Source organism: Gymnogyps californianus, chromosome 10, assembly GCF_018139145.2.
Source record: "Gymnogyps californianus isolate 813 chromosome 10, ASM1813914v2, whole genome shotgun sequence".
Classification (NCBI taxonomy): domain Eukaryota; kingdom Metazoa; phylum Chordata; class Aves; order Accipitriformes; family Cathartidae; genus Gymnogyps; species Gymnogyps californianus.
The window spans coordinates 24,318,904-24,895,619 of record NC_059480.1 but is presented as its reverse complement, the minus strand read 5'-3'; the positions used below and the strand labels follow the sequence as shown (position 1 = coordinate 24,895,619).

The following is a 576,716-nucleotide window of genomic DNA, read 5'->3' as shown; positions in this document are numbered from 1 at the left end:
TGCTGGCACTGGCATCAAACTGGTAGGAGTGGGATGGATTGAGGTTCCCCTCCCCCGGCACTTTAGTTTAAAGCCCTCTTCACCAGCTTGGCAAGCCTATGACTGAAGGCGTCCTTCCCCTTCTCTTACAGATGGACCCCGTCAGCCCCCAGTAGACCAGGGTTCTCAAAGCAAGTCTCATGGTGTAAGTAGCCGAAGCCCTGCCTGCGGCACCAGTCCTGTAACCATGTGTTGATTTGCCAGATTCGACTGGCCCTTTCAAACCCCTTCCCTTTGACCGGGAGGACTGATGAAAAAACTACCTGCGCTCCAGAGTCCCTTACCGCCGCTCCCAGGGCTCTGTAATCCTTCTTGATGCTCCTCAGACTGCTGCTGGCTGTATCACTGGTGCCCACGTGAAACAACAGCAGCGGATAAAAGTCAGTGGACTGTACGAGGCCTGGTAGTCTCTCGGTGACATCCTTGATACGAGCCCCCGGCAAGAAGCACACCTCTCTAGAGAGTGCGTCAGGTCGGCAAATGGGTGCCTCCGTACCTCTCAGAAGAGAGTCGCCTACTACTATCACCCGTCGCCTTTGTAGATGTTCACTATAAGTAATATGTCACATGGGAAACCGGGAAAAAAGAGCAGTTAGGTTCCAGCTGGTTGACTGGACAACAGCCATAAGACCAAGGAAGCACACTGGATACATGGCAACATTACCGGTCAACTAGAAACCCCAGCAGCAGGAACGTTTTGAAACTAGCCTCAAGTTCATGCCAAACCAGGGATAAATTAAGATGCATTTTGGGTTCTAAATTAGATTATTACTATCTAACTTTCTTTTCCTGCCAAACTTATGCTCAGCTTCACTCAAGAAAAAATGGGCCTGCAGCAAATTACTCTTGAGTTTTACTCCCTTGCTTTTCCACAGTTATGTTATGGAGTGGTCTAATCTAAACCTAATCTATGACTTCAAGAATATTTGGAAGGAATGGAACAAAAGTAGAGCCTTTATTTTGCTAGAGCTTTTGAGATTTCATCTATTGTGGTTGCACTCTGAAATCTAAAATAATAGCTACCACCTGTGAGCTCAGTATCAAAGTATCATGGAATCAATTTTCAATTATTCACAAAGATTCCTTCAAACCTGACATTTCATGAAAATTTAGCAAAGTGTTCCCAAAGTCTTGCCTAACATCATGGGGCAGGTCCAGGGCTGATAGAGCTCAGAACTGAGTTCCCCAAGTCTCATTTTAACTCTCTCTTCATTTCTCATTATGTCTAAATCTCTCAATACAAAATAAAAAGTGAGCAATACAAAATCAAAAGACAGATTCCTTAAATGAACAGAGAGAAAACAAGACTTTTTATTTAATCCATTTATTATGATCCCAGGAATTCCAGAGCAGGGTTTAAAAAAATCTGTAGGTATTACAGTACACGGGTCATGGAAGCAAACAAAGTTGTAACAGAAAAGAAATCAACTACTGATGAGCATTTCAAAGAAGACCGTTTGCTCATGTAGACGTTAACCTTGTAGAACATGAAGCACAAACACCCTATGTTCATATTGGTCCAAATTATTGAAATCACTCAGGAAATAAAGACTTTGAGCCAATATCCTTGTCCTGGACTGTGCATTGCAGCACCAGTATTAGATGTGAATACAGGGAAGAGGAAAGCAGTGGCTTTCCTTGCAAGAGGAGACCTTGCAAAAATGTCTTCTTCTAGTTCCTTACACTGAGCTTCAGAGGCTGAGAGCGCATCAGGGGCAAATCAGAGCCGATCGGTTAAGCCTGTAATTCATCATCACGAATGTTAATGCAAATGACTCAAGCCCAAATTTATACACCTATATGGAATAAATAACTTGTCAGTGATTCCCTAGAGTTTAGGCTGGTGGTGCTGGAGCACAGAACGGTTATAAGGACATCACAAGTGAGTTCCTGAGGTCCTTGTCAACTCTCAGGTCACTGTATCTGTAAGAAATTTGCCTGGCACGCACTTTGAAATATGCTGTGGGAAAGGATCTGGGTGACGTGGTAGGTCATGGTGCTTGCTGCATCATCATAAACCAGGAGAAAGCTGGCACAGAGGGCTGCGCTCCGACAGTTTGCTGGCGTCCGGCTGCACGGCAGGCTCTGCTTTGGCTGCTGCTGAAGGCAGTCTACCTCTTCCTCCATGGACCAACTTGCGTGTTCCTGTGGCCAGGAAGGGGATTAGTTTTGTCTGCCCTGGCTTCTGTTCGTGGTATTTGTGTATTCGTGATGCCGGGACAGCAGTGCTTTTGGTGCTTGCTTATTCCCTCACCGAACACAAGTGACTACCAAAGTCCTTCCCGCATTAAATTCAACAGCAAAACTTCCAGTGACTTCAAAGCTGCAGAAGCACAGCTTTATTCTTCTGTGTAGAAGGAAGGAAGGAAGGAAACTACTCACAATCAGGGATCAGGTTACCAAAAAGGGCACTATGAGGCTGTTAACCTTTGAGAAGCAGACCACTCTCCCCTTTCCCTGGAGAACCTCTTTTTGAAGATCAGAATATATTCGTTTGTTTTACCATTTCCTTCCTGACTGATTAAAATCAAATACCTTCTGGTCGATGTAAGGCAGCTTTCGATCACTGCCACTTAAGTTTTGCTGTTCAATAAAGAACCTTCAGCATTTTTGATGATTTCCTTGCTATCAGCTCTAAAAGAAAAAATTAATTTAGTGAATATACTGACTGATGTTTTGGTCTGTTTGGATACATGTATGAGACACGCAGAGGCACATTGGCAGGAAGCACGGGTGGAAATAAGCTATTAAGATGTCCCAGAGCATTCATTTTTCATTTGTAATCTATCATCCAAGATACATTTGCTTTGGAATTGCCAGGTACCATGGTACATTATGTACTTGAAAGCACTGAAGATAAGGAAAGAAGGCCATTGACAACATATGCTTTGGATAAAAGCAGCTATAAAAATAAACGTAATGACCATAACAGGGACGAGACAAGCATGGACAGTAACAAATTGGGAATGACCAGGAAGTTCATGAATAGTCAGGCTACAGGAAACGGCGCAGTCAGCCTTGGGCGGTGAAATCCAAGCCAATCTTTTTTTCTTTTTCATACTGACAATTTTATTTTTACTATGTGTTAACATAATATATTTCCCATTCCTACTCTACTTACAGTCTATTTTCTTTCTGATAGATTGCTATAATTACTCTTTACGACCTGAGCACTGAACCAGTTTAAGGACGCTCCTATTAAGAGGCATGGATGATGAAGTCAGATGTGTCTTTGATGCAATTTTAATTTTCTGTGTAAAATGTACAAAGTTCCGCTTTTCTGAACTCAAGGAAAATCAAACAAGAGACTGCATCTGTGCTCAGGGCTCCAAGCCCTTTTTCAGTCAGTACTTAACTCTCACCTTTTCTCAGCATTACGCATCTTTGAGCTTTACTCTCCTAGGTTTTATCTTGCTTCTTTTTCTCTGTTAGCTCAGTCACATGCTTGTGGCTGCAAAGACCTTCACCGTGTTGGGCTAATGCTTCTCATGAGCCTGAAACTCTAGCCCAGGGTGTCTCTGGTTGCTCGGGCTGCTGCAAGCCTTTCATTGCCTCCCAGACCTAGCTCTTCTCTCCTTGCTCGTGTCTCTGGTCCTGCCCTGCAGTTTCTCCCAGTTCCACCTTCAAGTCCACCACTGCATTGGGTATGTTTGGTATGTTTGTTTGGTATCATGTAGGCAAAATGAATCTGTTGGTGGAGCAAGAAGTTCTGTGGGTTTAAATAAATCAGTCAAACGACATCCATTCCGTATGAGCTATCCCTGTTTGTCTTTAAAAGGCAGAATTCTTCATGAGAACAGATGTCTAAGTCAGGGTACATTATAAAGGAATGTGTTCAGCTTGGAGGACATTTGAAATCAGCAGTGTCTAAAAGACAAAGAAAAAGGAGCTTAAACCTGCTGCATTTCTTCACTCAGCTTAATGTTTTACCACTGATTCTAACTTGAAGTATTGGCAGTCTGTTTTCCTCTGCTATTTATTTTTTTTTATTGTCTTCCTTTAAACATTACAACAAATACAACTATAAAATCACAGCTTAAGCTCAAAAGGGTAGATGTATGCCTGCAGAGAAAATGGAATGTAATGTTAATTCTACAGAGGGAAGTGCTCAAAGTGCTTATCATCTCGCATGCCACAAAGATTAGATAAAAATGTCCTAAGTTTTTTACTGTGACAGTATCACACTCAAGCACTCTGAACCAAAAACCTCACAGAAACAGAGTGCCTAACTATTATATTCGGTGCCTAATATTTGTCAGCTGGAAGGTGCTAGAATAAGTCCAGGACAAATTTCTCTGCAGATATAATCCCATTTATTCTAGTCGGGTTTATTTACACCACAAATGTCTGCCAGTTATTGAAAAGGCCATAATTAAGTCTGCCCTAAATCTGCCTTTAAGTTCTGGATCTTCACATCCCAACTCAGCGCAGCGCCTGGGTGCCTGAAGTAGTTTGGGTGCTGGATGCAGGATAACGTTAGCACAGCACGCGTGAGCTCGGGCAGGGCCACAAGGCAGCAGTTGATATGATGAAGGGTGTCCGAGTTCGAGCATAATTGTGTGGCACTGCAAGGTCCTGCAAAGCACTGTCTAGGGGATACAGCAGCATGTACAGGTCTCTATATCCTTGCCATAATGAGTATTTCAAGAGAAGAAAAAAGAACTCCTTTTTTAACCGACCCCGCTGGAAACTCGGTATAAATTATTACAGCTCCAAGCCTGCTGGTCCTCCAAGACCAGACATTTGGGAACTGCAGCCCCAAGGAGGGAGACAGGCCAGTGCAGAGGCAGGTTTTGTGCCTGGGGAGCCTGACGGGGAAAGGGCTGGTGAGAGGGTTTGTACTGGAGAGAAACCAGCTGGGCTGTGGGGATACACCGGAGGGATAGATGGCCAAGGACTGCATAGATCAGGAAGAGAGGACCGAGCTGGGGCAAGGGCTGGAAATGCAGTGTTACAACAAAGCTAAAGAGGCACATTTCAGCAGGAGCTTTACAAGAGAATGCCTCGGTGGTCTGGAGGATGTATTGCGGTGCCTTCGTTGTGACTGATGCAGTGCTCAGTGCACAGTTATCTTCAAGTTTAGAACTATAAACATGGCTGTTGTGTTTACCAGAGGAAAAAGTCCAGATGAGTAATAAAAGCCCCAGATATCCCAAACATCTACATTCACAGCAAAATATAATGTGACATAATAAATGTGTGTGAGTGTATTTAATGTCAAGCAACTTCAAAGTATGTGCAAGCTAGACAGGGCAGTTCTTTGCTTAGTAAATGTATGTGAATAGCCATCTCTGAAAGAAAGTAGGTATTTTTAAAAATAACTACAGTGAAAGGTATTACATGACAATATTAGGAGAAAAAAATCTTGGTTTCTGTTTCTAATTATAAACATCTGTGTATAAATGAAAGCCATTTCTCCCTCTGTAAGCATATCTCCTCCATGTGCCTGATTCCTCTGAAGGGCAGGAATCCAGTATGGATGCTGCAAGGCCCATCATTAAGTGAGCTGGACTCCTGATGTGCTCATATTCCAGTTGCTACTGGTCTTCCTGTTACTCCCTCTCCTCCTTCGCCTGCCTGTAAATTAAAAAATATGCTGCCCTCCAGGCCTGAGGCCCATGCAGCTATCTCCAGATATAAGGGAGCCCTCCTAACGTCAGAAGGGTTTTTGTTAGGCTCTCTGGGAAGCTGAGGACAGAGGTCAACAGCCTCCTACAAAGTAGAACGGGTGACGGTCGTATACATAAAGCCCGGATAAGAAGCAAAGCCAGCTACAGCCAGTGGACCAAGACATCTGTGGGCTCTGCCTAGCAAGGTAAAACTTGGTGAACTGAACCTTGGAGCCTCTGAAGAAAGAGTAGATGAAGGGCTAGGGTGTGCATGGAGTGGCCGGGAAGGGGGGGATCGTTGAGATTGAATTTGTTTTGTCTAAGTGCTTGCCCCACAGGACTTACTGTGATTTGCTCCTCCAGCCTCGGCAGATTTGCTGAAGCCTCAGTTCTTCCTAACAGTCTGAGGACGACTAGCAACCTACGAGTGGAAACAAATAAGGAGACAACATGGTGCTAAACAAGGTAAGCTAATTATTACACACTTTTTTGTAGGCCATAAAGCTTGGGTTATTAATTACTGAATGTGACTTTCCTGGAGAAAAGCAGCTGGTAAACAAGTTTCTTGAAAGACTATATATTGCTGAAGGTTAACACTCTCCTTGCATTTATCTCCTTTCCAAGAGTACCGTCTGCTTTCCAACATGGAACAGCACGCTGAAACACCCGCTTTGGCTGCTGCGCTGTAAATTACGGGTGCATTTCATGCTATGCAAGTGGCACCTCTTTTGTTCTGTCTGCTGCCACTTTAAATCTTTCAGAAGCAGACTGCTGCTGTGTTCCCATTCAATCTCGGTTCCTTTTTGTTTCTAAATACAAACTGACTTTGGAGTGAGTGATTTCTGTGCTTGGGAAGTATGCAGTGCTAAAGAGGTGTATTTGTGAAGCCATCTACCTGAGGAGAGTCGTGCCTCCTGGGAATAACTAATGGAAATTCTTGTGCTGATGATGTATGGTACCCGAACGTCTTCTTTCAAAGCGCTGCAAGGACTGGAGTTCCCTTAGGACTGGTCTGAATTCATCCTTCCTTCTCCAGCCTTCTTGTGTTGTTTTAATTAAGTTGTAATTCATCTCTTTCTTTAAAACAAATTGTTTTTCTAATTTACTCGGAGACGCATCCCTTAATTTGAGATAGGGCTATACGGATGGTATGCTATTTGCAGTAGAGCCAAGGTGCAATCTTTCAAAGAAAATGAATAGGGTTTCTCAGATATGCTTAGTTCTTGTCCTTTTCTGGAGATAGGTGAAGGGCAAGTCTGCCTGTCACCAGCCAGTACGTGGTTCATTCCTGAAGCATGGGGCGTTGTAACTCCCTTAGTACTAATTTTAGCTACTCACTAGAGAATCTCCTTTTATTCATTTCAGTGTATAATCCTATTTTAACAGAGCCCATTGATTGGAAGAGAAGATATTCATAGAATTAGTGGCTTATCTATTAGATAGATGTCTGTATGAGCACTGAGAACTGTCACAGCAATTAATATTGTCTTGGGCAAAATAACATGACCTGAACTCTCCAACAATAAGAACTGTAAAGAGCAGAGCAGCCGCCAAACCCTGGCCAATAAACTGCAGTGCAACTGCCAAAAGTTAAAATTAATTAGAAAAATAAAAAGATTTTTTTTCAGCGGAATGAACTACAGCCAAAAGAAACACAGGTGTCATAGAGAAACACAGAACTTTTTGACAACAATAATCAGCTGCAATTTGCTGCTCTTTCTTCCTTAAGTCATTCTGGGTCTCCGGGTTGTTGAGTTTTTGCTAAAAGTCTAGTCTGTTGTGTCCAGCATGCCTGAAAGAGCCTACCTGAGGTAGCTGGCTTTAGACCTTGGGCTTACAATGCTTTTTTTCCTCTTTGCACTGATTTTTTGGGTTGTGCAAATTATTCTTCAAGGCCTCCTGCAGGCCTCAAAGAATTCTGTTTCATAGGATTCCCAAAAGAATAAAATCCCTTTATTATGGTGCTTCTTAAAATGAACTAGATGTTCATTTTAAAGGTCTCTCTTTAGACTCACAAGATGCCATTTCTGTGCGGAGATACTCAGCTCCCAACAAATACCGTAGAGCTGAGCGCATTCAGCTCCTCAAAGCACCCCACGTATCTATCACAAACTGTTTGCGTCGTGCATCGTTTAACCATTTCTTCCTACAAAATTCTGAAATTCAAGTTTCCCCCCGCTAATTTCCACTTCAAATGAAGTCGTCTCAATATTTCCACTCCTCAGTTTGGGTGTGTGTTAGCAAACAGCCCCTGTTGCTGCATGTTTGCGCTTGTCCTGTAATCCAGCATCATTTTTTTCTTGCCAAAGGCAGCTGGGTTTGATTGCCTGCCTCACAGGTGGATCGTGTTGCTGGAATACGTCGTAGCGGTCAGGACAAGGCAACTCGGCGTTAATGCTCGAGACAGAAAGGTTGAGATGAACATCACGTCAGAGGGTAGTTCAGGTTGGAACGGACTCCTCTGGAGATCGTCTGGTCCAGCCTCACCCAGGTAAGGGATGATCCTGTACCCAAAAGGCTTCTTTGCCCAGCTTGGCAGCACAAACTGATGGGTCTTACAAACGTTCGAGATTCAGTACCAGCTATACCAGGGATCTCTGTTTTCATATAACCTCTGTATTAATGAGTGCATTGGAAATAAACTGCACAGAGTGCAGCACTAAGCTGTGGTTTGAGAGCAGTATTTAAGCAGTAATGTCAAAGAAATGATATACTCTATTTTCCTCAGATATCAGTTGACAAGCTGAAAGGGACTTTAGACAATAGGTATTTACCCAGCGTTTTTCCTAGATGTAATAATGTCCAGTATAGCCTTTTCATCCACTCAGCTGCCAGTGAGGATCAGGATGTTATATACAGGGAAAAATAGTTCTCATAATCTGTTTTTGAGGGCTTTTGTTGTTAAGTTTTTATTGTACGACGGAGAGTCCCGGCTGCTTTAATATTATACAATGTCTTAGCTAATTCAGCTGTCCATATTTTCCTAATCCTTTCACAATGAAGCAAATATTTTTTTCCTTTCTTGAGAGATACCAGAAATACCACTTAAAACAAAAAGCAAAGCTAAACCCCCAAAAATTCTTGTAAAATTAAATTGAATGCAGTAATACTGAGAAGGCATTTCAAAGACAGTGAAGCCTATACAGAAGGGTAACTCCAGCCAACAACTGCTGTCTGCAAGGACGGTTTTAAAGTATTTCCATGTTTTTCATGCTCTTTTCTTTGACCTTTTGTTCAAGGCCATCTGCGCTGAGCAGCTGACTTTTCTTGGTCCCTTGAGTGGCTGTTGAAGATAGGCTTCAGTATACATAATGAGGAACAAAACCTGTTGGAAGAGTACATTTTTAAACCTTCCCCCTTCCAGATAAAGTATGATAAAACTAATTTAGCCCTTGAAGAACAAGTCTATTAGCCCTTTGATAGCTAGTTTAATTCCTGATAATTTATTGTGCTGTATGAGTTGGGAAGACAGATTCAAAAGCCTTTTGGAGGGTAATAAGAAATCATTATCAGGGAAAAAAGAACACTATGGAAAAGGAAAATAGTTGAAAGATTAGGCAGAGAGAGATGGAAGTGCCTGCCTGACATGGGTTGTGTAAGGAGGTTGGTAGCTTGAAGGGGGGAGCTGAAGGCAAGTGCTGTATCTGGGGAGAGGATAAGGTGAAGAACTTGGCTTCAGGGAAAATACACTCTGGTTTTAGGCTGGTTTGTCATCTCAAGGTTTCAGGAGTTCATGCTTTTCACTGTCAGATAAAAAGGACTGTTTTAGTGTCCTTGTGTGAAGAAGAAGGGGGCAATGGTTAAATCTGAGTGATTTTTTTTTCTGGAACCTCAGGGATTTATGTAATTTATTTCATTTTATCTATTGTTCCCGTAGATCTTTATCTCTAGATACGGCCACAAAGTGCTGATTTGTGTAGATCCCCTGTTGGCTTTTATTGTTGAATCTGGAGGATGGCACTGTGCTCCCTCAGCGAACAGCCAGCATCAAAACAAGTTATTTGTATGGTAATCCAGAAAGAGAGAATTTATTGGCACATGCTAGGTTTCTGGCATACGAGGGTAGGTAAATGTTCTGCCAGCAAGCTAAGGGAGCAGCAAAGCTACTCACGCTTGCAGGACATCTTGCATATTAACATGCATTTTCCTCAAATTCAGCCATCCTACCAGTTCAGTGAGCACAGCGCAGTCGCCAAAGTCCACGTCTCCGAAATATGCGTCTTTTCCTCTCGTAATGTATTTTGTAGCACCACAGTTGCTGCCAATCTGATTTGATGACTGCCATGTGTTAACAATTTTCCTAACATAAAACCAGCTAGCTAACGCTGCATCTTTCTGCTTTGGTTAGGCCCTGGACCGGGACACAAATTTCAAGGCGTGTGGGAGCCCTGCTCCCATTTCAATTTGTAGCCTTGTCATAGATCTTTCTGTTTGTTTTCAGGCAGGCTGCTTTCTCTCTCAGTGCCGCCTTCTTTAGAGCAGAGCGATAACATTATTAGTGAATACCTTGTTTGTTTGAAGCATAAGGTCGTTAGGCGGAGAGGAGAACACATAAAAATAAACCCCACAGTTTACAGAGGTGTTTGCACAGCTCGACTGACGGATGCTACGTTCGCTCCAGCATCTTCCTCACTGCAGCTTTCGGTGGGGTCAGCCCCGTGGGGCTTGAGAGGCTTTCTGCCGTCTCACAGTATTTGGGGACGAGACACCAGATGAGCATATCCCTGCCTCTGGCTCACGCTCCAGCCCGCGGTTCCTTGCTGAAGGACAGGGCTGCTTGTGCACGGGGCGGGCAGCTGTGCTGGGAGGGGAGCTGCCGCCCGAAGGAGCGGGTCCGGGGGATGGAGGCTGCGGTGGCAGCGGCAGCGGCAGCACCTGAGAAGCCAGTTCTTTCCAGAGGCAAAGCTGTCAGGACTGACAGGTTGTTAGAGATTCATTTTCACTTATGAGCCATGAAATAAAGCTCATCTCCCCGGCAATTTACTGCTATGCAGTCCCATTGATTTTTATAGGAGTTGCCCAGTGTTTCATAGCAGAATGTAATTCTGTTTTTTTCTTGGGCATTTCTGATTTGCCTGTCATTCACTTAATGGTTCAGTCAAGAGCCCACTGAGCTTTTTATAGTATTTAAATGGAAGACATTAGCATAGCATGGATGCTTTAATGCACTTATATATGAATCTTTAATATATTCTTATTGATCAAGTCCTTGTATGATAACAAAGTGCTGTCCTCCCCATTTACACAGACAGAAAACTGAAACACAGAAGGGAAACTAATTGCAAATGTCATATGCAGGATTTAGCAGTAGAGACTTAAACCCACTTATTCCAAAGGTAGTGTCCTAACTCCGGGATCATCCTTTTTCCTTGGAGAAGGTTTTTTGCTAGTGTTTGTAGATGTCAGAGGTTTTTTGTGCACAGAAGGAGTCGTCTTGTCTCTGTCTCTCTCGGTTGTTTGTTATGCACTGCTGTGCTTGGTTTAGTGAGGCTTAATCCTGCTCTGCGCTGCCTTGATTTACAATTAGAAGAGAATTGTTGCAAAGGAGCTAAATCAGGTTCTAGGGTTTAAAAGGCCCTAAAGAGAACTAATAATTTATGAGGGTAAATTGTTGGTAAGATTATGTGAGCATGTGGAAACAACTCTTGGGGTCATTAAAAAACAAGAACAGATTTATTGACTGATCAGATGTCAATAAGCTTCCCTTACAAGCATGGACATTGTATCCTGTGAGGGAGTTAGAATGGGCAGGGAAGGTATCTGCTATTGCTAATACAATATTAAATAGTAATCCTCTCTACTTAATCCTCTTATTAGGTATTGTATTACTTTGGCTTTTAGCGTGTTTGCTACCTGTTGATAAGAGGAAGCAATGAAGTGATCTGTCATTTTTTGAGAACATTGTAAATGATTTGTATAAAAAGGGATGATATATCAATCAATTTGCATCGGTACTGTGCAAGAGATGATACCCGTATGGGCCCTAAATCTTGAGAGGGATGGGGAAAATTTACTAGAAGTTTACCGTTTTCTGTCTCTGCCAGTTAGATGTATGTCCTGTCTTGCAGAGGATGAATGCAGTTCGCTCGCTGGTGGCTAAGTTATTGAATATGGGCCCAGTAGTACAAACTGTGGAAGGCCTTTATCTCCCTATGAAATCAGAAGGAACTGAACAAACCAAGCCCCTCCTGGGAGGGCTGACGCTTTGTTTCTTTGTTTCTCTGCGTTTTCCTTGTGTGCATTCGCTGTGATGAAATTTGTGGGTTTCAGAGGCAGAGAGGAGGGGCTGAACTCTGTCGCGTTACAAATCCCACTGCTCGCACCGGGCTTGCGATGGTAAGGCGCTGTGGAGTTGGGTGGCTGTACAGATGGGGTGTTAATTGGTGTCTCAGGGATCAGTAAATAGAAACGGACAGGGAGCCTCTGCAGGGTCCCCTGGAAATCTAACCTGGCAGCTGCTTTGGCTTCTGGGCACAACTGTCCCAAGAAAACAGCATCAGAAGGAAAAATACCAGTTCATGAAGGCGAGGAAACAAAAACTTCTGAAAACTGGAACCTGACTCGAGATGAATACTGCTTTCTATAAGAGGCGTGTAGTAGGAAAATTCAGCTGCCTGTGAACAGAGTAAGAGGCTATGCAGGATGAGCAAATCGTGCAGACCAGGTTCTGTGTAAATGTGTAGTTGGCTATAGAAAATGTTAATCACAAAAACGATTAGCAATTTGTGAAATTGCAGTTGTTCTGTGCTCACATGAACCACCTGAGCAAGGCGTGGGATTGCCCTATAGAAAGAACAATGGTGATTTTTTCCCTGATGCTTAAAATACAGTCAGCCCATGCTAGATCTTAGTCCATGCATCTGTGATGCTGTACCTGCTATAAAAAAAATCCACATCTGTAGCACACCAAAGAGAACCAAGGTACTTTTCTAGAAAGCCAGGGCTCTTTGAACTATCCACAAATCCTTAGCAGTTTCCTAAAATACAGAGGAATTTCAGATAATCTCCTCTTCTTTTTTCATACTATAACCTTTATGGTTTGGGAGATACGAAACCTTTGCTGTCAAACAAGACAAAAATGTCCCCTTCTTTCCTTCACTCCTTATGACACTGAATATAATTCCTATATTGCAGATGGTCCACTCACAATGTGGATTAGATATGCGCAGCCCAAATTTTGAGTTTAGATTAATCTAACGGTGACATTATCTGCAAAGGGCTTAAATCCACGAGACTCAATAAAGCAGCTTAGTACGTAAGGTGAAGACCTGAGGTAGCAGTGTTGTTTGTGTGGATTTACATGAAGAAGTGGAAACCCAGTCCTCCTAAGAACAACTGTTAAAGGCAGGAAACCTAAAGAGTATAAATAAAAACAGATTAAGAAAGGATAAGAGAACGGTGCTCTGTGTCACGTTTAAGTAGTGGTAGACCAACATTTCTTCATGTTAACTGAAGCAATGTGACACGAAGGTTTGTTTGGATGGGGAACGTAGCGGGCACTAAGGTAAATCGTGAATTTAATGATGTTTGCTGTGAGGACAAGCCCTAAGGGGAATGTCTGACAGTGTGGAATCACCATGCAGAATAACCTGGTGAACTACTAATTGCACTACAGTCAAAATCAATATGGAAAATCGAAGCAAGGCTAGAAGCTATGGCATATTCTTTCCTCATACCTGCACTGCGTCACATATTGCTTTGTAACAGAACCACCAAATAACCCACACCATCTCTTAGTTTTTCGTTTTTCGGACTAGCAGAGCTGGATAGATCTCCTGGTAGGGTTTATGAACCTCTATACAAAAACACCAATGTGAAATTCCTTTCTAAATAAATTTTCTATTATTTTTAAACTGCAGAAGGGTATCATGTTGTCGAATATTCTACTTCTAAAGAAACTTTCTCCAGAATAAATCTCAATGTCTTTTCAGGAATAACATGGTTTGTGGCTTCGCACATTTATCACTGTGAATTATAACACTTCTACAAAGACTTTCTTCAATTACAGCATCATTTTCAACAAATTTATTTTAAAACCTATCAAAATATTGATCTTGAGATTGGAAACATTTCAACATTTTTAGTTACCGCACCACATCCTCTAATTTTACAAGCAAATCAATACGATAACATGGCCATCTGACATATCAGTAAAACAAGAAGTGGAACCATTTCCATGTCTTCTAGAGCATTAGGAAGCCCAGGTTGTGTAAAGGAGTGCAGTTGTCTCTTCTGTGCCACATAACGTTACTGCTCTTCGGTGAAGGAGGCCGGTACGTTGTAGATGACACTCATAAAGGTCTAACTTGGATTGCAGGAGAAGGGCAGTAACTGCAAACTCAGAACTGAGCTCATCTACAGGAGCCTTTTGCCCAAGGTTCAGGTAGATACAATTCAGCACAAACTGTTTCTTAATGTAATATATATTTCTGTATACCTGTATATTCTTTATGCATACCTGTATAATTTCAAGGTAACTCAAATTGCTCCACGGATGCTAGAGCCAATGAAATCTGGTATCGTGTGGTTCTATATCCGTCATCCCTACACCGTTTCTGGCGCAGGAACCCTGGCTATGCCCATCTCCTCTGGGCCCTTCCGTATCCCCCGGTTCCCAGCGGTGCTCCAGCACGACGGCTGGTGCTGAATTAAGCTTGTCCTTTGTGGCTGATAAAACAACTGTGATGGCCAATACTTGCCATGAGGTCACTCTTAAGCTGTCAAAGGTGTACCTGCTGCAATAGGCATTGGCATATGTTCATTTCTAATACCTGTTGGTTATTCCTGTGGTGAAGTAGAAAACTCCTTTAATCTTTCTTTAATATCAATTTCCTGGCGCAGGCCCTGGTTAGCTGTGACTTAAATACAGCAGTTTTCATTGGCACCGCTATTGCTTCTCGTAGGTCACGCCGAGGTGTGCCGAGGGGTCTGGCAATCCTCCACCTCCCATTTGTGCTCTGCACCGACTTTTCAACGAATACTCGGATCCCCTCTGTCTTCCCAGATACGGATTTTGTTCTTTGGCATTACAGTACAAAGCTACTAGTAAAGCTAAATCCAGGTAGGATTTGTTTTGGGTGTGAGGACACTGTTTAGTATTATAAACCATCTCAGCTTAATGTGTAGGAGCCATCGCATTTCTCACCTGTCACAGTAAATGACCGGAAAATTGGCTCCCGGTAATGTTGGGAGGGCTGTTCACATTCAGCTTGCAATATCTCCCGTACACAAACCGCTCTGGGCTTCTGCAGTCAGGATTATCTTGCACGGGGCTGACCTGGGTTATTCACCAGAATTACTACTTTAGAAAGGTATTTTTCAGCTCCTGCCAGGAAAGATTGAGCTCGTCTTTTCTACAGGTCAGGGAGAAATTGCAGGTCTTGCCATTCTCTTTGACACCAGTGGAATAATGTATCCCAAATAGTCTGTGAATTAATTCCATAATCTCATTTTTACGCAACTTTAGCTATTTTGTTCTGATGAACAGCTAACAATATCGTTTGTTCATTAATTAAGGATGCTGCCTTTTCCAAAATGCCATCTAGGACTTTTTTCGTTCCCTTGACATAAGGCAGTGTATAAAATTCCCTGTGAAGTTTAACCTTTCATTAAAGCTCACCTTTTTTATCTACTTCAGTTCATAGTTAAGGTCTTAATTGCACCTCGTGGACAAATGTAAAAATGGTCGGCTTTGACATGAATATGAGCTCTTTCAGGAGAGAAGCTGTGCTAACTTACTTGTGATGTAAACCAAAATCCTTGATAAGGAGAGGGACGTTTCCAGTGGACGCTATGCAAATTCATGGTAAAAACCAGCAGCCTTTAGAGAGATACTAATGGAAACACAGACCCTCCAATTTGTTTGCCCTCTGATGCATGAGATCCCCTGACCCTGCCTTCGTGGCAGCGGGTTACATGGTAGATATTTTTGTTCATTCGAGAAAAGAGAGGTGGTGGAGCCAGGGGTGGCTGTGGAGCCGCATCTCTCCCCATCACTGCCCCCAGCAGGAGGTCCTGCTGGGCCAGCCCCGGCCATCTTCTTCCAGCCTTTGACCCCATCCTCTGCGTGAGGAAGGCGCGATGAATTGCATGAGCTTCCTGCCTAACGCTGAAGACTTGAGGAGTCCCTACAAACATTTAGGAAACTGTAACTAATTTGTCACGATGCTTGTGGCTTGCTTGACAGCTAGGCTCTGACCTGTGGCACACCAAGAGCTCAGCCCTGATCCTTAGCCGTGAAATTTGTCTTTACGCAGAAGTTTTTTCAGCAAGCACATCCTTACAGTTGCCTTCTCCCTCTTGGAAAAGGACAAAGAAACATAAAGAAATCACAGAACGGCTTGTTGTGTGCCTCTGATCGGAGTCAACGTTTTGGTTTTTCTCTAGTATCGGATGCAGGGAGATGTTCGCTTCTTCCGCAGCCTGGAGCAGAAGAGCATCGTTCCTAAAAAGCACCATTACAGCACATCCTTATAAAATGCGACCGGGGAATCACAAAGGCTGAGTGACCAAAGAGGGACGCAGAACTGCCCGCGCTTTGCGCAGCGCGTGATGATCAAGTGCGTTGCCCGCAGAACTGCAAAATGAGCTTGCTCGTTGCTCGGGGTGACTGATGGCCGTTCTGGAGGCCCATCTTCAAACGGAGAAACAAATGAACTGAGAGGTTAGGTGGTGGGGGAGAAATCTCATGTAGGCGCTCAGGGCTGAGCCGTTTCCTGCTGTAGTCAAGCTGAGTCCTTTATCTTTTTACCTCAAAAGCTTTACCAGTGCCCGTGACTCACGTGTCTGTAGAAATCAAAGTTGCTTCAGTTCAATCAAGCACCGACCGTGGTAGGGTGATGGGCAGCAGGAATGGAACTGGCTGAATTATTCTGCAGGCAGCAATGGTTTGTTTTGTGAAAGAAAAGAAGCGCCGGGGAGAAAGGACCGTATTTCCAAGCTGTTGTATGTAAGTGGCACCTAGAGATGGACGAGTTAGCACAGACAGATACACAAGCAAGGCAGCGTTCATACGTTGGCGTGGTTGATTGGGAAGGGGACTCCTACCCAACTTGAAGCAGCAGAGCTGTTTGTGGGCATCCTGTGAAAGTCTGTAGGGCTATGAAAATGCTGGGAATCGTGTCAATTAATCACTAAAGGCAACGCCATGAAAATGACAGCTTTTCGAGCCAGTTAGCTCCGTGATGGACACTCGCTGGAGGGTCTGCTCCTGTGGCTTCAAGGGCACCATGAGTGTTTTCAAGGCTTTTTGTGATGCTGTGGTCACGTACGTGGCTGACATACGTAGCACTTATGATGAAAAAATGTCTTGATTGATAGTTTTGCCACTTCTGAAATTTTGGTGGAGCATTAATTTGTGCAGTTGAAATGTAGATGTGGAGCTAAGGAAACACATAGGCCCTAGCTGACATCAGAGGTGATGCAAAGGAAGGCCAGGAACTCATACAAGCAAGGGTTGTAAGTCTAAAATAGTGAGAGATCGGCCCCAGGTCAAAAGTCTGTTGCAAAATGGTTTTTGAACTGATAAAACCATTTTGATGTGTGGTTGAAAACATGCGGAAGATACAGGTTAATATTGCTGATCGTGATCAGAAGGTACAGCAGGACGCTGGGGCTAAACTCGGGCCCAATCTGATCCCTGTTCTCAACCTTCCTCTTGAAAACCTTTTCCAAATCACTTGCACTGCCTTGCCTCTGTGCCTCTCTCTAAGACAGGGTTTAGCACTTTTTTTAAAATGGTTTGAGATCTGCAGGTAGAAGCAGCTTTGAGAACAAAATATTTATTACAGTGCAAAGATTGTGTTTCAAGGAATCATAGGTTAATGATAACAACGTGCCTGCGAATTTTCTGTTGTGCATTTCAGCGTGTAGGAACAAGCAGAGGCATTGCTAATCTTGTCAGCTGAATCCCTGACTACAGCAGAGCTGATAAATACTTTTAATACGCTGAATTTCTAATAAAAATTTAAAAATACTGTCTTAGTAGATAGGGCAAAGTTATTTGGATTTTTATTCCCTTTAGAAGTGATGATGATGAGAAAATAATAATTTTGCATTTGAACCAGCAAGAACTGTGGAAGGGAAGGGAAACCTGTTTGAAGGCTGATGATGTGTCAGGTGTACTGCAGGCAACTTTTTATCTTGCTCTGGATACGCGGCTTTGGGTTTCTCATTCCCTTCACCCTGCAAGTATTTTGGCTGTAACAATATAAATTTATTATTTCCTGCATGTAGCAGAGTAAGGAGTTCTGTGCACACAGTAAACACATTTTACGTGCTCAGACTTGAAAAGCTGAGTGAAGGTCGTTTTTAGCAACGACTGCTCTGTGGCTCCTTTGTCATGAAAACCTGTGGCAAAAGTGGGTAAAACTTGTCAGAAACTAGTTTGTACTCCAGTGACAAGTGTATCTATCTGTGTGTTTCGTTCCTAATCACAGCGGTTTTTCTAATGTTTGCTTTAATGTAGAGCTATCTAACTCACTGCTCAGCTTGGGTTAGATCAAGCCTTAAGTTAGCATGCTGGCATTTAACAGATTTGGACAAAACCTGGATACAAAGCGCGCTGTTTGCATGCCGGTGCGGAGAAGCTCCCTGACGGCACGTGGTGGCTTTCAGCCTGCGAGTGGTTTCGGACGCCCCGATGTACACGGAGCTGTTACAGGCAATGTGGCAAGGAGCGGTCGTTTTGCTGAGGCGAGTTGTGGGGCCGTAATATTGTATCAGCTGATCCGCTGGAGGATTTCCCGACCTACAGAGTGAATTCCACTGGGTTTTATTTTTTGCACTGAGTGTTATTGTTTCATGTATTTTACGGCTAGAGCACACTATTATGATCCTCTTGATTGACCTTGCAATTTATCGTAGGCAGTAGGACTTCTCTCGTGATGCCCAAGCTGGGGCTGAACTAGAAAGACTTTTAAAAGATGTCTAGTGATCAAGAATTCATCACAGCCTTTAACGTAATTGCTGCAATGACTAATTAACTCCATTACTAAACATTTACGCTGTATTTCTGGTCTGAATTTTATTGTGGGATCTGCTTTTGTTTTCCACTGGGAGGCTGAGGCCTCCTGTCTCACCAGTTGGCTGCCTCTGTGGATTCTCCTAGCCCACAATCAAGTCACCCCGACATTTCTTTCCGGAGCTGATTGTAGCATTAACTTTCCTCCTATAAGCCGACTTTTCCCATCACTCTCACCCTCTTCCCTGAACTGTCTCCAGTATTTTGGTGAGCGGATGCTAGACCTGGTCACAGTACGCCAATAGCTGTCTTGCTGCTGCCAAATCCAGAAGCGATGTAACTTTTCCCTTATGAATTCCTACTTTCACTCCGTTGGTGTGGGACTCTCATTCGCCCGCTTTGCCGCAGCGTCATGCTGGGAGTCGCGCTCTGTGAGCAGTAAAACAGAGAAAGAGCATTTCCCTCTGCCGTTCGTTCTGCACGCCCACGAGGCCGGAGCTGTGGGCCATCTCCAGTTTATTTTTAGGTCACATAAACACATTAATTTCTTGATTGAGCAAAGCATTTGGCATTCCTTGTATCCCAGAAGACATCCTATGGCAATGAGGACCAGCCACGTGGCTCCCCCTTCCCACCACCAGCTCATCTACCAAATGGGACCACAGGGTCTGGCACTAAGTGATGTGTATCAGGCAAAGAGGTCGGAATCATTTCAGGGTGAGCAGCTCCAGAGCAGGCAGTTGCGCAGGGCCTCGCGTGGTTTGCCCTTAGCCTTTGCAAAAAAACCCTGGAAGAACCGAGGACTTGTCTTTTGAGTCATGCCAACCCGAGCTCCGAGGCGCTGGCAGGGAGCAACGTTGGCCAGGGAGTCGTGGGAAAGCACCACCAGTCGTTGCCAGAGTGGTGGCTGGGGCGCGTTACGGAGATTACACACTGCTATTGTCAGCCAAGCCTGGAGTCTTGCTCAGAAAGTTGATCTTCGGTCAAGTAACTGTTGTCTGAAGCGAACAGGCCCTTGCTTAAGGACAGAACAGGCTTTCATTAAGACTTTCTTGGCCTATTCGCATTAGATGTGAACTTGTTATGCTTGCTGAAGTAAATATTGCATCTGCTGTGAATACCAACTCATACAGCGCACAATAGGAGCCCTTATTCTGCAGCTTCTCATTCTGGGCAGAGTTTTGTTGTCTCTCTGGACTCTTGCTGGAGCCACAAGTTAGCCAAGCGAAGCCCTGCAGCCTGACAGTAAACAAAAGGATATCGTCAAAGCTGCTTACTAAACGCGCTGGATGCAGGGCATTGGGAACAGCAGGGCCCACGAGCCCGCAGAACGCGCGAGCACCTTTTTCGTTTCGTCTGTAGCCAGCAAACTGCTGAAGCAATCGGAGAGAAGCAAGCAGCAGCTTATTTTGGTGCGAAGATGCTGTGCTGGTCGATAGCTTGTGCCTGCAGATGGCTTTGGAAGTGGCTTTTTCTGCACTGTAAGTGTGGCAGAGGACAGTCCGTGTTCTCCACATCTCCACAGGCAATGCTGTACCTGTTAACATCAATGCTTGAAGCGTATAGCTCGTTATAAGTGCGAGAGAGAGACACTGTGAAAAGAGAGAGCCCTTTGTATTCCGACACGTACTTGTACCTTCAGAGTTAGTCTCCCTCTGCCAGGGAGGAAGGGCTCTCCTCCTAGCTTGAGTAGGCCCAACACGGAGAGCACGGATGGCTTCCTGCACCATGGGGTGGGCAGAAGAGAGGACAACTGGTCCCGTTTGTGGGAGAAGCTCGGGCGGAAAAGGGCTGGGGCTCTCCCTCCCTCCTCCTCTTTCACAGACCCGTGTTTGATACAAAAGGCTAAGATGCTTCATTGCTCCAGCTGGAGAGGGCCCTCAGGTCGCAACGATGACTGCCTCAGATGGCAACTGAAGCTGCCAGTAGTGCTAATGTTGGTCCTAACCCTGCTCCGCTTCCCTGAAAAAGCCACCGTGGCTCCTAGCTCCCTCCCCTTCTCTGCCAGCCGCTGCCGTGCTCTATTAAAACAGAGTACGAAAGCCTCATCAGGAAAACTACAACAAACCATCACACTTGCGAAAGATCGGTAACTAGATTCTAGTTTATTGACTGCAGTCAAGTTTTATTATGCCTCAAATAATTAAATACTGCAACTGTGACATTAAAAATACAGGCCAATTTACCAAAATAATTGTATTCTGAAGATTATGTACATATTATACATTTTACAGTATCATGTAAACTTTTTTTTATACATAAGGTAAATCTGATTTATGGTAACTAGAAAACCCAAAATACTTGCTGACAAAAATATTCCTATGAAACATAAGCACTGTGTCTGGGACATTTAGGAAAATTGCAAAGAATGGAAACCAACTATAAAAACATAATATAATTGAGTTAGTAGAAAAATGAATTAAATTACATTCATAGAAAAAGCTAAACTAAAAACATTGCTATGCGTAATTATTAAAAACGGGAAAAATCCCAAACCCTCTCCTTTTATATATTAACACAGGCTTTCACGGGGAGCTACCGCGCGCCTCATTTCCAGCAATGGGGCATAGCCTAGGAAATCCAGATTCCCATTCTCCTTTTAACATATATTAAATAACTAGGGTCTGTACCAATACAAATATTGTATATATTCATGCACTGTGATTATGTTCATAGTAGCCTACACCAAGGCACAATTTTTGTGTCGTTCCCCCCCCCCCTTACATTTCGGCATGCAGCGCTAGAGATGTTTGCTGTTCGAAAGAACTTCTGTGGGATTTGTCCCTAGTCTGATTTTCACGCTAGGGGACGCAGAAATCCTTCCAGCATAGACTTAAAAATAAATAAGTAAAAGAAGGTAAAGGCCTTAGTTCAACATCTTGCACCAATCACGTCAACTCGGTTAAGGTGCCTTAACCCTCTCTACAGTCTCCAGAAAGCATGTCACGGAGGTGATGTCATTATATTTCTCCAGTCAAATATTTTATATATTAACTAGGACAACAAAATTGTTCCTTCTGTAAATCTTCATTCATGTGACAGCTGTAGTGTTTCGATTTGGCAGAATGGATCTTCAAGTCTAAATCGGTTTCTAGCTCGCATCTCATCTCAGCACACCGCCATTTGCATCATCTGCTGTGTAGTGCATGTCATTAAAGTACCTAGGTATGCTCATTAAAATAAATGCATAATTTAACTGTATATAAACAGCTGCCAAAATTAACAGCTGTTAACCTGGCGGTATTTTGAAGGCTTGTAAAACTTGCATATTTTATAACTGTTCTGCACCTGTAAAAGGCCTGGTCCTGCAAATAGCTAGGCACGTGCTTATCTTCAAGGATGTGAAGAATCTCGTAAGGAAGGGAACTGCCCCTGGGCCTCTACGAGCACCGCAGATCGTGCCTGGGACGGGGAGCGTGGCCAGCCGTTAGTCATCAAAGCCGTGTCGAGGAAGACAACGAGCGCTGGAGTGACTAATGTCGACTGGGTTTAGGCACTAGATATATTCCCTCAGATGTTGAATGTATCTGAAATCAGACCAAACATCTCGGTCAGACTTGGACAAGGTGAAAGTGTATTCCAAAATGGCCTTTATAAAACACGCCCAGAATTACGAACAATTAAACCTATATGATGTCTGTGTATGTACAGCTTTAATAGAAAAGAAATCCTAATCTAGAGTATCAAAAAACTGTATTCATATAAACTTATGAGAGCATCTAATAGAAAAGTAAAAAGTGTAAAACACAAACTTTTTTTGGAAATTAAGTATCCTAAAAAAGTTGTTTTTTAAAAAAAAAAAAACCAAAACAGGAATTTGTGTGCTGCAAAACAAATGAAGAGGACTACATCTCCCCTCGTCTACGAGTTTTTGCTGCAACAGCTCTGCCTTCCTCCTCCTCCTCCTCTTCATAATTTTCTTCATGAACTTCTTTCTGGTTGGTCTCTTCTTGCATTTCTTGCTCTTGATCTGCCCCTCTGTTATTCTTTTCATCTGCCTGATCGGGGAAAAAAAACCAACCAAATAAACTAAATCCAACCAGATTCAGTGCAACTGCCAGCTTCCTTATAGTAGATTTTAGGGCAATGAGATGGAGGTAAGGAAAAGGAAAAACGACTGTCAGCCGGAGCTGTTAGAGCTGAGGGACAGAAACAGGAGAAGATTTTCAAAGGCCTCCAGGCAGCAAGAGCTGATGTGGGGGTGGAAGGATGAGCAAAAGGAAGCTGGGACAGCATGCAATTTTAAGGTCTATGATCTAAAGCAAGCTACAACAGTTATTATATAATGTCACTGTGACATGATCACAGCTATGTTAAGTGTTTAATCATGTCACCAAGTTTGTGGGTTTACACAGTACTTACATTTTCGTCATTTTCACCATATGGCTCTTCGGCATTGCGTTCCAGTTCTCGTTTCTTCTCTTCAGTCAAATCTTCCTGGATCTACAAAGCACAGAGATGTTCTGTATATTTTAATGGCCTTTAAAAAAGTAGCCTGTGGCATAAATGTGCACATTTTCACAGCTACACTTTTACAGAATGAAGATTCAAAAGAAAGGGAGGAGAGGGCACGGAGAGGTTAAAGGAGAGGGGAAAGAAAAAACCAACCACCCAACAATCAGGACGCTCACTTCCTCTGAGAGCATGTTTAACTTTGAAATACAATTTTCACAGAGCCTCTCATCATCAGCTAACACATTTAGATTTCCATTCTATGCTTTAACTTTACATATATATTATTTTCTCCTTGTCCTTCATAGTAAGAGTGTCGTGACACAGCAGAGAGTCATTATCAACACTTCCACCCCACTGTGGACTCCTAGAACTGTTTCAGTTCCGATATGCAATGTAGGTATTTAATGGTAACTTTGTCCCTGTTTTCCCAGCAGTTGAGTGATCCTTCTGCCAACTGCTCCTGGAAAACCACAAAAGAGCAAGGGGGGATTGGGAGCGAAGAATAATCTCTTCCAACTCTATCCTTGGAGGGAGCAGGCCACACTGAATCTGTTTTCCAGATGTTCAGATCTTGATCTATCGCTACTTTCTTTTATGTCAGCGCTCGCCCTCGCTTCCATGTCCCTTTACGCTTAGGTGCAAATTTGAAGGAGGCATGCTTTTCGAAGTCAACTTGAGTTTCTTTCGGAGAATGCTCCAAATGGTGTCCTGCAAGCTGGGTAAGATGCTTCCGTAAGGCCGTACAGCTCTCCCCACAGAAAAAAGGCTGTTTCACCTGGCTGGGAAGCATTCGCCACTCACTGCAAGGATGAGACTGCTGCTTTCCATAGGGCTCCCTCCCTCTAGCAGCTGCTATCCCATTCTCCTGAACAACAGCAGCAACAGCCTTCTCGACAACGTCAGCAGCAGGAGAGTATATAGAGCAGTTGCTTCCAACAGGAGGCAAAGCTGCCTGTGAAGAAGTTCTTTGAGGTTAGGTATCGCTGCCAGCAGAAGGGCAGCCATCACACCTGGATCACTCTGAGGGATATACGGGAAAGATCTGAACAACAGCTACGTATAATACTTGAGTCAACCTACTAAAGAAACTTATGCCTGATTACAGCATCTTAACTCTTTCTTGATTGCTCATTCAATCACTGCTCACTCTTTAATACTTCCAGTAAGCACGCTGGTCATAGTCCTTTATGAAACATGTATTAAATTACTTCCTGTAAGCAAAAGAGTAGTTGCCAAAGCCCAACTGTTCCCAGTTCCTAATGACCTGGTTTGATTTAAGTAACCATATTTTGAACTGGTGAATTCTAAGTGCATACCAGCTAATCTAGACAAAGTGTTCCCCATAAGGGAGTAATGAGTAGCCGTTTCTATTGCTTTTTGTAAATCATTATGTATGAAGTAGAAAATAGCAATTGATTAGGTATGTATTGAAGAACTGCAGGGCAGCTTATGCTAGCGCATGCATAATGAGCATGCCATTCAACATACGAAGGAAAAAGTCCCTTCCCCTCCTTTTCTCCTCCAGTTCAAAGCACTGTGCTAACGGCTTCCTGACTATCTGACTCCACAAATAGCAGGGGCTTACATACCTCGGATCGCTTAGGAGGAGCACAGATAAATCAAAGTCAGAGCTAAAGAGTAAGTAACTGGCCAAGGAAGCAGTTTGCCCAGAACAGCAGTGTGTGCTTAGAGATGCAAAGTTAATGAGGTTTTTAGTGACCTTCAGAGGGCTTGAGGTTTTCAGGAATTTTTCCTTCTGTTGTGAACGGCTTAATCTTTTCAACTATTGCACAATTAATACCATGTTGCACGGAAGACTAATGGATTGCAGCATATAAGCATGAGTAACACTAAATGTGTCCAGAAGTAGACAGCAGAGTAATGGCAAAGACTTGCTAGGTTTCATAAAGTCAGACAAAAGTGATTTGGGTTCATCTGGCAGTTATAAAAGATACCGACGTTGAATGTTAATGGAGGTGTGCTATGCTACCTGAGTCCACACATGCCTTATGTCTCTTTTCTTACCTCCTCTTCTCCCTCTTCCTGGTATTGTTCATCCACATTATCTTCCTGCTGGTCAGGATTTCCTGCCATCTGCAGAAAGTTCATATAAAAATTCAGTTCTATGTGCATGCCTATTAACTTTAGAAGACTGAAGGTTAAAGCTTCTTGTTCTGGAACCAAAACTTTATGTAAAGCTAAAGTAACAATAATAGCACAAGAAGTTATAGTGCGTTCATTAGCATTAATGATAGCTCGGCTGCATGATTTAGAACTGCCCTAAATTAAAAAATAGACAGCAGAATGATAATAATAAAAATCACTTCACAGAATAAAGCAAGACTTCCCATACTAAGCAGGAAGACAATGAAATATTCACACCATTAAAGACCAATGCCATAAAAATACAGATTATCTCTGCCTAGAGGAGTTTACAGTTTAAACACAGTTGAAATGCGCAGCATTCACTGGAACGGCCAGAGAAGGACAGGGACACCACTGCTTACAGTTGATTGAGTGCTGATGGCATGGAAGCAGCATAGAAGGGACTTGTGCAAAGACACGAAGACTGTATGAGCGGGTGTTCTTGCAGGGGCTTGTGTGAAGGTAAATAGAGGGGCCCTGAACTGTGAGAGTACAGAACCTCGCTGAGCGGAGCCAGTGATGAAAGACATACCAGTGTATCACCAGGAGTAACTCCACACTTTTACCTGCACATGTCATATATGGCTTAACAGAGATCTTTAAAAATGAAAGTTCAGTGTTCTCTCACCAAGCTGTGCTACACTGTCCTTAAAGAGGACCTACAGATGCTTCCTTTCCCTTTACTGACCACTAGGTGCTCTTCCATGCCGGGATGTCCTTGTTTCTGACTGCTTTGCTTGTGCTTTTCATTTTCATCTGGTACATTTTCTTCTCTCTCTTGCTCAGCTTCCTCAAATTCGTCTTCTCCCTGATTGTTGGGGTCATCAGCAGGATTCACATCGTCCATGGCTGCCTTCTGTAATTTTCAGAAGTGAATGTTAAATACATATTTTTATCTCGCAGTCAAATTCCATTTCACTTGAAAGCTACCCTAGCGTGAGCTATGTTAGAGCCAACTCCATACCCACGGAAACCAGCTGGAATCTCTCTACAGGCATCAGGGGTCAGTCGATGAAACCCTCGCCAATACAGAAGTGTCGGTTACTGAAAGAAAAAGTACTTCAGCGCTGAACACAGACAGAACTGCAGCATGGGTATCTGTCTGCTAAAAACCGGATTGAATCTGATGACTTATTTCACACAGGCTGTTGAACTCCTTTTGTTTACTGACTATCTGACAACTGACAATGCCTGATAAGACCAAGTGAAAAAAGATAAGAGTTTAAATGCTCATGGCTCAAAAGAACTGATGTGATCTTTCAGTACCAGTCTGTCCTGCAATATTGACCTTGGCTACGTCTATAATGAAACAAAACAACAGTCACTTTTCATCATACTTTGCCATTCAGAAAACGAGCATTTGCTTTCTGCTTATCATTCAGTACAAGCATTTCTGATATCTTTATAGCTGACAAGTTAAAGATCCTTTAGAAATATTTAGTATACAATTCAATTTGCTGAGAGGGAGGGGAGTAACGATGATACGCTTGATGTTCCACGACACCAAGGAAGATGGACCTTGGGGGAAGGCACAGGACTGAATCTCCTGCAACCAGATCTCTGTGCAATCGGTATTGCGGCTGTGTTCAGTGCTGAGGTATGTCCTCTTTCAAGATCTCACACCTCTTCTGTACTGACTCCAGCTGGTTTCAGTGGCTATTGAGTTGGCTCTTACCCTCTTAACTAATGATAGCATGAAAAATACCATCACCACTCTTTTTGACTGACCACCAATGAGTTACTCCTGTTATTTTTTTGAATCCAAGTTTACCTGTTCAAGTCCCAGCTAAGTCCAAATCCTTTCTTCCACCTAAAGCACAGATCAAAGGAATGTAGAAAAGCAACTTGCTTGCCACAAGGAAGCTTTTTTTGATTTCTCCCCAAATCAGTAAGGACAACTTTAAATAGATCGTAGATGTAGTTTTAAACTGTCAGACTTGTCTTCCTAGCAGACCTCTGGTTCATCTTATTTCTGTAATGCGCAATTATGTTAGATGAGACTTCTGGGTTTTCACTTCAGTAACGATTACAATCCATAGCATCTTAATTCATACTCACTGATTCCTCAGCCTGCTGATTTTCTACTTGATGTTCTGGTTCTTGTTGTTCATTTGCATTATTTTGATCATCATCTTCACCTTCATCCTGGTGCTGGTTGTCACGTTCATAAGCTGACAAATTTTTGATATTATTATTGTATTACAGCAGTTTCTAGTTGGCCTTTTCAAGAGTCTCCTATATACTAGCTTCCAGACATGCTTTTAGCAGTAGGCAGCCTTTACCTACAGCTTACCTAAACACACAATGCTAACAGAATTGTTTTACTGCTAGTAGGAAACTGACGCTGAAAGATTATACAATTTGAAGAGATCAAACAAAATCATAGGCAGAGCCAGGAATGTAACCAAGATCCACAAAGCCCTATCCTAGCAGCTCAATCAAAAGGACACTCTTCCTTTCAGCAATGTGGATATGATCTTTAGTAATTCCTGTATTTCACTCAGTCAGTTCAGCCAGTGTTATTTGAGCTTCGGGTTTTAATTTGCGAGTTTATATTTCACTTGAATCCAAACTGGATATGAAATGAATATTAAAATCGCGCATGAAAGGCAGTACACAAGGAACCTGTGAACATGGTAGGGACATACATTTTATCTTACCTCCTTCCTCTTCCTGAATACCTTGCTCTTCTTCCCCTTGTACAATATCATGGTCCATGTTATCATAATGAGCCTGTTGGCTGAGAAAATTAAATGCAAATACATCATTTCAATTTCAAAAAAGTGTGGTTTTGCTTTAATAAACCAACCATCCTACTGCATCTCTGCCTCTTCCAGCTCCTGCCAGAATGGGTTCCAGTTTAGCTTTCTATTACCTAATACTTTTTCACATCACGTTTCTGAAAGAAGATGTACTTTATAGAACAAAGACTTTCTTGTCCTACTATACTAACTTCTGTGCTTGTATTTCTCTGTACATCAATGGGATCCGCCTTGTATTTTCAAAACTCCTAAGCTAGTACATTCCACAATCAAAGCACAAATACTATGAACTGGAAGCAAAGAACCTCTCAGATAAAGGGTCTTAAAGACAGAGCACCTGGATCAGTTATTTTGTTAAATAAGCAGTTTTAGCTTTCATCTTGAAAGGGGTTTACTTGTGTGGTTGTTCTTGCAGGACTGAATATTTTGACTATCAATTTATGAAAGGCTCTCTCATACCAAAATCCTTTTAGAACATGGGTCAAGTTAATAATTAATATTTCAATGTTTCAGCAAAGAAAATTCAATGGGCTTAAGATTCCAAAAGACAAAGAACTGTCACTAACAATTTTAAACTAAACATAAGGAAATATGACAGGGAGGGTGAAAGGCCTGTAGAAGCTACAATATCATGAATGTAACTGCATTCACAATAACTTTATGACACTAACAGGGTGTTGGTTTCTCCTGAAATCACGCTTTTGTCTCTCCAATGCAAATAATACTGGTCACTCTTGTTCAGAAAGTCCTCATGGAATTACTTAAAAACAGCATCTCACATTTAAGAGGAACTTTAGCTTAGGTACTTAATGCATATCTGATACTGGAGCTCCTCAGTACTACAAGATCGTAATTGCTGCTTAGCGGAAAGTAATTACTAATTTAAAGCAAGCTTTAAGACAAGCGGCATTGTATGCCAGAAGCCCCTAACCTCTCCCAAGGATGTGCATGGCAATGTGCACTCATTACTCCAGACTTCAGCGGCTTCCATAATAAAAGGAAAAAAAAAGAAGGAAAAAAACCTTAAAATAGCGATCAGATTCATCCTTGGAAAGAAGGAGATGAGGCTCGCTGAATTTAGTTTCTGGGCAGCCTAGGTTTATATCATTAAACCACCCTCTTTTCAAAGGTGGTGTGGTGGAAGCCATAAAACCTAGAGCACAGACCATGACAAACTCATGTGAAAGAATTTAACCTTAGCCGGTTTTTGTAGAGTTTTTCTCCTTGTTCTGCCTGTTTCTGCAGCTGAAGCTCTTTTTCTTGAAGCTGTTGCTGCCGTAATAGCTGTCCTCGCAGTCTTTGCTGGTGTAGTGATTCCTGATGTTCTCGTAGCTGATTGGCTTCCTCTGCTCTTTGGGCTGCAAGATGTTGCTGCTCTTGTTGTTGTTCATAAGCTGGCTTATGTCTTTTTGTTACAGCTTTTGTTGATGTTATCTGTCAACGAAATGTGTCAGTCACAGATTAATCATAATTTCAATGATCAGAAACAAGCATGCAGAAATGTGTGACAAGAGGGAAAAATATGCAGATGCTACACGCACTAGGCAAAATTACAGCAAAGTTATTTTAAGTTTTCTTGGTTCTGCTTAAAGTTTAATTAGTTTTTTGAACACAGACTGGAAGTGCTGGGGTGTTTGTGGAGGACATAGGGAAGGAAGAGGAGACAATGGGCTGGGGGAAGCCATGCTTTTCTTACACATCAATAATAATAAAACCCCTCAACATATTACCAGTAAAAGGAAGTTTTGATGGCTGACAATTAAGATAGCAAATATGCTTCCATTGATTTAACTGGTAATTTCAGTAGGGGTTGCTTTCAGCCTTAAGTTTTTTTTTACATTGCACATTTTTTACAGCCAGCAGTAACTTTAACTCCAGTTTCACAGCTTAACCTATTGCTGCTGTTCTAATCCACTGCACCTCTTCAACAATGGCTTCTCATCACACTGGAGTTATATAATTAATCTGCTAGGAAAGTAAGTGTTTACAAAGCCTAAGGTGAGATCAGTAAAATATATTTTCCACTGGAGATCCGATCTAGAATGTAAACCCAGGATTTGCTGGTTTTATTTAGAGCTGCATAGAGCAAGACTCGCCATGGCTGCACACTGATTTCCCCTGGCTATTTCAGTCATGTTCATCTTGCAGTTAAAATTTCAAGTCAAACGACAGCAAACATTTAGATGGAAATGTGTTTACAGCAGGTAGGTATATCAGACAAGGAAACACACTGCAATTTGCTGAGATGCATCAAATTAGTAAGGCAGGACAGCTCTCCATCAAAGTGCTGAAGATAAGTCTCATTCTGTCTTCTTCCCATCAGCTACCGCAGGCCTCAAATTTAAAGCAGGAGATGGGATTCAACCTGACTGCTCGTTTTTTCCATCTGTTGCTTTTTGTCAGCAGAATTAATGTTCATTAAGCTGCATTTGGCAAGCACTGCAGTATGTGTGTCCTGAAGTTGAGCCTGAATGCTATGCATCCGAGTGCTTTGAATCCCAAATTTTCTATAAATATGACACTGATTTTATCTAGAAATAGGCCAGGGCAATACAGGGGCCACCAATGATAAGAGAAGCCTCCATTTAAAAAGCAAATCTTATCAATTAGTAGAAAAGAGCAGCTCCATACCTCTGAATGAAGATGATCACCCAACATGTTGGTCTCTTCTTCTTTCTGTTCCTGTTTTTTCCACTCATGCTCTTCTGGCACTTGATCCTGTTCCTCCTCTAAGCGCTCAGGCTGACCTGCCTGCTCCATTTCTTCCTCTTCAAGTTCTTTTTTGCGTTCCTCTTCAACTTGGTCAACACGTTGCTCATCATCCTCTCCAGCTTCTTGTTGCTCCTGACTATTTAGTTCTTTGCCATGCTGGCCCTCATGAGCCCTTCTTTGCAGATGAAAAGGCTCAGCTCTGTCTTCTTTTTCCTGGGTATTTATTTCTTCTCTCTCTTTTGGCTTCTCATTCTGCAAAACACAGACAAGATTATGTGTGCACAAGATATTATGGATTTCATATTTTCAAGAGAGCCAAGGACCAGATACGGATGCCTTTATTCCAGCCCGCAGCAGTGAAGCTGTTGTCAGGAGAGCCAAATGCCTGCTTTGGAACAAGCTACCCCTCCTGCCAAACGGTATCACTACCTCATTCTTGGCTCTGCGCAGCTACACAAGGTGTTGTACAACTGCATCATAAAGTAGGTTAAGCCTCGTTTTATTTGAAGTGGAACAAAACTATTACAATTCTGTATCTACAAAGGAAGCTTTGTATTTTTATTTCCTGTAGGTTCTGCTGGCCAAGAACTCTTCTAAAACAAAACCACAACTGATATTGTAACTTCTAGACTTTACCCACAAATTCGCTTTATTTCTTTTTGAACATCGGACAGCGTGCCAATTTTAAATATACTGAGTTAAGTGTGCCACTGAAACTTTATAAGACATGTGAAAAGACAATTTCTTCAGAACTTGTTAAAGCTTTTCTGTAACACATGAGATATCTAAAATTTTAGAGACAGCTTATTATTCAAAAAATTAAGATTTTCAGCAACTTCTTAAAACAGCTTACATAAGCTAGTTTTAAGTGCATTTACTGTCATATGAGAAAAGGTCATCATGAATATATTTTTCTGCTACTCAAGAAGATTAAACTGCCCCTTACTACTTTACTCGAGAACGGATAAACGTGTACAATTAAACATACGCTTCTAAAGGAAGTTAAGCACATAGCTAGTATTTTCCTAAATAAGAACCATTTCCTATAGCGTCAGTAGCCAGTCAGTACTTTATACCTCTTTATGCTCTTCAGCCACAGCTTCGTGGTGCACTGGGAGGTCACTGCGGGGAGACAGTGCTCGCACCTCTGGTTGCTCATTTGGGCGTTCTAACTTCTCAGGCTGCCGGAAACTTGGCATTTTGTTGAGTGTGTCCTTCAACTGTTTGTATTCCTCCACCTGGGACTGAAGTCAACACATCAATTATAGTGTGTCCAAATCAATTTCTTAATAAAACGTAGTCACCTCGGAGTAAACTTGCTGGCAAGACACGATAGAAAGACTCGATATTCACATTAGAGCAAATACAAGGGAGGAGAAGGGATGGGAGCTTTTAAAATTGGTCTGTTTCCACACGCTAGATAACATTGATTCACCACAATCTTTTCAGCCAAAGTGCACATGCATACGAAGTATATTAGAAAAATCTCTGTGGGACAAAGACGAAGATTTGTTTTATTCATGCCAAGCAGAATTGTGAAAAGGGGACGATACAGTTTTCCTGGCAGGCTAAAGCGAGGGAAATCGAGAGCACCACAAGTTCTCCTTTACTAGTAGAAAGGAGTGCAGTTCTTTCAGAAACAGTAGTTTTAAAGTATACATACATGTCATGAAAATGCCAAATCCTCAACATTTACACAGGTGTTACACAAGACAACAGCCAACATACAGAACTGAGGCAAAGAAAGTCATAGTACACCGTTGGTGAAGAGCAAGGAAAAAAAGAAGGGAAAAAAAGAGAAAAAGAAGAAAAGAGAAAATGTAAATTTCTAAAGTCTTCCTGAAATGCAACAGTAAAATGTTGTAATTTGATTTGCTGTTTAACTTTGTACAAGATCAGGATACTTTCAAAAAGCTTTAAAGTCCAGTATGAGAATCCAGACTGGTTGGTACACCAGTCCCTGTCTATACAGCAGATGTACAAGAAAGATTATCTCGTAAAGTAAAATTTTTGAGATGGACAGGATTTATAAAAGCTGACCAGCTGCATATACAAAAGGTGGTGCCCCACGAGAGGGTTTCTCTGGTGCTCCAGTGGAGGCGGTGGGTGTGTTTACTACCCATTTTGAAGTCAGAGGTGCATTTCGTAATCCTTTTTAACATTCAGGTTAAAAACTGGCTACAGTTTCCACTCGGTGACTGTGTATGTCATTTTGTGTGTTATGTGGTATCATAGCAATCAATAGTACAGCAGACAGGCATGATGCATTGATGTACAATGCATAATACTCATACAAAACAATATCCACAGTGCTACAGATTGACATGATGCAATGCATAACAGCTCCGAAGCTAGACGCACCTCGAAGCATCTTCAAAAGACTATGGCATCCATTAAAACAGACGGGCCTAAAAGCAAAGCAGAATGCACAGTAATTACTCTTGTCATTCCAGAGGGATACTTCTGCTTACTGATTAACTGCTGGAGAGCCCAATAAGAAATTTTAGAGGAAAAAATAGTATTTACTTAACATAAGACTAATATGCAGGTCTGATATTTTCTTTTCCCCCACTCACTGACCATGCAGAGAGACTAATATACTAGGATATTTAAACAGTGCACGTCCAGATCAGAATTCGAGTACTCCGTTCCGCTGCACGAGTCACTAAGCTGAACATTGTGATTCAAGGCCATAGCTTAAAAGGTATTAGTACTGGCAGAAAGACAGGGTTTATAAAAATATATAATGAATCTGGCTGGCTGTTTGAGCTATGGAAAAGTACAAAGATTACAATGCCTTAAAGATTCAGGTCACAAATTCATTAGTGCAGTATTGACTACTGATATTTAATGTATAGAATACACTTAGAAATAGAGGGGTCATTTATTGAGCTGCGTTTCTAAGCAATAATCCCTTGTGAACTTTCTGTAGCTGGTTTGCAGGAGAAACTACGCAACTGTGCTAAATACCTTCTGTTCTGAAAGAATGTGCAAGACTCTTGAAGGAAAGGTTCTCCATATGATAAATGCCACATTCTGACTGCAGATAGAAAGGCTTTGTGTGACACAGGTTTTCTAATTAAAGAACTGAATCAAAGCCAGGAGAAGTATATGGAGCTTCCCTTTGGATCTGGTGAACCTTAAATCAGACCTTGCATCTGCCCTTGTGGAATTTCAGATGTTAGCAAATACAGACCAAGTAGCTAACGTGGCCAGTGGGAGAAGAGCTTAAAATTAGCTGCCAGCATATTTTAGTACTGGAAATTAAGATTCTTCATATATTTAGTCTATGAGGGACTTTCCTGGTCTTTCTCTGTTTTTTGAATATCTACACACATTGACATGCACAACAAGCAGAACTGGGAAAAAAAAAAGATCCAATGCTTTTAATGCTGCTAATGATTTTGTGGACCATGAAAATACTTAAATGAAGAAAATTAGTCAGGAATAAAAATAACTTCGCACTGCCTCATTGCCTTTCTCTCTGATCTTTCACCAATAGTCTTCCTCTGCTCCAACATTACTCCTACTTTCAGATTCCCTGTGGCCCACACAGCTTGTACTGGCACAGCTGACTGAATTTGCAATAGTCTAGCAAAGTTTGTGCTTCATGGATAGTCCACTTGAAAACGACATTTAAGAAAGGTAATGCTGCTGCTGCTTTTTAACTAGAGTTCCACCTGGAGTTCATTCCTCCATATATACTCTACCTCTGTTGCACTGATGTATGTAGCCTTATAAACCTTCCAGTCGTACGCAGAAAGAGACTTTAGAGTATACCAGCATCCAGGTCTTTATAAGTGGTACGTGTGAATATCAGAGTGTGGGATGTTAAACTAATAGAAGTTCTATCAGAGAAGACAGAGAAAGAAAGGTATTCGACAGCTCTCATGGAAGCAGAGATACTCTGTTTATCAGTAATACATGCATTCTTGGGCCTATAACACAGCTTTTTATTTTCCGACAGCCCTATGATTTGTTGCAGCTTCTTCTTAAGAGCAACCCTTTAACTCATGCATTTCCCTGCAGTGTGCAGCATGGTGCTAACTGCAAATTCCCCATGCGAAAGGCTACATGCATAACATTACAGTCAGCTGAACTAGGAGAAAAAAGTTTTAGGAAGGTTAGAGCTAGTAGAAGCTGCTTTCCTTTCTGACCTGTGCAGCAGCTAGTGCACTCTTGTGGTCTTCCAATGTCACTACAAGCTGGTTGTGTTGGGAGAGTAAGTTCTTATGCTGTTGCTACACAAAAAGAAGAACATTACAGGTTTCACATCAAGTTCATTCTAAAGGTAAATTAGGTAGCCTGTGGGATTTTGAACTAGGAAGATAATTCAATTTATTTTGAAAAGAAAATCCTGAGTTGGAATGACAGCATTTATTTATTTAACATGGAATGCATATTAAACAGACAGAGAAAGCGAGCACGCCAGGAAAGAAAATTTGGAGGCCAGGATTTGCGTGACTAAAATAAAGTTAAAAGTTGGAGTAGATGTTGATAAACATTTAAAAAAAAAAAAGCGGGAAAACATTAATTTCAGCAAATTAATGTGTTTGCCAAAACACAATTCTTAACTTGCAAAATCAATTTTCCAGTTCCAATTTCTATTCTAAATACTTCTCTTCCTTTTTTTTTTTTAAAATGAGCATGTACCTAAAGTGCAGGTGGCAAAAGACAAGAAATCCAGTTCAGCCATGTTCCTCTCCTTTTTGCCACACAACAGAAACTACAAGTCTTCAGCATAGTCCATTTCTGGCTCGTTAAAACTTGGGAAAATTTTTCTTTTTCCTAAAGGTCTTGAAAGTTCTCCTCAAAGCAAAGCCTACCTTGACATCTTGTAGCTGGGTGTGAATGTCTTGGTGAGCTTTTCTCAACTGTCTGTTCTCCTCCCTTAAGTTATAGAGGGATTCTGTTTAAAAGAAATGACATACAGAATTTAAACCCAGTCAGATTTATAATACTAGATTAAGTACCAAAATTAAGACTATAACACAAACTACATAAAATCCTACACGATTGCTATGGCAAAAATGGATTAGAGTAATTGTATGGTTTGTTTATGTTACGTGTCTCCCCAGCCCTATAAAAAGCTTTACATTTTCAAGCAGAAAATTGTAAAATTTGGTTAAATTTTATATTAGTGCACCCAGTCTGCAACTGGAATTATGCACCACTGTTCACACTGGGGACTGCAGACGGCAAATTCATTATGGTAATCTGAATCTTTAAAAGGCAGAGAGGAAGCCACCCTCCTCTCTTCCCCCACATCGCATCTGGTGAGTGAGAATTTTATGTCGAAGGACTAAGCTATTCTTTTGGAAGAGGTGCCCAGATGGCCAGCATACTTAAAAAGCTTTATGTTCTGGGACCAGGGAGAGGGGCTTCTCTTCCCACTTCTTACATGATGTTGATGTGGAATATTGCAAGCAGACACAGGCAAGTTCTTCCCACACTCCAAGCTGCTAGGCTGCAATCCAGCTCAGTCCAAGAGCTAGCTGTATGACTTCATTGGTGTGGTGCCAAGGCAGAACTAATAAACACAGCCTCTGCCTGCAAAATACTGCGCAGACAAAACTGCAGACAGCTCCAAAACTAACTCATGTGTTAGTGACACATGGCAGAAAGTGGCTGAAGGCCCTTGATCGGGAGAGCCCCATCCTTTTGTTCTCTGCAGTTGTGTAATTAGGATTGAAGAGGTCTGCAAATTGCAAAGAATCTCTTTAATAGGAAACTGGATGCTAAGAGTAAAAAATGAATTCTTCATCATCCAAGCATACAGGTGCAACGTGTTTCAGAGAAGCTGATATATATGAGAAAATGAGGTCTAAAAGGCACATAAAGTCACTTCATAAAGAGGCACAATTAAATCTCTGATAGAAGTGGCAAACATTCTTAGATTACCCTTTTTGTAAATGAAAAGCAAAGAGGCAAATTTATTTTTCCAGGTTTATACAAGTCTTAGAACTAAAAATGAAAGACTGGATAAACCATCCTCTGACACTTGATGGGCTTTTAAGTGCTGTGTTTCTTACTATTTCTCTAATCTAGATAGAAACACAAAGCACATATATGAATTCAGAAAGAGGCCACAAAAAATCATCAAGAAAATCTAACTTATTCAGGAGGGCCAAGACGTACGAATGACCTGTTAGTGAGAACAGAGACGATGCCTTTCTGTCTCACATCACACAGAACACAATGACCAATACACATTTTAATATGGGCAGCCAGATACAGGTTACATATACCCTTCAGCTTAGAGATCTCCTGCTCTTTTTCCTGCTGCAGTTGTAGGTATCGCTCCTTGTGATCACTGAATGTTCTGCTAAACTCTTCTCCTTGTTTTCGGTGATCTTCCTCAAGGTCAGCATGCTGTTTCTTTAGTTCTTCATGTTGACTCTGCAAATACCAAGTTGGACACTGGAACAGTTCTGTATCTGCATATCTGGCTAATATTGTCTTTGGCAATTTGTTAAATGAGTCCAGATGAATGGGAAGCATTCATAACAAGAAGTTTATTATTCAAAGCATGCATATTGCAGCTCCTCTCAAACACAAAATAATCTCTGTGATGAGTAGTCTCCTGTTCTAGGGCTACGTCGCCTCACCCTGCAGTTGCACTGTCCCATTGGGAGCTGCTGAATGTGTCTCAGAAATTCCTTACATGCCAAACTATGCAAAGTCTGATAAGTCAGTGTTCCATACAAGTAATTGCATTTGATAAGATTAAATTACCCACTGGAAAGCCTGACTAGGGAAAACTGCAGTAAATCATCTTTTAACGGTACTGTTGTAAGAGGAAGGCACCATCAATGTACTGACATTCTGGAGTGAATTACCAGAAGCCAGTGAGGCCTTATCTCCCTGACATAGCAGAATACCAGTCTCCTGTGAAACTGGGTATCTCAGTTACCTACCTTCAACATCTGGTGTTGTACACTCAGTGCACTGTATCGGCTATTTGAGTCTTGCTGTAAAACGAAAACACTAGTGTTAAACAGAACAAGGCTGTCATTCCTCTAACCTCTGTACATGCAGTTATTTAGGAGTCACAAGCCAGGGGTAACTCCCCAGGCAACAAATTAATCTCTCCACTTGCTTTGGAACATAGCAAGCATATATACTTTGCACTTAACTGCAGCAACAATGTATTTTAACTTAGGTTACTCAGCTCACAGACTGCTCCCCAGTTTCAACACGAAGTAGCCATAAAATCCTAATTTACTTGCTTTATAAAGAGTTCTCTACAGGTCTCTGGGTCCTTTGCCAGATACGGCTTTCCTTCTGGCACTTGGTATATAAAACAAAGTTTCTTGATGTTTTTATACTTTCCGGTTCGAAGACCATGTGTTAGAAAATTGTCACTGTCCTTTTCCCTGTGGACTAAGCTACAAAAAGATTTCTAATGCCTTCTTACTCCCCCTTCCCCTTAAAAATAGTAACATTATGTTTGAACTACCATAATAAAAACAGGAGGATATTTTCTAAATTAATTTTCTGCAAAGATATTAGTATCTCCTACTACAGCTCAAATAATTAGGAATTGCAGAGCACTTACGCATGCAGAATAGAAATGGGATAAGTGAGAGCTCTTTCAATTAGTATTTTGTAAGGCTTCTTTCTTTGAACAGTTATAATTGCAAAGCATTTCCTTTTTCTTGCAACTCAAATAGCATCAACTATTAAAAACTTGTACTAGGAATGATGACTTACCCTTCCTTTATTTAGCGTTTCCTGTGCTTCTAGTTTATAAACAAGAAAATCTACAACATAAAAGGGAAAATACTGACGAAAAAACCCAGGAAGATTAGAATCTGTACTTAAATAACATAACTGTTGCATACATAAATTCTCTTAAGAGCTGAATACTTATGCAGTTACAATTTTCCAAAATATCTTAAAAAAACCTATGGAAAATTTAACAAAATGCTCAAATTTTGACAAAATATTTTCATTAAAAAGTTTCATATCTTCGTGTGAGATACAGGGGGTACAGGCGCAAGACTGCGATGGGTAATTAAATCTGTTAGATGAACTCTCTCAGTAGAGGCCCAGTAGCATCATTCAAAAGGAAAAGCACATTTCTAAATCACGTATTCTTGTATTGGGATAAAAAAAAATATGTCCTTTAAGAAGCGTGAAAGTCTAGACTAAGTTTAAATAAAACAAAAATGCCCCCTTTTGTTCCTTGATTCTCTTTTCAGGATTTGAAAATGCCGACTCACCTTTGCATAGCAATGGGACAGCTCTACACTAGATGGCACCAGAAAGCTATCGAGAACTGCACGGTAAGAATAATTTCGTACACGTTCGTAATCTTTGCTAAAGTAGTTGTTTCAATTCAGTGGCTGAGTCCTCAGTTAAAGACAAAACAAAAGACTCGGAGAAAACTCAGAAGATTGCATTCTGCTGAAGTTTGAAGGAGGGCAGATGTGTAAGAAATGCAATGTGTGCCAACATTTTCCCCTCACACACACCTAGAACTTAGTTTTAATCAGAAAAAGGTATGTAAGCATGTGTTTACCCTTAAGCATGTGTAAAAATACTGATTCAAAGTCTAATTTCACATTGATGGAATGCAGGAAAAGATCCCATGTTTTTGGCACAAGTTTTAAATTTTCAGCATGCCGGAACAGGATTTACACATGCCCATACTCCACATACATGTTAGGTTTATGCACATCAATATACATATATTCTCTGCGTATACTATGCCATGTTGCAATGATCTGTAAACAGTACTAAAAAGATGATTACTTTTTAAAAAGATTAGATTTAAAAAAAAAATTAAAAATAAATTAAAAAGTTGTACTAAAAAGACCACCACAGATCTGCCAAGGTGGTCTTGCTAATGTGTTATACATTGGTAACTCGTTTAAAATTGAACACAATACATCTGAAGTTACTTTCTAAAATAATCAGGTTATCTTAAATGTCAAAGTGAAAAGCACATTTTTACCTTCTTTTGCTTTCTTATGTTCAAGCCTTTCCTTTTGTAATGACTTTTCTAATCTTGACCTGTGCTCATATACAACTGAAAAGAGAAATTTTGTACACAATTCATTTTAAAAGTAATATATACAAAAACCACCACCCACCCCCAGCACACCCGGAGAGCATTGGCACAGAACGTACCAGGAAAATACAAGTGGAATGAGGTCATAGGATAAAGGACTGTTTGTATCGTTTGGGACAGTAACTTTTTTTCTTTTTTGCACGCTTTATTGATCCTGAATTCTGGGTGTATTTCCATTGCATAAACATAGAATGTGACAACCGTGTAACTGATTTGTGTATGGAGACAGCCAGCTATAGTGGACCTACATGAAAGCTACCAAATCCTCTTTCCTTCTTAGGTATGCAGGTACACATTTTCCCATGCTTTCATTCTCTCCTGCCTTGTTTGTAAAGAGACAAGGAAATAAGACAGGACAACCGTACTGCCAGAGTAAATCCCTGCAGCAAACAAATTGTCACAAGGAGGGAAGAGAGATGCACAAGAGCAGGATGGCTTAGAAAGGTGCAGTAGTACACTAGACAGGCCGCTTAGGCTAAGACATGGAGAACCCGAGATCCATTCCTAAATGCTTCCAAAAACTTGGACAACTCAGTTTTCTGCGACTTTCTTTTTTGTAAAGCCTGGATAACGGTATCCTTTTACACCACAGCGCTGTTGAAGACCGACAGACTGTACAATGAAATGCTTAGGTATAATGTCCTGCATTTCTTAGTAAGCATGTGCTGACAGCAAGTATACATACACTAAAGCACCCTGTACTCGCAATATCCATATAATCTGAGGAGGATCTGGAGGGTTTTGAGGGTTTTTTTCACGCCTCAGTTAAGGAGATAAGGCAGGAAGAACAAAAGAAATCATCTGCAGGGCTAGGATAGCTAAAGTATAAAGCTAAACCGGATGCTCCTCTGTAAGGCTAGGCCATCAGAGACTGCTCGTCAGGAAACCATTTCAGTTTGAGAGTCAAATTGAATCTTCACTGATTTTTAAATCCCTTTATGCATTTTCTTTAATTGAGTCAAAATACCCACACGATAGTCTAGAGATGAATGAAGAAGTGGTCTGCGTACAGCGCTTCGGCCAAAGAGCAACAAGCTGAAGTTTTAGGGGCACCACTCGTAGTACAACCCGCAACATCCTCAGCAGACCAGGTAACGGCAGCCATGCAGTGTGTCATGCGGTGTGTCGCTGTCCCCTCCAGCGGGGTCACTGACTACAAAAAAATGCATGTGTTTTTTTGGAAAGATGCTCTGACATCTTTGCCAAACTCTACAAGCCCTTTGAGCTGGCACTGCTACCAGAAGAGGTGGTTCCGCTGCTTGTTGTCCTACTGTCCTTCCCGTCGCTCTCACTGCTACAGGTGATGGGACAGCAGGCCCTAGCAGCTGGGGACAGGGTGCGTAGCAATTTCTTCTGGTGGCAGTGCCGGCTTGTACAGTTTTTAAGAGAGCAGCAGTGACGGCTGGCAGTGACCTGCAATGCTGGATGGCACGGCATGGGACAGACTGCTCCAGGTTTGATCACGGAAAGCAGAGATAACCTTATTTCTAGATTTTTATGGTATGACAACCACTCTTCGTCATATCAATGGTCCAACAGACCAAGCATGCCATCTCTCAAGACCTGACAAGGGAAGATGCCTACTACAGAATACACACAATGCGTTTACAGTATTTCTTTGGCACTGTCTCCCAGCAATTTATGGCTCCCAAAGACTGTCCGAGGCGCCGGCAGGTCCTTTGCGTACACCATTCCAAAATGGATTTTACATTTAGGAATTTGTCTAATTGTTTGTTGTATCCATGTGTATTTAGGACATCCAATATCCTCTGGCAGAAAGTCCCACCATTTAGCTGCCAGAAAAGCAGCATTTCATTCAGCTTGTACACCTAGTTTCGGATGTCTCTCACAAGCGATGTGGCACAGCAGTCGCAGTTTACCCTTTCCTCACCACTCACTAGACTGAAGGATCATTATCTGAAATAGCCTACCAAGTTTGCAGCAAAGGAAAGATATTAATTAAAACTCCTGCAAATGTCCGATTATATTTGTTCAAGCTCAGTTTAACACAAGTACCTTTCACTGACCAAATTATAATTTGCACTCTTTTAAAGAGTTATTAATTTGTATTAATGGAATGTGTGATTTTTCCTTCAAAACTAGGAAACTCATTTTCCGAGAAGTAAACCGTTGGTGAACATAAGCCTTCAACAGGAAGCATCAAATAAAGATTTGTATCTTGGCAGCCACAGAAAACTCCAGTTGCACCTTAAAACATGTTCTTAATTCCACCAAGGTGCATTCTGCAGGCTCTTTAGCTACTGGCTTATCTACAAATGTTTACGTTTTGGCTTAGAAGCTGGATTGCTAATCAATCCTTGTCACCTATCTCTATCTCTACTTTGCTATTTATCTTCTAAAGTCAAGGGCATCAGTCAAGATGAACTAATGTATCAACATCCTCTGCAACAAAACAAGCATGTAATGAATATTCACAAAGTCACCAGCAAGTAAGCTTTCAGAGAAGGAAAAAAAAATGGCAGCACTACAGTAATGGGTTTTATCTAGGCACCGAAGATTGTGAATGCTGAATTACATTGCAAAAGGAACAGTGGTTGTAGCATAGCAACTCAGGAGAGAAATGAAAATCCATAATGGGTTTCCCCTCCCATGCAATCAGGGGTGGAAATAGGCTTTTTGGCAAACAGACTAAACCACAAACAGATTCAGAAGTAACATTTTCCATTTCACTTCTTTGTCTGCAAGTGTACCTTCCTCCCAGTGTTTTAACAAGTGTGGGGGGGAAACCCCGCACAACAGACCCATAATAAGGGCAGGAAGAAAGGAGAAAGAGAATGCAATAGTTTGGGTTTTAGGGACCGCGGTGCTCTGTGCCTTTCGCAGCTAATTGCATCTCTGCTGAGCTTTGGCTTTCCTGTCTTGACCCTGCACTTTCAAGCAATGTCTCTGCATCCCTCCCAGGTAGTGCATCCTCACTGCTACCTTCTGTGTGCTAACCTTGGAAATACTGGAACAAAGCTGGTAATGTCTTAAAATAGCCCTTCAGATAGCCAAAAAGAGCCGAGAAAAACTTCCTCCTACACCTCTCCCCTTCTAGTTCATTTACTTATTGGTTCAGCAATGTTTTTCTCTGATAAAAGTCCATGATGTGCAATGTAATGAAGATTTTGATGAAGAATAATTATTAAGAAAGCAGAGCTTCCATATTTTCTTACTCGCTCTTTTGGGGAGCAGGTTGCAGGTCAGATTTTCTAAGTACATATAGGAGTTTATCTCCCATAAATGTAAATTATTCCCACAAGTCAGGAACTTCCTAGGCAAGAAGAGTCCAAACTACAAGGCTCTTGTTACTACAGCAGGGGATTTCTCCTGCTTCACTACCAGCCTGGATATAAGATGTCTGAGCAAGAATCTCAAAGAAATAAATACATTGAAAAACGTGTTTTCTATTACAGGTTTCCCAGCTAGGGGGTGGAATCTATATAAGGAATCTGACAAATTCCTACTGGTGTGATGCACCAACAGGGCACTTAGAACTTAGGGTAAGTTCTTAATTTTGTACTCATCTTTGCACAAATAATTGAACTTTGTTTCTATGTTATATTCAATAGAATGGTACAAAAAAGGGGAAAAACATTGTCATCTAATGGCTAATTTGCACTGTTCCAAAGCTGGAATAACTGCAGGTATCAGTTTAATTAAGTTACCTATATAATGAAACCTACGTGAACGAACAAAGAACAACATAAACTCACAGAGAAGTGTTCCAGCCTCAAAGAGCAGAGCCCAGAAACAGAACCGGTAACATCACAGCTAGTTAAAACACCTTTCATCTTCAACAAGGAAATATTTAACAGTTCTTGAATTGATCCCAATTAAATCAAGTCCTTGATTTAAGATTTTTCTCATACAGAAAAGAAAGTGGAGGAGAAGGGGGGCGGGGGATGCGATGCTCTGTAGGTTCTCAGACAATTACACCACTTTGACCATTGCTGAACGTTAATTGCAACACAGGAGTCAAGCAATGTGATGAAAGCAAGCTTTTTTAACAGTTACGGTTATTTCTCTTATCTTTGCTTTGCACCTCTAAGCAGTAAAACTATTATTAAGCAAAATAAGCCATTATTGTATATTTAAAAGGAAGTATTTCCTATTTTACATTATCAGCAATTTTGCAACTGTGTTACTTTGGTATTTTGGTCTGTCAGAAGCATGATTCCAGAGTCTAAAATACCCCAGCTCCTACTAGCTTACATACTGGAAAATTAAGATTACATTGGGATTTAAATATACATGATGCAAGAAATTTTATTAATTTCAATGTTATTGTTTCTTATGAAATTCTGCAATCTTTCTCTGAGCTTACAGTAATACCTTTCATTTAAAACCAGCAGATTTCAGTAGTCTTGGCAACATTCAATATTATTTTCTCTCAGACTGTGGCAGAGCTGAACTGAACCAGCAGCGTGTGGTAAGCCACACTGGCACTTTTCTAGTAACACTATGAAGGTCTGTAGAACATAAGACTTGTTATAAAAATACAGTTAATTTCCAATTCTTGTCACTGCAAATAGAACCATTTAAAATGTGAACCCATGCAAATAGCTTTTCTGCTGAGAGTAAAGTATTTCCATGAGCCAACGAAGAATCCCTTCAATATGGGATGTAGGATAGATTTTCTAGTCCAATGACAGTAATTAAAATTTTGATCTCAGAAGATATTTCTTGACTCATCTGATGCTAACGTTTCATGCTGGGAGAACACGTTATTAATACAGCAAGACCTGCTCCCCAAGCTTCCAGCTCTGTATTTGATTAAGTCAGTGAATCTGGCTTCAAACAAGGATATCCACTATTTCACTACTGATAATCTTATTCAAAACAGATTATCAAACTGTGGGTAGCTCCTGGACAAGTATCAGGATTCTCTACCACATACTGGTCACAGTATACACTCCATCTATTTCAAAGACCCTCAGTTGAGAGTTTAGCAATAAACATATATTCCAGTGACATTGCAAACATCTAAGAAACAATGGAACTATTCCCACAATAAAGACTAGGAGAACTGTGTTTTAAGTATAGCGCAAGAAAACAATATTACAGAAACCATGTATTTACAATATATTGAACAAAATATTGAAGCTATTTCATATTTTATGCTCTTGAAGTTTTCTGTTTTGAATTTACACAAAAAGGACAGAAATAGAAGCCAAGATAATGTGAAACTGATTGTGTGTGAAAAAGAAGCATTTTTCTGGCTTAATTATGGGACAATTTTGCATACAGGCAAGGATGGACTGCTCTCGTTTTGCTCACTGAAAACCACAACTAGCACTGCATGCAGTATGACAATTACATTTACTTTAAAACAAAGTCCTACACTTTTCAATTTAGTCATGTGAAGAACGATCAAGTAATAGCTTTGTCAAATTACAGCCAGTCACTGCAAAAGAGCAGAATTCCTCCTAGCAAACTAAACCATGCATCAGCAGTTGTGCTTAAAAATAACCACTGCTTTGACTTAATTCTCTAGTCATTTATGTTGCTCAGAGTATTAATAATTTTAACAGAGAAGTTTGTATTTGAAATCTGGATCTTCATATTCAGGGGTTTTGTAGCGCCTGTCATAGACGTACCACTGATTTTAATTGCACGAGGAGAAAGCGTAACATCTACTGCTTTCAAAGATCCTGCACCAAAAATAACCTATCAATTAAACCTGTCCCTCTAACTTAGTCAGTACTGGAACTGGAGAATGAGACTTGAGCAAATTACGGAGATCTGGGTCTGACTAGCTTGAGTGCAGGCAGCTAGCTGTACACCAGAGCGACGTCCCACCGCACCGTGCTCCCAATGCAGAGTGGTTCTACACGAACCAGATGCACCACGACTACTAAAACAGCTCCACACAGAGCTGTAGATGGAGCCTGATCAAGTGCCTGCACTTAAGTCAAAGTTTAGCTGTAAACCAGATAAGATCTACCCAAAGATAACAGAGAACTGACTATGTGCATTTTTGTATAACATTTTCAATCTTGGAACACTGGAATTTTTTCTGGGTAAGTTGGAATATATCTGAAAAACCAAAGAATAGTTTGGGAATTACCTGTATCCTCGTAGTTGACGTGACACTGAGTGCTGGGAATCCATTAAAGCTCACAGCTGACTCCTTAACTAAAGCTGTGCGATTCCTACTTTTGGCTCTACAAACTCCAGCTCAGTCCCTGGTGTCTTGCCCAGGATAACCATTATCACTGATGCTCACTATGAAACTTGCCTTCTATCAAGGGTTTTTTCCCCACACTGACATTGCAGAGCTTGGTAACAGATTAGACAAGGTATCAGAACTAATCATGAGAGAACTTCAAAAAGCTCTGGAATGTGTGGAGAGTTCAGATAAGCATATAAGAAAATTCACATGCTTATCAAACCTTCAGCTTTGCATCCTCAAAAAGAAAAGAGGAAATCTGAAGCACAATGTGGAGAAGTGTTGCAGATCTTAAAAGTTTTGCTTTGACTGCAGTTCAGGAAATGGGGGAATGCTGGACAATTTGGCACACTAATGCAGTTTGCCCCAGAAACACATGCTTATATTTCTAAGAAATAGTTATGGCCTCTATTCAATTATAAGGTTGACATGAAAATTAATTTCTAAACTGGAGTTAAACATCTACATTTAATAGAATCCTTTTACTCCACCCTGCCTCATGTACTCCCTTTCTCAGAACTCAATAACACCTCTAGGGAACAACAAATTTTAAAAAAAATTGCAAGATATGTTGGGATATAGGGAGGTATTTATCATGTTGCAGCAGTAAACTGTAATAGCTGCTGCTAAAAAATAAAAGTTTGAGAAGGGGTATTAAATGCAATTAAATATTTAATCCCTAACAGTTAGGCGTCAGACATGACTTTTATTAGGAAAGAGATCACATTTTCCATCCCAGAAAAGATTTCCTGCTGTGCTGGTTTTGGCTGGGATAGAGTTAATTTTCTTCACAGTAGCTAGTATGGGGCTGTGTTTTGGATTTGTGCTGGAAACAGTGTTGACAATACAGGGATGTTTTCGTTATTGCTGAGCAGTGCTTGCACAGAGTCAGGGCCTTTTCTGCTCCTCACCCCACCCCACCAGTGAGGAGGCTGGGGGTGCACAAGGAGCTGGGAGGGGACACAGCCGGGACAGCTGACCCCAGCTGCCCAAAGGGACATTCCAGACCATAGGACATCATGCTCAGCATGTAAAGCTGGGGGAAGAAGAAGGAAGGGGGGGATGTTCAGAGTGATGGCGTTGGTCTTCCCAAGTAACAGTTACGCATGATGGAGCCCTGCTCCCTGGAGATGGCTGAACACCTGCCTGCCCATGGGAAGTGCTGAATGAATTCCTTGTTTTGCTTTGCTTGCGTGCGCGGCTTTTGCTTTCCCTATTAAACTGTCTTTATCTCAGCCCACGAGTTTTCTCACTTTTACTCTTCCGATTCTCTCCCCCATCCCGACGTGGGGGGGAGCGAGCGAGTGACTGTGGGGGGCTTAGTTGCCAACTGGGGTTAAGCCACAACACCTGCACACTCCACAAAAGATTCCTTCCAATCTTTGGTGCCACCCATGGTTATAACATGCTGGGTCAGATTAGCATCTCACCTTGCATATGCTGTTTTCTATACGCCTATCTATGCTAAACTTTTTTTTTTTTTTTGAAGTGATGATAAATGCAAATAGTTCAAACAAAACCTGTGTAGTGATTTTAGACTTAAATTCTGAAGGTTAGCAGATTTACTTCTAAAAAAATTCCATTCCCTTTTCTTTTTATGATTTTCTTCTCTCCATTATTCTGCCATTTTTGTCATGACACACCAGATCATTTTGAAGAAAACACACAAACATTCAGAATAGCTGCAGAGACAACAGTTTCCTTCTCACATCATCTCTGAATGTCTGGGTCTGCTCAACTCTCAGCTCCAGGAAACAAGGGCCTGTTCTTTCTCTCAAAAATTGTTTCGGACTTTTTTTTTTTTCAATTTTATGCAGAAGTCTAGTGATTCTATCTACATGGTGTTAGGATCTATATAAAAAAATATATATTCAGAAATTAGTGCAAAATCGACATTGAAGAAAAACGACGTAATCTATATATACACACACACGTTGTTTTAACAGTCTCTCCTAACTGAAACATACATTTGCATTTTTATCATAATGGAATATGGCAAAACCTGATGTAATAGCTATGGTTATCACCTTACAAAACTGCTAAACCGCTTCCTTAAATTAGTTCTCGAGAGCTCTAACATGGGGGACTTAGAGTCAGCTCCAGTTGTATGTTTTGAAAAACTGCATACAGAAATCAATAGTTTGAGTTAGTGGTTCATAATTTTTTTTTTTTTTTTTTGGTAACAGAAGATCACCGTCAAACCTCAAAATACGCATCCGAGTATGACAGATTAACTGAAACACTGAAAATGGCATTGTTCAGCGTGGTGGCATGGATAGGAATAGACTGCTTACTATGCCCTCCAGGAGCACAAGCAGGCCATACTTCTCTCAACATCTCTGTAATTAAGCCCTGAAATGACTGCCAAACTCAGGGATCTGAGTCACCTCAGGAAAATAAGATACTAGGCTAATTTCAGATACCTTAGGGGGGGGGAAAAATGTAGAGGAAGAGGTGGAGTAATTGCAGTTTCTTTTATTTCTTAATTAAATGATACATAATAGAAAATCTTGGGAAGTTTGGTTTATGCTAGATCACCAGAAAAAGATCAGAATTGCATCCAGCTCAGAAGACCCTTCTTTAAACAAGGAACAGCATCCAAACAGGCTGAATTCCTTAAGTGCTTACCTCAGGCTCCAACATGACTAGAAATTCATGCACCTGAATCCTAAAAATCCCAAGAAAAATCACCCAACAAAAGATTCTGCCTTAATTAGTTGTTCTGTATAGTTCATTTTTTCAGTAATCTGAATTATTTAGCTTTCATTACCATTAAACCTCAAAACAGCACCTGACTTTCAGCAGGACTGATTTAATTACTTTTTCTATGCAAGGATCCTATTCCAAAATGAGCGAAGTGAGCTGTATTAGCCACAAATTGCTGGCAATATCCTCACCACTATATAAGAGATGCTATAACACGTACATAAATCTCAAGAGCGGGTGGAAACCTTACTCATAAGGTTGCCCCACCCAGATACACAGGCTGACATGCCTGTATCCTGCCCAGCAAAACAACCGGCCCAATGAGACAATGTGTTTGGAACATCATATTTAAGACCTAAGAATTCAATCAGTTTTGCTCATGTAGGAAGTAAGGAAGTAATTCCACTCTGTTGTTTAGGCTTTCGTTTTAACAGTAAAGCAACAATCTTAACTGAACCACTCCAGGAGCGCCTAACTCCCAGATATTAACTGTTTTATAAGTTTTGTCAGTACAATTGCAAAGTCACAACCACCCTAAGACTCTTCCCACATTGTGTGCTTAGCACAGCCAGACATTGCTAAAACTACGCTGTTGACTACGGGATTTCTGGCTCAGTTTGCAGCTACAATTGTCAGATCATGACTGTGGCTGTTTCATCCTCTGCTGCTCTACTGGTCTCCCTCCAACAAAGCTGATGATGTTTTCGGTGATGCAGAAGCTTCTGTCAAACCTTTGCCTGCTAGGAATATGTGACAGAAGATGACTGTCAAAGAAGCCAGAATGCAAACTCACCAAAGCATCCACCCATCTGGCCTCCCTCCTCCTCCTCTCTCGGCTCTGAAGCGTTCATAAAACCAGACAGATCACTCAATCACAAGCTTTAAAAGGCTTAAATCATCATCAGTAACAAATAGTTTCAGGATATTGGCTCTATCTTGCATCAGCCTGTTAGCTACCAGGCCCAATATTAAACTGGGGAGGGGGAACAATAAAACCCAGGGAACAAAACCACCCTATTACCTCATGCTGCTTAATATTCCTTCAGACTACATGCTCTGCGATCTTCAGCCCAGATTCCAACTTGGGTGCAGATGTAACATTGCAGCACTGGCAGAAATTTATCCTGGAAGTATTGTGTCCACAAGGAAAATGATTTAAGGGCATTTGGGCATGGATTACAGGAATGGAAAAAAAAAAAAACCAAAACATAAATACAGGCATTTCCTCAATTTATCTTTCCAGTCATAGAATTCAGCTGCTGGGACTCTCGCTCACTATGGACCTAGAAGCAACAAACCAGCTCCCTGAGTTAACTGAACCGAACAAAGCTCTAGCACCTTTTCTGTACTCGGATTATGAAGAAATCTTGATAATTCCAGATAACCCGAAATCTTCAGGTTGAGCTGCAAAACAGACATATATCTATCTAAATATACATTTTATACATACATATATGTACATACAAATGCATATATGAATATACATTTACAGCATATAGATCTTCCATACTAAAATTTTGCATAAGTGATTTCAAACGTTTAATGTGTTTTAAGTATTTAGAACATTAAATACCCAGTGGAAAATGTGAATGGAAGTACAAAAGACAGATTCTTAGATGAGGTTACAAACCAAAGCATACCATTTCAGGAAGCCAGGTGGCAGAATTAGGGATGCTGTATTTGCCATTTCCTGCAGTACTGTACTTGGTGTTGAAGTACACCTACGTGCCAATAGTACAGAGAGAACTAACCTCTACTATTACAGTGCTACCACAGATCTTTCAGATCTCAGATAGCAACAAAACACAATCAAAATAAGCGCTGTAGTGTTATGTGCAATCTGAAACTAAATGGAATGACAGGAATTCAGACTGCTGTTGTTATGGAGAACAACCAAACCATATAGGAGCTGCGTAGATGTAGCTCTATTTGTATGATGCATGTGAAAAATAAGCCATCAAAAGTACTGTTAGTTCTTCCTAGCTCTGCCAGCAAGGTTAAATGGAGTACTATAAAAGAGGGCTGAGACAGTGAAGTACATCCACATCTGTATGTACTTCATTAAGAACAGCTTTGGCATCTACCTAGTTAGCATGCAGACAGACATAATAAATATTAACCACTAAAGTTACACGGAACTATGATCTAGTATCGTGATGCATCATGCAAGGCTCTATACATAATGCTGATATAGATCTGATCAACTTCCAGCAGGTCCCCTCCAAGGAGGGGCCTTGGTCTAGGACAAGAGGCACAGAGGAATTCTACATTTGCTTTTCAGCTGGTGCTTTCTGGTGCTGGATCAGATAGCTTTGAGGAAATCCACACCTTGTCTGCAGTAGGACAAACTCTGAACTCTCAAATTCAGAGTCCCTGCTGGGCTGGCTCCCAAGATTACAGTATGGTCTCAGACTGCAGAGATTGCCTGAAGCCATCAGATACGTTAAGACTCTTAAGAGCAGGAAAATTAAGGTAGTAAAAGACACTAAATGTAGGCTGCTATTAGGATTAGAGATTAAAACAGATTAAACAGATAGTACACAAGGGGTTACTTAATACCCAGAGAATGAGAAGACAGAAGCTGTAAGGGCTAAAAAGACATTTGTAGATACATTCAGTCTTGAAGCAGTCAAAGATACGATCAGGTTCATCTACAGCTGTCAATGCGTTTCTGTTCTAGCAACTGAAGTCTGTTCCTATATGGCCAAGAGTTTATGATTTAGTTTGACACATCTTTGTAGGAGGCAAAGAGTGTCAAGTTTTGTTTTTATCATTTTAAGAAATACTAAATAAGACTATCTTCATGTTTCGAACATGCAATGCTCAGAGAATGAGATTTAATTTAAAAATAATCAGCTTACTGGGAAGATCAGCTTCTCTATGAAAGACCTTATAGATAACAATGACTTTAGGTTTTCTTAGCAGCCAAGAAAGTTTGTGTCATCTCTAAATTTTGCCTCTGGTATTCCCTTTGTGGGTTACAAAAGCAGCCCTACTTTCTCCACGCCCATCAGAACTTTGTTAAAGAGATAAAAATGCCAAAGTTTGACATTCTTTTTTGTGAGAAGTTTAGCTTTCAAATACAAAATCTTCTACAATGCGAGCTGTCTAAAGGGGGTGAGCTTAAGATCCCAGCCTTTTCAAACCAGTTATTCCTATCGTGTTCCCCAAGTCCACCATCCTTTCAATCGCACCCTGGTCTTATTTCAAGAGGCATAAATACTTCTCAGCTAAGTAGCTGAAGCTGCGAACACCAGAAAAAGCAGAACTCCCTACAACAACAGTCATGTGCAGACCTCTTCAGATCAGGTGCATGGGTTCAACGATCTTGAGACCTCTTCCTGCACTATTTTTCAGAGATCTGTACATTCTGCCTTGGTAGATGAGAGTGCTATTTTCCCATGCATACAGAAAATTTAGCCTGCTTCATGTGCTGCATTTGAGCAAAACAAGGCAATGAAAAAGATAAAAATCTAAGACAACTGGCTTTTCAAGCAAAAACAGAAAGCACTGCTCATTCAGACATGAAGAACTGGCAAGTACCAAAAAGAAGGTTCTTATTACCTACATAGATGAAAAACCTAAAAAACTGTGCAGAAACAGAAAAATAGTAGAGGGGACAGTAGGAAGTGAAGGGAGGCTGCACTCCGAGCTACATCTGAGGATCCTTCTTAAGATTTTGGGCAGACCAAAGGCATTCAGGTCCAAAACTGTGACCTTATACATAAACTTAGGAGTTGCCTATGATCCTTAAGCGTTTCACAAACTAATTCGAGTTTCACCCAGAAGCCCTAACACTGTTCCTCTGTGTACAATCAGGAAAGCAACAGTCTTTATAGGCAACAGCAGCCATGAAAAAACCCAACCAAAATTCAGAAAACAGGCGATATTTCGCCATCATCCAAGCGTTTCAATCCAGTTGGCCTTCCCGGAGCACAGCCAGCCCGGCACAATACAGCTTCAGGATCCTCAAAAGGACAACTTTAAGAAGTTGCCTTTTTTTTTTTTTTTTTTTAAATTTAAAACAATAAAAGCCTACTGATGAAATGGTTGTTCAGGAAATAGAAGTCCAAGGTTCAGTTCTCTCCTCAGCTTGTAATGAGCTTTAAAGTCTTATTTAATCACCTAGAAGAGCGCTGTAAACACTAAGAAATCAATCACTGTTGATACAGCACCCTCTTTTCCTCCTGGCAATGCTATGTCAGTGATCTTGCCCTTTCACTGGTTCCTGTTTAAAAGATTTTGGAGTACTCCCGCCATACTTCAGGCCCCAAAGTCTTCAGCCCCAAAAATCTCTAGACCAGTATCTGCAGAGAAACTGATTACGCTGCATGGAAAAGGTAAGTTGCACTGCTTTAGTAGTGATACATTTTATTGTTCTCATAAAAGAATAAACTCAAAGAATAATCTCTCGTGTTGTTAAGGACAACAACGAGATGTAGCCTAGATATGCTCGGAGGTTTTTTTTGTGTGGCAACAGCAATGTTGTTGATTTAAGATCCAGGCCATTTAAAATCAAAAGTTCAAAGTGCAGTCAGATACTGCACCTGCAAACACAGGATTTTCTGTCAACATTTTATGTTGTTTCAAAGTTTCTGTTTAAAGACAATTCTTTCCTGTTGTTCCACATCAAAGAGTTAAATAGGAAAGGTTCAGAAATGGTTTTGGTGTTGTACATCACCAGTTAGCATGGTGCTTGTGTATCTCCGAGTGAGTTGGGCATAGGCACAGGTTCTGAATTCTCTATGTTCTCCTCACTAATAAACTCCTGCTGCAAAAATCCACGTGATTATACAGGGCAGGCCATCCCAGAAAGAGCCATTAAACGTACACGGAAAGACAGGGAAGAAAAGTTTATTTCTAGCTCACTAGGCCCAAATCCTCTGAAGTCTTTAGGCATATAGCTTCCATTTACTTTAGTGGGAGATTAGGCATCTCACACTTGCTGCTGCATTTCGTATGTCTCTGGGCTCTCAGCCTCATCCTATTTTAGGTATATTAGTTATTGCTATAATACAGGAAAAGTTAAAGAACCAATTTTATTGTTACATTATATTTTTCCTTGTATTCTGTGACTTAATTGCTAGTAATTCTTTTTTTTAAACAGGGTTTACTGCTACCATACTAGGCATAGATAAGATCTCCACCTTAATAGGCTTGATACATTGGCATGGGTCCCAGAACCATGTGAATTTATTGCATTGATAATCAAATGTATTAACGTTTTCAGATTCCGGTCCATATTTTACATTTCTCATTGATACACAGAAACAAGCAAGAGAATACTTATATAAAATGCAGCATCGTCACTGCATTTATCAACTACTAGTTGCCTGCTGCTTCCATGAACTTGCTTGGATAGATGATGACTACTCAAAATAATGTTTCAGACATGGAAAGTTTAAACTAACAGTCCAGACCCAATATATCTGATCAAGAGAATCTCTCCTCTGTGTTAGGATAAAGTTTGTTGCATGCTCCTCTTTGGTATAGCCAGAGCAACAGAAAAAGCTAACTTGTTGAATTTTAGCTTGAGAACAAGATGTTCCTGTGTCCTCTTCAAATACTGTTGGCAAATATACAGACTAGCAGAAGTAGCCCTTTAGCCATCTGCCACGTACCCATCTCCCAGCCAAACATTTACACCTTTTTCGTGACTAAAATGAAGGTTTCTGTCAAATTTTTCCATGGCATTACCTGGAAATGGCCTGAAATTGAAATACTAAGTAATGATGGTCTCAGAGTGGCTAAACATATTCAAGTAACAAATCACTATAAGAATCTAACAGCATAAGCCCAATTCTGCGCTCTCTGCATAAAAACTGTATGCTTCTAGGCATGCTTTTATGTATGCTTCCACAGTGAAAAGTATGGCTGAAGATCACCCTGAACTTCAGTACCATTACAGCTGCTACAGTAGACCACTCTTATTCTTGTTTTATACAGTTTTGAGAAATAAAACTCTAAAGAGTTTTGAAAGTTGGCTCTGGACTTTGTATATGCCAACCTGATAACCTTGCACTTGACAGTTAGAGAGCCACTGAGGTCTTGCACTTCCTAGAGCAGTGATGCTTCATGTATATATCTGCTGCTTTGCACCTGATTTCTGGACACGCAGATGTCAGACATCAGCATCTTTTCATCTTCAAGTACAGGACGCCCACATTTGGTGCATCCTTAAACCAAAATACACAAGGATCTGTACTTATGTGGCAGCTTTAAGCCAAGATATTCAAAGGTATTCCAGAAGTAACAGAATAACCTTATCCAAATAACTTATTTGAACTTTACTTTCAAATTACCCTTTAAAAAAAATGCTTTATTAGAATACTCCTCTCCTCCCTCCTGGACCAATTTAAGGTTTATGCTGCCCAGGAACTGCAGCCTCGCATTTTTGCGGCTGAATGTTTTCTCAGCAGCATAAAATTAATATTGCTAAGACAACACAGAAGCACGCAAAGGTCCCAGAACTGGACGTGTTCTGTACTGTTAGATGAGCAGCAGGCAGTATGTCTGCCTTTTGCATTTATAACAGGAATTGCAAAGTGATGTGCGGTCCTTTGGGAATAAGAGTCACTCTACAAAATGTGTGGGAGCGAGGGGGAATGAGAGCTCTCTAGCAGTCCATGACAAAAACTCACGCTGACTTCAGCGGGGCTAGGATCCTACCCACGGTTAGATATCAAAACCCCACAGGCTGGAGGGAGAGAAGGGTTAGAAGCGCATAAGGAGCAAAACTTGGTGAGAGGTTGGACAGCTGGAGCCCAGACTTCCCCAGAGCGGGAGGAGGAGGGTATTCGGCAAGCCTTAGGAAAGGGCGGCAGAGGCTCCTGCCGAGGTAAGTACCTTGTAACTGAGCCGAGAGGGACTCCTGATGCTGCTGGTACTTGAGCGCCGTGGCCTCAGCCTTCCTCAGCTGGCCCTGCAGCTCGTAGTAGAGCATCGCCCCGTAGAGGAAGCCGAACACCACAGTCAAGAGCAGGAGAGTCTGGAAAATCCGCTTCTGTTTTCGGGAGCACATCCCGTTGCCCATGTCCCCGGCGGGGTCCCGAGGGCCCCCGCCCCTCGCGGCTTAGCAGCGGGCAGCTGGAGGCGGCGGACGACGAGGCGGCGACATCGGAGGCCCCGGGCCCGCGCCGGGAGGAGCAGGAGGAGGAGGAGGAGGAGGAGGGAGAGACGGAGGGAGGGACGGAGGGGCCGGCCGAGCGCCTCAGCCCCTGGGCACCGCCGCGGCCGCGACGCCCCGGGCGGCTTCCCCCTGCGTGCGGGCCCTGCGCGTCGGAGCGGAGCCGGCGGGACTCTGCGCGGCGCGGGGCGGGCGCCCCAGCCGCATGCTGCGGCCGCGAGGCTGCCCGGTGCTGCCCGGCCCTCCGGCGGCGGGAGGGGGCGGCCCCCGGCTGACTGTCCCGGCCCCCGGGTCCCGGCGGCAGGGGCGGGCAGCGGCGCTGGCGACCGCGGCCTGCGGGAGAGGAGCTGCGGGGCGGGGGCGGCTCCCTGCTCTCCTCAGCGCGGCGCCTTCAGCCCGGCCCCGCCGCGGGGACCCGCCCGGCCGCCGGCTCCGCCGCCACCTGAGCGGAACAAAGGCAACTTCCCCGGCCCCGCACTTACGTGTCACCTCCGCTCCGCCGCGGCTCCCCGCCGCGGGATCCCCGAAGGAAGTCCCGCTCCCGGGCGCGGCCTCATTGGGCCCAACCGCCGGTCTCTCCCCTCCCTTCGGGGCGGCAGCGCCTGAGCGCATTGGGTGCCCGCCGCGTCCGTCCGGCCCGCCGGGCGCTTCGCTTCCCTCCGCCCGCCCCTCTCCTCACGCCCGGCCCAGACCGGCCCGACCCGGTGCGGGGGGTGGCGGGGGCGCCTCGGGGCCGGGGTGGCGGGGCGGCCTCCCGCAGGGGCCGGGGCCTGTGTGCCCGCCCGGTCCCCTCACACGGGGGCTGGGGGAGCCTGAGCGGGGGTGGGTGACACCGTGTGGGACAAGGCGCGCGGCGGGTGTGGCAGCCGGTGTGGCGGGCGTGGCACCGCCTGGGACGGCCGCGGGGGCAGGGGGTGATGAGGCCTGTGGCGGTCGGAGGGTACCCGGGCCCCGCAGCCACACCAGGGCCTGCGGGACGCCCGGGGGTGTGAGGGGTCTCGTACTGAGAAGGCAAAGTCCCAAAGAGCCTGTTTTTAGGCTTTTTTTTTAAACCAAGCACCTCATCTATTGGTTATTTTATAACCAAGTGCCTCATTTATTTACACTCGTCATCAGTTTAATCTATTTTCTTCATAGGTTGTTGGCCGTACTTTGTTTCGGGGTGCTGGCCGCACCCGAGAGGTACTGCGCTGCTCTTTCCCTCTTCCTTCTCGAAGAGCTGAGCTCAGGCCGCTGGTGAATCTTAGTTCAGGCGCAGAGTGTGTCTGTGGTAATGCAGTGCTCCCAAATGCCACTGTCGTGCGTAAAAAGGTGAGACGGGTCTTAACGGCATTTATCCTTAATCAGCACGATTTCAGAATTAGCGTAACTAGAGTTCTCTCTACTGGTGTATTACAGGGGGGGAAAAAAAAAACCACCAAGACTCAAGCTAAACTAAAAGTAATAATAAGCAAAAAAATCAAAGACGTACTCCAAAGTTATTTTTTCTAAATATATCTAGCTCGTTGATCTGTGTTTTTCAGAGGCATTATTCTGGCCTTAAAAGAAAAACTACATCAAAGAGGCTTAAAAATTTGTTATTCAAATATTCTACATATACCAGTAATTAACAGCAGTCAGTACCACAAGATGGTATGACTTCTATCTAAACGTATCTCAAATTTATATTTGTTGTCTTTTAATTTAACGGAATGCCTCGCTCTCCGTTTGAAGACCAAAGTGTTCCAAATTACGAGTTAGACACTCAGGAAGAAATTGTAATTGCTTTGAAATAGTGATACTTCAAAAAAAATCGTATTCTCTTCCCTTGCCTTTAAGAAGCTTCCTGAAGTTCTTGAAGTTACATTTAAAAACTTTTGTTCAAAAACTGAGTGTTTCAAATTGACTTATCTTCACGTAGGTTTATAGTATCCATTTCTTTCACAAAGTAGTCCCAGTAGGTTTCTTAGTATCACCCAAACTCCAGCTTCCCTTCCTCTCCCAGACTCCTTCGGAGATGTCCTGTGCCTTTTTGCATTACCAAGCTCCTCAGGCTGAGCTCGGTTAAGTAGAATGAGACAATTCTTTATTTCTAGACTGAGACTTTGAAATCAGTGAAGATGATTTACACTTCATTATTGCAGCTATTCAAATTATTTCATTTCTTGTGTTTCCACTTGTTGCTTACATTACCTTTCATAAAACCAGTCTACGCCTTTAGTTTTGATCACTTTGCACTGGAGAACAATTGGCTAACCAGCAACTTCATCTGAATATGGTAGTCACTTTGGGTTGTCATTATGATGAATAGACATCATAAATTTAAGAGGACACTGAACTGACATAATTATTTAATACCTATTCCAAATACATTTAATTGATTGTGTTGTAAATATACTTTTATCTGCTTGTAGAAATTGGCAATATCATTAACAAATGCTGAGAAAAAAGCAAATTAGTATCTCCGTTTGCTTGATCAAATATTACTTTTATTCAGTAATAGCTAGTGACAGATCTCTTCAGCTCATGTAAATTGTGATTCTTCATGAGCAAACCAATTAGAGATAAAATGAGGAATTTATTGGGAGCAAGGGACTATTATGTGAAGCTATTCAGCAAATTTGAATTGGAAGTCCCAAAATAGAAAGGTTTGGACCTAAAAGAGACTGTAATATATTAAAAAGCATTAAATTAGTTGCTAGGAGAGGAATGTTACTTTGACTCATCACTGAATAAGTTACTGATATAATCAGAAAAGATGAGGGATAAATGCTTTCTGAGCCGTGTTCTACCATGGGAAACTTGCTTGGAGGCTGCAACAGGGAATTCATGGCCAGGCATTAATACACACCTATTTATCATCTTTAGCTTAATTTCCTAAGCAAATGAGGCTTGTGCAATCAAACCGTCTGTCAGTTTGTGCCTTGTAAGTACAAGCAGTTAGCCAACACATTGGGCAGTTTCAGACAAATTTAACCAGGTCGTAGAAATGTTGAGCAAAATGAAGTTCCTATAAGTTTTGAGAAATTAAAGGAGCAATATATAAAGTATAACCCCGTAAGTTCCCTAATAGAAGGAAAGGCTAAATGTGCTCAGACTCAATGGGATAACAGAGAACCTGTTCAGGGGAGAGATGTTAGAAATATCCCATTTCTTTAGGACATGGGTTCCCACCATCAACCACAAGATATGGGAAGCCAGTCCTCAGTAAGTTTGGACATGACCGAACTACATGGTTTTTTTGTTTCCTTTGTTTGTTTTCCTCCTCTTGATGTAATTCTCTTGTGTTTTCTTTCATTTTTTTCACTGTCAGTTTTACTAAGCTTGATTCCATGATTATTTTGTAGCTAGGGATACCAGTTTCTAATAAAAATGATCATTGAACAGCTTTGAGTTTTTCCAGAATGATCCAATAAACACAGCAGTTAAATAGATCAGGCAGCAGGTCTTTTATTTTTTTTTTTTTTAAAATCCTACCAATCAATGGATCAGGGATCCAAAGTGATGGAAATGTACAGTGAAAGTTGTCCCATACAAGTCACAGCCCATTCATTTGGTTGCCAGAAGTTAAGGAATGTACTGGCAAGGCATATGTTATTACCTCTCCAGCTACAAAGTACATTCCAACTGCAGATGTTTAGGCAAGAATGACATTTTTGTCCAGTGACTGAAGCTTACTAATGCGTACAAAGATTGTTTTAACACTCAGTGTCATTTATTAGTGGTCAGGAACTGAAGGAATAAAAAGGTTGGACTTGAAGAGGTGAATGCTCCTGGGAAAATTGAATTTATCCTTGCCTGATGTCATAGTTTGTGACATTAGGGGAAGTCAGGCTTTTTCTAGCCGACCTGTCAGTTGCCTGTGTCTGAGTGTCCAGCTTAAGTAATCAGTTGAACTCTGTTTGCTGATGTCCTAATTTGAGGTGAGGACAAGGAGGGCTGTGTTTTAATATAAAAAGTGCTATGCTACTTAATATTCTGAAAAAAAAATCAAACATAAGGTATCCCAAACTGGACACTCCAAGTTAACAGAGCTTTGACATTTGTTTTCTGGTGCCTCAGTTCTGGCTGTAGAACAGTAAATAATGACTGACTTCTACCTCATGGACGCATATAAAGATACATTGTTCTAAATCACTCAGCATTCATGGTAGGAATGGGGATAAAATACTAGTCAGAAAATTCTGCGTAGGTACATAGAATAATTTAAACACCATTCCATACTGAGGTGAGAAAGTGTGGTTACTAATGGAGATGAGTAAGGAGGCTACACTCTGACTTCAAATATCTTGTTTCTGGTGCTTCCTGCCTTAAATAGTCTTGTCATTTTACTGGCTCCAAAACATTATCCTCTGTAAATAATTAATGCAGGTAAGCAGATGCATTAAAATGTACATTTGTTTTAATAGGACTAGGAAGTAATGGAGCTATGTATGCCACAGATCTACAAATTCACTATACACGTGACATGTAGGGGATGCACTTGGAATTGCCGTACATTACGTCATTGCCATATAGCCACCACAGATGAACTTCAAGGGGCAGTACTCCAGTGTATCCTGTGTTGGAGCTATTAGTTGCCTGTCAAGGCAGAACAACTTCTAAGAAACACTGGAATTTGATCAGCCTTTTGCTGCAATCCCCAGAAAAAAACTCCTCATACCATTACATGCTCCATTGTTCTTAACATGACAGCTACCATAAAAACTGACAGTAAACGCTTAAAACAAATACTAGGATCCCAAATCATTTAAATACCATGTTAAGTCATTAATTGACTTTAAACAATAGCCAGATGATCCACCTTATAAGAAACTTGCAATTGGAAACCCCTGTGTTCCGGAGGGCTGGTGTTTTACAAAAAAGAATAATAATAATGTTTGAGTGCTAATGGTAATATGAATACTCTTATGATTAAGGGGCTGGATATTTGAGCCTTTAGGCACTTATCTAACAGCATGTTATTTGCATAGAACAGAAGTGCTCCGAGACAGGGATCTGTGTGTATTTTGCTTCTGTGTGTTTTGTTTATACTACAGATCAATCTGAACCACTAAGTGAAATGCAAACAACAACGCTGAGTCTGCCCGTGCAGGTGGGTGTGTTTCGTAGTATGAACAACTACACATAAAAGCCATGGGGCTGTGCCTGCAGTGAGGTGGGAACAGAAGAAAAATCTAACTCCTGGGGGAGCACCATGCAAATAGAAGAACAGTTTGGACGCAGGAGCCTGGTGTTTTTTCTGTGTGGTATAGTGTTGGGGAATCCTGTGTCCTAGCTGAAAAATGCTGCGAGGGAAGTGGGCTTCCCCATTTTACTGTTTTGAAAGATAGCAGTTGCATTCCGTATTTTATGAGTTAGAGGAAAATGTTGAGCTTGGGAACGCTGACTACAGACATTGTTTTTTCTGATACATAGAATAATCCCCAGTGATTACATTGTCCTGGTGCGTTTCCCATTGGGCTGTCCAGACTGGAGGCCATTGCAGATGGAGGAGTAAATAGGTCAGTGAATTTTGAATTGTTCCATCCCCTGCTTTTTCCAGTCTTGTTAGACTTGTCTATTTTTTCACAGTCTTTTGGTTTTCCAGCACCTGAATAAAAGCCAGGGTCTGATATCCTACAGCTGTAAAACTGTCTGGCCTTCCAGGAAAGAGAAGTCTCATCTTCATAATTGTTTCCATTATCATTGCACTGTAAGATAAGGTAGTGACTGATGAACTAATGTACATTTCATTGATGTTTATATCTGTGATATCTTTGTGATTTTTTAAGGATCTGAAATGGAGACTTTTAAGCAGAGTTTGGAAAGAACTGTTTACTTTGTAGAGTTAATTTGAGGAGAGAAAACAAGCACTCATGAATTTATGTATAAAATCTGAAGAAATGTAGATAAAGAACTTTAAATGAGATTAAAATGAACTCAGGACTTTAACAGCCTATTCACATTCATTTTCATCTTCATGGGACTGCCATCTCCATTAGTGATACTATCATGGGCTGCCAGACTGAGAAATAGAAACTGTTTTTCCAGTCAGTTACAGGGTTATCCCTGGACTGTAGTTTTATTTTAATTTTAGTTATTTACTTCTAGCTTTTGTGCTGCTCTTATACACCAGGAAAATGTGTACAGGCTTCTCTCACAAAGCATAACTATCTGTCCTAATTGTTAGTCTTGCAAGTGCTTTACTGTTACATTACAAAATAAAATTAGTTTCAGTGCAAAGGAATTTTACAGATTTGTTTGGGAACATAGAAGAGTATAGAGGAGTGGAGAAAATAGCTGAACTTGAGAAAGACCTGTCAGAAAAATCTTAAGCTCTTCTCCTGAAAGATTTGTAACACTTTGTGTTTCAAGTGTCACTGTTGAACTTGGTAGGAGTGGTTGCACTTAAACACATATGTACTTGTTTGCAGCGTCTAGGCCTCAATTTGTAAAAGGCTATCTAGGAACTCACTGAGCTCTTGCTAAAGAAAAGAAGTCCTTAATTGAAGTGAAAACCCTATTAATTTCTTGTGTTTCAGAAAATTCTGTGATTTCCCCGATTTTTTTTCCTAGTCTTTAGGACTTCATTGCGTGGGGGTTTTTTTGGTTAGTATTTACTTTTTGTGCAAGTATTTGTCCTACCGGTAGCTCAAATACCTTGAAGAATTTGAGTGGAATTCTTTACCACGTGAACTGCTGTAGGATTAACACAGTCCTGGTGTTCAGATGGCTCAATGCACATGACTGGACACCTTAACAGACGTGATGATCCCAGTCCCCAGGTTTGCAAACTTTTTCTCCATTTCACTAAGTACAGCTCTTCATTGTGTTTTAAATCGTTCTTCTTTGTGCACTGTGAATATTTTATGTCTGAGATATGCAAAATTACTTCAGTCCTATCGGTGAGGAATTACTTGACTGCTTCCTGTTGAGAGAATTATTATTACTTTGTTTGCTACCAAAACCTCGTTGAGCCACATTTTGCCTGATTCAGTTTCTGTTTGAGTTCCCTTCAAAGGGTTTTGTGTAGGACTCTCTCCTCCTCCTCCCATTTACCAGAAGATAAATGCCTGCTGGCAGCTCTCAGCCACTGCCACATCAGTTTTCCTCACAGCTTTCCCTGTTTGTCCAGCTCGTCAGTCTGGCTGGGATAATGGGTATTCTTGCAGAGGTTAGGTTTATTATGCATGCACATGTAAGTGAGGATGACAAAGTAGAGAACCACTAAGGACTTGTTGTATGAAGATGATCCTGAAATAAGTAATTAATAGTTATACCGGTAAGGTTCTTGAACTAGCTGTAGAAATTACATTGGAAATTGATCTTTTTGTGTATGAAAAAGCATAGCTTGTTTTTTGGCTTGGATCCGTGCAGCACTGTAAGGACAGCAGAAAAGATCCCAGGAGCTGTTTGTTTTTGCAGCTATTAAAACCGATGATCTCAGTGTTTGGAAATGCTGCAAAAAGGGAGAGAAGACCTGGAGCACAGCAAGGGAAATTCAAATGCAGGGTGGAGAGAAGAATCTCAGATACTCGGTGCCACCTAGTGGGAACTCTCCAGAAGATTGAGGAGAACCAGGCTGCTGCTTTACACCCTAAAGAAATCTCAGAGAGGTCAGGCCGTGAAATAAAGAAATCATTGATGAGGGTGTGGGTGCTGAGCAGCATCAATAAGCAAGGCAGGGAGTGTGTGAGATGAAGGCAACAGGTGGTGGACCATGTGTGGGGGAAAAAAGTAAAGTTAATTAAATCTCTGATACAGCTCTGTTACAAGGGGACTCATGTCTTTTAGAGTTAGCTGAGGAAAAAAACCGTAACAACACTGCTCAGTCAGTGTAGAGGAGCTCTTTGCCTGTGATGTGACACAAACTAACTGGAGTATTGCCCTGAAAGGTTAGGGAGAGACATGAGACAGTGTGCACGTGCATGATTTATTAATCATACCTGAATTGTAAGTGCTTTGAGGCAATGGAGCTCATAAAATTTTACAAGCATTTACACAGCACATTTACACTGTGAATAAAGAAGTGCTATGGCTGCTATTAAGAACCTTTGTATGGAATTACTGCATAATAAATAATGAGCCTTGAGAGTAAAACCTACTCATCTATGTTATCAGACATTCTTGTGTTCTAGCCAAGAGGCATGAAGTCCAGCTCAGTGCATGGCTTTTTTGTTTGATTTTTTTTTTTTTTTTAATTTAGTTTGCTTAGGAAATGATGCTGGAATCAGCCAAGGGTGTTGTGTTTGTGTGTTGTTCTCTTTAAAACCTTGCAATGCATTGTCTGATTCAAGCAGACTTATCAGAGGGCAGCAATCTCAGATATTACATTCCTGAAAGTTTCATGCAAATAGGTGGCTGGGTAGAGGAGAGTGAGCCATGAGGGAAAGACTGAAATGTGGTATCAAGTAGCGTCTAATAACATGGAAAAATAGTTTATAAATACTGGAAGCACAGGAAAAGCTACCATTACTTTTCATAGTAAACTATAAAACACAAGACTTTCAAAGATAAGCTTCTGTTGGAACTATTTGTTTAGGCAAAAGTAACAGAAAACTGGTAGTAAAACAGGAATGTGAACAGGATTAGGGTATTAAGCAGCATCGGTGGTTTTACTCCTGATTACGCTCTCTGAAGTAGAATCACATTGCTAGAGTACAGTCATCATCATATCCCAGCACGCTGCCTGGTACCATGGCACCATTTAATGCTACAAAAGTTCTTAGCTGGAATACATTTATATCCTGGCAGAAACCCAAAGACAGTGTTTGTCTTACCTGGATTTCTCTTGCTGTTTCATAGTAGAACATCCTAGTATACTGTGAACATATTCTTGCTATTTTCCACTCATTCTATTTTAAACGTAGGATAACCTTGTCCCCAGGGGGGGGTCAGAACTACAATATGTGACTGCCAGCAGACTGAGGAACTGATGGTCCCTCAAGAAGGTGCCCTGACATATAAAAGAGGGTGGCAATTCACATATTCCTAGGAAGATCAAATAGGAATGGACTGAGATCCCTATATCTATGCTGCCCCTGGGACTCCTTTGCCTCTCTCGTCTCCAGGCTCAAAGAGGATCTCCCTTCCTCCCCACCTATTCAGCCCTGATCTGAAAAGAGGAGGTTTTGAGTCACGGGACAGTTAGCCTTGCATCTGTAGGAATCAAAGCTGTATTTACTATAAGTCAGGCCAATCCCTGAGGAGGAGAGGGGGAGAGTGAAGAGATACCAGCAACCCAGTGGCCCAGGTCATTGGTGACAGTCCACGTGTTTCAGCAAATATCCCAAATCCCCACAGCATCAGGTACACCTGGGAACCTGATTCTCTGTTTTTTCTCTTTGGATATTTTGTGCTTTTTGGAGTCTCACTTATGCTGACCTGCTAGAGGCCCGGGACATGAGATTTTCTAAGACTAATTTTACATGCATGTTATTTCTAGCATGTTGTTTATTATCTACTCTTCAAAAGGAATCTCCTTTTCAAACAGCCCCACAGAAGTTCCTGTATTTAAAAATAGCAACCATAAAGAACTTGCATTCTCCTTTTGGCTTTTCTTCTTACATATTGCATGATTCAAGAAAAAGCCTGAACATATAGGGAGGAAGTGACACAGACATATTGCTCATGATGAGAGCACTAAGCAAATGGAAAACAGAAAACAGAAATTTGGCAGAAGAAATAGGGAAGATTAATGTACATCTGGAGTAGAGCTGTGTTATTCCAAAGGGTAAAATAACCAAAACAATTGGAAATCAAAATACAATATTGGATATTTTAGCATTCAAATACCAGCAATGAGGAGAATGAATTTGCCAAATTTTGGTAAAATAATATTTTATTATGGTGAGCTTTCTACAGTGACTCAGGTAAACTTCCTGGTTGCTTAGAATTATCTTATTTTATCTGTAAAGTGCCTCAAAGAATGGAGAAGGCTGCTGCTACAAAGCAACATGGCTTTTGAGTTAATATAATACATGTAGAATAAACATGCTGCTAGGAAGCTGATGTTTTTCTCCAGTTTCAGACAGCAGAAATGTCCACGTCTGAAGGTTACAGTTAGGTAAAATAATTCCTGACCTCCTACCTTAAGAATGGTTGATTAAAAGTGCAATTCCTAATCAAATCAAGTATGCATACATATTTACCTAAGGTCTTCACTTCTCAGAAGAGGAGCATACTATGTAATGCGTATTATGTGTATAAAACAAAGACTTGAATTCCTACAGACAGTTTTCTGGGCGACATACTGGTTCTATTAAAGTCAACATCAGGTTATTGAATATAGTATACTCAAGATTTCACTTTTACTTTCTTTTGACTTCACAATTTAATATGTGATTACTTTGTTTTGACTTGACTTATAACCTAGTGCATGACTAATGCTGATATGCAGGGATAAAACTTCCTGTTAGAGTAAATCCCAAGAAACTCTAGTAATTTTATTGTCAATTTGGACTCATACCAATGTTACAGTGGAGAATTTTTTCATTTTTATTTCCACAGTAAAAGTAAGAGGCCCCAGCTGAAATATGACAGCCAGACTGCATGCTGGAGCAGTTTAGGTCCAGAGCCAGACCTGTATTCTGCAGTCTGAATCTTTTTCTAATTAAAATAGACTTGATCTACTGTTACAGTGTTGAAGAGCTTTTGAAGTCAGACTCTCACGTTTTCACTTTTGCAGGGCATTTTGAGGAAAGAGGGTTGTCTCTGTTTTGAGGCACATAAATGAAGTTCGGTTAATAGATTATAGTAACCGTAGACTAGATCACATTGTAAGTTTCGTACTCCACTTTGATTTGTTCGTCCTAAAAGCCTGAAATTTTTACGGCATTTATCACAATGGTATTTAGAGACATATTAGGTTTCAAAGTGGGCTAACTGAACTTTCTGAATCTGTCTTTTTTTTCCTCAGGTCAGCGTACACTGTCTTTTAGGGCTCTGTTCGTGTGTTTCAGTACAAATTTTGAAACTAGTTCAAGAAGTAGGTTTTATATGATTTTCTGAAGACATGAAGCCTCAGTATCAGTCAGGATTACCCATCCTCTTTGGACACATCGCTTATATCCAAATATGCCAATATTTCTCTATAAATATCAAAGGCACATGGCCTGGTCTGAAACAAAGTAAATTTTTTAAAATGGAAAATAAATTTCCATTTTTTGAGTGGGAATTATGGTATCTAGGATATTTTGCTTCAAAACAGGTTCCTCTCCTTATTTGAAGGGAACAGCTAAAACCCTGACTTTAACTAGCTTCACACTGGTAGCAATGTAGTTTTTACAGCTCACTTCAAAACCCATGCAAATATATCATGTTAGTTCATTTGTGTATGATGCAACACACAACTGAAAACTTCAAGGTTCGCAGAGGCTGGATGACACTCCATAATGTCAGTTTTGGGGAAAACAGTTGTTCCAGAAGAGCAGGATTTGGTTTAAACTTGATGTCTCGCATATTAACTACCTTCTCAAGCAAGACAGTACTCCCACAAAATTCCTGCTTGGCAAATATTGGCCTGTAAACTTCATGGGATAGTAGAGTGCTCTGGGTGACCTGCATGTGCATGTATGGAAGCTACAGCATCTGCCAGGTTGTTATGCTGGGTGCTGTCGAGGGACTAAAGCACAACTGGACACACAGACACCTTGTTGCTGAGAGAAAGCAGGCTGCCCTCAACACCCTTCCATCACTGGCTTCTCAGTTCAGATCCTCAGAGAAAACCTAGAAGTTGCTTCAAAAGCTAACCTGCAACATTAACATTTCCTGGTTCTAATAGACAAGCTGCTTTTATGGCTATTACAGGTTTTCTCACTCTGCACCATCTGTTAGGTTCTCACTGTCTCAAAGGTACCTCTCCTTCTCCTTCTGCTGCCACAGGGTCAAAGGATCTTGTCTCTTCCATGGTGTTAGCCTAACCCTAACATCCCTTCTTTTCCCAAAGTGTCAGCATCCTCTTTCTCACAGTAACTGATTAAAGCAGTTAGGTAAACTTCTTCCTTGGTGTAGGCAGCTCAAAGGTTGGTGCTTCTGGCTTAGCACGTGAAGAAAATGGAAGACAGGCAAGAAATGGAACTCAGTCAAATGAGAAGCAGTGAAGAAGCAAGCATGTAGATGTCATTTGCCTTCTAAAAGGCATATGTAGAGTATCCTCTGATGATAAACCTGTAAGTGGCATATGCCCAATATTTTTAGTTAGTACAGGATTTCTTCTGGCAATAATAAACACTATTCAAGGTGCCAAAGCTGTTACCACTAGTCACAACTTCTATACGCAAACATGTAAAAAACTGCAGTGTGTTCCAATTGGTTGGTCCTTACCCAGGTATTATGCCAGTCTGCAAAGCCACAGACTAATGATAATAGTTGGGGTTTTTTTTCACTTACAAAGGAAATTGTGCAATTAAGCATATGTATAGCAGTCCTATATAGTAGGAAACTTCGCCCAAGAGATCTGGCTTTCGGTCTTGAAATCACTGGAAATCTTTTTAGTACTGCATGGGCCCCAAACCCTCTATTTATAAAACAGATCCAGAACACGCATCCAAGCTTTCTCTCCTGTTTCTGTGCCATAGTGCTTTGTTGGGACACAATTTAAATTCCTTTGAACTCGAATTCTCCTTGACTACAAGAAACATTCACTGGGATCCTGCCTTTAAAAACAGCAAAGTCAATGAGCCTCTACGCTCAATCACAAATAGTCAGGCCTTTGTTATCTGAGCTGCTTTTAACATAAAGATCTCCTATGCAAAAAAAAGAACACCCTATTTATCAAAGCTCTGTTTCTGAGATGGAGGGATAAGTCTTGTCAGAGTCCACAGCAAGGCAGTGTACAGATAAAACTTACCTAAGAGATGGCAGATGGAGGTTACAGTCTTCTTTGAATCAGGGAAAGGAAGAATTCAACCGTGGCTTCTGCACACTATGTTACTATCCTAACCACTGGGCTTCTGACTGTTTTGGATACCATGTTGAAAAGTCTTGATGTCATCCCAAGCCAGATGGGGATCATACTGTAAATCTCCAGTTTTTGTAGGCTGGGGGAGAGTTTCTCACTTCAAATAACGAGCTGCTTTTATTGAAACAACCAATTAGGAATGTGCTCCTGCCAATTTAAGTTATTTTCCTTTGCACCTAAAGACTGAAGCTGGAAAAATGTTTTTTGATGTTGTACTTTAGTTATACTGCTTCTCTGCCCAATATCTTATAAATACCTTCTGCCTTGAAGTTTACGAGGACTTTACTTTGAGGCCATATTGACTCCTGAGATCAGGACCCTGTTGTTGAACTGAATTTGGAGAAGGGATTACAAAATACAGGGTATGAGCACTTCATTTTGAACGTGGTAAGTGTGTGGTAAAGAGCTTTTAACTATTGTATCTCCATCACTAGAGCCCATCTAGTAATGGCCAATAATGCTGATACAACTGAAAAGAAGAGGCAAACAGGCTAATTGATGATACCCAGCTCATTAGTAAGCTTTTTAAAAGGAGGAAAACACGCTAAAAGAATCCTTACTCCAAGTTCCCTGGTGTGTCTTATTTTCTGTGTTCCTTCTAGAATGCAGCTGCCTTCTGGACAAAGACCACCTATGTTATGCCGTATTATATGTTTCTGATGCATATTCATCAGCAAGAACCTTATCCAAGCTTTTTTAGGAATCTCCATTTGGATTGAGAGGTGCGTGACCTGTAACTTCATCTTTTCATGACAATAAACACCACAAAAGTAAATGACTCGAGTATATTTGTGGCAGTATTTGCAGAAACATATCCAACAAATCCTTCTGGGGCTCTTAGTAATCTCTCAGATGCTGAATAATAACTCCTTTGAAGTGAGTACATAATCCTTTTTGGGGGTTTTCAATGAAATATGACTTCATGTTTCAAGATGTGGCAGTGATATGGAAGCCTCTGTATGCAAATCAACTGCACCAATTAGTTTGTGCCGATGAGAAATTGTTTTACTTTTTAATGAGACAAGAAACACTGAGTAATGTACAGTCATGTTACACATTAAAAAGGAGCAGTATATTTGTTAGCCAATTTTAACACCTTGTAATGAGAATATATAGTGACAGAAATACTTCTTACAAGTACAGCCTGGTGGTAAAATGCCGAGATGTTCTGGCTCTCAATTAGCACCGTACAGTTCAACTTTATATAGGTATGTGCGCTGTCATGATGGGTTAGTTGCTCTTAGAACTATTCAGGTGTGGTTCCAATGTTCATTTTTACATTGTGTTTATCCATTACAGTATATGGATGGCACTGACATGTCAACTTCTCACCAAAGCAGAGCATCCCTGGTCACTACAGAAGAAACTACTCCAATCCGTCTGATGTGTCTCTCTGACACAAGTTTTTTTCCAGTAATTCTGTTTTCTGCCATTCAGGCATCCAAGCTGGGAGCCAGTTTGAGATTTATTCTTCCTCTTCTTCTCTCCTTGTTCAGTGATCTTTAACTACGACTTCTTTAAATTTCTGTTCTGTTTACCCTCTATGATTCCTCAACAGCAACAGCATGTGTTCTGCTTTAGATTACTGCTGTAAGGAATATAATCCAAAGGGTCAAGTGGGCGTAATTCTAAAAACACTGTTTTTTATTGTGGCTGTGCAGTCAATGACATTTCGGACCTTCACCCAGGCCCAGGGACCTTCTGTATTGTTCCTGCGGGCTACAGAAGACACAGGAGTAACACAGATGTCCTTCTGTCACAAAACCCAGTTCAGAGAGAAGACGGAAAGGTTGGACCAGGTGATCTTTTCGAGGTCCCTTCCACGCTGGGCTGTTCGGTGACCGTGCTCGGTGCCCGTGCTCGGTGCCCGCGTTGCCGGCGATGCTGTGGGCTTCCAGGGCCTGTCCGCCAGATGGCACCCGGTCACTGATGCTTGTGGAAACGTCCTCGGGCTTCCCGGCACCTTCCCGGTCAGAGAGGCTGGCGATAGCCACGCCTGACTCGGGGAAGGAGTGGCTGAACTGAACAAGGTGTGCTTTGGCTTCGTCTTTGTCTCCCTTTTGCCTGACTCCCTAAGTCCTGTGAAAGTAAAACCACTTTGGTTTAGATTTCGGACTTAATGAAATGAAAAGTTCTCCAGAAGCTGCCTACGGAGATGGAACTAAACCCCAAATATTCAAACTTCTGGGAAAAAAAAAATCCTGGTTACAGAGTTCCCTAAGGCAGCATATTTCTTTCATGGGGATACACGGAAGTGCTGGGTCCTGAAAAAGTCTCCTGGTCTGAAGGATCTTTGTGAGAGGATCTTTCAACCCACCTACCTTTCTTATTCCAGGACACCTTTGTGGAAAGCCATTTGCTCTCATCAACCCATCCCTCGCTTCCTCGTTCTCTTGTGCCACAGGTTTCCTACAGATCTATAGCTGAACGGATTCTGCTCACTAGGTGGATTGTATCTGCCTGTAGGACAGCTACGTGCTGTTGTTGGTTTTCTGTTCCTCTCTCCACACACCTACTGTGCTTGTGCAGTTCCAGGTGTATAAGGAACATTTGTCAGCTCTTGGGAAAGGATCTGCAAGATGCTATAATATGTTAGTGCTTCTAGTCTGCACCACTCTGATCCATTTCTAACAGCCTCAGTAAAAATTCTAGTTTGAAAAGTACATCTGGTTTCTACTGGCTTGAGCTGGCTTGTGGGTTTGGAGATGAATTAATCAGTGTACTGTCGCAAAGGCATACTGTCTTCAGAGTGTGACCGTGTGTACACATGTAAATAAACCAGGATTTTTGTTTATTATGATCTTTTCATTATCTGCATTAGGCAGATTCTGGCATTTTACACGGCAGTTTGACTGAAGAGGTTAGCTACTTGAAGCAACAGCATTTCCTCCTCCACAAAGTAGTAAATACTATATTGACATTCTTCTTCCACTTCACTTGAGAATAGACTCTGTCCAAGAAAAATAAAAACTAGTTGGGGCCACCTGTCCACATGTCCCAGTTTTATTTCAGAGCCAAAAAAGAAATGGTGAATAGGAAATAGAAAAAAAAAATCTTTCCCCAGTTGGTGGAGATTTCATCATAGAGTTCAAAGATGTTCGCTACGTCACTAAACGAGAAACTGTAACAGTATGTTAATTTTCATCTGAACTTCCCATCAGCTGATACACTTTCATGTATTAGTTATAAGCCCCTTACAATCTTAAAAAAAAGAAAATTATATTGTACTATACTTGTGACTTGGGCACTGGCACAGGCCTCAAGATAACTATGCTCCAAGCATCCCATCTCTGCTTCTGCGTGACTTCGGACATGTTACATATTACCTTTTTCTTCTCTGCGAATTAGGGATGGTCATTTGCTTCTTCCCATGTGTTGTTTATTTATACTATAAAAATTTAATCTCTCACTGCATGTTTTTTCACAACTGATTTTACCTCAGTGGATATTCCTAGATGTTAATATAATGGAAAAAATATTTGACTGCTATGATTTTTTATTGATTTTTTTTTTCTTTCTGTCTATAAATTGCTGATGACATTCAGGAAAACTTTTCCAGAACTTTAAGGCAGTCTTTGCCAGAGGTTTGTAAAGTGTTTTGAGATCTGCAGGATGAACACGCTAAAGACGTGCCAAGCGAGATGATAATAGCCTGTGTTTATTACCTTGATACAATCCATAGAGTTTCAGTGGAAACAAGTCATGAAGTGCTTGTACCCAGCTGATGGAAACTGGGGTCTTACAAAACTTTCTAATTCCCTTTCTCCCCCCACCCCGGCTCTTGGTCCTGCTTTTCATTGACCTACTCTTCTCAGTGTGCTGGTGAGTTGCTTATTTTCAGTGCAAACTTGATTCACACAGCCCAAAGTCTGCACTGTAAGTGAAGCACTTTGGTTTATGTTGCCTCATTATTTTTCTTCACAGTACACCATGATACAAGGGTGGTTTTGCAAAGCTTAATTGAAACCAACAGGTAACTGTCTGACCTGCACTAGTTAGAAATGACCTACTAGGTATCAATTTAGTATACTTGAACTGCTTTTTTGGCTTGTACACAAAAATTTATGGCAAATTGGTTTAAAACTTATTGTTACAGAGTTGCTGTGGCACCATGGGATTATTTATGTCTCAGAATTTCACCCCTTAAAATCCAAGTTTTATTTCACAAATAAAAATGCATCTGTTCATTTCTGCTGAATGGACATTTTACTACTGTGCAGTCCCACATTTACTGGGGACTGCTCAAACTGGAGGCCTTATTCAGGGCCCCAAAAGGAGAGGGAAGTGGAAATCTGTGTACACAGGGGCTCACCAGGGCAGCTCCAAACAGGGCTTTCGGTCACTCAATTTTCTCAGGAACAGCTTTTATAGGAAATGTTTGTGGAGGAAAAATCCTAGTAATTTTAAAAGCACTGGAAACATATTTTTCTTTTCAATGGACATCTGTTGTGCTAAAGAGAAAACAGGGCTTAGAAAATAATGATGACTCTGTAGCTCCATATTATTTTCACTGTTTGTACATACCCAGAACAGATCGTATTTGTCAAAAGTTTTGCTAAGCATTAGTAAGTGTTGATGTAAGTACAATATGCTGAAGTGTGCTTGTAGAAATCACATAATAATTCATAGAAATATAAGCAAAAGACAGAGCATCCACAGCAGTCTGGAGTTCACAGTGCTAGAAGGGAGCTCTTAATTCTCAGAAGAAATTATAAATGCTTCTGGAATGCAACTTCTGCAACTTTTGTTTGTCATCTCTAAACTCATTGACTGTGCTTTACTGGTAACTAAAAGCAAGTCAGTTATGGCATGAGGAACAAGGTGCTGTGCTGAACAAGATCAAGAACATTTTAAGGTACCAGTTTCTTTCCTTGGTAACATAAGGCATAGACGTTTCAACAGCTAAGTAAAGGTCAGGATGATTCAGGGTCAGCCTTAAAAGTGCTACCCTTAAAAGAGTCATAAACACACAATGGCCCAGAATTTTCTACCGTTCCACTGTTTTTATAGCTGATTACTCCAGAGTGAGCATAGGTAGTCAGTAATCATAAAAAGTCCTGTTGGGTTTACACCTAAAGGGAGGAGAACATTGTGAAGGTTTTTTTGAACACCCATTTTTTGGTATGTTGTAAACATGCCAGAAAGGCTCTTTGCAGTATGAAAATTTCTTCTGGAGTCCAAGAGTTAAAAACTGGCAGGACTAGGTAGTGACAGTCTTTCTTACAGCTTCAGCAGAAGTTGGACATAGTCCCTTTTTCTGGAAGATAAGATTATGGGCATTTTGTTTGTTAGAAGAAGTTTCATTGTGTGAGAATAATTCATGTTTCCTAAATATGCCACGTTTCTTTAGTATGCCTTTTCTACAGTCAAAATGTGGCTGTGTCCTGTCCATCATCTGTCCTGGAAATGGGAAAATGAGTGACAGAAACTATTTGTTAAAAATTGTTAAAATTATTCCACAAATGCTACAGGAAAGATACATTGCTTATGTAGTTGCACTGTGGTATATATATTTAAAGTGAAATATACTGGGGAAAAAAAATTGGTCAATGGGGTATGTTAAAGGTCCTTTCTTTGCATGGATGCTTCACTTTGCCAGCTCTGATTTATGAATCTGTAGATTCTGGAACCCTAACTGAATATTAGTGGGACAGCATTTGCCCCATATAACCGCATGCTAGAACTGGAGTTTGCTCAGCAAAACTGTCATCCCCCACCTCCAAAGGTGAGATACTTTCTTAGCATCCTGATCTGTCTAAGGCTTAACAGTAAGAAATTTGTTTTACATATCTAAGGCTAATAAAACAAAATCATTGCAGTAGGGAACAGGTGGAAACATTCATGTTCTCTGAAGTTTAGACTGGTATATCACAACAGACACTGATTTCTAGAGACAGATAGTTTATTATTAGTTTATTTCTCATAATTAGTCTGTCTGTGTGCTCACATGGACTTCATGAGTCACATCTCAGCTCATTATCTTGGGAAACAGACCTATTATTTTTGAAAGCCATCCAGTCAATAAATTAGCTTGGAAGAAATGATAGTCCAAAACACCTTTTCAATAGATTGCTGTCATGCTTGGTTCCTATCAAAGAGAAGCCTGGATTTTTTGTTGTGACATATGGATTAACTGAGCCTTCCCTGCTGTGAGAAAACAAAAGACAATTGGTGATGCATGGAGCAAACTGATCTTAAAACAGAGACATCAACAAAGAAACATGACAGCATGAAAAGACAGAGTACAGTCTGCTATCCACATTTACACAGTCATTCTGTCTGTAACTCCAACATACATCTATTGTCTATTTTTTTCTCAAAGTAAGTGACAGTGTTCCTTAGCTATAGTATCTCAAAAAACCCTGCACCTCAGACAGAAGTAGGGGCATGTTAACCAGAGTTTCTTTTGGCCTTGATCATGCTTTCATGCTTGCCGTTGAGCCACAATAAGCTCACCCAGTGTCAACAAGGAATAATTCTCCAAGCACAGTTCCTTTCTTTGCTCTGGCTTTCACTTGCTCTTCCACACCACTGAGACCGTATGGAAACTTCAATGTGTAGAACAAGCCAATTTGTCATATTTTCCCCTCATTATTTATGCATGAATATGCCTTTTACCTGATATTATTTTATTTTTTTCTTCTGTTATACGTGCTTCTGATGTATTTAAATAGCTCACTACATACCATTTAATGTGACTTTGTAATTGCCAATTACATCTTTATGATGCATCTAGATCTAATATGGAGGCATAACGCAGCTGGTTCTCATCTGGTGTAAGACAATGGCTCTGTGCTGGATCAGCTCACATCTCTCACCAGATACTGAGGATCAGAGGCTTGTTAGACTGTGGATGAGGGAAAGTCCCTGTTTGACAGTAGAAGTGATACAGCCATGGTGGCTTCCTTCTAGGAGTGCAGCTTCATGAATTTTGAACTTCCTGATAAGACTTTTAAAATTTTGCTTCAAATGAATCTTGATCATTATCTAATGTTCTTGTTAAGAGGATTGAATTTGTATGTTGGTTTTTACCCCTTAAGGATCTGAGCGTTTTTGTTTCGGTGTCTTTAGTAATAAATGCTTAGTATTTTCTTGATTTTTAGAGAAACAGATATTGTATTTCCTATCTCTTTAAAATTATCTCTCTTCTCTGAAATTCAGGATGTTTGTGTGAAAAAATTATTTGTCCATTGTGCAGTTGCTGTCATACTGACTATTGCTTTTAAGTGATTGATTCTCAAAGAACAGCTAATAGAGCTCTTTGACCGCTATCCTCTTGTCATTGCTGTAGATAGAAAGAAACCTTTCAGCAAGAGAAACTATTGATTTTATTACACCTTGTACAGACTGTCATCAAAACAGAGCCAGAGAGCTTGATCCTTCCCTTACTAATTCCTATTTTACATTGGTAATTCCTCTAGCATGTTTCTACGAGAAATAAGTGAGAGAGGCTCACACAACCTTCTGCAGACAGAAGGATTGGAACCATCATCCCTTAAAATATTGTCCCTTAAAATTACTCACAAGAAAAGCATATGAACTGTGTAACTTGCACAGAAACCCTGAGAAGCTAGAAGAAGAAAATGGTCCCATCTTACTTTATCCACAAAGCCTTTAATTATTGATGAGATCTACCTGCTTACATAACTCCCATAATGTAAATATACCTGCATATCGCATGCATTAATGGATTTGTCCTTAGGCCACCTTGGCAAGGCAGGGAGAATTTAAAGGGAAATTTGAAATTAAAACACAACCCCCCAGTGCCTTAGGACATTGAGAAGAAATACAAGTACTTAAATCCTGGCAGTACAGTGAGAATTGCAAGCCTAAAGCTCATAATGGCCATGTTTTTGATAGTGATGTTTCCCTAATGCTTAACATTCTGTTTCAGCTTGTGTCCAGAACTGTCTCTGTCTTAGCAGGGCTCAGCAGCTTTGCCTGTCCCATGCTGACATCCCTCTGTGCAGACTGCTACCTGAAATAACCTCTCCAGAAGACATGAAGCCAGTATCTATCTTCGTTAGAAATTATGCTGGAGGATACAGGTCTCTATTCTTGCCCAATAGTTCAAAAGAAGAGATTTGTCCTCGATGTTTCCTGTACTTCTGCCAGTCTTCCTCTATGGAAGCACCTAACAAAGGAGAAATACAGATGAGAAATCGGGGATTTCTGGAGAAATGCTGGGAGAAAGAGGAAGCCAAGACAGGAACGTAGAAGGAGGCATTGAGCTGAAAAAGAGATGACTTGTTCTTGATCCCTCTTCTAAAGATTGCCACTTTATCTAGTGATCGCTTGATGTAAAGATCAGGATAATCCCAGACTGCAAATTCCAAACAGACGTAGTTATTTTTTCATAGGCCAGTATTTAAGCCCAGAGGAAGGTGAGATTTAGGACACGTTTTTGTCTTTTGTGTTTTTCTATAGGGTAATTTATATAGCTTCCTTCTTGGTGATGCTGACGATCCATTTCTTCTCTGCTGCAAGATTAGGTGCTGCAACTCTACTTTAGGAGCTAAACAGCCTAAAGTTAATTTGTTTACAATTTTACAGCTCTTTTCATGACTTCTTTCAGGTCACCTACGAGCTTTGGGAGCAAGAAAATAAACCCAATGTCCCATTTAATTTTAATGCCTAAGCTATCAAATTCTGGTTCCCGTGCTACATTTACTGTCTTTTAAGTAAGTGAAGACAAGCCTTAAGATGGACAGAATAGTTTACCAGTTAATAATGTATATTTGAATGATATCACTGCTGTGCTCAACACTTAAAGAGAGCAAATATAAAAAACACGATAAATTTGAAGATTCCAGCTCAGTAATGCTGCAACAGCCAAAATACATCGTAGCAGTTCAGGAAGCAAATTCCATTTTCACTGAGAATTATAACAAAACGTATACAAAGAGAAACTGCTTTTCAAACTGGATTTTAGTACATTGCTGTAATTCTTAATAACAGGAGCAGATGTCCTGGCGGGCTGCTACCTAGTTCAACACACACAGAGTTAAGTGACAGGGGAGGAGCAACACAGCTGCAGAGGCATCCCCCTTTATCCATATCATGTCCGGACCAAGCTCTGAATGTCAATTGCATATTGCCCTGGTCCAAATTATCAGCTATAATACAAGCTAATTGGTGTTAAGTGAATGTTGTCTACCATATCAGTTTAATGAAATTAAATGTTTCTGTCAAATTTTCCTAGTATGAGTTCAGTACAAAAGTGGGAAAAATGCTGTTGCAGGGAATGACATAGTAGGAGTGAGACTTTGTTCTTCTGCAATTGTTTAGATCTGCAAAATCAACTTTGCAATTGCTGATCAATCACCAGTCTTTTTCCTGCATGCATCATTGCTGGAGATAAAAGTCTTGTAAAGAAAATTTAGGAGGCAACTTGCTGATGGTGTACAAAGATACAATAGAAGCTATCTTGTTCTTCTGTTAGCCCTGCAGTGCTAACCTTGGTAGACCTTGCTTATCAGTAAATATATGGTTACAAAAGAAGGTGCTGCTATACTGAAAAGAAAGTTGACACATATTATTTTTCTAGTTCTAACTAAACTATTAAAACTGATCATTTCCCATTGTCAGTAACATTGCAAATAAACTCAGCTAGGAGGTCTGGACTACCTTGACACCACTGGTGTAATTACCCATGCTATCATGATAGATGGGTGCATGCAAATTGGCATTTTGAAACTGTAGCTGGCCTTCGCTTTTATTCAGCCTCTAGATGTTTTTCTGTGATCTAAAAGACAAATATATTTCTCTCCTAAGAGAAAACATCACAGCATGCTGTAATGTCAGGGTTAGTTTGCCATTTTTTGGTTATTATTTATATTAGCATAAGGCTAAAGATCCCCAAACAAGGTTCAGGATTCTATTGCACCCAAACACAAACCAAAAAGATTGTTCCCACTTCAAGGAGCAAAAGGCTTAGTTGTTGGAAGTCACTGAAAGTTAGTTAAATTGGCAACCTCCAAAGCCATTTCATATAGTTACTTGAGGTAGAACCCCATTTTTAGCACAGGAGTTACTAGAAAAAGATCAATGTGTTATTCTTGTACCTGAGGCTGCAACACACTACGGTTATAGTCATAGGATTCATAATTCAAAGGCGGAAAACCAGCAAGGAACGTAGGATTGAAAGGCACCACCTGGTGACCAAATCCAGTTCCCTGTTATCACATAAAAACATATTTTAGAATTCTTTTAATGAACTTACAGATTTGCACCATGTAGCTAGTTTTTTGATGTGTTCTATTGCTTGTATTAGGAAGCTATTCCAGACACTCACTGCTTAAACATACATGTATGGCCAGTTTGAACTGGCTTGTTCTTATGCCAGCATTGTCTTTAAGCTTTGCCAGCATTCTTGCGTGTCCCTGATATTTATCCTGTCCCACCCACCTTTTCATAGTGTGCTTTAAGAGAGCAGTCGCATAACAATCTCTCTTTCTGCCCCAACCTTCATTCCGCTAGTTTAAACAAGCCTTATTTTTGCTCGTCTAAACAGATCAAATTCTTTCTAGTTTCCTGGCTGCCTCTTTTCCTGTTCATTCTAATAGGCCTGCTCCATACCTGCATCATGTTGAATTCTTTTCTTCATACTCCTGAATAACCAAAATTGTACGTGGTATCTCAGGCGGCCTCCTAGTAGGAGCAATATATCTTTACTGCTAATGTATCATTATATTCTACAAGCATACTAATCTTTTTTTTTTTTTTTTAAACTGCCTTATCACATTACTGGCTTACAGAATCACGTGAGTGACTCTACTTCTTCTCTTTGTGTGTCATGGCAAATACAGCAAAGATTGGTGTTATTATTAGTCCCCAAGTGTATCATCTAGCTTCTTGTGGTTTTAGATTTCATCCATGTCTTACTTCAGCCTCAAAGTCATCTTGTTTTTCCAGCATGATATTCTCATTCTCTTCAACACCTCTCACCTTTTCACCAGCAAACTTCATGAGGTTATGCCTACCATTTGTGCCATGTGCAGAGATAGTACTATTTTTTTTCCCCGAGACTCATCCTTGAGAGATTCATTAGTGAGCTTCCCATAACTAAACGGTTCCCTTTTGAACACAACTCACCCTTATATCCTCCTTAGCTTTTCTTGTACAGTAAGCTGCTTGAGGTTAAACTAATAGTTTTCCACATGTAATAAATGCTTCACTGAAGTCTGTATAGATTGGAGTTTGCATCTAAAAAGTCAATAATAAAAGAAGAATTTTGAGTTAGTTTGGCATGATTTGGCTTCATAAACTTTTTAGAATTTTATACCATTTCCATTAATCTTTAATTATAGTAACCTTCAGAAATATTTTTGATTTTTAGACAAATTTTGAGGTCAGTCTAAAAAGCCTGTAACTGCTGACATTGCCTTTTTCCTCCGTATATCTAGGTGCTTAATTTATTATTGTCTTGATACTTGAATTAATAAAACATGCTTGATTTGCAGTACTTAGTCCACTCAATGCTGATTTTGTTGGAGTGAAGACTGCTTTTTTGACTGTTGTATATTCTTCTCAGACACTTTTCGTGTAAGTCTTTGTAGCAATGTGGGTTTCTCCACAAGTTAATAATAGACACAGAATTATTAGTCGAGGATTCCATTCCAACACCATTTTGTTGTTGTTGGATATGATCACGGTACAACCCGTTAAGCTGTAGATAAACAGACATGCAGGCATGTGTGAAATATTTATTTGCCACTTTCTTGCTGCAGTCCTGTGCTTGCTGTTTCATGAAGCATGGTCAGTGCAATTCCCATACTTAGAATGATTTTATTTGCATTTAGCAACAAATACTGCTGATGCTAATATCTGTCTCCCTTAGGAATTTAAAAAGAAAGCTTATTAAACCATTTTCAGTTCATCAGCTCCCTGTGGACAAGAGTGTTTAAATCCTGCCTTGTAATACATGAATACCTATATATATGTGCATGGCAGTATGAGGTTAACTCTATGTATTAAAAGAGCTGTTCCAGGATACGTATGATTCCTTGAGAATAAAGGAAATTAAATACCTTTTCGTGTATCGTAGTTATTACAAAGACGAGAATCCTCTATACTTCTCAAATATCCACCATTAGGAAAACAGGCTCTATCTACTGCTAACTTTCTTAATAGTTCATTTATTCTTTTAAGAGAACTTAGTTACTAACATTTGATAGGGAAGTATGGGGGAAAGTTTGCAAATATCCTCAACTGCAGTGTGCAGACTTCATCTTCTAGACCTGACATTTGAGAAGAAAGCCTACTAAAAGTTTAGGAGTTAGGGAAGGATCTGGAGCAAAGTGCTTCAGCACCATAAGGGAAAAATATGCCTATATGATTCTTTTTTAAATCATGGACCCTGATGAGTACTTTTGGAATATACATTTTAGCATGAGGCATTCCCTTTCCTCATGTCTTTGGTCTCAGACTAAAGTCAAACTGAGTGGTGGTGTTTAAACAATATGTTCGGGCACCTGAGTTTGACCCATTTTGGTTAAAAACAAATTTTTTTGGTTAAAAAAATAAATTTTTGGATTTGTAGATCACATGGGTCATTCTTGTCTATGGGGAGGGAACCCAGGAGGAGGAAAGGAGGGGAAAAAAAACTTCTCTTTCTATCAAAATATGACAAAGTTATCTGAATTTTAAAACATCTGGTTTAGTTCTAAAAATATCTGAAAATATGGGTCAAGTCTTGCAGTTTCTACTCATTCAAAATACATACTGCAGTCCGTAAGTGTTAATAGGGGAAAAATAAATAGAAAATCTTAGAATTTTTTTGCTTAGATTTCAGTTTCATCATTCCCATGAAATTCTCCTGGTTTCTGTTGATAGCTGGTAAATAGATTTATAGCAGGTGAACTGTCCCTCAGAAGAAAAAAGCACAGACAAATGCTCCTTTATGCTATGGATAAAGCACCTTTCAATGGCAATAAAAACATGAAGGATAAGGAAAAAACTATCCTCTTTCATTTCATCCTTCCTTCCCTCTTTCCCTCCAAGCCACTACATTAATTAGCTGTCTGACTGATTACCCAGTCAAGGACTTAAGAGATCAATGGTGACAGTAGCCAGGCAGGTAATTTAGAGGAAAAAACAGTAAAGTAATGCTCTAATGTCTTTCTGAGAATGAAGTGTGGTCTAGTTGTGTCAGCAGAACAGACAGAGAGGAAAGTTACACAGAGAAACACGCTATTGAGTTTCGGTTCTTCTCTGACAAATTACCTGAAAGTGTATTCCTGGGATTTCATTAGCTCCTAATTGGAGGCAAACAAATAAAGCATTTATTCCTTTGAATTTTAGTATTTTAATTACCAGTGATGTGCTTAGCACTGTATTAGACAAAGGAAAAAGTACAGGCTTTCCAAGGAGCTCACATCTGAAATACATGAGCAATTCCAAAGGGACGGGGAAACCCTGAGGAGAATTCTACTTCTGAGCACTTTTTTCTTTGATATATTTTGCAACTGCATTTTCAGTGACGCAGATGAGAGTTACTAGTTTTAACATCTAAAAACCAAATTTTGAGGGGGCTGCCTACCCCAGAGGATAAATTAGAACGCTTGAAGTATTAGTGCTAGTTAAGACTGTAGTTTTACATGTAGCGGTTGCTGGAGTGTTATTATTGCCTGTTTTGTGTGATTGAATTCATCCCTTTAGTATAGCCCTGACGCTCACTGAACTATGCTATGAACTAACTGAAAAATTCATTAGGTGAAACAGACCTCTTTTATCACGTTTTACTATTTTTTGCATTTATTTGTTTAGATTTTCTTAGAGAATAACTCTTTGAAATTTCCTACCCTCTCAATAGATCAAGAATATTTGAAGAATATTTATCAAGAATATTTATCAGATTGTGTTGTCTACCTATGGTTGGTTGGCTAAGTCTCAAAGGGCGCTCTCTATTTCCTGACTTGATGAGCCTTTAAACACTCCTAGCACGAACACCCCAAATTTGATTTCTCTGAACACATAAGCATGCAGGTACTCTGCCGAGTTTTTGAATGAGTTGCTTGTTCAGCTGTTTGCAGATCTTTCAGGTGGGTAACAGCATGGCCAAAAGAAGATCTCTGAGAAAAGAACTGTTAAAAAATAAAAAAATATTTCCTCCTAGGAAATATTTTGTAATATTTGCACTGCTCTGCAAAATAGTGGATTGCTCTGAAATTTCTAAACCCTAATTCTTTTCTTTGTATTGCGATGAGGCTGGAATAGCTCCATTAAGTTTATTTGAGTTAGAGCTGACTCTCACCTGTGTAGGTCAGAGAAGATGTGAGTCCCCCCCAGATGTGTGATTTTAATTTGAATGTACACAAGTACACGAGGTTAGCCACTCACTGGAATGTCATTATCCAGAAATAGATAAAAGTACTCCCAGTTGTTATTGCTGGCCAACATAAAACTTACTTTAGGATTATATTGTCAATAGCGTGTTCTTGCTAGGGTTTTGGTTGACTAATGCTAAAGAGAAAAGCTAAGAAATGAGATCAGCGGTCTTTTTATAAGTAATTGTGAATGTGGGTAACATTTTATTTTCTCAATCAGATGTAATAGCTCCCTACAGAAATATACTCCTGACTTGAATATCAATGGATTTCTACTTACTCTGTGAAAAAGAAATACTTTATTTGAACATTTTTTCCCATTTAGAGAGACTGCTATGGGGTCAAATTGTTCAGACCCTTTTCATTTTCCCTCCCTTCCAACCCCTCCGACCCTCTCCTCTGAATGAATCCCCGACATCAATGAAAACCTAAGTTTCTGTTACAGCGGGCAAATGGGAGAGCGTAGTTGGTGACTGTTGGATTGCTAGGGTGGAAGCGACTGGTGAATGAGTAGGATGTTGGCAGTAAACTCCCACACAAGGCAAACCGACTGAACCACGCGTGCCCTGCCTCTCATCGTCACCTGTACTGGCACTTGGGAAGCAACGCCTGCTGCAGGCAGAGCCACCGCGAGGGTCCCAGTTTCCAGTCCCAGCCAGGTTTGCTCAAACACACAGCCAGTTTGTCATTACGCTTCGGGCAGGGGTTTGGGCCCTTTGTGGCGGCTAATGTCTGTGGATGGCTGTGTTGCTACCAAGTAATGGAAGAGGGGTCAGAGGGCAGAAATGCTCAGAAAGAGAGAAACGAAGCAGGAATTTCAATTCAGAGCTAATGGATGGGGTTTGGAGGCTTCTATTAGCAGAAATTATCACTGTATTAATGTATTTCAGGCAGCATTTTTTACAGTTGAATACGGTGTTATTTTCCTAGTTATCCATTCCCTGACAAGTGGTTATAATCAAAGCTGTCTGTGAGCACTATTATCAGAAACTTACTATTATGTGCTGCAGGAAAAAATATCGGGGAACGATGCAGTGCCAGAAAGCTATTATATGTTTTAAAGATCTAGTGCAACACCAAGTATTTATTTATGTACTACTTTTACTTCCTGTGGAAGAAAATAATTTGAACTTAATTTTCTTGTCTTACCCAACTGCTTTAGAAAATGTACCTCCCGAAGTAAGTCCATAATTATGATTAACAACACAGGCTAGATCCTTGGTTACTGTAAATTTGCGTTCCCCCATTCGTTGCAATGGAGCAATGCCAATTCATTGCAACAGAGAAAGCTTCCAATGGCCTCGGTACGCTGCTTTACATCTTCAAGGGTATTAACAAACCTTCTTTAATACGGTATCATACAGAATTTACTCTGGCCAGAACGAACTTAAAAAAGGGATAAATCTAGCATCATGGTCCTAAAAGTCTTTAAAATTATCTTGTAAGCAAAATTAATCCTTTCAATATATTCTGTTGATGAATTAAATCAAGAAAACTGCTATTGCTCTGTCATGCGGTCTGGCTTTGTAGAACAACTTTATTTTCTTCTTAAATTTCAGGTTAGCCATATACTTAAAAATATTACTGTAATTCTGGCGTAGCTCTTACTGCTTATTGTGGAGGGAGGAACTCCAGTGAGACAACATAGAAAGGAAGTAATTACCTAAAAATGTTTGTATCTCTATAGTTGACTATGAAACATGAAGAAAAAAAATTACAAACCATAGGGATTTTGAGGTTAAGGATATGAGTAGGGAATAATAAATTCTGCACTTTTCAATTAATAAATCCTCAAGAAGGCTAAAGAGTAATCAGATTAATTTGAGCAACAGAGTAATCAATACATTTTTGAAAACATTCTCTGTTTCAGGCTGCTCTGCCATGCTCTCCATCCAGTCGGCACTGATGAAAATGAAGGTCCAAGACTAAGACTAGTGAGGAAGATTCAGAATTCCTGAGGATACACTGATAGACAGTTCGCATCTGAAAACAGGTACTATCCCTGCAACTTGTTCTTTCCAAATCTCCCTTTCTCAGCATCCCCTCCTTTTCATCTTACACCTGGGAATTGAACAAACAAAGTCCAAATAGGTTTTTGGAACAATCCTAAATCAGGGATACTGTGAAGACAAATGGTAAATGTCTGTTACCCCAGCTGCTAAGTTAATTGCTGTAATGGGAAACATCTTGAGAGAAGCATTGCATATGGTTATTAGCAATTAACCCACCACTCCAAAAATCACAATTCCTGCTAATAACAGAACACAGCACAGCCTTCCTAATTACAATCTCTGCACAAAAACTTCTTTATATCAGAAGGGAATGTTAAATCCTGTAACTAGCTACGATTTAAAAAGACTGGAAATTGAGATATTGAGAATTAGACAGAAAAATGAAAATAGAACAGGGTGGTGTGTTACTGACTCAAAGTTGTGGGCACACTCATTCATGCTTGGGGATACACAACAACTTTCACAACATCTTTGTAGGAAGACAAAATCATAAACCAAAATTAAAACTTCCTTCCCTGTTAACAGGGAGGGAAATATGCTTTAAAATGGAGAGGATAGGATGGAACTTTATGAGAGATACCAACTTTTCTACAGAATTCATGATCTGGACAGTGCTGTAAACAATGTGCTGAATTTGGATTGCACTGGAATCTGTCAGAACAATTTTCTGATCAACAAGAGAGGAGAATAATGAAAATCATGTATTTTCCATCCCATGGAAAGTCCTTCAGTACTACATGGAGGGCATGAGCTGTTTTTTTCTAACCGTTTGTATTCTATGCAATTGGATTAGGTTATAGCTCACCTGCACAAAGCCACCAAAGGGAATCAGTACTTCAGCTGCTCAGTTCAAAAGCTGGTTTAGCAGAGCAAGATGCAATTTAATTTACTCCTTTCACCAGTGAGGAAGGGAACTCTTTTGTCAACACGTTCAGTGCTTGGTTTGGTGGTGGCCATGATGTGGTTTGTCGGTATCAAGATCAAAGACGCACAATTGTATAGCAAATAAGTTTCATGACAGTAGGCATGTGTCTAGTTGGTCATGGCAGGGATGTGGAATATAAAGAAGTCAATAATGCTGTATCCACGACCCTTTTTTCCTGATATAGCCCACTGCTACCACTGTAAGAACTAGAATAAATGAGTCTGCTTTTACCTGTGTATTACCTGTGTCAGGTCTGAAGATTTAACTAACTTGGGCACAGTCGGATCAATTATCCCAGTAGGCTTTTGAAACTGCTTTCACCAATGCTGGTTCCCTGCAACTCTTACTCCTGTGAATCGTCCCATTAAAGTCAACAGCTTTGCAGGATATTCTCAATTAAAACACAGCTGAGGATAAAACATTAGATAATATTTGTAAGAAGGGCACATTGCACAGGCTAGGTTTACATTTCAGTTCAGGAGAACGTTAGAGTCATAGTTGCTAAAGCAAGGCCTGCAAGGCTTTCTGTACAGGTTGCGAGGAGATTTTACACTGCTCCATCTTCAGAATTCAGCTGCAGCTGCATTTTGCTGTGTGGCCCCCAGGCAAAGGGCTCGGCCGTTAAGTGGCCTTCACTGAGTAAGATACTCTGCACTTCAGTACCTCCCAATCTGCATATTGCTGTTCCATTATTCTTAATAACTGGGTGTAATAAATGTTGTTTATAATTTGTAATGATCATATACAGGTTTGAAAAATAATGTTGAACAGTTTATTTCTGAGTTCCTTAGGATGGAAAAAATTAAAATATTTTTAAAACACTAATTTATCTCTCCTGGAAAAAACAGGTGAGCAGTAAGATCCTTTGCTATTTTGCCATGATGTGATCCTGAAAATAATCCAGGTTGGGATGACATCTCAGGACATAATGAACACTCAGCCTTGACATAATGAATGTCTATTATTTTATGAAGAAAGATTTTCTGGGGTTTAAGAAATAAAATGATTAGAAAACTATGTGCTCTGCAGGAGGTAATGAGGGTAGTTCAACACAAGGTCCTGCAGAGTTAAAACTACTCCAGATGCAAGAAAGACTTAGCCATTCCATGGAAATTTCTGGGTACAATTAATCTGCTCTAAGGTCAGATAAGGGCTATATGTTTTCTTTACCATGAAAAAGAAATCAGTTGATAAAATCTCAAGGGGATCGTGTCAATGCAAGCTTCAAAGCAATGAACAATATAAAAACAGCTTTCTTGTTATGATTGGTAAATGTTTGCCTACTTCAGCAAAGGCCTTGCAAAATAAAAACCATACAGGAAACTGTGCTTGTAAAGTGTGTGTAAAGGAGAAGCTGGTGTATCTTGTTACAGGACTGAAAGGAAGACAAATTAATGCACTGTAAAACTGAGGCTGACCCCTAACCCGTGAGGATGTTAGTGTGCCCATGCAGTTCTCTCTGTCACAGATTCGTATAGGAGCTAATTTGGAGCAACTTGAGACGAAGCCCATTCCACTGGAGTGGAAGGAAATCGCAGTTCTCTTTAGCATCAGTTGGCTCAGGGCCCATCTGCTCATTCACAGCCCAGTGGTTGGTTAGTCATGGGTCTCTAGAGATAGGAAAATCGTGGTATAATGGACCCCGAGTCCTACATTAGATCACAAAATGCTTAAGGTGTGGTTTTTTCATTTTTTATTTGCTACTATGCACAGTTCCCTTTCCAGGTCAGTTGATCTCCCTTCTCTTGCCAGTAAAGGGGAAAGAGTTGCCTTCTGACAGCAGTAAAAGATCATAAAGACACGAGGATGGATGGTCTAGAGGATAGCAGGCAACTCTCGGATTTAAGAAACCACACCTTGGTTCCCAGCTTTACATTCTTGCTGTCACTAACGCTCAGCAGTAGCGGTGTCATCCCTCCCTCATGATGTTAAATGCCTTTATTTTCACGGTTCCCTCTTTGAAGTGCTCAGATGTGATTGCAATGGACGTCAGGCACAGAACAAAGAAGGACCAGAGGAAAAAAGAGAAGCCAAGATACATCTCTCGCAGTAAAGGAGAAATGGCTTGGCATCCTGGAGCAGAAGGGAGGGTGTGCAGGGGGTGGTCAGCTCTCCTCCGAGAACTGGTAACCATCATGAACATGAGGTTGCATGTAACTTCATATATTATTCAGTGAAAACAAATCCCTCCTATCTTCACCTCTCTGTGTTGTACCCAACAGGAATTTCGACCAGGAGGAAACTCCCTTGAAAGGAGGGGAACCGAAGAGACATTGCAGAGGAGGAGAGGTGAGGCCGTAAGTACACGGACAGAGGCGGGCGGAAGGAGACCCAGCGGCCACCGCTCTCAGCGCCCGGCCTGCGCCGCCCCCGGGCAGGGAGCACCGAGACTCCCCCGGGAGAAGAAGAAGAAGAAGGAGAAGGAGGAGGAGGAGGAGGAGGAGGAGGAGGGGAGGAGGAGGAGGAGGAGGAGGAGGAGGAGGAGGAGGAGGAGGAGGAGGAGAGGAGGAGGAGGAGGAGGAGGAGGAGGAGGAGGAGGAGGGCACGGCGGCCCCCTCCGCCCCGAGCAGCGCGGGGGGCGGGCCGGGGGCGGACCGGGGCCGCCCAGCCAGTGGCGCGCCTCGCCGCCGCTTTAAATGGTTTGGAGGGCCGGTGGCGGCTGGTGCTGCGGAGGTGGTGGTGGTGTTGCTGCTGCCGGTGCCGCCGCCGAGCCGCGGCCGCCCTCTGCCTCCCTTCCCTCGGCGGGGCGATGGGAGCAGGGCCGGCGTGCCTGTACCTCTGCCTGTGCTGGGCGCTGGCCGCCCGGGCGAGCGGCGCGACGGAGCCGCGGCTGCAGCGGGGCATGTGAGTGGGGCGGGGGGTCCGGGGGGGGGGGGTCGCAGCGCCGCCGGGACGCGCCGCCTTTGTCTGTGGCGGGGCAGGGTCCTGGGTTCCTCCGGCTCCTCGCGGGGTTCTCCTGCTGAACGCAGCTCGGTGTTCATCGCCGTTCAACCCTGCGACAAAGAAAGTTTAGCTGGGTGAGCCTTTAACTTACCCAGGTTCCCCCCGCAGCGTAGATTCCTGATCCGTGGAGTCGTTTTGGAATGGTTACTCGTGAGACTTGCAGCCCCGGAGGGAAGGCGGGCGGGCTTGCTTGACTTTGATTCGAGATCTGAAGTGAGCTTCAGAGAGCGCATCAGTATCACGGAGTCTCTTTCTTCCTTCCCATTTAAAAAGCGAACGAACGGGTGGCAGAGCTGAGCCTCGTACAGCTGCACTAGTCCGTGCTTTCTGAGGGGCTACGGTGAGCTTTACCTGGTGGAGAACAGCAATAGAAAAATCAGAGTAATAAAATGTCAGAGTAATAAAGTCCAGTCAGGAGGAACAGAAACGACGAGCAGACAGAGGTGAGAGCGATGGAAAGCATCCGTCAGCAGCTGTAAGCACAGCTCGCTTGCAGACACAAAGGAGTTAGGTCCACATGTATACATACTGGTGCTTACGCAGAAGGAAGTTTCTATGAGGTGTTTTGCATGGCATAAGCAACAAATGTCCTTTGTTGTAAATGCAATGTAACATTTTTGTCAAGAGGTAGTTTTCTGGTCGAATTCTAAAGTAGAATAGCTGATAGCATGCACAAAATCTTACGGTTAAAGTTTTTGCTTATTGAAATTGGAAATAAAATCTCTGGAAGCTGTTCCCTGCTTTGTGTCAAGCACCTTTTTCTCTGCAAAGCTCCTCTTGTATTTTTAAGGAATGTGTTGTACCCCCAAAGCAACGTGACAACAGCCTCTTCAGATGTCTGTGTATACCCTAATTTTTAACCTCTTTTCTCTTCCTATTTTTTTGACTTAATCAACTTCATCCCACCCTTTTATAATTAATTTGTCTTGTATTTGGTTTCAATTTAGTTATTTCTTCTGTCACAAAATTGAAATGTCTGAGCCTATTGCTCATTGGATTTCTATGCAATATCATGTAAGTATGTATTTACTAGAAGTGCTTTTAAGGTGGTTTATATTACTCCATTTTGCTAGAGCACTAAGTATCCATCACAATGTTTAGAGAAGTCAAGTTCATTTTCTGGTAAAGCATTTTTCTTTTAAAAAAGTGCTCTGTGTTTCTTTCAGGCATGCTTCTTGCTCTCTTTATAAGCAATTACTCCGCTATGAGGAAGAATACCGTTGGCCTACATTAATCTGTTTGCATTTGACATCAGTAATAACTATGATTCTGCACTTTTGAAGCTGGAGGTGGTTTTAACTGTAAATTGCCTCCAAATAATTTTTGTTTCCTTTTACCTTTTTAAAGATAGTGTCACTGAAAGAATACAGGAAACGTTCCCTTCTGGAAATGACACTGTATGATATTACCATTGGGCTCGAGTCATTGGGAGCAGCAGTGCACTGTTAGCCAGCAGCAATCAAAAAAACCCACCCAAACCCCCATACATGTGGCAGAGCCTTGAGTGCTTTTCCTAAGAGGCATATTCCTGCAATTACTATAGTTCTTATTCCTTCTCCTGAGCTCAGGCAAGTATAAATGTTACTCCAAACTTACTTTACACTATTTAGGGACTTTACCTTTGATGTAAACAGAAATACAAGACATCATTCATTCCTCCTTAGGAGTAAGTCTGCCAGCTTTCACCAAGAAACAGTGAAATGTCCACAGGGACACTTTTCATGAATTGCCTTTTTCTAGTAATTCTGTTTTGTTCTTTTGACGTTGGTCATCTGCGGTCAATGGGATAAGAACAACAAATGTATCCCTTGGAACATACCATGCTGAGTGCTTTCTTCTTTAGCATTTGCTATTGTTTTGATTGAGATCTTATGTGGCTGAGGATATACAGGATATTCTTCATAATTGTTTTCGTTCTGCTGCTAACTTGAGTATTTGCTTCTAGCTAAAAATGTGAGGGATCTGCGTGGATGTTGGTATTTTGCTTCCAAGCCCCCTGAGGAGATTTAATGTAGAACAGATTATAGGATGACTAGCTATTTCCATCAACTACGTTTCCAGACAATTAGCCCTTGATGATCTTGTATTAGAACTTTAGAGAACACTGGAACGACCAGAGAACAAATATGCAGTTTTCATCAAAAAGCATGCTATTTAGGCCTTGAAATGAGGAATTAACCATCTCTTGTCATAAAAAGCACATTTTTAGCAGCTCACTTTGCAGTGAGCTCCATAGTTCAAAATTGGGGTATATAATGACATTGTTAGTGTGATATGTGGTTATCTAGCATTGAGTTTACTTTCAGGATCGTGCTTCACAGAAGGCTGGGGGTAGTTGTGGGACAGTGCAGAAATACGAACCAAGAGTAGAGGGCTTGAGTTGCTGTCAGAAGTGGTAAATCATCTCCTAGAGAAATATTTCACTACGAGTTTTAGAATTACAGATGTTTGCTCAGTTAGCTATATAGGACAGAGCAAAAGGCAGGAGTGGTTATGAGGTATGTGCTAGGAACCCCCTTTGGGCAATAAATATTACCTTTCATAGTTAGGACTGAGAGATGGCTCAAGAATGGATTCTTCTGTGCCCAAGTGACACATGAGTCAGGACTTCTTTGAAAAAGTCATGAGATAAACTTCATCCCAGTCAACATTAAGCCCGTTGACTTGTTCTGTGGTTTTGCAGGTCCAGGATGACACCTAAAGGGTCTGATTTGGTTTTAGAGGATCCAGTCACAATCTTGCAATAAAACTATTTTGGTTGGGTTTTTTTGACTGCTCAAATGTTGCAGCTGCATATTTTCACTCTATCCATAAGGAAGAAAATTTGGTCACATTCCAAGGAACACCTGGATTTAGAGCTGGATTCCTGGCTAAGTAACTGTTTTCCAGCTTCTTCAATTCTGTGGGGCGCTGTAGGCTTACTTGTGCGCCTCCAGATACATCATATTCCCAAAAGCAAAGCCTAGCATTCAGATGGTATCTACATTTGCAACACTCATGTAAACTTGGACCTTTAGCTGTACCAGTTATTGGGCTACAAAGATACAGGACTATTTTTGCACCATGTCTCACTGCAAACAGATGTGGCTGTGGACACTACTTCAAAATGATATAAATAACATTTTTTTTAGGTATAATTAAAACGGTGAAGTCCACTTTTTTTGAGGACTGGAATGTATTTCAAGATAAACTACTGTTGTACAAAGCATTTCCATACGAAGAGATGCTTTTGAATTTTGATTGCTACAGTGGAACAAATTGTATGTCACTTTGAATATGTTGGAATGCAATGCAGAAAACAAAATAACACAAAAAAATGCTTCTGTAAAGTATATGGTGATACAGCTTAAACTTGGAGCCTGGAGTTTTGTCATAACACTGTCCAAATGACGTGAAAAGTAGGTTGTGTAATCATTTCTTGGTGAGAAATTGTCTCAGTATATTGGCTGTTTAGCCAATACACTGTATTTTCACCTCCAGTGATGCCAGTTTGCAGGTGTGAGGAAAGTTGGCATTCCTAGCATTAAATAAGGGCTCCAAGTATGTTTGGGTTTTGGAGCTGAAATGAGTAATGTAGTAGAATCTCCTTCCATATCTTTGAATGGGATAGCCTATGTTCAGAGATTTGATAGTTAAAAAAGGATTGCAGGTTTTCTAGTGAAAATAAGGACCTGATTTACTACTGGTGTATTTGATTTTGTATCTTAAGATTAAGTTAAGTCTTTCTTATCAACTCTTTTTTAAACCTTGGTTGAAGTGATGCTGGCAACCCAGAGTCACTGCCAAATTCTGATTTAGACTACTGAATTTTACCTAACAAGTTTTTTTCAGCTGAAACCTCACGTACTTCTTCCCAGTCCTGTCTGCCTAGAATCTGTAAGGTTGCAGTAAACCCCTCAGTACTCTTGAATAGTAGCTACTTCCAGCCTTTGAGGCTTGGATAATGTGATTCTAGTAAGCATGATTTAAATGCTTTGGCATAAAAGTTATGGCAGTCCTGTCCCCTCATTTCCCACCCCCCCACCCCCCCCCCCAATCCTTTAATATCCAGTAGTTCTTTCTAGGAAAGAAAAATAATGTTGAAGACTGAGATGTTTCTCATCTTTGCGAATGTGAACATCACGCTGAACAAAAAATAGTCTTTCTAGCCTGTGCACTACAGTATCTTGCCACCAGATAGAGCTCATGCTGGACAGCATTATAACACAGGATCACATTTTTCAAGAGTTTGCACTTAAAGCCTCTGTTTCAAAGTTTCTAGAGGAAAATTAATTTCAAATTTAGTCTTTTAACAGATGGTAAAGGGCTCTTTTTTTTTTTTTTTCCCCCTCCTCCTCCCCCGGTATATTCATTGGCAGGAGACTTAAAGGTAATGAATGAGTGTCATCATGGTATAGGTCTCTTCCTGATTTATGACATATTTTCCTGCTCTTCAGGAGAAAAATGAGATCAAGACTTCCTCCTAAACTCTGAAACAGCCATAAGACTATGAAAATACTTGATCATAAAATGTGATAGCCTGAAGCTGCTGTATTTATCAAAGATTAACTTGATCTCATGATTGACTATATTTTCCAGTTTTATAAATAACTGTTTTCATATCAGAGACATTACATAATGTACCTACAAGAGGTTTAGAAATTTGCTGCCCATAATCACAATAGCTTATATACTGTATGATTCTTAAATCTGTAAGTTTAAGGTAGGTAAGCCCCTGTTCCCATTCACTTTTAATGGGATTTGGCTTCTTGAGTTACTCTTCAAAAATGCACCCTAAGAGGGGAGACCTTGTCAGAGTTTCTTTAGGATTAATTGTGCAGCATTATGAAATGTTGATATAGTTTAGTTATTTATGCATACGTTTATTATGTGCATATACTGTGTGTTTGCAGTATTTCTAGGAAAATTGCCTGCTTTTTGCTTTGACTCCTTTCTTTTGCATTGTTTATATCCAGCGTTGCTTATTTATCATAGTTCTAGGCATGCCGTCGTCTAGATATGACAGAGAACATGGAATATTTTTAATAAATTTGAAGTAACCTCCTGGTGAGGAGGGGTAAGATTATCTGGTAATGTAACACCTAGTCTTTGGATGACTTGTCAGCAGAACCTCCTTTGATGGAAGCAATGCTTTGGCTCTCAGAGTTAACAGACCATATTGCAAACTGGTGTTATTCACCAATTAAATACCTTCTCTCTTTGAACACAGTTAATAGATTTCCTCCTTCTGAAATTCAAGCCTGTTATTGCTTATGTTCCCTCTAAAATCTATTGCTTTTAATTTATTTCTGAGGAGAAATTTCTTTTCATTACTGCTAAATCAAAGCATTTTAAAATTGCGTACTGGACATATGTAGTCTTGGTTTTATACTTTGAATTCCATGCTGGTCTTGGTTTAAAAATAGTCATTAATTGTTCTGGAGGTAAACTTGAGATTTCTGCCTTTTGTGTAAGATGTATGCTTTCAGATATAATGTGTACACAAGCTGAGCTGTACACTTAGCAGTATTTCTCTCAGTGCCTTTGACCTATGGATGAATATTTGATCTCATGTGTGTGAAAAGGCAAATGTTATTTAAGTTGGGAGTGCTGACATTCTTTTTTTGTGTTCTTTAGTAGAAACACCATACTGCCTTCCCTTTGTAAGTCAGAGCAGAACTTGGTTCAAATTGTTGCTTAGTAGAGAACACCATGCCCAGACTGTATTTTTATGTATACAAATTAATTCAATATTGAAAATACATCATAATATCTCAGGCTATGCCTGAGAAGGAGGCTTTATAAGGTGCTTTGTATTGCTTTATAACAACAACAAAAAAATCTCTATGAAACACTTACCTATTTTGGGCCTAGTCTTTTCAGGTGAGAATATTCCTGTGTAGGAAATGAGTTTTCATACACCTCAACCCTTACAATACTCTTCAGTGGTTATCCTTCTATTTGTAGTTGCTAGTGCTCTCCCTGCCTGACAGATGCATCATCAATGGTGAAAAATACAGTTACATGAACTTATCTCTTATAATTGTATTCTTCATGAGGCAAGGCCTGTCCATCTTTTTTTGTCTGTAAAGTAACACCAGAAATCTGTGGGTTATTTAGAGCCTCAGTATAAGTTTCTAATCTGAAAGATACAAATATTTGATGAGTTTTTCTCCCCGTTTACACTGTTGAACACTAATCCACTAATGCATGCTTGTTAGTTGCCATGTTTTTTTGTGGCTAGAATTCATAAAATATTTAGCTCTACCAAAATTGCTTAATGTAAAAAAAAAAAAAAAAAAAAATCAAATGGGCATTTGCATCAGTGGTATCAGGCTAAGGATTTATAGGGGAGTAAAAGACTTGGAATATTTTAACACTTAAAATGTTGGCGTGTAGGGACTTTTCTTGCACATATTACATGTTACTTCAAAAGCAAGCTTTCAACAAAAGAGATTTTTGGCTCTAAACTGTTAAAATCTGACATCCACCAGAAAAGCGGTGAACAATTCCTAGATACTGGTTGCCAAACTGAAACTGAGGATTTCGCTACCTTCGAACTAGTTTCTCTGTCAAGCAATGTGGCACTTGCTGTAAACCAAAATGAGCTTTTTCTCCTTATGACCCAAGTGATATGACATTTTTCAGTGACTTTTATTTTAATATTTTAGCATCAGGTCCTCTTGTGCCTTCTTGCTAAAAGAAGCTCAGGTGTGTGTACCTGGCAGATTTACTGGGGTGACTTTTACTATACACTCTTCTGCAGTGGAATAATTGAGATGGGTGTAGTTAATGTGAAATCTCATCTAGAGATGACTGCTGCTACTTGATGCTTTCCTCCTATAATTTCACATTTTTTTAACGTTCAGTTTTGTCTGAATTCTGGACAATTATTTGCTTTGTCTTAACAACGAGTACGTGCAAACTATATCTTAGCCTCCTCATAGGTGACCTCCCATATCGTTTTCTAATTACATTAGCATTGGATCCTTGGGACAAAGGCACTGAAATTGTGTGTAAAGCAGCCTGCGTGCTAGAAGGGTTTGTCGGTGCTGTGTGAGGCTTGGCAGGCCTGGTCACTGGCGGTGGTGCTGACACTCTCCTGGATGCTGTTCTTTAAGTCACTTGTTTAAAAATAACCCCAGTGTAGAAAACTGTGGAGGTGCACAGAAGGCATCTAACAATAAAGAACATCATGGATTTAAGATGATGCTGATATCGGGTAGTCTCTGCAATTACTGTACTATTATTTTAGTAATAAATTTTTTTTGTTTACAATAAACTCATGCCAAAGCAGCCATATTCTCAATAATCAACTATTTTGGGTACAGTAGATACAAGTAATGTGCACACTTCCCTGAACATGAATGAAGACAGGTATTTGGAGGTTATCAGAATTGTATGCTAAAGTGGTGATACTATATTTGCCATCCTGTGGGTACGTGCTTTACTTGATGCTTTACCTGATCCTGCAGACACCACTTAGTGCCTGCAGAGGTCAGCCAGTAGAAGAAACTATAAAACTGGATGTTGCTGGGGACTGAGGCTATGTGACACTATTTAAAAAAAAAAAAAGTCATTCCTTGATTTAAAATGCAAAAAAAGGTGACTTGGCAAATCATAGTTAAATGATCTGGATGTGCATGTTTATCTTCTGTTTTTCTTGCTAACCCAAATAGATTATTCTGTCTTGGGGGAAGGAGGAGGATAGTTAAATAGAAGCTAAACGACAGACGCTGCGCTTTGATAGCAGTAGGAACTAAAAATCTTATTGTTGTTATAATAGCTGAGTGTGTAATTAATCATCTCATATTGATTTGCTCTTAATCTAGATGCAGTGCACAAAGGCTGAAAGAACTCTCATGTTATTTAGCTGCTCCATCTAATCAGAGAGAGGATGTGAATAAGACACAGCAGTGCATTAGTAACCTGTGGGGTTAGGAGAGTCTTCTGTGGTGGACCTTCGTCCACAGATCCAGAGAACAGTAGTGATAATGAGACCTAATCTAAATGAGCTTGGTGCTTACAATCCATATCCCAGAGGGCATATAAACGTCACAAATATTGATACAGGATCAGTAGAGAGCAGGGATTGATTAGTGGTCAAGGGAGCAAGATGTCCTAATTGTCTCTGGTAGTGCTGATTAATTTTATCTGGGAAATGTGGGGAAATGAGCCTTAAAATAGATTAAGGGTAGGAAGGGGAGCTTGGCAGTTTAAAAAGGAAGAAAAGCCTTTTCTGTCATTCCCGCCTTTGTGAATTATTGTTGCTGTTAAGCAATATATATCTAGAGACAAAATTTGTCTATATCTTTGTTTCTATATAAATAAATATATCTAACTTGTTCTTTGGACCTTTTGTTTCTGTGGCCTATTTCCTAATTTGCCTTTTTTTTGTGTTCAGATGAAATATGCTTTTCTCTCCTTTCCACTTGAGATGATATTTATAGCAAACTTTTAATCAACATCCTGTTTGCATACAACACCATGTTGCTGACCTTTTTTCCTCTACAGTGCAGCATGTTTCTGCATGGTGCCAACCTGCCTTTCTAGAGGTCTCTTTTATAAGAAGCTGAGGATGTTTGGCTTGGGTGGTTGGAGGTGTGAGGAGATTCAGACAATTTTCTAGCCTGAGAAGTTTCTAGCTAAAGCCATTGTAGCAACGTACAACTATGTTCTGATCAACATCAGTGTGATTCTAGAGCAGAACCCCTAGTTGCCATCATAGTAGTGGAGAATTTAGCCCTGGCTATAATCTTGGTTACCTTAAGGAAAGTTCTTATTTGATCTTTTCAAACTAAATCTGGAAAAGCATATAGACTATGCTTTTCTAAACTTTTAATAATGGCATAAAGGGAAGGAGCACCGACCAATTAGTGTTTTGAAAATACAGAATTCCGGCAAGTTGCTTCTTATGACGGGTTTCATCTATTGACTGTTTCATGGGAAGATCGATAGTGTTCAGGCTGCAAATTCTTCAGCTGAGGCAATGCAGGCTACAACATCTCATTTTTAGGAAGATGTTAACAGCCTTCTGGCTTAGTGTAGAAGGCGGTGTCATTCACTTAGTCTCTGTGGAAAGACCTAAAATCAGACAATCAAATCATTCTTTGCTTCGTATTCATTAATGCTTTGATTTAAAGTTTGTGCTGTTGAAAGAAACCTTTAGGGATATCTTGATGTGTGTTTGCTCTCTCACTACCGTTAAATCTACCTACCTTTAGCTTCTTGATTTGAGCTGGAAAAAAGTGGACTGATAGAATGAGAGATTTACTTTAATTGTCACTCAGAGCACCAGGTGTTAGGATCATGCTAGGTAGAATAAGAAAATATCCCTGTCACAGAGAGATGATGTACCTTTTGAAATGGGGGAGCTGTTCCCTTTCTAGCTCTTGTGTGTTCAGTTGTCTTCCCATCTCCTCACCTCTGTTTGCCCCTCTTGGACCACACGTGCCAGGAGTGTGTGCAGAAAGCTGCCTCTCTGCTCCCGTGAGCAGATGGCCTGTACCTGTAACTGTCTTTTCCTTTGTTATGTGAAAACCATGTGCACTTCTGTCATAAGAGCCCATCTATTGCTATATAAAATTATTTATGCTTGGGTGAGTGTGTGTAAAAGAGCTAGCTGCACTGGTATCCTTCTCAGACTTGCAGAATCGTGAGCAGGGATAAAACTGCAGAGAGCCTCACTTGAGAGATTGTAGACATGCTGTTTCTGTCATCTGTTCTCTGCCACGAGTTGTGGGAAGGCTGCAGTCCCTTCTCAGGAGAGCTTGGTTGAGGTGATACTGGTGGTGACGACAGCTTGAGGTGGAAGATGTAGAATTGCAGCTCAGGATGAATGACCACAATTGCCAGTGACTCATTGAGGACTTCAGGGATGCTGTCTGTCTGTCCAAATGCTGTGAGATGCTGGGTGGGTGAGACCACCCAGGCTCACGTCCATTGAGCTTGTGGGCTGCTTCCTGGAATAGGCAGCAAATGGCTAGTGAGGAGAATAAGAAAAGGGGTGAGCCTGCAGTGAGACTTTTCCTGAATAACTGCCTCAGCCTCAGTAACTTGAGGCTCATGGACCTCCTGAGCCAGGTTTGCCATCTTTGTATTTAATAGACCTCTATGGGTGCTTTTTTGACTGTATTTTTGTATGAAGATACGTACTCCTTTTTCAATTCTAAACACAGGAATGAATTATATCCCGCCTGGAGACGCTTTTAATTTTCTCTGAACTTTTCCTGTTGTGCAGTGGTTCACAGGCATCGCAGCCATATGATTAGCCGAGGCTGCTCTCGCTTCATGTTGGTCTAATTATCTGTTCATTAGAATCTTAAGTCTTGAGCTGGAAGTGTGTAGGGTGTCTTTGTTTAAAGGGCAGTCTCCTAATGCAAATATTAAGAGAGCTTTCTGGCTTGTCTGAGTCAGACTGACAAGCTAATAATAGCCTTCGTGTTAGTCTTGGCTAACAAAGAGCATCAGTATAAAAAGGTTTTAAGGGACTGGTGTATCAATCAAATCATAGAACATAATATGCATTTGTGTGTTTTGCTTGTTTTAACACTTAAACTCCCATTAAGAAATATTTTCTGAATGCAAAGGGCAAGGGAGTAGAAGTGGAGCTCTCCTCCTCTAAATATACCATTACATCCACTTGAGGTTTCAGGTTAGTCTTAGATGGCCTCTAATTAATAGAATGCCATAATACAAAACTGTGTTTTCAATAGCTGTAGTCTTGTTCAAGAAACTGTTCTTAAGTTTATAGGTAATGTATCAAAAAGCAATGAGTCAGATGGCTTAAAAACTGGTGTGTTGACTACGTGTGGGGGAAGCTGTGAAGATGGCTAATTGTTGGAGAGGGCATGTTTTATTTCCCAGCTTTGCCAGCAGAGGATTACATGTTATGCAATTGCTGCAATTTAATTATAGTGTAGCAGAGGTTTTGATATCTGCCTTTAAATTATCCCAAGGGCATCTAGGAGGAATGGCTTACTTTGAATAAATCTTAATAAACATATGACTTTATGCTGCTGGCTTGTTTTGTTCTGAGAGCGCCGTTTGTTCCTACTAACTATATCATAGAAGTCAATACAGCTATTCCTGGAAACATGGCAATATCACATGAGTAAGAATTTATAGGATGGGCTCACTATGTCATTACAACAATTGTCAGCTTCTCTCTTTTATTTATGGAGGAGCGATGCATGTGAATGTACCTTTATCTGGAAAGTTTTAGGCAATTCTAATAAAAGGAGATATGCATGAATTATCAGTACATGATGTTCTATTCACTAGAGGGAGAGTCATTTTAAAAAGCCTGCTAAGTGAGGCATGGTTGCTAAGTAAGGCGAGAGTTTTATTAGACCAACTGACGTAATGGAAAAAAAGCTGGCAAGATTTCGGGCATACAAAGACATCCTTTGGATATGAAACAAACGGCAGACTTTGCGCTAAGAATGGCTTGGGAACAATTGCTCTGAACTTAAGCTAAATATGTTAAATGGTGAGGTAATTTGAGAGGAAGGGGTAGCTGGGACATGTGGGAAGGATTGCTAAGTAATGGAGATGACATGGGAATGTGGAGGAAGGGTGGTTTCTGGAGGCATTTAAGGCAATCTGAAACTACGCTGCTACTGTCTTCTGTCGTGCTTCATGGTGTGGGCAGCTTCAGGCAGCTAGGGCAAACTCAAGGAATGGGAAATAGAGCAATATAGAAAATGGACTCTGCAGTGGAGGAGGCAGAACATGGAGCAATGTGGGAGGGATGTCCACTGAAGGTGTGGTTTAGGATGATGGAGATGAGCAGTTCCTCCAAAGCCTGGGAGAAATGGGCATTCTAGTTCAGGAAACTAACTTCTGTCAAGATAAGGTTTTCTAGTACAAATGTACTCTTTACTCTTTTTCGATGGTGAGGTAGGACAACCAGAGCATACAGTTGTGGACTTTGTTTTCATAACTTCCTTCACGTAGGCTACCTGGAATTCCTGAGGGGGTGGTTGGTTTGTGTTTTAAATCTGATCTGTTTCTTTACTGGAGTGTCCTTGTTGGGCAAAGGTCCTCTTTCCCCTGAGGTGGATGTCCCAAGTATTCCCCTCAGCTGGGGAGCTGCAGTATCTTTGGGAGACCTGGCTGAATTTCCCATTCTGGGTGTGCTTTGCATGACTGCTGGCCTATGGGGACTACCGAGAGTCTTCTGCACAGTACTGGAAATACTGTGGAGTGGATTTGATCTAGGCAGGCTAAATACTTTCTTCCAAGTATTTAGCTCGTCAGTAAAAATGATCGTGCTTATAGTATTTTCCTGTTCTGCACAGGCTTAATTTAATGATGTTTGTAAACCACCTGAAGACCTGCAGATGAAAGATGTACTTTTTTATTAGAAAGGCTACCTTTCGTGGTGTTCAGACATAATAGGGAGCTGTAAAGTACTTTGGGCCTCTGAGATAAAAAGCACTGTAAATCTTGAATGAGATGCTAGCAATATCCAGTGTAACTAATGATAACTTTAACTGCCAGGCAGCTGTTGTGCTAGAACAGTTATCTGTCTTATTAAAGCAAAAAACCCCCTCTGTTTTCTAGCACAGGCTCCCATTCGTACCTCTGTCGATTGACAGAGGAAACGAGTGTGTGAATGTGTTACTCTCTTCGTTACTCTCTAGCCTGAAGAGGGGTCTCAAACTGAAATTTGGGGAAGGACTTGTCTGCTAGCCAGTATGACACAACTGCTGAATGTTGTTTACCATTTACTAGAGTGGGTATACAAGGTCCCTGTGTTTTAGTTGTTGAGACTTAAATTTGCAAGGCCCCACCAGCTAGAGCAGGCTGTCTTGGGGAACTGAAGATTTAATTATTATCTGACAATCTGTAAACTACTCAAAATCACTGAATTAATTTCATTTTTGATACAGTAGGCTCCTGCCTTAAAAGACAACCAAAAAACTGTGATGATCTGTGGCTTTAGTTAGACCTTGCATGTTTTATGCAGTTATTTTCTGGCATGCAGCACTTCCTAACTTACACCAGGGCAGAGAAATCAGAATAAGGCTGGCAGAATCTCTGCAAAACCATCAACATGTGCCTTTTTTTGACCCTCTGTACCTCCTGAAATCCTGCTATTTTTGTAACTAGGGCTAGGTAGCAGGATGAAGATTACATATCATCCTACGAAGCAACACTTTTATTTTGGTCTTGTTATTTTAGGAATAATCAGCAGAGAACAACGATACTTCCTCTTACAAATTTCATGCGCTTCCCTGAGGGGACTGATAGCAAAGGGGGGCTCTTGCAGAATATACATTTTCCGCAGCAATGGTTTAGATAAATCTTATCTGCCCTTGAATCCATGGTAAATCTTCCATTGGCTTGTGTGGAGCCTGAGTTTCATTGTATGTTTACATACTGTTTCTAAGGCAGGCGCTGTGTTTTCGTTGCATATATATAGAGGCTGGCTGTTCAGTAGCTTTGAGCTGTGGAGGTCAATGCCTATAGCTGTCAAGTCTTTGATTCCCAGCCTGGCACGTCAGCTGAAATAGAGGCTGTTGCATGTAGAAGACCTAGCGGGGGAGCTTCCAGCGGTCTTGGCGTAGGAGGAGCCTCTCAAGCTCCCTCACCTCAGTCATCTGCTCCTCAGCTTGTGAGGTGCCGTCCTTTTGGCAGGCAGTGCCTCATCTGAAAGGGTTACCGTAGACTGGTGTTATCGAGAGACAGCAAAGAGTGTCTGCCGAGTTGTCAGTCAAATCCTGCTCCAACACTTTAGCTCTCATTTTCTGGGAACAACATACAATCGTGTTTTGCTAGCTGGGCCGTTCATGTAAAAATAGCCATCAGCAATGTGTTTGTGCTCATGACTTGTGCAACCAATACATTAATGAAATCTTGTCTCCATTAACGTCTGTGGACCATTTGCCATTCTGAAATCATTGGATCGTGATTTGTCAGGTGTTTATGGATACCGTATTTTTTGCAAGAGAGCTGTTTGATCAGTTCAAGGTGCAAAAAGTCATAGAACTACGGTACTTTTAAATAGCAATATAAGCTCTGTTTCAAACTTATTAACTGTTATACGTAGCATGATTTTATGTATATTTCTCTAGACTTCTAGATTTTGTGCTAGAAATAATAAAGTATATCTTTTTCTTTCCCTCAAGGCCAAATGTCTGTCCAGTGTTTGAGTTGGCACTGGTAAGCCACCAACAGCCATGTGTTCAAGCCTTTAGTCGTATGGTCAAGTTGTGGAAACAAGGTTGCACGAGGAGGAAGTGGTGTATGGGCTATGAGAGAAGGTAATATATTATCTATCGTTTTAAATGGATTCTGTTACTGAACTTAATGCAAATTCTTTATAACTTTTGTGTGTGTGTGAGAGAACTTGTAAACTACTTCATCTGAAATATGTGTGACTTAGTTATGGATATAGTTAGTGTCCTGCTGAGACTTTACTTTAAGTCTGTTATTACTGAGCCAAAAATGTGACTTTTTTGTGTTTTGGGTGGGTCAGGAACTTCTTGGCTGGCTTTAGACCACAATTTTATATTATCAGAAATGCTCGTCTCGTCCTTTTTCAGGTGAAGTCCAGCTGTCAAGCCATCTACTTTGAAAAACTGAACTTCTTTCTATTTCTGTCATATGCTTAGAACTGATGGGAGATCTGACTCCCCCAACAGCTAAAAGCAAAATTGATTGCAAAACAAAATTACTCACTTTTGACTAGCCTGAATAAAAATTCATCAGAAAATATGTGGACATAACATCCAATAGCTCTAATTCACTATCAGGATGCATTTTGCTATATTTGCTTCATTTTTAACAAGAACTACTGATAGGGGCTGAAAAAATGTATAGTAAATATGACATGAGTACAGTTTGTTACTGATGAGATGTGAATAAGTGGAACAGAAGTTGTGATTGTTCTCTTAAACTTACTCTCTTCAAAGGTCTGGGTACTACACAGTTTACAAGCAGGTGTACAGAATGGAGCGTCAGACTGTGTATAAGTGCTGCCCTGGATGGGTCCAACATGACAGTGAACCTGGCTGTTTGCACTGTAAGTTGATGGCAAAACTGTGACAAACCAAGAGAGGATATCCTTAGGCCTTACTTTCCTACTGATGCTTACTTCTAGAAAAGATGGATTTTGTTTCTTGCTATTTATAACTGGGATTTCCAGTTATAAAGAGGTAATCTATTGATGGGGAAAGAAACTTCTTTTAAAAATACAAAAGCTGTCATATGTAAAAGTACCAAGTATATCTAATTTTAATCTAAACAGTGGAAACTGAATTTCTGATTATAGTTGTTGCAGCATTTTTGTGCCAGCCTGGCTTTGACAGGCCAACCAAATTTATTGCTGTTACCCAAATTATGCAAAGAAATCTGCTGTAAGGCACTTGTTTCTTGGACGTAGCACTCATTGTGGAGTCTGACTGGTTTTGGCTCTTTCACTGCTGCTGTTGCCATTGAAGCAATTGTGTTTCTACCCTACAGTTCTCCATCTGATGAGAACCTGTTCCTATCAGTAATTTCTAATCATGATTGGATGTTTTCCTAAAAGATGGAATTTAATTTAAATGATAAGGAAGCACTTTAGCCACTGTTAACAAGACATGAGTAGAAGATAGCAATCTACTCAGTGTTTAGTTTTGTTACTGTTTTGTCAGTAATTGTATTTTCTGTATGAAAGTTAGCATCTGTTCCTATGTATTTTTTAATCTTCATACCAACTTGAGGGCTGCATTCAGAGAGCCTGCTTTTATGATTGTCTCTTTGTATTTAAAAAACAAACAAGCCTGAGAGGTATTTCTGTTAGTTTCAGCCTGAATCTACATTTCTTCATATCGACATGTTAGTTACACCCATGATAACAAGTTCTATTGCAGTCTAACCTTTCCACTTAAATAAAAAGCTGGTTTTCTTCTTATTTGGAAGTTCCTGTTACAGCAGGACTATGACTGGAAGAGGCAATTCTGGAGGATCCTTGGCACAAACCAACAAAAAAACCACTGTTTCATTCTGTTTGTGTGTACTAGTGCTGTGTACTGTTGGCACTTGCTTCAATGGAGGGAAATGTCCTGAAGCAGGATCCCAGATGTGCCAGTGTCCTGCAGGATTTCAGGGTCCTCGCTGCCAGTATGGTGAGTCAAACATAAATTGTCTCAAATGCATCTGGTGTTTGGGTAAAATGCACGTTTAACAATATTTGTTAAAACATGAATATTTTTTTAACGTTGACTTAAAATTAAAGTTGCCTTTGCACTCTAACTGGTTATTTGGTCATTCTCTTATTTTCCAGAATTTGCCTTTTTTTGGTATTGAATTTTAACAAAGCACGATGAAAATTTAATTTGGTTGATATCAGATGAGTTTCTGTAATGAATACCACCATTGAATATCAGCAGTGGTGTCAGTGGAATATCTTCCTATTGCTTCTGAACTTGCGTGTTCTTGTGGCGCTCTCACTAGATTTCTCAGTGTTGCTTTTACCCTTGTGAGTGTAAATTCTGAGTCAAAACAGGCTGGGCAGTAGGTAAAGAATGTAGTGAATGAACCAGATGTATTTATTTATGGGATTTCTTTTGGTGCATCTGAAAGTAGGAAGGCTGGTTTTACAGATCACTACCAAATATTTCCCAGTATTCTTGAAATAATTTATGCACCAATCTTTCATTTCAATAACTGTGTTCTAGCATATTATAGACTAAATTCTATGTGACTTAGACTATCAGCCGCTCTCAATGGGCATCTTTTTCTCTCATATGCTGGTTCACAATCTGATAAACCCACAATGGGTTGTCTTGTAATTTATGTGAAATAAGACCATCACATACTGTGTAAAGCTCTCCAAAATTATAGAACTGCATCCATTTGGCTTCTTCAAGAGGGGAAAAAAGTCATTACTTCAGAGTAGACTGTGATTGGGACAAAGGATTTCTTTTGTCTTAGGCAAATGATAATTTCCTTTTCAACTGAAGCACATTGTGTTTTGCTCAAAGAAAGGCAGAGTTTTGAATATTTAGGTTTTTCCACTTGTAAATTCTAATATGTTTACATCCTCACCTGGCTTGTCTGTCACGAAGTATAAGTGAGAAGGAACGTAACAACTGTTTACAACAATCCCTTTAAGAGCTGAAAAGCTAAGCTCTGTACTTGATATCATGCTTGCCTCATAACCTCTGTCATATTCTGATCCCTGGGTTCTCCCAAGGCTTATGTGATAGTCTGAGTCTTGTGTGGGCTCACTGCACCAAAGCCACTGTGTCTGTATGGGTAGCAGCCTCCCTCAGTGAAGGTAATAAAGCAGCTGGAGTTGCAGCAGGCATGGTAAGTGGGAAATGCAAAAAGTCAGCAAACGTTGCAACAGGGTTGTTTTCATTGATGCCTGGTCATAGATAACATTTTTCATTTATAAGCAAGCATTTAAATAAAATGCAGAGCTCTTTACAGTGGAACTTCTGCTGACGTCAGACCACAGTGTGCCAACATCTGCCTTCAGACAATATTAGTTCAGTTAAGCAGACTCCAAGGGAGATGCTGTAACTGTGTATTTCTTTACCCGTAGAAACAACAAGTTTATATATGTAACTTGATATGAACCAGAGTGACACCAATGCAGGTTGCTTTGTTATTGACTTACAGTAGAGCTGCTGCTTCAAGGTAAGCAGGATTAGGAGCTCTAAGGAGCCCATATAATAAGCTTGTATCAAATGCAATGTAAGTCTCAGCAAATTCTAAACTGTCTTCGCTAGTCTTCTGAATCTCCTTCTGTTGCTTGGAACTACCTACGGCACTAAGGCATTTCCAGCAGGCAGATCATGTGGGTGCAGCACGTGGATAGCACAGGCCAGATTTTCAAACTGAAATGAGTTTGTGCGGTCTCCATTTCACAGGTTGGTGACTGCAGACACTGTAGAAACAATGTGAGGTATCCTGCAGTTCTTGCTCTTTGCAGTTGGGTGGAACTTTTATCTTGGTGGTTTGTCTGCTTTCTATTGATTCCTAAGGTTTGAATGGAATTTCAGTAGTCATCATTTTCAGATTTATACAGTAGCTGCTATCGCAGCCTGGCAGGAGTGAGTTTATAAATTAAATTCTGAAGGGGAAAAACCTCCTTTCAGAAAGAACATTATGGACAATTCACCTGGCTAACAAAAGCAAGGTAATTTAGAGTGTAAGGCCTCTTAACCGTTGCAGGCGTCTCCAGTCAGATGCTTGTGAGGTTTGTATCATATTTGTTGCAAGCAAAACTAAAGAAAATGTACTGTGGAACTAGCAGCTATAGCCTTTGTTTTTCTGGCTGACGTTGGAATATTGCTGTCTTAAAGTAGCTCGAATTTAATGTGACTGCATTACTTAATGGTAATATATTGTGGTTTTAAATGATAATTAAGTCTAGTCTGTCCCCTCCTCCCTACTTGCCTGTGCAACCTTACTGTAAAATAAACTGTTTTCCTTCCAACACTTAATCCAAAGGAAAAGGAATCTCTCCTACCAGCATCTTTTGCTTTGAGGGTTTGGTGGAACAGATGAGTGCCAGGAAAACCATGGTTTATGTTTTTGGAACATGTGCTATAAAATGTTAGTGGAAAAGATTATACTATGATATGTGAAGCTGTCAAAGGGGACTGTTTGGTACAGAGGCACACTGCCTTGTACCTCTAGACTGCATCCCTCAGTTGTCTCTTTGGCAGGAGTGTTCAAGTAGCCCTCTCGGGGACTTTACAGGGGAAGGGAGGCTCTAACTGGATAAAAGACCACAAACTACTGGCAGAAAGCTGCCCGTTGGGAATCCTTGGTTGTAATCTTGGTTTCTGTCACTTTTGGTGTTGTGGCCTCCTGTCTGTCTCCTGACAGAGGAGGAACCGTGGGCATTTCATAAGTGTACTTGCACTCATTTGAGCAAAACTGTTGCATGTATCCCATCTCTCCCTCTCCAACCTCTTTGCTTATCATCTTTCTGTTTCTGTCATTCAGTGTTGACAGCTAATTCTAAAGTTTCACTTGTGCAGTGGCTCTCATGAGCTCCCTGCTGGGCACTACAATCCACAGACAACAGACAAGAAATTATTATAAAAATATTATTAAAATCAGTTACTAAAAAAAAAAAATGGGAACATACATCTCGAGAATCTTCTAATCTGGCTTTTCCTCTTTGTCGAGTTTATATTTGCCATTAAGTTAGTAAGTAGGTCAGCCTCCTGGAAATCGAGTTGCTACATGCTTTGTCCTGGTCTGTCCTGCAGAAAGTTTGTGACAGATCGTCGAGAATGACTTATGACAGCCCAGTGCATCATAGCAATCTGTAGCAGAGATGATTATTCACAATTGGCACGATCGCATCTAATGACTTTTTAAAGATATCATGTCGTGTTTTAGCAGCCTGTAACACGACATTATTTCTGATTAGATGCTGAAAGGGTTATGATTCCTGTAACAAACTTTATTTAATTGTGACTAGAAATGCATTGCTGCATCTCTTGTATACTTCACTCATAGTTTTATTATTTTACCCACACAAGCAGCAATAAAAACCTAGAAGAAAGATTTATGAGTGAAATGGTCGAGCTCTTCATATAGCCATTACAAGGATTCAGTAACAGATTGAGCTGTCTCTTTCATTGTCTGCTGCAATTTATCTTGTAATAATAGACTTATATCAATTACAATGTAAACTTGCAAGCTGTATTTCTTTCTATTTTTTTTACTTGTTTGGAAGTTGAGACTCCCATTTCTCTTGAGCCCAGTGAACGAGAGGGAAGACTTGTAACAAAGAGAAACGGTAAAACCCAGCGCCAAGAATAAAATCTGCTGCAGTGCTGGTCTCATTGTTATTCACTAGTTGTCCTGGTAATCTTGTTCAAGGCCTGCTAGCCACCTGAGCTGGACATGGAAGTAAATTAATTTCATTTAGCTTGTTTAATTCAGCCCTGGGACTTGTACTTGGACATGCAGCTAGTGAAAGCATTACAAATTCTACAAACAAGGGTAACTTTATTTACTCCTCATGTACGTAAAATCGCTCAATGCAAAATGAGGGGTTAGTTTTGACTCTTAAACATTTTTGTCATCAAACCTCAAGTTATGGCTGGTTTTACCAAGTGCCTCCTGCTGGTTTTAATACTTAAGGTAAAAGCAAGAGTGAGAACTGAACAGAGTTTATAATTTCATGACTGAAACAAAATCCCAGCATTACGAAGGTTTTGCAAGAGGCTACCTTAATTAGGGAAGAGTAACTACAATTGAGCATCTCTGAGACAATGGGTGTTATCAGAAGACGTTTAAAAGTAGGTGAGGAATGGCCAGGGCAGACTTGTCAGGAAAGTCATCTTATGATGACATGATGTTTGTCATCTTAGCTTAATCATTTGAAGAAAGCTGAACACAATATTCCAGTGTTTAACAGATTAAGTGTCAATATATTTAAATTTTACACTGTAATATTTGCTGTTACGCAGGTGGAATTTTAAATTCTTTTACACTGTCTGATGTAGATTACTAAAGATTGTGTGCTTGGGAAGCATTTAACACATCTTGAGAGGCAGTGTGGTCTGCTGAATACACTGCTCACCTGATATTTGATATAAGAGCTTTGTTTTTTACCTGCCACTGACCTTGGATATTAGTTCAATAACTTAGCAAATCATACCACTATGCCTCAATTTCTTTGTATATGAAATGTTGATAATGATAGCTTGTTCCTTTGTAAAGTGCTTTGAGACCTAAGTAATTAAGCGTAAGATAATAGCATTGGAATGTGTGTATAAAGGCAAAATGCACACTGCATGGGTAGCTAAAATGAAATGCTTATGAGATAGATATTCATCAGTTCATTGACTAGCTGTCAATCTCTTCCTTAACTCTGGTCACACGCTATTAAGATATTGAACTATATAAAGATTCTAGTAAACAAAAATGTCAGCACCTCCTAGTCCAGATAGATCAGAGTTTACACTACAGAACTACTTAAAACAAAGGTGGCTTTCTTTTTTTTTTGAAACCATTGATTAAAATGGCATGAATTCTGATGCATCGTCTTGCAGCTAAAAATACTCTCTCATTCACTGTGAAAAAGAAATTTCTTCCATTTTCCTCTAGGAAATATTTCTTCCTGCAAAGAGTTATTTGATAAAACTTCTGATTAATGTCCTGTCTGCCATTCTGGTCTCTTGTAGGGATGCGTATTTTCTTCTTTGAGACTGAAGACCTAGACAAGCCTTACAGGGCAGTATATATCCATGAAACAGTGCTACAAATTTTCATTCTTTGTAGGTCCCTTGAAATAGCAAATGGCAAGCTTAAAACTCCCGTGGATCTGTTACACAGAGATGTCTTTAGTTTTCATGGATCTTTGTTTCCCAGTGGAACTAGATAATGTTTATTTGTGAGGGTAGATTAGTTCTTAATGTGCTTATGCAGTGCTGCTGATAGCAAGGCCATCACTGTTGTCAGAGGTTCTGGCATTTTGTTTTCGTATTTTGACTGAGTTCCATGCAGTTTTACCGAAGAGAAAACTTTTAACATGAAAACTCTCCAGTAGCCCATAGGGAGAGTGGAAGAGGATGGCACAAAGATAATTTATGTTCAGATTGCTCTGGTTTAGTACATGTAATCTCTTTAAGATTATCAGGTTTTTCTGTCCTAGCACAGTCATTCTCCTGCTCCAGATGGCTCGGTCTCACTAGTGAAATGCTAGCGAGCCAGTCATGGCAAGGGAAGCAGAGATGACTGATTAGGCTGCTCAGGATAGAAAGGTACCTGTCCTCTGGTAAAAAGAAACCTTGTGATCATCTTCTACTCCTAGTGGGACCTGCTCTTCTGTTCTTCCTCTGCTCCTTTTCAACTCCCAGGAAAAATGATCCATCAGTCCTGTACCTCTTTCTTTGGCTACCATACTCTTCTGTTTTCATGATTAAGAAGCACTGGCTGACAGCAAATATGAAGGTGTAGGTGATTTTGGTCCTTTATATGGCAGTAAAGGAGCATCAGTGTCATGTGAGCTCTTGACAGCTTGAGAGCATCCTGTTGGCTTGGTATGTGCTGAAGCACTTCAGAGTTGTGCAACCGCTTGTGCCTGCGTTAGGGGCTGTGGTAACGAGCGTCTCTTTTAGCACTTGTCGAAGTGGTAACAGTGCTGTTGTACTAGAGTATCCAAAACCCTTCTGAGTAGTGAAATTTGAGAATGTGAGTGTGTTTTAAACAACAAACACGGCTAACAAGGTGTGTTGACATATTTCATCTCATCAGAAGTTGAGTAGACCATGGCACTTCCTTTCTGTTTGTCATGTGTGAACTACACAGGAGAGACGAGCAGCATGAGGCAGTTTCATATGATGGTGCTTTACTGTCTTTACTTCTTATGTGGCAGGTTGTTTGTGGCCAGCAACTAATGCCTGATATTGTGTTAGTAAGTAGTAGTAAGTTAGTAAGTAGTAAGAAGTAGTCACTGCTGACATCTCATCCAGTTCTAAAGCAAATTGTTTTAATTCAATGAAATAGCAGACAGTCTAAGTTTTAAACAACCTTAATATAAATTGGTCATATTACAAATGCAGGAGCCCTTGATTTAGATGAAGTGATCCGAGAATCCAGTAAGTATTTATCTCTTTGCTGTAATTCTTGCCAACGCTGAAGATTTCACAGTTCCTTTAAAACTGTTTCAAAGGCTGTTTCAAGTGATTTTTATTCAGTGTTAAGTGTTCTGCTGCCCAACATGCATTTGAAAAATCCCCCTTATTGAACTTATTTTAGATGTTTTAGGATTTAAAGTCCTACTTCAGTTGGCTAGACAACTCTGTCATTGCTAAAACTGCTAGATGTGTCTTTCTATGCAAGTTGTATGCTTAACTCGTGTAGAGTGGTCCTGTAGGCAAGAAAGCTAACCCAAAAGGAGATCTAGAAATCTGCTCAGTCTAAAATAAGGATGACCTTTTCAAATTTCCCCTCTCATTAACTAAAAATAAGTATCTTATTTCATATGAAGATACTGCTGTTATTACTGTGTTAGTCCTCTTAGTCTGCACCTCTTCACCTTCCTTGATATTGTCTGTAGCACGTTGGCATCAGGTGAGTTCGTACCAAATGCAGCCTTTGTATTTCTCAGTGTAATCCTCAGTGTATCATCAGCCTGTCAGCTTGGAGTTGTCAGGGCTAAATTGGTGTCCTGCTGTCACTGCTGCATTCATTCTGATGCTTCTTGTGCAATCTGCTTCTTGGTGACCTTGGAAGCTGCTGTCACAGCACTGCCTGTTTCTGCCTCGGGTGGGGGCTGTGAAGCCTCACAAGACCTACAAATCCAGTTTTGGCCCTTCCAGAAGCAATATAAAAGCTTGACAGCACTTAAAGCTTCCTTGATGGCACAGAAGTCCAGAGAGTCTATAAGCACAGAGGCAAGTAAGATAATGCTGTTCAGGTCAAAAAGTAGAGAAGAAGGTATGAATGGTGAAAGTACGCTGCCCTTGCACTTCAAAAACCATTTCAGATCTCATATCCATTCAAAAACATGGCTTGTGTGATTCTTCAAAAGACAGACAATACTTGCATGGTTTGGAAGAATATTAGGGCAGGAATCAACTGAAATAGTGGGATGGGGGTATTCAACTCTGTCCAAGTAGCTTGAGAGTTCACAGGAACAATAGAGAAGTATAGGCACAGAGCCAGCTCTTCCCTCGGACTGTCATAAGAGCTTGACACTTAACTTGGTCATTTTCAGTAACCAGGAAAAAAACTGCACTAGATATGTACAATTTATTTAAGCAAGTACTTTAGTATGCTTTCCTGTTTCTTGTGCTTGGAAATGGTGGATGATTTTTGTTTGGCTTTTTTTTTTTACTGCACGATTTTAATTCATGCTTTGTCAGGAGCAAATTTGGATTAAAAATTGAGTTTATAAAGGATTTTATATAAACCAAATGCTTTAGGCAATTTTATGTGGTTAATCAAAAGTATTTGCAAGAGAAAATATGCCAACAGGCCTTTGGTGTTTAAAATTAGTATATTCATCAGAGCAGTTATTTATAGTTAGTGAACTGAATTGATTGTTTTTTTCTGTGATGTCCTACACTACTTAGAACCAATCGATCTCATCCTGTCTTACTTGTAGGAAAAAGGGAAAAACACTGGTGTCTTCCTCTTTCAGTCCATAATTAGTTTATCAACTTTAATGAAATTTCATCCATGGTAAAGTCTTCTGATGTAACCTTTTAGTAGACTGTGGTCTCACTGGATAGTTGGAAACCTTCAGCACTTCAGATTTTCAAGGCAATTAGATCACTGAGAAACAAACATGTGCTGGTTGATTTCCACCACCCCACCCCCACCCCCCTTAATGTAGCATCTAAATTTCACATTAGATTTTAAAATATTTTAAAATGAAAAAAAAACCCAACTATTTTAAGTGTGTTTTAAAAAATCTGTTTCTAATGTACAATGTCAACCCCTACATGTAGGTCTATCAAAACAGTCATCTGCTGTCATTGAGTAATGCCTTCTGGGTTTGGTCTCATGGTAATATACCTTTCTCTAATCTGTTTCCTGTATTCTGCACTTTGGCAACTGATAGGTATCCTGACACTTAAATTGTGATTTGAATAATAATTTATAGACGTATACAGTCACAAATTAATACAAATGTAACATTGGACCTAAATATAAAATGTCACAGAACTGGAGCTGATTAGAAACCCACGAGAAAGATGAGTTGAATGTTCTTCTGTGCAGAGACTTGCAGAAGACAAATGTAGTGCACAAAACACTGCAGAAGGCCCAAGCTATCTATAATCTCTCAAGAAACAAGTTATGGTTAAGACAAAATGACGTTATCTGTTCTAATGATGGATAACAGTTGATTCAGAGACTAGTTCCAGCTGTAAGCAAGATCCTATGAAGGATTCAAAAAACCTGAAAGCATGGCTTCCTCCAGCCTTTCCATTCTCTCTTCTTTGCCCTTCCCCCTGCATTCACTTCCCTCTTCACACATACCTAGTCTTTGCTGGTGTCATCTATAGGAACACCTTTCATCATCGGTAAGATACAAACCTCTACAGATAAAAAGCCCTGTAAAGTAGCCACTAAAAAGCTAGAAGGAATAAAAGCTTTGCCATTTTAAAATGGGAATGGTAAAACACTGATTGAAAAATCATAACTGGCTCTCACCTAGATGTGACAGGATATAATAATCAGCCCATCTTGCTGAAATGCTCTTGAGTGCCTGGGCTTCACAGCCATTAGTACAAAGCGACAGGTAGACAGACGGCAGTAGTGAAACAGCAAACAAATATGTCAAAAGTAAATGAACCTAAGAATAACCACTTGAGAGCAAATTCACCCTTACTGTCTTTGGTACAAAAGGCTGTTTACTTTGTACTTGCTGCAAAAAGTAAAAAATAATGGAAGAAAACTTGCTTTCTAGCTGCAAGCATTTATTTGATGTTGCTTCAGGAAATGTGGTAGCAAACCATAGCAAAGATGAATGTTGTGCAGAGATGCTTGCAGGTACATTCCCCCCCCCCATATCAAAAGGTGAGTGAGCAGACCTTGAGTCTCTAGAAACATCTAAATTCTATTTCATGGCTCCTGCTGGTGTCTGTGTGACCATGGGCAAATTTATTTGGGTATCCAGCCTACCTGCTTCAGTGCAGTGCAAAGGTATCTGAGCTAGATCACTGTCAATTAGGTCAGGTAATACAGGTGAGTTTAAATAGCCCATGGTCCTGTGGCTAGACTTTTGCCAACACCCAGTTCATGCAGTTTTTATGTAGCTCTGTATGCAACCCCTATATTAAAAAAGCATCTAGATAACCTAGGGTTTTAACTGATTTGGCAGAATATCCAGCAGACTTTTTTTTAATCTTCATTGATGTATTTTTGGGAGGTTTGCAGAGTGAATTTTGAGATGGTTGCTATGCATCTCATTCTCGTCTCAACAGATAGCTCTCCCCTTTCTTTAACCTTCTTGCGTTTGGAGTCAGACATCAGGCTCTTCTCTCTTCTGTCGCGCTTTCTCACCCATCCTCAGAAGTGATTGGACTGTTGCGTGTTTCCGAAGAGGTACAAATAATAAGAGAACTCTTCACAAACAAAGCTCAGTTGATTGTTGCTTTCTACTTCAGTGGCATTAGTCTAGCATGTCGTTGCTGATTGCTTTTACTCCCATGAAATGTTTTTGAGGCATTGTCATTGCAACGTTTCTTATAAAAGTGAGGAAATGGAGCCTTCCTGAACAGCACTTCAAGGATTATTACTGAGAAAGTCAAATTTAGGTAGCTAATTATTTTTGCTGACCTAAACACTTTGTTGACACATGGATATGAACAGTTTTTGACTGTAAAAGAAAGAAGTATACCTCTAGAAGTGTGCATATGCAGTTATTCAGTCAGGACTGTATCTCTAAGTCTGACTTAGGCGTGGACAATGGCCTTTAAGAGATGATCTTAGCATCAAAGGAAGGCCTGTGCTTCCTTTCCTGCTTCCTTTACAGCCCTTGCCTGCAATTCTCTCAAGCTGGATCTTGATATTTGCTTTATTTTAGAGGCTGTGTTTTAAGGCTTAAGAGTAGATCTGTTAATGTGTATCCTGTCATACCTCCTTTCTACAGGAAATTCCTTCCATCCTGTGCCTTGTGTCTCCTTGGGTGTCCTCCCAGTGCTTTTAAGGAAACAGCTATTTGTTCTTCGCCATCATCCACCTAGAAATTTGTTTTCTCAGGTGTAGTGACTGCAACAGAATTCTTCTATATAAATACTATTTTACAGTCATTTAACAGCATTCTTCAGTGCTGATGTTTATTTCATCTAAAAGGGGCAAAAGAGTTAATTACATTGTCTAGAAATGGAGACAGAATCTTGCCAGCAACCACGAGGCATTACTGCTCACTTCGATATAACTGAACTCACAGTAGTGGCAGCTGGATTTAATTATAAGTTTGCAACCCTGTGGTTTCAGCAGCAGCTGCTGAAGAATGGATAATGCAAGTAGCCTTCGAAGCCATTCACATTAGAGATAAAACCTTGTCATTCACAGAGACAGCTGACTGAACAAGTATTAAAATGAACAAAGATTTCCCCAGGGAGGTTGCAGTATGAGGTTTGTTTTTTGTCTGTCTGGCTCTTGCTCAGATATGTCAGGCATGCAGTATTTTATTCTGTGTTTCCACCCCAAAATATGAGACTATTCACAAATAAAAGTCCTAGAGTATCTAATTGCCGACCATACTGAACAGCAATGTGTGTGCATGTGTGTTCTGTATTATGAGTGACTTGTAATGCTGTAATGCTAGGCAGTCTAGGCTAAGCATTGGTTGTGTGATTAACATGTGGCTAAACAAGTTAGAAAGGAAATAATACTTGTTGGATTTTGTTGTATTTCTGTAGCAGCCTTATGAAGTAAGCACTGTCCCTGCCTGAAACGTGAGGAGGTAGAGGGATGGGAGATGGCTAAACATTTGCTGAAGGCACCTTAAAGTTTCGCTTTATTTGTTATTTTATTCAATGATATGTCGGTAATAGACTACCATGACTGATATGCTATGGAATAATATGTGGCTATTGAAGTTATATTTTTATTTTATTGGTTGATTAGTTTTCAGTTTTTATAGAATGGAAAATTTCAAATTCTAAAGTGAATTTGAGTCTTGAAAAACTAAAACTGGAAGCTACAACCTCCACAGGCAATTTCAAATATTTTCCAAGTCAGATTGAAACAAAAGCTAGGTCTAAATGATGCGGAAATTCTAAGATTGATACAGATTGTATGCCTAGTTTCAGACTTGGCTGTATTGCAGTTCAGTATGACATGCCTCTTATACCTGAAAAACTGTTTGCTGCTATGACTTCTTTCTCCAGGAAGGCAAATCTGCCTCTTCTGTGTCACTAGATTACTTGCATGCCAGTGTGTCTTCAGGAGAAGACTTTATAAAGCAAATCTGCACTATTTTGTGTACGTATACAGGCCCTGTGGTGTCATCTGTAACACAAGGATTTGCCCTAGCAGCTGATTGCAAAATTTCCTTTCTAATGCTGTTGTATCACTGGTAAGTTGCTATCTTACTCCCAGCAGTATTGGTAGTATTTCAATGGTAATACGGACATGTAACCTATAACATTCTTTATTAATCTCTGAAAGTTGTAGTATAAGCTTAATGTTAGTATTACTTGTGGGTAATGGTCAGTCTAGAAATTAACTGTGGAAGAAAAAACGTCAGGACTGTAGACAAATGTCAACACATTAATTAGGCGAAGCAAGTTTAACTGCTCTTGCTTAAATTTCTCCTGCTTAGAAAGCCTTTCTAGCATCTCTAAAATGATTGTAAATGTACAGTACAAACCCCAACAGTTACAGTCTTGAACTGTGGAGCAGGTTTTCAACTCTACTCAGTTCAGACATTCCCTGCTGTCATTTTCCAGCATCATTGGTCACAGTTGCTTCCTAAAATAACTTCCCATGCTCTCTTAAATTTTGAGGTGAGTAATGATTTGGAATACTGGAAATCCTTTTCTGTTTTCTCTGCCATGAGACTTGCTGTTCTCTGAAAACAGGGTCTGTTTAAGGTATGTTTTGTTGGGCACGTGAAAACCTATGAAAGTTGGTCAAATTCCAGACTTGACTGTTTCAAAGCTGAGCCTTGTATGGCATTTCTTAGGTGCTCCCTTTTTTTTTTTTTCCCCCCATGATAATGAAGCACTGAATTACACTGCTTAAAGTACAGCTTTTATTTTTCTAGGCAGATATCTGTCATTTCTGCTTTGTCACCTCTCCTGCGGAGGAAGAGGCAGCTGCAGATGAGATGGTCTCTGGAGGTGCTAGCCCTGTAATTCTCTGAAATTCTCTCGTTTTTATTGAGGGCCTTGATCATTCTTCCTTCTTCTTTTCCTTGTTCACTTTTTTCCTGTCCTTGCCACTTTCCAAACCTGAAGTTGTGAGTTAAACTTTAGATCCAGTTATTTCAAAATTGTTTTCTGCTTCTTCAGGTACTTTCTAATAACCTCTTCTAAGTACAACCAAAGTTGAAAAGGCCAAATTTATTTCGTTGCCACCGGGAATAGAAGTGGCTACTCTTGTTTTTAAGATGTTTGCAAGATTCTGATGGTGTGCATCACTTGTAAGGTACTGAAGTGAGGGAAATAGTGTCTGTGCTATCCTTTTAAAGAAAACTTATTTCTAACTCTTTCCTTTTTTGTAAAATCTAATTGCTTTTGGTTCACCAAGAATTCATGGGCAATTGCTTCTCTCACTATTACCCATACTGCAAGTATAGCTTTCATGTTCAGGGTTGTTGACCTGAGTCTGTTATCTCTCACTGTAATCTCAAACGGTTTTGGAGCTCAGAAAAGCTGACAGGAGTTAGGGGAGGCAATACTGATCTGTTAGATGGTAGATGTGTCTTACATCGTTTACTTCACATGTGAATACTAGAAATCCTGTTAGTATATATCATAAAGGCTAACTAAGTGGGGGGGAAATAGCCCATTCCAGTGGAGATTTTTTGGGCTAGTCTTTCAGTTGTCCATCCATCTCTTCTTCCTACACCCCTGCCCCAACCTGAGATGTACCTGTAGGTACAAGTGTGGCTTTTTCTTTCTTTTTCTTTTTTCTATACCCCCTCCCTGCCACGGCCTCTAGATCCCAGTGTTGCATTTATGCTGTAAATAATGTAGAAACTGTAAATGTAACTTATTCAGGGTGGGGAAAAAAGTCAAACTCAACATGATGTTAAGCCTCCTGAATATTTTTCTCACTTTGGATCTTTCTACCCTATGGAACATCATCTTGAAAGTGTGTGTAATGCTTGCTTAACTGAATAGCCTTGTTTGCTCATTGTGGTACTGGTATAAATGAGGATTGTTTATGTAAGTGATATTTTCCAAGCTGGGGTCTGCAGTGTATCACTTCTGGATCTTTGCACAGTCAAAGAAGTTGAAACTTCAATTAAATCCTCTCTTCCCTGATTTCTCTGCTTTATGGTTAAAATCTGCTTTCATTGACTTGAAGGTGGTACTGTATGAACATATTTGGGAACTGAATTTGGAATTGTTTTTGACCTTAGCATAGTAAAGCAACAATCTCCACTTGTAATAATCTACCTTTAGTTTTATATGGTGTGTGAAGCAACAGGAAGGAGAATGTGCTAACAGAGTAGATAACAGATAGATGTTCATCAGAGGGCAAATTTTAATAACTGTGAAATAAGTGAATATATTAATGCTTGCTAAATTCTTTGCATGGAGGGCAAATTCATCTGTGGCATGACTGTACAATTATACATTGATTGCAGCGGAGTTGTACTTCACATCTCTAGAGAATTTAGCCACAATTTGTTTCATGTTCCACCTCTGTTCTTCTGTCTCAAATTTACTTGGCTGGAAAATTGCACAACACATGGGGAAAAATGGAAAAAGAGAAACTGTAGGTGTAGCTCGAAGTGTTGCTCTCGTCATCATCTTTGTATTTCAGATAGCTTTGTGTGACGATCCATTTATCATGGCAGTTGTTCATTATCCTGCCAGCCACTTGGCATTATCATTTATTCTGACAAGAGCATAATAAAGCCGAGAGTTTTAGAGCTGATGAACTACTGTATATGTGAATACATACGATTTTTGGGTTGTGCAACTAATTGAGTTTCCCTGAAAACATTTTCTTTTGGTTTCATCTAATTCTGTAAGAAAATGGGATGGCAAATAAAACAATTCACCAACAACCAAAATGCCATCAATCTTATCATGGAATATGGACAGCTTTTTGGAGGTGAAGGATAAAGCTAACCAGCAGTTTAGAATAGTGTGTGAAGGGTAACATAACTCACTAAAATTTCAGAGAAAATTTTAGTTATCCGTCCAGAACAGTTCAAACTGAAGTTTGGTCCGTACCTGACTTTTCTTCTCTCATTTTGTCAAAATTCCTGTGTATTCTTAAATAAGCATTTGTAACGTAAGCATGCTGTCCTTTTTTAAAAAAAAAAGTTATGTCTGACTTATGGTATGCTGCATGCATGCTTTTGTTGTAAAAGCCTAGCTGGGCAGTTAGTGAACTCCAGCACTTCACAGAGTTCAGTTACTGCATCCCAGGAATGATTCTTTCCACATGCTTTGGTCTTAAAATAAATAAGGAAGACTGTCTAAAGAACAAAGCGTGAACTACCCCAAAATATCTAGTCCCCCATATTTGTGAAGTTTCAGATGTACCTAAACATTTAGAAAAGCGAGATGCACAGGTTGTAGTGGGGGAGAACTCACAGGAGAGGAACTGTGCGAGGTTGAATGTGCTCTGACGTGGCCACGGTTAGCCAGAAGTTCTTGGAACAGGGCTACTCTGTCAGTGCAAGTTTTCCTTATTAATTGATGTATTGCTCTCGTGCCCTCTTTATGAATGTTCATTTACATAAGCTTTCAAAAAATGCAAATTCAATGCCAGTATCTTTTTCTTTTATTTTTAATAGACATATCAAAGTATCAAGTGGAAAGTGTGTAAGAACAGCACATTCAAATTTATAACCAGATGAAAATATACTATCAGGGTAGCATTGTGCTCTGGGATTCTGAAGTTGAATGTGCTTGAAGTATGGTTCATCATAGTGAAGGTTATAGTCCAGTTACCTTGCACAACCATTTCTGGCTGATCTGCAATGCAGTTCATTCTGTCTGTACAGTTCATTGGATATAATGCCTTGAGTTTCATTTGCCCTTTATCCTGACACAGGTACTTAGTAACTATCACCTGATTTATTTTATTGGGCTTGTTCCCTTCCAATATCAAATTTCCTGACTTAGTAGTTTTAAACAGGTCATATCTTTTTGCTCTGTTGGGAGGCCCATATTTCTGTCACCATTTCAAAGGTTTTCTGTGTGGTCATTTTTAACCTTATTCAGTGCTAAAAGGAAACCTGTTAGACTTTTGACTAGTAATGGTGAAGAACTCCTGCCTACATAGCATACTGTCTTGACAAATGTGCGAGTCTGTTCCTAATGACAGTCTAATGTCTGTAGGCTAAATTAGTTGATGACTTACACAGCTTTGCACTGAGGCATGAGGACAAAGGATGGGTTATTACACTTGTCCAGAAACCACATCAGTGTGGCTCATGTGTCTTACATTGTACACCTTCCTGGGGAAAATAAATATAGCCTCATTATATGAGAGCAGAGTGACTGGAGGTTGCTCCAATGCTGTTGTGTTGGCGTCCCAGTTGAGGGACGGGGTGGCCCTCCTTTCTCCAGCACTGTCCAGAAAGAATCCAGCACCCTTCTGAAGTCCTTTTGCTGCCAATGCAATTCAGGCTTGTCTTTCATGCACTGCAATGTCTTTCCTCGCTTTCCTTCTGTGTTTAATCTTGCAAGATGTTAGCATAAGCTATGAGGCTCAGTGGTAGATGGCTTTATTTGATAGTTCCTAGGACACAGGCCAGAGCGTGTCGCAATCTCCTGTGGAACATGTCTTCTGCATTGCATTTTATTGCACTGGAGGATGATCAAAGTTGGTACAGAAATTCTGGAGAGCATGTGTGAAGCACCTAGTCTCCTTCCCAAGCCAGGAAGGCCTTGTTGCTGCGCCAGCAACTCAAATCTGCAAAGGCATATACTAAATTGCATAGTGTCCTCTGGCCTGTTCCTCCCTGAGCCTTTCCTTCCACTATAAAAGATTGTCCTATTCTTGTATTCCTGTCACTCAGCTCTTTGGGATTAATACATAAGTGCTTCCTCAGAGGAGCTGAGAACTATATAGGCCTTACTATAGGTCTCCAGGCCTTAAAGAATCAACAGCCCTTGTTAAGGAAGCAATGGCTTTTGAGTGTACCCACCGACAGAACTGCAGAAGCATTTTTACTTTATGAGCACTTGCCCCATCTCTGCTTTTGCACAGCCTAGCAGAAGCTATTTGCATTGCATTTGGCCTCTCATACTCTCTGTTTGAAGGTTTTGTGTGGCAGGTATTTAGCCATGTTTAAACTCTACATCAAGTTTATTTTATTTTTCTAGAGAAAATGAGCACTTAACCTTTCAACAAATTATATGTAAGAAAATTAGATCAAAACCAGTATGTTTTTCTGATTGTTGCAATCTGCAGCCTGCTTTTAGATTGCAAAAATAGGTCTCAGTGATCGAAAGTACCATATGCATGTATTGACATGAAGGAAAGTGACTCAGTTGCACATCAGGCCTAAGTCAAATGGAGGCAGTGAAGACGCGGTCCAAACACAGTGTGGGAAGGATAAGTTGACAGCACTTTTCTGCGAGAGAACACACTTGCTGCTGAGAATCCACAGCTAAAGGGTAAGGAGGATCACTAGGATGGTGGTGCATTTTTGATTTAGCTCCTGTGTTGTTTTCCACAGGATGATGGTGGATCATCTTAATAGTACCACAATTAATTCTTCTAGCTCCTCTGAAAATTAGATACTTAAGTGTAGAGTGAATGCTTTGGTATTCATCTAGAGACCCCACAATCAATTTATGGAAAGTCTATGTCTATGGAGAAAAGTGTCTTCATATGTCTGGATAGATGCAGAGCCAGTAGTGCCTAATAGGACAGAAAGATTTTCCTAAAAAGTTACTTCTTCCTCCCATTTCTCCTACCTCTGCACGCATGGATTGTTATAAAAAGGCTCATGGTTGTGTGTAAGTAACTGAACCGGTAACAGACAGTCTCTCTTGGATCAGTTACTAGGGGTGAGTCTGAGGCACTTCTGCAAGTTTAAGGGCTTTTTACTGTTTTTTCCTGGCTCAGTTTCTTTCTGATTTAAAGGATTTAGTGGCTGGGACTAGTGTGAGGTATTTGCATTCCTTCATTAGGAGTAATCTACTGCAATGTTGTGTTGTTTTGGTTTGGTTTTTTTAAATAAAAAGCAAATTTGAAACCAGTGATGAAAATCAAACATGCCCCACAATGAACCCAGTGATGAATATCAACCAAAAATATTCTGAACCCATAAATGCGGAGAAGGTAAATTAGTATTTCTTCCTTTTCCTGTCTTATTACTGTCTGATGTTGCTAGATGAGCACAATAAGCCATTTTGTTAGTTCTAGTCATGTGTATCTTTCTCCCTCTTCCTTCAGTATCCCGAATCAGACTAATCCTCTCTTCTTCAATTTTTATAATACTGCTTTTAAAAGTCAAAATATAAACTGGTCTTCCTCAAAGTTTCTTTTGACTTAAGTGGATAGCAGCATTAAGTGATGTGGAATGGCAGTTCTGCAATTACGTGGACCTGGAACTATGTAGGCAGAGGGAATAGTCCTGGAGCCAGAGGAGAAAACTAGGAATAGGAGCCAGGAGAGTGGATGATTGTTTCATTTTTATTCTTATTATTTATAACATAATTTTTTATAGATCCCCCCCGACTGAAGCCAGAAAGTTAGTGGTTTCTGATACAAACTAAGGTTGTGGTCTTGGCATTGAAATGCAGCTACAGTCATCTATCTCGAATTTTGGCCGAATGGCTTGCTTAACTCTGCCCATCTGTCATCAGCATCCTTTATTCTGTGGCAGAGTGAAACTGGGAGTTTGACTTCAGAGATGCTTGTTATGCCTGGCATGTCACTGTTCATGACAGATCTGATGTACTCATGTAGCAATTAATGGCGGTGCAGATTTTCTTTTGGCACCATCACGTTTCATGAGTTTTCATCATCCTGTACTTAGTTTGAAGTGAACAAAATACTGAATATTAGAGACAGCGAGGGCTGAGATTGCAGATGCCTTTGCAAATAGCATGAGAGAAAATGTGCCATAGTGTAGGGCTGGCCAGGCAACAATATTTCTGTTCTGTGATTGTTTTCAAGATCAGAGAGTTGTTTGGTTTTGATCTTGCTCTAATTCAGAACAGAGCACCAAAATTCAAGTGTTTATGGACCTGGAGATCTCAGTTATTCTGCTTTGGGTAGAGTACATGTATAACTTTAGAAGACACCGGCTCTGGCAGGTGCTGAATAAACCTGAAATGATCTTTGCAACTTCCATTATACTCATCAATAAAAAGAAGAGCTGTTCAGTCGCACAGCGTGACGTGTCCCTGGCTCTGCACAAGCCTTGCAGCTTTGCCTGTTCAGGGTCCTGGCCAGCATGGCTTCTAGATGCAGGGGGCATCTGTCTCCCAAGAATGTCCCAGTTGTGTGACTGAAGGAAAATCCTGTGGTTTCTGGGTCCATAACCCTTCCAGATGGGCTCTTACGGGTTGTTGCAGACCAGGGATCTCTAGCAGCCATCTGCACGAGCTGCTGAGCAGCTATGCTCTTCACTAGCATATGCCTCCTCTATGTTTCATCAGAATTTGATTTCAACTCGTGTGTTTTCTGTAAGACACTTACTTCAGTGAATGATCTAAAAACAAACACGCTTGTTTTTCTTGGAAAATTCTCAATAGCCTTTATTGTATACTTAATTCTGCTGATGTTTCTGGAAGATCTGATTGGCATAATCCACTGTAGTGGGCCTCTTCTTATAGATGGTCAACAGAGTGGACTTAGTACAGCATTAAAATCTCTTCTGCTGAGAATATAACTACTTTTTTTAAATGTAAAACTAGTAAAATAAAACACTGAGTAAACCACTTCACCTCAGAATGAAATTGAGTGTACATATTTAGGCTAAAATACAAAATGTTTTTAAGCAAGATACAGTATTCAGCATCTATTCATGTGAAAGAAGGTAGTAAAACAAAGATAATTATCTTCACCAAATAAAAAAATCCACAATGCTGATCTCACTTAAGCTTATATAAATAATTATTCTGAATTAATTTTGGGTTTCTGTTTATTCTACAACGCGATTGTCAGACAGCTGTTTATATGCAATTGTAGCTTTATAGCCTAATTCTGTTGCTGTTGATGTGAATGTCAAACTTAGCTTCCTTCAGTGGAAGGAGAATTGGACCCTTAGCTTACATCTTAAGAGTGAGAATACATACACAAGTTTTTACTTTATAAGAATAAATTGTTACAGAAAACCTTCCTGTCTAGGTTTTTAGTGACTAGACTGTGTTTTCCATATTCAGACTGTAATGAGTAACAAGTTGAAACTTGCATTACCTTTGCTGGTTTTACTGAGCATTACAGCATATTTCCAAACTGTTTTATAGGCATAATGTTTCAGGATTTTGCTTACTGTAGTCTTTAAACTGAAAAATGGCCTTCTAGAGTTGAGCTGTCACAAGTCCAGTTTGGCAGCTGTTCCACTGTAGACTTGTACGCTTCTCACTTTAAATCTTGTTGATCGAGTTATTCCATGTTGCATTACAGTTTTCTTGTATAAATAACTTCAAATCTCAAGGGGTCTGAAACAACAGTTGTGGCGGCCAATTCTGGACTGTGATTTTTTTTCTGATCTTTTTATGCCTTTGCTGGCAGTGAATGTGTGTATCGGTCTTGACTCAGCTACTGCACCGTTGGCTGCTTTTTTTTTCTTTTCCATTATTAACAGTATCAAAGGATCACTTCGTCACCTCTGCCTAGGTCTGAATACCCTATTTGCTGGTCATTTTTGGTCTTTCAGCCTGGAAGGCCTGGATCATCTAGGCTTTAGAAAAGACTTAAAGTAGATCTTTAATATAGGCAAAGATTCCTTGAAGCTTGGACTTTCTTATTTTATTCCCTTTGCCAGTATTATGTGTGACAACTGAAATACCCAATAATAATAGTTTCAAACCATCATTATTTAGATAGTTCTTCCCAAATACTACTTAATTCCTTCTCTGTTTCCCTGCTATTGATAGGAATGGAAAGGGCAGATGTTAGACGTGGTCTAGTCACTTTACCATTTGCATAATAACCAAAAGCATCTACTAAAAATCACTTTCTGCCATACAATAATTTAATATGCAAAAATGAGCAAATATCTTTAAAATGTCTGTACCTTTTAATTAGCAATGCTACATGCCAATATTCTTGCAGTGAACATCCTCTGTGGAAGAAACTTTTTTTTAATGCCTTCTTTTGGGGTGTGGGGGAGTGGGTCTCAAGATAAACTTTAGCAAAAACCTTTTCTAAGAGTGTACATATATGTCTGCAGAAAGGTGGTGATGCATGTCATTGAACTGAGTGATTGATTGGTGGCTATGTGGCTTTCAAAATACATTAGAGAATCTTCCTTTTTTTAAATAACTCTTTCTGGTTGCAATAAAGGAAGAAGGAACAAGCTGCTTTTAGGTGCTGTGAGAAATTCCTGACAGCTTCTTGATTTTTCCACAGCCACCTGTGTTACAAGGCAGTAATTCTGTAAGTTTTATTCCAATTTTTAGGATTGTCTAAGGTACTTAGTATTACTTGTTCATGAATCTGACATATATAGAAATTGTCTTTTAGTGAATATGAAATTTTGAGTGGGGGTGGTGTATGTGCATGTATATGTACACATACATATACAAACGGTAAGAAAGAAGGTTAATTTTGTAAATCTGACTTTTTTTAGTGAAAGATCTTAAAAGCTAAGTAAATGGTGTTTCTCTGCTTTGCCTAGGGAGCTTTGTTTACATACACATACAAATAAACTCCAAGTCAGAGTTCACTATTACTAAATAGTCCCTGTGCATCCTGTATACAAAGAAATTCTTTAAAGCTAGCCTGTTCCCGCTAACCTTCTGACAAATGCTTACAAAAAGAGGAGAACCTTTCTAAGACAATCTTTTTTCAGAGTATCTGTTTCTCAGCTGAGAGTCCTTTAGGACTAATACTTCAGCACTAGCCTGGATATTGAAATCTAGGCACCATTAGCTGGAGTGTCCCAATTACTTTAATTGACACAGACATATCTGAGGAGAGAGGTTGTTTCCAAGGTTACAAGGATTTGAATTACAGCATGACTTTTAAAAAAGAAGAAAAAAAAAAAAAAAGAAGAAAAAGCCACCCCTCCCTCTAAACTCCAGTCCTATTAGAAGTCAAAGAAATTGTAGTAAGAGTGGAGCAGGCTCTTCCCAGCACTAGTAAATATGGTCCTAAGCAAAATTATCCAATGTCTTATCTAATGCTGTGGCCACTTTGATTTGCTTTTGATTTATTTGCAAAGTACCAGTGTTATGACTAATGCTCTTTAAAAGATTGGTTTCTGGATCATGCCTGCAGCCACTGGGGAATATTGTGAAACACTTTCTTCAGTGTCAGATCCATGTGCATGTCTGGCACTGAAAGAAAACACATCTTCTCTCATCACCCATTTTCTGGAGAAATGTGTGTTACAGTCAATAGAAATGAGAGTTGAGCCTTCAGCTCTGTTCTATATTAACGTTTAAATGTTCATCTTATAAGTTGGCATATTTCTAGAAATGTTGCGTCTTCGAAACACTTTTTAATAATTCTTCAAAATAATTTCTGTGCTGCGATGCAGCTCTTAGTTCCATTGCTGCATTCCAACATCTGTTTTGCTTTAGTGGGAATTTCAAACACTTACCCTCAATGTGGCGTGTGAAGTTTTTAGAATATAATTTTATCCAGTTTTCCAGGGACTAGTCCTGGAAATGGCAGCAGAGCAGGTGCAGGTTTTGAGGCTGTCTTGGATTACAAGAGGAGGTACAAGAAAGGTTAATGCTTAAGACTGTTCTGTCTCAATTGTCCTTCTGCCCCACCGCTGCCAACTTTATTGTGCATACTGCACCCTAATACAAAGAATAGGAGTTTGTTGTGACATCTGGAGCTCCTGTCTGTCAGGTCGGTGGCTTTCTTCCCTCCATAATGTAGTTACATATTTGAGTCATCCACCCCTTTGCCCTGCAGGCCCTTTTCTCTTCCTCAGGCTCACTAGCAGTCATGGAAACCTTAAGGACCTGGCAACGATGGCTGCAAAGGAAGAGAAAACGTTGGAAGGATGGAGGGAGAATGCAGCAGGGACAGGGGAGCATCTATAAAATATACATTAATCTCTGTCCTCTGGCAGTCAGTTTTGCATTTAGTTTTGGGGATGATCATTGTGGGAATTGACTCAGTCGATGCTGGAGCTGAACACTTGCTGTTGTCTCCCCTTCTGTTGTCTTGTAGACTAAGCTGTGCTCAAAAGTTCAGAGGATCATCTTGTTCTTAATCCTGTATTTTCTGTAACAGTCTAATGGAGAAAGACTTTCTGCCTGTAAGTTCAGCCAATTAACTTTCTGTGAACTCTCCTGCTAAATTTTCCTCTATTTCCATCATTGTAAATCAGGAGCAGCTTTACGGGCCCCAGTCTGAAGTCACTTTATGTAATTGAAACTGGAGAGTTTGAAAACCAGTCTGCAAAAGGCAGAAATTCTTTAAAGAGAAGGAGCTTTTTCTCCTGCTGTGGAGATGCTATGTCAAGTACCTAGCCTGTATGTTGTGGAACAAGGACAGGTACCCAGTTAATTTATACCTCAGTATCTCCTGTAAACGTGATACCTCCCACTAATTCAGTTTGCTGGTTGAACAGGTCCAGTACCATGTTGCCTAGTGCTCTGGCAGACCTGCGTTCCCAAAGTCCCTGATCGTCTGGAGCATAAAGCGGCAAAAGGCAGTGAAAGCCTAATTACTGGTTCAAACCTATTGATAAGCATCTGGAAGTAAAATGGGAGAAATTCCATGAGATCTCCAGAGCAATTGTGTAGCTGCGATGAGTTTAAATGAAGTTCAGTAAGACACACTGGACTGGCAGCCTTTTATGATCATCAGTCATCTGTGTGGATGAGAGTGTAATTGTTATGGGCGTGCTGTCAAGACTCTGTAAGACTCTAGTGAGGAATAGTTCGCAAGACTGGTTCATCGTATATTTTGTCATGTAAGAGTGAGAACAATTTTTTGTTATTGGACAAAACTGAAATATACGTGGATCTTATCCAGGGGATATCTTCTTTTAAAGCCTTTCTGGATTATATCTGCTTTATTAAACTATAACCATTAAAGAAAATAAAAGGCTGTTCTCCGAGCCTGAGATCTTTTCATTAGAGAATTGGAGAATGCCACAATAGGTGGGCAGAGCTTGTGATGAATTTCCTTTCTAGTCCATGGTTCAGGTGTTTACAACAGGAAATGATTTATGAGATTAATCTAGATTTCAGACTGTGTTTGGCAAGGAGAAGAGGCAAGAACACCCTCTGAATAGCATGATGAAACTAAGGCATTTAATTTTTTAATATCTTCCTTCAGTAAGTGAAGCCTGCCAGTTCTAGACATGTGTGCTGTTACCAATTTAATCATATAAATGATACATACACAAAATGATACACAACTCATGTATTTGGAATTATTGAGTGTTCTTTATACCACTTTGTGCAAAATAGCCTTTTTAATAATCTTTTAGAGCTCTGAGTAGAGAACTGCATTCCTTAGTGTTGAACTGGAATTTTTAGGCACTGTGACATGTGCCAGGAGGCTTGTGTTAAGGACTGGACAAATGCTGAGCAAAAAGATAGTCCATATAGAGAAGGCTTACAAAGAGAGAAGACTAATTTTCTTTTTGAAACCAAATATCCTAAGAACATCTTCTATTGAGCATATCTGTTTCTTCATTTCAAAATTGTTACTTCTTTCTATACAGAATTGAGCACTTTGGATAAACGAATTGTAAATAAGACCAATTCCTTTAATTGCATAGGTACACAGTGTTCTTCCAGTACTTTTATACTGGGACCAGTACTGCTATATGTATATTGGGCTGGGACCCAGTGCGAGCTATACGAGCAAGGAAGTGTTTCTGAATGTGTCTGAAAGGGTGTTGGATGCAAAATGACTATGGCAGCGTAGCCCTACTGTCCATACTCGCCTAGTATAAAGGCCAAGAAGGTGCAGAACACTTTGTAGTGGTCTAGTTAAAGGCTGGCAGAAATCCTATCGCAAGCATAACACATGTAATCGTAACTTAAACTGTTAAGAGGCCAAAGTAAAAAAACCATAGAGTATAGTTGCAGCTAGGTTTTTTTGGAGAATACTAGTAGAGACCTTATTGCAAAAAAAACTTCAAAAATGATAAATTCTGAACGAAGTGCTTAGTTTTGACACTGTTTATCTAAACAATGTCTCTAGCAAATGTGGTTATGTGTAACACACAAACATGTGTACGCTTCACAGACATACTGTAGGAGTTGCTTATCAAATCCGTTGAGACTGTTTAGTCATCCAGTGAGATACCTACCCATACCAAACCATGATTTTTCTAGTTCCAGTTTCACAAAAATAGTGTTGGGGATGTGGAGTGAGATTACAAACTTTTGTTTTGTTCCAACCTATTGAAAAATTGCTTTAACACACTTTTCATCATTCATCTCCTCATTTATATTCAACTGCTGTTCTGGGATTTGCCAGATTCTAAGATTTTTCATTTTACTATTCCTCTGGGGTTTTTTTGTTTGTTTTTTTGTTGTTGTGGTTTTTTTTTTTTAAAACAAAGTAGTAGCTGGTTGCACTTCATAACTGTCTGGGGGTGAAGTCATGGCTCCCTTAAAATTGATGGAAAAACTCTCATTGACTGTAGTGAAACTGAGTTTTCCTTCTGAAATCTGTTTTTAATTATGAAAAGGAACCTTTCCCTTTTTTCCTTTGCCTTCTCTCTCCTTGCTTGACTTTTTGTCCCTGCTCACTTGCATCATGTTCAAATGCTCTTACTTGCATGTTGTAACAAGAACAAACTTTATTTCTTTTGGATGATCAACTTTCCTCACTAATTCTTGTGCCTTTTGAAGAAAAGAAATAACCCAATAGTTTTTGATGCTGACAGCAAGTAGAACATGCTAGACAAGGCTGAAAAAATATACTTAGGTTATATGTTCATCTCTGGAGTTGTTACTGAAAGCCAAAGGAGCTATATTCCTGACTAAAGGTATTAGAGTTTGCGCAGGTCTTCAAGAGCTCACCCTAGATGTCTTGCTGAGCACTCAATCATCCTACTGAAGTTAAAAATGAATTTAGCATATGCTATAAGTTCTTAAGTAGTTGGTAGAGTTGAAGCCTGTTTTATAACTATAGCGTTCTGCTTCCCCAGCTAAAGCTTTTTTTTTATGTCTTCTTTGAAGAACTGATTTTACTTACAATGGCCAACAGGTATTAGAAGAAACCAGATAGCAATGTTTTCTAAATGCGTATATGGTAAATAAAGCACAGTAGTTGCTTTAACGAGCATTGTTCTGTTGTAAAGCCCTGGTTTTGTAATGCCTTTGTAAAGAGGGAATTGGATGTACAAGTTACTCCATTGTTAGGTAACCTCAGCAACCAGTTCCTATGAAAGTGTACATGAAAGAGACTCGTGTCTCTAGACATTGCCTTGCTGCAATTGCGTTTCTATAACAACTTGAGGAATCATTAATAAATTTGAAACATAGCTTCTACCCCTAAGCATTTCTTGCAGCAGAATGGAGGTTCGTACCGGATTTCAAAGAGAGCATCATGTTTACAACTTATTTCCTGAGTAAAATAAATTACTTTTTCAAGCAGAATTGAGCCGATACATTATATTAAAACCCCCACTGTTGGCTCTAAAAGTTGTCCAGTGGGTAGCTTGCTTAAACAAGTAATTATTTCTAACATTCTCTAAATTGTTAACTACTTTAAAACATGAAAACATTTGTCTGTTGAACTGTTCTTGTAATGTTTTCTCTTTCTATGTTATGTTTATCTTCTCTTGTATCTGGAGACTTGAAAATATGTGAAGATATTCCAGGTTTTATACCCACTTATTTTTAGTCTTAGTTTCTGAATTGCTCGCCTCTTAGAATGAAGTTTCAAAGGTTGCTTCTGAGAAAATTCATTAATGATGCTTTTTTGAGATAAGTATTTCATGGGATTATAAAAAGCAGCGGCTGATCCCTTTTCTTACTACCAGTTTGTTCTTTGGGTTGTCAGTTAATTTGTCTGTTCCTCAGTTTCTGAAATAAAACTGAGCTTATCTTGTAATGAGATGTTTGACAACTGTTACATAGCTAACCAGAATGAGAAAGGGTAGTCATGGAAAGATTTTTTAGAAACTATAGTAACCTTGTGCTTAATATACTTATGGTCTTATGGTTCTTCAAAGGTTGTACCTTTGTGGCTGCCATCCTTTAAAAAAAAAAAAAGAAACAAAAACCAAAACCCAAACAAACTAGAAAATGGTTTCTGCATGTTAGCATTTGTGGCATTGCATCTGTAAGTTCTCCAAAATTTTAGGAAAAATAAATATCATTAAGCTAAATGCTCAAAGAATTTATGCATATTGCAGCATCTTCCTGTTTGTGCTTTGACTTGATAAAGCTACATCTGTTCACTGGTTATCATTTACCAAAGAACATGATTTAGAGCTGTAATAAATATTGGCCAGTACTCATACCAACCCAACTTCCAGTTGAAATTATTCTTCCCGTTTAATCATTAGAGATAGCAGATTTCATTGCAGATACGTAGTCTTCCCCAATAATAGCAAAATTTCCTTGGTGAAAATGGAATGTTCTGAAGAGTCTGTAATTATGACAGAGGGTTTGATCAATATGTACTTCCTTAAAGCTATACTATAGCTTTCTTATTAGAGAGCTAGTGAAATGATTTACCTTCTGTAGGACTGCTGTGTTGAAATGCACCAAGCGCAGCATCACAAAAACAGATAAGACAGTTAATCTAAAAATCCACTGTAGAATAACAAATGTTATTATTATGGCCTATGTAGAATGGTCCAGTGTGTTCCTAGAGAGCACCTTAGATGATTCACATAGTCCTTATTTCCATTACTGCTGTCTGTGATGAGTAACGATGTGCTGTCCAGAACACAGGATTTTTACAACTCCTCCTCTTTGTGCAAATCTGTTGCTCTGCGCCAGCTATATCTGCTGTTATTTAAAGGTCTCAAATATATACTTTCAGAGGACAAAAATATACAGGCGTTGCTGAGTAAAGCTGAGAGGAATTCTCCTAATTCTTCTCTTACATTCACTCAGGCTCGTTACTGAAACCATCTCGGGATGCAGAGCCCAAATCAATCCACTTGCATCTCTGTTGCTGTTGAATATAAAATGCCGACTCGGAGCTGTCTCTTGTTTGCCATATAATTTTCAACCATTGACTCTGTTCTATGATGCCCTGAGGAGGCTATTAAGAAAGTAACTCGTTGTGGGAATCCAAAGTATAGTGATAATAGTTTGCCATAAACTGCATAATGGAAGAATTTTATAGATTGTTAAGGCTCATTTTAACATTCTTTATTTTGTCTTCTGCTTTGGATTAGTGCAAAGACCATTGCAGACAAAGGATGGATGATTGCTGCTGGATTCATGAACTCTGGATCAGGGTGTATAGGAGTCAATGAATAGAAGCAGATGGTTCCTATTGGGCAAACAGGTTCTGGGAAATCAAATTAATGTGTATTTTTACTCATATTTTTGCAAATACTGAGAGCACCAGTCATGATTTCAAGGCCTCTAGTGTGCTTTTACCAGATGCTTCCAATGAGAAATTCTTACTCTTTCTGGCAGTAAGATTAACGCACACTACCTGTCCAGCACACTCTGTATACTCCATAGTTAGTAACATTAGAAGACTAGAAAATATTGGTAAGTATAATGAAACGGCGTTAACATAAGCAAGTATATTGTCCCTCAGAACATGATATTGGAGAGGGTTGAGGTGGTTCACTGGAAAATACGATACTTAATATATCAGCATGCAGTAGTGCCAAAACAGAAAGGTTGGGTGGAGGCCAGAAGGAAAAGGAAGAGGAGCACGTTCCTGGTGATTTGAGGAAAAAAGGGTGGCAAAAATACAGGGGTCATCTACCTGTATTGAAATTACAGATGCAACACGGTAGATCTGTTTCTTGTTTAACTTGTGGGGATAAGAAGTATTTTACTTTTTTGACAGTATTTCACAGACAGGGAGGTAGAAAACCAATGAGAATTTAAACTATTTATTGTTTTAGGTTGTGGTTTTGTCATATCCATGACCTAATTGTTCAGCTTCTTAGTAACAAAGTCAGTTGTTAGAGGGGTTTTTGAAGGTGGGCAATGATTTAGTTTTGTTCAGGGAGATTTGTGTCCCTGCCTGGTCCCACAAGGTGAGGGACAACGTAAGACAATATGCAAGGAGGGATGTTTGCTTTTATTTTTATCATATGGATAATGAAGTCTGATATCTTGATTGATGGGACAGAGCTATTGGGGACCTTAGAAGTAAGGTAAGGCAAGAAAATATATGCTTGATGTCGCAGAGAAGGAGCCAGTAGAAGAAACAGCACTGAGATTTGGCTGCAAATACCACTTATCTGGACTGGTGGTTTCACAAATCTGTACGGATATGAGCAAGGGAAATTGCAACACTCAGGCTCAAAAAAAAAAAAAGGCAATAAAATTTTTTTTATAGTAGTCAACATGTAAAAATGATGAGAGCCTCAGAAAGAAGCTAAGCTAGCCAGATGAATGCTCTGTTATTGAAGCTGGTAGGCAGACCAGATCTGGCAGTCTGGATCTGCAGACAGACCCAGATGACGTGCAGATTAGCAGGTTGCCTGACAGGATGGCGATGTGGTACCCGGTAGATGAGAGAAGATGTAGCAGTAACTTTTTTCACTCCAGATAACACCCAGACAGAAAACATGGCAACGCTGTTCTCCCCACTGCAATTAATCCTTAAAGGAGCTGGAGGCTACCTCATTAAAACATCAAAACAATTTGTTAATTAGCTTGTCCATTCAAAAGTACATACCTAGGAGTCTAATGAAATAATTGGACTGGAATAACTGGAATTCCAGTTTCTGTGGAAAAGCGGATTTAGAATTTTAAATCTAAATAAGAGCAAGTAGTAAACTAGCTCCTGTTTTGAGCAAAGCCATTTGAGAATTAGAAAAATACAGATGAAGCTAGCGATAAACCAAATCTCAAGCAATTCATTTAACTGGAAAAGCTACCCCAGGGACTTGGATGGGTATTAATCTAGAGTTTTCTTCACTGTTGAGTGTTTGCTCCCTTTTGTTATCTGCAGCAGGGTCTGGTCCTCGCATTTTATTTCTCCTTTTAATATTTTATTTTTAGTTGCTAAGAATTTTTTTGGTCTTCATTTTTCCCACCTTGTCAGTTTGAGAAAATTGATCAAATGCCTGACAATGATCAGCACTATTGATCTCTTGTGCATCATCGTTTAATTTTTTGAATCTTCTTTTTCTAAACCTAAAATATATTTAGCTTCAGGCCTGTGCAGCTGACACATTCCCCTTCCATAAGGTTTCTCTATTTTGGAAGTCCACTGAGACTTTCAAATAAATTGAATTGACCTGTGCAGCTCTGCGTGTTTTTTCTCTTGCCTGACCCTCCTCTCATATGGCAAGCATACAGATTTGAATGAATATGATTATATAGGAAAGCAAATTCTCTGTTTATAATAGCTTTTAATTGCTATTGCTTAGCAATGGAAAGTGCCAATACTGTTTTTTCAGAAATGTTTTTTTCTACAGGAACTTTTGTTTGAAATGATGATGATCTCAGTTGTTTAGTCCAATGACTATGCCATGACTAGTTACTAGATATTATAATTGGTAGCTAATTGCAAGCTTTGGTTGCGTGTCTAACACTATTTCTTCTGAAACAAACGTACCTTTTCTCAGCTGAGTGTGATTCTGGCGTGGGTGAAATTAGTAGCTCAGTGTTTTGTTATTCTGCCCTATGATCATCAACCCTGCAAAAGTAGCTTTCCCTTTCATGTGCTATCTGTAGGAAATTTGTCTTTGTCAGCAGTGTTCCCTTATTCTGCATACCCAAGGATGTCTCTCTGTTTTATCAGGTGTTTCAGAACTATTCTGTGTTGTGGGGGAAGTCTCAGAGGAGGAATTTGTCCAGTCATTTGGGTCAAGGATCTCTTCCCTGTGCAGTATGTTCAATCCAGCTATTGCAATATTATGCAAACATTTGCAAACTGGAAAGTGTAACATGCTGTAAACAAAGGGGATGTTTATTAATATACTTTGCCTGTGCAAGCTGTAAATAACAAACAACAATAACAATGCAGTGTCAGATCCACATCTGCCAGTAAACTGCTGTGGATTTTTTTTCTAAGATCTGGATGACATCTAACTAAAAAAGCAAGGGTTTTCATTTTAAAATTTGTATGTGTCCTATCCTCCTTGGATTTGAATCACTAGTTAAATCCCTATAATTTTGTCTGTCACTCCTGATAGTGGTACTTTCAGGACAGTTTTTGTATATGAAACTTAGGAGGCAGTCATTTTAATGAAAAAAATTATTTACTATAATAAGATACAGTTTTGTTCTTTTTCTGCATAGAGAACACTGAATTATTTTCCCTTTCAAGCAGCCTACTACAAAGTGAAAGAAATTAAGTGCTTCAGATAGCTACAGCAAAGCTAAAGGTTGAATAGAAATCTCTGCCTTGCCGCTGCTGCTAGCAGTGACAGTGGTTCTGATATTTTTGTGGCAGTTTGTTTACCAGATGGAAATATTTCATTCATCACTGTCTTTTTTTTTTGTTTGTCACAAAGAACAGAATTGGACTTCATCTCTTTTAATCATGGTTAGTAGAACTAATACAAGAAGAGTCAAACAGTGGTGCTGAGAAGGCTGGTAAATTTAACACTTATTTTTTAAAGAAAAATGAACTTACATATGTGAAAATGAAACTTTTTTCTCACCTTATCTTGATGTTTAATCATGGACCTTGCAACTCCCATTTTCCCTGTCTGGCGCTTACAGTTTTGATATGATTACTCATACCGTTCTCCAAACTCGAAAGCTCAAGGGAATGTCTGTAAGCACATATTAATGATACAGTTTTTCTGGATTAAATTCACTTATATCATGCCTAAAAGAGGAGATAAGTTTGAATTGTTAAATCTGTCCAATTTCTCTCTAGTGCAATGTCTTCTTTGTGCCTCAGATAGCGGGAAAGTGGGAGACGTGGCTTTATTTAAAATAAAATGAATATTTAGGATAACAGAGGTGCAGCCAGTTTTCATATGTCCTCTAGGAGAGGAGCATACTGTTTTACTGAAATAACTTGACTGTTACAAGGTGCAAAGTTTAAAGACTTATCTAGTCTGATGCTGAATGTACAATGTTAATTTTGACTGTGTATGTTTTTGTCTCTAAGTGCTGGCTTGAGTTTTTAAGCATTTGAGCCAGGAAAGTGCTCATGAGGATCTTACTACCATCTTTAAGAGTGCATCCTTTTGATTACCAACAAAAGTGCCCTATAAGCGTTATGCAGAATGGTCACAGTACAAATCCCAAATGCATTTAAAGCCCTGACTCTGCTTAGTCCACATCTTATTTTATATTCCTTGTAAGCATGATTCTATTGAAAAGAGAAATGAAACTCTGTGAAACATCAGCTCTGGATCCTTCCATCCCAGAACAGGAGTAGGGAAGCCGCCTTCCAAGTTACTGGACCACCAACGTGCCTCAATCATGCTGTCCCTGGTGGAAACCCTTCCAAGCAGAGAGTTGTCTTTGTTCCCACTTTAGGCTTCTAATAGGGCAATTTGTGTAAACTGAGGTTGTTTTCAGCGTGGTGAGATATTAGCTGTAATCTGGGTTAAAGCCATTTATGTTTGGAACTAGTATTGGGAGTACAGGACTTACTTGACTATGAACTGTAGTTATTTTCAGCATGTGTAGAATAAAGTAAACCTAACAAATGCTGGTTATCTTTGTCTTACCACTATGTTACAAACAGTGGTACTCTCAGCACTATACTTAATTGAAAGCTCAAAGGCTGTTTCACATTAGACAACTTTATATTCTTGCACCAAAAGAATTACTGAAATCTCAGACCTCCCTGCTTTGTCATAAGTCCTCTAAGCTTCCATCACCTCTTTGCAATGATGCTTTTAATGAGACTCTGCAGTTCACATCTGGCTTTTACTACTGTGAATGTGTGACAGAATACAAAGGGTTCATTGTTTAAAAATGAAGACCTGAGGCTTGTAAGAAAGCAGTAGGAGTTGAAAGTGACTCTAAACAAAATCCATTTTAAACGAATTCAAGTCTTCAGGAGTGTTTCTTGTATATTTTACATATCAAAGGCCTTCATATCTTATTTATGATAGGTAAAAACTGTATAGACCATTGCTTGGTATTGTTTTGTGCTTATTTCACTATATTAATGCTTGGTTACTTTAGGGTAGCATCTATATTCAGTAAATCTATTTATCTTTCCTATCTATAAAGAGCCAGTGAGTCTAGAGTCTACATTCTCTGTTCAGGAAAGTATCTTTATGTTTACACAGTACCAAATATTGTTGGCCTTTGGTGACAAGTAATGCATAACATTTGCAGTGAAACAGAATAGCCTTCTGTCTTGTGGGCAGACCCTACAGCAAGGGGTTGTGTCCCCTGGAAAGCTCCCAGGCACTACTGATAAGGAGGTAGAGAGGGGCAGGTCCAGGAGAGGCTTACTGGCTGATGGAGCCAAGCAGTTGCAACGAGGGATTGCTAATCCTTCAAGCCGAAACCTCTCATGTTTTGGAAAGGGGAAGAGAGCGGGCATTTTAGAAAGCACTTTTGCATCTGAAGGCAACATCTGTGGAATGACTTTAATGGTAATCTGTAGCTGTGAAAAGTGTTATGATCTTTTTTGCTGTCCAACAGAAGGTACTTGCACAAAGCCCCTTTTGCAAAGTGCAGAAATACATTGACTTCAAGAATCATAATTTTCATAACTCATTAGTATTCTTGCAGAATTTCACCATATGTTATGGGAGTGATATATAGGGCAAGCAAGGGGAGTCAGGTCTCCTGACTCTGTGTTGGCGTTGCTGTAGGATTGTTTTGCGTAGTCTGTGTTGGCGGATTCTTTTTGCTTTGCTGTGTTGTTGCTTTCCACCTCCTACCATTTCTTTCTGGTTCATTTGAACTGATTCAGAATGGGGACAGTTTCACCCTGCTATATGCTCTCAGCTGTGTTAGCTTGGATTTTCCCCCAGACGACCTGTTGCTATTTTTCTAGCTAATTTAGCCACGCTGCATCTGATAGCTGAGCTAACTTACTCAAAGCTTGTAGGAGGCGCTGGAAATGGCAATTTGCTGTGCCCTGTAGGCACCTTGCTTGCTTTTGTATAGGTTGTTATAGCTGAGACCTCTAGATGATACCATAATATTTGTGCTGTTTTTAGACAGGCTGATTAAGATAAAGTCAGGTTGTGTCTTTTTATACCTCCCTTTGGTCTCTAATGTTACTTACTTCTCAGCATTACTTATTTCATATAAAGAAATAAAATGCGGTGGTTCAAATTAGTGGCATGCGTTCTATTCTGTAAAGCCATGAGATACATTATTAAACAAATGATACTTCTGGAGAAATGGAAAACTTGTGATTTTTGAAGCTACATACACTCCTACTTAGAGTATACAGAAAAGCGTAAATGATAAAGTGAACCCCATATATTGTAGGCAATGTTTCTAATTTCCCATATAGTCATTCAGATTGGAATTGAATTGAAATTGGGTGAGAACTGAATGTGGATTGGAAAAGAATAGAGACTTCTCCCATACCTGGGTCTAAATAGTTTTTTTTCTTTGGTTTTCTGGTGGTTCCACGGTAGTATTTGACCTCTCCATGTGCTATCAAGGCAAGCAGCTTTCTGCTGATAGGCCAGGGTTACTCACTTAATGTGACCTAAACAGTATGATCCTTGAAATATCAGTTAGATTTAGACTTTGTATTAGGTTATGTGAATAGTCTTGTCATGTATGACCATTGAAAGCAGGCAGAAAGTCTTCCCTTTCCTCCTTTGCCCCAGAAAACACATTTTTGGGCAATATATTTTATCAAGAGATAGGCGATAGAGTAGGACTGTGTAAGATTCTTAAACTTATATATTCACTTAAACTAGGTGAATGCTTTTTTTTTGTGAAAGAGTATGGTCATACACATACTGACTTTTTTTTCTAAATTTAAAAATAAATAGACTGACATTCTAAGTACTGCAAATTAATTCCAAAGCAGATTTACAACATAGCAGATGACCAGGGCTTTTCCCTCACCACTCTGCTTGCAAAAAGCAAGACTTTGGGTTCTCTGGATTTAACCTCATCATCTCTACTATGGCTAAGAGAACTTGACGCCAACTATGATAGCTTGACTTGTTCATAAACCATTTTGTACTAATGAAAGACTGTTTACAATTTGTAAGGCTTTTGTTTGTTTTTAAGAATACTACAAATAACTGCAAGGTGAATTAGGGAGCTGAAGAGCAGCCACTTTTGTAAAGTCTCACGTGGTCCATGTGTATGTACTAGATGATGGAGTGCAGACCTCTAATCACCTTGGAGCTAAGGGTCCCTCAACAGGCAACTGGAGGGTAATTCTGTTTTAAACAGCAATATGTGCTGTTTTGAGGGATAATACCTTTTCTTTAGAAATGTATCTCTACAAAATTTGGGCTACGCTGTGAACAGTTACAATGTTATGATGAACTTTTAATCTGATGATGTGTATTTGAATAAAATAACAGTCTTTTTTCAAATGAATTTAAGGAATACTGATGTTAACCGCCTTGATTAAGGATTTAATAAGAAAGTTTGTCTCTGGAGCTGACACGCACATGTGATGTGACATTCAGTAATGTGAAAGAAAGAGCTCTTGGGTCACTTACATGCATTAATTTTACTTAAGATAATTTTTGAAGTCTAAAACTAAAAAAATGTGTGTGTGTGTGGGAAATATTATGACAAAGTTTATACCTTGGTAGCTGGCTTTATTTACTTAAAAGGTACCCTACAGAGCTTTTGTGCCATTGTAGTGGATTGCTAGGAATCCTGGGCCAATTTTAGCTCGCTCTGGCTAGCTGAAGCCTTTGCTTTGTTTGCTGTATGAGGTTGGTAAGTGCCTTAGTTGCTGTTGGCATTCAGAGGAGCATCTGCCAGGGAGCTGATGGGATTTAAGGCACAGGTAAGGTGCACTGCAACTGCAGAGTCTTCAGAAATTAATCTTAAGCATAATAAGCTGCTGTAGCCTTTGATTCAATGAAGTGTGAAGAAGAAACAATTTGTAAACAGACTTGAATAAAATATGGACAAGTTAACTTCACTGCAAAATTTCAGTGATTCTGTTTTTCACCTGCAAACAACTGATGGGCACAATTCGTAGGTCAGAGTGTGAGGTTTTGTTTGGCAGCTTGTTCATGGTACACTTGGCTGGACTGTAGTCCAGTCATCACAGGGACTGCTGCCAGCTTGACCTTGTTGGGGCTGGCAATCTCCAAGTCAGCGCCATCTGTGAGATGCAAAGGTTTGTGTGTCTCTGTGCTCCTGGATGCTTACTCTGCGCATCTTCAGTTTTCTGATATGTGACAGATGAGGTCCTGCAATTTTGTCTTCTTGGAAATGACGTTGTGCTTCCTTGTTTTTCTGTAGAGGTTGATTTACTTTTTGTAATTCTTGCCAGTAAAGGTAAATTTAGAAGACTTGGTTCTCTGGAGTCAAAGCAACCCCTGTGATTTGGCATCTGAATCTATTCCAAAGCAAGAAAGATCTATCTCTCCCTTTGGATTAGTTCAGAATATTACAAGAGCTTTCAATCCAGGCAGAGAGAACTATTGTAAGAATAGTTAGTACAAACAGTTTTCTACAAACGCGGCTTGCCCTACTGTTCTGATGCAGGTATGGATTTTCTTAGGTAAATTTTCTTAGGTAATAAATGGCAGACACCTCAGTATCAATAAAATTTTGTATTGCGTTGGTATATTTATCAGCCAGCATGAAGTGCCAAGAAATTATTTTGATCATTTGTGATTTCCCTGTTCCTGTTGTGGTGTACACTGTAGCACTGGGGTTCTTGGGGCCTTTGGTGGTGCACACACTTTGTATAAAATACTGTTCACTGTGAGTGAGGTTAGTGTAATCTGTCCTTACAATTCAAGATAAGGAGTTTCAGTGCCTCCAAGTCCTGAATAGTTGCTTTTGTAACACACAGCATGATGAGAAATAGAGCCGAGCAATTGAATACAGGAGAGATCACCAAGGTCTAAGGGAAACAAATACAAGAAAATACTATGCTGAACAAGCACAAGCCTTCGCATTGAACAGACACCAGAAACTTTATCTTCTGGGGGCAAATTGTGTTATCTTTGACTGTTTTCTGCTTCTGGAGCAGATAACTACTTTGGCCAGGAAGGTTTCTTTTCCCTTTGTTCAGTTTCTCATTATGTGGCCTGTTTTTTGCCTTTCGTGCTTACACAAGGTTAGAGCTTCGAGGATGTTTTGCTTTTCCCACTAAAAGCTCCGGTATGAGGAAAGTACAGAATGTAGTTTCATGTGTTGCAGCTCCTCAGTTAATACAAACTGCCACAGAGCCTCTGAAATTGCAGGGCCGACTGCCACGTTGTTTTTGTCTGCCTCTTCTTTCTTGGGGGCGAGTAGTAGGCATCAATACAGTAATTTTTTTTTTTTAAATGGCTTCCCCCTACCACCTAATCTCTAAGTTTCATGGCAGTTTGATTATATAAACTTTGTGATAAATGAGAGAAACTGAGGCACACTGTTGTTCAATGTTTGTGGACATACAATGACGTAGTGAAAATGGCAATAATTAAGCTAAATTTCCCAATCTGAAGCTATTTTTGTAACTCCTACGTGCCAGTTTATGCAGGGTTTAACCCTTGCCATTAAAGGGTATCTATTTTGATGGTAATTTGTTCACCTTCCTGAAGAACAGGTAGCTACTGTAGCTTGATTTTTCAGAAATGCTGGCTACCCAAATCATTTGGGAAGTCATTTGGGGTATGTGAGCTTGACAGCTTTGAAAATAAGACTTCTGGATTGTAAAATGTTGCCCACAGTCTGCCAAAGTTCAATCAGTTCCAGAAAATTAGTTTTTCTTTTACTGGTGCTATGGCAGTGGTAAATATTCAAGTGTTTAGTCAAAGTGCTTTGGATTGAGTAAAATGCAGTGTGGCATAAATGAGATCTTAAAGACGAAACCTGTCTGAAGCTGAAATACAGTTCCTCCCCCCTCGGCCCTCCCCCTCCAGATTAATGACACCATAAATTGAAACAAATCTGAAGTGTGTATCCAGGTCAGGCCTTCTTTACTCCTGTCTTCAGCTTGATCCAAATACATTAAGTCTTTCCATTGTCTACTTTGGGAATAGACCTGGCTCTAATTGTCCCTTTAGTGAGAAAGTTAACCTCTCGACTGATTATTTTTCTTTTGCTGAATTAATTTCTTTTTGTGTTTGAAAAGACACTTTGGATGCCACTGAAGTGGCTCTGTTATACAAAGGGAACTGAGATTTAAAAATAATAATAATAATGCTAATGCTTCTCTTGCACTTCTTTTTGAGGTGCGCTATAGGAACATCCTGGTACAATCATAGGTGGAAGTCAGTAGAGTCTTCCCATTAACCTAACCAAGGTCATACAAAAAATAAATAGAATTTTTCATGAAGCTTAATAAAGATGAGCTACATCTTCAGATACCTTTCTTTAATCTGTTCTGTAGCAGATTGATAAAGCAATTGGCTATAAAGAGACTAAAATATTTCTTTGTCTATTCCAGCCAACTCTTTTTCAAAACTGAAGCGTCCTAGGGTTTTTTGTTGAAGCTTGACATCATGAAAAGTCTTGGAGAACTTGTGTGTGTTAATAAATGTATAGGTTTTATAAATGAATAAAAGTTTGAGTAATTATAAATTAGCATTAGAAAAACATTCTTAAGAAAAAATGTTTTATGAATAACACCTCTATTGTGACTGTGTGACATCTTAATACTTTAGGTAATATCGTTTTAATTGGGAATTCCAAGAAACTGTGACCCATATATATCTCTTCTGAATTTTTATATCCAAGAAAGATATAGAGGTCACCCACTTCCTTGAAATGTCTTTTTAGCTGAATCACAAGCATTGCTCTTTTAAAAGAGCAAGTGCAGTAATGAGATGCCTTCTTCCCGAAGAAATTCGGAGCCAGGAAAGAAACTCTGTGGGGAAAGCAAATGTAACCATCTAATATTTTATGAAGAATGATTTCTCCTCCAGGGTTACTATTTCATGTTTTTATTCTAATAGATCTTGTTAAACAATGAGGCAGGTAACTCTGTCCTTACTTTTAATGACTGGTTTCAAAAAAGTGCTGCTGTTCATCAAGTTAAGTGCTTAATTATTGTTCCCTAGACCATTTACAAGTATGCCCTGAAACAGTCTATCAGTGTAACGATTAATTGAAGTCATTTTGTTGTCTGGGGAAAATTTGAAGTAATTTTGTTGTTTAGAGAGAATTTCAGAAACTTTTCTCGATGCTGCCTGGTTTTATGAGTAGGTGCCGACACAGGTAAGGTGTCGTGGACTTGTGTTGGGGTTGTCGTGTGTGACATAACTTTTTTCAGCTTGAGACAGTCTGTTACCTTTCCTAAAACTATATACCTTTGTTCAGGAGCTGATCCAAAGCCCATATCTCAGACTTTCAATCAACCCATGGCTTGTGTGTTGGCTTCCTGCTGTGACTCAGAGGACCAAAAGAACATCCACTTTAGTGATCAACAGGCCATAATAATAAGAGAGAATGAAGAGACAGTGGTTTTTCTTTTAACAACTAGCAAAAGTTGCTTCATTAAACCAACATCAGTACAAAAAATATCTGTTCAAATAGGCAGTGCCTACCTGCTAAGAGGTTGACATCCTGGATAATGTTTTATATTTGATGTATATTCTGCTTTTCATCAGTGCCTGTGGGCTTTATGAAGGGTTTATGAACTTCTTTGCTTTTTCATAATGAGAGAAGCGTTAACTTCCAGGCTGGAGCTCCTCAGTCATTACATCACATGCCAGTAGCAATAGAGAAAACTGAGAGAGAACTTCAAAATTTTTCTTCTCCTCTCTCGGTAGTGTGTAAAGGTCCCAGTCATGCTTGGGCCCCCGTTTTGCTGAGCAATGTACAACTGCATAACAGGAAGATAGTTTCTTTCCCAGGTACTATAAGATAAATATAAACCCCACAATAACAGGTGGAGGCAACAGATTGAGAGCACAAGTTAATGATGATATCGCTATAATTAAAGTATTAGCAGTGGTTATTTTACAGCAGCTGCTCAGTTGTCCAGAACAACCTATCCAGCTGAAGTAACAATGATGTAGGTGAGAATGTAACTTCTAATAATAAAAAAAACCTCAAGAAGGCATTACAGGTACCATCTTGTCTTTAATGCAAACTCATCTTACCCTTTCTTTGTGCTCATTAGTGATTTTGAACAATTACTGCACCTCTTCAAAATCTGATCCAGAAGATGGTTCTTGTGATGGTCTCAGAGCCTCTAATGTTGTAGTGAGATATAGGTTTGCTCCTAACCCATGTTACTTTTGACATGCATTTTTTAAGTTCCTGCTGATATCTGTGCTTTTGGGGGAGATCTTATTAAGGCTTAAATAATGAATTTTTAAAGAATTGTCCATTCTCAGCCAAACTCTTGGAGTCTATCATTTTAAAAATTGATGGAGAGACAAAAGGAGTTCCCATATCTGTGGAAACATGCTGAGTGAAACCCTCACAAACAACAAGTGGAAGGTGAGGCTGAAAGGAAGACATCCATTTCATTTTTTGAAAAGCTTGGAAATACGGTGCCTGATGGGGAAGAAAACCAAGCTCAATAACAAAGTGACAAATGTCCCTACAAGTATATACAAGTGTCTCAAATTTGGCCAGACTTCTTTACATGTTACTTATGAGGGGTTGTTTTACATTGAAATAACATCAGCCAGAGGAGGAAAGTTAGGGTTGCTGTGGCCATAAAAACAGGAGCAGCTTCGAGGGAAGTACCTCCTTTGAAAGAGACTGGCATTAACTAGGTTTTCTTTCTGATCATGCAGAAGCCACAGTAATGTTGTTTTAGTTTAGATTTCAAAAGATAATGGTCAGGTGTGGGCAGCTCAGGCTGAGGAGCACATGGGCTAAGGTAGGTGAGGTCCGTAGTGCTCATTCACTGCTGTGGTTCTTTCTGCAGAAGTCTGGCATAAAGTTATGACATGTAAAATGTTTCTTATTTTAGTCATTGCCCTCATTAAGATATGCCTGTGAAGCTAATGTCTTGCCATTAAGAAGACAAGGCATTTCTCAATGTGTGCTGTGTGTGAAAAGCCCAGAATCTAATCAAATCTGGGAGTCTGTCCCCACCAGGACAGACTGCTTTAGTCCTCAACCAGCTGACTTGCATGTAATAAATGATTGGAGCAAACATATTGTTATGTTATGAAATATTTATCATAGCTCTTCCTCAAATAGTGACAACTCCTGGAACAGTATAGGGGAGCTAGAATTGTAATGTACACACTCCTTAGTTTTTGCTTTGCTTCAAAGTGCTGCCATACGTATTCTCTGAAGGTGAGATGGAGAAGCTCTTGGCATCAGTCTGTGCCAGCAGAGTCAGCAAGTGTCCATTCATCATCGTGGCCTGTTCAGTCCTTGCAACTCTTCTGTGGTTTCCACTGCTCTGAGCTGTGTACCTTGCCCCTCTGCAAATGGAATACAGAAGCAGCTGTTCACTGAGAACAATTTCCTGGGAAAAGAAATGTCTTAAGTTTTTGAAATAATTTTTCAGAAAACAGTAGAAAAATACCATATTCAGATAAACAATTTATTAGGAGAAATTTCTTGAAAAGGCAGTCCACTTGGTTTTAAGTGATGTAGCTTTGCAACATACCATTTTGCAATGTAAGCTTGCAAGACCTAAAACATGTTGTCTTTGCTCAGCACATCACATATATTAATAATTAAAGTTGGATTTCAAGGGACAGCTGGGCTTTGATATGCAACTCCTCTGCCTCCTCGCTTTTTTGTTCATTAGGGACCTTTGGAGTGAGAGAGAAAAAGGGAGAGATTTTCATTGCACTTTTGCTTTGCACAGTGAAAGGGCAGTTTTTGAACTGCATTTACAGATTTATTTTTTCGTTGGACTTGCGATTGGATTAGCAATACTGCTGGCTTTATTACCCCTGATTAAAGTCAGGGCACTGGGGATCTGACAAATGAATTCTGTCTGTAGTTCACCCAACACACACTGTTTAATCCTGTTGATTGCAAGGCTTACCAAAATTGTTTAGTCACGAAGCTAGTTCTGTAAGTCAGCGAGGAGAGAAAAAAGGTAAATAAAAGATTACTCAGGAGGAAATAAGTTTGCAAATTATGTATACTCATATAGCCTCTACCAAAAGTCCAGAAAATCAGAGTGTTAAAAGTTAGAGCTCTGGATAACCTTTCAGTCATCTGGTCTGTCCCTGTACTAATGCAGGATTATTTCCTATGGTATATGTCTTTTAAGACCTTGTAGAAAGGAGATAAGGTCTGAGTGCTCTGCCTATGAAAATGTACTCGGTGGCAAAACAAAAGGAAACACAGTATGTATTTCACTGTCATTGTCTTCTGTGTTCCTTGGACCTCAAACCTCCTAAACGTGGAGGAATGATTAAGTTATTTTGCTTCCATTAAAGATTTTTGTGCTCCATAAAGAGCACATGAAGAGAGTAATAGTTTTTCACTAAGAGTGTTAGTGGCAGACAAATTAGTAAGCAACTATTTTCAGTTATAATTATCTTTGAGGTTTGGGGTTGTCATTGTTCTCCAATGCCTTATGTCTGCAGTCCTCAATTTCTGCCACGCTTTTCAGGCAGCAGCCCTGCTTGTCTCCCACCATGTGCTGTCAAGTAATTAGGCAGACTGTAGCCAGATTTAGTGGTGATCCTTCTACTTTGCCAAGATTTTTGCAGTGTGGTGTTCAATCTGGCCTGCTAGCCACTGCTCCTGGCTTCTCCTGCTCTTTCACTGCAAGCGTGACTGGTTTGGTGGAGTTTTTCAGAGTTCTGGTTTGCCAGCCCTTGGGAGTCGTGAGAACAAAAGATAGGTCCTAGTGGGGACGGAAGACTAAAACCTGCACTGAGTAGTTGGTTGCTGAGAGTGCAAGTTATATAGCAAGACGATGTATTTCATGACCTCTTAAGAAAAAGCCTAGTCTTAAAATATCTTGCTAAAGACTAGAAGGACATGATGAGGTTCACCTTAAAAGGTGAACATCTGGAGCCCCCATCATTCTGCAAGTGAAGGTCATGACTGGTCCCTCCTGCATGGGATTGAAATCATGGGATTTCAATGATGGGATTGAAAACTGGGAGGCACAAGTGAGCATTTAGACTCGTGTTTGTTGTGCCCTGCTCAACAACACTGCTTTAGGAGTTGAGAGTTGGCCTTGACTTCTCAGTTTTATTGCTTAATTCAGTACAGTAACATTGGAAAGCTTCTGTTAGAAAACACTAAATTAGCTTTAGACTGTAGAAGGAGGTTATATAAATGAGACGTGATAAATCAAAGCTTTTTTTAAGGGTGTAATTTGTACTGAATAGTCTTGGAATGACTTTGTGGATTTGGAAGCTGAATATTACAATTTCAGTGTGGCAGAAATATGTTTTGGTGAGAATTAATTCCTGAGTAACAGAATTATGTTTATGTCTGCTCAGCCTCTATCCTCTCCAAGGCAGCATCTGGCTTATTCTCCTTCCCAATTTTACATTTGGATAAAGTCCGAATAAGAAAACTGTGGGCTGTACTGCAGTTCACCAAGTAACTCAGGGACCCAGTCCTGCTTAGATCCTCTTCTAGCTCTCACCTCGTTGCTGTAATAGGTCCTGGAAAGTCTCTGAGTACCCAAATAGAGAGCTGATGTTTTTGTCTCTAATTTTCTGACTTTCTGTGAGAATTCACTGCATAGCTTGACCAGATTTGCAGATAACAGGCCCAATCTGGACCAAAGATCAAGGAGAGCTTTCACTGCAGCAGTTTCTCCTAGTACTTGGATTTGTGTCGTGCTGTGGGGGACGGGCTCTTCTGCCCCTCGCTGTTGCTTCACCAGATGAGAGTTATGGGGAGGCTGGTAGGAATGAGCTGCCTTGGCTTCCCTTTGTGCCTCTGCTTCATCAGCAGCTACTGCATGTTTAATAATCCTGCAATAACGAAGCAGGAGAGCTGGGAGCATCTCTCTTCCCATTAAGGTGGGGAGAGGTACTGGCCCAACAAGGTTGTTCTCACCACTGCCTTGTTAAATGCCTTTTCCATTGCTTCTCCCTGTCATGTTCGGGGGCTTGGCTTCTGTATTTTTGTTAATAAATTGAAAATACACAGTGGTACTCAAATCTTGTTAAATGATGTTTGGGTTGCCTCGTAAAACAAGATAATTGTGCAATCACAGAATGGTTTAAACATCTGATTTGGATTTGAAACAAAAATGCTGTGTAATTGCTCTCTAAAACTTGTAACTCGCACATGAAATGGATGTTATCAGGCAGATGTTCTTCCATTCACCAGCACACTCACTATCTCTGGCTCTTAAGTACCAAGATAAGTGAAACATGCTCAATTAGCTCAATTGTCTGCAGCTAACCGTTATGCTCAGCTTCTGGTTTCTATGTAAGGCTCTGCAATAACATGCACTTGATGGTGTTATACCAGTGAACTGAGCCAGTGCTACAGGACATAAAAGAACATAAAAGTTGTGGGAACACTGGCACTTACAACTGCCCCCTGAAAATTGAGGATTTTATGTTAAATAGGCTTAACACTGCATCAGTATGTAAAACAACTCTCACCTTGCTACAGAGTTACTTAGATGGAAACCTTTTCTCTCATCAAGACAGAAAAGATTTTAAGATCTTAATTCTTTAAGGAGTAAAACTTTTAAAACCTAGCTTAATTTTTTGCTGACCCAAAATGGAATACTGTCATTTTTGTGTGCACTTTCTCCTTGGCTTCACACCCGTTTGCATTTTCTGAAGTAATTTCAGTAACATTTCCTGGGGGAGGGCCACAAACCTCCCAAGCAAATGCCACCTCTTCCACCAATCTGTGAGCAAATTCCAAAGAAAACTTCATCTTTAAGTAGTATGTGAGGGGGCTGTTGACAGGTCTGAAAGTATTATCCTGATAAAGTACAAATCCAGTTGTCCTTTTGAAATTTCTCTTCTGAGAGACTCTGTAAGCACTTAGCGGTTCTCAGGACTGTGGAGTAGGTAGTTAAAGATGACTAGAAAAAATCCCTGCTAACCAGAATTTCTTTTGGTACTTCTAGTGCCTGTTAGTGGCCATCCCCTTGTCCTGTTGTGTGATTGTTGCCAGGTCTTCAAGTCTTCCTGCACATCATTTCACTATCTAAATATTTTTTTCCCTCTGCTGAAATCCATTGCGCTGTCACCAGATTTGCAGCACACATTGATCTCTAGTCAAGCACGTACTCGCCCTGCCTTTAGCAGTCTCTTGCCTATGGGCTGCTGCTTCTCGTTATTTCTTCACTGGCCACTGTGCTCTCCGAGATGTCTGTCATCCCATTAAGCGCATTTGAAAGGCACTGACTCTCTGGTGTTCTCCTAAACAGAAAATCAGTGATAAATCTCTTCTCTCAAAAGCAATGTGCAATACGTACCTTGAATCTTTCTTCCTTTTGTCCCACAGCTAAAATTTATATTTTTTTTTTTTTAAAACTTACCATGTTACAAAACATTCAAAGACTAGAAAAATTAAACAAAACGAAAGGAAGTTTACCATATAGGCTTGGAAGGCTTGGTGCAGACAAATAACCCAACAATGGCCTCAGTTTTTAAAGCTTAATTATGTCAGATCTGGTTAGCAGTGAGATGGGCAAGCAGAGGACAAGGCAGAAATTGCTTTTAAAGGTAGTGTGGTGACCAGAGATTGTGTCTGGTTCTGTATTTGAACAAAAGCCTAATCTTGGAAGTAAAAGGCATGGGATAGTAGTAGGTGATGGGCTTTGGGCACCCTTAAACCCAAAACTTTATTTTTGTTGCCCTTTTATGCTGTGTTAACCAGCTAAAGTCTCAACTGGGATGTTTAATTTGTCTAGCTAAATTTCCCTTGAGGATTCAAATTAGACTCTTCCCCCCCTGGCTCTCTGTTGCTGATTGCTGGCAGATTTTTCTTTCTATCCCTTTGTCACTAATGTAAGAAGAAATTAATATCCTCAAACATAAACTCTTTTATTGCATAGATGGGACTGTCGTCTTTCAAGTTCATTTTCTTTGTTGTATGTCAGCTCCTAAAGGCATCATACATGATTCTAAAAACTAGAAAGGCAGATATGGTGACTGAGGTCTGCATTACTCATAGTTCTAAATAAAACACACTCCTGAGCTGTAGATAAGAGTAGCTGTAGATACAGTGAAGCAGCACAAAGGGTGCACGTAGGCAGCTCTGTCTTCTGCACGACAGAGAGCTACAGGAATCCTCCTTCCTCCAGGAGAACTATAAAATCCTGTTGCTGAATTAATTAATTACTAGGAGAGGGAAGTTTAGGTCTTAAAAGAAAATTAAAACAATAACCACCATACAACAAACACCTACTGATTTTATCAGAAATACTGGTCACACTTAGAAGCATTTATGGGATAATTTTTCAAGTAAAATTAGGACAAACAGAGAAAAAATAATCATGTGCAAGCAAGGCTTCCAAACTAATTTTAGGAGACTGAAACAATGAGCAGATCCCAAGGTGAAGCATAAGACTGTAAAGGGAATGTAACTTGTATAGTTGACAGTCTGAGAATCCATGTGCAGTCATCTTGAAATATTGTTAAATTAACTTAAAGTTGCCTCGTGATAAAAATTGTTATTTTTTTCTCCTTATCAGACTTTTTTTTCCTTCAGGAGAAAGAAAACCAACATCATATTTGCTGCATTTAAAGTGTTCCTAGGCACCTTGAAATCTAGTCTGTGGATTAAAATGAATTAGGGATAAACACAGGTTTATTTCTGATCAAAACAGAACTTGCTAGCTGAAATTTCTGTGGCTTTTTGGGGGTCTGCTTTGGTTGTGCTGGACAAGTCTGCTAAAGAAAGCTGTGGCTGTGCTACGCAGGAATGTCAGATTCATGGCTCTCATTAACCTGCAAGGGATCTCCGACACGAGCAGGAACGAGATCACGGAAATACAGCACTTCCTTGCAGGACTTTTTTTTTTTTTTTTTTTTAAAAAACAAACAAACAAACAAAAACCTATGCACTTCTAACCTAAATGGGCAATTTAACCTTTCTAGCAAATTCAGGTCTACCCGGCAGTGAAAATGGGCAAGCTCTTCAAAATCTCCATCTCTTTTTGCACTGTCATAAGAGCATTGCTCCGGGGGAGTTGAAGGTGAGTGCTGCAGGAGGCCTGTCCCGGGCTCTGCGGGCTGCCCTCGGGCGCAAGGAGTGGCGGCTGGTTTGCTTTAACATTCCTTAGTGGCAGAAGATGAATTTCTTTGATTTGAAGCTCGCTGCTTGAATCAGGCTGCAAAACAGGAAGGCGGTTATGAATCCTTAGCAGCTGGAGGACTAGATAATTTTGCAGCTAATTTTTCTGCTGTTTTTAATGCCTGATTGATTACCTTATAAAAAGCTTAGAATTAAAGTTTAGTTTAAGCCACTCTGCTGCTTCCTTTAATAAAGTTGTCTTCCTTTGGGGTGGGACAGAAGCAAGGGGTTTTGAGCACAGAACCTGGTGTATGTAAGTTCATGTAGGTTGGCCTAGGCTTTTGGGGATATGCAAAGCACTGAAGATTTCTGAGGTTTGTGCTTGGAAATTGAATACCTGCCACATCTAGCATTATTCTCGTTCCACCTATTAGTCCCCTAGGTATGAGCCCATACCTCATTAGTATGAGCGTACCTTTGGAGAAGGCAAAGAGATGAGAACAGAGAAACCTGAGAGAGGACAGCAGTATTGGAACAACATGAAATGAAAATCAAAACCCTTCAGTATGTTGACATTTAGTATTTTCAGATGAAGGACACCATTCAGTAATGCTGTGGTACATCCTTAACACAACTGGTGGTGTTTGTGTCTTTAAATTGCAAGTGATAAGACTTGGCTGCAGATTAACCCAAGATCCAGATATTAATCTAAAAAATGACCTCTTTTGAAAGCTGGGTGTTTCAAGATGGTCTTTGCTGTTTTTCTTTTATTTCTGTTGTTTGTTTTTTCGGCGATACCTGCTTGTTGATTGGCGCCCCACACACACCAGAAACAGAGCAGCCCACCCTTTACAGACTTAAAAACAATTTATACCATATATTTTATATACATCTATGTTCTTGGATGGATAGAGAAAGAGTTTTATTTGGCAAAACTAAACTGTACATTACATAGCAGTGTTTAAAACCCTTCCATCCAGAGGCATCTGCTGACTTGTTAATAAGAGTATGAAGGATTCAGGAAATAATTTTGATAGAGTAATATTGTGTGCTATGATAAGAGAGTTACACTAATGAGGGCTGAGTGAGATTCATTGATCTTGGAAAAGGTAGGAGAATAGTTAATTATTTCATCGCAGAGAAGATTAAACGACATAGGGGAAAACGGGTGGTGGGATGAGATCAGTGTTCATGGGATCACGTTATAGAGGAACACGGCATCCCTCTCAGAGGTTGGAAGGGGGTTGAAAATGTGCTAACTCAGGGAAGGGAAAAACAAGCAGCTGGTATTTGCTAAAGCAAATAGTAATGGAAATGAGGTTGTAAGGCCTGGGAGAACTTGAAAGCACAACTCTAATAAGAGTTTCTAACACTTAAGAAGGTGATGGATAATTCTGAATGCACGCAGTATACCGATGTCCGGCAGCAGGCAGTGAAGGTGTGGAATTTGAGAGTTCGCTGTAGGTAAAAGAATAACAAAAGCGTTTCAACAAGGAAACATTTAGTGGTATGTGAAAGATTGAAATGAGGCCATGTGAGATCGCAGCACGGCGTGTGTACTCACTGGGGCAGCAGATTTCTCCTTCCTCCGTGAGCCCAGACAGGGCCCTCAATCTCCCCCTTTCCTCGATAAAATGGAAAGACAGGCGTTTCCCTGCCTCACAGGAGAGCATTGATGGTAAATGCATTGAAGACTAAGATTCCCATCAAATAATATAGACCTAGGACTGGAAGAAAGCTCCTGGGCCACTGACAGGATTTCCAGCTAGCATGAGCAGATGTGTCTTATTAATCTCTCTATAAACTTGTTAAGCAATTGCTTTAAAAACCTTATGTTCTAGTATTTGTATCTTTGTTTCAGATCTTACTGTCATTAAATGTTTTTTTTTTTTTCAGTGCTGTTGCTGTTAAACCATCTGGCAGTGGACACAGATCTGTAGTTTTTTCTAAGGTTTTCCTCATCTCTGCCTGTTGGGTTTTGGTTTCCTGGTTTAGTACTAGACCATAAATCCAAAGAAATGAAGAGTTGAGGGGCTGAAACACTATTAGTTCTTTTACTTTATGACCCATGTGCAGGCAGCTCTCATTTAAAACATAGACTGAACCTTCACTGTTGTGATGGAAATTTTGCTTTTTCATTGTGTTTAGTTAAAACAAACATTTCAGAGCACAAAATATTATAGATCTTGGACTTCTCCTGTAAAGTCTCTGCTTTTTTTTCCAGGAAGTCAGCAGAAAAAATACAAAAAGAAAGAGGGGAAGAAATCCTATTCCTTTCCCTGCCCAGTTTGTCTGCCTTTATGCCAATAGGAACATTTTTCTCTGCGTAGATTTGGCCATGAAGGAAAATGCTCTCGGAAAGAGGGCAAAGCAGCCCTCTGATATCAGAGCAGAAAGTGTTGTGCAATTCCTGTTCCCTTGTAGAACAGGACAAAAAGATGAGCGTCTCTTAAACACACCACACTGCACAAACAAATTTTGTATCTCCGTTTCAATTAAAAAATTCTAAATGAAATTTCATGCTAATGCAAGCCATGGCAGAACACCTCCAGGTAACTGGTCAGCTTGTGTGTGGCACTAGGCGGTGACTGGGGAATAAAGTTGCAGTAAATCTGAGAAGGGCAGCAGTGGGAGAGGTGAATCCTGTGACGTTATTTTAAAACAAAAGCAGATGATCATTAACAGGAATATCAAATGTAAGCACTATAACATTAAACAGGAAAGAAGAAAAAAGAATAGAGGACAAACATAAAATTGTGTTTGAAGATGGTATTTTTGGTTACTATGACATTTCATTTAAAAATTTTAGACATGCTGCTTTAGATTAAGTGCAAAATATTAAAAAAAAGTGCAGGCAAAAGTCTTGATTGCTTTGTATGACTTGCATGGACACAAGGTACAACTTTTCATGGTTTTTGCTGTTTTGCTCTCTCTTTACATGTAACTGAACCACAATACATTATTTCTGGTTTTCAGAAAGCAGATTTGTGCCGTTAATTAACACTCCTTGGTACTTTATCAAATGTGCAGTGGCCAAAATGCAAAAGACAGACTTTTTTGTTGTTGCATGTTAAAGCTAATTGTATTTGCCCAGGGAAAGATTAGCTACAATAGAAGACATTAGCTAACATTTTTTTCCCCCCTTTCAGGGTTGAGTGCAGTTCTTTCTCCTCCTTTTTACTTTCTGGTTCAAGAGGAAGCAGAAGTGGCTGGTGGTCTCTTCCCATTTCTCACCTCATCTTTTAATTGGCTATTTTATTTAGGGTTGCTTTTACTTGGGTTAGTGAAGGTCACACTCCTCTCTGATGTTGTAAGCTGTGTGACACTTTTTAAAAACCTTCATTTCTGTAATAAATCTTAGAAATGTCAACTTGAATGCGGGATAAAGTCCTTTTGTTGTCCTTCTGTATTTGCATGTTGGTCTTTTGTGGACTGAAATTACACTCTCTATTTTCTTTACTTACAAGGTCGACGTGTGACCCCTACTTCCACCTTGCCATCCTGGTTTGAATTGCAGCTCCAGCAGTTAATGCTGACATTAGATATAGCTGTTTTCCCCTCGAACAGCTGTAAGAATAGAGAAGTCAACTGAACAGTAACATCAAGTTCTGTTGATGCCACTCTCTTTCTTCAGGCCAATTTGAGTCACTCTATAGATAAACATTTCTGGCCCAAACATTTCTGGCCCAAGCACTTGTACAGCATACACTTTTATCAGCGTATGAAACTTTTACTTATATTTGTATTCCGTTTTGAAATATTTGAGCCAGAATAGGCTCCAAGTGGAACTCCACAAAAAAAGTATTTTTGTGCTCAAGGTTGCATCTGTTGGTTAAGCATCCTGTCTACCACTCTGATTTTGGATCATCTTCTCACAAGTAACGCGCAGGCTGATACCAGACTTCCAAGAAAGTCTTGGTGTGAGCCACTCAGCCTCCATGCTGGAGCTGTGATGTGTACAGCTGCACTGATCCTCAGTATTTAGCAAAATGATCAATGTGAAAGAAGAGACATCCCTGTGGCAGCTGCTGCTGTTCTGGGTTCTTGGCCAGGATGGCAGCAGAAGTGCACATCAGCATCCTTGGTGCCATACGGCTTGAGACTGTTGTGTCGCACACCATGTGGAAGATGAGAGAGAATAATTTCAGCTGAGTATTTAGGGAAGGCTGCTGGGTATTTTAGGTGCCTCTGTGTCCTCATATTGACCCTTTCTCTGCAGCGTATCTGCTTAGTTAAATCTTGTCAGCATGAGGGTATGCGACATATACTTTTCCTTATATCGGATAAATTAGTCTGGTGAGAATATTACTCCAATAATAAATTTTACCCGTTGTCTCCCTCTCCTCATCCCTCCTTCCTGTTGTGAGTAGGCTTTACATCCTGACATCCCCTTTAAGTGTCTTTACAAACGACTGAATTAACTTTCTTTTGTGACTCTTATCCTGCATGTTAGACGAGATTGGCATTGTTGGTGGAGCTGCTTTTTAGCTAATGACTTGTATTTGATATCAAATGCCCCATTTTAAATGCAAACAAAACATATCCTGCCAAAATGAAAACAAAGCGTGTTAAGCAAAGACCGGGCACACAGGGCTTGACTGATGTTCGGAAGTTATTTTTTTTTTCTCTGTGAACTCTTGTCAAAGTCTAGAATTCATGAAAGCAAAAAAGAGCCTTGATTCACTTCACGTGCCCTTGGGGAATATATATGGCAAAAAGATTTAAAATTCTGATCCAGCAGCTTCAAAAACATGGCATCTGAAATAAATTATTTTCACTATATAGCAGCCAGTGAACTTTTACACTGAAATTATTCCTTTTGAACTTCTGCGTGATGTGCAACACAACTGTGTCGAGCCATACGGCACCAAGAAAACACCGTCTCTCAGTGCTGTAGCCTTTCTGGCTCCAGTTCGTACCAACAGCTGTCAGACTGCTGTCTCTTTTTTTGTATTGATCGTTTGACTGGAAAATGAAAAGATAATTAACAGTCTGATATTTAATAGGGCATTGTTTTAAGAACAAGGCAAAACCTAGACGGAAGGGATTCCTGGTGGAAATCACCTGGAGATTGCGTATTTCACTTAGCTGCAAATTTGCCTCATAAATCTTAACGGTTCTGTTCCATATTAAATTAATATAGTGTCAGCAAATTTTAAAACTATGTCTGAAGTGTCTAATGAGTTTATAAGCCACTAGAGAAGATAGGATGCTTTGCTTGCAGCATGGAGCTTAATTTGATATTCAAGGTCAGCACATCAAACTTCTTAATCAAGACCATAATGAGGAAAACATTTCTACTCAAGCAAAGGAGCAGAAAATAGGAACAGTACAAGAAGGAGCATTTACGCAGCTGATTAACATGTTCTTGTTTTAGTCTCCTGTCAAAGTTGAACCAAAACTCTTTTACGCTCTTCTATTAAACTAGTGCATTAAAACGTAAAAAAAATTACCTTAGTTTCCAAGGGATTGGTAAATGGATGTGAAACCACATCATTCCGTTTTATTAGCAAAGTGACAATGTTCTGGTGCCCTACATTTCAAATGGAAAATCTGAAGCCTTCAAGATTTAATGCATTAAATGTTCTCTTAAATTGTGCCACAATAGAAGCAGAGCACGGGGAAAGAACTTCAGGAACGCTTTGCAAAGGAGCTGGGAGCTGCTTTGGGGAATTAGTGAAGGTATTCTGTTTATATTAGCAAATGAAGATAAGAACTCCTCAGTTCTTTAGCAGCAGAGTTAAAATCTCAATCCTTAGGGCACTCTTTTCGATGGAAAAACAGTCTGATGCTTTAATAATTTTATTTGTACAGTTGATAACAGGAATTGCTTCTGTCTTCACTAACTGATGACCAAGGGATGAAACAATAGTGTTGCAGTAGAGCTGCTTTTTGTGAGTGCTTTAGGCATTTGACCTTCACTTTGCCCTTCAACTGGGTGGTTTTGGCTCTGTATCTGCAGACTACATAAGCGGAGTGTCCAAAATTATTTCAGTCTGAGATACTGTCAATATGTCATCAACTACAGCCCCACTGGGGAGTTTTAAAATTCTTTCCAACACATAATGGATATATCTGTTTAAACAGCTCTTAAAATTCTGAGGAGATAGACAAATCCGGCAGAAAATCAATAGTGTGTTGCTAGTGGCTCTATTATTTATTAATTTCAACACGACCCAGTGTACTGCTAGGTGAATATCGAAGGCCAGGGTTTTTTAGTACACTATAAAGATAATATCTTAAAGGGGGAGGGGGCAAATTTGAAAGTCTCTTGTCAGATAAATATCTCCAGAAGGTCCATCAACGAGACTCCGTTCCTTTTGAAGTCTGAGCTACATTTGTGCATTTTAGAGCCAAACATGGGCATATAGACTGATATTTGTGTGGATTTCTCTAGAGATACCTTTCTTCATAGTGTTTTTTTTCTCTGAAATTATTATTTAGAATATGTAGCCTTTAGTGTGATCCTTGTGTCAATGATGTTCTGTAATCTTTCTATTAAATGAAGTGAAAAGTCCGATACATAGCCCAATAAACGAAAGGAAATATTTCTATCTGATGTGTCTCATAAATAAAGATTTAAGAAAAGCTGTTTCAGTAAGTATATTTATATTGAGAATAAATCTATTTTATCACAGTACAAGCCATTATTGCTCAGCATGGATGTCCGCTATAAATTGGCAATAGCTTGGGGCAGCTTTTAAATGGTATCGTGATTATGAAGATATTAAAGCCTGGCACTATCCTGAAAATAAGTATGTAATGATGACACCTTCTTACTTGCAGATCTACTTCCTGCATGTATTTACAGTCCAACCTGCTGATGGAAGAAACTAAAATAGATTCTGTTTGCTGGTAGCTCTGCAGTGAAGCACGCTCTTGGAAATGGGAGTTGGGCTTTTCTCAGGGCTAAGCAAATCCACCGTACTCATTAGGAAAGCTCCGATAGCAGGATCTTCGTGGCCAGTAATACATTCAGCAAGAAAAAAAAATTGTCAGGGTTTTTAGATTCAAAATGAAATTGCTAGGCTGATGGAAATCAATAGGAGGAAGCCAATAAACTGATCAAAATAAATCTAAAGATTTCCTGGGAATGGGGCAATCTCCTGGGCATCTCCTGGAGCACGATATTTATAAAAAGAAACAGCATTTCAGCATTCAAAAAATTACTGGTAGTAGAAAAGTATACTACTTTGCTGCGAAAAATCTACAATTGTAGGGAAAAATGGGGTTTTTTTGTGTTTTAATTTTTTTTTTTCCCAAATGCAAATCTGATTTGCAGGGAATTTGTGCGGAGCCTAGTCAGCAGTACACAAGGCTAGAAAGGAAAACTAAGCTTGAACTAAAAACTGGTTCTTTTGATGTATTCCTAGAACTGTGCAAGTGTGCTGAGGTAGGACAGAATAGGACTTTTGGGGACCATGGTGGCTAACTAGAAGTGCCTGTTTTGTGGGAATTCAGGGTAGCTGGATCAGTCTGGGTAATCAGGTCCAATTTTCTGCTGCCATAGGCCAGCCATGCCATATAAGCCCTTACATATTTTTATTTTCAGACTACCGTTGTATTTTCAGTTTCATTCTCTTCCCTTTCCGGTTTTGTAAGCAAATGCCCAGAGATACAGGACACGCTGTCAGTCCTTTTGCCTGGCCGCCACGCAGTTCCTGTCTTCAGGAGCTTACTGAGAAGCCTCCCCAGTATAAGAGTGTTTCTCATTTCCAATACTGATTGAAGCAGGCACATGAAGCTGATGTCCTAGGCAATGCAAAACTTCCATCTCCCTGTTTAAATTAATAAAGTAATGTAGCCCAGGCGGCTGAAATCATCTCCAGGTGCATGGACATCACTCATGGCTGTTGTTAACCTCCTGAGCAGCGTATTTCCCTTGGCCTCTGGTTTGTATTTAACCTAAGTTACTGGTAGGTGCCTACTCGTGTTCATAAACTGGTGACTAGTTGTTTACATTGAATTTTTAAAATGTTTCTTTGTGGTTCTCTGAGGACTTTGTAGAGAGAGGTGGGCAAACTATCAGCTTTCACAGCAAGTTTCACGTCCCTGCACTGGTTGAGATTCAAGCCTTATGGTTCATTCTCACCTTATGTTAGGGAAACTACTTGTCACAGGTACAGAAGTGGTAACTTGCTCTTTAGCAGTAATAAGATTGTTAACTTACTGTTTTTAAGAGAATTAAATACTGGAATTATCCTACTGTAGCCATCTTATAACCTTTGTCTTATACTGTCATCTTCCTTCTGTGTATTGAAAGTGAAAACAAATTTTCAGAAAGTTTTTCTGTCAGTATAATAGACTGAAGCTTTTTATAATAAAACCATAGCACAAGTTTTTAAAACTGTAATTTAGAAGAAACTGCCCATGAGGTTTTTGTATTATATTATTTCATTCCTGTTGTTGGGAAAGTGCTGTTCTCATTTTTGCTTCCATGCTTGATGTGTTATTTGTGTAACGTGGGTATAAATTCTATTTGGACAGTTTTATGGACATTGTAGGTACTGCAACTTAAGATATAGAAGTAGTTTAAACTATCTAAAACTAGTTTAATCTGGTCCTAAACTGTCTAGTCAAAGTCAACTGCCAGTACAGTGAAAATGGATTTATTGTCATTTGAAAAAAAAACATAAAAAGCACACGATAGTAGTTTTTAGAACCATACTTGGAGTTTGAATCTCAAGAGTTGTTTTCTAGTAGAATGAATCTGAGTAGTATAGCTTCATGATCTATTCGTGTGTTTGTATACGCAAAATCATCTTAAAATTATGTATGAATTAGGTCAAGTTTGGTCAAGGAAGAGTCTTGGCAAAACACAGTAAAGCAGGAAGCCACGCATGAAAAATAAGCTTTAATCCACTCAGTAGCTTCTCTGTACGAAAGCTGTGTCCATTTTATGAACTGAGTGATGGGGTGTGGATGTAGGACTTCTCTGGGAAAATTATGAGTGGATAGTTAAGAGAGAAGGTATGTGCTACAAAGGCAGGAAATCTCATTCTAGTATTTCCTCTTGTTCTTTTAACAGTAATATGCATGTGGGGGTTTTTTATTAAATCTTTAAATGGATTCTCTTTGCCAACTGGACTGTGTAGCTATATAAGTCTGTAGTACAGTTTATTGTTTTATCTGGAATTCCAATTTACAATAGTAAGTCATTTCTTAATGTAGGATTTGAGTTAGCATCTTTGCATGCTCAAATATATTACAGGAAAACATTGTATTCTAGTTTATGGTATCAGAATACCTGTTAAATACACTTTTATCTTCCCCTTCACTAGAAAAGTCATTGTTATCTGAAATATACTACTTCTTTTGTTGAAGACAGAACTTATTTAAGACCTCTTTCATTTTCAATTATTTATTACATATAAATCTTTGCTTATAACTTCATGAAGCCTTCAGGCTGGAGGCGTTGGAAGAAGAGTTATAGAAGGCAATCATTTTTTATATGCTCCTAATAAATGAAACTAGGCCACATAAGGGTATAAAAAAGTCAATACGTAAGAAGTAAAGACGTGAAGCCAGTGGATTATATTTGTGTTCTAATCTGAATAAGAAACAGTGCACACGCAACAGAGAGATCAAGTAAGGTTAGCTGTACATCTGGGTACACAGTAAATTATGTGAAAGGAAAATTCTTATTCTGGGCGAGTTCTTACTCCTTTCTTCTAAGTAGCCCAAGTAGTATGTGTGTGTCAAGTGGTCACATTCCAATGCAATTGATTATCTTATGTTTCAGATATATAAATACCTCTTGATCTAAGTTTGCAGGAAACTCAATTCAACATGCGGTTGAATTGCGGATGTAATTTTTCACCAAATACACTTGAAACTATATTAACTGTATGAAGCTCTTTTTCCTTATATAAATCAGTGCACGGGTGCACAGGGATAGTTTTCATGTTCAGTCTTGCTGCATTGGCCCATGTGATGCCGGTTCCAGCGTTTACAATTCAAACCCGAACAGTTACTGCTGAGCGGCAGGTGACAAAGAGGTGATTGAAGGAAGGGTAGCCTAAGAGCAGCCAGGATTATAGAGCTGTGAGGCTATAAAATATGAGTCAGACTCCATGTCCGTATATTTGTATATTTAAAAACACACAGAGAACAACAACAAAAACTTCCTTCCCAAACCTGCTGCCCCTGAAGCGTGGCCATCTTCCTGGCTGCTTCTCCCACCACTTGTAATCCTAAAAAAGTTATCAATCACATAGTCTGACACCAGCTTAGTAGTCTAAGAGCAGCAATTAAGAGACTTCAGTGTCTGTGCGGCTGTGTCAGATGTAAAATTAGAGTCCTAGGGAGCACACAAATTCACTTGAACTGTGGTGCTGGTGTAAACGTCCTGTGGGAGAGCCGAAGCCAACGCCGTGTCCTTGTTTGTCACGTTGCTGCATAATGTTGGGAAGATACTCAGCTCCAATAAATCCTCCTGGCTACATTTGTTGAGGTTCACTTATTACTGTTTACACCGCTTGAGGATGTGTCCCTGTTGCACCCACTGCTGACGCTGCATCAGTGCGACTGTCCCATTCGTGTATCCTGTGGTTCAACGGCAGCTTCTGCTCAACGCCTGTCACCACAACAGAAATCTGGCTTTGTTTTTAATGGGAATGAAAGGAATTGAAAAATTCACAATTCTCAGAATTCTCCCTAGTGGAAATGATGGTTTTCAGGATATCACATATCCCGTGAAAAATGTGTTTGTGTATGTTTGTATATGCAAAAGAGAGAGCATCAGGGACAGCCTCAGCATGAATACAATTAGTAGTTGTGGGAGAGTTCGAGGCTCATGGTGCTCAGGTGTGGAAACAGCACAGAAAAAATGAAAATAAACTTCGATTTGAATTCTTCTGTCTTGCAGAGTGGTAGGAAAAAAAGTAAATAGTTGTACCAAATCTAACAACTGTTAGACAGAAACAATGCGAGGAGTCATTTCTTTGACCTTCCTCGGTGTCAGACTGAAAATAGTGTCAGGATGCCTCCCCCGTCTGTGTCTCCCCAAGCCGGGGCTTCGCTGTTAGGAGGGACGCTCAGTCTGAGACGCTACCTGAAGAGAAAGATTAATGTGTCAGTGCTGGCTTAAATTGTCAAGCAGGTAATATTTCTTTTTTCTAAAAAAGTAATTACTAGTGAAGTAAAGGATGGGTTTAGGCATCCAGAGGTTTAAAATGACATGAAGTATTTGGTGCTACTATTATAAGAGGTGATTTATCCCAGTGGATCCAGAAGGCTGGTGCAATGAAAATATTTCTGGTTACTGTTACTGCTTACCATGCATAAAATCCCTGAAAGAGAAATATCTGAACCATCCTGAAGAGTAATACTGGAAAGAAACCCAGTATGTGTGGTTCCTTGAAGTTTGTATTCTTCATTTCATTCTTGTTCTTTTTTTTTTTTCCCTTGAAAAATTCCAGTAAACTACAAATAATATTTACTGCTGAAAAAAACCCCCAACACTTTCACTCAGTTGTTAGAACTGTAAACTGCAGACCTGTAATTGAAGTGAATGCAAGATTATTTGACTGATTACCTATTTTCACAATGATAGGTTTCCTTGTTGTGTGTGAAAACTAAATGATAATGTTTAAGTCACAACTGCACCTTGGCAGCCTTTGAATTTGGATGTACAGAGCTTTCCTTAAGGTAATATCAGAGCCTCATAGCGTAAAGCAGTAATTGATGTGACTGATCCACGAGTGAACTCTGCAAGGTGTAAGATGAATAGCAATGAAATTGCAGAAGCTACAGTAATGAGGCAGGCTGTATTTTAGTGTGTTTTACTAGATGTACGCAGCTGCAGATTACACTGATTTACGCTATGCTACATAGTAAAGGGCATCCTAATGTAAACTCGGAATTTTAGTTTTCGTTTATATCAAATAGACCTCCAAACTGTTTAGTGGTTTTGGGCAGAGATTTTATTGGAAGTACAAATTCTCTTATACACACATTGTGCTAAAAAGGGATTTTTTTTTTCTTTTCATAAATCTTCCTTCTAAGCAAAAACCCTGCGATATTTGGACCGTTGCTTTTGTGTTGTTTCTTACCAAGTTGCAGGATGGTTTCTTGTACATAACAAAACAGATTTCTTAACTTATTCAAGTTCTTAAAAGAAAGAACACAGTTGCCTGCTGTGAAGTAGTCCTTAAACTAATAAAGGTATAACGTGTTATGCTATTGTTTAGTAGTAATACACTCATTTCTGAATTTGGCCATAATATTTCTTCTATCAAAAGAAACCTCTGCCAAATAGCTCACTTTAAACAAGGGCTGTAAAATGTCAGACTCAGAATTTCACATTCAATTATTCTATTCCCTAACCGATATATTTCAGATTTGAAGTTACAATTTTGCTTACTTCTTGATATAAAACACTTCACTTGAAAAGCACCTTTCCTTGGCAGTAACTGCTGAAATGCTTCCTAGCTCCCTTACGCTACAGGAGGTGCCTTCCAGCGGGTTTCACCTTGGCAGCGCTGGCATTTAGCAGATAATTTGTTGTTTCAGTGTGGTAGTTGTGGCGCTACGGTGGAATATTTCAGAAAACCACCAAGTCACATAGGCCACGTCAAATGGGACTTTCTCTTCTGGCTTTATCAATTCTTATCGGTGAAATTGCACATGAAACCACGATGTGAAAGCAGAAAATTGAGAAGGATTAACAAAATCGGTAGCAGTTAAACTGACTGAACAAGCCCGCCTCTGTATGCATGTTGAGTATCACACAAACGATGGTTTGGGCAGAGCTTTGGCAATATAAGCAAAGTGGGTATTTAATCCTTCATTTCCTTTATTTCTCCATGTCCTCTGCGTGCAGCTTCAGCCCTGGCAGCACCGCTGAGTTTGAATTTCTTTGTTTGTGAAAATTAAGGCGAGGGGAAGGAGAGTTTCTGTTGCTGGAGATCAATGACAGCGCTCTCATTGACTTCCGTGGGGGTGAGAAAACAGCGCACGGCAATCATGTACGGGAGAAGGAGTGATGGGCTATTACGGTTTGGATCTGAGGGGCGGTAGGAGTTAAAAGGGTCATGAAGTTTATGCATTATTGACAGAATACCCATAATGACTCCTTAGGAGCTATTATACAGTGATATGTGAAGGGCTTAGTTGGGGATGATTTAATTTATGAATCATTTCTGTGATGGATTGCCTGCTATGTCAGACTAGCTGCTGCACTAACTCCGTGTTCTTAATTCATTATGAAAGATTTTATGCAAAGTAATTGCTGTACAACAGCCACTCTTCAGAATGAAATAATGTGGATGCTTTTCCCCCCCTCCTACTAGTGAAAGCTTTTGTTCACATTATGAGCAATGTTCAGTTTGTGAAGTATCATCTGGAAAAGCTTTGCTAGGAAGCAGCACTGCTAAAGAACGGAGCTTCTGAAATGGCAAATGTTTTTGCACTTTGAGGTCTAATCTTCCAGGTTTCGGGTTTACTTCTGTCTAATGAAGTCTCATGTTAATTCAGGCATAGGCAACATATTGAAATTCTTCATTCACAAAGAAAGGAATTCAGGAATTGGTTCTAAAATATCAGAGGTGAAATTTAGAAAGGTCTTTTTATTATTTTGGTGGTTTTCCTGTACAGTCTTGAGCGAGGCTCGTAATCTTTCTCTGCCTTTCTCTTCTTACTGCAAAACAAAACCACCCGTGCTTCCTTTTTAGAGAAAGTGAAAAATTACTTTTTCAAGCAACGCAAAATGAGGGAACCCAGTTTTACAGTACATGGAGCCCCCAAAAAGTACAAATGAATTCAGAAGGACTAGACAAATTCTGTGCCCATCAGCAAGGGTTGTATCCTGTGGCCCAGATGCAATTTTTGTCTCGGGAAATCCCAACAGAATATGAAGAGAGGAGAGGACTTCTTCCCTTCCCTCCTGATATGCTGATTTCCCAGCCATCAGCCAGCCAGGATGCTGAACCAGGTGAGACTGTGATCACCAGGGACACTTTGGGTACCCTCTTTCCTCGTCTTGTTTCAACTGTAAGCTTTTCCCAGCAGAGACTGCCTTTCTCGCAGGGCATGCTGGCAGCATGTGGTTAGAGCCCTGTTCTTCAAGGCATCGAGGAGATCATCATCTCCATGCAGTGCAAGGGCATGCAAGGAATATTGAAGTCAGCCCCAGGATAAGAAGCTGTGTTAATATGGTACACGCTTAATTTATTCTGCTCCTCAGGGGGTGAGTTGCTAGTCATTATTGAGAGAGAGCATAAACACAGAAATCCAAGCATGGTTTTGATAGTTATTTTAAAAATCTTAATTCAAAGCAGGGATGAAATTGTAATATATTCTTCTGGGAAACACAAAAATGGATTCCTCTGGGTTAAAAAATTCAAGTGTGAGTTTAAAAATAACTCAAGTGATCCTTTTTCTTTCCATTAATATGTCCTATTTTTGAAGTCTAGAGATGAAATCCTTAAGATTCCCCCCCACCCCAAATAAATGAATGGATGAATAACTTAAAAGTGCAATCCCAGAAATATTGTAAGAGGGTACAAGCTCCTCTGCCTTGGACAAGATTGATGAGGTTAGCCTGACTGGCAAGTGTGCAGTTTACATGCTAATAGCAAGTAGGCTGTCTTGCAGGGAGAAAATACATTGCAGAGTAAGTGTGGAATGTTTATTAGTCCCAGTAAAGTGCAACAGAGACAGTACAAATGATGTAAGAGGAATGTTGTGCAGGAAATATAAGTCATTAGATCAAGCATATGTGTTTCTTGGCCAAAACCCCTTTGTTCTATAATCAATCTGTAAGGACTTGGTGCAGACAGATGTCACACTCATCATCTTCGCCCCACGCTGGGTTCCACAGAGATGCAGCACCTCGCCCAAAGCTGCCCCCATGGCTCCAGAAATCAAGGGTGGGTAAGACCTCGTAAGCAAACTTTAAGGCGACCCATACTTGGTTTCAGGGGCTGTGTGGCTATCGTCACCATTGAGTATCGATGCGCGCTGTGTGTATACCTGCTTTGTTTTCTTACACAAAATACTATATGCATGGCAAGTAGAGAACAGTTTTGCTTTTCCCCTGCTTGCAACAAAGTTTACGACAATGAAAAGTTGAATGAATCGTAGTAAGAGCCCTTTTGCACTAGCAAATATCAAGCTTACTTTTTGTTGGTGAAGAGGGAAAGCAAGGAGGATTTAAACTCTCGCCCTCCTTTTTATCATACCAGCCATAAATCTGAGGGAGATTTTAAGGCAAAGTGATTGGAAACAAAATGAAATTTATCCCTGCTGCTTCATAGGCGGTATATATTTTTGTAGAAAGCACCTTGGCATCATTGGCTGTAGCTTCTTTGTAAAAATAGGAAAAACTTTGTTTCCTTCGCAATTTTACATGACCTACTACTTATAAATTCATCATGTTTTGATTTTAGTATTACTGTAATTTTAGGAGGTGGGAGGGAGTCACATTTTTTATGCTGTGCATACTTTTCCCTAAATTTTCTTCTTGAAGAGTAGAAAATTCAAGTTAGTTTTCCTTTTGAGAATGGGTTTTATACAAGAAGTGCATCAAGAAATGTCCTACAGTAACGACTGTACCCTTTTTTGTCTTCCATTACCAAAATGTCATTGTTTAAGTTTGCTGGACAAATTGTACGAGTTGTCATTCAGCACAGCTAAAGACATACTCAAATTCACATTTACCAAATTAGAATGGAAATTTCCAACAAACTGTTGTGGTTTTATCAACTGCAAATAAACCAAAGGTAAAACTGGCAGGAAGCATCTGTGATGCCTGTCCAGTGTTACTGAAAAGGGTTTTTTCCCAGTGAATGTGATTTTTCTGGTTTCCTGTGGAATTCAGTAAATCCATGTTACCATTTCTCCTGGTTGTAGATCTGATCATATTTGCCTGTGCAGATGTAGCTCTCTGAATTAATTATTCCAATATATCTTGGATTTGGTGCCCCCTTGAAGCAGCTGGCAAACGTGGTGGACCAAGTAATCAGCACTTTGCTACAGAAAATCCACTCCATGCCTTTCAGTTTTGGTTTGCCTCTGGGTACAGACAGAAACATGTAAATAAAGGAAGTATGGACAAATATAAGCATCTGTTATATGATCAGTTGTTGACAATAATCTTAAACAAAACAAGCCGCCTGCTCTAAGTATGCCCCAAAATTCATTGTCAGTGGCTTTCTAAACTCAAATGCTTAGAAAATAAAGAAAGAAATAAGAAAAACCCTAAAATGATACTTTACGATATAAACAGAAAGTTCATGTGTTAGAAGGCTATGGCAAGAGTTTTTTTAAGGAAAAAAAAAAAAATCACATCCCTGCATGTAATTTATCTATATCCTTCCTCATTTGCATACTGGCAATCCAAATAACCTACTCCCCCATTCTCTGAATAGGCTTTTCAAGCTTGTTTCTTTTTTCTAATTGCTCTATTTCCTTCTGGCATATAAAAGAGGTCTTCATTTTTTTTCTTACTTCATATTTGTGGTGTAATAATTTTCAGATACATGCTTTTCTAAGGATATAAAGTTTTGGGTAGTATATTTTTAAAGCTGATTTACTGTTTTTCTTTTATTAGCTTAAGGGTTAGAAGCTTTGGGCAGATTTTAAAGTCTGTGTTTGATCTTTTTTTTTTTTTTTCTTTTTCCCATGAAGATGACAGTTCATGGCAATCAGTAAGCTTTATCTCTCTGGGTTTTCTGCAAAATAAGTATCTCTTTATGTGAAAGTATATTTTTACATTTTAAACAGTGACCATTTCAGAAAAGGTCATACTTTTTAAACGTTTAAAACAATGATGTTTAATGATAAAAAATAATCCTAAAAAAAAAAAAATAAAAATCTAAACTTCATTCTCTCCATTTTCTCAATGTAGGTTTTGCAATTCATAAGGAGGAAGCCAGCGTAATATCTGGGATTTGTAAATCCAAACTTGAGGGCAGGCACACTCAGAAATGAATACGGATGCCGATCATGAAGCACAGTCCTGCCTTGGGTCTGACTGAGTGCTCTCATTTAGTCCAGGAACCTATGTACTGTCATACAGTGGGGGATTTTTTTTAATTGGGCCCATAAAAAGGAAAATGTTCTTATTTACAGAGAGAATACTTATCCTAGGCATCCTTCGTTCTTCCTTCGTATGTTGAAATCCCTTTCATCTTCTATTTAGACAATATATCTGCTGTACAGTTTATATAGGTTATAGCCTTTCATTTTGGATGTGCAGTAATGTCCTGCTCTGGGTACAGCTCTCGTAACTCCAGAGCTGTCCCTGCTCCTGACACTGCCCCATAAAAGCAAAAGGGCAAGAGCTACGGGTGGAGGCTTGGACAGTCCCAAGCAGAACATCTGGAAGTGCACTGCTTCAAATTCTGCAAGAAAAAACAACTCTCCTTTTATTTAAAAATTATTTTTCTTCCAGTTCCCTGCTTTGCTTCAGTACCATGTCTGCCGAGCCAATATCTAATGCTGCTTGCCCTCAACTATCTTCTCTTGGTCTTGGTCTTTCGTGTTGTCTTCTGTTGTAGCTGGAACATGGCCGCTGCTTATTTACTGAGCCCCTTTTCTTCCCTCTTTTACACTTCTCCTTTAGAGAAACATCCTTTATTGTTTTCTGTATGCTCAGTCTTCCCTGAATGCGTGTTGTTCTTGTTATCCATTACCCAGGATAGAAGTACCATAGCAGTTGTTAATTATAACAAAGAACTGCAAGGCAACACATCACATCTTTTGGGTATAGATAAATTACATTACATCAATAGCTGTTGGTATCTATGAAACTTAAGGAACATGGTTAAACTGCAACACATCTGAAACTGCTGGAGGTATTACTCTGTTTTAAAAGATTTTGATTGTGGTGAAGAATTATTTGTAAGAGTTAGTCTCATTCTCTTTTCCCAGTGAAAAGAGGGAGAATCTCTGTCTTGCCTCTGTGGAAAGCATTTAACCATTCAATTAGCAAGTTCATCTGGAAGCATGTGAAGAAAGACACAAGAATCCTCCTGGGCATGCTGTATGAATACCAATGTATTAATTAAAATCTATCTAAATATGTCAGTATTCTGCAGTTAGGGCCATATCTAAGATATCATGGGGCCATCACTTTTCGTAAAGTTACAGTGTACACATACAGCATTAGATGTTTGTCTTTTTAAAAAACCCCTTTCTTTCTGGGACACATAAAAGTCTGGAAGGCTCCTGGGTTTATACAAATGTCTCATAGCTGCAAAGAACCATATTGTTGTTACCGCAGCGAGATCTGCTGAGATGCCTGTGTGTTGGGCCCTGTAGAAGGAAGCTCTGTTTGGGTTTGTCCGTCTGGTCTCCTTTCTTTGTTGAAACTATGAAATGCACACTGTAAACACACAGCATAAATAGCCAAACCCAAATGTAATCTATAAACTTTGTTGCTTTGGGCTTAGGTTTTTTAAATGCTCTGAAGTGCAAGTTCCCAGGCTCCTTAAACTTTGTGCTGAATCAGCAAATGTGCCCCTTTCACTACGATGCTCCGTTCCACCAGGCTCATGTCTTCTTGTCACCTTATCTGCTTTCTGTCCACTTTCTCTTTTTCTTTCTCCCTTACTTTCTCCTGTTCTTTTCAGTTATTCTCCTCTTTTCTCCAGTACTTCCTACCCGGCTTCTCAAAATTACTATTTTGGGACCCCTAAGCCATGTGAACTTACAGCAAGGACAGATGCTAGGTGCCTTGGAGTCCGTATTTCCTCTGACCATTGTTACAAAAAGGACTAGAAAGCAGGATTGGGTTGTTGGGTAGTGGCATGAATCCAGGAGACAGTTTTTGGGGGGGAAATTAGCAGCTATTGCAAGGTTCAAGCGAAATCTCAAGGGTGAGAGACTTCACATAATAGTCTCAGTTGTGGCTTGCAGTAAGTAGGAGGGTGTCACTCAGGGTGCAATCGGGTGCTGTGCTGGAAAATATTTAATATTCTTATGTGCTGGATTTTATATTAGTTTCATATTAATATGTGCTGGAGGTATTTAAAAGATATGTATGTGTAGACATGGCGCTTAGGGACATGGTTTAGTGGTGGACTTGGCAGTGTTAGGTTTACAGTTGGACTTGATGATCTTAAAGGTCTTTTCCAACCTAAATGATTCTATGATTCTGTGAAAATCCCGTGAATCCTACGGGCAGGAGCATCAGCGCCGCTGTGAAAGCAGCAGGCAATGGGAGCCTGGCAGGACCGGGGTCTGTTTGCACCAGGAGGCACGTTCACCCAACGGTACCTGTAACCAGTGCCGTGTCCCTTTGCTCCTTTGTCCTTCTGCTGGTCTTAGCCGTGTGCCCGCCACTGAGAAAGAGCGGGGGCACAGACACAGATGTTCACCTGGTGATAGCTGGTGCTTGCCTTGGCAGTGTCCCTTTAAGCAAGCCCTTCATGTCTCCTATGTTGCTTTAAAAAGTTCATAAAGTTTTCCCATTCGATTTGCTGTTGCTAGGTGCTGGGTGGTTTTTTTTCATTGTGCTTGTTATGAAGAAGCCTTCAGCAGGCTAAGAATATTTTATAAGGTTAGAAAATGGTGTTAAATGTTAATTAGCAGTTGCATAATCCCAGGTGGCATCCTCTCACATGCACTCGTCAATTTTTAATGAGTGTCACTCGTGCACATCAAACTCAAAATTAGCTTTCTTTCCCAAGTACTCTGTTTGATTTTCACACTCACTTCCCCTCCCCTTCTCCTTTGATGTTACTGACACAATATATCATGCTGGCATTTGCTTTGGTTTCATCTCCAATGCATATTGTCATGTAGCTAGTTAGTTATCTGCAACATATACACATACTCATATCCGTAGAAGCACATCTTCACAGAATCACAGAATAAATCTTGACTTTTTTTTTTTCTTCTTAGGCATAGCTTCTAGTAACTTGAATAAGGAAAACATGATGCAAAGGCATTTTAGGTTTCAATCTGAGAATTCAGAGTACTAGAGCTGCTCTCCGAGCTTAGCTGGAGGTGACCCTCACTGACACTGCATTGCATCTGTTGGAGCCCTGGTGGAGTTCCTCCAAATTAAAATTTGGAGCAAAAGTCTCTGTATCTCCATGAAATTTATCACAAGTTACAAACTAACAAGGAGTGTTGTACATACATGTATCTGCTAACTGGTGGGATACTTCACCGCCTTGTTATCTGTGCATTGTACTGGTATAAAAGCATGACTAGTCAGAGGTGGAAAGGATATTTAGCATCCACAAAAGCATGCTTTGCCCTGTACGGCAATGCCCTCTATGGGTCGGTTTTCTTTTTGAAAGGTGTCATAAATGCAAGTTGCCAAGGCCAGTGATGTTTTGCAGAACTGCACATGCGGGTGAAGTAACCCGATTATTGCAACCCTTGCGTTGAATCTTTGGCTGCTCTCAGATGAGCTAGCTGTAATAGTGTTATCCAAACAGCTGGTATCGGAGAAAGCGCACGCATATAAAATGGATGCAAATAAAGGGACAGTCAGGCTGAGTAAGATCATCTCGACTCCTACGGAGTCTTTTTCTTGACTTTCTCAGTTTGAGCAAAGCTGTAAACTCAAATCTGTTAAGCAACTTCTTGGTAAATCACGGAACAGCTGAACAGAAGCTCAGATAACTGAATTTTCACTGATCATTTCCATTAGTGTTTTTGCTTCTTAAAAGCAAAACTCCCCCCCCCCCCCCTCCCCGGCTCCCATTCCCTCAACACACACAGTTTGGTCCTTAGCTTCTGATTTGATCATGGAAGTAATTTTACTTTGGTCTGCATTTTGCTTTGATTTTTATTTGTTAAGGAAAGAGTTCTTCTAAGCATCAGGATGATTTTGTTTTGTTAAATGGAGTTGTTAGCTCACTTGGCAGGAGTCTCTGTACAGACTTTGCTTTGATTTCCCCTAAGAATACCATGTGTTTGAAAAATATTGGCTTCTTGACACTGTAGTGCCAATGACCTCTCTTTCCAATAGAACAAACTCAGCTTTAAATTATTTTTATTAATCAAGATTTTATCTCTTACCAGAGATTGACAGTTTTCCAAAATCTTTTTGACAGCTACTGTTACATGCAAGAGGTGAACCAGAATTAACGATCAAGGGTTACAGGCCTGATTCCTGCTGTTACTTACCAAAATGTAAATGGGGGGAAAGCTCGCTGATCCTCCTGCAGTTACACCAGCACAAATGAGATTAGAATCCAGTCATGTATCCAGGAAAATGAAAATGTCATGGCAATGACTTGTGTCCAACTTCTGAAATAAACAGATCAAGCAGGAATAATTACATTTCTCTTTCACCCTCTCGGCACACAGACACTTTTCGCTATCCTTTGATGATCTGTACGGAAAACATAAACCATAATAAATACTTCCACACCCATTGCTAGTTTGCAAGAGTAATATAGCCACTTAAGAAGAAGAAAGTAGCAAGATGATACACAAAGTGTTGAAATGCCAAAAGGCCAGTATATTTTCTGAAAGCTTCCTACTTAAAATGTGGTTTGGGTTTTTTTTTTTAACTTTCAGTAACAAAGGGAAAAAAAAACCAACCCATGCTGGTTTTGTGTTTTTTTTTTTTTTGTATCCCAGCAGTACATAGAAGCCCCAATCATGGACAGACACCAGTGCAGGCACTGTCCAAGGAGGCAGTAGGGATAAAATCAAATGGTGCAACGCTGCCAACTCCCTCTCCATTGTTCTCCAGTGCAAGCAAAGACACAAAATATTCAGATGTGCTAATTGAAACATATTGTGCTTTCATTTCAAAGTTCTTGCTGCATGGAAGAACTTAAAACATAGTTCTGATATTAATTAACCTGGTTTTGATCCTTTGTAAGAAAAAGCAAGCTGTTCTAATAGGAATCCAGCCCTTGCTGCTCCTGAACTTGCATCTGCTCTAGACCCATCTGGAAACTCAAATGCGGTAGATGACTTGAAGAGAGAAATGATTACTGAGTTTTTTCCACTCTGGATCAGAATTTGAATGTTAAAAATTTAATGAGATAGCTTGCTATTGTGGGATTTGGCACCCCAATGGAGTTTCTTAAAAGCTTTGAACAGTACACCATATTTATTAGGACTGAGTTTGGGCTTATTTTGACTTTCGCTGTCAACCCTCAGGTTTTCATACTTTGTCTTTCAAGAGATTTGGACTGTCCATTGAAGCTTTAAAGAGATAGGTACCATTAAAGAGGAAGTGGTTTTCAGACTATTTTTGTTGGTAGATTATTAGACAAAATATCAGCTGCTTCTGGAAGATCTCCAGTCATTTCATGTGCATTTGTGACCAAGCACGTACTGCCAGTCATTTGCCTCCTAAAACCAGGCTTATTCTTCTGTGTCTGCTAAGCCATGTGCATCGGCCTTAAAATGCTGTCTGAACGCTGACTCAACCTGGGAGAAAGGAGCAGAAAGGTGTTTTCAGTGCATTACTTCATGTTCTGTTTCCTGACATAAAATTATGGATTTTCAAACACACATACTATAATAAGTGAAACATATTCATTTGGAGGGCAGGAGTTTTTCTTTTCCCCTCTCCTTGCTTTTGAATTATGATTTACTTAATGTAAGGTATTCTGCTTTCCAAGAGACAGAAAATTGGTTGCTTCTGCCAATATTTGGAATTATAAACCATTGCTTGAACTTTATGATAGCATTAATCCCAGTGTATAGATTGTTACTACGGTTAAGGACTGTCTTATCAGCTCTAATAGCCCTTGGTATTGCTTCAGGCCATTAAGCAACAAATTGTCTGTAAGGAATAATTTGTTGCATTTCTCCTACCTTGTTTTATAATGAAAGTTGTTATATTTAATGTTATGCTTCCTTGGGTTCGGTTGTCACCCCCAGACAATGCCACCAGCTCTTCAGTCTGTATAACTATCCAGTTATTCCCTCTCTTAGGAATATACCTTGGAGAAGATGAGATCAATTTAAAAGTATTTTGAAGTAATGGCAGAATTTTACTTGTTGAAATTGTGGAGTTCAGCAATCCCATGAAATCTGTGTTCTAATGGTTCAGTTTGAATTTTAGTCCATGACAATTTCTGGGACAGACAAATATAGACTTCGGTCTGCTTTGATCATCTATTTGCATGTCAGTATTGAGTTTTATGAATGTATATGCTGGCTTACAGAAAGTTGTGACAGAAGAAGAATGTCAAAAGACAGAATTACTGCAGAAATGTAATAATTGAATAAAATTATTAAGTGAAATTGGAGATGTGACGAAATTAGAATATGACCCTATTTTGAATGGAGACTATGGAGATGTTTCATGTCATCTTCTCACTTGTGTTGTGTTTAAGTCTGATTCATTCAAACTCTGATTGGTTCTAAGCTGTTTAATGGAAAGGAAAATCAGTCCATTGTTCTTGATGGGTTCGTTCTCTATGTTTACAGCTTGTTTTGCCAAAGAGAGGAGTAAGGGCTTTTTCAGCCTTTGTAACTTCCATTGTAGTTAAAAGGAAAAAGAAGCAAAGGTACAAGTTCTCAAGACGCAACAGGATGGCTAGGACTTGCTTCTTTGCAGCAGCAGTATTGAATTGACTCACTGTGTGTACTACAGACAGGCAAGGTCCATCCTGCACGTAAACAGCATTCCTGTCTCCATACCTCTGCACAGGCGACGGTGAAGCAAACACACTTGTCTTTAGCTGGTAGGCCTCGCTCACCGTTCTCTTGTTTCATTCTGTTGCTTCATTAGAATTAATTTTGTTTCTCTGGAAATCAGCTGAGAACCGGCCCAAACGCATCTCTGAACATAGGCTGAGGAACTGGGAGTAATAAGCAATTACATTGCATTATATCAAGAATCCACCTGGAATTGGGAGTTCACAGGTGTGAAAAATGTTGTGAGAAAAGGTAAGGAATGTGCTGGGTGGTTCTTTCCTTCTTCCTGGACCATCTTGTATGGTTCACTTTGAAACATCTACTGGATTCCAGCCATTCCTAGTGATCTGCTCCAGACAGGTATTAGCGTTTCACAGTTACTGATTTGGGCAGGGTGATTTAAAAACCTGTTAAATGCCTTTTCTCCTGCTGCTGTTAGACTTGGAAAGCCAGCAAAGCCAAGCGACAGCACTGTAGAGAAAGCTGTACATTAGCGAACTCCATTGATTTTGATGGAGCCACACTGACTGACGCCACCCAAGAAATTTGCCTGAAGTGAGAGGTGGCTTGTATTTTGTCTTTCTTATTATTGAGAGAATTGGTTTTTTTACATTCCAGTTAGCTTAGAAATGTGTAAATTTATTGAAAGCTTTTGGTGACACAGGGAACAACAAGGACATAATTTGGCTCTGCAGAACTTTAAGCAGGAAGGTGAGAAACCAAGTGGTCTGATTTTCCTTTTAGGGTAATGTAAATCAGAAATAACTGCTGAAATCGGAGAGCTACACAAATGTAAAAATTGTAGAAAGCAAATAGCAAATCTGTCCTATTACCATTTTACTTGTAAACTCAATATATCTGATAAAGAAATCATTTAGAAATAATAAACATGCCATTTTTACAGTCACATTTCAGAGCAGAACCACACTTCAAGGGCTATAATTGTGACCTACATTTTGAATTATTTGATAAGGCTGACCCCCCATGATGATCTCAAATTAAAATCTTATAAATTACCACTTTCTGGCAAATAGGCTTGCTGTTATCATTTCACTCTGACATTTATTCTTTGCTATGGGTCACTGCTTTATTACTGTAAGAGCTTTTGGCCAAGTGCTGTTCCCAAAGCATAGGAAAGACGTTAAAGGTTAATTTCTTGCAAACTGTGAGAAAATGTTACTTCTCATTCATTTAGACTTGCATTACTGAATTTGCATTCTTTTTATAGTATGTGTATTAGTATGTGGCTAAAATCCCTCGCAGCAAATCAACCAATAAATTGCACGGAATTACAGTGCAATAATGAATTGCTTGTCATTTGATTTCCAACAACAATAACAAGAACATTTTTTTTCATGGTCTTGGCCAGACAATTAACATATTCTCTCTTGGTGTAACTCTGAAGTCTTTGGAGCTCTGCCTGCAGAGTACTTGGCCCAAAAGTTGCAAGTGCCATAGAAATTGATTGTCGTGTCTTTATCTGAATGTGTCTTGGGCTGTAGCCTTTCTATAAAAAATTATGATGATGAGAGCTAATGTTTGGTTCTACTGTGCGCTGGGTCTTCAAATGGACAGGCAATTCCCCTGGAAATTCGCAGCTGTACCTCAAAGGTAAAACAATTCTTGGTCGGCCAACACAAGACCAGATGGGCTAAATCCCCCCAGGAAGAGCCCTGTGAAGTGTTTGTTCTGCACGTAAACAAGAATCACTTGGGATTTGGCAAGGGGACTGTATATGGAGGACTTCTCAGGATTTCTCAGACCTGCCCTTCAGGTGGTGACAAGGCCAGAAGGCAGCAGGAGTCATGTGAATGCATAATTGCCCTCTGAACATATTGTATTTTATGTGATTTTTTTTTTTTTTTTAAGGTATTAATGTCTACCTTCCCAGTGGGAAATTCTGTAAAGGGAACTGTTAATTATCTCCATAATCAGTTGGGATTGAGGAGAAGGAGCTGAACAACTATGTGATACCTGCATGTTGCCTGTGCAAGTATTTCTTCCCTGGGGTCCAAGGTTGTCCTTAGAAAGAAGTGGGGTACAGCATGGCGTTGATACTAGTAAAGGCACCCCCCCCACACCTAGATCCCTTCGGTATTACTCGGAGGAATTTGGCTGTGTAGAGAAGGAGGGAGGGAAACATTGACACAGCTCTTTACCAGACAGAAATGATTAAAAAATGAATCATGGCCTACACTGTGTGAGCTATCACCGGTAGTTCCCTGAAGAAATAGGTTAATAAAGTTGTGGCCTAATTAAATCACAGATCTTGTTTGTCATCTTGCCCATTTGAGACTGACATCTTCCAGACTTTGCCGTGACACCAGCCCGGAGGCTTATGTGCCTTGTGCAGGACAGTGCAAGCAGGTGAGATGCTTTACACGTCGAGTTAGTAAAGTATTCCCCTTTTGCACTGGGTTGGGACTTGTATCAATTAGTTTATTGTTTACTAGTTGGGGTCGCAGATAGTTTATGCTTAGCATCGGGAAACAGCTGTGTGATCTCTCCTGAGGCTTTTGTCATTACTATACTGTCTAGTCTTAATTCTCTCCAATTGTTTTGGCGATCGTGCAGTCTCCCTCTACTGCCAAGTTTGGAGGCTTCAGTAAATAGCAAATTAAATGCGTAACCTGGGTGTAAGAAAAACCTGTATATCATAAAGGCATGGCTTCCCTTTGCACTGCAGGACTCATTCTTACAGTAAGAGGAAGATTAGTTGTCTTACTGAGGATTATGCAAGGTTTACTTTGGTGCCAGCTGCTAGTTATTCGTAATTGTGAGTTCTCAGGGAAAGCAGGCAGGTTGCACACCCCATGCCTGGTACTAATAGATCGTTGTTGCCTGTCCTGGGTTTGACGCTGGCGGAGGCTGGAGTGGGCTCTCAATAACGTTGTGTAACAGTTTGGTTCCAGAAGCCAAAGTAGTTCCTCATTCCTGGCCCTGAATGAGGTTCATTTGCAAAATAAGAGTGGTGAAATATTCCCTATCGTGCTGTATTGTGCAGTGTCCATATACAATAGGGAATACATATATAATATTTGAGCTTCACATCTTACCCTTTTATGGCTTCACTAGGGTTAAGATACGAATCGGAGCGTTATGTGTGTCCCTATTGAGTATATATTCACCATAAAGTAAATCTGACCTTTTGAGATTTTATTTTCTTCTTCAGTTTGTAAGCATATTATGTGTATGCCTTCATCCTGGTTTAGGCTTTTGAGTTAAGCTCACTGATAGTTGTCAGTGAAGGATGTATAGCTATGACTATGAAATTCAAGAAGCCACTGATATGATTATAATAGCCTCAACAAATAGCTGTGATATTCGTTCCTCACAGAGCTGGTTTTTTGATTCTCATTCTTTCCTAAAGAAGTGCTAATGAGAACATTTTGGAGTAACTTCTATAACTTTGCTTTCTTGTAGAAGAGTTGGAGGGTTTGTTTGGACTTGTAAGCCAGCTTTTTTTTTTATAATTCCAAGTAGCTGAGATTTTTTTTCCTATAGGTAAACATCAGGGACTGCGAGGAGAAGAATTACAAAAACATGTTGGAAATGAAAATAGATGAGTATTTGGCACTTCATGCTGTCTAATTAGGAAAACCTTTAGTTCTTTTTAATTTAATTATTTGGTTGATGTAAAGCACTTTAAGGATTTTGGCATTAAAGATCTCGTTTTACATCAATATACACATTGACTTTTGGACTAGTTTGACATCATGCATGTTTTCTCCAATGTATTCCTAGTGCAGACCCACAAGTTGTAATATCTGTGCCAGTCTATTTGATGAAGGGGTCAACTGGTGGGACCTTCTGACTCAAGGAAATCCAGCCTCTTGTTGGTAGGCTATTTCCTTAAACTGTCTAAGGACTTCGCAACTGAGTAAGGAAATACATTTGGTGGTGGGTCATCCAGTCTTAGGGCCATAATACAAACTATGTTAAAGAATAGACAAAGGAAGTGTCTTGAGCTTAGAATTTTATCATTTGGATGACAAACTTATCGGTGCATTCTGAGTTGCCTGTAGATGCTATGTCTTAACTCTAAATTTGGAACTCACTGTGTTTAAGTGTCAATAGCAAATAATCCTTTTTTTAACCTTAGTGGTAATTAAATCTCTATGTGATTTAATTCTAATGGTTTTAAAACTTTATCATCTAAGTACAAATGCAAATTAACCAATTCCATTTTTTCATTGCTACGATGATACAAAATATTCTCACATCTTGAAGAGGTAGGGTTTCCTTATTTTTCTGGGGTCCTCAGCCCAAACTTGCTGTAACACAAATGCTGTTTGGATTTAATTTTAAAAACAAATAATGAATGGAAAAACCCGTTCAGTTACTTTAATAAGTAAAAATAATTCATAAAGGATACAGATTGCAAACTACTGACTTGAAATTATTATGCGTTGTTCTCAAAATTTGTATTAAAAAACAGCTGTACCTTCCCCTCCCTTATACTGTCCCTTGCATCACAACTCAAATTAGGTCTCTTATCAGCCTGCAGCAAGGACTACGGCCATATCTCCCAATATCCTGTAAAGAGAGGATACCACACAAATATGGGGGAAGGGGCAGTACTTCCATTTATTCTTAAGTGTATGACGAGAAGAAATAAAATAGTTTTAGAAATGAAGTATGATCCTTTAAAAATCTTATGCCAGGAGAGAAAGTGAGTGTTTCTCTGCACTGTAGAAGTGGGACTGGTAACAATTGTCAATTGGGTGGATTAAGGAGAATAATGAGTGTCTCTCATCTCGTATTGTTCTGCTACCTGGCTCTCCAGCTTCTTTCAGACCCTCACTCTGGATGTCTATTATATATTTCATTGATAGAAGACCATAAGAATTCGTCCTCTAGGTAAACACATTTCTGTTTTAAAGGGTGGTGAAATTGTTCCAAGATAAAAGTAAATGATCAAAATGTGCTATCAGCTCCAGGTGTAATTTTTGGCTTATTGATTTTGTCTGTGGTTAGCTACAGTACATTTAAAACCAGACAAGTGAGGCAATGGAAAATAGGGGAATATCCTACAGTGGCATGGGCTGGCCAGATGATGCAACAGTTTTTCTGCTGTAAATCCTGGTCTTGTACAAGTTTAAATTAAAAGGGAGATTTCAATTTTAATGTAAGTAGCAAGGATACAACGTGCAACTTCAAAATAAAAAGGCAGAAATACAGTATTAAATGCTAAGTATTCAGTGTTAAGGCTCCTGAGGTGCTGTTTGACTAGGTTATTATTCTTCTAAATTTAAATACACAATAGTACTTTTTGAAAATCACTTGTACAGACATGCTATTTCTCTTTGAGTAATAATGATTTACCACCTTTTGTTTTATCTTTTGGGGGTCCAGGGTAGTAACATTACCACGCTGAAACTAAATCATATTTCTTATATCCTATTTCATTCTCTTTAGCAGCATTTGACAAGAGAAAGAAGAATATTACGTTTCCAAACTACAAAATACCCATACGTCCTTATGAGAATATTATAAAACTTAAGTTATGCGGCACATTTTAATAACTTCGGTCACACGTACTCAAAGCAAGCATAAGCAAAATATTAACTAATGTAGTATTTATATGAGGGAAGTTTTGGTATTTACTGTGTAGCAAGGACTTATGACCATTTTATGGAGATTTCTAGACCCTGAGACTTAATAATCTTTTTGATTTGTCACTCTGATGGAATGAAGGTGCTCACGAATTTACTCTAAATAGAATTTTCTAATCATCCTTAGGAAAATTAGAAATACATGGCAGATTATCAAACCAGCCATTCATCTGTTGGGTTAAACGTACTAACATGATCTTAACAAGCCATGTTGTCTTTTAACACACGCAAAGGACCAAATTATCTGCTGAAAGACTGACATTATGTAAATGTAACATTTGCTGGACCTCTAAACCCTGTGATTAAATTACTGTCTAAATTATTCTGCAATATGAATGTCGCCTACAAAAAGAAAAGCTGTAAAAGAAATGACTGTGATATCTTCTGGGTTTGCAGTATTTCCATAATGAGTATTTGAAATGAACAGTTTGTATATATAACTCAAAATCTTAATGAAATAAGAAGAAAGAAAGTGGAGGATGTGACATGAGGAAAACTTACTCTACAAAGAGGCAAATTCATCCCAGGGTTTCAGCAAGACTTCGTTAGCTTAAGAAGCGGGGCTCAATTAAGAGGGGCATTTCATCCATAAGTCAGAACTTGTCACTGGAGAGACGCTTCCCCTACCTTCCTCTGTGGATGTGTTGGGTAATCAGTGGCAGGTAATCTGCTTTCACTTAGGATTTTGTGAGAGACACATCTGTAAAATAGCAAAAAATAAAAATGGAAGAGTGTGCTGAGACTCTGCTATTGCAAGTAATTATGTCCCTGAAAGGCTGTGTATAAATTGTTTCCTGCAAATAGATATCTCCTCATGCACAATAACTGATCAGTTAACTTGTACTGTATCATTAACTCATGTAAATTATCTTACTCGTATTTCACTCATTCAAAAAATTAAAATCTAGCAGAACAAATGTGTTTGGCAAATGGAGGAATTGAATGTTTTATTAATTGCCTACTTAGTAAGCTATAACAACAACAGCGGAGAGAGGCAGCACTTCACAAAGAGTCGTTAATTGAGCCTCATGGTACACCGGCGAGGTGAAATGACTGACTGATAGCCCTGTTCCGATTACACAGCACTGGAGTCCACGGTGATGGAGAGTTAATGTTCCCCTGAAAATCCTTAAAGGCCAGGTTTTTTGCTCCTTTAGTATCTCCATGAAGCCCCAGGTGGAAATTCAGCACAGATGGAAAGCAGAACTGAGATGCTCAGAGAAACGACTTGATATGGAAAACGACTTCACTGGAAAGTTAAAGGTTTCTGTAAAGCTCAACTTTATTTCTTTGTTGGAGCTTTTACTCTTTGGTGGAGACCTTTTTCTCTCTCTTCTCTGTGCCTCCTTCTTGGGGGAAGGATTTGGGGGGGACAGGGGAGGCTGCAGGAGGGAAGGGCAGCTCTGAGGCCTTGGAGAGGGAGCACTCCTGCTCCCCTTCCTATTCATGGATTGGTAAATGTGTAATAATAGATAAAAGGAGAAAAATAGGTTTTCATTTAACTAAGGCAAGATGTTACATTACTGGTTTTAGAGTGGTTAATTTGAGCTCACACTAAGGAAGACTGACAGTGAAATGAAGATTTTACAAGGGCGGTGGGAGGAGAAAGGACAGGTGTATGAGCAAACCAGCATCAAGCAGACACTATTTTTGTGTGTTTTCAGGCCTTCCCAACGAACTGAAACATCCAGATCAGACTTTCTCCCCAAAAATGTCTTGTAGTTTGTAAGACACCTTGTTTTGTTTGTGCTGCTAGCTTTTTTTCCCTCCCTCCCTTCCTTCCTTCCTTCCTGAAAATAGGCACTGCAAATTTTGTTTTATCCAATAATACCAGCCTCTTTCAGTGGAGATTTTTTGGAGTACTTATTCACAAGTCTCTTCTAGAAAAGACAGTATGGCCAGTGCTGGTTCTCAGCAGATGGATTTGGGGGGTCCTTTTTTGCATGGATCTTGCATTTCTGATCAGTTTTGCTTCGAGGTTTGTTGTTATCCTAAGGGAAGCTGGTCCAGATCTCTGCCATCCCCAGGGATATTTTATAATCGAGAAGACTGGTTCCAACACATAGGAATCCCTCCTTGTTTTCTCAGCAGCTTGATGGGACTTCTTGTTTCTTTTTATAAATGTTTGTGGTTGTAAGTTGTAATGACCAGAAAATTTAGTGTGAACTTTTTACCTGCAATGCATATGTGTTATCTTTTCCCAGACAGCAGCAAAGTTTCCTCTCAGACAGCGATGTTTTCCCGAGAGCCTTCCTTGCTTGCTTGCTTCATGTGCCAAATCCTATAATAGGAGAATCAGTTGTATGTTTTAGATATAACCAGCTTATTCAAATTCTGGGGAAATCCAGATGTAATTTCCAGATTAGTTCATGTTTCCACAAGCTGAGCGATCGTGGTACTATTTTCAGATGAAGCAAATCTCTCTCAATCCTACAGATGGTTCATAAAAAACTCACCTCTTCTCACTTCGTTCACTTCTCTCAGAGCGAGAATGAAAAGGGGTTTAATTCAGATGATTTTGTAGTTGCTACCTGTTTCAGCGTACTGCTATCTGCCACTTAAATGGGATGTGATGGTTTATTTCTTTTTGCTAGAAAAAGCTTTTTTTGATAAAAAAGCCTGCAGGTGTCCTACTGGTTTCCCTTCATCCAACCCCTTCCTGTTGTGGGGGAAGAAAAGCAGAAAAATACTGGAGGGGGGATAATAAAAATAACAAAAAAACCCCCCCAAACCTCTAAACTGACCTCTCTCCCCAAACTATTTACAGATTCAACCAAAATGGCATCTTAATGTTTGAAACTTCCTTTTTATTTATGCCTTGTCCTCACCGTCACTTACTAATGTACCATGGCCCCTACACAACTGGGAGAAGACTCTGCAGAGTGACTTAACTGGTTTGTAGTATTTCCTTTTTTGAAGCGGAAATAGGATTTTCTGTGCAACTGTATCAAAGCTACCTCCAAGATTTGCTTCACTTTTTGTTTGAAAAGGAAATATTTCTGGTTTTCCTTTCTCCTCTCCCTGTTCCTCTTCGGTCGGTGCCCCATAAATACATCTGAAAATAGCCCCTGCTCTAAGCAGTTCAGTTTGTAATTGAAAGTATGAGGAAAACAGGTAAGCACAAGAATCAGTGGTATGTATGCTCCCCGTTTTTCCAATTTATTCAAATTCCGGAGGAAATGAGATGCAAAGGAAAATAGATGAGTTTAAATGCTTTGAGGGTGAGGGCTGGTCCTATATTTGATTATGTCTGAAATATATATTGCTCTTAGTTATACCATAATCCCTAGTAATTGAGAAATTTGGTCATTTCTGGTACAAATATAAGTAGTTTTTCAGTGTCTTGCTATTGAGCTTCCATTACCACAGGCTGACACTTGTGTAACTATAAACTGAACTTTATCATTAATTTTTCAGCATTAAAAAGAAAAAGTAGGCTAAACTTCAGCTATAGATGAAGTATTTAAAATAATTTCCCAAAGCCCTTCATAAATGTGACATTGATTCATTGATATACAGACCATTAGCAGTTAGTCTCCTCTGTTCATCTATCATTTCAATTATCTCTAGACTTCCCCAGGGTCTTTGACAAATGGGAGACAATTTGCATTTTGTACATTAATGACCTTGGTTGAATTTGTAATTGTATTCCCCCCATCTTATAATTATACTTTAGCATTTGAGGGGAAAAACCCACAAAACTACTAGTCGGCCAGCTTTTAATTTAATCAGAAGTGTACGGCTGCTGAGGTGGGGGAAGAGGAAGAAATAAGGAAAAAAAAAATGCTTAAAAGTGTTTTGTACTTTGTGAAGAACTTTTACCTGAGGATGGAGAAGATTATTGTAAGTTAAGCACTGAGGTCTGTTTTACAGGGGAAAGTTACCTCTCTGGGTCGTAAGCTTAGGGCACCAGTTAAGAACACAGCGTAAATCTTGGCCTCACAAGAATTGTTGATCTTCTCCCAAACCAACCGATTTCTTCCTAGAAAAGCTGTCTCCTGGTCCCTTTGACAATGCACAAGAGGAATTGCAGAAAATGATCCCTTAAAAAAGAAAAGAGAAAAAAGTAGAGGAAAAAGAGCCATGTTTTAAGATGTGTATTTCAGAGGTGTATGGCGTTGTCAGATGTCCAAGCATCTAACATGGCGGTACAGCATACCTCGTTGCTTTACACCATCAATCATCTGCTCCGCAGTGGGCCAAACTCAACTGTAAAAAGAAAGTAGGAGTGATCGTCATGGAGAGAAATATTTCCTTGAGCTCCTTTCTTTTCTCCATTACAATCGCTGCCATCCAGCCTTTAGCTTGGGAACGGTGGCAGTCCATGAGGACTGTCAGGCACAGTCCCACCGCGTTGTCTCCTTTGTGCCGCGTCTGCTCCTCTGCTTTGCCCTTTTGAGCTCCTGTTCTCAGTGCAGTTCCTACATACAGATTTAAGCTTTGGTTTTTTCATCGTTTCAAGTGTGAAATTATTTTCAACAATAGCAAAGCATTGAGTAAAGGTATTTCATATCTTCTGATAAGCACGTTTATTAACATTTATTTTTGTGAGTTTTCCTCCTGGGTCTTTGCATGTCAGAAGAGCCAGGGCCACCTCTGAGTGTTAATGTTTTCATATTAGATCAGGCGCAGGTATCTTTTGTTTTAAGTATTGCTTTTCGTCCCGAAGTGTTGCAAAGCTCTTCTGGAGTAGTACATAGACAGACTTATTCAGGTTTCTGGGATACCACTGATCCAGCCGCGGGAAGGCTACACCACATGGAGGACGGAAGTGACAGAAAATGAGCCAAATTCCCTTTGAGCTCCTCTCTGCTTGGCTGTCTTTCCTGCCGTCTCTCCCTCTCTGGGCTGCGGCTGTCCTCTCGTCCTCCTGTTTCTGCTGACCGCTCGTCCACGCTTGCGTGAAGACCGAGAGTGTCACCTGGACCTGGGTGACTGCACCGCAATGGGGACATCTGACCTGACCCTGCATGGAGCCGGCACGGATCCGGCAGAGGTGTACGCTGGGGCTGGGTCTCTCCAGACGTCAGGAGTTGTCACCACAGAATATCTCACTAAAACCCCTGTAATATCCAGTGGGAAGGTGAACTGTGGGCTATACTAGCACCGTGGTTGGCTACTAGGTAAAAAGGCCAGTTGCTAAAACAATTTCCATTAATAAAACTCCCAAATAATCCTTCTTAGGTTTATGTTATATAGAATATTGCCTATTAAGTTAAACTGTTAATTTCCTCCTCTCCTGTCTTTGAACCTGTGGTCTTTTGCTTTAGTGGTGTAGTAACCAGGTTTTAGCATTACTTGTGTTGGTCACTGTTCACACCTTTCCCACATTTAAAAAGAAAAAAGTGCAGAAGTATCCACATGTTATCAGTTCTTTTCACTGTTTGTTAATGCTCATAATGTGGGTACCCTGGAGAAGAGGTTTAAGTATTTAGTAAAATAAAGCCTTTTAAGCTTCTAGGTGGGCCAAAGAGGCGGCACAGTGTACACAGAAAAAGTAAAATTCACAGCTTAAGTATCCTGCAATTGAAGATCAACTTGATGGCCTCGCTGCGTCAGTTCCTTCACCAGAAAGCTTCACGGCCAACTTTCAGGATTTTTGGGGCAGTGTGCTGGTTTTTAAGTAATGCAGGGTCACGTATGCAGTGAATGCATCCCATGTGATGAAGATGATCGCTGCCTTCTCTAGGAATGTTTTAGAGTTGTTAAAAATTCACCGTTGCCATCAGTAACGGCAGTGTGGTATCAGAGATACCAGAGTCTTTGCTTTTTCCTTTGAACATGAAATCACTGCAGTCTCTCAGACAACATTAGGTGGTAACTGTTGGCAACAGCTACGATGTTAGGAGCGACGTATGTTTCTGGCTAGATTTTCAGAACCATCCATAACATTATACTACATGTACTTTGCTCATATATCACACTTTCCTTTTGTGCGTCAGAATGAATTTGGCTGTCTCTTCCATGCAAAAAAGTAATTAGCCTGGGTTGAATGTGAGGAATTTATTTTTTGATTGGAACCGAAGGGTGAAATTCCAAATGCGGAAATCTGAGCTGTGAACTGGCGTCAGCCTACGGCCCCGGCACCGCCGCTCTCCTGCCTAGATGCTCACGCTTAGGAGGGACTTATGCATATAGCAAGAAAGGTCTTGGTTTTAAATAGTGCTCAATCCAGTCGGGGGTATGTTCAGGCCAGGCTGTTCAGCCTTGGATTCTTCTGCAGTACGTTGTACAACTGTTTTTCCACATGCTGAAGAGCCGGCAGCGTTTGGTTTGAAGAAGTTTGGTTAAATTAGACGCTCTGAGTGGTCCGTAAGAGTGAACTAAAGATCAAGGTAAACATATTTATTGATTTATTTCCTCACTCTTCTGAAAACAGGACTCGGACTCCAGACAATACACGTGTCTATGGAATGTACTTGTCTTTGCCTAAGTTACGTGTGCTGCACACAAGTGCCGGGTGGATACATATTTATTTCCGCACAGCCTCTATGGCCATGTTTGGATTTTTCTGCCCCTAATAGTGTTTGCCCTTTGATGTCTGCTTTTAATTTATTGAACATCTACAATAGATCTTAAGAACTTCGAATTTATTTCTAATACATGTTCTGTTTAAGAGTATTAAATGTAATACTTTGACCTTACTGCTGCTCAAAAAATATAGTTGGTTATCCTAAACCCAACAGTTTTATAGGAGTGTGTTGTTATTTAAGATTTTACAATGCTATACTCTTTGTTAATAGTGAGGAACATAAAAAAATATGTCTGCTGTTTGCAGGGAGAGAGGTAGAGGAATGCATGTTTTAAAGTGTAAAACGATCATGTTTGAAAAGACCAACTGATGTAGTAACTTTGAAGTTTTAAATTATTTATGCCATCTCACTGATGCCGTGCTGAAAACACAAATGCAAATTTCTTCTTGGTTATACTCCCTGAAAAAATTGGGTATGGCTCTCCATCAAAATCAGATGCCTGACATCCAGATAGATTTAAAAGGCAAATTTAGTTTGTATTGGGAACCAGAGTGTAAAGTTTGGGTTACATAAAACTGGCTCTTTCTGGCTCTGGTATGAATCAGTTTTAGCAATGCAGGATTAACAATTTCAGCCTTCTAATTTCTGCCTGTGATCACCTTTGACATTTGACGGTTTAAAAACCTTGAGATCACATATTTTTATAACCAGAACTCCCAGGCTGTAAAACTAAGTCTGCTACCTCTGCTAACGACAGCCGCTACACGTGGTGAACACATGTGCTTGCAGAAGCGGTGAAGGCCCCAGGTTCAAATGCCGGGGACAGGCTGGGGTAACTTTCTGCCAAATTGTTCTTTCTGCAGAATGTCTTGACTTACACCATCACACTGAGCCTGATTTATTTGTTTTAAAGGAGACCTCTGTGCTGTTCTGCTAGGAAAGGCCCCAAGAAATCACAGCTGTTCTCTGCTACTCATTGTTAATTTAACTGGAAAAAGAAAATCTTATTTCTTCCGTCTTTTGCTTCGAGCTTGTCACTGGTAAAAACTTTATGCAAGTTAATGGTTTGTACATCTCTTGTTTTCAAGCTTGGTATAACTCCATATCCAAGTTTAAGTGTCCTGCTTGAATTCCTTAGTGGGAATTCCCTTCCAGTTAAAGGATGCTTACCTCGCTGCCATTTCTGGTGAGAAGGATCCAGACTTCTCTGAAATATTGAGCTCCCGTTTAGCACTAAATGAAATAGCTGCCTTTCTGAAGCACCCAGCAGCTCCCTTTCATCGAGGTGCTCGGCACCAGACAATGCTGCCCTTTGTGCACATAGGCTATTGCATGCTGCGCTCCTTAGCAAACCTGCCCGGCAGTCACAGTAAGCAATAGTTAACAAGCACCCATTGGTGTCAGGTAAGTTAGAAGAGTTCAGAAGACAAATTAGGCAATGAAGTCTCTGGGAATAATGACTTCCCTTGGGTTTCTTTACAAATTAAACTGATGAAGATTTAATCTTTTTTTTTTTTTTCCCCATGGGTTCCTTTGCCCTTGACACACAAGATCAGTTACTAGAAGACACAGTGACTGAGTGCAGCTAAGTGGTAATGGCATATGTCTGTGCAAACCAAATAGTGAGTTCTCATTTATATCTCTGTAAACGAGTGACCTGGTTGCATGGTTGTGTTTCAGCCATGCAGGGAATGATTACAGAAAAGTTATTTTCTGTAGTAGAAAACGAGATGACTTTACAACTATAGTTAGCGCAGGATTTTTGTCAGGGCAGTGAGTAATTCTGCCCACGTAACTGTTAGGAAGATCTTCTAGAAATGGAAAACAAAAGATGGGAGAGAATATTCAGGAGGACATAGGAAGAAAGAAATATTTAACCCATTTAAGTCAATAGTGGAGGCATGCCATTCATTGCTGTTTGATCTAATGCCAGGCTATATCTGATGATGAGTAGAGTCTGTTCTACCAGTGATTGACATTGACTGGCAAGGACAACTATTAAGAAAAATAAGAAAAGAAAAATAGGAGCTTTCATTTAAATCTCAATAATGAATTCCAATTCTAAACCAGAAGCCGGGCGCACATCATCCTTTCTCTGCTGAGAAATCTTTTACATTCATTTCAGTTCATAATCGTTTGGGGAAAAAAAAAAAGAAAAAAAGGTTTTCATTATTCATGTGAAAAATGAACTAATTTGCTCACATGCTTAGTCCTGGGGTTAATTATATTATGAAAAAGAATAGTTCGTAAGGAACTGGCTTATTGCAATAGGAGTGCCCTGAAATTTAAGCTGCTTAATTTGTTAGCTTGCTCAGAAAGTACTATTGTAATCATCAGCCTGTTTGTATGTTAAGCAGCAACTTCTGGACTTGCGGCTTTGCTCTCTGCTGGGGGGTTTCTCCTGTGGCAGCACCCATCTCTTTGCACCTACGGTTCTGGCCACACTGCTGGCATGACATCAGATAGTATTTTGTACCAGGTAAGAGCCTGCCCCAACATGAACTGAAGTACCAAAATTTACTGTGGAATGCTTCAAGTATCCCTTTTCCATAGCGTTGCAGTGGAAGTGAGGACACTGCTGGATTTGAGACATTTATTATACAGGCTTAGAGAAAAGGAGCCATACACTTGCTTAGATTGATCAGTTCTTTTTCTGAGTACAGAATAAAGACAGAGAAAGAGACAAAGCTAGAATAAACACTTACTTTATTCTACAGTTATAATAGTCCTTTTCTTTGTCGTCTTTTCTGCAACTAGAAGCTAAAACCGTGATTTGAGTTTCCTTTACATGAATGTTTGGAAGCCAATTTCCAAATAAGCCGTTCTTGCAGCGCCCAATTCCCTGTTCCTGCATCCTGCTGGCTGGAGTTCGCCCTGCTCAGACTCCTGCTGTCACAACTCAAATTGCTGCTATACATAGATTTTTCAAGTAATAGTATAGCAGAGCTTTTAAACATCCCACATTGCACACGGGTACCAAAGTATGCCACCACTGAACTGGTAGAATCTGACCCATCATTACAGGTTTTACCTGGAGCAAGCATATTTATTTCTGTTTGAAATTGTTCATTCACCTTTTATCCTGGTGAGTCTGAAAGGCATCAACAATGTACAGCTCTATCTTTAGCTCTGCTTTTGTTATTTATGTGTTGGACTATTGCAGTGCTCTTCATAGGACGTGACATCTTAAATCTCTTAAAAATACAGGTTGAGCAGAATGCGCAAGCTGTCACCTTTGTTTCCTTGCTGTTCTTTTTTGATGCCAGTGCTGTATGTCTCTCAGCTTGTGTTTGGTCCTGAAGATGTTGGCGCTAGCTAACCCATGGGTACCTTCAGGTTATTTACACTTGTTGTGGTTTAACCCCAGCCAGCAACTAAGCACCCAGCAGCCACTCGCTCACTCCCCGCCGGTGAGATGGGGGAGAGAATCAGAAGAGTAAAAGTGAGAAAACTCATGGGTTGAGATAAAGACAGTTTAATAGGGAAAGCAAAAGCCGCGCACGCAAGCAAAGCAAAACAAGGAATTCATTCAGCACTTCCCATGGGCAGGCAGGTGTTCAGCCATCTCCAGGGAGCAGGGCTCCATCATGCGTAACTGTTACTTGGGAAGACCAACGCCATCACTCTGAACATCCCCCCCTTCCTTCTTCTTCCCCCAGCTTTACATGCTGAGCATGATGTCCTATGGTATGGAATGTCCCTTTGGGCAGCTGGGGTCAGCTGTCCCGGCTGTGTCCCCTCCCAGCTCCTTGTGCACCCCCAGCCTCCTCGCTGGTGGGGTGAGGTGGGAAGTGGAAAAGGCCCTGACTCTGTGCAAGCACTGCTCAGCAATAACGAAAACATCCCTGTATTGTCAACACTGTTTTCAGCGTAAATCCAAAACACAGCCCTATACTATCTACTGTGAAGAAAATTAACTCTATCCCGGCCAAAACCAGCACAATACTGGCTGTCCCTCTCCTGAGAACCTCTATAATTTTCCATAGCCTTGATTTTTTTAAAATACGGAGGCAACTAGTTCTTATGGAGATTTATAAAACTTAATGACTGTAAATGCTAAGCTTTTAGAAATGACCTAGCATACCTGTTTTATCTGTATTCTTTTTCAATTCAGTTCTGATGACCTGATTTATAGGAGATCATAGGAAGCTGGAGGAAAGGCAGAAGTTCTGCATGTAAATTTTCTTGAGATAGAGGAGCAAGAGAGGAAAGTTGGACATCTTGTTGGGAATAATAGAAAATACTGGGAAAGAGCCAGCCTTAGTTTGTGACCAAGTGATTGATATCTTCTACTGATGTTCTTACCCAGGAAAGGAGAAGGCAGCAAGATGCCAGCCTGTCTGGGGTTCAAGGTGCACTTTGTGGACTCCCCTTTAGGCACCAGGACTTGGCTCGGCTGGAGTCAACCGCCTGGCTTGTGCTTGCAATTTATGCTTGCGATTTAGCACTCAAAGCATAAAAGAAATCCAGTTGCTAAGAGTCCTGAATTCTTGCTAATAATCACTGCTTTGGAAATGATCTTTAAAGAATGTTTATCTGCCTGCAAAATATGTAAGGGCTTGTATTGTGAAATCAAACTTTTGAAGTTCAAAGACTTTTCTTGTTTTGTGTGTACATAACCAGCACTTGTTGGTACTGGAAGTTAGATATACCACAAAGAGAATGCATTTTTAGGGCAAAAGCACTTTCAGACAAAAGTAAGGGCTTTTAAGGACGTCACTGCAGAGTCCTGAATTCTTTCTAAAAAGGCTCCATTTTGTGGCATAAAAAGTCAAAGCAGAAAGAAATCTATCCCGGCAGAGCTCTGATGTAAGGGAAGTCGCAGTATAGCAAACGATGCTTTCTTTTATGTTTTGCTCATAACCATCGTAGCAGGCAAAGGCAAACACTTGTCTAATTTGATAAAATATCTTTAATTGCAGCAACAGTACTTGAGGTTTGGGCTGGATGCATAAGCTCTGTTTGTAATCATAGTTCCAGCCGTACTCCACAATCATCTCCAATCATTGCCAATTAGCATCCGTTAGTCTGTTGTTGCTTAATTCAGATGTGCTGGGATGTTTGGTTGCATTATTCATACCTTGTCTGGGGAAATGTATTTTAAAAATGAGTACTGTTACAGGATTTCATTGTGCTGTGATAGATTCCACCCTCCCCCCCCCCTCGTTTTAGTTATTCTAGTTGGTGTAGAAAGGAAAACTTTGTGCATGATTTAGGTCCTGCATTTCACTTTTAGGAAATAGTTCTTCCTGCTTGATAGAGAATTTTAAAGAGGGATAAAAAAAATCAAAGGTGGTATTTTTTCACAGAAGTTTGGTTTTGGAGGTCATTGTTGCAAAATGTCATTGATGCTCAGGACATTAGGAATGAAAAGAAGGAAAAAAAAAAAGAGAGAGCAGCCGTGTATATGGTTACGGAGAACTGCCATAACCAGTGATAGAGATTTTAAAAGGACTTTTAAATGCCAGTTTTCAGAACTGAGTCTAGTCTTTAGTTAGCAGAGAGCAGGAGGAGGAGAGCTTGGGGTGGAACAGGCCATCTCTGTACCTGCAGCAGGGCACTGAGCGTTCTCTGCTATTGCACGAGATGAACTACAGGTCTAGTCTTAACACAGCAGTGCTTGCCAGCATCTTGGGTTTTGAGAGCTGCTTGTTTCACTTATTTAAACTTTGAGCCTGTTTATTCCCTCTACAGAATTTTATTCTGACTTCAAAGGAGTTATTCTTAATGTGAGCAAGTGCAAATGATTGATGAATCTGTGTTTTTTTTCTTCAGATGATGATTTTAATAAGGAAAAATTAATACTAACGAAGTATGTTTAAGAAGGGGCTTTGTTTGATTTTGGTTTTGCATCTAAGTTTCATGACATGGAATTTTTTAGTGCCCCAGTAACAAAAGAAAGCAAAACATGGCAGAGACCCACATCCCAGGGGAACGCGGGCCACGCACACATTTGTTACGTGACTGATGTTCTCTGCGTGTATGAATGTGACATGGGGATAAAGAGGAATGAGTGCAGCAGTAATTTCCTTAAAAAAAAAAAAAAGGAAAAAAAAATAAAAAGAGGAGGTGACAACTTGAGAAAGGCCAAGTACTATAGCTGCCAATGGAGACAGTGGCAATGATGGGTGTTTTCCGGGAGTTCACGCACGAAGAGTCTGTGCCAAACTCTCAGATAAGTTTGCTCCACTAATCAAACACTTGTTAATAACAGCTTAGATTTACGATACTTCATAACAGCACAAGAAGAAATATTCATCCTGTTATTGACTTTGTGGAGGAAGAAAACCCAATAAAGCATTAAGAGTGCTTAATCAATACACGTGTAGGACTGCGCTTGACTATCAGAATGAGCAACTTTGTTTTCTATTCAGGCAGATAATTTATGGTTAGTGCTGGAAGTGATGGATGTAACTTATGTTTTAGAGACAATTACTGTTCAAAGACGACTGTTAGAAAGCTCTTGCACAAAACGAAGAAAAAGACAAATGCAGTCTCTGGGGTGTAAGCATTGTGCTCGACAGCCTGTCCGGTATATTTGCTCATTACGTTATATTTACGTATAACGTTGCTATGATGTAAGTGCGTATGCATTCGCGTGAACTACATTGTGTCATAGCAGTGAGTGACCTTTAAAGTTCAAATCAACTTTCTCAGGTTTCAGGATTTTTTAGACATATGGCTTTGGTTGCAGACCATCTGGGCCATAATTTTAAAAAACTGTCTAAAACCGTAAATTAAGGAGCTACCTATTCTCTGGATCTTTAACACTTTTAAAAAATTGAATCAAATTACTTAGATCTATAAATAAGAAGTTGTCAAGTGTGCATTGTGATTTGCAGACACTTGCATATAACACCTCCTTATAAAAGCAAATTGTAATACAGTTGCATATATACTCCTTTGTTCGTGTAGCAGGCACTCAGATATATTAAGGTACACATATAGGTGCATTTAAATTGCACACTATAAACAATATTTAGGCTTTGATTCTAACCATTATGCGGGTTTTGTGCCTGAAAGCATCCAAGTTATGTTTTCCGGGTTAGGAATTTGCATCTCTAAATTGCTATTAAAGTCAATATAAGCTGCCAGTGCCTGTTAGAGAGAGTAATCAAACCTCTTTCTTAGATAAAGATATTTAACATTTAGATTCCTGAAATCAGGCCATTTTCATCATAGTCTTCAGGAGAAAATCCCAACTGGGAAGAAGTGTTATTAGTGAAATGCTGTCTTCCTCCTAAATAAATATGTTCTTGTTACTTTGACCCCTAATTGAAGCACGGGGTGTTAGCGTAACACTTTTAAACTAATCAAAATAACCTCGCCTCTCCGTGATGGTGGGCTTTGTTCATGTGGTATTGCAATAACAATGTGAATGATTTTACAGATTTTATTCCACTTCAGTGATTTATTACAAGTCCAGTGAGCTCTGACATGCACTGAAGTCAGCGGCTTATGGGTCAGAGCACAGGGTAGCCCCAAAGGCTGGTCACTGAAATGGCAATTTTGCATGTGGTTGCATTAAATAAATAAAGTTGTTGCTCATATACAGCTGATAAATATAGAAACCTTGGAAAATAGTTTTTAAATACTGGGCTGCAGTTATGAGATTCTCTTTGTTATCTTAAAAATGAATCTTTGTATAAATGCATATTGCATAAACTTGTTGGACAGGTAAAATATACTTAAAAATACTTTAACATGTAAGCAATGGGTTAGCTGGTATGTCCCATGGATCTAAACATACAAATTGTTGCCAGAATTAAATGGTGATTCACTCCGTTGTTCTCCTGCTGCAGAACAAGGGCCTCTCCTTGCAGGGTCGTTCCTGCTCAGTGCGGATGCTTTCTCCTTCAGCAAGTCTGTCCAGCCGTGCAGTCAGGGCAGGCTTAATCCTTCGCTGCTTTTTAAAGGTGCTGAATTAAGCTCCATGTGGAGGACCTGCAGAGCTGCAGCCCTCACCAATAGCACAGCGTAGAGGTGTGTAGAGGAGCCTTCTGCCCTAATGTATTTCTGCTTTTCAGAATGATTTTTTTTTTTTTTTCTTCATCTGCTTGCTACATTTGAGAGCTAGTAATAATGCAGGTCACTTCTGTTAGATTTAAAATCAGAATTACCAATGAAAAACACTTTGTCCAGTGTCTGCTTTTATATACAGTTTTCATTTATTTGTAGGAAATCTGAAATCACCTAGACTTGCATAAAAACTTGGTGAGGGGTTGTTTTCCCTGGAGCCGAGGATGTCTCTGACTTGCTCTGCCGTGTGATATTTTCAGACAGGGAGCGAGTAGCATTAAACAAGACGAGAGAAGTAAAGGGACTGGAATCAGTCCTTCTCTCTTTAGCATATAGCTCCTAGGCATATTTAATTGGGCAAAGGTGGTCCGTTTCATGAAAAACAGGCTCCCCTACGTATCAAATATTTGACGAGATTTTTAGACAAAAGAATACCTTTTTACATAGTGCCATTCTATAATACCACATGTGCAGGGAGTGTGGGACATAGGCATATGTCTACAATCCACATTTTGGAATATTAGTGGATTCAAAATATGCTGTGGATTTTTTTTCCCCCACACGTATGGTAGTCAGATCATATATAAAGTTAATATCAAGTTAATCTAGATGAAGGGTTTTTTCAATTTTTTTTTTTTCCTTAAGACTTCACATGGCAGGATTGAAAGCTCACATAGAGTATGTCCCATGGATAATGTTTTTGTGTTCCAACATTGGCTCTATAAATAAATGTGAAGCATTGCAGTAGCAAACATCACATTTATTTTTTTGAAGCGCCTACAGCATGTCATTACAGATGGATTGATAGTCTTGATAACGTTGAACTTTTGTCAGACCTAACCTGGCAGACTTGTTACATGTCAGAAATTTCCTGTCATTTTTCTTGCTATTCAAAAGGCAAATATATTTGCAACCTTGAGTGACATTGAATATGGAAAGCAGACAGGAATTTATCATTTGACAGAATTGTTTTTGTTGGGTTTTTTTTTTTTTCCTTTTTTACAGTGGCAAAGCTGTAATCGGATTTTAAAATTCTGTCTACTCTGTGTTTTAGGAATATAGAACAGCTGATTGTGGCTTATAAGAGCTATATGAACCGTCTTTTTACAAATGTAAAACATATTCTTTATTACTTCACATTCGGATCATTTATTTTTGTGCTTCTTGGACTGAGGCAACATCTGACCTTTATTAGAGTTGTACAAAACAACTTGGCAGGGTACAGGCTATGGAGAAGGTCTTGCACAGGAGACAGCACAGCGAAGGATGCAGATGCTTAGAGAGCAAATTTTCATAACACGGAAGTTAAAACTAGTACGATTTATACCTAGTGAGTGTATTTGTTCAAATGTCAGTGCTTTGTAATAGGGATAAAGCTGTATCAAAAAGCTTATTTTGGTGTCTTAAAAGAAACTATAATTTCTGAGTTATGATGATTAGCTTTAAATGAGGTATTTGTTTTAGAGACATGTGGATGAAAAGTCAGGTTTTCTGCATATAATAGAAAAAGCAGTGGATTTCTGGTGTAAGAAGCAGCAAAAGAAATGGATGAAAACATTTCATCAAAGGATGAAATCAAGTATTAAGGCAGAGACAAGGAAATCCTGGACAGAGCATTAAGAAGACAGAGAGTTGGAAGAAGATGATGAGGTTATCAGTCATATAGCATCAATACTTTTTGGGGGGCAAAACTCATGGGTGGACCACAGCATTTTATGCTGAACAGGAAAGATGATTTCTGATTGCTAATAGAAACACACTGCAATCAAAAGGAAAAACATTCTATACATTAGTATGCAATAGCACTGTACGCTTCTGCATGTATTACACCCTTGTGAAATCAAGAGGACAATGATTAGCTCCTCAGCTAGAAAGGTTTTCTTCCAAGGTTTTGGTTCAGAATACAGACACTGGTGTTAATAAATTGGGCTGTATATCGTAGACCACATCACTTAGTCAATATTTTATGCTAGGAGGTCATGTAGCATTGTAGGTGCTAAACACAGCGTAGAAGAATAAAGTAGTTCTTCCCATTATTTTGTTTAAAAAAATGAAAAGAGCAAGAGATTTTAATAGTTTTCAATACTGTTAGTATAAATAGAAGTCGAAGCTGTGGAGCAGGGTTATTATGTGGCTCATTACTGTTTATTACCACAAGGCACATCAAGATGTCTGCTAGTTAGAGGGAGGAAATCATTTGGAACATGCCTGTTTTGTCGATCTTCTGCACGATGCTCAGCGCTAGCGTGCCTTCTTCCAGTGCTTTGAGGAATATGTCTAAAATCTGTCGCTTGTCATATGTTCTCTCCGTCTCTTGCTGAAGAGAAGTGAACAGACGAATGTCTTATTTTGGTACGATTTGTTTTTGCATTTTGGAGCAGGGGGGAGTGTTTTTCTTCTGAAAAGTTTCTGTCTAAATTGTGTTCCCATGAAATCGAGAAGAGCCTTGCTGACTTCACGCGAGTTAGGATTTGGTTTGTTGTGTAGCTCTGAGACAACTGAATTTTTTTTGGTTTTGTTTTTTTGGTATAGCTTGCCAGTAGTTTTCAGTATCACTGAGGACAAAGAAAGTTCTGTTGTGTCGGTCATTACACTTGAATTTAGAGCCATAGAGAAATGAGATGGGTTTAGTGAGTTTGTGCCTCTTCAGCTGCATTTTAGTAAATATTGGTGTTTCATGATACACTTTCCTTTTAGCTTTTTAATAGTCTGAAACCTCCCCAAAAATTTCTTTAACTTTTGGTTTTTAGCCAGGATCAGAAATGAGCTAGTAAAGTTAAGCTCAACCTCATCAAAGAACTAACAAACCTTGGTAAATCTTAGACTTTAACAGCTAAGGATTGCAGTTGAAAGGCTCTCCTCTCTCTTGCATGAATGTGAAATGCTTTCTTTTTGTGATTTGTCTCTACAGCACTTTGTATTTCTTTTGACCAGAGCCTAATTAGAAGTTTTTTAAAAAGCCGCCTTTCCCCGTTGGAGGTGCAGAGTGCCGCTAATATGAAGTAACTGCCTGCGATTTTCACAGTCATGATGCTGCTTATCTTCTGTTGCTTAATCTTCCTCCTCGTACTTTTCTTGCTCTCTAGCCTGAATGTAATGTGTGATCTCTACCAATGCCAAAGGCCTTGCAGATGTGAGATCTGTTGCCTGCGTCCTCATGCCAGGCTTTGAGAACGTGGTGTGTCCCCTGTGTTAGCCCTGGCTTTCCCCTTACCAACATGCCAAGGAGCTATGCTCTGCCACCAAGCCAGTTCAAGATATTTGTCAAAAAACTGAAAAAAAGACACCCACAGCCCGTTATTCTTACGCAGGTTCATTGCTGTCCCTGCTTACCCCTGCGCTGACAAATTATGTGTCGGTGTGACATTAACGCTTCAGACAGAGCAAAGCAAGCAAGAAAGCATTGCACAAGTGTGAGTTCCAGAATACACGAAATCAGTGCAGCAAATATCTGCTGGTTTTGTGACATTTGCTATCCCATTTGACAAATTTTCTAGTTTCAAAATACTTCCATACCAGCTGTTGTCTCTGATCCTGTTCAACGGAGCAGTATTACTGGCCTGATGATTTCTATCACATTTCGTCAGAACTTCTTATGTAGGGTATATAAGCACATGGGTTAAAAAGCAAATGTCTTCACTATTGATTTTTCTCTGCCATTGGCTAGCCTATTTACTTATTTATTTATTTATGCGGTTCTTTAATGTTCTTCATTTATAATGTGTGAAGTTCTGTTTTTGCATGCAGGCAAGCACTGACTTGATCGGGTGAATAAGTAAGGTGTGTAGATACTAGCGCACACATATCTGAAGGAAAGAAGGACATTAATTGATTTAAAATACTCCCATCTTTCAGAGGTTTCTCATCTCTGCCATGACTGCTAGAAGCAACCTTAACACCCAAGTGAGCCTGGTGGAAATGACACTATAAAGATTGCTCCTGTTCCCGCCGCGCAGAAGCGGGAAGTTGGCGAGTTGGGTAGAGCCTGCAGCTGGAGCTGGGTGGACTCCGCACCTCACCTTGCGCAGAAGTCGGGGAGGCAAATCCCACCGTTGCACCTCTTGGTTGAGTTGGGGGGCACAGCAACGTAGCGGGGAGTCACTGCTCCTGCGGTTGCCTTCAGGGTCCTTAGCTGTACATCTCGTTTTGTCACATCAGAATCATACACGATTGTCCTCAAATAACCAGGTAATATGGTCAATGCCCACTCTTTAGTGACTGCTGTATACTTTCTTCTGACAGACGTAAATGAGTGCACCACTGAGAACGGTGGCTGTCATGACCAGTGCTGTAATACCATCGGCAGCTACCACTGCAAATGTCCAGCTGGCCAGAAACTGGAGGAAGATGGAAAATCGTGTGGAGGTAATGTTTTGTACTGTGTCTCACTGCTATTAAGAAATCAGAGAAGACGTTGGAAAGGAAAAGGAAATGTTAGCTTTTATCTGGAGCCAGCCGAAGAACGTATACTCAGAGTTGTCCAGAGTGCAGATCTTCTCATGTCTGGATTATGAAGATGTAACTGTAAGAACACTTCAAAGGGCTGGGTTTTTGTTTTCTTTTTTTGAAAAAATGTTATCACTTAACCTGGATTGCCTGTGCCATGTTCTGATTGTGGAATTTCCATCATCAATTTAAAAACTTGAAGAAAGCGTATATGTTTGATAACATTTCATCTGTCTCTCAGACAAAATGGTTCTTATCAGAAAATACACATACATTTTTGCATTTCAGTCACAATTCCACAGCCAGAGATTAACTGAATAAAAAAGGATTTAAAACCACATGCTACGTAAACCCGTTTGTCTTCTTCCTAAGGGGAATATAAGTCTAGTTAGTGCATTATGGCATAAAATTTGTTCTTATGCAAAAGCTTGACTTGGTGTAGAAGCAAAACATCACATAAGCTTATGTTAGGACACATAATAAGTTATGGTTAGACTTCTTAAAGATGCACTGGTAAACATAGAGTGGGTGTAAACAAGCCCATCTGATCTGTTGACCTACAGTCACTACATTTTTTGCATCATCAGATGCTGCAAAAGGTAGAGGAGATCAGGTGTAAAGTAGCCAAGGTGTACTGTATTGCAGGCCAGAGCAGTTCCTTCTTCTCGAACTCTCCTCTAACACAGGTAATGAATGTTCGCTGCCATATGATCTTGTGTGCACTGGCTGTGTGCCTGGATCGCACCCTCGATTGCATTTCATTGCTGCAGTAAGTATATCGTTGACGGTTTTTGATTATCTCAAGATGAAAGGTGCTAGGTAGGTTTTCATGAACTGTATTATCATCTTTTCACAAGAAACCATCTTCTCTGGCTTCTCCTGTTGCATAGTATCTCACAAATTCCTTTCTTCCAGGATTTCATTTTACCATTGTCCTTCAGCTGCTTTCTTAAGGTTTGTACAAAGCAATGTATTTCTTGGCTCTGGTCATATGCTTTATCCTAACTTTATAATTTATTTGACTGCACTCCTATTTTCACTAGAAGATGGTAGAATTATTTTCCACAGCAACCTATCATTTGATATCCAACTTGACAGTGTAGATAAGGTGCAGATGGTTATTTTATTTTGATTGAAGTTTTTCATTATGGTCGCCATGTTTTCATTTTGGCCTTTTGAGAGCTCAAGCCAGAAATACTATGTATGATTCACAGATTCCTGCTACTTCATCTCAGCCTTCTCTTACCTCTTTTGGGGACTGGCCGGTAATATGCCCATGAACCAGTATAGAGGTCTGTATGTTGACGGCTACTTACTGCTTTCAGATCTGCGTAAAAGTTGTCCAAAAACTAACTTCTTGAAAGCAGGGGTCCTACTCATTGTAATCCTAAATTGCTTAGCATGCAAGAGTCCTGTTTTCTTTAAAATAGTTTTGTGTTAATAAGTTAGTTAAATTAGCGTTCCTTCTGCACAGTTCTTCTATTCTTAAGATATACTTTAAATTCTAGTATTTTGACATTCTTTAAAAACTCAAACACAGCTTAAGATATTTGATTCTTGTACTATATACTATCTAACAAGGACTTACAGGAGAATATATTACTAGCCGTTTTGAAGCCACTTTTTGAAATCTTCAGACAAAAATGGAAACGTACAATAAACTGGAAACGCTCAAGTCATAGAACAAAGTGAACGTAGCGGTGACACTAATTACACCTGAACTTTTGTGGAGATGATGACGACGAGCGTATCGCTATACTGACTTGCAAGAAGGCCAACTTCAGCCAACTTCTAGCCATCAGATGTTACAGTATAAGTAACTTAGTGGTTGATTACTACATAAGGGAAAACTGAGCTTCCAAACAAAACTGCATGTGGTGCTGGAAGGTGCTGCTCTTTCAGGACGTGACACTGAATTGGTGTTTTATTCACGCCTCTGCGTTGCTCAGAGGGATCATTTTGCAGATGAGAGTAAAACAGCTTCTCATTCAGGTTAGCCAGCGTTTTTGGAAGAATAAGGCTTATAGTTGTTCTGGGTAGTTACATTCTTTCTTTCTTTCTAGCATCGTTGTGCTTTATGTTACCCTTTAGTCTAAACTCGAGCGTTAAATAGATGTGTACTATTGTTCTGCTCCCATTATCCGTCTCATGGTTGGTTTTATTTCACTGGTGACTGAAATGATCAATTGGTGTACAGGTTTTTTTATAAGCCAAGGTACAAATAAGGTGTATCGTTAGAAAAGCACCGTGGAAGTAGTACAGATTTTATTCAGTAAGTCATTATTAGTGCAAAGATCCTGTTTTTCAGAAACAAAGTAGAGCACCCTTCTGACAAAATGGAAAGATGTTGTCAGGAAATAACTGTATTTAAAAAAAAAATGGTTTTTGCCATTTGTGGCTGTTTAATGCTAAGGAAGGGAAAGTGGATAAAAATTCACTAATCCAACAAGATAATGAAGTGTACTGCTGATCTGATCAACAATAGCTGGGGGTTTTGTGAGCAATTTTAGGAGACCCGAAGGCCTAATTTCACAGCTAGAATGAGCTGAGGATGCTCAGCATCTCTATCTGCTAGGATGTCAAAGGTGTGTGCAAGACACAAGGCTCCATGAATACGAACAAAGACAACAGCATAAAATAGGCGAGATAATCTTAAAATAAGTTATTGCTATCAGCACTGACTAAACCTTCCCTTTCTTGGATGGTTCTGCAGCCGGTTAGAGCCACATGGGGAAGGGGATCGAGCAGCACAGCCTGGGACACCCCACGCTGCGGGGTCCATACTCCTTCCGAGGCCTGTAAGGATCTTTTCTAACTAACTGGGGGCTCTTATGCCAGGATATATCATTCAGAATTATGTAGTATGTAAAGTCTTACTTCACTTCAGTGAGGGATACTTAGGTGAAGAGGCAAGTTGTAGTAAGGTGAAGGCACGTGCATCTGTATAGAAATGCCAGCCAGAGCGGTGAACTGATTAGCCTTTCAAAACTAATTATCTGCGTGTTGTACTGCAGATTTTACTCTCCAGTGTTCATGGACAGAACTTGAATTTTCTTATCTGAGAGAGAAATATTTTCTGGCAGGTAGTCGCATAGGCATTACAGATTTTGACAGAAAGCTCTTGCTTACCTCTCACTCTTCGTGTGTCTGATGGAAATTAATGATGAGGAAGGATTTGGATTTAAATCACTGCACAAATAATACAACAAATTAATATTTGACGTTTACTAGTGTATGACTGTCAGCCTGATTCTGTGCCCTATGCATACCGGCGTTCAGTGTTTTGGGGGCAGTCTGGTCGGTGTCCGTGGGTGGATTTGCTCAGGAAGCTGTGACTTGGTCTGAGGAAGGCAGAGGAAGTGCGTGTGTGTGTGCAATACCTCCTTAGTTGTTAAGCAGAGGCACCACTGACTTCTTAAGTCAGTGAGATACGCTGTGAGACGTATAGATATTCTCACTTAATATTTTATACTAATGTGAAACGATCCTACTCGAACATCACGAAAAGCAGAAATGGTATTTTCTGAACATAAATACCATTTTAAAACTCAATTATTGGCACAAGTCCAGATCTGTAAGGGATGCTGAGGCTACAGCTACAAAAGTGTGTTTTCACACATGAATAAGCTCCAGAAGTCAAATAAAAAAAGGTCGTGACCTTATGTTAACCTTCTTTGGTAAACTGTCATTTCTGCCTTATATTGTTGTGCTCTCATCTGTCAAGGCAACTGAAGGAAGTTAGAGACAAATGAAGTCCTATGATGAGCTGTTGATGAAAAGAAGCTTTTATTTTACGGATTAGAGTAATATTGCAATCACTGCAACCCCATCCCCAGGGGTTTTGGTCAAACCTCGGAGCCCTGGCAGGTTTCCTGACCTTTGCCAGAGGGACTTTCGGAGCAGCTGTGTCCAGAGCCAGTGGGTGACTTTGCAAGGCCACCGCTGTTTACCCCAGTCATGTAATAGTCACTGGTGTCACTGATTTAGCCTCATCCCAGGTCGGATGGGAACTCTCCAAACACTGTTGCCACAGAAGAGTTAATAGCTGGGCTAAAAGGAATACCGAGGGATTTGTCTAAGAGAAAGAAAGCGTTTATTAAAATGACCTCAGCATTTATTTAGTCTGTAAGGTTTGAGGTATAACTTATTCTTGTCAAACTCTGTTTTTGTCAAAGAGAACAAACATGCTAATTCTGCATTTGGACTGTTTTCGTTGCCCAACAAATCAATGCACCAGGCTTCTGCCATGTCCTGTGGAAAAAAACCTGAAGGACACAGTACCGTGCACCTCTAGGGAAATGCCAAGGAGCTTTTTAATTAATTTATTTATTTTTTAATATAACAGGAGAAATTAGTCCACTGGAGGGATTCAGGATGCTTTTGTATTGTCTTATCTCAGAAAGTTGCATTTGACTCATAACACTATGGCATGCCATGACACAGAGTTAGCTATTTTCAGGAACACTTCAATAGAAGGAGAATAAGGAAAATAAATTATATTTTACAAAAAGAAAAATATACCAGTTCTGATTACAGGTGCAACAAGTACCACTCCGCATGAACTCAAATCTTAGAGCAATCGAGTGAAGGCACTCCTAGATGAGGTGAAGCCACCCAGCCTTCTTCATCTTTCTCTATTTCAAGACCTTGTCTTGAGATAATGGAAATAAAACCAGTTGCAGGAATTGTATCACAATTATCTAATTATTTGTAACTGAATTACTGTGCCCACTCAATGTCCACCTCAAAGAATTAGGGGAACAGACAACTCCATCTTGTGACCTTAACAGACCCTGGGTGAACAGTCTTGATAGCTAAGATATTTTAATGTATTGGTTTTTTACAGCAATTCAAAAAGGAAGAGAAAAAGAATAGGCAAAAGAAAAAGAATTGTGAGAGAAAAGAGGACAAAACCTAATTTCTGATATTTCCAACCCTGTCGTTATGTGCTCTCGGGTACCCTGGGACTCCAACATGGGTTCTTATAGCTAAGTCAGAAAACTCCAAGTATTTAAGTTTCAAAATCTAAAAAAGCTGTGAATCACCCTGTCAGAGGGCGAAGAATAAATGTTTTCTTCTCCATTAGTTTGTACATCCAGAATACTGGTAGACGGCTGATCATTTGAAGTGAATTCAACAACAAGCAATACCTGTTTTTACATTTAAATATTATTTAATTATGGTTGCTCCTACCTGTCAAATCAGTATCTTTAGTCACAAATAAAAAGCATAATTACTGCTTTTGATTTCAGATGCCAACTGATAAAAATCAAGGGTTCCCTTACTCCTCTTATAAAGGGAAATATATTAATTAAGATTAAGGATTTATTGTGCATTTTAAACACTGTTTAGCATTATGCAGTCAGACTTCCATGGTTTTCTGGAAACTATTGAATTTAGGCAGGAGAGCTGCCTGGTGTTTGTGCATGGCTGCAGAGAAGATCCGGGCAGAAACTACTGAAGACATTCAGAGCCACATTTGCAAACTTTATTGGGAATGTCGTTTTATTTCTACTCCTGAGTAATTCTTTTGGAAATTCCCGATTCTCATTTTTAAGCATTTGTGCCTGGCTCTTGAGAAGAAATGAAAGCTGGAGGTCGTTTGTCTGACCTTCCTTACGCACTCCTGTGCTGCATTCGGAGCCAGCTGGGATCGATAGCTGCGCGAAGCTGTTGCGCTCTCCTAGGCAAATAGTGTCATCTTTCTGCATTTGTCTCTTTGTGGTAGTACTACAGCAAAAAATGTGCTCAAAATAAGTAGTAAAAATTACAACAGATTCATAGTAAAGGTAATATTAACTGTAGGTTATTGGACTTCTTAAATGAATTCCCTGAAGCCTGATTAATGGCAAGCCCAAGGCAGGCAGGAACCTGAGCTGAATTTCGGTGGGCTCATTTCAGGCTCGCTGTGGCTGTCAGCACGTAGCCAAGGCCCTGGGTTGGTTTGGTCAGTCCCTTCTCGTTTTGTGCACTCTCCCAAGCCTAATCCACTCAATTACACGCTGGGGACACATGAACCCTTTCAATCTTATAAAAAGGTATCATATACTAAACTCAGCAAAATCACAGTCATTTTGTGTCTGACCTGTTTCTCTTCAATCAGGGAAGGGTAGACACATCACTCGGACCAGAACAGACACTTCCAACCTATTTTTTGAGCACTTATGTCGCAGTCTTAGACAAGAAGAGCATCTGATGCTCTGATAATTGATTTATTTTTTAATTTCAATTGCACTTGTTTAGGTTTTTCCTGATCCATGCTTGACTATTGCTAAAGTCTCCCCGCTCCTCTCTTACACACTGAACAAGGACGGCTGTGAGCTAAACCACATAATTTCTCACATCTGATATCCCTCGGGGTAGATGAGCTAACAGTTATGACAGCTTCCTCCAAAGTGAATATTGCCATTGAAGAGTGAGCTCGTTTATCCTGGATGCATGTTTTTATTGATTGGAGCTGAGGACAGGCACAGTCAGTTTTCAGTCACTTTTCAAGCACAAGTTTTATGGAGACCAGTTGGGTAGAAATGGCTGGTGTCAAGAGCAATATCCTCATCTGCAGCTCCAAAGCAACAGCTGAAGGAGTCCTACCTGCATTTGCAGCCTTGGCTCTCGGGACAGACTGGGACCACTTCTGTTTCAAGAATTCAATGATTATTTCAAGGTAATCTTGGTAAATCTCTTTTTCCCATGGAGGAAAAATCTCTTTTTTCCATGGAGGGTTTTTTTTGGTGTCTAGATTTTTCTCTTTGAACGCTTAATTCAACTGCAGCATTTTAATAACAGCCTTTTGCATAAACAAACCATGCAACTGGCAGTTTAATTTTCAGGTTACGTAAGGATTACACAGGGTTGAGGGTAGTGCAGCTTATCGGCATGTCATACATTTCCTGCTGCACATCTGCTGCGGTGTTCCAAAGCAGCGTGTTTTTGAAAAAGCCCGGTATTATTCATAAACCACAGAAAACTGGCACCCCCTTCTGCATTTCGGTTATCAGATGAATTATTGATCACTGATCTGACACGGACTGAAAGGGAAGAATTGTTTCTAGATGCCACAGGCCTCCCAGGTAACAACAAACGAAGAGTCCCATCTCTACGGCGTCTGCTGGTCTAGTCCATATGGCGCTTGAAAGCTCACCGTGCGTCACAGCTGATTATAGACTCGGCACATGGGCTGCTTCCCCAAGGCTTCCAGCTCCCGTGTCTGCCTCCGGGATCTGAAAAGCCTCACATGGGCTCTACCAGCTGGAAGGAAATACTAAGTGGGAACCGTAACTTGCTATTATCTTTGGAAAGGAGTGGTTGCGTAAAGTACAGGGAGAATGACAGTAATCCCCTTCATGGTTTCTCTGCATGGGACTCTAGTTCTTGCAATTGTGAGTTTGTGCAGAAAGTTGGGCATGAGCAAACATGCTGGCCTGAAAAGTTTTCTTTGTCCAAACTGCTCGATGCATAAAGCTTTATTGATCAGCTTTTGACAATGAAAACATCTAACGTTTGGAAAATATTATAGTATTTGCTACACCACACAGGGTTTTAATGTTGTTTAATTAATGCAAGAGCTTTGAATAGTTAGATGAAAAGCACTATATAACTATATCAAAAGACTATTATTGTCCAGAAAAAATATAATATTTAGAAATAATATGACAAAAATGATAGACTGCAGTACAAACATGTTTTGAGATATTTCTAGGGCTCTGATTAGTTTATATTAGCTAGTTTCTAGCATTTATGACGACCTCTGAAAGGCAGGTTATGGAGAATGTTAACATTCCACTGGGCTGATTGACAATAATTAGTTTATTTTAAAGGAAAGGAAAGAAGCATGGTATTGTTGCAGCTGACTAATGTGAATTAAAAGCTAGGTAATCTTTTCCGCAATTGCAGAGATACAATGATTGCCATTGTCAGAAGAGAAAATACACTCGTACTTTTAAGAATCATTGTGTAGGAAGAGCTTTGCAAGCCTGAAATTGAAGCTCTGGTCATGGTCTCCAAAATTACAGTTAGTAGTAATTTTATGCAGAAGCAGGACTTTTGAATACTTAAATTATAGCTTGTTTGTAGCAAGGTATTTACCAGCAAATATAAGCATCTTATAAACAGCACATGAGTCATCTTGGTGTTCATTTTGAGCACATCGAAAATGTAAATTGCAACTGAATTATTCTTGTGTAGAGAGGCAAGGCTTAGAAACCTTCAATTCATACTTTAAATGGAAATTATGAGAGGAAAAATGTGCACGTTTGCCTTTCAGTGGAGAGTATTGTGCAGGGTAACTACTGCTTTTTCTATAGCTTTGCCTACAGGCTACGTAAACAAGGACTAACGGCAGATACAGAGATAGGAAGAAGTACAACTCCTGAGTGGTGTTTATATTCCTCTTTAGAAACATTTAATACCAGTCTTCACTGAGACAACTGATAGAAAACCCATTTTTTATTGAAATGCCCGTGGATTTTACGAGCCATCTGATATATCCTTAAAAAGCTTTAAAACAATTCGTGATAAAATCTAAACCAAACAGAAATCTGTCAGCTTCTCTGTTCAAAGCATTGGCCCAAAGGAAGCGATCCAGACGTGACTGTCAGCAAGATAGCAACTGCTGGGAGGGCTACGGTTCATTATTAAAAGATCAGTAGTTTGATCAACATCATATTGGATTACTCAAGCTTCAATTACATGAGTACCTGAGGGCTTTAACTAGGATTTATTAGAAGACCAACTTGAAATAAACCTCCTGCTGTTGCATACCGGATCTTTGAAAGACCCACCTGAGAACCTTGTTAACAGTTACTATCCCAAAAGAGACTCAATGTCAGCCAAGGAGTTCAAAAACAACTAATAAAAATGGAGCAATCAAGTGATTAATTTGATGTCATTTTTAATCTCGGGAAGGGGGAAAAAAGGAGGGGAAAAAAAAAAAATCTTCTGTGCCTGGTGACACTGTTCATTAGGATCCAGCTCTTGAAGTTGGTATGGACAGGTTTGGGATGTGTTAATGCCACTTCTCTCTTCTTGTGGTTGAATCTCTGCAGAGTCGTGACTAATATATGTCACAAGGAAGCAGAGCAGGAAAACCTGTGTAACATGCTGTCTTTTGCTCGCTGGTGATTTATGTTGCAGATCAGCCTGGAGTTGTGATAGCTCCAGTGGGGGATCGACGCTTGCAGCAGCTTCTTGAGGAGGCATCCTATGAACTAATGGCTGTAGAGCAATGTCAGTGAGCCAGGTTTTTACAGAAATGGAGTGGATTGTGCTGTGGCCTCGTCTAGGTGAGACTGGCAGAGAGATGGAGTTTGGTGGCTGAATGATGTGTTTTCCCTCCCTGTTTTCCTAGTCCTGCACAGTCTTGTCACTGCGTGCACAGTGCCAGCATTGCACATGTTTCACGTGTTGAACAATACAGTTCTGACTGGCGATTGCTCCTCCTAAACCAATTATTCCTAAGATTGGCTTATGTTCCAGTCAGTTTGTGAGACAAGTCTATCCATGTGATGTCTTAAAGCTTTTTACCAACCCAAGTAGGACATTTGTCACAAATAGCATTCATGTTTCCGACCAGCAGAGCGTATGTACTGTAAGCTGGAAACATCAGGCTATGAAGGTATTTGCATGATGATCGTTTTCTTTTGCATATTTTACCTACTGTGTGTAGAAAAGACATTTCTCTATGCATTCTGCTGTAGTAAAGACACTTACTGAGCTCAGCAAGTGGGCATTGATATTGCTACTAACACAAACCAGATGTTCTCATCAGATCAGTTATTTTTCTCTTTTTATTCCATAACTGTTTTTTCAAACTGTCATATCCTGCCGAGAGAAGATGCCGACGGCCCAATGCATAAACCTCCTTAGTACGTCTCAGATTTGAATCTGCGCAAGGAATTTGGGCTGTATCATGCCGTCGCTTATTAAGTACATCTCGTAGAGATCCTTTCCCCCTTTGCCACCCTCCCGCCTCCCAGCGTGGCCTCACTGAATTGTGCTGAGGAACTGTATTTAAAAATTGATAGCCTCATAACAAATTTTCCCTCTGCTATTCTGCTCCACGTCAGAAAAACTTGCAGGAGCGTTGCGGTGAAGCTGCTGATGCTAGTGATCTCAAAGCCTTTCTCCTAAGCAGAAATTACATAAAACTTTAATTATTGTGTTTCAGCCCACACTGCTGCGGTGCACAGGCAAAACGTCCTCTTCCAACTTCACTGTTCACAGCCGGTACATCCACTTCTTTTCTACAGGAAACAGTAAAATTAACGAGGCTGTTTTCTTCAGTATATAAACATTTTTAAAGATCATAAGTTATGCATTTGTCTGGATTGTCGTTCTTCAGATTGTACTCCCTTGTTATTTCATGTGGTCATTCACTTATCCTGGCACCCGTTTTCCACTGAGAGTTTATGTCCATCTGTGTGGGTTTCAGATTGATGTGAATTGGAGTCGTCAAGGGTGTACAGTTGCCAAAATATCTATTAGTATAACCCCACTGTGGAGGCTGGTAACCCTATCAGTCTTCCTTTTCGGCTTTACTTCGTTGAGATGCTGTGTACTACTCCGAGATTCAGAAATGCATCGTTCGTTTTTGTTCTAAAGACGAAGAGTGGAGAAAAATGTACAGATCTGCTTTGAGAAAAGATGGAGAAAAGTATTTCTTCACGGCTGTGTGAAAACGTCACGCTGTTGTCTGAGGTCGGTCCATGAAATTGTCATGTTCCTCACTTTAATTCTATACCCTGATTTTCTTGCAAATTATCTGGCCTCAATAATTCCTTAAAACTCGTATATATATGTTTCTGTGTGTATATTTAATGAAGAATGCCTTGAAACTCTAATTAGGGCTGCTTGACTCCAAAGCAGTTTACATATCACAGGCTTACACAGCTATCAAACAGATGCTTCTCCTTTTTTTCATTCAACTGACATTTTCATTTTCTCTGCATATTTTGAGGACTGAGCAGTGATGTGTTTTGACTCCTGAGGCTACAGACGATATCAAAATGAGGATTAGAAATGAAGCTTTACCTGTCAATTAAGTTGTTAAGCTTGTCCTCCACAGCGTCTACACTTTCAAATGGCCTGTTTATTGAATTTGAAATAGTTTTCATTCCTGACCTTGTTTAAATTGAATAGACAGTTCTAATTATAATCTTCAGAGTTTTCAACTGCTACATATGGTTTGCATATAGAGTTGTGGATGAGGGGCTTTGGCTGTTTATTGAGCTAAACCCCTGTTAAATATCTCGGGAGAGATTGGCATGTCAGGCATTGAAAGCAAGCAGAAATCGGCAGTACAGATATTGGCCATTTTTGTCTTTTCACATCACTCTGTCCAGGAGATCTGCTCTTGAGGGACATCTGAGAAATGAACTGTGATTGCGGGATCCAGTACTTGGTGAGGAACAAGTCACCACTTTCAATGGTTGCATTGTGCCAGTCTTCAATGAAAGCAATATTAAAAAAAAAAAAGTCTTAGAGCATCTTTTTCCCTGATATATTCCTCCCTTGCCCCGACAATGAATTCAAATTACCAGGATCTTTGGCAAATCAATTCGTTCTTTCAAATCATCTGTGGCCCACACTAACAGGGTTGCATGACGTCTCACAGCAATTTATTAATGTATTTTTTTCTCCAATAAAGGCCAGTGACAGATCAGGAAATTAAATCCAGGTCTTTAAGACTTGATCGGGTGGCTTGTCCCTTTCAGTGCTTATAGAAGTCTTCTCCCCAAAAGCGGGTTGTAGGGCAGCTTGCACTGGGCACGTGTGCTGGAAGCAGCTCTCTGCCTTTCCTCCACAGCTGCTCCATGAATCTCCCTAAAAAGCCAGGCCTCAGAGATGCCTCTGTCCTCTTCCCTCCTTGAAAACAGTCATCGGGAAATGCATCTCCCTTCAGACCTGAACATAAATATTTATTACCCAACATAGTCCCATAGATGACTCTGCTGTTCAGCATTTCACAGTGCCATGGTCTCTGTCCTTTGGTGTTCTCAATATAAAGACAGATAAACCAGGGGTGAGAGAAAGGAAACCTGACCTAGACATAGCTAGAAGTCATTGAAGCTACCTGGAAAAACATCTGAAATCTAGGGCAAGGGACCAACTACAGGGTAGAAAACTCCTCTCCGCAATGTGACCAAATCACTGGGGAGGTCTAAAGGAAGGTGACGGAATGAAAGACAGTGAACCTGGTACACAAAGCTTTGGTTTTTTAATGCCATCAATTTTCAGGGGAAGGTAAATAATCAGATAATTTGGAAAGCCTGTTTCTGTGCATGGCTAATTGGATAGCCCTGCCGAAATAGGTGCTGGTTAAAGCTGCTTTGTCCTTAATCCTGGGCAAAGAAGAAACGTGGTGGAAAACTCGCTGTTCTAACAAGGGTCCTCTTCCATTGTGGAGTCGGTTCACAGGGACTAAACTGGGTAAGGAATCTTTTAACCAATCTCTTATCAGACATGACATGCTCCTTTCAGTACGGTTTGCTGAAGCTATTCCATTAATTAATTTTGTTGTAGCAGGCTTGCCTCAGACTCCTGCGACTTACTGAAATTTAAGCAAGCTTCAGCAGCGATTGGAGCTAACCTGGCTGACTTTGAACCGGAGCTGACAATGGATGCTCATATAATCCATCGGAGGGGCCAGGAAAGGGCAGAAACAAATAGCTGAGGAGCAAAAATAAAAGCCTAGGAGCGCTAACAGCTCAAAATGACCTAGCTGGCTCCGCAGGAGAACATTTGTCTATGCCGAAAGCTGTTTCATGAAGGTGTTTTAACATCAGGTTCTAGCAGACCACTCAAAAGAGCTTGTAGCATATTTATGTTTTTTTGCGAAGCATAAAAAAGCCCTAGACTAGGAGGTTTGGATTTTAAAATCTCACAGCTATCAAAAACTGCTCTTTTCCCTCTTTGCTGCTCAGTTTAGTTCAATGAAACAATGAAAATTTTTTTATTAATATGAACAGAAATTCTGCTTTTTCTCATTGAATTTTAGGCTTTGTTTTTGACCAGACTTTAAACTTGTATTTTTCTTCCTGGAGTCAATACTCATGTCAAACTTCCTTCATTGTGGAAAAAATGGACAAATATTTTTCTAGCAACAGAAGTTTCAAAACTCCTCCAATCAAACTTTCACACCCTGTAAACCACTGTAGTAAAACAGGAGAGATCCTTTTAAAAACTTCTGCTGCAAGGGCAAATTATGTCATGCTTAATAGTGAGTACACTTGTGAGTGGATTCACACTGGTTGTCAAATTATGGACGTTTTCAGACTTGAGACTTGGGGAGACTATGCGAGTTAAAGGAAGCTGTGAGTTGAATCTGTCATGAGTGTATCTACTTATAGCGATAGCGGGTCTTATTTTATGTTTCACTTTTATAGAAAAAATTTCTGACTTTTGTGATCAGCTTATGAATGGCTGGGAACCAAGCCTGTTTCCCTTCCTTCCCTTAAGTATATAAATTACTTAATTTAGAAACACACTAAATTAATGTGTAAAATCCGCCATGTAAATTAGTGGGGAAAGACCATATGATATTTTACTTCATAACGTGTGTGAGGTTTAAACATCCTTTGGAATGTATAAAAGAGACTAATCACAGCACCGTTACACATAACAGAAGGGAAAGCACTGTCGTACATCTTTGTTGATTTTAAATATCGTGTTAAATAGCAAACAATAAGGGAGTTTTCCTGTCAGATGTACTAAATGATCTACAGCTGAAGACAGTAGGAGAGCTAGTCAGGGAGTGGTAAGCCAGATTTTTGTTAACTTATTTCCAAATAAATGTTTGAGTTGAACAGTTTATTTATTATTATTATTTATTTTAAATATGGCAACTTAAGATTTCTCATTGTGGTTATTTACATAAGATCCAATCTTCCCTTCCCTGTTTCTGTATCACCGTCGTTACTGACTAATCCTCACAATATTGTGTGGGGACCAACGACCCACAGAGCTCCCTGGCTAAAGAAGAGAGAAAACCCTGATTTTACTGAATTTTAAGATAATGCTGCAAAGAGTAGACCGTGCTTCCTCTTTCCGGTCATGATTTTTTAATAAATAATTACTATAATTATTTTTAATTATAATCTGACTTTAAAACCATCAGCATAAACCATCCTTTAAGTAAATGCAAGTAGGATTTTGTGTTTCCCTGCTTCTGCTGGTTGCGTCCTTTCTGCAGTGAGCTGGGGGGGATTGTGGTGAATGGAAAAAGGAAACGTGCATGTGTCATTCATTCCAATTTTATGTAGTATTTCTTAGGCATCTGGTGAAAAGGGTGTAGCTATGCTTCTGTGAAAGTCATTTGGGCCAGATCCGCAGATGGTATTGTGGTGTTTTGGGTCCCTGCGTGCAGGCGATTGCTCTAGCGTGTACCCAGAATGTGTTTCTTACATCAGCTCCCAGCTGGACAGAAATGTTTTCTTCCATAGCAAGTCTCTGGTGTTTGTGGGGTGGGTGACGCTCACAACTGTTTGGTCTCTGCCTCTCCATGTTGTTCTTTACTTGCCAAAGTAAAGAGTTTTTGCCAAAACTAAAAAAAAAAAAAAAAAATAAAAAATCCTCAAATGCTGAGATCCCTACTGCCCAGTTCTGGTTTCTTTCTCCAGCAGTGCCTGGGCACTGTGAAGAGGAAATTTTTTCTCTGCTTGTCTATCAGAAAGTACTGGCTTCGAACAGTTATCAATCTGTGCGTGTTTTTACAGTCAAGGGAGAGAAAGCCTGTTCCTTTGTCACCCAGAAGAAATGCCACCGGCTCCGTGAAGCTGGCTGAGAGGTAAACCTTGCTCTGCCACCCTGTGCCAGCTTAGATCTCACATGGTGCTCTTGACAAAGTGTCCTCGATGTGAATGCCATCCCTGGGATACCCTTGGCACATCATCTCTCTTTCCATTCAGGATTCTCAAAATGTTTGTGCCGTCGTTGCCTTGGTCAGCCCAAAGGGAACTCAGGTCTGCAGTAGAGGCTGTATTTTAAATAACCTCATACCTTTCATTTTACTAAAAATGTGCAAGCAGGAAAAGTGTGCAATAAACTTAATATTAGAAGACCGTTTCATCTTGTACTTTCAGAGCAGCTGCACACATGTCCACAGAAGACATGTGAAAAGCGATAAAAGTTGCAAATAATGACCTTGCTAGGAAAGCAGTGCTTTAAAAAATAAATCGAATTAGAAAGAAAAGCAGGCTTGCCTTTCAGTATTTTTGCAGGCACTTTGAGATGTGAAGTGGCAGTTGTCCTGCACCGGAGCCCAAATATATGCATATGCCTACAGAGGGTCATGGATGCATCATTGCAGACCTGTGGGAGAGCGGGTGATTCATTAATCGTGGGAGTAGGCACTGCAGAAATTGCTAGACAGGTTCCTTGGAAAAAAAGGATTTAAAAGCAAAGAGGACTGGGGATTGGAAGTGCCTGTCCAGTGGTTAAAACAGGGTCAAACATTTCTAAGTCCCTTTGGAGGCCCATGACCGCTCAGGTATTTGTTATGTGCAGATTTAAGGACGTACCTGGTTTGCAGTATAAGCACAAGTGCCTTTGGCAACACCAGCTCCCCTCTGTTCGGAGATGTGGGAGCTGTAGCTGCAGCCTGCTCTTGACCTGCAAGTGGTACTGGAGTGTTGCAAGTAGAGAACTTAAAAACTGAGAGGTGAAAAATAGCCCACCTGCTCACAACTCTGTCTTGCATGATATGGCCAGAAAAGAGGGGAAAAGATCATAAAAAATGGAGAGGGTACTGCAAACGCTCAGTCCTACTGCCATCAGAACTGGTTTTTTAATTCTTTTGGGATTTAGTTTTGCATGTTGTTTACATTTCTTAATGGTTTAAAAAGCTAAGCTGTTTGTTAGTAGGGAATCGATCTGGCAACAACTTTTTTTTTCCTTTATAAAGACGTGATTGCACGTTCACTAATTATCTGTGTTTAACACTGCTGTCAGTTTATTTTTAAGGAACTGATTGATCATAGCTGTTCCTAAATGTTTTAGTAACGATATGAAAAAAGCCACTGATGTGATGACCCTGAATTCCAAACAAGCAATCACACAGCTCTGTATTTAAACAAGTTGTGGGCAGGGAAGTTGGACTGTTGCCAACGTGGCCCGTCAAATCGATGGGGGACAAACTTCCCTGAAGATTAGCAGAGCCCCCATTCAGGGGTATGGAGGATTTCAAAATCTGTAACTTCATCAGTAGGATCTGCCCTTGGAAGGGACACGGTGCTGGCAGCGGGTCGTGCATTTGTACGCCGCATCCTCTTTTCCCATGTTGGGGACCTGAGATGTGCGTCGTCTCAGGATGGAGGAAAGGTCGGTGTGCGGTCGCGATGCACAGAGCTCAGTCCAAACGCACAGACCTCAGAAGCATGAGGAGCTAAAAAAGGTGCATGTCATGGTGGCTAAAACACTTTACATCTTGGAAACAGGTAGGATTGACTTTTGGCTTGTATGACCGACCATAAGGTTATTCCTGCCAGCTTGTTCCCCATGAAGAGTGAGTAAATGGGGACACAATCCCTGTGTGTGCGGCACGTGCTGCGTACGGTCAGCATGGAAAGCAGAGATACCTTCAGTGGGGAATCCCACTAAAATGCGTCTCTTGAAATCTTCCGTAGATGAGAAGGAGAATGTTCACATACCAACTGCTCTCTTCACCCAGCAGCATAATCCCCTTTGCAAGATAGCCTTGGGACAGCACACCATTCTCATTTTGCTTCTCACCTCTCGTCTCAGCGGATTGCTCTCCCTCTGTTTTGTGGGAATGCAGTTGCTTTCATCACGGTCTGACTTGTGATAAGCAAGCCATAAATGGCTTGAATATTTGGGTTATTCAGATAAGCATCCTAAATTGTAACTATAGAGAGTTGAGCACGTAGGTGTTTCAGTTTGATCTGCAGTGGAAACTAATCCAAATTTAATTATAGTGTATTGTTAAACAGATACAATCTTCCATAATCCCGTGATATTCTAGAATTACAATAGAATGACTTTCTATTTCTATAATATTTTTTATATTTTTATAACTTCATAATTCTAGCATAATTTTATATTTCTATAGTTATTCCCATGTAGAAAAAGAAATGGCTACTTCTGTACCTATAACAGCATAAACTCTTGCTTTCCTGGTATAGATGTCCTTTACTAGTATAGCAATTTAAATATAAAAGTCCAAATAGGTTAGACTTTTAAAACTTTCAAGCACAGTTCAACCCTTTAGATTAGTGTCTACTTTGCAGACTGCTCCCCAGTCAAAATAATAAAGGCATTTTGCTTCTGTCACTGGGGGCAAAGTTGTTTCCTGGCCGTGAGATGTAGGAGACATTGAAAGGCGACTGTGCGTTGCATTTTTCTTGATTGTATCTGTAGTACATGAAGGAATCTTTCAACATATGATCTTTAAAATCTTGATCTTGCAGAGAAAGCCTGAGACTAGAAGGGATCGTCTGTCATCAGACTTGCCGCGCACGTGGCATCCTGGAGTTGCGTTGCAAGTTCGTTGCTCTCGCCTCTGTTTTTTCCCCACTTGCTGCAGGGAGTCTCAGGGTGGGGTTAGGTACAGCTCGTATATACAAGTATTTTATTTTTTACAAGTATTAGCAGTATAATTGCCTTATGGCCTTTTGGGATGTGCCAGCACAGGGGAAATGCCATTGAAAGAAGAGCTGCAGTGGGTGCCAGAGCTGCTGGGTGCGGAGCTCCCCCGTAAACCAAGTCACTTCTTTGAACGTTCAAATAAAGAATAACAAATAGAGCTAACTCCAAGTGCTTGTTTTTATTAGCTGGACTGTTTTTTCTCCTTTGTAAGTGCTGATATCCTAACTTAAAACTGTATTTGGTATATTAGAGAAATTCTGCGGTTGATTGTAGCCTTTAAAACGCATATATTGTTGCTCCCAATATTTGAGTTTATTGAGGTATAAATACTAGAACGTGGTGTACTATATAGTTCAGCTGCTTCCTTGTTATATTTTTCTGAGCCTTTTTGCTTATTTTATTTCTGTGATACTCAAGACAAATAGTTTCCTGGTTTTGATTTCATCCTGGCATTTTTCAGCAGGCTATTTCTTAACAGTATAGAATTCAACAAGATGAATAACATTTTCTGTTTACTGTTTACATTAAAAAAGCAAAACTTCTGTTTAAAAAAAGAGTATTCCAGATGTCTCCAGGCAGTAGGAAATGTATGTAGTATACAGTCTAATAAAATAGCAAGTACAGCAGAAGGATTAAAAAGTGGCGCACATTAGCAAATGGTCTGAATTTAAACACTAGTCAACACCAGGACTTCATTTTAGGTGAGTGAAATTCACATGTGAAGTATTAAAATTTAACTTTATAAATACATTTCCTTAGGACCAGGACGTTGTGCCTTTCCAAGTCGTCTTTAAAACTTCCTTTTTCATTTAATTTTGATGAGATTTTCTAAAACAGAATAAACATAAAAGCATAAAAAAAAATGTAAACCATGAAAGCTAAATGCAAAGCAGACATATCAACAGCAAAAATATGAAAGCCAGACCTCTTGTTCCTCAAGTGCAATATGGGGGGAAAAAAACCAAACCTCTCTGTGTTGCTGTCTTCTGCTCCGCTGCCGGCTCACTTCCCCGCAGCAGCAATTGCAGACTTGCCGCTTGTTGCAGCCACTCTTTTATTTCTTTAAATCCCAATCTCCTCATGCACACCCGCTTGGGTGGGTAAATCCCTTAGATGATTTGAGAACATGATCTAAAGAGCAATTAAATCAATGGGAGTCTTTAATGTTGAAAGGGGCGTTCTTTATAGATGTCTGTTGCAGGAGGGAGCTTTGGCTTCGGCAAGAGGAGAATGTCTTTGGCGGTCGGGATAATTTGGTACCAGCATCGCCCCTGGGTGGGATGGAGGGAGGTGGAGTTGCCATCCCTGGGGGCTGTTAAGGAAAGGACAGACAAATTCTATGCAAACATCTACCAGGTGAAATTTTGTCAGGGAATGGACTAACAGACCCTTATTTCCAATGACTTCTGTGTCAATTTTTAAGGTAATGGTGTCAACATGCCAATCAAATGCTATTTACAGTAGCCCAGTGTTGCTGAAAAGGTGCAGACACTGCTTATGTGGTACTTTTGGAAGTTCAGTTTTGTGGGTCTGTTTTAAACCTTCACCTGTTTACTTAAACTGTTCTTGATCTTTTTTTGTCCATCATTGTCCATCATTTTCAGATGAAACGTTACAGCAGCGTTCTCAAGCTGGTTTAATGCTGGTTTCCCTCTTCATTTGGCTTGAACGTAATCCCTTAAAATGTGAAATATGGAAAGATACCTGCTTAGGTTCGGAAAAGGTATCATCAGGAAATCACATCATTTTTCTGGGAGGTCATCTGAGAAGATGCTACGGAAAGTTCAGGTGGACACAGGGAAGCCCAAGGGCGTGACAAGAGTCACAGAAGATGTGGCACAAAAACATCTGTCTTTTTAAATGTAATGTCTAAGCTCTCTTTGTATTCAGTGGTTGAAAATGTACTGTTGACTGAGAGCATGGGCTCTGCTCTTGCATGGCTTTTTTCCATTTATGTCAGTTGTATGTGCTTGTACCCCCAAGAGCACCTGCTAATAGGATTAAAGGCCTGATGCAAAAGGAAATCTTCATACACCAGATTTTTACAAAAGCCAAATGTTTGACCAGCGGTACCTACAAGCTCAGATGTGTTATCTTACCCTAATTCTTTCCCTGTATTTTTCTCTTGGCCCCGAGGAAACGGCTGTGTCACAGATCACTCTAATTAACAAGGGCTTCAGAAGTAGAGACTACAGAGGCAGTGCCTGCAGGAACTTTGAAAAACACCATAAAATCTCAATTTTCTTTGCTCTGTTTACAGCGCAGAAGCGAAGTAAACAAAAACCCAGTCTGAGTGTAACGGTTGCATTATGTATGAGCTGTGTGCCGTCCAGGAGAACGAGGGTATGTCTTTGCTGAGGCTGTCTTGTAATTCTCGTCATCTGCCTTCCTTCTCTAGACGTGGACGAGTGTGCGGTGGTGAATGGTGGCTGCCAGCAAGGCTGTGTCAACACGCACGGCTCCTTCCACTGCCAGTGCCGGGCGGGCTACAGGCTCCATGCTGATGGGCGCACTTGCATAGGTAAGTAAACATTAACAAGCACTTCACATACTTCAAGGTGTGTTTTTCTCTGCTAAACCTGTCTTTGCGTGAGTGCAAAGGTTTGTAGACTTCCCCAGTCTGACTTTTGCCTAATTCACAAAGGATGTTGGTATCCCTTCCGGTTCAAGTGGTTTGCGAGAATTCAGGTGTTTCCAAATTTGTTCTTTTTTTGAGAACAAAGCAGTGATGGTGACCCGTGTTTCTGTGATGCAATCTGCTGAAAATTTCTTTTGTTTTGCAGCAGGCATTAAAGAAATAAGGGGTCTTCATTTCCAGTGAAAATGTTTTTCCATTTCTGGGCATTTTGGCTTTGTGTCACATCCCCCTCCATGTTCCAGCCGTGCCCTGGACTTCTGACCCCAGTACTCTTCCTCTTACTTAGTCTTTTTGCCTGTACAAACAGTGGATAGTGAATCTCCTGCCCATGGGTGCCTGGCAGAACGTTGCTCTTCCAGCCAAGCAGTCCCAAAGCACAGCTTGTGTCTTCAGTGATGAAGACAAAATAAAAGCTTGTGGTTACCACCCTGAAGTTGGATTTAACCTTACAGTAGGTGACCATCTCAGTCAGACTGCCCAGACTGGGACCCTGTAGGCTTTCCCAGGTGGTGGCACGAGCAGAGGCAGGAGGATATCATTAACTGGGTCGAGGGGTGAGATGATGAAGTAAAATCTCTGCGACTGTGCTACAGGGAGCAGAGCAGAAAATCCTCTCGGGAGGATCAAGAGCAGAGGCCACGTTTGTGAATTACTAAGATACATTTGAGAATATGGTGCTATGGACTGGTAGTTAGAGAGGGAGCTCTAAAAGGCTAATGAAATATTTAAGTATGCGCTCAGAGGTCTTCTCTGGTTTTCAGAGAGTGCATGAAGAGAAGAAGCCCTACCCTTCATCTCTTCTCTTCAGCCTTTGCTGTATGTAGAATTTTTTAGGTAAAACAGTAATGCAGAACTGTCTGCCTGGATCTGTTTTACATTGTAGTTACTAGGCACAGTGAGAAGTATGGATGGAGTGGGCTGAAAACTCTCCTCCAAGGCATTTTACATGAATGTTTAGTTTGTGCTAATCCTTTTAGCTCACACAGGAGGTGCCCATGCATGTGAAGGTGAGAGTTTTGAGCCCTTTTTCCTGAGATTCTGCTCATGCTGTGGGCTGATAATTAGGGTGCTATAGATGTGCGAAAGCTCCTTGTTCCCACAGCGGTCCTATGCCCTGTGATCCATTCCTTTATCTACACCGATCTTTAAAAGGTTGTACTGCTCCTGTACATCAGGGATACATCTTCATCTGCTGCAGTCCTGTTTATAACATCTCTGTTATAACTGATACCGAATTTCCCTTGCTCAGCCAGCAAAACCCGTGCTGTACTCCTCCGTGGCACACCCAAGCAAAAGACAACACACGAAAGCCAATAACAAAAGAAGTTGCAAACCAAACTGATTGCCTTTCTTTAAGTTAGTTTTAAAGCTCCCATATTGAAGATCTTCAGTTCACGAATGCTTGCTTGTAGGTGTGTTCCCCTTTCTGCCGACATTGAATATAGAGCATGGGTTGGCTGCAGGTCTCATCTCAGCAGCTGCTCTGCTAATCTGAATGATGCTCGCAGTTGTACTGACAGACGTCTACTGTTGGTCAGAGGAATCCCATTCCAAGAAACAGGCATTAGAAAACAATAAGAAGAGTGTGGATACGATCCCAAAGGCTGTACCCTCTTTTTCAGATTTGGGTGAAAAGGCACTGATTTACAGTATGAAGTTACCCTGTGTATGCTGATGTAAATGAGAGCACCATGGAGCTCGGCAGTTCAGCCCGTGACACAATGCCCGTTTATGTGCTTGTGGAGAGGATTAGCAGCTCTGCCATTAAAAATAAACCCTGTGTTTCTTAGATTGGACTCTAAGCCCTGAAACAAGACATGCGGAGTTAATTCTGCGTGTTGCTAAAAATAATAATAAAATAAAATACACTGTCCTTGTGTTGCATTTAAATCAGTACAAAAGTCAAGTTGTTGAATTCTGCAAAAAGGATTAAAATGTTCTGTCATTTGGGAAGAAGAAAAGGACGTCGTTTGTTTAAATTTTTAAGCCTGATTTTAGGTAATATGAGAACAGTTGAGTATGGTTGGACCACATCTGCAGAATAAGTGCACTCACAGTTTGGTCATTATCTTGGTTCTTGCACAAAGTCCCTTGGTTGTGCTTAACATCAGCCAAATATGTCATCAGTCATTTCTGGTATTATCACAGCAATAAATTTACTGATGCAACTAGAATACAAGATGTACCAGTGCTCAAGCTGCGGCAATAATGTTTTTTATTTAAAGAACTTATCCTTTTAGGTTTGTTGGGTTTACCACATACAGAGACTTTCAGTGTTTTGGTAATTAACTGCGATTAAAAATACGGTGAAGTCTCAATCTTTTCTTTATTATCTTAGCTGGAGAAGAAGTGGGTAAGGAAACACTTGTATGAGAGAAAAAAAATAATGTAAAAGTAGAGTGGTTCATATTTAACTAGAAACACTGGTGTTTTTCTGTGAATTAAAAGAAAAGGGAGAAATTACTCTCTCTCTGATCAGATCTGACCAGGGAAGACCCAGAAGTGAAAGATGTGATGTTTGAGTTCCTCTCTCAGAATAGTCTCACTTTCAGCTGTGGCAGAGAGGAAATTTTATACAAAAACGGGACTAAAGTGGCTTTGGGGGGAAAAGAGCGAGAGAACTGAATGATAAACACAAAAAGTAGGTATTATGGCAATTAAATGAATTTACCTGTGTAATATGTAAAACCTTCTGTGGACATAGAATAGTAAAGTTTTCTCATGGCACAAATCATCAAGAAGCTCAGTTTGGAGTTGTCCTAGCTATGAACATTATCAGAAAGCAAGTTTTCATTTCACAAATGTAAGTATCCACAAGAAGTTATTAAAAATACTTCATACAATGTTCAGTTCTGTTTGCAGTACCTCAGAAATTATCGAGGAGAAGCAGAAATAAATCCTAAGATGAGAGACAGGAGTAAGTTTCAGAGATAACTGCTATCATGATAATGGATATACACAATACTGAGCAGAGGATATTGAGTTCTGTTTCAGCTGTTTAGACAAGACACCAAAACAAATGGGTATAATAAGCTCTCATGCATTGGAGCACAAAACAGTTACTAATTGATGAGGACAGAGAGAAGCATTTCATATAAACCAGTAATCCAGGAGTGCCTAGCACTGGGATTTGGGCACTAACTGCTTGCACTGACTGTTGGGGACGGAGAGTTTGCCTCTTCTGCTCCACCAGTTTATACATTCAGTTTTGAGCACTCATCCGATCAAGAAGTAAACCCAATAATGCACCTCTCTCTTGACTTAGTGCAGCTAAGCGTTTCAAATTGGGCTTGCATTAGCAATAATATTTCTTCCATGGATACTTTAGAGGATGTAACGATCTCTCCCACGTACTAAGAATAAAAAGAGACTACGTTCTGGAAATGAGCTGTTTATGGAAGGTGATTATCTCAGCTGCAGAAATAGGAAACAAGCATCCCTTTAGACAAGCTTTTCAGATGAACCCAGCGCAGATTTCTGTTATGTTTATTCTTTCCACATCTTCTTTTTCTTTTTGGCAACCCTATGTTTCTGGGAGCAAAAGTGCCAAAATGACTTGAGGGGAAGCAGATTTTGCAGCCTAGATGGCTTGGAAGTCTCCCATACATAAGGAAGTAGATCTATCGTCTTATAAGATATTCAGCCTACATCTGAAGAGTCAAAAACCTGGGATAAGCTACTTTCTCGTGTGATTGCATGGAAGATTACTGAACTTCTGTCACAAGCTCTTTCCAGCGAGTCCAGTCCTCCTACCACGTCATCACAGTGTGTTTGGGATCCTGACTAACTGCTGGTGGTCCATCCCTCCACCGCTAGTATGAGCCTCAATATACGTGGTTTGAAGAAATCGGTTTGTTGTTTGTCATTCCTCCTGCTCTCATTAGAAACTTCTGCTTGTACTCTAAGGCAATCAACCTCTAAAATGGGTTGCCTTGTTCAGTGATAACTAGTGTGTGAAAGTAAAATACTTTTCTTCCTGAATCCTGTGATGATCTCTGATACTTTGTGCCATGCCAGAATCCCATCTTTTTCAATGCTCCTTGTCTTTCTTAGCTTTTTGGTCCCGCAAATTTTGCTCAATATTGAATTCATTTTTAGATATATGTGCCAGACTAAACGTTCACTACAAATTAGGTAATTAGAATAACCAAAGGTAACACTCCAATTTTTTTTGTTTTGTTTTTAATGTCTTGATTATGTTAATGTAATGAATTTAACTTCATTAAAGTTTAACCGACTGGTGTCTCGAAAGCAGAAGCTCAGACATGTTTATTGTAGTATTGGGCTGTGTTTTTGGATTGATGTAAATTCATTGTCTTCACTGGAATTTATTCTCGTTTGAACTCCTAGAAGTGAAAGCAGAGCACAGTCTTTAGACCCTGATTCATCTCTGGTGCCAGCTGTTACCTTTGATGTCTGCCTTATGTAGAAAAGCTGTTGAGATGTGGGTTTTTATGGAGGCTTTTGCACACTAAGGCTCTTAATAGAGGAAGTAACAAAGAAAATATCTCTACAGATCTATAATCTGTGTTTTTCCACATAAGTAAAAGCACAGTATGTCTGAAGTTACATTTCTTGGTGATGGAAAACATAGGTTTGAAGACGCTGCATGTTCTAATCCCATGGTTGCTATGTATACATCTAACTATGGCTTCATACTCAGGTTTTTTGTACAAATATGACCATTATTATAAAAAATAACAGGTTGAGAAATGTATATTTCTCAACCATCGGTAGATCCTTGTCTTTCCTGCATGATGCCTCCCACCGCCGTCCCTCTTCCTGCGATGCTGCCTCCCTCGCTCAGCATCGCCAGGCGTTATCCCCAGCTTCCCCGGCAAAGAGCCGGGCCTGTACCGCTGTGCCTTGTCAGGACTCGACAGCGGGGCTGGTTTTCCACCAAACTTCAAGAGTAAATCTTTGAAAGTGGAGGGCATGCCGTATTTCTGCCTGAACCCCATGCCACGTGCTCAGACCTCCAGCCACCAGCCCCTTTACCGGTGGAATTAGACTCAGGACATGCCAAGTCCCTCCTTTTTTCTGATCGGCGCCTGGCAGCACAAGCACAATTCATCCTGTTCCTTCCCCGGCGGCTCTTCGCATTCAGTCTGGCACCTCCTCTCATGTAGCCTGCACGATGCCTTGGCAGCAGGCGTGATAAACCTGGCTGTGGCCGCTCTGGAGTAATCCCTTGCACCCTGCCCGCCGGCAGAGCCCCACGCAGGGCCAGGCTGCACGGCCCCGCCGGTGCAAGCTCTCGGCACAGGAGTTCACGCCCGTCCCCTTCTGGCTTCGAAGCCTCCAAAGTTCTGGGTACGGCAGGTTGCTGCTTCTCTCCCCTTACAGCCAAATTGGCTTATGCCCAGAACAGGCGGGAGAAAATGGCACTTTTAAAAATCGAGATGTATATTCTGTCACTCGGAGCCGTTTTAAGGTGTTTTTCATCTTCTGAAATGTTTTCATCTTATTTGAATATTCTTGCTGAAAAACAGGTCTTTGGATACAAATGTGCAGCAAGCAGGAAGCTTTGAGTGTATCGGGTCTGCTGTGTCCCGTGTAGAAATGGAGCTGCTTTCAGGTTCCATCACTAACCGGGCGGGAGGTTTGCAGGCACAGGTGGAGATCAGAAGCCAGGGTCAGGTCCAGTGTGCAGCGAGGTGTCTCCTGGCTACTGCTGTGTATGCATCGATGATAATGTAAAAATTTGCTTTTCTTTGTATTTTTAACGCATATCTGACTGCACAAACTAAGTATTTGCTAATTGGTAGCATAGGGTGAACTGCATCCTACAGCAGCTTTTGTGGGTAACGTTTTCTTACTACAGATTACATTTCTTATCTATTACAGATAAATGAATTAATATGAATATTCCTAAAATAAGTATCAAAGCTCTTTGCTGGCTTCGTTGGGTCCAGAGTTTCATGCCTTCCATGAAGGACCAAATAGTCTTCCCAGCTACTCATGGAGAACATAATACATCCCTGCTGTTAAAATATATATAGATGCAGTCATGCACACGCTCACGCTTACATACGTACAGCACAATAACAGGTTCAAACGAACTATCTTATTTTTATATGCAGTGTGTGAATAGGTGTGGGTGTGTGTTAACATATTTTGGCAGGAGGAGAAATGTTTCTCCAGAGGCCGGGGATATATGCTGAATGAAAAAGAATATTAATTTGTCTGGGTAAAAGAAGAAGGATCTTTAGAGATGTACTAAAGAGCCTCTTGTTCGTTGTGGATTACTTTGTAAGTCCGTCCTGCAGAGCTTGTGACTCCTGTCGTTTGCAGCTTCATATGCATGAGGCTGAGGAAATCAGCCTGAAAGACAATTCCTTTTTTTTTTTTTTTAAATCAATGATAGCAGGAACAGAAAAAAAACAACACGCAAGTGCCAGTGGGGCCACGATTTTTTTTCCCCTCCTTACCTCAGTGGATTCTTGAGTGCTTTGCTGCTGTCAGATCAAAGGGTGGCTGTATTTCAGTCAGCATTGCAGCTCTTAGATCTCACCTGCCTCTCGCTGGAATCACGGGCTTTCGCCGACGTGGGATGCTGTGTCAAACAAGCACCATGAATGCAAGGGAGAGTAATCACGCAGGGGATGGGGACAGGTGCATTTATGAAAGCTGTTCGTCGAGGTTTGCGTATTTTTACTGTCATTTATGTATTTAAAATAGGAAATAAGTTTCTCGGGTTGTTGACATGCGTTCCTTCAATGTTTCCTTGGCTCCAGCCGTCAATTCCTGCAGTGTTAACAACGGGGGCTGCGAGCAGGAGTGCGTTCAGCTCGGTGAAGACCGCTACAAGTGCCAGTGCCAGCCGGGCTACTGGCTGAAGAGGGATGCCAAATCCTGTGAAGGTAAGTCCTGCGCTCCCTGCCTGGAGACACACATTAAAGGCAATTTAAAAGACCCCAGGGTAGTGCTTCAGGTCGCTGTATTCATTCATATTTCACCCTGCTTGCCAAAAACAGCTTTAGGAATTGCTTATTAACAGGATTAAAATGACACCTGTTTGAGGTGTGAAGTTCACGTTGGTTCACAACTTCAAACAAGATTTTGGCCTTGTAGACCTCTGGCTGTTCATTGCACACTGACGATGATGACATAGGTTAGGAACTTCATTGTGGTTTAATTCTAACGTTTTATTACTCATCAAGTTGTATATAGACTTGGCCTGTATACCATGTTTTATTCTACATAAAGCCTTTTCTTTATCTGCTTTTGGCTTATGTTGCTCCTAATAGCAGTCTGATTCATTCATCCTCCTCTTCAGGTTTGTAAGCAAACGCTCTCACAAGCAGAACAGAAATGCTACCTTTGGGTCTGATTGTTGGGTTTTTTTCCTCGTATATCTTAACATATTCGTCAGTTTTTAAGGCAAAACCCCCCCCCTTCCCCAACACAAGTGCACACACATGGAACACTTGAATACGCCAGAGACAGATAGGGCCAAATTTATGGATTTATTGCACTAAAATTCCTGTCACAAAACCGTTTCCATATGGCTCCTCTTCTGCTCGGAGATTTTATATGCTGTGTATAAAGTGTAAGTAAATCCTGCTGTTCAGCTCGCTTCCAACTCATGCTGTGTGCAACGAACACTTGGCCTTCGGTTTTGGCCTCCCCGAGTCCTGCCCTCCGCAGAGACTGCACACGCTGCGCTTCAGCGAGCATCCGCAGCCAGCTCGCCTCTCCTCCGTCTCTCACGGCGTGGCCGCTTTTTGTCCCTGAGATTGTCAGAGTCGGAAAAGGAGAGCGTTAGTGGGGACAGGACATCAGAGACCTTCCTCAGCTGTTCTCCAAGCCTTTTTCCAAACCTCATGTGGCTCCTCCGCTGCCTCTGGCACTCGAGATGTCCTTGGCCAAGCCAGCTGGGAGTGCGGACCCCTGCATAAAACTTTTTAGTGTTTTTTTACGGTGTTACGGTGGGACAGAGGTTGGATCGGCAGGGTCTGAGTGTGGTGATGCCCGGCTGGGTGGGAGTTGTCCCTCGGGTGGTCATGGAGCATTTCAAAGCTTCGTGTGCCGGTTCGCGCTCTGGCTCAGCTCAGCAGCAAAACGAGCAGGCTCGGTCCCCTCGTTGGTGATGCTTTGCCACCGCGCAGGCAGCTGGGGCTGTTCGCTCCCTCGCGTTGTGGGGCTGATGAGGGTCAGCCACCCACCGAAGGCAGCAGTTCGTCACCAGACAGCAATTACTCAACAGTGGAGAAGGGGCAAGGTCAGCTTCGTCCGCAGGTGAGACCTTCTCTGGAGTTCGCGTGTATGTCTGGTTACCTGTGTTTAGGGTGGTGTAAATCAAAATATAGTAGCGCAACCCCCCCAGGAGGACGGCTGTGGTCAGAGGAAGGAGAATCTGTCTCGCAAGGGGAGCTCAGCTGGCAAAATGAAGACCAAATAAGACGCTTTTCTCCCATAAATACCTTAGTGAATAAACACCTGGGAGAGAAAAGTGCTAGTTAAGCCGATGGACAAGATTTTTACAGGAACAAATGAGCATAAAGTGGCCATGAATACATTTGGGTTGGCAATTAGAGAAGTTTTAAGTAGAAAAGGTGGGAGGAGATGAGCCTGGCTGCTTTTAATTCCCAACCAGAAAGGACGGCTGCTGTAGTGCTAGTTTGGATGGAGAAACTACAGCGTCATGAGGGTATTTACTACAGCAGGCGTAGCTGTGCTGCAGGTGTGGAGTCATCCTCGCTGACTCCTTGGGAGCTTGATGCTGCACCTCGTAGCCCTGAAGGGCCGTACAGAAACACCCAAGCCTAGCAGCGTGGTGCAGCCTTCAGCGTGGAGGCAAACCAATGGGATGGAGTGGTGTGGCATCACATGAAGCGGTGAGATAGCTGCTCTGGGAGTGAGACAGGTATGGATGTGGTCAGCAGTGGCCGTGGTACTTGTATAAGAGGAAGGGCTATACGGGATGTGTGCTAGAGTGAATTCTCCATTGGGTTATCCAGGGGTGGCAAGAATAAATATCTTTCTCAAGCCACTTTGAGTTTCCCTTCTGTAAGTCAATGCTGTTTCCACCCCTAACCTTCCCTGCCATGAGAAGGAAATTTTACTCTTTACCACTTTATATTTTCTCCAGTGTAAAGTCATGGTTGCTGTGAGCAAGAAAATTAACTTGATAAGGCCCAATTGTCTTTCTTTAGGTGCTCTAGAGGTCATGGCAGATAGGACTGGAGACCCTCTTCTTTACAACCTTGCAGTGAAGATCCAGAGGGTCCACAGCACATGCAGAGCCCATACTCGCACTTCACCAAGACCATTGCTACCATCCCAGATCAACGCATCACCATGGCTTTTTCAGATGAGGTTCCTGGATGTCCTGGGACATCTAGGAAATGAAACAGTTCCAGTAAATTTTTTGCCATAGTGTTTAACAGCTTGGAATAGAGCTTCGTAGGATGGAGTCTGTTATCTACTAAAATTATTAAATCAAACACTAAGAGCCAAGTGTGTAGGAAAAAGAACACTAATGAGTTATTTTTAGCTTTTCCTGAAACCTGCCTATAACAGGAAGGAACAGATATGTCAGTGCAAAACAAGTCAATCAGTGGTTGCCTTATGTCCTGAAGATCTTTCCTTTACAAACTTTTATCTAGTCTAAGGACTTCCAAGGCTGCTATCTTTATTCAAATTACTATTTTTTTACTAAAATCTACCCTATAATTTGTTGTTTGCTTGTTGTCATGTCACAGAGTATTACAAGTTTTACTCTATGCTGTAATCATTCTCAAATTAAAGCTTTGGATGCTCTCAAAACCTTTGTAATACGCAGGTTTAACAGATGCTGTTTGATAGTGGTTTCATTTAATTTAACCAAATAGAAAAAGAATTGGCAAATAACTCCATATTTCATATCGGCAAGGAACGAGTTCTTGCTTGAAGCTAAATCCTTTGTAGACCGCAAATTGTCGAACTGCAGAGCCAAATTGTCAGCCTTGAAAGCGTCACGTAGGATGAAGTGCTGCTGTCCCTTGGAAACCTATTTGCAACCTATCGTGTTGAAAGTCCAACAGAATATTTCAGTTCTACATCCTGCACAGTGATATTTTTTTTTTTTTTTTTTTTAAATACTTTCAAGTCAAACTCTCAGCCTGCAGACTTGAACGGTTATGTTCTTGAGATAGCAGGAGGTGAAACGAGGGAATTTGAAGGTGTTCTGGGGCAACACGCTCCTTTGCCAAACGGTGGCACAAGATGCCACTGGCTACATAGAAAAGTGAAAATTGGAGGAAATAAAAAAACCCCACCCCATATTTAAATGTATCTTTATAAAATAGAGGTCTCTCTCCCCTATTCCTTTCTCCTGCATAGCTATATATATGTATGTGGTTAGCCACTGGAAGAGCAAAGCAGCAAGGTCTAGAGGAAAACACCTTCAACCCTTCCCCAGGATTACTGAAACCCTGGCTCTGCTGCCAGTGCTGTTGAACTGATGCTGACTTTCTTCCTCGTGCCCTGATAGAAGTTGGCTTGTACAGAGCTTGAGATGGCCAGTGAAGAGATGTTGAGCCGGAGGCGAGTGAGGAATACCGGTCAAATGTCTCAAATCGGACAATAATTAGTAAAATGCTAAAACTGAATTAGAGCTTGAATTGTAAGGAAATGGGCTTAACTTTTAAAAAGCTTTATTTGAAACTAAGCAGAGCTCTAGAGGACACATGTTCAAAGGTGTCCTCCAAATTTGCTTATGTAATGTTATTCACCAGCGTGTTAGTGTAACTAGTACTCCAAACTAAAACCTCAACCTTGGGCAGAATACCAGATTTTGGTATGAAAACTCTGGCTCTTAACTCAAATCAGACCTGTCCAAACAGTCTCGGTAGGTCTATTTTTGTGTGTGCAGAGTTTTTATTTGGGCAAATACATGAGTACGCTTCCAGCAGGTATGTGTTCCTGAAATAAACTCATAAAACACAGTGAAGTCTTTGAGGTGGAGACTTCTGCAGACACTTTATAAATAGTATTTCTAAGTACTTGCCACTTAGAGCAGCTTATCCTTGAAATGGTATGTTATTGTTCAAGAAAAGAAAAAAATCTTGATGTACAACATGAATGGCATATGTTTTTAGACTGAAGGAGGTCTTTGGGAGCTCTTCAGCATTTATTTCCTCTAGAGACCTTTAAATACACATTGTTCCGTGGCGAACTCCACCGTTGTATGTGTTTATGGGTTCACACATATTGGAGTGCTAATTGCTATTGTTTAGAGCAACTCTTGAAATCTGCTCAGTTACAGCAAAATAAGAATAAACTGTACTTTTCTTGTCCTACTTCCAAGGTGTAATACGAGCCCAGTTTCCCGCTGTTTAAAGCATCGTTGCTGCTCTATGAAAAATGCTGTCCAGCAACAGAGAAAATAGCATACAGAAAAACAACGGCTTTACTATACACCAAATTCTGTCAAATATTTTTTCTTTCAGTGTAATCTCTTACAGCTACAGTAATCTTCGTTGTTGGTTGTAACGATGGCAGGTAAGACTATTTTCAGACAAAACCGTGACCTTTAAGTTGACAGTGTGCTCTAATTGGTTTCAGTGATAGACCCCTGCACAAGTGGGAATGGAGGATGCTCACAAATCTGTCAAAATGAGAGAGGAATTGCAAAATGCGAGTGTCATCCAGGGCATTATCTTTCTGCAGACAAAAAGTCCTGTTTAGGTAAGAAACTATGGACTGTTTATTGGGAAGAAAGATATTAATCAGCGCTCTGGCTTACTGAGCTTTGAATGGAAAGGAATACGTTATACAAATATATGTATGCATTTTGAAACAGCGTTTCTCTCTGTGATATTTATGTCAGCCAATAGTCTTGAAGGACCATTTTAGTAACGAAAATTACTCTGTGATCTCTTAAGTCATGCTTTCTAGCAATTGGATTTGTAGATGCTGTAGTGTTATTCTTGTAGGGTCCCTTTAAAATAACGCCCCAGATACAGCTCCTGGAAAATTGGTTCAAGTAACACTCAGAACCAGGTCACTGAAAACCTATTTAGAATTCAAAGGGCTTTTTAGCTGGAGAACTGTTTCCATATTAATAGAGAAACTACTGTGAAGGAAGAAATCATGAAGTGTAAGGTTTCCAAAGAGAGGAGCTTAAAAAGTTGAATTCTAAAATCCTGTATTTAGTCTGGGATTTTCAAAAGGATCTGAAGTATTTCTGACCCGAAATGTGGGGGAATTAGAGATCAAAATACCTGCTTTTCTCTTTCAATATGATGCTTGGAAACTAGATAGTTTATCGGTTTTATGAAGTAAAAAGCACTTGTGGACTTCATGGTGCGCAGATTTTTAACAGCCTTGTCAGGATCAGGGTACATATTCAGACACTAATTTTAAAGTCCTCCTTTTGAAAATTTGGCCAAAATTTTGCCAATATTTAAATAGTGGTCTTATGTATAGAGGGTGCTGGGTGCTTTGCAAAATACTTCCGACCTTGAGTATTGTATGGGGTTTGCGTGGCAAGGTTTTGACAGCAGGGGAGCTACAGAGGTGGCTTCACCCATGTCCGATGGAGCCAATGCCAGCCGGCTCCAAGATGGACCCGCCGCTGGCCAAGGCCGAGCCCATCAGCGATGGTGGTAGTGCCTCTGGGGTAACAGATTTCAGAAGGGGAAAAAGACTGCTGAAAAGAAAACCTGCAGCAGAGAGAGGAGTGAGAAGATGTGAGAGCAACAGCTCTGCAGACACCAAGGTCGGGGAAGAAGGAGGGGGAGGAGGTGCTCCAGGCGCCGGAGCAGAGATTCCCCTGCAGCCTGTGGGGAAGACCATGGTGAGGCAGGCTGTCCCCCGGCAGCCCATGGAGGTCCACGGTGGAGCAGATCTCCACCTGCAGCCCCTGGAGAGAGGACCCCACGCCGGAGCAGGGGGATGCCCCAAGGAGGCTGGGACCCCGTGGGAAGCCCGCGCTGGAGCAGGCTCCTGGCAGGAGCTGTGGCCCCGTGGAGAGAGGAGCCCAGGCTGGAGCAGGTTTGCTGGCAGGGCTTGTGACCCCGTGGAAGGGACCCACGCTGGAGCAGTTCATGAGGAACTGCAGCCCATGGGAAGGACTCACGTTGGAGAAGTTCGTGGAGGACTGTCTCCCGTGGGAGGGACCCCACGCTGGAGCAGGGGAAGAGTGTGAGGAGTCCTCTCCCTGAGGAGGAAGGAGCGGCAGAGACAAAGTGTGATGAACTGACCCAAACCCCCATTCCCCGTCCCCCTGCGCTGCTGGTGGGGAGGAGGTAGAGAAAATCGGGAGTGAAGTTAAGCCCGGGAAGAAGGGAGGGGTGGGGGGAAGGTGTTTTTAAGCTTTGGTTTTATTTCTCATTATCCTACTCTGATTTGACTGGTAATAAAGTAAATTATTTTTTTCCCCAAGTCGAGTCTGTTTTGCCCATGACGATAACTGCTGAGTGATCTCTCCCTGTCCTTATCTCGACCTGTGAGCCTTTCGTTGTATTTTCTCTCCCCTGTCCAGCTGAGGAGGGGAGCGATGGAGCGGCTTTGGTGGGCACCTGGTGTCCAGCCAGGGTCAACCCACCACAAGTATTTTACTCAGTTGCCTGTAAGCCCTTCTGTGAGTAGCATTGCACACCTCAGTGATTCCCCTCTCTTACTGGGATTACTTATGAGTGAGGTTACTGAAAAATCAAAGTATTTTCAAGTAGCGTAGACACTTCACTGATGATTAATAGATGGAAACAGCAGTGGGTTTAAAACTAGGGTCAGCATGTTACTTGTTTTATCTCGGATACACGTTGACAATTCTGTTAATTTATGTATAAACTAAAGCACTAGGTAACTTGCAATGTTATGTATTGGAATAAATTTTCTTCCTGACCTCATGGCAACAGTCTTTTGAATCATTAAGCATCATGTCTTACCATGGATATACAATTATTGTTTTTTCTCCTAGAAATTATTCAATGTCTTTTGCAAAATTCAAGCTGGTATTTGACTCTGGAAACCGAGCTAGGAGACAGAGGGCAACTAAAGTGTCATACTTTAGCTATTAGCTGTATTTACAAGATACAGAGAAACATGTGCAGGATGGTGGCTGTGCTTCAGTTTTCCAGCTTTTTATTTTTGTGTTTGAAAAAGCAGAAAAAGAGAAAAGAACATTTACAGCATTTGCCAACATACTCTACTTGCAAAGAGACAATTAATTACAGAAAAAGGAGAAATAACCCATTTTATTCTAAACAGCAGCTACTCACATGGCTGCTTCAGAGAAGCTGTCATTTATCCTGAAATTTTCATGAGTCGGTGTGTGGTGTTTGCACTGCCTGGGGCCTCTTTTTGCAAGTAGGCTGATTGCATTTGTAAAGCTACTTGTGTTCAAGTACAAAGGGCGATGAGTACGGCACTGGTTACAGCACATACGGAGGAAAAAACCTGTTAGAAGGTGGTTTGCTGTGGTAAAAGGTGAGGAGCTGCACACCAGACTGTTCTCTCCTGTGTGCAAGAGACTGACCCAGGATTGTTGCGATGAATAATCTGTATTTTACAAGTGAAATGTTAGAACAAGAGAAGGAGGAGGAGGTCGGTTAGGGGTTTGCCGCATGTAAGATAATGCCAGTCTTTGCAAGGAGGCTGGTGTTTTCTGCAGCTGTGCTCCACAGGAGCGGTATTTAGTGTAAGCTTTTGTTGGTTTTTTTCCCAATTATTATTCCTTAAAAATATTTTCGTGCTTTTCCACTAAGTTTTTAGGAAGATGGATGCCTTTGGTGACATTTAACTCCACAATACAGACTAGCGAGTGTAAAGCTGAGGAACAGACTGCTTGACAGAGGACTGGGTGAAGAACAGTCTCCCCACCTACAGCTCTTTTTTCTTTTCTTAAAGGTGGGGTGAAACTCCTCTGATTAGAGTAGGTGCCTCCCTGCTGGACTTCTGTAGAAGCAGCTGCAGGATTCAGGGATGTGACAGAGAAGATCTGTCTCCATCGTACCTGCTGAAACCCAGCCACCACTTAATCCAAATCATTTGACATTCAGAAAATAATCAGCTATTTCCTGCTCCATTAATTTAAATATAATGGCATTGAGGACCTAGTGATCATTTTAGGGTACCGGAAGATAGGACTTTCTTCTGAGTTCTTCAGGTGACTACTTTTGCCATTGCTCTTTTTACAGGAATAATAAACAAGTTGCTTTGGCTGATGCTGCAAATATAATGTTTGATATTGTAAATACTCACACTGAGAGGTTCAAGGTCAACGGTCTTTAAAAAAAAAGATTCTTTTGGAGAATAATGTTGTGAATTCAGTGTTCCTGGATTCATCAGATGCTGTCATTTGTAGACTAACATCAGGATGCTCTTTTCAGTGGATGTTCGGAAATACAGCCGTGTACCTGTAGAGCAATATTATTTTTTTATTTTAATATCCAAGTGAATGTCTTTGCCTCTCTCTCTGCTTCATAGACATTGATGAGTGTGCAGAAGGGAGAGCCAGGTGTGCTCATCGTTGTGTGAACACTCTGGGATCCTTCACCTGTGTCTGTAATCCCGGCTTCGAGCTGGGGGCTGATGGAAAGCAGTGCTACCGTAAGTGACGCTTTTTACAGCTATGCATTTCAGGCTATCTTATCTGCAAACTGCTATGCTTCACTTTTAATTCAGTTGGATTAGCACTCCCAGCAAGATAAACGTATGCAAAAGCTCAAGCTTAATACTATTTTCTTCATCTTCTGCTACTGCTGGTTTTGCAGGTTGATACATTCCTAAGCCTGTGTTCACAGACCTTAATTACGGCATTTCAAAGAGCAAATAGCCCTGTTGGTTTATCTTCAGAGTCTGGTGAATTCTATTGCAGAGCTACCAAAATATTGCTATTCTATGAAATGTATTCATTCCTGCCCTTCTCCTCCCATTTTTTTATGTGCTGGATCTGATGCAAAAGAAAACCAACATGATGTTCTGCTCTTGTCTTTATCTGTCTAGGTTTACTTATGTTTCTCCTGAGATTATTGGCACTGTTAAGTAGATGCTTTAAAAAAAAAAAAAAAAAAGGAAAAAAGCAAGATTGCCCATGAAAAAAATATTTGAACAAGTAAAATTTCCCAAACGAAAACGATGCTGAGCCCTGTTGTCTTCCCTCACATACTTACCTCTTGTCAGCGGGGTTTCTTAATCAACGCTACTTTTCGTGAGAAGGGGACTGACTCCCAGCGCCGTTAGTTGATAGGTGATCCCTGGGCTGTCCGTGAGGGCAAATTTAGATTAATAAAGGAGGTGATGTTGGAAGAGTTGGTGTTGTTATGGACCTAACATAAGCTCACTGGAATGCAGACAAAAGCATGACCTGTTTTAGCAAAGAGGTGGGCAAAGATCGTTCAGTCTAATAATACTGTGCAAGAACTTTCAGCAGAATTTCCTTAGGAAAATATGCTGCCTGCCAGAGAATGAATGCTTTCTTTAAGAATGTGTGTGTAAGAAATACTTAATAAGGATGAAAATCGGTTTCAAAGCATTAACATACATTAAAAACAAAAACCAATCATGTGAGAGACATCCTGGAGAATTATGTCATAGGTGATGGGGAACTGTGAGTAGTGCAGTGGTGAAGGAAATGCAATTAATGTGTAGTTATGAAATGATCTGTTATGGGGATAAAAAAGTGGTTTAGACCAGTTAGATTTCATTGTGATTTTCTGATAGTATTTTTTCTCAATGTTCAGCAAATCTCAGGGGATGGTGACTCTCTGTGCCTTATGTACAATATTACAGAGCAAACAATAAAAATAAAAACATTCTGCATGTATTTATGATCAGGATTATCCCAGTGTTTGAGCAATTTACAATCTTTGTTTATTCTTTCATTTCCCCAGTGGCATAGGGAAGAGCTGTTATTCCAGTTTTACTGATGAAGAACTGAGACAAAGTAAATAAAGAAGACAGTGTATAAAGTCAGATTCTGCATTTGATGGCTGGGTTTCCTAAATCGCAGCTTAACACACTGGACAGGAGACTAGATTTCTTCTCCCTGGTGTAAATAATCATACTATGCATGAGATGTAGCCCTCAATATATGTTCTCCTAATTTATACCCTCTTCCAGCTAGACTTGCATTTCTTGTCAGCAGGCAGGTTGCTCCCTGGGGCGCAAAAAGGGATCAGAGCCAGCGACACAGATGTGTCCGTGAGCTGCGGCGGTGGGGGAATGCCGTCCTTCTGTACCAGATCTGATGGCCACCACTCTGAGCTGGGGTGTTTCTGGAAGTATGATGGTTCCTTTAGGGAGGGTGTTTCTCAATTCTCCTACGTAGTATGGGAAATTAATTCCTCTCTAAATAGCTCTGTAACAAGACAATCCAGCTAATTCTTCAAGAGAAACTTTATAACTGACTTTATATTTTCTTTTCATCCTAAAGAAATCATTTAATGAAGTACCTTGGTGGAAATTAGATGGGCAGATGTTCCCTTTCCTCTATGAGGGTTTCCACTGGACCTGGCCAAAATGTTGTGAGGACTGTCCATCGCAACCGAGTGCAGGAGGGTGGGGTGGTCTGTCAGGGTGAAGGGGGCTGGCGACGGCATCGTACCACCACCCTGTCTTAATTGTAGGGGGACAGAGTCTCAGCAGAGGAGCTGCTGTGTGCCCCCTTGAAGGGACGTCCAAGGGTCAAAACCTGCGGATTGTTTTGCTTTGTGGTGAGGTGTCAGGCTCGCCAACAGGACTCTGCTATGAAAATTTTAAGGCATTTGTGTTTGGCGGATGTTTCAGAATCCAACTCTTTCCCATTCGCATACAAAACTAAAAGCTGCTTTTTGGAAAGCATAAGCAGTCTGGGTTGAGATGGACCACCTGGGTTCCTCAGATGGTTCCTTTCCTCCTCTGGGGCAAGGGCAGAACTTGCCATTGTGTTCAAACAAAGCATAAATCTCGGGGAACCTGCGAATGCTCCCGTAGCAGGCAGACTGCTGAAATGGTGAGCCGGCTTCACGTTACTGAAGTCGAGAACATCCACTGTTATGACACAAGGAGACAAATACCCAGAGTTCAGTGACTCCAAAACGTGCTCTTCTCGAGTGTGTGGGAGCTGAGTTTATATTTCCTGCTACAGCAGTCGGCTTATGGATGCTTTTTTACAGAAGGCTTATTCTCCAGTGACTCTCCCCCTCTGCTTGCTTTTTAACATCCTTTTGATTTATTTCTCCGCAAGGCATCGAAATGGAAATTGTTGATAGCTGCCAGGACAACAACGGTGGCTGCTCTCACCACTGCGAGCACACGACTGCGGGGCCGCGCTGCTCCTGCGACGACGGCTATCGCCTCGATTTTGACGGCAAAACGTGCGCAGGTAATTCACGGCGAATGCTGCATCTCTGCTGGAGGAGGTGTGGCTGGTCCCTCTGCAAGGGGGGCCTGCAGGAGAGCTGTCGCTCAAGTAAATACCTTCCTGTCCCCTTCCCTTCTTCTACAAGTTTTAATTAATACTGTCCTCTGGCGCTTCCTCAGCTGCTGCTCCAGCTTGCCGTGCTCTGCGTGTTTGCTGGGATTATTAATTAACGAGGGGAAGGAGTTCTGCCTTCCAAATGGAGGATGACACTTTGGTGCATCACCAGTTGCCGTGGCCGTATCTCATTGTGTCCAGCCCAAGCATCGCTGGCCTGACTTTTTTCCTTCCCTTCCTCAGCCGGTGGCTGGGAAGAGGGTCGGCTCTGCCTGGGAGCGGTAGCACTGCTGTTCTGAAGTGCTTCATGCGCAAATTCCACTTTGTGTTATGGAAGTTGCTGTATTTCCATCAGATTTGCTCAGTGATGAGATTGCACTTCTGGCTGTGAGAAGTCTCACTTAGGAAGTGAAAGCAATAGAGTTAGATTTCTTTTTATTTTGAGAGAAGAGCTTAAAAATTCTGTCATGTTTTAAACGATTTTACAATATGATTTTTTATTGTTGTTGTTGTTTACGGCTTTTGCTATGCAAACTGTATCTGATTCTGGTTTAGGCTTGCTGTCACTATGCCATTAAAATTTTAAAGAATAGCCAAGAAGGGCGGGGGGGAAGCAGGCATCACAGAGCAGTATAGTAAGACATGAGGAGAGGTAGGGAGCAGGAGCTCTGGTGAATGTGAGAGGCATTTACAGACAAGAAGAGTCTTGCAACAAAAAAAGCCAAGTGCAGGAGAGAGGAAGGAGCAGGGGAGGAGGGAAGCACTGAGGTCTGGAAGGGCGGTTGATGCTGGAGCTTAAAAAGCAAAAGAAAAGAAGGTCAGGGAGGCAGATTTGGACCCAGAGCCTCACAGGGGTAGGATGGGTTACGCAGTCTTGTTTGTGTACGGATGAGAGGAGGCAGAGCAGCCTCCTGCCCGCGCCCCAGCTCAGTGACCTGCTGATGGAGATTTCAGAGGGAAGCAGTTACTCTGGACACAGCGAGGGAACTGAGAACACCGGGGAAGGGTTTGGCAAGGCTGAGGACAGGAAAAGCTGCTCTTAACAGCAAAAATCTCCTTTTTGTTGGATGCACATTTCACATTGCTACACAGACAAGGGGCTGTTGCTAGACCCCAGAGCAAGGCATCGTCTGATGTACTGCAGAGGAGCTCGGCTTGTGACATTTCTGGAAAACACTCCGTGTTCAGATAACCTGCATTAATCATTTTCATGCTGACCTCCTCACCTCAATTGATTAATTACATTTTCTTTCTCCTCTTTCTCCTGTCGGTGTTTCCTAATAATGTTGGTACTCCTTCCAAGGTTAATTGAGACACTGACCTTTCTCATCTGCGGCTGCTTGTCTGAGTAACGTTCAAAAGCATTTTGCAGACTCAGCGTTGACAAGGTGGCCCTTGAATGGCCACCGACCTGCTCAGCAGGCTGCAAGAGCTGAGATCAGCTGAGAGCCTGCAGTGAAAAGATAACAGCTCGATTCTGGTATCTAATCACCAGAACAGCGGTGTCAATGATACCAATTTCCAGATGGACACAGGGCAGGATGAGGCAATGGGCAGTTAGTTATCAAAAACTACAATTGCACCTAGCAGGCCAAGGTTGAACGTAAAAAAGTCCAAATGGTTAAATATAGATTACTGTTAAATAGATGGTGTTTGTGGGCTGGTGAGACCTAGTTGTTGTCTGTTTTGTAAATCACCTCGTGGCAGCTCAGACTTGCAGAAAGGCTGCCTCTCCCAGGACGTGGAGGGTGTTGGGTGCTGTGGGATTAGGTAGAAGACAGCCGCTGTCGGGATTCGGACGGTGTTTTATGTGGGTGAAGGGAGAGGAGACAGAGAAAGGCGTGTGCTGATAAGCGCAGTAGCTACCGAGCAAAACCGTGGCAGCGGCTCAGACCGTGTCCAAGGGCTGAACGAGCTGCCCCTTCCTCGCAGAGCTGGACGAGTGTGAGACCGGAGAGTCCTGCTGCTCCCAGTTCTGCATCAACTATGCAGGCGGCTACGAGTGTGCCTGCAAAGCGGGGTTCCAGCTGAACGCCGACGGCTGCGCCTGCGACGGTGAGTCCTTTGGGTACCGGTGGCTCAGTCTAACTAAGCACGACAGCGGGAAGAAGAAATGCTGTCAAAGCTCATCCCAGGGCTTTGTGGGCATTTCGCTAATAAGAGAATCAGTGACCGTGTGCCAGCTTTGCTGATAAGGTTTTACAAATGTGTAATTTCCACTTTGTGAGACTGGAATACAGTAATAACCCAGCATCCAGCATGGAGAAGCGGGGCTGTGGGAGACGAGCCAGCAGAGAGGAACTTTTCCTCCTCTCTCCGTGGACACTGTATATTGATGTGTGTTAAAGACTACTTCTACAAAAGGAGAGCCCTCAAAATAACCAAAGGATCAACTGAGCTTAACAGCTTAAAGCAGCTGTTTTCACTTGAGACAAAAACAGGTGAAATAATCTATTCCATGTTGCCCTGAAATGTTTTAATATCTCCAATACTAGTGAGAAACAGAAAGCCCCAAAGTACTAAGAAAATCAGGTTTTCTTATGTGCAGAATAATTTTTCAGATGCAGCCAGGCACAGAGTGCACTCTCCAAGCAGAGGTACTTGCACCTAATCAGCATTTATATCTGGTTTTTCTAGACATGGACGAATGTCATCTTGATAATGGCAACTGCGACCATTTCTGTGTTAATTCTCTGGGGTCGTACGAATGTGCATGTAAGGAGGGTTACAGGCTCAGTGTTAACAGATGGTCCTGCATCGGTAAGTTATTTTTATATCTTGAAGGCCATTAAGTATTTCCCAGTGATTTAAAATGTGAATTTGGAACTGGGATTTTCACAGATCCTGGGATTTTGGGAGCCCAACTTGAGCCATCTCTGAATGTGGCCAGGGTAGAGCTACGTGCAACGCATGGATCCCAAGTTCATCCTCAAGTAACGGGTTTTGCCAAAGATTAATGGGAGATGAACACTTAAATCCCCTGGACATGTTTGAAAACCTAAACCTCATGTTTTAGAAATAAATACTATTTTGACAGTTTTCTTGCACTATTTGATGAAGTTTAACATCCTGTGGAAAAAAAGTAGCCAGATTCTGCTTTGATGAACCAAGGCAAGTTTTCCACTGAAGTCAATGGTGTGATCCTGGATTTCTGCCAGTGTAACCAGTACAGAGTTTAGCCTAGCAACTTAATTTTATAACCAAGTTTAGAACCTGCTAAACCTTGGGCAGAGTTTGATATTTTAACCAACTCCAAAAAGGAAGCCAACTGATTTCCCATCATTTTAAGGCTCAAATTTTAGTTTTTCTGAAAATAAATTGGACAGCCAGCCTCACTCTATATTTGTCATCTCCAAAATGAGCTAGAGTAATGACCTTCATTAACTAAAAATAATCTCAAACTTCAAGTGAGGAAAATTAAACTCGCCGTTTAATTTTTTTTGGACTCTCCAGGACCAGAGTTTATTTCCAGAAGAAAGGAAAGAGAAAGATTTTTTTTTTTCCCCCACCACCACCATTTTCTCTTTTTTGGATAGCAGAAACTCTGTTTATAAATACAGATGAGAAAATGAATCAGCTGTGACTGCTGTGCAGACTGCACAGGGGTGTAGCTGGAAAATCTACCAGCATAATTTAAAAAAAAAAAAAAAAAAAAGATGTAAATGAGAGGAAGGTGTCGCGGAGGAAGACTCAGGGCCAGGTCCTGATGGCACGTGCGTGTGTGTCAGCCCTAGGTGGGGAGGAGGTGGATGTGGAGGAGGCAGCGGGGTTCGCCGGGGCTCCGGGGCTGCAGTTCAGAGGTCCCCCCCAGCTCCTTCGCTACACGCTCGGTGCCCTCTACGAGGATGAAGACCCGCGAGGAGAGCTCACCCTGGTGCACAGGGTCGGTGAGTGAACAAGCGTCACTTTTTGCCCTCACAGCAAACTGGGGGAGTAGTCTTGGAAAGAGGATTTGGGGTGAGAGTGATGCTGGGCTGGCCGGGCTTAAGCTGTCAGGAGGAGCAGGGGAGGGATGAGCGTTAATCCTGCTTTCTGCCTGTCCTCCACGCCAGCAGGGAGGAGGCATTGCTGCGTGTCCGATCCCAAATGGGACATGTTTGGGGAAGAGGGAGGCTCCTCGCTCGCGGCTGTTGCTGCCTGGATGCGGCGGGGAGGAATGCGGAGGGAGGCATGGGAAAAGTGAGCAGCACAGCAAGCAGGGGATGGGAGGCTTCTTGGAAAAACAGGGTGTCTGCACAAAGCCCCGGAGGGAACAGGCAGAGAGATCCTCTTCATCCCAGGGGCGAGAGGATTGCGTGGGTTACTGCAATGCACAAAATCCACCGAAACTGTTCTGCTGGGAACAAGCCTTTGGGAAACGCTCCCTTTCTCCTTGAGCTAGGGAAGGGGAGTGTGGGGGCATGTGTGCCTGTTTACAAGCCCTTTTATAATAATTGGAGGTTTTTTGCTTAAGATATTTGCATTCTTGTCTGTTGAAAAAACAACCCTCTGGAGATTCAGGTCTCTTTTGATGCTTTGGGCACGTTCTCCAGGAAAAGCACGGACCCATCCACGTAGAGCTCAGGCTGGCCGAGGGCTTGGCACAACCGGTGGCAAACAGAGCGCATGAGCACCCGGAGTCACAGGAGTGGGTGCAAAGCTGCTTTGCACCCCACCTGGACTTTGCATGACTTTAGTCTTTCCACCTCAAGGTGGAAACTTCACCACTTAAAGAGCATTATGAGTTGAAACCCTGTGCTTTCTTTCTGATGAGCGCAGTGTGTGCTGGTGGGTCACCAGGGAAGAATGATATTTCTTATTTTTGTTGTGTTATGTCCTGTGAGTTTTGTATGAGCTCTAATTACTCATGCGAGGACTGTGCCCTACAGGCAAAAATCAGGAACTGGTCTTGGCTTTAATAAAAAATTAACTTATTTTTATGAACAAAACTGGTAAGACCTCCCAAATCGCATAGCATCCAGCCGAACTCGACGACACTGATAACCAATTGGGAAACTGATAAATGAGATAACCACAGGCAAAATTATCAGGCCTAGAAACCACAATCAAATATTTATTGACCAGTTTTTGCATGTTTTATTTATGTTTAGGCACATAAATTTGGGAATTATCAGTCATAGCTGAGCATCTGCACTTTTTCTAAAGCTGAGGCTTAGCAGCACATGAGGGTTTGTAGGAAAAGGTGATGGAGGAATGAAACTCTTAATGGTTTCGTTTACCTCCCAAATGTTGATTTATTCCTTATACTTTCAGACATATTTTTGTGCTGTTATCTATATTATAAAAATACAGCTTTAAACAATAAGCTGGTGTTAAGTAATTAACTATTTTCTATAGATTGAATGACTTTTTAATGTAGAAGCGTGACAGTTTTAATGGTAATATGTGTTCTTCTCCTGAAGTATGAATTTGTAACCTGCTCTAAGTGGGAGCACTGGGATTCTGAATGTCTCTGAAAGCTTAGCCATTTTTTCAGCTTCAGAAAAAGGAACAGTTGGGTGCTGAGACCTAGAGGAAATCTGGCCTCACATAGAAAATTGCTGGTGAAAAGCAACCAGCCTGCTGACTTACTGTTAGCTGAAATAATCTGCCAGTTCACTTTCAGGTGGTGTTCAAAATCCCCTTCCAAAAAACCTCCAGCCACAGCCATAAAGCCTCGAAGGCAATAAACTGACCGTGTGGATAGGATCTTAATGTCACCGAGGTATTTTAGCAGAGAGTAACATTTATTTTCTATGCCTTTCTCAATAGACCCCACAAAGAGGGAACATGAGCGTGCGCATGTCTGCGGGTGCAAGGGAGAAAAGGAGGGTGGGGAACGTGAGGGAGGAATGCATTTTCATGTAAGGTTTCCCATAAACACTAACCCGTTTTTTCATATCCATGAAGAAAAAAGGAAGTGATAACTATGTATTATGCTTTGTTTTCCTAGAATAACACTCAAACTATGCTGTTAAAAATATTCACTGAACTATGCTTAAACAGCACCACATCTACCTACTGCAATAGAGGAACAAAAAGGATAGCCTAGCAAGGAGAAAAGGAGATTCTCTCCCAAGAAATACTTTTAATTATATACAATGCTATCAAGCATTAGGTGCAAATTCACTTTTTCTGAAGGCAAAATATTTGCTTTTAAAAAGTAGCTTTAAGTGTTCTTTGGGGAATTACAGCATTTAAGGGAGTAAATTCCAGCTAAAGTCCCAGCTTTCCTTTTATTTAGACTGTAAAATTTGAAGAGGAAGATTTGGGAATCTCCATTTGGGACTGTCTTTTGCGATGAATCAGTGGTATTTGCAACGCTACCAACATTAACGGTAACAACGTGAATGCTTTTTTTTCAGACTGTCAGTGTTGTGCAGGTTCCTTTTTACACTGGTGCATCTGGAACGTTAGGTAAGAGCTTGTGAACGTGTTTTATCTGGATGCTCGCTAAACCTTCTGTATTTTTTTCCTTTCAGTTTGCCTTGATAACACTTTCGGCAATGACTGTAGCTTGAGCTGTGAGGATTGTCTGAACGGAGGCAGATGTAACAGTGAACACAGCGGCTGTGTTTGCTCACCTGGGTGGACCGGCATTATCTGTAATGAAAGTGAGTACAGTGTGTTTGAAAGGTGGGGACTTTGTCCTAGTGCTGTGACACTGCAGATAGGTAGGAAATAGGAATAACCTGTTGTACTTTTAATCTCTAAAGCTCTGTAAGGAGCACAGCTGCCTCACAGCAGATCAAGATTTTATTGTAATGTGGCACATTAAATACAAATAGTAAGGAATGCTACAATATACAATACGAACCCTCAAACAGCGAGGTTTCTGCCCTCCAGTGCAGTACCGTACAGTACCCCTTCCCAAGTGTTTGTGTTGGTGTTCATTCCTATTCACTCTGCTGCTGAAAAGTGCCAACGTTTGCCTGCCGTGCTTTGCTGCACAACTTGCCTCGCTGACTTTCAGAAGTCTGTCCTGGCAGGTGGTGTGACAATCTGGGTGGACATAGATGCTAAACTTGATTTTTTTGATAGCATCCCAAGACATTGCCTTTTTTTTTTTTTTTTTTATTCGCCCTCCTTGTGTTGGTAAACTTGGGCCTGTTTTTTTTCTTATCATTCTTTTTATTATTAACATAATTTTCTTGGGATGGTTAATTTTTAACATTGGAAATTGTATTTTTCAGAATTCTCTTGCCAACTCAGCCGGTGCCCTTTGTAATAGCTTTCTAAGTCTTCTTATTCCTGCCTCCTGGCAGAAGATATTTCTGGTTCAGAAGTATGTGTCAAAACCAACTGGAAAGATAGAGCGGCGACTTCATCTGCAGTTCAGCAAAACTTGTGTAGCTTGTCTGAGACTTCACACAGCAGTCTCTCTCCGCGTTTGGGATGGGTCCCTCCATTTCATGGTGTATGGCGTGATGGCCCATCATACTCAGAAAGTCTGTGCATCACTGATGAGACAAATAGATGATGAAGAATTATTACTTAGCATCGGTAGACAGCAATCCTCAGGTTAATCACCATCAAGATTGTTTAGGAGGCATCATCACAAGGACAGAAATATAGAAAAAACAGCAAATGATTGAAACCAACAGTCTTCCTGTAGTTATTTTGGGAGACTGATCGTGGGTTTGGTTTGTAGACACTGGGGACAGCTGCGAGAATAGAAATGAAAAGGATTAAAATGATAATTTCTAGTCTACCTAAGACAGTTCAAGCTATCAAGTTAGGATATTCTTACTGCTATTCATGGTGCGCTAGTGGTTCAGGATAAAAATTTCGAGACAGGATGATACAAATTCTTTAGTTCACTTCATAAATAATGATATTTTTGCTCTATATTTACAGTAGATATCCATGCATGTAATCTGGTGGAATTCGCCTCTGGAATTTAAAGAACTTTAATGGGACTGTGTTAGTGAGCCAAACCTGCAGTCCGATGAAGTAGGCATTGACAGTGATAAATACAATATATAATCTGTATGAAGTAGCCATTGGTGATTGCTTTCACTCTTTTCTCTCGCTTTCTTAATATACAGCATAGTTCATGGGTTTAGGGTAAGCTAAAGAGTTGAGAAAACTGGAACTAAATTTCTGTAATAATCACAGATTCACAGAATGGTTTGGGTTGGAAGGGACCTTTAAAGATCATCTAGTCCAACCGCCCTGCCATGGGCAGGGACATCTTTCACAATAATGCACCAAAGAAGCCGAATAGAAATTGATGTGAAATGTCAAGTTTCTTAATGTACATTGATAAAATGTCAGTTAAGTCAGATGACTCCAGCAACTGTATTTACTCAGCTAGCTCAGGCTGCAAACAGTGGAGCAAGGCTTCATTTTACAATTTCTTTTTGCACTGGAGCGATGAGGGCTTTAGGAAAGGATCCCGTGCCGTAGTGGATCTATTTCTGCCATGATCATCTGGGGAATTTAAGAAACTATGTGAGAAAAGCACAATGTTATTTTTATAATAGTATTTGGGAGGAAAAAAACCCCAGATGTTTAAAATAGTTATCTCCAAATATTCAAAACTGTGCTCTGATTTTTAAGCTTTGCACTTTATAGGCAATGTTTTTTGAGCCTCCTGCATTGTGTGGAGGGGAGCATATGCAGGGGAGAATTTGGGTACGTTGCATAGTACTTCACATAAGTAAGCTTGCTTAATTCAGGTGTCCTTTTAAAATTATCTAGTAAATATTAGATGCATGTGTATTACCTTATATAAAAAGAATATGACTTTGTTTGGAGCCCGCTTGACTAAAGGGAGTCTTTCCTTGCTCAGTTTGGATGACTGGAGTCTTATTTCGCTTCATTTCTAGCAGAGGGAAAGGATTTCTTGGCCCGTTCATCTTCCCTGCTTTCTCCACAGCTTGCTCCCCTGGGACGTACGGCAGAGGCTGTGCCAGCGTTTGCAAGTGCCAGAACGGAGGCTCCTGCGACCCCGTCACGGGGCAGTGCCGCTGCCCGCCCGGCGTGCACGGCAAGCTCTGTGAAGACGGTACGGTTCCCCTCGTCTTTCCGGCTGTGCCTGAAACCTCACCACTTCTTTCCCCTGGTTTCTATCTAGATGTAATTGTGCGTGGTAAATCTTAGGGGCCCGAATGAGAACAGTCTCCATTGTGCGAGATGTACTACAACCCTGCGGTTTGCCTTGCAGTGACTTTTGTTTAAATAATAAGCAAGACGGAGGGTGAGAAAAAGCAAGTGCCTTGTAAGGACGGGCTGCGCAGAGCCCCAAATCAGCGACAAGTCAGCGTGGTCTTTTCTGTAGCACCAACTAAAAGAGAGCTGACTTGGTGTTGGTGTTTTAACGCTTAACAGCTGATGCCTTGCTGTGTTTGTGCACTCAAAAGGTTGCCCGAAAGGCCTCTTTGGGAAGAACTGTAACAAACCGTGCAACTGTGCCAACAACGGCTATTGCCACAGACTCTATGGAGCCTGCCTGTGTGACCCTGGGCTCTACGGGCGTTTCTGCCATCTTAGTAAGTCCCCATAATTTTTCAGATCTCTTTATTTAACACATGCACAACATAACAGTCTTAAAAAGATTCCACATCGCATATAAAATGAGCGAGGCTTTGGGTTCTGCCGTGAGCTGGGAGTAGTGGGAGGATGTGACTTTTGATGCGTGCCGGGAAGCCCCAGAAACTTCATTAATCTTTTCCTCTAGCAAATAATCTTTGCCATAAGGACTGAGATTTACTGATACACAAAGGTGAGGACTATAGGTAGGGTTGGGTTGGGATAGGCAGGTTAATGTTAGGCTTGTTGATGAGGTTAAAGTCTGGCTGGAGCCAGTTAGTGGCTGCCGATACGGTTGGAGTGGGAGCTGAGCAGGGCTGGCTGGGGCAGGATGAGGGCGAAATGTCAAAACAAAAATGTAGCAAAATTGGTGGTCAAGTTTCTTTGCACTTACAGGTTTTGTTCGTAATATCTAAGCAATATTGAAAAATAGTTGTGTGGGTGGTTTGTTTTTTTTTTTTCATAAAAGCTTTTGTCTTGGAGTGTATCCAAATATTTTTTCATTCAGAAACTTAACTAAGTTTGCTTTGAAACATTTCTGGTTCTTGCATTCACCACATATTGCTTGAAACGAAATGAATTACTTAATATAGGAATCATGTAAACTATATTTTACACACCCACACATTAATAGGCACTGTCATAGGAATGTGGATGTGTTTGCTGAAAGTAAAATGAATGTTTTGCTTTTTGCAGCAGTTGCATTCTGCAGCAGTGTGCAATTTCAAATAACTTATGCATAATTACAGAGCTAATGATTCCTTTTCATCTGGCTGCAGCCTGTCCCAGGTGGGCCTTCGGAGCTGGCTGCTCAGAGGAGTGTCAGTGCGTGAAAGAGCACACGCTGGAATGCAACGCAAGGAACGGGACTTGCACCTGCAAGCCTGGTTATCACGGCAAAAAGTGTCAGAAAGGTATAATAGAAGGCCGGATTCCCTCTGTCTGCTTATTCCTTTGTCCTAGCATTATTTCTCATTCTTCCTCCCATCTGCTTTTTTCGGCTGCTGCTGCTACTAATATATTCATATTCTGCTAATTATTTTGTCTGTGGTTTTTCATACAGCATACGCCATGAGTGCCTGCTATCACAGGGCTTACAGGGACATCAAGGGGAATACAGCTTCAGAATGCAGGAGTTTTAGCCTGATCAAATGACAACAGAAATCTAGAAACCAAATTCTAATACAGCCCTAAATAATGAAGATTGTGGGAGTTTTCTCTTTTGTTCTTTTTCCGCACAGGCACTAAATAAGTGGCAAAAACTGAGTTTTATGGCAGCAGGGTTATTTGTAAATGGTTTCAGTAATGCTATTTTTCCTTCAGATTTGCAGGTCTTTGAATTCAACTTATTCTTTGTAGTTTTTGGGGGTAGTTCAAAGAGAATTGTATTCCACATTCATGTTTGCATGTCTCAGTAGCCCTCTCCAGACAGTAATGGAGTAACGCAATAAAGATTCTCCCTTCAGATTCCTCTCTGGGCAGGCAGGAACGTGTCGGATTTATGACACTAGTTCTGGGGGGGTTGGTGGAGAATAATAGGGAGGGTATTTAATATCTTCAGCATTCTTGGTGATGTGCTCGTTCTGGGGGAGAGCATCCCTCGCCCAGCACTGGCTTTGCACCAAGGCAGAGAGCAGCAGAAGGTACAGACAGATAAGAAGAGTAATTCTGTGATGGCTGTAATTGAATATATCCTTAAGTATTCTGCCACTCTGTTTCTGGGTTGTATTTAAGCAGTAACCTCTTTGAAATGTCCATGCAAGTGTTTAGTAAGTATTTACACTTCGTTATCAGCACCTCTAAAAACGTACATTAGAATACATTTTCTGCCACTTTCTGCCAAATTATTTTCTGACTTTTGTTCGGTTTTCTTAACTCTTCCTTTTTTTAATACGTGTTCTGTGTCTACTTGCATTTTCCAGAGTGCACGCCTGGCTTTTACGGGGCTGGTTGCAAACTGAGGTGTAACTGTCCTGCTGATGTTTTGTGTGATCATGAGACAGGAGTCTGCAAACATCCGTGTCCACCTGGGTTTCATGGAGAAAAATGCCATTTATGTAGGTACTCACTGCATCTTTCCCTGGGAGGTATACTTTGGATGGGAAAGCTTGTTCAGGGAACTTACCTTCAGATATACAAGTTGCAAATAAAAGGGTACATTTGTTGTTGGTGCGAGTTGGCAGTTCCCCACTGAAGCCAAACGGGTATTTGGAGCCTGGCAACTGCTGTGTCACTCTGCTCGCGAAGGTCGAGGCACAAGGCTGAGGCCACTTACTAAAACTAATGTTTGTCCAGGTAACTGTAGTGCCTTTTGAAGCTTCAGGCACAGATTTTCTAGAGCTCTGTTGCAGTTAATTACAGACCACCGATCGCTGAGACACTGATGCTAACATAGATCACTTTGTACCAGCACAGCTCAGTTTAAAATTGCTGGTGGTGGTGCCTTCTAGTGTCTTCAAAATGCTTCGTTATACTAATTGTGTCTTTGGGTTTCTTTTGACCAGCCTGTCAGCCTGGGAGCTTTGGGGTGAGCTGCAGGCAGAGGTGCAGCTGTGGAGGAGCACCATGCGATCCGAAGACGGGGCAGTGTATTTGCCCAGCTGGGAAGACTGGTGCTACGTGTGAGCAAGGTGTGTTAGATGTTGGGCTAGGGTAGTGAGTGTCTGGCTTTGACAGACACGATAAGAAGTGGAATTATTCTGTTTCCCACCGAAACTGCTGCAATGCAATAGGCTTCATTTGCAGAATGGGTAGAGGCTAAGTCTTGGTGCAGAACATAGGACATCCACCACGTGGGATTGCTTGTAAAGGTGTCGTGGTTTAACCCCAGCCAGCAACTCAGCACCACGCAGCCGCTTCCCCCTTCCCCTTCCCAGTGGGGTGAGGAGGAGGAAAGGAAAAAAAAAAAAGTAAAACTCATGGGTTGAGATAAGAACAGTTTAATAACTAAAGTAAAATACATTACTAACAATAGTAATAATGAAATAGAATAATAGTAATGAAAAGGACTATAACAAAAAAAGGAAGGAGTGAAAAAGAAAAAAAAAACAGTGATGCACAATGCAATTGCTCACCACCCGCTGACCGATGCCCAGTTAGTTCCTGAGCCACGATCTGCGCCTCCCAGCCAACTCCCCCCAGTTTATATACTGGGCATGACGTTCCATGGTATGGAATACCCTTTGGCTAGTTCAGGTCAGCTGCCCCGGCCATGCTCCCTCCCAGCTCCTTGCCCACCTGCTTGCTGGCAGAGCATGGGAAACTGAAAAGTCCTTGGCTTAAGATAAGCGCTACTTAGCAACAGCTAAAACATCAGCGTGTTATCAACATCATTCTCACACTAAATCCAAAACCCAGCACTGTACCAGCTACTAAGAAGAGAGTTAACTCTGTCCCAGCCAAAATCAGGACAAAAGGAGGGAGCGTGATTCAGTTACACTGACTTGTCTCTCCGCTCCAATTAATAATAGTGATTTGTATGCTGGGCTGGGTTTATACAAGTTGGGCAGAGATGCTGGGGCATTGCAGCAGCTCTGAGTCCCAGCGTAGAGCGTGGGACTGTGCTGCCATATGCCCACAGTGTGCCTCAGGAGCTGTTGAAGGGCCTTGGCCAAAGACAGCTATTGTGGAACCAGCAAGTGAAGGACCTGGAACAGAGGAAGGAATTAAAAAGGAGAGCGTTATTGTGGGTAATTAAGTAAAGGGATGAAAAAAGTCGCAGGGACACTGAACTACCAAGGGGCCACGGGATGCCCCTCTGCCACTTGCAGAGCTCTGGCTATTGCACGCCTGAGGAGCATCTGCCCTGCGTGGGCCCAGGTTGTGGCTTATCGCTCCACAGAGCAGGAACCTGATGAAGGTGGTGGAGCTGTATGGAGACCTGGGCTCCACCTCACATCCAGTCCCTCTGGACTGGATGACCATCGCTGACCCCCACTCAGCCCAGCAAAAATACGATAGCAGCCCTCCCCTCCTGCATCTGCCTGCAGATTACTCTCCTCTGGGATTTCCTTTGCTGAGTGCAATAATTAATTTTTCAGATATGTCCAAATACTCCTGACATTACTGTATCAGAAACCAAACCAATAAACGGATGCACCACAGTGGAAGTTGGAAGAGAGCCTTTGGGTCTCTCTTTAGAAGTGTTCTCGCGTGCTGCAGTACAGAGGCGTGTTGACTCTTTCAGAAGATTTACTGTGACAGCGCTGTAGGTCTGTAGAGATAATATAACAATCCTTTATCCAGCTTAGTTTTACTATTATTTTTGAATTCTTCAAGGTAACAGCAGAAATCTATAACTGCCCTGAAACAGAAAATGGCACTGGGGACACCTCGTGTCCTTTTTTTCCTAGATTGCCCGGCCGGCCGGTGGGGACCAGACTGCCAGTCTTCCTGTGAGCCCTGCGCCAACGGGGGACAGTGCAACAGAGAAACTGGAGCCTGCGACTGTCCCCCTGGCTACATCGGGGCATCCTGCTCTGCGTGTAAGTCCTCACATCAGCCTTCCCCCTGAAAAGAAAGTCGGTTTGAAAATTCAGGTTATGGTTTGATTTCTATCTTCTTGCTGTTTTGTGAGATGCTTGTTATGTTAGACGCACCGATCCAAGATAAAGTACCCTTGGCTTCAGGAATTCCTCAGGTTGGATTTGACATAATTTACTGGAGGGAGATTACAGATAAATGCAGATGACAAGCTAAACTGCATGCCAAATCGATGTCATCATTAGACCTAATTTATGGCAATATATACTTAGAAATAGAATGTTTAATAGCCACAGTACTTGCATTGTAATTCTGGTTGCTTGGCAAGAGGTGCTGACCAATTGGCCCCTATGGCATCACTCTTGGGTTATGTTTGCAGCAATGCTGCTTGATGTAGCTAACTCAGGATTAAATAGTAGTGAGGATGAAGAAATAGTATCAGTGCTGGCTCTGCAGATCCACCAGAGACCATGGGAGTATGCTCAAGCAACTGGTCTGTCCTGCCGTGGCATGACTCCTTACCCGGCCTATGGGTATTAAAGGCTGCTTGGGTATGGCTGTTGTGCTGGCATAGACAGGCTCTCGGGGACAGCCCTGCTTCGTGCAACACCTCAGTGCTGGCATATTTTTTTCTCCTTGTTAGTCACAAAACCGCTTTTGACGAAGGTTTGCTCAGCACTCTTTTTTTCCTCCTCTGATTGATCCTGATGTGCAGGAGAAGTACCCGAAAGTCACTCAAGCTATTCCCGCTTTACAGGACTCAGCCCCAGACGCCTAGTGTACAAATTGCAATTGTTTCTTTCGTTTTGCCGTTTTGATTTTTTGATTCAGCTAATGCATGTTTTAGGGGGCAAGCTGTTGCTGTCTTGTTTGAAAAGATCAGTCTGTGCCTGAGTTATTACCTAGGTGAAATTGCAGTCTGTTCATCTGTTTTCAGCCTGCCCCGATGGTTACTACGGACAAAATTGCCTGCTGTTATGCAGCTGTAGCAGCAGTGCTCAGTGTCACCACGTCACCGGAGAGTGCACATGTCCCCCGGGCTGGACTGGCCACGACTGCAAACACCGTAAGTCAAATGCGTATTCGTTCCACAGGGCACACAGTATCTCCCAGGGACTTAACTGCAAACGTAAGAACCAGCTCTGTTTGTTCTTAGTCTATTAAAGTTTTTTAATATACTTTTGCTAATCTTATTGCTTCTGAAATTGTGTGTTTATGGGTTTGCACAGCCTGGGTGATTATAATCCTTAATTATCTAGGTTCAAAGTATTGAAATAGATGGCTGATGAAGCGCAAAGTATTGATATAAGCTCTTATTTCAACACTATGGATCCCTTTGCCCAATACCATCTGTCCTGTCAGCGTTTTGACTGACAGACAGTTTTGTTTTTCATTTTCAGCGCAGATTAGTTTCAAGATTAATTCTCAATTTTTCATTTTGTTTAGGGGAGATTTATTCAACAAGTGAGTGGCATGTACAGTCGTGTGTCTTAAGGTCACTTCTTAACTTGTGAATATAAATGCTGGGAGAAATTCTGTTCTCTGGAAGAGCAGAGCGTCCTTCTGTTGACTTTAGCATCGCTCTCCATATTGATGGCTGTGTAAGAGTGCAGATTTGCCCTTTTTGGATAGCACCATATAAATGTTAAGCCATCCTGCTTGATTCGTTCCTTTTCCTGTTTTCACGTCTTTTCTGCTTGATTCGTTATGATCCCCTTGCAAAAAGCCAACAGAATACAAACCTCTTTCTAAACTTGGTCTTAAATACATAGAATCATATAAATTAATTGCCAGTGCTGACAGCAGTAAGTTTTGGACCTGGCTTCTCAGGCTCAGTACTGAAGAAAACTCTGGGAAAATCTGAAGTTTCCACCAATATGTGTATTTTAAAAATCAAACCAGTTGGTAATGTGTAGAGCCATTTAGATAGCTTTCTGTAACTCCCTAGGCTGTCTAAAGAATTAAGAGACCACAGCAAAAAAAGCTTTTATTTCTATTCAGGATAAGATAAGAGAAAAGTTGTTTTGCAGAGATGTCTCAGTAAGGCAGCTCTTCCAACTATTGCAGATCAGGCATGAAACAGATGCCCAACTCCAAAACCAGGTTTCTGTTGCCCTAATTGGCACTTTCATCTTTATCCTTACAAGAAAGGCAGGAGATGGTGTGGTACATTGTCGTAATCATGTCAGTGTTACGTGATTTTTAGAATGAAAGCAGTAAGTTGCTTTAACAAAGATTGTGAGATTTCTCTGTCTGTGTCCACGTTGCATTTCCCAGTATTTTGAGGAAAATATGGAGGATGCTCACAAATCTCTCTCGTTTTACCCATTAGCTATTCTGGTTATGCAGATTTTTGCTAAGTGAGTCAATACCTGATATTTTATTTCCATGAAATTATGCGTTTGTGACTGTGGATGGATTGATATGGATTGACGATGAATGATTAGTTTTATGTGGATGGCGTAATATCTGCCTACGGACTCCTACTTTCAGCTGAAATAAATCAGCAAAAATTGTATTTATTTCCATTGATTTGTGCCCCATGCTGCAGCTGAAAGTCTAGTCCAGAGCTTATATCAAGATAAGCTTGTATCTTAAGGAGCCATTTTGCATCTTTTCTGTTTTCTCATTTAGATGTAAAATAATCCGTTAGCCGAGCTCGAAGTTGATTCTCAATGTAAATACTGCTTTACATTACAGCTTGCAATAGTGGCCGTTGGGGACAGCGCTGTGAAAACATGTGTGTCTGCAATAACAGCGACGGTAGCTGCGATCCGGTCACTGGCTCCTGCTTCTGTGAGCCGGGATTCACTGGGAAACACTGCGAATGGAGTAAGTTGCCACTTTGTCAACGCGGGGAATTTGCAAAACCAGAAATTATTTTTCCTGATAATTCCCTCCCGGAAGACCTCCAGGCTGTACTGCCTCCGGTCTGCCCAGCACGTCGCAGGGCTCTCAGGTTTCATTGGGGTTAGATAGTTTCCCTAATTTGGATTCCAGAAAGGTTATTTTCAGACTTGTTTTGGACTCAACGGCTATTTTTAATATTAAGAGCTCATGCGAGTGATAGGATTGATGTATACTTGGCTTGTGGCATAAAAGTTTCCGTATTGGTTTTCTTTATCCAGTTTTATATCCACACTTTTTCTTCATGAATCTTTTTTTAAGGCCAGGCTCCACATGTACATAACAGAAGCAAAATCAGGAAGATTTAGGGTCCTCTATTTATTAACAACAAAAATGCACCATGGTCTTACCAGAGGCCCATGATCTCCACTAATCTGTCTCTAACAGAGGTCAATAGCAGATGCCTTAAGAGGATAAAACCAGGCATATAGGTAATTCCTCATATGTTTCCCCAGGTTCCATCAATTTGTCACTCAGGAGCTTCTTGAGACAGAAGCAATATCTCTATATTTAATACAACTTGATTTTTTTTCCAATTAATGTGCCTATTTCCTTTTTGATTCCACGCAAACTTTTGGTATCCACTTCATCTTGTGGCAGTAAGTTGCACAGTTAAGCTGCTATTATTATTATTGTTATTATTATTGATTATATTGATGTTGTTAAACAAAATAAATATTCTATCTATTAGTTTAACAGTCTTAGAGTAGCACAGATGTAGCTACCACAGTCTCAGTAGTGTAGGCAGAATTAACTGCTGGTGTCACACAGAAATGTCAAAACAATTAATCTGGAATGGTTACCTAAGACAAAAACCCTGGAAAGCTGATCTTACGGCTCTTGTTGCTGTTGGCACAGAGGGAATGGAAGGACAGTTAGTGGGAAGACCAGCTCCCAGAGAAAAAGCTGCCAGCTCCACTTCCCTTTCATTCTTGACCTCTCTCAAAACAGCATCTCTGCAGACAGAAGGTAGCCTAATAGCTGGTTGTCATCTTCTCTGGCAAGGTAATCAGTGAAGCCATTGCCATCGACAAAACGTCTGGCAACCCCTTATGTTCTGTCTATGGGTTTTCTGTTTTATTCAGTCTGCTTTTTACCCCACTTTAATTGTGTGTGTGTGTATATATGTATAAAAAATGCATATATATGTGTGTGTGTGTGTGTGTGTGCAAGATTATGAAAGCCGTAATTCTTCCCTAAACATTTTATGCTGCCTTGGAGGTGAGATCTTTACTATCCCTGGAGAGCTCCTCTGCTCCCAAGGCATCTCTAGCCTCTTGCCGCAGGTTGGGCTCTTTCCCTTTGCGCTTTGCAGGCAGCTCAGGTTCTCCGGCGGGCTGGATGTATCTCGGCATGCATTGCAGCAGCCTGCGCCTGCTCGAGCAGCGGGCAGATTCTGTGTGATGTGGACTGCGAAATCATTTGTGAAGTGTACTGACCCGTTGCCATCACCTTGAAAGTCTCAGCTCCAGGCTAAACGCCGTAGGTTTGAAGAAAGCTCAGCTGAGCGCCCCACACCTGGTACTGCACTGGAATACTATTTTCCTTGCATAGATTCTCTGGACTCTGACTGAAATTTCAAGTGAAAAGTAAACACTGAGCAGGATCAAGCTTTTAAGGCACAAGTGCACTTCTATGTATTTACTCGTTAAACTAGTGTAGGAGGCATGATGCACGATGAGCCGCATCGCTTTGGGCGATGCAAATGGGATTTTGCACCGGTTCAGCTCTGGGACTGGATTTCAGCTGTAAGTGCAAAAAATACATTCAAACAACTCCACATTTAAACAACGGCCCATTTTCCGACACACGTGATTGAAAGCAAAGAAATGCTTAAGATACCTTGCTATCCTTCTGTCTCCCATCCCAACCTATAGCCTCCATAAGAGGCCCAGGAGTTGGCTCCAGTTAGCAGGGAGTCACTAAGCTGCAGGAGCAACCGAATTCACACCGGCTCCTATCACTGCCCACCTATGGTGCCAAATAGGCAGCGCCAAACCCACCCCTTTATTCCAGACATAGAGTTGTCTTTGAGGATCCTCGTTGTTTTCTGTTCTCTGTGATTCTTTCCAGATTGCCTGAAAATCACTTTGTTGATGTAAATGCTAAAATCATACACTTTTAAAAGAGATCTGGCAATAATCTACGTAACCCATTTAGAGGGGAGTTCACAAGGACTTCAAACATGAGTAGAGGCCCTGTAATATTGTGTTTAGCCAAGTATATCTCTATATTTCAGCCTGTCCAAAATATCTAATGTGAATTAGGCAACTGGCCCTATTCTTAATTGATTTTCCTATAATCCTGGAAGAAATTATTTTCGCTCTCGAGCGTTGTTTTCTTTCTTCCGATAGTTAGTACCATGCAAATCTTTTAAAACTCCTTACATTAACTGCTGTGGAAATGTAATTGTTAATCTGTCCCCAGATGTAATATTTTTGCTTGAATTTTTCAAAGCAGAGCCTGAAAGTAAAGTATGCAGCATTCAGTTTGGAGCTTTCTGAAGGAAGCCACCACATTTCATATTTTTTCCAGCTTTCTGAGGAAAGAGGATTTGCAGGAAAACAGAGGATAGGGCCTCAAAAGGAGGCACAGAAGCTAGGAGCTTTCCCTCTCCTGGCTGATGAAGTCCCAGAGGAGATGTGCACGTAAGCAACTCCAGACCAGCGTGCAAAGTGTCATCAAGCAGAACCTGTGAAGTCGCAGGCTTTGCAACTATCAGATGATATTAGTTTTCTGTGCAGGATTTAGTCTTTCAACACCCTGGCGTTTTTCTAAAATAGACCTTAATAAAAACAGCCCAACTTACCTGGACCCCAAGGAGAACACTTAATCACATCGGTTTTAAGGCATTACCATTATGCCTTGATTCTTCTTTTACAAATAGTAAGAATTCCCATGTATCTAAAAATTCCCCGTTGATCCCTGATCTGCTCCAGAATTAACCCATCATCTGGTTTTGATTCTTCCGCTGCAGGATGCCCCGAGGGAAGCTTTGGCCCGAGCTGCAAGTACGGCTGTCAGTGCCAGAACGGAGCTGCCTGCGACCACGTGAGCGGAGCCTGTACTTGCGCGGCGGGCTGGACAGGAACCTTTTGTGGAAGAGGTACTGCTGCTCCCTCCGATCCCTTTCGGGTTTATGCAGATGGGGTTTTTTTATGCAAAGAGCTGGTTTTACAATTTACAGTGTCTGATCTAACTAAACCATTGAACTTAATTGGAAGATGATACTGAAATGCGCGCTTCCGTCCTAACTCAGCAAAGCATTTTGCTGGGTGCCTAGCGTTGGGTGCATGTTTTAAAGTGGTTAAAATTAGATACGTGCTTAAGACTCCTGCTATATCGCATCTTTATGAAGACTCTCTTTTTAAGCACAGTCCTACTATTTGAACACTGAGCAGAAAGATGCTTGTCCTGCCTTGCACTTGCTTGTTCCTAGTGCATCTCTGAAACGTTTTAGAGAAAAACATGGATCTGTGCATCTTCCCAAAGGAACTCTTTAAGGACAGATATACTTTTAACTTTAATAAATCCAACAGATCATCTTCTATTACCTGATCATTTGGTAAAGTGTTGGAAAGGTTGGACTGGATTCCTCAGAAACATTATTCTGAGAGTCAGTCTGTGGCATCGTCTAAGGAGGTTGCTGTCATGCTGCATCATTGTGCGGATCATAAAAAATACAGTCTTGAATACAACAGAAACAGCACATAGTCGGTCAGACGTTATAAAAGGTATTTAAGTGTAAATGACTGAAGATTCTACAAATGATGATCATTAAACCAAAGTCACAATTATTTTGCTTGTAAAGCAGCTTTATCAGCCAGTGTTACAGCTGCGACGAGGGAAGCGGCAGCACTCGCAGGCAGCTGCTGCCCTCTGATGGGAAGGGAGGTGCTCCCCAGCCTTACCGGTCATGTAGCAAAGCACCCCGCCGACTGGAGTTCAGATATTGCTTGTTTTTTCCCTCTCATTCTCACCAGGAATTATTATACAAAATAAATACTCTTCTCAGGGTTCTGCTGCAAAGTGTGCCTCATAGTTTATGGTATCTCCGCTATGTCCCTTTTTAAAATTATTTACTTTAACTCTGTTTTCATAAGTCTATCCTTTTTTTTTTTTTTTTTTTTTAATTGGAAAAGCTGTATGGTTATCTGTGTTGTGGTGTAAATCTGTTCATTCCAGCAGGAATCAAAATGGGGACAAAGAGGCTAAATATCCTTCGCCAAAGTAGGTGTGAGGAATATGGAGAAGCCTGGATGACGTCTATTGGAAAAAGAAATACAAGTCTCAGCTTCCAAATCAGTCACGTTGGACATTTTTATCTTTTTAAATTCCTGAAAGAAGATTGTGGAGGGGAGAATAGAATTTAGCGCTTACCGTTCGTAAGACCCTGTTTTCTACATGTTTTCTTTCAAGCAGGCAGGGTGTTTGCTCTGAGCTGACCTGTGCTACCTTTTCATGTAGAAAGTTTCAGCCAGAATGGTTTGGCTGCTTCCAAAAGATGAAGAGGGAGGAAAACATGTGGGTGGTTTGCCCTTGGTAGAACCTTCTTGGCACCTTTTCGCTGAAGAGCTGTAGCACTTCTGTTTTTAGTGACTTGGAGACTGGCAGGGTTTCCTTCTGGCAGGGATGTGCTTTTTGCCGTCCTCTTGGCAATCCACCCACGTCAGCAAAGCTCTGCGCCTTGCAGACAAGAACGTAGAGATTGAGACCTGGCGCGGCTGAGTTGCCTTGGACTTCTCACATACTGCTCGTGCTTCATCCCAGGGCTGGGAGAGACTTCCATCATCACAGAAGTGTTGAAACTGAGACTTTTGTGGCCTTCTAAGTTCAAAGTCCTAGGAGAAGACAGTGCCTTACAAAATCTAATATTGATTAATATTAATAATTAATATCACCCCTGCACAATGAGCGCGTTTGAACCTGCAGTAGTTGCTTCTGGTATTTTGCATTGTGGCAACATGGGATCCAGAGTCAAGCTGAAATTGCAGAAGTCCCAAAATTTGCCTCTGGGTTTTTTTGGAACCGGTTTTCTTTTTTCAGGTGGGAACAAAGTTCTGCTGTTCCTTTTCATTAATTTACTACCTTCACTATGAAGCAGGGCTTCATGGGTTTACATGCCCGTCCCTGTTGCAAAACGCCACTTCAGTGGCCATTTCCAAGTTCTTTATTTGCCACAAATTTCCATAATCTCTTCTTATTATTTATTAGCATTGTTAATGTAATCTTAGCCCTTGCTAAGTCTCAACATTGGGCTTTTGTAGTCTCTCTCTTTATGGTGAAGTTAACCAGGCTTATCCAGCTTACTCTGCCTCTGTGGATGCACAGTAGCAACTGTAGAAAGCTCTTGGAGGATTTATGGCACTTTGGTCAGGCGAGCCTGTATTTGTCATTTTGAGCAGTTGTGTTACCAGCTGACGTGCTGCAGTATCTTGACCAGTAACCAGTGGTCATCCCCTGGCGAGGCACTGTCGTGCTTGAATGTGCCATGGTGTTTGAGACAGGGGCGATGCTTCAGTCATGTTTCAACTTTAACTGAATCAAGGCAAACCTTTCAGTTCTCTGGACTCGAGTATTTTGGAGGTATGACCCAAGACCTTGGATGTGATTCAGTGTTCTCTGAAAAGAGCATGAAGAGTGGGGACAGCGTGGTAGCTCAGAAGATATTTGCAGTATTCACTGCAAATTGGTATGTACCTACATATAGCGCCTGTCAGTAATACAGGTAACAACCAAAGCCACATCATCAGCCACCAGCACAGGACAGGTTCCAAGCTAACCACTAGCAGGAGATAGTGTTGCTCCACGTTGCCGTTTTGTGAGACCTTGCTGTGAATTATTCAGGAGTTGGCTGAACTGCTGTGCCCTCAGCCACAGGATGCTGCCAAGAGACCTCACACTCTTCAAAGTACTTTTGTCTGTCCATCAGCATCTCAGTTCTGCTCTGCTCTGAGTCAGCTTCAATCAGCTGTTCTTCATCTCCAGCCGGTACCATTCAGTCGTACTGCTGCCTCTCCAGTAGTGGTGTGATCACATATAATAATAATGGATAAGAATAAAGCTATTGAGCCACGTCCTGAATGAAAATTAGACATTTCTGAAGGTGGTACATGCCTGCTCTATCTTTCAGCTCTGCTCAGTCCATCGGAAAAATGAACCTTGTGAATCTTGTAACTCTTTCAAAAGGGCTGCGAAAGGAGTAGAACTGTTTCAGTTGCAAAGTAGCTAACATTTGCAAATAAGCCTGAAAACAAAATAATCTACTAAGAAATGTTTGCATGCCATCTGAACAACCTAGGAAAGGCTTCCTTTGCATTTTCTTGAAAGCAGCAAGTGATACAACTAGAACACTTCAAGAAACACTGTACGGTTCTTCACAAGGTCTAGCATTACCAAAGGAAAACGAATCATTTTCAGTGGTTCCTTGAGAGTGATGCTGCTAGCAATGCCTCTAGATATCTTTCCTGTCTGAGAGGAGAATGTTACGTGCCTGGGGAGAAGGTACCTGAGGCACATGCGGGGTTCTGGCTGTTCCTGAACTGAAGCAGCAATTAATGCCTCTGCATTCCTGGGCTGTGCAATGGCAGGGATCATAGCAAAAGATGGCTTTGTAAGTCCTTTCTCTATCGTGTTAAAGCATAGATAACATGAGTAGCATTTCCTCCAGAAAAGATGCCTACTGTCATCACCCACTGCTGCAGGGCATTGGTTTTAATGCACTTACAGCTAAACAGGCAAGTAAAAAAACCAAAACAGAACAAAAAAACCCCAAACCCCAAAAACCCCCTGACCCTGAAACCCAAAAACAATCTTTCTTGTAATAAATAGCTAAATATATCAATGCTTTCTTCAAATAAATGTTAACATCTGACGTGCAGGAAGCCTGGGCCATGGGCTTCTGATGTCAGGCAGCCCAACTGCCCACCCAGCAAACCCAAAAGGAATCAAGGCGTGCTTGCGTTCGCCGGCCGTGCTCACAGCTCGGTTACAAGTGTGCCGTGCCACGCCGAGCGAGCTGGGTCACCCTGCCCTGCACTGGGGTTGCTCTGCTCCTCTTTGGGAAGGCAATTGTTATAATTGGTTTCATTCTGTGAAGTGCTGAGCATCTGCTGCTCCCACTGTGAAGGTTGCAATTGTCTTCACTGCACTGTAATTTTCTTTAATTTCGTTCCCCGCTGCTCTGGTATGTGTTGTATGACTCAAGGCATGTGTCCAGTTACGGGGTCAGGCCAACAGAAGAATTATCCAGTTCGCTGCTTAATCTGACCGAATATCCCAAAATGCCACACAATTATCCCACAAATTGGAGGCAGCAGGAGTCTTGGACTTTTGCTACAGTACATTTATTAACTGATGCATGAATAACAGCAACGTATAGCCTTTGTGTGAAGTGTAGCACTCAAAGTTTGCATTTGAACTGCTGTCTATATCAGCGCTACCGCAGGACAGACTGACTGGGCTTCTCTCTTGGGATTTCAGCAGTTAATCATTATCATAAGATAGCCCAGCAAGATTTCTGTTTTAATAAGATAAAAGGGAAAGATAAATACTGTGCATCTCTAGGAATAGCTGACAATGCTGTGTAGTCCCTGCATTAAACAAAGAAAAACTGTCAGCCTTTGAAGTCACCTAGGGTTAAGTAGGAGAAGTCCTTTCTTGTATGCTGTGCCATACACGCTACTGAAGCATAATAAATAAGGAACATAAAGATTGAAACCACATGCTGATGTCTCTTCCTTACAACTTGATAACAGTTCTCCCCCCAGTACGAACTGAACAGAGGCTGAGGGATGCATTACAGTTTTCTATCGGTATGAGGCACTTTTCTGTTTTTCTGAGACAGCACATACTTGGAAAGCGGTGTAAGCCTGAAATCTTTCTTACGCCGAAGAAGAAGCTGCAGTCTGGACAGGATGAAGGGAAGAGCAGCCTTTTGAGTCTGAGTAGATGAAGTGATTATATGTAGTCACGAGCTGAGCAGGAGCTCTGAGAGTAGAGAAGCCAAAGCAGATGTTGCAGTGTTACACTACCGCTGTCGCTGTCTGAAGGTCCAGCTTTGCCTATATCTACGGATACTGAATTTCCCCCACCTTGTAGCCAAAGCAGACAGCAGTGCTTTCTGCTAGAGGACTGAATTTACATTTGTGGAAGGGGCAGTACGAGTAGACTGGGACAAAAAGCCTGGTTGTGTAGAAGACACAGGGCAAGAACAGGCACAGAAGAGTCCAACAGTGGAAGATGCACATGGGTAACAGTGTCATTCTGACCTGGTAGAGAGCTGTGAAATTAGTGTGGAGGGTCGTTGGGTGTAGTGTATGTGATGATAATCGTCGTAAGGCTCTATTGGGAAGCCAGTCGTTCTGATTTCATGGTAGAAGTGTGAGGATCGGGTTTTAAATATAAGTTTGTATTGAACAAGGAGGACAGAGAGCTAAGTTTTATTGAATAACTGCTTATTTAATGAGCACCCTTGCTCCTGAGACTGAGTGATTCGGGGGTTCTGTGGAAAGAATGACATACAATTGTGTATCTACAGATTTATTATCATTTAGTATAACATAATTATACAGGTACTTATATAATCTACACACATATTTATGCAGACAGAGAGGTTAAATTAAAGTTACATAGACAACATAATTCCTAATTATTTTTTTTTTAACTGCATAGCAGCCTTAACGTTCTTGTAATGCAGCATTTTGGGTATGATGTGGCCCACTGACAGGCACCGATGGCTTATTTTCACTGCTGTCAACACTGGTAATGCTGGTACAGATGTAAATTGTACCATGGGGCTGCTCCTCCTTATGTGTCCTAGATGTAGGTACTGAGCTCCTTAAGCTCCCTGGAGTTGTTTTGCTACATTTCATTTGTCTTGGTTTTCTCTACTCATTCTCTTTGCCAGGTTTTCATTTCAGCACTGAACTACAACATTATGGCTTATGTTCACTGTTAAAAAATCTTTAGAAAAGTGTCAGGAGAGTAAATGGGCGCATAAGTTTTGCATTTCAAAAGGCAGGGAGATCATCAGGGATGGCCCCGTAGTCTTGCATTATGTTGAATTATTTCCTTTTTCCTCTGTCCATTACAGAAGCACAAGTACTGGCTTGTGTGAATCCAGATCCATTCTCTCTCCTGTTTTATGGCTTTTCAGTATTCTCAGCCGTGTTTTTCTATGCAGAAATCTGTTGCTTGTGTAAAATGGGTCACGTTTTTCTGAGATGCACGTAGCAGAATTGTGCAGGCTTAACCCTTGAAGCAACTTTGGCTCTTAAGCATAGTCACAGAGTGACCTGTGACAAAGCATCCATGAAAAGATGAGCAGCGCCCCGTGTTTTCAGATCTCTGAGCTGGAGTTTATACAAAAAAAAAACCAGGGACTCTGCTACAAATGAATGTTTTGCATTTTCAGCTTGTCCAGACGGATTCTTTGGGCTTGACTGCCACCAGGTGTGCAAGTGCAAGAATGCTGCCGGCTGCGACCACGTCCTGGGAACATGCCGCTGCCTCCCCGGCTGGCTGGGAGAGACCTGCGAGCAGCGTACGTACGGGCTACGCTCACCATCCCTGTTCACAAACTCTTTCAGTGCTAACATGGGTTTCTTCTGGGAATGTAGGATGACCTGCCAGGGTACAGTTTTAGATAAGTCACATTCCTTTCCAAAGATGCCAAAAAAGGGAATAATTATTGGTAGCTGTGTAAATAATCAATTTCTTTTTTTTTTTTTTTTAACTGCTGTTGGCACTTGTCAAACATTATAAGCATCAGTTTTTAAATAGCAGAGCTGTCTCCTACCGTATGACGAATCTCTGCTTTTTATTTTTGTGCAACATGAAGAGATGTAATGTTATATCTCTGTTTCTGGTGTATCTCGTCTAATTATCAATTATGAAGTGACAGACTACAAATGCACGAAGTGGAAATATCAGAGCTGGGACTATTTTGTTATTCGAGCATGGCAAAATAGTTTTTTAACTAATTCTTAGAAAAGTCATTTGTTTTAAAAAAAAAAAAAGTCAACTTCCTAGATTTCCACAAGTATGGGTTATCCCACAATCTTTAAGCTAATAAGGTTTTTTTGTATGTTTGTGTGTATGCATATATAAATTGGCTCTTCTGAGAAATTGTTCACTAAATTTCATGGGAAATTAAATTTCTTTAGCTACATGGCATTACATATGGAGATCACTGAGCCTATTTGCAAAATTTAGCAAATATATATATTTTTTTTTAAGATTTTCAGGTTTTAGCCTCTCAACTTCCTAGTTTCACTTTAGGATGATGTCATGGTCTGTGCTTCCTTTTGAAAATATGACTGCCGTCTGCAGGACTGTTTTGTAGAGCAGGGGTCCAAAGCAGCTCCACAAGGAGCCAACTTTCATTGTTAGTGAACGCTTTCATAAGACTTCTTTAATCCATAGGTTGCAGATTTCTGCAATAGAAAATTATTTAATTTAGAAAATGGAGAGAAATGTTACTTGTATTGAAACAGTTCTGTTCTCCAGCCATACACCATGTTATAATCAGCCCTGTTTGAGGGCTGCACTTGCTCTTCATAGTATTTTTCCCTCATATTCCCCCACCACGCAACACAGCCTGTCTTCTGAAAGGGCTTCTCCTGCAAAATCCCCTGCTCTTTTGATTTACAGGAGGGTCAGTGCTGGTGAATCTTTCCACCTTTTAGATATTTCTGCAAATATCCCACCGTTGCAGCCCTTTTTGCCTCCTTGTGGCCCCCCCATAGGAACACTGGGCTCTCCGTCTCCCACCGCCTGAAGATGGTGGTGGTAATACCCCCCTGTGGGTGTAGGTTAATGAGCTGACCGTGAAATAAATGCAGAGCCAGAGCCATATAGCCATAGTGCAGAGCAGAAAAGGTGCTGCTGAACAGATACGATGTTTGCTTCTTGGTTGCAGCCCAATTTTACTGCCCTTCAGCCAAGCCACGGTGTTAGCAATGTGTCACCTTCCCCGCTCCTTAGACTGCATTAGGGACAGGAAGCTTTGTTCCTACGTATTTCATTAAATTCAACTAAGAAATGCAGCTCTTTGTCAACAGCCTTCTGTTTCCACCTCTACTCGCATGAGAAAAAAACCTATTTATTCTCATGCGCCGCAGCCATTAGAGCTTTACGCTGCGTTGATTTATTCTTCACACTGGTGAAGATGCCAAAGCCTCCAAGGTCTCCTTTGCCTGTAAGTAAATGAGCAAGGTCAGTTAACGGTGCAAAAGGTAACCTCCTTTTCTCTTGGCTAAACGATGAATCTTCATTTTGATTTTAAGACTGGACCTTAGCCACGCCACTCCAAAGCTGCTCGGAGTAAGGCAGCCATGGGCTGGAGACGCCAGCTCGCCACTCCCCATCCTTGGTGGGTGTTTAATATTCACCTTGCCGGTTCCTGGGACTCGCCAGCTCTAGCAGCTGGAAGGACAGCACTCGCGTTCAAGTAATCAGATTGCAGGCAATGTGCTGGAGGGTATTGAGGAATAATTTTGACATCATGGGATTTGAATTGATCTTAAGCCGACCATGCAGTGCATTTTATACACTGCTATCTAATTATGGGCAATGCGGACAGTAATGCCTTTTGTTGAAGCTGCCTAACACTTTCCATTACAGGACCGTGTTTTTCAATTGCTTGTAAATGAATTATATTAATCTGGGATGAAATCTGTCAAGCAAGCTCTGCCTCAGCTTAAGTTTGTGTTGGGTGATTTTTTTATTTTTGGGGGTTTTTTTAAGTGTCCACCTAAGATATTTTAGGTTTCCAACAAAGAGGTTTAGGAAAAGTATGTTGCTTTTTTTTTTTTTTTTTTAAACAAACTGTTTCATTGAGTGTCGTGATGCCTCAGTGATACAGAAGTGAGGACTTGACATTTGGCATCTCTTTGTGCCAGAGTTGTAACCTTCCTTTCTGTATACAAAGTCATCCAAATTTTGCTGTCTCAAAAAAACCCCAGACAAAACCCCCCCAGAAGCCCCCAAAATCTCATGTTGCATATGGTCTGTAGAAGCAAAACAAAATTCAGCATCTGCATTTTGCCCTGATTTTATTAGTACGAAAAGCGGCTCTTTCTGGAGCTGTTGGGGAGCAGCAGGATCTTCACAGAAGCAGTTCCTTTTGGTAAAAAAGAGACCACACTGTTTGCAAAATAAATGAGTACGGAAAGATCAGCTCTGCCAGAGACTCTGCTCAGGGGCACTGATAACCAGGGGTTTGACATTTTGTGGTGTGTGAGCACTTGACTTTGCAAATTCCCTGTTCTTTTAAAGCCGAAGCTTCATTTTGGGGAGGATAATCCACAGGAGCTGCATGAAATCAAAGCTTCTGGGCACCCTATAGAGTCTTAGTGCCCATCATTTCCCTGTGCTCCCTGACACTTTTGATGGCTGTTGACTTCCAGTCTGGAAGAAAATCTCCAGTTTCATGTGTTCCTTACTCTGCGTGCAAAAAGGGATTTTAAAGACTGCAAACGAATAAATCCTCCTCTTACAGAGGAAAGGCACCGAGAGGAAAATTTTGAAGCAGGAAGAAGTCTACTAATTTAAACCTTTCTATTGCTTCCTCCCTTTGCACTCATCATGAAGAAAGGAGAAAAGGCCCAGGGATATTTGTACATTCAGTTGTGGAACTTCATAAAATAGCTTCAATATATCAGTTGTTATCTTAATCTTCAGAAAAGTACTTTGATAATCAGGATTGTCCTACCAAGAAGCTAAAAAAAGTTTGTATCCACCCAATACAATAATTAAAATTTTCTTCTCCAGAAATTTCTGCTGTCTTACCAGAATTTTCACTGGAAAACTCTTTCGTCTTCTCAGTAAGCATAACAAGAGCTTTGCACGCATACGCCACAAACCTCACACGAACCACTAGTAACCAGTCAGGGGACCTGGTTATGAGCTGGTTTTTCCTTTGGCTTGGTTATGATACAGTTCTGGTCTGTATTGTGGAAATATTTAGTTCTACTCCCAAAACCGAGCCAGAGCTCTGTAGGATGGGCTGAAGTTTTAACTTGGCAACCAAGCCTCATTTGCAGAACAAACTTTTAAGTGTGATGGGACTGAGCTCCTGCACTTTCTTGTGGTTTCAATGTGGATGGGGTCCAAGCGATGACAAAAATGAACGCTGTTGAAAAGAAGTCCTGGGAGAAATGGTGTCTGTGAGAACCACGTCGGGAAGCTGGAGGTCCTCAGATGGGAAGAAAAGGGCTGAGAATGGGTCAGATACTGTCAACCAAGTTCACCCCTGAGGTCAAGATGGTTTCACACCTCCCTTTGGTCCCCAGGGACGTGTCCTCCCGCAGCACTGCATCTTGTACTGCACACTGACACCCTCAAAGGCATAGAGGTTTTGGTGAAAAGTCATCGTTTGGGTCTGATCCTGGGAGGTGGCACATTCAGCGAGTGCAGGATACTCTTCTGGATCAGGGCTTTTTTTGCCTCTCCAATGCATGCTAGCAGCGCTGCAGGGATGAGAGGCTCTGACAGCTTCGTACAAGTGAAGGAGAGCCTCTGCAAGGCAGGCACAGAACCCGTGCAAGGAGGCTATCCAACTTCGTCAACTCATTTTGTATTTTTGGGGGGATATCTGAAGAAAACAGGGTAGCAGTACTGTCTGTTTTCCACCATTTAAAGCTATCCAAATCTCCAGTGCAACGGAGACTACAGGAATTTTATCACTGCCAGTTTTCATAGGCAGCAGCACTTGAAAACGGAGCTGCAGCAAGTGTACGTTTGCGAGATGGCTGCGTTAAGTTTTCACCTGGGAGCCAGCTGCTTAACCGAATGCATTGAAAATATCACCCCTCTGACCAAAAAATGAGACTCTGGGTGAGCGAAGGCATCCAGCTGTGAAAAATGAACACTGAAAACAATGAAGTTGTCAGTTGTCTTACCAGGATGCAAATAAATACCCGGGCTGTCAAGTTGGCGGTTCTGCTGGACCATTAGTTTAGCACAAAGACATTCCGCAGGGCAGGGGCTGACAGCTGATCCATCACCCGAGCGATTCTGCCCTTCGATAAAAACCTCTTCAGAACGTGCTATGATACATATTTTTAAGCCACATTATTTAGTGTCAGGCATGGTTAATATATGGACTTAGGCACCCTTATGATGTGACAAGTGTGTTGTCGGGAGCCAGTTTCAAACTGATTTCCCTGGCACTGGGTCGTGTCTCAGGTTTGCTCTGTGCAATGCTTCCTTTGATGCTTCCTGATGGGGTTTTATAGAATTCTCTCGTTGCAGCCTGCCGGGGGGACAGCTACGGGCCAGGCTGCAGCCACGCTTGTCACTGTCACAACGGAGCGCTCTGTCATCATGTAACCGGGACGTGCCTTTGTAGCCCGGGGTGGAAAGGAGCCACCTGCCAAGAAGGTACAGTTGGAAATTCAAACCCCTGCTGGAGGATTATAGGAGGGAAAAAATAAAACTTCTGCTCAGGGGGCTTCGCTGGTATTTTGATTGGCAGCTCATTGCCCTGTGCTGTCATTGGTTTTGTATCCACACAATAACGTGGCTCAGTCCACTAAATAAATCTGTGATGCCACGTTGCAGGGGCCGGGGGTAGGAGCTTGGCGTGCACAGGGCAGAGGGGGCTGAACCAGAGTCAGAAACTGCAAGGAGAGCTGATTTTGAAGGCTGTCTGATTAAGGGAGAAAAGGTCCATAAAACTCCCATTAATGACACTGAAATGAAACTGTTTCTTTTCTACTGCCTGCTTTACCATCCCATGCACCCGACTGATCCACATCGTTACCGTACGCTGTTCCAGACGTAGGCTAAATCCAGAACATGTGAAAGGCATTGGGACTTCCAGCCTTGGCAGTTAGACCAATATGTGTGACTCAAACACAAGCCCAAATCCAAGGAGCCTTAAGAAAAGAGGCTGGCAAAGAAAGGCTGCACTGAGGCTTACGTTACACATCCTAATCCCCTGCATCCAAGCCGCTAGAAAAAGTCTGTCCATCCCTGTTGCAGAAGGCTCCTTTTTCTGTGCCTCCCCTGCGAGGTACCTGGCTCTGTAAGCAGTGCCACGGAGGTGGGGATGCTGCTGTGGATGCTCCTGGGTGGGCTGGAGTTTGGAGTCAGCACCTCCACGCAAGCAGCGGCTGCCCTCAGCATACCGAGAAGTGGTTAGGGAAAGGGGATGAAAGCTGGCAGGGGTAGAGGAATATATAAATAAAGTGGGTCCCCTTTAAAACCTAATATGAAGAGCTCTTTCCATGAAAAAAGTTGAGAAGGCACCAAACTGTTCTTGATGACATGTATGACACCACCTAAAATTCTCTGTTTTGCATCAAGGCCTCAAATACAAAACCAAAGCAAAAGTTAAAAAAAGCTGTTGTCAAATGTGAAGACATTGTCAAGCGTACTCTTTAACGGTACATTTGGGGATTTCTTTTCTCTTTGGAAATAAGGAGGTAGAATAAATGTGTGAGGCTGGGTGAGCCATCCTCTGGTGACTGTGCTTTTGCAGAGTGAGAACTTGCTCCTGTTAGCATCTTAAAAAGGTGCCGCTCTGACACATGACAGAGGCATGTATTTTTTGTGCCAGAAAAATCAGGTTCTATCCATAGGATCTGGTTGTGATGGGAATTAATAAACTTGCTTAACTAAAATTAGGTAAACTGTGAAGTGTCATCAGCCAGCTGCGGGTAGCAGGATCAATTAGAAAAGGAGTTGTGATTTTAAGAGGACTGTACAAAGAAATTCTGAGAACAGGCAAATCAATAACTCCACTGCTTGGTGTTGAGAAAGCTGGTAGGAACCAAGAGATGTTTTTCATAGTTGCGAACAGAAAATCTCAAGGCCATTTGGTGGGACACAGCTAATTCTGTTCATCACCTGTTTTGTTCCCAGACCAGTTTTACACTGGTCTGTGTAATTCTTTATCAGTCGTGGCCCCATTTTTACTCAGTTGTACCTCCCACAGCATCTCCATGATCACCAGGGCGAGAAGGGGTGTAAGGGTGGGAAAGGTTGTGTTTAACCTGCATCCTTCTACTGCACTTCTTAATGGAAGGCTGTTGTCCTACCTCCTCTTCGTAGCCTGTCCTCCTGGATGGTATGGTGCAAACTGTCTACAGCGCTGCGTCTGCCACGGCCAGGCGACGTGTGACCGCGTGACGGGCGAGTGCCTGTGTCCCCAGGGTTGGACGGGGATAGCGTGTGAGCTGGGTGAGTCTCATCATGTCCTCCATCCCTCCAGCACCTTGTTTGCAGTGGCTCTGCAAGGAAATTCAGTTCTGGTGAGCTATGGTACAAGACAGCCCAGAAAAAAGAGAGCGGAAGGGCAGAGAGTGCTGGAGAGCACTGGGTGTGGAGAGGTTGAAAAAATTAGGGTTGTTTAGTCAGAGACAAGAAGACTGAGGGGAGATATGGTATTGGCACTTGAATCTACCATGGTGCTAAAAACTTGCTGGACGGAGGAGAGGAATAAGCTATTCTCTGTCCCTTGGGGACAGGGAAGATAGGTGATGAACTCAATTTGAGGAGAAAAAAATAAAAGAAATCCTCCAAGAGGAAAATGATGTATTTCTAGAGAATTTTGTCAAGGGAGGCTTCAAAATCTCCCTCGCTGAAGGTTTTTAGGACCAGCTTAGGTGTCTCACCATATTTCAGAGGCATAAGTGTGTTCTTCCTGGAGCCCCTCCAGCCTGGCCCCCCATCAGTCTCCCCCGTCTCGTTTCAGAGTGTGGGGACGGGAGGTATGGAGAGGGCTGCGAGCAGAACTGTAGCTGCCACCGTGGGGTTTGTGACCAGCACTCGGGGAAATGCATCTGCCACGCCGGCTGGACTGGGGACCGCTGTGACCTTGGTAAGGGCAGTTCCTTCTGTGGATGCTTTATTTTAACACTTTCATCTGCAATCAGCCGTTTCTGCCTCCACAATTTGAAGTCCATTTCTATTTTGTATCTTAATTTTTCAGTATTCTGTAGGACAATAAGAAATAATGCTGGTGTGAGCGCTCACCGTGTGTCTCAGGAGCCCCGCAGGCAGGTCTCTGCCCAACCATAAACACATGCCCTTGTCCAAATAATTTTATCTCCTTCTACTTCTGTTCCCTGCCTGCTAACAAAATGAAGGTGTTTCTCTACCTTACGGGTACAAGGAAGAACATACAGAAGGGAGTGAGTTGTAAGGAGAGTTTGCCAGATCAGCCGCATGCTGCTGCATCTCTGTAAGTCATCGAGGGGAGCTCAGCAAATTGGCCTGTCATGGTTCAGATTGCCCCTACCTTGCATGCGGTCCAGATTGCCCAGATTTGACATAGCTGTCTGGCATGTTTAGATCCGTGTAAATCTCTGAAACGGAGAACTCAGAAGCAGTAGGTATGAGATGACTTGAAATGTGCTTTCAGCTCGGCCACTGAGGTGCTGTGATTTTTGCAAGCCGCAAGCAATTTTCTGGTATCTCCTGAGGTGCTGAGGACTCACAAAGCTTCAGCCACCAGTGTGACCTGTAAAGCCTTCACAGTGCCCACCTTCCTTTTCTTCAGGCCTCGCTTTCTCTTTAATCACTTTGCAGAGACCTGTGAGGTGGAAAGCAGTACGTGGACACAGCGTATTCTCACTGTTCAAACAGCTGTCCCTTTGTCTCTGCATAATTGTGTAAAAGTGAATGGCATCACCATCTCTATAGACACCATCTGGATTTGTACTCTAGACTATGACTAAGCCTTTGCAAACTTTCATGTGCTGCCTTATTAATAGCCAACACTAAATGCTTTTAATATTTTTAATATATTCTCTTTCAATGATATTTTACGGGTCTTCTAAACATCCATCACCATGTGCAAGAAGAACAATATTGGCTCGTTTGCCAATGACGGATGCTTTCCGTGCAGCAGGAAGAACTGTTGCTCTCTCTGCTTCTCCTCGCAGTCTGCCCCCAGGGATTTTTTGGCAAGCGGTGCGAGGAGCAATGTGACTGCGTGCACGGCTTGTCCTGCCACCATCAAACTGGAGCGTGTCACTGTGAAAAGGGATGGCGAGGGAGACACTGTGACAAACGTGAGTGTCTGCTGGGCGTTCACGGAGGAGAGTTCAGGTCAGCGCGTACATTCCTCCCGGATCCAGAGCTGATGACAGGATCCTTTCGCTCCCGTGTTGCTCCATGGGGTCGGTCTGGAGGTGCTCATGGGGATGGGTGCAGCAGATCCGTTGGAGGGGGGTAGCTTTGCACCATCCTGCCTGGCCCCTGCCCCATACCCTAATGAGGATCGGTTGCACCGTTGCAGCTTGCTTGCCCGGCCGCTACGGCGCGGGCTGTGCCCAGCGGTGCCGGTGTCCCGCAGGTACCCCCTGCCATCACCTGACGGGCGAGTGCGGCTGTCCTCCAGGATTCACCGGCTACGGCTGCGAGAAAAGTAAGTTTGTTATAAGAATGCAAATACTTCCCTTGTAAATTAATTAAGAAATGAATTTCTTAAATAAAAACCTGATGATATAATGCCTGAAGAAGGAGGAGATGACAAGCTTACAGCGGTGAAGATGGACAAGGGCTGCTTGTCACTCACCCAAATGGTTTGGCCGGTTCTGACCTCTGTGCCTGGCACAGTTTGGGCTGGCGCGGGGTTTGCCCTCTCTAGGTTTGCAGCTCTCAGGCTGGCGGGGAGCGGCTGGGGGCTAAACTGGATCAAAATAGACTGAGGAGGTGCCAGCGGAGCCCGGCTCCTGCCCGCGGCCATCGCTGTGCCATGGGTAAAGCAGCAGCTTTGCTTTCTGTTGGCCTTGTCCCCGTGAGAGACCATCTATTCCTGCTGTCAGAGCTCATGGAAATGTCATTATCTGGTTTTTCTTTGGCGCCGAGTTTGGCCGTCTGGAGCTGTCTTTGAAAGCAGGCTCATTCTGTGACCCCGGCTGCATAATTTTGACTTTGTTCTCCTTACAACGTTTTGCCTGAGCACGCTTTAGCGAAAAGAAAAACAGCAACAAAAAAGAATTAAAAGAAGTGACGTTGGTGTCCCATATCCTACACTAACAGACTCTAAATCCTGACCCACAACCAGGGCAACTTAATGGAAGTGAGATGTAAGAATTAGATGTGGAAAGTCCAAAACCGGTAGGCAATGTGGCTGTTAACAGGCAAAATGAAACTTGTGAAGATGTTGGTGCTGCAGCAGCTTTGCAAGTTTAAATTCCCTGCAAAAGGTAGAATGTCTTTATCCACACGCCTGGTCCCTTGTGATTTATACTGTTATTTTAGTCAATTTTGCCTGACATTTCCCTATGATTTTTTCTAGTGACGAGAAAATTGTATCTGGCCCTTGACAGTTGGGCACAAATTGACTGAACGAAACAAAATCAAGCAGTGAAGTAACCCCCAAATAAATGTAATAAATCCAAAGTCCCGGAGGAGAGCGTCGTTCTGTAGGCAGGGATTTTATTTAATAAATTTGAGCTCGCTTTTTGTTTGAGTGCTATATTTACCAAGACAAATTTAATTTATTGGTTTACATTTCCTCTTCCCCAAGCTTGTCCACTGGGCACGTATGGTAAGAACTGTAACGGCGTATGTCAGTGCTCTGCCGAGAATGAGGAATGTCACCCGGTGACCGGCGACTGTGCGTGCCGCCCGGGGTACTACGGGGCCCGCTGCAACCTCCGTGAGTATCTTTGGGGGCTGCCCGCTTTCTGAGCGAGGACTGACATTTATGCAGAGCCATGTGCTGGCGCTTCGAGTTCATCTGTGTCAGTACCTTCAGTGTTGACTGAGATAAAGTAAGCATAAGTTGGGTTAATTTACAATAATAAAAATACCTGTGTTATTACAAGGGATTAATTTAAAAAAAATATTTTAAAAAAAATAATTAAAAAAAAACCATCAGACTCATTTACTAGCTAAATTCTTTCCAATTTCATGCCACGCTGAAGAATATCAATATCATTCTCTGCGTTTACACCTCTCATCTTCAGCAACGTCTGAATATTGTATAGCTCTTTCATTTCCAAATACCTAGGCCAAAATACTTCCTGAAATCTCTGCATGCTCAAGTAAGGACAAATGGTTATTAGAAAACGACAAGCCGCAATTGGCAATAAATCTAAGTGATTCATAAAGTCACTTAAGTTGTAGGGCCTTCTGAGGAACAATCAAATTAAACAAATTGTTACTCTGGATTGAAAAATGGTGACTAGTGTAGAGGACAAAATGCCAATTGGCCAAATGCTCCATCATAAAAAATATTCCCAGGTCTGCATGCCTCATGCTGGTATTTCAGGACATCTGTAAAGTTTCTGGTGGAATGTGGCAACTGATAAGAAACATATACCAAAGTATCCAATAAAGGAGACAGTTAATTACCTTTTATTTACAACTTTAATTTTGTTTTTACTCCATGGCTTGCAATAGTCTCATTTCAAAAAAAAAAAAAAAAAAAGAAAAAAGCTGTCGTCTTTCAAGCTCAGTCTTCCTCTCTTTGGCAAACACTGATTTTCCTTTCTTAAGAATCCAGCACAGCTCTGTTTGGTTTGCTTGCTTTTTTGGATGACAATTTGGATACAAAGGCCAGCTGCAATATATGCGGCTGTAGTAAGGGTTAAACCTGTGCTTTATTCCTGAGTAGAAATAGGAAAGAGGCTTATTTTAGAGATGAGCATTTGTATTACCATCATGTCATCGCAAGTTATTATTTAAAATATAAATGTAAATGTAAGGATTAATTCTATCCTCCTTTGTACATCAGTTCTCACTATAAGTGAGATCGAAATCTGGCCTTCAACATCTAGGCTGCAGCCATCTGGATCCATTATACATTAGATTATAATAAATATTATAGTAGAGCAGTAGTGGAGATTAACTGTTTAACAGTATCATTTTAAAAGACTTAATCATGGTTAGCCTATTACTTTTATGTAGCAATCTTTCAGTAGTCATTACCTGTGCGTGTAGTACTAAATCTCTATAGATTATAGTAACTGTCCTCGAGCTTGCTTAGATCCTTAAGATTTTATTTCAGAATTTTAAAATTTAAAACATTAATAATTACCCTGAAGTTCTGATATAAAAGAAATACCTTACAAAATGAAGTCTGTGTTTCATTGCATTCAGAGGGGATTTTGCCACGGACTTCTGTGTAGCTAGGATTAAACCTATAGCATATGAGACATGAGCCTTCATGGCATTGTGTTCTCTTAGATTCCGAAAATACACAGTACCTTGCACAGCAAATTCTCACTTAATAAATACAATTTTGTTAAACATTTACTGGAGAGATAACGGAATGGTGGACGTTCACAGAGAGAGAAAATTTGTCTTGCATCTTTGTGGGTTTTTTTTCTTATTCTCCCCTATACCACTCTGACCATTGCATAGACAGACACAAAAGTGGAAGGAAAACAGTTTAAGTGTGAGATGTTCTTAGGTTTAGGTCAGTGGAGTGAGGGAGTGTGGACCTGATTCTGAAGTGACTGATAACCAAGGAGAGCTAGCGTGACTTTGGTGGGAATGCTCCATGTTCCCACTCTCCTCACTACAGGGAGAACTGGGGCTGCTCCAGGATGAAGAAGCTTTCGATATAATATTAAAAACAGCATAGGGAGCCGCTCCCAAAGACGTGAAATGGGCTCCAGTCCAGTTAACATGTGGTTGGATGCTGCTGGAAACAGTTTCTGGCAACTATTGCTATATTTATAGTACTGTGAAAAAAGGTTCAAGAAAGTATCTATAAAAGGTGTAGTTGGCTGGGAAGTCAAATTTCCAGGAGCCAAGAGCAACGAGGCTTTCATGTTCTCAAATTTTGGAGTGAAGAGCTGAAACAGTCTCTTGGCAGGATCCAGAGGAAGCAGACAAACTAGCAATAAGGTTCCCATCAATTGTCCATAACTCGGTGGCCAGGCAGATCTACTTGAGTAAAGTTATGAATAAAAAGCAGTAAGTGGTGTTGTAACGGATAAAAAAACCCCGTGCTACGTCTCTGTGACATTTACTGGGCTGGACCTCACCAGCTTCAGCTTCAAGCTGTAGGTAACGGGATGCTTCAGAAGTGATTTTTTGACAATGCAATTAATAACATTGCTAAGAAGAGCCCTAGTGTCTGCAGTCGGTATGAAAAGATGTAGGAGCTCTTGATCGTGGCAAACCCACCCAAACCAGAAGGAAAAAATCAGGAAATGAGTTAGAAATCTGGCTGCTGCTCCTGCCGTTCTCAGAAAAACATAAGTCAGATGTACAGGAAACTGTTAAATTAGAAAATGTCTTTATGAGATAACTGGTGGTTAGAGGCTAACCCTCTTTATAAAGGCAGAGCCTACTTAAATAGCAGGACACTGTGTAAATTGCCCTAGCTATCTGCATAGAAGTTCTTCTGCAAAGTAGTAACAGATGAGATGGCCTTGTTAATAATCACGTGAGCGTGGCAGCTGATGTGTTTGACCTGCTTGTGCTGCTCCCTGTTGAACCGAAATAAATAAAATGCTGCAAGGGTAAAAAAATTGGTAAGAGGGGAATTACTGCATCCCTTTCACTAATGGAGCAGCTCTTGCTAGTCTTGAGCTGAGGAACCACTCTGAAAGCTTTGCCAGGGAGAAGCAACGTGTTTGGGAGTGTGGGAAACAGAATTAAGAAAAGAGAAAAGCCAAATGATGACCGAAAGGAAAGGGAGGAGGAAAAGAGAAACTCACTTAGAGTCCAATTAAATCATTGCATCTGGGTGTGTCCTTAACTTCATCTCTTCGTGGAATGAAATAGATGCTGCAGGGCTCACTCCTTGATGCCAGGGTTTGCACATGAAACAGATTTTCTGTACTGACAGATGGAAGCGCTGATGACAAAGTGTTCATTGAGAAGAAGCCATGGTTGAGAAGGGCTGGGGAGAGTATCTGCATGTTGTAAAAGTGCGTATCTGTTTAGTCCTGATGATCTGCTATCCTGATTTGAGCAGAAGCCAATTTTCAGTTTTATTTTAAAAGGTATCCCTTTAAAGCTTCACCATAAGCTCTCTCTCTCTATTGAATAGTTCAAAAAATCCAGAGATTTCTCCAGCCACTCAGACCATGCTTTCATGCCTTCGGAAAAGAGAGAAAATAAAGTTATTTATGCACAGATTGCGAGAGATCTGTTGCTTGGAGACGTGTGCAAATATATATTCAACCAGATTTCCAAAGTACCATAGGCTTTCCTTTTGCCAGGGGAAGAGAAGGAAGGAAGGAGCAAAGAAATCACATGTAGAGGTAGTAGCACTAGTGTAACTGTTCAATGATGATCGTGTTGCTCTAAAAGCACCAGCTTCTCCCTCTTCTGGTACACTGGAAAATTAGGGGAATAACCTGCGTCTCCGGAGTTCAGTGGTGGCATGCTGGAGGCAACCCTGACAGAGGCACATGCCTAGCAGCTCTGCCCAGCTCTTTTCCTCAGTTCCAGCCTCCATCACTCCAAAGAGTATCTTGAAGACATGTGCTAAGCGTGGCAGATGCATTCATGTCTTCCTGATCTTGTATTCAGCGCTCCTTCGACATTAGCTGTCCAAAAAGAAACCAGAAATACTCACTACCACCTGGAAAACCTCTTCATGGACAGCTCGTTGCCCTGTAACACTGGCTCAGCAATCCATCCAGGTCTAATGTTTCTTCTGGGTATTACAAAATACATCTACTTTGTTTTTTCCTCAGATAATTTTCTGGCTTTGCATCTAAACCATCGCTGTCCTATATCTATCTTCTGAGAAGGTGTCTTCTGAAATTTCGCGTTATTGTTATGTGCATGTTTTCATAGTCTTCCATCCACAGCCCACTAGATGTGCCAGAGCAATGCCAACTGCAGGTTGGAGGGAAAGAGTAGATTATAGAGGAAACAAACTTTCTCCAACTTAAACATTTTCAAAAGACGAGACCTGCCCCATTATCCATAACTGGTCAGCTAAAATAACTGCTAAAAGGAGCAGAGATGGCTCATGGCTTCTCACCATCTCAGGCAGACCAGGCTGTTGCTGCCCAAAGGAAGAGGGACCAGGGCCCCATCTCTGCCGTAGGAGAGAAAGGGGGAACAGGTTGATTTGGAACAGAAATCCAAGAGGAAAACCTCTGAAGAACTGGGCTTGCTTTTCTTGCTACCGTCACGTATGAGGAATGGGAGGAGCAGGCAGAGCCAGGAGCAGTCGGACCAGGCTCGGCAGCAGCAGTCGGTCTGGCTCTCCAGGGGTTTGACATTGCAAGTCAGTGCTGCCTTGCTGCCCCAAGGAGTGCCGTCTGCTTGTCAATGCCTACTCCTGGCCCTCTAGAAGTGAATAGAGTTAGAAAATGAAAATCTAATTTTGGTTGAAAGCAACAAAGTGCTTATGACGTGAAATGCAATGGGCCCAGTAGCAACGTAGCCTAATTGCTATTTTGTTCTTTTAAAACAGGGTGTCCAAAAGGTACTTACGGTTCAAACTGCCAAAACCCCTGTAAATGCATGAATGGAGGCCATTGCGACCCTGCGTCGGGAACTTGTGATTGCGCGCCTGGTTTCATTGGAGCCGACTGTAGTAAAAGTAAGCCAACATTCATGTTCTGCTTCTTTGAAAAAACAGCAGAGAATAATCTGCATAAGAGCTTGTCAGTAGAAAAACAGACAGATCCGAGCTACCTCCTCCTTGAATTGTAAATTAGGATTCCAGCTTTGTAAAAAATCTCTTGCAAAATATTTTCCCTCTCTTCTGTGTGTGTAGAAGCAAGGACACTCATCCCAGGATTACAACCTGCTTGCCCAAATTTATTTCTAGAGCCAGCTCAGCATGAATTGCTCAAGTTCCTTCTTCCTGTCCAAAATTTCTAGGTTGAGAAATTATCTCAATATTTTGCTTCACACTATGGTGCCATTAGTTTCAATAAATGGGAAAAAGATCAAGTTTTGTCATGGCAAAACTGGTGAAGACTCCATGGCAACCCTACTCTTACTTCTCTGCTTTTGAGCTAGATTGTGTGGCTGAATTTCTGTGCTATTTCCAAAGCTATGATCTCTATGAAGTTCTCTCCAGCTCATTCACAGAAAGGCAATGTTTTGATGTTTAGTAGCCTATAGCTTTGCTCTTCAGCCTAGGACATCATCGATATTAAGGCAGGAAAGATGTCTTTAGCTGGAAGGATGAGGAGCTGATATTTCAGTTGTACACTCACCTCTTTGGTAGGAAACCTACTAAATGTTCCATGTGAAACCATGGATTTATGTTTATAACCTCAAGTAAAGTTTCAGAGGAAGAAGCAGTCATGACTTTGGATGGGTTTTGGTTTCATAGTTGTTGCTTTGAAGCACATTAGCTGGAATAAAAACGAAGCCAACTCTCCCTATAAGATCCTGCCTATGTTAAAAATGAAAACTGGCATTGGATACCCGGGGTGTTTAACAGAAGGCTGTGTTTCCTTCAGCTTGCCCTGAAAACCGATACGGGAAGGACTGCACCCTGTTCTGTGCATGTGGTAAAGGTCAGTGTGACCCACGGACTGGCAAGTGTACCTGTCCTCCCGGCCAAATGGGACCCAGCTGTCAGCAAGGTAACAAAGCGGGACCCAAGGTCATCTCGTCAGTTGGTGACATACTTAAAACAACCAGCAAATAAAACTCAGCGCCAAACATTGTTTATAACTGTGGTTCCCAATGCCTTTGCTTGATAACATTGCAGTTTGCTGTACTCGGCCCCTGTCCCTCTCCGCTCCATCACCCTGCCTTTGTCCTGCTCCCATCTCCTGCCCACATCTCACCGCTTTGCTCCACCACACTCAGTACCATTGCACTGGTTTCTCCACAAAGCTGAAGTGACTCCTTTCCGAGACTGCAGTCCAAACGGAACATAACGATGGGGAAAAGGGTGGTTTGTACCACACAACATGGGCAGTGTGAGGGCGCTGTGGATGGATGGGACTAAATTTAGAAGCAAGTTGCTTGAGCTGAAAAAGTGGAGGGAGAGGATTTGCTGAGGAGGAGGAGTTGAGAGATGGGACAAAGGGAGGAGAGCAAGAAGAGCAAATGTGGAGTGAAGCCAAGTGAGGAGATATGGCGAGAGAGAGAGTGTTTGGATGAAACTGCTAATAAGCATGGAGTAGAGTGTCCCACAGCCCTCAGGAGACACCAGGCACTTGGGATACCCTGTGGGGAGCATGCATTTGTATTTATTCCCTGTCACCTTCATCCTTTTTTGGGATGCTAATTTATTTTTTTTCAAACTTTGTTAATTCTCTGTAGTGTGTCCCCAGGGACAATATGGCCCCAACTGCCACCTGACATGTACCTGTCAGAACGGTGGTATCTGTGACCACGTGGATGGCAACTGCACTTGCGGGCTCGGCTGGACGGGAAGATCGTGTGAGAAAGGTAATTTTCTGCTTCGATGATAGTGGATGTGTACATTCAAGCAGGGGTTCGCAGTGTCTACAGACCCGCAAAAGGGGACAGTTTTTGCTTAAGTAGACTCCCTCCCAGCTGCATTTGTCTCTGTAGCTTCTCTCACGCAGAACTGCCCCTAGTTAGAGCTTTAGGTCTTTTTTCAGAGACAGTTTCCTCGTGAGTCCTGCTCTGTAAGTCTCATAAATTGCCTTGCACGGACTCTTATTTCTTCTCCTGTCCAACTTTTGTGTTCTTTTGTTCATGGGAACGTTGTTTTGTATCTTCTTTCATGTGCTCCTCTGAGGTCAGCAGAAGCCCACATCTCCCTCCTCTCTTGTTATGTTCTCTCTTGTTATTCTCTTCCCTTTGACACTGGACTGCAGTTGAACTTCCCATGTATTGAATTCCCTGCTAGCAGAGTTCTGACATCTGTCCAAAGCAGTTGAGATTGTCCTGCTATCTCGCCCTTACTTCTCCGTGACAGCTCTCCCATACACAAGACAAAGCACACTTAAACAGAGTAAGATCGGTTTTCACTCCAGAAACCCTTCTGCCAGCCCAGAGTAGAGTTTTTCCACATCTTTCCGTCCATCTCCCAAAAGTCATTCTGCATTTCTGTTCCAATTTATCTCTCCAGAGAAGAGATATCTGTATTGTTACAGACTTAAATGTTCGGGAAACCATGAGTTTACTGGTATGATATCAAATAAATAGTTATTTCCGAGTTCACGTTCAAGACAATGTCATCGTTACATCGTAACTGCCATGATGCAATCTCCCCAACACACTCCAGGGCTTTCATGTGCAGCCTTTCTGTCCCTGACATCTGTAGAATATCCACCTCAAACTCCATACATATCTTGACGAAGAACTGGTCGTTATAGGGGAGTGTCCCTATATAAAAGTGTCATATAGAAATGACACTTTTTAGCAGAATTCTTTGATGCAATTGTTTCACTTTGCAGCTGAGAAGACTCAGAGACCCACCTCATGCGTACGTGTGTGCAGAGAAGGAGCAGGGAGGAAAGGAAAGATGCTAACTACATGGAGCCACTTACAATGTGAATACCAGTGTGGGCAGGCACTAAAAAAGTGCAGTTCACCAATAACTGGCTAACTTCATGTTGCATAGGCCGCCTGTGTTCATCTCTCTTTGTCTGTTCCTTGAAATCCCTGTGACCACCTGTGAGATGCATTTCGGTTGCAAACCCTCAGTAGGGTCATGCAGGTGTCCCTACGTGGAGTAGTGGATCCTGGGTGTATCTTATAGGTATGCTTAGATAAAACGTCTCTGAAGTGAAGTGCGGGAGGCAGACCTGCACACGTCGTATAAGGGACTGTGTGTTACATCACTAGAAAGAGCTTCACTGTTTCTCTTTTGACAGAGATAGCCAAGTTATTGGAAAATTGAGTCTTGATTTCCACAGCAGTGTGGTTTTGAGTGTGTTTTGACTAGAAATCAAAGACAGCTAATCAGGCATCCTTTTTCTAGTGATTAGATATGGTGTTCTTGAAAGATCTCGTCTGACATTTTGCAGAGTTAGGAATCCGCTTATTTGGACGGCCACGCTCATTTAAGTTGGTCTGCCCAGATTCAAATGATCACAGCAGTGGGAAGTTAACTTATGCAGAAATGATACCTAGGTTAATTATATTGGCACAGTCACTTTTGCATGACTTGGCTTTCAGTAATTTGAGACGAGTTTAGTTCTGTAAAAGCAGATATCTCATTATACATGGAAAGTCTGTTGCTGTGTGTGAAAAAGAGATCCTCCTGGTTTTATTAGGAATTGGAATAGTGTGAACTCCAATGATAACACAGAGGAGGAAAAGCTTCATGTTTTCTTTCACACTTTCTAAGTGCCTAAAAGAAAATATTGCTGTAGATATAGAAAAAAAAAAAAAAAGAAGATACCATTTATGCCATTTACTATGTGGCTTTACAACACATGGTGCAGGTTCAACATTGACTACACGAAGAGACAGATTTGAAAAGGTAGACTATAAAGGAAATTGCTGTTTGAACATCTATATAATATAAAAGATTTCTCATCAAAGTATGTAAATACATCATAGTTGTGCAGAAATGCTGTGTCTTCATAAGAAACGTTCTCCTTGGCTCTGCAATTTATTGTATAGGCATCATACCTCAGCTATACAAGCTATCACATAAGAGCTTTTCTGGGTGAGGTCAGTGATTTTTTTGTTTGTTTGTCTGTTTTTTTTCTGTCCGTGTCCTGCCAGCAGAATGTCTCCCAGGGAAGTACGGGTCTGGCTGCGACCTGGACTGCTCGTGCCAGCACAACGGCACCTGCGACAGGTTCACGGGCTGCTGCCAATGCCCCGAGGGTTACTACGGCCACTCCTGTGAGCACAGTAAGTGGAGGCACCCTCGGCAGCCCAGGTCCGCTGTTTTCCAACGGCGACGGGATGTGGGGCTTCAGAGTAGTCACGTAAACACCTCGCCGGTTCAGTTAAAATTTTTGGGGTGTCCCAGATCACCCGGCTGCTTCCAGATCCGAGTAACTTGCAGACCTCTGATGCTGGGGTGGTACAAGTTTAAAAGCACGTGGCATTATTGGAGTTAATGGTAAATATCATATTTGTCAGCTCCCAGGGAATGTAGCTGAGAATACAGAGGATTTTAAAGGGATGTGTGTTTTTCTTCAAAAACCTTCCTTATTTGATTCTTTCATTTTTCAGGGTGTCCCCTTGGATTTTATGGGCTAAGCTGTCTTCATGCATGTGCCTGTAAAAATGGAGCGAGCTGCGATGCAGTGACAGGACAGTGCATTTGTCCTTTGGGTTATCAAGGTGTCTACTGCGAGAAAGGTACTTGTACCCCTCTGATGTAAAAGAAAAAAAAAAAACAAACAAAAAAAACAAAATAAAACCCCCAAAACCCCATGTCATGACTCAAATGTTTGTTGAGAGCAAGTTCTTCCATATTTTGAGCTTTATGAATGTCCCAAAACACTAGATTTGGAATTGTTTACCTGTTATATAGCTGGATGTTCTCATTTCCTTATAAATTAACTAATCTGGTTCCGATTAATACGGTGAAAGTCCTGGTCTCCATGATGTCTTGCAGCAATGAGTTCCACATGTCGTTTATTAAATATAAGTTCTTTTTACTGATTTTAAATTTGCTTCTAAAACTCCAAATAAGATTATTAAATAGGTGCATGTCAGACCTGTTGAGTGTTAGGGAACGGTCTTCTAGAGAGTTCTAATTAAAAATGAAAATAAGTGCCAGTTACATTTCTGGGACAGATTTACAGATACCTTTGATAGGTTAGATTAGACAAACCCAACATAAAGAGAGTTCATATAAATACTATGCCTATTCCGCTATGTTCGATTCTTCATTAAACTTGGCATTTACACTAGCTTCAGTGGAGAGTTGATGAACTTTCCTCTGAGACATCCTGGAAGAACTCTGGCCTAATGTACGTCTTGCCGTTCAAATGTGCGTCTAAAAAAGCGCTCTTGCTGTCAGGCTGCAACAGGGGCTGGTTTGGAGAGAGGTGCCGGCGCCGGTGCAACTGTGGAGATGCTCCTTGTGATCCAGAGACTGGGAAATGCTTTTGCCCACCTGGGAAGACTGGAGAGAAATGTGACATTGGTAAGGGTAATATTTTCTAAGGGCTGGACTATGTAGAGTTAAACCAATATGACCTGTTGGTCTAAGCGTAACTGTGAAAGGACATTTGCCGGTATTCAAGAACACATTGTTTGTAGCAAATTACTCTTAGGGGTTATCAACAGCTTTATCAACAGGCTGTACCTCTTGATTTAATCAATATTTAAATTGATACACCGATAGGAAAACTGTTTATGGGTCAGCTGTAAAATGTCATTTGCCTTGAGTTTTGGAGAAGGTGCGCTGGTGAAGAATATACCAAGAAGCCCACAGTTTTACAGACGTAGCTGGGAAGACTCCAGAGGGTGCAAATGGGCACGAAGGGATCTGATTGCCGTGTGTTTTGTCACACGGACATTTGTGACCCTTTTCAGACCAATGCAAAAGTATGTCCAGCTCCGGGTTTGCTTCCCCAGGAGGCAGGACGGAATCCTTGTGGGTGAGGGTAGCGGAGCTGCAGCAGCTATGCCTGCCTCTGGGGTTCAGCAGTAGTCCAGGAACATTTAATCCAAATAAAATTCCCTCATTTGCAGCACTGGCACTTGGGCTGTGTGTTTGGGAAATGGTTGGCCCACGAGAGCAGAATTATTTTGTAACAAGGGTATAAAAATAGGTTAGAAAATTCTCCTGTAGGGAAAACCAGTCCCACCGCTGTACCCTGATGAGATGGTTGCACGGTTGAGGGGCAGCAATGGCAGGCAAGATTCTTGAGCCAGACTCTGATCACAGTATGATGGAGTAAATTTAGGGTAATCACTGGAGTAAAAGGAATTGCAGTGGTTTAAACAAGTGTAAGAAGAGATTTGTGATCCTAATGCTGTGGCAAACAAGATAAAAGGAGTGAAGATCCATGTGCTGCTATTGGAGGTTCGCACCAGGAACCATAATCCTCCCGAGCTCCCAAATCACAGTGGGGGAATATTATTTCTCCTTTTGTTCTAGGATAGGGCAGGAAACAGCTTTAAACAGCCTGTTATTAATGCAAAGTAATTGCTGGCAGCTTAAGTGCTAGTGCAACCTGCGAAACTAAAATGGAAAACGATTTGCTTCCCTCTCCGCACTGTCCTGCGGTCAGAAACCAAAGCCACCCAGCCTGCAGGCGCTGGTCCGATGGGGGACATCAGCCACCCAACCCCGCAGCCAGCACGGCGCTGGGCATCCAGGGGCCTTTCCAGCGAAATTTTAGGCAGAAGTGGAACGCAAGGGGGAAGCTCAGCACCAAAAACGCGAACCGAGGTTTTGCTTCTTGCAAACTCTAGGAGTCATTTTTATTTTTCTTAAATCAGCTAGGGTAGCCCCCATCCATGAAAAGCTGTTATGGGGTAGGTTTTATTTGCATTTTTATTTTCAATTAGGCTCAGTTCATCTGTGATATAACTGTGAGCAGCTGTGACTCTGCAGCAGCCATAAAGATAAAAGGCCTGATTTTAATTTGAACTCTGGTAAAGCACCCATTAAACAGGCAAAATGTTAATTAAAAAAAAAAAAAGAGAGAGAATATAACAGACTTTTATGGGCGCTCTTTTTCTGTACTAAATTAACATTGCAGACTTTCAAACAGATGTCTTAAATACACATTGTTATTAACATGAAAATGTGGTATTACATAAATGAAAATCAGGTCCAGAGGTGTTTGAGGAGACCTTTTCTCATAACATTTCCTAATTGAAAAGGCCAAGCTCTGAGCGCACGGGGAGAGTTCTCCCACGTGTTGGGGCTGCAGCTGATGCAGGGCTCAGCAGCACTTTTTTTTACCTAACGGTGCTTGTGTGAGAAAGCAAGCGCCTTGATTATTTACAGTATTTTCTAGCAAGGTGAGGGAGAGAGGGCTATTGTTTGCAATGTATTTAGCACCCTGCCTTGTGACCTGCTGCTAACTTTTCCTTCATGCCTGTACTCTGACTGCATAAAAAAATTGCAATGAGGTTTTATCAGCCTAGGTATGAAATGTATTTGTATTTGGGAGTGAGACATTTTGGGAGTTTAATTTGCCAGGAGGCAGCAGAATTGTGAAATCAGAGTAAGACATAAGAGTATATATAAAATGGATTAATTTTCAATTTCACATTCTTTGAGTGAAGGCTCTTTGCTGGTGCGCACAGACAGCCAAGCTGTGCAGTGGAGAGCTGCAGGAGATAGTGTGGATCCAGGATGCTGACAGTAACTTTCCTGAGCAGATCCCAAGATCTTTTCTGTTTTTACACCAGTAATGATTTCCATTCTGGGAACTTCTTTAGGACAGCTGGGCTACAGTTTGGGCAGACCATGCAGTAGATGAAACTTGAGGACTGCAAGGCTTTCCAAAATGTCATGTTTTAATATTAACAGATGTAGGTGTCTAAGTAGCTTCCTGATCCTGGAGAACAGGGAGACTACTAGGTAGCATTCACCCTCTTCCAAACACTTGTGTCCGTCCAGAATGCAGGTCAGACCACTACGGCCCCGACTGCTCCCTGCGATGCCAGTGTGCCAGCAAATCCCAGTGCAATCCGTACAACGGGAACTGCGTGTGCCCAGCCACGTGGATGGGGCCAACCTGCAAAGAAGGTAACTGGAGATGTGCAGCCTTTCTTAGTAGAAGAAATCATGCATTGACCATGGTGGTGGTCAGTGACGCCTTTGGACGGGGGTATCAACCCACCATGCAAACGTGGTGCTCAGCAGCAGCCACCACAGTTTCTGTGTGGGGCTGTGTGAGGCAGAAGCCGTTCTGCGTTTCCATCTCTGGTGAAAAACTCAGAGCCTGTGATAGCAGCAGCTTTGCTTGGACGGGTTGTGTTGGGGTGTGCTGTCCTCCTAAGGGTCCAGGCGCCTGATGGTGCAAACGCCAACAGACACTGCAAATGCCAAGAGTCATTCCAGGTCGTTGTGAGGTCTTGGCCAAGCTGAACTGACTCAGTGCAGTGGTTTTCCCCTCAGAGCAGGCTGTGGAGATCTTCCACAGCCTGCTCAAGGATTCCCGAGGCTGCCTCCAGCACAGCTGTGCCGGAGAGCAGTACACTCTTCTGTGCCTGCGAGTATGAAATCTTGCCCTGAAATAGCTGATATCCACAGTCTCTGTAAGATGAATAAGGAGCTTTACTTGCTGTGCGTGCCATCACGTTCGCTTACTTTTTGTAGAAGCATCGGGTTTTGAAGAGCACGGTGGTAAGATGTGATAAGCCAGATAAGTAGACAAAACGTTGGAAAATAGATTTGGATTGATTTGTGAGCGTGCTAAAGCACTCATCACGCTATCACAAAAGGATTGCGGGGTTTGGGGTTGGTTTTTTTTAGATAATTGCTCTTCTTAATGAAATACAGCACTGAGTGAAAGTTTCCTCCCACTTGTAGTCTAATCACAACTGGCTTGATGGTGATACCGTACAATTCTGCATTTAGGTTAGGAAACACTTTGGGAACCTTCCGTTTGAGAGATGTTTTATTGTTTTGCCTGCTCTCTGCCTCTGTGAGGAAACCAGTGTAAATCAGTCCTCTACCTTCTTTTGAAGAATACCATTTATTGAATTATTTAAGTGTAAACTGTATAATCTATATAATATTTCAGTATTATGTTATATAGACCTGAAACCGTGTTTCTACTCAATTCTCTAGGTGGCCCTCCAAAGCTTCCTTTTTATGAAGAACAAACTCAAGAAAGAGGGAATATTTTTCCAAGAGCTCTACAACAGTAACATTTGGACTAATAAATGAACTGTTTTATATGCACAGACGGTATTTGAATTTGGATATGAAAACAGCTATTCAATTCAGCTTGAATTGTACTGAAGTATTCACACTTCTTATGGAAGACTACAGAGGCCATTTAGTAGCTGGATCCTTTTAAAAAGTTGAATCTGTTTCATGTATTTATTCCTAGCTCTTACCCCTCCATTAATCTGCTCTGGACATTCTTTCTGATATATAATATAATTCATTGTTTGAAAGCTTGGACATGTTTTTAATAAGACCAGCTCCAAAGAGTATCAGGATAAGCAGTATGTAACATATCAACGTGCAGTGAGCCACACCACGTATAAGTGACTTTCTAAACCCGCTTGACAACCAATGTGAAGTTTAATGAGCGTTTCACAGATTATGAAGCCAATATGGATTCACTGCAAAATCACATTGCACAGAAACTAGTGGGATTCACCAAATTAATTCCTCTTTGAATAACATTGTGTGTTCTAGAAAAGCATTCGGTCTAATTTTAAACTTGCAACTGAAGAAGAAACCACCACAGTCCTCGATAAGTTGTTAATTAATTTAAGAACATGTACCACATTTCTAGTGTGGATTGACTGATTGGAAGGTCTCCATCTATATCTTGCTTACGTCTGAATCCGTCTTCCAAAGAGCATGGTGTCATCTGTCAGACTCTTCTGGCTTTCTGCGTTCTCCCGTCTTGTCAGTCGAGTTTCTCAGTGGTTTGTCAAGTCAAACTGTGCAGTAGTTCTCATCAAACAGTACCTGCTAACGCAGAAAAGAGTTTTATCTTGGATGGAGAAAGCAGATAGTAAGCAAGGTTAGATGTTTAAAGATAATCTCTGTGTTCTTTATATAAAAGATTATAATGTGCTTTTACTGCACAATAGTTTGATTAAGTCAGCTTTAAAAAGTCCTGATACCATTCAACAGCTGCTATTGGTCACTTAATAGAACAAAGACATTTTGGTGCTATTTTGTCTGTTTAGACAGGTTGTTCTTTAATATAGGACTATGTCATTATAAAGAAATAATGTTCTCTCTTTTAATATTCTGAGGTAACCAGACTAAAAGATTTCAAAGTGCCTCTTTATACCTCTCTTTAGGTTAGGAGTTACAAAATCTATGAAGTAACCTCTTGAGCCTGACTAGATCAAAAGTGCACTTATTAAAGGGCATCAGAACCACGGGCTCAGTAGGGATGGTAGTACAGGCAGTTCCAGGTCTTGCGTTCACACTACCATTCACACACCGTAACAAATTGCAACTCTGCAAGAGAAGATTTTTGTCTTAGAAGAGACAAAGTGACGATAATTGATGCTAACATGATTTTTAAAGATGTTGTTTGTTGTTGCGGTTGGATAATGAGTAGGTGAAGTAATAGTTTTACCCCCATGGTTCACCTCAGGTCTTAAACACATCTGCAGTCATTAACTGTCCGGTACAAAGCAAGCGCCACTTCCTCACCTGGGATTTTAATTCAAACTGTGATCTGTTGGAAGCAATACAGGTTCGGTAGGTATTTTTCAAGCTTCATGGAAGTCTTATTGTTGTTATTCATCACTTCATAGGTATCAAAAGTCATCCTAAACACAGTAAAGATATTTGTGAATGTGTCAAAATTAATTAACCAGCTGTGCTTTCAGCCAGAAAATTACAGGGGCTGATGCTGATCCCTTGTCATTTCTTCTTTAGAGCTCTATGAATGTCGCTGGAAAGTTTACTCAATGTAAATGTGACAAACCTGTTGTTGTCCCAAACCTAGTCAGAAGTGTGTGGCTCTCAGCAGGGCTTTACTGCCAGCTGTGACATTTTAAATGTTCTTTTGGAGATGCGATGGCCTGGGTCTGATCCTACAATTATGTGAATTTGGGGCAATTTCACTGAACTGGAACTGATAAGGTAAATCTCATATGAGACAATTAGATATAATCTTAGCAACTGCTGGAGAAGAACGATCCAAGTTAAGCAATTGACGTATTTTGATCTTAATTATGTATTTACCACAGAGCCAAACTACAATAGTAATGCAAGCGTCGCATTATATTCAAGATTTTTCGTAGAATCATAGAGTAAGTTAAATTGTAAGAGACCTCTGGAGGTCCAGGCTTCTCTTCAAAGCCTGGTCAACTTCAAAGTTAAATGGGGTTGCTCAGAGATTCATCCAGTTGAGTTCTGAATATCTCCAAGGATGGAGATCCCACCACCGCTTTGAGCCCCCGTCCCAGTGAAAATTTCATGCTCACGATTTTTTTTTTCCCTAGTTTCCAATGAGAATTTCCTAAGTTCCAACTTTGGTCTGCTGCTTCTCATCCTTTCAGTGTGCATCTCTGAGAAGTGTTTGGCTTCATCTCATCTACAGCCCCCATGGGGTAGTTGAAGACAGCAGTAATACCTCCCCTTGGTCTTCTCTTCTGAAGACCGAGCAAACCCTGCTCCCTCAGACCCAACTGTTACCAGCCCCAGTTACCTCGGTGACCCTTCACTGGCCCAGTTCCAGCACATCGGACATTTCGGTTTAGGGAGAGATGCCCGATGACTGCTGTGGTTACTCAGCAGCTAATGCGTAAAACCCAAGAACTTACATTTTGCTATTTGACAGCAGTTTGTAAAATGTACTGGTTTTTTCTTATCTGTGTATACTGATATGTGATTAGAGCAGCTAATCAAAGGGGAAACCTTTCTCAAGCCATATTATTTACACCTGTGTATACTTGTTTACATTTTCCACAGTACCTTGATAATAGAATTGTAAATATGTAGTATAAAGGAAATAAAAGATTTTTGTGTTAAGTGTTTTTAAAGAACGTCACAATTTTAGGTACATGATGAAACACATATTTTAAGTGACTGATACTGAGCCTGTGCCAATGAATTAGAGGCCCAGGTAGATCTGCCTGGGAAATATTTCAGCAAACTTTTTTTTCAGTCCGAAAATGCCACTTCATACAAAACCATTCACATGCAATAGTCTTTTTTATTCATTCCTCCTTCAAAATACTTCTTAGCTTCTTTACGTTATTGCCTTGGGGAAAGAAGTTCACTTCAGTGCCATTAAACAGATCATTCTGATTTGGGGCTTAACATGACTTTGTTCCAGAACAAAGTACAATCATACAAAGGTAAAAAATTAAACATTTCAAAAATATTAAAAGATTACTTTTGATGGGGTCGTTTTGAATGTCTTTTCTTGGTTATCTATTTGTGAAGGTTTTCACTTTTTTCACAAGGCAGGGAAATGTTTACAGGATGTCATTTTCTAGAAGAAGAGCTAAAACTTTACATCATTAGCTATTAATTAAGGAAGTTTATTTGCTTGTGGTGTCATTAATATGTTTTGATGCTGCTCCTTACTGCAGATTAACAAATTTACCTAATTCTGTGCCTACAAAATAGTCTTTATTAGTCAGCATGGACTTTTTTAATGGAAAAACAACTAAATCAGCTTTTCCATAGATTAATTTTGTAGCAAGTGAGTGTAATTGCTACTAAAATAATACAACTCTGCTTATTTGCTTCATCAGGTTCCAGTGAAAGACTGTCAGGCTGATACTGTCCTGCACATAGCACTGGAGCTTGCTGAAAACTTCAGTGAAAATGGGTTTTATATTTAAATTTATGTCCATCTTCCACTTGGTAAATGCCTTTCTTGGCTCTCCATTTCCCAGAAGGCTGAAGTTAATTATGCTTTCTTGAAAAGAGCGCTCTGTGTATTCCACTGTAACACACTTGCATGCACAGATAACTCCTTTCAGAAGGACATTTAAATTATTTTGACCATGCAGTTTCTGTGCCAAATCCCGCTCTCTTACCTTTTTGCGTGTTCCAGATAACTCCAGTTTGAGAAGAGTGGAAATGAGTTGAGTGTAACTCAATGGGTCCAGCGGAATCTTACTCAATGTGAATTCATGAAACCAGAACAACATGTTTTAAGTTAGACTTCAGTATTTATAACACTATCCTCATAGGAAAACAATCAGAATTTTAAAAATTCTCTGCTTCCCCTGCCAAAAATTATTATTCTACTTTTATCCTTTTTATGTTGAAGAACTATAGCTATTAAAGTTTGCCCAGATTTCTTGCCAACCATATTATTTTGATTGGCTGCAGATTTCTGTTTGTGTAAGTAATAACCATCATAGCATCAGGAGTTGCCAGTGGGACAAACATGGAAATTATACCTTTATGTCCTTCCCAGAAGAGCCAAAGACACATTTTGGAGCCATCGTGGCTTCATACTGTTGATCTAACAGTGACAAATAACATTTCTGTTAGAGTTTAGCTTCTTATCAGAGCAAAGAAAAGCTTAGGAAGAGTCCTTAAGAGAACTGGTGGGCCAAGAAACCTCGATCCTCCCGTCCTTGTGTTAATTTTTTTTATAGTTAGGCTAGAAACCTTCTCCGTCCCCAGTTCTTGAAGGACTCTTCCTGCACGTTGACCTGTGGCTGACTGCAGCAGCTCCATGCATGAGCTGCGACTGTGCCCAGTAATTCTTTTGCGGGGTCGAAGCTTTAAATTCTACCACGCTGTAAAGCAATTTCCAGCGGTAAACACCGAATCTCAGACTTGTAGAGCATAAATTGGTTATTCTGTTCTTTTTATTGCTTTTAATAAGCACTTGAATAGCAATATTATGTCTTTGTGAATTTGTAACCCCTCTTCAAAGAATATGTGGGATGTATCTCAAAACTGTACTGTACTTTCTGTTGTACACGTATCATAGTGAAAGGATGCTGATTTTTTTATATAAACATGTCATCAAAACTTGTTCTTGTTTTCTCTTTATTGATAGTCTTGAAGCAACAGGCTTATGTTGTGGATGAAACTTTGTTCTGTTAAACTAATTCACATTCAGAGCAAACACACTGAAATCACACCTGCTTTTAGTAGTTTGTATAGAATAAATAATGGCCTATACATAACTGGGTTTATATATGATCCCTGACCAGAGCAACTTGTCCAGTGACCGAGCCTGATAAATAGAGCTTTCTGGCACTCAGACTCCAGAGTATTAGAAGTATTCAAAACACAGCATAAATCTTGCTGGAAGAGGATGGTTATGAAGTGTAACTTTTCTGGAAGACTTGGGCATGAAGCACTTTGAAGGCATTTGAAACCGCACACCTGCGGGCTTCCATCAGCCGCCTTGGACGCTTCCCAGAGCCTAATACTCGCCGAACAAATAGCCCGGTTCACCTTAAGGGTATTGTCTTCTCACATTGGCAGGAGCTAAAGGAACACATGTGCCTGTTTAATGCCAAATAACGCAATAAGTGTGTGCTGGTTAATTGGAAGTAGCATGCTAAATTGAATTCAAAATGTGTAACAAAGGGGAGACAGTATATCAAGCTGTCAGAGAAAAAGTGGACAGATATGGCTAGCTAGCTTCTGGGAGAACAGCTTTACGGGCTTGGACTTATTTTTAAATTTTAGAGCAAACATTTTAAATTGAGCTCTAGTACTGCAAGATTTTGTCGTATGTGATTTCATAGAATCATAGAATGGTTTGGGTTGGAAGGGACCTTAAAGATCACCCAGTTCCAACCCCCCTGCCACGGGCAGGGACACCTTCCACTAGACCAGCTTGCTCAAAGCCCCATCCAACCTGGCCTTGAACACTGCCAGGGAGGGGGCATCCACAGCCTCTCTGGGCAACCTGTTCCAGTGCCTCACCACCCTCACAGTGAAGAACTTCTTCCTTATATCTCATCTAAATCTGCCCTCTTTCAGTTTAAAGCCGTTACCCCTTGTCCTATCACTACCTGCCCTTGCAAAAAGTCCCTCTCCAGCTTTCTTGCAGGCCCCCTTTAGGTACTGGAAGGCTGCTATAAGGTGTCCCTGGAGCCTTCTCTTCCCCAGGCTGAACAACCCCAACTCTCTCAGCCTGTCTTCATAGGAGAGGTGCTCCAGCCCTCTGATCATCTTCGCTTTTCATACAGTTTTCAACAAGGAATAGAATAATTGAGTTCATTTGGTTTTTCATCTTTTTAGCATATGTTATAAAGATAGTTCTATAATCATTGCAACTTATTCGATAATTTCTTTATTAGAAGCAATATTTAAACTATTCAAAGAAATTGTCGATGTTATTGCACTAACCTTTCAGTCCCAATGATTGCTATCAAGAGCTGATCAAAAAGTAGACATGGGAATATTAAACCATAATATTCTCAACCTATGCAGAGTTAGCATAAACCTGTAAAAAAGCCATGTCTCTGCAGCACTTGAAATGTTCATGTATGCCTACAACAGATATATGGCACTGGAATAGGAGTGATCTTGTGACTGTGATCCGGGAAGCACTGCTCCATGGTATGGTCCCCTCAGCATCTTCAGACACTGTTAAACTGATCTGTAGCCAGCACTGCTTATCTCTTATTTTAGTCAGCACTAAAAGTTCACAGGGTGCTAATAGAGTATTCTGTATGCACACAGTAAAAAAAAACTGTCCAAAGCCCATGAATGATTTAAAAATGACTTAAAAGTTCTGTATGATAAGGCACTGCTTTGTTGATTCCTTCAAGCATAGTAGCTAAAAAAAAAATACAACTCAGTTGTGTTGTTTTATATATGAATAAAGATGTCAGCAACTAGTCATCTAACTGTCCATGCCATTTGGCAGTATCTAGCTTCCTTTTCAGTAATAGCCCAATAAATCTTTATCTTTTAGTAAGCTGATGACAGCAAAACATCTTGAGAAGCTGCATGTGGTGTAGATATTATAGTTAATGTTTAAAATGCTTCATGCCATCATCTACTGGGTGTTTTTTCCAGTCCAAATGTAACATCTTGGCTTACGGTATGTGCTCACATCTCCCTCTAGTGACTCCAAGAGCCTAATGATAATTAAACTGATTAATTATATTAAGGTCTGTGATTTCTTGGTGTAAGAGGTCAAAGAGGCTTGCTGCTCCTCAGAGGTAAAGTCTTTGCTAATTAATTAATAGAGTAAAGTACGACCTACTAGCATCAGTCATAGACCATGGCCCATCTGAGCAAAGACTGCACAAACGTAGCAAGATGATGGTCCTGCCCCGAGACCATCATGTTTGTCCACAGCAACTGAGATCCATCTCTGCTCAGGTGGCCTTAGTGCTTGTGCAGACCTCTTACCAAAAGTAATACAAAATTTACAGCTTTCCAATTTGCAGAAGTTTCTGTACTTCGCATCGATGTTTTCGTTCTACCTACAAGTCCTTCTTAGTTCATCCAGAAACATGAAGGAAACCTATTCTGAAATTCAAGGGTTGTCTCATCTCTGTCCCCTGCTTTGAAGATGGCGTGGAGGCTTTCCAGCGTGGGAGCACCAGAGTTAACCCAGCGCACGTTGCCTGGTTAAGTGGAGCCGTATTTGGGGTGGAAATGCTCCATGTTCCCACTGATTCTGCCCTGTTGTTCCAGCTCTCATTACCAAGAAACTGGCCTGTCATTTCTTTGTTATTTTGTAAGTCTTAGTGTGCTATAAATTACTTACAAAGTGACTTAATGAAAATTCTCTGGTTTTCACAGCTGGAGGTTTTTTTCAACCCGGAATCCAGTTTTAAATGATTTATATGTCCTGTAAGATACACACTAGGATTCCTTGCTGTATGTCATCAGCAAAGAATAAGATCGGTGCGAGCAGAGGCTGTGGGGGTAATTCCTGCCTGTCTGTTTGCTTTTTTCCCTTTTCTATTTGACATTTATGTTGTGGTAGCCGTTGTGGATCTTGGCCTTGCGCTACTAGGCACATGAGAAGGCTGCTCTTAATTATTACTTTAACCTTAAGGGTATATATGAAGTACAGAATAGCAAGCGTAATAGCATCCCATTAAATATGGGCCATATTCCTGGGTAATGAGGGATGGGAGTGCTGCAGGAGCAGCCTCACAACGAACTGCTCTGGCCAGGGCATCGCTCTGCTCAAGCCTTTTGTGGAGCCCTTCTCCACCCTCTCAAAAGCAAGAAGTTTGAACAGACACCTTGAAGGACTATTAGAACTGTTCACAGTCGTATTTAGCATGTTAAAATTTTTTACAAGAACTAGTGAATTTGATCAGAAAATAGTTATTTTTGGCTGCCAATGTGGCAAAAACCACTTAAAATGCAAACTCAAGAATGTGTTGAAAAGAGACGGTTTGCCAGCGTAGCTATTGTTGTAGCAAAGTCTCCCCTCTGATCCAACGGGAATCCTCCCTCCAAGATATATTACTTAAAAAGTTAAGGTGGATGTCAAGCGCCTGGAAAATCTTTACATCTTTGAAAAGAGTGTTGGTGGGGGTTGTTTTCGTTTTTGGTTTCTTGTTGCAAACCATTTTGCTGTGGAGTGGTAGCTGGAGTTTTCCTTCCCTTGGGAAGGATTAATTCAGTAGTCCATGACTTGGGGCAGTGCATTGAGCCCTTTAAGTGCAGTTTTTTACCCTAAAAAAACTAAGTATAGCGTCCTCATGAATTTGCAGTGAATTTTCTCTTATTTCTGATTTCTAGCTCCAAAAAAAAAGCCTTAGCTTACTTTTTTCTTTTTTTTTTAATATATAAAAAAACCAGCGTTACTCCCAGGGCTGCAGCCACTCCGACTACCGCACAGGGTCCTCTAGAGAGCCAGGGCTGCCTCCCCTGGGAAAAATCAAGAAAGGTCCGTAAGGGTTTGGGACAGAATGATTTCACCTAAACATGGCAGCAGTAAAAAGCCATTTTAATGCATATCTCAGTGAGTGCTTGTGCAAGCAGAAAACAGCCCCTGAACACTTCAGGAATTGAAAAAGGGACGAATCCACAGCGCCTGTTATCTTGAGTACATAAATGGTGCTTCAGTGCCCTGCGCTGCAGCTATCACGTGATAAGCATGTGCCAAGTCATGGGAGATGTGAAAAACATTACGGCCGATAAATGAATGTTTTATTTTGAGTAGGCATGAAGGAGGATGTTGAAAACTGGGTTTCTTCCTGACTCTGCTGCCAGGAATACAAAGCACCACACAAGAGACTTTGAAGGTCCCTCTGGGAAAAATGCCATTACCAACTCAACTGTGGTGCGTTGTCCAAGTTGCCCTGAAGGAATCTCTGCCAGAAACACCTGTTAACAATAAGGACTTGTTAATGTTTCACAATTATTTTCCCAAGTATGTTATTGCTACACCAGGCCCTGACAGAAGAAATTTTGGCAAACATTAAATACACATGATACCAGTGAAAACCTCTCGTCTGTCTGCGTCTGCAAAGACCAAGATAAAGCTGCATCTGCAGGTCTGGTGAGGACTCAGTGGAGCTAAGCTTGCCCTCAGCAGGGAGGGATTAATGGGTGTGTTGGGCACAAACTTGGGATCCTTTGGGAACCAGCACTAGGGAAGAGAAGGCGGTCCATAAATGAAAAATAGCCTATTGCAGTGCCTCCTTACCATAGTATTGAAAGTCTTATTTGTCGTTATTTGTTTGCCCAGCCTTGTGATTCTTCTTTTTTAATCTATCCTTTGTCAGACCCAGAGCTGACCCGCTTCATTAGAGACGAAAAAATCTCAGACTTGTGCTTTTCATGCCATTCCCCTGACACGGGGCACACCTGACATCACGTAGCATCTCCTCCCTGCTCTGTATGCAATCAGGAAGAATAAAAAGCTGTGGCTTTATCAGTCATGACTACAACTTTTTCAAAGAAAATCAACATGAGTATCTCATCTTTTGTGGAAGAAAGTTAAGCCACAAACTATTCATGGCACAGCCCAGCTTTTCAGTACAGAGGCTGCAAAAGGGAATGGAGGAGAGCTGCATTGGTGCCAGTTAGGAGGGATTTCTTGTATTTGCCCCATCCCTCCGAAGGGGTTGCTTCATCACCAGCTTCAGACCAGCATCACACAGTTCAGACCACGTACAAACTCATGATTTATCAGAGAAGTGAGCCTCCTGCTTCAAGGTGTAGTTACAGAGCTCTCGATAGGCACGGTAGACTTCCCCTTGTGGAAGTCAAGGCTGACCAGGCTGTGTACCTTTGCAACTAAAGAAAAACCATGAATGGCAGCTTCTCTGCCTGATATCAAGGCAACATTGAAGTTTATTTTGATAGCGTATCCTCCCCAAGTGAGGAAACTGCAGCACTAGCACAACACTTTCAATATACCTGCCTCACACAGCCGGATCTTACATATAGGGCTGTATCTTGATGGATGTCAAAAAGGGACATTGGATTTTGAAGTTGTACTGAGAGCCTGTCTTCATTCTTGAGCCTTGATACACCTTTTCAGTGGGTTTTTAAATTTAGGTATCATCTGCTTAAATCTCATCTGCTTGATACAGTTTATGTGCGAGCTATTTGACAGCGTACATTCCCCATTAGTGACAGATGGCTAAATGACATGGGTCCCGAGGAACTGTTCGCGTTGATGGTGCAACACTTCTAGATTCTCCTGTATTGAGTGTCACATCCATTGCTTGCAAAAGATATTCACGGACTGCGATGACAGAGACTGATTCATTTTGCTTGGGTTTTCCAGAGGAATAGGTGGATTCAAACCTGCTGAGATACAAGAGGGAGCTGGAGCTGGCGTCTCCTACACCCTGGTAAGTGCTCCAGTCACCGAGTAATTTGACAAGGAAAACACTATCTATGGCTATCTTGCCACAGGCTTATAAATATAGCTTTAACGTTTGTTTATTTTTAGCTGGAACGAGCATATTGGTAATTTGCACGATTTTTTGGCCTCCAAAAATGTCTGAGTGACTCAGTAGGTGGCACCCTTTCTATTCCTTTATTTTCCACCAAATGTCAAAAATAAGTTGGAGCTGGAGCTTGTGTGTGTGTGAAGCAAGTTCAGTAAAAATGTAAATGCATATTTGTCTCCTTAATTGAGTATAGTATACTGTGAAATCATTACTGTCAGGGCACACTTGGGTTTATACAAACGCTTAAGTAAAGAAAATATATAAACCTAGATTGACTTGAACAATTTGAATGTGATAGCGGACATCTGTGTTCAATAACGTTACTTTGGTAAGCGGTGTTTAATATTTCATGTCAAAGCAAGGAGAGTAATAGAACGGGGTATTTTCTGAATTCTTAGATCGCTGGAGTTTATGGCACGGCGTAATATATAATCTGTCCTTTGTCAAGCTCACCAGAAAGAGCCCTACTGCAGCTGAAGATGTAAAGTGCTCTAATATATGTGTTTCTAGACCTCTCCCTGCTTGAGGAATTAATCTTGGAAGGTGCTGAGTGCCCTGAAGTGCCAGTGAAGTCAGTGGGATTTGAAGTTTCTCGCAGCTCGGTGGACGGGGATCCTTACAGGGGCTAATTACCCTCCTCCGGTCCCCGGCCAGGAAAGCCCTTAAGCGCTGCTTAACTTTTAGTATGTGAGGAGTCCTCTTGAAATCAGCATTACTAACGCTGCTGAGACAGCGTCCAGAGGTCCAGCTCATGCCTCCATCATCTTATAAAATAAGAGCTGCTCCCTGACCTCAGGAATTTAAAATCTGGATGTGAAGAGGTGAAAAAGAGGGAGAAAACTCCTCGCCCAGGGGCAGATCTGGCACCAAGGGCTGAGCCCAGAGTACCCCAAAACGGGCCAGAGCCTTATCTGCTGGGCTTCGGGTGGTGGAGGAGGAGGCAAAGGGCACCCCTTCACTCCAAGTGAAGACTACGCACATCGCCAGCTCGAGGACTCTGCTTGCCTTCAGAAAGTTCAAAGGAAGAGAAACATTTCTAAGTATCTTCCAAGTCTATTATTAATGAACAATTACATTGATGTTTTTGGATGGATTTGCACAGAGTAATTCATCTACAAACAAATCTTTCTTTTGTATTTTCCCCCCCACCCCCAATCTTTTGTATTTCATTTTTAGGTGAAATTCTGTAGTGGAAGTGGCCAAAAGAAACATGCTTTCCCGAGCCTCATGCTGAATGTCTGTCTGGATATTTTCATTTTAACTGCAGCTTGGGAAAAAAAATGTAAACATGGTGCTAGTATCATTTTTAAGCTGAAACTGTTCTTCCCCCGTGTTCAAACAGCATTAAAAATGTTTGCTCAAAAGAGGTATATTTATTCATCTAGCCTCTGAGAGAACACCATGTGCATAGGTAGTAATAAAAATGTATTAAGGAGTGAGAGAGATTCCCCTGGTAAATGGCTTTTCTCTTGACCTCCTCTTAAGCATCTTAGTGGGGCTCTGCTGCTGCCTCTCTGAGGAAGTATGTTTGCACTGGGGAGGAAGAATTTTTAAAGTTGCAGAGTGTTACAAACAGTGAGCAAATAAGTGTGGGTTTGTTTTTTCTTTTTTATAATGCTGGAAAAAAAGTCTTCTGAAAAAGACGTGGCATGCAAAGCAGTCACACACAATGAATGTTGTTCCCAACGTGCTATATAATTTCTTACAAGGTAGATGATCTATGTAATTGTTATTCCATAACATTATTTTTTTTCTCACTAATTTCTCAACAAATCTTTTTTTGGTGTGACCATTCGCTACTCCTGCATTTGGTATTCAGGTGTCGATCAGATACCCAACATCTGACTGTGCGGCTTATCTGGCACATGACATTATTGTCCCCTGATTACCAGCACAAGTATTTGTATGTGCAAAAATGATTTCCAGTAACTCTTTTGCATGAGACCACAGAATTGCTTTTCCATTAATTCAGTTCACTCAAATGTTTGTGGAAAGGAAACGCAAAACAGGAGGGACCGTAGCAGAAAGAAATTCATCAGGCTATTTGTACGACTAAGGGCAGGACTTCCCCGTTTTGCTCACCCAACTATCTCTCCTATCCAATTAAATGTGCACTTGGCAGTGGTCAAACTGAAAGACTCAATTCGCCATAGAAGCTGGAGATGGAAAACACCTGCTCAGATCCTCTTCCGTCCAGTGCAGAGCCATTTCCCTGCGGGACATAGGTCATCCCTAAATTCTGCAGCTGACATGCTATATACAGCCTCAACTGGCAGCTTCCTGTCCAGCGCCGCACTTCATAAATCATGGTTAGGCCCAGTAAATCGGCAAGGAAGAGCAGTTACCAACGGCATATCTCTCTTCCCGATGGCTTTCTTATGTTTCAAGGAATCAGTGGCATGTCAGAAATGGTACTCTTACTCAAACACTAAATAGTATCTTGATAGTGCTGTATCTTGCCAAGCAAGAACATAAGCAAACACTCAGGTCTTCACTGGGGACTTGAGCAATCGCCCTCTGCAGCCAACATTCCTCCCAGCTGTTTACGCGTCCGTCATAGGGTCACTGCTGTTGTTATCAATAGCTGATGTTATTACTGCTATATTACTATGTCATTTTATCATTCCTGGGTGGGAGGATGAGTTAAACGATGAATCTGCGCATATTTGTCACGATGGGAGCCTCCAGATCTCCATGTTTCTGTGGAAACCTGGCCCTGGTTTAGCTGAACTGGCTTTAAAATCTGGCCCCATCGTGGGTGCTGAGCACTCAGAAGAGGAAAAAAAGCTGGCGCTAAGCTCCGCTTGGAAATCTGCTCCCAGATGTATGGATGTTTGTTTATTTTTACAGTTAAGAGATCTAGAAAACTGCATCAAGACACAAAATAGCATGACAAAAATACTCTTTGCAAATACTAATCTTCACTGATTGGCATAAAGCGGATATGTATTCTTTCCATAAATTTTTGGGTAAGCTTATGTTACAAGAGGCCAAAAAGGAAAAATCAAAAAAGCACCTATCTCAGCCAAGATCATTAGTTTAGAATATATGTAGTGCCAAAACAATACAAGTTGCACAATTTCACCACACATACCCATTTCTTAACCCATTCTGGCTAGATTAAAACTCAACAGAATTCGACGACTCCAGTAGACTGCGATGGGCTTGACACTGGGCTGTGGCGGCTGATGTCCTACTCCTGGTTATGGTCCATTGGCCTGTTGACCTCAATGCAGGTGATATTGGACAATGTAGGGTTATTTCTGCCTTACCTGGTGAAGCAGTGAGTATGTTGAGCAGAAGTCCCTTGGGTACTAATCAGAAATGCTGCACCCTCCCCTCTGTTAGACACGGGTTGGAAGCAAGCTCTGATGAAGGGCTGCTGCTTCACTTTCTGAAGAAGACCACAGCGCTATATTATTGTGTGTGTCTTCCTGGGCCTTGAGATGAAGTTTTTCAAAGTGCTCTTGAGATACCTGTAACATATGGTGACATTTTCAAATATTCACCATGCTGGAGAGTCCGTGCTGTAATGTAGGCAACTGCCACGCTGCAGTGACGCTGGGGAAATAGCAGAAGTCTGGCTTACAGAGCAAAGATTAAATAATGTTGTCCAAATTTTAACAAGGTTATCACAGTGGGCCTGGGAAAACTTCAGCCATGTGGTTCTCTAAAGACTTTGAGGTATTGTTAATTAAATGACTGCTGTGTTTTTACCTCCCATAAAAAACTTTACCTCCCATAAAAGCTTTTTAGCTTGACAATGCATTAGGCAGAAATCCTGCCCAATGTCTGCCTGCTCTTGAGCGAATGCCTTATGTTGCTCTTGGGACTGCGCAAGCAGATGCAGATCAGGTGCCAGCACCCCAGCCCAACCTGCGTCTGTCTGGAAGGGCCCTGAAACGCCACCACCGCCCCCCGTTTGGTCACGAGGGAGACAATGGCGGTAACCTCCTGGCTGATGAACACAGCCGGGCAAGATGGGAGGGGCATGAAAACGTTCAGATTGTCATGAGTGAAAAGCAACACAACATCCGTATTGCTGCTCTTGTTCTTGGCATCGCAACAATGCATAGTTTTCTGTTGTCTCTGGAACCACTCAGGCCTGTAATGAATGGAGTACCAGTGATTGGAAACGTTCCTTTTAAGCGGATGTTTCCATTACTTTGTTTTCCTCCTTAAGCCTTGTAATGGTTTTTTCAAGTGTCAGCAGAAGGGCTGAAGCATCTCTTGATCTTGCAGATTGCGTGTCCGTGTGGACCAGTCCAGGCACTGTGTGGAATTTTCAACACAATATTCACTTGTTCTCCAAACTCTCAATGTTTTGATTATTTCATTTCACCAGTACTAAGAAGGGAAGAATTCCAAGGTCTATATTTTTAAAAGTGATCACAGAGAGTAATTCTGTTCGCAAACATGATATGTAAAGCTGATTTTCAGAAAAGCTGAGGTCACCTTCTGCTCCATGACTCCAAGCAAAGTTATGGGAGTTTGATATCTCCAAAGAACTGAAAAAAATAGTGGCCATCCTTTAAAATATCAGTTCAATGTTTAGAGTTGGTTAGGACGCTTCAACTAAAATAAAATTTTAGAAAATCATTTGTCAACACCAAAGCTCTGTGGAGGATCAGATGAACTTAGACCGTACCTTCCACTCTCTCCACTTCTTAGTCTGTGATTTACCCAAATCACAAGAATGCTGCTGGTTTAAATAGCTCAGTGGTCAGGATAGCTCACATGTGCGAGAACTGGGATTACAACCCTCAGCTGAAGGCATCTGAGCAGAGATTTGGTCTTGGATGTGCCACATCCAAAGACCTAAATTCCAGGATATTAGCAAGATAGAAACAGTTGTCAGGCATCTATCTTGCTCTATTGGAGGCGGAAAAAAAAAGAAGAAAAAAAAAAAGGAGAGAGAAAGGGAGAGAAAAAAACCTTGGCTTCATCCCAGAGTGGAAACCTTTTCCCATCTCAATTCAGCTGAAAAAAGAGCCAAGACTAGCAGCCAATGCCTTAGTAACATAGGGACCCTATTCAGCAAACTGTTTAATCCCATACTTAAGTGTACCTATGGATATGGTTTATGTTCAAACTTGCATGTTTTGCTGGATTAGGATGGATTTAGATAGAAACCTGGAGATCTGGAGAATCAAGTCTGTATTTCTGATCCTTTGGTCTTTACCCAGGCAGATTGCTTACTGGCCAATAAAAACTCAGGTAAGTAGTGTAAGTGGAGACCAGTTTCCCCCCAACAATGATAACTGGTAGAGGTTTGGGCTCAGTATCTGCCTACCCATTTTTTTCTTATGTCTGTAAGATGTGATACAGATCGGATCACAGGTGCTTCGGTCTCTGAACACATCACGTCAACCTCAAACAGAGCGGCCATGCTCAGAAGGTGGCTCTGAAAAAGCCCCTAATGTCACACACACTGTCAGCAGTGAACACGGATGCTTAGTGGGAGGGCATACGTGTCACCTCATGTTGAACCTGTTCCACTTCAGCAGAAATGTGTGGACCAAAGTAAATTAGGAAGGCCAGAAAAGGGACCATGGGAGTTTGCTTGTTGGTTAGGTTGGTAGCCTGGAGAAGAGGGATATAAAAGAGGGATATCCTGAATCTGCATCAATGCAGTAGAGAAGTCCCATGCTTCTGTGCTTCCAGACACGCTAGTTGTGTTTTCATGAGCTCACAGAAATGTGGGGTTGGCTGGGACCTTGGAAGGTCACATAGTCAAGCTGCTGCACTGATGCCAAGACCATCCCTGACATGTGTTTGCCTGCGCAGTTATTGAAAACCTCTTCTTAAGGGACTCGCTAACTTCATTCTTTTCATTAAAAGTGCTTCATGACCTTTGCAGTTGGGAAGCTTTGCCTAACATTCAAGCACACCACCTCTGCTGCAAACACAGGCAATTTCTTTCCCCACAGGATAGAGAGTTGTTCACTGCCCTTTTCATAACCACACTTTGTGCGTTGGGAGGTAGCTAGCACGTCTCCCATGTGAAAACAAGCACCTTTCCAGTTCTCCTCAAGCTTACATATATGCCTGTGTATATATATATATATGTATATATATATATAAAAAAGTACTTCAGTCCCATTGCTCTCCCGAGTGCGGCTGTTTCTGAGGCTGCAGCACACTCGTTTCTCCCCAGTGATGCCCTTCTTGGAGCTGTGCCCCTCTTTCAGACCTTGGCCCCATCCATTGCTCAGCTTGTGTTGATCACCCTCATGGCTACGCATCAAATGGCCCTGAGCTCCTTCCCTCAGGTCATTTTTCTAGGCTTTGTCAGATCGCGTTGAACGGGGGGCTCTCAAATTCCTCCCCAAATCCCCCTGGTCCAACGTTGGGAGGTGCTGGAGGACCTGCAAATCCCAGTGGCCATGCGGGGTGACCCGTTATCTGGCGGCTCCCGCGCTGATATAACGGCATCGTTGTTCATTAAAGAAATATGTTGGCATTCAGGCATGACTCTGCCCCACAGGATCATAGAAGTGATTTAATATTTTAAACTATGAAACATGGCTTTTAACAGTTTCTGCAGGGTGCAAGGGCACTTACAAGATAGCACTGTATTAGTCACTACCATGGGCCACCTTCTGAATATTATAAACCTTAATTTACTTTTTTTATAATCTGAATGGACTTTTTAAGTATATCTAAGGGAATTGGAGTGAGGAGAAACATTGCTTAATTCAGCCATTGCATCCTTAAAGCCAGATTGGAAACATGGAAACCATATGTGAGCTTTTAGCTAATAAAATAAAATGCCAAAATGTGGCAGCTGAAGCTATTGCACCCAAAATATAATTGCACATATGCTCATTTACTCATTTATAATCAAAACATTAAAAATAAAAAAAATCTTTGATACTCAGACTAGGTGTAACTGTTGGACTAAGTTATTTTACAAAATTATTTTACATGGAAAGAATGTGCACGGGTTTTTCTAATGGCAATGTGAAAAGCAAACTGTATAAATACAGCCACACACAGCACCAATTGATAATGTTTCACCTGAACACAAAAAAGTCCTCAAAATCCTTTAGCAGGCCAAATTTATATTCATTTTACTATAAATTAATCTTACTTTTAGATGTCTCTAGACTACATATTAATGGTAAATATGTTTTTTATGCTGAGCATTGGTTTTCTTAGTGGTAGATCCATTTTTTCATTATTACAAGTCCTAAGGAGACATTTAGCCCTGCCAAAGGTGCCAGAACTGAAACAATCTCTTTACTTAAACACTTCATCCCTCACGTCCTGACTGTCTCTAAAACATTAGTTTTAGTTTTCAGTTTCTCTTCAATCCAAGCCTTACTGTCCCTGGAAGCTTCATGGAGATGTTGAAAATGAGCTGCTTAAAAATCAGTCAGGGAAGACCCTGCTTCTCATTCAGAGGCTAAGGACCATACGGTCCTTTTTCTCCTCCTGTTTTTCCCTGTGATATCGGTTGCATGAATTCAAGGAATCTCGGCTCGGCTTGGGCAGCTGAAAAGGATTTTGCAGCGCACGGTCCCTTGGGAGATGTTTGCTGAAAGCCACGCAGGGATGGAGCAAAGAACATTTATCGCATCAATCTTGAAGGCTGAGGTCTAGTGCAAGGCCAAACCACTGATGGGGCCACAATAAATTCACTTTTTCTGTGGATTAGCTGTCAAGAGTGGGAAGCGAGAGGAGCAGCATTGCTCTCTCTGACCGATAGGCTACACTAGAACTTATCTGAGCGTAAACCTCAACCTAATGTGCAACGAGATGCCATTGCCCGGCTGGAAATAACGGGAGCAGCTCTTTTACTTTGGAGGCATTGACCTTGCTGGTACTGCCCCAGGGTGCCCTCACCACGGGCAGCCCCCATGTCTGCTCCAAAGCATCACTCCCAAAGCCAATGCAAAGTTCCTTGAAATTAGCCGAAGTGACTGAAAAACACGTGACGTGCATGAAGAATTAGATTTTTCAATCGCCAGCGCTCTATTTTTTTAGAAACATGAGAGAAGGGGGTAAAAATTATAATGTGTCTTCTAAAAGGATGAGAGAGGAAAATTAATTAATAGCTAAGCAATTGGATGGGAACGTGGGTTAAGTGCCTGGCTCTGCCACTGGCTTCTTTCGCAACCATGGCCAACATCCATATTTCTTCCTCTCTCCAACCCCTTCGTGTCTCTCCTGCCCCTGTACGCCATCTGTAAAACAGCTCCCATCTGTAAAGTGTTTCCATTGTTTGTCTTGAGAGCTTGATGGCTTTTGACTATGTGCAGCGCATTGCACAATGGCCTCTGGATGCTATTTTATAAACAGCAAATATAAATAGAAGACTTTTAGGGAGACTAATAAAAAAACTTTAGGAATAATCTGTTTAAAGTGAATTTGAAAGTGAAAAGCTGATGTGCAGATGCAGTGCTGGGATATCTTTAAGGCGGGCGAGCCAAGAAATCAGCCTTTGTTTATTTTCTTATGTGATAAGTTAGATAGGGAAAATGTTTTTATAATTTTTTTTTTTTCAAAAATTAAAAAATCAGATGAAGCAGCCAAAGGAATGAGTGAAGTCAGATCAAAGATGATAAATTGAGTCTGATGAGATGAGTTTACCTATTTCAAATACTCCACTGAAAAAGTCCAATTTTATAGAAAATTCTTTCTTTCAAAAAAAAAAAAGAGAGGAAGAAAAAAAAAAAACACACACAAGAGAAATGAAAAGAAAAACATGCCATAGCCAATAAGTTGTGAAAAACTGTGGAGACTGGCACTTTCAAATGCTTGGCAGGTTATTAAGCCAATTTTTATTTAGTCCACTATAACTGTTGGAGGGTCTATGATTCCCAACTGTTTCACATCAGAGAATGAAAACAACTATAGCCCAGCCAAGACCACATTGGTGACTGCCAGCCCCTTTATGTGCCAAACATGAAAGCAACAAGTCCAGATGCTTTGATCCCAGCATTTTTGGATTTAGCCCAGAATGTTTTTAACTCATGTTAGGACAACATACATTATAACTGGAAATCAATCAATAGCACTGTGACCTTCAAACGCAGTAAATGTTTGGAGTTAGTTTCTGAGCATGTAATCTAAATTGGGGATTGGAAGTTGGAAGCGATCCTAACCTAACAGAAAAAAAAATGTATAGTTTTAAAATCTGGAGTTGCAAGGAAGCAACAAATGAAGATTTAATTATCTAGGGAAAGAGTATCAGGCATCGGAGATGCTTCTGATGTGGAGCGCTGCAAAAGCCCAAGGAGCAAAACAACGCCATCGAGCCATCCGCCCCAGCATAACGGGGAAATGATAAATGGGACGATATGGGAGAAATACATACGGTCCGGCCCTCTCCCACTCTGGGCCGGGGATCATGAGCCCGTTTCAGAGGTGAAATGGTCCCTAGGTCGGTGCCAGATTGAACGGCCACAAATGCCTCCTCTCAGTCATTGGTGGGAGCCCGTTGGCATCTGCCTTCAGCAAAGCTGTTGCTGGCCTTCGCTCCACGCTGTGGGTCTGCAGGGCAGGGTGGCACGTGAGGGCGAGGAGATGCCCATGGGGAGCAGGCAAGGAAAACGCATCCATGCATCCCAGGAAGGTTTATGCCTCGTGTCTGCATCCCGGGCATTTCACATGAGGTCCTGAGTCACCACCGCGTGCTGTAGTACTCCTTTGGCAAAGGCTGTAGGAGAAAAAAAAAATAAATAAAAAGAAAACCCCTTAATTTATTGCAAAAGCAGCTGTACTATAGACCAGGCTTTAGCTAGGCTTATAGTTGGACACCGTGATCCCTTTAACCTTTACACTGCTGCTACGTCAGTGGAGTAACACCTGATGTGCACCGATTTAAATCAGATCAAGATCTGACCTCTACAGGGGAGAAGTGACTTCAAAAGGTAATTAAAAGAATTTAATCTCTTTCTTTTTTTCTTTTGCAGTATGATTTAATTGTATTGCCACTAAATACCAGTCTAGACAAGGTCTTGTTAAAAGCTTTAAAATCCTGGAGTAGTTTTACCTATTAGTGATTGTGAATAGTTGCTGGCATGCTGTGGACCGAGCTCACACAAAAGCTCTCTTACAGTAATGCTCCTAAAGTTACAAACCCCTATCGCAAGGAATAAAAAACAAATAAAAAAAAATTTAAAAAGCTCTTCTCCAGCTAGAAAAGCAAGACTTTTTTAGCAAATATGACATCCATACTGACACAACGCGCAAATTAGCAAATCGCTGCGTCAATACAATACTAACCCCGTGCCCAACCGGGTCGTCACCTGCAGCTGCAGGGACACGGGGACAGTGGCGATGCCAAAAAGGCGGTGGTGGCCCACAGCTCCGGCTCGCCCGGCAGGGATTTGCAGTCGGACCTGAAGACAAGGCTCAGCAGTTACGGTGATTCATACCGCAAGTAAACTCCCTCAAGGTGGTGTAATGCGGGGAAGGGAGACGGCCATTTCACACGGGGAGGGAGGCAGCATCGGGCACACGGAAACCATTGGGAGAGGAGACACAACCCTCAGCCTGGAGTAGCACTCGCCGGTGGGAAAAACCTCTGTCGCGGTGAACACGATGTGCAGGAGCAGGGTCAGGGAGCGGAGGAGCCCCTGAGAAATCCTGCTTGGGTGCAGGCTGAGGCAGCATCACCCTTGGGTTGAGCCTGGGTGTGGGTATGCGAGCACCAAACCCCTGTAAGCCGGGGCTGACTGCAGAGGGACTGTGCTCCTCATGTTTATGCCCGTACTTCTCATGTCTGGACCCCTCACACCTGGACCTCTCATGGCTGGACCTCTCATGGCTGGACTTCTTACGGCTGTACTTCTCACGCCTGTACTTCTCACGCCTGTACTCACTGCACCCCGTACAGATCGGAGCAGCCTGTGTCATCTCTCCTCTTCCATTGCACCATACTCTTAACAGCCCATTTTTAAGAAGGAAGATGCACCAAATGTCGCAGGGGACCCAAAACTCTTTGCGTGAGCCTCCAGCCCCTCACTGTCAGAAAAAGTGCATTTTGTCAATACTAAGAGAAAATAACACAGTGCGAGATAATTGCCGTCGTTTGTCTGTCTGAGCTGATGACTTTCCCATTTCATTTCCTCCTGTGTAATGTTATAGGGGACATATATGAGATATTCAGTGAGGACTGAAGCAGGGAAGTCTGCAGGAGTGTTTAGTGGGAGGTCAGGAATTTTTAAGAGGTATTATTACAAGGCGGTGTGGTTTGGGTCATGTTTCTTGTAGACATCTTGTCAGGAAACTTTTTAAATAATAAATTATAATCTCTTTATATATTGTACAAGCTTATTAAACTCAATCTTTAAACATAAAACTGAATTTTGAAAATATCATCAGACAAGCTCAGAAGCTAAAAACAAAAAATGAAGAGAAATAAAACATATGCTGGCCAGAGTTTTAAAGACGGTAGCCATAGCACACCAGATTTTAATTAGCAGCTACCTGCAGTGGCAGTGGCCTGGGATGAAATGTTTTGATGTGCGTAAATTTTTCTATAAAACAGTTGAAGCTTTCTTAGATCCCGTATCTTTTTTTTTCTGAGCATCGTGGTTTTCCAGTACGGACAATTCACAGACTGGGATCTTGGGAAGATCTAAAGTCTTTGCTTTCTGTCTCTGTTTCTCCGATAGTAAAATGAGGATACTTATGTTTATTTACTATGAAAGGGTCTTTTAGCTCTTCCAAAAAACAAGTATTCAATGACTGGGTAGAACTAGCAGTTGTGGTAGCAATAGTTGAAGGCATAATCTGACCATAAATCCTGCTAACACTTGGACTAGGCGAATAACACTGTATGTAATGATCCAGATTTCCTCTTTGAAATATTTCTGCTGTGCCATCTTTTGTCAAAGATATCCTTGGGTCTGCACAGGCTTTTTTCAGAAACGTAGAGCACACAATTCATATTCTTTCTCCCAAACACCTCCTGCAAATGGCTGTGCGCTGCAGAGCCTCTGCTGACTTAACCGAGGCACTTCACAAACAAAATCCTTGGAAGTGGCTTGGTGAACCCAAGCATGGTCTCTGCTGGGAATCCCCCACGGCAGCAGCTCAGCTCTGATTTGAACGTGAGACTCTTTGCTTTGGCATCGCCCTCTCCCTCTCGGATGGGTCAGGACTGCATGAAATCACAGCAAAAAAACAGTGATGGGGTCACCGACATCACCTTAGAATCGTAGAATCGTTTAGGTTGGAAAAGACCTTTAAGATCATCGAGCCCAACCGCCTTGTGCCCCGGAAAGATGTGGGGTGATGAGGTGGGCCCTGAAGAGCTTCTGGAGCAGGAAGGGGATGGCCAGCACCATGCTCATCTCTCTTTCACCCGTTGGGACTGAGCTCGTGGCACAGAAAGAGGTGGAAAGGCAGGACCGACCCAGTCTGTGAGCCTTTTTCAGGACTTCATGGTATGGGCTGATAATGTCTGATAAAGTCTGGAGAAAATCCATCTTCCTGAGCACAGCCCCATTTGTATGGACTTGGGGGGAAGGGTGAGGTGTCCTCTAAATAAATCCTGCCCCAAGTCAGGCAGGTGGCTGCTGCTCCTGCTTAAAGGAGTGCTTGCAAATTACTGAGATTTCCCTTAATTTGTGTGCACGGTTGATCTGAATGGGACAGCCAGTATATATAAGTGTGTATACCTATGTGTCCCACCATCTGTGCCCGTGATGCTCATTTCTGGGCTCATATTTCTGCGTTGAATTTCCTGGAGCCCAAAATGAAGGATCTTGTGTCACAGCCTACACCTCCACCCACATCAGCAGGGACAGCTCCCGGGGAGGTCACCCCATCACACCACGCCGTCCCGTACGGACCTGTCCTTCAAGTGGACTCATCAGCCTCAGACACAGAGGACACACCATGTCCTGTCCTGATTTACACCCTACACAGTCCAGCCTGGCCCAGCATTGGCAGCTGGCACCTACTGAGGAGATAATATTTATAGAGATATAAATCAGGGAGCCCCTTTCCAATGTAAATAGTACCAAAACGATTTGACCCTAGGTACTAATTTCCTTTCTTAATCCGTAGCCTAATAGAGTGTTCTTGTAAAGTGCGGGTTTTCCTCAAAGGTGCTTTTTATCAAACGCTTGATGGAGGTCGGTGGAATGATTGGTCATGAATTGCCAGCCTCACAGTAAGTGTAAATGTGATTAAGGTAATTAAGTTGTAGGCGCTGTTACATATTAGAGATAGCTATAGATTTTTATTATCTGTTGTGTCAGGTTTAATTGGTGGCTATTAGTGTCTCGTCAGATCTGAAGATACACAAGGCTTTTTAATGGGAAATCTGATTGCACCTTGGGGCATTTTCTCTCCGCAATCAAGATTGCTTTTCTTCTCTATCATGGGGAATACTCGTATACATCAGTACCACAGCAGCTCTTCATCAAAAAACAACCTTCAGTGGTCACTAGAAGGTGTTAGAAGGCCTAGGATGAATGGGCAGCATGGACAGGACAGTACGTGGGGTATCAAGGAACTGGGGGTTTATTCTCTGCATTGCTGATTACCTGTGTTTGAACTTCTGGTCATTTCTGCCTATTTTGACTATAAATTCTTCAAGGGAAGAAGAATTACACTGTATTTGTACAGAGCTGAACATATTGGCTCTGGTCTTATTTTTGGACCTGTTGGTCTTCCTATAACCCAAATAATAACTATGGAATACTACCAGACTTTGGGGATTTTTTTATTTTATTTGAAAGTGGGGGGTCCAGATCCAGGCTTAGAATGAGAATTTCTGGCCCAGTCACAATTTGTCAGATCATTTAATTAACCATAGACTAGGCAAGATGATACATTGATGAATTATTATACCCTTGCTTTCAAAGCACATTGAGAAGCTGCTGCTTCCAGCGGCGTGCTACATGGGTACCTTGTATTAACCTGGAGGGAGCACCCCTACTGCTGAACCACACAGCTCATCAGCTTCAAATAACATGCTAGATTTATCCTCTGCAAATTCTCATCCACATGTATAGATTCAGCCCAATGTTGTTAAGCTTGTGAAATTTGATGGGCTCACAGCACGAGGTAGTTTAGCTGCTGCTATGTGAGATTCTCATCTATGTTCGGGTTTATTGAAAACGTTATGTCCCATCTGTTTCTAGATGCTCCTTTCATGTTCCTCATCTCTTTAGGCTCTCTTTTCCAAAGAGTTCGCTTGATCCATGTGGAGTTAATAAGCGATTTTGGTGTGTGAGTATATGCGTAAGGACCAAGATGTCTTGTTTCATAAAAGTCTGTCATAGATTTATTCCTCCTTCTGCTGCCTTGCTTCCTGTTCATTTCTCCTCGCACTTTCGGAGCGAGGGATGCTGTTTACATTAAGGATGTTTCTTGTGTTTACAGATGGGGCAGCATTTGTAAATGATTCTGAAGGGTTGTTGTTTCGAAGGCGTCTCCAGGCTTTCAAGAAGGGGGTCTCACCACGTTAGTGCTTCGTGCTCACTTTTTGTTTTAAATTTATTTTATGTCCTAAAAACGTGCCAGTGGGACTGGTCAGCTCCTGATGCCGTTAACCTCCGCACCGTTTTCTGACGGCCGAACAGCCGGGACGCACGTGGACATCAACTCTAGCGGCGTTTGTCTGCATGTGCAGTTCCACTTGCTTCTCCTTGTGTGTAATCGAGTGTGGCACACAATCATGGTGTTTATTTCAGAAAGTCATTGTTCTACCTCCTCTCTCTCCCCGATGTGTGATGAGTCCCTGCATCATAACTAGGAACACTGGAGTTTTATACTAACACTGCTTTTTCTTTCAGAAAAAAAGCAAAACCACACTAGTTTTTGGTGTTTTATTGGTATGTATGCTTTGTCTTTTGAGTCCTACTTTAAAGACACATTTGTTGTTTTGGACATTTTCAGGTTAATTAAAAAGATAGTTGAGAAACAGATCAGCCAGAGGCATGGCTCCTTGCGGAAGTCCTGCTACTCATGGTGGATTTTGTACTTCTCTTGACATCTGAGCTATAGAGAAACACTGGCAATAAATACATTTATCAGCTAGATGTGCACGTGCTTGTCATGGAAGAGTGGACACCAGTTTGAATCGACTACCATCCTTTTTATCCTGGGATGCAGTGGTTTGTATTTTCCCTAGCGTCATGACATAGTTTTTGCATAGCCTAAAATAAATAGCACATGTTGCATGAAGGCAAAGTGCACCGATATCTAAACTATCAAAGAGGAAGAGTGACCAAGCCAAATAGCTTTGTCTAAATGAGGCAGGAATTCAAAGCTGAGTACTGCCTATGAATAAAATGCCAAATTCATTGTCATTGCTTGTAGTTTTTTGTAAGAGAGGAGTGTCGTAGGCTGATCTCAGTGGGCATATCTAACCTGGAGATTGCTGAGCCAGCGAGACTTGCAAACACACATGGCAGCTGGCAGAAAGGAGCTGATGGTTTTTGGAAAATCTTGCCTCAGGGGGAGCATTTCTACGTCTTCTGAGACAGGTTTAAAGGGTGGCTACAAGTCAAGTGTTCAGCTCCTAGTTGTTGAACGTCTTTATTTAAATTGCACTGGATGCAATTTCTTGGATGAGATGGAAAACTGAGGTCTTAACCTCCCGTTTTAAGGATTTTATTTTTTTTAATCCAGTTTTGCATTTCATGATGTCCCAATGTTCTTACTAAATTGCTGCCAATTATACTCAGTCAAATCCTGGGGGAGGTTTTTTTTAACCACTTCTTATCCAAAGTAAATTCCCCTGGGAGAAACTGAACTCAGCAAAAATATTTGTCCAAACAAGCATATTGGGAGAGGTTTAAAACATACACTGCACTTGCTGGAGCTTCTCAGGCTTGTGAGAGCTGTGGAAAGTAACTAAAATCACTAAATAGATATTTGAAACCTCACTTTTGGCAGAACCCACCCAATCCTGTAGTGGAGGTATGTACAACAGAAACTGTTGCAACCTGAAGCACGGAGAAGTTACAGGGTTTCTGTTTAGAAAAGAATTTTGAATTATACACAGAAACCTTCATACGGTATGGGTTTAATACGTGCAATTCCAATTTTAAACATAATCTGTGAGCCAAGTTATAGGCATAGCTGCTGGTGCTGAAATGTTATACAGAGCAAGGTCTGAAAGAAGCTGATACTTCTGTGATAATGCAGCTTTGGATACTTGAGTGTTCTTTCCATTTCTGTTTTTACTATGCTCCATTACCAGTAAAATATGCAAGTGTCATTCCAGCTTTACCGTTTTTGAAGTGCTACTTGAGCATTGTAGGAATCTTTTGGCAGCAAAAATGTATCTTTCACAGGAAATTCTATAACTATCAAGATAAGTTTCAAAAATATTTTCTTTTTCAAAGAAATGTGAATCAAGCAGTGCTCTGCAAACTGACACTCTAGATGAAGCAATGAGCATGAGCTGCCTGAAAGCAAAGGGAAGAGGCTACAACTCCTTAAATTTGCTGTTATCTGACTGCCTTTCCGAAAAGTATTTTAATTAATATTTATTCTTGGAAATACCACTTTCTGGGTCAACACTGTAGGCTGATGCTGCCAAAAAGCCCCTCATCCTTCTGGGGAAAATGGCAGTCCGAATGCGGAGATGTGCCTCACCAAAATGAGCTGTTATCCCCGCTTCGGTCTGACAGCAGCTACCTAGAAGTTGCCAACCTTTGGTATTCAGTTACTGCCGCAATGGATTTGACCAGGCGGTCCTTAGAGACTCGGTGTTTAAACCCCTCGACCATCCATGCCTTGAGCTTTAATGTTATTCCCACAAGCACCTCTGATGTAAAGCACCTCTGATGTAAAGAGAAAGTTGGGTTCTCTCTCAGCCATTATGGGAAATATTATCTTTCAAAGGAAGGGCAGCATTTACATGTTTAAAAAATCAATTCAAGATCAGAAGCAATGACTTCCAATACTATTTTTCTTTCAAGGTTTCAGTATCCTGAACCATCTGCTCTCACCTAATAACGCTGCAGCACGTCAACTGATCAGTCTTCTCCTCTTTGTTCCTAGGTAGCCTCCACCAAGATGTTAAGCTGTATTTGCTTTGGGTAAAGGTACCGTGCTATGCCAATATTGTTTTGCAGGGGACAATTTTGTGATGTTTGATTGCTTTGGGTAAGACATTTTTGGTGAATCATTATGCCGAAAAGCAAAGAAGGTAACTTGAGAAAGATGCTTATGTTTCTGTAGCACTTTGCAGCAGATGTCTCCTATTTACTGCTTTATTTTATTGCTTAATGACTGGATCTCGAGTAATTGAACAATTTGACAGATATTTATTTGTAAAACGTGATTCATTTAGTCAGACATTGTGAAGCAGTTTCATGCCAGTTCTAGAGATTTTGGTAGAACTTTCTAAAGATGCAAACATTCAAGTAAATTGCTCATGTCAATAGCACATCCACTTTTTACTGTTCTTTACTGCACACAAATATTTGAGTTGACAAAAAAGCGCTGGTGAACAGACTACAGGGACTTCTGAACTTTAATCAACCACAAGCACTGGCAGGGTTCAGAAGTAATTTCCTAACTATGAATCACCTGCAGACAATGAATCACATACTGGAGAAGACTGCCAAATAAAACAAGCCATCATGTATAGCTTGCATTGACCGGACTATGGAAAGGCCTTTGATTCACCTAGCTGAAAGAGAAGCTGTGATGAAAGCACTGAAATAAAGGCATAAAAGAATGTAGGAATCCCAAACCACATCTGCTAGCAGTGAATGGCGACATTTAAGTTCGACAAGGAAGATAAAAGAAAGCGAGACTAAGCAAAATAGCAGGCAAGGAGACACTATCTTACTGGAAAAGACTTGCCTGGAGAAGAACTTCACAAAGCATTTCTGGGAAGAAGACCTTAGCTTAACTTCAACCATATGTGAGAGCTCAGATTTCGACTGCGATGAAGCAGTTGTCTTTTCTGAAATGGCCAATGATCTCCGGGTGATTTTTAGGGGAACTGAAACGTGGGGATAGCAGGGAAGACAAATGGGAGGGGAAGGCTGAGGAGGGAAGGCGCTCTCCCGGCGGTTGGTCTGGTGCTCGCTGAGGTGAACAGAAAGCTGCTCCAGGGATTTCCCAGGCCAAACTCCTTCTGCTGAAGAAGAGGTGTTAGGTTTCCATCTCTAACAGAAAGGGGCCAAGAGTTTGGGTGCTAACAAAAAAAAGGACAGGATCTTGTACAACATTTTACAGAGACAGCGCTGAATAAAGGGATAGTGAAATAGGAGAAGAAACCGAAAACTTCCTGGAGACTGTAAAGACTCATACATAAGAGTAAGTCCTACCACAAGGAAAAGAAATAGAAGAAGGAATAAAATTTACTTTTTTAATATTTTATTTCTTGTGAGAGGTATTTGGCCGTGCTTTCCCAAGCAGCGAGACAATAGCTGGTAAAGCAATGACAGCGGAACCAAAAAAAAAGCCCTGCAATTATCTAGACTTTGATGATTCCCCTCTGTTTGTGCCAGTATTCAATAAACCCTCAAATTGCATGCTGTAGCAGGAGAGTGAATTTACTGCAGCCAAAATCATATGAGTGCAATGAATCAAGACAGTCTTTCTGCACTGCTCAGGTCTGGCTCATGTATTATGCTCCGCATACTAACGTATACTAAAAAAAGGTAAAGCAGAATTTCAAAATCGCTATAGTAGCTATCAGCTAATGGAGAGAAACTTGCTGCCGGCACAAGGAGGTCATCACTGGTACCTCTGCCCAGCAAGACCTGGTTTAACGCCTGCTCGTTTCTTGGCTACTCAAACAGGCAATAATTAGGTAAAAATCTGAACTTGCTCCCCAACACCAGCCCAGCAAGGAGCTGCAGTAGCCCAGCGCTTGGGTATTCGTCTGTAAAGAGTTCTCTTACTGGGGACTTTACAGTTGTCCAGAGTTACTTCCAGTTGGCGACGGGCCCTTTTCTTTAATTTGTTTTGAAGAAAGTCTGGTCTGAGGTGGAGGAGGGATCGTGAGCACTTCCCCGAGCAGCCACGAGAGAGCACCCGGCAATTAGGGCTGGGAGGGCTTTGCGCTGCTCTGCAAAGGAAAATAAATCACCGGCAACGTTAAGAGAAACCCTTTGCAGGATTCCCTCCTCGCCTTCCGCTCTTTAAACAAAATTGGAGTCAGGAATGCAAGCCAGGGTTAACTAAACCCTCGCTACTTGTTTTGAGTCGCAAGTTGCTGCGAGGTTTAGCCATGGTTTGGTGCGCTGAGGCGGTAGCTGTGAAATATTGCCCCGGTGCAGGGGAAAGGGGGAGTTTGTCCCCTGGCTTATGATATTCTTGTTCAAAGCGAAAGGCTGCCTAATGACTGCTGGCAACATCGACAGTCGTTTAGTGGCGGCTCGCTCTTTACCTAAAAGTTGTCCATTTTCCTGTGTGCTGAATAATACTCAGGCATCGGCTGATCAAAGAGCCTGCCCATGAAATGCAGCTGAAATAAGTTTTCCACACTTTATTTCTCACATAGATACATCGATACAGACAAGAAATGTGCATACAAGCAGGCGCGGGGAGGGGGTCTGCGGGGAGGCAGGGACGGCCAGTCCATTGCCCACCGCCATTCCCGCCGGGGCACGTTTCTGATGCTCCTGCGGAGAATTGCAGCACTCCCAGCAGACATTAAAGCCTCGGTTAAGGTTTTACCTTTGTTTTCAAAGAGCTTATGCCAGTTTTTACTGTAAGGTTTGGGGTGAGCTATAAAAAAAAAGACATAAATATAATAAATAATGGAAAATCATTTACGTAGAGGCTTCACGTTCCTGGACAGTGCTTTCAAACATGCCAGATGATAGTATTAAAAAAACGCAGAAATCTCTGCTCCTAAAACCTCAGATCACATATGAATCATGTAGTTCACGAGGCACATGTTTACTTGTGTGGTCACTGGGGTACATATTTTTGCAGGCATGTAAGAGCAGCTCTCAGGCTGCAGCGCGGGCACAGGTCCCAGGCAGCGTGCCCGGCCGAGAGCTGTGATCTCTGAGGCTCAATCCCATCCCGCTGCCGCTGCCGGAGCTGCTGGTGACTTGCACGCCTCTAGAAGCGTGCCCTGGCTGTGCTGCAGTGAGGCTGGGGTTGGTGTCCTCCCTGGCGGGCAGGGGCACGGGCGATGCCTCGCCGTGGCACAGCAAATATCCTCAGCAAAAGTGCTTTGATTCTTTGGTTTCAGCTGGGGGGTATCTCTGAGTCAGGGCTCCATCCCTCAGAGGAGAGACTTTTTGCTCCCAGGACTGGGTTTGGGAAAACTTTCGGTTGGGAGGAGGAGGAGGGAGAAGGTGCCTAAGGCCAAAGGGTTTGTAAAGGGAATTTGGTGCTTTGCCCCACGTCCTCAAAGGCACCTAGCTCCCAGTGAGCAGCCTCTGGCAACACCAGCCCCGCTCCCTGGTACTGTCGAGTTGGAGCCTTTCAACAGGGAAAAAAAAAAAATTTTTAAAAACAACAAAGTAATTAAACACCGATACAGCCCTGTGTGCTTTTTTGTATTTGGCTGCCCCTTGCAGAGACGCTCTGGCTCCAGCCATTCAAGCCGTTTCCTATGACTTGACTTCAAAACCAACCAACAATAACAACAACCACCAGCTCTGCCATGCGTTGCCCTGCGACAGCCCCGGTGCAGGAGACACACACCCCAGCCGGGTGCAGGCGCGTGGACCCCCACACCTTTCAGCCAGGGGTAGTTTGAAGTCATCTCCTTATTCCCAGGGTTAATCACAGCCATTGTGGTTGCCGCCATCCCTTTGGTGAGCAATAAATGCTATATCTCCAAATTGCATAAGTATATATGCAATTATATGCAATACTTATATAGAAGTACTTATTATTAGATGCAATACTGATACGTAAGTGTTGTAAGTATATAAAATCAGGGAGGAGTGAAAAGCAGCAAAATGTGCAAAGCCGTGTTTAAAACCACATCACATCCAGGAGTATTTCCAGTCCTGCCTTTGGGAGAGGCAGCCCCTAATTTAGCTGATGCTTCATTCAGGTTACCGTGTGGAGTAATACCGCTAATTAAGTCTATACTGAAATATTAGAGAAAGGATAAAAAACCAAAATCTTGCTTAATACTTAATAAATACTTCATATTTAATACTTAATAAAAAGGTTTATGTAAATATATTCAACTGGCAGAGATCAGACAGTTGGTTCAATACCAGGTGCCACAAAGTGTACCAGAAGGCGCTTTGAAGGACTTCCATAGTGTTCAGTGGGGAAGGGAAAAAAATCTCCAAGTGAAGTACATAATGGGTCTATTTCTCTAAATAAATTTGGGTTTATTGACGGACAATAACAAACACTGTGTGGCAGTGCCACAGGGAAAGCAGTGCCAAGCTACCAGCACTCAAGTCAGATTTTCACAATGTTTTCTCGCTCCATTCATTTGATCATCCTAAAATGTTTTCAGAAGCTAAAATTCTTCCTTCTGATATATCTTGTACCCAGTAAATGCTGTTTATATCAACGACAAACAAATCGTAACTCAATCTATACAACTAATGTCTAAGTTCAGAGAACAAAAATAATCATTCCAAAAAGTGTTTAAGGTGAAACCAAGCTAGGATTGTAAAAGGCTGGTGGAAAACATATTTTGATGGTGTGGGCTGACAGTCAGGCTGCTAAAGACACCTTCTGGATCTGTTTTAGGAATTGCTTATTAACCACTTCAATAATAAACAGAGAGATTAAGAGCATGCAATAAAAGAAAATCCAGTGGATGTTTCACTCGATATCCTCAAGCACGACACATTTGTTTCATTCAAAAATTCTCTGTTGTTGACTCTGTAACGTGATTCAATGTTTACTTCAGTTAATGATTTTTAGGGATCTTTCATTGGCCTTTTAATGCTATAAATGCAGTGAAGATCTGTGCGACATACAAGGGTTTGGTTTGCTTTTGAAATGTAAACAATATCAAAGGAATTTCAATTATTATTTAATCTTCACCAACGAGTTTCTGGATGGCCATACACACCGAAAGCGTTGTACAATAACATAGCAATGAAACGTAGCTATGAGCCTGATGCTGCAAAGCGAGTGAAGGACTTACTCCCATATGTGGCTTCATTTGTGTGCTTCGGTGTTAGCAGGAACGGCCCCAAAGGTGGGTGCTGCTCTTGGAGGGTGCTGAGCAATTTATTACTTTCAGGGCTCTTCTGTAGTAGACACTGGCTACTAAGTGGTTGCTAGCTCAACCTCTAAAGTGTGGGTTTAGCAGTAAATATGCCTATTTCAGCTTTCCTTCTGAGGGCAACGTCGTGGTGTATTTAATGTTCGCCTTAATTGCATTTTAACCCTTTCTTAAAGTCGTGTTAAGCTGGGCACTCTGGCTGCTGGGGAGACAGTAACCAGGAAAGTGCTCACGTGTCGTTGGGAGAACTCACCCAACCCTGCAGAGACCAGGGGCTTAACAAGAAACAGTTGGTCCTTAAGAAGGTTCTCATTTCTGCTCTGAGCTAAAAATTACGTCTCACAGCTGAATTTCGAAGGAGTGAATAAAATGCAAGCGTAGTTAGTTCTTTCTTCACTCTTAAGAAAATAAGTTAGAGTGGGTCCTTGCAGTTTGCAGATACTTAACGCTTTCAGGATTGTTTTAAGATACAATTGTTAGGCATGTTTAAAAAAGAAAAAAAGATCTTTCAAGAGCTCATTTCCCAGAACATTACCAGCCAACAGCCCTAATGGGCTCACACCACACAACAATTGTTGACTAATACTATGTGCTTTGCAAAAAAAAAAAAAAAAAAAAAAAAGAAGAAACAAACTGTTATATGTTTTTTGTTGAGATATATTTAGAGAGCTTTCTTATTGTTAAGAGCTTTAGGAACAATAATCAGTGGTATGTCATTCTGGTATTGTTAGCAAAGTCCTTTCTATTGAATTTTCAAGATGTTGTAAAGTGAGATTATGTGAGTAGCACCTCTGGACACTTTTTCCCATCATTGTGTTGGTATCAATCGCTGACTTCCACTGTTTCTCCTGGTATTAAATGAAAATGTTGTTTCCCACTACGCTGATTGGAGGCTGTATAATACATGACATAACTGATAACCCTACTGAGATTACGCATTGTAGGATTCGAACTGCGCGAGAAATTTGGACAACAAAGTAGGTGGCCACTTGGACTGGGAGACAAAGTTTAAAAGAAAACGTACCGGGATCATTGTTTCAGCTGAAACGAAGAAACATTACAAATGGATAATTTACAAGGCTGGTTTTGGAAAAAATGCCTTTTTTTTCTTGTTTTTCTGTGGGAAGAGTAGCTAAAATATATTTTCCAAGGGCAAAGTGTTGCCCTAAGACACCCCAGCCTCGCTCACCCCCGGCAGAGCTGTATTAAAGCAGAAACCCACACTCTGCTGAGACTCCTGACATTTTCCAAAGAGGAAATATTAAAAATTCAGTGGCAGAGTGGAGGAGGAGGAAGTTATGCTTTGGAACTGGCGGTGAGCTGAGAAAGCCAGATTTTTCGACTCTATAATAAAAAAAAGTGAAAATAATGAGAGGCTTTGAGCTAGCTTCTGTATTACACACACCACCAGTATCTGAGCAACGTAAAGAGTGACATAGGGAGTTCCCTTATAGAAGTTTTTGGCCGGTGCCATTTCCATTACACCATGTCAGGCTGTTTTGGTTTTGCACTCGTGCCTCAGAGGGTTTTTTTGGAGGGGTGACTGAGCTGGTCCAACACCGCTTTGCCATCCTGCTGATTACCCATGCACGCTTCTTTTCCCCCAGCACCATGACAAATTTAGGCTGGGTCAAGATTTTTGTTGGAGCTTTTTGGGGGGATTTACCCCAGTCCCTGTTCCTGCTCTCCTTAGTTCTTCACACCGTGACTTTCCTTCCAACTTTGCTCCTTCCTAAGCTAACAGAGGGTGGCATGTGCAGAGCTTGGCTTATGACTGACACAAGGGGGAAATGAGAGGTCACTGTGGCTTCCCACTCTCTGGCCTTCCCTACAAGCAGTGAAGAAAAGCATGGGGAAAATCCAGTTACAAGTCATGCTCCTGCCCTTCAGCGTCTCTCAGCCTGGTCTGTACGCTCAGCCGGGATGGGGACAAATTCAGACCTGATTCTGGCGTTCCTCAGCTGACGGTATGTTAGGTCCAAAAAGTAGTTCTTGATCTCCCATTCAAAGTTTTTATGGACGAGTGTAAAGCTGGAGTGAGTTGCTCCATGCAGTGGTTAAGGTTTTAATAGCTCTTAAGTAATAAAAACAGCAGAACTGCTTCCAAAAAGAGTACCAGGGAATCAAGTCTAAATGTAATAAAGGTCTTTACTTCGTTACAGTGGATTGCAAAGTGTTTTGTGGCTTGTGGTTACACAGAGCAGAGGGTCTGTGGATCCTTCTGAACTAAATTTTTATTACACGGTTGTGATTGCAGCTGACTGGACTTCACATCTCTGGGAGTCCCCTCCTGAGAAAGGGTAGGCACGTGTCAGCGTGCGGGGACTTCACGTTGGTCCAAGGGTGGCAAAGATTATCCTCCTTTCAGACATGAGCCAGGAGAAGCTGGGTGCTAGAAAAGATCCCTGGCCATGCTCAGAGTACAGATGAATTCAAGAGAAGACACCCCAGCCGGGTGCCCAACAGGCCTAGCAGCAACAGAGGAAAGGGGACAGACTTTTTAGTAGGGTCTGTTGCGACAGGACAAAGGGTAATGATTTTAAACTTAAAGAGGGTAGATTCAGACTAGAGATAAGGAAGAAATTTTTTTACGATGAGGGTGGTGAAACACTGGAACAGGTTGCCCAGAGAGGTGGCAGATGCCCCATCCCTGGAAACATTCAAGGTCAGGTTGGACGGGGCTCTGAGCACCCTGACCTAGTCAAAGATGTTCCTGCTCATTGCAGGGGGGGAGCTGGGCTAGATGACCTTTAAAGGTCCCCTCCAACTCAAACTATTCTATGATTCTATGAAAGAGTTGGGTACAGTAAAACACCTGGTTCCATAATTAGGAAGATCTAAATCATCAAAATGTTTGTAAGAATCAGTTTTGAATGAAGACCATTAGTCTCTGTCCTCCAATGTTTCATTTTCATTTGGATCATGGATGACCTGAAACTGAGTCCGTTGCTGGGATTTTCACACAAATCCCACTGAAATTCAGGAGGGGTTGAATGCTTAAATTCATCTCCACATCTCAGCTCATGCCTTCATTTTTTTTCTCTATTCTAGCGTATTAGCACTTCAGATGTAAGAAAAAACTCTTTGGTTTGGGAGTGGAGAAAGACCTGCAGACGAGACGAGAGCATCCTTGAAGGATGCTGATGCCGTGGCTTGCTTTACGTGGGCAGAGGATGCAGCTCATCACCTTTGTCTCCCACGATGGTAACTTCAACGCAGGAGACCATGTGATGAGCTGCCGGCTGAGCACCCCGAGTTGTCTTATCCACCGCTACTAAAAACTCTCACTCCACTTGTTAACTTTTTCCAGGCAATTTTCTAGGAGGAGTTTCTCCACCAGCTGCCCTCGGGAAGAGAGACAGGCTGGCGTGAGGGCGGGCGCTGGCCTGGACAAAGGAGCTGCTTTGCTAAATGACCATGTTAGGTCTCTGCATACCTCAACCCAATTAGCGTGGGGCTGCCTGGACCTTAATTGGGCCTGACACGCGCCTGTTGAAAGAGATTCCCCAGGAATTAAAGCGCTACTTCTCTAGTTTGAGTTGGCTGGTGATGCGAAACATGACACGATTTTTGAGAATTTTCTGCGCTTACCATGAAACAAATATGCCACAGGTATCAAGCAAGCTTTGTTTTGGGGCTATAATCATATTACAAATTGAACACTTCCACATGTGCGTGCTGGCACATCTACCCTCGGCTATCTCACATCTATCTGCCCCAAGGTACAGATGCTGAGGTCTTGACATAGCATAATATAGATCTAAATATATTTTCCAGATTGCCTTAGCACATGCTAATGAAAATGAGGAGTAAAGGCCTGAAAGAAGCAGCTGTTTAAAATTTTCTTCAATCCCAGAAAATCAACTTCTTAATTACTGATAATTTAAGCATCAAAATGACCACTAACCCTCTTCTCCCACTAGACCCTCCCAAGCTGGGAGGCCTGCTTTAAGACTCTCAGGCAAAACTTTTTCTTAGAAGTGTAGCATTTCATCACATTTCTTTAGCCTTTCTGGAATTAATTAGTATTAAAATAAAGCAGGAAAAAGGAGAGTGCCTTCTGGAGGCACCTTCTTTCAGACCCTCCACTCAGACAGCCGGAGCAGATACTGCTAAAGCTCCTACCCGGCACGTTATACGAGACTACTTTTATATTTCCACAGCACCTTTCATAACAGAAGGTCCCCCAAACTTCCCCGAATGGGTTTAGAGATATAAATAGCTTCAATCGCCATTAAAATATGGATGGTCCTGGATCAAAAAAAGGAGACTCTGCTTCCAGCACCCGGCAGCAAAGGGATCTGTGTTCAGTCTGGTTTATGGTCATACCCAGGGGGGCAACCGGTCCCAAGCAAAATTTAGGTGGTAGCTTTGGAAAAAAGGCTTCAGTCTTGCAAGACGTACCACGAGTTCCTGAATCACTGCATGGCAGTGGGGCCTCTTTTCAGGGATTATTTAAATGTTAGTCTGATTAAATTCTGGGAAAACAGTAAATTTTGCTGAAAATTGTTTTCCTCTCGCAGCAAATGAATCTGAGTTGGGGGAAAAAAAAATAAAAGGAATACAGTATTTTTTTTTTACTTTTCATTTGATGTTCTCCCCTTCACCCTCTCCCCAGACTTCATTAAGCGACTCTGAATTGTAAAGCTGAGCCTTTCCTAAAGCTGGCACCATTTTCTGTATAGAAACAAAAGATGAATTAATTGGGCTATTGGAAACCACAGACTAGGTATACTCACAAACCTACACAGCCATTCAATGGGATGGGAAAGAGGATGGTTTTAGCCAGGCTGCAGAATACATTCTTCTTATAACTGGAGTCCTGGCAAGGTATGCGGTCTTTGACATGCGAGGATCTTCTGTTGGGTGCTGGATGCCTTTGTTTTGTTTAAATCGTTACTGGAAGCATCTTTAAAATGAACTAGCTTTTCCATGCCACTATATGACTGACCAGCAAAACCACAAATGAGACTTAATATAGCTGGAAGGCAGCAGAGTGCGGCGAAATGATCCAGGAATTTGCAGCAATTCTCCGTACGTCTGAGCAAGAGGGACCTGACAGAAAGTTTTAAAGTTCAAGACACGCATGAAGCAATGGGCCAAACTGAATCGCTGAGCAAAAGCAGCTTTGCAAATGTTTTTATAATAACTTCCCCTCCCATTACTCTGCAAATGTGGCTATTAATGCAGTATAACAGCGGGGCTGACACGGGAACAGTGACTCGGACTTGCAGTGGTATTGAGGATCGGGGCCAGGGTGAAATATTGATTAATCATCTTGTCATGCTGGTGCTTTGTTAGATTCTGTAGATAGGAATTGAGGCGGTAATATGCAGCTCCTTGGTCTCGTAAGGCTGCTGTATCACATGGGAGTGATTTGTTGACTTATGGAAAACTACTGCAGTGGGGTGAACAGTAGGATGAAAATAAGCTGAAGGTTTTTTTAAAAAAAGTATTGAAATTATTTTTTTCTAAAAAAAAAAAACAACACCAAACCACTGTAGCAGAAAGCCAGAAACATTGGTCCTCACTTAGCAATCCATTTGCATCTGGACAACTGCATCTGTGTGGTCCATGAGGGAGGGTATGACACAAAGACAAAAATTACCCACTTTTCTTTGTTTATTTGGGGGATGAGGTGGCTAATCAACTCTGGGTTTGCTTTTCAGCTATTCCTCTGGGTGAATAACTCTGCCACTGAGAAAAGGCAATGAAAATCAAGGTGATTTTCATTGTGATATGTTTTGCACTCTCTGCTCATCACACCCCGTAGGCAGTGCCGCTGGGTGGGATACTTTGACATGAAAATACGAAGCTCAAGGCTCTCAACGGGAACATCAGCGCGGGGATTTGATGAGGCGGTGGCAGCTGCTCCCTGATGGTCAATAGACCTGGTCATGCGCAGGTTAAACTAACCCTATGGCTCAGCTCAAGGAGTACTTTCCCTGACAGCTATATGATGGGAGTGTGCTACTGTAACCCAGAACATTAAACCCGGGGGAAACTGTCCCACCCTTTCTCCACCTCCCAAAACCCCTTTCATCTAGGGCAGGTGAGGGTAGAGCTGATAAGAACTGTCATTGCATCAAATTAAAGGGGAAAACGATCTGGAAAGTTGTTTGCAGATAAAACTTGACTTGATTAATCTATTTGTTCTCTTTATTTGGCAGAAACCTAAAACCAGGTTTCACAGTGACTTTAACTGCACTAAAAATAATAGCCTATTTATGCAATTATCTGCATGTACCTGACCATTGGCTCAGGCCAGTGAAGTGAGTACAAGAACATGCACACAGGCTTTTTTTTTATTTTTATTTTTTTTTCCAGGTGTGGTTTAGGCTTCCTGCATGAAAACCATCGGTCTGTAGGTCTCAGCTTGCCATCAACCTGTGCGTGAGGCTCAGGAGCTGCAAGCGCAAACCAAAGGCAGCCCAGGCCTGTCCTTGCTGGGTTTGGATTCAGCCCTGCCGATGCCCCGGTGCTACGTGATAGTTATAAAACAAGTCAAACCGTAGCTGGGCTGAAGACAAGAATGACACATATAGGTTATTCTGAAATTTAACTTAAGGATCTGGTGGGCTACGAGACGTGTTTGTGTACTGAAACAGGCTAAGAGAGGAGCACCCCTTGCCTTTGGCCTGGAGACAAGGCCTCCATCTTTGGAGGTACTTTTGGCTTCAGTGGAGCCAGATTTAACCAAACCTCCTGCAAATCATATTCCCTAAATGTGCCTTTCCCACTGGGACAGTGCTGGATTTAATGTGCCGTTTGTTACTAACTGCCCTGGGATACTGATACCCAGCGCTGCACTCCCTCATTGCTTGCTCATGCCAGCTCGCTTGCATCTGGTGATAGCAAGCCTTGGTCCCACTGCAAAAAAAGACTCCACGGTGTGCCACATTCACTCTTTCGAGTCACTTAAACTTGAAGGACAGCCCTGTGCAGTAGCTGCAAATATCTTGGCCGGGGGTGGCAGGCAGGGACATCCCCGTGGTCCCGTTTGGAGCTGTCTCAGTCCTTCTCTCTCTGCTGATGGGAAGAGCACTAAAAGGTGCATTGCCTGCACCAACGCTGGCTTTTCCTGGGCATCCCACCTCCCACCGCTCTGCAGGTTGTCCAAAAGAAGCAGGGCTTTGGACCTGATTTCAAAGGGAATGCTCAAACTAAATTTTTTTTTTTTTTTTTTTTCTCCTTTTAGACCCTAAAGGCTCATTTCATGCACTTGGAGGCCCACTTAGCTTCTCAACTATGGATTTTTATCATTCTGGTGAGTCGACATTTTGCTATTAGCCAGCCAAGCTGCTGCTTCCTGACGTTGTCCCCACAAGCAGCAGGCGATGCATCACCAGCCCGAGCTCAAGGCTCCGCAACAGCGTTCGAAGGTGACCTTGCACCAATCCCTCCTGTAAAATGAGTGAAATACTCCTCTTTTCTAAGGTAGTGTTTTGAAGCTTAAAGGACTGATCTAAAACCCTCCAATGGTTTGTTGAGAGACTCTGGATTGGGTCCTAAATTGCATGACCAAGTCCAAGACACTTCGCAGTGCCCCATCGTCTGGTTACCCTTATCCTCGTGACCCCACAGACACAGTCTTTGCTCTCCAGACTGCAGATGAAATATGCCATTTTTGCCCTGGCCCAGACAAAAACAAGACAATAAGGAAAAGGATCCCTTCAGTTTTGTAGTCCTTTATTTTTTTTTTTTTAAGTTGATCCTCCCATAGTAATGTACTGAAATGCGTAACAGTTACATTGTACAAAGCATTTAAAGAAAGTACCTCAACTTGCCGATTATTTCAAAATGAGATTATAAACAAAAGGAAAAATAAATCTGGTCCCTCACTAAAGGCCAAAAAAAACCCCCAAAAATAACTGAATACCTTCCGTTATTTATTTATTTTTTTTAAACATAAATTTGGAACACTTCATCTTACAAATAGGATTAACATGAACATAACATCACACAAGCTCGCAGACAACCAGCATAAAATATTGGGTACAGTTTTTTAATCAGAAGAATCATGCTTTCATGAAGAAATTATAACTGTTTATACAATCGAATCAATTTACTGTATTACAAAAAAAAAACTAAGTCGCATCTATTAGTTATTTAGTTCATTAAAAGGCAAAAATAAAATAAAAGAGGAATGTAAGAAAATTTCAAACACTGTTTTGCACTCCCATATACACAGATCAGTTCACCTCACTTTTTTTTGAAGTACATGGGTGCCTTACATCGTAACGCAGTGGGGGACTGGAGCAGTGCTGTTTGTTATAGGAACAGTGCTATTTTAATCAACAAACAATCGTTTGCCAACAAATAAATACATGGTACACACAACACAAAGAAGAAATTAGAGGGTAGGGGGGAAGGAAACAATACAACAAAATAGTGACATGATTGTCGAAAATTAAAATCTCCTTACAACGATTTGAACTAGTGGTGCTGTCGATGAACGCGGTGCTTTCACGGAATTATCTGGATGATTTAGCTTCTTGGAGTAGTGAACATTCATAGTTTACAATATACACAAGCCTCTTATGTATTGTTTCTCAGAGTTCTTTTTTTTCCTTTCTTTTTTTTTTCCTTGTTTTTCCTTTTTTTTTAACAATGCAGTTGAGAAGGCAAAGGAATTACGGAGAGAACAAAATATTCCCTGTTACTTCTTTCTACATTTACGATGGATAGTGTGCATTTGATAGAACTAGTTTCTTTCTTTGAAGGGCTAAAATGCATAAAGCTTTAATGAAGAGATTTGTACATAAAAGCAACTGTTCCCAATCCTGTGTCAAACTATCTTATACAAAAAGAAAATCAATTCAGTTCCTACTTTAAAGGAGTGCCCATGTGTGTATCAATGCAGTCTTAACCCTTTTGCCCCTGCCCCTCAAAGCCAGGTGAACTGGAAGACACTTTTTCCCGGCCCCGGTTTACATAATCCACTGAAACTTTTTTTTTTTTAAGTCGCATTGATCCTCCAGAAGTCAGCAGCTGCCTTTGCTGTGCAAAACAAAATATTGAGAATAAATAGTTTCTTTCTTTTTAAAATTATTCAGTTTAAGGTCACCGGACTTTAAATGAGTGACCCTGCAGATTTATAAGGCATTCTGCTCAGCAGTCTTTTAAATAGTCATATATGAAAGAGCCATGCTACTGGTTTGGACTTGGTCCCATTCTCGGTAAGACTTCACAATGTCATACGTGACTGATGGATTGAATGGCGCTGGATTCTGCAGCGGCTCTCGCCATACTGTGCCACATATTGGGAGAATTGTGGGATGCAGAATGAAGGGAGTCCTTCTCGGAGAGAGAGAGCATCATCGCATACGCCTGGACGGGGAAAGAAGAAGGACGAAGAGGTCATGATCCTGTGGCGTGGATCTGAGCTTGGACCCATGCCACCCCTACGCGGTTCGGGCATCATTTAGGCTACAAGTGCTATTCTTAACTGATTTAAAAAAAATGAAAACGCGTTAGGTAAAACCACTGTCAACCTTTTCACTGACCCTTTTGACTCACTGATAGTAATAGTAATTTCTGCTTTCATCTGGCTTCACGAAGCTCTGAGAAACCTTTGATAGCAGACAAGGTCCCAGAGTCTCCTTTGCCTTCAGATTCTTGGCACAGGAGGCTCTTTTCAAGAGCCTGAGGAATCGCATTATTCCTTGGCTGGTCCTGTATTTCACCAAATACCAGTCTCCTTTGCTGACCTTTTCTACAGGCATATTCTGCAGTTTTTAAAACAGGAATCTTTTACAGGGGCTAAAAAGACTCATTTTAATTAATGCTTAAAAAAATTTCACGAAATAGCACTAGGGTATCAGTCTAGTTATTGCTGTTTTAAAAACATGCTGAGGACCTAGAGGTGGTAACATCCAACAGACTATAAAAAAAAAATACCAAAAAGCCAAGCCAGCCAGAAGATCGAGTCACATCCCTGCAAGGCTGCAGCTAAACTCCACAGCATCAGTGTGACTGCGCCGGCTGTCTGAAAGCAGAGTGGGACTGTTTCTTATCATGCCATTTCTGCGGGTGGCAGACAGGAATAAAGAAAGCAAGAAAGTAAGAAAATCTTCCATTATCAGGGACCAGAGCACCCTGCCATGTCTCCCTGGTGCGGTGGGAGCGCAGGGGGAGGTCGGGGCAGGCTGAGGTTTGCGGATGTGGAGCACAGCCCTGTCTGATGAAGCTGAAACGACCTTGCCTGCCACACACACACAGTTTAATCCTTCGGGTATTTGGCGACAATAACATTTTAACTGAGTTAAGCTTTTACCTGGGATTTGGATTTCCTGTACAATGGTTGTTTTAGGTCCTCTGGCAGCTGGGAAGTACTGAAAGCTGCCAATTCAGCTTCGCTATATTGATTTTCTTCCATTTTCCTCATTTTGAGGCTATCTGTGAAGTGCCTTATGTGGTCCAAAGCCGAAAGTCCAGTCTTATTATACTCCTCCTCCTTATACCTACAAAAACACCACGGAGGTTTTAACGTCAATTAAACGATCCTCTCTGCATTCCCTCGTCCTCTCAGATTTACACATCTGAGCAATTTCCCCCTTTTTTACATTCATAAACCACCTTGCCCTGTGGAAGCGTGATCCTGAAATAAAAGAAATTCCCCTTTCTTTTCTAAAGAGGAGGGGGTGGGCAGCAGGAGCAGGGGAGGGAGAGGTCGCCTCTCTCCTGGTGTCTCCACAGACTTTCACAAGACCATTACGGGAGATCCAGGTCGGTTTATGGAGCAGATAACGTCTCTCCCATGAACGTTTCCTGTCTCACCCAGAACCTGACAATAGCTCCCCGAGCACAGTTATTTTTCCTCTTAAGGGCTACAGATTGCATGAAGAGACTGAAAACAGGGCTGGTATTGACCCAAACACAGACGCACGTTGCTATCGTAACTGGGAAGCTGGCTACTTCGGACCGGTTCCCACGGCACGCAGTTTGGTGCTGGCACTCTTGTATGGTTTATTGTTTTTATTCTACTTATCAGGCACACCAGTACTCGGAATAACCAACCTGCCAGGGGAAGCTTTGCAGTTCATGTCCAAAGTACTCGTTTCCTCGTAATCCTCCTCTGGAGTCCCCTCGTGCATGTCACTCGTAACAGGCTCTTTGACTGCTTTCCCTGCAATTTCGCTCTCTTCATCTTCTTCATCCATCATTACTTCATCTTCTGCCTCTTCGTCATCCAGCAAATCCGAGTTCTGGCTGGCTACCATGGCTTTTTCATCCTTAAAGTGGCTGCCATTCATTCTGAAAGTACCAAAACACACCCAAGCAATAATCACAAATCAGTTATGAAATCTCCTCACCAGCAGACTGTCAGAGGCAGATCTGAAAAAGATCTGTCCCAGTAGAATAAAGTGATTTCTGTATTTTATATCTTGTTTAGCTTCAGATGTTTAGGCAGTACTGGAGAAAATTCCACTCAAAAATCAGTGGGACGTTACAGTACCATCAGTATGAGATTTTCCTGTTATCCTGCTAAAACTACTGTTCAAGCGGAGGTATGTTCAGATATCCATTCCAAATTTTCTCACGCATTATTTCATCTCATGTTTCTAATCATATATGTAGTCTGGGCAAAACAACTCATTGCCTTTTAACAGAAGCTGTAGGGGCCAAGAAACTCTGAAAATCAGATCCGGCATTTTCAAAAATGACATCCAATACTGCATTCAGAGTTTTAAAGTCAAAATTACATGCATAATTAATTTTGCACACTACTACCCATTTGGAAGCCATACTGCTTCACTGAATGTACGCATTACATACATGGGAACCTAAGGGACTTCAGCTGAAGACCTGAAGAGTGGTCTGCAATACTGCCTCCACGCTGATTATCGACTGATTTGAAGGGTAAGAAGAAATGAAAAGAAAGGTCGTATAGCATTTTAAGTGCATTTATTCTTATTAAATGAGTAATTATAGCAATACGCACATGGAAAACCATTTGGTCTACCCGCTGTTATTACGTTGTCCTTCGCTTTCAGACAATGACTTCTCTTAACCACTTCCTACAGGATTTTATCAAGGACATAATACCCACGCTGAAGTAGGGGTTCGTTTGCTAATGGCCTCAACCCTGTAGGATTCTGAGCATCCGCAGCTGCATCGCGTCCACCGCACTGAATGAGAGCTAAAGAAATTCGGCACCGCCATGTCAACAAATGCATGGCCAGAGGTACTGGTGGTGTAAAAGGGCTGCACTCGGTGGAGCCGCATGAATTCACGCTACCAGCGTATCTGCTCCACTGCGTTATGTAGCACGGAGGCCTTGATTCATCTATTGTTCTCATTGTGCAAAAGGTCCTTACTCTTCCAGGAATACAGTTATAAAAATGGAAACTTTATTGTCCGCCCGCAGTTTGCTTTAGACTCTGTATGCTTCAAACTGTGCAGGACAATATGGCATATACCAAAAGTTCGAGCAAGATAAGGATGAGCCCTAGCAGCGTATTTGGTATTTAACGTTTGACTTGCTGTTGTAACAGATGTACTTTCTTATGGAGCGTACACAAGTGAAAGCTGGTTTCTTATACAACAATAGCATCATTTTCCTAAACATCTATTTTCCGAGCAAATTCCAGCTGATTGTCATGAGTTTAGTATTGCATTAGAAAAAAGCTAGGGAATGGTCTGTTTATATCACAGTATCAAAAAATCTGAGGCTGTGCAGAGTCAGGAGAGCTGAAGCAGCCACCCCCATCTAAGATAATCAGAGCAGTATCTCTTTATCATCTTTTATTTAAATAGGCAGAAATAAGAAATTTTTGAGCACAGTTTGGGCTGCCAACTTGCTTGTTATGCTCAATTGAGGCTGCTAGAAATGAAAGGGAGATGGACTACAACCAAAGTAACAAAAGCCATGTGATTAAGAAAACAGATTCTCTAATTATGCTTTCAAATGCAGCAATTTGCCAGGGATAAAATATCCATCAAGAGCAGTCTGAAGTGCCAAATTTAGAAAGGAAACACTGCACAACCCAGCAACCTTTCCACTTTGCTGACTTCCTGTCGGAGGACATGTTGAGACCAGATGTGCAAGGAAAAAATCCCAAGCCCTCATTGCCAATCAAGATGGAATGAAATTTGAATATGCATGTAATCACTTAATCCAATACTTTCGTGGAAATTGTGTTATGTCCACCATTTTTATCCCTTCACAAAGGCATCTGGAAATTGAGAAGACAGTGAAGTTTGTCACCAACAGTAAGAAATTTTTGATGCTGATAATGTAATGCCAATTCAAAAGCGCAAATAATGCGTAATGCAAAACCAATCTCAAAGAAATATGTATAGCTGATGTGCGTATCCATGCTGCAGTCTTTTCTGCTTAGCTGTATTTTTATTAGCTGAAAATATTTAGAAGTGGTCTCTCTTCTGTTAGTTCAGAAGAATTGAAACACCCATATACTTCATAAATCTTAGTAGGAAAAAGTCTCTCACATGCTAGAGCACTGTGGACTACCAATGCCTACCCACAGCCTCACGGGCTTTTTGCTAGTCAGCATCTTTCTTGGGATTGAGTTACTTACCGGAAAGGACTTTCAGTTATAATCTTTCATTTGATCCAAGAATTTAGCTTAGTCTACTTTATTAATTACACATTTAAATTGCATTTAAATCGTAAGGCTCTCTACATTTAGCCACAGGATGTAGAATTCACCTGTTCTGCCGTGAATGTAAAATGAGGGAATTTTTCAACAGCCTTAAATCAACGATGGGAACTTGAAACTGAGAGCTCCTGATACAAGGAGAAATGTGTTCACAGATGAACCTTCTGTCCAGCATCTGCCACTGGGAATATGCTCATGCGCGATGGGGAGGGAATCAACATGTTTCTTTTCGTAAGACATCGAGGTGAACACTGAAGCGATCAGATTGCTAAAATAACTCTGGCTCCAGACATCATCAAAAGTGAAAAATCAGGCTTAATCTGCAAAAGGAAGAGTGGCACCTTTTGAAGGCAGATCAGTCGCAACTCACCTCTCCTCTGAGTTTCGGGGGGACTGATTGTTGTGGTTGCTGTTTCCAATAAAATTCCTAATTTCTGTGAAGTAAGAGTCTTCCTTGTCGTCTAGGATTGCCCCTGTGCTTTCCAGTTCTGAGTGAGGTGAAGATGTTGCAGTACCTTAAAGCAAAATAGAGGGCTTCTGTTGTTGCTCCTTTACATTTTCTATATTTAACCATTTAAATCAAATTGAAATTGGAACAATGGTGAAAATGGGCGAGAGCCAGAAAAAGTTGGTCATAGTGATCTATCAGCTGTTGGCCGTACAACCAGTAATTAGAAGGGAAGTAGTAATATCCATGGGCGAAGGTGGTTTCCAGCCAAAACGACTGCTTGCCTGCTGAGTGCCATTTCTATGGTTCATAATCGCGTCTGCCAAGTATCTATTTCAACATCTCCCTCCTGTTCCCTTGCACTCCAAGACTGTCAGTCAATAACTGTTAGACCAATGGCTGAACTGAGCAAACGGAACTTCATTTTAGCTACTAATTATGTAGATTTGCTTAAAATATGGAGCAGCCATTGACATAATCACCCAGGTTCATTAGCACTGAGCGACCAGTGACAGACGTCTTTCTCTGAGCATCAGGGAAAAGACAGCTCTGTATTCACTGCATATACCTGGTTATTTCCAGTAGAGCAAAATGTAGACTGAAAAGACTGCAGACAGGGTTTTCATTAAACCTTGCAGAGACCTAAACCAGACCAACGATATCCACTACCTGCCGCTGCCTTTGCTGCTGCTGTGCGGTGACCGATTTGCTTTGGGGCTTGGGAGGCACCATTACCTCCATAATAGCTAGCACTTTTCAGCTCCTGACAGTGGGAATATTTTAGAAGGTGCCAAGAAAATCTTTTAGAGTGCCCCCTGAGACTCTAAATCTAGGACTCCTATTGAGAGCCAAGTGATTGCAGACATGGGATTAAACCAATTTTCCCAGTCTGTTCTCAAAATGCTATGGTTGGCTTAATTAAAACCAAAAGAAAAGACATCATCCAGTGGTATTAAGTCGTACAAGAGTAGAGTTTATGCTGGGATTTTCAAAGCACTTTAAATGTCAGCAGAGCTTAGGCACTTACATATTTTCCAAAAACCCACTCATCGAAGCAGACGGCACAGAGCAACGTGTGCTTATTGACACTCAGTAGCATTGAAAGTGTTCGTGCGGTCCCTGTATATGAATGCTGGCGGTACGTAGGGCACGCTGGGGAGTGAAAAGGCATACATACCAGACATGTTCCCGTTCTCGTGCTTTTTTAGATGTCTGTCAAGATTGGTTTGTTGACCAAAACACCTATCACACAAGTGACACTTGAATGGCTTCTCTTTATTGTGGATGTTACGGACATGTCTCTGCAGGTTAGAAGATATGCTAAAGGATCTGTCACAGTATTTGCATCTAAAAAAAACCAAAACAAGTGGGTAGAAAAGGGTTTGTTAGTAGTTGGAAATGTAAGATTTGTCCTAAGAGACATGAAGCACCTTCTGGGCTCAGCCTCAGGACCCAACTGCAGTTCCTTGGTCCCTATTGAGGCAAAACCCTCCCTGAAATAAAGACAAGTTTTGGCTGAATAACTGGAGAGCTGTGCTCTTAGAATGGAGATGTCACTTCTACGGTGGGTTTTTTAGCTTTAATTCACATTAGGCTTTATTTTTAAAATACTGCCCTTAGGAAAAAGCATAATATTTCAGAGTTAATGGCATCAAATTAGCTAGGGTAATCGATTCCCATGTTTTTAAAACCATTGCACGCAAAGTTGGGAAGTTTGAAAACAGTAGAGCAATAACTATTGTTTCATGTGCTGCCAATACAATACAATTAAACACTTTTGGAAAAAACATGAAATAGATCTCTTCTAATGCTCAAATAAGGTAAAAAAGGGCTATTGCTTTCCCTATTCTAAATTATACTGTGTGATTAAATCTTTTCGGAGGAATTAGCTTGCTCGATTGCTAATCCCAGAGGAAATTTGGTTATCTTGCAAAAACCAGCAATAAACAATCCCAACCTTTAATACTGTGCCAATGTGAGTAGTTTAGTCTATCACTCTGGTACCAGAGGCATCGATTTTCATACTCTGTAGCGATTTGGAGTCCCTAAAGCCTTTACTGTATTGCTCTTTAAGCCATTACTAAGTCATACTATAACTATTCCAAATTCTCTGGCTGGCAACTAGCCAACAGTCTTCACCACTTTAGTTTTTCAATCTTTTACTTCTCCCTTGCTTCTCTTACGCTTGTCAATGATGTCAAATTTTTTTTAGTGCTGAAATCGTTTATTATGCTACTAATTGCTCGTGGCTTTTATGTAGTGGATGGGTATAACATGCATCAAGACCTTCCTTCAATAAAATTAGATGTGAATCTCATTTCCTAAAGAGACTAAAGGCAAAAAACATATTGTTTCCTCACAAACAATGAGCTTACCCTGCTCTTTACAGCTCATAAAACGCAGAAATCGGTGCGTTTGTTTTACTGGAACATGAACTGGCTTCTTTCCAGTTGATTTAAATTAGTCTTTCATTTTCAATAAGGTGAAGCTTCTATACGCATTTCTGCATGTGACTGTCCTGGATACAATATCGCATACATATTCTTATCAACAAGGGAGTACACCCACATGGGTTTTGGTTAAGCAGACCTCAGAAAGGATCCAGATTAGGCAGGAAACAAATAAATACAGCAACGCCTTTGCAACCAGGACCTTTCAGAAATCAGATGATTGATGAAACACCCAACTTTAGGCTGCAAATAACACTGCAGAGCTCTTACAAAAAAAAAAAATTTGCAAGGGAATATATGACCATAAGCCCTACTGAAAATCTCTTCAACCACGCTGGTTCAGAAGTGCCAGCTATCCCGCGAGGCAAAGGCAGGACTTGCAGACGGCGCCTGGCCAAACTAGGACCAAAACCTTGCCCCATCTCTGCAGCTCCAACGCTGAATACCAGCATCGAATGCAAAAAGCCCTGTTTGAGACCAAAACGCAATGGTGGGTCATCAATGCTAAGGAGCAAGCGCTGGAGCTGGCCAAGCAAGGCTGTTGAACACTCATTCCCTTGCTTTATTCACTTGACCACACCACAGACACGGGTAAGGGGTTGCGGTACCTATAGGGCTGCTCTCCAGTGTGCGTCCTCAGGTGACGTGTTAGGTTTGCAGATCTCGGGAAAATCTTGCCACAGTATCTGTGATAAGAAAAGGTTTGATAAGACAATGCAACCTTCAATGGCTTCATCCCAATTTGAGCTGCACTGGATGCACAGCCCAAGTTGAATCATTAATATATGGTACTAATGGCATTGCTTCGGTGTAACAACATTTCAATAAAAGCATTCAGCAAATGTAAGTGATTGAGATACACACACAAGCATGGGACTGGAATTGCTGGCACCGACCAGCTTTTCTTGGGCGTAAGCAAGGGATATATGAAAACATATCAGTTTTAAAGATCACCCCAAATTTCTAAGCTCACTAGGTGATTATCGATCACATTCAGATTTGGAATCAAGAGAATCTGTTATTAAAGCGTTGGGTTTCTGCCTCCATGTAAGCAAATTTCAAACCTTTCAACCAATTCTATGTGTCAGCAAACGTGACATCACTCTGTGCATTGAATAGGATCAGAGCAGACAAGACTCAAAGACCTAATCCATCAAGGTATGTTTCTATAACAACATGTCTTGAAAGAAGGTGACATGTTTTCAAAAAGATCAGATAAACCGATACGCCAGTGTCAAACGCCTGCGCATTCTGGAGATGATATAGAGACCTAAATAATGCAATTTAAAAAGCATTCTCCAAATTCAATAATATGTCACAGGAAAAATAATGGCAAAAAATATTATCGTGAGCCCTCCCCCTTTGTTCAAGTAACATATTAATACTCAGTTTATAATTGGCCCAGTTCTGTTAATGACATTCAGCCCATTTTTGCATGGGGACAGAGCACACACAGCACTCTTTTAAGTGAATGAGGGTGGTGGTTGCTCCACATGACGACTTTGAAGATTGCATCCCTTCACTTTTAACATCCCATTTATTTTTTCACAACGTGATGTATAAGCCTTCAAAATACCCACACAGCTACTTCTACTCTCCTCAACAAAGCTCCCATTCATTTTAGTTGCACGTACAATGACTATCTTCATTGTATTTTTTTTTAAGTCTGTACACATAAGTCCTAATAAGTCATGTATTTTATCACTGATCCCTTTGGATATTAAAACCAGAAGCCTGAGAAAAACATGTCTGAAGTTTATGATCAAAAAATCAATAATGAAAGCACACTTGTGCATATGAAAGTGATGAGAAAATTTGGAAAAAGGAATTGTTTATATAATAGTTTCCACCTCATTTATCAAACTGGTATGATACAGGGCAAACTCTTTATTTAATAACACCAGTAATTTAACAAATAAGAACCCCAAAGCGAAACGCTTTCCATGTTTCGTTGGGCCCAGAGAGCCCTGAAAGACTCGCCGCGGTCCCCGTCAACTGCCCGAGCAGGGGGGATTTCGGGAGCCCGGGAGGGTACCACGGGGGGGTTTGGGGGCTACCTGCAGGTGTAGCGCTCCTTGCCCTTCCGCAGCAGGGTCTCGGGCAGGGCGCTCGGCGGCGCGCGGAAGTTGAACATGGACGGCACCGACTGGATCAGCTCGTTGGCCTCCGGTTTCAGGGCGCTAAAGCTCTCCAGCTTCTCGGCCATGTTTTCTATAGCTGACATCTGCAACAGAAGATAGCACAGAACCCGTCACGGTGAATACTGCTTCGGCTTTCTGCCCTCACTGGAAACCCGAAATACAAAGAACATACACTGCCAAGAGGAAAAAAAAAAAAAAAAGGAGGTAAAAAAAAAAAAAGCAGATGTAGAGTTGCAGCCTCAAAAATTATGGGGCACATTAGGCAAGGTGGTGGCCACGATGTTGTCCCACTTGGAATAACACCCATAACTGCTACAGCGGGGTGCTGTTTCTCTGCAAGGCCAGCATACAGCAGAACTCCTGTCCTGATCGCTACAATGGAAATCTACTTCCACACAAAATCTAAATTAGCCAGTGTTCATTTCTTCTTATTTTTAAGCCCTAGCTTCTATAAAATTCCAGTTTATGCAGTCATGCTCTGTGGGTGTGTGCCTATGAGTCTATGCATCCCATCTACTGAAACCATTGGCCATTTTTGACCAAATCAACAGAAAAAATAAGAGGTCCCAACAATAACTGAATTCCTACAGTTTGGTTTTTTTTTTTTTAAAGGACTTGCAGAGGACAAATATTGCAGAGGAAACCTCATGAACATTCTAGCTCAACCAAGGGCTGCAACAAGCCAGATCCAGAGAGGCTCTGTCAATGCCCCAGCCACATCCAACCATTCAGTCCAGTCTTCTTGTCCATCACAGTCAAAGACCATGAGATAAATCCATAAGAAATGAAGCTTTGGTGGGCTTGGTGCTGTGTGTTTACATTACCTGTTAGATGCCTATCCTATTTTTCTACAACCTCTTAATATTCCTGCTCTACCTTTAGTTGCTTGTAAACCCTATGTACTTTAGGATGTTTCCACTCCTGGTTGGTTGTAATTTTCAGGGAGTGGGGATTAAATAATTTCTGGAGAATGGTTTCCTTTAAGGTGTCTGGAACTGACCATGAAAAACTGCTCCAAAACCTGAAACACTGTCACTTGGAGAGTTCAAGGCTGCTGCTGAGCCTACGGACAAGTGAGAGTAACCATCTGCCTCTTCATAACACCATAAACAAATGAAAAAAAAGAAACCCAAGATCTCACCTACAGAGCATAAAAACCACAGCATGAGCCCTGTGCAATACCTTGCTTGTAACGAAGGAGGAAATTATATGAAAGAAAAGATGCTGAATGCTCCTCAGCTGAGAACACCTTTACAGCCCCATTCTTCAAAATCCATAAGAGACTGCTCCGATTGTTGGGATTTTAAAATTTTATTTTAATGGGAAGAATTGCATATTTGTTGGTTTTTTTTAAATTTTATTTTAATGGGCAGAATTGCACGTTTGTCTCCTGGAATGACTATTCACATGCTGGTTAGCTCTGGCTTTGGGTTGGTTTTTTTTTTCCCTTTAGCCTGTAGCCTGCCCTCTCATTTCATGCTCAGATTCCTAATGCCGAGTACAAATTGCAATGTACAGGGTACCACTGCCAATTTGCCAAATGTCTTTCATCAAACACGGTGGAAAAAAAAAAAAAAATCTCAGAGGGAAGTCAAGATACATTTACTTGTCAGGCAACAAATGTGAAAGCATTGCAAGGCAGTAGGGGCTGTAAGCTCTGGGTTTGATTCATAATCACTCAGCTGCTAAAACATTCTCCACAGATGCAAGTGGACAGCACATTTGTCAATATGAAGGATTTTGACATGTACTGATCACAGGCGTGAGATATGTAATGATGATGCTGCTGGGAGAGGAGGTAATTCTATCTCGGCACCGAGATGTCATTATCAACCCATACAACTCAACATTACCATATATTTCTTTTTATACGACTTCATCTTTTTCTTTAGTCAGAATTGATTCTTAAAGCTTTGACAATAGTCTTTCCACTGCCTTTAATTCCTTCTAATTGTTCCCCGCAAGAATTCATTCATCTGTTTTGCAATTGCAGAAAATAAATGGTTTGAATGAAAAATGACCTTTGGCCTTCGGGCTGATTAGCAGTGACAAGACAGTGCATGGGTTATGATAGCACATATTTATGGTGAAGAATAATAAGGGCATTGAGAAGTATAATAAATGTTTTATTTATGTATATTTAATATTCAAGTCAGTTTCATTATCTAGTGGTTTTAAATCATTTTTGGATCACCATTTCTCATGTACATGGTCCCCTACAGTAATATATTAAAGCAACTATTTTCCCCTTTACATTTAAAATGGCTTAGTCATGCTTATTCTTTTTAGTTCTTATTTCCAGGATTTTGCAGAGGAGAAATTGAGACTGATTCTTCTCTAATGTACAGCAATGCAGATCAGCGCTACCTCCAACACTGCCTCCAGCATTACATCAGTCCCAAAATAGGTATGAAATCAGCATCTAATCTTAAATCCCTCATTCAGAGGAAACATAAGCACTTCCAATTATTTTAAAGTATTACTCGCTTTCCGAAAATATGTTTCTCACCATAGGAATGACTATTGTGTTTGTTGTGGGTTTTTTTTTTAAAGACTGATCTATGTAGTTACCTGGTATGATTTATATTTTTCAAGAAATGCACCAGCAACAACGGGAAGTGCTCGGCCCTAAGCCTTTGCTGATACGAGGCGGTGTCACTCCGCTGCTGTCAGGATAATTATAGCTGTTACTGTCTGCTGGAGATTGGGCTCACAAGAACCAAAACTGGGGCATTTTCTGAAGAAGTCCTGGAGCGTGCTGGTGCTCGGGGCCTTCAGGATGCAATTCCCTATCGCGAGATGGGCCCCTGGGCTGCACGGGCTTGTTACAGCCCATAAAATTCTGCCAGCCCAGACCCACAACAAGCTCTCAATTACTTTATATGCAGGTAGACAGCCCCTGCTCATCAGTCGACTTGCAAAATATTAACTAAGTCATACGAAATCTGGGGTTTGTCGCACTGAGGACTAACTCAGGCACCAAAACCAAGCAGGAATTATAAACCTGCGACACCTGCTTTCGGGAAGCCGGTACCCTGGTTTCAAGCAGTGGCCCCAGGGGATGCGCAGGAGGGCGGGCAAGGGACAGACCTTCTGCCCAGTGTCTTCTGTCACGCACCAGCAATGAGAGGTGCAAGAGCCTTAATTGGAGGTTGCATCTCGATTCCGGTGTTGAACGGCCATTGGTGGCTGCTGCTCCCATTCATTTAGCTAAACCCTTTTCGAATCCATTTATATTTTTGTCAAGGAGAGTTCACCAATTTAATTAGGTGCATATGAAAAGATACTGGCTTTTGTTCCTTCTAAGCCTTTTCCCTGATAATTCAGCTGGGTGCCCCTCATTTTTTTTTGTATTAAAACTAATGAATAACCATTTCTCATTCAGGCTCTGCTCACCATTCATGGTCTCATAGAGCTGGGGCACAGCTCCCTCGGGCATTTCTTTTCCAAGCTGAAAAAATCAAAATCTACTTAGTCTCTTTTTGTATGGAAGCTGTTCCCTACCTCTGATCATCATTGTTGCACTTTTCTGTGTGTTTTCTAATTCTACTATGTCCTTTTTGAGAGGGACTTCAGCTGTATTCAAGACCTGAAGGCAATATAACATAATGATGTTTTCAATTCCTTTCTGCAAGCAGTCAGATGGTATTTTCATAAGACTACCGACTTCAAGATCTTTTTGCTGAATGACATGAGTTAAGAGTCACACCTTCCCCTCAATATTACTGAGTATTTACTGACATTGAGCTTCATTGCTATTTTAATCCCTGGTGACTCAGCTTTCTGTGAATCTTCTGCAAAATCTTCATAGTCAGCTTTGGATTTAGCTATTCTCAACGAACAGTTGCAAACTTTGCTCTTTGCCTGGTCACCCTTCTTCCGATGTCATTTACAGACATATGCCACAGTTCAGAACCCAGTGACACCCCTAGGTGGACGCACTGATAATCTTCAATGATTGTAAAAATCACTAATTTATTCTTACCCTTTTTTTCCAAGGGTTTGCCCTTTTTTTTTTTACCAATTATTAACCCAGGGGATGACTTTCCCTCTTCCACAATGAAACTCCCTCTTTCAGCTGAAACACAACCAAAGTAGCTCTTACTCCTTCAGAACACCATTACGGCCGATTGCAAAGCAAGACTTGCCTCCGTAGGAGCTGTGTTGACCATGGAGATGCTACCGGTCAGCAATCCACCAAACTCCTGGAGCAAGCTGTTAGCGATAGCATCTGTCCTGGGAGGTTAGGCGAGTGCTTGTGGCCACCTCGTCTCTCCGGGGCTGGTCCCTGGGGACCACCAGGGAGGCAGGCATGCGGCTCGAGCCACCCAGCAGCGCTTTCAGGAGGGGTCTGCACCCCAGCCGGGCGCCCAAGGATTGCGGCAATGCCTGAACAGGGCACGGGGAGGAAGGCACAGCTTGACCCCAAGGATGGGATTAGTGTAATTGCCATGTCCACGGAGAAAGCTCTCCGAGGAGGTAGGAGAGCGAGAAGATCCTATTACATATTTTACATACAGCTATTGCCTTATGGACAAGTCATGTCTGCTCCTAATCTGAGATCAGTGAATGACAGTACTTTATATAGAACAGTAACTTTTGATTTACATATATAAGAGTTGTTGATTCTATCTGCGTCCAGATGTCTGGAAAAGGAAGCAGCTTTCCCCCACCTCCCTCCTGCTCCCTGAGAGGCTATTAACCTCCTACTGACGCAAACTAATATGCAGTCACAATTCCCCAGCTCCGACTCAAAAATGCAGACATTACCATAATCGGCTAAAATAAGTATTTATAAACATTTCAACGGGCAAGATATCATCAGCAGGGGTCTTGAACATTTGTCTTAAAATTTATTAACCAACGGAAGAAAAAGTGGCATAAATAAAGCAAAGGTTTGTTGTTGCTGCTTTTTAAGGATAACCTGATGATATGAAATAATCTCGCAGACAATGTCATGAATTACATGACCTCATGTTTTACAAACGCGACTCCTTCATTGCTATTATCGCAAAAACAACTGACTTTGTGGCTGTAACTCATGGGAAAAAAAATTGTTCAAATGTTTGCTTTCTATTTTTACTAGTGTTATTTAGAGAAATCTTGAAAACCCAACTACTGAAGCTCAGGATTTCTCCCTCCCCAGTTCAAGTTATAATGCTTTCTCTAAAAACTACAACTTGTGAATTTGTTGTCTTGAAACTGTGTGTATTTGGACATCCAGCCATAGAACTTGGCTGAGCTATATTCATGTTCAAGAGATCTATCATACACGGCTGAGCTTTATGAAGCAGTAGCGAGAAACTCCTGCTGATCTGCAGTATAGTTCCAGAATAACTGTATTTGTATTAATGCAGTTGGCGGGGATTTAGCTGATCTAACAGAACGGGTCGTGTCCCAAAATAAGCCCAGTAAAATAAAAGCTTTGTTAATGCACTCACCAAATTTCTTTTCATTTATTTGTAAAATTATTTTAATTATTTACAATGATTCTCCATAAAGCTATTGCAAATAAAGTCTGAACCTCTTTATAGCAACCTTCTCTTGATGGAACCAGAAGGGGATGAAAGAGTCTACAGACTAAATAAATCGTGATCCATTCAAGAGAGGGTGTTGCCCATTGATCTGCACTATAGGGTTCCTGCCAAACAATGAAAAACAATCTGAAATAATCTTGAAATATATGGCACATGCAACTGTGAATTGAGATAGAAAGGCTCGTGTGACATATTCAAATCTCTCAAGATGAAGATTCATCCATGAATCAGCATCCTGCTCTAGGCACTTTATGTTTTAAATACTTATCTCTGCTGCAGCTGCTCAAAGCACTAGCATGGCCAGGAGACATATGCTCACAAAAAAAAGCAGGATGACGGAAATTTGAGGATCGAGCCAGTGTCAAGGCAAGCAGACAGAAGAAACAGACTGCACTGGGTTTTTCAACTTCCCAAATATGCCCAAACAGAACCACTTTTCTGAGAGCAGAGGATTCAGGGTGCCTGCGCCAAATCACAAATCCTACCATGGCCCCTTCACGTGCTATGCTGAATTCCCTCTACTGCAAAGAAAATGTTTGGGAACCACCTCTTGTGCTCTCCAAGTCTGGCATCCAACCCCACCTCCTATCTGTTGAGCTCATTCAGCGTCTATGGCTGCTCGCAGGAGTCCTTTGGTGCCTGCTTAGCTCCTTTCATCTCAGGATCCTACTGCATCTTTTGCAACTGCACAAACCATCGCTTTACAGGAAGAAAATGGGATTAAAAGCCACGTGTATGCGAAGCAAAGGTCCATCGTTGCTTTTGAAGCGTGCCATGGAGGCATGCAGAGGACAGCAGGGCTAAGCCCCTATCTGCAGGGGCAGCACCTTTGAGGGCTCCTGCACTAGCCCCATACAGAGATGCACGTGGGAAAGAGTACATGAAGATCTCAGATCTCATTTTGCGAAATTCTGGCTTCATCTTGTGAAATTAGTCCACGTCGCACTGCGAGTGATGAGGGAGAGTGAGTCAGGACCCGAGCCGCAGCCGGCTGGCTCCAGCTCTCCCCTCCAAAGCCCGAAGGTTGGGAAAAATCTGGGACAAGTATTTATGGGTTCAGTGCTGCAGCTGAGGAGCCAGCAATGTAGGAGCAAAACATGGTGTTATTTGAGTTGCATCTACCAAAGCAGTTGCTGTGGCTCTTCTGTTTTCATGAACAATTTAGATGTATTAAAAATAACGTTTTATAAAAATAGAAGAGCAAGCTCAAATTTATCCCATAGTACTAACAGCACAATTCCTGTTCGTGTAAGGGGGACGATGTAAGTATACACACAGGACAAATTTGACCCAAACACGGCAAATAAATGGGTGTTTTATTTGTGCTTTAAGTACAGCAACGAGCAATTAAGCTCAAAACTTCAAAGCTATTAAAGTGAGTAACGCCTACTGAAGTCAATGCAAGATAGAAACATGAACTCCTCTGAGGCTCTGTATTTTAATGTCTCTAATGCAGATTAAGTATTTATAACCATTGCAATCTAACAAGATTTCAGCTTGAAAATTTCACTCCAATCTCTGAAGGAAATGGCTTGGAACAATTTCAGTTAAATATAAACAAAGACTGCATTTTGAAACCCTCACTCAGGTAAAGCTCCCATTGCCTTCACCAAATAAAAACGGCAAGATTAGGTAGGTAAAAATAAAGCCAATTTGACACAAGAGGATATTTACCCGCTACAGCTACAACACTCTGTAGGAAAGCGTGGCATGCTCCGTAATTGAGTGGTAAGTTATCTTTCATATTATATTTTTCTTATGCAATTTATTTCACAATGATTAAATAAAAAATATAAGCAATGAACTTACCCAAATTCTTTGATCAGGCAATTGGAACTGGGAGCAAAATTGAAACAAAAACAACACATTATTCCTGCGTTGGAACCCTCATTGCAATTAATCTACTAATTAAGATTTTATTTAATGATACTAATTAAGATGTTATTCTGAATGATTTGTTGCATTGGGGTATTCTCTCCCTAAAAATGCAATCCTTGTAATGGCAAATTATTGTGAAATACCGTTAAATGATCTAATTTTCATAGCTTTCGGGCCCTGCCACTGGGAGGAATTTTGCCCAGCCAGGGAGAGGGTAAGGACCGCAGGGTTCATGTCTTTGATCTCTACTACAGAAACCTATTTTAAAGATCCCTGTTAGCTGTTGTATTATCCAGTTAAAAAAAATAAATTCTTGCTCCATCAGACGGCAAGTTTCAGAAATAAATTCACCTACAGAAACACAAACTTGTAGGACACAAACAATAATTTTGTTCATACTTAACACAGATAAAACCTGCCAGCAGAAAATGAAACCTTGCGGTGCACTCCACACCTGTACTTTTACAGGGGTGAACAGGACTATAAAGGAAAAACAGCTTTTCTGCAAGTCGTTCCCCAGTCCTCTATAAATACCGAACCAAATTCTGCCTTTGCAAACAGGAGACTCTTTTCTATTAAAGTCTGCAAGAAAGCAGATTTTGGCATTCACTCTTTTGACAGGACATGTGATGGTGGTTTAGGGTTTTTTTAACAATGTATTAAGAGCGCATGTTACACTCATGACCTTTGTATCCATCCATCTCACACCAAGTTAAAGACGTTATCCCTAGCAGCTAGGTAAGCGATAAAACAAAAGCCAGTCTTGACCATGGATTTTTTTTTTTTCTATTGCACAACGAGAAACGTGGAGGAACGGGCAAAAAGCTGTAAGAGGCATATTTGTGCACTCCCATGCATGTGTTCAGCAACGTGGGTGCACAACTAACCCTCCCTCCTGCCAGAGGGTGCTGGCTCTGCGCCACCTCGGCTGGCACCGCAGTAGGGAGGTGGCATCCGACACCTCCTGCTCACGCTGACTTGGTGACTGCGCTGGGACCTTCCTCGGGCACCAACCATAGATTTAACCAACTCTCTGTGAAAAAACACCACAGGTGAAAGCCCAAAATCCTGCCCGCTAATGGCAAAAGGCCCAATGTCTCCATTTCACCTGCACGCCTAAGCCATCCTCGCCTAACTCCCATTAACCCTCCTCCAGTTGCCCATGTAACTCAGAGTCATACGACACTACACAGAAGAGTATCCAACTCCTTCCCCGCCCACCGCAGCCAAACTCCTAACGCTGCATTTTACCCCAACAGCCTCCTTTCCCGCCCGCCGACCACGCTACCTACCGCCGCCATCAGACCAACCTGCGGCAAAACCTCCAGAGCCCCTTGAATCCAGCTTCACTAAACAACATCGATTTACACCTTCTGAAAAGCTAGCTAGCACTAAGCAAAATAATACTGTTTCTTCCATCGATATAGTACCTAAAATGCCCTCATTTAAATAATTTACTATTAATTTACAGCCCCTTAGCTGCTCTAAGAGAATCACTCACTTGATGGAGAGGAACTAGCCTGGTTTTACACAGGGGGACACAAAGAGGACTGAGCTCTTTTTTATAAAAGAGCTTTTGAGTTTGTTTATTTGTGCATTAGTACTATCTGCTATGAAATGGGAATTTTTACTTGTTGCTTTGCAACTTGGGCAAATAAGGTAACTCAGCAAGAGGTGCTGAGCTGCTATTAAATCTTGTACATAAATTCTCAGTGATTTTAAGACTTAATAGATCTGTGACTTCCTTCAGGCACTGGAACTGCACCGGGGTGTTTTTCTGCACTCTCCACCCATGCAACAGCATTATGTTTGTGCATCTGCAACTATATATGCCATCAGCTGCTCTTCCCAGTTCTCCAGAAGTCCCATATTTCAGAATATATTCCATACAACTTAGGATATAACAACTATTGACTTCATTGGGGGGGAAAGCAAGTGGTGGCAGATTATTGGCATGGTTTGCCCAGGAATTCAGAGGAAGTTGAACCAGAGACAGCAGCTCCTGGTTGTGCACTTAAAATACAAGACACGTATGGGGAGTCATTATTAGGATGAAATAACCCATAGTCAGCAAGGGGTTCAATCAGCAAATACCACAGAGCATTTTATTTCAGGCATAAGATTTAAGCCAAATTTTTAGCAAAATCTCCTTGAGCAAGGAGGAAGAAGACAAAATGAGGGTGCAGTGCTGTTGAAGAAAAGCAACGTATAGTTTGCATACAGGTCCTCTTTCTATACTACATACACACTGCAGTTGTTACACCGTTTTAGGGATATCCTCCTAAATTTTTGTTATTCAGCAAATAAGCAGCAGGATTATGGCCTATGAATAAGACAGCAGCCCTCTCATATAACATGTCTTCAGGTATGGAGGAGCAGGGATCCTACAAAGTCACTGCACACTATAGCCCACAATGGCTACCTAAAAATGATGGAGCATTTGCATTATGAGACTTGAAAGGATTGGGTGGAAGGTTTTATCTCTTTTCTGAGAGTCCTTAAATATTGACAACTGGGATGCTCAACTTTGCGGGCCCGACTCTGAATCTACATCACCTCCTTGTAGTCAATACTGACTCCACCGCAATGGCCCAGAGCACAGGAGAGTGCTGAAGAAGACAGGGGTAGCTGCAAGTGCTGGTAGCTACGCTACGGTTTTGGAGCAACACGGTTCTAAAACATACATGTAGTCTGAATCTGGCTTCCTCTATAATCAAAACATGTTGTTTCATCTGCAAAACATCAAGAAGCTCAGAACAATGCTTACGCTTTTCCACCACAATGGTACAGCAAAAACTGTGTGTTTTAGGAAATCCAAAAATGACTAAGACTGCATTCATTTCTCTGCACCTGCTTTGAAGCATCAACAGGCTTGTTTACAACATCAAAATTCCCAAAATACTTACTTGTGGATGAAACAAGAATCCTGGGGAAGGTCTCAAGTATTTCTCTTTTAAAGCTTCCAGTGGGTCAGTTAACTTTCTTTTCTCTACTCTGTAAATGTTAAAATTAGATTTGCTTGTGATGAATCAGTCCCAGATATTAATAATTATACAGCTACTCATGTTTAAAATAGTCAATTATACATCAAGTAATTTGTTTCTCAGAAGTAATGGTAAAAGGTAAGGAAGTACAGTCAACTCTCGATTCCTGCATACAACTCATTACTGCGGGTGGGGGCTGTGAATTAAAGGGAGATTATACCATTTACATAGGAAATAATCCCATTTCAGAAGACCAGTAATAATTATTATAGGAACCAATGACTAACTACCGAGCACTTTTATGAAGAAATAAGGCAACCGAGTGTGCTCTCCACTCAGAGGAGAGGAATTCAGGGCAACAGGAGCCTTGAGCAATGGCTCCCTTCTCGTCTGCCCATGCGAGACATCGCAGCCACCATCCTGGGAACCTCTCCTTGTGCATGGCCGTGCACAAGCAGGGCGAGAAAGGCGGGCTTGCAGGAACGCACTGAATCTGATATGCCAGCAACAAAGACTGCGATCAACTCATGTGGGCATTTAGGCAGCGAAACACAGCATAGATAATTCAGAAGCAGTGTGGAAATTTGAGGTTTTTGCTTTTCCTGTTACTGATGTGTACGATTTAAGGGACAGATCCTGTTGTCCATATGTAGATGTAACTCACGGCAAAGGAAGGCTCGGTAATAACTGTCCTCATGCTACGCTGCCAGAATTTGTACAGCTTTCATTAGTTTGTAATGCAGGACCATAAAACACGGATCATTATTTCCACTGCTTCAGGCATTTAAAATGAGTATGACGCAAAGAAAACCTATGGTCTAATATAGATATCAATCTGGCATGAATAAAACCATCTCAGTAAATAGCATCATATCCTGTTTCTTCATAATGCATACCTGTTGTCTTATGGGAGAGCATTCTCCAAAAACTTTGCCCATACCATTTCTTTTTCAGATAAAGTAATAAATTAATGTCATTTACATGGCAGTAACTTTTTTTTTTTAACAATAGGCTGTAAAATCAGTCATTCATATTACAGACAAATACTTTTATAGCTAATATTTCTCTAAACTAATTTAGATGCATGACTTTGGCTGGTTACAGATATATGAGCAGAAAGGCAAAGGGCAAAGAGGGGCTGACGTACACAGGATGCAGGTGAAATCCAGATCCCAGTGAGATCCATCTTGGCGCTACTGGGAAACACCGAGGGGTCAGGATTTTACCACTGGTTTTTAAAACCTCAGCTCACTGACAGTGTCTGCTTGTGCACCCGCTGAAGCCAATGACAAGGCTCCCATTGATTTCATAAGGTAGATCAGATTAACTAGCCCACTGGTTAGGCTTTGTACACACAAGGACACTGTGTCTTCCACTATATCAATGAAATGCGCAGATAAATCAATTCATTGCTCAAATCCGTGAAAAAAAAAGGCAGAAATCACTCTCAATTTCCATACTTTTTATACACTTTAGGACAAATTTGCGTCTTTGTTGTACTTATGAGATACTCCTACTTAATTCAGGAGGAACTAAAAAGGTGGTGTGCAGCTGGATGCTCTCTAATTACCAGGAGCGGGCAGAGGCAGAGAGCAGTAAAGGCGAGCGGGCAGCTTTTTGGAAGAAAAGGAATTTGGGGCAAACCAGTGATGTCAAATACACAGTAAATATACAAATATTCAATACTGATACCAATCCGTTCCTGGGTAAGAGAATATATTCAACTTCTGCACGTCAAGCTGCGTAGGTTAAACTAATGACTCGCTGCAACAAGGTCATTAGCAGTCATGAAGACTTGCTAATTGCAGCATTACCAGACCCGGGCTTTGCTCTGAGCAGCTCGGATTTGAGGTGGGGTGCACAGGCAGCATGCAGCCTGGGCCACCCCATGCCCCGGTGGTGGGATGACACCTCCAGGGATGGTGGGATGGGAACGGGGCTGTCCTGCATCTGCGGGCAGGTGGCCCCGGCAGACCTAGCTGCCTGTACCAAAGGATGCCGAAAGGCAGCAGATAGTCCATTACCTGTAAATGGGATCCATAAAGAATGGGGTGGGCCTGGCGTGCTGCAAGGAGGACTCCGAAGCTTTCCTTTGCTCGAGGTCAACGCCTTTCTTTTCTCCAAAGACGTGGTTTTTCCGAGGCTCGGCTTGTTTTGTGCCGCTGGCTCGACTTCTGCTGCCCATGCTGAGATCTAGAGGCTGGTCCTGGCTTGCCGCAGAGGGGGCTGCTGGCTTTGAGGGTATGGGAGTAAGTGGCTTCTCCTCCTTACGCTTTATGGTGAGGTCAAAGGGAGACTCAGAGCTTCCCTTTGGGATCTTCTTTATTTCACTGGGTGATTGGGGCTCCACTTTCAAGGGTAACGGTCTCAAGTCTCTATCAGGAAATGGATACATTGATTGAGAGAATGCTGGAAAAAACGGGAGGGGAAACATGGAAGGGTAAGGTAAGGCTCCGACTTTTTTGTCTTGCAGCCCCACAAGTCCTGTTGAACCAAAGTACTTTTCAGCAATAGAAGCAATAGCCTTTATAGAATCATTCACCGCTCCTGACACCGCAGTCTGCTCCTCTAAGGATGGTGAGAAAATGGAATGATTGCTGTGGTCTTTCTTATTATTTATTGAAGCCAGGCTCTGCAGAGAGCTTACTTTGTCTTTGAACATTTTACCATTTTCTTTAAATTTCTCTTTCTCACTTTCAATGTCACTTTCCAGATCAGAGCCCGAGGTGGTTTCCAGGTCACTGCCACTGGGGGTACTGACATCGTCAAGGTCAAGGTCACTACTCTCTGACTGGTCACTGAGTTTCTCATGCGGCCTCTCTTCAGAGGACCTCTCTGGTTGAAGCTCCACTGGCTTATTCTCCCCTACTGATGGTTGCTTATTTAGTGCCTTCAAAATATCCTGGGTGGCTGGCAGTATCTGAGGATTTGTCATGAGGGGACTTTGACTTTTGTTTGTCTGATCTGCGCTCGGTAGTCCTTTAACAGGAGAACTAGTAGGTAGCAAAGGTGGCCTGTGGTACAAGCCTGAAGGAAACAGACCAGGGAAGCTAAAAGAAAATCCAGGAGCTGTTGGAAAGGTAAGACCAGCAGGATGCCTATTGGCTCCAAAATAGTCAGCAAGGCCCGGATTTGCATGATTCATATTAACCATGGACGTTTTATCCATAGCTGGGGTTCCAGGAAGTGAAATGCCTTGGCCAAAAAATCCTCCTGCTGCAAAATGGTTCTTGCCCTCACAAAATCTCCTGTGTTTATTTAAGGAAGACGTAGTGCTGAACATTTGTCCACAGTCTTTGCACTTGATTTGGGTTCTGCAATCAGCATGCATGCGCTTATGACGACAAAGGTTTGAAAACTGAGTATAGGATTTATGGCAGACCTCACCTGTATGTAAACAACAACAACAACACATCTCAGGCTTTATGATAATTGCCCCCACCCTCAAAATTTTGCAAATAACACCATTTTTTTACCCGCCAAATGTCAATTAGGAAGCCGTAAGGAGAAATCTGGGTGCACAAATGTACAAAAAAGCTATTGTACTCTTCCAAAGCAAGGCATCCAAGCAGACAAATGTCTAAAGACAGCACCAAAACCCGCTCCAACAAACCAGAAAAGGTCTGAAATCACTAAAAGACGAAGTTTCCTTGTTTGCTCTTTGCATTGCACAGTGTTGCATATTTGGTACCATTATTCCATATTGCATTAGCACCTAGAGCCCCGCCAAGAGCCACGGCTCGGTGTAACATATGTAACACCATATGAACCCACGGTGCTCCCGTGCAAGTGAGTACTCGTGTCTTCAAATGACATCCATTTATGTGGAAAGTTAGTCATTAAAATAAATATTTGCAGGACCAGACAGGAGATAGACAGAGCTGACTCACAGAGCTTTCAGTCTGCAAGACCCCAAGGATATGAAAGAGGTGAAGGAGGAGAGAACCAGGTATTTCCAAGTGTATAACCTTATTAACAAACAACATTTTTTTCCACTTACAATTAAGAATTTAATCTCATGAAAGCCCAGGCTAGAGCCTCAGTAACCTCAGACTAGTATTCTCATATATCCAAAGCATTTTTATTCGTATAATACATACAGTCCCTACAGGTGCCTGGGATGCTGTAACTCTAAATTCTACATCTTAATAACTTTACTAGACTTAATATTGCTTATTTGTGTCTTGCACATGAAAAAATACACTATATTTCAACAATTTCCTTTAAGAATGCAGCTGTATTTATTTGCATGTCTGATGCTCAAAACAGCTCGATGGATTTCCTTTCAAACTCCTCTGGGATGAGAATAGATTCAGCCTCACAAAAGCAGCACTTGGAGAAAGCCTGAAACCACAGAGGGGAGGAGATCTACCTTGAGCTCATGGGCCTGATCTAGCCTGCAACACTTGGCACGTCAGAGCACAGCTTCCAGCAACCATTTTCAGTAGCAGGAGGCTGAAAGTGGTCTCGGTGGTGCAGAGCGAGACATTATGAAGAGTGAATCATGTCGTTGAAGCAAACGGGGTTTTGCAGGTCCCTGATTTTCTGGCTGCTACAGGCCTCAGGGAGCAAACTGGGGCAGCAACCGAGTGATAGGTCTGTACGTTAAAATGTGGTTTGGAAGAGGGCAACGCTCAGCTCCCCAGTGCCTTTTTATGTCCCCTTTTAGCACCCTTTGGACGAGCAGGGGCATCGTGCAAGTCCCAAGGCTGCGCTATGTCTTATGCTAAAATTTGTCCGTACCTCTGCACTATCTTGCTTCTAATAGTATCAGCTCCAGCCTTGTTTAAAAACAAGGCAGCAGCATTATCAGTGAGCAGTGTTATCCCTCTGTAATAAATCCTTTTTCTTTTTTTCCAGCCAGGAAAAAGCATGTGGCCACTTTATTTTTATTTAATTTGTGTTATATCATAAGCTCTCATCTTTCACACATCAAAGCCACACAACAATACACATTGTGTATTCTGAGGCCTTTTTAACAATCATTTTCATGATTTGAGACAAACTGACATAATTTACAATGGCTCTATTTTAAGCCTGCAAAGGAAACTGAATTGAATGTATCCCATCCTGCACTCTTGGTTCCCATGAACTGCAATCACGTCCTCTAACTTCCACTCGCACCGGGGCCCGCGCTAACCTTCCTGCTCCTCTAAATCTCTGCCCTTGAGAAACTCGACCACTTGTTGTCATCTCTTAACTGTTTACCTCTTCAGCAGGCTGCTTCATATCTCAGCAACAATGCTCCTATTGTTCGAGGGCCTGATCCTGCCTGATCCATCCATTTTCCCTGTTCACGTCCCGTTGACATCCCCGGGACAATTCGTGGGGTAAAGAGTGCAGAATTGGGCCCAAACACAGGAAATTTGCAATGCGGTAATTCAGGAAGAATGTTTGTTGCTGTGTATCAGTAACTGTTCCTGTTGGAAATCTTCATTCACAAGGAAAGACAAGAAAGAAGAGAGAGAAAATGAAAAATTAAATGGAAAAGAAAGAAGAAAAAAGATGGAAGAGAAAAGAAGGAAGAGGAGAAGAGAGGAGAAGAGAAGAGAAGAGAAGAGAAGAGAAGAGAAGAGAAAAGGAAAAGAAAAGAGAAAAGAAAAGAAAAGAAAAGAAAAAAGAAAAGAGAAAAGAAAAGAAAAAAGAAAAGAAGAAAAGAGAAAATAAAAGAAAAGAAGAAAAGAGAAAATAAAAGAAAAGAAAAAGAAGAAAAGAAAAGAGAAAAGAAAAGAAAAGAAAAGAAAAGAAAAGAAAAGAAAAGAAAAGAAAAGAAAAGAAAAGAAAGAAAAGAAAAGAAAAGAAAAGAAAAGAAAAGAAAAGAAAAGAAAAGAAAAATTATTCTAGTTCCTTGAAAATGCTTGATTTTCTCTGGATAAGTACTTTGTTTCTTTTTTTGGAAAAGATTTTATTTGCCTATTTAACATAGAACTATTTTTTATTTAATATAGAACTATTTGTCGTTTATTTGTTGCAGTATGAAGCTCTGATTTTTCAGCTATTTTCTCCTATCTTTAGCCTTATCGCGGGCACAGGGTTTCTGCTCCCACAAACCAAAGTCACCTCCATACTTCACGGTACAGAATCAGGCCCCTTACCTTCGCTGTTGAGGTCTTACACAAAAAGCTCCCCCTGCTCCCATCAGGTTGATCACAGAAACCAAAACCAAACTGACCAAAATGGTGACATATCCATAGGTTTGCACAAGCTTCATCTCGGATATTATGGGCCAACTCCTCCCCTTGTGTAAAGCAAGATAACTCTATCAACACTGATAGAGTTATGCCTAACATATAGCGGCAGAGCATCAGACCATATATATTTTTCCAGTAGAAAAATCTCCAATGCATACATTTACAAGGCTAGGCTAATATATAATTAAAAACAAATCACGTTTTGTGAACTTTTGATGTTCTACCAGGTTCTGTTGAAGGCCTGCTTCTTAATTCACATGACTGTATTAAATATAACACTTCACGCAGGTAGGCTAGAGTGGCAAGTGGGTGAAAAGGGGTGTATTGGCACAGATTTGGTCTTCCTAAAGTTTGGGAAGTTCTCCCTTAAAGAACATCAATACATTATTAAATTATTATTCTTCATTAATATATTCAAAAGTCAACAGAACTGAGAAATATTCTACTCTGGAGACAAGCAAAAATACACACAATTGAGAGATATCCTTACAAACTATGCAGGGAGATGCAAATTAATCATTTGACAAAACACATTTTATCTCAGTTTTAAAATTAAATTAAACCAATAATGTCAATACCATTAAAATATGTAAATATTCATTATTATAATCTCAATCAATTAACAGTTGCACTGAGGACTTTACCTTTTTGAGCACGAAAGTTATTTAAAACTATTTAATGAGGTGCTGCTTGCTCAAGGTGCCTCTTGCATTTAACAGGCAGTCTATTCAATCCACGGGCTCTCAAGGCTGACAAAGAAATTTTGGGCCCAGGTCCGAAGCCCTTACTCCCCAGAGTAGTCTTACTCTTGGGGACCGTTGCCCGGAGCCTGGGTGTAACATGGCATCAGTGAAGCGCACACCCAATGCCCTGCTGATTTTGGAGGAGACTCTGTGTCTAAATCGACTGCGCCACCTCGACCTCCGTGGATATTCCCAGGAGCCAGGACTCCTCAGATAAGTTCGTGTTACAAGATCTACCTCTTTTTCATCACAGGACTTTTATTTCCAAGTAAAGCTTTGCTTAAACTTTAGTAGATGGGGGATGGTTATCAACTTTAATTGCTTCCACATATCAAAGCAACAGAAGCTGGGTTTGATTTCTCCTATTACACCTTATTACATCCTTTAAATCTCAGCGCCATACTTTTAAGCAACTAACTTGTAAGGGGAGCTTCCCTCCTTGCAGCTTTTATTGCTCTACAGACCCCAGGTTTAACACAAACTCCCAATCTGGCTCCCAAATTGCAAAAATTCATCTCATGCCTACGCACACTCTGTACCGCGATTGTCTCTGGACCCCAAATTAGCCAGCAGTTAAGTTTGCATATTTTCTGCTTATTAAAAAAATTACTGTAAGTACTATTTTGAATATGTTCAGTCTATTATGGCATGTGGTTTCTATTTGGAGAGGCTGGAGATTTTGTGAAGGCAGTGAGTAATTACCTTAGTGTTGGTGAGTTTTCACTCAAGCTTGGGTGGTGTACTGTAATAAGAGACAGTTGCCATAAACAGACTGGTACGAGTAAATCATGGTGTGTGGCCTTCTGGTGGAAAACACATATCTCCTTTAGGTGACCCTACCTCCCTCCCATTGCTCGGCAAAGCCTACCAAACATGTGGTCTCCAAACCCTTTTGTTCTGCAATTACATGGCTGTTATTCATAGGTTGCTCAATGGGTTTTCATCCCTCACACTGTACATATGAAGAATACCAGTTGCTGTTTTGATTTATCAGAATAAATAGTAACAAAGAGCATTTGAGAGATTATTTCATTTATGAGAGGTGCCACTTATAGACTTTTACGTAGGGCATTGCAACAGGACCATCTGAAGACTCCCTACCTAGCCAGAAGTTACTGTTTTCTAATAATTATAATCTCTCAGTGTAGTTACTTAACCTGTAATCAGGTTTAAAAACCATTAATGATATTTATTATTGGATCTAGTTATACATTTTCTCATTGAAGAAGCCCAAACCAAAAGTATTATCTAACCCAATGGCAGGTATACAGATTTGCACAAATGAGTCTTTCAAGCCAATTCCTCTCTTGAGGAATTATCTTAGTGTGCGGCCACCGCTTTGTCCAAGGGTGGTGTTGATATTTTGGTAAATTATTGTTGAGAGCAGCAAAAGACTAAGAACTTTAGTGGACAAGTAGGGAGGGTGGTCACAAGGTGCCTTTCAAGCCATAGCAGGTGCCTGAAAAGACTGTGGTGGAGATAGCACTACGAAGAACAATATTCTTAAATATTTTCTGCCTCTGCTTCCCTGGTGAAAGGGAGAGAAAGCAACCTGCAACGTTACCATGCACCCAGCTTCCCCATCTCCTAGCAGGATCTGGCTCAGCAGTAAACACAACCCGTGAGACTTTGAGGATCCGATTTACAGGCCAGTACAGAGTCAGGCCCACATACGAGGCAAGTTTTATTGCTGGAGCAGCTGTTGGCGAAGATCTAATAGCTCAACTCAATACTTACATTCGGGGCATGCAAAGGAGCCTCACGGAGGGTGGCAAGCTCCTCCGACTGAAATTCACTGCCTCTGAGGTTTATTTTCCAACTCCAGCAAAAGTCATGGCATCTGCTGTGGAGACTCTGTGGCCCAAAATTAACTCCTAAAGCAAAGCAGCCTTCCAGGTACTGCTGGCTCTGCCTAATTCCCAGCATGTCCCGACTGTGGTGGCAGCCGCTGCCACCCTCCCCTGCCCACCCTGGCACTGCCACCTCCTTCCCCGTGCCAGCACTAACGCAGGGCCGGATCCAGCACAGGGTGCAGCACACGGGGCTGCTGCTGGTGCAGAGGAGCAGCAAGGAGAGCAGCCAGCTTGGTGCAGTGCAAAGCAATAAGGCTGCAGCCGCCGAGCCTGGCCCCGGCTCCTTCTTGCTAAATCTCGCTCCCCACTTGCTCTTTGCATCTGTGCATGGAGGAATATCCCAAGGACAACAGGTACATTTATACAGCATACTGTGTCTGTCTGAAAAGGAAAATCGTATGAAAATAACACTTCGCTTTGGACTACGAGTTACCCAGAACTCATTTAATAACTCACAGCCCCCATGAAACCGGTGGGAAATTCAAAGGGAGCACAACACAACCTCCTGCTTCCAGATTACGCTGCTTTACGACAAAAGAAATAACACTTAACCAAAGACGTTTAGTTGAAGACTTACATATAAAAGGTTTGACACTGCTGTGGATGTGTTTATGCTGTTTGAGGCCTGAAGAAGTGGCAAAGGTTTTGCCACACTCTGGACAAGCGTGAGCACGAGCCCCAACATGCTGGGAACGAATATGCCTCTGAAGGTTGCTGGGGTCCGTGAAAACCTGCTAGGAAATGAGTACTGATTAACCAAGAAACTTGACTGCCGAAGAAGCCAGTTATTACAAGAGTCTTTTAAAATTCAAACATTGGAGCTATTTGGGAGTATTTAAGATTAAAAACCTCGCTAATGGGCGTCAAGGGGAGCTGTGCCTGCAGGATGGGGCCTCAGTTTCCCAGGATCAGCCAAGTATTTGGTGGATCTGTTAACCCCTTTGCAGCCCCTGCAGCAGATGCATTTGACCCTGCCATTAGAAATTGTGCTTTTGAGGTCAGGGGCTTCACAGAAAACAAGTCAAAATGTGGCTGCTTGAAACCTCTAAGCATTACTGCAATAGAAATACTTTATAGCAACAACTGAGTGCATGACAGTGAGAAATCCTGTACACGACACAGTCCTAGCACCCAGGGCTTGGTCGCATCTTATGAGCGTCAGCTCAATATAAAATTCCCAATATTGCAGCAAATCCACTTAAAAACAAGAACGTCCTCATGCAAAAGGCCCAAGCTTTGGGAATCTGATAGAAAGCAATGCAGAGCACCACATCCTATAAGAATAATCTACACAGCAAGCCTGGTGCTGGGAAGTGATAGAGATGCTCTAGAGATGAGATAGTTCCGCTCACTAGGCACGGCTGGGGCCCATCGCTATTTCTTATTTTGATTTATATTGCAGTAGTGTCCTGAAGTTTCTGGTCGCAACGGCTGGCGCACAGCCTAGGGAACGCATCCGCCCTGCATTTCCCCGGGGTTTCTTGCCCCTCAGTGATCCTCTGACACCCCACCAGTTCTCGCAAGGCGCCAAGCCCTGAGCTCGGGGATGCTCAGCATCCTGCATCAGCGCTCATTTCAGACTCCACAGCCATTTCCAAATCAAAAGGGGTAGAAAAATAACATATTTATAAAGTAGAAGTGTAAACCCTTGAGAAACCGTCTGGAGCACGGCAGAAGCCCTACGCCCTCCTGCATCCCCACCCCAGGCATCCCTGCTTCCATGCTCCCGTGCATCCAGCAGCACAAGAAGCGCCAGGCAGCCTACAAATTCACTGTACCTTGGCACAGTTTTCACACTCGTAGTGCTTCCCGCTGTCGTGCGACATTTGGTGACGTATCAAGTTGGACTTCCAGTTAAAAGCTTTGGGGCACTGGTCACACTTGTACTCCCTCTCCTCGCTGTGCGACAGCATGTGCTTCTCCAGGCTGCAGAAACAGGAACAGGGCTCAGTGAGGTCCCGCACACACACGTGGGTTTATCAGGGGTTTATAGGAAGAGGAGACAGCAGAGCACACAATTACAGCAAGAAAATAAAAAAAGCCCCAAAGGCCGAATCCTGACAGAGCCAAGTCCTTTGAGTAGCAGGCTCACCCCGGCCAGGAGGCAGAACATCCTCCTCCCTACCAGAATAACACATCCTCTCATGTTTTGCCAGGCCACTTGCAAATGCTGCAGGAGATGCTGCTGCCATCGCTCCCTAAGGAGATTAATTCATACACCTCTCAGTATTTCACTCTGGTAATTCTTCCCTGCAGTCTGAATTATTTCTACTTTATGACTTTCCCTCTAAACACACCTTGGATCCCACCACCTGACCTAACTCCACTCCTTTGATGGGAGTCAATTTTTCTTACAGCAGGAATAGATGAGGAATAACTCCACTGGAGCAGGACAGGATGAGCGCAAGAAGCCTCTAAATACGGTACACTACGACTGAAGTTATACTTGATTATTATTATTATTAACTGCGTTCAATTGCATAGCTGTTTATTCATTCATTTCTTAGCAGTTTATTCAGTCTATTAGTAGGGTATTCAATCTCCACTAATTTCTGTTGCACATCTTTGAATTCATTTTCGTCTCTGAATTTTCTGAATTCCTGTTTTATTATTCATTTGTAGCAAATATATATTTTTAAACACCTGTATTGCTTGGTCACATACAGCGTCGTAACTCACACTATTGCTTGAGGAAAGATCACTACATAACATAAGAGTGGGTTCACAGAAAAGCCACTGGAAACTGGGATTTTTAGCCTGGGATGCCAAACCGGATCAATCTTTCCTCACGTGAAGCTCCCACTGATCTCTGCTGAATCAGTGGACAAAACCTGCTGGGTTTACAGTCTCATTTGGGTTGTGCAGCCCAAACAGCAACCTCCATTCTCAGCCACAGGTAATGGAAATGCTTTCACCCTGTGCATGCTCTTTACTTCTACGCCTCTCAGTCTCCTTCCTTCGGGGAAAAAAAAATATTCTGGCTTCCCCTCCTAATACTTCTAGAACAATTGACTCCATCATGCACTGGTAAACAAATTTGCTGTAAGACCTAGAGAGACTCTTGTCTCTGGCTCTGGCACCAGCTCCCGGATGCCAGCCACCGCTAGGTGATCTGCCATCAGCACTGGGCAGTCCTGGCCCCCCAGATCTCCATCTTCCTGCTCAGCTTTCTCCATTTTAATTACGCACACCCTCAAGCATGGCTCATTCGCGCCTTTTGTTTTATATAGTCTGGATATAGCACACTTCGGTACTTTTTTGCTGTGAACTGTCTTTGTGGTGTATTAGCCTTTCAATAATTCAAGAGTTCGGAGAATGACTGCATTCTCTCTCATTTTTCACTCTTTCTCACAGTACTGCCCATCTATTTATGATGACTCGTTCTTTGTTTTCTGCCCTTTCTCTTCAATATTTAATATTTTAAGCTAAATTTACATTTCCTCAATGATTCCCATATGTTAGATATCGTCCTCTGGTTCGCAGGCAGAAAAGAACTTTCACACCGAATAACTCACAACGTGGAAAAATGTTACAGTCCAGACTCCCACCTCACCCACGCTGCTGCAACCCTTTCAACTTGATCTACCTACATCAGCCCTTTGAATCAATCACTCAGATGATTGAAAATTAGACACGCGGAGCCGCCTACTGCTCAACATCAGCCGGTGAATAAGACCTTGAGCCTGTACAAATTCCCACTTAGCGGGGTTGACCCAGTCCACGGGGAGCAATGTTTGGCACATCATGTTTTAATTTCGGTGTCACTAATTTTGCGGAAGCGTAAGGATCAGGTCATACGATACACTGATCTGAGACCCCCCGCGTGATGCCGAGCCACCTCCGCTCCGTCAAGAGGAGCTAAGGAGCGTCTGTGTTTTGGGAGAGAGGGCTCCGTCTTGCAGAACCAGCACCTGAAGCATCCAGGAGCAGTTGTCCAAAGGGGCTAACCCTGGGTGTGCACAAAGCCGTGCTAACCTCTGACAGACACCACAACATCCTGAATCACGGACTAGTAAATATTTCTATGAAAAATATGAACACACAAAATACTCTAAATTGACAAGTCAATATTTAAGGGGCATATGACTATTAAGCAATGCAAATAAATACACTGCTGTCCCTAAAAGGGCAGTTAATAGTCACTTAGGTTGTGCCCACACAACGTGGAAAGGAAAGAAGACACTGTGGGAGTGTGGGAGCTGTGCTACAGACTCTGGCTGAAAGCAAGAGATACTGGCCCAGATCTGCTGCTGCTATAAACCAGCTCCCTAAGAAATGCACTGCCTCATCACAGTGGAGGATCTGGCCTAGGCTTTTGCTATTGAGATATCTCAGCATTACTGTCAAATGTTGGCTGCGGTCAACCTTCCCCCGGTCCTGAAAGCATTAAGATGTCAATCTGCGAGGGATGTGCTGCAGAAGCTCCTGCGTACTCTCAATATCTTTCAGTAATTTGCAAAATTTGCTGTAATCTGCATGGCAATACAGTATTTTAAGCAGCCACAAAAACTATAGTGACAGGAAATATGTAAATGACCTTCAGCATATAAAAGTCATACTTTCTATTTACATTCTATGCATATTTCAGGTACATATGCACACAGGTCTACCTCTTTAAACAGACAGATATATATAAGAAAAAGATGAACTCCAGTGTTTCAAGACAGTACAGCTATAAATATAATATATAGACATATACATATTAACATTTAGAACCTGCCTCTGGCATAGCTTGTTGGCAAAGAAAAAATTGGTAACATCAGTGAACACCACTCGGAGATGTTCTAAGTTATTACTACCTAAAAATAAGGAGCCCAGACCTTAGTTGATCTGAACTACAATCACTCCTCTGATTTCACTGCAACCAGCCCAATTCATGCCAGCTAAAGATCTGATTATCAGAAGATCCAGTTCTTAATTTAAGGTCCCCACTAAGGACTTCAGTACAAGGACCAAATTTCTGATTTATTGAGACTCCATTACTTTCTATGCGGTAAAACACCAACCGGCACAGAAGTCTTATTCATCTTCATCTTTGGTTTGTATAGAAGATGAAGGTATCAGATTCTGCCCTGGCTGATGCCCTGCATGATCTGACTTGAAGACATTACAGAATTTGCCTCATTCAATCCCATTTTAAGCATCTACTCCTACCTTTGTAAGTCTGGGAAGACTTGATCACACTCTTTACACTCCTGGATTTCATGCACGTCCTGAAGGTCATTCTCATTCTCAAGCTTTTTCTGGAAGTCCTCCTCCACCATGGAGAAGGCGGAGTGAGGTGTGCTGCAGGGGAACTTCTGGTGGTCTACAAGCTCAGCCTTGGACTCAAAGAGCTGGTCGCAGTCCTCGCAGCGATACTGGCGCTCCTCTGGAAGACAAAGGGGTTGGGCACCGGGAGACCGCATCAGTTTTCAGTCATTTTTAACTACCATCCCGTCATGAGTTCGATGACAGTGTGGTTGAATAAATGGCTATTCAGTGAAAAAGAACCTCAAAAGAAATAAGGATGCCTTAGAACGCTTTATAATAATGCTTTAATTCTACAATATATGACAGTGCAATACTACCTGTTCACTGCCTGGGTGACATCCAATAGGGATCCCTAACACTGGCTTAGGACAAAAGTCAGTGCGTTCATATACTATCCCAAATGGGGATATACAGGGTCTAAGCTGGATAACCAGTGGAGGCTGCCAGTCTCTGCATTTCTGAATGAAGGAGACTGACTTAGACACGAACATCAGCATCTAAAATAGCCAAAAGGGTGTTTTATAGAGTTTTTAAAAGTCTCTTCATTTAAATTAGCGTCCTTCTGCAGTACCCAACCCTGTTCAAAGTAAGCTAGAGACACATGAAATTGGGGTAATGAAGACAGGGGGCCTTCCTTTAAATTCCATAAAATTGGTCACAGTGTGTTTCTTACTGAAAACGAGTGTAGAAGATCCCTAGAGTGTCACTTTGGAGTGAGTACTGCATTCCATTAATTAGTAAGTCCTGCAAAAGAATAGATTCGCTGAAGAAAATCCCAAAAAGCAAACTTGGAGAAGAGCATCCCATGGTATTTTTTTCTGCTGGTTTTTCTACTGATGGTCTATACGAGGAGCCAGATGCCCTGGTTTGGTTCCAGTGTTACCTGCCCTGCAGATATAAATGCCCTGGGGCTCTGAGTCAGAAAGGCACTGAGGAGTCTGGCTGAAATCTCAAATGTATGTAGTTGGTTGCTACTTGACAGCCGAGTTGATCCAGAGAAAGCATCATAGGGCTCTGTTGTCCGCTGTCCACGAGCAATACTTTGGCTCAGTCCGCTTCTAAATTAGCCCTGTGAGACATATTCCTGTGTGTGACTGCAGGGATTTCCTCTGGTGTCATTTATACAATAGCTACTTGACCACAGGGACTAGGCATGGAAAACACTATGCTTGAAAAGGGGGACATCTTTAGTAATAACTAAACAAAGTTATCACTATGGAAAAAAAACCACCAAATCCAAAACCAAATTAGAATGAATGAATGATCTCCACCTTTTTCTTAAGAGAACAAAAGATACTGCTCTAAAAGTACAGGCAGCTGTAAGAAAGCGCAGCCCTTGATACCTCCTGCCCTGGGAAAACCTCTGTGTACTGTCCCTGAATCCCTGAGAATTTGTAAAATGTCTACATTGGTGTAAACTGCAACCTAATGGGCATCAAGCAGATATCCTACACCCAGTCCCCGCTGTGGCTGTACAACCCACTGCCCGACGGGCAGCAGAGCAAAAGGAGCTTTTGGAGGTGGGGGACAAATCTGAGCAACAGCTCAGGAGTTTCAGACCCAGAATCTGTGCGTCGGATGAGTAACGAATGAGCGCGAGAAGGAAGAACGGCCCAAATGTTCTCACAAGTGACAGCAACATTAACGACCTGAGATTTCAAGACGACAGAATAACAGTTGTTCAGCTAAGTGACAAAAAATAATCTATAATCAGGGTCCATACAGGTCCTGCAGGTTCAGCACAGCCTAGAGATAAGGACATGGACTCTTGTTCTCCTTTTGCAATACCCACAAAATGATCAAGTCTCAATCTTGAAGCCTTACTACTGCCCTCAGTTACATCTGCAGACCTCTGTTTCTGCCAGGGAGGTTCAACTAAGTGAGGGTAAAACCTGAACGACATCAGGAGTTGCAGGGATGCAATGCTGAGAAATAATCGACTATGCAAACTAGAGCTTTCCAGATTAGCAGGTAGAAAATGCAACATCGAATGAAGCAACATTCAGTTGCATTCAAATGCAACACTGAATGAAGCCACACTCCTGGTTGGACCAGGCTGGAGTGATGGAGAGATGAAGAAAATAAACAGAGAACCCCCCATGCCAGCATTGGCATCACTTTTGAGAGCAGACTCACCCTTCAGAGGGACTGAAGGACTTGCGATAATAATAGACTAGTTTATTCACTGAACAGCTTTTCAGAGAACCAGGAGGGCAGAAGATAGACAAATACAACCATGGTCCAGCTCTCCTCCCTGGCTGCAGTGAAGTCATCCCAGATTTCAAAAGGATTCCAACAGAGGAGAAAGCTCCCTAATTTTTTGCTTAATTTTAATGATACTTTCTATTAGATTAGACGGTAAGAAGAGGCTAACCGTGAATGTCCGGAGCCATTGTTTCATGTGAATAATCTTCACTCTTCATGAACAGTAAGAGCTCCTCTCCTGGTTCAATATCTGCTACCACTCTGTAGAATATCTGCAAAAAAAAAAAAAAAAAAAGAGAAAGCAATGTGACTACCACAACAGGCAAAGAGGTATAAACCACTGCCGGTGAGTATTACAGGATCGAAACTGCATGGCCAGACCCTGCCCTGGCATGGGTGCTGGCTGCCGTTTGCTGGAGAGGTGCCGACTTCGACTACGGCAGGTCTGCTCCTTCCAGCCCCAAAGCTGTTGGTGCTTTGGGTTCTGTGAGGATAAAAAGGACGATTGCTTTCAACAGCCTCTGCTGCAAAACGAGCTGCGTGATGACGGCAAATATCACCAGCAATTTCCGTGCTTAGTTATACCAAACCCATGTACAAAGTAGCCATAAAACGCATCCCTGAGTGATCCACGTAAGGGAGATAACTCCTGTTGCACTGGGAAAAGGTACTAAAACAGGCCTGAGAAGATGTTGCTGATTAAACCATAGACATCCAGCCCCTCATTTCAATCATCTAAGCAGTCTAGAAAGCTGTGAGGTGAGGGATTATACAAACCAGCGCACCAGGTTACTCCTTAGCTTCAAACGGGAATTGAAGAAAAAGTCAGTCCCGGATGAAGAAACACCGTGAGCAGCCAAAGCTGCTGGTGGTGACCCCGGCCGGTGGCATCTGGTCCCCTTGTACAGGTGACATCAGGCTCCGGGCCCCGGGAAGGAGCCCGTCGGGGAAGCAGGAGGCTGCGGGGGGACGAAGGGGCCACGCTCCCTTGGGTCCGTGCACCCAGACCAAGCACACGCCGGCACCGCGAGGCTCTGCCGAAAGGAAATTCCCAAAATCCATCTGGCTGCTTTCTGTCTCAGCAGGAAATGTGAAGAGCACTAAAAAGCTCCACAAAGCAGCTCAAATAAATATTAGTAACTTCCTCAGGCCTTCTTAAACAAAAACACATGACAGCTATGTTTCCTACGCTAAAAAATGATGCCTTTGCGTTTTCTTGGACTAATGTATTTTTAACGGTTTCGCTCTCAAACTCTTAACTGTCAATACTCATTTCAGTGCATTAGGAGAAAGGCAGAAAATCACCTCCACTGTTTAAAGGCAGACAGATGCATTTGTCGCAAGGTAGGTACGGGTATCTAGAGATGTGTGGGTCTTTTCCTTGCCCAGTCACACATGAACCATCACCCATCGGGTCGCCCGGCAGCTGAGCACATACCGATGTCCTCCAGGAGGTGGCCGTATAGCCTAATCGTTTCTTTGTGCACAAGCAGCCTTTGCCCGCAGATATGGGCTAAATACCTAAAAATAATGAACTAAGATGCATTTCCGCAGATTTGTTTTCTTTTCTTCGCCTTGTCCCCAAAACCGCTCTGGATGAGGCGTGCAGAGGAGCGGCGGTGAAGGCTGCCGGGGCCAGCTCGTCCCACCGCCCTGGTGCTCGCCCCTCTCCAGGTGCCAGAAGCGCTGGCAAAACACATCCCCGTGCCACAACCCCCTGCTTATGGCCAATTTTCCCCATAAAAGCCAGGAGAAGGAGTTTATGGGCAGCCTGACCTGCCCAGGCTGCACCTCCCTCCTCTTCCACACCACCCTGGTTGAACCGTCAGCCGGATCTGCTTGGGCTTGCCATTTTTACCCCTTGTCGAGGGGATTTTGAACTCCATCGAGTATTCTGGAGGGCGCAAGGGGCCAGGAGAGCCGTGGCAGGGTCTCGTGCATGTCTCTTCACGCAGCCAGGTGAATGCCTGGTACCACAATCCCCTCCGGAGCCGATGCCGCCATCGGTGCTGAAGGACGCGGGACTGCTGCGTGGGCTTCGGCGTGCTGGGAATGCGACTGGGGCAACACAACTCATTTGATCAAAGGCCGAAACACATTTAAGTGAAGCCAGCTTTTAACTCCCACAAATAAATCTGATGTCAGCGCCGCATCCAGTGAATATTTGCTTTAAGCGATACTTGGTTTTCCATTTATTAAGATAAATGTATTGAAAACTGGCTTTTTTCTTCCAGAAGTATAATGGCCTCCACACATCTGAAAGGGAAGCTGCAGTCCGATCTATGGAAGCTAAGCCTGGTTGCCGGCTGGCTTTGGGTGGAAATAATATGTGTATGGCATTGCACACTGACCGGAGAGTCTTCTGCAGACCTCCCTGCTGCAACAGCACCCATCTCCTGCTTGGGGTGGGAGCAGGATCAGGCCCACCCTGCAGCCAGGTGGGACCTCCACCATCTCAGAGGGACCGTGCCAAAGCTCCTGCTCTGCCCAGGACAGCTCTGCCCAGGACTTGCCTCGGTGCTCCCGGGTTTTGTGTCACAGTCGGTTAAACTCAGCTGTTCTTCTGAGGTCAGCGGTGCATCCACACCAAGGAGCGAACAAAAACCACAGCGAAGCCTTCTCCAGTATTTTTCCTCTCCCATCAAAGGTATTTTGATAGACCTTTTCACCTCTCGTCGCAAAGTGAGGACACATGGACCATACACGGGCATAAAGAGGGTCTTGTCCGCAAAGCGCTGCGCTGGGGTGTATCGCTTCTCTTTGGGAAGCCCTGGTACGATGCAGCACCTTTCTTGCAGCTGTGGGACAAATCCCTAACCAGCGTGTAAACTCTGCAGCCAACTGTCCTGTCTGCGTTGGTATTCGAAAATATTAGAGATGATTAAGCTACCCATCAGAAACTACCTGGCCAGCCTTTCTGTACCTCAGCAGGGAGACGAGAGAGAGTATGCCCAAAATCTCCATGTTTTAGGTTGAGTGATGTTTCTTTATTTTGCATCTCAGAACTAACAACCTCCAAAACAAGGTCCAAGCGACAGATTTCCAGCTCTAGCATTTTCACATTATTATTACTATTAAAATACTACCTTTAATTATTATTAAAAATAGGTTTTTAAATTTCTGTATGTACAAAAAAACCCCACCTGCACTAACAGTTTATATACCAGATTATGCTCCAGTGAGGATCTAAAATAAGACATATTGAACTTTAAACCAAAATGATCCTGCAGGTAAATTGAATCTGATTTTAAGAGCTGTCCTTATTACTTCATGTGACAAGCTTTTTTCTCACTTTTCCCACCTAAAACCTCCTGGAATTATCCTGCCTGAGAAAAAGCGAGAAGCTAACTGTGGAAATGAACCACGCTGCCCGAGTTTTTAGGCAGCAGCAGCCTACTGAGGGCAGACGGCGTAGGGGTCCTGCAAGCCCCCAGATGGGAAAGCTCATAAATTACACCCCAGCCCTGCAGGTCCCCTCCTGGCTGCCCTTGTTTTGCAACAACAGCAACCTCTACCGCAGGCAGTATTTTTTGCATTAGGAAATGCAAATGTAGAATAAATGGACTTTTCAACTGCAAAGCTTGAAGAGTTCTTGGACGCAGTCCCGACTCTACTGTAATTAATGAAAGGTTTTAATTTTCTGACTATCACCGCTTCAGCCTACCAAGCCCGTTTCGTTACCCGACTTTCTCGGGTTAACCTGCACTCACGACACGCGAGCGCGCACCAGTCTGCCTCGAGAAGTATAGGAAGAGCTGCTGCACGGCAGAGGAGCGACCGGGAGGGGGGAAAAAAAAAGTAAAAGCAAAGTCCAGATGCGCATTTCACATGCCCTGGGATCAGCGGTGTGTGACTGCAGTTTATATAGGAAGAGCAAAATCGGATCCAGATCTGGAAACACTTTCAAAGTTCAGGGGGTCTGAGGTGGGGAGAAGCTGGGGGAGGCCTAACTCATCAGTCCTCTGTGCCTGCCTACACCGCAGGTCATATATTTATGCTACCGAGCAGAAATAAAAGCTCCCAAACTGCAAAGCCGTAAAGGGAAAGGGGAGGGGAAAAAAAAAGGAACACACACAATTTACTTTTAAATGGATGAATAAGGCCTCATTGTTATGAATCCCAGTTTACTTTTCCTGGTCAGGCACTTGAAATTTTATTTATGCTTAATAGACTGCATTTGGCATGTGTAAAGATGACAGAAGTGTGAATTATGAACGACCTTCAACCTATTCAGGAAGTTGTAATAATTGAAATAATAGCGAAAACGCACTCCCCGCGAGCTCGGCCCGGGGCCGCGTGCTCAGCCACCGCCGCCCACACGCTTTGAAGTACCCGGGCCATCCCGCCTGCCCCGGCGAGACCCGCACCGCTCTGTCTGAACCCTCCCTCCGCTCCCACCCACCGTGCCCTCCAGCCCCCAGGAAGGTTTAACCGAAGGATGCCGGTTTGGGGGGAAAAAGTGACACTTCAGCGATGAGTGTGAGCAAAGGCACCAGCTGCTACACATGCATCTGTCGTGCTCAGTCCCAAAGAGGAGCTCTATTCCGTTGCATCCAACTGAACCCTTTACTCCTGTGTATACAAGAGCTTTGGAAAACATTGCATGTGGCCCAGTGCTGCCTGGGAAATTCAGATTTTAGGGCAGGCGAGAGATGCTGCTCAGCGTCGGTGCTGTTTGTACTTTAACCCTCCAGGCGATGTATCAAACTCACAGCTAGCACCACAGGGGAAAGCACCGAGTGACTTCGTCCTGCACCACGCTGGTGCAAGCGGGAGGACCGAGCGGAGGACCCACTCTGCGTGGGATGGTGGGAAGAAACAGGAGACCCCCAGTGAAAGCCTGGTGAAGCCCACCAGCGCCCGCAGAGCCCTGCACTGCTGCTCCTGTGCCAACATCCAGCACCCGACGGGCTACCGGCCTCCGCCACATGCCATGGGTACATCTACCCTGAGCAAGGCACCAGCCCCGTCTCCCGGCCACCTTTGGAGGCTCTGGTGCACCGGAGGGGAGCATGCCCCAAGCTGGGGCAGGAAAGCGAGCGCCCGGAGAGGCGGCGTGCACGCTGCCAACTGGCATTCGCCTCCGCGCTGCTTTGGAGCATGAGTGGAACTTGCCTGAAAAGCAAAACAAATTAAATGTCCAAAACTAATCATAAGCGTTATGTTCAAGGAGCTCGATCAAAATCAGGATTTATGCCCGCCAGAAAAATGAGAAGGACGAACGGACACATAACCTCACGACGAGCCATAATTAAGCATTTGAGGGGAAAAAAAGAAAGAAGAAGGTCCAAACGGCAAAGCTTCAATTTTAGCTCCTGTGATGAACAACTTCTGCAGCTGGAGAACTGTGTGATGAAACGCGAGCCAGGTTCTTCTTACCATACTCAAACAAATGATAAATTGAAATGAACTAGAGTTTTTTCAAGGGCGAACGTAGAGGAGTCCTTCCCGAGCGCTGTATCGGGCCCAAAAAAAACTTCAGCAAAAATCCACAGGCGAAACTCAGCAAGTGCCTGCGTGCAAGCGGCTGCGGGGGCACGGGTGGGAGCCCAGCAGGGAGGAGAAGACCCTGCCGAGATGGTGGGGGAGCACCGCAGCATCTCAGCACCAGGCCTGCGAACCCCTTCCTTCCTCGTTTCCAAAATGCCCCAAAACTGCCAAAGCAGATCAAGCAGGAGGGGCTGGAGCGAGGTAACAGGAATTTCTCTCCTGAAGTGGTACAAGGAGTCCCCATTTTTTCACCTTCTAAGGTTAAAGGCAACTCCTGCTCCCCCAAAGCGAGGAGGGAGCTGCAGGATGTCCCTCCGCAGGGCACCCTCTTCAGCATCTCGGGGGCTGCAGGCCACCTCCCCAGTGACACTCATGTCGTCTTCCATTGTAGGTGAACTTCAGCCTCTGTGAAAGCCCCGGGTCTGGGTGCGGGGCTGCCACATCCAGCTGAGCTGCTCTGGCCCTGCAAAATCTCCTGCTCGGGGGTCGCAGACCACTGACACCAGACCACAGCTTCTGTGTGTCCACCCGTTCTCCTGAGGCGACCTCACCACACAGTTGTCTTCTAACATCCCACCTTCATTCACGGTGACACAAAGTGTCAAGTGAGTTGCAGCCTTGTCCTGGCTCTGTGGACATCTATAATCCTCTATACGCTTTCTGGCAAGCATACGAGTATGATTTGACAGCTCTCATCACAAAAAAGGCATTTTTGTTTAGAGATGACGTGCCTTACTGCTTTTATGAAACATGAATCGTCAATAAAAGGCTTATCACTTTGCAGAAATGGCAACAACTAGTTGCCAGTTTTGGTTCTAAACTATTTCTTTTAGGTCACGTCAGGACAGGCTAACACCGAGAGCAGTAACACCACCAGTGCGTTAAGATCCAGGTAACGCAGGCGGACGTAAAGACCGGGCAGGAGTTTCACCCACAGCCTCAGCTCTAACTGCAATAAGTGGAAAATCACCACCGATGAGCTCCGCGTTCCACCAGCCCTAAGCTAACGCAACCCCGCTCCACTGGAGACAGATTTTCAGTGGGAGCTGGATTAAGCTTTATTTACTTAATAAACTAATAACTCATAGGAAGAATCATGGCAGAATAGGGCCCCGTATGAGCTCAGCGTGCCTGTGCCCTCCTGACCCACAACAGCCAAAACCTTAATTTCACTCTTTGACAACAAAGCCTCAAAACTATTCCTTAAATACACAACTTTTGCAGGTGGCTGTGTGTCCAGGGCTGCTGGAGGAGCCTCTGCCGTTTTCTGCCTGCAAGCTGCTTGCCACGGAGCGGGGGCAGCGGCAGTAAAATCTGAAACATGAAGCTGTGTCTGCAGATTAAAAAAGTTTGTAAAACCTGTAAGATGTGATCAGATCTGGTGAAACCTACAGCAGTAGGTTCACTCGTGTAAGTTTATATCACTCACATTGTTAAGAGCGTAATACTACTGGTTTTTCTCCCATTGCAGTGGCAGATACTTGAGTATAAGGAAACAAAAAAAACCACACAAAAAAAAGAACCCCAAAAACCTATTTCAGCACACACAGCAAACCGAAATCTCAGTAAACTGATCTTGAGCCACTTTTGAGTTTTCCATGGAAAAACCAAAGAGAATCTTCAGGAGCTGCTTTGCTGAGGGGGAAGAGACCTGGAAGCTCAGAGCAGTTTTACAGCATTATGTGGCTCTATCACTGTCAGAGCTCTGCAAGCAATAAGCAAGATAAAAACAATATTCAGGAGTTTTAACTTAAACTGCTAACAACTACATTTCTTAAAAGAAAAAAAAAAGTATTTTTTATAGCTTGAAGGTGACCGTGATCCCAGCCTGAAAATGTGCCTGGAACATGTGACAGCCCCTGACGTGCCATTACTATAGTCACTGCTGTATTTGCAACTGCACTTTCATTAACATATATATTTAAAAATAATGCTTTTGCTGGGATGACAGTGCTGCCAGAAAGCCTAACAGGGCTAATCATTCTGAAGTCATTAAAAAGTTGAACTAATGTTATCATGTTTAACGATAACCGAGGGGAGTCGTCCAAGTTAGCAGAAACTGGTATTGAATCCTAACTGACTCTGAACTGAAAAAACGCATTCCAGGGCAATAACAGTGACAAGACTCTCTGCAGCTCTGCACACACTGTAGTCTCGTTGGAGAAAGGAAAAAATGAGAGCGCCCTGTTTGTGGAATTTTATTATTCATATACATCTTGAATTACATACGTTCAGGTTAGATTGGGTACAACAGGAGATAATAGGAAGACAGCAAAGAGAAATCCTACATCAACCTTGTTTGAAATAAAAAAAAAAACCCAACAAAAATGCAGCTTTTAAACCCTACTCCACCTCCAATCAAATGAAACATGAGTTGCATCCAGCCTGCATGTTTTGACTGCATCCCACCATTATCGAGCTGTTCATCTTAGCAAAGCTCATTTATACAATCATAAGAAAGAGCCCAGGCCTTTTGTAAAGTTGATCCTAAGTGATGAAACCTAACCTCAACCGTGAGTCAGGGGGTGGGGTGGTATGTCTCTGAAAAAACTCCAATAGAGAAAATAACAAAAAATGTTTTTCTTTCACTCTTTTTGTTAAATACAGAAGGTAGAGCTTACTAGAGCAACTAGATTACACGTCGCCCCGAGATTCATCTAAATCCTGCCTCAAGCAGTCTGGGAATCATACCTGTCTGTCAGTCAAGCTTGAATTTAGTAGCATAAACTTGTGGGCAGCATGAGGCTGGAAGCGCTGGCAGGATCTTTTACCTTTTCAGGTACAGCCCAATGTTTGCTTGTGAATTTTACAGATGAGTTGAAGCAATTAGAGGTGAACAATTACTGCCGATCGAGTGTCTGTGCCTCGGGAGCGAGCAGTGTCTCTCGCAGTGGGGATGCTCCCCGTGCTATGAGGGCTGCTGAGGTGCTTCTTATTCCCGGGAGAACCGGGGGGAACCGGGGTGCCCCCCCCCACCCCTGCACCCAGCACTGGCTGCACCTCCAGCTGAGCTGGGGCCTCCTGTCCCAGCTGGGCTGCATCGCCCCTGTCCTCCAGCTCTAGCTGCAACCACTGATACACTTCCTCGGGCTTCACCTTTTTTTCTTTTTTTTTCCCTTCCCCATCCCCCCCTTTTTTTTCTTTTTTTTCCTTTTTTCCCCCCTTTTTTCCTAGGAGCTACAGAGGCAGAGTGTCCCAAAGGCAGCCCCACGCAGTCTATACACAGGCACATATGCACGCTCAGTCCTGACTTGCATTTGTCACTCCTTGTACACGCACACGTTTGGCCATGTAATGTCCATTTCCCAGTTTGCCTTCCTATTATATTTTATATTACCTCTGGTGAGCTTGTGCCAGAAGAAAGCAGAAGGAGGAGCTGTTAGAAAGGCTTTTTTGCTTTAAGATTCGAGAGCACATTTTTAGCATTAACTTTTTAGGCTCTGGTCATAAAATGTTGGAGTACGCGTACGATTTTGTGGGTAAATGTGCAGCGTTTCCAGAGGGCCAAATGAACAACAATCTCGTGCTGACAGTGCCCAGCTCACAACACGCTACTTGAAAGACAACCAATTCTTAATTTGCAAATCTCAGCAACAATAAGCTATAAAAATATGGAATTATGAACAGCACGATACTGTGCAAAATAAATAACAAGTCTCCAGTGAATGAAAGAAATTATTGGCAGCAGTACAGCCACCATTACCAAATGTCAGAAATGTAAACACTAAAAAAAGGGAAAGTTAAAAGCGCCATAACTTTCCTTCCAAAAACGTCAAAACGCTGGTGCGTGTCTGTGTCGCAGAGGTAGATGCTGATGTTTCAGCCTAGCGTGTGTTTTCACTTGCAGATCACCAATACCGACGCAAAGACAGTAAGTTGCTTTGACCAATGCACGTGATTCTACTTCTAATCTTTCCTATCTATGCCAGCTCTTATTAAACATAAAATATTTGAATTTGCTGTTTCAATTAATCTATATAGTTTCCTTGTTGTATCACTGTTCCATAAATGCTCTGCACTGAGAGAATTTATCATTTTTCAGCGTAAAGCATATTTCAACTTGGAAAATGTATTTTGCATTTACTAATAATCTTTATGGTTTCTTTAGTTAAACCAGCTGCTATATAAAAAAGAAATTATATCTCAGTCGGCTGGCTCATTCTGTGTTACATGTGCTCAGGGCTAAACTGTAAAAGTTGAAAATTCAAAAAAATCTTCTCTCATAGTTTCTGAAAAAGTTATTTAAACCGGTTTTCATCAACTATCTCACGTGAGTGAAATACATAATGCTGTGCTGGAAATAGCAGGCTGTCTCACATTCATTTCCTATACGTAAGGAATTTGATTAGAAAGATTTCTAATTGAAGCTTTGTATCTGGTTGTGATTCTTCTTTCAATACTGTCAAGGCAATTAAATCAGCTAAAGATAATCTGTAACATTCATCTGATGCAGTTAATTAAGTGGTGAAAAACGAAACACTGATTAAATGAATCAAATCCTATGTTGCAGGTAGCAAAGTTTAAATTGGAAACAAGAATTCACAAGCAGTTATTGCTTTGCTATTTTAGATATTTTACTTTAAAGAAGTATAGCTTTCTTAACCTAACTTCACCTATTAAAATAGTTCACAATGGCATGTATTATCCACAGACTAAAGCGAACCTTGATTTAAGAAACGCCTAATAACTTATCAGTATAATTGAAAACAAAATGCTTCATTGCGTCCTTCCTCTGCCTATCCCAGCCTTTCTTCCAACGCACAAGGATAAATAACGTTTCAGCCCAACAAAGAGTGGATTTAAGTGCAATAAATGAAAAGAAAAAGAAAACCACTGAAGATCCTGGTTCAGCATACAAGTATTACGAGTTCCAGCAAAGTGTACGGGAAGGCATAATAACATTCATGCACGTGTGCATTCAAATCCAAAGCCCCATACATGCAACTACATTGGTAGCATTATCAGTTTTGTGTCTTCCCCTCCACTCTTTCCATTAATTTCACACTACAGCTTCTGATCAACTCAATCGGTTTAACGTAGCAATCCAAATGGACTGGAACAGGAGCCAGAAAATGATGCTAATTCAAAATCAGCAAATACTGGCTTTGTATTCCTAAGAAAGCGGACCCAATTTTTATCAGGTATAACATTAAAAAAATAATTATTTATGAATTGAACAACAATGCAGAAAAATAGAAAATTCATATTATCTATAGCCCATAATCAAAATTATTCTATTCTGCATTTCACATCTGTGCCTTATCTTTTGCCATAACAACAAACAGGCCAAAATCTGTTGTGAATTGCTGTTTTTTTTTTTTTTCCATTGACACCTTAAAGTTCCTTAAAAAAGTAAGTCCAGAAAGTGAACACCACATACCTGATCACTTATCTGACATGCAACAAGGTTGTGCTGATCGTAGCATCCAGCAAACTTGATATATTTGAGCCAGTTTCCTACATCTGGTTGACTGGCATCTATGCAGAACTTCACATTGCAAAACTCATCCAAGATCTAAAAGGAAGAATATGAAAGAGTAAATCTTTCTGTCGCTGTCTGGGCATACTAATCAAAACATAAATCACAGGCTTCCAGATAAACAAACGGACAATAATAATAATATAGGTACGTTTATTCAGAAATACACTCTTCTAGTGAGATTGGTTTTTTTTTTAGGAACGGTCAGAATACGTACACAATAATAAAAGGACAAAAAATGTACTGAAAAATGTCTCGACAAATGTTTGCGTGTAATCAAGACGTTGTCTAATTATTGCTAAGAAACACTATGTTAATTTAAGAGGGATCTGATCTTCTATGCATTCAACAGTGACTATGTTTGAAATTATGATTTTAATTAAATATGATTCTGCCAGGGAATATAACAAAAATTATTAAAATAGGTGGTGTTGGCTTCATTTGAGGTTTCTGTTTTGTTTCAGGATTTACGTTGTTTGCAGCACCCACTTAGCCTTTTCGGATTTGTTGCTCTGAACCAAACTTTATTTGGTAGGCAGAGTTATTTATCTTGTTTTAATATTATGCTTCCCAAACAGCCCTTCTGTGCAACACTCAAATCACTCCCCTTAATTGAAGCAAATAATAGAACTCCCTATGCTAAACTAAAGAAAATAAATGAAAAACAATGTAAACACTCATGCAAAACATGGCAGTATTCAATACATACCAATAAATGGTTCCAATTATGCAGACAATAAACAAATAAAATGAGATTGCTTGTGGACAAGCTAAAGAGGATGTTCTATTCTAATATTGTGACAAATTACTAATCATTACATATGACTGAATATCATTATTTATTTGCAAGCTTTACCACCGGCCTATCCTAAACTTTCCACAGCATCCCAGTGAGCTCACTGCCACATTTGTAACTTCTCCGGCTTGGCACCGGCAGCAAACCACCCGATTTTATTACAAAAAAAAAAACCTGAAAACACACGCCCCAAACGAAAAGCAAAGGGAGAGGGAGGTTGTTTCCCCGATGGGAAACGTTTGTATTCACGTCCAGCCCCAGAGCACTTCTGGCCTCCGAGCTGAATGGACGGGAACCCCGGCATTGTGTATCATTTAGTTAATGAAAACCCACGGAAGTTTCCTATCAAGGGCTCACAATATAGCCTAAGCCCGCTCACGTTCATTAATTAAACGAGCCCCGCGGAAAGCTGCTCTCCCCGCGGGGGCGGCGGGGCCCGGGGGCAGCCCAGGTACGGCGGGCGCTGCCCGGGTCACCGCCCCCAGCCCCGCCGCCCCCCCGGGTGCCAGGATCAGGCCCGGCGGGGGCGGCGGGGGGGGGGAAGGACACGACACGACGAGGGGGGACGAGTGCGTGGTTGCCCGCCCGGGGCCGCGGAGCACTGCCCCGCGACAGCCGGCTTTCCCCTCTCCTCCCAAGGAGCGTTCCCCACCCCCCCCTCCAAAAAAAAAGGAGGAAAAACCTAAGCCCAAACCCCCGCCACCCCAAATCCCGGCGGGGCCCAGCGGAGCCGCGAGCGCCCCGCGGCCGCGCAAGGCGAGTTCCATCCCCCGCGGGCGCGCACGCTGCCCCGCCGCCCGCACCTCTGGTTATTTTTTGGAAGGTGGGCATTTAATTTTCCCTTTCAAAACAACCCCCTCTCTGCTCTAAGAAGGGGAGGGGGGGCCCTCACCCCCCCCACCACCCCCCCACCCCCCGGGGGCGGTGGAGGAGGGTCTGCCCGGGGGCCGGCGGCGCGGCGGGCACCGACGGGGCAGGGCGGCCCCGTCCCGCGGGGCCGTGGGCAGCGCCGCCGCCGCGCTCGCCGCTCTTACCTTGTGTCGCCGGGAGCCTGCGGGGGCAGGGAGGGGGGGGGGAGAGGGAAAAATATCCTTCAGGCGGCTGGAAGCAACATCTTGGCGTCAAACGCGGGCGGAGGCCGCGGCCGTCGGGGTCCGGGGCTGCGGCGGGCGCTGCGCGGGCGCGGCGCGCTCCACCATTTGTCGGGGGGCGGCGGGGGCCCGGAGCGCCGGGCGGGGAGGCCGGGAGGGGGCTGCCGGCCCCGGAGGGCTCAGCGGCGGCGGGGCTCGGCGGGTTTCTGCCGGCTTGCCATCACCTTCCCCTTTCGGCCCCTCCTGGTCTTATCGGCTGGCTTGTTGTGTGTGTGTGTGTGCAAAGAAAGTTATCGGGAGAAGGGGGGAGTAAAGGAAAGGGGGAAAAAAAAAAAAAAACAACCAAAACCAACCCAAAACCCACACAACCCTCTTTAAGGGGGGAGAAAAAAAAAAAAGAAAAACAACAACAACAAAAAACCCGCCGCACACCGCTCAACAAAACAAACTTCTTTCACTTCTCCGCCGGGGATGGGAGAAAAGTGTGCGTGCGTGGGCGGGCGGGCGGGCGGCTCTCCCCCTCCCCACCCCCGCAGCCTGCCCGCGGCGCTTCTTCCCCGCCGCACCCCCGGGCAGCGCCCGGCCCGGCCCTACCCGCCCCCCCCCCCCTCCCCGCCCACCCCGTCGGGTCCTGCCAGCCCGCCGCTCCCCTTTCGGGCACTGTCTCTTTAAAGCGGGGCAGCCCCGGCCGCGCCGGCGGCCGCCCCCCCCACCCCCTCCACGGCCCCCCCGTCCCGGGCGGCAGCGGCGCTCCCGGCGCGCTTAAAGCGACAGCGGCCCCGCGGCCGGGGGTCACCGCCAGGTCGCGGAGGAGCGGCCCCGCCGCGGGGGCTCACCGGCAGCCCGCGGGGGCGGCCTTCCCCCCCCCCCCCCCCGGCCGCATCCCCCGCCCGGGGCCGGCGGGGGGCTGCCGCGGCCGTGCGCGCTGCCTCGGGCCCTCGCCGCTCGCCTCTATTTATACGCCGGCCGTTCCCGTTCCCGTCCCCGTCCCCGTCCCCGCCGCTCGTCCCCCGCTCCCCGCAGCCGGGAGCGCCGTCGCGGCGACCCCGCAGCGGGACTGCGGCGACCGTGGAGCCGCGCCGCGCTCGCCCCGACGGCTTCTCCCGGCGCTCCAGGAGCCAGCGCGCCCGGCTCGTTATCCGAGTTACTCTCGTCATCGCCGTCACTGTGGTTATTAATAATCATTTTTAATGAAATGCAACTTTTTTTTTTTTTCCCCGGCCAATTTCCCGGCGACCCCGTTTGGTGCCGGCGCTTCCTAAACGATTTTTTTTTTTTTTTTCTTCTTTATTTATTTGGTAACGAATCCCATGAATGGAGCCGGCGGGAGGCTGGGCTCTGCCTGCCGGCGGGGGCAGCGGCGGCGACCGGGCCCGCTCCCACCCGCGGGGCGGCCGCAGCCCCCGCCGGCTCCGGGGCTCTCCCGGCTTCGCCAAACGGCCCCGAAATCCCACCGCCACGCAAAGCCCCAAACCGGCCCGCAAAGTTTAGCACCGTCCGGGCTAACTACGGCAAGATACACGTATATATGTGTATTTTGGGGGACGAGAGCGGGGGAAAAAGAAAAAAAAAAAAGAGGGCTGAACTGTATCTTTTATTGCACGATCCAGAAGTGCCACCCACTTTCTTCTTTTTTTTTTTTTTTTTTAAGTGCAGATATATTTCTCAGACTAAAAGTCGATTTTTCTTTCCCGGGGGGCCGGAGAGGGGGCCGGGGAAGGAGGGCAGGGGGAGGGCGAGAAGCCGGGTGACAAGAGATGATGATTAATTCGTCTCAGCGGCCTGTTATCTGTGACATTGAACTGTTATTTCAGATAATAGCTATTGTTCGAGGCGGGGAGGGGAGAGAGAAGGTGAAAAAAAAAAAACAACCCGCACGCAGTAGTGGTAGGTAGGACAGGAAAAAAAATAAAAATAAAAAAAATCCTTTGTCAATAACCTCAAAAAACCCGGTGGGAGATTCCCATAGCACCCGGGCCTGAGAACCGCGCCGCCCGCCCGGTTTGCCGGACCATTGATTTCCTGCCCTCCCTCCGCTCGCCCATTGTTGGAGCTTTTTTTCCCCTTATTATTATTTTTTTTCTCTCTCTCTCTCTTTTTTTTTTTTTTTTTAATTTAGCCATAAATTGGACCGGCTCGAGCTATGAGCTGTTCTATTTTCTTCCTGTCAGGATGAGGGATTTGTTTTATGATGCATTGTGTATTAAATACAAGTAATCTGGGAAACTGATTGCTCGAGCCCATAGGCCTGATCAGAGGCCCCGATAGGAGCCGGAGCCCCCCCCCCCCCCCCCCCCCCCAACCGGCTTTGCCACAAAGGGAGGAAACGCCGGTGGATAAACAAAAGGGCCTCCCGGTACCGGCAAAGCGGGGCCGGCCGGCACCGGGCTGCTGTCGCCGCCAAGGGGCCGCCCGCGGCCGCTAGGTGGCGCTCGCCGCCGGGACACGGGCCGGGGCCGCCGCGGGACGCGCCCGGAGCGGGGCCGGGGCCGGGGCCGGGGCCGGGGCCGGAGCAAGGGCGGGCGGTGCACAGCTGCGGGCCCGCCGCTGTCCGTTTTTGGGGGGAAACCCCCCCCCCCCATTTCTGGTAATTCCCCTTCATGCACCGCTCCCGGCGGCTCGGTTGTACCCCAGCCGGGTGGAGGGGAGGGCGGCCGGAGGAGGAGGAGGAAGAGAAGGAGGAGGAGGAGGAGGAGGAGGGGGAGGAAGGCACATGCCCCCGAGCCGGAGGGGTTCGTGGCGGGGCGCGGCGAGAGGCGCTGGGCAGCGCGGGAGGCGGGGGGGGGGTGGTCGAGCCTCGCCTCGCCGCCGGTCATGTAAGGGGACGTTGGAGCTGCACACACATATATTTTCCTTCTTTCAAGCAAGAATCTTTTAAACGTATCTGTAAGCCTTTTCTCTCTCCCCTTGGACGGTTTGGTAGGCGCTTCAAGAGGCCCAAATATTTCCACAGGGTCCCTTTTGCAATTGTTTATTTAAAATAAGTCGCTATATTAGTGGAGGCAGTAAGGAGTTAGTACTCGAGTCTGCTAGTAATTCCCACCAGGCTGTAAACTGATGCCTCTTTTAAGCCTTTAACTTCATGGTCGTCCCAGAAGTAAAAGTTCTCATAATGGAGACCCTATGGGCATCGTGCATTCCAGCACATCATTAAAGCAAAGCAAAGCAGCTCAGCCAAAGCCAGATGAAATAACTGCACTGTCCACTTTTAATGGGCTTCCTGTGGACAAACGCTGCCGAGGACAATGGTAAAAAATCAGACAAGTCGCTGGTGATTTTTTTAAAATACCGTAAATGTTCATATTAGGCTTAGTATTATCCTTACGTTTATAGAGCAAGCCACTTCATAACCGCGTTTTTAAGTGGGGTTTAATGTTATATTTCTCAAGGTGACTAAACACAACATTGAGCATCCTGACTAACACTGCGGTGAGTGTTTAAAACACCGGGCGAGTGTATCAAGCGGGAGGGAGAAAGGAAAAGCAAAGCAAAACAAACACGCAGAAAACAACTGCCCTCCGACATATCCAAACACTCTGGGACAGACCTGGGAAAACAGCGACAAGCAGGAAAGGCGACACAATTTCTGCCTGTTAATTCCTCCTCTCCTGTGTTGCGGATATCGACTTAAAAAAAAATAAAATCAAGCAAAAACACAAGTGTTGCTGCTTATTTCAGGGGGAAGAGCCGGACCTCTTCCAGCCCTCGCACGAAGGAGTGGTGGTGATGGGCATCACGGTGCTACCGCAGCCCCCCGTGCCGGTGCCCTGTCCCAGCCGCCTCTCCTGCCCTCACACGCTGCCGGGCTCGTCCCTCCCGGCCAAAAGGCAGTTTTCGAGTGAGGGAGAGGAGGAGGAAATTAAAGGTAAAAAAATGTAAATAAAAAATTTCCCTTGGTCTGGAAATGGGCCCAACTGAAAGCATGTTAATCTCCACCTCAGTAATTTGGTTCTTCTGGAGAAGACAGAAGCCCTGCTGCTGTGCCCTGCACTTCATAAATCACGTCTTTATGTGGACAAGGTCAGGGCACCTAACAGCTCAGACATGGGCCTTTGCAGTGGCTCGGAGGGCTCCAGCATGTTTATTCTCTCACACAGATCTCCGAGGAGCAGTCCAGCACGCTTCTAATTACTTTTGATTATTTTCATTTGCTCGGGTCAGGCTGGCTTTGCCAGCACTGCTGGAGGGTGGGTTTCCTCCCCCCCAGCCCGGCTGCGGGACGTCGGGGGAACAGCACTCTGCTGCACCCAGCACCCCCTTCCCCAGGGCAGCACGGGACTCCAGGGACCCCCGGGGCTCACCCCACCAGCGGAGGGGCTCCCCTTTCGGCAGCTGCAGGGCGTGAAGCCCGAAACCTCCAGCTGCGGCGGGGACACCCAGCCAGGCTGTCCACCCCCCCATAGCCAGGCCGCGAGGGGCATTTACCAGTCTGAAATGAGGAGTGTGCAGAAAAGACACACACTCCCCACCGAAAATACCGAGTGCTTTTGGGGAAAAAAAATAAACGGCTCCATGTAGTTGCAAAAAAATTAGAGTGGTGCATGTGCAGGCGATAAAAAAGTTGAAGGACCTCTGCAACTCCTGTGGAGACGGGGCTGTGCTCAGGGAACTGCAGAGCACACGCAGCCCCCAGCCGTGCACAGAGGCAGCACATGTTTAGGTCCGCTCTCCTCTTACTGCTGCGTGACCCCCCCACCCCCCGCCCCGGCATGGTGCTTTATTGCTGGAATAAATAAATACATACGGCACGGCATGCACGGCACCCACACGGAGCAGATGCACGGCAGGCGCACACGAGTGCTGCCCCAGCGCTGGTAGGGCCCAGGTATGGGTGAAGCCGTCCCCGCGCTCCCATGGGTGCTGCTGCCCACTTGCACCCTCTCTTATGGTCTGGAGCAGCCGCGATGCTGCTACTGGCAGAAGCCAAACAACTGCCCAAGTATTGAGCAGAAAGGCTCCACTTTTTCTCTCCTATTAAAATCCGTGCTCGAAAATAGCACGTTCCTTCTCACCCAGATCTGAGCTTGACAGCCCAACCCCGCTTTCTCATCTCCCATTATCCTGGTGGGAGCGGGGTCCCAGCAGACCCAGTGCCCTCATGTACTGCCCAGAAGATCTCACACATGCAAACCCGCTGGTGTGCCGAGCACCGGGGCAGGCACCGCCACGTCCGGGCACCCACGTGTGCCAGCGGCTCCATCGCATCCCGCCGGTGAGGGTCTCCCTGCAGGTGTGGGTGCCGTCACGGCTGACTGATGAGAGGAAACTTCCTGAGCAGGGGCTGCCTGGTGGGAAGGAGTTTTCTGGCAGGCACCGAGCTGTGCCGCGGGGGTTCGAGCCTGAATCTTTTCGGATCTTGGGCATTACTGCATACCAGGAGACGGGAAATCGCAGCAGATTTACCTTCTCCATCAATAAGGAAGATGTAAAATGGGTCAGTGACTAGTATCCAGCTGCCTGGGTGAATTTGCTCCTGCCTTGGGGAGGAAGGCTTGGAAACCCTGTAGAAACTGCCCTTCCTCACAGCAGGAAGAGACGTTATAACGCCTTATTGCAAACAAACCATGGCCCTCGCAGCCAACCCCAAAACACGATGCCAGGGGATGCTGTGCTGCTTGTCCACCCCCTGCTCCTTGCACAGACAGCAGAAAAGGAGTTCCACCGGGAGAAATCGCCTCGTTTTCCTCCTCCAAATCTTCCCCCAGGTTTCCCTGCCAAGGCATGTGCTCTGGCGCTGGATGCTGAGGACTGTCGCTGTTTTTCTTCGTAGTGTTCATTACTTCCATTACAGAAGAGTCTGGAAGCCTCCAAATCCCGCCCAGGCCCTTCTCGCGCTCAGGGTTACTGCACCCGCAGGGCGAGACAGTCCCCGCCGGGCGAGTTTGGCATGAATGTGTGCTAAGATAAAAGTCGGGGAGAAACCCGCATTAGTTAGCTCGTTTTAACACCTACTAGAGACAGGGCAATTTAAGGCAGCGGCTGATTGATGTGGGTGCTGGCCTCCTGTCCACCTAGAAGCTGTGTTTTCCTGTGCTTTACCTTTCTCGTGTTTTGAAAGAAAGCCAAAATTCTGGAGAATCTGGGAAACTCCATTGGCGATGCCCTTATTCTGCATCTCTCCTCGTGTGCTGGGCAGCCTGGAAGGGCTCTTTTCTCTCTTAACCACCCAAAGAATAAAAGATTTTGAGCATGGCCCTCTAAAACCTACCAACATGACCAAAAAAAGTCTGATTTGGGGATTTTTTAGCACTCTCTCATTCATCCTTGCTGAAATAGAGCTGAATAGATCTGTGTCGGGTTTGTGCCCGCTCCTGCTTCCCACAATTTGCTCATCCGGAGATCGAGCAGGGGGACTCTGCAGACGGAGGCTGTACGTGGGGTGGCCAGAGGCTCCTGCCTGATGTAGCCGCTGCTTCTCTGCCTGGAAACAAAACTTTTTTGCAGAAGCTGCTCTAAAAATGGAAGAACTCTAAAAAACACTCCCTGAGAAGGCACCGTACCTGGGAGGTAGAAAGCACAGTAGAAGGCTTTTGGAGACTTCCTTTGTATGTACATGCATAAGAATTCAACAGGGATCCATTAACTCTTCACTTCTTTCAAATTTTTAATTTTCAAGCCTTCTCATTTGCCAGGTAGTCTGAGGGCCTACTTTGGAAGACCTTTTCCAGCCCCAGAGCCCCTCGTGGCATCAGGAAGAGCCTCACAGGAAGGGTGTGTGGCAGCAAGCCCTGGGGCACCGTTCTGGTCTCGGCACTATCCAGAGTCTGACAACCAAATTTGCAAACCAAAAGGATGGAAAAGAAAATACCAAAGCAGGGAAAATGCCAGGCCAAAAGGGATTGGAAGGGTTAAGCAACAGAACTTTACACTACAAGAATTAATGTGATGCATAACAGGTAATTCTATTTTAATAATCAATTTTAGGAGTGACTGGCTATTTTCAAAGCATTCCTATTGTAGCCAAAGTTTTAACTAGGCGTACAAGAGTGGACATAAACACCTGTGGACTTTATAAGAGTAAGAAGCAATTTATCACCCAATAAAAAGTCAAACACTCATTTTAAAATTTTCAGGTTTCCATTTGCTATTTTAAATGTACATGTGTGGATGGTTCTAGCGGAGGTTCAGAAGAGGCGCATACACATCCTACACGCAGAAACACACGTGCAGACAGCCAACAAAACCAGCTCCCACAGCGGGGAAGAAAAACCTGCCTGAAAGCATCGGTGTTACAATTTCATCCCACCTACATTTCGTATTAAACCCGTTGTGATCATCGACCGGAGTTGTCTAAAACCTGAACTAAACGGGCATTAAGTCAGCTGGCATATGAAATTACTGCAATTCGATTTTCAGATAAACCACAAAACTTGATGAACTAACATTGTTCCAGCTGAATTAACTCATCATCTCTGGGAAGAGAAGGTTGTGGAGGAAAGCGAGGGCTCTAATAGCGACGATCAATCCTCCTCCTATTGCAAGGCGCTTGCCTACGAGTGGAGAGATACCCTGCTAAAGGCAGGCTAAGGATCCACGCTGCCTCGGAAACATTGCTGCCCTGCCAAGCCCTAACAGTAGTGTTAGATACTATTTACATGTAGGTAGGAGAGGGAGAATTCTTTGTTATGGGCTTGTTATGAAACTATAAATAGGTTAAAATCCCCGTCAACAGTTCGAGTCATGCTTGGTAGAGAAATCCGATGACTGAAATTCAGGAATGCTAATTTATTCAGCCGGTGGAGGAACATGCAAGGTTGATCCTTATCCTGTGCTCAAGCAATCTCCCTGGGATTAAGTCGTAAAGTATTTGGACCGTAGGTGCCATGTGAGCGGGTCAGGTTCCCCACCATTGGCAGGCAGAGCTATTCGTGTGCACCCACCTTGGGTGTGCAAACCAGGGTCCTGACCAGTAAATGCTTAACTGGCCCTGTGCGTGCACAGCAGCCTGCCTGGGCGTGCATTTGAAGTGCTGCTCCACATAAATTAGTCACACATGGGTAAAGGTGCCTGATTAATTGTGAAAAATCTTACTCTGAGAGCTACCTGGTTTGCACTAAAGAGATTTTGCACAACAAGGAGAATTTGCTTACCGGGAAAATCTCGGGGGGGGAGGCAGAGTGTATTTGATACAGGTGTCAAAATAAACCTGTCCTATAACCCATTGATCACAAAGGGTTATTAATGAAATAGCTGTGAACATCAGCATATCCGTGTGGCAGATTTCTTTCATAAATGAGTTGAACATTTTCCAATTTCAAGAAAGTGCTGCTACCTATAAACTTGGAAATTAAGGTTTTTTTCCCCTAAGACTCAGATCCCTTGGGGCACTTGTGTTCTGGCATGCATCCCTTATTTGCTGAAGAAATTTCAAACTTTGTAGTTTAGCACCATACTGATAAAACAAAGGGGGGTGAAAAAAAAGCATTTGGGCATGTGTGCATGTGAAGGAGGAGGGAGGTAAGTGGTACAGCTTCAGGCATTTTTTTCCTATGGCTTTTTTATCCACAAGTCATGCTACAGATTTTGTGTGAGATTCATAGAGAAAACATTCCCAAGATACAATATATAAGATGCATATCAATCCATGAACTGAGTTTTGCAGATGCAAAATGACCTGCAGAATTTGAAGGAGGATGGATACTGTTTTATAACCATTTTTCCATATAACTTATTTAAGCCTAAAATGTTGGGCTAAATTTGCCCCTAGCAGAATTATGAGTATTAGTATTATTAGTATTACAGCAGCACCTAGAGGCCCCACTTGAAACTGGGACCCTTTGTGGGTAGAAAAATAATAAACACGAGTCTCTGCCCTGAAAACCTTACAGTTGGCATGGACGGGATAAAAAGTGGATGGGAAGATGATCATTTTGTTTTGACAGATGGAATATGGAGATTTGCTCATGGAGAAAATCGGTGGCGGGCTGGGAAGGAACCTTGTGCAATATTTTCCCATAACTTTCATTCACCGAGAAGTTGCTTTTTACTTCTTTCCTTTGACTGCAATGAACAGAAACTCCTATCTGCCTGCTGGTGTTCACAGCTCCTCATGGATAAATAGGGGGAGTCTGCTTGGTGTCTGCCAGTTAAAACAGCTCTGCATACTTTAATATGGCTCATCTGTAGCAGAAATTGTACTTTATCGCCCTTTTCTAGCTAGGAAAATATTTTAGCTTTGGAAATGAACAGTTGATGCTTTGGAACAGATCTTTGAACATAAGCACATTGTGCTGATTGGTACCATAAATGAAAGCTCCTCCTATAGAAGCAGTTTTGGGGAGGATACATAAAACTCTGCCTTCGACTTTTGTGGAAGAAATGTGAAAAGGAGTTCATGATGTCAAGTCTTGTTGCTAGGAGTCACCTAGCAATCATGCAAGCGCAGAACATAAGATGGATCATGATCCCCACCAGGCAGAGCTGGGGAGAGACTGCCCCAACCACAACACCGGCCGCTGCTAAACCTCACTAAGTGACTGCAAAAAGCAGCAGGGCATGGGCAGGCGCTCAAGATAGGTTGCAATTTTTTGGGTCCGTAGAAGCAAAATTACACAATATGTTAAGAATAGATGTCTTTCCGCCAGGAAGGATTTTGGAGACTGTACGGTCTGTATTGCTGAGAATCCAGTATAGTAAATATGGCACTTAAGATCATTTCTTGCCCTTTACAAAACTCTTCCCTGTGCATCCTTCAGGCCAGATCCTCACATGGGGCAAAGCAGGAGATTCACTGAGGTTAAGGGAGCTATCGTAGGATGTATCGACTGAGGAAGCTAGTCATCTCTGTTGGCTTTTCAAGGAGTTACAGTGAGATCAGGGCCTGGGAAGGTGGTCACATATTCGCCAGGGAAGCACCAGCAGCTCAAAATGCTGAAGACAGCACTGACATAAGACAGCTGGCTACCTCGGAGCTGAACTGGTGGCCAAAAGTATTGATCAAGCCCAGACAAGAGTGCAATTTCCACCCAAAATTGCTGTGTAGTCCCAGGATCGGACAGGACGCTCAGACAAGACCCAGGCTGCCCCAGGGCTGTAGATGGAGGAACTGCTCCATCTCCAGACAAAAGCCAGTCCTAGATCCCCCCACTGCCTTCAGCTCCAGGACCGGGGGGCTGGGGCACGGTGCTGGCACTTGGCGTGCTGGAACACATCAGGGCTGCAGCCCTGGACAAGGCCTGGATCAAACCAAAGCATGGTGCCTCTGGGAACTTGCAGGAATCGCAGGGTGTGCCAGATGTTTGTGCATCTTGTCATTTTAATGTAATATTTGTGACACCTCCAGAAATAAACTGAAGATAGCAGCTCTCCTGCCAGGCACTGGGAACTGAAGCTCAAACCAGTCGTGTATTGCACGAAGGAAATCTGTCAGCTTGGGCGATAAAGTACGAATATATGTCACAATATGAATGACCACAATTTTCCCTAGTGCTTGTGGTATATTTAACAATGCTATAAAAGATGAAAGTGGGAGTTGTGAGTGCTCATTAGCACTTCAGAATTACTTAATTCTTATTTAATTCTCTAAGTTAACGCATGAATTTTGTCTCAAACAGAAAACAGTAGGTTTAGATTGAGGTTGTTGTGGACCAGGAAATACTTCTACAGAAAGAAGAAACTGAATTGGCTTGAATCATTTATAAAATGTGAGGGTTTCATTCCAAAATATCATTTATATGCCCAGAAATCTACTCAGCAAATCTAATCCAGCAAAGGAAAATGAACATTATCAATCCATGAATAAAGATGGGAAGTAATTCTGCAGCAGTTTCAGACTATGCTTGCCCATGTATGACAAGTAACCGATCTGAAGCCTTTTTACACATCTATTAGGTTTATATTTACCCTGAGTTTAGCAGGCAAAATATGGGGACAAAGAACACCATGATAATCTTGAAGAAAGCAATAATAATGACAGCTACTCACCACACTGAGAGTTAAGCACATCCTTCCTCCGTTAACACATCTACTGATGGGAAAGAGGGAGGAAGGTCAACACCAGGTGCAAAGACTGACCAGAAACCCCAAAACTCCAGTAAATTCTTATTCCTTTTGATACAGTACAGCTCCACCAGTTTAAAGGGTACAAAAAGAATAAGATATAAATGGGATATATATGAATGGGATATAACAAAGACTTTGCCGTCCTGATTTCCAACCAGCCTCACGAAGGGTTTGGTGACCACAGATGATGTTGTTCTAGGTGATTCATTGCAACTCCTGTCAGTAGCCAAGTGGCCAGCAGACATATCTGAAGTGCAGGGACCTTGGCTTGCATGAGCGAGGCCAGTAGTAAAAGCAAATGGAAGTTAAAATGAAAGGTGTGTATTTTTAGAAGAATTTGTAGTGTTTGGACTCCAGTTTTGGATGGCTCAAGAGTATTTTGTAAGCCAAAAATCTGTTCTTCGGTTTTGGTTTGTTGATTAAATATACTTGTTACCAAGAACTTCAAGCAGGAAAAAATTTAAAAGAGACTTCAACTAAGATATTATCAGCCTCAGCTGCGGAACTGAACAACCAAGATGTAATAGCTCTTCAGATCTCAAGTTATTTCTACTGACTGCCGTATAATCAGCATGTTAAATCTGGGCACCTCTTCAGGCACAGTTATTTGTGTGATATATACAGATCAATACCTATTGATTTTATAATTTTGATTCATCTCTATGCAGTGATTCAGTTTCACATCATCTTATTTATCAAGCTCTTCTCTGTACCTTTGCTTCCAAGCTTTCCAGCACTTCCAGGCCACTCGAGCAGGGTCCCACTGCAACCACCCCCTTTGGCCCCTGCACACAATTTCGGTGGGCACATGCTTGGCCGCGTCCCGAGGACTTTTGTGTGCAAAGAGCTGCCACAGGATACCCAGGGTCGTTAGTACATGAGGATAAAGTTCGTAAACCTCCTTCGTTAATGCCACAACCCCGCTGTCCCTGCTGGATCTGGAGCCACCCCGCAACTTTCCAAGGAGGCTTTGCCACCCCAAGGGACTGAGTGCAGACAACGCAGGTGGGTATTTCTCACTTAGTGGCCGTGCCTTCAAACTTCCCTCTGTGCTGGCTTATGAAGATATGGAGTGGACAAAATTTTGCACTGAATATTAAAATTTGTTCTTTTTACCGCTGGAGCTTTTTGGGACCCATGCTGGCACCTGAAGACCTTCCCCGCTGCAGCTGCTCCCGCATACAGCAGCAGAATGAGCAGAGTAGCTGGCACGAAAAGCCCGACGGTGACTGATTAACAGCGACCTGCTTGACATACTAGAGGAAACCAATGCCATTGCTACTGCTGGCAAGCGCATCGGGGAAATCCTGTTAACTTCACTGGATTGCATATACGCAAATGATAGTGGATCAGAGAGCGTTAGCGAAGCCGCCGTTCCCGCTGAGCTCACACCAGTTTGCATCAGAATAAATTGTGTCTGGACTCACTAGAGATGCCCCAAATAGACTAAGTCATGATTTAGCAATTCAGTTCTGCCTAAAGCTCCAGCTAGATGGGGCAAACTCGGTCTCTACCGATGTGCCTGCCGCTGGCATGCTGCATTCCCGCTGACAGCCCTTACGCAGCACTGCTGCGGCCCGCGGTAACAGGATGTGGAGCAAAAGTGGTTAAAAAACATCAGCTGAAATTCTTGTGATGAATGAACTTAAAGCAAACAGGAAAACTTCTTTATGTTGAAAATGCCCAACAAAAAGAACTGAACTCTGTTCCAATGCAACGATTTCAAAATGTTTTTGCAGAAGGTGCCAAAGGGAGCTAGGATGTACTGCATCCGTGAAATGGAAGTTATTAGGGTGAATGCCTTCTGGAAGGAAAACAAAAAGGGTTGACGAAGACTAAACAACATTTCAGGGGGGCTCACACTACAGCAAGATAGAAAGCATGGGCTAATTACAAAATAAGACCTATCACCATGCAAAAATAAATGACTTCATAAATAGCTTTAGATATCATGTTAAAAGCACCTTCAGGAACAAAAAGATGCTATGCTAAAAACAAGAGATCTAAAGAGCTGTTATTACACATCCATTACATTTTCTGAGCTGTCTCATTTACTTTTTGAAGTTCTGTACACATGATACAGCAAGGCAAAACATTTTATGTACCGTAAGAAATTTGAAACAATGTTTAACGTTCAGAAGATAAAGTTAACAAAACTACACTTCAGTGGCTTTTTTATTTCTCTATTTTACAACCTTTCAAGAACTTAAAGTAAAAGGAAACAAGAAGGAAGGTTAAGCAACCATACGCTCCTGCTTGCTTTTTTCTACATTGCTGAAAAAATCATAATAAAAAATGTCTTCTTTTTAATGTCTAAACAGGAGCTGTTGAAACACTAATGGTACAACGTGTTTTGGGATGGAAAGCATTTGTTCCTCTTGCAGTTATCAACAGTCATATGTTACATGATTTTCCGATTTTTCTCCCTGAAAATACGGAAGCCCATCACGTCTTCACAACCGTTTGGAACAGTTTTTCTGCTTTTTCTGCAACCAAAACCAGCTACAACTATGACGCCCAAGAACCATTTCTACAAGCATCAGGCAGTTCAGATCTTTTCTCCGTTCCTTCTAAATGTCCTTAGTCATATCGTTACAGACCTCTCAATGACACTGATGGCAATAATTACTGAATGTATCGGGCAGTGACCCGCCACAAGCTTCCATCCTGCAGGATGCCAAAATGCTCGTGATGCAGCTGCTACGGGGCATCGATGCTATAGCGCACACCCAGACGCGTACACGCAAAATCCACTTTCCAACCTGAATACCCACTTCAAATCCAAACAGGAGCTATGCGTCAATTCATGCTGGGAAGAGAAAAAAGCAACGTATGAAGAGTTGCTCATTTCCCTTGGAAGGAGAAGGCAACTACAAAAAAAAAAAAAAGAGCAAATGTGGTGGGAGATTGATGCGAATTGCAGAGCGTGGTGTAGTTTGCTAATATATTGGCCTAATGAAGAAAAAATTGACATCTGAGTGGCATAAGCTACATTGAAGCTTGCATCTTGCCAAATCTACATTAGATGGAAACAGGTGCTTAGTTTAAACTGTCATATTGCTACTCTAAAAATCTTCTGCAGTTGTACATCTATGCTACTGGTCTGGTAGAAAGTAAGCAATTATTTCTGCTGATTTCAGGAAGAAGATGCAAGAGAAATGGCAAGAGTATAAGCAATGTTTTATAAAATGTATTTCACAAAATATCACGAATGAGTAATCATTGAACTTTTAAAAATCCTAGTATTTTCTGTAGCCATAAGGACTATATTCAAATAAATTTTGAACATTTCTTAATGTGTTTTTATGACGTCTGTTGTTACTCTCAATTGACCGATTTTTTTTTTCTTTAAAATTGAAGTTTCAATGGGATGTCTTCTATTACAATCCTTCAGATTTAATATCTGTAATTCAGAGGTAAGTCTAAGCAAACCTGAAGGGATTTTAGTTGATCGAGTATGTACCTGCAATCCAAGTTCATGTGGTCAAATTCATTCCTGGTATAGCTTCACTGAACATTTCAGTGCTTTTTTACTTGGGAAGAATTTGCACTTGGATGGATTTATTTCTGGCATGAATTTCAATGCCAGAATAAAAATCAGATACAGCTACTTAGAGTGACACCCCTTTACTAAAATGAAATGTATGGGGGAAAAAAGATAGGTGAGTGGCTGGGGGGGTAGCCTGGTGGTGTTTTGAAGGCTGATATCCACAGAGGATAGATCTATGGCATCTCCTTAGCTAATATTATGGCTTGCTACATTATGGTAAAGCGTACAATAAATTGGGAGGTGCCTACACAGCAGGGCAGCAAGATGCAGCTCCCCTCTCCTATGTTTAAAGCGAAGGTGGCAAAAGCAGCGACAACAGAGAAAAAAGCCTGCTTCTTCAGGAGCTAATTCATGACCCTCAGTCGTCTTCCACTCATTTAATTGAAAAAATATTCCAAACACTTTCGACATTAAACTCTACAGGGAGCTCACATCCTTCATGACTGAAGAGGCAAACAGCAGAGGATGGAGCAGGGAGCCAGTGAAGTGAGGAGTACCACCTCCAGCTGGGAACTCGTTGGCCATGTAATGGAGTTGGTTATTGCATTAGCGTTTCAGGTGAACATGGAGTTAACATCTGAGCCTTTCAGAAAAGATCTTTAATGACCCACCAGCCCTCTGAAATTTCCCGAATCTGAAAGAACACCTCCGTACACATAACAGTTACGCAGGTTCAACACCGACCCGGGGAAGGTGTCACCTCCTGAATCACAAGGGATGCTTCCAGTAACATCAATATTTTCCCGGGAGGTCCCCCAGCCAAAGCCTGCCTTGGCCCAGCCCTGCTTGGAAGATCTTCCAGGGCTGTAGCACAAGGTGGTATGGCTGGAGACCAAGTCAAGGCATTATTTTATTTTGTTTTGGTTAGCAGAGTTGATATTTGGTCAAAGGCTCCTAGCTGTGAAATGATGAGGAGCTGCCAATTTCTAAGCTAAACGTTGTACATTCATATCCTGCTACCACTAACTCCATTATGATTAGTCAGGAGTGAACTTAGAAGGTTCAGAAATAAGGTTTGGATAAACATCCCCAAATTTTGGATGCTTATCTGAGCCTGACCCAAACCCCCTGAGTATGCAGAACTGAGCTGGAAATCTGGCAAGAATGTTAATTTCCACACTTTTCATTTCTCTCTTGAAGGCTATATTTGCAGTTTAAGAAATTTCCTTTAATTGGAATTAGCATAATACATTATTTCCCTGTGGTGAGAACAGCTTTTCTGTAGTTACTCTGCCTGTTTGGATTTTGTCCAAGGAAGTACAAAAGGGGATGAAAGTGAACACAAAAATCCAAAGTAAATAAGTGAACCAAACTCTTTAAACCCCACAAACGGGTAGATTCTGCTTAAGACTTCCCCCAAAATAAACGACTTGGTCCAATCCTAAAACGATGCCCTTCAGTTTTAATGGTGCCTCTGTACGAATGCCAGCTGTACCCCTTTCACGTACATTTGGTAAGAATGCTTTGAGGCATTTTGTGCCCCTTCTTTTCTGGGGTATATCACTGCTTCAGATAGCATCTTATTTGTTTAATTTCATTAATTTAATATTATCAACACCTACAAAAATACTGTGCCAAGACATGTCAAATCTTTGGGGAGCTTGGAGTTACAATCAGTAGATATTTGACCCTCCAAAATTCAAGGGTTATGAGACGCTGACTCCATTCATATACTAAATTCTGTGATATTTGCTGTGAAAATGAAGCATTTAAGTAACCAATGGAGCCTTCAGATGAGGTGAACTTTACACCTGGCTTGCACATGGGAGGCCCAACCTGCCACCAAAAAGACCCAGCCTATGCAGGTGTAAATCCAGCCGCTAGACCTGTCCTTGCTGCAGACCTCGCATTCAGCTGGGGGGAAGACTGTAAAGTGAAAACCTTGCAATTACCCGAAGTGATATTCTTTTCAAAGTAGCCTCTTTGCAAATCAGCTGGTGGTACAAGGTGCATTCAGAAGGACGTAAGTGACCTTCTCAAACCCTTTCCAGACGCTGGGCTGGGGAGGTCGCGGTAGCACCCAGCTGCTCGCCCTTCCTCCTGCCTCTCTTCTCAAGCACTCCCAGCTCCCAAGTAGCAAACATAGCGGCAGTCTGTGCGTGTGTGTGTAGGTATAAGCCCAGCACATGTATATATCCATGCACATCCATGAACCCGAAGGTTTGCTCACATTTAATAATGAGTCAAATAAACAAAAATGAGTATTGACAGAAATGCCTGTTACCCAACGCTCCCAGGGAAGAAAAGCAAAGCCAAGTGCTGTTCCATAAACAGTACACTCGGTACTCAAAAATAATCCCTTTCAAGCTCAAATTCAGAACATCACACCTACACTGCCAGCTCGGGCACCGAAACAGAAAACCAGCCTGGAGTTTCCCAGCTCCCTGCTACTTATCAGGGGGAGATCTGGGCAAGATGCCGGGCAGCGGCAGAGAGCTGTGCCGCTCCTCCCTGCCAGCCGGGACGGGGCTGTGCTGCCTGCCGCTTGGGAAAGAAGAAAATGTCATCCAGCCCAAACACAAAGGGCAAGATGGTATCTCGCTGCTGGTGCGGTGAAGTCATACACTAGGAAAAATATTTTTAGCTGTTTCTGGGCAGAGAGTCCCCAGGAGGCTGCAGAGCTGGTCCGATACCGACATCACCTTGTTCGCCTGCCCCAAAGCGCTATGCGAGACCCTCGCAGCCACGTCCTGAAGAGGCTCGGAGCGAGGCTTGTTCCCCGTGTGAGGGTGAACCCCCGGGAGCGCTGCGGAATGGGGGGCTGATGCTGTTTGCACAGCTGGGGACATGCCAAACGCTGCCAGCCACCCCTCCCTTCCAAACACAACAGATATGGGGGGGGACAGCCACAGCCAGACCCTCTGCTCCCCGTGGGGCCCCCCCCAGCCAAGCAGCCACCAATGCAGGGCAGCTACCGACGGCTGCTGTTTGGTTTGGGACAGGGGGGTGTTTGGGGGGCTGCAGGGGACAACACAGCCCCCTGCACCCCTGCAGCAGCAGACCACCACGCCGGTATATATTGTATTTAGTTAATCAACATGTTACTTAAGCCTGATTGTGCCCAATTATTTTCTTCGTGTAAAAGGAAAGGCTGCGTTCAGGGAAGAGGGCAGGAGTGGGAAGGGGGCAGACCCCACTGCGGAGGCCTGGGCATCACCCCTGGGATGGAAGTGCTGCGTGGTCCTATGCTCACGGCATTCCCTGGGACCTTCTCCAGGTCTGCTTCTCTCTCCCTCATTTTTCACTTATACATTGTCATATACTGGGAGAGTGGGCTTTTGCCAGCTTCTCATTTAGAAAATAATTTCTAAAAAGAAGCACTCTAACAATAGTTTAAACATTAGAGTCAAACCTGCTTCTCTGAAGCCTCCTGGATTCAGGTGTAGGATTGGGTTTGCTGTTGGCTGATGCCATTTCACTGCAGTCAGTGGAGCAACGCTGATGTAAGCCCAGCATGGCCATGGTCATCAACTCCACGTGGAGTTGGCATCCTATTCTCTAGGAGTCCAGCCTTAGAAACATAAACTGGCATAACTATATTTTTTTTTGAAAGATTTGGGTTGAAACATCTTTTCAGAGCACCACTCAAGAGAAAACCAGCCAATTAATTGAAAATTGTACTTTTCTGGATACTTCATGTTTTGATGTGTAGTTGGAAGAACGGGACACGAAGCATAAGTCCATATTCAGGGCTCAGCTGGGCGCACACTTTTACTGGGGGATCCATTGGCTATGCATTGGAGGACTAGGTTCCTTGAGGTCAGTAGGACCTCTTTCATCACTTCAGGAAAGGGAATTCTGTGACATGTATTTTTTCTCCATAAAGCTATGTCACAGGGATAAGCCCACTAATAGATGCAAAATAGAGAGAGAGACAGCTGGAAAAGGGTTTGTGGCACAGAGACAATGCAGAGGCAAAGGCGAAGGCTGTGTTTTGATGCTAAATTCCCAAGGGGAAACTGAGAGCTGATGTGTGGAATATGGCACTTTTAAGAGAGGGAAAATGAAGGGCGTTTCAGAAGAATGCAATATAAAAATTCAGTTTTTGAATTTCATTCTGAGATGTCTTTACCCAAAATTGAAGGCAGCTGGCAATGATAAGAATAAACTACTAAGGGATATGTTTGGTAAATCTCTGGAAGTAGAGGAGGTGCCTCTAGCATATTGGAGATGTCAGAATTTGACCAAAGAAGACAACCAGGATCATACAGACAGAGACAACTGTAAAGTCACCAGAAACAAATGCTCAAAATGCAGAGCAGAGGCGTTAAATATTCCCATCATGAAATCCTGACCGCACTGAGGGCAACAGAAAAACCCTGATTGCCTTTAGACAGAGAGGGCAACAATTCAAGTGTTTGCTTAGCAGTCGGAGAAGGAACATTACCTGGTGTACAGCCCACACTGCTTTGTGATAAACATGTTATAAAACAGATATTTGCACAGAACTCCTATTGCTTTCAATGGGAAAATCATGGGGCAAGGTGGAGGGTTTTGTATGCCACAGAAGAGCGCGGGCTGGAGGATGGTGGCAGTTCTGCTCTCCTGGCTCAGCGTCCTGAATTTTGCTGTGTCTTCTGCTGTTTCTTCTCTCACGTTACCATAATTCTACAGTTGAACTCATCAGTTGGCGTTAGCCAGTGTCGCCCTCTTTAATAGCGTCATAAAACAAACAACCCAGAAGAGTTTGTCACCGCAACCATGTACTTTATAAGGCACAAGTCTGAATAAATATGTAACTGTTCACACCCTTTCAAAAGTGCTGGAACAGGAACACACTGAACCAAAAGCACTGATTTATATCTACAGCAGCATTGACTCCAAAGTAAGAGTGAAAATGTAGGTTAGATGGATAGTGGGTGCTACAAAGAGTTATTGCTCTGTCATTTTACACCTTAGAGTGCTGTGTGGGGTGGGCGAGCGCAGAGAGCAAGACAACACAGAAAACAGCCACCTTGAATGCATGGATTGGAAACAAAGGACAGTCACAGCTCATCCTACCTGATTGAAAATACTGTTTAAAATCATAATTTGCGGTATAAATCAAGATGAAGGGTGGGAGGGTCGTCTCTCAGAACCATCTCTCTACTTTCCTGGTAAGACATGTAGCCCTTCCAAAAATACACCATGGAGCACCAGCTCTGTGTGCAACGCCTGAACGGCTACACAGGACTGCACGGTTACTTTCAATGCATGAATGAAATCAGCTGAAAGGACCCATTGAATTTAGTTGTGTTAATAAAAAGAAAGTTATGCATCAACACTGACCACAGGGAAATGTCGGCAAATGGTTTGAGATCCTACCTTCTGGATTTCTCCTGCGTAGGCTGGGAGAGCAGAGAGGATTACTTCTGGGCAGCCCTCTTGGGCCCAGCAAGCTGAGTTTTAATAAACAAGCAAATGAACAGGCTGCCCATGTAATTTTTGTTCATATACAGAAGTAACGGTATCAGTAGATATACTGTGATTTTCTTTGTGAAATTCATGTGAAAAATAATAATTAGTCATTGCACTATAAACCCTCATTTCCTAACGCTAAGCACCAAACCGAAGCACCCACATGTTTAAAGGACTTTGATTCTATTCTTAATGTCAAAATGCTAAAAAAAGAGGTAATTTCAGTAGGGAATTATTGCAGTCAGGTTGCGTGAGATTCACTCTGATGTACTCTAAATGATGTGTTAAATGATGATTTCCAACACAGGCTGTAGCAGAGAGTTTGTTTGGAATGACATTTGTTGTGGCACCAGTGGCCACTACGAAGATGAATTTATATATACACTTAGAGCACCTGCCTGTGGAGGTGTTGCAGATAAGTTCTGCATGAGCAGATGACAACAGAAATTTTGCAAGCAGTCACAAACTGAATTTATGCTCCAAAATAGCAATGAAAAGGTTGTCTGCAGCACTTTCTCCACTGCTTTCATGAAACGTATGCAGCCAAACTGTCAGCTGTTGTTATTAAACATTACATAGTGATTTCTTCAGCAAATAGCTATCCTTTAGCAAACCAGCCCGCATTGCTGTGGTTGCTTGCAACTTGTTTAACTTTTAGTCGTGCAGGTTTTGCAGAAATGCTTCTCTTTGCTACGTGATTGTGAACAGTGACATTTATAAATGAATATAATGTTTAAAATTGTATTCAGACCTATTTAAGCACCAACATCTACACAAACAAAGCTCTGATACTCAGAGATTAGCAGAATACTGATAGAAAGATAACCTACGTGAAGGCTGAGTAAGGAGCAATGATGGATTTGCCCACTATTCTTTCAGCTTTGTTAAGGAAGCCTTCCCAGTGAAGTCACTTCTTTACCCTGCAAATATTTAGCTCCGGTTTTACAGCTGTGTGTTTTTGTATAAATATGACAACAGTGTCCTCGTCAGTCCTGGAGACCGATGCCACCTTCCCCGAGGACAGTGGTCACAGTCAGAGCTCCTCTCTTGGGGAATCCCTTTGTTGCTTTGCCACCAGGTCTCAGGATTGGGACCTTTGTTTTTTCTGGACGTTTGTTCTTCTCTGGGCTACGATATGGAGTGTATAATACTCTTATCCTCCCAGGTGAGAGAAGGTTTCCCTATTTGCAGTGCATTTCTTCCTTACCTGCAGACTCACCACCCTCTGGGGATGACCTGGGACCTGCTTGGGGTCTTTGAGAGGTCGGGGCAGGAGGAGCAGGGTGAGCTCTCCTGGCTTCTCCATGGGGCCAGCTCGCTGCTTTTCTCAAGCCCTGGGAAGCCAGCTCAGGAAGCTAATTTGGCAGAAAACTATTGACTTTTTTAAGGTTTGTTTTTTGAGAGTTCTTCTGCCCAAGTCAGCTTCTCGCATGGTGGGGCAAATGCCCGCGCAAGGGCGAGCTGCGCCCAGGAAGCAGGAGGGCAACATGACAGCACCTTCCCTTATGGACCCATCCACGCACCCATCTCGTTTGGCTGTATCGTACAGCTGCCTGGCCCACCGCCTCCTTGCCCAGCTCCGAACGCCTTTCTAAGCCTGCTCACATGAGTTTGGGCCCTTGTGGTTCCAAATCTTCCTTGGCCTGGTGCAAACTGCCTTTGCAGGTAAGGGAGAGAAGAGGCCAGGTCTCCCAATGGACATGGTCCTGGCATTGCCCCCTAATCGGATCAAACCTCTGCTGAAAGAGTAGCTCATCTTCTGCCACGCTTCCCCTTCCCTCTCACACATCCCAGACACGCCTGCCACCCTCCTGTCTAAATAGTCTGGGGAGTTTTCCAGCCTGTCATAACGACCAGGACACCAGCAGAATGCTTTCCACTAAACTCTTCACCAGTTTCTAAAGCCTGAGAAGATGCACTAGGTGGGAAGAGAACGTTTTGCTTTTATGCTCAGACAGCCCTCCTAAAATACCAATCGTGGCTGCCAGTCCCTGGTGATTCCAGTAGGTTTTGTACAGCGAGAGCAGCTTCCGCCAGTGCACAACATCAAAGTGGTTTCACAAACAACACCCAGCAGTGGCCTTTATGCTAAACCCAGTTGTGTCTGAAGAGCCTGCTGAGTTTAGCTGATATACAAGCCAAAAAGCAAGCAAGTCTAACTTCCCAAGTGCTTTCTTTGCTTTCAGATGCTTTTTTCTTTACTGGTTTTCCATTGTCTGGCATTTACAATATACCCGCAGAGGTAGAAAGGCATATATTTACCTCTCTTTCCTATCAAAGCTACTTTAAGCTTAAGGCAGTGCTGTTTCCATTTGGAAAATTTTTTGTGCAAGCCATTTACAAGGCCTTTATAAGCCATGGTATGCCAAGACCTCTCCGATTTCCAATTTACTGCAACAGAGTCTAGCTGGCATGGAGAAGGGAGGAGCTCGACTATCCCACCCAAACGCCGGCTGGAGGATACAGCCACCGCTACGTACGGACAGCAAAGCTGCAGATAGAGAGAGGGAAAGCCCGGGAGACAGTGGAGGCAGCGAACCAGTCTGCAAAGAGGACCAAAATTGAAAATGTTTGCTACGCTCCAGAAGTCGTCTTGCTGGGACACGCAGACAGCCTGGCTTCTGCCGAGGTGGCTTGTGAGCTACTGACAATTTCTTCAAACCGTTTGGATGAGATTGATGGCAGAATGAACAAGTATACTCATTAAGTCCTAAATACATCTGAAAAGATATATCTAAATATATCTCTCTCTCTAAATAATGGTGTAAATCTCTTCAAACTTTGGTACAATTTATTTCTTAGCTTGCTACTGCTCTCACTGCTACTGGTCCCATCATCTGACACATAAATGACCTTCTACTGTAGCGCTGGTCCAGGGAGGTTCGGTGCCAGCTTTGCAGCAAGAAATCATCATCTAATGGCCTCAACAGGGGCTGAAAGCCAGAATTTGCTGCCACTTACTGTTGGCCTGATGTGGTTTCTTGTCCTGTGAGCATCCCATGCTGCCAAACAGAGGCAGCACTAAGCACACAGGCGCTTTTTGGGAGAGTGGAGAGGATTTGGGTACTCAGTCCCGCTGGTTCTTTGAAAATGAGAGAATTAATATCACTTGGAAAGAACTTAAACTAAAATAATACCACACGGAGGAGAAAGAAGAGGAGTAGGAGGTGGGAGGGCATTCAGAGCAGCAGGAGAAAGGCCAAGGAGGGCACATGGAGAGAGCAAACAGGGCTTCCCCGGGGCCGGGACAGGCTCGGGGCCACTCCTGGCTGCACTCGATGGCTTCACAAACACCCCGGTGCAATACGGGAGTGTAATATAAACCTCGACTCCTCGAGATTAGCGATGGCTGGGAAATAATGTTATCGCTCCCCATTACACTTCAGGAGCCCTTCAGAAAAAGTCCCCAGCATTCCCACGGGCTTTAAATGAGGGCAAGATTTTGCCCTGGTATCCGTCCTCCTTTCCTAGGAGATCTTACGTCCTGCACGCATCACGTCTTCTTAGTCCTTGCCCAACCATGCAAGAGCTCAACCTTTTGCCCAGTAATTTCACTCTCTATGGAGATGATGCTTCTTTTCCTCTGTCTTTTGCTCTCCCCTCTGCTGAAATCAGGGGATCTGGGATTTTCCTGCTGGGTCAAAACCCAGTCTCCTTCCTCACAGGGGGTCAGTTTAACTACACATCACTGTGCCAGACGGTGACTGTTAGTACCACCCAGTTTCATTAGTTATCAAGGGCTAAAGTTGTGCTTCGAACATTCATCAATCGGTACGAAAAAATACGCATCAAATTAAAACTCCCAGCAAACTCCAACACCTTAGGGCTTTTTCCTTTTACAAGTGATATTTGCTTCCACTGAAAACAGAACTACTTGTGCAGGTGGTTTTTAAACACAAACAGCTGCTCCATGGAAATGCAGTCAGGGAAAATAATTCAGAAAAAAAGCCAAAGACAAAGCCATGGGTGTGGAGCAAGAATCTATACTGCCCCGATTTCCAGGGTAATATAGGAAGGGAAGAGAAACCTCAGATATAAACAGTAAGTGGAATTTCCATTGCACTGGTCCCAATAAACACACTGGTTTTAGCGGAAGAAAAATGGGATCAAGGGACCAGAGCAAGCCAGTTGGTATTGCGAGGGAAAGCGTGGCTGAGGAGTATGGCTCATAAAAAGCTGCTTCATCTTTCAGTGTCAGAACAATGCCCGGGTGTATGTTAAACCATGTTATCAGTGAGGGAAGCAGAGCAAGGCTGGGATAAACAGCACTAGATAGCCAGGGTTTTGTGGTCACAATTTACTCCTGCCTTTCCAGATAGTTCCTCCTTTCTTTTTGCTTCGTTTCAATCTGTCCATCTTTTAAAAGGTCCTATAGGAAGTAACTGTTCTTAGCATTGCCATCATCTTTTTAATTACCAATACAACATTCTTTGGCTATACAGTATTAAAAAAAAAAAAGCCTAATACTTGTACTGTGGCCAGACTGTGAGGTGAACTACTCGAGATCACAGACAAATATTGCTGCTCTTTCCTTATTCCACCTCTTTGCCCTGCAACGTCTCTGAATCCCTCTGTTGCCTCTCTCTTCTGTGCATCCCCTCAAGCAAAAAATGCCGTCTTCCCTTTCAGGGCACTTTGTGCTTTAGCACGTGGTGTGTGCCATCACTGTGTAGAAACACAATGTCAACTCCCCTTCCAATAACAGACCACAGAGGTAACTCTTGAAATGCTGCATTTTCTCCAGCCCTGCCCCCCAGACGGAGGAGGCTCTCCCTGCAAACACCCCCAAAGCTATTTCACCAGGCTCCTTCCAACTCTCCTTCAAATTCCTCTTTGAATTCATAAGGATTAATCTCATGGTATGCTACAGCTGCTGTCAAGATGACAAGTCTTGGTTTCCTCCTCTCTTATATGCATCCATTAATGCTTTCTTTGACCAAGCCTAAAGCAAGAACCATCTCTGTGCCCTTTATTCCCCGCCCATCGCGTAGGTCTCCTGGCTTCTGCTGTCCTAGTGGTGAAGCCCCCAAATAATTTTGAGTAAAGACTGAAAAAAATAATTCATTAACCATTTGCACACATAGGAGGGTTATGATCTCAGCTAATACGAGCGGGCCCGGTGCCACCTTCCTATCTGAGCAAGTGTAATGCTATTGTAATAAGAACCCCAGAGCGTTACCCATTATGTTTCCTGGTGCCGACAGTGTATAAAATACTTCACGTACAGACACGAAGATGGAGTCTCCACCTTGGGAACTGCATTCCAAGAAAATGACATGAGCAGAGAAGAGGTGCAATGAAAGCCAATCTGACGCTGGTGAAGGCACATGTGTAACTTGTTAGTTCCACCATTATTCTTCCCTTTCTCTATACTCCTATTGTGTTAATACTCTTTGGAGGCAAGGACTTTTCAACAGGATAAGCTCTTTTATCAAACTGAATCAGACCAGTAGTATCCCAACCTGGGAAGGACTGAGTGCCAGATAGCCCTGGAAGGTGTGCAATCCTTGTAGCAGACAAATCAATAGCAAAACCTTAAACATTCAGGAACACAGAATAATCAATTGCAATATTAACATGCTGGTAAAATGATTAAAGTTTGGCGTTACACATATTTTCAAATGTACTGACACTTCATTCTCATAAAGGCCAGCTCAGTTATGTTTGATTTGTATTCATATCCTATAATGTGAATATATTTGCTCAAAATTGCTTAGTAGTAAATCACCATCACAGAAATAAGCTTATATTTATTTTTAGTATTCATGAATTGCATAGTATTGGACCACCATATATTTAACACCTCTGAAGAAATCCAACCGTAACTTTTGAAAGCAACACCTTTATATATCATTATGGACATTGTTTCCTTTACAGTTAATCACACACTCTCTAATCACGTGACTTTTACCTTAAGAGAGAAAAATGAATGACTCTTTAGCTTGAAATGAAAAGCCCTCTACTTGACCTTTCAATGTAAAAGACCACATCGGGCTGGGTCCTGAGGGTGCTGAGCACTCTTGGCCGCGTGCTGAGGACCCTTGGCTTCCACCGAAGCCAACAGAAGTTGAAGGCATTCAACAACTTGCTGAATCAAGCCTGTAATCACTAAAAGCTCTCTCTAGAGTGATATAAATATGGACAGTCACTTCACAGATTTAGTCCAGCATTAGGGTTACTTTAAAACCAAAGCTGTCGGAGAAAATGTTGGATCTATGATATGACTTTGAACCCAGGTCACTAAAATCTTTCCCGACGCAGCATCTTCTTTGGGATTCTTAAGAAAGCTAAACCTGCAAAGACAAATATTATGGCAACAAAAATAAATGCGTGAGTTTTTAACCTTTTCAGGGAAAGTAATTCCTTTATTGGCTGCAGCTAAAACTTCCTACCTTTCTTTCCCTTTTTGTTGTATCTGCGAGTAATTTCTTCAGTCACATTGTTTATAAGAAGTGAAGTTATTCGTAATCATGCCTTAAGAGTATGTACACAAACTGGACATCCTAATAGAGCACTATGTATTAAATTCCTGATTGTTTGACATAAATTCTCTCTCTTTCTTTTACTCAGACAGGAAGCTTCCCATTTATTTACGAATAGGTTAAGACCCTAGTCATGTTCCTAACTATGTTCCTAAGTGCTAACATATATTAAGTAAATTTAGAGCCTCTTCTGCATAGGAAACAAATTAAACTGGTTAAACATGGAGAAAGACTAAATGTAATCTGTCTTTTGTCATGTTTATGATATCGGAACGCATCTTATATGAATGTTCCAATTTGGCTGTTACAGCAGATGGGTTGCTTATGATAAACCACAACTACAGACAGAGAATGTGATAATATAAATCATAAAGAAGATAAATAATGAAATTCTTTGAAATAACATTGGTTAAATATTTAGACATTTGGTTTCTAAGCTTGCTTGCACATACAAAATAGTATTCTCTACTGATGGAAAGAAATGCTCTCAACAATAATCATACTCAGCCAACAAAGTCTACAGGACTTGTTTGCATTTACAGACCTCTTTGGATTTATATAAAATTTGCGTACACAGGGAAGATATTTGCTCTCAGGGGAATAGTCCAGTATGGAAACCTGCATAAAAAAGTAAGGACAACCCGTGACTGAGCATTCTTCCTTAGGTCAGGGCACACTGGAGCGCTGTTGTTTTCTCCTCTGTGCTTCTCTGTGTAAAGTACACAAGTCTGGGGAAAAAGTGAAGTCTTGACTTTATCCTCCGCAACTTATAGCTGGCCTAGCTGAGGTAGGTACCAAATCTCAAAATTATTACCAGGCAGCACTTCAACCTTCTAATTCACAAAAGTCCTAGAAACCTGATTTCTACCAGTAACTTAAGAAGGAAGACTAGTGTGCAAATCCAATGAGGGAGACACGCAACCGAGCTTATGACTGCACCGAAGAAAGTAATCCACTTCTCACAGATTTTAGTTTTACTGGAAGCTTTACACATTTCAAAGGTAGGTATCGAGTCCAAGCTCCCCTTCGAGAGAGATTAGACTTCTTGAATGCAACCTTCATCATCCTCACCTAGGTGTTTATAGGAAAATGGTGAATTGCCCCCAAGAGATGCCTCTCTTTTTAAACTGATGATCAATTTAAATGGCTGAACAGTAGATGGCTGATGTAGACTAGATGTCTAAGGATGGCATTTTACGTGGCTAAAAATGGAGATGTTTAATGACTGTCTTGGTGTTTCAATTTCAAATACCACTTCTGTATGTTGCTCGATGAGGGCCCAAAAAAACAAAGCTTGAGCACTCAGGAGTTAAACTAAAAATCATTTATATACCGGGTTAGAAAATGGAGCTAAATCTGTGCCTCCTGAAATGCAAAGGATACCTGCCCCAACTTTATTCAGAGTAGGACTAAGACTTGTCTTTTTCTGAGTTTTCCATGAGATACACACCATTTTACATGATTCTTGGTTGGTTCCATTTAATCCCTACAGCAGTGAAAGCAACTGAGGTATTCATTAAACAAAGATATTGGTATATTCACAATGACATCATTCCTCTGCCCAAATCCTGGCATGACTTACGTCCCAGGGATCACAGGGCTGCGAGGGCAGCCCACAGCCAAGTGCACGCAGCCAATATTCTCCTCCCAGGAACTGACGCATGATTAAACGCCCAGAAACTGGAGCACACGTGGTGCCCCTTCCTTTTAAATTCAGGCTCTTGCCTTTTTAAATGAAGTGATTATGATGAGGGCAGCAGGATTAAGAGAGGACCGGGGCCTTTTGTGCAGGTGGTTTCCCTAATAGGAGACTTTCTAGCAAGAGAGCACTATATATTCTTCAGGCTCAAAGCTAAACTTCTATTAAAACCAATTAATTCATCAAACAGGCTTGTATCGCTTTACAGTGCCTGGGCCTCTGCTTAAAAGAAATCAATTGTATGAGTACAGCTGAGAAATAACCACTATAATAGATGTTTTAGCTCTTGCTTTTACTTTTCTCTGATAGCCCTTAAGGTGGTCAGAGGTAAAAGCTAAAGATGCATTGTAGCCTAAGGGATGATTGAATGAAAAAATGGGGGATGGGAGTAGAGCTATGCTGATAGACCAATTTCCCACCACTGCAAGCCAGCGCAATTGATTGATGAATCCTTGCTCTGTCAAGAGGCAGCCCTTCAGATTTGATCACATAAATACTCATTCAACTCAAATTCTGCTTGACAAGCCTCAGACAGCTTTGTTCTGTCACAGATATCATTGGAAGGAAAATGCTCCATTAATCATCCTTAATTAACTTTACCATAGTCTGCTGGAACCAATATGTTCCCTGGCTAAATCCCTAAGACTTAGCTAGATTTCTGTAGTTATCAAATAGAGAGTTGTTTTTAAAGTTCCTCTCCCTTATTGCTGTTAACTACAGGAAATCTTTCCCTGCCTGTTTTCTAGGAAGTCACTTCCATTGATCAGGATGTGGCTTAATCCTTTGACAGTTAAGCTCCTTTGCCGGAGACACACAATTATACCTATTTCTGATTATAAAAGATTACTGTTACATCCGCAATAAGTACTAAGGTGTTTTGCTTTCAGAACACCCAATTGTTTTCGGGCTTCAAGAAAGCTTTGCAAACATAACTTAAAAAAAAAAGAAAAACCTTATAAAAAGGGACTAGGAAGAAACACAATGGATTAGTTGCATTTTGGGGACAACTAGAAGGAATAGGTAATATCACAGGTGCAAAGCAGGTGGAAAGCATGAAGACATGCTTGTTCACCTGGGATGCCACTGTCTTTTCTCACTCGGCAGTTTTGTTCTGCTGAGGAGCTGGAGGAAGCCCTGGGACCATCATGTTAACATTTTACCACCAAGAGAAAGGATCCTCAAATAGCTCCTGCTTTTGATGGGTGTCCTCCATTCATGGGGGTGCTCCTGAAGCACACAGAAGTGCATTTACCCCACGGAGTTCCCCCCATCCTTGTGTATTGTTACAGTGATAATACTTCTTTTCTTCTTCTGACACCTTTTTGATGTTTTCTTTTCATGTGGTGAAAACTCTATATTCCTCAGGGATTTTAAATGGGACTTGAGGGGTCTAACACCTTGCTGGGTGGGGGCCTTGCTGCTCTAGGTGCTGCACAGAGGCAATGGGAGCAACAGACCGTGCAAATAAATTTTTTACTCATTCGTTCCCATTGACCGGGATACATCCCTATGAAAGGATTCACTGAAAATGAGGAAAGAAAATATCACAGAAGCCATTTGATTAAATAGAAACCAGTACGGGAATCATTTCTTTAGTGAAACAAAACCTTATATTTGTTAATCTTACAAAACCTTACTCATATGAGCAGCCTTTATTCCTGAAAACTGTATTACTGAAAGCTTAGGAGAACATGGGCTATCTATATTGCTAAACACTTATGTGTGAAGCTGCGTACAAATGATGAAATATAACCTGAATTACTGAGCAAATTTAATGGTGAAAGCTAATGCTTCTTTTTTTAAGGAAACGTATTATTTTAAAGTAAACACTGCAGCACAGGGGGGGAAAAAGATCATACTCTATCCCTGTGTACGTCAGAAATCTTCTGCTCGCTCTGGGGAGAAGTCGCTTTGTGTTATGCTCTCTACCAACCTTGGACTGTGGTCAATTTAATCAATGCTGCTCCTGACGGCAGCGCTGCTCAGTCGAAAATGGAAGTGACCATTTCAAGCTGTGCACTTCGAGAAGCCAGCTGGCCTGTTTTAAAGTCTCTGGAAACTTGACATACTAATGTTTTCTTTACAGCAGTGAATATACTAGTTATAAAGGCATCTTCTCAGGTTACACAACAGAAAAAGGCAGATGCACAAATCAGGGCTACCAAGCCTTTGCACACCAAAGGACCAAACCAGAGAAGCATCGGCTGGCAGCAAGATGACAAAGAATTGCATCCAGAAATGAGAGATAACTAGATAAAAAAAGGAACAACTTCTGTTTTCTCGTCTTGTCCTCGGGAAGAGCTGGAGCCTGAAGAAATAGGCAAAGTTGGGACCTTTTCGACTATCATAAAACTTTCCGTAGGGTTGGGTCTGCATTACCATCAATGCTCCTTTCCCCTTCCTTTCCCTCTCGGTTCCTTCTCCTTTTCCCACACGCTTGTCTCCACCACTCGCTCTCTTGTCTGCTTTATTTTCTCCCTCTTTAACCAATGTTTTGCAGAAATTTCTCTCCCCGCTGAACAGGGAACTAATCTGCCTTTAGCTGCCCTCCCCCAGCTCACAGGCTTGTGGTTTAGGTTTCCCCCCTCACCTCAACACAGAGGTGCTCAGGGAGAGGAGAAGGGCAAGATAATTAAGGTCACAGGAGGAAGGAGTCTTCCAGACATAGTGCCTGCCTAATTCTGCCTGGAAACAACGATAAAGCAGGTTTATCAGCACTAACCTGGGTTTTGCTCTTAAAGCAGGTTGCAGGGAGGTGGGAGCCCTAGTGATCCTGCTCCTTCCAGCACTGGGATCTGTGGTTGTCTTTCTTATTCAATCTTGCCTCAAAATACAGCCATGATGTAAACTGATGGACAAAACGCGTAACTGAAAGAATACTGAGATGCAGGAAACTTAAAAAAAAAATCTAAAAAATATTATCTAGACCTCTATGAGAACGTCCAGTCCATCTTTAAATCACAAAATTAAATAAACAGGATCAGATGTATAGTGAAAAACCTGTAAATGTCCTTTCTCATTACAGAGGTCAAAGAATACATTAGTTATTTTTAACTAATGTCTTATTCGACCCCATGCAAACTTAAATCAGTTTGGGTCTGACTGATTCAAAGCTGTTCTCTGGTTCCCTGCTCTGCTGTAATAATTGACTAGGCTAGACTTTAGAAAGGTCAAAAAAGCAGCCCCACTTCATATTATTTCAGCTAATAACTCAGTTCTTAAATCAAAATTTAAGAACTAATCTCTCAAAGCACTATTTCCTCCCCCTCCATTAAATCCATATGTAATTTCAAATTAAATGATAGATGTCGAAAATCGTTACTTTTTGCTTAATTACTTTTAAGTTACTGGGGGACACAGCATGAGGGTTTGTTAGAAGATCTAGGATTCTCCAAAAAAATTGGAATTAAGAAAATCTCAGAAAATCTCAGAAAATGCAGCAGCAACTAAAGAACCTCAGGGAAAAACAGCAGGCTACGGACAATATAAAGGAAAAACTAGGCAGACACATCGCAGCATCTAATGCAGGCTCAGAAATGGCTGGGAAGCAGATCTTTAGGGTAGGTGTAGTAGAGCTGATAGGAAGCTTGACAGCACAGATGAGACCTGTTAGTCACGACAAACATGCTGGGAGGGTCATTTGAGTGGTAGACAACAAAGGTTTCAAATTAAGCTATCATTGCTCTCTTCTTTAAATATATACATTCCAGGAGGATACCAGCATATGACTTCTTAAGTGCAAATCTAAAGATGGAGTCATGTCAACTGTTTAACATAAAAGTTAACTTGTAAGTAACTAATTTTTACAAAAGATTCTGATATTAATTCATAAAGCCCCAAAATCCAAGTGCTTTAATTTCATTACATTAGTTTGCAATGTTATATTCACTCACAAAAAACTAATTATGTGTTCAGCATAGTTCTATTTCATTCTGCTGTCCTTATCTGACTCCCTTCAACAGAAAATTGGCCTTAATCCCAATGCAGGAACGCAAGATGAAGATCATTAGGAAGTACGGCAGTCTTAACAAGGGCTGTCATTCCTCCAGGGTCATTATGGTCATATTTAAGAAAAAAGGGAGAGACAAGTAACCCCATTTACACGTGTAAGAAGAGGACTGCTCTGCCCTGTTGGAAGTCACCAATAAACCTCTCCTGATTCCCAAGGATGAGCATGGGAGGACGTTTGGCCGAGCACATCTGCACACACATCTGGGGGACCCTTTAGCACATGCATGGTTGCCACACACATCTCCTTTTGCCTCAGCATCCCAAAAACATAGATTTCAAATCAGGCATGATACGATTAGGCATCTGTTGTAGTCAACCAGTTGACACAGCAGTGTTTTCTCTCCCTCCAGCTCTCCCCTTACCTCCCCCAAAATGCCTTTTCTTTTTCCACTTTCAAATAGAGATTTTTTTTTAAGACACCAAACGCTGGGCTTTGCCTGCTGTTTATGGGATACTTATTTGGGGCTGCAATAAACTGCGAGTGGTTTGAGGTTGGCTTTTCAAACTGTAACCGCTGTTGGGTTTTGTGTTGTTTTTTTCTGCCGAAGGAGCTTTTTCTTTCCTGCTTCCCCGTGGTCGCTCCGCGCTGGGCTTTTGTTTAGCCTCTCAGCACAACGTTGTTTATTTGCACTAACAGCACTGGCCATGCTCCCCGTGGACTGTTTGTCCAGTGGCTTGTGGAGCCTCCATGACTTTATTGTTGACAAGTGGTAGGTGGGATCCAAGTTTTTGTGGTTAAATTGTTTATTGATAATTACCTGTTAATTACTACTGCTGCCAGCTTCCTATAATTTATCATAATCACTGTTTTTTTCTTGCTCTTAGAAATACATGTGAAAAAGGAAGGATAACAAAGACAGCAAAAGAAGTAAGAGGGCCCAATTGCAATCTCTCCTTCCTGAGTTTTAAAATTGCATGGTTTGATTAATTTAACATCTGGCCAGCTCTCGTCGGTGCAACCCGTTGGTACAGCGAGGGCGTCCCCTCCCTGGGAGCTGCCAGCCAGGGACAGCCCTTCTGCATCTGTACGGGGGATGAATTTAGTGTAAGAGCTCAACCCAACCATGCTTTTCCTGAACTGTGGAAAAATGTAAACACTGCAGAAAGTAATTTTTTGCTTATAAAGGGCACAAAACAGTTCCCCACCATGTCTGAAGAAGGAACATTTTTTAGGGATTTGGGGTTTTGGTGCATTGTTTGGAAGCTGACTTACTCTGTGCACTAAGATGTTGCCACAGGACATCTGCAGAAAGCCCAGATGGTACCCTCAGTTGTACCACTCTAAACGTATTGCTCCAAACCAGGACAAGCCAGGGAACCACGTCCCTCAGCTGTGGGATGGCTGCCTGGTGAATCGGGGAGGGAAGAAGCCTGCCTGGGAAGAGACTTGCTCCTCGAGTGTGGACCACCCTGGCCACTGGCTCTGCCTCCCACAGCTGGTGAGGCTGCAGCTGGTCGGCTCTTCAGAGGGCTTCTGGTGGCCATGGGATTTCTCTTTAAAGACTGAGACTAAAATTAAGCCCATGTATTTACCTCCTTAAGTGCATTTCCATGCCTATGAACTCTGGCATGTCTTAACCCCATGGTTAAAGCCACACTGTTTGGTGCAAATGCATTTTTAAGGGGTCACAATGATAACGCTGCATCCCTTCTGAGATGCTGCCCAACTATCAAATTAAGCCTGTTTAATAATACAGAGTATGAAAACCAGCACCATCAGCAGTCCTGGAAGGGATATGGAAAACCAAAAGCAGCCCAACGTCAAGGAGTACCTACAGATACATTTTCATGAACACGTTACTGCAAACCATTAAAATTGCTGTAGATACAAAACAAACGATCGTATTTCCATGTTTTGACAAGTTTACACAGTTCCCCCTTTTAGAAGCGTTACAGCTGGGAAGGAACTATATCTTCATTTTGATACATTTATAGAATTTTTATTCTAGGTGCCTATTTACACATTTCCTGGCCTAAACAATAGCCCCCCACCCCCCGTGCCATGTGCGCGTCGGTCACTGCCCAGCACCATCCCTCCGCGTGACTCAGGCTGTGTACAATTGTCCAGGCAACTCACAATGGTTTATCATCATTGTTTGGTATAATTGGAAGCAGAAGTATTTATACGCACCCGTGTACCCTACAAGTAAATTTATAAAGGCAACTGTCTCTCTTAATCTATAGCATGGCCAGTGTAAACAGTAATTTGAAGGAATATTCAGATTTATTACATTACTCGCTTAAAGATCAATGTTTAAAATAGATATATATTGCATTAATCCAAACACACAACAAATCATAAAGCTATTTACACAATAAATTTACAATTCCCGCAGACACTTTAATCCTGTTTCTGCTTCCAAGGAGCGCTCTTGTCTGCACACGCACATATCCACCCGCAAACACACTCACACCCTCACAAAGTACTATTGTAATGTTAATTAACCTAATTTATAAACCACCAACTAGACCTGTAACCTCAGCACAATATACATTTAACCATAAAGATGTGAATTAAAGTTACATTAAGGGGAACGGACAAAAGCAAAGAAATTCAGTGTTGGGGCTGACGCATGATCCCGACCTCAGCCCCGTGGCACCTCCGGTGTCACCCCTCCGCGAGTCAACAGCATCGCTTCGGGCTTCAGTCCCGCTCGTCTCACCTTCCTACAGCTAAGTCATACCCCAAGTTATTTAAACTTCATTTCTGTGGTTTAAAATAATATCCCATTGACGTGGGATTCAAACTCCTTCAGAGCTAATAAAATGTCACCCTGCCAAACTGAGACGATACGTGCCAACCTTTAGCCTAGTGTGAAATTTTATAACTGAGTTATAAACCCCTCAAAAACAGGGCTTATAATGGAAAGGCTGACAGATTCTTAACTATACAGTTTCCAGTAGGCTTCTCCTTAATATACTGTATTTCTTCTCCTTGAAGATATTAATTTACTTTTTGAAATGTTCATTGCTAAGATTAAGCGTAGGGTTTTGAAATGTGTTCACAGGCAATTTATGCAGGCACACAAATGTACTCTTCTCCAGATGTACAGAATACTAATTTGAAAATGATTTATATGCCGTGCCGTACTGTACATCCATCCCCTGCTCAAAAGGTTTTCCTCTGACACAACACTGGGATCATCTCATATATTAACCCTCTGATGGCACTAGAAATTCGTTGAAAAATTGATGAGGATTTCAGTCGATGGCATGGGCCGGAATGAATTTTGTGGATTTCAGCAAAATTGCCAAGAAGGGCAGAATAGACACAGAATAAACTCGTCAACAAGTGAATACACTGGAAAACAAAGGTCTATACATATAAAATGTATACTGCTATGGGAGGACAAGCAACAGGGAGATTTAGAAAGACTATGAAAAGATAGCGAGTTATTAAATCCTTAGAATAACCAGTCCTTAACCCAATGACTTAGTATTTGGCTGTGTACATGCACCATGCTGACCACCGTATTTCCACAGCAGCCCGCAGCTGCTGATTGCACAGAAGGAGGGAAGGATCCAGCCAAAATGTAGTAACAGACCTCACAGCTGACATTAAAATGAGCTTCTTACAGACTTACACATCACTCGGCATGTGAATATTTAGCAAAAAATACCCCTTCAGCAATTAAAAGTATTTTTAAAATACATTTCCACTGTTACACCTCCATCAGGAGCTAACTTTTCCTCTCCTCACTTGGTCCCCAGCTCCTCCACATGTAGATATTTGGGTCTTGCTTGGATGTATGCTATGTACATATCAATGGTTTGCCTGCCCAATATGACAAAAAAAAGGCATATGCTTGAAAACAACCTATCTCAGCCTTTTCAAAGGAAAAACCTTTTCTTTGAAGCGACATGAATTTCTATATTCATTATAAATACAGGAGTATAAAATGCATCAGTGATGAGAAAACACACTTGCCTTTGAAGGGTGAAGGCATGGGAGAGGCGAGCAGGATTTTCTTTATTTTTGACCATAGTAAAATTTTCTGGGCTTTGCAGCCTCTGCTCAATCTCGTGTGGCCTCTTGGAGCACCATAAGAGAAATAGCACCGGACACCTGAAGGCTCATTCAACACTCACAGGAGATGAGAGAGAGAATTTATAGATACAGTGGGTGAGATTTCTCATAGAATATAGTCTGCTTCATCTCTACCTCAATTTTATGAAAAATATACTGACAGTCAAGGTGAGTGGTTCCCACATGAAAGAGAGAAAGCCAAATATGTGTACCAAAAACACACAACCCTAAATTGCCTTAAAGTAAAAGGGACAGAGGAAAGCTCTGAACTCCCCAGGAATCCTTCTGTTGTTTGAATTACACATTATGCCACGGACCTTAATAAAATTAGTCCCCTGCTATGGACACCAAGGCTAAACCAACCAATTCATTTGGGAAATTTGCTCATCAGTGTTCCCTCCAGAGGACTGCTGGAAATGATGCTTTTGTTAATGATGCGGCGGGAGCAGCCCCCCTTAATTCCCCAGAGCACGGACCAAAATATCCCTCCAAAATCAGTGTCTCAGGGAGCCCGGGGAGGTGGTACCAACCGTGCCAGACTCACGTAGCCAGCAGCTCCCGCAGGCACGTGGGCATCCCGCAGACCTTGCCCCGCAGCGGGTCCCGTGGTCCCCGTGCTGCAGCCCCCGTGCCGAGGCCGTGCAGACCTGGATCCTCCCGGGGCTGGAAACCGCTCTGCAGTCACGAGTGACAAAACTCAAAGATTTTCAGCTGTGCACAAGACCACTAATAGTTTCTATTTAATATACTTGATTTTAGGGAATATCTTCAATTTTTGCAAAAGTATTTTAATGCCTTTTTGCTCTTTTTTATGTTGTCTTCATTATTATTTAATCCCAGCTTGGCTGCTACCTGTACTGTTCGTGGAGCGTAGATATAGGAGCTTTTTTCCCTGAAATGATTTAAACCAGATTGGAATGATCCTGGAATAGGTTCTACACAGGACTTTTAAAATTACTTCTTATTTAATAAAGCTGGCCTAGGTTTCAGTGAACGGTAGTAAAGAACAAACTGTGGGCCTGGCTCTGCTCCCATTGAGCTCAAAGGGGGTTTGCTGTACTGATAAAGCCTCATCCTGTATCAGCGACTATAGCTCCACTGAGGCCATGAAGATCATTATTAAATCAATGACGTATCTGGTAAAGATCTGATTCACAGTATTTAGTAGTAGCTGGGTCACAAGCTACCTTTATCTTTCACCATGAAGATTTTTAGGCATCGCTAAACAGCTAACCGCAAACACAGAATTAGGTATCGTTGCCAAAGAGTTGAATGTAATTATGATTTCAGAAAAGATACTTAATATATCCGGTGGAGGAAATTCAGTAATTTGTTCTGTCAACTGGGAGAACAACTTCAGTAGAAAACTATTTCATCTTTCCCTGCTTGAGATGATATATTTTATTTGAAATAATTTCCTCGGCCTGTGTCTGGAGGGTGAAAACTGACTTGTTCTTATTTATCTTTCTTTTGGGGCTGTGTGAATTTCAGACTCATGAAAGTGAGCGACTGATAGCAGTTAAGCTAGGCAGAGCATTGGCAGGTGAGTTCAGAGCTTCCACACCGCTTCCAATGTGTCTCCACTGCAGCCCCAAATACCTCTATATTCTAGGGAATAGCCAGCCTTTAACAGGCACTGCCACTTTTAAAATACCAATAACCATGATCTATGACTTGGATTTCCTATGGAATGGCAACTAGATTGGTTTCAAAACTACTTCTCCCCTACCTGCATTAAGGGGTTGTCGAACACCCTTTGCTGCAATATCCAAATGCTAATTCAGACCATTAATCCCCAAGCATGGGCACTGAAACGCTGGGCGCCCACGTGGTGGTAGGGCTCCGAGGGACAGCGAGGGAGTCAGCGATGTGCCTTGATTTAAACGCAGTGGGGAGCAATGCAGCACCCCCAAACAACAGCAGGAACAACCAGCAATAGAAGGAATGACTCATTTAATGCTGATAAATTGCACCTTTCATAGCTTAACAAGAAACCAAAACATGCCTAAAACGGAGATGGAAACATGGCCTTCCAAAACTACCTCTTGTGGTGGGCACATCTGTAGGCACTGAAAAGCATTTTGGCTTAATTCTGCCCTATAGTTTCTCCAGCAAGAGCTAGAGAAAAGGTTGAGCTTGTTTTTGTGCTTGTTTTTGTAAGCCCAGCCTCACAGGCGCTGCTGACATGTATGTTGGGGACCATTTTCCAGTAGCCACTGGATTTGGCCTTACATGGTGTGCTATAGCTTAAAGAAAACATGACGGTACAGTTACAAATCTACAAAAGTTTCACTTGCGCTGGAAACACCAACATGACTTTATAGTAGCATCCCGAAGACACCGCTACAGCTCGTGGTCAGGAAACACAGCCACACGTTACAGAGACCTGAATATCATTTGTTTACATTAGCTCTGGTTTGGGAGGTTTAGGTTCTCACTGCATTGAATATTCACGTCATGCTGTTCCTCACAGCCCAGGTTCTCAAAGAATAAGGAACAAATTAGATAATGTTTATCCCCTATGAATCCTAAACTATCAGTTTTCGGTGCAACCAATCGCCTTTCATCCACGCTTTCCTAAGAACAGATTTTATACAGTATGTGAAACTAAAGGCCGTTACGAATTGTAAGGCAGAGATGAATCAGTTAGGAAGAACCCATTAAACATGAATCCATGGAAATCCTCCTTTTTTGTTGTTAAATATGCCTACAATAAACGCTACAGTGCGACTTGCAATTTCCTCAAGTTCCTTTTCTCAGAACAATGATGGTTGGCAGCCGTTCAAACTGCTTCAGTAAACTTTGCAAGATAGAAAGCAATTTAGTTTCCCTTTAAGACTTCATTGCTAAAGTTATGCTCATTGATTTCCAGCCTCATAATTAAAATTCCTCATTAAACATGCTTGACAGCTGAATGTGATTCCTTTTACCTGCTACTGCTACCTTTTTTCTTTCCTTGTGATACCATTTCATTACAAAAGAACAATAGATTTCCTTTCAGGGTAATATAAGGGCACAGTGAGTAATGTACTTTCTATCCTACAGAAGGCCTAATATTGTTAATTTGCTAAATCAATTAAAAGAAACCACTTTGGAGAACGATGCAAGTCTTGCATATGGATCACATCAGCCATAATGTGCAGGAGTTCAAAGGCTGGCATTTCGCCCTAGTTGGCACCTAACAGTTTACTCCGATCCAGGGAATTTGGCTCTTGATTTCAAACAAATGCATCCTGAAGGCTTAAGGCCAGGAGTAGCTCCGTGTGATTTATGTTTCATACTTTCTCATAACACAAAACCTAAAGAGCTAAAAAAAAAAAGTTGTTATTACGAGGCATTTGCCGCAACGTACATGTAAATACAGAATTACTCAGTCGCCCCGTGCACCTTGTGTTAATACAAACTTTTCCTCTGTATGGTGGTTTGATTCCCTAAAAGTTCTCCTCGTCCTGCCAGCTCTGACAATGCAAGATGGCAATGACCTGTTTGTAAATGGTTTTGCTTTCCAGGCCAGCCTCGCACCCGAACACAACATCCACTTTTCCCAGCAGGAGATATTCGCTCCAAAATATGCAGCCAGGAGAAGGTACTGGCTGCACTGGAAACATCTCACAGAGCCCCAGCTGTGGGAACAGTCACAGGACTGGGGGAACCTCACGTTGTCAGCTCACAGCCCAGCATCAACCCCATCATCTGCTGACCACCATGGGATGGGGGAAGGCTGTTGGTGAATGAGTGGATTTTCCCAGGAGCTGAGAACATCAGGAGATATTTATGGGGTTAGTGGACCTAACCTTGGCAGAGGCTGACTTCAAGCACCTTCAGAGCACCCCAGGATTTCTTAAGGCTCGATCACTTGGCAGAGGAGCAGAAACTCCCTTCACAATCATAAAATTAGCAATAGCAGAAGTTTAAAATGACACACTTAAATTTACAGGCATTGTTAAAACATTAAGTACCGCTTAATATGCCAGGTTCCTGGTGCAAAACACATCACCAGAGCTGATTTAGAAATGAAAATGAGGAATAGATCACTGCTTACAGAACAATTAATTGTTCTGCAGTTTAAGAGAGCAATTAAATCACGTCCATAGCTTTCCAAATTCCAATTTACTGATCTAGGCATACAGCGAGCCAGTTACCGTATCAGCGGAACACTAGGTAATTAGCAACGTATTGCGACGCAGTACTGCAATCCAGTGTCTTTTCATGAAAAACAAATAAATAAGTTGTATAAGTGTATGCTGCTGGTCCCCAAAGTTGGTAAAGCCCAGCACTGCACGGATTTGCTCTCATGCACATAAACATAACGCTTGTTTATAGCAGTGCCCAGTTACAGTTAAGTTGCTGTCAGCATTTTCATTACAAACCCTATTTTTCTATGCTTTATAACCTGGATTTTTTTTTTGTCCCCAAAAAATGTGGATGTAATGCTTATGGACCTGATAGTGTGAATATTTTAAGTCACGCTAAGATGAAATTTGGTACCACAGGCTGTGAATGTGAAGGATAGTCATTCTCAAAGAGATTGCAGAAATAAAAGCTTAAAAAGAAAACAACAAATGAGCATTCAAATATGCCAGTTTTATGACAGATATTGCTTATTTTTTCAGGTCACAGATGTGGTCTGTGGGGAGGCAGCGACTACTGCTGCCACTTGTCCTTTCTCTGAAAACTTCTGCCCACTAAAAAGATTTCAGGAATGCTTAAGTGAAGAGATGCCATTGCTCTCACTACTGGAGAAGTACAGACATCGCGTACCAGATAGAAAAAATATTTCAAGGATTTCTAGCATAAACACTATGAGAATTCTGATTGACTTCAGTAAGGCTGGGACTACACTCACGGGTCAAGATTTAAGCATTACACATCATGAAAGACAGACAGAATTAAGCATTGGCAGCATTTGCACTGCAGACCCACTAGAGCAATACAGTACATGACTCTTCGGACCAGTTGTGGGTAGGATCAAGGTAAAAGAGCACGATGACCTGGACCTCTCCCGGGACGTTCATTTCCAGTGCACATACTGTAACTCTTGGACCTTCTGGAAGTAGAGGCAGCAGCCCCCAGGCAGGTGATGAGGAGTGAACATGAAAAGCAGATGCAAAGTGCTGCACAGGAGATGTTGGGACAGCAGACAGAAGAGACAAAGGGATGGGATTGCTACAGTGATGCAGAACCAGAGCCGCCCCAGAGGCTGCCAGAGAAGGGAGTGTTGTGCCTTCTTCCACAACAACTGAGAGACCATCCAGTCTCTTATTTTGGAGTGCATGTGTCTTGCTGAACAGCTATTTGGCTATGTCTAACACGGGTGATCCTGCAGTATATCAGGGAAGACACAGGACGTATCCCATGTCTCCGCTCTTTGTTTTTTCTGGAAAAGAAATCCGGCTGTGTGGGCCCCTGGGAGCCACAGGACGCTCCGCTGGAGACCTGATAACCGCGGGACGAGGACCTTTGCCATTCATTGATGTTGGCTGAAAGTAAAGCCAGCCTTACGGGAGGCACCGTAAGCTGCGTGAGCAGCAAGACATTTATTCTGACTTCCGTGATGGATGAACTCACCAGCAGCCCCAGCACATGCTGGTGGAATGAGCCTAGGTTTATCTCCCTTTAGGGACACAGAAGTTTGCAAGCGACCAAGAGAAGCGTTGGTGTGTTAAAAACAAACTGCCTCTTCCAAGCAGTGTGTTTGCTAAATAACCACCCAAATTGGCACAGCTTTTGGGGAAAGGTGGTGCAGAAGCCCCCTGGTCAGGAGTGTTTGAGATCTGGAGTCAGCCCTCCTTTGGACCTGCAGTGCATCAGTTGTGCACCCACCCACATAAATAGGAAACAACACAGAGCGAAGTAAAAGTGGGAATGCTCAGAGGGCCTCGGGAACCATCCCACTCCCCAGGCTCCAAACTCTGCAGATGTTTTTTTCCCAGAGAAAAACATATTTTAGAAGAACAAATGCAAAGTGAAGGAGGAGAAGCAAAGGAGTGAAGGAGGCGAGTGAATCTTTGCAGGCTCATCTCTGACTGTTCCTGAGCATTATTCATTTCCTGGAGCCGCATCCACGGAAAACGATACAGTCACTGCTCTTCAAAAATATCCAAATGTACGACGCATGAGGGAGTTCTCTCTGTTACGACATCATTCGCATTTTTGAACTCTATATCATCCTTATGCTTTAGGAGACTCTCCTCCCAAAGTAAACAAATTTTGGTGGGGCTCAGTGGAAATCTTTTGTGGCAGACAAAGCGATTTAAAAAAATGGACATTTGGGAAGAAAAACTCACCCTTTGGAACAGACCCATGTCAATCAAAAGGACATAATACATTTAAAATGTCCACGGTCTCAATATCTTGTCATTGGCAGGACAGGAACACAATTTTTGAAGGTGAGCCTTGGCACCCAAATCCCTCATTAAAACCTGTCACCTCTTGAAAACACCTGGATGTATTTTATGCAACTGAATCATGCACGCGAGAGCGAACCCGGGTCTGCATTTATCTGCACCAAATCAGGACTCACGGCAGTTCCCAACAGGGTCTTCAGACCTCCTCTCTCTCCATGAGATGCTCTGACCTCCTCTCTCTCCACAGGATGCTCTCAGTACCCTCTAGCTGCCATTTTTCTATTTGTTTCCCATCTATCCACCTATCTGTTTCATTTCCTTCTTGCCTTCAGAGCCCGTGTACATGCTGGAAGACATTAAATGCCTCTACCAGTGCAACTGGGAAGCATCAAGGCCTTTAAGGGGTATTACCATAGTAGTACATGGGATGTGCACTGGTCTGGGGGCAGAAAACAGAGCACAAGGAGCATGGAAAACTTCTGCGCTGGGACAGACAGGGGAATACACTGATTTTGGGAAAATCCTCCTTTTCTGATCCATTTCTGTGCCTCGAGCACAAAGACTCATTTGTTCATAGTCCTGAGGCATAAATAAATTAAACAGCATAGATTATCTCTAGAGAGAATCAAAGGTGAATTTGATACACAAGCGTTTACTGAGGAAAATCTGAGAGAGGTGGCAAACACAACCATAGGCAAAGATTTTAAATTAATTTCCAAGCAGCTCTGTCCTAGAAAGTAATTGAAAACATACCCAGCTCTTACAGCCATATATGAGCTTTGCCATTCCTACGCGAGACAGCCCCAAAACACTCCATATGGGATCCTGACCAGTCACGTGACTTTTAATACCCACACGATGGCACTAAAATGGCCTATTAGATTTACAGTGTCATTAACCTTCCAAAATAAAATGAAAGTCTGCTCTGGTGAAAAAAGAAAAAGAAAAAGAAAAAGAAAAAGAAAAAGAAAAAGAAAAAGAAAAGAAAAAGAAAAAGAAAAAAGAAAAAAGAAAAAAAAGAAAAAAGAAAAAAGAAAAAGAAAAAAAGAAAAAAGAAAAAAGAAAAAAGAAAAAAGAAAAAAGAAAAAAGAAAAAAGAAAAAAGAAAAAAGAAAAAGAAAAAAAAAAAAAAAGAAAAAGAGAAAAAGAAAAAGAAAAAAGTAGTCTAACTGCCGCTGGGTTTCGGGTAACCAGTCCGTGAGGAAATGCTGACAGGGGTCACTGTGGCATAATCTTTCATTCAGCCCCAAAGCTGTCACATCCTCCCCAGATGTCTGAAACATAGATATAAATTTTCATTATCCAGCAGAATAGGGGCAGAGGTACACAAAATGATTTTTTTACCAATCAAATTATAGCTCATTGCCAGATTATGTGTAAACACTAATTTTGTGAAGTTTTCGTGTGGTCATTTATCTACACCCACATTTAGTAGCACTGCTGAAGCTGAAAAAAAAAGAAGGTTTTTGAAATTAAATTATTGTCTTCATAATCAAGTTGAGGACACATAAAAACTGAATAAAAAATTAATGCTGTTATGGAGGAACTGTGTCTTACCCAACTAAACAGTGAGATCACAACATCTTTTTAATGAAAGCAGAAAGGATACACCCCATTAAAAGGACCAGAAAAACGTTGTTGGTGTTGTATAAGACTAATATGAGGTCTCTCACAGAATTCTTTAAAATCTCATTATTTTTCCCAGGTTGACCGTTACTTAATCTCCAGCACAGGATTATGCCGGGGTGCAGCTGAGCAGCTTCTCAGGAGCTCTGCAGTGGATTCACAGTGGCAGCAGAGCCTGAGCACCACTAGCCAAGGTCTCCAGTGGACAGCCCAATGCTCGCCAAGAGCAAAATGAGATGTCTGCTACCTCAACTGAGGCAAACAAAGAGTTTACAAGCGAAGATGGAAATGTATTTGTTATGGAAAGAAAAAACAGGTTGTGTCATAATATTTTATGATCCTTCAAGGCAAATTCAACTAAGAATTAGAAATATCCAGCCCTCCTAGATCCTAGGTGGTTAAGACCAATATCTTACTTCATGACCACCCCTAGTGACAATAACCACTGGCTAACTTGATAGTCTACACAGGTAAAATTTTCCTCACAGATGATTGCTTTGCAGCAGTGTAGAAACATACACTTTGCTCTCTGGTCTTGCTCTCTCTTCAAAAAAGCTGAAGAAGTAGTTCTGCTGGTGGCTTAGTGCACAAACTGAGGGAAAGTCACAAAAATGCCATGTTTCCTTTTTCCTTGTATGCAAGACAATGATATTCATATTTCTTCATGCAAGACAATGACACTAATACTTCTTTATGTCACATGGAAGTTGCAAGGCAGGATCCCTGAAAGGTCTTTGTAAAAGGCTGGTATGCTCAGAAATGCAAAGCCTACAGTATTATCTTGTTTATTATCTTGCTTTGGGACCGTACCAAATGCTCTGCAAGTCTGGATCACTGTCACCCTGTTACGATGAAAGAAGTGCCTTTGGTTATGAACTACTCCGGAGACATTAGATTAGAGTTCAAAGGCTATTTCTTGCATTAGTAGTAAATGCAGGAATTCTGAAGCAAAGTGATATACTTAGTGTGAGCTTTTGCATATCACTTTGCTATTTTGCTCCATAACCGCTTTGCAGTAGTCAGGGCTACTGTTTGAACCTAAGCTCCCAATGAGTTGAAAGTTTGGGGCATGTTTATTGGATAACCCAGATTCTTTTCTATTAACCATCAGCAAACACTTTGTATATGTCACAAGCCTCCCACTCCCTTCCAAGAGACTGGGATTTGATGGAAAGAGGAAGAAAAACATGACTATTATAGATTTAATACGTCCCCCGGAAGAAGTGAAGCCTGCCCAACTCCAATTTCAAACAAGGGATACTGAGAAAACTCAATATTCTCATTTAATCTGGGAAATTCCGCTTCGAGAGGGAGTTTTATGGATGTTGAGAGCCAGATTTCCCGCTATAACACTCTGGCAGTGGATTTCTCCTATCTTGGACTCAGGCAAAGCTGACGGAGCCAGCTTGGCCACCTCCCTAAAATGGTGCTCCCCACTCTCCCACAAGAAAGTACCACATCAAAAGCTGCCCCAGCCGGAGAACATCAGAAAATGCGTTTGGGCAAGAGGCGTCTAAGCAACCCCACCCCCAGATCACACTCCCTGTGTCCAGGGACCCCTGTCTTGGGCCTACGATTTTATTAAAAAATCCCACAACAAATTCCTGCCTTTGGTACTATGCAACCGGCGCACAAAATGATGCCGGCTCTGCTTTAAATTAAAACAAAAGTTGTAGCAGATAAGATCTCTGATACATATTGAGTTGCTTTTCTCATCTGAGATTCTTCCTCAAACAGCTAAAAACAATTAGGATAAATGAGTAGATATAAAGGTCAGCAGTACAAACAATTCTGGGAAAACCAGATAGCTCACTGGATAGTTCCTTTACTTCCGTCACCGCAGAATGAATAGATACAAGTCCAAACGCACTCCCAGCAATCTGATTAGGAAGATATTCAGAGCTCCTAAATAGCTTTTGTGGTTTCATCTTTTTTATTTTTTTTCCCCTAGCTGAATTGCCTCTCTGCTGCCAATCCGCCACAGATTTGGAGAGGCTGAGGATTTGCTGTAGCAGAAATGCTTAGGGTGTTTTTGCCATCTTATGGCGGACGGTGCCGGAGCCCGTTCGGGAACACCGACATGTGGCATTCTGGCACGTGAATGTCATTCCTTAGGACTATTAGTCATCTGCGTAATGTCTAATGACATCACTCTGGAAGGAAATAGAACAAGAGAAAAATCAATGGACAGCAGATACCTACCTATTATGAACTATAATTGTGCATTTACCAGTCTGCCAAGCCATAAATCTAGTAGTTTAAAACCCATTTTAGCATACATTCATATATGTTAGGAGGCTATTAACACAGGGGTGAATTATAGCAAACAGGCTTCTAAGCAGAGTCAGGATATGTATTTTTTTAAATAATTATAGCGTTCACCACTGTAGTTAAGACTCAGAAGGGTTTTGTATTCCACCGGCTTTTATCCCTAACCAATCACAATGGCAACGAATAAATCGTCTCAGATTGCAACTTTCCATCCCTGAACTCGTTCTTTGTAGCAAGTATTGATCATGGGGGGCAACCTGCAAGGGCCTTACCAGGAAAAACTAGGAAATAATTATTGTATGGGGTTAGGGCCAGACTCAGTTCTCACTGAAATGAGCGCAAGCTCTTTCACTGCTTTTATTTTGTGTTGGATTAAACCACTTAAAACTCTCAACTCCAAAACAGAGAGCTTAGAAAAGCCTGAATTAGGCCTCCAGAGATGTTTGGAAGAGTGTTTGCCTTGGCCAACAGGCAGTATTAATAATTCAGGCTGATGGAGGAAAGAGCCACTGCAAATGGCAGATTACACACCAACAGATTATTAACAATTGTGCAAATACTTCTGCTGTGGTGGCTCAGAAAAAACCCTTCTTCTCATAGCAGTGGTCTGTCATGTAAGGAATCCTTAATAGGTTTTGTATGAGCAAATTATAATGATTTTTGGTCAAAAAAATTCAGTTTTTAAAATACTCATTATGATGAGGAATTCATGGGAAATGGGTTTTAAAACACCAGAAAGACTTGCAAATGATAGAGAACAGATACCCACGGAAATTAGTGTATGATCACAATACCAACCAGAAAAGAAAAAGTAGTAGTAGCGCAGGAAAAGTCAACTTTAAATTTCATATTGTATCCCTCGTTCACCCAGTTGAGTCTACCATAAATACAAAAGAGCTTTGGAGAGCATATAGAGAGTGCTGTTTATGTGCACGGCTCTTGATTCTTGTTGCACTGGTCTCCTTGGGTTCAGCCCTAACACTTCCATAAAACATAAGTTGCAATCCCTAAATATGTCAGTATTGACACATATGGGGAAATACAAAACTCCTCCTCCATTTTCCTCAGACTGCAGCCCATAGTCACCATCTTTAAAACCCCTTAAACAGTAAATGCATACTCTACGTAGTCTTCTGCCAACATGGGACGGGTTTTTTCTGGATAACATAACAAATTGCTTTCACTCAGAACAAAGGTAATTGAGCATTTCAGGGATTCATTTTTGGCTTCTGCAAAATTGTAACCTCTGATTTAAGAAAATTTGAGTCAAATGCCTAAAAATAACAAAGAAACTCCAAAAGTTCAAGGTGATTCTTTCACTTTGTTCTTTCACTCAAGTACAATTCTTTCACTTTTTTTTTTTTTTTTTAAATCCTCACTCATTGATTTTGCCAGTGGTATCGGTTCTTCCAGCTGCTCATGAAAAGGTGGCAATCAACGATCTCACAGTCAGATGAAATGACTTCAAAAACTCTACTACACTTTTAAAGACATCTACGATAATACATATGTGAAGCTTATCAATTAATGACGGAACTAAAAGAATATCTCATAAGTATGTGAATAACAAGGGAAAAGGTGGTGAGGAAATAACTGAAGTTTTAGGAGATGTTGCTCTGGTCCTTCAGAGGAGGACATACTAATGAAAGTGTTACGGTGGGTGCCATGAAAGCAGATATTTGTACAAAAAATAATATTTATCTTTATTGCAGCATTCCTTTCATGTAGGGTAGAAAAAGAAGAGAAACTTTACCATAAATTTTGCTGCTGCTGGAGGTAAGTGGCTTGTTTTTCATGACACCCACTCTATTTTTCTGTTAGTACATGATCTTCCCCTTCACACCGCGGGACGAAGCGCACAACCTCCCCGCACACCCAGCCTCTTCCTCCCAAATACTTATCGCAGATTAATGATGTGGTGCAGGGCCTATGGCTGACAACATGTGCATGAACTCAGTTTCCACATGGTTAGCCAGAATATGAATGCTTGCTTTTGGAGCCAACCATTTAACGGCAATAAATATTTACTTGCAGTATGTGAATTCCTAAGGTCATTTTGCAGCTCTAGCAGTTGCATTGCTGAGTAAGTCTTTCTCTTACGGATGCTTCTTTGTGAAAGACATCATCTAGTTTCTAAGTTTTACTTTTTCATTAAAATGTAGTGGGAAGAGTTCTTAATTGAGCATGTTGATCCCCTGTGCCAGCATTTTTTTAAATCAGACCAAACTTATTCAGAACCCTAAAAACAGATGTAGGAGCCTAACTTTAGGCATCCATTTTTAAAACTTTTGGTGTATTTCCTAACATTCTCATTGCCTTTTTCCCAAAAGTGTATCCCACCCTGAACCTTTTCAGAGGTTTTCTGTTCCTGACGCAAGCATGAAAATCTCCAGGATTACTCCAGCATCTGCTCGTATCAGCAACCATATCTGCATCCTAGCGAGGTGGCACATCTTCTATCGTGCCATGTCAAGACTGTTTCACAGCTGTGAGATATTTGGAAAGTATGATTGATATTTTTGTAATACACCAGCTCCAGTCCTCAAGTCTGCTATTTGCTCTCTTTCCAAAGCATGCTACGAGCAAACCACAACAAGCGTTTTCTTGGGAGCCAGTTTTAGCAGCTGGGAGACTGATTCTGCAGGACCTGGAGACATCAGACAACCTAAACATTGTAGGATTGAGCAAAATGCCAAAAGTGGAGCTGGGACTGGAGGGAGCAATATCTTCTCTAAATAGGCAGTAGAAAGGATTTATGAAAACCTTGGCTTGTGCTCACCCATTATTGAACTGTTCCCAACATAAGAGTTTTATACTTATGTAAACATCGAACTAAAGAGTTTGATCCAAATCCCTCTGAAAGACTCCTGTTGACTCCAGTGGCCCTTAGATTAGCCCCAAAAACTAAGAGACGGCAAATTCTTGGGATATGAGCAGCATCACCTCCAGCATGCAGGCATTCCCAGCTTGTGGGATACTACTGCCATTCTTGCGTTACTGAAATTAGAAAATAAACATACCAATGTGATATCTAATATTTCCAGTAGATAAAAAATACAAATTCCAGCTTACTCCAGTCTTTTCCAATTGCCAAGATAGGAAATGGTTTTAAATTTTCCTCTAACTCCCCCAAACTGATTCCAATCCTTTCTAGATTTTCTACGAAGCCCTTAAATGCAGGTCAATTTTTAACAAGCTCTCAACCTTTTGGCACCTTCTGTTCCTTTTCAGATCATTTTGATATTTTAGCTATTTCCTGGCCTGCTTTCAGTAGTGGTGTGCAGGTTTTCATATTCTGAGTTGTAAATAATTACGCTCCGCGGTCCCAGATTCGTTTTCCACATTCCAGCCGGGATGAGATGGGCCAAATCATTTCCTGTTTTCTAAATACAAATGATAAATGCCCATATTTGACATAGCTTTCAGCAGTTTTCATGCTGGAAACTTTCCTGATGCTTCTCTTAGTGTGTGATATATAAGGTGTCACGTTTTATTGTGTGAATATCTCAGTGTTCTGCTTCAGTGGACGTCATCTTTTTTCGATTTTTTTTTTATTCTAGAGAGTCAAAATGGTTTGCCAGTTGGAGGATTTAATATTCTAATAGAGGGCAGGAAGCAAGTAAAGCTATGTGACAGAGCAGACACTGCTTGCAGTCTCTAAGCATCGTGAAGGACAATAATTATCACTCCACAGGGAGTGATTAGGCCCACTGAAGCTTGAGTGATTACCCTTTCCTTTGCTGACCCTATAATCAGACTGGATCTCTAAAGTTATGTGCAATTTTTATAAGACAAAATCTTAAGGAAAGCACAAATAGTTTTCACATACCATATGCACAATCAGGCAATTCCAGAGGCAAAAGCAGCAAGAGCAGATATCTGCTATAGAAGCTTCTTTATATTATATGTTTACCATTCAATTGCTACTATCTGTGCAATAACCTCTCAATAATTAGTAGGATGAAAAGAAAGAGACTAATGCAATAAGACAGAGCAGCAGTCAATACTAATAAAAAGTCATTATTTACCAGCAATGACACAGGTTGCACGGGTTTTTCTCACGAAGTATGTGCAAAAGAAGAGAATGGCACTGTCTTAGGTAGTGGTCTTGTGAAAATATTTAACAAATGCTAGGGTTTTTCGCTAGCAGTCAGTGGAATGAACACGCCAAAGCATACTAGTAAGAATAAGAAAAGTAATCAAAATAGCATTTCAGCTTACAAGAAACCATAAGACAAACCAGTTTGTTTTCAGAGTCTTTTGTTCCTGTAATATCAATTATTTATTCAACAATGTAAGATAAGAATTGAGAACACAATTGTTCAGGGGAAGTCAAAACGTTCCCATTCACCAATTTCTTTAGTCAATGCATTGAGGGAAAAGCGTAGCCTCCATTGCAGATAAACTGCGTTGCATTTACCACTTGCCCTTACCTCACTTCCTTCTGACAACAAATCTAGGGCGAGCAGATAAGATTATAACCCATCTGCTCCATTTTAGAGTGACAGGTGTATACCTTTCCAAAGCCAAAATGCAAAAGCTCTCACTCAGCTCAAAGGCTGGCAGGGCTATGTTTATGATAACTTCCCCCACACACCCCCCAAGGATACAGAAAGCATTTTAGCTGCCCTGTAAACTCCTCATTTTTAACCCTAAAAGAGCATAATGAGATAAAGATGAAAGCGTACTAGGTATTGAATGCTCTTGGGAGATAAGTCAGTCGATTATCTGTAACATCAGAAAGGGCTGTACGCAGCCTGTAAGCAGCATCCTCCAGTCTTCTGGTACCTGCTTGAAACACGCTGAAATCATGATCTTAGAGCCTGCTAGTCTGCAAGTTTGGGCTCCAATACTCCTCTGCCAAGATTAGAAGAGTTGGTAGGGAACATAATATTTGGCCAATTTAAAACACTTGACAAGTTAGACCTGGGCGGGGGGGGACATTTCAGATTGGGATGCCATTGCCAGTATTTCTACTGACTCCGGAGAGACTCAGATCATGGCTTTCAACCCCAATTTCTGAGAGATCCTCCAGCAAATAATCACATTCTCTAGTCTCAGTCAAAGACGTGTAGCCAGAGAGAATGAGAAAGAAAATCCGTTTGGATGAAAAAATCTTAGCTCTGTTTAGGTGAGGAACAAATTGTGCTACTGTTTCATTCTTCTTTTGCCATTAACTCTGTTATCATGTTGCTGGCAGTATTTCTCATTTCAACCTGCTTGCCATATGTGCATATGCTTTCTGTGCTACTAATTGCTTCTTTTTGACAATATCATCTATATGTGCACACCATATTGCCATTTTTATCACTCTAAGCCTATTAATGGCCAGACTTATAGTTCCCAAAGGAATTAATATTAACCAGCTCTCTAAATATTGTTCATGTCTTTCAAAAACTCCTGTCTTTTAGAGCCTGACTCTGGTTGTGTGTAATTGGGCTGCTGTATTTCATCCTCTGGGGCCTGGAGTCTTAACTTTTGAAAGTGTAGCTCAACAAAATTTATGAGAGTAATATTAATACCCAGGAAAGGCAAAAACTTAGGAAAAGTAAACAACTCTTTGGTCGTAGCTGTTTGCTTACCTAGGGTCAAAATCTGCCCTCAGATATACATGTGCAAGTTCAGCAGGTCCCATACATACAGATTTCTGTGGAAAGAATTTGGCCTTAGATGACTTCAGAGGTTTCTTTGTCAGTCCCATTTCCCAGAGAACACTGAACACTCCTACGTGCATGCACCAAGTTATACTTTTCTGCTACAAAGAAAACAGTTGTAAGGAGATACTCATTTACCAGTGCTCAGAGAAAGTGACAGAATTTTGACTAGGAATTTTATACCCCTAGTTAGGCTTAAAAAAATAAATGGTATTAACATGTCACTCAACAAACTGTCCCCACACTGCTGGGAACCATGCAAGGCAGATAACAAATGTGCAGCAAATGAGAATAGCGATGTGATTCACTGTAATTCCTAACAAGACAACTACTCTTAAGAATAAATAACGCTCCATGTAATTTGGAGCAGGAAAATACTAGCCAGCAGATGACTGTGTTCCCCATGGAAGAAACATGAAATTAATATAATCAAAGTGTTTTAAGCCAATTTCATCCTGTACCTCTGTACTGGGAGGCAGAGGAGAGGGATTTAGATGTCATACATGTCGTCGTGGCCCCTGATGGCGAATGTAGATGGGTGTAGCACATTGGCTTTGCAAACCCCAGCTTGGGGCACCTAGGAGGGTCTGGAGGAGGTGGGCCACTTTGCTCAAAGGAGTAGATTAGTCCTACATAGCTACAAGAAAGTTATTGCTGGAGCCAGATGCTTAATGATTAGCTGTTGAAGACCGCAGCACAGGCAGCACCTAAATCCTTCTGAGGAGCTGGGTTTAAATCAAAGACTAACTGATGGCCTTTTGCAATTTTTAACCTCTTTTTCATAGAATCATAGAATGGTTTGGGTTGGAATGAACCTTTAAAGGTCATCTACTCCAACCCCTCTGCAATTGCTCTTAATCAACATAAATGTCAGTTTTCTAGGAAGCCTGTGAGTAGCCATGGGTTGGCATCAAGATCTTGATCTCCCTCGTCAAGCACACAATGTTTCCCTCCATGTCCCACCTTTTCTGAGGGGGGGTTGGAAAGCTGGACAAACACTGGGAGGTTGAAATTTAATCTAGAAAGGATGCAAGTGGTGTAGGCAAGACAAAGCATTTTGAGGACTATCAACTCCAGGAACTAAAGCACTGATTTGCATTCCCCTACTGTCCCAATTTTTCCTCTTTTTTTCTGACCAGGAGATGAGTCCCCTTCTCAGGGGCCCAACTCAACAGAAGACAACGGGAAGACAAATTCCAGGAGTCATGTCACCGGGGACCGGGGCTTATCATGAGAACAAGGAAGCAGTTTAGGAAGGGAAAGAAGATGTCTCTTTTTTAATATAGAGCCTAATTATTGTAATGGTCCTTTACACCATTACAAGGTGTGCCAATACTAACTTTGTTCCGCTAATTGGTTAATGTCCTGCATTAAAAAAAAAGACTTCATTGTTTTGCTTGAAGTCTTTCTGAAGAAAGGGATGACTGGAGGAAAGGAAGGGTGACATCATTTTTCCTTCTATTTTTTTCTTTCTCTCAGCTTATGAGGATACTACAAATTTCTTGACTCTTTGAAACTCAAACAGGACAAAAGTAATCTCAAAACAGCAGCAAGGCTAAAAGCAGCTATTTTAGATGAACTGATGTCTTGACCAGCATTGAATTTTGTTGGTTTTTTATTTTAAAAAAACCCCAACAGATAGGAAAGCTTTGCACATACAATTACAAATCCCTAAGGGACAAACCAGGAGCCTGAAGCAAGCGTGTGCCCTGCTGGCTCGAGCTGCTGTTAGGAAAGCATGCTGAAATGAGAATCAAATGGAAATTATTGTTCTCTGATGCAACTGTGTTCAAGTGTGGAACAGTCATCTTGATTGGTCTGGTTTACATGTATACAAGACTGGTTTTGCATATAAATACTGAGGAACAGGTGGGAAGGATGAACTGACACTGACTCATACTAGAGAAATCAAAGTAGAACTATTGGCAAGAGGAGAGGATCTGACTCTGACTTGTCCCATCCCGATGGAAATTTTGTGAGAAAAGCTCAAAATTCATCACTGTCAACACCTATCCGAGCCCAAGATTGAATCAACCTCAATTAACCTCAAACCGTACCACCACAGCCAGCGCTGGAGCCTGATCTGAGCGATGCTGGCTCAGCCCATCTCCTGTCCCGGGTCTATGCCAGGGAATGAAATTTCAGCCACATTTTGATGCTGAGGACATTGGTATGGGTCTGCTTGGGTGTGTGGTCTGGCTGGCGTGCAGGCTGCTCACTTTCATCCACGCTGAACCTTTCACTTGACTTTTGACCTTTCACTTGGCACTGTCCTGTCATTTCCTTGGTTTCACAAATTTTAGCCTCTCACTTGACCTGTGAACTGTGACCTTTCACTTGACCTCTGATCTCATAAATTCTGGAAGCTCATACACGTAATCGCGGAACAAATAAACAAAGCGGCCGCGAGACGCTGCTGCTGAATGAAGCCCAAGGGGCCGGGGAGCAGGAGCCCAGCCCCAGCATCCCGCCTCACCCCGTGGACACGTCCCTTTGTTCCAGCCAGGACTGGCATCTAATCAGCGTGAAGCGCATTGTACTCTGCCGCGACCATACATCAGCGCTGGTGTGGTGTGGTGTGGCAGCGGAAAGGGATGTGGGAGCGCGCAGCCTCCAACTTTGCTATGGATGAAAAATACAGCTCAGCAGATCCTCATCCACAAACGCATGCAAATTAATCGTGACCTCTAAAGTCCTGGGAGGGTCTTATCAAATAAAATCACCAAAACGAGTAGGAGCCTATCGCCGTAGGCGTTGGATCCTCACCACGAGAGGAATCAAACAAACCTCCCCTGAGCCTTTTTCCCCCTCCTTGTCAATGCTAATCCTAAAGGCTTCAAACGCAAAGCAACGTTCAGCCTTCAATGCAGTGTGACAGCGTATGATAAGGAAACTCATGGTAAGTCAGCTGGGTGAGATAATGTTCTCAGCTGCGAACAGGTCTGTCTGTACCGAATCCATAGCAGGGTTTGCACATAGGATCGCAGAAACAGTGGCAAAGATTGCAGCCGAATTAAGTTAACAACTTTTTGCAAAATAAATTAATTTCATATATGAAGCCATAGCAAAGGTGAAGTCTCACAGTCAGTGGTGGTTTTACATAAGAGTAAGGTCTTCAGAGAAACTTTAAGCACGTACTTCTTCATACATAAGTAACCTAAAAGCGTGCAGATATTTTAATGGTCTAGTCATTTGTTTTGTCTCACACTCCCAATTCTTTTGAGCAATCCTCAGATGAAAAATGCAGACGTTTGCATAACTCGTAACACTGCTAATCCAGAGCAAACCCCAAACTACGTGTTTTCTCCTCCTCCTCTTCTTGGTAGAAGGAAAGATAGAGATCAGAAGAAAGCTGTAAAAGAGATTCAAGGACACGTCCGTGGCTGGTACCTTGAAAGCAAAGCAGCTTCCCTTTGATATTGCAGGAACCTAAACCAGAGCACGTGGCAAAAGCAGCTCATATGTAGAGTGTAATTGTACATGAGTAGGACGCAAGGTGACATGGGAGATAGACAGAAGCAGTGCCAATCTGCCAAGCCATCGCAGAGGAGATCTCTAACAAAAAGGAGCTGGGGGACCACTGATTTACTCTGACACATAATGTAATGAACCAGTGCATGCTGTCACTTGAATTCACTGTGATTTTACATTTTGGAAGCAAACTATTTTAAATTCATGGGAAGAAGGACTATGCAGAGAAAGCCACTGGATAGAGAAGACGGTCAAATCTTTGCGTTCCTTCAGTTGTAGTAAAAGATTTCAAAGTTTAAGGTGAAATTTTGCATGTCACGTGGAACAAAGGTCTCGTTGCACAAAAGGAGAAGTGCTTACTTGTAGGTGAACAGTTTTTGTGTGACTTTAATAAAATCACTTTGCAAAGTAATAAAGTATATATGTTGCATTTCCAGCATTGCAGTCTCTTCTTCATTAGCCTCTTCAGGGAAACTGCAAGGCTTTTTTGTTTGTTGAGGAAGATTGTCAGATCTGGTGGGGTTTTTGTCACTTATAGAAGCTTGCAGTATAAGCTTCCTACACACTTGGCTCTGCAAATTGATGCTGAAGACTATGCAACACTTGCATTTATTCCAGGTCTTCTGTTACATGATTTTCAGTTATCTTCTAGCTTGTCTGGAAATGTCAAGAAGTTGTTATTGGAAGGAAAAGGTGAGTGGTATAGATTGAAGGAAGATTATTAATGGACTTTTCTATGGGGCAGTCTTCCCACTGTGGTTGTTAAATTCTTTTATTAGTGATTTTATCACAGAAAGTAGGGGTGTGTAAACAAAAAGGGTAGAAATTGTTTGACATTTAATAATACAAATAGCAAGTTATCTGTTACAAACCCGAAACTCGTCCTTCACCCTTTAGGATTGAGAAAGGCTCATGGAGTGGTGATTAGGGATGACTACACGGTATCAATGAGGCGCACCTTGATAAGGGCCAAAGTGTATCTCAGATGAATTAAGCCAAGAGATTATTCACTCTGTTACACAACATATTGCTGGGATCTCAGGGACACTACGCGCAATTGAGTCACCCACGCTGAATAAAATTCAGACTGGAACAGGTTCACAATAGGGTTACTCGGACAGACCGTCTATGAGAGGGAACCAAAGGAGTCTGGATTGTTTAGTTTAAGAAAACAGAAGAACCTGGTAATTCTTACCCAGTTCTGCTTCCCACCAGCCTCAGTGGGAATAAAGGCTGTTGGTTTCCTGACATTACTGGAGGTTTTGTCCTTGAATACAATGGGAGCAGAATCAGATCTTGAAGAAGAAAAACAGAATTGGACCCAGAGGAGCCAGGGCTGGGAAAGCCCCAGCACGTTCTGGTTTGAATTGAGCAGGGCTATAAAAAGCCAATAAAACTCATATTGAAATATGAGCTAAAAGAAGCGCATATCGCTGAATTATGTTGGTCAAGACAATTAATGGAGTTTAAGTGCTGGATATATATAATTTTTAAACATGCTTTAATTTAGCTTAAGTAAGTACATGTTGTTTTCTTGTGATTAAACCTGTTTGTTAAAAATCATCTTGCCTACAGAAACAGAGTAATAAAGAACCGAAGCAACTTTTTCCCACACTTTGGATTCAGAAGCTCTTTCACTGCAGTGGCAAAAGACTGGAATCCCATTTCCTGCCCCTAATTTCAATGACCAGCTTAGCAGTGTTTTACTGTCTATATATTTATCAAGCAGAAAGTAAATTACTTTGTTAGACACGTCATTCTATTTCCAAGATAAATCTCAGGAGTTAACTTTTATGGAAACCAAGAGGAGAGTCCAAGGAGGCCCATTTAAAGCCTGTAAGCACCTGAGTCCTGTTTGCCTTTTTAAAACTTCCTGAATATGCTCAAAATCCACTTTCATCCAAAAACAAATAAAGCACCATTGGCTGATCCTCCTATGCTCAGAGCAATCAGAATCTAAGAGCTATGATACACAACTGAATCCTCCTGCTCCCGGTATTTAAAAGAAAGAATTAGTTCTTGTTGCAGAAACGTTCCCATACACCTCTCGCAGCCCGACTATGAAGATGTTACATTCAGACCCTGTGCAGCAGTATTTCATGTGGAATGGACAATTACAGCTTTTAAACACAGTACATGAAGCCACAGTCTGGATGAATATTGGGAAGCCGGTGACTAAAACCTAATGGGAATGTTGGTTGGCAGAAAGTAACCATGAGATTTAGCAAATACATCCATTTGCTTATACCCCCCCAAGGTAAGGTGGCTGTCCTTAGGAGGGAGGTGGACACTAATTGCATGGCTATCAGTGGAGGAAGGCAGATGACTTCCTGAGGCATGAATGGTGGCAGGAGCGGGCCAGAGGTATGGGCATGCAGGGAGCAGCCAAAACTCAGATAACATATTCTTGATTCAATTTACGCAGCAACATCTGACTTTGAAAACACTGAGCATCTCTTTTGTAGCAAGCAGGAACGCAAAGTGATTCAACTAGGGAAGTTTAATCATTCAAGGATGTTTCCTGGAACAATCTGAGTGCACAGGTACCTAACAGTTTTCTCTTCTATCATCTACTGCGCTTTTAACTCCACTATCCCCTCCGATTAGAGCTCCAGCTGTAAGCAGAGCCGTGCCAGGAGGCAGCGAGGTCCTGGGCGTGGGTGTGCAGATGCAGTAAAGCAACCACAACGTGAGGACCAGCCCGGACGCTCGGAGTGGCACGCACACAGACCCCACTCATGGCTGGTAGGTCACACAAGCGATCACTCGCTCGTGGCACACGGGGTTTGGGGTCATCCATGTATCCTCCGAGCAGTCCCGCACAGGACCCCTGTTTGCCAGGTCCCATCCACTGCATGCCGGCTCTGCTCCCAGGCCCCCCCTGCAAGCCCGGTCCTTGCAAGCGCAGCCCTCGCTACAGCACTGACATAAAGTACAAATAAGTTAATGAAACTGCAGTATTTTTTTCTGCGTAGACCTGGACTATTTCAGCCACGAGCAATGTGAGCAGCCACAGGTGTTGCACTAAATAAAGTAATAGAAAATGTCTCCTTTGTAACAGTGGAAGCCCTGTTTCAAAACCCCTCTCTGCTTTTTATTAATAGTTGGATTCCTTTCTATCAGCAGTCACAACTGCATTTACCTTATTTTTCAGCAAAAATGTTTTGCTAAGAAAAGATCTTCTAAAAATTACTACTGCTTTTTGGTCAGTTTGTACTTGAGCAAGCTTTCAATCTTTCACAGAAGGGGAGAACATAAACTTGTGATTCAGAAAAGAGAGGAAACCAGGGGTTACAAAGGTTGGGAGGCCAAGTAGTATGAAACAGACCCCCTCCGTCAAGTAAAAAACTTGGCAGGATAACTAGAAACAGACCAACCCTAAATCCAAGGGTTCATGAGCAGTAACATAATTAGCTGGAATAAAACTAATATTCTAGTGTTAAATTTCACCTCAACACAGAGCAGCAGTTATTAGGGAGAGACCGGTGAGAATGAGGAAAGATGTGTTTCATTTAAGAAATTTACACCGAGTGGGAAAGCACACATGGGCTTATTTCCTAAAAAGCCCATTTGGACGCTCCGAACGACTGCAGGTCGCATCGGCTGCCCTGCTCCAAGGTGGATGCGTTTATCAGCTTTGCCTGGAGTGTCTGGTAAAGCCCAGTCCACCAAAATCCTGAAACATTTGTTCCTGGGAAAAGAACCACAAATACATTGGAAAAAATGTTCAACAGGAAATGTTTGACCACTGCTACATCACAAGATATCAAAAGAATTTCACATTAGCTACTTCCTTCGCTGGGGGAGACAGGGGGTGCTCGGCTTGAAAATAAATGGCCCCAGAGGCCCTACCAAAATCCCCCCAAAAAGCTGAGGTTTCAGCAATAGTAAACACACTTTCTCTTCTCCTTAATTAGCGAAATAGGAGCAAAACCTTCAACGACAATGCACACAATGAATATCAGTGCTGAGAGAGGAGATAAACAACGTTAGCGATCTGTGGATAGCGCGCAGGAAATTCCATCCATCTGATGAGCTGTTGGCTTAATAAGCAGCCCTTCACATGTCAGCGGCCAGCAAAAGGCTATTTTCTCTTTTACAGATTTCCTGGAAAGGCAGGAGGAAAGGCAAGGCAGGGGCAAAGGAAAAGCAAGGCAAGGTGTTGGGAAAGGCAAGGCAGGGAAGGCAAGGCTGCCCTCAGGCACGGCAGAAGACGGTTCGGCGCAGAAGCAAGCGGCAAACCTGTTGCTTTCTTGAGACAGACGGGTGTGTGTCTGCCTCTCGAGACATAAAGCATTACAAATTCCTAGCTGCTTGCAGCCTTGTCGCGGCCTCGCCTCGGGCAAGCCGCGTATGGTTTCTTTTTGAACAAGCTATCTTTTAACACTCGCAACCGGGATGATTTAACAGAAAGAGAGCGTCTCAATTTTTGCGAGTGACATCCCCCCTAGACTCTACCCAAACAAAGCTATTAATGTGTGGTCATTTTCTTGGCAGCGCGGCTGCATGCTGATAACACCGCTGCCTGCTATTCTCCCAGGAGCTGGGCTGCTGGAAGACTGCTCCCTACCTCATCCCCTGATGCTTCTGATGCGGGTGATCCTCCGACTGCACGGCGCCAACCACAACATGCTACCCACCGTGAGAGAGCAGGACACAGGCTGCTCTAGTCAGGAGTTATCGTCTATCATACTGATTGACGAAACCAAGAGTGAGCAGAAAAAATAAACACGAACAGAGACTGCAGTGTATGGGGCAGTCAGCTGGGAGTTTTAGTATTTGGCCTTGGTGATCCTACTCTCATGGTAGGTTATCTTTTCCTTGTGCTATCATTTATCATAACTTTGAGGGCCAGAGGGAGAAACAAACCTACAATTTTTCTATTGGTTACATTCATTAAACTCTTCTTTTTTTAGCACTACTTCCTTTGCCCCTAATAACAATCCCACCCCCTCGATCTGTATTCCCTAAAGAACAGTGAAATCAAATCTAAGTACAGTCCTCCCCTTTTACTCCTATTACAGCAATAGACCATTGCAAGCAATTAACCTCTGTTATTCCATCAGACCCGGGACTCAGCCGCACGCTCGCCCAGCAGCGCCTTGCCGCAGCCCGCATTAACTCCCGGCTCAGCTCCCTCCGTCCCAGCCCCTAACGTTATTTGGGCATAGATGTTGGTTTTGTCACTACCATCTCCTTTTTAAATAACACCAGTTGACTTTTGCAGTTCTGTATTGGGCTTGACAGCCACCGTAAAGCACTCCCCAAAGTGTCAGTAACAAAGATGATTTGTATGGGGCTTGCAGTCGTCCCCTCTTCTAATAGCTTTCTCATTCCAGCCCAGAAACACCGAGCAGAGAGCAGCTGCTTAAAGCTGATACAAGCATTTCTTCTCTCAGCAGGCCATTCTTGCATAACCATTTATTTTGCAGAGTTTTAAAGTGCCTGAAGGATTTAATTATGTACATAGACAACCCCTATAAACTCTATTCTAGGCTTTTTATTGACTTTTGTGCTGGGCAGCTCTTAGACATTTCAATTAAGTGTTTTTATAAGAAAAGCAACAATATAGTAAAAGAAATATATTCTTTATAGATAGTTCCAAACAGTTTGTGCCGATCGAATAAAGTTTATTTAATTGACGAGGATTTAGAATATCTTACGCTACAGCTTGGAATACACGTCCGTTTGGACCGTGGATCCGTTTAAAGGGGCCTGCCAGGACCACTTAGGTACCAGGGGAAAACAGCTTGGATCTGATTACTTAATCCTAATAACGTGTTGTGAAACTTTAGGAGACTACCTGTCATTTAGCGGCGTGGTCAAAATTGAAGTGGTAAATAGCTGAGAGTCAAAGTTTGGCTTTGTCTCGGTCAGGGCTTTAGGGAGCCCGGAGTGGGATAGAAGAAATGTTCCCAAATTTTCCGGAAAGGCCAACGTCGCCTCTATCTGCTTTCTAAACTATTTACAAGGCTTCTGCAAACCTGCCTTCATTACGGCGTAGGATATTTCAGTCCCAGCAGGTGGCCAACAGGAGAGCAGGCCTGTTTGCGAAATATGTAATACTCTTTTCATATACTTTAACCAGAAATGTGCACCTCAACAGCCCTCCTAACCCTTCTAATTTCCCTTTCTCCTCTTAATCTGCTCTGCAAGCCATGAGCATGCATTAAAATCTCCCTAAAACATTTCACCCAGAGGCAATGTAATTCCGCAACAAGCAACCAACATTTCACAGCTCTGGAGTAATAGATTAATTTGAACCTAATGTTGCCCGTCGTTTACTGCTCCAAATGTTCTGGTGTAGACATAGCCCCGAGGCGCAGCGCTGTGGCATGCACGGCTCCTGGAACCAAAGCTACAGTTGGCTTCACATCTGTGCATCACATTTGCCATGTGCCTCATTATCCCGCGCCCCACTGTGCCTACCTGTCCCAATCAGCTTCTCAGCCACAGGCTATCCAATTTTTTTTCCCCCAACTAAGGATCTTTGTTCTCCTTCTCACTTACTAAATTTTTGCGAGACCTCTGCACCCAAGCAGTAGGGATTCCGCGCATGTGAACCTCCGAGCTTCTCTAGGTTCTTAATTCTCCATTAGGAACAGGAAAATTACAACATTAAGTCTCCGACATGTCACTGCATAAATTGTACCATTTGCAGAATCTAATATAAAGTCGGTGACTAAGCACATAAGCATGTAATAAAGAACCGAGTTGTTTGTTTTGACTTTAACAAGTTCGGTCTGCATCAATTATCTGTAAGTAAAGAAAGAGTAATTTCCAATTCCAGATAAAAACCGTTGTCACAGAAAGAAAAGATTATTACATCCAAAATCAAAACCAACTGTTCCCAAAAGTTTAAAGAGCAAGCCTTTTAAAATTCATTGATACAAGAACAAAAATACATATATTTGTGTGTTCATATGAAAATAAAATCAACCTTTAACAGCAAAGTGTGCCTGTTTTAGCATTTAAAGCTCTGCGTTTAATTCTCTATTTATAGCAACATACACAAAAAAGGCACAGTGCCTTTATCTCAAGCCACTACAGAGTAAAGAAGAGAAAGTAAAATGCACTCTTGAGCCGGAGCAGGGAATTATCTCAAACCAAACATATCAGTCTCTGAAACCCAACAGCTCATCACTGCATTAAAAGGTTACATTGTTTTTGCTTCAGTGTACGAGGCACTTGAGTTTGCTTTAAGTTTATATCCTTTGGACTTATTCCAGCAAGGAGAAATTAAAAATGCTTTTGGTCTAACAGCACAATGTTCATCCTCTTCAGAAGATGCAGAGGGAACTGGAGCCTAATGGACATTATGGTCCGTTTCCTTCCAGCAGCATGAAGAGGCCTTGATATAGGTAAAAACCACATTTCTACCTACTTACAGCCCCTTCATGCTGGGAGGGGACCTGACACGACTGAAAGCCCTACATCCAAGTACTATAAAATAGAATAAACACTTGTGGCATAGCTGAATTTCTCTTCCTATGAGATCCTGAGGTTCTTGCTGCAAACTTACCCTAGCATCATTTTTAATAGCAATTTTTAGCTGCCCTTCCCTGAGTAGCTGTCAATTCTGCCACTAGTCTTACCTGCTGCAGTTCACGAACTATATTAGATTTCTACACATAATTCCAACACACACACACACTCCTAGCACATTTCATTACATGCTTGAATTAATTTATTCTATATGGAATTTGTTACCTTTATAACAAAAAAAAAAAAGTAACTATTCATTATTGAGAGCAGACAGATGGAACATGTTCAATTTAAGACATCAATAAGAAGGGAGGAGGGGGGGAAATCTTATAATCCGTGTGGCACAACCTATTCCATCTGGTACTTCCAACTTGTCTGCCAAGACTTTTTTCCTATATAAAAGTGAACGTTTCTCTTTAGAGTTAACGGAACATTCTTGGGCATTAAGACTCTGCATCTGATTTATAGATAGCAAGCAACAACACTTAACGTACAATATTTTGAAAGCAGAATCTGTTTCATAAGGTAAAGGTTCTGGGCTTGACCTAGGAGAAAACAAAACAAAAAAACACAAAAAAGCACAAACTCCAGGAAATTGTGTTTATCTGAAAATGTTATCTAGGCAGTCAGAACAGAAGCTGCAGCTTTTGCTTTAATGAACCATGAAAGTGATTCAGTAAACTGTTTTGGTCTCTTAAAAACAAATATTAAGCAACATCAATACTGAATTATACAACAAAAAAACATTAGCGATCTCTCAACAGGAAGAAAGACCTTTTTAGCACATTCCCACCAACATCCAGCATCTAGAAGATAATGCCAAAACTGCAAGGTTTTGGCATGTGTCGAAATCAATTTTAACTGTTGGTTTAAAGGCTACTCAATTAATTGCAATTTATTTCCAATATACGTTACGATAATGGAGCTAAAGTAATCATTTTTCATAATACAACTACATTCCAAGAGTATTTAATCAAATAAGTGGGTTTTTTCTAGTGTCTTTTTGACAGAGTACTAAATGCACATTTTCCATACGCTTTATTTCCATTCTTGAAGCATGTCCCCTAATTCCTGCGGTGCTTTGCATTGAGCTGTCTCATTATACCAAAGACATTATGTCACTTCTCTGTTTATGAGCACACTGGCCCTCAGCCCTAGCAATAACACCCAGCCACAAACACCCACTTCTGGCAACCAGCCTAATGATGAAAAAGATTGTTTCAAACCAAAAACGAAGAGGAATTCAATTATCCACCTAAACCTTACAGGCACGGAGGAACAAGTTAATTTGGTATAATGGTGTACCACAGGTTCACATTTATCTTTTAAATCTTGGGGAGAGATTACGTGGGTTCAGCTCGGCGGCCACGGAAATGACTGGTCACGTTGGAGGGCTGCCGGGTCTCACGTGGGTGCACTTGGTATGGAAAAGTAAAACAAAGAGCATCTGCCTCGTGTATCCGATGACTACCTATCACCTACCGTATCTCTAGTACAGAAAGAAAAGTGTTTTCATTGCTAATTTTATGGGATTTGGTTGCAAATGTGTAATATTTGCTTTCTTTGAATCCCACCGACTGTTCCTGTGTTTTAAGGAGAAAACTATCTACAGAGCAATGCATTCCTCTGTGCGTGGACCACACAGGGACATTGCCTGTGCCAGCTGTAGGACCTCCGATCCCACCGCAATCAGAGGGCTAAAACACTCCTATCCATATAAAACTGGACTAGCTGTGATTATTTCAGTGAAGATATTCAGGATTTATGTAGATATAAAAGAGTTCAGCCTCACGGAGGTTGCGTGGGGTGTTGGTGAGAGAAGCGATCCCATCCAGGTGCTGGGGCACAGTGGCTGGGCACCAGGGTCCTCACCCTGCAGCATCCCGACCCCACGCTGGCACCCTGGGGGAGGCGGGTGGGAAGGATGCGCAGGCAGAGAAGAAAAAGGCCGAGGAGTAATTGTGAGAGTGTTTGAAAATTAATAATATATTTCTTTCTCCCTTTGGTCACAGCTTTTTTTTTTTTTTCTTCTGACTTTTGGTCAGAGTTTAGTTTAAGGCCAAAAGTACCGCGGGATCTTTTTCCCTCGCTAAAGTTATTGCATGCGGGAAGACATTTCATTCCTCCCGACGTACGCAACCTGCACATGATTAAAGCTGAGCTGGGGCAGCATTAACCATTCCGCTAACAAAACCCTATCTGTTATGGGGGGCACGGGACCAGGAGCGCGCGGAGGGGCAGGAGGGCCACGGCCCCGCAGCCCGCTCCCCTGGGTCAGGGCATGCTGGGAGGGGAAATAAGCTACAGAGCAGACAATTTTCAGCTTGACTGATTTTACTTTCTCTACCAGGCCTCACGAAAACAAACTGACAAAACAAAGGACACAAAATTAATGACCCATGCCTTCTGTCAATTGACTCTTAGTAACAGTGGCTAGTTCACCTTAATTTTATTTTATTTTTTTTTTCTTCACTTTGAGCAAGTCGCCGTAGGCAGCGGTTAAGGTTCATTTAAAAATTCTTCAAAGGCATCGCTTGGTTTTCATTAATTTGTTAACTGTAGTTTCTGCTGCTGACTAACAAACAATGCAAAAGAGTTTATTCAAATTAAAGAAAAAAACAAACAACCCCTCTTAGTCACTGCACGTGTTTTTCTGGTAGTGTTCTTAAATAATGGCATATCTATATTCCAGCGAAAGACACGCTATTCAAGGTTTCACCATCTCCTCAAAACATTTTACCCTCTTCATTTCCTTTTGAAATGCCATTATTTATAAGGCTGAAGTTTCACTTGACAGCTCACCAGAAAGCGAAGTTACAACAAACCTTTTATTATTAAGCAACTACATTATTTCTGAGCTGGTTTTACTCGCATTTTCAGCAGAGGTATATTTTATGCCCTAATGAATACCACTTAAAAAATGCTAATATCTAGATCCCTTTTGCATGGCACCGTGTTTCCCAAACCTTGCTGCAGTCACAGGGTTTCCTTTTTATAATTCCTGGCACCTGGGGAAAAGGTACCTGATGCTCCAGCCAGCAGCATTCGTGTCCTTTAGCCCTGCATAGCTAAAGCTCTGCACAACTTTTTAAATATTTACCCCATTATATAAATGTCCATTGAAGGGCACTTACATAAACGATAAGCGCTTACAGCAAACACTTTTAGAGAGCAGGATCTGTGGTATGCAGAAGAGATAAGGCCATTTCCTGCAAATCCTTATTCACAGCATTAGTCCTTAGTCAGGCAAATAGACTCCCTGATATCAATGGGATTTCTCATGTGAGCAAGGGTGGCAGGATTGGGCTCTTCATGGGGCATTTTAAAAATTCATATCTCTTCCCACTGAAACCCACGAGACCTGCTATTGATTTTAGTGGGAGCAAAAGCATCCCGCTGCGCATGTCCTAACCAGCAATGTCAATACTGTACAACCCAGTATCCTCCCCTCTAAATATTTAGTTACACGTTTATGTAGATTAGCCCCATTACTCACCAAGAGACTCTTTCTGGTTTATAAAATGCAGTGCTCAGTGGTAATCCGTATACAAATTAATTAACAGGTATGTCACATGCTAAAATATATCCAACATAAAAGAGAGCGTTCAATCAAGGAAAACGAAGAGCACGAAGATGTTTCTTGCCATGGAAGGAAACCTCATGAAAGAAATCAATATATTAAACACCATCATCAGAAAGTTTTAGATATCTGGTGTAAAAGCTAGAATGCTATGGTAGCCCTGTTCAGCTTTACAATAACCCAGTGAGGGACACTGAAATATTAACCTGATCTTATAGGTCAGGAGAGTGAGCCGGAGCGGTGGTGTCCCTCGGAGCTGCGGGTTCCAGCCACCGGCAGAGCCACCCCAGCAGCGACTGCACCAGGCTGGGGACGGGGCCAGCCTCCGCACCGGGGCAGGACCACAGCTCCTGCTCCTACCTTTGAACTTGAAATTATACGCATGCACCAAAGGGATACGAGAACCGGGATTGCTAAAAGTCTATTTCCAGCCAGCCTAACTCACTACCCGCTATCTATAAATTTCCTAGAAAGTTGCAAATATTATAGCACTGCTCATTTAGTGCCACTTTTCATGCCGTTTGTCAGCATTTCCATTACAAACTTTTTTTAAGGGGTTTATAACGCAGCCACAAAAAGCCACTTCAGACCGAAAGCTGGCATACAGCTTCCCAGTCTGGGAGCAAACGACTTTGTCAAACTAAACAAAATGTGGTTTATCTCCCTTTAAGTTCTAGCAAAGGAAAGAGCCTGGGAGGTTTGCAAAATTAGCAGGAGCTTCTACTTATACAGAGCTGTATGTTCTTGTCCTGTTTTCTGTAGCCTTAACATATAAGTTATAGATTGCTGAAGAAATATTTTTTTTTAATTTAAATTACAAACACACACAAATGTGATCCCCCTCTGGCTATTTTGGATGAATTGGGGAAATTTTGCCAACCTCCCTCAGTTAGGGACTCAGCTGTTGGTGACAATTACAGAGGAGGGAAAAAGCCAAAAAAGCCTTTTTTTTTTTACAGTCTACCTGTTTCAGCCAAGTTCTGTGAATCACAGGGTGTTGGTAGCCAAGTATTGACCGATCAGTTCAATAAACAAACAATAACACATGGTAGCTTCCTTTCATCTGTAAGTCTCAAAGCACTTGAGAAAGGGGCACATCTATAAGTAACTTTATTTTACAAGAAGACCGAGGTCCCTTGAGGCTGCTTTACCCTCTGCATGGTAGGATGAGAGGAGGTTTAGAAGAAGGGGATAAGAGCCACTGCCCCAGTTGCTGGTGTGCTGCTCACTGCTCCGGCCCAGCGATGGACCTGGCACTGCTCACAGCAAACACGTTAGGATCAACAATTGCAGCTATGGGGTAGAGTAGGGCACAACGAGAAGTTTCCGTGGAAATCAGCAAAGAGGCACAATTAGACAAGTTAATGGACACAAAGTCCTGCCAGGGCTGAAATGAAAGATATCATTTCTGTCTTGGATCACTGGGAACCAAAATAGTGCCTCAAAGGAAGGGTTACTCCATCCTCCCTTAATCCCTAAGTCATTTTCCTCGGCATCTGCTACTGGTGTTACCTGAGATATGAGAATGCATGTTTTTTTAGCTGGACATGAGTTGAACCTTTTCTTATGTCTTTACGCTGGTGCTGATGAGGAGACCCATGTGCACGGGCTCCATGGCTGCCCAGGGTTGCACAAGGGGCTGGCAGGGAGGTGCAGAGGCACTCGGTGCGCAGGACCGGTCTCCAGGCTCAGGGCTGCTGGCAGGGCTAAGGGGGCACGGCAGCAGGGATGGGGGAGACAAAAGCAGTCATCAGCAAGGAAAAGCTACACGTATCTGTTTAAAAAAAATCCACAGGTCACAAAAAATAAGTCTCAAGAACTGCCCTGGCAAACTGAAATCCCCACATGTGCCCGCTGCAGCCCCCAGGCAGGCGGAGGAGCTCGGCTTTGCACAGAGGCAGAGGTGGCCATCAGGGTTTTCTTCTCTTTTTCTTCCAGTTGGAAAGTCACCTGCTTCAGCTAGAGTTGTCAGCAAACCACACACCATGAGACATCCGCAGGGCTAACAAATAGTTTCTTCCACAGCGAGACAGGTTTTTTATTAAACAGAGGTGAGGAGGAGCTCAGATTCTGTGTGTAGGAATGCAGAGGCCACGCAGAGTAAGATAGACCAGAAAAACTGAAAAAAGATGCTACGATATTACCACTATAGAAAAAAAAATTTGACGCTGCCTGTCCATTTAAAAATGGCTTGAGCAGAATACTTAAAATTAAAAGGGTTTTGCATATAAAGGGCTCCATGTCAATAAAACACTGATACATCTGCTCCTTTTGTTCATCTATCTACAGTACTCATACAATGAATGGACACACACAGCAGCCACCGAACTAACGTGATATTGGTTTAAATGATCACTGGATTAGGCCTTATGGTCTCCATTCAGCAAAGCATTTAAGCATATGTTTAAGGTTAAATACATACTTTTCATGCTTAACTCTATAGGGATAAGCTTAAGCATATGCATCAATTTAAGCAGATACTTAAGCGCTCTGCAAAATCAGGATGGACATGCTCAGACATGTGTTAAGTGCACAGCATTATTTAACTGTTGCCTCGTGTAAAATCTCTGGTGAATATGCTGAATAATGGAAAGTGCCCGTATCCTGTGCACAAACTCTGACCTGGGCAGATTTCGGCTGATACCCTTGGGTGCACGCCGGCGGGTCCCCTGGGAGCACAGGGAGCTGCGTGCACATGCCGCGTGGGCAATAAAATCTGAAGCTGAGAAGTTGCTACCCAAATGCTGGGTGGTCTCTGGTCACGCTGGAGAAGTGGTTATTTAATACCATTTGTAATGGTTACTTGGGGCAGGTGGTCGCTTACTAAAAATGGGCTGTAGCACAAATGTTGCTGTACGTTATGCTCGCGATGCAGATGCAGAGAGCACACGGTGCGGGATTAGTAACGATTTGATACCAGAGAGGAACTGCACCTTTCAGCCCACTTGGAAAACAAATCTTGCTCTAAACTTAAGGTCATGTTATTTTTAATGATGCACAAGGATGTAAAAAAAAAAATCAGCAATTATGTTACTCAAAGAGTTTTTGGGGGATTTTTTTGTCTGTTGTGTCTAAGGTATAAGGAGAAAATTCTTGATGGTAGAATTTGGTAAATCCCAAGTATTTAGCCTAAAGTATTTCTAGAGTTGTACGAAATAAAGTTTTTGCAGAATGTTGAACCTTATCTAGTTTCACCAGATTATTTTAAAGCTCAAATCAAACCAATATAAATAATGGGTAGAATTACTAACCTGCAGGGAATGTCATCACAAATTTCCTGGAGTTTTCCACGTAACTATAAGCATGACTGCTCTATTTACTGAAAGTAGTATATACTGTATAATGTTCACTGAAAACTCATGTAACTAATGCAATATGATAACCACTAGGGTGCTACTGTGACGTAAAGGATATATTACAATTTTATCCAGTTCAAACAGGGAAAAAAATGCTTTTAATCGTCCTGCCCTCTAAACAAATACTTTGTCTGTTCTACTGAACTTGAAATTCAAGGTTATGTATAAGTCATCCTGCAATAAAAATAATGTTGTGGAATAAACAAGACTGCACTGCAATTTGATTTGAGTCTTCAATCACTGAATTTTTTGGAAATATTTATATGAAGTGAATGTGTTATGCATGCCAGGATTTTTTATGATTCTTATAACGCAGTTGCAATGCATCGTGTTGTTATGTGCAAAAGCTCCGGTGACAAGCACATAGATTCCAAGTGCCGGGGCTGGCTTTGGCAGGAGAAGTTTCCTTGAGACAATAGGTTTAGCTTTGCAGAGGGCAGCCTAGCTGCAGTGCTGTCTCAGTATAGCGCGGGGATGCTGGCGGAGGCATCTCCCACCCATCCCCAGATGGCGGGACTGAGCCGTCCATTCTCTTCCCGGAGGGTAAGTTGGCTGAGCTGGAGATGATGGCTGCTCTGGAAGAGGAGCCCCCAGCCCTCCTCTGCAAACCCCCTTTGGCAAGTTGAGGGCATCACAGCTTGTGCACAAATACCACGACAGAAGTAGAACATGCAGCAAAAGCAAAATCATTTTCCTGCTGTCACACTGCAAAATTTGTGGAGGTCGCCTGTCCTGCAAAGGTGGAATCTGGCATTGCTTTGCACTGGACTTTGACGTGATTCAAAGGGCACCGCGTGGAGGGCATGACATTCCCAGCGCTGGACTAGCCTTTGAGGAGGCAGGATTATGTGCTGCCTTGGGTGCCTTTAATAATAACAATAAAATCAGTAAGATGAGAGCCAGAAGTTTGTATTCAGCTCCTCCCCTCTAACATTTCACCCTTGTTCCAGAGAGAGACCACTTCGACATGGCCAACTCCAGCCAAAGCCATGGCCACCTCCAGTGATGGGGATAGCCATCCTGCGTCGGCAAGCTACCACCTTCCAGGAGTTTCGGCACTGCTGCCCTCCCGGGGTCATCACTGCGAGGGAAGGCTTTCATTCCTTCACAAATTGATGCCCAGGACAGTCCCCTGCATTTACAATCATTCTAAGGTTTTTGGACCGTGCATAAAGATAAGGAGGAAGCTGAGGTTTAGACAGGGAAAGCAGATATCTCCACTAATTTTCTTTTTTTAATGGGGTCTCCCATTTCAATGGAAATGAGACACATTTCTAGGTCCCCATGCCAAGCTAGGGTCACCCCAATTTCTGTTCACAACATTTTTTTAAGCATGTGATATGATTTAGTAACTCCCCGATTGCTGGCAAGAGGCAGCACCCACTTGGCACCCCCAGCACCTCCCTTTGCTGAGGGTTTGTGAGCCACCCTGTATGAAAATGCCAACGAAGCCAAAGTGTTCTGCAGAAAAAGCTCCTTTTCACTGAAAATTTTGGGAGCCTGGAAGGACTCGGACCATTAGGGAGGACTGCTGCCATCACCCTCCTGAGGAACCCATCCATGGCAAGGGAGGTGTTCCCTATGGCCATTTCATCACCCCTTTCTTACTTTCCACAAGGGTTTGTGAAGAAAACCAGAAAAGTGACTTAGTAAAGGAGCATCTGTGAGCAGATGTATGACCCCTCCGTGTAGCTAAATGCTGACAGGCACCAGGTAAGAAAAAAGTGTATCATCAGTAAATGGGGGGGGTTCCCCTTCAGACACACAAGGGACACCCACCGTTCGCCTAACTTCATCCTAAATGCACAGGAGAGTATCAAATAGCACAAAAATAATGTGTTTTCATTCTCTAGGGCATAAAAGCATCATCCTTCACTGCTGGTCCACTACTGGAAGTGATGTGTTGCCATCAGCCACCGAAATCAATATGATGGCAAGCGATGCCCAGTGCAGCAAGCTTGCGCTGCCCGCGGACACGTGCAACACTCAGCAGCAGGCAACGGGGTTTTGCCAGGCCAGGACCGTGTTTTCCCTTGGCTCCTAACCACACGACTCCACTGCTGACGTGAGTTCATGGATGTAAATCCATGTTAACATCTCTGGGAGGGGTCAGATTTGGGTTGCAAATGCTGCTAAGGGCCAACCCCTGCTCTGCACCCCTCCCCTCGCTGTCTCCTCTTTCCCCATCCCTCTGCGAGATCCAGGGGCACGCTTTCTCCCTGAGTCTTATCACAGCACACAAAGAAACAAACCAAGCCAAAACCTTAAGATTTACTACCAGAAGCCCTCATCAGAATATACTATGTATCTCATAAAATAAACATGGTAATGAAAACCGTTTTTACCGTAGCCCTCAAACCTATGAGCATTAGCAGCTGCTTTCTGTAAAGCCGGTGTTGATATTAGGGGGAGATAGACATCAGCCTGGGAGATGCTCGGCTCTTGCAGGGTTAACCCACCTTGACTGGAATTTAGCCGTGTTCTGTAACCCCGCACCGATAATGAGTGTGTACATACAAGTCGAAAGCTCTAAATAACTATCTTTGAAACCCAAATCTGAGTTGTAATTAGATGCCCATTTTTCATAAACAAAATCAGACTGTCTTGTGCTTGCTTTAGAAATTGGACTAATCTTTGACAGGTTGTTCTCATTTTCCAATTACCCACTAGGGAACACGCATTGGCACTCCAGCAAATAATTTTTGGCTGTGCCCCTTGGTTGCAAATAGTGTCATTGTTCTTGGTTAAATCTGTGAAAATTATACCTCCACTCCTCATTGCTGGCCGCCTGCTAGAGCATCCTGCATGGCTTGGAGACTGATTTCTTTATCAGGCTCCATATGCTTCCTTAGCTAAAGGCTATAAGCAGGGCAGAAATCTGCTGTTTAAGGAGCTGCCGACTATCCGTGCTGAGCTACAGCAGCGACAGCCCCGACCAGAATCTGCTTTTTGAGTTCCCCCAAATCTACGTGAACAGATTTGCCTATAAAACCAGCACTGTGCATCTGCACCGCTGCCACAGGCAGCGGCCGGGTGAATCCACGGCTGCGGACAGGTCTTGGCATGCTTTTTTGGCTGTCGTTTCCCCAATTATATCTGGCTCATTTGGAACAGGTGAAATGTTTCAACGCTGCAGATGGAGGCTGGTGCATGAGAAGACAAACCCAAAAGGTATATAAGCACACGATTGATTTAAACCAGCACAAGAGACTGGGAGTGGGGTTGGAAATTTTTCTTCTTTTCTCTGTTCAAATATTCAGCATCAGAGGAAAGTCAAGATGATGCTTTTTCACTGTGACTTCATTTTCATTTCCCATGGTATGCCTTTCCTGAGGATGAAGTCAATAATATTCTGCACACAAATCTTTTAAACTTACTTTAAAAAGAGGCATGGCAGAATTGATAAACTCTAAGGGCATTGGATTTTGTATAGTAACCAACACGCTGAGCCTTCGTTTCTGCCTGGAGTGTGCAGATGCTTCCACCGCACAAGCAGTGACCAGCAGTCGCACAAACCCAGGCTGGTGGTGCTAGCACTTGGCTCAGACTCGATATAACCAAGCCCTGCTCACTCCCAGGCAGTATCCTAAAGCTCCAGAGACAAAGGAGCAATATTAGCAATATTAGTCACAGCTGAAATAAAATTAAATTTATGGATTGGCCTAACCTACTCCTTGGTTCTGGATTCCACAACACTGGGGGCTTGTTGTAAGTTCAGATGATGCTCCTGAGCACCAGATTTTGTATTGAGGGATATGCTGAGCTGAAAAACGAGGGGGAAGGGCAAAAAAGAAAGGAAGGGGGGGGAAAGAAAAATCAATCCTGAACACAAAGTAGAAAAGCAACTTCCTATCGGCTAAATATCTGAAGCAACTGCAGGTGTGCATTCAGCCTTCAAATGCCAAAATATGTTCAAAATCCATTTGTTTCAATATCATCTTACACCCAATTAACTACTCAAAGCTGAAGGAAAGAGGCTGCTGGGAAGCTGTAGTCATGCTGGGAAATCGATGCTCCCTAATGCGTCGGTGGTCCCAGAGATCAACAAGCAGAGAAAGGATGGAAAAAGGCATCAGTGTGAAGGGTGCAGCAGGAAGGGCATGTCTGCATCATCCACTGCTTTCGTTGTTTTCTATGATTATACCATGTCATGTCCTCAGTGCCCAGCAAGGCAAGAGGCACATCGCTGCCTCCAGCTACCTCCTGGGAGGGTCCACAGGGGACCAGGATGCTCCTCTGAGCTGCCCAGCAATGGGCGAGAGGCCACAGATACAGGCTGCCTCACCAGCAAGTAGATATTTGGAGAAATGTTTTCAAAACAAGGGTGGTCAGACCCTGGGGCAATCTCCAATCCTTGGAGACACTCCAACCTCAGCCGGCAAAGGCCCTCAGCAACCCGAACTGTGTTGCACCTGCTTTGAGTGAGGGTTGCCCCAAGGGGCTCCAGAGGTCCCTTCGGCCTCAGCTACATGGTGATGCCACAACTCTGCCACATGATGTTTCTGGTACCGGGAGCAGTGATGTCATTTGCCTTTCATGAGACGCAAAAGTCTGAGTGTTCAGATATTACTTTGCTGAGCATCCTGGATGGTGAATTATACCCAAAGAAAGAACAGAAATACTACCAAAGCTTTGCCATAATGCCTGTTCCTGACAAAAAAAAAAAAAAAAGAGTCTACCTTGACTTGAAATGGTCTAGATTAGATCACGTACACTAATATTTATGGAGCCAAAAGCAAGAAATGAAAATAGTAAATTGATTTGAAGTAAAAAATAAAACCTTAATGCACTTCATAGTCATAGATGCCCCTAGCCATGCGTCTCTACAGATAAATAGATGCATGTAGGCAGATGCATGCACACATTTATAACACTGGGGTCCCTCTAACCTGCCAAACAATCTTACAAGGTTTTCTTCAGTCAAAATGAATTAGAGGAATTAATTGAACAAATCAAACTAAACTTAGTCACAGCAGCACTCATTGCCTAAAGAACCTCATAAATCTGATGAATGATGGGATGATGGCAAATACATCCTCATTACCATGCTAAACTCAGTTTGCTAAATAAATTAGTCATGTCATCAATGTCGTCACTGCATTCCTCTGCTACGGCCGCTGCGCAGCCGCTGTTGCTCTCTCTCTGTTGCTCCTCCAATAATACCTGCCAACTTCAAAGGGGCACTCGGGGGAATTAATGACTCAATGTTTGCAAAGCACCTTGAGATCCCCCAGATGAAAGGTGTTTTATAATCCCCTCTTGGCTTGCACAGCCTGTGTCAACCAAGAAGTGCGAGAAGCCAGCGGTGCTGGACGTGGAGGGGGTTTCTCACGGCCTGAGCTCCTCGGAGGTGCCCGTGTAGCACGTGCTGGCATGTCGGGTGTGCGGGACAACCCTGTACTCGCTGATGGGAGCCAGGGTCAAACATTAACCGGGCTGCAGGATCCTGGCGCACCTGCGCTGGCTCACCGCGCTGCGAGTTCACTTTGCTGCCGCAAATAAACACGGCAAGGTCTTCCAGAGACTCATGGGCTTGGCGGAGGACTCCGCAAATGAGGTCCTCGGTGGTGTTTGCAGATACGGTGGTGTTGGCAGATCTGGCCCATCCTGCCTCTGAGCCCAGCGCTCATTCCTCCCCTCACTATTTCTCTCCAGGATACACAGTTTTCCCTAAAACTGCAGAAGAAAGTCGTGTTGGTTTTAACACAAGAAATACTAGATTTTTCCCTTTGCTTTCTCTGCTTAGGGATTTTTTTTTTCCATTTCTGCAGAGTAGAGAGACACAAGGCAGTAACGTCCCCTGTCACTGAGCACTTCCACCCTCCAGCTGAGCATCCTGTTCCGTTCCCGGTAGGGACAGGCAGCCGGAGCTCATGTCACGGTCCTGCACATCGCCCCATCGCTAGTTATGTCCTCCAGAGATCTTGCCAATGCCTCTGAGCAACGAGTGACGGTGATGCCCTGATATTTCAAAAGCTTTAAAAGAAGACTAATGGGAAAATAATTCAAAGCAGCTATTGGTATTAATCTCCTCCTTCTGAAGTAACTGCCAAATTTCAAGCCAAATAGTTGGAGTTTCCTCTCGCAGTTTGGGAAAGGAAAAAAAAAGAAAAGCTTAATTATTTTTAGGTGACTTTGAATAGAACGAACTAGGCCATCTTTGGTCCTTGCTCTGGCAAAAATCCCAGGTAATATTCCAGGAAGCTGCCTTTATAAGCAAAAAAACCCGTAAGCAACTGTCTCAGCTTGCCATGTGTATATGCGTATCTCATTGACTTCGGGGGAAGTTGCACACATGCATTTGCAACTAAGCTTCTCTTCTAGGTGTAAATTGAACAAAAACATCCCTGAGGAATCTACCCATAAGCACTGGGATTTACCTTTGCACTTGGCCACATTTGTATTCCTCGGTGCAATTTTCAGCTGTACATTGCAGGAGGGAAGGTATTACTCAGCCTGCTTTATTTTCATATGAATGAGGGTTACTGTAAGAGAGAACATTGTTTTTAATATTGGCCTTGAAAAGTACAAGCCAGCAGATGGCAGTTTAAACCACATTCAGTCAAAACAACATAATATTTTAGCCAGGGCCATTATTGTCAGATCATTTCAACACATATATTTGAAGATTTGACTGTGAGGATGGTAACGAGACTGAAAAGACTGGCTGGGATTGCTGGCGGGATTGCTGCACCCCTCTGTAAGAAGTTTGCATATAGCTGTTTCTCCTAGGTAAGCTCCGCAAGGCTGCGGCCTCATCCTTAGATTTGGGTGAGCAGAGAGGGGATGGTAATGGCCAGAGGGGCACAATTTTATTTATGTGCACATGTGGATGCAGGTGGGTGCTGGCCATGCCTTCTCCATCTCACACTACCATATGCACCTCTGTATTTGTGGCTGGACTGTCAGCATCGTGCCTGGACACGTATGTGACTGCCCGTATCTAGAGAAGAGCGTGCTGAGCCGTTTCCAGGCTCTAGGGTGCTTTGTGAATGTTAATTTTATATCTTCTTTCCAGGAGAGAAGGTGTTATCCTATAAATGGGGTTTGCAGAAGGCCCTAAAAATGACCAGACTTTTGCCTAGTCTCATTTTCCCCGATGCATCAGTGAATCTCCCTCGGCCGAGAATACCACCAGTGCTTGCGCAGTTTCACTGGGTCCAGGCGGTTACCTAGCTGACACCAACTAATCTTCCTAATTCCCACTGTTTAACTGTGGATAGAAAACTGGGGAGAAAGAGATTTTAAAATATAAGCCCAAGCATCCGTATTCTTCGTTGGGTTTCGGTGAGCGAGCGCAGGAGGGAGCACCTTGCAGCCCCCCTGCGCGGATGGGCATGCAGCTCCCTGCGCATTCCAGGATGATAAACCTTTGATATGCCTTACACTTCACTGCCCTGAAAATGCAACTTTCCACAGTTATGAATACAAACAACGCTATTATCTCTACCTTTCTAATATTTAACTAATCTAAACACTCAGGTAAAATGTTATCTGAAATGGTACTTCTATAAATGCATTAACTTTGTCTTCCTTTGACTTTTAAGATATCTTTCCTTACTAATACATCTGAAAAGATTGTTTGGAAAGCCTTCGTAAAGTGGCAGAGCAAACAGATGAAGGGCGTTCTTTAGTAGTTCTTTATTATTAGCTTTCCAATGATACTATCTTCTTGTACTTTTCTTAACGAGAAAATAAATAGAATTTGTCTCACACAGCTGTGTTTTTCTTTAGCTAAGGAATGCACAAAAGGAAATTTAAAAATCATGCATTATCAGTGAACAAGCTAGTTAAAGTAAATAGATTCCAGCCAACTTGCTTCTAAAAGATTAAAGGTTGATGATGGAACTTACCTTGCCAAACAGATTTATGAATTATCAAAGTCTAGAAAAGGCACATCCAGTTTTCCAGCATTACCTACCAAGCAAACATCGAGAGCAGACACACATCCTCTCTCAACTGAGCAGCTACGTTTTCTATCACATCATTTAGTGCTGTTCACTGATTAATTGGCATTTCGAGAACATTTATTAAAATACTTAATTGACCCCAGCTAATTCTTGTAAGATATTCAATGGCTGACGTAGGGTGCTAGTTTAAACAAACAGCATGATGTCAAACATCCTTCTTCTTATACCAAAGATTACGTAGTAAAGCACTGAACTGAAGACATGCACAGAACGCTGGTACCTTCTCAGTAGTACTCACTTATCGGTGTATTTATGCTAAATAAATATATCTGGATTTGCTAAGTAACCCATAAAACAATTACCTAGCTCTGAATTATGTCTGAGGAACCCTAAGACAGCATATCAGAAATAGCATGAGCTTTCTCAAGTTAGCTTGCAATCCTCCTCTGGGACAAAGAGTACCAAGGTAAAGCTGTATCTTTTGAAGTGTTCGGAAGGTTTGTGACAATCAACCCCGTAAAACCATGGGCAAACATGCCGGCACAGGCTGCTTCCCACTGCCAGAAGCCAGGGCGGTTGGAAATCCACAGTAGCTGGCCCACTGCGGGAAAGATAAGTGATTGTGCTTTAGTCTGGCATTTATTTCTTACGTTTCTTCTTACACAAAACCTAAACTTTGAAAAAAGTGTTCACCCCGACTCAGCTTCTGCTGGAGCATCAGCCTCTTTCAGGATATGTATTTCTAACGGAGAACAGTTTAATCAAGTCTGGACACGTTAGTGTGGAGACATTACTAGGATTATTTATTTGTTTATTTATGAAATCTATTTTAATCCCTGTTTCTCTGTTGAGAAGCCTAAAGCTATCAAAGGCTTAATGTCTTTGTGTGCCATTCATGGGCAAATGAATATTTTAACTCCGCTTTTTAATGATCCTTATAGATTTTTAAAGCCTGGCCCATATATCCTAGCTGTCCCTTTGAATGTGTATTTTAATGACATCAGTGAGAGTTGTAAGCAAAATGAAGGTGGAATTGGGTCCTTCATGAATTAATCTATTCTGAAGATGAAACTGTGCCATCAGGTCAGAGAAGTATTTTTGCCCTTTGGAAATTCAACTCACTTGAATCTTCAACATCTCTTTCTCTCTGTTCCCTCCTCTGCTCCCTAACCAGATAAAAACCATTTCCACCTCTCCGCCCTTCCGCCCCGACGATAAAGTAAATAGCATGATATAAGACATCGATTTGTTTTAATGCAGAAGTATATGACTCACTTGTTTACCTCTGCACTAAAACCAGTGCCACAAAATGCCATAAAACCTTTGAAAATGTCTCAAAGATGTAACTCGGGGCCACCAGTGTCCAAACTTTCAGCCAAACTCCGAAGAAATGGAGGAGCTTGGGAAGGGAGGCAGGTGAGAGCCTGAGGATTTAGTGTGCCTGCTGGTGGACTGCAGCTATTTGGTAGGAGTATCTTAATTAACTGGTAAATTCCAAAGAAATTTCCAACTACTTTTAATCGCATATTCCCCTATCAGGCCAATATGAAGCAAAAAAAGAAAAATCCATTAGAGCATTCATTTTCTGCTGTATATATGCCATGTGAAGAGTGCTATTAAAACAGTGCTGGCAATTATAATAGCATTATGGCATACACACTGTGTTAGTATTTAATTGCAGTTATGTCAGATATATGGCCCTTTCACAGATTAGATCATCCTAGGATATAACACAAATTCTGGATATCACACCAGGTTTGGGGCTGAGGTCCCACAGCATGGGATAACATCAAGTCCGTTGTCACACAACATTGCTCTAGTGAAATTTGCCCTCCAGCCACTCCAAACCTTGTCCTTGCATAAACCGTACCGGTGTCGATTTGCAGGAGCCCGTGGAAAAAACATTTCAGCATTATATCACAGAGGGTTTGATTGCCTCAGCTCAAGGAGTGAAACCCTCGAGAGGCCACCGGATCTCACCTGCAATCACATGAAATCCCACCTGGCTTTGATTTAAAATGATAGATCAGGCCAGATTTTACTGGAAACTGAGCCTAGATTTATGCAAAAAGTTTGCAAACCTCGGCCTAGCCAGCTGCCTTCAAGGAGCAGCACTTTCCATGTGACTTCAGGTTTCCTGGCAAATATTTTGCAGGGCTCTGGTTTCTCATTCCTTTTGCTCCTGGCCTTCTCCGTTATGGAGTTACATGTCATGAAGAGACAAAGTAGAAACCTTGAGACATTCTCTGTCTCTTTCAAATGTGGTTGAAAACGGCTTATTTTAATGCCAGATTGTGCCATACCTATTCTCGCCGAGTAAAACTTTATGCGAGAAATTGTCCCATAAGCTTCCAAGAAGGTGCCTGCAAAATAGGTGACTGTGGAGAGAGGTGGCCAAAGGAACATTTAATTTCCTCTTTGGTAGCAAACAGTCAAAACTGAAACACATTATGCATTAAAATAAGCAATACCAAGTTATTTATTTTTTGCAGTACTTAGACACGCTGCAGTGAGGGACAATCCACACCTCCTAGGCGTGAACTGGGTATTTTTATTCCCCACATGCAGCTTTATTCACCTATGGATCCTGCAGGCATGAAGCCCAGGTAACTGTAGATTTCCAAAATGCAACAGGAGAACGGAGAGACTGAATGCCTTCTTCCTGGCAGGTTACAATCACTGCTCTCCTATTTTACCTGATTGGCACTTAACTTTTTTCTATTAGCCCTTTGATTCTGCAGTTTTACAACGTTAAGATCCGAGGTAGCCACACAAGCCCATGCTATTAGGTACAGCCTCTGGAAATCCCTCAGCTCATTTAATCTTCAGCTTCGTCCCCCAAAATTACACCTATAACAAAGACACTTGAAAGCAGAGTTACCAACTTTTAGTATTTTATCTTAAATCTCAAAATATTTGGTATTTTGCTTGCTGTTGAGGAGAAGCCCTCCAATGAGTCTAGAGATCTAAACAGACAGAAAAATGGAATGCTATGATTTGAAGGGGGGAGGGGGCCGATGGGGCTCCTTCTTGGGTGACAGTAGTGAAAAAGCAACAGTGAGCTGATTGAGATGAATGCTGCCTTTAAAAGAACCAGAAGCATCTATTCAGCAAGAAAATAGGACTATTCCATAAAAGAAATGGGAATCAATTACAGCCTTTCACAAATACAAGGCATGAGCACTAGTTAAAGCAACAGCTCTTGACCCACGAGTATAACCTATTTCTGAAACACAGATGACTTCATAAGAAAACATATGTCAAAACACACATCTGAGATGCTGAAGCTCCTTTCTTCATCAGTATTGAAAAAAATAAGTCAACACAAGAATAAAAATTACTTTGTGCAAAAATAATCATAGAATCATACGGTTGCCCTAATGGAAGAAGTGTGTAGTACACGTAATATTAACCACCTTTGCCCCGTGAAGCAAGGATATAGCTGGAACATGACTACTAGGCAGGAAGCAAAACAACTGGAAAAACAAAAACAAACTGAAAAAGTCGTTGGGTCAGAAGTAAAGGAGATAATTTAAGATCTGATTTGGTAAATTGGGATGACATTATAAAAGAAGCGGTTGTAAGAAAAATCTAGGATTTGAGAACCCATCAGTCCAGCCAAATTCACGCAGTTGTTTCTTCATAAGCAATGGGTTTTGTCCATTTAATTTCATTTGGATCAATTTACCATTAGCCAATTCCAAGCACAGACTTGAGTAAATCAAACTGAGGCAGAGGACATTAAAACAAATAGTAAAGGAATTGTAACACTGAAGAGGAGGTGGTCAGGCTTACTAGCAACATGGACACTGCTTCAAAAATCTAACGCACAAATCACTGCTGTGTTCTATAAAAACAGTAGTATCAGACTGCAGGAGAACGGGATAATGCTCAATTTGTATTAACTTAACAAACTAAGAAGTAGGGATTTGGAAATTACTGAAGTTGTTATTGTAACTGTTTACTTTGTATAAGCAAATAGTGGGTTAAGCCTTTACAAGAGTAGCTCCTAGGAATCATCAAACAACTTATGGTCCTGAGAAAAAAATGCATCAATATTGGATTTGAAACCCATCTTGAGAGATTGATCAAATATGAAATCAGTCCTAGAGAGTACACTTAAGTACAATGCCTGAACTCTTAGCTAATCCCCAACATGTTGAGGTTGCCTTTTCCCCCCTCAAGCGGAAGAAGAGAAGAAGTAGTGAAGAAGAGAAACCTGAAGGGCTAAATCCTGCGCTCTAAACATGCCAATTGGTTCACCAAACCAGATGCCTAATTTCTAAGTATGCAAGTAGATGGGACACCCTTCAGCATACTCAATGGCTTGCACTGCAAATCCCATACTGGGACTAAGTTCATTGCTCTTGCTTTTAATAATTTAATTACTAGTAATAATCATAATAAATATCCTAACAACTACAAAATTCATTAAAATGATTATATAGCCCTTATAATATTTAATACACATTTTGGCCACATTCAAATCTATTCAACCCCATAAGAGTTTGGAAGGAGTTTGAATTAAATTCTGTTTGACAGCCAGTGCCATTCTTTGGTCTCCAAAACTCATCGGTCCCACTGAGAGGCTAGGGCAGACAAGAAATGCAGTGCAATCTTTTCGGCTTTGATTTGAGCTGACTGAACTCTTATGGTCCTGAAGACACCCAAGGTGACAAAGTCAGAAGTGTATTTGTAGTCCAGAGCAGAAGGAATTACGCACGTGAGATCTAAAAGGAATAATTTTCAGAATTTGAAGATAAATCTGCCACAAATTTCAGTCTCCTGGAGCTTTTTCAGGGTACTTCACCCTTTACTGATGCCGAAGTAAATCACAAGAACATCTTAATGATTTCCTCCTAAAATACAAAACTGAAGTTACCAAAACCAGCACATACACATAATTTGGGGATAGTTTCTGAAATCTTAATTCCTTTACTATTAGTTGTCACTGCTCACAACTTGCAATTAAATAAAATGAGAAGCTATTAAAATTCGGTGTCGGCTGTTAGCAACGTCATCTACCAGTGGCAAAAAGAGCACCAGGGAAAATTAAACCAGTTGGTCTCTGATTATAGTAAAAGCCTATCAGACCAGGCACGGCTGCTTCTGTGTGCACCTTGCTAGGGATCACGTCCAGCTCCAGCTGAAGGGCAATACGTTGGTTTCTTTCTAGTAAATCCACAGGAATGGGTTATGAAAGTAATTCTGCCATTTGCAGATGGTATTTTTTGCAAATAAAGAACAAAACCACCAATCAAAGTCCTTACACTTCATGCAGTGATTTCTCGTGCTGATAATTAAGTCCTTTTTGCATATTGCAAAATCACACCAACTGTCACTGTAAATTTTCTCCCGTTATTGACAAACTGTTTGCAGATCCAGAGAAGAGTGGGCCTTTTTCTAAATCCGTGATTATATATATGTCACCTACATCACTGACATCATCCAATAAACTTAATTGACGGTGGTTTGTCTTAACTAACCTATGTTTTCAAGGTGTTGTCACGCAGAATGAAATGTGTGTGCATTTAAAATCTGCACCCCCTGGGATAGCTGGCATATGTACAAATTCCCAGTTATAAAGTTGAGTTATAACGTAGCCCTCCCAAGAAATGCTGATGACATTAGCGGTGTGATTTCTGATAAGATCCCCGAGCCTTCCTTCCCTTCGTCCTACCTCTGAACCAGCATGTGCAGGTTTCCCAGCCACCTCCAGTGATGGTTAATCACAGAGAAGCCAGTGAAGCATTTCTATCCCTGGGTATACAGACCGGTCCGGCAGGCACGGCATGTACAATGGTCCCTGGAATATCGTATCACTCTGCCTCTGCAGTTTCACCACGTGAACTTTATTTTCCATGGGAATGTCTGATGAAAAATAATGAAGAAATTTCTCATATTCCACAGACAGGGACACATCACGACAAGACTCATACCAGACTCATGTTATGATTCAAACAAATCGTACAGCTCTGCCTCACCAGAAACCACTTGGAACAGGCGTCATTGCTTTGGACGCACACAAGCCAGCCGTGGAACAAATGAGCACGCCAAAATATAGCGAAGCTTAAGACACTTTTGTGTTTTTAGTATGTTATTAGGGATGAGCAAACGCATACGAGAACAAAATGCACAATAAGCTGATCTTATTCCAGACCCTTTCGAAATCTGTGCAGGGAAGTATCTCTTCCCCTCCTTCCCACTGAACCCCAAAAGACACATTATCTTTGAAAATACACTGCAAAATTCACAGGGTCAGCAGGTCTGGCATCGTCTGCTGGGCTGGCTGCAGACTTCAAATCCCGTGTGCACTGGGGCTTCCTCGGGGGAAGCAGCGCTCGCTACATTCCACTTTCTTAATGGGGTGTAATCAGGAACACGTTTGCTTCAAACCTATTAGTGAACTTCCCGCTTTGAACCCAAACTCTTTTTTAAAGTCGTTTTTATTAAACTTAATTATCAAATACGCTTTGTTTTGCTAACAACGGTACCTGGCATTCTTTCTGATGAGATTTCAGCCCAGTGTTATGAGACAGACAGTGCACGTCTCTGCTGTCTACATGAGAAGGGAAACAAGGGGGCATGCTACATTCGCATTCACTACTTTTTTTCCTTCTTTTTTTTTAAAAACCTGTACAAAATAATGGGATGTTATGTTTGTCTGATACTAAATCTGAAACAGAATGACAACTCAGAGTTGGAAAAGCCTGTCTTAATTTTTGGCTAGAAAAGCTATATTTGTTTTTGGATCACTCCATAAATGGGTTAAGATTAATACTGCCTTGGTTTAAAAAACACACCATACAAATTTGCCTGATTCAAATGCTAAACCTGTGAGTTGTCAGTTTAAAACAGTAGTATGTTTCTTTTTGCCATTATCCAAAAGAAAAACAAATGATAGATCCTCCCGCCCCATTACATTTAAAAGGGCTATCATTAAAAAAATGACAGTGTTTGTAACTGCACCCGCACATTTTGCCCAAGTATCAAAATTGGCCAGTTTTAATACTGGGGCATTCCCATCAGGCAGAGATCCTGTCAACCAGCCCAGTTTAAAAACTGCTATTGAATACACAAATACGTAACTGAAATAACTGCTTACACTAAATCAGATTTATTATTACATTCACAAGACAAAAGGGCAGAAACAGCTATCCCGTTTGACTGCATAACTCAGGCTATTACATTTTACCCAGACACCCTTGAAAGCAGCTGAAAAACCTGGATTTGGCTCAAACACGCCCAAAAAGCACACAGATCCAGAGGGATGAGGAATGTTCCCATTACCCGGCGGGTTTACTGTAGTGGTTCATCACCTTCGTTTACCACGAGCCTCTGCAGACAGCTCCCCGCACCCAGGGCCCCCCAAGTGCCCACCAAGCAGCCGGGGAACTCTCCCCAAAATCTGCCCGCGGTGCCTTCACGTTTCCCCGTTAGCTCAGTTGAGCGTTCGTGCTCTCGCCTGCTCTGACTTTAAAGGACCTGGAAGAAGTCCTCCAGTTTTGGCTGTACTCTGTGTGGAGTTCCACCCTGGATTGCATCCAGCGAGTGCGGGTTTCCCATCGCAACCTCCCAGCCTGCAAGCACGACCGAAAAAAGCTTAACAGAGTCCACCCGCGTCAGCCTGGCAGGGAGAACGACTCAGAATTTATGTTTTATTAAAGCAACATTAGTAGTAGTTTTCAGTGTGCATGAGCATCTATTCTAACACTCAGTAAAAGCTTTCATCCGGCTCTTGGCACTATCTTTGATCATGAGGAGAAGAAATGTTAAAATCCCTCTGTTTAAGTCACTGGACTGAGATTAAGATAAACTTAGATTCAGTTCTTAACTATAGCACAATATTTCTGTGTGTCTCAGCTGTCTATGCAACTTTTTCATACCCTGGAAATCCCAGTTTATAGAATTGCCAGAGCTGCATAGAAATGGGAAATTTCAATTTTCAGGTAACTCTGAATTATCAGTGGCGGAAAAAAAAAATCTAAATTGGAACTGAAAGCTAAAAGGCCAATGCTACCCCTGAAACAAATACTCAGGAAAAAATCCTGGATTCAGAGTCACTTAAACACATAAGTCAATATTTCATTTAATATTTAAACTTGCTTAGGTTAATTCCATTCATTTTTAATTCGTGTTTTAAAGCCTGAAAAATGTTAAGAGAAAATATGTTGTGTTACAAAGTTGCATTTAATATAAACAGAGGATTCAAGTATATATACATATATCAAAACAAGAAATATGCTGACACTGAAGAAACAAAATGAGAAAGCTGAAAACAAATGATAAATTTTAAATAAGTTACTTCAACTTTTCCCATCAAAAGTATGGAAATATAGACACTCTCCCCCAAAACACTGATGCTGTGATGGAAGACCTCTCAATGATTTTCCCAACAGGTAAACAATATTATCAGATGCTGCATGGATGAAGATGCCAGATGTTCCTTGCTATCTGCATATTCACCTTCTTTCAGAAGATGACTGATAAATAGCACACTGCTATATATTTTCTTTCTCATGAACTGAAAGGCTTGCAAGGCGGTTGAAACCACCTTGTCTTTTCATGTCTGTAGTTACTCAGGTGGCTGTGAAACCACGTGTTGCAAAGGGAAAGCTGCCATGCTCATTTTTTTGGCTATCAATTTTTGCAATTTCTTATTATTCCTGATTTCTCTTCCAGATGAGACCAAGACCACAAGGAGAGACTCGGTGTCTTCAGATGGTGGTGGTCAGGACATGTCTTGGGATATACAAGAGCCAGGTTTACCTCCCTGCTCTGGACCAAACCCCTGACCAAGCTGAAGTTGGCTCATTTCTTTTAATACCAGCTTGGCTGGGGTCTGGCATGCCGCAGACACGCTCACTGCTCAGTGTAGACACATTTTCTGTGCCCATACCCACCACACCCAACCTTGAGAAATGTTTCCAAAGGGAAGCCTCAACACAGGGGGAAGATTCTCATGAAAACCTCTCAGTTTTAATGAATCCAGATTTTCTGGTAGAAAACCATTTCCTTTTTTCAAGTAGGAGAATTGCCAACAGCTCCAGGCTGGACACTTTGGTTTTGCCTAGAGCCCCCATCCTCCGGCTTAGGAACCAGCTATTTATCTGCTGCTCCCAGTGCCCGGGGCGGAAAGCGACCATCCCACCGCTGGGACCGCTCTGCCCACGCTCCCCGGGCTCTGCACTTCGCCTGCTGCGTGCGGCGAGCATCCCACTTCTGGAAAAAGTCTCCTCCCTTCACCCGTGGTGCTTTACAAGCTCCTGGAGGACTGGTTTTAAACGCAGCTGATGGCAGATGTGGAGACGCTCACCCGAGCCTTCCCCAGAGATGTGGTAGTTTAAAGAGTTTATGGCCAAACTTCAGCAGAGCTACTTCGGCTCCCGGGCAGAAATGCTCACACGGCGCTTCTGTTTCTCCTCGCTCATTCGGGCCCCATATGTTAAAAACCAAGGCGTAAAAAAACAGAGCCTGATTTAAATATTGCATGGCCAAGCCCGGCAGCTAAGCCATCATTAGGTGTTGACTTGACAAATTTTCTGGGGTCGATACCTGCGTAGTCTTTTATATAAAGCAAGCCAGCTTGTTTCTGTCTTCTTGCTGTTGCAGGCCAATTTTAAACCTCCCTGAAGACTTTATTTGTAGGATGTGCCTTTGCTTGTGGAAAAGTAACATGTGCAGACAAAATAACTGTTTTTCAGGTTTGATACTGAAGTCCAGCTGAAACTAATCAAAAGTCTGAGATCTTTGGACCCTGGTAGGGCAAAACTCCTAATGAAGACGGATGTAGGACAACAGAGGGAATGAAAGGGTATCTGGTCTCATCTACTCCACGGGGTAGATTTCTACCCAAGACAATAAAAATGATTGAGTTGTGTCCTTTTTAAATATTATCCTTCTATCTCTTCCACTTAAGTCATCTCACCCGTGTGCTTTTTCCCGCTTCTTTCAAGCCCTTTTGGGGAAAAGAAAGATGCTTTTCTTTGCTTCAAGAGCTCTAACCGGGAAATCAGTGAATTAGTCTCTCTTCTTGCACCAAAATGGTTATTTATCCTTAGCTAGCTTTAAGGATTAACTCGATGACTTCGCTAACTCAGCCAAGTCCCAGCTATGCACCCATCTACATGTCTGCACAGACAACCTCAGCTCCTGCTCAAGCACCTAAAGGAAAAGCGTCGTTTCTCTGCAGTGACAAGCATCCACCAGTTTTTGTTGTGGAGAATGTGTTAAAATGAGAAAACCAGCTGAGTGCTGAAAATAGCACATCACGGGGCTGCCTAAGCAGGACCAGAGTCCTTCTGAATGTCACATATATCATTAAATCTGGCGTCCCATATCTGGCCTAGCTAATAGCTAATGATTTAGACAAAGCTTGGGTGCCATGAGATGTGGGCATAGCAGCGGGATCTCCTTTTCCATCCCAACTCATGAATCCGCTTGTGCCCTGAAACATGTCGTTTCATTACACTTCTCATTATCTCAGCTTTTGTTGCTACACATTTTATTAGCCGTGAAATTATCCAAACCTTTTAAAAAAAAAAAAAGTGCAAACCATGAGATTTGCCTCAATCTCTGAAGGACATCTAGGTATTTTGTGAATTTTACCAGCGAAACTTTAATAAATTAAAGGCCCTTCTCCCTGCCCTGCCTTGCCATTCGCAGTTTCCCAGTTTCCTCAACGCTTAGTCTTCAGTCACTGTGAAACCAGATGGTTAAACAATTAGATAAATCGCGGACATTGCTTACTTTGTCTCTTCTGTAAGCACTGAACAATAAATCTCACAACTTTCTTGCCGCGAATGCGACGGCGAATGCCAAATCCCAGTTCAGCAGCCGGACTCCTATTTCCTGGGTCCGCAGAAGATAGAAAATATCACATTTCTACCCCATTCAACCCTTTCAATATCCTTGTCACGCTTCATTGCTTTACAAGGCACCATTTCACTGTTGCAACAAAGATTACAGGGAATCTAACAGGTAAGGCCCCAAGCAAACACGGAGCAGAGCGGACCCGAACAGGAGGCATAAGGACTTCATGTCTTATCTGCTCCCCATCTCGGCGTTTCTAACCACAAGGACTGCCCCGCTGACAGCCTTGCCTGTCCTCAGGCAATGAATCTGTAATAAGATATATACACACAACAAATAATAGTGGTGGTTTGTTGTATTTGGGGGTTTTTTGCTGAAAAAATATATACAGAGGTAATTAAATTGCTAACATGATGGATGGCCTCATTTTATATTTGAATTCAAAGTGACTTTCTATAGCATATAAAAAAGTGACTTACTGCAAGAAAGGATAATGCTATAATTTGCACTGAAATAGAAATATAGATATTTGCCCTGAATTCTGAAGAATAAAGCTTTGTTGCTGTCTCAATGACAATGTATAGTATTTGGATATTTTACCCCAAATCCTAAAATATTTTGGTGGCATTAAGTAGTTCAAACTCAAATTTATCTCCCATACGTAAGTAGAGAAACTGAGGCACTGTGAGGTTGCAAAGTATTTCAGATGACTTAGGGGAAAAAAAAAATCACAATAACCCTGGGAAAGGAGACTAGTTATTTAAGTACTAGACCTTATACAAGCCCTGTACAATAATATATTGTATATGGCATTGGCAGCATCACCTGTAGTCAAGGTTGTACAAACTCCCATTTACAGATCCTGTTTTCAGCTGTATTGACCTAAAAAGACCTTAAGAATATCCTATCAACGCCACTGTCACATAGTTGCAATACAGGAAGATTGTCTGATTTCCTCCTCCCCTCTTCCTCCCATCCTACAGGAAAAAAATAAGAAGCTCTGAAAATATTTCAGAATAGCTTCAGGACTTCCATGGAGCCATTAAACAAACTAAGGATTTGATGTCACATTTGAAGGCCTATGTTAATGTGAACTTTGGGTTGTAATGCATTATAATTTAGGAGATCTAATTTTGCATTTGTTCTCTTTCTATGAGAAATTTGTGACCCATACCGCAAGCTGCGGAAGCTATTGGCCAGCAGCCATAAAAGTATTAAATGTAAATGGCTTGTTACATCAGCAGTTATTTGCTGTGCAGCAATGCTGTTTTTAAAAATCCACTCAAAAACCCTATAAATCCTGGTATATATTTTCTTGCTTTTGCCTGACACTCATAGAGTTAACAGGCAAAACATTTCAATAAAACTTCCATACAAAAGAGCTAAGATGTTAAAAACTCACTGTTAACATCTGTTCATCATTTCATTGTGCGGCCACACATTAGATAAACGTGCTTACTCACAAGAGCACAATACCTAACCGTGACCTCAGCTGTGACATCAAACAAGCACATGGGGGAATTATTCCACGCTTTTGGCATCAGCGTGATTGACTTTCACAAAGGGGGGAACAGAAAAACTGTGCCTGACAAGTGGTGAAACTGCAGGATTAACAACCAACTTTTATCAGTCCTTTGCTGCCGGCTTCTTTGCAATAGGAAAATGTGTGCGTGTAAATAGGTCCATCCCCTGAAATTAGGCAAACGTCATAACGGGCTGGTTAACTAACCTGTAATTACACTGTCACTTGTATTAACTCTATCACCCGCTAACAGAGTAAGTTATAGTGGAAGCAGCCAATGTTGTTAGGAGGGTTATTTATTTTATGCCCTAATTAATCAGTACTGACACTGAACCACATCCTTCCTCCTTCCTCATTATTTAAATCACCCATTTATATGGATGAGCCTCTTTGCTTTGTGCATTTCATTAATGCCTTAACATGCTCCCAACAAGGAAAGCAGCGGGCGCTGTTCCGGCGAGGGGGGTAACAGAAATGCCGGGAGGCTGCTCCCGCTCTCCCAACCTTTTTTCCCGGGGAAGGGCAGCGGAGAGGTCAATGGGATCAAATCTTTGGGCTCTCAGGGGTCTGGTCCTCCGCGGTGCCGGGGAGGAATTGACTTCCCTGGGCCGGCCCAATTTCAAGCATTAGATACTTGAGGAGACCAAGGAGGACGTCTCTCTTTTGGAGGGCACCACCACACAAGGAAACCTTTGCTTCAAGTCAGGCACATGCTTAAGTGATTTCCCAAATCTGGGTCCTGATCCTAAAATTGGAAGCGACAGGTAGAACTTCCCTTACCCCCCGATCACCCATCCTGAAGCTGCGAGTGAAATAGAGACGTAAAACTACTTGGTCTGCAGAAGGGAGATCAAAGCGTGGTGGGTTTAAATTGAATATGAGGCAATTTGGAAAACTGAAATTCAGAATATCTCATGCAGGGCTTTGTGTAGGGGTATACAATCTCTTATAACTCAGCTGAAGTATTATTTAACCCCATGTTTTGAAGGGGTTACCTCTGCAGTATTTCATAACAGAACAGCCAAAACAAAGTCTAAATCAAAGTATTTTTGATGGAATATTTTAAAGCCAACTTTTTTTCCCAGTCCTGTCTTTTACATTCCCCTTTTTCCAATTTTTTGCTGAACGCACACGTCCCAGGTAAGCACTTGCTGTTGCACACATGTAGACTCTGCAGAGCAACCTGAAGAGGCTAGCAGAATTTTTTAAGCGACTACTTACTTGTTTAAACAAAGTGCACAGATGGGCTCACATTAACGACTCTCATTTGATGCAGGAAGCCTCTCTGCGGTTCTCCCGGAGGGTCAGCACGGGGATGGGGATGCCTGGCTGAGCACAACGGCAGCAGGGCAGAGCCCAGCCCAGGGCCCCAGGAGACACCTGCTCACACTTCCCATGCTGTGCTGCCCTCCCTGGCATCACAGTTGAAGAAGTTTACCATTAAAAAAACACCCCAAACCTCTTGAAGTTGTTATTCTGCTTCCTGCCTTCAACACAGGCAGCTCCTGCCACAGTTCAGTCACCACCAAAGTGGGGCTGAGCTCTCGAAATTCAAAACTCACAGGGGATGGGGAGGAGGATGCACAGCCAGGACTGGGAAAGCTTTAACAGTGTAATACAGGAGCACACGTGCATTGCCCAAAACCAGCTTAGCAGGAGGGTGGGGAAGGCGCAGTAGGTCTTGTACCCCATGCATGCCCACCCCACAGGACCGAAACCTGAAAGCAGCCCAGTCAGGACTCCCCATGTCCCCTTCAGGTTGTCCAAGAGCCTCTGACACCTCTCTATGTCCATGCCACGCTGCCCAGGGCAGGTACACCTGGAAACACACGTTCGTAGGTCAAACTGGTTATTGACAGACTCTTTGGAAGCTGCTTTTACTAAAGGAAGACAAATGGCACAAGGCTGTGCATACTTTACTTGAGTAAAGCTCAGACACAGCTTTGGTGAGCTTTCGGAGGACAAAAAACAGTTGCACGATTTAATTCAAAGCTGACAAATGTGATCCTACTCACAACAGCTACAAAGGGATGTTTAAAACGTCAGGAATTTTCAACCTGGAGTAAGCCGAGATGCTCTAGTTCAAGAAAATACTTTTAAAGATTTTAAACTACATCATTAATTTGAATAAGATTCTTATTTTAGCTGAAACATGTACAATTTTACCAGTACAGCTTTCAGGCAGCAACTCCCATGCCAACGCAGATAGCTGCAAACCAACGCATCTTTCAAAAACAAGGAAACATTATCCAGTGCTACATTTTGAAACCAAAGGCCATGTGCAGCTCCATTAATTTGTGGTTCAAGGCCAATAATTAAACCATCCAGGTTCCATCCAAATATTTTTCTGACTCCCCAAACATTTTGCCAAACCATGAACTAATTCTCACCACGAAGGCTTTCTCGTATTTAGCACATTTTTGGAGACAGTTGCTCACTCGGCAGAGCTCCAGGGGCACTTGAAACCTCGCGGTGCAAACCAGTCAAAAGTTGCCAAGTGCACATTGTCCAATGAAACCTGGTGTGTCAGAAACCATATAAACCAAACCAAAGCTGTACAACTTTTCCATGGACTTCATACCCAAAGCCATGCGAGGGTGCGGTTAGGGCCAGTTGCCCACACCATGAAGCGTTCCTCCAAAAGTTTGCAGCTACTGGGGGGTCTTTACAGACTAGATTTTGGCCAACCTTCTGTGTTACCTCTCGTGTGAAGAGAGCCTTGGCCGGGACGTTTCTCTTTTTTTGGAGAAAGCCGCCAGCTATTATGTATTTATTAGTGAAGAGAAAGGTGATGAGCCTTTAGTGGGTGTCATGATGTTGATCCTTCCTGGCCAAAGCCCAAGAGTTTGTTTTGAAGTGCACCATCACACTGCATGTTTGAATGCCCTTTTTTCCAGTCACGTTACTCTGAGCAATTGAGGTGTATTACTATTACAACACACAAAATCTCACACGTGAGCGTCCACTTAAACCATCTGACAAGAAATCTTTTAAGGTCCAACATCTTTGCAGCAGAGCAAAAGTCAAAAATTCTTGGACCAACCAAGTGCCTCGTCCTGCCCCCATTTAAGTAAACAGCAAAGCACTGGTCCCCATGGCTCAGCGCTGACAAGTATGAGAATTACCAAAGAAATGCACATTAATTATCATTACTATGTCTGTTATTGTATAACAGACTGTGATTCTGTACTTTATCTCCTGGACCATTATCTCCTGCCATGTGATCTAAGTGTTGATACTGCTAATGTAAAGGAACACAGAACAGTAGTCATTTATCCTGCAAAAGACCTCGTGCTTTTCTTGTTCTATCAATCATTAAACAAGTAATGTCTTTTGTGTTATTGCCTTGACATTCATTAACACTCACGTCACAGGAAATCTTTGCAATTAAAAACCTTATTGACGATCTGTGGTTGTTTCTCATTGGCGTGTAACAAGCAAGATAATAAAAAATGAAAACAATAGTGTTATCATAGATAACTAAGGAGGTTTTTCCTTTTTCTTTTTGTACCTCAACTATTTTAATGTTGCTGGTCTCTATTTTTTTTAATTTGGATGTGGACTCGAGGGCTCTGAATGCTGGCAAACCACTTTTTATCAGCCCTGAACATCTGAACACCCCTTTGACATTAATCCTGTATGACCAGCTTTAGTGGAAACACTCAGTCTTGGAAAAGTCAGGCTGTATGAGGACAAAACAAATGTTTCTCTCTCCATGCTATTCTGCGCCTTGGAGATGTAGAAGGACCACACGTACAAACCAGCGACACAAGAACACCGTGCTTTGCCCACTGTCCAAAACATGCATTGGACTGGTTTCCATACTGTTGGTGCTGCCCCCGGGCTAACACCCTCCAAGAGGCGGAGGGAGGTTTGCAGGGAAGCTGAAGCCCTCGGAGGAGACACACAGAGCTGGGATGGAGGGGAACCCTGCAGGTGGGAGATCCCTGGCTGACCAGCAGCTTGGGTCTGGTGGGAAGCAAAGCAGTGGGGAACCTCTTGAACATGGCTTATGGCCAGTTTACCCATGCCTTCTGCTGTGTCCGAAACCACCCTCTCTTTTTACAGTTACATGGAGTCTCACAAATTGAGGCTGGTTAATATGGATGCTACCTTCTGTTGGGACAAAGGGCCAAAAAGCTTCTAACCTAATAGCTGACTGCTGGGATGCATCAGTGCGTTCTTCCTTGCAGAAGAGGCTGAATTTTGCATGTGCTATGAGCATTGTCTGTGCCGCCCTTCACTGTGGGACACAGCACGTTAAAGCACTGGTTTCTGACTGTGGCCCTGGAACTGAGTCTGTGCTTCTTACAAACCCGGACTCCTGTCTGACTCGGGCCACGCTGTCAGAGAGGTGCCTTCTGGAAGATAATAAGCACAACTTCAATTCCCACAGACGTTGACATAATTGAAAAATTAGACCCTTAGGCTCTTACATTCTTACAGGCTGTTTTAATTGCAGTCCATATATCTTGAGCATATTTACCGAACGCTCCATGCATATGGAGGTAGCTGAGAAGTGAGGGCAACTCTGCAACCTTGCTACAGGATTGAGACAGAAAAAAAGAATTAAATCAGACTTATCCTTGCCTTACTTTCTCTTATATTACAATGCTGGAACTCTTAAATGCAGAGATGTTACGGCCAGAAGGGACCATTATAATAATTTCACCTGATATTCTGCTTAATGTCATACAACTTTCACATGTCTCCTCAGGGACCATACTTCAAATTTACACCATCACAAGAGAAACAGTCAGGGCCATCACTTCAGAAGCACTATGCCCACGAAGAACATTTGGAATAAGCTCCTGTGTACCTCCATACCTCTTGATAATCAGCAAAAGTGGAAGCAAAACTCTGAAAATAACCCTGCGGTAAATTGTATATTTTCAGTTCTCAGATATGGTGGCTTCTCTTTGAAGCCTAAGACTGCATTTATGATCAGCCAGAGCACTGAAGAGCACACAGCGTATTCGACGTAGTAGCAGACTGCCTTTTGTTGTGCACCACAGTAGTTAAATAAATTCCTATCTTTTCCTTTTTCTGGTAATTTAAGCATTAGTAGTGTTGATACCCAATCTGGACTGCCTATGGCTTTTCTTTTGACATCAACAGTAATGATCTTGGAAGGAATCACATTTATAAACAATCCAACAAAAAAAGAACGTAACAAAACATGACAAGTGTATTTCTCTGAAATGTAAGTAGAAAAAATATCAATTTAATATGTTACAGGTATTTACATTATTCATATTTTATGCCACTGATTAAATTCCTTCTCATACCCTGTAATGAATACAATCAAGTGGCAAAATTAACAACATTTTTACATTAAAAATAAGCTATTTCTGCCTTTGGTATTGACCCTTATTCATTGAGCTTTATAAGAGAATAGATTTTGCAGAACTGAGACCAACATCAACATTCAGTAAATTAATCCGACAGCAAACCCTGCTCCCCTTGGTGCCTCCACAGTTTACTAGACTACTGTGCAGGCCAGAATACCACAATTTTTAACACAATCTTTCAAGGCCATCTAAACTTTTTCAAGGCAAAACAGCTTTATACTATTGAAATCTGAAACAAGCCTCAGGAGATATTCTTACCACAAAAAAAAAAAAAAAAATCAATCTACTTTAGGAATCCTATATGAGATAAAAAGTAGAACTTCATACAGAAAAACATTTACCTGCTCCCACTGCCAGTGAGGGGCTGGGTTTATATTCAAAACGTAGCTGCTGCAGGGAGGCTCCCATGCATCTTCTGAGGAATGAGTCTTCTCCACCAGTCCAAGAGAAATCAACTTTTTAAAGGGTGAAGCGATACCTTCAATACCATAGATATTAGAGAGCTATTGCTTATACCTCCCATCTCCTCCTTCAGTTTGGTGACAGCCACTCCCCAGTGTACAGGTGTACCTATACTAATTTTGTACAGCTTACCTGACCTTGGTTTTGTACCCGTGTACAAGTGTAGCACGAGTACGAAACCACCCTGCGAGGGCTCCAGGCATCCTCATGCCTGGTGGGACAGTTTCACACACGGTAAAAGTTGTTTCATCTAAAATCACTGCAAATTTATGGACACGGTAAACTCATACCACGAAACAAACCATTACTTTTACGTAATTGTATTGAGAGGGAGAGTTTGCCTGTTAAACCCCAGTTAAACCACAGAGACGGGGCTCAAAAAGCCTATTTTCTCTTCTGGCTACGCCGTAGATCCATGCACCACCTACAGCAAGTCTTTTTATCTCCCTGCTCATCAGTTTGCCATGAGTAATGCAACGAGCATGTTGGACAGAAATAAGAGACCTCAGGTATTCGAGCATTAAATGGATGAGCATTGTGGAGAAGTGTATTGTGAGGGGAATGTATAATGCAAACAGGGATGAGATAAGAGATATCTGATTCACAAAGATTATGTCTTTTGTGCCCAATATATGGGTGGCTAGCAGGTCACTGTGTAGGAATTACAAGTAATATAAGCGGGCATGAGGAAGCAATATTTTAACTTGAAAGGACTTGTAGAGGGATGAGAGAGAATTTGCATAAAACCAATACAGAGCAGATGGGAATGGACAAGCCTGCTGGTATCAAACACACGCCAAAGGAAAATTACAGAAGAACAAGGAAGTTATTGTAGACAGCACTTCGATATCTTAACCATATATGAAACCAAGAAAACCTCTAAATCCACCAGAACAATCGCCTAAAGGGTTTAGCAAAAGGCCCCAAGTTTCTGCTAGAAAAATATCACATTACTGGTGACAAAAAAGCCTTATCATGTTTTCCCGCCTTTAATTGCTTTAGAAGGCAAAATACCTATGCACGCAAAAAAAAAAAAAGTTGAGGGTAAATGCAAAGGTTACTGCTGTATTAATGTGTGTTATCTACTATCTAACTTTTCTAACACTGTTTTGCGAACATGAAAAAAGGCAGTCAATGCCAGAAATATCTTTTCTGACAGCAAATATTTGGGGAAGTTTATTGTCTTTAGCCATACATCAGACCTTTTTTTTTTTTTTTAAATAAAGAAAAGAAAATTGGCTCTGGACTGAAAGAAGATTGCAAAAAATAAATGTTATGTTGATAATATCAGTGTTCTGGAATTACGACAAGTCCAAGATGTTTTCAGAGGCATGTATCAGAGATGATGGTAAAAGGCAGAGAAATATGTAGGCAGAAGTGGGACAGAAGTCTAGGCAGAGGTGTGAAAATAGTTTATAGTTCATTAAAAAGAGGCAAGAACGCAGAAACTTTCCCAAGCTGCAGCTGCCCAACTCTGCGCTCACTTTGAGCAAGATCTTCTGCCGAGGTCGTTCTGGGAATCTAATGCCCCTCAAGTACCATAGTCTCCTTTCGTGGGACTCTCGGGCAGGAGGGATGGGGGTGTGTGGATCTATGAGAACTACTGTGTTTGGAGAAGAAATGTGCAGGTCATTTCCTCTTCTGCAATGGCAGACTGATTTTATTCTGCCTGTACTCTAGAGGAATCAAATGCTTGATGGATGGAGCCTGAGAAAATCCCAATTCAGGCAGAGAATTGTAACACAATAACCCATGAGTAATTTGTTATATAGTGACCGGATGCCAGGAGGTGCTAGGAGGAGAGAAGGAAACAAAAGTTAGCAGTGGGCTAAAAGACAGGCCGTGTTCCTTCAAGCCCTGAGGAGCAGTTTTGACCGTATCCATTCGACGATGCCCCATTGACGGACCTCTTCTCCCATTGTACCCATGAAGGGAGGTCTGCGAAGCCTTCCCGCTACCAAAACCTTGCCATGCAAACCCAATACAGACATTCATATTATTTTCCCGGTAATCCAGAACTATGAAATAAAACTTCAAACAAACAAAGAAGAAGAGAACAGAGAAGCCCATGAAGGATTTAGGTAAAGAAAAGAAAAGATTTGGTGCTCATGTGACCCGATAACCGATTCTGAGGAACATTCTCCATTCTTCCTTCCCCTCCCCTTCCTGGCCTTCCCCCATGACACGATTACACACGTAAATTAGAGTGAAACCAAAACCTTTTAATACCGATGTGGTAAGCTGAGACACCACTTGACAGTGCTGAGTTTCAGCCTGGCTGGACACAAAGGATGAACATACCTCTGCGACTCAGCACCCGAAATCCAGAATTACATTTCTGCTGGATGACACTTCAGTGGTGACACACATTAATAGCCCCGTTAAGCATAGATAACCCAACGCCACTTCGGTGTCTCGCTACGAGCCCTTGCCAGTAATGAGCTTTAAAGAAACAATGACTCACAGTAATACGAACTGTCACAAGATCTCGCAGAAAAGGATATGAGATAGCTCAAGGACGGTGGCACACAGCCTGCCCCCATGCTCTGCAGCACACCTCTTCCCACAGCCAGATGAAGGCACAGATAATACAACCAGATGAATAGACAACTGTGTTTAAGTCCTATGAATCACATGAAGCCTTTCATCCTCCTTCCTAAACAACCCTGATTTACTGCCAATAAAGTTTCAACTGTTTTTTGGTACTGCCTCTCCTTCCAGCAACTGCCTCCCTGAATTTCTTCCCTGCTTCCTCCCGGCTGCTGCGGTGAGACCTGGCACTGCCATGTGCCTGCAAGGCCCTCATCATCAGCCATGTGTCCCTGATGGGACCTGATTCTCCAAGGTGGGAACTAATGGGAGATAAAAGCTCTCCTTGAGATTAGACTGATAAAGGGCAGCACTTTGTCTATGAAAATGGCTTTTGGAAAGCCTTTTTCTCACACACTCCCCACTATTTCTGCCCAAAAGGCTGTATTTTTTAATTAAAACCAGGCATTTTCTTACCTGCAGCACTGAACACCTCGGATCTGGAAATGCAACCTGTCGTTGTGCAATCAGGGCTTAAGCCATCGGAGCCACGTGCGGAGCAGAGAGCAGGGCAGACTCCAGCTCTGTGCATCAGCTCCACCATGCAAACAGGTGAAAAAACTCAAATCCTTACAAAGGAAGAAAATACCAGCAGCTTTTCTAAGGAATATTGTAAAGGACCTTGCTGGGTGAACAGCAGCTTGGGAGCAATGTTTATGGCAGAGCTATAAACTCATGAACAAATTAAAAGGATTTACAAGAGTAATTCAAGTCTCAAGCCAAACCTACTGAACGGCAGGAGATGATTCTCTCAGGGTCAGGAAGAAATAATTAGCACTGTACTTGTGGAAGAGGGTTTAGTATCATTTCTTGCCCTACCTATTAAAAAAAAAAAAAGGTTATCCTTTCAGTTATGTCAGTAAGTGCACAGGAAGATCATTCCTTATCTCTTCAGTGCTTCACCTGGCTCTTTTTATAGACCCTTTGTTCTTGTTTCAACTCACCTGTTACAAGAGGGCTTTTTTTTCCCCCCATTTTACTGACCCAACACTTTAGACTCCGGATTTTAACTCTATCTCAGACATCAGAATTCAAAGCCTCCAGCCAAATTGTTTAAAGCTCAATGGGCTTGCATACATATTTTAAGCTAGAGTTGGCATTTTTTTATACCCCTGATGTTCCCTGTCCGTATTATCCCACTTGTTTCATCACTGGTGAACGTGGATGAAAACCTCAACAACTAACCTGAGATGTGCAAAGATCTGCATTTGAGTGTTTGGCTTTTATATGGATGCCCAAACACCTGCTGATATCAGCAGAAGCAATTCCAAAAGGCTCTGACCTCTGCATGTAACCGAAGAATAACTTTATTTGCAGAGATACTCAGTACTATGCTATTAAGTGGCGATCAGTGAGCGCTTGTAACTATGAAGTTTTTATTGCAATGTGCAAATTAAGAAAATATTAAAGGTAAGATGTAAGTGAGGAACAGAGAGGTGTCTGAATGCACTCCTGAAGGTGGTGGCATCAGTGTCCACCGTCCTAAATCAAAGTGCCCTGAGGACATTGTATTCCTTCCCCAGGGGCTGAGCTAGGAGAACGGAAAAGCTCTCTACAATTCAATAGCAAAGAAATCAGGAAGAAGGAGTTACCTAGCAGAGGTCCACGAAAAATGTTTGGAGCCCCTAAAATTATAGAAAATAATACAAAAGAATATAGAAGATGACAAGTATCCTTTCTATGAATTTTTAAACTCTCACATAGATATTATATTGGTCCCAATTAAATCCCAGAGGATCACTCAAAGCCCCTTTCAGAACCTGCAGTATCTCAGGCGTCACCACGTGGTATTTAAATCACAGGGGCTTTTATCTGAATGTACACAGAAAGCCAAGGGACACGCTAGAGCTATTCTGAGCACACAAACTATGCAAGGCTTACTTTCTACAAACCGGGAGGAAAAGTACCAACACAGGGAGATTGTCCACATTATATTTTTCACAGGATCTTTTCATTGAAAAGCCCCTGCAGTCCCTTCTCACTAATCCAGGCTGGCTGGTACATGGAGAAGGATCTCTCTGGACACTTTCCCTTTAGATCACAAAAAGGAACATTAATCAAGCAAAAGATGGGAAATTATGACACCTCGCTGCTAAGGTTCAGCCCCAGTGGCCAAGTCAGAGTTGATGACAGGGTACAGGTGACTATCCATCAAATGACCTATCATAACACACATTAAAATGTCTGGGTTAATCAGGACAGTAGCCAAGAACAATATTTTTCTGCTGCCTTTCATAACAGCAGGTACAAAAGCAATCCCTTTGAAACACTGCTCTGCAAGCATTCTAGACAAAATTCGATTAACTAAACAAAATTCCAAATATCATTTAAACCAAATTATACCATCTCCTCACTGCACACCAAATACAGGACCAAGGATGTTTCAGATGAAGTTGGGAAGGTAATAGACCTGCAGAGTTTTAGGCGTGAGCTGGAAAATGCATTGAAACCTGAGCTTAACTTCTGGGTTGCTACCTGTAATCACATTAAAACACAGAAAGTGAGACTGAAGGTTACTATACCACCACCTGATAGTGAAGTGGGATCGGTTGCAAGTATCATTGTGATTACTCTGCAAAATACTTTAATATGGATGAGGAAGAATATCTTTATGAGTTTATTATAAATTGCACCCTGTAGTCGTTAGAAAAATACCAGTGTGACTTTGCGCTCTGCCTATTTCAAACTCGGCACGAGGAAATGATAAAACAGTTTTATTGTTACCAGTAAAGACGCTTCACGCCTGTGAGATTACTTCCTCCTGAGGATCTTCGAGCCATTTCTCCAAGCTTTGGTGATTAGAGAGTTGCTCAACGGGGCAGGTGTTTATCCTCAGCACCACAAGCAAGAAGTCGAGGTACGGCGGAGCTGCGTGACTCAGCCACACACAGGATGTCATTAATCAGGGGCAGATTAATCAGGTCCCAGCCCCGGGTTTTTAATCAGAGCTCTGCCCTTGCCCCCATTTCTCCCTAGCCCCGGACCAGGGGCTCCTCCTCTACTGTCACACCCAGAAATATTAACTGGGACCGGGTCCTTGTCGTGCATCGAGCAGACCCGTGCCTGTCGGTGCACAGTTTCCAGGGGGAAAATGCGGGTGTTTTTTCATGGATGACAGTTTGCAGGTGAGCGGGCAGCACTGGTACGGAGGAGGGAGACGAGACTGGTGTCACCAGCTCGCAAGCAACTCACGGGCACTGTCCCAGAACTAGCACCGTCAGGCCGGCTCAGCACCCAGCGTAGTCCTAAAGGAAGGGATTTTATTAATAATTCTTTTTCTGGAGGGAAACCTAGTAGTCTGGAGGGAAATTGTGCCTGTGGCAGTGCAAGTCAATGGGAATATTGAGGGTGAGCCTGGACTTAGCGCTGAACTCAGTGACTAGAGCAAGTTGTTAAGGCACGCATTTAAAAGTTTTACTGCAATAAGCCTAAAAGTGCCCTGTTTGAGTGAAGCATATTTATAAGCATCTGACTGGTAAGGATTTTTTTTCTGCCAACACGTGAACTAATTTATGATCTATAAAAGTAACAACTACAAACACAAATAATTTATTCTACAAGAAAAAAAAAATCTCTTTATCAATGACAACTGTCCTTGCCACTGCTGTATGTATTACTATGGCTCTTCACTTGAAGTGGTTTGGTGGAAAGGATCATTATATAATTAAATGGCTATAGACAGAGATGTGTGCTCAGTGCATCAGCAGGCTTTGGCAGAGGGACATTACATTTAGTTCTGTCAGTTAGTGCAAGCAAATTTCCCAGCTTTGCCCCAGGAAAGTAAAAAAAAAAAAAAAAAAAATCTTTGTCAGGCAAATGATGGATGCTTATAACATTATACAATGAAAGAAGAGCTCAGGATATGTACACAAAGGCTTCAGTTCAAAAGAGTCTGCAGCAACAAGCTCAATAATGGAACTTTTAAGTTACATATATGTAAACCAAACGGAAAGCTGAGAAACCTTCCGTCTTAGATGGATAAACTGTTTACCTAAACAGAAAGAAACACCATTAATTCTCATAAATGACAATGCAAAGACGCACAGACCGATAATCCAGGTTGGATCCGCTGGATGAGGTCAAAAGCATGTGCTTGCACAGCCCTTGTGCCTTAGGCGCAGCTCACACAGCCTCGAGCAAGCAGCTTGGGCCAGCTCCTGCTCTTTCCGAGCCCAGCTACAATAACTAAAACACAGACTAATTTCCATGTTTGTGATTTCCGTTCACAGTAATAGGATATAGGTATGATTCATAACAAGATGTCCAAAGTGATTTTAGAAGATGCTTCAGATGGCACGCGCTGGGGCTGAGACCGCGGGGCTGTCCAAGCCGGGAGAACCACAGGAGGGAAACATGACACACGCAAGCCCAGACAGGTCCCTGTGCCAGCTTACCCCACGGCAGGGCCAGATCCCGTCCCTCAGCTCCACGTTGGAGCCACGCATCCGTGACCCGGTGCTCCCCAGGGCACCGCAGCCCTGCTCCCAGACGTGCAATTCTGCTCACACCAGAGGCGGGGAGGGAAGAATCTGTGTCCTGTGGTTAATTGGGAGGAATGGAGGGCGGTGGTTTTCTTTCCAGTTTCTCTGGAAGTGTCTGTATGGCATTAAGTAAGTTCATTTCTGTAGCGTAGTTTTCCCATCTGGAAAATGGGAAGGGGGGATAAGACTTAACTTCACAAGTGTGTTAGAAAACATAATATTTTAATGTGTATCCAGTAATTTGAGATCCCGGGATAACAGTGTGGAGAATTATTACGACAGAAGGCATTTTTACTTCTAATGCACAAAGAAAACAAATAGCAAGAAAGTGAGTTTTGAAGATCTAACATTCATTTTATTTTTATTTTTGAACTTTCTAATTTTTCAATAATTGAGACCACAGATGTTCAGTTCCATATGTGCAGGAACCCAGTTCCAACCCCTTCTGAGAACTGGTTGCCAGCTATGGAGGCAAGTAAGAGTACACTACGCAAAAACAAAGAAACAAAATATTTAAATAAAAAAACCCCATTGATACTTCTGTAATTCACAATGATTTTCTCAAACCAGCCAAAATCTGGAGAAGCATTTGACAGGGTCTGGGCTTAAAGCCATGGACAGTATCCACTGCTTAGTGTTGTATAATTTACAAACTCCTGTTCTTTCACCAGCTACTCAGAAAATGAAATTGTTAAGTAAATATATAGCAGAAAAACAAGTCAGAAGAACAGAGAAACTCCTTTATATCATTCAAAAGGTGACGGCCTCTATGAGAGAAAACAATTTTCTGCAGTCTGCCACGGCTAGAAGAACATCAAACAAACCAAACAACATGAAAGCTATGAAAAAAATTTGCTTGCCTTTTTTCACAGTAACCTCCTCTGCAGCGGTATGCGACACAGAGATAGGTCCTTACACGCATCTGCCATCGAGGGAAACAGTTTTCATGTGAGACTGCTGGGCTCTGATTATATCAGATTACAAAAGTGACAGTAGTTGAGAAATATGTTGGAGAAAAGTACATCTGCGTTGCCGAAGCTCCTCGTACTAGCGGGCTATGGCTTGGCTATTATTTTGGAGACTCTTTATTCATCAGTCCCCGGAGAAAGGAAAGAGCTCCCAAATTACTGGTCCAGAGAGAAGAGCTGAGCCAGAACCTGGCTCCCAGGGACTTTGGGCCAACAGTGGTTGCACCCCGCCGTGCCCAGGGGACAAGATCAGTCTGGAGCAGAGCAATGGGATGAGTGCATTACCTTTCCCACACCTGGGTCAGGAAACTTAAGAAATTGCTCCTTTATTAAACATATTAGAGACTCTGCCTTGTTTGCCTACTGATATCCTTGAAGGAAGGGAATACAAAGATGAGGGTGTGAATGCTATCTGCTGTATCACCACTTTCAGGCTGCTAGGACAGTTTTATTTGCTTTATAGTAATTCATTGCCAACTTCACACATAAAAGTTAAACATGCTTTTTAAATGATAACACTCAAAAGACAGTTTTCAGAAAAAAAAACCCACCAGAACGCAAATCTCTACTTAAAAGGGGTTAGGTGGAGGTTACCGAAAAGTGTTCCCAGGTTTGTTTCTCCTTGTTGTTCCAGTAAACACGGTGACTCCGGCCACCCGAGGGATGTAATGACCGGCACGGCTTTGCCTTAGCAGAGCCTGGGGTGGCATAAGTGCCCAAAAGCACGCGCCCCATGGGGGCTAGGACCATGCAGGAACTCGGTTTCGCCCTCCCCGTGGGGCAACTGTGTCCCCCGTGCCCTGGGAGCCATTCTTGTGCTCATCCTGACCTCCTCGTGCTCCTCCCTGCTCCCCATTTCACCCCACCCAAGCACAAGCACATGGTGAGACCCTTAACATCAGTGGGCTTTGGACCAGCCATTAAATGCTCTGTTTTCTCTAGCAGTGGCAAGAACAGCTTAAAAAAGCTTTGCTTAAAGGGAGTTATGAAAATATCAGCCACTGATCCAGAAGTTCTCAACAATTCAGTGATGCAAGGTCACTCCTAATTGCCTCCATCTTTCCTATTCTCTCTCCAGAGAATAATTACTTCAAGAAACAAAGTCCTGGTTTATTTTACTAAGATCCAGAAATTCCCTGCTTTTATAGCAACAAGCAACTCCCCTCTTCTTCCGCTTTGGACTAAAGAGAGTATTACCACTGTCAGTTATATGCTGGGGAACTGTTAACCCTTAACATCCATGTGGTGAAAAAATAAACTGCAGAACTAATTGTCTCATGTTTAGAATTACTCAATACTGTTAAAATGATCATTTGTTTTGCTTGTTTGTAAATGGGAAGAACAAGACCATGCTTCAAAAGCATTTATTCTGTACATTAGCCAGAATAAAAACTCCCCTGGAATTGCTGTCTTAGAGCGAGGCACAGCATTTCAAAACTTCCCTTTTGATTTTTCAAATTCAAAAGCAAAAGGGATTATGTTAAAGCAGCCTAAATGCTCAGGTTTAGCCAGCAGAGCTGCACAATTCAATCACTGTGCTGGGCTCATAAAAAAGCCAAGTCAGGGTGGTAATTGTAAGTGAAAAGTGGAATTTTAGAGTTGGTCCTATAGTAGCTGTTACCTGTCAGAGGAAAATGGAGTGGCCCGCTCAACTGACTTCTCACTATTATTATTATAGTATCATTATTACTATTGTATTGCAGTACTATAGTATTAACTGTTCAACTAAACTTTATATTGGGCAAAACCAACCCTAACGTAACCTTTTTAAGAACAGCTTGGGAACAACCTGCAAAGAGGATCCCAGCAGATGATGGAGTCCATCCCGCACCCTCTTCTTTAAAGCCTTCTAAGGAGGCTGAAACCTTCTCAGTCATCTCTGTTATTCAGTATTTCCTCACAGCCATTTTCTGCAGCTACTCTGAGGTCCATAGATCTCTTATTGACACTTTGCTGAACTCATCTGATATTCTGAATTTAAACTGTTCACATTCTCTCTGGCTGCATGTTGGAAGCAGTGTGGTCACAGGGTGCAGGCAGCATTCCAGAGTGTATCTACTCAGAATCTAGCTTCAGCAATATTCTGCAAAACTACAGAAAAAATCATCCTGACCAGACTGTGCCAGGTCCCAGAGAGGCTGTCGCAAGTGAGAAATGCTCTCCTATGACCATGAACCTTCAGCAGCTTTTTGATCCATTGAACTGTGGTTCTGTGTCGTTCTAGCCATTGGAGTAAGTGTCTTTGCACCTCCAGCTCCAGCCTGGATTTGGACAGAAAGTGCCAGAAAGCTATAAAAAAAGTTTTATAAGCATTTCTGACAGGGCCAGGAAGTCCCAAAATCTCATGAGAAAGCCTGTTGCTTGTCGTCTTCTTTTGCTTCAATATCACGGTGCTGAACTGGGACCTAACACACAGGTACCAAGAAATCCTGAAATACTGGGGAAATCGAAGGGAGGAGTTTAACTAAGGGAGAATTCTCTTGTTGCTTTGAATAGACTCAGTTGCAAATTAATTTATTAAATTCTTTCTCTAAATTACTCAATTTACAAGGCAATTTTGCAGATTCGGTAAGTTATTTCAGGGTAGGCCATCATACTCTTAGTGGTCTGCCAGAAGAGAACCCAAACTGAATCTTTGAAGCTGATTCATCACCTAGACAAGTTTTCTGGTCGTAAAAGTCCCGTGAGAGGCTTCAGAAATGAGGATGTGAAGGAAACAGATGCACTCTGATCAAACCACAAGGATTTGAGGAAATCTTGTTTTTATAGGTAAAATGATAATAAAAATCAAATATTAAATTTCTCAAGCATAAATAAAAGTAAAACCTGTTGTAGTCCAGTCTTAAATTAAAGTATCTATTAACCAATAGACTATCTGCTTCTCATCTTAACATGCGCTGAGAAATTTTTTTTCGCACCAGGGAAGGTAACTGTTGCTTTAAGAAAAAAAAATCTAGCAATGCAAACCCCTCTCTCTGGTGTTTAATGCCTTTTTGGACAGTACCTCACCTTTCTTAAGTGGAATTAACAGACTGGAAAAAAAACAGTTACCCTGAATCTTCCGTGTTGTTTGGAAGATTTTGTAAACCAAACACCGGTCTTGTTTCCACGTGAAGATCTCATTTGACATTACAAGCCTTTCTTCTGCTCAAGGCAGCTATCTGGTTTCTGGACTATAATGCTTTCTTGCATTCTTTTCTCAATCCACTTAATATCATCCCATCTCTAAATCCACTTGGCAAGTCTGAAGCATAATCACCATGGTATAAAAATACTTTTAAGGATAAGTCCTCTATCACCTGCCATCAGAACAGACTATATTCTGTTTAATGCCTAAATGCTGCCTGACTACCTCCGTGCTGTGCCCCTCTCCAGGGCCATCACAGCTCCTGAGAGAATAACAGTACAACACAGCAGCACTGATATCACAAATTAGCTTTTCCCCAGGTGAGGAAGAAGAGAGGAGTTTATTATGTTGGTCATCAACCACTATAGCCAGCATTTCATGACAGCTTTTATTAACAGTAGCCTTCTATATTCTCTTGCTTATGACTTTCTGACAATGCCTCTTTCCAGGATAACACCTTCCATGTGTAGCCTGAAGCCAGAGAAATATTTTTCCAAATAAACTTGACAACAAATGTCATCAACTGATTTGCAGGTTGGACAAGTATTTTAAAACCCCTTTACATCATGCATCTGGAAGAAATGATCTAAGCTTAAGGTTTGAAAGGTGAGGTTGTGTACATTCCTACAATGGGAGATCAGAGAAATTAAGATTTTGCACGAGTGGGGCGAACATGAAAATTTCAGAGCTCTGTAGAGATACTAATGATTTTAGCAATGCAACGTCCAGTAAGATAGGTAAGAGTTATGATCCTCGTTTAGACTGGGAGACAACAGAGAACACACATGCACAGAAAATCCGACAAGTACACGAACCTGCAGGAAGGAGGGAACTTAGTCCCTTGAATCAACCTGCTTTTCCATCCTCAAAAGCCCCTGCAAGTCCACAGTGATGAGTCTCTCCAAAAAGAAACCAAGAGGACAGGCTGGAGAAACAATAAGTTTTTTTCAGCAATTCCTAAAATCTAACCTTGCACAAATGGGTATGTGTAGGGTCTTCATGGAGCAACCCACACAGTTACTTCTTCCCTCTGAGCCCCTACTAACTTTTAACTGCAGACAGCTTAGCCGAACAGACCAAAGCCAATAACTCTTCTCATTCCTGTGGGCTTCTCACTAGTAAAGCCTCACCTGGAGCTACGTGTCAGCCACAGGGATTTTTCCAAGGAAGGGACAGAGTTTCTGCTATTAGGCTTTAGCCTTTCCAAAATTCCCCAATCTGCTGCATCTCTGTCTTCACCACCATGAAGCTGTCAGTCAGCTCACACTCAGTGTCCTTACGGCTTTTCTGATTCTCCAAAATCAGGAAGAAAAAAAGCAGCCAGGAGTATGTAAAACCAGCGTCCCGCTGCACTCCCTCTCTATATGCTGCAGGAATATCTGCAGCATAAGGTCCAGCATGAACAACCTTGCAAGGACACATCCAGATGGACAGTCTATAAGGTCCAAGGAATCGATACAGAAAAGGCCCAAAATGGAAAAAAAATGGGTTTGATAAAATTGTAAGTGTATTTCAAAATGTTTTTATGCATTATGATGTGCTACAAATCCAGGAGCATCCCTGATTCAGCTACACCTCGCTGCGCAAAATTACTGGGGGAAAACATGCAATTATCCATTATCAGTATTGATTTATTGAACTGGCTGCAGTATTTCCTATAGATATCATGCTTTTTTTGATAATGAATGTTTTTTCTTCCCACAACTAGATGTACCTTTCTGTCTTTTTTATATCATTGAGAAAATTTCTACTGCCTGCATTAGGAGCAAGACATTTTTGTTGGTAGAAAATATCTAATCCACTTTAACCGCCTCTACCTTGATGTCCAACGGCAGATTTTCAAGGGCAGATATGGGTGGTGACAACCCAGTTGTTTTGCACAGTAGGGTACCCATCTCTCTAAACATGCTGCGAAATTACTATACACGGAAAACTCCATATGGTTGGGATGGTCTCACATAGGTAGCAACACCACAAACACTGTTACTTGCAGAGAATATATTTTTCCTAAGTACTGAAGCAAGATTATGACCCAGGATGAGTCAACATATGGAAGTCTGCATAGGGACGCTCCCAAGGATGCCCCAGAGTCAAAGCAAAGGTTAGTGGAACAGACCCACATTGCCATTTTCATCTGAGACAAAGGCTTTATCTATGTAAACATCATCTTATTGCTCCACATTAACAACATTGCCACTTTAGTTGGAAAACATTGTGCACGGTCCACAGATAAACCAAATATTGGCCTACCTTTCCCAAGAACATCACCTTCCTGGAGGTGACACTGCATTTTCTGTGCCAGAAGAGCAAATTCAGTGTGCCCGCTGCACAGCTGATTGCTTGCATGCAAATAATCCTGACCAAGTTTTGTCCAATCTGCCTTGGAAAACTATTATTTTATTATTAACAAACATGCAGGTCGAAAAGTTCGTTTAGATAACTATGCCTTTCTGGGTCAGTCAATCTTCAAGCCAGGAAACACCATCACTGGTGTAATGGTCTTTTATGATTTCCTGGAAGACTGTCTTATCACAGTTATAGTTTGTGAAAGACAGTGGACTTTCTACCTTCTGATATAAAAAGGATAATATATACTCAGTGCAAACTTCAGCCTGTTTAGACGGGGTAAAAGTAGCACATCATCTGTCCATCTACCTTTTTCCTATCATTTCAATTTTGGAAGCATGTATCAAGCTTTTCTCAATGAATATAAGAAAGTTTCTGCACTTTGTTTGACCCTGCTGAACTTTGCAACGCTGACTTCTCAACACCCCTGCTGAAAAAAGCCACTAAATCTTACAAACTATCTCTTTGTTGTCTCTTGCTTTTTCCCAGCCCCTCCTTCCAATCTTACTGAGCCAGTTGAGCTGCACTTTTCACCTCCTCTGTTGACATGAAATGAAGTAATCACATTTATTTGAATATTCACTACAGATCTTGTCATCATCTCAGTTTATTAGCCAAGAAGATAGTGTTTCAAGAGCAAGTCTTAAAACTTTACAGCATGGATCCACTCACTCTCTAAAAGCAAAATAAGTGAATTAAAACCTCAATTCATAAAGCAAATAAATGTCATGTAGACACACCACTGAAATCAAGCCATGAAAGCTAATGAGCCTGCAAAACAGAAGTACAGAGCCTATAAATGGTCCTGAAGCCATCTTCAAAAAACCCCAGGTAACTCTGTTAGGATGCTGCCACAGCCTGTTCCTCTGCAGAGCACGGACCGATTCACTCATTCACCACAGGGAAACGGGGAAATCCATGGGCATGAACGACAGCACTTCCAGCCACACACAAACAGGTTTGTGAAATATATACTGCCTATGTATCTAAGTATGCATGCACGTATAAAAACAAACACAAAGGAAGAAATAGCTACAGACTTTGGGATGCAGTGGATGCTTGTATCTGCTGTGTGATGGTTTACAACTTTTTTTAACCGTTTCCTCTGCCATATTACTGATCTTGGGATGTAAAAATCACTATGCTTACCTAAATACACAAAAGAGACAGACAGATGCAGAACATTAACATTTCCCTTGCTCTACAGGCAAGATGCATAATATATGCATTATACATAGCATATTCTGAAACTGTGGACTTTAATTTCTGCAAATTTAATTTACGCTCTATATGAGAAATGATGGCTATTATCTTCGGGTGAAATGTTGCTAACTTTCTCTGCCAGTCTCTTCTAGCCCATCTCAGTGGCATATCTGCACTGAATGAAGACTACCCCTTCTTAGAGAAGATGTGATTTAAAGCAAGCAAGAGGAAAACAAATTTTAAGCACCTTTGGGAGAGCACAAGAGAAAGGGCATGACCTTGATTCGTATCTGTTCTGAGGACAGAGGATTCAGTCTTTAAGTCTGTCACTAAAGCACTTTCCTCAATTTCTAAATTTACTGGGGAGTTGTTAAGATAAGGACAGGGAATATGATGAGAGGCAGGGCTTTTTCCTCTAATAAAAGAAGTAAGAGTGTCTTTCCAGCTGCTCTCTCTTTAATATTGTACAGAAGACCTGGGCAGAATTTGTATCTAACAAGATCATTTCTGGAGTTCCTAAGGGGTTTTGAGGCCAAAACACCTCTTTTGAGTAGAGACTGGTAGATTTGAGCCTCCAGGATCCAGTCACTAGTGGAGCTTGAGGATGCTGTGCCCCTTCCCAGAAAGAGGACGAAAGGTTAAAAGCCTGTTGACAGATGACTTTGGGAAGAAGGGATTGTTTTCCTTCTAGAAAGATGGCATTGAGAACAGATTTTTTAAAAAAATGTTTCAACTGCAATAGCCTGTTGAGGTCTACAGTCCATGATGAAACTCCAGTTCTCTCTTATTATGCTGAAAATCTGCTCTAACAAGGCTGGTCTGAAAATGCACATGATGGACCACATAAATTGTTTGTCTCCTATAAAAACTCAAAAGGCTTTCCAGTTTCATCTTTTTGGGTTTTAATCTTTTAAAAGCACGTTCGGTTTATATTCATTTGATTTTAGTGAGATTGTGCTCTAAAATAAATGGCCTGTGTGCACACACACTAACACATGTGGAATTCCTTTTCAGTAATCCTCAAAGAGGCTTTTGATTTTACTTCTGATTCACCAAAAAAAAAGCGCCAGTGAGCAAGTGAGATGTGCACAGGGATTTAGATGGCTCCAAGGTCACCACATACATTTACATAGGAAACATATGGCTATGGGAAAACTCTCCATTTGGCTGTAAATGGGTTCCTTGAGGTGTTTTCACAGAATCTGATTCTCAAATGGATAAAAATCCCGTGAATCAAAGGCCAATTGGAGGGAAATGGTATCTGAGTTAATAAGGCAGCCCATCAGCAGCTTAGTTACACCATCCCAGAGGGAAATCCAAAGCCCACAGAGCTCTGGAGACTGATCCCACCAGAGCCAGCGAGGGCTTGGTCGCACCCAAGGGAAAATCCTCATCCACCTTCCAGCACCATGGTCATCCTTGAGGATGAAAAGGAGGCAACATGTGTTGCACCGGTAGCAACCACCAAGTTGTAGGGCAGGTCTGTGTCCTCTTACAGCTGGGGAAGCCTTTAGCAGATGCAAAGGGCAGGCGGGTAGGGGAGGACCTGGAGGAGGGCTTTCTGCTCCTGCACGAGTCTCAGTCTCACCCAGCGCCGTGAGAAGGGCCACGCACAGAGCATGAGGCCAAGGACACCTCTCATCCCATGGGGCTGGGAAAGCAGGACGTCTCCTGTGCCCTGCCCAGTGCTGCCATTCACCCCTCGAGAATAAGGGGAAAGCTCCGGCTATTGTCCGGGTCCTGAAAGTCTATTATTAGAGAAGAATAAGCCTGAAATGCAACAGCTTTTTGGTGAAGGAAGCTTCACATGACTCATCCATCACAAGCTTTATTATTGCTTCAGACCCTACTGCAGGTTTACAACCAGATGTTTTAGGGTCCTTGCATTTTCCCCGTGAAATATTCCCTCCACCGTGTTTAAAGCTGACAGGCAGGTAGTTGTAAAGTCAGCCATAACAGTCAAAACTGGCAAGTTTTGCCTCAACACAATAAAAAAGTCCATTATTAGTACTTTGTGATTAATGATTGTATATTACAAATGTACATTAATAAGTATAATATACTCTCAGTATTTTATTGCTGCTTTTATGATATGACAGGCAAACCTATGAAAGCATATTTAATGTATTCGCACGCCCATATTGTGTGTGTAATTTACACAAACTGTAGAGATGGCTTAAAACGCATCTAAAAAGGACACAATCAAGGTTGGTAGGACTCCAACGTAACCCATCTTTTTCTTATGTTTTTATCTCCTATAGGAAGACTTTTGCATTCTTCCTAATCTCTAAATTTCTGCAATTTAGCGCAAACAAGGAAGGGAGAATTAGAAAAAAAAAAAAATCGGTGTTGGAAGTGTAGCCTTGTGAGAAACTCTGCAAACATGAAGAGGTTACTTCAGTCTGAGGCAGGGGAAAAAGGGCGAGGGAAATGCTGTAAGGGAGCAATATTAGTGTCTAGTTTCCAAGAGTAGAACAAGCACAATTAAAAATTGCTTCAAGTTCCTTTAAGCACTGTTGTTTTGCTGAGCTCAGACACAGACGCAGTGTTTGCCAATCACTTGCAGCCAAGGCTTGTAGAGAGAGTAAAGCAGCAAACAGGGGTATATTGCATCAACCAAAACCTTGATATTAATTATCAACTTTACCGGCTCTAAGTCAGGTTTCCAGGCAGCTGCAGCAGCTCCTGCAGAAGGGAAGGTGCTGTGATGGTCTCCGGAGGATGTTGGCTGGTGCAGAGGCTCCTGCAGCCCCTAGGAGGAGTATTCTGCAAGCCAGCTCCTGCTGCCTTCACAACACCTTTTCATTTTCAGAGCAAGGACCAGCTCTAAACCAGGCTCCTCCAACTATTTTTTCCAGCATTTACCTATTATTGCTTTATCCAGGTACGCGATCAGCTGTCAGCATTCTCAGCAGGTGCTGTTCAGGTCTTTGTAGTTTCTTTTCCCCTTTCTCACATGAAAACAGAAGTCCAAAGAATCCGGGTTTTGGCCTCAGTTTCATGCCTAACTTCTTCCTGCCCTGTTTACAAACTCATCATCCTTTCAGGGCGGCGTGGGCTGAGCTCTGCTGTTGAGATAGGATTGCAGGATCTTTTGGGGGACAGGAGTATCTGAGAGAGGAGGGTCTGAATCTCCACCTGGGCTGCACTGACAGTACATCCAGAAACGGAGAGCAAATGCACAAATCCATTTCTGCAGTGAGTCTCGGGAAATCAGTGGAACAATCCCAAGCTCAAGTTCAGCTGGCTGATGGCGAAAATCCTGAAGGCACCAGGGTTGTTTTTTTTTTCCTCACCCAATTGTTTCACATAAGAAACAATTCCCCTTCCCCCGGTACGTCAAAATACATCACCATAATTCACTGACAGGCTGTTAAAAGAAAAATGTGTTTCGAACATCTGGATAAATGCATACGTGTGTGCGAAAGGGGCACCCTGGGCAACTGCATTTGTTAGCACCATTTGCCGGGGCAAATTCCTGACTGTAGGAGCAGCAGATATGAATAGACACGTCCACAGATAAATAAGCTTCTGGGTCAAATACTCCAAGCTGCAGAAATCTTTGTTCTCAGTTTATCTGTGTCCTATTGGGGTTCCTCCTAATCGAAGATACATGTATAGTTAAGAAAGCAAGAGAACAAAAGAAACTTGAGGGCAAACTAAACTGAATAAAAAAAGAAGAGAGGGTCCCATGGAATGCCTTACTCAGATTGGGGCTAAGTAATTTAGAGATATTTTAATTTAGAGAGATCCTACCCAAGAACAAAGACGGATGTGAGCTCAGAGGCCACAACATATAAGCTACAATAAAACAGATGATGTGGTCTACTAATAAACACTGACAAATGCAACTTTTTTTTCATGTTGGGAGTTTCAGGGCTTTGCTGTCTTTTAAAGGCAGTATTTTTCAATGAATGGAGCAGAGCAGTTAACGCATGCCCAGATCCAATGCCTGTGGATGCTGTGCAAGACGTGTCCTGCATTCACAGCAGGGCTCTCGCCAGCAGCGGCTCCCAAGCTCAGCCCTAGCATGGTTAACTCACCTTCGTTGGAAATTTGGAGTATGCCCCATGATGAAAAAGGCATTCATTTAAACTGATGCGACCTCTGAGACATTTGTCTTCAAAGGGAGGAACAGACCCTGTTCTTACATGGCATGTTCTCTCTAAGAATTTCAATTTCTATCAATTTCTACGTTATTAATTCAATCAATCACACGAACACTCCAAGCATCCACTGCATCTCTTGATTACAGATTAAAAAAAACATACGTACAAGAGCCACATTTTTAGAAGTGCTTTCCTTTTGTGGGCTTTCTTCTTCTAGTCAGCATGATCTGACTTTGCCGGTGATCTGACCCCAACAGCTCGCGGTTACAGTCCCTGCAGGAGTCGGATGCTCAGCTCTGCTAGAAAACAGATCACGTGGAAACACTTGGTGGCAACTTCTGAAGACTTGAGCTCAAGGGACTTGTGCTATAGGATGCAAAGGAGCTGGGGGACAGGGAGTTTCACTCTTAAAAACTGTTGTAAAATCCATTTATAACCTCACAGGAGCAGCTCATTTGTTTCCAAAGGAGGTGATTATCCAAGGCCAGCAGAGGATTTTGGTGTTCAGCTAGTAAGGATGAGCTTGCCTAAACTATACCCAACTTTGATACAAATCCAAAAAAGCTTTTGGGCTTTGGGGTTTTCTTTCCATTTTTTTTTTTACCATTTAGGTAATTCCTCTCTACTCTAATCCGCTTGGAATAACATGACTGGAGCAATTTTCTACTGATTTTGGTTGTATTCAACAGGACTGCCTTGTTGGTGACCAGAGAAAATCCAAGTAATTATTAAATAATAATTAGTAAATCTTGGATGCAAGAGTAAGGTCTTTGGGACTGGGACCCTTCGGTGTTGCAGGTTTGGCCACATCCTTGCACAACAGTGCTCTGCCGGTGCTCCCCGGAGGGACTGCAGTCCACATGAGCAACAGCAGCCTCTGGATGAAGGTGTATCCCTGTGTTTCTTTCCAACACGATCAGCGCACATTTAACATTATAAAATCCCAAATAACAACGAGCAGCCTCTTTCTTCATCCAGTTCACCTCAGAGACATGTCGGCTTCAAAGCACAGATGGGTCATTAACATATGACTATTGTTGGGCATAAATAACCCAAAAAATACCTAACACAGCTGGAGTCGAGCACATTCTGAAACACTGAAAACAAAAGAGGCAAACTTATCCACCCCATAATTTCTGCAGTCAATGGAGGCTGCTGAGCGGCACTGAGAATTGGGCTGCCTGCTTAGACACAGAAAAATAGAGTTTATAAACCTAACCCTTAGGTAGTGAGTTTGAAAACGGTCATTTTAATCTCGCTACGCTTCTGTTTCTCTCCCTGTAAAAGACCAGCTTGTCTATAAAGTTAAATACAGCGAATGCTAATGCATGACATTTTGATATTGAGAAATACAATATCTGTAAAGTGCCTTGGAAATGTCAGCTGGAAGATGCTGGAAGAGAGCAAAGCCCTACCCTCATTTTCCAAGGAGAAAATTCCAAATTCTAGGCAATTTGCCCAGTCATGACATTTTAGGCAAATTGCCACTGGAAAACATTTGGTGCCATCCCAAATCAGTTTTCCCTACGATGGTTTTAACACAACATCAGCCGTAAGCTACCACGAAGTGAAGGCTTGCCTTGTTTCCTACATAATGTCTGTGATCCATCCAGTTGTCCTACCTTGTTTTAGCAGTTTGCTGTTACCCTGTGGATGACAATTAGCAGCTATAACGGAGCAGCCGTGCCGCCGGCTGTTGGAAGGGCGGCTGAAATTCCAGTGCAATCACCCCTGCTCTCGGCCAGGTGCAGGAACCCATCCTTTCACAAAATACGACAGAAAGTCTTGTAATAACATTTCCTGAGTACAACCTGGGGACCATTTGGGAAGAACAGCGTGAAGTCATAGAGGTAGTATTACCTATAAAATGTGTGAAATATTAATAAAGGCAATATTTCTTCATCACATAAAAAAAATCCCACCAAGAGATACATCACTGTTTAACTGGATAACCACATGCCTAGGTACAAAGTGTAAATCTCAAAAAACCCACTGTTTTCTATAGATCAGCAGAAGGACATGTATACACGTATATAACATCACACGTCGATTTGTCATAGCTTAGAAAAAGCTCCATCAAACATACATTTTTTTCATTAGCAGTTTGTTGACATTGACTATTTCTGTCTCGACTAAATGACTGACCAGACGGTTTTGCCATATAAATGGGCAGTGGATGAGAATGAACTCTGACCCATTTAAATTAAGTCTAATATTTATTGTTCCAGGCCAACAATGGTCTTGGGAAGCACTGCCTTTGACCTGCTGTGTACATACAATCATATACATAAAGGAACTATACAAAATAGAGCCTGGATTGTTCAAAAGATAAGCCAGTTCCTCTGAGGATGGGGATTCATATCACAGAAGATTAAACACAGATAAACTTACTGAAAAATTTTATAAATTAGCCAAGATTAGGATAATTATGATGCTACATGTATTTTCTATCAGTTGTTCAGTAGAGAAAATTAACTTAAGAAACAAATAACAGTCAGTATTAGCCTGCCAATCACTCTGATTTTGCTAATAAACAGATGATGTTGGACTAATGCTGGCCTAAAAACATCAGGATATTTTTAGTAATCAGTTCATGGCCTATGTGGACACTACAGAAAAAAAGATTTCGGTCGTCCTCTCTCCCCTTATGCTGCTTTTTAATTTTTGGTGATTCACATGACTTTTAATACAGTTTCTGTGTATTATCAAGTTTTGGTTTTCAGTCTCTGGTGCTGGTTTCTGTAGTGTCTGGTGTTAGTAATTCCAATTGACTGACTGTTGCCCGGCATATTACATTCCTACACACGTATCCAGCATCTTTACATCTTTTTGATTGAAGAAAACCCGATCAACATTTTTTTTTCGCACAAGTCTTACGTTACAAAAATGGAATGAAACATTCATTTTGGGTATAAACTACCTAATAAAAAGTAAAATATGCAAAAAAGATTTGAGAGCTTAAGCAAGCAGTAGGCTAATGTGATCCTTCATATAACGTAGAAACTATCCTTCCATATTTCTTCTGTCAGTTTTTTCTGCTAGATTTTTTTATCAACATATTGTCTTAACATACTATAAAAAAAAAAACTTGTACAAAATTAGCAACCAAATTGTTAATTAATGTGTAGTTTCATGGAAATAATAGAAACAACCTGAATTCCCACACATGCTCTGCAGCTGGGCCAAGCCCGACACTGCGGGCAGCGTGGTGTCACCCAATCCTGGATGGGTCGCCCCTGTCCTTCTGGGACACGTCTCCCACACCCCCTCGCCCGACTCCTCTCGGGAGTGCCCACCCAGCGCCTGCTCACGCCTGCGGGGAGGAAAGCAGCAGCCCCGCGAGGACAACCCAGGGCATTAGAGGAGGCAGCAACACACCCCTTGCTCTGAGGCTGGCCATGATCTCACTTTCATTTTACTATCCGTCTCCCACCAAGAGCATATATAAGAAAAGAATGGTTTCTTGCCTTTTTTTTTGTTAAGCAGTCCACAAAACTGGCATTTGCATGCATGCACACTGGACCCGGTGCAGGGGTATTTCTGTATTTCAGCAGTCTTTGCCTGCTACTAAAACCCTCTTAATTGCTGGATGCAAACAGTTAATGCTGGACACATACAGCAGATTCCCAAGTCTGATACTGGTCTGAAAGGGCTTTTTTCTCCTCTTCTTTGACCTGCACCAATGCACTGTGAGCCGTAAGGCTTACTGCAGAGAACCTGTAACATTATATTAAATCTTTGCAACACTGCATTTCTCATGGTCGCAATAAGTTTGATGAGATTAGAAAATAAATTGGACTGTAGTACATGTTCACCATCAAAGAACATAAAATGGCTTTACTGTACATTGGTAATAAAAAATATTAAATAAATTCTGCTGACCTAATTTTTTAATGTTCTTATAGTTGGCATTATATATGTATATGCACACAGGCACATTTTTCATATATTTAACCAGTAATAACTTTTATCACCACAATTTTGCTATTGATTGCTTCTTTAACAGCAAAATGCATCACAAACAGAAATGAATGAAGCTGTCGGGAAGAAAGTTCTATAGTAGCTTTACTGTCAATTCCCATCATAAATAACCATGACATCATATGAGTCTTATCTACGGGTTGCTGTTACTGATCAATGGCATCACTCTAGTAGTGTAAATAGCTTCTAATGTCCCATCTTCCACCTTCAAATAGGTTCTGATTATTTATGATAGCTGTTAGGTTACAAGTCTGAGCTGCGGTTTGGATTTATTTTCTACTTACAGCTGCTGTGGATTTCAAGTTAGATAGGATTATTTTTTAGTTAAGATGATGAAATGGGATAGAACTGTCACGGAGCCTAGAAAAACCTTCATCTCATTTACTCTCTGTAGCAATTTGACTCTGAATCCAAAAACCTTAAAGGCTTTTCATTAAATAATTCAAAATGTTAAAACAGAGTCCTGGTTACTTTTGCTAGGTTCAGTGCAGCCTAATCAATTTACAGTTAAAAAGGAAAGGAATAATATTTTTCCTTGTTACTAAACTATGAAGGAGTTTCATTATATGCAGAACCATATAACATAGCCTTACAAAATTGTCACGAAAATATACCAGCCAACAGAAAAATCTACTTGTCAGCTTTTCCCATGGTGATCATGAAAAAACTAATGATGCTTTACTCACTCACTCAGACAAAAACTATTCACCCCCAGGCTAGTCGATATTTGGAAGGATGATATAATCTCTATATTTCTTATGATAATGAAAGGCATGTCTGCCTGACTACAGAGCTCCAGACATTTTTTTTTAATATCTATTGCATTCGCATACCCCAAAATGGTTCTTATAATTGAGAACTGGGGCAGCGGACATACAGAACAACAGCACATTGGGAAACAAATGCACATAGATTTCCACTTACCACAACAGAATAGAGGAGTCAATGGCACGTTAACTAATTCATTATTTAAATTTCCAGAGTCAAGTTCCTCTTTTGCATTACATTTAACAAGTGCACTAAGTTGAGAGGTATTCTGGAGAGAACGGATCATTTTTCCCAGCATCAACAATAATTAATAAAAGGTTAGTGTTCTCTAGCTCGTTTGTCTAAAGGAAACACCCTAATGACACTGAGGGGAAAATCAATAAGGATAAAAATGCAGCAGAGATAAATATTCTGCTACTCTTATCCTTTGGTGACCTTCTGAGGGGTTTCAGATTTAAAGACTCATCCCACTACAGTCTTTTATTTCTCTCTTTACCATAATTCATCAGTTAATGTGTAACTCCAAGCTGATTACAACTTATCTATAAACGTCTTTTATGCAGTAGCAATGCACAAGCCTCTCGGTGGAACAAACCCGATGCATTTTTTTAGCTTCCTTTACGGCAACTTAGTTGTGAATGATAAAAAACTCACGATGGTATTTGGTGTGATAACTTGACAATGCAAAGATCTTTGGGTTTGGCCTGAAAGAATCCAAAACACGCTCCAATCTTTGTATCTGGGTGACAAGCACTTATTTTTCCATCCAGTATTTCCTCCTTAAGATTGTTCCGTTTGGTGAAGAGCTGTTGTGCTTATAACAGCGCACACCTCCTAGCACTGCCTTGCCTCGGTTAAAGAGTAACCGCAGCACCAGGGGTCACCTGGAAATGGAAAGTCTTAAAAACACGCCAACAAAATCACCGTCTGGGCTTGAGGGTTTCAAAAGACATTTTAGTAATTACCGATAAAAACCTGATGGCACTTCTCCAGTCGCTACTATTGTTTGGACTTACAAAAGTACACAATGATAGCATCGTTCTTGCGCGTCCCTTCTCCTACCCATGGTGGACTTTCCCTTTTTTTTCTTTCCCGATGCTATAATCTGTGTTTCTTATGCCTTAGGTAAACTTAAAACCTCGGCGGGGAGAAGGAGGGAATGTGGCTGCTGGGCGCTGACAATAGCTGTTTTGTCACCGCCAGGCACTGGTGGCCATCAGGAAGTGGGGACTAGTCCAGCCACTTGATGCCAGGGTGGATGATTTATTGCCTAGAGTCTTCAGTGGCAATTGGACCCCTTCCCGCTGTCACTCACGCCTTGCAAAGATTCGGTCCTAAAGAAGAGGTTCCCCTCTGGTCTAAAGAGATTACAATGCTTGTCATAAAGTGTCTTTTAGTGGAGGGAAACGGGTATGAAAATGGGTAAAGAAAGGAAACAATCGGAAGAGGAGAGAAGATGGATGTTCTGTAACCTTTTCTCAGAGACCCATTTCTTCTACTTTTTCTCCTGTCTTTAGCAGGTTTTTGTTTTGGCTGATGACAATGCGTAATAGCCTGATAAATTGATTTTGTGAGTCCCCTTTCTCATCTCTTGAGAAGACACTAACTCGTTGGGACTTCAGAGGGCTCTCGGAGGCAGGAGACAACAATTAGTTTGTTGGGGATGTCAGAAAGGAGCTTCAAAGTTTTGCCAGGAAAAATCCTTTCTGACAGATCAGTGCTGACAACGTTGGCAGCTGCTAGGAAAAGTGGAGCTGGAAACTCCCTCCGACTCTCAGGAGCAGGGAAAGATTGCAGGACATTAACTCTGTACAGCGGGTCGGGTACTGGTGCTGGTGCTTTTCACTGAAGTATATATGGCAACGACTAAAGCTTTCCACCGGATGAAAGAAGAGTAAGAAACATTTACAATCAAAAGTTTTCAAGGTTTTTTAGCAAACCTTAATACACGATCTTTAAAAATTTCCACAAAATCAAGAAAGCACATCATAGCAAGATATGCTTCTCCAGAGTTGAAATGGGTGCCTTGATACTTTTTTTAAGAACTCATCACAGGAACATGGTTTTATGTTTTAACAGTGAAATTTCAAAATGGTCAATTATTCCCTTTTTTTTTTTTTTTGCCCCCTAAAAACCTGGAAAATCCTTCATGACTTTCTGACAGCAGTTACATGTCAAAAACAACTGCATCGAGATATGTCTGTGTGCATCTCGTTACAGGAAGCCCTGTGGAAGAGCTCTGTGTATAAAACCTCTCTATTTTAACAATCTATCTTGATTTCCTTAACCTGAAAACAAAAAAATCAGCCATTTCCTTAAGGTAAAAGCACTGGTCAGTCCAGGCTTGCTGAAAATAAGCAGCTAGTACCATTTTGTTGATAGATCACAGATCCAAAGAGAAGCTATGTTTTCCTGTAATCACCGGTTTTTGGAAGGAAGATCTGACAACGAAACCTGGCAAAGGCTTTGTGAACTTCCAGAAAAGACTCTCAGGACAATTAGTCTCTATTAAATTGATAGGTAAATGTTACACAATACAATTGCATTCCCATAGAAGTGCATTGCACATGTTGATATGGGTTCTGGCACAATTGTTGATTTCTTCGTATATGTTATGAAACACAAAGATATATGTTTTATTTCGCTATGGTTAATAGGCATTTTTGCTGTTAGGTGGAAGATGCTTAATATTGTGCTTATTAGTAAACAGTAACATATACGCACGCAGTCTCCAGACTTTTCTGTGCTATGATTTAACTGGAGATCTCAGAGAAGCAGAAGTAGCTTTTACTTAAAAATTTCTAGAAAAGATAAACCCTCAACGTCAATATTCCTATGTGATAAATCAATAAAAATTTATTTTAAAAACTTTAGAAATCTTTTATCGTTATCATCCTGTTCCCCAATAGGCATATTTGACACAGGATGGTACCTACATGCATTATTGCTTCCTCTGTTTATTTCCTTGATAAACTGCAGTGAGCTGGGAATAAATCATGTCATGTCGGTACTGATTCTCCACAAAGAAGTCTTCCACTGAACAGCATTTATTTTAAAAGGAAAAGAAGGGATGAAATGTATCGATAAGGAACTAAAACAGACCTTTTAAACTCGGGGAGAAAAGGAAATGTTGTACATTCAGTAGTTACAGCCAATTTCACGAGAGTATAAATTGCTTTGCCAAAAATCTCTTTAGATGCATTAATACTGCGGTAAAGACACAGCACTAGAGTAATAATTGCCCAGTCATTTGCTAGCTTTTAAAATCGCATCAATCCAAATAATATCACCCTGAGTTATATCCTGCTAGAAGCAGCCCATTAATATCACACACAGCAAACATACAGCAGATCCTGAATAAATCCCAGATTATTGTGAAGGTGAGACATATCTGGTATATAAAACCCAGCTTGAGAGCTGCAGACTAAAAGTTAGGCCCGGCAGACATTTCTCAGTCCATTGGCTGTTTCGAGTTGCTGTTACTGGGTGGGAGAGGAGAATCGGCGTACGTGGGAAAAAAAATGCTGTTTGAGTGGGAGAGAAAATATGGTTTTTTTCTTTCAAAGATACACTAGAACTCAATCAGGCTATTAATCAAATAGATAAAACTGGCACTTCAGTCCCTGCCGCTAACACAACTCCGTGCAGTAACAAAACCTTCTCAGCACACCAGGAGACTCTTAAAATTCAAGCACTCTCAAACTTAGCAGCACCCCTGAGAGCCACAAATTGAGAGAAATTAATTCTGTGCCCCTGCACCCCTCATTACCAGGAGAGCTGAAGTAGGTCAAATGCAAGTTAATCTCTTAAATTCCACTTTTGTACATGGATGTTAGAGCAGCCATTACTTTTGCACTGGCTAATGTCTCCAGGCTAAAGTGCAGAACTTTAATAAACTATAACAGGTCGGTATTGAATATGATTCTAGCTAAATGCCTAAAACTTTTCTTTTTTTTTTTACTTTTTAGTGTTGTCCCCTGAAATGACCACCCCATGCATCGCTATAACAAGCATGTCTGAAGAGCGTAAGCTGCACCTAAATGACTATTTGTAATAAACACCTCATTCATTTGGAATCAGTAAATGTTCATGGATGTTGAAACAGCTTAATTTTTATCTCAAACATGAAACAACGATGCCAAATAGAATAGCATGTTAAAGATGCTGCTGAGTTTGTCATCTCAGGGGAGAGACAAACGCATTTTAAAGGAAACAAACCTGCCCCTGCAGAATGAAGCAATAACCCCCTTCGTATAGCAACACCTATGTCAAGAGATGTCTAGCAAAATTTAAATGTTCTAGCTCTCGTTTCAGTCCATATTATGCAAAGGCAGATCAGGTGTGGGTTTCCAAAGTGAACAGACTCCTTTGAAATCCAGTCTCTACTCTTTACTGACAAAAACCACCAACATTGTATTTTGATTCCTTCTACCGATACATCAGTCCTGACTGCCCAACTTTTAAATTGCTTTCCTATGGAATATCATCATGTGTAGGAATACAAAAGGCTGGTGTTACTCCTGTTAAAACCAGTGGCAACACTCTGCCTTGCTCCAGAGTCGCAGTCTCAACCTGTGTAAATCCACCCATGAGGTATAAGAAGTGCCACATTCATCTCGGGCAATTGCTCTAATGCAATCATGAGGGTTTGAGTCATATACATCCATCAGACCTCGCACACAACTCCTGCTGATGCCAAGGGGACTTCCATGCATGGGAAGAGTGTGTCAGATTTCCCACAGTGGCTTCCCTTCTCCTGCTAATTCATCCATGGGTGACATTCCTACAGACAGCAGCAATTTCATGAAAAAGAATATATTCCTGTCCTAAACGTACCAAATTTACGTTAAAAACCTAGCAGAGAGTCACATAACTTTAGGTCAAAGCCATGCCTTAGTATAAGATTGTCATTACATATTTCTCCCTGCTCCTAATGTATCTTCAGAAAACACACCATTTGTCAGAAATTTCAGCTAATGGTCTCCATTTCCAGTGTCAACCTAAGTTCAGTAGCCATCTACAGACGGTGTAGCACCTACAAGGAGAATAATCACCAGGAAAAATTCTTTAAAATATCTGTTTTGAAGAAAAGAAACAAGTCCAATGCTAATGAAAAAACTCAACGAAATAAAAATAAACTGCAAAAGAGAATTTTTATATTGCGATAAATACCGGTGGCTTTTTGAAATATTGTTTAGATGACTGTAATAATATAATGTTAAAACTCTGCTTCTACATGTACAGCCTGCACATGCATAGGTAGTCATAGATTTATTGCCATGATCATGTGTTAGACAGTTGTGTTGATTCTTCCATATCTTTAGAAGCAAGTAATAATGACAATTTTTGGAGGTAATAAAATTTCACGTGTCTCTCGTATTAATGCATTTCTATCACTAGCTTCTTAGACGCATTTGGAAACAATCAAGTTCTTATTTTAAGGAGCCTTAAGATAAGGTATCTGTGAGCTCTACACTTGGGGTAATTGATCACATTTGTTTCCTGTACGTAGGTTCGACTCCTCTTTCCCTTCAACTTGGCATGTTTCTCATTACCCTATGCCTTGTTAGCCTAGTAGAAACGTTCTACCGTGGTGAGTGAAAACAGGACGATACTATTACAAACCACATCTAATCGGGGATGGCAGCCCTTCTCCATCTCCGGGAACTTTAGCACCCGTAATGCCTTTCTGCAGAGCCCTCCTAGGGATGGAGGTATGCGCTGCTCTTCTGCCGACGGGTTCAGCAGCACTTCTGGCCTCCAGACTAGAGTCCTACAAAGCGGTTCTGCTTCAGGATGGGATCGCAAGCACCAGAAAAAGATATGAAGTGTACCGTGTTTGGTTTTGTTTCTAATGATGGGAAAGTGTTAGCTCTTCTAGCTAGATTCAGGAAGGATCTTTTGCCTTATTTGTCAAATGCCACATGGCAGCATTCTTCTGAAAAGGGATTTTTAATTTCAGAACACAACAGTATTTACTTAAAAACTGCCTTGTTATTCATAGCATTAAAAAAAAAGCCATTAAACTTTCTCATCGCAAAAGAAAAAACTTAGGCTTTTTCACAGTCTGTCTTTACGTTGGGTTTATAATGGTACTGTTAGAGTGGATCATACTCTGCTTACCTTAAAGGAAAGTCATGGTGCTACATCCGTATTTTACCAGCAGAGAATTTGTCCTCATTTATTTTGATTGAAAAACTGCTGTTATGTTATATTGTAAATGGCCTGGTCCTGTTGCATGAAAAATACGCAGTGCTGTATTTTTAATTTCCTCTTCTTTCTTCTTTGCATCCCTTCTCCCCCTTTCCTACTGACAGTCAGAACAAGAAAACTTGAGCATTTACCAGAAAGACAGAGAAGCAACTCTACCTCTAAACTCAAACCCATGCTTGTACATGAACCAGCAGGGAGGATTTTAATCAGGCCTTGCTGGCTCTGAGAAATCACCTATGTACAGCACAAAACTGCTGCAGGAAGAGAGGCTGGGAGGAGGCAGGCTTTAGGGGTATTTCATATGACTTGCTATAGTCTTGTTTCTTGTAATATCTCATTTAAAGAGCCAGGGAGTTTTTACCTACTGAGAAAATAGCCTATAACAGCCTTTAAAACTCTTGCAGCTGGCCAGGTTTGGTATTCCAAGGTAAAAGTCTCTTGACACTAAGGGAGCTGCAATGCTTTCACTAAGTGATGCAGAACGTATTTCATGTATTCAAAAACTAATGTTGAAGCTATTATTAACAGCGCTATCTTCATCTCACTGAAGTTAATATTCAGAATTGGCTACCACTGAAATATTTCAGTTTAGCAGAAAGCAAATACTTCATTAGGGAAAAGTTATATCCAGTGAGGAATCATTATTGAGTTTAATTGATAGTAAAAAAAATAAAATTACTAAGTGGGAAAGAAAATCCTGTACTCCTACTGAAAAGAGATCTTGTCAGATAATGAAACATTTCTGGCTACTTCTACTCTGAATTCCTCTCTTTTCTAAATACGCTTTCCATGCTGCATTTATGCAGTTCACTGTAATCTACCTAATTTGTTCCCATGCTCTTTCTGGGCTGTCTTTCCTCTCTGACCATCTAGAGAACTTCACACATTGTCAACCTATCATAGGTGAAAGCTTTTGAAGATCTACTACTTTTCTCCTAGCCTAATAAGGTCAGTGACCTTTCAAGCTCTACTATTTCCTTTTCTATCATTAGCCTGATACGTGCATCAGCTACCTCTCAATTTTCTTCATCTCTTCAATGCCTCACTTCTTCCTTTGGACACTGTCTAATTAGGAACTTAATTTCCTCTTCCCCGATGGAGTTTTTGATAATAGAGAGATCCTATTCACCCCTGAATCACAGAGCAGCACTATGATTTCCTGCTCAGGGGTGTCTTCAGGTATGTTAATTAATTTTCACGGTGGCGGCTCTGCCACAAAACCACAATAGACTGACAAGCTTATCTCTCCTGTAGAAAATCCACCGATGGGGAACAGTCCTGCCCAAATTCAATCAGGTTCGCTTTGGAGTGAAGGAGGACCGTGGTCGTGGAAGTAGCTAAGGATGAGGCTTTGATGCCCTGCAGAGCCCACGTTACCTTGAAAACCTTTCTGGAGCCAGCATTGGCTTCTCTGCAGAAAAGGCACCAGCTTTTGGGAGACTTTGTCACATCCCCATTCCCCAAACCCCCTGTGCTCCAGGAGAGGAGCTGCCCCTGCCCCAGGGCCACGTGCCACAGCCATGCCCTCTCCGCTTTTCCTACATATAAAGCAGGTGAGAACCTCAGTTGCAGGGGGGTAAAAGAGGCTGGGAGGGACCCAATTTTTTTTTCAGGACTGAGATTTTAAAAGTAATTCCAAAAAGCGCCCAATTTTTGCATAAGCAATTGTGGGCACAGGAAATGCATTCTGTGGGAAAACTTTCATGTTAATTTAAAAACAAAATGCTGTCCAAATAAAGTTTCTTTTATGTTTTGCTACACTGTTAAGGAAATTTATGATTTGCTCAGTTTTCTTTACCTCTTTCACTGCATTTTTCTTTCCGCAGAGTCACTGGCTGCTCTGCAACAAGCCGTGCCCTTCCTCCCCAGTGAGGAGGTGTGCCAGGGCTGCTCAGCCATCTTTAAGGTGCTGTGAATTTTTTGGTAGGAGCCCCATAATTACTACTTCATCTATGCCCATCTCTGTTGGCTTGCATAAGAAGTGCTGGGAGCAGACTCGCGCATGCTGTAACATCACTGGGGTTGCTGGCGTTACATCAGGAAGCGATTTGGCAGTGTTTATCATGTCTGTCTGGGAAATTTGGGCTCTGCTGCTCAGTCCCTGATGGAAGAGGTGCCAGGGCTACTGTGGGGGTCCAGGGCTGGCAAAGACAAGGACGCACCCCAGGGCAGATGCTCCCAAACCCCCCACCCTGGGACAAGGTGGCAAGAGACAGGAGACATCACTGGGAGTCCCCTACCCCTCCCCATCACCACCTCTTTTCTCAGGTTTTTTTGTGGTTGGTGGCAAACATAAGTTCATCTATTAAAAAAACAAAACAAAACAAACAAACAAAAAAACAAACAAAAAAAACCCCAAAAACCCCAAAACAGCAAAGCCTGCAGTCTGCTTCTCTTGTGTCAGGGACAGTTCTGAGGCCAAACTGCACGGTGTTGGGGCAGAAGGCAAACATGAGATTTCCATTCTCCTCGCACTCGTCCTCTCTTGATCTTTCCCAAGCAGTTCTCTGAGATAACCCAGGATAAGACCCGAAATCTCCAGCAGAAAGCATCACCTCCTGCCGTTAGCACAGCCCCGCCAAGCCAGGAGGAAAGGGCTGCCGCGGAGTTTAGGCACTGGGGTGGGACTGGGGCAGCCCGGGCTCCCTGCCTCGCTTGCCAAGGCTTTCCTAGGCTCCTCAGCGCTAGGCAGACTCCCTCACGCTCAAAGTGCCCTGGCAAAAAGCTTGCTAAAGACCACCACCGGCACGGGCAGAGAGGATTTGTTATCTAAATAATGCATTTTCTTGGTTTTCATTAGTCTTTTGAAAGCCTCAAAAATTTAAAGGCAAGCCTCCCCCGAAACCCCTCACCAGCAACATAGCATCCATTTCCCTCTTGCACACCTATATCTCAAAATGACCGCATTTTTATTTAAATTTTAAAATTGATCTACAAAGTTTCTTATTAATCTTTTGCCACTGAACTAAAGCATTCCCTTCCCCAAACAGTGTCAAAATACAAAACAACTCTGAGACCGAGTGGTGCATCTAGAGAACGTGCGTGCTCCTATACGCCTGTGTTTGTGCGTTTTCCCTTCCTTTCTTAAGCCAGAGTTTGAGATTTCAGTTATTCTGCAAACAAGACCCAAGAGAGACACAATTAGACTCCCCTGGAGACTGACCCCTTATAGTGCCCACCTGTAGCCGGACCCAGATAGCATCCCAGTGCAATGAATTAGCACTCTAAGCTGATTAGAGCAGCTCTGCACAACTCTATTTTATTGACACAATGAAGAGAGGACAGAAAAGGGCCTGAAATGAGAAAATCATTTCCATGCTGACTGAATTAAAAGAACAAAAGAGCTCCTTGCAGTTGCAGCATTCAATTTGTCGGAAAAAAAGGAAGCCACTTAATGGATCACAATAGATCTGAGCAGACAGATGAAATTTAAAACTTCAGCATGAGTGCGATTACCAGCTAAACATATTCTCAATCATTTCCTCCACATGCATAATTTAGTTGGATTGTTTACTTCGGGGGTTTTTGCAAAAACACTGTGCAAGATGTTATCTCCTAAGCGTCTTTGCATCCCATTTTTCAGAATCAGGGAAGGTTGTTGCGTTGTCTGGTAATAGATTTTGTTACAACACAAATTACACTAAATTGTGGCCGGGTATGTTTCCCTTTCTCCCCTGCTTCTAGAAGTAAATTAATATTTTTCGATCTTGCATTATTTGTTTCCATATATTATCTTATTCAAAAGGAGATCTAAATTGATTATAAATCACATGCATTATTCTGCTCTGCTTAGAAGAGAATGAACATACTGCAACTCGTATTCTAGCAAAATATATTAGTTTGTGCCACTATAAACAGCCTTCTCATTAAATTTAGGTTTAAGCTAACAGTAATAAGACAAGAATACAGACTATTAAAGGGGTTCCTGTGAATGATATATGTAATTACTTACAAAACAGATACACAATTTACTTTGGCATTTTCAAATCAAAATCTATTCGCCTGTATAAGGAAATATACCTTTAAAATAAAACTGTGAAATAAATTGAAAACATCAGTATTTTAGGCTCCCTGTCCTCTAATTATGTAAAAGCTTAAATCTGATGCAGTCCTAATTCAAAAGCAAAAATCAGTTGCATATGTAAAAATATTTGTTTCCCAGTATATATTTATATTTCTAAGTAATGAAGTATTAACACAAGAAAATACTGAGCACAGTCCTGGGAATGTGTTGGCACATAAATAACATCACTTCACTGCAGATTCCTTAAGAGTTAAATATTTAAGATTATGCAGAATGGAGCCCTTATTTTTCTACTCAAAATTTTAAAAGCTCATATCTTGTTACAGTATTTACAAATCAAACAACTCTTGCAGACCCAAAATTCAAAACAAAAGTCATTTTCTGAGCTTCGCTATGACTTCAGAGCATCTGAATTCAGATCGCTTGCATCGATTTGCCCTGACATATATTTTTATTTGCTGAGCATGTTTTAGCCAGTTCACTTTACATCCTTTTTGCCATTCAGTTTGCAATTTTACCAGCTTGTTTGCATCTATTTCTGAGGTTAAAAAAAAAATTAAAAAGAAAAACCACAGTAAAGGAATTACAATTGCTTATAAACCCCCTATTTTGAAGCTGATACCCTGCTAAAGAGAAAGCTGAGTACTGGCAGGATTCACTTCTGCTAGCTGCTATTACTGATTTGACTAAGCATTTCACAGGGGTAAATACCCAAATCATTCGAGGAATGACTGACACAGTATAACATGCGGTTAGCAGCCTTACTGTGCATGCGCTTTGCTTTCAGAAATTTTACTGATACCAACATAACCTTCCAAATATTTCAGATGATAATTTTCCCCCACTCTTAAAAAAACTTTTACAGCCATGTCTGAACCATTCAAAGGATTCCCGACTGCAAAGGTTACTGTAACCTTTTTTTTTTCTCCTCCTTTTTTTCCTTTTACCCCGATTGATTGAGCTAAGAGTTTTCTATATAAAAAAAAAAAGCCACGCATAAAGCTTTGGGATATTTTAGCAAACTCAACGTAGTGTAACTTTGCTGACAGCTTGTCACATTTCACTGACTGTCTGTCTGGGATCCTGCGATAACATCTGCATTCACTCAGGGCGAGAGCTTACCCTAAGACAAAAAAGTGGGTCCTGCCACATAATGCTCCATCATTCTGTCAGTTCTGACATGGCATCTGAATTTTTTTGAATCACTAAACACTTTTGGGACTCTGGTCCTTATTATCTTTCTTTAGTTTCTATACTCGCTCGGCAATGCTGAAAAATGTAAAATGTGCAAACAAGGTAGTGGACAGCCCGGGCTTTTTGTCGTCTAATCCTCAGCCCCTCATTCATGCTCACTGTTAATCTCTTAAGACATTATAAAACTGTTAGACAAAGAAATGTGAATACCTCTGCTTCTCAGCAGAATGGGAGGAAACCAAGGAAAATCTGGATCATGCTAAGCTTTTCTTTTCACCACAAAAATGGTAACTTAAACCTGTTGCATCAAATTATTTATAATTCCCAACACTAAGGCTTTTTTTTTTTTCTTCTTCTTCTTCAGCATTACAGAGCAAGCCTGGCAATATGACAGGAGGAGGAATGCTACTGCCGAATTTTCCAAACACATCAAATGCCTCTATCGTGTGTAAAACAATTATACAAAGCCTGTCAGAATACAGGCAAATTGGGTTTTAACCCCTCCGCTGTTTCATGTTTGGCGTGGCACACAGCTCATCGTCCTGTCAGGACTGCTGGAGACCCACTTTGGGGAATTTCTTTGCTGCAGAAGGACCGGGGGCTCGGTGGCGGTGGGTTTGATGGGGAGGGTTTGGGGGGGGATCCTGGATGGGGTACGGCACGGGTGCCCTCAGGCTGGCTGGCTGGGATGAGGGCCCCATTTCACATTAATCCAGCTCTGTTTGGAGCCGTCTGCTATTTCAGGTCATCATTTCACTCCTCCTGACTCCCACTGCTGCGGGGGCATTAGCATGGGGACAAAAGCCGCTCAAGTACCTATTCTAAACCCATTCAAACTCAAACCCACTAAAAATCACACCCAAAATGATACTGTTGCAATCAGCTAAATTTTATTCAGGAATGCTGGGGCTGAAAACCAGAATTTTCATCTTCTACTTGTGCATTGTTGTCATGGGTGGCAGGAGCAGATAGTCAAGTCTTAAAAATGCTCCAGAAGCACAAAAGTATTTGAATGCAAATGTCAAGTCACACTTACTGAGCCAAATCTCTACCATGAGGGTTTCTTTACACACACAGCAGCTTCTGTTAAAGTCGTAATTTTCAAATAATTATTTAAACTAGTGTGAAAACAGGGCATCATTATTTCTGCCTAAAACACATGTTTTATTCAGCTTCGCTTGCATTGGTGGGAGGGAACAGGCTTTAGAGGACAGAAGTTGAGATGTTGCCTTTTTCGCAACAATGCTAGCCATCAAATTTGGGAGATGATTTGAGAAAATCAGCTTTTGAAAGGAAATAGTGGGGCCTCGTACTGGTAGAGGTTGGGCTGCTTTGCCAAGGGTGAAAGCGGTGATATTTCAAGCAGAGGAAAGAGTTTGTGGGAAGGTACGGGCAGACCGTGTCCCCAAGAACAGCGAAACGCTGAGTCTAGATGGACTGAGGGACACTGAAATATTGACATGAGGAGAGCTGAGATAGGAAAGGATGCAGCAGAACACTAAAATATACGCAGGCACTAAAAGGCAATCAGAGCCTGGTTAGCAAACTGTGTACACAGTCAATGCCAGAGGCAAAGATGACCATTATGGCAGTAACCTGCTGAAAAATAAAGTGAGAAAGATGAGGGGCAGATATAAGGGGCAGAGACGGACAGGACTTGCAAAGGATTTGGAAGAGGCTGGGCAGAAGGAAATTACAGGGTTTTTCCCAAGGCTGAGCAAGGATCCTAGCTGACTGCAAGGTTTTGGGACGACGTGGAGGACAGTAGCACTGGCTATGGGAGGAGGAGGAAAACAGTGATGACGGAAGGAGAGAAGTGCACTGCCTGGGGTCAGTGGGTCAAGGGAAATGCATTTTGAAACCACAGATCTTCAAACAAATACGAAAAAAGGCCTCTTCACATAGTCTTAATGGGGGAAATTGTAAGATATTGTCCTCTGTGCAAAAGAGGAGACGTATTTCAAAGGGTACAGCAAGGCACTGCAGCACGTCGCTGCTCTCCCTGGGTATCAGCACCATCTTTCTCTGCAGACACAGAGGGTTTGGTAGGATCATTTCTGGTTTTAGCATTAAAGGAAGACAGAAAAACTGGTTTCTCTTCTCCTTGTTAACTGCTCATTTGCGTGCCTACACATGTAGGTATTCCAAATAGGTAGATGCCAAGGTAACACTAGCAAGAAAAATTACTTTTTCCACATTCACATGCAAATTTTGGCTTATACAGAGGTTATCACCAGATGACTGCTTAAAATTTGGCTTTAAAGAATATTTTCTGTAAATGCAGTAATGCCGAAGCTTTCCTATACCCAAACTTCCATTTTCCCATCCCAGAGAGTTCGACATTTTTTAGCAAAATCAACATTACTGCCATGGTTTTGAAATACCCGCTGCTGTAAGCAACAGAAATACTGTGACTGCAAATCTCTTAGAAAACACGAATATTCAGATTTAATTTTGAATAAAATACCCATATAGCTACACTTTTTGAAAGCCAATTTACCACTTGAGGCCATTTCAAGAAGATAGGAAGGTATTGAAAGTTTCTCGGAAATCCTGAACAGCTATGTACCCGGTCTCCAACACAGCACATAAAAAGCCCGCTCCGTACACGTTGCCAATACACTTCATCAAGTTAAGACTAAAACCAACACTTTGGGAAACCCACTATACACAAGAGCCCCTTTACGCCATAGGCTTCACCTGATGAAATGTTATGCCTTTTGTGGGATCTTTTACATCTTTCCATGCGAAATGCTAGGACTGTACTTTAAAAGGAAGGGCTACTTAACATTGGTATTTTTTTCCAAATTAATGCTTATTGTATGTGCCGAAGTTAACGCGATCACATAAAATTGGGCTGGATTATGGCACCCTATGTCTTCACTCCTGCGTGTGCCACCTACCGTTCAGCCAAGAAACATGAGGGCTGTCACGTCAATAAAACACCATATTAATAGCCTCTGGGGTGGAAATACCCTGTTAGACAATTATTGTTTTCTATTCTTTACTTCCAAATAAGTATATTTTTATACCATTCCGACTAACACGTCCCAATCTGCAGGCTCTAGCAAACAGGAGTTTGGGGTTTTTGTTTTGTTTTTAAAGTTTAGCGATTCTTTATTAGACCAAATGCCCAGATTTCAACGGTACTGTTAAATCATTTGGTGGTTTAAATGCCTAATCTCAGTGTTATATCCTCTGAAATGCATGTGTTCATTTGGGTTAATAAGCATTTTGCTGTACACTAGCTCCTGTCTTCATTTGCTTCTGTTTGATGATGACAGTCTCCTCCTGCCCACATGTATGCTCGTCTCTCCACTGCTTGTTGAGCCATCAAGACACACCTTTGTTTCATTTAGTATGCAATTTTCACCTCTGACCCAAGAAACTAGTCTTAGGCTTCCTGAACTTTATTGCCTGTTAATAGACTGCTGGCTCTCTTTTCAGCAGTCATAGAAATGGTGGAGAGACATTTAATTGAAAAGAGGGACAAAGCTAGAGCCTGAAAGGCAAAGTCGGTAGAGTTTAAAAAAAAAAAAAAAAAAAAAACACACACCACAGAAATAATATGCTTGAGGAGCTTTGAATATTCTTTACAAGTTTGTGCCGCTTCACACAAATAAGACAGACATCATTGATTTAATTATCTTTCCCAGGGAACAATGGTATAATACTCTGAATGGTGCTAAATGATTGATCTGGTAATTCATCTTCTGCTAACAACTATCTATGCATTTTGTTTCTCTCCAGTCCTCAGACCGATGACATTAGCAGTAATGTCACAGAGCAGTCCTGGGCTTTCATAAAACACCCACAGATGCTCTTTCCTGCCAGTATTTAGGGACACATGGTTATAATTTTGTCTGTATTTCTTTGTCATAGATTACTTTTAACTACATCTGTTCAATTAAAATAAAAAAGACAGACACAGCTAGAGCCCATCAGCTTTATATCAAAAGTAGCCTTTTAATGAAATAGGGAGATTTAATTTTGTAAGTGTTCTGATGAGTGAGAGATACCTTTCTGTTCTTTCAGAAGTTCTCTGTTTGGTGAATAGTTAGGAAAGGACATTATTACAGCAAAAGGATATTATTGTACACGGAAAGGCATTATTAAAAGTGATTTATTGTTCTGTGTTAGGAAACTTATAGGAAAAGTCTGATAATATATTAAACTTGTTTATTATGGACTTCATATAATTTTTGAATAATGCAGCTTTTTCTTTTGACAAGAGCAATAAACTCTGCTGGTATAGACATACGTTGATTATCCCAAGTCAACTGTGTTGCTTAAAGAAACATGCCCAAACAATCAGCTTTTGACAGCTGCATCTCTTGTTATTTACAATAGCCATCACAGTAATAACTCACCATTTCTATATTAATAAGGTAGTGAAATTTATTATGATGGTATTGAAAAGTTATTAAGTACTGCATCCCAAGTGACAAAGTACCACAGCACTGTCACTATCCAAAAGCAGTTGCCCATTCATCACAAAGCTTTCCAGATGGTCCTGCATCTTTATCGCTCCCAGGTTGGTGACATCACCTGTTCACCCACTCAAAATTGATGATGAAAGCAAACAGATCTATCTTACTTACATTTACCAAATCAATTTAATTTTACAGGCCGTGGCTTAGTGACATATTGACTGTTTTCCTTAATGGCATCTACTGTACTTAATGCAAAGAACTCATCTTTGATTCCTGGCTTGCATAACGTGGCATTTCATAATAAATTTTTTATAACATATTTATCTAATGGGAAGAATTATGATTGTTTGTCAGTTCTATTAGATGCAATTATTATTCTCTTCAATTCTATCTTTTTTCATTTTTCTTTCTGATGTTGTCTTTCTTAATGGCTAAATTCAATTTACGGTTTTTGTCTTTTAAAGGGACATCTGGCATATCTCAATTATTTTCTTCATTTTTTGATAATCTCAAAGATCTACTCCAATGTCAGCTTTTCTCTCAGTTTATTTAGTGCTATTACCTGCTTAGACAAAGTGCTACTGAAGTCAAATAAAATCTACCAGGGTCACATTTGAGTAAATAACAACCACCTTATTTTGAAGGGGAATACAAATTCCTGCAACATCCCCCCAGTTCTGCTCTGAAGAAGGTAACAAAACTTCCTTCGCCCCTTCCTACTTCTAAGTCCACTTGACCTTTATGGTTTCACTCTGTTTCCCTCAGGAGTTAATGCTCCTCCTGATTAAATTAAAACCTCAGTGGCTTTGTGGGGAATACATACAGAGACCTACGGAGAGGTTTCTGTGGCTTTAGACCATGCCATGAAATAGGCGATTTCCTGCCCCCAAGGTCAAGGACACAGCGGAGCATCCACTGTGGGTGGAGAAATAGTCAATTCTACACAAACCATTTCGGGTTTAATTGAGACAAAGGCTTTACGTGAGACTTCACAGCCGTGCCACACCAGCACCCACTCAGCCTCCTGCACCAGCCGAAAACCTCTTCCTGATGCTGTTGCCATGTTGACTTTGGGTTGGCTCAGCAACTTATCAGCCCCGTGAGCAGCAACCCCAGTGCCAGAGCTGGCTCAGGACAGGGGTGAGTGGCACCTCCCTTCTGGCAGCCGCTTGGCTACCTTGTGCGATACAGTTTTGAACATTTTCAGAGAATAGCTCCATCGTAGAGCCAAAGAGGGAGCTTTGCAGATCTCGTCCGAGCTCCTCTTCCAGCAAGCAGCAGCTTTGCCTGAGCAAGGGAAGGTTGTGGTCTTTGTCCAAAAAAAGAGAGCATCACGTCCCACCGACCTCACGATGTGAGATTCTGCTTAATAACGTGAATTAAAGAATTAGGAGAATTGAAGAGTGGAAGTAAGGAACAGTAGAGAAAGACAACAGCAGACTACTCTGTGTTGTCCCCATGTCCTAACCCTCTTCCATCCACATGAAACAACCCAAAGGACCAACAGCTCCCCTTTGCTGTCAATACATTTAATTCAAACTGAATGACAAGTCCACCTGCTCGTATCTTACTATTCGAGGACCTGATGTTTGCTCATTTGTGATTATAAACTATCTGTCCTCTGAGCAGGGAGAAAGCTGATGTTAACAGCCAGGTAGCTGGTTGGGGTATACAACTGACATCGTCTCTTAGAGTGACACTTTGCTCATGAAGCATCTGTCTACCTTGCTACAGGACTCCTATTGCTGCAGTAGCATCTGACTTAGTCACAGCCTCACCACAAGACACAGATGCAAACAACAGAAGAATTCAGACTGGTAACATTAGCAGCACCATAAGTAATGTCTTTTTTGTATGCAACTTTCGAGGGGTTGTCTTAAGCACCCTCGTGCATACTCACCCCAGGCAAGATATACGGTCTGAACTCCATCCTATGCGGCACTGAACACTATGTCCCTAACAGAGCGCTTAACACAGCAGCGAAGCACATGCTTAACTCAAACACCTGGGTAATCCTGTTGATGATAAGCCCATGCCTAAGTGCTTTATTGGATCTCAGCCAGAGTGCTCTATGCCTTGCAAAGCTGAGCTCCAAATGGGATAAAACATCACCTATGTATTGAAGAAAAGGTAAGGATGTCACCCCCACCTGCAGCTGCCAGAAGTGGATGGTCTGTTGACCTGGGGGAGAATACGCTATCTGCAAAACTAGGTTGCTCTTGTATTGATCAAAAAGCATTCATGCCCTCTACTATAAAAAAAATTATTCCTTTTTAATTCCAAATAACAGAATAACCCACATTCTTATTTCTGCTTTTGCTTCAATAATTTTGCAAAGGTTCCTAGAGTCCCTATACTGCTGAAATTCACACGCAAGGCGAAAATGTAGGGAAACAACCTGCATTGTACTTCCTCACTTTCCAACCACCTGGTTGAGTGTGGAATTGCTTCGCATGTTAATGCTCTTAAATACAATTCAAGGAAAGGTCAAGATTTGGTCTGTAAAAGTCAGTGCAGTGCAGTGTGAAAGTGCCAGACAACAGCAGAAAATTAAGGGGTCCTATTTAACGCTAGGACGAACTCCACATCCCAAAGAAAAATATTCAGAAGTGATGAAGTATTTGTTCCTTTTATTTTTCCTTTTTCAAAAAAAGACATAATCTACTGCTCTCTCCCAGTTTGATTTCACTGACTACAAGGGAGTTATTTCCCTCAGCACTACCGTTGTTTATCAAGAATAGCTTAACTCGAGTTTTAAGATGTTTTAATCCCACGTGCAATTATTTAGAAGATGCTCCTTTTTGTTCTGTTTTTATTTAAAAAGAGACAGATGCTGCTTTCAACATTCTGACAAAGATTTTCCAAAGGAGGACCCAAAAATAGGGGATAACGTCTATACATAGAGAGGAATCACTGGTAACTCCTGTTGATTACAGTGAAAGTTCTTGGATATTAAGTGCAAGAAAACCAAGCTATCGGTTTAGGTGCTACAACCCAGATTTGGGAGCATATACATTAGATTCCAACTCTAAAAGCCTATACCTTTACATTTTGCAACTTATTATTTAATTTTCATAAAGAGAGATGGTATACCTAGAACCCAGAATCTCAAATAAGCCTAAATTTAAAAAAAGCCAAAAGAAAGCCAAAGCGTGCAGAATTGAAACTTAAAATTGCAACTATTCCAGTCCCTATAAGCCAGTGGGAAGCCTGTACTCCAGAACAATTTTTAGGAAGCTGTGCAGCTTTCCCCAAAGACTCACATCAAAAGTGTTAGAGGAGAAGTAAACAAATAGCCAAACGGCCTCCTAATTTCCATTTAAAAGTAACAACACTTGCTCAAGCATACTCTACCAAATCTGAGATTTTTTTCAGCCTCGCTGTCGTGACAGGAGAATATACTCTGCTCTATAAACAGATTATATGTTGCTTTATAAAGCTCTAAAATATTTTTTACTTCTGTGACCAGTTTGATTTATTAGAGTTTATCAGTCCTGGTTTTGCCTTCCTAGTAAAGAAATAAAAGTTTAGGATAAAAAGAGCTGTGAAGAAATTGTCCCTATGAATGAGACCGAGTTTGCTATAGCAGTAAGAGACCTGAATTTGAATATTCAATGTACTCCGGAAGATGCCGGTCGAAGATAGGTGCATGTGCTTTGCTGACCTATTCAAAGGCTTTCTTTGAAATACTCTCCTAGTTGTTTTTCATAGCAGGGCATGAACCATGATGAAATCACTAAATTTGTGTTCCCTTGCTTTTGTTTAAAAAAAATTACTGCCATCCCTTAAAAGCTTGTTTTCTTTGTTGATTAAGAAGCAGTCAATTTTCCCTTTTCAAACAACCACTGAGCAACAGCCTCCCGACCCCCTCGGATATTCGGGCTGCCGGCAAATACTAAAACCTCAGTGACAAACTGCAAAAAAGCTCGACCTTTCCCCTTGTCCGGTGACCCCCTGTTCGATTTGTACTTTAGCTAACCAATACCTGATTAGATAATGCTCAGCTCTAGACCCACAAAATGAGATAAAATTCAAATTTATGGCTTTTCATTTAAACCGCTCTACAGCACTCTAATCATGACCCAAGCACAACTATATCGCAACAAATTCTCTTTGTCCCAGAGTATGTTTTATGGCTGAAGTATATAAATGGACACAATAGACATTGTTTTCTTGGACTTGCTCTGACAAAACTCTGTGTCAATGCCATAGGGAGTCTTGCTATAGGGGAATGTAGGAACAGGCCCCATGAAATTCCTCAGTCTTCTTCAGCAAATTTTTCTTTATCATCAACTCTCTGGCTGCAAAATTTAACAGCAGCAGTTCCTTCAGCTTCCACTTCTTTCCTGACCACTACAGGCTAATTCTAGTATCAACTCAGATGGACGTCAGCCACAAAAACCAGAAGTCAGAAGTATCCCAGAGCTGTAAAGACCCAAAACTATGACAACCTTTTGCAAGGGAATAAAAATGTCCTTTCCAAAAATGTAGTTACAGTCCAAATTTGTGTATAGCTATAAACTCTTCCCTGCAATGTACATGTAGGTTTTTGGTTTGAAATTTTCTAGTTTAAGACTCTAGGCTACCTAGCAATCCTAAACAACTGCAAAAAAGGAGCAAATCTTTCATAGCAAAATCAGTAATATATGCAGCATCAGAAAACAGCTGAGGAAGATGCTCAGCTTTCCTTCCAAACATATTTTAATATGTTTATGCTGATTATTTTCTTGAAAAGAGATTCTTCCTTCATCGTCTTTGAAAGTCAAACACCATTGTACGTTCAGTGTTTCACCTTAAACTCAGAAAAATGCAGATAAAATGGAAAGGTTGATTTTTCCAATAACTTAATCACCCTCTCTGTAGCCACAGGGGAGTCTATTCAAGAGAATTAAATAAGTACACAAGCATTAGGAATGTTGCAACCCCACTACGTATTTGTCTGAGCAATGCACGTGAGGTAACGAAATGAGTAAGCCAGGACACAGCAAAATGCTTTCTTTGGCCTGTGGAACCAGCAAGCAGTTTGAGCAGGTTGAGACGTCTCTCCTTTTGAAGCCACCAGACACAGCTGACCTCTATAGCACCATGAACTATTCTAGGAATTACATATAATCAAACATAGGATAATATCGTGACAGTATGTACACCAGTGCAATTCACCCAGCAAGCAAGTATCATTGTGGAAAGAAAGATTTTTTAAAACCTCTCGTACTACGAGTCACTTAAATCCACAGTCAGTACCATACAGAAATTTTTGTTCCATCCTTCCTCCATTTAAAATTTAATAATGAAATTTCACCTTGATATCAGCAACAGCAGACTGAATTCCCCATTTGTTAACTGACTTATTGGCACCTGGCAGGACAAATGCCCTGTTTCACAAAAGTGTCCATTCAGGCAGAAAAACTGACACCAGAAAAGCTAAAATTCCCAAGACCATACTTAAACCTCAATAAATGATACCTTTCCCTCACCATCCCACGCTTCCTTTGACACTGCCTGAGCCCACACCCCAGTAACAGCTTTTCTCTCCCTTTTTTATCCCAAGGCACAGGTCCAAGGAAGTGCTGGTTTCCAGAGCAGTGTGATGATGAGCATCTGGGCTAGGATGGGCACTGGTAAGGTCTTCTCCAGCGCTACCAGGTCCCCTGACATCTGTCCTTTAACCTTAACCTTCACTATGTGCCATTTTACTCATTGTGTAAACTCTGGTAACCAGTATTTCTTTGTCTCCCTTCAATTACAATAAATGTACTTAACCCACTTGTTAGAAAACTATTCTGTTTCTAGCTCCCCTGAGCACCGCAGAGTACTTCTAGATGAGTGGCCAAATTGCAGAGGGACTCGACTGTTGATTTTGTGTGATTTTGCTCCAACACTTTTCAATAGCTTCTCCCCAGCTGTCCCAAATACATAAAACTGTTCAAATGGCACGAGTCCTGCAGCTTGAAAGGGATTCAATCTGCCAGCTAGGCTTCCAGTACTATCAAGACATGCATTTCTTGTCTGGATTTTGTAGACCCCAAAATCCTAAATATTATAAGCAGGAAAACTGGTGTCTAGTATTGCAGCATATTAGCAGCATTTAAGGGTGTGAAAATCAAGATGGGTTTCCCTCAATATTAGCAGGGCTATCCTGCACTACACCACCCGAGGATCCCGCCTAAAATACCCTAATCTTGGAATATGTTAAACCTGCAAGTACAGCCATGTCTCAGCAGTTTTGCTCCAGTTTCTGTTATCAATATCTGAGCTTAATTGTGGTGTGGTTAAAGGTTAGATTTTATGGTTTCCTGGTGCCTTTTTCAAATAATAAAGATTTCTCACCAGCAATTATATTGCATCAGAGTCTGTTAACTCGATAGAGTGCTGCCAAGTCTATAATTTCTCCTGACACTATTCTGTCATATTGTCACAGGCCTCACAAGAGTTTAAACTGGATGGAAAGTTTGGAATGAACTCACCGAGTGTTTATGGACAGTTAAGAGCAAATCAAACCTCTATTTTCCACCATATCTGCAAGGCTCTGCTCCACAGCAAAACTCCATTTTTCCTGGGAAAATGAACTTCCCATCTCTCCAGAGGTCAGTCGTGGCCCTGGAGAGCCGTGCAAACTCCGCACTTCTCCCCTTATCAGAAACCAAAGGAAACTTACAGATGGAAAGCTGAGATTGCACTCTGTTTCTACAGCACATTGTTAAAACTATGAATAAAACCATGCAAGAACGTTTGTTACACCATAACACAACTGGCAATGTGCACCACTTGAGGTCTAAAACCCTGACCTGACCATGGACCTGCAGCTCAGCCAGCTCCACGGTGATATCACAGCAAGGAAAACACATTGGTCCCGAAAGCAGGGAAAGCAAGAGGCGACCGCTGTACTCGCTAAAGGAGGCCTTGATCTCCTTCAGGAAAAACAACATTTCTCAGAGCATCTGTAGAAGCAGCACAAGCCACATCATCCCCGTGTGTGCTAGGTTTGACACCAGCATCCAAACATACTTCACCAAACGAATGACAAAATTCCCATTAAGTTAAATGGAAGCAGGATCAAACCCTCAGCTTTCAAAGTCCCCGAGCAGCACAAGGTTCTGCAATAGCAATTTTAGCCACGCACTACTAGATTTTAGCGCTATTCTAATCACTGTTGACAGAAAGTGACGATTCGCAACCCTGAAAGCAGCACCCAGTTTCTTTTCAAACAGGTAGTGCAGTGTTGTTTGCAAACGCCTCACCCACAGACGTACTGCAGGACTGCCCAAGAGCAGACTAGAAATGGGACAGAAATGTTCCAACAATGCAACTTCTTCCTCTCTTTTCCCAAAAGAGGCATCATCTGCCAATATCCACCCAGACAGATTTCATGCATGAAGAGCAACAATAATTCCTGCCTTTTTCCTTTTTTAATTTACACTTGTTTCCATCCAGAAAGCCCCAAAAGGTCACAAAGCAGTCCTCGTGTACATAAATATCCCCCGGCTGCTGCAGGATAGGACTCAAATTCTGCAAATACTTCTCTGTTTATAGACACGCAAGAGAGTTCAACAGATCAAAAGAATGTACAGTGTCTTACCTCCCAACCGTAACTGGGATCTTTAAGGTGTGGCCGCTGCTCTCCTACAAAAGGGCCAAATTTTTCCCCTGCTTCAATCTTCCTTTTGGTCCATATCCCTAATCCTGCTCCAGGAATGTTGGATTCTCTGAGCTCAAACTCTGAAGGAATGGGAATGTCATCAGGAATGTATATCAGAGCTTTGTAAGGAGAGCTCTCCTTTGGCGTGAAAGCTTCACTGGAGGTTGCTGGAGAAGTCGGCTCTTGAATGTTGACGGATGTTGGACACTGAACGTTTGCAGCCTCTCCATCAGCTTCTGGCGCTTCCTCCAAAGGAAGTTCAGGAAAGCTTTCATACAAACATTCATCACCTGGAAAATAAAGCCAAACAGTAGGATTTGAAATATCCTGACAGATTTTGCATATGAAACTCTTTCAGCCTGCACATGAAATGGAGAGGACAGTTTGGTAGGCGGGCGGCACCTTCATCAATCACTAGTCCTACAGCAGAGCCTCACCCTGGAAGGAGCTGAGCCTTTTCCTTATTGTAGGCCTGGGGGTACACAGTGTTTCTCAATATTCCTGACATCAAAAGTGGTTTACATCATTGAACACAAGCGAGGGAATTACATACAGATGTATACGCAGGCACACCCTATTGTCCAATCTGGTCCAGATACAGTGCTTTGCATTGCATACTCTTTGAAATTACAATTGAAAGCCAGCATTATACGTTACAACTGAAATCTAAGTGAAGTGAAAAGCAGGAAAGCTTTACTGGTCTTTCAGAGAGACAGATTGAACCTAAAGTAGCCAAAATTAAGTTTGATGGCCTCCAATTAGTCTTTGGAGGAAAGGATCCAGCCTACCACACAACTCTTGGCAAGAACTTCAGCTGATGTAAATCAGTGTCTTACCATTGACCTCCAAGAAATGCAATGGTCTAAAAAAAGTTCAGGATCCAAACAGCACCTTATAGAGAACATGAACCTTCTCCTCTTACAGTTGCAAAAAAAAAAAAAAAAAAAAAAAAAACCTGGGGCAGATCCAAAACACATTAAAAAAAACCCTTCATGTCTGGGGCTTAGCCAGCAAACAAAAAGAAAAAAAAAAGAAAAAAGAAAAACTCACTATTTTTGACAGCTCAAAATGTAAGGCTGATTGTAAATTCCTTTTAGTCAAAAAAACCTTAGTGACTTCAGCTGCACCAGCAATACAGTACTCAACCCAATAATACATGCAAGAGGAGCAAAAAGACAAACTAACCAAAAAACTTCTTATTTACATTCATTTAACTTTATTGGTGTTACCATACTTTTCCTACACACCAGAACTCATTCCACTTAATTCTAACCTAAATAGGAGGCAAGAATACTATTCTCCAAGGAATGAAGTTGAGAGATTGGGTATTTAAGATCTGAGCATAAGGATATTTGCATAATATGGTTGGCCCAGAAATTCAAGTGTTACGCTGGGCTTGGCATTCAGAATGACTCCGTTTCAGTGAAGAAACAGGAAACTTTAAAATGTTCTTTCAATTTCTTGCTCATTTAAGAAACTATCCATGGTAGATTAGCACCGTATGCCTTTTCCACTGGAAACTGGTCATAGCCCATTATCTCTCACATCTTTGTTACATATTATCTCACAGTTTTATATCTGTACTTTTCATGCTTCTGGTACTGCCTAAGACAAACACTGGGACATAACAAATCATTTGAATAGATTGCTCCCATCACATGACTGGCAAACTGGATTCTTCATCTGTGAGCAATTTATTCACAGCCATGAACTGTTTTTCTTTCTTTTATGTGGCACTGGCTATGACCTCATACATGTCACAAGAAAGTTCAGCTACCCATTCCCTCGGCCTCTGGTTTGGCAGACTCTCCCTGCACTTTAACGATTGAACCCAATATTGATCAGTTTGTCACTTTTCTAATACCTGGCGCTCTGAGAAGTAGAAAATCTTGACTGACTCTACCATTTAGCTGAGAAGGACACACAGAGGGATTTTCCATCACTTATGCTTCAGAAATCCTGCCTGTCATAGCTCAGCGGTGCCGAGTTTGGCAAAGATGCTCAAGGGCTCATGAAAGCACCGGTGCAGAGAGCTTGCTCTGTGCCTAGCACCTCTGAGCCCATGCCTGTACTTTCCTGCCCACAGCAAAACTCAGCCTGGACTCCAAGGGACAGGAAAGAAGACATGAAAAGGGTAGAGACACAGCTCCACCTGGATGCCACCATTCACTTCATCCTGCACTGACACGACCATGTTAGCAGCCATCTCTGTTACACCGTGGCATTGCTGCTGCCCCCAAACACAGCTCTGCTCCCATGTGGTGGGACGGGCGAGAGGTTGGTGCACGCCTCCTGAGCATCCCCAAAACCCCGATGCGCTCCCTGATTTCACGGGCCGGCAGAGATGCTGTGTCTACCCAGGGCAGGCTCACTCCCCTTCAGATGTCTTCCCCCAACTGTTTAGATTGCAGTCCTGCCTAAAAGACTTCAGCTGGTTTTGAAACAGGAAAAAAAAAAACCTAACCCATATATACACATGGGATGCAGGAAGAGAAATCACACAAGGAAAGTGATCTGGATGATGATAAGCACATGGCTCACTGGAAGGGGGGGTGGTTAAAAACTTCAGGCATCTAAATCCTACTGATTTTCCATGACAGCTGGGTCTCTGACATTCAAACTCCTTAAAAAGCCCATCTCGCACAGCCACTGCTGTTGTCCCCATCCCACCAAGCAGTGCCCCATAAAACCAAGGCTCTCCCCATGCCCCACGGCCACGCTTGACTCTCCTCCACCGAACAGCGAAGCAGCTCAGCCAAATCATTTAAGTCACAGCAAGCAACGACCTGCTCTGTGCCGTTCCCCAAAGGGCCACCTTCCTCAGCCCTACTCGCCAGCAGCGCCTGCCCATGAGCCGGCACAAGCTGAGCCTTAAACATTTAGCAAGCACAGCTTTACAGATGTTTCTTCTCCCCCAGGGACAGTCCAGTTTAATTTCTCTCTTGCAGACTCAAATGCCTCGGTTATACTTATCTCAGTCATTCTGGCTACACTCGTTTTTAGCCATATAGGGTCAAATCTGCAGCTGATAAATTGGCCTCTGGAAGCCTGGCAGGGAGACAAGTCATTTGCTGGGTCTATTGTGCCTCCTTTGATTTCCACCAGCCACACCCGATGTCGTCGTTAAACACGGGCTTTCAGTTTGAAAGCTCTGGAAAATATAATACGCCTATATGCCCCAAAGCCCTAACAGTGTGGGTAAAATGGATTACTGAAATATTATTCTGCCTGAAATAGCAACATGTTCTAGCAAAAAAAAAAATATTTTAAAACCTCAAAATAAACAAGAAGTTGAATTACAACTGACCAAGAGATGGGAAGACCATTAAGACATGTTTGTGAAATTAATGATAGATATATTAAAATCAATGTACATGAACCAAGGATCTGGTCTTCATTTTCAAAGGGTGTGGGACTATTCCCCTTAAAATTTACATCCACATGGATCAGAGGGACTTCCAGCAAAACTGTAGGATATTGATTGATAGAAAAATCTTTGTAAGGTTAGAATTAGACCCAGGGACTATGCTGATAAGCATCGTTTTCCCAGTGAATTGCAAATCATTCACACAGATACCACTGCAGTTTTGAAATTCAAGATGGCTTCTTTAAAGTCCAATAATTATCCCCACTAGAAATGGGATGAAATAAAAATTGAGGCCCCTGATAAGGGAACAGATGAGATTAGGTAATGTGGAAGCTTAGATATTAGCCTCCATAAAATTCTTCACAGCTATTTTACAGTAAAAACATGAGCAAGCTTCAAAGGAAACCCAGGAGAAAAGGTTAATTGCTACTAAAAGACCAGGGTGGACACCTGCGTTTGCACTTTTGACACAACCTTGCATGCCAGCAGGAAAGAGTCCACGTGGCTGCATGCTGGGGATGTGCCTGATGAGGACAGGAGAGTGACGTGCCAAAGCTATCATCGTAACTCCGGGGCCTGGGGTCATTTTGAGACCGAGAGGGCTTCTGTAGATGGCTGGGAGGAGAGGACTTCCTTCCAGTCAGATGTTTCTTAGCAGTTCAGCACGCTCTTCCTCTCCAAGAGCAATTAGGTAGGAGGCACTAACGACTGAGGGAGGCAGAGGTTGCTGAACACAACCCAAACCTCTTTCCACTGGCTGCAATGGCTAGCTAGGCAAAGGTGGGCTGTTTTCAAAAGCACACCGGGCCACACGTTCAATGAAACCGTGCCTTTCTGAAGCTGAAATGCCACACAACAGCATCTCACATTAAGGGCACACACTAGCCTGTTACATGTGTCAGCGTTTCAGGGTGGTCTTCAACTCAAAGTTCACACAAAGTCCTCCAAGGATCAAGTCTGCATCCAGATCTCCAGACCCAAAGCCACCCCTAAGACACAAACACATCCATACAGACTATCCATTCTCCCTTTCTTCAGGCAATTTGTGCCTGAGGATATACATTCCCAAAGCAACTATTGGCTGATAAACCCTCTAGCACATAAATCCGGTTCTCTGCACATGGAGTCACGCATAAAGCCACCAGTGACTCAGTAAGCTGGATGGTTGATTACTCCAAATGAAAGAGGTAGGCTGGAAGCAAAAGCATCTAGAGAGCCTACTTCAGAAGTGTTTCTAATGCGATCATCTTCTCAGCAGGATAAAGTAAGAGCTGAGATAAATGTGGAAGTGGCTCTTTGCAGTGAGAAGATACACACAGATTCATGACGGCAGCTTCTCAAAGGTGAGAAAGATGATCCCTAGCCCCAAAAACTAGACATCAGAAGGACCTGGTTCAGTTCAATGGGAGAAGTCCATCACATGTCAGGAGCTTTGAGCTCCGCTACCTCTGTTGACCATGCCAGATACAAGCCTTTGGCAAGGATGCATTAATGAAGGCTTTGGGGGAACATAGTAGGATTGAGTGAATTAGTCCTTCTCCTGCACAAGGCGAGGGTGGACCTGAATGTACCACAAAGCCCTGAATCGGATCCTTGAAAGAGACCGGAGAGCATTTATATTTGTTTGACCTAGCATTTCTATTCAGCGCTGAGGAAATCAGCATGGAGTATTTGCAGGGATATCTGAAAAGGAGGCAGGCATTTCCTGTTGCATACAAATGGGACACCTTTATCTGAATTTCTGTTTGAACAAGTATTAAAGAAAAAAACTGTTACAGGCAGGGACTGATTGATTACAAAATATATCCACATCAGTCTAGAACAGAGGAGGTCAGGAAAAGCAGAAAATTAAAAGAAGAAAACCCATTAGCTTCAAAAGGAGCATATAGCCAGTGGTGAACTAAATGGGACCCACCTGACAGTCCCACACCAGGTAGGCATGGCTCAGAGGGGGCCACTTTTACGTCCTCTAAAGGAGAAGCAGAGAAGGATCCTTAGCTTTAGAAACACGCAGAGATTGGGTTACTGTCTCCAGGCACAGAAGGGACTCTAGCCAAGAGCTACATTACTCTACTTGAACATTTTATCAGTTAGCGTACCTGAAACTGGTTTGTGCCACTCCCTATTCACAGAACTGTTCTGTGGAGCTGGACCTAAGGACGATTATTTATTATTATTTGTATTGTAACACAGTCTGGGGGCCCCAGGCAGGACCCCATTGTGAAAAGCATCAGACAGACCTAATCAAATGAGATTAGATTCTAAACAGAATAGAGCTAGTAATTCCCAGTTAGGTAAAAACCATAAAACTAACAGGGGAGAGAAACTGTTTTATAGAAAGTTTGGTTGTACAACACAAAAGATTACAAGCAAGTTTAGAGATAAACACAGTGCTTGAAGCAGTTTTGAATCATTACTTCAATTACCAAGGAAAAATACTTTCACAAACATTAGCCATCAAATGCATGGGTATTTTGCACACTTGTATTACTTGACCCTAACACAAGCATGAGAAAACCAAAGCTGTCCTGAAGACACCCAAAAGGTCCAACCCTGAAAACCATGCTCATAGACCACGCAGTGAGAGCAAGGTGGCCCCAAAGGCCAGATTCTGATTTCTCTTACGTGACTGTTAAATCCAAAGTAATTACTTTAGACTTCCACCAAGGAATAAATGAGATCAGTGTCTGTCCTGGAGCCAGCCAAAGTTGCTCGAATTTCTTCGGCTTGACACTAATGTAACAAAACGAGAGGGAAATGTGGTGCCCAGATTTCAGCTTTCCCTTCGTGCTCGTGACGCTGCAGATTGCAGAGGGCATTCGCACGGCGCATTCGGCAAAACCTCCCTGCACCGCAGTGCCGAGCCGCACTCAGCAAACCCTTCTGCGGTGCCGGCAGAAGAGGGAGTTGTAGGAAAAGCTGCGCAGACAAAGGCAGGAGAAAAAGGCAGCCTGAGGCGGCCTAAGCACAGCACGCTTTGGGGCTGAAGTATAGATATCACCAGCTTCTCACGGTGCTGCACTGTGGGCTGCAGTATCTACATGAAATGGAAAGGGAGCCCGGTTTGGCTCGCTGCTGGAGCACCCCGTGCAAAGGTCTTAGGACTGCTAGTAGCTTCTCTCTGTGCCTCATGGCAAGATGCACATCAGTAACAACAGTACAGATAATTCACAAGACAAATTAAGAACCTTCCTTGCATGGGAAGCAGCTTTTGCTTCTTAAATTATTGTGCCTGCAGAAAATAACCCTGAAACAAGAGGCTCATACCATGAGCAGAAGTGAGCTCCTGATGGTAGGATGAGCACCGAGTGCTTGGGAGAAATCTGTCCGCAGGCGAGCAAGAAGCGAAGTTACACACACTCAAGAGCATCAGGCCTTTGAGAGAGGATAATTTCAGTGTTGCCAAGTGTTGGTACTAGACCAGCAGTCATAATATAGTAACTGCGTAGGGACCTGCCTGTCATCTCTGGCAATTCTCACTATCAGCCCCTACAATAACTAGTAGCATTTGGCGCTCTGTCTAGTGTCATTCATGTCTAGTTGAGTAACACACTCAAAAGCATCTGATGTGGACCAGACGCTGGCTTTTAATTAGGGTCCAGCACTGAGAGACTATGGGTCAAATTCTACTTTCATTTGCACGGGAGCTGCTCTCCTTGATGTCGGAGGAAGTTGCACCTGCATAACTGAAAAGCAAAAATTTGGCTGCTTGTGTTCCTGTGCACTTTCCATATAAATTACTGTATTACATGCAGCAACAAAGAATTATAAATGTCGGCTGGCACGCACTGAATTTATTTACAAGTTAAGCCTAATTTTATTTATAGTTCCAGTACAATCATCTCTGGTAGAAATATTTATGTTATCTGTACTTCTGGTCTGTTAGAGTCTACTGCAATCATAAACACTGCTGAAAAATTATTCACAGTTAGCAGGGTTTAAACTACCCATTATATCACTAGCTAGTGCCAATAAACTTCGGTGCTGGTTGATAAAGTTTCCTCAATGGAATAAATATATATTTGACTTCCAAAATCTTTTCTGGGTTACACAGAGCAGGGGGTAAGAGAAAAGGGAAATGCCAGCTGTAGGGTTTGATATACTGAGGGCCAGATCTGCACCTAGCAAGGAGCCCGTAGACATCTATGTCGGCTGGGAGATAGCCCAAAGCATACTGAAACTCTAACTACTAGCTTAAATTTGTATCTTAGTAAAATATTTCAACCAAGTGGAGCTGCAGCAGCTAACACATACTCACTAATGCCCTTCGTGACTCTCTCTATGGAGTAGACCCAAGGGGGGAAAAAAAAAAAAATCTGCCTTGAAAATTTTGAGCCCTGAGTACTGGTCTCTGCTAAGGGAGGAAAACAGATTAGAGGAACCAGCTTTTGTTCATTGTTCGATTGCCATGATGGTAAACATGACATATATTCTCACACTGACATGGCACGAGAAGCCAAGTTGCTTAGGAGAAAACTAAGGACGGGAAGGTTAAATGGGAGTTAGTGAGATCAGCCACTTCTATATAGAAAATACTAAGCAGGAACAATATTTAACTAAATCTGTGTCAGCTGGAGCAAGACAGAAAACGTAACGCACTTTAACAGTCCCTGACATGGTGAAAAACTTGCTGCAAAAGAACATTTTTAAATCAAAACAATTACTTAAACCTACAGTATTATAATCAACACAAATGAAACTTTATCTCGATGTAATAAATCAGTGTAACTGAACTTCTTTTTACTCATTAGTAGACCTTTACTGTTTTAAACTGAGATGTGTCACAAAGTAGCACTGGAAATCACATGCCTCTAACAGAAAGCGATAATAAAAGATGACTATTCTACCAAATTATAATGAAGACAGATAACAGAGTGAATTATAAAACAAAGGTTATAGATAGAGACTGAGCCTTGTAGAGGTAATGACTTTTAATTGGATTGAGTTTATCATATTTTCAGAGGTACAGCACAACCAGAAGAAAGGATTAGAATTATTTCCACATTTCATTATTTGGCATAATGAGAAAACAGAGGGAGGTCCACATCCCTGATGTGTTTGGTAAGCCACGGGAGATGTCGAACATGTCAGTATCTGGTAGAGTACGGTCCTGAGACACAAATGCATTCGCTCCCTTATAATGCGTCAAAGTATAATCACTTGGGGGGGGGCGAGGAAAAAAGCACCAGATCATGAAGTTTTGTTTCAAAAGCACATTATAAATAAAAAGGAATTTAACCCCTTCCTGCCAGCAGCCACTTCAGCACTAGCCTACAAACACCCATACATCTGGTTTGGGAAGCTGAGCAATTCTCACTCCAAGCACCAATAGGTTCAAAAAAAAAAAAAAAAAAAAAAAAAAAAAAAAAAAAAAAGAATTGGTGAAGGCTCACCCCATCCCCTCTCTCACACCTGCATAGTCATGCCAGCACAGCAAAAAGGCCCTGAGGAAACCATCGGGGATGGGACGTGCCTTGCCTGAATCCCAAAGGGATGCCCTGCCTGTACTCCACTTGGGAAGGGTACGGGACATGGACCAGCGGGGAGAAGGCAGCTGGGGATGAAAGAGCAAGAGCTGAGGGATTATCAGAGAAGGCCCAGCAGACACAGCAGGGTACCAATGACATACCTGTTCACATGCTATACCCACAGTATTTCAGGGAGGGCTGGAGTTTCAGGGAGTTGCCTCTGGAAAACCAAGCTGCCATGGAGCAGAGACAGAAGATTTTGTACTAGCAGCCAGACGGCTTTTTAATTATATAATTACAGTGAGAGAGTCTTAATTATATTTGAGTGACACTGTGATACACTGTCGTTAAGTCCTTGAAACACTAACAGAAGTACTTATAACAAATACACTAATCAGGGAAAGTATTGAATAATTAATCCTGCAATACTGTCCATTTCAAAAACTCAAGGTCTGGCAAGACTGGTTTCCAGCATTTGTTTCTGAGGAGATACAAGGCCACAATTTTTCCTGCAAGTGACTTCTCAGCAGCATGTGCTGTAGTTATATCTCCACAAGGTCACCCAGTAACAAGCAGGACATACTTAGCTGATTGGAAAATCATGAATCTTAAGAGCAACTATACTTCATGTTACATGTGCAGGTGTATTCTGCATCATTCTGTAGGGCATCAGTATATGTTTATATCCAACCTGTTTGGATGAGTAAAGTCATCGTATTTTTTTTTACAAAAAAACCCCTTTGGGACAGTTTTATTTCATCATATGGAGGAACCCATTTATTCCTGCATGACAACATTGTTTTGGATGGGATTGTTCCAAGACATGGATGACAATTTGTTCCCATTTGTCTCTGTGAAATCTAATTCCTTGGCTGGCACGCATAGGTTCGACAAGTTCTTCTCATTGGTATCTCACTCAACACAACATACATGTTTTTAGAGTGCAAGAATCTTTTTTGTTTTATTTTTCCAGCAAAAAAGCATTCTGAACTGACTTATCTACATTATCTCCACTGATTCCGCTTTCCCTTTGCTCCAGACGCTGCCCATTCCTCCAAACACTTCCAGAGTTTGTTCTGACAAACCAAATTCTATCTGTCCCAGCCATACAATTTAAATAAGCACTTATTAATTTTTAATATCTTCAAAATATTTATGATCAATAAAATGTATTTGTGTTTCCCGGCACATTTCAGAAGGCGGGTCTGTCCAGCAAACTTGGGATTTATGGAGTATCTCAAAGTCAGTGGGACATTTGCCAGTGATTTTAATTAAACGATAGTTTCAGCAGTGATGCAGATAAGGTTTGTCCATGAAACTGATAGCATTTATTGCAGGCATTCAAGCACAGGCTGGAAAAAGCTACTTGCTGCCCTATAGCAAGCCCCAGCATCCATGACAGTATGACTTTAAACAAGGACGGAGGCAAAAGAAAACTATGCCCGTTAAGTACACTTACAATTCTCCATTGCCTTTCTAAGATAGTTTATTTTTTTCTAGAAAGCGTGGCATACAGGAAAGTGTGATGAGCTATGAGGATCTGTAGCAATTATTTTCCTTGGCCTTTGTATAAGAGGACGGGGTGAAACGCTAGGCTTTTTGCAACCAAACCACCCATACAGAGATAAAACAAGGGCCTGGCACTTCCATCACCACGGTGCTTCACGCACTCCCTCAGCCCGGCTGAAGGATGCCTCACTGCCAGCGACCACAGCTCCCTCGCCATGCCCTGTCTGCATCCTCTGCTACGGGAAGGTGTTTGAAAAACAGAGGTTAGCTTTTCCCCTGAAAATCCTTCATTCTCTCTCCACTCTCTCCCATTTCTTTCTCTTCCCACTTTTCTCAGAACTGCTTCATTTTCTTTTTCACATTGTTATCAAAAAGTCATGGAAAAGAAAAACATTCAGAGAAGTTAAAAAAAAAATAAAATCCAAACCCCAAATATTACAGCTTTGAAAGTTTTGCTGAGCAATCAGGAGACTTGTTTTAAAAGGAAAAGTGTTTGCAGAAATTAGGCAAATCCAGGATGTTGTCACCTTTTTCCTATAAAATTGTTCCTCATGCAATTTAGAAACTTCTCTGAGAATGTTTGTCTGGCTGTATTTTTACCTAGCACGTCTCTGAAGGGTAAGCTCTCTGTGGGTTGACTGCTTTGAGGTTTTCAACACTATCTAAGAGTTTTCCACTCTTGCTTCTCTCCCCTGCTGGTGGTCCGCAGCCGACGCTGGGAGGTGCCTGCTCCCTCTTTAACAAGTATTTGCAGTCTCAGCCAAAAAATACCCTTTTGCTTCACTCTTCACTTGGAACGCAGAGTAACACCTCACTCAGTTCACCCCTTGTCCTCTTTCTTTGGAGGAAAATGAGCAAAATTGGTTACCTCCATCTGCATTGCAGTTCTCACAGGGGAAACCTTTCCCCTGAAGCTCTTGGGGACCAGGAGCCCAACTGCCAATGGTGCTCTTGTCTCACGTGTTTGGAGACCTCCACACAAGCCAAAGCTTCACGGATAGATGCAGAAACCATTGGGGAGTTTTCAACCACCAAAGACCAGAGTTTTTCAAGACCAGCTAATTAAAAAAAAAAAATATATATATATATAAAAAGATCAAGAAGATATTTCAGCACACACAGGACTAAAAAGAAAGACCTCCTGAGCTCTCGCCTCCCTGGTCTATCAAACCGTGGAGCCTTTGCTTATACTGGGAATGAGTAGCTCTGACACTGCACACTCAGTTGCTTTCACAAAAATATCCAGTAACAAATTCTGCCATTCCCTCTTGGGTTTCCCATTTCTTCCACGGGATCATATTATCTCATTTGCCTCAGATGAGCCCCATGGCAAATAGCTCATCTCTCCCAAGTGCTTTGAAGATGCAAAGCTGGACAGTATGGAAATGCTAAGCGTTCTCATAGCACCAGTAGCCTGTTGTAAGGCGGGAGGAGTGACAGTCCTTATTCTGATCACATCCTCCCTCCAAAATCAACAGTGACACCAGTGTGAAACCAGAACGAGACCCCCACTGTGAAACAGTTAACATCAGTTAGATCTATTTTGACTTTAAAAAAAAAAAAGAAAGAAAAAGAGTAGGACTACAGTTTATTTTACATGGCTTCCTGGTCAAAGCCTCAAACATTTTGTAGATATTTATTGATATATATTAACTGTAAAGAAAGTTAACTGCTAATGTAATTTATTCTACTCTTTGTTCCATACACCTTGTATCGCTTTCTATGAAGCTGTTGATCTTGGAGAAGCAGAGGTGTCCTGGTGAGCCGCTAGCAGAGAGCAATAAATCAGCACTCTGAAAGCTTCTGGTTCATCCCAATAACTTGGAAGCAAATTTGAAAAATAATCTTTTTTTTTTCCCCCCAAACTGGCAATCTTCACAAGCTCTATTGTTTTCATGTGCAGGCTGATATATGACAGCTTAAATAAATACATAGCACTTAATGGAGCAAATTCAGCCTTAGTGTAATTGGATGCCATGCCATTAGAGACCTTGGCCCAGGCAGTGCTCTCCATCCCAAAGGATCACAGAGGATGCCATACAAGCTCAAACTAACATGCAGTTGTTATATACTTTAATTCTACTTATTATGTCGCTACGGACTAATCTTCTGTTATAAAGAGTACTTAACTATATATCTATTTATGTTTATGGACATGGATTTAAGTACTGTTTATAATGACAAGAATGTATATATACAAAATGTATATGTAATATAATGTTATATATATACACACACAGAGACACATCCTAAATCATGGAAGTGATGGAGTCCTTGAGTAAAAATGGCTTGAGGAGTATTTTTTTTATGTGAGGAAAATAATGTGACTTTTCCTGACATTGTTCTGAGAATGACTTGAATTCCATTTTTCCAAAATAAAGCCAAAAACGCTCAGAAATTTTCAAGCTAGACTGTTACGCTTCACAAAGCCATACGTGGTCACAAAAGAGATCTTTTGTCAGATACCCTTCACCGTAGCATCAGTGTCTGAACTGGGAGAGCAGAGAACAACAGGAGCAGCGTGGGCTGCACTTGCTCAAGCAGCAGCAATGCAATTGCTGCTCACGGAAGAGATTTTCCGAGTGAGGAAGTGGAAGCAACAAACTGCGTTTTAAACTTTCTCTGGTAAGCTCATTAGAAGCTGAAGTCAAATAAAAGCAACTCTTCCTAGAGCACTTTTCAAAGCAGGCATCAAACTGGTATTTAGCTAACCTTCTCCACACTCCCGTGAACCTTAATTCAGCTAGTTAGGTAAGGCCATGCATAACTCAAAGCACGTCAGAGGAAAAAATACACAAGTATTATCGTGAGGACGTGTTGAAAGAGCGCTCAGCACACAACTGTGCCTCTGTCTCACCCGTGGGCAGACTGCAGCCATGTGGGTGAACATGACCCACAGTCACAAACCATATCGGTGGCAAGTTTAGAAAATAAGCATGTTGTCTGGACTTGGCATCCCTTCGTGCTTCCCCACAAAGCCACAGTCCGGCTGCTGTGCAGAGTGTTAAGTTGGCGGTTCGCGTACAGACCACAGCCCACATGGGAAAAGCTAGAGATCAGCAAAGCAAGCCTTCGAAGAGCTCTAAAGCGAAGACTGAAAGCTGGTGAGCCTTGCATAAGAGTCCACATTGGGCACAGGGAAAAGCTGCATTTTAGTGAGGGCTCTGGATCGGGGCTATGGGAAGGTCAGTTGGAGGAAGAGGAGTTAGGGGCCGAGCACCGGACTGAGCCTGGCTATGGGAATCCTCTCCCAGGTACAGTGGTCAGAGCTGGCTGTGCTCCTCCTCGCACTGCACCATCCCGCTCTCCCTGCTGGAGCCATCACTACTCCTCTCCAAGGTCAGTGGGAGCACCAGGATCTCACACGTACCAGCCTTGAGGTAGCACAACCGATAGCCCAAAGCTTGAGCAATACTTCCCTTCAGAAAGCAGGTCTCCAGGGCTGAGACCACCAGAGATGCTGCCCAGTTCCCAGACTGGGCTGGCAGACTCCCACCATGCAGGAGAGCCCGTTTCCATTCCCTGCTGCTCACCAGGGACTTCATCTCAGGGTTAACCTTGTGTTCTCTCACCAGAGGCCAAACCCCTGGCACTTATGCACCCACAGGGAATTTTGCAGGAGAAAAAAAAAGAGCTCAACATTAGTTTTGTCCGGGTATTTTAGCTGAATAGGATAGACCAAATAAATACCATTTGTTGTTTAAAGTGCAAATCCCAGCAACTTCTTTGAACGGGAGCATTTGGTAGTTGACACATCTACGGATGTTTTAAATCATAAGGGCATCCACTCCATTTTGGTTTTAATGTGTTTGTGTGTGAAGTTCTTTGTCATTCCAGCCCACCTGTCTCAGAGCACAGAAATCGAAAACAGGAGTAACTCTCAAATTTCACCTCAATTTAATCCATCACAGAAAGCGGACTGGTTTTTCACTGTATAAAAAAAAACGACCAGGACATTTAAACAAAGTGACACAGATCATCAGCAGATCAACTGAAAATGACAGCTCAATCAAACAAATGTATGTTGAGAATTTCCACAGGGCAGCTCTAGCTGCAGCCAAACCAAATTTGTTTAGTATACATAAGTTAGCTGCTTAGAAACATTCAGTATGCTGCTAGCCAGATGATGACTTTCCCAGATAAACATCTATTTAACCAAATATGCCCCCATCCATGAAAGTGCTAGCAGAGTTTTGATGTATTCTCCTAGTCTCTTAAAAATATGACTTTGCTGTAGTGGCAGGCTGGTACTGACCCACCCGTATGGCACCTAAGTAAAAATAACTAAACACTCTTTTAAAAAAGGTTATAAGCACCAAAAGGTAGGCAAAACTCTATAATCCTGATGGAGTGCTTCTGGCTGCCATTAAATTCACAAAGTGGCATTAAGGTGAAATACAAATTACGAACTTGGGAAGTGCCAGAGAAAACTGTGAATCCTGTGCCATATATCAAATATACGGAGAGAGGGGGATTTGTCTGATTCTTCTTTTAAAGTGAGGTATTCCTCCTGAAATCAATGACAAATCTCCTGTTGATTCCAGAGGTGCCACATAAAGCTTTCGCTGAGGAAATATATTGATAAGAGTTCCCCCTCTGTGATTCTTCCCTGCTTTAGAGGCAGCTTTTCTGCTGTGTTATTTACTAACAGTAGAAGTGGCAAAAATAGTTTTGAAGATTAGGAAGTCATTTGGCAAGTTTAGTTTAGAGGTCATTAAAATATACACGAAGTTTCAGCCAAAAATCAGATGCCCGAGTAAAAGAGGCTTTGGTTCAGACAATGGCAGCGCTCCCTGCTCTCAGCAAAATCAAGGGGACTCCATCAGACTCAAGCCAGACTAGAAGGACGTGGTCTACATCCACTGCAATCAGCAGCCAAAAGCCCACCTGATGTGAAAAAGCCAGATTTTATTTAGGGTTTTAGGGACCAGTGGCACACTTGCCATTCACCCAGCATACGTACACGCATCTCTGCATGTACATCTATGTGTTTAGGGTGTGATTGTGCAACTATATAACTCTAAGCTGAATAAGGGACTGGGAATGACTGGCTAATATAATGACTTGCAATATAAATTACAATTTTGGTGAAAGCCTATTTTTTAATTTTTTTTTTTTACTTCAGATTTGTTAAAATAAATAGATTAAAAAAATAAAAGCTACTAGGCAATACATATCCGCTCTTCAAAGTTCTGTCAAACAAAAGAGTGCCTATAAAGCACATTTTCTGATGGACATCTGCTTACTATTTAATATCCACAAAGAGAATATTTACAAAAAAAACCAAGTGCAACAAATTAGGAGGCCTGTGATGCTGGTGCATCCTGAGGAGCAGTGTTTACACAACAATCAGAGTGATGTGTGATGGCAACGGAGAGAATAGATGCTTACAGATTTGTCATAACTTATTTCCTGGGGCAAAAAATGCACCAAAAGGTGGGTTGTAAGTGATCTGACAGCCCTAAATAACCAGTACCCAACCTGGAGGCTGCCTGAGAAAGACAAAACCAGCTACATTGCACCAGCAGTTAAAGACAAATGTATTTTTCTAGCCTCTCTTTGCAGGAGAGGAGGCCAAGCTGCCTGTGTTTAAACGTAGAAACCCCAGTGTCCTGTTCTCATCACCAGCGACAGAGCCCCACGGACCCCGTGATATGAATAAAATGAAGAAGATGGGCTCTAAACTGCAAGAGTCTGATGCAGGGGGGAGAGAAAAATCCCCTAAGCGCTGCTTTGCCAGCCTAGTGCGAGGGGTTTGCTGTACGCAAAAACACATGCTGTTGAATACCATGGGATTTCCTTTAAAAGCCTCCATTTTGGGGGAGTTTAACTCATGAGTTCTAAGTCCGTAATCGCCCTTTTGCCAGAGTTTGCAAATTGACATACTGCTGGGAAAGAAAAAACATGGGAAAGTAGGGATGAAGAACAGCAAAATTCAAAGTATTAACCCCATGGAGGGCTCCTGCTGGATCTTGTTTTTTCAAATGCTGTGTTTCTCCCAGTGCAAAAGAGCCACCTGATGATATGGAGTGGGCATCACAATGCTCAAAGCTCATATTATTTTCAATGACGTGGGATTATTTTTTCTCTTTTCCCCTTCCACTTCCCCTGAAAATAACACGCAGAAAAACAGGCTGAAGACGCACATACAATGGGGAAATTTAAACAAGATGTAATCTTGCAAATTAACATTCAGAAGAGAAGCAACCATAAAAATAAATAGGAAAGGGAGCTTAGACGAATTAACCCGGACAACCCAGAACAACAACAAAAAAACCCAAACACAAAAATACCACGCACATACCCCCCTCCGAAAACCCTCAAATACAACAACAACAACAAAGAGGATTTGGTGGATTTTCTTTGATTTTAGCAGTATGGCTGTTTTCAAATTGTATGTCTGGAGAGGCAAACCAGCTCAGACGACATTCATGCAGCTCCTGAGTATTACTGTCCTCTTTCTCTCTAATCCCAACCTACAAGCTATACATAAAATATGATTCCCGACTAGTTGAGCTGCAGTATGAACTCTGCTGCCAAACATATCGAGGAGTGCAATGCAGATTACCACTGGTAGCAGATTTCAGTTCTCACAGCAAAACCAAAGATCAGACCGTAAAATCTTCATGCTCATCAAAGAGTGGTTTGTCACTTAAATGCAATTTTAGTCGCGTGAGTAAATCAATTTTATTCTTACCGAGTTAAACACACCAGTGCAAAGAGCCAAACAGGGCACATAACCAGCAAAGATACCCTTGTCCTACTGTTCACTGAAGAAAATATACCCAGGACATATAATATATATGGGGAAATCTTTTATTTCATTTTCTACCAATGGCCTGGCTCCCTAAAGTGCTGAGCACCTATCCTGCCCATGGTAGGAGTCCCAAAAACCACGCAGCTGCCTCAAACTGGACAACCAAACCAGCAAGCTTTCTGTAACCTTCCCAGTTTCATTAGGAACTGTCAGTAGCGTTGCTCGTAGCATTTATAGCCCTGATTCAGGACTGATTTAACCCGGTCCAGAGTAGAACTGTATCAGCTTATACTGGGTATTGATAAGCTTCATATGAATAAAAAATGATCATAGAAGCTAACATTGATAGGAGCGAGAAGCGAGAAACTCTGCTTCATAACCACGACCAACACACAGAGATCTGCAGAAATCAAAGCACAGGATGCACTATGGTTTCCACTGCATTCCTCAGACTCAGAGATCTGCCAATATTTTGCACGTAAGCATGCGGACCTTCAAAAGAGCCGATTTTGTCCCAAGAAAGTACAAAACAATCACTACAAAGGAAAGTAATGAAAAATCCTCCTCCTGAACAAACATGCCATAAAAATAAAGTGTAAATCATAAAACCCAAATGAAAACAACCACTCCTCCCCCAAAATTGCCCAAATAATGGGATGAGGAAGTTTTCACTGATTAGATTAAATAACGTGGAGCACTTTCAAACTCCACTAACAAACTACTTCACTTTAAAAGCAGTGACAGAAAGCAATGCACAACACACAGAGCAATTCAGGAGTACGCGGAGGCAAAGCGAGGCCTGATCCAGAGCCCTTGGGCATGGAAAAGGCTTCTCAAAACTGAGCCACCTTGGCTAACTCCACTCTTGGGGTTTACTGCTCAGGTCAGTGGAAGAAAAATGAGGCTAAATAATGTTTTTGAAAATGCCAGTTCTTGAAAGCAAAATTATTACACTGAGGACTGAGCACCATCAAGCACAAAACTCAAGCATCACAGCTTGAGACAAAATGACAGACCCTCACACAAAGCACCTCTCTAAGATTATTTCCCCAACTCAGCAGAGAATATAGCGAAATAGGTTGTACATCACAGGAGTAAAACAACACGATGCTCAGGAATGAAATTCCTTGAGACAAAGGGTCTCCACATTTATTCTACCCCACCAGCTCTCAATGTCAAATATCTCAATCTTACAAGGGGTCAGGTTCCTACCCCTCAGTCTGCCATGTTCAACCTGGGATCCAAAAAGTCTGGCAGCGACAGAAAAGGAGAGGGAGGATGCTAAAATGAGTTTCTTTACTGTCTTTTGCCTTGAGATGTTTTCATCCTTTACAGCATTCCCTTTCAAGCACATGAAAAACAACAAAACAGGCGGATTCCTCTCATCCACAGCAAAAGGTGTTACAAACATCGGTGCAACACCAGGGAATCCATGCCTGCTATTATACATCCACCAAAAGCATTGATCTCATGGTGGCCTCGTCCACCAGGATGCTGGAGCACCAACACTGTTTGAAGGCACCTTTCACACAGCTCTACCAGCAGATAGTCTTCGCTCCATCGCTCCTACAGAGGAGGTGGTCCTCTCTTTTACCCCTCTTATTGCTAGAAAGCTCATTTCCAGCCTCGGAATATTCATGGGCACTTTATTGCCCATTTGTATTTGTTCCAGCACTGTCCTTTAGCTTAAATGGTTTGCTGGGTGTGTTTATCACCTTCAGTATCAGTCATGACCTCTATCAGCTTTCGTTTTCCTCAGCTAAACCAGCCAAGCTTTTTAGCCTATTCTTGTATTCAATTATCAATCATCAGCTGTTCAATTAGAGACGGTGCAACTCTAACACCAAGCAGCCTCTGAATGGGAGATATCATCCCAGCCACCGTGACAGAGACAACACAAAGTTGTGTCGAGAGCAAGTATACAATTAATCCATAAATCAGGAGAGAAAGCAGGGGCAAGAGGAGAATTGAAAGCAGTATCTCCCCTTTCAGTGGGTTAAATGTGACTTCCTCCCGCATTGCTGCAGAAATCATGTCCAGGACAAGTTGCTCTCAGGAAGCAATTACAGGGAAGCAGCAGTGCAGAAGATGAATCTGTTTCTCAGCTCTTCCACATGTCACTTCTAAGGAAGGAGCTGGTCATGTGGCTCAACTTCAAATCTAAATATTTCCAGAGGAAAACATCCCTAAATGTGAATATTATCTACTGGCCGCACAGGATCTCAAATTATGCAAAACACTTTGAAGCATTTTACAGACCAGTCCGAAACACATCAGTTATATTCTGATCTCTCTGCTGTTAAAGGCAAACTACTGATTGATGACATGGGGCAAGATGTCATCCATGCTCTCTGTTGCACTATTATCAGGCTCTGTCATACAAATTTCACATGTACCATGGATGTGGGCGACAAGCAGTGTGGGGAGAAGCTGTAAAATGCAACTGTATGAGGTTGACCTAGTGTTTTCAATCATTTCTATTTAACCTAAATGGGAACATCTTTGGAAACGCATCATTGCTGAAGATATTTTCAGCCAAAAGATTTTTTTGTTTGTTCTGAATACTGGTGGACTCCATCATATAAGTATGTATGTGTGTGTCTGAGGGCAGAGAGGAACCTTTCTTTACAAAGACCTTTCTTTGAAGAAACTTGATGTTACTGATATAAAAAAATGCTATTTTTTGATACGACTCCCTTTCATAAGAAGTTTCTGGAGATCTATTTTCATTCCAGTGTGAAATAAAAATAAATTCTGAAATATAACAGGCTTCTGTAGAAAATAAGTAACATCTTACAGGCAGCTGCAGTGATCAAGCATTTATTCAAGTCAAGCTAAATATGCTTTAAAGAGTTAAAAATTCCTTTTAATTAAAACACTTATCAGTATCATTTTACTTGTTGCAAGTATGATGACAGACGTGAATCTTCAGCGGGTGCACATGACTATTTCTAACACTCACTAAAGAATAGGTAAAACCATTTTAATTTGTTGTCATATTCCCACATCTCTCAACTTCCCTTCTGGGAGAGGAGTTTGTGCGTACCCACTCTCCCCAGCAGGCAAACCCAAGACTTACCTGCTAATAGATGTTGAGGTTAACACCAAGCAATTCAAAGCTTCTCATTAATTACTGCTAATTGTCATGGCAATCTCCTTTCTCCTGTTTTATATCATAAGCAAATGGTTTTTCATTGCAGAATAGGTAAGAAGAGAGATGCTTGGGAAAACATAATTAGTTTCACTAATTAGTGTGATCTGATTTGAATATTTCTATCAGTTTCTGTATTTAAAAAAAAACAAAACACCACCACACACCCAAACCACCAAACTTCAATGAAGAAAATTCCACATTCTGAAAATTCAGTCCATAAGCTAAGGCAGCCAACACTGCAAACCTCTTTCTCCATAAAAAAAAGCCATCTCTGATGGCTGAACATCCCCCAGGCAATGTTGTCCAAAATCAAAAAGGAAACAGTCCCCTCTCCCAGAGACAGACCTGAGAGGACATGGTCATGTCAAACCTCCTACATCTCAAAGAGGTTACTTACTAGCACTAATAACCCCACCTTAGATATTTTAATGAAATAATTGTGTCTGCTCACTTTGCCTTTCATCATCAATTCGGTCAATTTGCATTTGGCATCTCTCTGCCTGAGTCACACCACCATATTTCGCACGCCCAGCGGTGGGTTCAGAATATGGCCTCATTCAAAGCAGCATGTGCCGATTTTTTAGGGAGGGTGGAGGACTCATGCAGAATCTGTCCTAGAGCTGTGTCAAAGCTGGTTTTAGTTATTTTAATTCTAAGCTGCTGAAGAACTCCTTCACATCCCTTCAACTCTCAAAGTTTGGAGGTTTGAATAGATTAACTGGGTGGTTTTTTCTTCTTGCACTATTCTAGGAGGATATCTCCATTGAATCCTCCCAGGATGAATGATGAGTTTTCTTCTTGATAAGAAAAGTGAATGAAATATATTCTTCTGTATATAGAGCATGCCATGACAGTGATTTTCTTAAAGCTCTGGATTTAGCTGAAAAATCCAAGCACTGAAACTCCTACTATAATTTCTTTGGCTATTATGAACGAAGCAAGATGCTCAGAGCTGTTGATGAAGTATAAATTAAAACATATTCATTTATCCAACATCCCACCTACTACTGGGGCTGATGTGCAACTAGAGGAGGCCAAGCATAGTGCTTTACACTGCCAAGGCGTCACAAGCCCATGGTGTTAGACTAGCAGGAGCTGGGTGAATAAATACAGGTAATGATTTATTCAACGTGTTTCTGTTTCACATAATAGCCTGAGCAGATTATTATATTCTTTTACGTGTCCCCTATAAAAATATCCAGAAGCGTATTTGAAAAGTCACAACTGACTGGAAATATTTGAGATTCTAGCTGTTTTGTTTAGCAACGACCAGTCAAAGCTTGCTTCTACCCCCCAACCCAATGAGCCCCCAAACATTTCCAGCGCAAGTTCATGCAGATGTGAAATTAATGTTTGCCTTCTGCTGTTAAGTTTTACCAGCAAAATAATAAATTCAGTTAATAACGGAAAAGAGTATTCATGGTGCTTTCTTGACAGCATTCATTCACCTCTGCACTTGTTATGGTAAAACAGAGTATTCAATGCTGTTCACTTTTGGCAAAACTCCACCATTCAGATACTCCTGCAGCCACAGGCTGGAACAGATCCGGGGCAGTAAAAAAAAAAAAAAAAAAAAAAAAGGCAAACCACACACAACAAAAAACCAGCATCTAATTGTAAAACACAAATGTTTTCCTGATGGAGCGGGGACTTTGTAGGAGGCTGCAGCCCATCTCCAGGTAGACTTTCACACCATGGAGGAGATTGCGTTTCCATACAATAGCCACGGCGGAAATGCCATCTCCTCCGTGGCGTGAAAGCCTTCGGTTGTTCTTCCGAGTGGGACACAATATGAAACGTGACTGGCGAGTTTTCTCCATAAACAAACCAAACCTCTCTCCCTTACAGAGCTGCCTTTCTTCTCCCAAGACCTACTAAAAGCTTGGAGTCTCCTTGAATCTATTAGAAATCCTTCCCAGAGAGAGGAACCAGACATTGTAAATGAACCATGCCTTAGAAGCCCCCTTGTACCTGCAAATATCCCACAGATTCCAGAGGCATTTTATGTCGTGCCTATTTACCTGTCATGCTAGTTCTCACCCTATGATTCATTTATTTTTAATGCTTTCAGCAGTTTTTAGTGATACTTTTCAAGGTGTTAGGGTGTCCCCTCCGTAGCACTTTCTGATTTGCTTGTAGAACTAATACACTGTGGCAACACACAGAGAATATTGTTCAGATGCTTTGAGAAAAATAAAAAAAAAAGCAAGCTTTCCCCATTACCTAGACACACATGCTCACACGTAAAGGACTAATAACTCAGACCAGCCATTAGGCTCTCAAAGAAACCCAGCAAGCACAGTGGGAGGGCAAACCCAGAACCAGGTCAGTCAGAGGGGACCTCGACCATCAGTCGCCAGACAGGGCAAACACGGAGTCCCTCACAGCATGGTCTGGACAGTCTTCAAAGCCAGCAAGGATGGAGATTCTCCACCTCGCTGGGTCCCAGTGCTTACTTACCCATGGGATACTTTTCTTCCCTACACCCAGCTCCAGTTTTCAAAAAAATCTTGCTTGCACCAGGGGTGCAAAACTGGTATTTTGGGTGCAGATGGCAAGTAAAGGGAATAAAAACTCACTACTGTCCATGCTGTGGTTGATCCAGCCCCAGTTCCCACTGCCAAGGTGCCCACCAGGTCCTTGTAAAAAGAGTTGCTGCCTAGTTGGTGCTTTCCCTGCTTGTATCTCCAGAAAAAGCCTATTCTGCCATTGTAGCATAGCTTGTTCTTGTGCTATTTTATGGGGTTTTCGTGCTCCACAAAAATGAATCTTTTTAAACAACTATAAAGGTCTATCAGTAAAGAGAGACATCCCCAAACAGAAGTTGCTGGACCTTATCCTCATCCAAATTCAGATCTGACAATATTGTAGCCACTCTGCAGGGTTCAGTCTAGCACAAAATTGCCAAAATATTTCCCAAAGTTCTGGGCAGCTCTGGAGCGGCCTCTGAACTGTGCACTGCCAGGCTGGCTCCATCAGCGCTCTCCTTGGGGAGCTGGCATGAACTGGGCTTGCCTGTCTCCACAAGAGCTGCCATCACACCTTCTGGTTCCCCTTTTGATACTGATAATTCAGTATTAAGGGCAAAAACCCCTTTTACAAAAGCATTAAAAATACAACTCAATATATTGAAGCATCTGCACATTCTTCATTGTCTGAGCTGCCCCATCCATCCAAAATATTTGTTATTTGCTGCATTTCCTAAATAACGGGGAAAAGTCACCACTGCATTTCCTAATAATGCATGCCCACAACTCTATTTTCCCCATCTGCTATGCTTGCCTAAGACTGGTCATTTGTTACCTGCTAGTTCCAATTGATTTCCTTTTGCCTCTGCTTTCCTTCGCCATGAGTGCAGAGAACAAAACAACAAAATTTATACCAGCCATCTAGTACCAATCATTAGATAACAAGGCCCTTTACTGAAAGCATTTAGAGTAAAACAATACTTTAAGTTTACCTTTGCTTTCATTTCCTTCTTTATTACTTCGGGTTCAAAATAAGGCCAAAGAAGTTCCACTTACATGGAAGATTAGACAGTCATCCAGTATAAATCCTTCACATCCTATACAACATATAGTGCCCAGTTTCTAATGCAATTGTTTAAATTTCTTCTTTAAGTTGGTGTAATGAAATTCTCAACCCTCCTTCTCTCATACCCATTTGCTACCTATTGACCTAAACGTGGAGAGACAACTGCTCTGTTTGTGGTAGGGTGGCTTTTATCCCACAGAAGCCCAGGCATGGATGACCTTTGGGCTTCAGCTCATCAAGCCTGAAGGGAAAATGGAGAGAGGGAGGGATCAGGAAAGTCCGGCTGGTGTCCCTCCTCAGCTTTTCCCACCTCATACTGATTAGGAAGCAAGTGAGGTTACTTTGCACTGAGCCAGGTCTAGGTTCTGCTATCATTTTCTCTGCAGTATGGAAACATTTCTTCTCCACACAGAAAAGAGCTGGACTAGAAGAAAATGAATAGGAGAAACTAAGCCCAAAGGTATAAAAAAAATCAGCAAGAAACTAAAAAATGCAAACCTGCCAGGTGTGCTCCGAGGCTCTTTTGGGTGACTTGGTTCTTCACAGGGAAGTAACGCTCCATGGCTGGACAAAGTGCTGTCCTAATGCAATGCTCTTCCCTTACTAATAGTGTGTGCATATATACTTATGTATTAATATCCAACCTTGACAGAGTTAGAACTTTCCACAAGAACAATATCAAAGTTTTTCTAAAGGGAGATTATGCTCCAGTAAAATTTCAGTAATGTTATCCTAGCAATGGCGGTACTACCTGCTTGTAATTCAGTGTCAAGGAAAGCGGTTGACATTTAACCACCCGAAGTGGCAGGAGAGGTTCAGGTATTTTAAAAGAGCGTGGCTTTCTGGAGGGATGCCATCCCCTCTCGCCCCAACCACTACCAGAAGCACAAGCTCTCCAGCAAGAGGTGATACAGAAATAGCTACATTATTCTGTAGACACGCCTGAAACTGCAGAAGCAACAACACCCAGAAAATTGAAACCTTTTAGGTCAAGGCTGCCAAACAGACTGGTTCCCGCTGTGACACCGAATGGGCAGTCTCCATTACCTAATTCTTCTGGAAGTTCAGGAAAAAGTCTCCCGGTGGAAACTCCTGACTCCTGAGCACTTTGGCAAATCTGGATCTTATTTAGATGCCTAACTGAGGGCTGAGCAGTAGAGGACTAGCAGGGTGATAATAAAAGAAAACATTGCAGCAATTCATCATTGGGGAGCAGTAAGAAATCCTTCCCAATTTTTTTTTGTTAAACAAACTTTAATCAATATAGCCTGTTTTTCTGAAGTTAGATGTGAGCTGTGAAATCCAGATTTTTATTTCCCCAAATACGTCATGGTTACATCTCCAGAAACATACTGGAGAATCATCCTTAATTTTCCACAGAGTGATTCTGCTGGAACAAAATTGGCTCGCTCTCTCTAGTATGGCAATGCATTTTTGCATGCTGCTTTACACATTTTAGTAGGAACATGTATTGTACAGTATAGCAGTTCTTTTAATATTTTAATATTTTATTATATATATAAGACAACATAATTTATCTCAGCATTTTGAGACAAGGGTCAAACATTTCTTCTGACAGAAAAATTAAAAATCCTTTTCATTGAATATTTATATGTTCTACAGTGAATAAAAAAAAAAAAAAAAAAGAAGTTTTCACATAAAAATCTGTTAATTTCAAATCCAAGTGCTTTGGGTTTTATGTAAGTGCAAAACCTTTGTAAGGAACACATCCAAAGCCCAGTGAATCATTTGAAAATGCCCTTCAACCCCAAGGGGCTGAGCTTGGGCCCTGTGGCATTCAGCTGTCAAAAGGAGGACCTGGGTACATACACTCATGTGCTAATAATTGAAAGGTCAGCTCCATATACCTTTCATTTTGCAAGGGGCTGTACAGGCTGGGAATTTCATCTCCAGTTACCCACAATTCAAGCTGACGTCCAAGACTGACTCAGCTCATCACAAAATGGAGACAACTGGTGCCATTCAAAGAACTGCTGTCATGCCCAGGTTTAAAAAAAAATGTTCAAATTCCAAATAAATTTGACTAAGGTTTTTGCCCAGGCCTCTGAACAAATACTAAAAGGTTATTGTCGAGCTATAGCAAAAAACCCTCTGATTGTAGCCTACTGTCCATCCTCCTTTCAGCAGGGGGGCTGCATGTAATTTTCTGCCTCCGATTAAGATTCACCACTAAATTCATCTTCTTTTAAAACCATATTATTGCACCCTATGGTATCACATGAAATGCACAGCAAAGGTTTGGGAATTCTTTTGGAGGATGATGGGGAGTGGAAGCCCATGTTAGAGGCACAATGGAAATAAATGCATAATTCAGTCCTTGCTTTTTTATTTGTCCTTGGCATTAATGAAGAACAAATTAGCTACTCTCCTTGGGTGTCTACCAGAAATAATAGCAACAACTAGAGCTCTTTCCCCCCCTCAGTAATATGTTCCTTTGTAGATAAGCACTGTGAAGAGGTAAAATTATGTCTTTTAAAAGTTTACTGTTTTCTTGTTCTAAGATGTAAATGATAGGGTTGGGACTGGGAAGTAATTCAGAAATATTTATTCCACCGAGACAATAGCTTTTTGTCATCAGAAGAAAGAATTGGTGACTATCAAAATGAAACAAAAAAGACAACAGTATTACCGTAGCATGTGCTCCATCAGTAAATAAGAAACGCACCTTTCCAATGTCTTCGCACGCCAAAGCCTGAGCCCCGGGTGAGGGAAGGGATCATAACGGGAACGACCGCCCCATAAGGTGACCTGGCTGAGGGTCAGAGTGGTTTTATTGTTATTCATACACATGCAGTAAATATAATAAGAGACTAGAAGCATTTCCTCCTCTTCCAGACCATTAATTTACAGCCTGTTTCATCAACCTTTTATGATGTGTAACAGGGACTTGAAAAAAAATGTAAACATCTTTGCATCATTTTACAGTTGCGATACCCTGACCGAGGCAGTTCTTGGTTGGAAGTATTCAGCCTGGAACTGGAGTTTACTTATTTAGAGACTGCAAAATGTTGAAACCCATGCTAGAACCATGGCAAAGCAAAATAACGGCTCTCAAGTGAAGACCAGCACGTGTGCATAACTGAAAGACAAATCTACCTGCAGTACAACACATTTGTATAATTAAATCAACCTGCCACTCTCTCATCTATTATGTAGATGCAGAAATACTAATAATAATTATCCTCACATATCTATAGAAAGACTGAATTAATGGTTCCAAGCAGCAAGAACTTGTTTGTGTTTGGATCTCTCTCACCAGAGCTTCTTTAACTAGCTCCTGGGTAGAATTCATTAATTTTTATTAACAGGGAAAACATTTGTCCCCGTGACAATATTTGCATTGCCTGAATGATTTTCACCTCTGCCACAAGGTGTACTATCGGCTCATACATCACACGATTACTTGGAGAGCAGAAAGACCCTCAGTCATTAGTGAGTGAATTAAAGATGATCTAAAGAGCTATTAATCACAGTGACAAAAGCCTTAATGTTGCTGTGACCCTAGTGGAGCCTGGGGACTAAAAGGGAAGCCGAGGGAGAGAAAATGGAAACATATGTTTTCTCCAAAATAACCTACCTTAGGAGAACTGTCAAAGATAGAGTCACATCAAACTGAGAAATTCTGCCATACCAATGCTCCTGGATTTTACTAGGGGGGTTTCTGTAGCCAGTCTACTTTATTATTATTGTTATTATTTATGATTAGTGTAAACAATTAAGCAATAAAAGATACATGGTATATTCAGACCTTCCTTTTCTTTGTCAGCAGTTATTTAAAAGCAATATATTTAGAGCAAACTGATACTCGTAACATACTCTAGTACAAACAGAGATCACTTAGCACACAACATAGTCCAGGTTAAAGATTTAGCATCCACATCCCATGCGGAGAATACCAGGCAGTGAACCCTATTTCTGTGTTTTCAATTGGAGACTGTACTATTAAATAAATTCAAGAAAAAGTGAAGCCTTCAATTTGCTGACACTAACTCAGATTCACCGAGATGACCCAAATGTTCAGACACAAAGCTTAAATCACAAACCCCAAATATATTAATATGACAGATATTTCTGATCTTTCCAATAATCACTTTAGGCATTCTTAGTTACAAGCTATTCTTATTAGCACTGGTTTAGTGAGATGTATCTATAGTAACGTTATCTATTTTATGGGTAGTAAGATACCTATACAAAAACTATATGTATAGATGTAGCTGAGAGTCTCATTAGAAATGCTGCTTGTATTGTATTTTTAATTGTTTTCTTTGAGTATCTTCAAACTTGAGATTTGAGTATCTTCTTAAAGTCTGTAGATATCAAACACATACAGATCAGGACATTGGAAAAAAGTATATAAATGTTGCTTATCCGAATAACATTAGACATTTGGAGCTTGCTTACACAAGGGATTTTAAGGTCATGTTTACAAGTCACAGGTTACTATTCTGAAACTAAGCAAAAGTAAACCCAAGGTATATTGTGAAGTCTTAGAAACAGATCAGCACATAAGCTTGTGTCACATCCCTCCTCCGGGGAAGGAGGCCGCCCCTGTCTCATGGTCCCAGAGGAGGTTGCTCGGCTCTCCTGGGGATCCCTCTCTACCTGACCCAGCAAATGTCACGGCCCCAGGGCTCTTCAATCCTCTGTCCCTAAGGCAAAGGGACAATATTGCTTTCTGGTAAATGACGCTGTTCAAGAAGATAGCAGACACTGGCAGCCGTGTTCCTCACGCCACCATTTCAAGTAGGCTTCACACTGAGGGACTGAATGGTAGTTATGGAGGGAGCTGGCTTGTTCCCGATTGCTGAGCTCGACCTCACCAAAGTCAAGTCAGACAAATTGGGTTGAGGCCATGTAGGAGCTTGCTGCTGTCCTGGACATGGCTGCTCCCTCTGTACCTTCCCATCACCCCAAAATCTTCCTATTTCTCCTGTGCTGGGAGGAACGCTCATCCCATCCCCTGCTCAGCCCATTTAAGTCACTGATCCAGCAGAGCACCTTATTCCACTGTATTTAATTTCTTTCTCCATCTGTATGCATTACAAAGAGATGTCTTGGAGCAGCTGAGCTCCTGGTACCCTCTGCTGTGCTCATCTGTGCCTCGTGGACAACCTGCAGTGATTTCTTGCCTGCTAGGTGTGTTCTGGTGCTGCTTCCAAGCCATGCTCCCTAAGTATCTCATCCACAGCTCCTGAAGAATTCCTATTTGCTTCATCACCTTTGAACAGATACAGAGGTATAGGGAAGCAACTGTAATGAACACGGCAGCCAGACATTAAAAACAAGCTTAAGTTATAAAGATGCACCTCAGGAACCTTCCACCTCCCTCTGTCCTCCTCTCCCTCCATCAGTCAGGATCCAGATTCAGTCTCCCAAAATTCATTTAAGAGGGTTTGAAATCACTCCCTCCAATCTCAGGCTCCAATCCCGTGCAGATCTCTGGGATATTAATGGGATCCACAAAGATGAACTTGTTTCTAGACAGGATTTTTGCCTTACTTTTATAAAACTCTTCTTATTTAGTGATGTGATATCTGATCGGTCTAAAGTAAAACTTTCACCTCAATGAGAAAGGTCACTACATATTCATCTGATGTCAGACCTATACATAAACAAGCTTCTTTAAATGGCAGATCAGAAGCAAGAAGTGGTCTCTTTTTTCTAATAGCATCAGCCCAGCTGCAGTTCTCAGTGGCGCTTATTCTCAGCTGGTCTGCTTTCAACTTTCACTTCCTATTTAGAAAGCTAAATTGGGAGTGCTTTAATCTTCTGGGTTCATTTCCTTAATGAGAAGTGAAAGGTATAAGTGGCAGCAGGTAAAGAGATATTGAAAGCTGTGGCAGACTAGCATTTAAATTTTCAGAAAAGCTAGATCAGAGCATTTTCTAACATTCCTTTCTTCTATGATAGTAAAAAAAATTACTAAACCAATAAAATCCAAAGTTGTGGTTGCTGGGAAGATGGCACATCAGCAGAAGGGCAAACTTTCAGCGGGGCGGAGAGAAGACTTTGGGGGCTTAGTCCTGAAGCATGCTGAGTAGTTCTGCCCTGATTCAGCAAACCACTGAAACACGCTCATCTGAGCTCACATTTCTAAAACAACAGAGTGCCCAGCTTAAAAGTAACCTAAGACAGTCTTCTTGCTGGTAGTGCCCTCAGCACCTCACAGGATGAGGCCTTAGGAGCAGAAAGCTGTAGATAAGAACTCCCCTAAAAGCTTCATCTTGACAGTCTTTGCTGCCAGCGGAAAATATCATGACTTGGCTTGTATAGTTTTGCTTTCCAGATATTAAAAGAGTTATTCATGTCCCTGCATCACTTCTTCCTCCAAAAACCTTAAGAAAATTAAGAAAAAAGCAATCTGATGTAACATCCATCCCATGAAGAGGTAGGTGTGATGCCAGGACAAGCTTTGTTTCACAAGCCTCAGCCTAGCAAAAAAGCACATTTCATTGCTTGTTCCTTCACCTGACTGCTTTTCCTGCTAATCTGTGTTCGTTTAGGGAGAGAGAAATTCCTATCCATTTCGGTCACAACTAACAAGTCTCACAGAAATCCAGGCCTTGCATTTCAACATCTGCGCCCACTTGAAGATATCACTTGTGTCAACATTTCCAGAAGTGGCCACTGCATGGGACTCCCCTTCCATGTGTGCAGTCTCAGCACTGCTGGTCCGCTCCTCCCAGCGCCTCAGCACATCTGGGTTCCCCCAGTTTTGCTCCATCATTTGATGCCTTCTTATATTTCCATTAAATGATTATGCAAGAGAGATAAAAATAAGAGTTTCACTGCTTTTGTGTCTTCCCTTCCACTAAGTTACAGCTGAAATGACCTGGAGAAGAGTTGTCAGATAAGTGTTAAATCTCAGCAGCAGAAAGGAGCAATTTGGGCACTTTTTGAGCAGAAAGGTTGAATATTGCCACAAGCCCGTGAGCCATCACGCACTGCATCGTGTAGCACACCACTGGTGCTGCACTCCCACGGGGAGCAGTCTGGAAAAATAGGTTTATATCATGCCAAGACACCTGCTAACACCCTTCACTGTGGTCCCCACTCTGTACCTGAATGTTTCACGGCTAATTAAGAGGTAACAGCACCTAATTTCCCACTGCACTTCAGGTGTTTGGAGGAGCACTTTATTGTGTTTCCTTGCATTTCCCCTGGGTTTTGTTCCTACACATCCTATCCATGTGTTACTGACTTAGCTCATTAAATATAAATTGACATCTCTACCATACTGGGCAAAGTATCCTCAAAATCCCTCAAATATCGTGGTGCCTTAGAACTAACATGGAGCAGGCTGAAATATCCTGTACAAGTGAAAGTAAGTCTGGGAAACAACACTAACAGAGTCATATTCCCCTAATACATGGAAAAAAGGGGATCCAGTGCAAATGAAGCATAGGATAGTAAATAAGAACTGTGTTCGCTTGCAGTCATGCACTATAGCCATTAAGCCTTAAGGTCTTAAAGGTACCAAGCAATGCATATGATAAATTTCTCAAAAACATCCCAGCCATAACATAGTTCTTGCTGATTGCTCATTTACCCATAATGCATGCTGTCATAGCAAAGCCTGACAAATGACAGAGAAAGCTCAGGTTATTTTTTACGCTGACTGCCAAGCCCCTCACCTCAGATTATTCATTTATTAGGGCAATCACCGAGGTCTGGGTACTTAATATTGTTTTCACCAAATATGAAAATGATCTACTTGCCTATTCTTTAGTTCCTCCTAGGGCAAGCCATTTATCATCAGCCCTGGATAAATGACTGCTTCATTATAGCCATAATTTATGAGATGTTAGAACTAAAGAGCCACACCTAAAGACTTAAAGCTTTAATATGGATTAAAATAAGATAATCAATCAAGCATATACAAATTTGCTTTAGAATTATTTCTTGCTTTGAAATGGCGTCACGTTTTTAGAATGGAGGTACCCTTAAATTTCTTGTTACCCAACTCCAGGCAAGCTTGTTTAAAAGTCCATAAGGAAATCTAGGTTATAACCTTATTGGTCAGTCTTAGATACCACTTGGTAATCATTACATGATTCAATAAAATTGCCTTTTGGGCTAAGGGGCTTTTTTGTGTTTTTGCTGGCGTAGGTGTAACCCAGACTGAGAACGGCTGCAAGCCTTCGGTCCAGAACAGGTGGGGAAAATGCAAATTGATGCCAGACTCCTGCATTCTCCGTAGATATTGCCGTGCTTTTCATCTCCTTCCTTGGAAGTTTGCTCATCTGGGGTTACAGAAGAGGGAGAGTTGAATGTTGTTATTTAAAAATATTTCCCTTTTTTTTTTTAGGGTGTTTCTTTGCCTGAAACAGTGTTTCACAGCTCAGAGTTTGGATGAGAGAAGCTTCTTCCTCTATCTTGGGAATGAAATATCCCTTCCTCCTAAAACAGCATTACAGCTTGAAAGAAAGAGTTTCTGGTTTGTCTCTCGATTGTATATTTGCTAGCACAGAGCCAATACAAATATTATTTTTCAAGCATGCGCCTTGCTTGAAACACTAGCCTAAACCTACTTAACCATTTAATCCTGCATCTTTTGAAGCCCGTGTTGGAAACATATAGTTTGTTAGATTTTTGGACACATACCACTAAGATAACGACTCAGCTACAGCTCCCACGTGGGGCAGACCTGTGCCAACCAGCCACAGTGTGGGCACAAAGGTCTTGGGCAGTGCTGGAGCCCCAGGGGCTACAGACAAGATGAATGAGTTATCCCGGGAACTCAACAGCAAGCCCACAGCAGAGGGCAACGCACGATGTGATGAATAGGCTGCTGGGAGAGGGTACTTTATTTTCTCGTGCACCAAGAGCACAGCACACAACCCGATGTGACTAACACCCCTGGTAGGTGACATGGACAACCTGAGCGTCTCCTTAAAATTCAAGCCTGGATAAATGTGCCCAAAAAGGATGGGGGTGTGATGCACCCAAAGACCTTGTACTTGGAGCCACAGTTACAAATGAAAACTGAACTTTCCCAACAGCAACAGCTTCATGCTCTCAGGATAAGTGCCTGTGACATATGTTTAATTGAAGCATATTGTTGGGCTTATGATGAGAGAATATACTGCAACTTCATACAACACTTAAAGTTTTAGCCAATGAGGCTTCTTCATTAATGCTAACACTGATTTAAGTTTAATCCCAGCACCAGGCTTTGTTAGCTAAAGGACATTTTTCACTCTGGACTAAGCTCCCCCTTTCACACAATTTGGTGTCAGCATTTCAGCAGGAATAAAACAATCCAAGCTCTGCGGTTCCCCTGTGTGAGAGCTATTTAGGTATATCTGTGCAAGGAAATACTTGATACACACACATTATAAATGCAAGTCTGTGAAATAGATCTACCTATGCATGTATGTGATTATGAACATACACATGCGTAGGAATTTGTTGGCACAGGTACATGACAGATTTTTTGGATGTATCTACAAATAAATGGCTACAATACAAAATTATAGGCACAGTCTCAAAAGTGCTCAGGAACTATATTTGCATCCAGGACCCCAAAAGTCCATTTCCCTAATCTGGAGAATTTTTGACTGGAAGCTCGACAGAATTGAGCCGTGATGCAATGCTCAACCTCAAATACTGAGATCTGGGCAATGAGACGGTTTTAGCAGGACTCACTTGCTAGCTGACCCATAAGCAGCCTTAGGCAACGCGCAACAGAGACTGGCCTGCTCCTCCTGCAAGGGAAGACCTGCAGATCCCGCTGGAGGTATGAGGCAGCAGGACACACACCCAAGACTTGCGGAGCCATAAGGTGCTAAGAAAAACCCAGTTCACCTACGTGAGCCATTCCCCCCTGACCAGACCTTCAGACTCAACAGGGCAGTGACACCCCATGGCAACAGAGAAGCGCATGGACCACCTTCACCAGACCCAGACATCTCTTTCCCACCAACGTGCCACTGGGCTGCAGGACAACACTCCCAGCCAGGCTAAGCCAACCCCTCCCAGCCCAGGAGGGCTGCATTTTCCTTAAGGACTCCAGCCCCTCTCCAAGTCAAAACGCATCATCATCATCTCTTAAAACAAATTCTCTCTCAGAGTAAGAAGTTGTGTTCCACGTTCTTCGCCAAAATAAATGTAAGATCAAGTTAGAAAGCCTCCAAAATAGGGTTGGTAATGCAAATATTGACACAGCAAAGAGGAGAGAGTGCAAGAGCATGGCTGGACAGACAGTCTGAATATGAAATATTTCACTAAAAATGTCATCTTTATTTAGTGGGTGATGAAATCAGTGACTATTTTAAAAGATTTATAGTTTTTGTAGCCCAGACACTTATGCCCCCAAGTTATATAATGGGAATGTGAAGGAAAGGCAGTTGTCGCAAGTTACGTTCAGTATTAACGCTGTGAGCTGTCTATATGCAGGACTCCTGCTGGTTTCCATGGAATTTTTGCAGGAGCAAAATTTCTAGGAACAGGTAATTAAGCAGTACTCCCCCCCTCATTTCTACAAAATGGTTTTTTAGTTATCCAAGCTAATTCTTCTTACGTGGATGCTTAGTCACCACGTGCTTACTTGGCACAACCAGCCATCACAGCATCCAAGGCACATTCAGAGTGTAGAATAAAATAGGCATGTTAAGAAAAAACATAAAGAAAAAAGCGATACTTGTTTGCAGTGCTATCAAGTGGCACATACAGCCTGGTGGAGCTCTTGGGCCAAATCATACAGCCTGTAAGCCCACGGCCCTCCTGTTTGGTTCATCAGGAATTCCACAGCCAAAGTGACTGCTCAAGTGTTGCACTGCCTGGTTGACTTCCACGTGGATCGCTGATCTAACCTGTGTTGGCAAGTCCTGCCTCTCTTCTCCTTTCACGAGGAACAAACAGCATTTAGAAGAAGGGCATCTTTAAGTGGAAAGGGTCTGCTTCTCAATAGCTCCTTTCCTCAGGCAGTCAAACATATCAGGCAAACAGGATGCAAACCAGACTTGGTGGCATTTGACCAGTAGGAGCAACACTCATTCTCCACTGCTCAATGATGAGCCAAGGTGTAGGGCTAAGGAGAATTAGGACCAAACTGTAGAGGCATCAGAGTTTTCAAAGACATCTCTGTAATTACTGCTCCTCAGCAGCTCTATCTTTGAGTGCTGGTAGCTCAGGAAGGCTGCTGTGGTGTCTCCAGGTGGTCAGCATCTGCCAGCCGCTCTGCTTGGGCTGTGGGGGCATGATGCCAAATACAGATGATATTGTATCCCATCTAATTGGCTTTCAGACCTCAGAGCTTTGTATCTACACATCTGCCCCAACTCAGCAATGCCAACGGTAAAGCTGGGTCTGAACCAAATCATAGCACCTTCCCTAAAAAGTTCGGATGTGGGCTTACTTCAATATTAATTTACACTGCTAAAAATATCCCATTTTATTTATATTTTTTTAATGAACAAGGTTATTCTATTAAGTTGAAAAAGTTGATGGGAGCTGAACAAGAAACAACTTCCATGCAAACTGCTAAGTTACCAATTAGCTCCTTAAAACAATTGAAAGTCACAGAGAGCCCTCAATGCACAGAGGTGTTTAATTAATTAACATTAGATGTGATTAATAATGAGTCTTGTTTAATAGTAAATATCTGCCTGCAATGCCTGCATGTCAGAACAAAAAGCCTTTAGAGAGCAGGCAACTATATTTGTCCTGATTGTGTTTGGGATTTTAACATGTTTTGTGCAGGCTGACAAATGGCCTATTAATTATCTAATGTTGTCTGACAACAACAGCTTGATAAAGATGTATGTTTTTGAATTGCTGGATGAAAACTGCTGGAGAAGAGCCCCACAGGGGCCTTGCTGTCCTAAAACTGGGCTCCAAGCCATGACAACAGGCAAGACAAAGCCCTATCTCTTGCCACAGCCTTCGGAGATAAAATATGTCTTGGCATTAGGGACGTTTTCAGAAAACTGCTTCTGCAATATCTGATTAGGAAAAGGAGGAGTATGTCTTTACTAAATTGGGGTTAAGGCATAATCAATATCATATATGGAGTGTCTGGCCTATTCTGCATAAACACAGGCACTTCATATTATTAAGGAGTCTATAATGCAGAGGAAGCATATGGCAGGACATTGCAGCTCTCTCTATTCTTTTTATTTAGAACTTTATCTTCCAACCTGTTTGACAGCTGCTCCTAAGTGGTTTCACAGTGCCAAATTATTTTTATGATTGTTTGATGTTTTATTCTCCCATTTCAGTTAATGAGATAGGATCCCACAATGGTCATAATTCAGAGCTGTCAGAACTAAAAAGCATGCTTGTGGCAAGATAGCCTGATGGTAAATAAGGCTAAAAGCTGCAGATAATAAAAATTCTCTTATCCAAGTCTCCTCTGCAATCAAAACTTGTTTTGGACCCTTCTTTCCTTTGTGCTCATTTGTACTGCGACTTTTCCCTTTTGGACAGGTAAACTACCAATCTTTGGGTAACGTCACCCTTTTAATTCTATTCAACCTTTCCTTGTAATGAAATGTGTAGGATACATAGGAAACGTTGAAATGTCTACAGATATTGAGTGCTATATTATAATTAAAGGGCTTGAGTCCTGTTTATTGTGCCAAGGGAATAATTTGTCATATATGCTTAGAAGAAACTGTTCAACAAATGACCTTTAAGAGTCCCAGGAAATGCCTTATATCTGGCATCCCTGGGGATGTTTAATGAAAACTTTCAAAAAGTTCCCATTTTGAATCCTAATTTTTGGGAAGAGAACTGCTCTCTCTCTTTTATTCTTACATACTTTATAAGGGGAGGATGTAAAGAGAGGGAGATATAAACAATATTACTCTTGGGAGTTACACCACAAGACTGAGAATTGGGGCTTCTTTGTTGTTATCTCTGCCAAAGAGTTGCTGCATGACCTTGCCATTTCGTTGCTGATTGCCTCAGTTTCTCTAGTTAGAAAATATCTGTAAAATACACTATCACCCATCTTAGATGAGTCTTCTGCAGATTTGTTCAGGAATGGACCAAGCAATTCTATTCTGCGGCTCAGATGCTATGACACCTCTACTTGTGACCAGCCAGCTGATCAAAGCAAGACCCTGTATGCCTTTGGAATCACAAAAATTGTGTAACATGTGGCTTAGGAAAACAGCTGAAGAAGTTGCAGCAATTGCACTAGTCCATTTATACATGGTTAAAAGCAAAGACAAGTTTCCATTATTCGGAGAGAGCAACAGCAGACATGCCACAGAAAGGAGAAGGGAGATGCAGGCACCTTCCCCAGTTGGCAGTAATGGGGGAGGCAGGACAGGACAGGGCACAAACTCCTCAGGCCTTTCCTCTGGAAACCTGCACTTGCGGATTACCTACTGGGGTGAACTTGAGTCAACAACTGGAACTCGTAGGAAACCTTCTAACATCCACAAAACCAAATACTAACCCCCACTACTGACAGCCAGGCACCTCTAATGAGCTCTCTTCAGAATGAATAACTTATATCACCTGTATGTACGCATTTCTTATTTCCTACTACACTTTTTTTAAGAAGTCATGGAAACTACTGTGAAGCAACCAAAATATAAGGCACAGCAATAACCAGTTAAACCCTGAAACAAAAGAAAAAAAAAAAGCAGGAGAACTTTCTTCCATAGAAACAATGGCCCAGAGACACTGAACGAGCCCTGGGTACGTCCATCAGCAATCTGTACACCCATGCCTTAACAGTTGGGTTCAGCAGGCATCACAAGATGATGAGATGTGTGACTCCAGATCTGAGCTCTGGATGACCCCATACGATCTCTGGCAGTGGCCAGCACCAGCTCCTTCAAAGGAAGATACAACAGTTTCAGGGAGAATTTGCAGTTATGGAACAATATGTGTTCCACAGGAGTTAGCACTCCAAGCCCTAATATCTAAGTCCATGTCTGAACAAGTCTGCTTTTTGGTTTTTTTAAATGTATTTTAAGTCAATTCTTTGGGCCTTTTTAATACATGTCTCATAATAAGCAACACAACTGGATAAACCTAATCTCAGGTATTCTGCTGCATGGGTCTCGGCACAGGTCTCACATGCAGTTAGTTTGTGGTTGGAGCACTGCAAATCAACATTGCTAAAATTTTTACATCTCCCATTTTGAAGGCTTAATGTGGAAAAAAGGGCATAATACTGTAGGGGCTGCATACATCAAAATCGGAACACGAGAAAGCTGATTCAGCAATTGCCCTTGTAGGTTATATGCAAAGGGTGTAAGAAATGTTTCCCTTTGCATTATTTGCCCAGACTACAGCTAATAAATGTTGTTGTAACTGTCAGATCAGATCCTGGGGATCTGCCAAAAAGTTGCGGGAGCAAGTCCAGAGGAGGAGCACGTAGGAGCAGAGGAAAGCCAGTTATGCTCCTGCTGTCCACACCAGTTCTGGATTGCATTTGTGCCAAAGCACCACTTTAGGCAGAGACACTTTGACCACACCAATTGCTTCAGCCTCGGGGAAGGAGCGGGGACAGGAGCACAGCACCGTGCCTCCACTGCCCTGGGGCTGCCTGCACCCAAGGGAAGCACTGGAGATAACCAGCACAGGCAGCCCTGGGGCAGCATGGGGCTGGCAGAGCACCAGCAGATCCCTCCTAACATTGGAAGGGCAGGGATATCACATTATTTTCACATTCCTGAGGTCGCAGGTTTGTTGTGCTAGACGATCATCACTATTCAGGTTTTGATGTTTATCAAATAGCAGAACCCAGAAGCCCCTTGGCTACAGAGGTCTCACCCGGGGCTTGATCCAAAGGATCCCAAGTCAACAAGACTCTTTCCATAGACTTTCCATCTGGGTCCACAGCGGTTTCCCTGACTGCTTTCGTCTCCAGTTTAGTACAAAGTATATTGATATTGATTTGGGACGTGGGGGAAAGGAAGGGAAGAAAAGGGAAATCTCAATGTGGACGGTGTAAGGAAATTTGATACAGCTTCGCAAAGTTCAGGTACTCCTTTTTTCAGTCACAAGGAAAGAAAATTGATGACGCCACAAGTTTAACGCTAATTGATTTATTACCTGCCTAAGCAAATCCTGGGCAATGCAATGGCAGGCTTAGACTTAAAGCAAATGATTTACAAGATAATGTTTGACTCTGGGAAAGGGTAATCAGATCCAGATACAATGGATGATAGGATAATTGAGAAGAAATAAAAGAGGATAAATTGCCATGTGCTAATGAGCTTACAGGCCCTAATGGGGAGGACATCAGTTTTAACACTCAGGTTATGAGCTAGGAGTAAGGTTTTTTTTTCCTTCAACAGCTAAAGATGTAGTGCTGAAACAAACCAAGATTAATGGTGTCCCACTCACTTACTTAGCCATTCTTTACACCTTCGACAGCTTTCTGCATTAAATGTGTGGTTGTTTTTTAACCAGGTTTATCCAAAGCAGCTCACCTCAGTTGGAAGCCATATTACCTATTTCTAGGTTAAGGCACATCTGTTGTTTGGGGATGAATGACTCAAAACAGCATTTCTCCTCCTCCTTGCAGCACTGGCCGCCTGATGAGTTTGCAATGTCTTTGCAGGTCTCTTTAGGATCATAGGAATATTCTCAAGCCTTTATATGGTCTCACTGCACTCAGGTTTTGAAGCAGTTGCCAGAGCAATGCTGTCTCACATCATGATTCATTTTTATATCTTTCTCTCCCTCCATCCCACATCACCACCTAGAACCAGGGACACTTTATTGGTATTTCTGATTACTGCTGTAGCCGTCTAAATTTTTCAGCAGGATGGGGGTCTCTCCAGCCCTGATGTAGAAATGCACTATATGAATGGTGCTAGCCACAGAGTAATAAAAAGACAGTGCTGTGTGCTGTTATTGGTAAGGAATACAGAAATGAAGCACTTCCTTAGAGATCAAGCCCATATTCCAGTGCAAGGCTTCCAACAAATGAAGTTTAATATGATGAATTGTGGTACAGTTCCAGAATGAATACAACTCTCAAAAATGCAGCTCCACTGAAGCTTTTAAGTTATAATACACACAACATGTCCAATACTCGATTTTAAAGAGAAAGATTCCTGGTTAATATGCACAAAAGTAGCCATGACCCTTCTGAGTTAAAATAGGAGAAGCCTTTTCCTTTCCTTTTTAATGCCATACCGACACTATTAATTACTTATCCTACACAATCTCAGTGCAGGTAGCAACTTGGGGTGCCCCTTTCCTGCAGAGAGGGAGGATGACAGCAGGGACACATGTGATCCCCACCGGCCCACGACCCATCAGCCACACCAGGGAACAACACTCCGATGAGCCGCTTGTGGGCAGGGGGAGCAAAGAAGGACAGTCTGCCCACAGCAGGAAAATATGCACTCCAAAAGGCGCTCCAAAGAGCAGCTCCAAGCTCTGCTCGTTAGATCAGCTTGCAAGTTTTCATTGTCCTGACCCAGATTTTAACATTCACTTTAGAATTAGAAACACAGATCATAAAAGCACAAATTGGTAAACACAATAGTTTGATGCTGGTACTGCTCATGGAGGCAGGGAAGGAAAACACCTTTTTTTCTGGTGAACTGACTAAAATTGCAAGCCTGGATCATAAAAGCTTTGAAATGTAGATGCATCTGGCACCGGATGCAAGTGTGATGGTGCCTGTCCCTCCGTAAGGAGGGATGCAGTAGCAAACTGGTTCAAGCACTTCTGCTGGAAAGCAGGAACAGGCTTGTATCAGAGATCATCCCTTTCTCCTCTGTCTTATCAAGCATCCCCTGGAGCTAAGCTATTGCCACATTGAATACAGAGTGATTTAACGTCAAAGTAAACAAGACTTTCCTAGTTTCTTCCACCGAAGAGTCTCTGGTCTGGTTGTGAAACAAAAAAGAAAAACTAAAAAGAAAATATTTATTAAATGTCTTAACATATTACAAGTCTTAACAGATTAGCATGTTCATTCAGGGAAACCAGCCTGGAGTGGCAAACTTGAAATGGTTGCAATTAGTACAAGGATTGTTCTACTTGAAGCAACTTGCCTTTTCTGTTTGAAAGGAACACACAATGTGAGCTTGCTGTTCTGGTATCAGGCACTTACTGTACAAGCAAACAGGATACGATAGGTGTGACTCAAGTAATTGTCTCTATTCACTCTTAAGGATAAAATATGGGTTTAATATGCTAGGAAAAAAAAAGACTGAATATTGAAGAGATTACTTGTTTGTTCACGGGCACTGATGGTGGTTTTAATGTTACCTGCTGACTTTGCAGCTCTGAGACAGACCCACAGCAGATCCAGCCCCCACTTTCACAGCTATGGGAGTTTTTCCATTGACATCAGTGGAAGTTGCACTAAATCCCAGTGACCTGTGTATGCAAACTCTCTTCCCTCTTCTGAGCCTTCTAACAGTCATCCACCAACAAAATTAATTCTAGGCACAAAAATAAATTGAAATCTTAGCTCTTTTGAGCTGCCACCTTGAAGTCTCTGGTTGCCCATCACATTGGTGTATGTGCTGATGCTCCACTTCAGCCCCTGCACTCAAACCCGTGTCCAGCATCAGATGCATTTCCTCACTCAGCAGTTGGAGCATCCTGTACCACTGCTCATGCCCAGCAGATCTGAAGTACATTACAAGGAGCTTAAACTTTGCTGCCTGCACACCTCACTTGAAATTCAGCAATGCTCCATGCTGTCAGTCCCACTCCCTCCAAGGACATGGTGCTTCTCCCTTCGCTGCTGTCCACTACTACCCTTAATGCTTGTCCTTGTATCATGCCCCATACGGGAGAGCAACAGCCAGTTGTTTTAGCACAGCAGAGGTGCAGAGCTGAACAGCAAAAATGTGCACGCAATTTCTGTTAGAGATGCAGTATTTGTGCCTCACATTGCCTGACCACATTTACACTCAATATGAAGAGGCAGACAGGGAGACTTAAAGGGAATTGCTGTGATTTGCACATAACTGCACAAGCCTTTTTGAATGGCAGACCAAAATGACAGTGCATCAGGAGGCCAGAAAAACCAGAACTTCCTTTGCAACAAAGCAAAATCACCTGCGGCCCCAGTGTTCGAGGGACAGAGGCCCCCACCACGCTTCTCAGATGCTGCAGGGATGGCAAGTCAGAGGTGGAGAGGCACTGAGATACCAGCGCATTTCGGACCTGCAAAAGCAGGAGCTGGGGCCTTCATGCATCGGCATGGCGATACTGAAGACACAGCAGGTCCTTTCTAAGTGCTGCCATATGGATGCTCTTGGCCTCGTATTTCATCTCACCTACGTATTACATTATGTCTAGAGGTATTCTTTTCCTTAAACATTTTTATTGTATAGAGATGTTGTTTTGGTTTTTTTCATTTTAACACTATTCCCCATTGCAACCAATTCCTCAGCCTGCAACCACCACGTTGGTGCTAAGGACACACACGTTCAGTAGGAAATCTGCATCATCTTTCTTGTCTGTAACAGAATTTTTTGCTGAGGCAAAACCTTCTATTTATTTACAACCTTTCTTCCAAGTCCTTCAAAACCTCTATCTGCCTCCCTGGCACATGCAACACATCCTTACACCCATCAAGTAGTGAGGGTGTATTTTGGGACACTCCACCTCCCACGGCCACCACTGTGTTTTCCCATGGCAATCGATGGAAATGTGGCTGCACAGCTTCCCCTCCCGCAGACCAGGGCAGCATCCCCACACACAATGGCTACAGATATCTGGAGAAAAACTTCTCTGCTATAAAAAAAAAGTATTAAAATACCTTGCTGCCTGCAGCAGCGCAGGGCAGCTGCTGTCCTTCCCACAGCGCTGTGGCAGGAAATATTTTATTCTCCCTCAGCTGTGCCAGCATTTTCAGAGTGCCTTGGCTCTGTAAAGGCAGACTTTTTGACCATGCCTTTGGCACATGCATGAGGAGGAGACACAAACAGGCTCACACACGGGGTCAGTGCAGCCCTGTTTGCACACTCATCTCAATCCCAATGTGACCAGCACCTGCCCTGGCTGTGTACGGGCATGGGTGAGCATGCGTAGATACGCACAGAAGCCCAGGAGGAAGTCCCCAGTACCCACAGTGCACAGACAGACCAGTTACATGGACAAAACACATTGAGCCACATCCCCAGCCACAGCATGACACAGACATAGGCACCTGGGAAGGTGCCAGCTTGAGTCCCCTCTGACAGGGCTTGAACATCAAACACCAGCAGCCCAGAGGGATCCTTGGTCACCACACTGGAAGATAGATCAGGAAACCTGTATTCATGTCTCTACTTCATTAGCTTTCCCACAAGAACAAGTAGTTTCTAACTCAGGCATTTTTGAAAACTGCCTCTTACACAGATGGGAAACTGAGGCACCAAGCAGGTGAGGGGAGAATGTTTATTGCCCTATTTTATCCCAGTTTATCCCTTCAGACCATGCACATTTCAAGGCAACAGCTACTACGTGTGCGGAACAACCGGTACAACTCACCCCGATGTCACTGCAGTCATACAACAATAACAACTGGCTTACCAGAAATGACAAAAAGGTAATCTTAACACTTTACCCCTCCCCCAGATTTTTTTTTTTTTTTTTGTTAAAAACTGGTCTTGCTAGCCCTCCAGATTTAGGATTAGATACCAGAAAAGTCATTTACAATACATAGACTTTAAATTCAGCCGAGTCTGCTTTGGACTTCTTAAAGTAAGCATCTAAAACCCAGATGTTAAATATGATTCTAAAACTTTTTTGAGGGTGGAGAGCAGAGAAAAATTTTCATTAGAGGTGTTAGCTCATATGTCAGTGATTTCAGCTTGATGCCACTAGAAATAACCAAGACGCAACGTTTCGAGAATCAGAACGGATAATGGAAACGTCAGCTCAGCCTTAACCCTGAGTGCAGAGCCACTGCTGCTGAGCTGCAGCCCCACTGCTTCTGCTTCAGCCGGCAGGTAAAGCTCAGAAAGGCGAAATGCACGGGGAGGGGGGGAAACAGTAGTGCAGAGCATGGATAAGCCATACACAGATATTGGTAATTTCAAATAGGTACTTCTCAGAGGAGCTGTACCGCACACCTTTGACCTTTAACTGGAGTGTTCAAACATTGCAGGTAATGATGACTACCAATGAAAGTCCTATGCTGTGCTTGGCTGCACTTTCTATATGAGTGCCAGCAGTAAGATAAATGATAAACTGGTTCACTGGAGTACTAGTGGTTTGGGGGCTATTGATTTTTGGTCCATTCTCTTTAAAAGTGAGATCTAAAAAGTTGACAGAGGGTCATTAATTTCATCATATACTTGTCGTCTCATCCATAACCAATCCAGGGGCTGAGTGCGCTTGTCACTCTCTCTTTGCACTTTATTTGTTTAGGTTTTCTTTGTGATTCTACATTTTTCCCCTTTATTTCAGCTTTGTGTTGTTTTTGCTGCTGTTATTTCTTTTTTCCTCCAAATGAGCTCCTTGCTTTGGACTTCTACTGCAAAAGACTCTCTGGACAAATATATTTTTATATTATAAGTAAATTCAGTGGCTTCATTATCAAGTCTGTGCTAGGAGAGGAAGTCACCTCTGTTTAGTGCTATTCATTTAAAAAGAAAAAGACTGCTATAAAATTCATCAATCTTAATTGTGCAATCTGAAGGATTTTGATTGAATAAACACTTGTCTGAAGACTTCAGGATCTTGTTTGAAAGAGACATTAAGGAAAGAGTTGGGGAATTTTTCCCCTATGAAGTTCCATAGGCCCATGACAGTGTTCTCAGGTGACAGGGAAAAGACTGAATTCAAATAAACATATGACCATAATTAGTAGAGTTCCCTTTCTCATGGTTCTGATTAAGCTCTTGGCGACTCTTTGCAATGAATTAACTAAGAAAATCTTTTACCAACTTTTACTAAAAAAAAAAAACCTATTTCACTGGCATATCTTGGGTTTCAGTAGAGTGATACTATATAGAGAATTCTCCATAATTATTAGTATAATAACAACCGGATACAAATATTTAAGACCAGAGGAGTATTTTATACATCTAGTGGATAAATATCCATAGGAGGAAATTGTTCACGTACAAGAACTGCATACAGTAGGCAGTTTTTACCGACTTAAGTGGGTTAAATGTATCTCTAGGTTAATAGAGTCATTTGTCTCCCAACACCAAGTTCATCTGCACTGTCTTTTGTTGGGACAACAGAAAAGTGTATGTAGAAAGTAAAAGAAAGCGTGATTAAGTACTACAGACGATGGCAGAAAAATCCAGTATTAATAATATCACAACCTGCCAATAAATCTCTTTTTTATAGGTAAAGAAATACATTTCTACTTTAAAGTGTGTTTTTATATACCCTTGAGTGCCCAACTAGCTAAACTACCAAGGGAGCTCTACATGATTTAGAAGTTAATCCTTCAAATGGCTAACAATTGAATGCCTCAGCTGTTTGTAGTTTCCTACTGCTGGCTAATTTCATTTTTGTTTCATGTGTTCGGTGGCAAGCTTTCATTGTTCAGAGCTCTGACACCGAGGTTGTAAATGTAGATAATTTAGTTAAAATGAGGCTGGGAACATTCACGCCATGTTCAGCTTGTTATGACTAGACCTTGTAGAAGTTGAGGAAAATATGCCTGGAGAACAAACAAGAATAAAAAAACAAAAGAAAAAAAAGGGAGAGAAAGCAGACAAAGGAGATGATCCAAATTTGCCAAACTCATGAGCATCAGGCAGTCTTTTAAAGAAAAAAAAAAAAAAATTCTAGGAGAGAAACAACCTAACCATTTAAGCTTACTGTTTTGAGGGCCAAAGAAACTGGATGTGTTGAAATATTGGATCATCAACTGTTTTAATAGCGGATTGGGCTTTCTGAGCCTACCTTTATCAGTTCCTTCTCTTGTGCCAACAACAAAAGCTCACCAGTCCCCTCCCTTTTCCAAACCTCATTTTGTTTGTATGGCACTTACAGAGGTCATAAGTGCTCAAAAATATTATTTATAGCAATTGCTGCACAGTTCCTTACCGCCCATTCTGGGAAACACAAACTGAGCTAAGATGTTCTTCAGTCGAGTATTTTAAGCAAGGATCCAACACTACCAAATGGGAGTCACCTAAATGGCATGAAACCCTCCCAAAAAATCAAGACTTTTTGCTGACTTGGCATGAATGGCTGCATCTGTTCAGCTAGTGACCACTTTTCCCATTCACGTCCCCAAATATACGGTGCAATATAGATTGAACCTCATCTTGATTGTAGTCATCTCCCATCAGCAGAGTCTGCTCTCCGTGAGATGCTGGGCAGCAGCATCCATCAGGCTTGTGCCCAGGCTGCAAATGGTGCCATGCACTGAAGGCTCAGCAGCTCTGGCACTTCCTTGCTGCAGTTCCCAACTCGAGCAAGCAGCTTCTTAAAACCCTAATTATAATCTTGATTAATAGATATTATAACACAGCTCCTGTTTGCCTGTAATTATATTTGACACAGAGATACAAATCAGCAGTTTAACATGCTGGAATAGGATTCATAGGATTATGGACATATACATTTTTATTAAAGCTCTATTGGTTTGTCTTTAGCATTCATCAAATCTCTCCCTTTATACAGAGATAAATATATCTTTTTTTTCAGAAAGTGATTAATTTTGGAGTTTGAGAAAAATGAAATAGACGAAGTGGGTAATTTTTCACACTTAGAACAATTTCCCTATGATATTATGACTCTTTTTCTTGCACTGCTCTGGGAGATTAATATGGCTGTTATTTTCTCCACTAATTGGCTTTACAGATAGCCATGGGAGATAGCACCTAATAAAGCCAAACAAGAGAGAAAAATGTTAACAGCACTAAGCTGTCCCATAACAAGGGGGTCTATTCATTAAGAAGCAATATTCTATTAAGGAAGGTTTGGGGTTTTTTAAACAGATTTTTTAAATAAGTGGAGTATGCACTAAAAAACAAAAGTGGATTACACATGGTTGTCCTGTTCCCTAAAGCACTCCAGCTCTTCACTTAAATGGTCCCTGCATGCTGCCCATGTGAACACTAGCCACCAGCACAAGAGAAATCACTATTTCCTTTCCAAGCCAACAAGTCCTCCTCCAGCACACTGGCCTCCATGCAAGGTTTTTTTATATGTAAGCACAGGGCTGGGTTAATAACTTCTCCTGATCACCCCCTTTTCATATTACAGCATGGCAGTGGAGGCCGTCTCACCACTCCAGTTTGAAAGCACATAACACAGGGAGCAATTGCTGTTAAGCACCCCAAAGTTGAAGGATTTCCCAGCTTGGTACCATGCCCATATGGGTCCCTGCTTGGACCCAGGCCCTTTTAGGAGCTCTGATAGTAGGAAAATAGGATTGCTCTTTTATAAATGACTACAACATCCACTAACAAATAGCCTTGCCCAGAAGGGAGCAATCCTCACCGGCATAGGAACAACCTGTTCCCCTGTCCATGCTGGGATGCAGAAGTGTTCTCCATGTGATGCCCAGAGCCCAGCTCGCTCTCTGGCCTCCACACTGTAGGCACGAAGCAGCATAAGAACTTTTCTGGCATTTTGTAGAGTCATTTTATGGTGCTGCTAAACCAGTTGTGCAAATAATTTTTATTCTAATGTGAACAAGATTTTTGTCTTACTAATGGATCTCTGAGGCAAGTTACGACACACAGTAGAAGCTCTTTTTTCTACATATTTTACTAATTATTGGACTATGTAGGTATATGTAAAAAGCTATCAATACTCCTGATAACCTCCTTCCAACGTAGGTATTTTATCCTTCTCACCAGAATTAGACTTTGCCAAATAGCAACAGCTATCCAGGACCTTGCAGAGAGCCTCCCACTGGAGGTGAAGTCATCCATCCAAACACCATCTGCGATTTGGCTTCTTACCCAGGCAGACCAGTCCCAGAACAGAGACAGTAATCAGCAGCTTCCCAGCAATTTGTTTTTACAGACATCCCACATGAGTACCAGGTTCCTAGGAAACTACTCTGTCCACCTTTAATCTGAAATGATCCTAAAAAGCCATAGAAAAGTCCATACATAATATGCAAATATGCCACTCATTCCTCTCAGTGAAATGAATTTATTGCTAATTTTAAGAGTTTTGGCTGTTTTACTATGCAGTCAGCATTAGAAACAGATTTGATAAATAACACATCCATTTAAACCCACAGAGGTGTCTAGTTAGCATGAACGCATACACCTAAAGTGCAGATGGGACACAATCACAGCATCTAAAGTCTCTGCTATCAGATCAGAGAGGGGCTCTCAAACCACAAGCAGTTTCACATCTAAAATTAAAAAAAAAAAAAACCAAACCACCAGCATCACACTATTATCACAAGCCCTTCTCTTGAACCCAATGCTTTATTTAAAGCTGCAAAGCATGGAGAAAGCAGACTACACCTGAACTCTTACTAAAACACAACTCAGCAATAAGTATTTGTGGTTACAGATCTACAGATCAACACTTAAAAATATGACCCAGTTGTACCTTAATGACAACACCCAGATATCATACCAGAGCACTGCTTCATTAGCAGCTCAGAGAGAGACACATCACCTACTAAGCCCCTGCCACCAGTAATTCCCACAGCACAGATGTCTCTTCTCCATGCACCAGCCAAGCTAACACGTGGCCTGAGCAAATATCAGAAAGAAGGTGCTATGTCTCCACTTTGATTAGTCAACAACTTACTTTGGGGAGCAGATGACCTCTTGATTCCCCAGGATGTAATTTTCTCCACGGCAAGTCAGCTAACAATATCGTTTCACTGATATTTTGATACGGGCATAAATCTCATACCATTTACTGATGGCACACTAAGACTTACTCTATGTGACACCAGGCACCCACAGATATCTTGACACAGGGTACTCCATTTTGGAGCAGTACAGTTGGGATTTTTTCTAAATATTTTTCCAACCTAAAACCATTCTGCTCTGTAGCCAACATGGTAAATCTGCACTTCTTTGAAAATAAAGCAACTCTGGATTACTACCTAGGAGTGACTGCTTCCAGTATCCCTTACATCAAGGCAGGGTAGTTAAACCAAGACTTACACATGTAGCTGAAAATCCTACACAAAGTCCTACACTAGATATAAATCCTCAGCATGGTATTTGAGAGGGACATTAAAGGAGCATTTCACTCCAGGTGAGTTTATCTTATGGAAGGCAAGATCCTAATAACAGAAACTCTGAGCAGCTGGTATTTCAGGTCACTCCAGCTCCTGCCTGGCCTTCATGTTCTCCACCATAAAAAGTGCAAGCATAGCTACAAAGACCATCTTTGCAGATGCTGTTTTTGGGATAAGCCATCATTTCTCCACTAAGGCAGACAATGTCTGAAGTGTTCCCCAGGTACATCTTGTATTTATAAGTATTATTGATACTTTAGAGGTCAAGATGGAGCAATTTAGGTTCCCCCTGCAGTAACCTCTGAGGAAGTTTAACAATATTCTAAAACAAGCGACTAAATTTCATAGGAATAGAGTTATGTCTCTGTCCTTCACTCCATCACTATTATTTGTCTTCCTAATCAAGTTTTCCACCATTTAAACCGATAATCAGATGCTACTGAAGGGAACAAAGTGAAAATAACCAACAAGTGTATATTAAGCAATGAACCCATAGCCTGATATTATTCACTTCTATCAAATGAGAAAGGCTTAGATGTTTGTGAAAGATGGGAGAATTCCAAGTATCCAGAATAGATGAAAGAATTCAATGTTTAAGCACACAATTTTTGATCTAATGAATTGTTCCATAGGTGCTTTGGTATAATAAAATATTGAAAGTCACCTTAAGAAAACACTGTTCACAGTTACACAGGCACAATTCCCACTCAGCATATGAAGTGTGCCACTCCAATAATGGTGAAGATCACTGGTTTTTTACCAAACCAGGAAATACAGCAGGGGCAGTGGAGTGGTGCCCATAGAGCTTTCTATGAGTTTTTCCCTCCTGTTGTACCATAGAATGGTTTGGGTTGGAAGGGACCTTAAAGATCATCCAGTTCCAACCCCCCTGCCATGGGCAGGGACACCTTCCACTAGACCAGGTTGCTCAAAGCCCCATCCAACCTGGCCTTGAACACTGCCAGGGAGGGGGCATCCACAACCTCTCTGGGCAACCTGTTCCAGTGCCTCACCACCCTCACAGTGAAGAATTTCTTCCTAATATCTAATCTAAATCTACCCTCTTTCAGTTTAAAGCCATTATCCTTCATCCTATCACTACACTCCCTGATAAAGAGTCCCTCCCCATCTTTCCTGCAGGCCCCCTTTAAGCACTGAAAGACCGCTATAAGGTCTCCCCAGAGTACATGCCCCTCTTGATAATTCTTCAGGCATGAGCTTAAGACATCAAATACAGACTTTCCTCTACAGTCAGAGCCACTCAGATTAAGAACTTGTATTTGATCTTACTTTAAGATTTAGATTTTTTAAAAAATGAAGAAATTTTAAAGAAAATAAGTTTAAAGACATTTTCTTTAAAGAAATTTAAAGAAAAATTTGCCATCAAAATTTCTACACGCCTATTTTGCTAAGAACATTGGTTTCAGAGCAGCACCATACAGCCAGTAAACAGCATAAGGCTCAGACCATAAGAGGCCAGTTACCGTTTTAACATTAAGAGAAAAAGGGAAAGTTTGGGGTTTGTTTTTTTTTTTTTACAGACACATAAATGTAGAGGGAGAAGCTGAAAGATTGTTACTCTATTAAAATTACAGGGTTACATAAACCAAGCTTAGAGGAAGTTTAAAACTTTTGCACAAGAACTTAGCCTAAACATTTAGACTAAATAAAATTAGCAAAACGGCCTACCTGCTTGAGAGGTAAAGAAGGGGCTTTAACCTCCACCCAGCACCACAGACACCAGCCAAGAACTCCTGAGCACCCACAGCCAATTTTATACCTGCTTTTCACAGCTGAATCTGGTGAGCTGTGTAACTTGAACACCTGCAAACTCCAATGGGAACCAGCAGGCTGAGCCTTTGTACGCCAGGCAGGGGATACAGCCCGGGCTGCACCAAAATTTAACGCCCAGGTATTTAAACACTATATATATAAATTTATATACATATAATATATATAAAAACTGTATAGTAACATCACCAGTACTCCAAAAAAAAAAAAAAGACAGAGCTCAGAGAAAGACCAAAAGAAACACAAACGCAGCCCAAACTGAGCTCACACGCTGTCTTACAACAAGCCCGTTTCAGAAATTTGACCAGCCTGTGTCCTTCTGCAGGTGGCTGTGAGCAGGGTAATCAGTATTGCTCAGGGAACTCCTCCAGCACGACCCATCCCGTCGTGGGATGATCGCAGCTACCTGGTGCCCGCCCGGGGAAATGGCCCCTCCATTACAGTATTGGCCAACAATCAGGGAATTGAAGGTTCCTCTTATCCAAATTAGAGTGGTGCCAGCCCCTCCGCCAGTCACTCCCTCAGCTGTCAGAGCTGCTAATGCTAACGCTTCGGATGTCACCAAAAGTGACACTTCTGGCTGCTTCAAAGGAGCAGATAATTAACTTAATTTTTTAAGCTTACGGTGGAAAGCCATTCCCATAAAGTTGAGAAAGTGAAATTTTTTTTTTAGCATCAGGCACTTCTCTCCTTGAAACAGCACCTGTTGTATTCAGTGGGACCCACCATTTGTCCCCTGGAAATAACAGGGATGGTTTTGATCTCTCACAGCTTTTACACCTCCGCTCTGCCATGAGCTTCAGCAAGGTTTTTTTCCTGCTGACATCAGTGGAACCGAGGAAAGCAGCAGCAGCCCCCACGTTTCTTCTTGGGATTTCAGCCATAACACAAACCAGCGGTAGCTGCTTTTCCAACCAGTAGGGAGCAATGATTTCCTAATTAGAAAAAATCCTGCACATTTTATTGCAAATGTGTATCTAGGAAGTCAAAATGTACAAATTAATATCACAGATATCAAAATACTGGACACAGAGGCATTGTTATTATACTTAAGGCTGTACCAATGTTTCTCTTTCAGTGGTTTATAGCTTGGCTTAAAATTTTATTCCTGGCTGAAAACTGGCACAAAATTTGAAAATTTGAGAAAAACCAGTAGGCAACTATAAAACTATAAAAAGTAGGGAAATATTAAACATCCTTTTTACCGTAAAGATAATATTTTTATTTGGAAGATGAAAGGAATTTTAAAAAGATGTGGTATTCCAGCCAATGCTCTTTTGTGGGGAAAAAATGTTCTTCTTTGCCCTGTCTTCCCACAAGATTGCTAAAAAACTCAACACATTTTTAGCAGAATGTTTTGAAGACAAAGGAGAAGATTGGGCCCAGTTTTCAAAATGGTGTGCCTTACTTTCCTGCTTATAGCAAAAGCAGCAGCATAAACATATATATGTGCCCAAATAATTATTTTTATATATTATTCGTGCAACTACACGTTGATCAACACTACACAATGCTACAGAAAAGCTTTTTGGAGTGATACTAACTAAAGCTACAGAAACAAATAGAAAAAGGACTAAAATGCAGCCTGGAACTAACAGAAGTTAAATCATATGGGAGTAACGTACTTTTTTTCTTTTTCTAGATAAGGCGAGGCAAAAATTAGGTCTACTCAGATTTCAATAAAATACTTGATGCAATAATACATTGAAATTATTAGCTGAGGTGATAAAGATGGAGATTTGTGCAAAAAGACTTTTTGGGTAGGTAGAACATTGGCTAGGAGGAGATGGCTATGAAAGGAGAAATACCACATTGCCGGTGGTAGTAGTGAATTTGGCAGGAAATACAGATATCAGGCTAATGACAGATAAGAAAAAGGAGAGCATCATCACCGTTTGAGAAGAAGATGAGAATATCATCGGGGGAGAATTGAGTGACTTTGAGGAGCGGAGTGGTGGCACTGGGATGAAATTACATGTGCTTGGGGCTGAAACCAAGAAAACCTGCCCAAAAGCTGAAGTTCCAGAGCTGGAAACATGAGAGGAGGCAGGTCTCCTCCTTTGGTTGATCATACCAACCCTAAACAATTAATGGAATAATTTTATGACCATCTTGGGTGACTCAGGAGTGATGTTTCCTGACAGGGGGAATTCACTTCACTGCACCTGGCTTTGGTAAGAAATGCATCAAATAAAGCTAGGCACAGTTCTGGTCATTATGGTTCAAAAAGCATGAGTCAAAGCTGGAGCATGAGGAAGGACTGCCAAAGTTATCGGTCAAGCGAGAACCAAGGAAGGGAGACTAAAACATCCTTCCTGCCTCAGCTCAGCAAAACTAAGGTTACGAGTAGATACATGTACCCTCCACTAACAGCTCAGGAGGGTAAGCACCAGAAAGGGAAGTTATTTAATCTAAACAACAAGGTTGACACCAAAACAACCCAGTAAGGACCGGCTATGGAGTACCCAGGCTGGAAATCAAGCAGCTTCTGGCCATCAGAGCAATTGTGTTCTGGATGGGTTGCTGAAGTTTTGTAATACTGTTTCTATTCCAGCAATATTTATTTGACGACATGATTCTTCTGTATTTAAAAACCAAATGGCTTTAGAACAGCCTGGCTAAAGGGACACAGAGGAATTCAGCCCCCAACTCCCACTCGATTTCAACAGGAACCCGGTTCATGCCATTAAAAATCCCATCCTGACAAAATAATTTTCCAACATTTGTGGACATCTTACAGGGCATCCCAAACTGCTTTTCAGTTATGGAACAGTATTTGAGTCAGAATAATTGAGCATATAAATAAATAAAATAATATAATAAAACATAGGAAGTGAAATGGGATTTTGGTGATGAAAAGCAATATTTTGCACTTCCAGCATCACCCACCTCCCG

The 576,716-nt window shown here is 41.9% G+C and overlaps 3 protein-coding genes across 6 annotated transcripts; 1 reads left to right on the top strand and 2 right to left on the bottom strand.

The window, feature by feature from the left end:
- Positions 1 to 21,329: 21,329 nt before the first annotated feature.
- Positions 21,330 to 56,185, bottom strand: GOLIM4 (golgi integral membrane protein 4). 2 transcript variants are annotated; one of them, XM_050902883.1, is made up of 16 exons: positions 55,484 to 56,185; positions 39,643 to 39,717; positions 38,397 to 38,446; positions 37,601 to 37,654; positions 36,932 to 37,082; positions 35,510 to 35,592; positions 34,841 to 34,924; positions 31,760 to 31,927; positions 30,603 to 30,935; positions 29,167 to 29,405; positions 27,870 to 27,949; positions 27,268 to 27,380; positions 25,898 to 26,065; positions 25,090 to 25,158; positions 22,972 to 23,052; positions 21,330 to 22,607 (listed from the first exon to the last, which is right to left on the bottom strand). In XM_050902883.1, exons 1-16 carry the CDS (start codon positions 55,668 to 55,670, stop codon positions 22,455 to 22,457), a joined length of 2,088 nt encoding a protein of 695 aa, XP_050758840.1. In that variant the 5' UTR covers positions 55,671 to 56,185; the 3' UTR covers positions 21,330 to 22,454. The 2 variants fall into 2 exon arrangements, with proteins under 2 accessions (XP_050758840.1, XP_050758841.1); XM_050902884.1 differs by lacking the exon at positions 34,841 to 34,924.
- A 32,549-nt stretch (positions 56,186 to 88,734) lies between these two features.
- Positions 88,735 to 293,756, top strand: LOC127020368 (multiple epidermal growth factor-like domains protein 6). Its single transcript, XM_050902882.1, has 38 exons — positions 88,735 to 88,793; positions 103,007 to 103,141; positions 103,793 to 103,902; positions 104,885 to 104,989; positions 199,809 to 199,931; positions 220,009 to 220,131; positions 226,986 to 227,111; positions 231,799 to 231,921; positions 235,666 to 235,788; positions 238,406 to 238,543; positions 240,569 to 240,691; positions 241,274 to 241,396; positions 242,371 to 242,523; positions 245,098 to 245,229; positions 247,497 to 247,625; positions 247,981 to 248,109; positions 248,929 to 249,063; positions 250,072 to 250,206; positions 250,654 to 250,779; positions 252,502 to 252,633; positions 253,569 to 253,697; positions 258,516 to 258,644; positions 264,954 to 265,082; positions 269,795 to 269,923; positions 271,598 to 271,726; positions 272,241 to 272,366; positions 273,433 to 273,561; positions 273,789 to 273,917; positions 275,025 to 275,156; positions 279,891 to 280,019; positions 280,894 to 281,019; positions 281,708 to 281,836; positions 284,096 to 284,224; positions 284,552 to 284,680; positions 285,348 to 285,473; positions 287,910 to 288,038; positions 289,086 to 289,998; positions 290,587 to 293,756. Coding segments are annotated over exons 1-37 (4,563 nt in total). The 5' UTR covers positions 88,735 to 88,791; the 3' UTR covers positions 289,166 to 289,998; positions 290,587 to 293,756.
- A 35,845-nt stretch (positions 293,757 to 329,601) lies between these two features.
- On the bottom strand, positions 329,602 to 573,765 carry MECOM (MDS1 and EVI1 complex locus). 3 transcript variants are annotated; one of them, XM_050902462.1, is made up of 18 exons: positions 573,720 to 573,765; positions 549,636 to 549,722; positions 523,101 to 523,450; positions 378,090 to 378,224; positions 367,389 to 367,491; positions 364,916 to 365,132; positions 361,540 to 361,687; positions 360,339 to 360,492; positions 352,999 to 354,361; positions 350,897 to 350,984; positions 347,922 to 347,948; positions 340,492 to 340,658; positions 339,043 to 339,120; positions 337,162 to 337,331; positions 335,907 to 336,051; positions 332,934 to 333,170; positions 332,191 to 332,377; positions 329,602 to 331,244 (listed from the first exon to the last, which is right to left on the bottom strand). In XM_050902462.1, the coding sequence occupies exons 2-18, from the start codon at positions 549,688 to 549,690 to the stop codon at positions 331,110 to 331,112; spliced, it is 3,759 nt and encodes a 1,252-aa protein (XP_050758419.1). In that variant the 5' UTR covers positions 549,691 to 549,722; positions 573,720 to 573,765; the 3' UTR covers positions 329,602 to 331,109. The 3 variants fall into 3 exon arrangements, with proteins under 3 accessions (XP_050758419.1, XP_050758420.1, XP_050758421.1); XM_050902463.1 differs by lacking the exon at positions 347,922 to 347,948 and having other exon boundaries at positions 360,339 to 360,495; XM_050902464.1 differs by lacking the exon at positions 347,922 to 347,948.
- Between the last annotated feature and the right edge of the window lie 2,951 nt (positions 573,766 to 576,716).

What these genes read in the sequence shown, in the direction of transcription:
- GOLIM4 (XM_050902883.1), bottom strand. Translation starts at nt 55,670, where the DNA reads ATGGGCAACGGGATGTGCTCCCGAAAACAGAAGCGGATTTTCCAGACT. An exon ending in TATTCAGGAAGAGGAAGGAG is followed by an intron (nt 27,381 to 27,869) that starts GTAAGATAAAAT and finishes AAAATTTGTCAG; the next exon opens with CTTATGAACGTGACAACCAG. An exon ending in GCATGGAAGAGCACCTAGTG is followed by an intron (nt 25,159 to 25,897) that starts GTCAGTAAAGGG and finishes AACTTTCTGCAG; the next exon opens with ATGGCAGGAAATCCTGACCA.
- LOC127020368 (XM_050902882.1), top strand. An exon ending in TGGAGAAAAATGCCATTTAT is followed by an intron (nt 250,207 to 250,653) that starts GTAGGTACTCAC and finishes TCTTTTGACCAG; the next exon opens with CCTGTCAGCCTGGGAGCTTT. An exon ending in TGGCCACGACTGCAAACACC is followed by an intron (nt 253,698 to 258,515) that starts GTAAGTCAAATG and finishes CTTCCGCTGCAG; the next exon opens with GATGCCCCGAGGGAAGCTTT.
- MECOM (XM_050902462.1), bottom strand. Translation starts at nt 549,690, where the DNA reads ATGATCCCTTCCCTCACCCGGGGCTCAGGCTTTGGCGTGCGAAGACAT. An exon ending in TGCAAAGCTTCCCCTGGCAG is followed by an intron (nt 332,378 to 332,933) that starts GTTGGTTATTCC and finishes GTGTTTTTGTAG; the next exon opens with GTATAAGGAGGAGGAGTATA. An exon ending in ACAGGAAATCCAAATCCCAG is followed by an intron (nt 331,245 to 332,190) that starts GTAAAAGCTTAA and finishes TTCCCCGTCCAG; the next exon opens with GCGTATGCGATGATGCTCTC.